This window comes from Heloderma suspectum, chromosome 6 (assembly GCF_057233095.1).
Source record: "Heloderma suspectum isolate Gila_16-S chromosome 6, 16-S_ref, whole genome shotgun sequence".
NCBI classification, from domain to species: Eukaryota; Metazoa; Chordata; class Lepidosauria; order Squamata; family Helodermatidae; genus Heloderma; species Heloderma suspectum.
Genome location: NC_139463.1, coordinates 56375413 through 56952128, shown reverse-complemented (window position 1 = coordinate 56952128; position 576716 = coordinate 56375413). Strand labels below are relative to the sequence as shown.

The window sequence follows — 576716 nt, the reverse complement described above, 5'->3', positions numbered from 1 at the left end:
TGCACTGCAGTGTTTCTGCTCATGTACAAATGTTCCTGCCCTGGTTTGTACACATCAGGCTTCCCCAGCCCGGTGCCCTGTCATATTCACTGGGGATGAAAGGAGTTCTGGTCTAAAAGCTCTGGAGGGTGCTTGGACGGAGGAGGCTGGTATACATCAAATCCCCGCACCTATACACGGATGGGACTTGAAGGGAAACAAGCAGACCTAAAGCACAAGATCCACCGTCAATCTCATAATCCACCAGATTCCGCTCTGTTTGTTCTGCCTTGTCCCGTAGAGATATAGAATAGAGAAGAAAGCCATCTTGGACACAACAGGATGTGCTTTTTCCTTCTGCAACTCCTGTCCAGCATTGGGAGGAGGCAGACGGGGGAGGGATCCTGCACGGTCTGCACTCCCGTTCGCTTTGGAACAGAGCGCCTCTGAGCAGGCATGGCATGCTTTGCCCTGATCATCAGTGATGTAGTGTTAAATTTTGAAGTTCTGGTGCTCATCGCAACTGTCCCCACAGCCACGCCTCTTAGGAGAGCAAAAGAAAATGCAGGCAGCTGTGTTGATCCAGATCAACAAAGGGTTCTAGCAGTTTTCATCTCCAGCAGGAGCTGGTCTTTTGTAAAGCTAATGGGTCTCCATTGCTTATTCAGGACAAAGCCCTCCCCCCAATACTTTGCATTACAATCCGGATAGTTTGCAACAATAGATTGTTGATGGGAGAATCCATCCCCATCCCAGCTACGTCCTTGCAGATGATGCTAATCCAAAAGCCCCAGCGCTTTGACCCTGTGAGCCCTGGCTCCACTGCAACACAGCTGATCGCTGCTAAACACAACCAGTCATGCACACACATGAGCAGAGAAGGGGGCTGCGGTGGCTTGACTTTTGGGTAGGGTGGCCAATTATGCCTCACCCAAAAAGAGGGCAAAAGAGGACACTGACTTGCATAAAATGTGCATATACTAATTTATATCTATAGGTGCCAAACTAGAGACAATAACCATAATTTTAACAGAAATACAATACATCTCACGATAGAGGAACCATCTGTGAGCAGGTGATCTCTCAATCTGTTGTCCAGGTGCTAACTGCTGATGAGCAACTTCAAGGCCCTTTCTTACAGACCTTGATCTTTAAACTGGACATATGGCCACTGTACGTCCAGGGCAGAAAAACCAGCCACATATGAACCCCGTCACCCCTAACTTTAGGAAACTTGGTGTGATCTGTCCTGTTCTGGCCAGGCTGTAATCCTAGGGGATGCTGAGCAAAGCCTGGAGGAGGATGACATTCTGTGGAGTCATCCTGCAGCAACAGCAGCAGGTTTCATAGGGTAACCTGGGAGAGCTCTTGTAGAAGACAGACGCTGATTCCAAAGGGTCTAGAATGCAGCTGAGCCCTTCCGTCCCCATGGAGGGCCTGATGACTGCCAGAGCCACACTCCTCGGGGGAATTTAAAGGGGCAGCCTGGGATTGGGCCCTTTTCAGTGGGGACTTCTAGGAGAGCGAACAGCTTTGTGTGGGGGATGAGCCAATCCAGACGTTGCTGGTAACTGAAAGATGGGTAGCCTTGCTTCGTCTCCAGCTCTCCGGCCACACTTTTTGGCGCTCGCACCAGACCTTGCCACACTCAACCTTTGGTTGTGATATGCAGCCGCAGCAACATGAACGGCCTCTTTTAGGCTTGTGATCTGGTAGCGCCCCCCCCCCGAGCCGTCTTTGGCTCATTCCGCCCTGAACTTTGGTTCAGCGGATCGATGCCGAGGCCACAGCACCTCCTCAGCCAGTGATCCTGGCTTGAGGCCATTATCCGAGGAATGGCTGCCATCCAGTTCATAACAGGGCCTGGTTTTCTGTGCTGCGATCGTCACGCAAAACGCCTCATCTGTACAAGATGAACGCCACTTCATGTTCCCAGTCTCACAGTTGTGGAGGAGGAAGAACAGTCTTAATAAAGGAGAGGGGGGCGGAATGGATTAAAAGCGGGCCGGCCAAGAGATGTAGGCAGCCAAAGGGCGGCTCTTGATCAGGAATGACAGTTAACTCCCTGTTATGACTTGAAGAATGTCTTCTTTGGGGGCGGAAAATGGAACAGTATCTGGGCCTCTATTGCCCCCTGCTGGTTCCACCCTATCTGGCCCGCTTTCACGAAACGCTTGTTTTATATAAAACCAGCATGATCCCAAACTTTAGGTTACAATGTGTACAGCAAACACCTGATGTAGCAGACCCAGACCTGCCCACTTCTCCCCCTGATCTTGAACTCAGAACGTCACTCCCGCTTTGGAGACTGAGCTCTCAGAGTGCAATTTTTTTGACGAGTTTCATGCTCCGTAAATACATAAAATAATGCTAGCCGTGTAAAGGAAAGGTTCCCCAAATTATTATTGGCAATGAACGGTGCAATCCTTTACAGGTCAACTCGTACGCAAGTCCCATGGAGTTCACTGCTCTTCCACATGAAGCTGAGTTGTGGGAGATTCGGGACAGGTCAAAGGGAGGACTTCTTCACATGGCGCATAGTTAAACTATGGAATTTGCTACCTCAACATGTAGTGATGGCCACCGATTTGGATGGCTTTAAAAGGGGGTTGGACAAATTCCTGGAGGAAAAGGCTATCAATGGTTACTAGTCCTGATGGGTCTGTGCTCCCTCTAGTGCCAGAGGGAGCAAGCCTATGTGCACCAGTTGCTGGGGAACATGGGCGGGAGGGCGCTGTTGTGCTCCTGTCCTGCTTGTGGCTTCCTGGTTGACAGCTGGTTGGCCACTGTGTGAACTAGATGGACCCTTGGTCTGATCCAGAAGGGGTCTTCCTGTGTTCGCATATAGGATTGCACCCTTAATATATGTAAAGGCTTCCAGAGCCTTGAAGCCAATCTGATAGAGCCACTGTTGCATGGGGCATACACTTTCCATATTTTCCTGGCCCACTGCAGTCTCTGGTCAAACAGGTACAGTAGGTTTTTGTATTGGGTTTGTAGCGCCCTAGGGGAGTTCTTCCCAATGTGTGTGTCAGGGCAGCAGGCTGAAAGCCAGGAGCCACAGGGTCAGCTATTACTCAGGACTGAAACGTAAGCCAGCACTGTAGGGCAACCCAGAAGTCGGGGGCAAAGAGCAAGTCCAGACTGAAGGAAAACCAAGAGGCATGATCAAGGAGCAAGCCAGGAGTTAGGGCCAAAGAACAAGCTGGGGAAGAAAAAACATGGGCATAAGCCACAGCCGAGGAAGCTCCAAAAAGGCTCGCAGGGCCTCCTCACACTCCTTCCGGCCCAAGAGGAGCCAATGGCCAGCGGGAGTGGGTGGAACCAGACCTGGGCCTGAAGGAACCTCACTAGGAAGCCTCACCTGCCATCCCAGGGCCCACTGGCAGATCGGCACCCTGTGTCGTATCATCGCGATCCCATCATGATAATGCTATATCCCTCTTGTGCATTTATGCCTTGTAGGATACACAGTGACACTTGTTGCGGTATTTTGGATAATGTGGAATAAAAGGCAGGAAATAACACACCGATAGCGGGAAATCGGATATGCAGTGTGTCCCAACAGTTATCCGTGCACTTCAGTAACGCTGTAAAGCAGCAGTGTAGATCTGTGGAGGAGCTGCGCCCAGATCTCCCCGTTCCTGGCACAGGGCAAGTCTCCCTTAAAGAGAGCGAGCCCCCCTCCCCCCCCCGGCCGCTGTGCAGCTCTGACTGGCAGTTGCCGTCCTCTCTGGATCCTGTTTGAAGGAAAAGCTATAGGGCTGCAATAGACCTGCAATGTTTAGCTTGCAAGGGCACAATCCTATGCATATGTCAGACAGAGAAAAGGCTTACAACTCCCAGCATGCTGGCTGGGGAATGCTTGGAGTTGTAAGCCTTTTCTCTGTCTAAACATGCATAGGATTGCACCCTAAAAAGGGTTAATTAGTCAATCAAAACCTGTTAATTGATTAGAAAGTGAAAAAGCTTAATTAATTGGGCAGCAGAGGGGTGTTTTAATGCAAGTATTATTTTTAATACAAATATGTATAGAAACTGTGGACGGCAGGCGCCAACTTGGAATTTTTTTTGTGGAAAGAGAAGGAGGGGGTGATGCTCTTCTAAGGTAGGGTGGGTAACTTTGGGAAGTCTGGGAGCCATTTTGCTCTCCTTCAACCCCCTGCAGGCCATCCCTCCCCCCTGCTGAGAACAGGGTGGGGGATTAAAAAATAAATCAAACCAACATGGCATCTGAAGCTGCTACGGATCACCAAAAGGATGCAAATTGGCTTGCAGACAAACTCATTTGATCCTTTTGGTGCTTCGTAGTACCTCCAGATGCCATTTTGTTTGTTAAAAATTTTTTTTAAAAAAAGTTTTTTTGGGGGGGGGTCCTCCTGAATGAGGCGGGGGTGCATGCAGCTCATGGACCGCATGTTGCCCACCCCTGTGCTGAGGCTTAGAAGAGGCATCTCCCGTCTCTTTCCACAGATAATGCGTATTCCAAGATGGTGCAGGCATCACCTAAAAACAAAGAACGTTTTCTTTCCCTCCACCTTCAGAAGTATTGTTTATGCATATGCACATGTAATGGTGCATTCAGTGCTGGGCCTTGGGGCAGAAATCCAGGGCCCCACTCTGCAGAATGAACAGGAAGCCCCCAAGCACTGCAGGGCTGATTTACCACTTCTGAAGTAAGTGCAGAGATCCGCATCACCACTGAAAGGGCAGACCCCAGCAAGGCGGTGAAGCCCAGAGTCTACAATGACCTGACTGTGCAAATGTATGCAGTTTTAGTAGATGCATCCATTTCTTACGGGCACAGTCCAACGGGGATAGGCGAACTCGGAGGCGACCGCCTATCCAATGCAGGGCACGAGAAGCGTGGAGGGGATTGTCCCCTCTGCGCTTCAGCCACCCTGCATTCGTGGCTAGACAGCCGATTTCAGCTGTCTGGCTGCAGGAAGTTGGAGCGGGGGGCGCCAGACAAGGCATAGGAAGTGTTGGAATGGCACTTCCGCCCTCCCTGCCCCCAGGAACGCCCCATTTTTGTTGCGGAACGGGGGTGGGGGTCAGTTCTCAGGGAACCGACCTGTCCTATGGCTGTCTAGCCACTGACTAGCGGCCATAGGATTGCACCCATAGTGAGTTTGTGGAAGAGCTAAAAGTTGAACCCGGGACTTTCCGATTCATAACAGCCTTAGTCACTATGTAGCACCTGAAATATGATGTCATATCATCCCAGAGTGCAGGGCATGGAATAATGGGCTCAAGTTACAGGAAGCCGGATTCCAGCTGAGCATCAGGAGAAACTTCCTGACTGTTAGAGCAATGCGACAATGGAACCCGTGACCTAGGGAGGTGGTGGGCTCTCCCACGCTGGGGGCATTCAAGACAAGGCTGGACAGCCACCTGTCAGGGATGCTCTGACCTGGATTCCTGCACTGAGCAGGGGGTTGAACTCGATGGCCTTGTAGGCCTGTTCCAACCCTACTATTCTATGATTCTATGATTCTACGATTTTGCTGCCTGAGGTGAACAACAAGATGGTGCCCTCCTCCTGTTCCATATATAAGAGCTGACCAGACTGGCAGTTGAATCTAACTTCAACACTGGTGATAGGACATAAGAATATAAGAAGAGCCATGCTGGATCAGACCAAAGGTCCATTTAGTCCAGCATTCCATTCACACAGTGGCCAACCAGCTGTGGACCAGGGACCCACAAGCAGGACACAAGCGCAACAGCACCCTCCCACCCATCTTCCCCAGGAACTGGTGTACATAGGCTCACTGCCTCTGGTACTGGAGGTAGCACATGGCCATCGGGACTAGTAGCTATTGATAGCCTTTTCCTCCAGGAATTTGTCTAACCCCCTTTTAAAGGCATCCAAATTGATGGTCATCACTACATCCTGTGGTAGTGAGTTTCATAGTTAAACTACGCACTGTGTGAAGAAGTTGTTCCTTTTATCCGCCCTGAATCTCCCACCAATCAGCTTCATAGGATGACCCTGGGTTCTAGTATTTTGAGAGAGGGAGAAAACCGACTCCCTATCCACATTCTCCACACCATGCATAATTTTGTACACCTCTATCATGTCTCCCCTTACCCTCCTTTTTTCCAAGCTAAACAAGCCCAGCTGTTGTAACCTTCCCTCATAGGGGAGTTGCTCCAGATCCTTGATCATTTTAGTTGCCCTTTTTTGCACTTTTCCAGCTCTACAATATCTTTTTTTAGGTGTGGTGACCAGAACTGGACACAGTATTCCAAGTGTGGTCATACCATAGATTTGTATAGGGGCAGTATGACATTGGCAGTTTTATTCTCAATTCCTTTTCTAATTATGCCTAACATGGAGTTTGCTTTTTTTGCAGCGGCTGCACACTGGGTTGGCATTTTCATTGAGCTGTCCACCACAACCCCAAGATCTCTTTCTTGGTCGGTCATTGCTAGCTCAGATCCCATCAGGTTATACTTGAAGCTGGGATTTTTTGCCCCAATGTGCATCACTTTAAACTTGCTTACATTGAACCACATTTGCCATTTAGATGCTGATTCTCCCAGTATGGAGAGATCCTTTTGGAGCTCTTCACAATCCTGTTTTGTTTTAACCACCCTAAATAATTTAGTGTCATCGGCAAACTTGGCCACTTTACTGCTCACTCCTAATTCCAGAACATTTATGAACAGGTTGAAAACCATTGGTCCTAATACAGATCCCCATGGGACCCCACTGTTTACTTCACTGGGAGAATCTACCATTTATTCCTACTCTCTGCCTTCTGTTCTTTAACCATTTACTGATCCATAAGAGGCCTGTCCTCTTATTCCATGACTGCTAAGTCTGCTCAGGAGTCTTTGGTGAGGGACTTTGTTAAAAGCCTTTTGGAAGTCCAAGTAAACAACGTCTACCGGATCACCCCTGTCTACATGTTTATTGACACTCTCAAAGAATTCTAAAAGGTTAGTGAGACATGACTTACCTTTGCGGAAGCTGTGTTGATTCTTTTTCAGCAGGGCTTGTCCTTCTATATGCTTCCTAATTTTATCTTTAATAATGCCTTCAACCAATTTACCCGGAACAGACGTTAAGCTAACCGGCCTGTAATTTCCCAGATCTCCCCTGGATCCCTTTTTGAAAACTGGTGTTACATTGGCCATCTTCCAGTCCTCTGGTATAGAGGTTGATCTTAGGAACATGTTGCATATTTTGGTTAGAAGATCAGCAATTTCATATTTGAGTTCTTTGAGAACTCTAGGATGGATACCATCTCAGCCCAGTGATTTATTTGCTTTCAAATTATCAATAAGGTTGAGAACTTCATCTTTAGTCACCACTATTTGCCTCAGTTTCTCAGATTCCTTTCCTGAAGACATCAGTTCAGGCACAGGTATCTGTCCTGTATCTTCTGCAGTGAAAACAGATGAAAATAATTCATTCAGTTTCTCTGCAATCTCCTTGTCCCCTTTCAGTACCCCTTTAACTCCATTGTCGCCCAATGGTCCAACTGCCTCCCTAGCTGGTTTTCTGCTTCTGATATATATTTAAGGCGTTCTTTATTGTTGGCCTTGATGTTGTTAGCGATATGCTCTTCAAAATGTGTTTCTGCATCTCTTATTGTCTCCTTGCATCACCTTTGTGCAAGCTTGTGCTCCCTTTTCTTTTCCTCACTTGGGCAAGATTTCAATTTTTTCCAGAGCTGAAGGAAGCCCTCTTTTCTCTAATAGCTTCCTTGGCGCTGCTCGTTAACCATGCCGGCGACCTCTTGGACTTGGTGCTACCTTTCCTAACCAGAAGTATACATTTTAGTTGGGCTTCTATTATTGTGGTTTTGAGTAATCTCCAGGCATTTTGAGGGGATTGAATCCTCTTGACTCGAGAAGTTTCCTCTTTTGAAATCAAATGTGACTGTGTTGGACTTCCTGGGCAATTTTCCACTTAAATATATATTAAATCTGATAGCGCTGTGGTCACTGTTTCCAACTGGTTCAACAACATTTATTAGGTACTACATCCTGGGTGACACCACTTAGGATTAAATCCAAGGTCGCCTCCCCTCTGGTTGGTTCCATGACCAACTGTTCTAGGGCATGATCGTTTAGTGTGTCGATAAATTTAACCTCTTTGTTGTGGCTGGAACATGCATTTATCCAGTCAATGTGGGGGTAATTGAAGTCGCCCATTATTACAACACTTCCTTGTTGGAGGCCTCCCTGATTTCATTCCCTATCTCAAGGTCATGCCGAGCATTCTGGTCTGGGGGACGATAGCACACTCCTAGCACTAAATTAGTTTTGGAGCCTGGTATTGTCACCCACAGCGCTTCTGAGGAAGAGCCTACCCCATCCAACCATCACTATGATGACCATCCATGATGACCATCATGGATGGTCATCACCATGGCTGGCTGCTGTTGGAAACAAATTGCTGACCTGAATGGACCCATGGTCAGTTCTCGCGTTCCTAGGGCATCACACAAACATTGGTACGTGCTCAATATGGTATGAACTTGCATGTGAATGAGGAGCTCTCTAGAAGCGGAGTGCTCTCAGGGACCGGAGACGGGAGGAGGTGCGGACTTTACCATGGCTTCGGATACAGTGTCACATGAAGAACGCTTGGTGATGAGGCTCGCGGCCAGGCCTGTTCGGGTTTCCTTGCCTGCGAAGATGCTGCAGACATGCAGCGCCTCAGACTGCCAGCAGGTGTCACTCCTTGGCCAGAGTTGCTGGCAGGACCGGGCCGCCGGTGTCTGGCTCTTGGCAGAGTCCCCGTGTCACAAGTTAAGAGCTGGGCATTAGATCAATGACCTTGGCAGGGGGAGATGCGGATGGGAGACGGGGTTGGATTAGACAGAATTTGGCAAATTGCAGCCTGCCAGACTCTGCCAAGCCTTGCTGGGTAATCAAGGTCCGTCTTCGGGTTCTGTAAGGCAGGCGAGTTTTCCACACTGAGGATTCAGAGCAGAACAGAATAACCCCTTTCTGCTCCCTTGCTCATCCGAACCAGGAGGCCCAGAAATCTGTATTGCCAGAGCAATACACCCAGCATAATGCTTCTGGGCATATGCAGAGTACATTTCCTTCACAAACATATGCATGTATTTATTAATTATATTTTTCGTCCACCAGTAACGAAAAGTTCTCTGGGATTATATAAAGAGAATAGCAACAATCAACACAGAAGATACAAAAGGACTTCCTAGGCATGGGCCATGGTTTCCAGTCAATCCTGAACCTCACCAGCATCCCCTTGGTTCAAGGATTAAGTGCTCCTGAACATGGTCTGACACCCTGAGCTGCTGCGCCCCCTCCCCCCCAGTTTACACAGTGGAATCCGGCTTCCTGCCACTCATAGCACATTTAGTTTTATACACATGATCACTTAATGTCGATTAACATTCTTTAACCACTTCAGGTCAACTAATCCAGAATAGAATGATGTGATAATTGTGTCTCTGGGGCAGGATTATGGGTACAGAGCCACAGAGGTGGAAGTTAGTTTCATCTCCCAGGTCCTCACCTGGAGATGGTTGCCAACAACTTTAAGTAGTCCCAAGGGGCAGCAAGAGCTGCACCTCCCAACCCCTCCCTCCCTCCCTCCCTCCCTCCCACCTCCTCTGCCTGCTTTAGGGAACAGTACTAACTGCTCCACAACAGATGTGGGGAGGAGGGTGGGTGAAAAAGATCAGTGGAGCAATGGGGTAAGAAGGGCAGCAGTGGCAACCTTACTCAGAAGGTCAAGGCACCAACTCTGGGTGAGGACCTGGAAACCATATCTTAATTGCAGTGGAGCAAAGGGCTGAAATCTCGTATATCCCTCACAAATAGAAGCCTGACTCCCAGGCTCTTTCCATGACAAGCCTTACACGGAGCAATGTGAAGCACTGACTTTGGCCAGCTGCTTCCTGAGGATGCACTGCTGCATTCCATTTCACTGCCACAGGATGCGCCCAGTTCCCACAAAATGAGAAGCCACCGTGAATGTATTTCCCCATGGGGCTTGTTGTCTTGGTGGTGGCTGCCATTTTGAATATCCGGGACACGGCAGGGGTGCGCTGTAGCTTCTGGTTATGTGTGAACCCAGGAAGGGTGGCTTGTTGGGGTGGTTGACAAGCCACGCAGAATCCATGGGCTGTTTTAGGGTTGTGGGTGGCTTGTCAACCATCCCAACAATCCACCCTCGCCGGGTTCACATGAAATGAGAAGCGACAGCATTCCCCCACCGCGACAAGAAGCCCCATGGGGAAATTCGCCCATGGTGGCTTCTTGTTAAGTGTGAACCAGGGGGACATAGTTGACTTTAAAAAAAGATTCGGCAAATTCATGAAGGGAAGATCTACCAGTGACTATGAGCCATGCTAGCTAAGCTAAACAACACCTCTCTGTTCCCCCTCTGAAAATACCACTTGTTGGGGGACTAACAAGGGACTCTTGACTTCATACCCTGCTTGTGGGATCCCCAGAAAAATCTAGTTATAAACAGGACACTTGGTCTTATCCAGCAGGGCTTCTTCTTGGTCTTCTAGCTCCCTCTCTGTGAACCATTAAAAAAAAAATATATCCAAGGTTATGCGAGTACTCGGATGGAGGTTTACAACTGGTCTTAGATGGGGTTGCACTCCCCCTGAAAGACCAAGTGTGCAGTTTGGGAGTTCTCCTGGACCCTGAGCTAACTGGGGAAGCCCAGATGGCTGCGGTGTCCAGGAGTGCTTTTTACCAGCTTGGGCTGGTATGCCAGCTGCAACCCTATCTGGAGAGGACGGGCCTTGCCTCAGTTACCCACACACTAGTCACATCCAGGCTGGCTACTGTAATGTGCTGTTCACGGGGCTGCCTTTGAAGATGGTTCAGAAACTCCAGCTCATGCAGAATGTGGCCATCCGAGTATTGGTGGGGGCGAGGCGATTTGATCGCATAACGCCTATAGTGCGCCAGCTGCACTAGTTACTGGTGTGTTTCCGAGCCCAATTCAGAGTGCTGGTTTTGACCTTTAAAGCCTTAAATGGTTTGGGACCAAGTTACTTGAAGGACCGCCTATACCCATATCAGCCTACCTGCACTTTAAGATCAGAAAAAGAGGCCTTTCTCATTTGCCCACCCATGAGAGCAGTCAGGTGAGTGACCACACGTGAGAGGGTCTTCTCTGCAGTGGCCCCACACCTTTGGAGCAAGCTGCCATCGGAGGTCCTCCATGCTCCATCATTGCAGGCTTTTAAGAAGGCCTTGAAACCCTATTACTTTACCATGGCCTGCTCTTGATATGACTGCTGTTGTTGCTGTTATTGCTGTTGCTGCTACTGGTTGTATTGTTGGCTTTTGTTGTTGTTTTTATGTTTTTATCGCCTTTATTATTTTAACTGTTTTTATGCATTTTATTGCTGTATGCCGCCTTGGGAGGGCTCCTGCCCTGAAAGGCAGCCAAGAAATGCTTTAAATAAATAAATAAATAAATAAATACTATTGGGACTTTCAGATCAAGGTGTAAGGACATCACTGCATCCTTCCTTTGCTTAAACCAGCCTCCTCCCAACTTGGCAGCCATGCTGGTTGAGGATGATGGGAGTTGTAGGCCAATACCTCCGGAGCGCACCAGGTTGGGGACGGCTGGCCTAGAGCGTGGCTCATTTCCAGTCCCCAAGAGCACTGAACAATGTTCCGGGGTTACACTCTAACACAGATGAAGTCACGCACAAGATCTTTCCACTTGTATACCCCACTGATGCCTCTAGAACCACCACCACCCACTCCTCCCTTTTAAAGAAATTGGCCATTCACTGTGATGGAGGACACTTTGGTTTTACCTGTGGTCCCGGCGATAAAACAGCACCTGCGACAGATGGGGCTGGCAAGTGAATCCATAGAGCGAGGGGCGCCCTCTACCAGCCTTGGAGAATTCTGCGGAGTGTCTTTCCAGGCATAATTCGAGATATACATCCTGTGGAATTCAGATCCCAGGCGCCCCTTGCTCTGCTCCGACTCCCTGCCAACAAAGTCCTCGTCAACCAATTTTGCAAACAAAGGCCACTTCAACCAATTTTGCAAACACGCAGCTTCCACTTGACAGTAAGTTTGGGGGGACAGAGTGGAGCCAAGATGCGCAGGTTCTCTCCTGCAGCAGGAGAAGGATTTTAGCGTCTTTGTCAGCATCTGCTTTTTCTGGTTGGCCCTGGCTTTCCAGTACCTTAACTCTTAAAGCGAGGGCCTTACTCTAATCCAGAATAGCTATAATGCTATAGATGCCACATTCTCCACTATTCTACTGCGGGACCCTCTAAGTTAGTGACTAGAGGGTAGCAGCTGTCTATTCCTGGGGTATAGTTGGGATTTACTTGGAGCTAGGGCTCAGTACCTGGAACCTATTTACTTGGAACCCATTTCCAATACTTGAGCTTAACCTCTGACCATACAATATATGTGTGTACACTAAAGGTGGAATCCTATGCATGTTTATACAGAAAAAAGTCCTACAACTCCCAGCATTCCCCAGCATGGCTGGCTAGGGGGATGCTGGGAGTTATAGGACTTTTTTTTCTATCTATACATGCATAGAATTGTGCCCTAAGCCCCTTCTTTCTATGGACAGAGTTTTATTCACCAGCAGCATCAGCTTGTGTACATTCTCTGCAGCAGATTTGCCTTTTTTCCTCATAGTGGTTGTGTTTGTATTTGCTGAGTCAGAAAGAATCTCTTTTATTGTACCCAAATCTGTCATGATAAAAAATATGCAGGCTTTCAAATTACACTGAATTCTTTACTGGGCAGAAAGAAAAAGTGGCTGATTCTAAAGTCACTTATGTAGAGTTACAAAATGGCACACCCACAAAAAGCTGCTCTAGGACAGTGGTTAAGAAGAACATGAAGTACAATTTCTAGATGCCCCTGGTTCATGGCTGAGCAGAAATTTGAATCAAGGACTTTCATCCCATTGTTTATATCTTTAAAATCTGACAGACGTCTACTCAGATGCAAGTCCCATTGAGCTGAATGGCACTTATGCCCAGATAACTGCGTGTTGAAATAGTGTGTATCGTCATCATCGTCATCTCACAGCCCTCAATTATAAATAATATCAGTGTATCTTGCATTGTTGTAAGAATTATTGTTGTAATTGTTGTAAGAATTATTGAGGTAATGTATGTGAAGCACTTGGAGCACTGAAGAAAAGTATTATATAAATATTAAATTATTTAAAACCGGTACTAGGTTACATTGGGGTAAATCCTACTGAATTTAATGTGTGTGTGTGTGTGTGTGTGTGTGTGGAGTTACTGCCAAATACAGTAAGTGTGTTTGCTTTACTGTTGGTTGTTGTTCAGTCGTTCAGTCGTGTCCGACTCTTCGTGACCCCATGGACCATAGCACGCCAGGCCTTCCTGTCCTGCGCTCTCTCCTGGAGTGTGCTCAAGTCCATATTCATTGCATCGGTGATGCTATCTAGCCACTCACGAGGGGTATCGCTCCCCATCCTCACACAGGAGAATGATGTGTCAACACAATAGTGTCTGTGGCACACAGAATGTGCCAGTAGGAAACTTTGGGATGTGGGGCTGACGCACACCCCCGCCCAGGCCAGCTCAAACGCTTTTGCTGCCCTGGGTGAAAATTAATTTTGCACATGCACAACCAACAGCTTGTGATCAGAAGTAGGAGCAATTGTCCACAAGCAGAGAACGGGAGCTGGGGCAGGAGAGGGACACTGTTCTCTTCCCTTTGTTTTTCCCCTCCGAACTGCAGGCTGTTTCCCCTGCTCAGTATTAGCAAATAGATATAATCAAACCATTAACTTGCTTGGAGTGACACTGGGCTGCAATCAAGGAAATACAGGAGACACAATTGTCCCCCCGCCCCCAGATCTGGTTCTCCCAAGGGTCTGGGTTCAGAGAGGGAAAATTGTACTTCTCTTTGAGGAATTTCTCCAGTTAGCCCTGGGGTAGGGTGGCCAGCCGTTCTATTTAACAAAGGACATTCCTCTGTTTGAGGGGCTATCAGAGGGCAGTCCTCTATTTAGAGGCATCTTCTATTTGTCTGATCTAAGTCTGGTTTGGAGATAAAGTACCAAAAGGAAGGGAGAGCAGGCACAGGTCTTGAAGTTGCTCTCAACAGCAGACTGAGCAGGCTCTCGGGTCACCTGGAGCATCTCTACACCAGCCTAAAATCCGGCATTTAAAACGGGGCTTTCTGCTCCCGTTTTCAATGCAGGATCACAATAACACTCTTTTCCACCCGCTTCCTTTCCCCTCTCCCCTTCCCCCCTCCTTCTCCCCATATCTGAGTCTGCCATTATCTTTCGTTGATCTTGCTCCGCTTCTTGCCACTTTCCCACTTTCCCACTTTTCACAGAGGGAACTCAAGCGGAACACAACGGGGTAATTTGACAGCTCATGATTTGCGATCGATTTCAAAATGGAACAAAGGGCATTTAGTGCAGGAGACGCCCTGGAGGGACACGGCGTCATGTAAAGAACCCGCAGATGTCCGTGAGGGAGCGGTCTCAATCGCACGATAAAAGCCCGGTGTGAAGGAGCCCCTGGTCACGGTCTTCCCCACTGTGGTGAGATGTATTGTATTTCTACTGTAATTTGATAATGACTGTTTTCTAAATGTCTCTCTCTCTCTAAATTAGCACATGCACATTTTATGCAAATGTGTATCCTCTTTCGTCTTTGTTTGTTGGCAATGCCTTTCCTCTTTTTTGGCCTGACGCAAGTGGTCGCCCTGCCCTGGAGCCCCTGGAATTCTGGGCTGCAGCCAGGCAGCCGCCGGCATTGCTTCTGAGGTTGGGCTGGTCCTGGGCCCACCACCCCACAGACTGGCCCTCCTGGAAAAGCAGCTGCTGACCAGAGATGTAGGCAGTGGCCCCATTTTAAAATATTTGTCTCTTCGAGCTTAAAAACAATTTATACCAGAAATATCAGTGCATCAGAAACAACAACAACATCACCCCAATCCTGTGATTTACATGAACATGCAAAGGGAACTTTCCCAGGCACAGAATTGATATACCAGGCACATTTGTGTGAGAGGAAAATCCCACATCCAGTAATGGATCAGCACATGCCTAAACCCAGGGGTTGTCTTATTCATCTGCATATATAACCTCATGTGTGACAGGCAATATTTATCTTCAGGAAGATCTCTGGATTAGGGCCATTTATGAATTTACCCAAATATCAAAACTCTCACTGAAAATGTGAAATCCCCCTTTCCAAAATAACATCTTTTTCTTTTCTTTTTAAGGAGCCCGGTTCTGGAGAACGTGATACAAAATATTGTCAATGCATGCATGTTTTTGAAACAGATGTATAAATCTGACCTCTGATGCCTAATTTCTTAATGCCTCCAATTTTTAAAATTGTGAGAGTGTTGACTGACTTCACTGATATACCATAACACTTTAAAAATAATTGCGGGGGGAGGAGGTATCAAAATATTGCCCATCCTCAAGTCATTTCAAACTGTCCAAAATAAGGAGTTTAAAGAAATTATTTTTGGATGCATCAAAATACTGCCAACTTTTGCTCTGCATACTTCCAGTGTTTGGTCAGCTGCCCACAAGAGAATGGATCTTTTTGCTCAGAGCAATGGCACCCTCCCTGTGGAACTTGCTGCCAAGGGAAACTCTTCAGGCCAGCTGACTTTTAGAAAACTGGCCACAATCTTTATTATTTAGATGGGCCTTTGGTCTGTGATTTTCTCGGCTGGACTGGCTTGACTGCTGTGTAGGGTCCCCACCCTTCAATGAATTTATGATGTGATCTTTTATACTGAAATATTTTGTTATATTTTAAAGCGGGTTTTTACTGTTGTTGTTAAAGCCTTCTTGAAAGCCCATTTTATGACTATCAATTTTTAAATAAAATCTAATTTCTCTTTGGAAATGTACAGCTAATTGGTGCTATTTTCAAGTTCACCCAAATCCCATTGGAAACAGAACTGCAATTTGAAGCCATCCTCTCATTTCAAAGCATCGTTTCAGGGCGTCATTTTCAAATACTCAAATGCTGTGGAAAATGTCATTGCTCTGGAAATGTGCAGCCAATTTCAAAGCATCCAAAACAAAAACAAAACAAAAAAAGTATTATCCAATAAACGCTATCTGTTAAAATTTGTCAAATTTGATGGCATTTAAAAATAAATAAATGAAGAAATCCTGTTGGAAATTATGCCCGCATTGCATGTTCCGTGAATGCTCTCTTAAATGCTGCTGCTGTTTGGAAAGCTGAAAAACAAATCTTGAAGCAACCGTGGTCAAACATATGAAACTCCAACAGAAATGCTGCACCACCAAAAAGCATTTGCTGAAACCGTCTGGCAGGGATGAATTGTACGTTCTGCAGTCATCGTCCCCCAACACACACACAGAATTTCGCCCCTGGTTGCTTGCAGCCAATTCTGGGCCCATCAGTGGCGGACAGGACCTGGGACTTGAGCCAAGGGAAAGACCTGGCACGTGTCATGGGCACGGGGCAACGGCGCCAGGCCCAGCGCCTCCTTACAGGAGCGACCTGCTTTGCCACCCCATATGCCAAGTCCCCTGTGCCCCTGCCAGACAAGTTTGAACGGCGGCCAAGAACCCAAGATGGAGTCAGCTGCGGCTCTGACCTCTTCCCTTCACCCCGCACAATCAGCTCTCTCTTTGCAGCACAGCTCAAAGAAAGCAACCTATGGCAGAGAGGGGCAAGGGAGGCCCAGAGCCACAGATAAAGCTCGTCCTGCGGAGTTACAGTGCAACAAGGATCCTGAGATGACCCAGCTCATATCCAGGGGTCCAACTAGACCTCAGATGCAGGTGCTGGTACTATTACCCAAACAGCCTTTTTTAAACAGGGGAAGCTGTTCCTGGAGGGGCAATCAGGATCACACAAGTGGGCAGGGGAGGGGTGTTTCACCCTTTCCCCACCCACTGTTTCTCTCTGCTCCACATTACCTGCCCCAAGCAGCTTTTCTTCCAAGGAGTTCCAAGGATGTGTTTGCAAGGGCAAATCCAGAGTATCAGGATTCACACTGAATAGCGGGATCATGCATGGGGTAGCAAAAAGGTGCCTGGAACAACAGAAGGGAGTGTTGGTGGGGGGATCCCTTTGTAATCTCCATCCCAAACTGGGTGTCTGGATTTTACTTCTCAGACAGGAAGAAAGGGAATCCATTTGCTTTAGAATAGGAGATGCTGTAAGCTCAGAATCCTGGCTTCCTTTCTTAGTTCTGGAAAGGAGGTAGGATCTGATGCAAAGTAACAAAGAGGGTTACAGAGACAAGTTCATTTAGGCCTAAAATTGATGGAGGTATGAGGTTGCAGTGTGTGTGTGTGTGCGTGTGTGTGTGTGTGTGTGAGAGAGAGAGAGAGAGAGTAATATCCAGGCATACCTATGTAAAAAAAAGAACAGATCCTCCCCCCCTTTCTGACTGCTGGAGATTTCTGCAGATTGTTTCTGCATTTCCAGTCATAATCTTGTTCTGTGACCCTTGGAGGCTCACCAAAATCTGAGCACAAGCCACTTCTGGAAGTGCTTTGTTGGTGATCTAGAGTGCTTCCAGACGGAGGGGTCCTAGCACAAGCAATCAGAAGTCATTGTGCAACTATTTCATCTTTTCTTTCCTAATGTATTTTCTGCAGTAAGAAAAAAAGATGGTTGAAGTGGTGAGAAAACATGAGAGGAGCATGAGTGAAAAACATCCTTATCTAGAACCCCATAAAATTCCATGAAGGGCGACGGCGCAATACGAATCTCACCTGGAAGCACCCATGGCTCTTGGTGTTTGGGCCCCAGCTAGTATCCAGGATAGGGTTATGTCACCTGACTAGAAATAATTCCTCTGCTATCCAGCCACAACTGGACTGTGAATGCACACAGATTGTGTGCATTGCTCCTCAAGGGGACAGCTTGGAGTCTGACACAGAAGCATCAGCCTCCCTAAGGTGGAATGAACCTAAGGTGGAATGAACCTGGGGCCATGAAGGCTAACCCAGGCCCCATCTACATGAGCCATTTACTCCAGGGCTGCTGCGGTTCAAGGACCTTTTGGACATATGACGCCATCGCCACTTTGCAGCCTAACCATGGTTTTCACAGGGAAAATGCGTACTTCCGCAGAGGTGTTTTGCTGCAATTTTTTAGCTTGCTGCGGGTTTACCATGGTTACTGAGCTGTCTGTCCCTTCCTCAAACTGACTTTGCAGTTTGCGGTGGGCGTGGGGTAGGCGTGCTTAGTGACTGCGTCACTCTGGGATGCCTTTTCACTCATCCTCGTTCCTCCCTGTTCCTTTGCAGCTGCGCAGTAACAGAGAGGCACACCCGAAGCTCGGAGGGATCCATTTTGGAATGATGGGTAGGCACGTGTCTCTCACGTGGGCACGCCCCTTCGCATGTGCGAACCATCGCGAGAGTGTGGGGCTGGAGGACTGCCGCTGTGATTGTGTACAAACCACTGGCATGGTAAGGAAGGAGCAAACTACTCACATCTTACCAAAGCAGAATGGACAGACACAAAAGAACCCCTAAAATACAAAACAGCCACTTAAACCCAAAGTGTCGCATCCCCATCCTCACGTGGCTGCGCAGCTGCGCATTTAAATATAGTGGTAAAAAACAACAACAAAAAAAAAGCAGTGCAACTGCCGCGGTTTACTTCACTTTAACGGCCACGTGTCAGGGCACAGCAGATTTTTCCGTTGGAGAAGTCCGCAGTAAATCACGCGTGTACCACAGCAGAAGCTAATTCACAGCTGCAATGCTGCGCAGTTATGACGGAGTGAATGTTGAAAGTGCTGCCGTGTAGATGGCCCCCCAGACCATCAGCCAGCCATGTGTGAAATGCAAACTGGGTGGGGAAAAGAAGACAGCCAGCTGAGCCCAAGGTGGGCATTTTGTTGGTCCAATCTGAATGCTATGTCATATTTTGTGGCCATTTTTGTACAAACACCCTGCGTCATTCATGGGATTTTACTGGTGGTCTAGATGATATCGTATTCAATTTGTAATCCTTCCATGTTTTCCCACCACTTCTGTCTATTTTCTTTCCGAGTAAGGATGGCGTGGGCACCTGATTCAGTCTGGGAATCCAGCAGAACCGCCCCCACCCACATTCCCGAGCCCTGCTTGCTGAGCCCCTGCCTCTGCTTGCCCCCTGCCTGCGCTCAGCGGACAGGGGGCAAGCAGAGGCAGGGGCTCAGCAAGCAGGGGGCAAGCAGAGGCAGGGGCTCAGCAAGCAGGGCTCGGGAATGTGGGTGGGGGCGGTTCTGCTGGATTCCCAGACTGAATCAGGCGCCCACGCCATCCTTACTTGTAAAGAAAATAGACAGAAGTGGTGGGAAAACATGGAAGGATTACAAACTGAATACGATATCATCTAGACCATGCTTGAGCCCCTCCCACACTCGGCGAGCAGCCCACACTCACCCCAGCGGCCTTGTCAAGCTTCGCGGTCACCATTTTTTTAGAAATAAAATGGCGATCGCAAAACTGCGCATATCTGTGCACATGTGAAAATATGCTTTTTTGCGAATGTGAGTATTCACGCATGTGCGAAAATGCGCATTTTGCAGACAATGCGCATTTTGCGCATGCACAAATATGCACATTCACAAAATGTGCACTTCTGCACACGTGAATATGCGCACTCGCAAAATGTGCATTTTGCGCATGTGAAAACATGCACATTTTTGCAATCACCATTTCATTTTTCATAAAAATGGCCACCACAGAGCTCGACGAGGGAGCTGGGGGGAGTGCAGGCTGCTCGCCAAGTGTGGGAGGGGCTCAAGCATGGTCGGGGGACCGGCGAGCAGGGTCAGGGCCTGAGCAGGCATCTGAAGAATGCAGAATTTGCACATGCCTATTTCTGAGGGTGTTTCTACATTAAGGGAAAATCCCACAGCCCTACTGGAGCATTTTGCTTCCATTTCTGTGGTGCGATTAGGATTGGCGCCTTAATAATAATAATAATAATAATAATAATAATAATAATGGATGACAAACCTGACGAATTGAAAACGCCCTTTCTGAGCAGCCTTGCTGAGGCATTCTATAGTATTCAATGGAACAAGGCCATCTACTGCAGAAATTGCAGGGTTTTAGAAAAATATATTCCAGCTTATCTGTAGTGTTTTTAAAGGTGGGATAACTGGGAAAAACCTCAGGAGACGTCCTGGAGGTCTATGACGTCATGTAAAGAACCACAAATTTCTGTGAGTGGCCAATCATGAGCACACAATAAATGCTTTGTGTAGCAAGGGTTCAATCAAGGAGGAAAAGACAGAATAGCTGCACATTGCCTTTTGATCAGTAGTGCCAGGAGCTGTACATCTCCAAGCACACATGGTTACCCCACCTCTTATCATTAGGACAGACTGGAATGTATCTGAAACAATCCTAATTCAATAGCTAGCCACAAGGGCTAGAAACTTGTTTTATTTTTAAAAATGAAAACTGAACTTCTTAGGAATTCAGATCTATACCAGTCATCACATTCCACATGTAATTGTAGACTCATGGAATTACAGAAGAGGAACAGAGCTGGCACTGGGATGGTTTTTTTTTTTTTAACCCAAACAAATCAGTTTCCTCTCTGCTTTCTCTGCACTGTAACACGAGGTTTGGGTTGACTGGTCCCAGAGGATCTCTTCTGGCTTCAGTTCCGATGAATCTAAATGTGGGAATTGGGGACACGGAAAGGAAAAGCTTCTGCCTTTGCCAAGGGGGATGGATTAAATGGCCCCCCAGTGGGCTTTTACCCCATCTGCCGGTTTCACAAATCCCTCAACAGCGTTGCATGTAAAGCGAGTACTCTTCTGTGTGTGCGGTGGTGGTGGTGGCTTAAAAAAAAACAGCTCCAAAAGCCAGACTGAAAAATCTCTTTCTGTCGCTGCCAACTGTACCAGCTTGAGAGGTTGACCACCTCATTTTAAGGCTGACTTACCTCCCAACCGCTCTGGAATCTGATTTAGCAGCTCCAGATTTGTGGTGGGTTTGTGCCGGGGGGGGGGGGGTAAGCTTGGTGGTCAGTCTTCTCTGAATGACACAAAAGCAGGTCTCTCATCCCTGAAGTTGCCTCAGTGAAGGTTACTGCCAGCTGAAGTGAGTTCAGCTCTGGAAAAGCTTTACTAGTTCATGGCAAAGCACCTTTGGGCCTTTCCTCTAAAGGCCAGGGAAGAGACACGCACACAGGACTGTCCAAAAAGTACAAAAAGGAGCAATTGGAATGATCGAGAAGTGGGAGCCCCTCTGCCCTAAAGGGAAACGTCAAGCTGTTTGGCTGCAATTCTTTGCACACTTTCCTAGGAGTAAGCCCGATTGAACTCGGTGGGGCTTCCTTCGGAGTTGACATGCATAGGATTGCACACAGAGGGCATGATAAAAGATTTGTAACAGTATGCGTGATGCGGACAAATTGGAGAGAGAGAAATTACACTGTGTCTCAAAACACTAGCGCTCAGGGTCATCTAATGAAACTGAGTAGACTCACAACAGACAAAATAATTACTGTTACTTATTTCATTGTATCCTGGCTCTCCTCTAAGTGGCGCAGGACGATGCAAATGCCTCCCCCACCCTCTACAGAACAGCTCTGTGAAATAGGTCAGGCTGAGAGATACTGTGGTTCAGCCAGTGTCATTTGGTCACCTTTGTGGCTGAACAGGGATTTGAACCCAGGCCACCCTGGTCAAAGCCACCATGCCATGCTGACCAGGGCAGGCTGAGGTGCCTTGCTTCAAGCAGTCCATTGGGGGTTGGACAGAAGAACTGGTGTCTGAGCGGTGCAGCAAGAGGGGGGGTGGAGGGAAGTGTCTTGTGTGCTCCACTTCGGGCAGCAAAACGCCTGGGGCTGGCACACCGAAGAAGGCGCTCCTTCGCAAACACGCACATACACTTGCAGAACTGTGACCAGCTCAGATGGCTCGAAAGGGGGTTGCACATATTCGGAGAGACCAGTCAAGTCACAGCGGCGAAACACAGGCTCCGCTCTCAATGGCAAAATACTTCTAAGCGCCAATTTCTGGGGGGAATCAATGGGGAAAGGCCAGTACGTTCCTATGCTTCTTGGAGACATGGAGCTGTCCACTGCTGGAAACAGGATGTTTCGCGTGAGCCGACACAGCTCTTCTTGCATTCTAAAATGATGCTGCGCGTCATAAAGGGAGAAAAGTCGTGACAAAGGAGGAGTGGGCCACTGGCTAAAGCAAGGCAAACTTTGATGAACGGGGAGGGACTCCGGAGGTGGCTGTTCTTCCAACAATGTTTTTTTCAACAACAGCCCCTATCCCATGGCACACTTCATGGATAGTCCCTAACTTCAGCTGCACAAATTCTGCAGCTGAGCTCCTCTGCATATCAGTTAACACAAGCTTTGCAAAACCTTTGCTGCTGGGTTAAAGTGAAGCATGCTATAATACTCCTCTGTGCAGTAAACTGTGCAAATCGTGCGTTAAATAAAAAACCCTGAAATATTAAGAGCTCAGTTTTTCACAAGCAGATGCTTCCCTTTGTCAAGAAACCCTGTGACTATTCACTCCCCTGTGTGTGTGTGTGTGTGTGCACGCGTGCAAGTGTGTGTGTGTATTTCACATCTACTGGGGTGTCAGGTCAGCCAGTTCACTGTTATACTAGGCGACATGCTTGCAATGCCCACTTGGCTAACCACTTTCTGGGCATATTTACATTATATGGTCATATGTGTTTTTTTAAATCCCAGCTTAACTGCAAGTGTTTCTCTGCCAGGCATTTAGTGTGGAATTGCTATGCTTCATTCACTCACTTTTTATGGAACATCTACATGTTGCCAGCATCCATTTGTTGTCCTCCTGAGTATTCCCCTTATTCTTTCTATCTGTTCTCAGACTGAAGAAACTCTAACTTTTGAGGAAAGAACAGAACAGCAGTGTGACCTCCACAGGTGCGGATGGTTCTTAGGCCTTCCGAGAAGTGTGGTTTCAGTGCATGCAATGATGTATCAAGCAGGTGAACCTATCACTATTTGGCACACCAGTTGGCATCACTTCATCATCTCATTAGTTCTTTAATCAATCATTTAATGAGCTCTGAAATGCTTTTCCAGATTTTAAAAGAATTTAAAAAATATTTGTGCAATAGCACTTAAATGAAAGAGCATTATAGCACTAATTAATGACATTATATATATATTTAAAAACATTGTCGTTCTGTTCCCCACCAATTTTGCAACATGTTTGGGGCTTTTTTCTAGTCTAAAAACTTCTGATCCAAAACTTCTGACCTAAAGAACCCTTACTTTTTTTACAAGTCATGGCAGCAATCAGACAATCACAATAAATGTTACAGTGCAAATCAAATAATTGATTTTTTTTTTTTAAGATCAGTCAGAAATAAATGTGTTTAAAAGATGGCTGCTCAGAAGGATTGCATATTCCTCTCTCTTGCCCACACAGCTATGTCACGTCAACTGGTGTGGATGGAACATCGCGGGATGTACACACAGAGAAACTCAACACTCCCAATACTGTGGCAAGCCAATCTCAATGTTGCCTGTAGCTTAGAGTGGAAGAGCAAAGAGTGGGAAGCTCGAGGCACTGCCTCTCCAGAAGCCCCCTGCTTTGGCTTGGCTTCCCACAAAGAATGCTGGGAACTGAGGTTTGCTGAGGGTCCTGAGTATTCTTCCTTTACAGCGCCAGGATTCCTTGAAAGCTTACCGGAGGTTCCTGAGAAAGCAGACTGGCAACGGCAGACCAGCTTCCCTGAAAGACAGCTTGCCGTCCGCGGCAGATCTCCCCTTGTGCGACACAGCTACAGGGTTCAAGGCCTCCGGTGTCTTACGCTTGCAGCGAGAAGAGCTCAGGCTGCTAACTCTCATCCCAAACAGAAGGCACGGGAGGTCTTGCCCTCGCCAAAGACTCTTCTACCTGCCTGGCGCCTCTGTGCTGTCAGAGCGGTGCAGCCAGTCACTTCCAGAGCTTTACCACCATGAAAAGAAAACAAAAATCCCTTGGTAGTCAGTGCATTACAATATAGATTATATTCAGTGAAAGTTGCTCAATTAGCAGTTACTTCATGGTATCACATAACAGGCTATGTTAATTAGGCTGGACCCACATCACAACACTCCTAATTATTTAACACATTCTTTGTGCTCCCATACATCGAGATGTTTTCTGTGCTCCCACGAGCCACTGTATCAGTATGAGCGGCTCTTTACGTACGCACCCCCACGGAGCTAGAATGAGGGTTCTTCCCACAGACTGGGGCAGGGTACCGATGGCTTGGGAGCTGGATGCAGCCCTCGGCTTCATGTCACCTGTGTTTGCAAAGCTCTCCAGAGGATAGCTAAGCCAATAGCATTAGCTCCTTTCATCCTATTAGCTCTCCAGAGACCTTTGAAGGTGTGGATTGGGCCAGCTGACAGCAGATCCGTTCTGCAATTTCGCCTTTGAAGGCTTGGATAAAACTGCCAATCACCCACCAATCCGAGCTTTCAAGGGTGTCTCTCCCTTTTTTACTTGAGTGTGGCCCTTGATTGATTGATGGGGGGGCGGGTGTTGATAAGCAGCCCATGACTGGAAAAGGTTATCCATCTCTGCCATAGACAGACATACCAAAAGACTGGACAGCTGTTGAAGTACACCCATCTTTGGGGGCTGGTTAAGGACAGTACATGGAGAAGAGATTAGAAGTGTGTGTGTGTGACTGGTAAGATTTCAGCGGCCAGGAGACAGGAGAGGAAGATTTGTATGTGGCTGAGCAAGATTTCCAGTAGTGATTGAGGTGGCAAGACTTTGGCCTACACCAGCCGAACATCCTGCATTTAGAACGGGGCTTTCTGCTTCTGTTTTCAATGCAGGATCACAATGACTCCCTTTTCCACCTGCTTCCTTTTCAACCACCCCCTTCCCCCTCCTTTTCCCCGTATCTGAGCCTGCCATGATCTTTCGCTGATCTCGCGCCTCTTCTTGCTGCTTTTCCTCTTTTCACGGAGGGGACTCAAGCGGAACACAACTGGGGTAATTTGACAGCTCATGATCTGTGATCTGTTTAAAAATGGAACAAGGGGCATTTAGTGCAGGAGACGCCCTGGAGGGTCATGGCGTCATGTAAAGAGTCTGCAAACTTCCGTGAAGGAGCCATCTCAATTGCAGGATAACAGCTCCGTGTGAAGAAAGCCTTTTTCTGGGCACACATACCTCCTTGGCCCTCCCAATGACCTGGAAGACCAGGGAGGAGGCAGGAGGAGCTGATGTAAAACCTGACTGTCGGGGGAAAGCTAGACAGAACCTAGGAGGTTATGCCAGGGGAGGGGGAGATAGATGCTGGGAATGAAGGGTGGAGCGAAGGTGGTCTCCACTGTGTTACACATGGAGCCGGGCATAATCAGACGTTCCTGCCCCAGCAGCGGTGACCTGATTCAATAGTTTTCCTGGTAGGACCAGTACAGTACTGCACTGGTTACTCATCAGCTCTGTCTGAATGATCACACGGCTGGTAGTAAAGCATTCTAACTCTGCAGGAATTTGAACATGGGCTTCCCACATCCAAACCAGGACTCTTTCTCTTATGCTGTGCTGTACCACCTGATGAAGTTGTGAGAAGCAAGGTGGAAGTTAATGAGGCATCATGTCCAGCCTGTCTACACAGAGTAGAGTCACCACAGTATCGCCCTGCGGCCTGCGGACGGCTCTCTCGGTGGGCCGGGGCTTGCGGAAAGGAGCCAGGGCAAAGGCCTCTCTTCCTGCCTCCGCCGCCTCCGTAGTCCCAACCTGATGCTTGACTTACAATCACCAACCAGTTTGCAGCTTCCAGTCCCCGAAGAAAGACTAAAGTTAAAACATCTGTTAATTTATAAACCAATTTAACCATGACTGGTTAATAAATAGCGAACAGCTGCCAATTCCACTACCCCTTAGCTCAGGAGAAGGGCACTCTGGGAGCCAGGATGGGAACAGATTGATTGAGCTGGCTTTTTAAAAACTCGACTTCTTTCTTGGGCACACATGTGGCTTCCTCTCACTCCCCCCCCCCAATCTCTAGTTATAATTGTGCAACTACCTCCCCTCAATTGAATAGCTTTCTTTAGAAAATGGAGGAGGGGTGTGTGTGTGTGTGAGTGAGTGTGTGTGTGTGTGTGTGTGTGTGTGAGAGAGAGAGAGAGAGAGAGAGAGAGAGACTGAAAGAAATGCAAGAAACAGGCCCAGACTGCCACCTCTTGCTTTTAAAAAATTTAATCTGTTCATGAGTCAGATGGCTGTGGCACTTTTCTGGAATAAGAAGGAATTAACCAGAAACAGGGCTCTAAACTGTCCCTGAGTCACCCTCCCTGCTCTGAAAATCCTCCCTCCCAATCCCATATGAGTGGGGGCTGGTTGTAGTTCCTCACATGCTCAGAGGCACACTATTATTATTTTGTCACAGGTCCCTCCAGGGCTGAGGATGGAACAGAAAACTCTGTTTGGCGAGAGCTGGCAATGAGCTGGTTCACAAGTCAAACTTCAGATCTGCACACTCCCCCATCCCTTTTCCTTCTCTGGCATGTTGTTGCGAAGAGGAGATCAGAAGCATTTGCTTCCATTTTGAACTAAACACAGGTTTTCAACTATGGCTTATTGTAACAAGCCAATTTCAGACTGTGTTTAAGGAACCTGGCTTGGCTGGATAAAACCACAGTTCGCACTAACCACAGTTCTTGGTTAAGAAATAGCAACATACGGTGAACAGTCGAAAATGGAAACAGGTGCCTGAGTTGGAGGCGCTCGCGCACATAAAGCGAAACTATGTTCTAGCGTTAAGTGCAGACCGGCTCTAAAGTCCAAGTGCTGCTTTCGCAAATGTTTCAGCTGTGAGAATACAGTTCAGATTTACACAGCTGTGCTGTGGGGCTCTTGCGCAGCTCCCGTTCATTTTAATGGGGCTTGTGAAAGAGAATTCCCAATGGATTTACAGCTCATTGGATCAAAGGCTTAATGGGCAAGCTGCATTTGTCCTGTATCACTTTAGACTGTATGTGTGCAATGGTGGTGGGATCAAATGCTGCTCAGTATCAAAAAATTAAAATTCCAAATGAAAAACAAACCCTAGCATGTCAGGAAAAAGGGTTCTAGCTTCACCTTCTCCCTGAATGTTAGTTTTCTGCGTGCATAAATGGGTTTTCCACGAGGGAGCATTTCATCATGTGAGCAGTTCCCTGCAGGCTGAAATGATGTAACTGAGACTTAGGTTTATCACCTCAGCCTGGGCCCCATTTTGCCACCTAGCGGCATCCATAGTTTGCCACCTGAGGCAGCTTGCTTGCTTTAGAACAAAGGTCAATTTTACACATGCCCAAAGACAGTGTAAATCAGGGCCAATCCAAGACATTTTGCTGCTTGAGGCGGAGGACAAGATGGTTCCCCCATCCCACTCCATGTACACAAAGTCAACTAGACCGGCAGCGGAATTTACGTCAACACTGGTCACAGGACAGTGTCCTCTACTGCAGCTGCTCTCTCGCTCTGTCCAATGGTTGGGCTGGCCTTACTGAACATCGTCTAGGGTACTGAAAACAGTTGCTGGGGTTGACCTAATGGGCTCTGCCACAGATTTATCCTAGACATTGTGGAGTGGATGCTCAGCTGCTTTGCCATGTCCTCAGAGTAGGCTAGCCTAGGGGCAGGCCTGGAGATGGCTGAAGTGGTAGGCCTGGATTTGAAAGGGAGGCTGCCCAGGAACATGATGCGTGCTGATCAAAAGGGCTCATGCACAAACTAGTGCTGTGCCGAAAATTTCTCCTGTGTTTTCTTCAACCATTCTCCTTCAATTTGATAGAAGAGAAATTGCTTTCAAAAAGAAATTCAATGGTGAAGAAATTTCAGAGAAATTCTCATGGGTTGGGTTGGGTTTGGGTTTCTGGGGTTTACCTTACTTAGGAGATGGCTGAGGAGTGAGTGCAAGTGTCCTGTTTTTCATTGTACCATCACCTCTCTGGCCTCCGGTAGCCTCCTCAGCTTCCTCCACTTCAATTAAAACCCAGTTTAAGGCACCATGAGGTAATTCCTCCCATAGGGGTTTTTCAGATCAGGATGTGCGGGCAGCTGGGGAGGCTAGCTGTGATTAGGTAAGCTCAAAAACTCCACAAAATAAATTATTAAACATCCAGAATGGGGCAGAACAAGGGAAGCCTCTTTCATGGCGGGAGAAAACTTTCAGGAAATTGGAGGACAGATTTTGGCAGAGCACTAACTCCACCGCATCCCTGGAGCCAGACACAACACTGCCTCCCCCACACCCCTGCATTGTGGGGGATGCAAAATGGGGGCCAACCTGCCAACACAGTTGATGCTGCAGGAGCAGCACAAAAGCCCCCAAAATACTTACCAGAAAAGAAAGAAGCTGTGCTATGAGCCCTACCAATGGGGAGCCCTACCTGGGAGAAATGGTTCAGAATTTCTCCTCCCCCTGGATAAATTCGGTGAAATTGTCTCCCAAATTTCTCTGCCAAAAGTAAGGCGGAGAATTTCAAGAGGCCATTTGCGCACAGCTCTAGCACAAACTCCTCTTTCTTTTTTAAAGCGTTCACCTACCTGACTGGATACTGACCAGCTGGCAAGATAACCTATACTGATTTATTCAGTCGTTTCCTGGGCTAACTCAGGCCTGGAGAACCCAGGGGTAGAATTCTGAACAGAATCATTTCAGACTTCAGACACATACCATTTTTGAATGCTCCCCTATTTAAAAAAAAGATGGGGGGTGCTCTGTGAAATTTGTGTTATTTATTTTTAGGTGCAACAGGTGTCATTACAGAAGGCGCAAAGTATTTTCCGAAAGGCCAACCCTTGATGAATCTGCATTTCATTGTGAAATGGTTGTTCCTGGTGGGGGCCCTGGTTTAGAATGACATTCCCCATAATCCTCCAGGTTCTTATTTGCTCGTTTGTGTTCTATATGAGAACATGCTTTATTTAAAGGTGTGCCTTTTCTTTCTTGCCCCTCCTCTGCTGTTGAGTGTCTTCTGTTTTTCAGGAAATCCTCAGGAATGTGGTCCTGGTTAGAGGCGAAGTCAAGGTTAGACATTTGATGGAATGCACCTACATCCTGGGTCGAGTGCGGCTTGTTCCAAAGGGAAAAAGGCACTCTGCACCTGCTCGGAAGGGCTTTGCTATCACCAAGGTACCTATTCCTACTTCCACAACTCCCTAAAGTTATCCCATAACTGACCACAATTACAGTGCCTATTCCATAAAAATGATTTAGATGGATTAAAATTAAACTATTTTTCCCGACGTTGAGTTTCAGTGCTCTCATTCTTGCAATTACTTTTGTAAACATGATGTGGCCAATGCCATGCTGTGACCTGTCACATGATGTTATTCCCGTGGCAGGCATGCGAAACATAGTCGCTTGTATTGGGATAGTGAATCATGGAGTAGAATCATAGAATCATAGAACAGTAGGATTGGAAGGGGCCTACAAGGCCATCGAGTCCAACCCCCTGCTCAAGGCAGGAATCCAAGTCAGAGCATCCCTGACAGATGGCTGTCCAGCCTCGTCTTGAAGGCCTCCAGTGTGGGAGAGACAACCACCTCCCTAGGTAATTGGTTCCATTGTCGTATTGCTCTTACAGTCAGGAAGTTTTTCCTGATGTTCAGCCGGAATCTGGCTTCCTTGAGCCCATTATTCCGTGTCCTGCACTCTGGGATGATCAAGAAGAGATCCTGGCCTTCTTCTCTGTGACAACCTTTCAAGTACTTGAAGAGTGCTATCATATCACCCCTCAGTCTTCTCTTCTCAAGGCTAAACATGCCCAGTTCTTTCAGTCTCTCTTCATAGGGCTTTGTTTCCAGTCCCCTGATCATCTTTGTTGCCCTCCTCTGAACCCTCTCCAGTTTGTCTGCATCCTTCTTAAAGTGTGGTGCCCAGAACTGGACACAGTACCCCAGATGAGGCCTAACCAGTGCTGAGTAGAGGGGAACTAGTACTTCCCGGGATTTGGAAGCGATGCTTCTATGAATGCAGCACAAAATAGCATTTGCCTTTTTTGCAGCCACATCACATTGTTGGCTCATATTCAGCTTGTGATCGACAACAATTCCAAGATCCTTCTCGCTTGTAGTGTGGTTGAGCCACGTATCCCCCATCTTGTAACTGTGAATTTGGTTTCTTTTTCCTAGGTGCAGAACTTGGCATTTATCCCTATTAAATTTCATTCTGTTGTTTTCTGCCCAGCGCTCCAGTCTATCCAGATCACTTTGAATTTTGTTTCTGTCTTCCAAAGTATTAGCTATCCCTCCCAATTTTGTGTCATCTGCAAATTTGATCAGCATTCCCTGCACCTCCTCCTCCAAGTCATTCATAAAAATGTGGAAGAGCACTGGGCCCAGGACTGAGCCCTGCGGTACCCCACTCGTTACCTCTCCCCAGTTTGAGAAGGCCCATTGATAAGCACTCTTTGAGTCCGATTCTGTAGCCAACTGTGGATCCACCGGATCGTTGTTTCATCTAGCCCACTTTGAGCTAGTTTGCTCATCAGGATATCATGGGGCACTTTGTCGAAAGCTTTGCTGAAGTCGAGGTATATGATGTCTACAGCATTCCCACGGTCTACAAGGGAGGTTACTTGATCAAAAAATGAGATCAGATTTGTCTGGCAGGACTTGGTTTTGACAGATTTGAGTGTACAGTTATACACAGTTATACGGCACCATGGCCGAAAAGGCCCTCTCTGTGGTCACTCCCAGCCCTACTTCAGACAGTCGGAGTTGTGAAGGTCAGAGGCCTACAAGCCAAAGTTAAAAATGGTCAGGCTTAGAGGCCTGGAATTTTTGTTGGGAGGGGGTATCTCTCAGAGGAATAGTTTCATTGCCCCGGTTAAGTTTTAGTTTCATTTCCCCAGCTAAGTTTCATTTCTTCAGGTTTGAAACAGTACTTTTGGTTTTGAGAGGAGGGTGTAAAAAGAAAGTGACACAGTCAGTAAGAGTCAGAGTTTGGGAGACCAGAGCCTGAAGAGAGTGCAGGAAGAAGCAGCCTGGAGAAGACTGGGTACAGCTAGGGTAAAGCAACTTTCATTTTGCAACTTTTATTTTCTCTTAATGCCTTGTGTTTCACTCAGCTCTATTGTGTAAATATCTTTCGTTGTGATTTGCTTGCTTTAATTTACCAGTAAACTGTTGTGGTTAAACCCTGTGTCTAGAATGTCAGTCACCCCATGCCTACAGCCTCAACCCCACATTATTGGAAAGTGGAAGGTAAAAGAAGGAAGGTGGGACTCTTAGAGAGGCAAGGGATCCTTAAGGAGTTGCTGGGGGTGGGGAGGTCATAAGGGGAACTCTGAGAGGGTACTCAGAGCAGGGCCTCAGAGGTTAATATTAATTACCATGCAGGCTCACGCAGAAGGAGGTAATGCTTTAGATATGCTGATCACAAGCCTTTTAGGACTTGAAAGGTTAACACCAGCACTTTGAATTTTGCTGGAAAACAGACTGGGACCCAATGTAGTTGTTTCAATACTAGCAAGATATTATCCTTGCACCCACTCCCAGTTAAGAAACTTGCCACTGCATGTTGCATTAACTGTAATTTCCAAACAGACTTCGGAGACAGCCTCATGCAATAGTCTCAATTATATATTACCTGTGCATGGGTAATTGTGGGCAGCCCACCTCTTTCCAAGAAGGCTTGCAGCTGATGAAAGGTGCTCCATGTCAAAGAGGTCCCCTGGGCCTCCCAAGGTAGCACCGCCTCAAGCTGCAAACCTGATATTTCAGGGAGAGGGCAACCCTGTCCAGAGAGCTGAGCATAAATGGCCTCTCAAAATCTCCACCCTATTTCTGAGCTGAGAAATTGGTGGAACCATTCAGTTGGAGGAACCGGGGGCTTCAGCGGTTTCTCAGGGACTAGGCTCACTATGAGCAGAGACAATAGCACAGCTTCTCTCTTTTTTCCTAAGGTTTTTTCCCCTCTGCAACTGCAAATGGCAGCACAAGGAACTGTGCTGGTGGCCCAACCACCATTTTGCATCCTCCACAATGCTCCGGACCTAACGTCATTTGTTGGGGCAAGGGGAGCTGCACCCCAAAATGGTGTAGGACATTCAGGAAAATTCTGCAAAGTGTCCTTCTTTTGCTAAGGTTGGTGAGGAGGTGACAAAAGGAAACATCTCAGAAATAGTCTCCAAAAATGTCTTCTGAGAAAGTTTAGCTCAGCTCTACTCAGGCTGAGCACCATCTTATAATGCAGGTCAATTGCTTTGAACATTTGAAAGGGCTACATAAAGACTAAATAGTATTAAATGACATATAGGGATGAAGCCTGGAAACTGGGAAATGGGACCCCCCTCTGGAATCTGTGGTTGTACGCTTTCGTATTCTGTATTGTTTTATGCTGCACTCTGTGGTTTTTATTTTTGTGAACCACTCAGAGAGCGCCGGCTATTGGGCAGCATAGAAAGTAAACGAAATAAATAAACCTGCAGCCAACGCCACTGTTTCCAGTCGTTTCGTTGTGATGGCCAGCCCTGGATTGACCAGTGCTCTTGGAAAGCAAGGGATTATAGTCCAGCTCCTGTTCAGGACTGTGAGTATTGGCCTGAGTCAAGCGCTAACTCCTAGAGGACACCCCCGATGCTCCGGTGTCATTGATTGTATGTATCTGGCTAGAAACGCAGATTTGGAATTTGGTTTGCCTCTAATTACAACGTTTGCATCAACCTGAACTCCCCCCTGCCCTCGCCCGCTCCTCTCCATCAATAATGCATGGCTTTGTATTTATTGCTACTTAATTAATCCACACTTAGGACAATTAAAAAGCTTGCAGAATTCCCCAAAGTGGAATGGAAGCAGGGGCAATATGCCACCACCATGACTTCAGGCCAGGGAAAGTTGATAAGTCAGAATGGGAGAAGCCAGAAAACCCATCTAGCCACAATTTCCTGTGGGTGCCCAGTAGTGAGATACCTGCCTCCTCCTAGTGTAGAGAGGTGGGATGTCACAAGCTCCAATGAAACAAATGCTAAAAACCAGTTGCAGTAATAAGTGCCAAATTGTAGCAGCATCAGTACGGGCGATCAAAGTTACAAACGCAAGATTGGAGGCTGGTGCAATCATTGGACACATAAGATCATTGTCCCGCTTGTTGGATGTACAGGGACCGTCATGCAGCAAGCGGCTATGGGTAGGTGCCCTTCACCACATGGAGCGGGAAGGAAGCTGCTCCAGCACAGTTATATTTGCAAAAGTCTCACAGAAGCAAACCTCTCAGGGCACCAAGGAACTTTTCAGTATTCACTGGGCAGCATGCCCATCCTATGAGGAACGTGGAGGATCAATCAGGAATGACCCCGATCACTCAGGTAGCAGGAAGAGTACTCTGGGCTGCTAGCCAGAAATGGAGCACAGATACAGAAGCAACTCCGAAGAGCAAAATGACCCTAATAGGCTAACCAGATGCCACATGAACTTGGGATGGGTGGACATCGGAACATCCGGATACTCTCTAGTCAAGTTGTTCAAGTTTACAGGAATAGAAAGGCAAGAAGTCAGTAGAAGGTCTGAATATTAAAGCTCACCTTCTAGGATCAGCAGCCCAAGGACTGCTGGCCTGGGAATATTCAGAGGGAAGAGACCTATGGATGGCTACCAGCCATAACAACTAAACTGTACCTCGTTCAGAATCAGAATACCTCTTAGTACCAGATGCTGGAGGCAACCAAGATGGGAATGCTGTTGCTTTTCTAAGGTGTTTGTGACACTTCTGTAGTTATCTGGCTGGCTGCTGTGAAAAGATAGAACAATGATCTAGCCAGACTGTTAGCTGTATTGGCTGGGGATGGTAGGAGTTGAAGTCCAACACATCTGGAGGGCACCAGGTTGGGGAAGGCTGAACTGGAGTGACTCAGTCTAGAAGGCAGTTTGTATTTTCTTATGAGACTCTTCCCCAGGGTAGATTAGGGTGCTAATTTGGCTCACATTTATTTATTTATTTATTTATAACATTTGTGTCCTGCCCTATATCATTAAGATCTCAGGGAGGCATACAGATAAAATCAATTTAAACAGTATAAAACAATAAATAATTTGAACAGCTAAAAACTTGTTAAACATTAAACCAATTAAAATCTAAAACAATAAAACAGTTAAAACAGTGTGCTACTTTAGGGAATGCATTTAGCCCTCAAAGGCGTTGGTAAAAAGCCATGTTTTTCCTTGGGGCTGAAATGAAACGAATGTACGCCTCAACTGGACCTCCAAGGGGAGGGAATTCCACAGCCAGGGTGCCACAGCAGAGAAGGCCCTCTCCCATGTCCCACTGTAGAATCTGTCTTGCACTGGGGGGATGCAGAGGAGGGCCCCTCCAACAGAACTTACTGAATGTTCAGGCACAGGCTCTTCAGGAAGCTCCCGCCATGCAGCCAAGCACTCGCCATCCCCGATCAGCCAAAGCCACGTTATTCCAAGGTTTATTACGTTTTTAAAGGAAATACTCGGTACATCTCTGCATTAAAGGAAAATCTGGGAGCATTTTCTTCTGTCTCTGTGGTGCAATGAGATGAGGAACGCGATCAAACGGCCTTTCCCACCAGCCCGTATATCTGTCAATGAAAAACAGTGCCTCTAGTGGCTGAAAAATGGCTGTGCACCCCGTTGTATTTAAATACCTCATTTTTTAAAATTACACTTTTTGCCGGGGATAGCGCAGGAGGGGCCCTGAATGACAATGACGTCATGTCATGGACCCGCAAACTTCCGTGGGTGGCCAGTCATGAGCGCACTATAAATGCCTGGTGTAAAGACGGCCCTGATCTTTGCGTGAGCTTTCATGGACTTTGTCCGATGCTGAAATGGACAGAAGCAATGGAAAGCGGGCACGGCCGGGTCAGCTGCTTGAGCTTTAAAAGGCAATGCTTTGGTGGAATCTTCATCTTAAAGCGAAGACCTTAATTTCTTCCATCAGGTTTTGTAATGAAAGCAAATCCATGGTCCCTGTTGACACCTTGATTCATGCAATTAAATCTTCGCATCTTCTGCCATTCTTGTGTGAGAAGGGCTGCAGCTGGGTTCCAGGGCTAGATTGAGTGGTGTGTGTGTGTGTGTGAGAGAGAGAGAGAGAGAGAGACAGACAGACAGACAGACAGAGCCAGTGAAGCCCTGCAGCATGAGACCAAAGGCCTTGCTAGTCCATTATTCTGTTCCCATAGTGCCTAAGCAGATGCCTCTGGGAAGCCCATAGTGGGACATGAGCATAACAGCCCCCTCGTGCTTGTCTTCCCAGAAATTAGTACTGAGGGGGTGGGAGGGAGAATGATGCTGTGGTTGTGAGGGGCAGGAAAGTTCTGAGAGAAGGCAAACCAACCAAACAGGGACATTGCCAGTAGCTCTCCCCGCCCCCCCCTGCGCCCCCCTTCCTACTGCTTCTGAGTCAGGGAGGAGTAAGTTCACAGGCTGCCAGGCAAGAAAAGAGATATGGGCCACATCCGTAACCACCAGGTTCTTCCTTCCTCTCCTTTGGTTAGAACTGGCAGAGCAGCTGTAGTGGGATGTGGAATTTGGTTGTCAGAAAGGGAAGAGTTGGAAAAACCACAGCTGTTCTCCAGCACCTGGGTTGAGGATGGACTGCAGTGGTTGCAGGGCAAGCGCCAGGTGCTTCCTGTCGATGTGCGCGTGCCCTTAGAATTTGGAGAAGAAGCTAGCAGAGGTTGAAAGCTAGTGGATGCGAGAGAAGCAGGGCATTGGTGCCAACAGGAGCTGCTCTTCGAAGGCAAATTGCAGCCGGGGGGCAGGGGGATTTTTCTCAGCAGGGCCGGAAAGGGTTAACCGCCCTCCCTGCATGCCACAGCGATCTGGGTTCCCACTAACAACACATGGTGGTAACTGCTTTAAGCAACCCTTTAAAATATGATAAGACATTGAACATAACATGTAGCTTGGGCCTATGGTGGCAGGCATGCCAGAACGTGACTTCTAAGGAAAATGTTTGCCAGCAGTTTCAGGTTATAGCATTGAACCCAGGCTTGGTCATGCTTGCAGCAGATCCACTGAAATCAGTGGCATAAGTCATGACTAAGTTAAGTCCCATTGATTTCAGTGGCTCTGCTCTAAGTCTGACTAAGTCTGGATTCAACCCATTTAAAAAATATGTACTTCATGCAATACATTCATGCAGTTAATGTCTTCTGGAATTCATTGTCACAAATGTGGCAACGGCTTAAAACCAAGTTAAGAGTGAGGCATAGCCAGTTCTTCCATCGCTAAACTGAAAGTCAGCATTGGCCGTCAATCTGTGCCAAGGAACAGGAGCCCTGGTCTACCCCGTGTAATACCACAAATGTCAAGTGGGACTGCATTGGGACTGGATTTACTCCTAATTTAGAGGGCTTTGTGGAATATAATAATGGAGTTCTGTATTGTGTGTTGGTCTGAGACTCCGTTTTGCGATGGGAAGCGACACATTAATTAATTAATTAATATTGGTGTATATGTGTGGCTATTAGCCATGATAGCTAAATGGAGCTGTATTTCACTCAGACTTTCTGGGCTAGCTGGACCTATCATCTGATCTAGCATGGCAGTTCATACATGATATTCGAGGTGTCAGATTCTTCAGATTAAACATGCCTACTTCCTTCAGCCTAACCTATTGTTATAAATCTACAATTTGTCTAATAGTCCATCTGTCAGCCTTTATTTTTCACCAGAATCCTTTGCTAGCTTGGCTCAAGAAAAAAACTAAATCAACAACAACAACAACAACAACACACACATACACTATATATATATATATATATATATATATAGCCCACCCCTGAAGAAGGCCTCTGTCCCTTTAAGATTCCGCCGTTGTCCTGGATCAGCCCAAGCGCCTATTAAAATTTTATGCGAAGTGTAAATGGGGCAAGTCTCCAGCTTCCTCGCTCCCATCGAATGATTTATTACTCGCAAATACCACAGAACTAATTAGTATAGTAATTAATTAATACGAATTTGCATATTTGCATGTGCAATTAGCGCAGTGGAGTGATTACTCTGAAAATGAGAAACTTGGGCTTGTCAGATGTTGGTGTGAACTGGACTGGAAAGGGGTGTGCAAATGAACTTTAAACAGCCTCGCACGCCAGGCAGGGGAGAAAGAGAGACACACACAGACTGAGACAGACAGAAAGAAGGCCTTGATTAGAAAAAAAGAAAGACAAGAGGCGGGAGGGGGCTGCACACAAGGAACGGTGAGGTGGATTTACACTTTGTAGGCACACATGCTTTGCACCACGCTCCCTTCTCTGCAAACTTGTATATGTGCTAGATCAAAGCTGTCTTATGTTGCAAAAACCTCTCCGCTCCCCCTCTCTTTCCACTAGGAAAAAAACCCTCCCTTTTATTCATGGATTTCTTCCGATGGCACAGCTCCAACTTTGCCGAGATCCAACCTTATTGTCATGCATTACGCTTCCCTTTCGTAGCTAAGCTATGTGTAATGGGATAACACAAGCTGTTTTCCAACTCAGGCCTGGAATCATAGCAGTGACACCTTAAAGGTGCCGGACGCTATTTTTATTTGCCTCTTCAGTACCCTTTTGTTCCACATCTACCCCACTTGCAGGCCGGCAATAACTGCCAACCTATAGAATTAACTTTGGGAGGTTTTGCTGTAAAACCAAAGATCACATAAACACATGGGCAGAATGCCAGAGTGCTTTGTATGCTAAACTAACAGTTTTGCTATTGGTGGTAAGAAACAGTCCTATATACCCAGACAATTACTACTATATCCCACCTCTGGTATTAACTCCCATAATGCTGAGTATTCAAGAAGGGTGCCCCGATGGCTATGGGGTATACCATCAGCAGTAATTGGGACAAGCTTGCCTTCACACATATGGCCACTCCATACTCTGCCTGCCTGCCTTATCTCCAGGGCTTTCTGTCTACAGCCATGCCATTCAAGAGTGCAATTCAGCAAACTCAGGATATTAGTTTTGTTGTTATTTTTAAATATACATGCTCCTAGCCCTTAAGACTGCAAAGACAGGCTTGAAGGTGCATGGACAACTCCTGTCAAACCAGAGACAGGATTTCCTGTGGCCAAGAGCAAGACCTAAGTGGCTGGCATAGGTCTTTGCCCCCTCCAATGACTAGCAGAAAGATAATAAATTATGCAATAAATATATGCTTAATTCACATCATTCATACCGGCCACAAACTATTTTTTCTCTTCATTTTTTGTTAGGAAAAAAGCATACACAGCCCTGGAGTTCAATTGTCTGTGCTCAGAGTCCTCAACAGGCACAGAAGGGAACGGGGATATGCAATATCAGCGTGGGCGGTTGGCAAGTAATATAGGAAGCCTCTGGACTGGCCAAGCTTGGTGTAAGTACTAAGAGGAGGATAATGTAAGCCGCCTTGAGTTCCTTGCGAGAGGGAGAAAGGCGGGGTATAAATGCAGTAAATAAATAAATAAATAAATAAATAAATAAGAGGCTAGCTGCCCATCTAGCCTCACTTGGTCAATAAAGCTGTAGCTTCCACTTCCTGTACTTCAGTCTCCACTCCTATCAAGCAAGCTTAGGGACACTGCTCCAAACCTGAATTTGGGTATGGCCAGCCAAGGCCCAGCTTAAATAGCCAAGGCCCATAGAATCATAGAACCATACCATAGTAGGGTTGGAAGGGGCTTATAAAACCATCAAGTCCAACCCCCTCCTCAATGAAGGAATCCAAGTCAAAGCATCCCTGACAAGTGGCTGTCAGGCCTCGTCTTGAATGCCTCTAGCGTGAGAGTGCCCACCGCCTCGCTAGGTAATTGGTCCCATTGCTGTACTGCTCTAACAGTCTGGAAGTTCAGCCGGAATCTGGCTTCCTGTAACTTGAGCCCATGATTCCTTGTCCTGCACTCTGGGATGATCGAGAAGAGATCCTGGCCTTCCTCTCAGTGACAGCCTTTCAAGTCCTTGAAGAGCACTATCCTATCTCCCCTCAGTCTTCTCTTCTCAAGGCTAAACATGCCCAGTTCTCTCAGTCTCTCTTCATAAGGCTTTGTTTCCAATCCCCTGATCATCTTTGTTGCTCTCCTCTGAACCCTCTCCAGCTTTGTCTGCATCCTTCTTAACGTGTGGTGCCCAGAATGGGACACTGTACTCAAGAAGAGGCCTAACCAGTGCTGAGTAGAGGGGGACTAGTACTTCACGTGATTTGGAAGCTATATTTCTATTAATGCAGCCCAAAATAGCATTTGCATTTTTTTGCAGCAACATCACATTGTTGGCTCATATTCAGCTTGTGATCTACAATTCCAAGATCCTTCTCGCTTGTAGTGTTGTTGAGCCAAGTATCTCCCATTTTGTAACTGTGCATTTGGTTTCTTTTTCCTAGGTGCAGAACTTGGCATTTATCCCTGTTAAATTTCATTCTGTTGTTTTCTGCCCAGCACTACAGGCTATCAAGTTCACTTTGAATTTTGTTTCTGTCTTCCAAGGTATTAGCTATCCTGCCCAATTCTGTGTCATCTGCAAATTTGATCAGCATTCCTTGCACCTCCTCATCCAAGTCATTAATAAAAATGTTGAAGCACTGGGCCCAGGACTAAGCCCTACGGTACCCCTCTCGTTACCTCTCCCCAGTTTGAGAAGATCCCACTGATAAGCACTCTTTGAGTCTGATTCTGTAGCCAACTGCAGATCCACCGGATCGTTGTTTCATCTAGCCCACTTTGAGCTAGTTTGCTCATCAGGATATTATGGGGCACTTTGTCGAAAGCTTTGCCGAAGTCGAGATATACTATGTCCACAGCATTCCCACAGTCCACAAGGGAGGTGACCTGATCCAAAAATGAGATCAGATTCGTCTGGCAGGATTTGTTCTTGACAAATCCATGTTGGCTTCGAGCAATCACTGCATTGTTTTCAGGGTGCTTACAGATGGATTGCTTTATCATCTGTTCCAGAATTTTCCCAGGGATGGATGTCAAACTGACTCATCTGTAGTTCCCAGGTTCCTCCTTTTTACCCTTTTTGAAGATAGGGACAACATTAGCCCTCCTCCAATCATCTGGCACTTCCCCCGTCCTCCATGATTTCTCAAAGATAATAGACAGTGGTTCTGAGAGTTCTTCTGCCAGTTCCTTTATTACTCTAGGATAAAGTGCATCTAGTCCTGGAAATTTGAACTCCTTCAAAAAGTAATTAGGTGTTCCCTGACCATATGCCTATCAATCTCAAGCTGCAATCCTGCCCCTTCAGCCTGTACTTCGCCTTTGCCAGGGGGGTCACAGACCTCTTTTGGAAGAAGTCTGAGCCAAAGTAGGAATTGAGCACCTCTGCCTTTTCTTTGTCATCTGTTACCATTTTGCCATCCTTATTTAATAGTTGAACCACCATTTCTTTCCTCTGTCTTTTACTATGCACGTAGCTGAAGAAAGCCTTTTTGTTGCTTTTAGCATCCCTCGCTAACTTCAGCTTGTTCTCAGCTTTAGCCTTCCTGACGCCATCCCTGCGCTACCTGTTCTGTGCTACCTGCCTGTACTCTTGCTTTGTTGCTTGGCCTTCCTTCCCCTTCTTATATGTGTGTTTTTTTGTTTTCAGGTCATCTCTAAGCTTTTTGTGAAGCCACATTGGCTTCTTCCATTGTCTTCCACCTTTTTTTCTTGTTGGAATTGTTTGTAATTGTGCCTTTAGATTTCCCTTTTTAAAAAACTCCCACCCATCTTGGACTCCTTTTCTCATTAGAGTCGTGTGCCATGGGACCTTACTTATCATTGTTCTGAGTTTATTAAAATTGGCTTTCCTAAAATCCAGGGTATGCATTTGGCTACACTCGGCTTTTCATAGAATCATAGAATAGTAGGGTTGGAAGGGGCCCACAAGACCACTGAGTCCAATCCCCTGCTCAATGCAGGAATCTAAGTCAAAGCATCCCTGACAGGATGCATTTGCTTCCTTTAGAACCAAAACTCAAGTATAACATGGTCACTTTCCCCCAGAGTTCCTGTAACTGCTACTTTATCCACTAAGTCTTCTCTTTTGGTTAGGATCAAGTCAAGGATAGCCAATCCTCTAGTTCCTTCCTCCACTTTCTGTAGGAGGAAGTTATCAGCAGCACAAGTCAGGAATTTCTTGGAGGGGCCATGTTCTGCAGAATTTGTCTCCAAACAGATATTGGGGAAATTGAAGTCCCCTGTTACTACTACATCATGCTTCCCTGAGATATTGACAATTTGATTTTCAAAAGTTTCATCCTCGTGTTCTCCTTCATTGAGTGGCCGGTAATAGACTCTGACCACCATGTATTTCTGTGCCCAGATATGTATTTTTCACATAGAGTGCAACTCCACCTCCCTTTCTGTTCCTCCTGTTCTTTTTGAACAAGTTACATCCTTCCATTGCTGTATTCCAGTCATGGGAGTCATCTCACCAAGTCCCAGTTACACCTATCAAGTCATAATTTCCCTCCCGCATTAAGAGTTCAAGTTCATTCTGTTCGTTTCCCATACTCTGGGCATTAGTATGTAGACATCAAAGACCACGTGCTTTATAGTCTGGCTTTCTTCCTACATTTTTTTAAAGCCTGCTACTCCTCCTTTTGTTGAATGGCTACTAATTTGCAGATTTCCCCAATGCTTGGGACCATGGCATCTGTTCCACCATGTTGTCAACAAGGATACTGTGTGGCTTTGGGCCCCAAGGGAAGGCCTTGCTCTGTGGAATGCTGAGTGTAATAAAAACCTACAAAGAGCACCACTGGATAAGACCAAAGATCCATCTAATCCAGTGGTTTCTAACATTGTGTCCAGCATAGCCTATGCTTAGGGATGATGGGAGTTGTAGTCCAACATCTGGGGACCCAAGCCAGGGAATCGTTGATTCCAATCAAATACCCTGTTTCTAACAGCAGCCACTCATACGCCTCAGAGAATCTCACTAGTAGGGCATGAGGGTGATAGCCATCCCCTGTGGTTTGCATCTGGTGTCCAGGGGTATACTGCCTCTGAACATGGAGGTTCCATTTAGCTACCATGGCTAATAATCGCTTCGTTGAGTTTTGCAGCTCCAACAGCTGCTTGACAGCTCTGGCACATGTTGGTGCTGGAAGGAACCCTTTGCCTGTTGCTTAGACATTCCCTGCTGCATTCAGCAGGAGCATAATGGTGCCCTGGCGCAGGGGGATGTGAAACGCGTTCTATATGCTGCTGCAGAAAAAGTGCTGGCCTGCAACCATCGGCTGCCTCAGAATGCCCGAGGGTCAGGCCCAGCCTTTGTGGAGGTAGCTTGCATCCAGACAGTTCTTGGAAGGCTTGAGTCTGCTTGGCTACTGGGCCCCGCTGACAGCTGCCAGGGCCATCCGTAGAGAATTTTGTTCTGAAAGCACAAAAGCACAGGCTTTGGAGTGGAACGTTTTTTTAAAAATCACACAGAAGGTCTGTTCAGAGTCCTCTGATGTGTAAGGCAAACAGAACGGAGGAAGGAGGGAGGTCATGTCGCTAGTTGTGCTCTTGGCATGTGCACCACACTGCCACACTGGCAGCGTTAGCATGGAAGAATGTGTGCGCATGCAGAGATGTGTGAGCAGGAGCAGGACTCCTCCATGCAAGTAGAAACCCCGACTGGCCAGGGTCCCCACTCTCGTGTCTTTTGTCCCTTTCACTCTCACAGGGCGATGGCTAGCAGCTATGTCAGTGCTGAGTTGTGTGGCCGGCCATTCCTCTCTCCTCCACGGCTTTGCTGTACATAGGGATGTCAGAGAAATCCGCAACGGAACCAAATGAGTTCAGATTTTTATGAATCTAACCCGCAGGTTCCGCAGCGGACCAGCCTTCCCCCGTTGGGTGCATTCGGTGGACTTCTGGACCGTTTTTCTACTCTTTGGGAATTTTGTGCAAATTTCACCGCAGAAAAATATACAAACTTTTTTTAAAAAACCTGGCCGAAAATGTGCATTTCCTCCAAAGGCTAAGGCATGAAAATGTGCATTTAAGGGGAATTTGTGCATTTTTGCATGTGTGAATTTACACAAAGGCGAATTTGCACAAATTCGGAAACTAAAAAAATCCCATTCTGTTGCTGGGTGGACGACGGAATGAAAGGTGCCTGAAACACCTGCGAAACATAGACAGAACAGATTTCACACAATCCCTACACCCCATTAACAGTCCCATTAAACTCTTAAACTCCTTAGGGAGCGCCTCCTCCCCTACATCCCAGTCTGCCACCTAAGGTCCTCCGAGGGCTCTCTGCTGCTGCTGCCTATGGAGGGACAGGCAGCCACGTGCAAGAGGGCCTTTTCCTTGGCCACCCCTCAGCTGTGGAAGGACCCTCCAGTTGAAACACTCCTGTTGACCTCCTTGAAGGTTTTTAAGCAGGCATTAAAGACCCTATTATTCCGGTAGGCCTTCTCCTTTTAGAACTCTTGTTCCTTTTGCTGACTCTTGCATACAGTTTGTAAACTGTGTTGTTTTAAGCTGTGTTGTTTTATTGCTGGATTTTTATTTTCATTTTTTGCAAAATTGTTTTTAGTTCGAAGTTGCTTTTACCTATATGTTGTTTGTATATATTGTCCGCATGTTTTTATGTAAATGGCTTTTAAACTTTGTATATTGCATTTTAATGTTTTAACTTTTGTAAACCACCCAGAGAGCTTCAGCTACGGGGCGGTATAGAAATGTAATAAATAAATGAATAATACATCCCTAACTGTATCTATAGAGGGGGCTGACAGCGATGGATGCTGGAGACGGAAAAAGAGCAGTCCCCTGTGGAGTGAAGCTGCTTCACCGTCAGCCAGGCCCTGCCTACTGCCCGTCATTCCTTGCCCCCCTTTCCGCAAGCCAGGCGCCCTTCCTTCGCCTCTTACGCTTCCTCGGCCCAGAAGCCGAGCTCAGGGAGGCTGCTCAGAGGAAAGCACCCTGTGTCTTCGGCGCACATGTGACGGGGAGGCAGGGCTGCACTTGCTGTCCCCAGCCCTCCACGCTGATGTGGCCGTGGGTGTGTTCAGTGCGGAGTTCCAACAGCCCCAAATGAGTTGCTGGGCTCTAAAGGACCCAGCAACTCATAAAGTAAGTGCTGCTGCTAAATCTGGGGGAGAAATGTGTTCGGCTCAGTTTTTAACGTGAACTGACCTAATTTTATAATTGTGAACCAATATGTAAACTGAAACGGTTATCCTTCAAAATCCAGACTTCTCCGAATTTTGCAATGGAGTTATCCAATCAAAAAATGCATACAAAACGTGTAGATCAGGGAAAATAACATTCAGTATGCATGCATGATATTAGGGAAATTACTCACAACATGTTTATACTAGGCAAGAGTGCAGACAAAAATGCATGCAAACATTCATGTGCATTTAAAAGGAAATTCTCAAAGTTCAGTATGAACTGAACCTAAGAGGAGAAAAATGAGAATCCGAGAGAAACTGAAACTGACATCCCTCCCTCCCTAGCTGTTGCAATGGTATCAGTAGCACCACCCTTAGACGGCCTACGGATAATACTTGCTGCTTCCAGATGGGAGTCATATGCCTTTGGGGTGCTGCTGCAGATCACAAGTCCCAAGTGTTGTTCCTGTCCCCATTTTGTGGAAGGGCTACCCTAGTGCCAGGGGCTGCAGGGCTTTTTCCATGAGCCTCATAGTCTGGATTTCTGGGACCCAGCCTGTCAAGCTCCCTGAGACTGTGCGCACTCAAGCCCCGGAGCCCTCGTCAGGCACAGAGGGGAAAGAGGAGCATGTAGCATGAGACGGGCCAATGCAAATATTGGGGGGGGGGGCTTTCTGCACTTCCCTGGTCAATAAAGCAATACTTGCTGCACTTCTGGCTCTGGCAACTGAGCTTGGCGACTCCAGGTTGGAAAATCAAGCACTCCAAGTTTGGGTTTGGATTTAGATACCCTCACCACAGCTCTGGCCTGACCCTGGCATCTGGCAACCAGAGACGTGCCCTGCCAGGGATGGGAAATGGCTTATTATACACGTATATAGGAAGTTGCCTTGGGATGCTGTAAAGCAGGGATGTGGAACCTCCAGTCCGTGAGCCTAATTTGGCCTGCAGAGATTCCATATCTGGTCTGTGACGTCTCCTTGGGTTCCTTCAGGGGGACAGGGCATGGCCTCCAAGGAATCCCACCCCCGGAATCCCCCCCGGTATCTTGAATCTAAGATCAGAGATAACAGTGGGGATGCAACTGATGGGGGCCCTCTTCCCAGCGCCAGCTGAGCCTGTTTGTGCTGTGTGCAAGGTATGTGCATGGTGCATGCCACATGGAGGCACAGACTCAGACAGTGCTGGAAGAGGTGGCTGCTCCCCCCAGCCCCGGCCGAGGCCCTTTCTGCATGCTGCGAGAAGCGTGGAACTCCCTGTCTTCCTCTGCACAGAGAAAGGCAAAATGGTGGTGGGATGATGACATCAGTGGCAGATGATGTCTGTGGCCACAGCTATGCCCACGGACATCATCTGGCCGGGGGGGCTGGCGGGGGGCAACTTGGCTTCCCACTCAAAAAGAGTTCTGCACCCCTGCTGTAGAGGGTGAGGCTGCAGGCTCTGGAAAGGCAAGGCAAACGTGGCGTTTAAAGAACCAAAACGAAGAGGTGCTGGTAGGTACTTGCTCAAAAGGGTGCCGATTTTATGACATTTTGCATCATCTGACGGGCGGCCCCCAGCTATTAACAGCCCTCCATACAAGGAAGGCCTCCAGCAGGCTGTGGTCACTGGGGCAATTTGGAATCTGGGCTAGAGTGCCGAAGTGCGATTCTCTCACAACAGAAATGCTTGATGGGGAGATGTGGCTGTGTTATCTACCATGGCCACAGGAAACCCCTCAAAACTCCGGATCACCTTGTCCCACCTACAGATTTGCCTCTATGTGTCAAGTCCTGTGTCAACTTGAGAAGTCCTGCTGCCCACCACAAGGCGTCCATCGAGTTCCTCACTAAAACTCACTTCAGGCTCAAATTCTGCAAATCCAACTCCTCTTCAGCAATGGGCCATGTCACATTCCACCCCCCTCTTTTTTCCCCTTTTTGCCACGTGCTGTCTCTGTGGCAACCGCCATCATTACGTACTGTTGCCATGGCAATGGCTGTTGATGTGTGCCATCATCTCCACATTGCCTGTCTCCATCAAGGCCCATCTCCATGGTGACTTCTTCTCGGGCTATATATCCACAGTGTTCTTCTCTATGTAAGGCTCCACCTCTTGGCCAAGGAACAGCAGGCAGTCTTGAACAAGAATCTCCAGCAAGCAGTGCTCAGTCCCATCACAGTGCCCCCTCAAGGCCAGCACGGGACAATCGCAGCATCTATCAGATGTAAGCCCCACCCCCATTCCCTCGCCATGGTGGGACCTCTCTACACATGACATTGTTTTAGATGCACAGCTAAGATGGTTTAAGTGTATCCCTAAACACATACAGTGTAAATGCAACAAATATGTGTTTGCAGACACACGTATCATATATATTCTAGACAGGTAGCCATGTTAGTCTGCTGTAGCACACAATGAGTCTTGTGCTTTAAAAACTAAACACTTTACTAACCATACATTTTCATGCACTTTGTCAGAAGCATGAAGTGTTATCTGCAGTTCAGATTACACACACACACACACGTACATGTGGGTACGGTGAGAAAAACTGCAACGGAACGAAAATGCCACAAAACGCAAGAGGTTTATGCACAACTCAAATGTTTAGAGGATAGAAAGAGTGACTGATCCTAGCTGTAGTAATTGGCAACATCTTCCTATCCTAAGCTAATTTGACCCAAGCAGGGGGAGAGAAACCCATGGTCAGCGATGCTGCTGAAGTTGATAGTTATTTGTTTCGGAATATGAATTTGTCCAGCTCATGATGTACCGCGTTCTGAATTGAGCACCATTTCCCCAGACATTCTTTTCTGGCTTGGAATGTGAAATGAGATTTTGCACATGTGCTGTCACTCCGACCACAAGCAGCCCAAAGCTGACCACTTTGTAGGTACGTGCGCAAAAGGTATTCAGTGTTGAACCAGTTACTCTTGTTGACACTCTCATTGATTGCTGTGAAGCTACCCGAAATACAGCTGTCGGCCTTATAAGCCCATGTGTCATTCATATTAATACCTTACTCTCAATTAAACTCTTGTTGATGGCTCTGAACCATGTGAGCAGAACACCCTACCAAGCACCCTTTTGTTTAGTGAGTAACTTCTCTGAGTCAGTTCTGTTTCTTGGAAATGGCATATGTGGTTAATGTCCTACATCCAAATCATTAACACTCTCTTGTCCCAGGTGGTTTTGTTTTGGGTCGGGGGCAGTTGAATTTGCAAATGCTTTTCTACCATGGCTGGTGCCAGAAACTACGACTGCCCTGGCCTGCACTGAAATCCCCCAGCAGCATTGCAAGACTACCCATGTGCAAAAAGTGGCAAGCCAATATTGAACTCTCTAAAAACACACAGACAGAAACACATTTTTTCTAATATTCTCTGATGATAGGCATATTTGTTCACCGCACTCCAAATCAAGCCAAGGTGAGTTTACCCATCAATAGTCCTCATTAAAACCTAAATTAAAGGAACAATCCTATGGCCGCTAGTCTGTGGCTAGACGGCCATAGGATATGTGAGTTTTCAGGAACCAACCTTGGAGCCCATGCTCTGAGGTCAGTTCCCGGAGAACCGACCTTCCCCCGCTTCCGTGCTGCCTCATAGGCAGCGTGAAATGGCCCCGCATGCCGTGCTCGGAAGAGGAGCGCGGAGCGGCCAAATCGGGGTGTTCCGGGGGCATTCCAGGGCAGGGAAGGTGGAAATGCCGGTCTCCTCCCCTGCTCCGCCTTACCGCGGCTAGACAGCCAAAATCAGCTGTCTAGCCGCAAATGCAGGCGGCTGAAGTGCGGAGGGGATGATCCTGCCCTGCATTGGATAGGCGGTCGCCTCTGAGTTCAGAGGCAGCTGCCTGTCCCCATAGGATTGCGCCCTTCTAGAATCAAACTTGCTGATAAATTCTACTTCATGCCTCAGTTTCTCTTTAAAGTGTTTTTTTCTGCTCCATCCACCCATGACAAGCTGCCCACACCCTAAGATCTTGTGGGGAGACCTTTCTCTACATCCCGACTGTGATGGAAGCTCAGTTGCTGGGAACAAGAGAAAAAAGACCTTCTCGGTGGTTTCACCCAAATTATGGAATTCTTTGCCCGTGAGGCTTGGTTGGCTCCTCTTCTTGTGTTCCGCTGGATGGTAAAGAAAGAAAAAAGTATTACCTACAGGCCTTTGCTTTACTGCGTAGATAATTTCCTGTCTACTGCCTTTGCTTACTTGCTGAACCTGTCTCTGTTTTATAATATTGCTATTTTTAATCAATCAATTAATTAATTAATTTCATTTCTATACCTCCCAATAGCCGAAGCTCTCTAGGCGGTTCAGAAAAAGTTAAACCAAACAGCACAGGATAAAACAATATAAAATATAAAAGCATTAAAACCACAATATGACAATACAACCACAATAAAACCTAGCAGCAATACAGAGATTTAAAATACAGATTTAAAACACCAAAGCTAAAAGACTAGGAAGCTAAAATGCCTGGGAGAATAAAAAGGTCTTCACCTGGCGCCAGAAGGAATACAATGTAGGTGCCAGGCAAACCTCTCTAGGGAGCTCATTCCACAGCCGGGATGCCACAGCAGAAAAGTCCCTCTTCCTGGTAGCCACTCGCCTCACTTCCTTTGACAGGGGCTCCCGGGGAAGGACCCCTGAGGATGATCTTAGGGTCCGGGCAGGCACATACAAGAGGAGGTGATCCTTCAGATAACCTGGCCCCAAGCTGTTAAGGGCTTTGAATGTTAATAACAGCACTTTGAATTGGGCCCGGAAATGAAATATTGTATTTTATAATTGGTTGCAATTGTTGTAAGTTGCCGGGAGTGGTGTGTAAGAACTAAAGGGGTGGGATGGATGGATAGAATGAAACACTCCAGTACAGTGTACAAACCACAAACTACCTACATTTGGTGACACTGACACCAGACAAAATCAGCATCCACTTTGTTGCCTGTCCAAATGTTGTTCTTCTGAGATGGAGCATTGTATGTCATATGGAGTCTTCCTCCCTTCTTCTCTTCATCGGAACTGCATCTTACATTTCAACGATGGATTTGCACAATAAGGGTATCTGCAGTACCCATGACATTACACCCCTGTTGTATCTGGGCTGTGCCGCTTCAGACAATAGGTGGGGTCTCACATGACTGAATACTTCTTCAAGCCAAATAAATAATAAATAAATACCAGCATATAGAAAATTAGATGTCAGAGAGCAAAAGGTTCTAGCCCAATCTCTTCCCTGAAATGCCAGATTTCTATGTGTGGGTGAATATTTCTATGGAGAAACATTCAAACACTTGTGTCTCCCACAACTTTGTGCAGACTGAAATGATATAGTCCAGATACAGACCTTGGATACAGTGATGCCAGATGCGGAGATCTCAGGTAGGGCACATAGTTATTTTAGGGTGCAATCCTATGCATGTTTAGACAGGAAAAAGTCCTACAACTCCCAGCATGCCCCAGCCAGCATAGCTGGGGCATGCTGGGAGTTGTAGGACTTTTTCTGTCTAAACATGCATAGGATTGCACCCTTAGTGCGTTTATTTAAATTTATAGAACCCAACCCAACAACAAGACCTCATGGCAGGTAACCCATCTTTAGACAAACAAAATGAAAATTTTATTTCATGAAAATGACATAGATTAAATATGCTTTTGTCAAGGTTGCACTTACTGGGCCCTAAGGATCTCTTGCTTCCTTAAGAGTCCCACCTTCCTTCTTTTAAACTTCCCCTTCCCTGTAACATTTAGGCTGTAGACTTGGGGTCATTGCCACTCTAGACACAGGGTTCAACCACAACAGTTTACTAGTAGATTTAAAGAAAACAAATTGCAACTAAAGGTATTTACACAATAGAGCTGAGTGATACAAAAGGCCTTAAAAGAAAAGTTGCAAAATGCAAGTTCCTTTACCCTAGCTATCCTTAGACTTTTCTAGGCTGCTTCTTCCTGCTCATTCTTCAGACTCTGCTCTCACTTCAGGCCCTGACTGCCTCTGGCTCTCTCACTCCCTTTATATACCCTCCTCCCTCAAAACCAAACTTACTGCTTCAAACCTGAAGAAATGAAACTTAAGCGGAGAAATGAAACTGACACTTCCGGAGAAGTGAAACTACTCCTCTCAGGGTTACACCCTCCCACCAGAAAACTCCAGGCCTCTAAGCCTGACCTTTCCCCTCTTTGCCTCTGTAGGCCTCAAACCTTGACAACTTTATTTAAAAATGTATTTAAAACTATTTAAAACATAGATTTCAATTTATGTTTTAGTCTGTGGCGATGTCTGCTTGTTTGGGCTTAGCTACCCACCGGAGTGTTTAGAACCTATTTGGTGTAGATACTGAAGTTAAACAGGACTGGATTAACACCTGCTTTTAAAAAAAACTACAACATACACCTTGCTTATCAGCTTCCTCAGCTCCTTCCCCAGTGGATCATATCCCAAGATCAGCCAAGATGAACTTCTGGGTGGTACCCTCTATGCATGCAGCCTTCCCCAACCTGGCGCATTCCAGATGTGTTGGACTACAACTCCCATCATCCCCAGCCAGCTGAGGGTACCAGGTTGGTGGAGGCTGCTTAGAGCATTAATGTTAATTGCATACCTAAATGTGTTCTTGGTAGCTGCTTTCCCTCTTCCGAACATCTTTCCTTGGGAGATCATCCAGCGCCAAAGGCTAGACTATTTCAGTGTGATGCGAAACCCTCCCTCGGTAAGATGGTGGCTCACTTTAAACCAGGGCCTTCTGGCTTCTAGCTTATGCTCGTAACTTGTACTAGTGGCAGAGCAGAGCCGCAGCTCTGTGGCAGAGCCCCTGCTTTGCATGCCAAAGGATCCCAGGTTCAATCCCTGGCATCTCCAGGTAGGGTGAGGAAAGACTCCTGCCTGAAACCCTGGAGAGCCGCTGCTGCCAGTCAGTGCCAACAATGCTGGGTTAGGTGGACCCAGGATCTGGTTCAGTATAAGGCAGCTTCCTCTGTTCCTGTATGCCTCTAGTTTGCCATGCCAGGGGTGGGCAAGCTTTAAGGGTGTGAGATTTGTGTTGTTTTACAAACCCTACGATCTTTGCCCCAGGTGCAGAAGACATACACCTAGAATCAAACAATTTCAAACACAGGAATTTGTTCTGAGTGTCAGAACTGAATGGAGCTCACAGTCCTTCCACGCAGAAATCCGTTCCTGATTCAGATCTCCTTCCTGCCCACCCCTGCACAACTTGACACTTGCCTCACCTGGAAAAAATAGGCAGGCGGATAAAGGATGGGCATTAGAAATAGCAAGAATGGTTTAAACTGAAGGCTGATGAATGGGTGGGAAGCACAGATGATAAGTAAGGTAGCTTAGAATGATGATCAATGGTCGATTGATAGACTGATAGACAGATGATTAGATAGATAGATAGATAGATAGATAGATAGATAATAGCATCATTTCCTCTCTGTGCCAAATGTTGTGGCAGGCAGCCAACGCTGTAATATTCCATACACCGCCACTGCTGCTGCTGCTGAGGTTTAGCAACAGAGAAAGAAAGGGGAGGATTTTGAGGGCCTGGAGCAAGCAGCACAAAGAAGAGAGGGTTATTGCCCATCCCATGGGGCCAGCTGAAGGAAAAGGGACCAGCCACAAACTGGCAGTGCTGCTGTGGAAAACGGGGTCATCTCTCTCTCTCTCTCTCTCGCTCTGTCTCTCTCTCTCTCTCTCTCTCTCTCTCTCACACACACACACACACACACACACCCTTCCCCAGCTCCAGCATTTTCTGAAACTGGCAGTGCCAGCCGAGCTCACTTGCGCGACGTCCTTCGAAATGGGACTGAGCCGACACCATCTGGGCAAGGGGAGGGGGGTAGGTGGGTTTTTTTAGCACTTGTTCTCTCTCCCTGCAGACTGGCTCTGGCGAGTGCCAAAGTGCTCTTGTTAATCCATGACATACTGTGGCGGCGAGGGTGCCAAGCATGCGTTTGGGCTGCGAAATCCACCCTTTCCGCATTTTGACTGTGACGCTGGAGGACCATCTCAGGCCCATCCTTTCCATCCTCCTCCGCCCGGGCGGGGGTGTGCGTGCCCGTCCTAGTGGGGCAAGGATGAATCCTGGACCAGCCACTGCCCCTTTGCCACTCATGCCCCCAAGCACACCTCAGCGGCATCCATTTTTTTGCCATCAGAATTAATTATGGAAAGCAGGGAGATTTGCATAACATGTTTAAAAGATGCAGCTTTCATTCTGGGTTGCAAATGTGTGACGTTCCCTTTCCCCCCATTTTTTCCTTTTTGTTGTCGGAGTTGCAGGAATGAGGCTGTTCTTGGCAGAAGGTGCTTGTAAGGAAAAGGTAGGCATGAGGTGACAGGCCAGGCCGGAACTGTGGGGGGCTGCACTTGCATCCGGCCCTGGAGTTGGAGTTACTGTTCTCTCCAAGCTAGGGGCCCCCTGAAGTGAGTTGCTGGGGCTGGGAGCTGAGGCCTGATGGCAGCAGGCAAAAGGTATTGCTGTGCTGACCGGGCAAGAGGGGAGACCAGCAAGCCCCCGAGTACCTATAACCAAGCCTGTCCAATCCTTCATGCTGCCTGCCAACAGTTAATCTCTCTGTGATCTCTCTCCCTTCTGAGCACAAAGATGTTTCTGACTGAGACGTAAACCCAGGCCTACCTCAGGTCCCAGCCTCAGCCCTGGAAGTTCCTGGTTCAAGTGCCAGAATCCAGGGTGCACAGGGATGGCGGGATGACGTGGGCTGATCACCTTCTAGACTGAGTACGACACTTCTTGTCTGCAGGTCCCTTGACAAGGGCATGCAAGAGAGTCTTTGGGAGCAGGGCCTCCACCCATCCTAGCTGAACCCCACACTGGGCGGGAGGGAAAGGTAGGGAAGCTATTGAGTGGTACACTGTAGTGAGTTGCCCAAGGTGGCCACCATGAGTTGCCTGAAAGGATAGGCTGAGGCCTCCTTCATTCCACACAGCTCCTTACCCCACCCGTATCCCTTAGAATCAGAGGGCTCCTTCATACGGAGCTTTTATCCTGCAATCGAGAGTGCTCCTTCATGGAAGTTTGCGGGCTCTTTACATGATGCCGTGACCCTCCAGGGTGCCTCCTGCACTAAATGCCCTTTGTTCCGTTTTTAAATAGATCGCAGATCATGAGCTGTCAAATTACCCCGTTGTGTTCCGCTTTGAGTTCCCTCCGTGAAAAGGGGGAAAGCAGGAAGAAGAGGAGCAAGGTCAACGAAAGATAATGGAAGACTCGGCTATGGGGAGAAGGAGGGGGAAAGGGGAGAGGGGAAAGGAAGCACGTGTAAAGGGGGTTGTTGTGATCCTGCATTGAAAACGGAAGCAGAAAGCCCCATTTTAAATGCAGGATTTTAAGCTGGTGTAGAGATGCCCAGATTCTTTCTAAGGAAGTGAGTGCTCTGTTCATCGCTGGCATGGCACAGCCCTCCCCCCTGCCCCATTCCTGGCAGCTGATTTTGGATGTCATAAAAGGGCAGCAAATCGCAATTTCCTTATTATTGTATTATAACCGCTAGGGACGGGGGAGGTGCTTGTGGGATTCTCCACCTCAGGTGCCCACATGCCCTGGCTGGCCTCGGGCGCAGTCATGCGCCTGGCTGGGGTGGGGCCTTTGCTGGCTGCTCCACCTCAGGCTGTGGCCTGTCCCGGGCCTGCCCTGCTTGCACTGAGTTGCAATCCGCGGCATTGGTCTGGAGCGCGAGCGCCAGCGTCCCAGTAAGAACTGGAGACACCTGTGTGGGTATTCCCTCAGGTGAGTGGGGCAGGGAGTTTGGGTCGCTTGCCCCACCTTCTGAAACTTGACTGAATTTCAAAAGGAGAAAGCAAGAAGGGAGAGGGTGCTGTTCAGGAAACATCAAAGCTCCCTTCAGCTCGTGGAAGTCGTCGTATGATAGTTTGGACCATGACCCTGGCCCTGTGCTCAGCCCTTCACAAGACCAATCCAATGGGGTGCCCCAGGCCTGAGACAGTGACGGCAAATCTAACGGTACCACAGCGCAAGGCTCCAAGCCTGGGCACCATCCTTTGCAGTCCCTGCAAACTTGCCTGTGGGGCAGGGTTCCAACAATCATGAAGGCTTATATTGGGGATTCAAGAGTTCACTTTGTTGGATCAATATCCGTTCCCCTCGAGAGCTCTCCCAAGGGCTGCAGAGCTTTAACTGCTCCCTGGAACAGCTTACCCAGAATCTGCTACCTGTCGGATGTCCTCTGTTAAAGATCCTTACTTCGTGCCTGCCCAGTAAAGCTGAGAGCCTGGCCGGAAGGGAGCAGCCACGTCTGTCTGAATCCCAAAGTCTGGGAGCCCTGATACACGGACGGGTGTGCGTGTGTGTGTGTGAAAAGAGTGTTGGAAACAGATCATCCCCAAATCCTCTGCCCAGATGACTCATGCGTGCTAGCTAAGCCATTAGAAAACACACACACACACACACACCCTAAAACCCAGCGGACTGTGGTGCAGCTAACAGGCCCTTCACCATTCTCCCTGTCCCTGCTGCCTGGGACACAGCTTCACCCCCAGCTTCCCAAATCACTCGGAATATCCACATGAGATCACAACTTTATATTCTGCCTTCATCCAGAACAATACCCTGGATCAAATTCAGAATCACAAATGGAGTTTAGAGCCCCCGATTCACAAATCAAGTATGCACTGAAAATTTTAAAAAAATAAGAAAACGCCTGCTCATCCCAACTGTGAGTAGAACAAGATGACTAAAAGGTGGTCCCTTTGTTTGGAGGTTTCACCAGCCTCCCTCACCTTCCTCAACGAGCCCCTTGTTGGGCCGTGGGTCCCACCTTGCCGCCCAGCCGTGGAAAGAGACAACTTGTGCAAGAGTTCTTGGAACATGGCACAGACTGCCTCTGAAAGTGGTAGGCTCTCCTCCGCTGCAGGTATTTCAGCAGAGGCGGGACAGCTCTGTTAGGGATGCTGGTGCTGCATCTTGCATTGTAAGATCCTGCATTGAGCAAAGGGTTGAATTCGATTAGGGGTGGGCAGAAGCTAGATTGGGATCTACTGCTAGATCTCTAGGTGATTTGCTGTAGATCAGCAAGACTTCTAATTAGCCTAACAATGGCAACAACTAGAAAGACCCCTCCCCCCGCCCTATTGCTGAAAAATATGCTCAGGAGGAAAATGGGAGTTGCACGAAAGGACTTGTGAGCTTCGTTCTGGTACTGATCACAAATTCCAGGGCTGAGCATGTGTGCTCAGAGCCACCCTGTTCCTTTATTCTCAGCATATGTCTTCCTGCCTGAGCCACTATTCTACTCCTGGCTCTGGCTGATGGCTCTCAGGGTTCTAGTAAAACACAACATAGATCAGCCTTCCCCAACCTGTTGCCTTCTAGATGTTTTGGACTTCAGCTCCCATCATCAGCATGGCTAATAATCAGGAATCCTGGGAGGTGTTGTTCAAAACATCTGGAGGGCAACAAGTTGGAGAAGGTTGATCAGTCTACTAGTCCTGATGGTTATGCTACCACCGGTCTCAGAGGCAGTATACTTATGAAAACCACTTGCTGGGGAGGGTGGTGGCAGGGTGCTGTTGCACTCATGCCCTGCTTGTGAGTTCCCGGTCGACAGCTGGTTGGCCAGTGTGTGAACAGCATGCTCGACTAGATGGACCCTCGGTCTGTTAAACAGGACTCTTATGATGTAGATTCTGCAAGCCTGAAGTCTTCCCACCCCCGAACTAGATGGCCTCAAAGGCCCCTTCCAGCTCCACAATTCGACGATTTTTTAATGTGAAAAAAGGGCTCCTTTGAGAACAGACCCTTTCTTAATGCACAGTCCAATTAAGTATGCTGTACCTTAGGAAATGCCTCCTTCCACCTGAACTCTGCCATCCATTAAGGTCTAGGGGAGAGCTGTGCTCCAAGTTCCATTTGCCCAGGAGATGCTGTCTGCCCAGGAAAGGCATAGAGCATGCATGGCCTCTTCAGTTGTGACAATTACTTTGAGCTTCCAGCCTTCCATGTGGATGGAAAGGCAATATGTACATCTCTCTCTCTCTCTCTCTCTCTCTCTCTCTCTCTCTCTCTCATCTCTGTGTGTGTGTGTGTTTTATGACCAATTTGCAAAACTGATTTTAATTACTGAATTGGAGTTTTGTGAGTGGAGAATGTGAGACACTTTTTATATCCCGCCTTCTAGCCTCCCGGACAGTAGATAGAGTTGCTTGTCCAAAAGAAGCAGAAATATTTTCTTCCTCACCTTCCCCAGGGGACCACTTGATTGGCTGAGAGACTGAAAGGCCACTTGATTGCAGAGATATCATTGGATGGGAAACTTGGCACTTCTTTGCCTCCTGTGTCCTTGCCAGGCTGCGGTCCAGCATGGTCTGTTTATCCGAGATCTAATACCAGGGCTTGTCGAAGAAAAAAGGGGGACTGCATAAAATACAATAAAAATCAGGAAATATCTGTGGCATGAGGCCAAGTGATCCAGGGTGGGAAAAGCACAGAAGGGGAAGGACAGGGACCCAACAGCTGTATTGGGTTGGCACAGCTGGGGAGCAAGGATGAAAACAGCCAAACGGCAACGCTGGCTGTGGAGAGTGCCGGGGAAATAGAGATCAAGCCGGAGAACGACAGCAGCGAAATTGAGACAGACAAACAAAATTAACGAGGAGCAAAACAAGGGGGAGAGGCGAAGGGAGCTGCATCCTGGCCGCCACCCGCGTCGCCTTCACTGGAAGACAGGAGAACACAACGCAGGCTCAGCTCCAGGCTTAAAACCCAGGGCTGATTTGCTACAACAGTCAATGGGTCAAACTGTGCTGGTGAGATGGGCCAGATCTTGCAAGCCCTGAAGAGTCTTTAACAGAACAAGCAACACGTGGGACAAAAACGCATTATTTCCGTTGACCTGGGGCCGATGCACACTTCGCACAGCGGATGCAATTGCAGGCATTACACAGTGGTTGCTTCCTGTAGTGAACGTCTAAAATGTGGACGACCTTTCCTGCATCTTTGAAACACCCATGCAGAGACGCTTGGCAACCCTGACTGGATGAGCACTCTCCAGGGCATGCACACGGGTGTTTGAAGATGCAGATATGTGGCCCACACTCGACACATTTGCTACTGGAAACACTGTGCGAAGTTTTAAGAGACCCAACATGGAACAAAAGATGGAAAACTCTTTCCTCTGAAGTCATTGTCAAGGCTGTCCACCAATTAAAGAATGTTTAGTGGCTTGTCAATCAGTTAGCAAATTATTCATTCATTAAATGAATAAATGCAACTGCATTTGTGCAATACTCAAAACTCAACAACTAGGTGCCTGTGGAAGATACAGAAGAATTCAGAGCCTCCTTTACCATGAACTAAGGTGGTGGTCAGTCCAGTGGAGGTGGGTGGCTCCGATGTCAGTGGGGTGGTGGATCTGCTCCGGGTTTCAGTGAGAACCAACTGCAAAGCACCTTGGAGAGCTCCTTTGGAGATCTGACTGGTTCTGACTGAAACCCAGAGGGGATTCACCACCCCACTGACATCGGAGCCACCCACCTCCACTGGGTCAGTCTCAGGCAAGCGATTTTGGGTGCTGTTAAGAGTGGCTAAGCAGGAGAACGGTGTGGTCCAGAAGGGACAATCCACTGCACAGGCCGCTTTGAGGTTAACAGAAAATGTGCGAGAACACGATAGTTTACCTTGGCATGCATGTAACCGCTTGGCAAGCCCATAATCTCTATGACCCTTCAAAGCAGCGAGCAAGGCTGCAACCAGTCATCAGCAAGGTGGGGGCACTTGCCCGTGGGCCAGAGGGCCAGGGCACAAGGACAGGGGTGGGGAACCTTTTTCCTGTCAAGGTACACATGGCCTCAGGCGAGACCTGTTGCAGGCCCTTGTTCCAGCAATGGGCAGAGAGCGCAGAGAGAGCAAGGCCTTCCAAGCGGGCTGAGGTCTGCATGCGGCCTTGGGGGCACAGGTTCTGCACCCCTGCACTTGGAGGTCAGAGGCAGTGCCATTCTCCTCTGTTTCCCCAAACCTCCTAGCTGTCCTGGGCAAATTGACCACAAGTCAGACAACTCTGGGGATTAAGCACCGGATGCAAGCCCTGGCATGTGCACATGGGGGCAGGAGGGGGGGGGGTTCCTGTGCAAAGCAGGAGCATGGCCCCAGAGACCTCTGTGGCTTGATCTCACTTCTGCCCCTCTCTGCTCATGCCATTTAAAGAAATCCTTAAAAGGCCCTGGAGCCATACCCGAGGCAGAAAAGGCTTTCACCACCAGTGAGAAAACTGGGCAGGGCAGAATTCTCCCTATCACGTGGCAGGATGGTACAGACAATTGGCTTGCCAAGTCATTCCATGCATGAGTGTGTGTATGTGTGTGAGAGAGGGCACTACTTGACCAACAGTCATCTATTCACCCAGAGCTCCCAAACATTCTGAGATGGAAAGAGGAGATGGTGGGAGATTGGTGCCCGGGAAACAAAGTGATATGCTCAAGGTCTTAATGGAAATCAGTGGCAGAGGAGCAGCATGGCTAGAATCTAGAATGCCTTGGATGGAAGAGAATGAAACTTGAACTACTGTTTACACAGCACGGAGAAAAGAAATGGCTTATCAGATACCAGCCATACAGCTGGGAAAAGAACCCAGCTGCTGTGATTCCCAGTCATATATCCCCCCCCACCCCCTTCAGTAGACCAACAGTGCTTTGACACCACCATAAATCCCTCCCTCCTCCCACCCCGCAACAGCAGCTCGCCAGTTTGGCTGGTAGCCAGATCCCCTTCCCGCAGCCCCGGCTGTCTATCGTTAAGATGCTCTGGGGTGATGGAGTGGGAACAGTGGCTTATTAATACGCCTGTTCCCCATTAGAAACATCTGCATAGATGGGGGAATGTGGTTGGGGGGGAAGGTGGGGGGAAGGGGGAGGTATTAATGAATTGCACCCCTGCAGGGATGCCTAAATCGGAAACGCCTTCATTCACCGGAGGAATCTGTGTGTGCGCCCGTGTGTGTACATGTTGGTTATGAGGGTGGTGTGGGAAACTGGGGGAGGCCCCCCGCCTTCCACACCACATCTCTTCCGGCTCCCTCCCCCCTCTTGCAATGAGTCCATTGCACACGTTGTCACTGTGATCTGTCTCTTCCGTTCACCTCCCAGAAATACTGCAGCACTGAGGTTGTTCCATCTGGCGCTACTGCCATGACTTTTCCCTCCTCCCGCCTCTCGCCCCCCCAGCCCCAGCCCAAGACCCCCACCCCCACCCCAAGCAGCCACTGCTCTGCCACACGGAAAGGATGGAGGAACATCACAGGGGAGGTGAGGTTAGGCACGGCTTGATCTGTAACAAACAACAAACCAAAAGAGAAAACAAAAGAAATAGAGAAAAGGGGGTAAAAGAGCCGAAGAGGTGCAGGGGCTTCCGCATGTCTGGGAACTGTGCCTGCCTTGAACAGGAATTCTTGTCCTGGTATTTCTCCCCCCCCCCCAATGACCTAATGGGGTCATCCCATGAAGTTGATTGGTGGGAGATTCAGAACAGATAAGAGGAAGTCTTTCTTCACACAGCACAGAGTTGAACTATGGAATTCACTACCACGGGATGTAGTGATGGCCGCCAACTGGGATGGCTTTAAAAGGGGAGTAGACAAATTCCTGGAGGCGTATCAATGCCTACTAGTCCTGATGGCTCTGTGCTCCCTCCAGTACCAGAGGCAGTGAGCCTATGTACACCAGTTGCTGGGGAACATGAGCAGGAGGGTGCTGTTGCGCTCATGCCCTGCTTGTGGGTTCCCGCTCGACAGCTGGTTGGCCACTGTGTGAATGGAATGCTGGACTAGATGGACTCTTGGTCTGATCCAGCAGGGCTCTTATGCTCTTCAATCTCTGATGTCTGTGGACTGGTTGTGGTTCCTCCATGGTAAATCACTTTGCACCTGCCTAGAGGCTCCGGCTTCTTATGAGTACTTCACATGTTCCAGAGCTGAAGTTCAGCATGCAAAATTTACATCCAGGGCCTCTTCCACAGTGGCCTTCTCAGGGACTACTGGGGGAAAGAGAGCCCATAGTGGGAAGACTTAATGCCGTCTCTGTGAAAATATAGAGACGGAGAAGGGATCATCTCTGCAGCAGCTAGGGAACACCGTGCTACCTGCAAGGCAGCATAATCAAGGTCAGGCGTACAGCTCAGAGGGTTCCATATACATTCGCTCAGTCATCCTTACAACAGCCCTGTAAGGGATCAGTATTATTATACACCGCGTTGCAGAGGAGAAGCAGACTGAGACTAAGCTGTGGACAAGAAACAAACTGCTTTGGGGGGAGCTTGTGTAACATAGTGGCTACCAAACTGAGCTGTGAGCTCACGTCACGGCTGGTTCGCATCACAGCTCATCTCTTAACTCCCCCGAAGCAGCTTGCCTCTTCAGCAGAAGGGCAGACAGAGGGCATCTCTACACCAGCCTAAAGTCCCGGACTTAAAATGGGGCTTCCTGCTTCCGTTTTCAATGCAGGATCACAATGACTCCCTTTTCCACCCGCTTCCTTCTCCCCCACCCCCTTCCCCCTCCTTCTCCCCGCATCTGACTCTGCAATTATCTTTCGTTGATCTCGCTCCTCTTCTTGCCGCTTTTCCTCTTTTCACGGAGGGAACTCAAGCGGAACACAACTGGGGTAATTTGATAGCTCATGATCTGCGATCTATTTAAAAATGGAACAAAGGGCATTTGGTGCAGGAGGCGCCCTGGAAGGTCACAGCGTCATGTAAAGAGCCCGCAATTTTCCATGAGGGAGCACTCTCAATCGCAGGATAAAAGCTCCGTGTGAAGAAAGCCAGAGCTGCAGTGTAGACTTTGGGGAAACCACACACTCACACACTCCCCAATCTGTGCATATTGCTTAACCAGGATTCTGGCCACAGGGACAAATATCGCAGCTGAGTTTAAATAAGGAAGCTTTTCAAGCATCCTCCAATATTATGGCCATAACTTGTAATAAGCAAAAGCAACAAACAAATTTCCGGCTGGAAATTGTAATAAGCAGCTATCCACCTAGAACCAGTAAACCAAAACAGATCTAGTCCTCAGTGGAGCAAAGCTGAAGAACCCCTGATCTAACTAGGGAAGGCCCCAGAAGGGGGGCAAGCCAGGCATTTGCCAGGGCCCCAAGACCATCAACGCATCAACAGTTCCATCCTTATTTTCATGGAGCACCCAGGAAGGTCAAAGGCAGCACAAGAGACTTCTTGCTTTGTGCACAGCTTCCTCAGAGCACACTGAAAGTACCATGCCTGGGCACCCCCAAAATCCCAGCGCTGATACTAGAGCTGTCCTCAAGTCCATCTGATGGAGGGAGGGAAAAGAGGGAGACTACGGCCTTTTCAAAGACTAATTACCTAAAGATGAGTGGCTGAGGGTTGTTCGTATGAGTTTCTCGCCACCCCCTCCTCTCCTCAGCCAGCACAGCTGCTGGGGGAGAGAAGAAAGTGAAGACATTAAAAAGATCCAGCAGATGAAAGAAGGAAATGGGAGATGAAAACCCAACTGCGTCCTAATTGCACGGTGAAGTTCCTCTAATGGGTGCACCTTCCTCCTTGCTTGCACACATCAGCGCATGCAAACACACCCTTTGATGGGGGAAATAGTGTGCAGGAGGCCATCCCCATAGCAAAACATCAAATGTTGTGCCAATCAAATTTCTAGAACAATGAAGCCCTGCCCTATGACCTGACGTGGGGATGTGATTAGTAATTGGAAAATGCACTCTGCAGGTGCCTAGAGTAACTGTCAGAACTCGAACCCACAGCAGGTGCTGGACCTGGGGGGTGAGAAGTGGAGATTTTTCAGCCTCTGCATCACTACCCAGCCTTGGTCAAAGGAGGAAATTGCAGGGATACGAGCAAAGAAGTTTCTTAACAGCAATAGTGCAGAGTGGTTCATAGGGTTGCCGGTTCTCAGTGTCTGGCCTAAAGTTCCAGGGCTTTGGCCATCCTCTCCAGGAGAAGGAGTAAAACCTCAGGATGAGGGGCCAGAACTAAGGGCCAAACTATTTTCTGCTTGCAGTGCTGGCCCGAGGCATTTTGCTGCCTGAAGCAGAGCCCAAATGGCAGACGTGCGCGCGCGCATGTGCGCGCACGCACGCACGCACACAAACACACACACACAGCTTGGGCTGGTGAAGTCTTGCTGCACTGTTCAGTCACCTCCGTCTTCCACCAGCTTGCACCAGCCTGCGTTGATTTCTGTGTAGAGATGCCAACGAGAAGGAACGACTGTAAATTAGAACTGAAATAGAAACACGATACGTGGCATTGCAGCGGGGAGGACGGTGTCCAGACGACCCGTGTGCCTGCTTGCTCACACCACCTGCTGTTCAGGTGCACGCTGCTGACGGGTGGCACCAGGACACCTGTTGCTCTCCCTTCTTCAGGCTCCGGCTCCGCATCTTTCAACCGGACTTGGACGGCCCCCATTCCCAGGTGGAGGGTGCCTTCAATCCAATGACATCCACACCTGGGAACGCTGAAAAACCCTTTCAGTATACGTTGCGTGGGGGTGGATTGCCAAAAGATTATTCAAATAGGGATGAACGGCTTGAGAGCGTCTCTCCGCACATTTGTTTTCCTTCTACTTCGCACTGCAGGCCTGTCCGTCCTTGAGAGACGGCCCCACTAAACAGCTCCTCCATCCTCCTCCCTGCCACCTTTGCCAGCCACCTTCTGCTCTCTGGGGATAGGTTAGGAGGTGAGCTGTGGACCCTAATATTCCAAGACAAGGACTATCACTGTCAGCCTCTTCAGCATGGAGCTGCTGGAGCAGAAGGGTGCCTGTGAGCGCTTGAGCGGCCCTCAGGCCCAGGCAGCCGAAAAAAGGACGAGGCAGGGCTGTAGCTGTGCTGCACATGTGATGTGTTCCGGGCAAACGAGGGGGCACTTCTAGAGAGCAGCTGAGGACTAGAGCTTAGAAGACGCTTCTTGGAGGGAAAAGAAATGGAGAAATGCTTTCAAACAGTAGGCCCAGATTGACTGGTATGCAAGACATGGGTGGATCAAGTTATCCGAGCGCTCTAGATAAATGCCTATTTCTGCGTTCTTCCTTTTCTCTTAGAATCATAGAATAGTGGGGTTGGAAGGGGCCTACAAGGCCATCGAGTCCAACCCCCTGCTCAATGCAGGAATCCAGGTCAGAGCATCCTTGACAGATGGCTGTCCAGCCTCACTTTGAAGCCCTCCAGTGTGGGAGAGCCTATGAGGAGCTATGCTTCTATTAATGCAGCCCAAAAGAGCATTTGCCTTTTTTGCAGCCACATCACATTGTTGGCTCATATTCAGCCTGTGATCTACAACAATTCCAAGATCCTTCTCGCTTGTAGAGTTGTTGAGCCACGTATCCCCCATTTTGTAACTGTGCATTTGGTTTCTTTTTCCTAGGTGCAGAACTTGGCATTTATCCTATTAAATTTAATTCTGTTGTTTTCTGCCCAGTGCTCCAGTCTATCCAGATCACTTTGAATTTTGTTTCTGTCTTCCAGGGTATTAGCTATCCCGCCCAATTTTGTGTCATCTGCAAATCTGATCAGCATTCCCTGCAACTCCTCCTCCAAGTCATTAGTACAAATGTTGAAGAGCCCTGGGCCCAGGACTGAGCCCTGCGGTACCCCACGCATTACTTCTCCCCCGTTTGAGAAGGTCCCATCGATAAGCACTCTTAATTGATAAGAGTCAGATTCTGTAACGAACTGTGGATCCACCGGATCGTTGTTTCATCTAGCCCACTTTGAGCTAGTTTGCTCATCAGGATATCATGGGGCACTTTGTCGAAAGCTGTGCTGAAGTTGAGGTGCATTATGTCCACAGCATTCCCACAGTCCACAAGGAAGGTGACCTGAACAAAAAATGAGATCAGATTCGTCTGGCAGGATTTGTTCTTGACAAATCCATGTTGGTTTCGAGTAATCACTGCATCGTTTTCAAGGTGCTTCCAGATGCGGTGCTTTATCATCTGCTCCAGAATTTTTTCTAGGGATGATGTCAGACTGACTGGTCTGTAGTTCCCAGGTTTCTCCTTTTTACCCTTTTTGAAGATAGGGACAACATTAGCCCTCCTCCAGTCATCTGGCACTTCTCCCATCCTCCATCTTCTCCATCGTCCTCCATCTTCTCCAAGGCCATTATTATTAGTAACATGTTGATATTTACCATGTGTTCCTGTTGCAAAGGATTTTTACTTTTCTTTTTCATTTTGTGGGGAGTTGCATATTTTTCAAGTCCAAATGACATTTTTATATCTTCACTGACCATTTTTTGTGATGGCTATGAGGTTGGCGTGTCTAGCTGGAAATTCAGCAACTCATGTTATATCATCTATATATCAGAGGTTTGTGATTCGAGTTCTTCCTCTGTTCTTCTGAAGTTAGTAGCCAGCATAGATCTGAGAGTGCCACTAGAACTGAACAGAGGGATGCTGGGCTCCAGGAACCCCCCATAAATAAATGCCTCCCTCATCTGAATATTATCTGTATCCATGTTGTCCAGTTTTATATTAGGGTACCATTTTGCCATTGTGGTTTCTAGTGACCCTATAGTAGCGGGGTTCTAAAAGTCTAAATACTTGAAATAGCGAGGAGAATGATTCAGAATCAAAGGCCTTCCAGTAGTCAATACATGCTACCGAGAGATTGCATTTTCTCACCTGTATGTTCTTTAACAATAGTAAGCTGTTCTTTACAACCATATGTTTCCCTTGTACATCTCTTCTGTTTCCCTGTAATTATATTTTTGGTGCTCAAGTGATGGTTTGTTCTATGGACAACTTAGCATTTTGTGTATAGTAGGAACAACAAAAAGTCCTGTAGCACCTTAAAGACTAACAAATGTATTATGGAATAAGCTTTGTGGACAGGAGTCCACTTCATCTGATGCACCTGATGAAGTGAAGCTTGTGCCATAATAAAAGTGTTAGTTTTTAAGGTGCTACCAGGAGTGGAGCGGGTGGTTAGATGAGGGCAGGAATTGGAGGTCTGAGTGGTGAAGCAAGGCTTTTTAAAGTGTTGGTCCTTGTGACCGGGGGGGAGGGGGGGTTGAGCTCCACTGCAAGCAGGGTGATGCCTTGGGCCAGCACTGGTATTTGGTAAGCAAGTAAAAAGGCACTAGTTATTCAGTTTATAAGGACCACCAGTCTACTAGAGCATGTATGTGTGGTTGAGACCTTCTTAGCAAACTCTTTGGACCTGGAAGGACGTGATTGAAAGATACCGCTTGATTTTTATGCGTCTTTCAAAATGTTACCATTCCATACGTTATCCTTTCCAGGGCCCCGTCTACATGGCACCACTTTCACCCTTCACTCCATCGCAACTGCGCAGCATCTCAGCTTTGAATTCGCTTCAGCCGGGATACACTCATGATTTACTGCAGGCTTCCCTAACAGATTCTGCCATGCCTTTTTTTGCCATTATACTTAAATGCTCAGCTATGCAGTCCCGTGAATGTGGGGGTGCAACTTCAGTGGCTGTTTTGTGTTTTAGGGGTTCTGTTGTGTCTGTCCGTCCCTCGTTAGGTAAAAAGTGGGTGTTCTCTGCTCCCTCATTTCCATGCTATCTGTTTGTCAGTTCCCCAGCCTGAGACTCTCATGAGGGTTCGCACTTATAAGCATGAGTGGTATGTGCCTACCCATCGCTCCAAAATGGTGGTCAGAGTGAAGTCAGTCCTCCCCCAAGACTTCCCCCCCCCCCGGCCCTTGGGCACTGAGTCCAAAAGCAACCATTGCGAAGATACGAAGCTGCAAAAATGTGCAAAACTGTGATTAAATAAATGAAAATGCCTCTCTGTGCCTGCGAAGGGACGGGGGGGGGGAGTAAAGGGGCATCACACAGTGACGCAAGCACTACACACACCTGCGAAGTCGGTTTGGGGAAGGGACAGACAGCTCGCAACCGCGGGAAACCCGCAGCAAACAAAAACAATGCAGCAAAATGCCTCCTTTTTTAGGGAGAAAACCACGGATGGCTGTGAAGTGGCGAGTGCGTTATCAGTCCTGAGGGACCTCGACTCGCAGCTGCCCCGAAGCAGAAGGCTCGTGTAGATGGGGCCCAGGAGTTTTCCCATTGTGTGTCTTTTAAATAGCTGCACCAACCTCTTCCGCTACACCTTCCTTTGCACAGGTGGGAGAGCCCTTCCACTGATACAGCAGAGACTGCAAGCAAACTTGTGCTGCTGTCAGAGCTGGTGACATTATGCCCACCCCGAGTGAAGCCATGGCTGTTGGCGCCTCCAGACACAGCCCCTGTGGGCCCACCCCAACAGGGAGAGGTCTTCCCTCTCTGTTGCCTCGAGGGGGGGCTGCCCCGCAGCAGGGCAGAGGGAGCACGCATATCACTCTGTCCCTCAGCCGAATAGATAGCCCTTCCTTTGATACAGCAAAGCCTTCAAGCAAACCTACGCAGCTACCAGAAAGGTGGACACATTGTTCCTACCCCGTCTCAGGGAAGCCAGGCCTGCTGGCACCCCTAGGCACAGCTTCTACCTGGTGCACCCCTGTAGCTGAAGATATACTGCAGGGTTCAACCACATCGATACATTGAACACATTTAACTTAATGAAAATTAATTAATGCATTCTTAGAACAAAATAAGCCCGAGTGCACACCCTTGTATGCATGCCAAGTTTCAGGTGTCTAGGTTTCAGAGTCTTGGAGCTATAGTGGCGACAGGTGGACAGATGGATGGACAGACACATGCACTCTTTTATTATTATAGATTTCGGTATCATTGATACTATTGCTTCTAACAGCTATAACAGGAAGCTGTGCATACAATTTCATTATGAGCAATGGTGTAGTGGAGAAAATGCAGAGGAGCACAGCTCTGGGACTTTTTTCAGAGCAGGTGCAATGACATCATCTGCTAGAGTGCCAGGGTGATTGACAGACCTTCCTCACTCTGACAAGTGAAGGAGGTGATAACGAAGCATTCATGCTGTATTACTGTTTGTGACAGATTAGCACACAGAAACTCAGAACATGTGGGAAATAATCAGGAGGATACTTCTTTCCTTTTCTTTGATGGGGTTCCTACATCATGCTAGCAGTTTAAATGGTAATGCTAAAAGCTAAAGGTTGCATTTAAACTTTCTGAAGATTTGCACCATCAAACAACAAACAACTAAACTAAGCCCTGTAGTTTAACCCTGGCATAACCCATGGGCCCTGGGTTCGCACAACATGAAAAGCCACCACCGGGTGTTGAATATTCAAAATGGCCATCCACCCACACTGCAGCTCACTGTGGCTGGACAGCCTCCTGTCAGGGATGCTCTGACTTGGATTCCTGCATTGAGCAGCAGGCTGGACTCGATGGTCTTATAAATTCCATCCAACCCTACAATTCTATGATTCTATGGCTTAAAGAAGCTATGATGGGCTGTTCGATCATGTGAATCAGCTATTTTACAAGTTGAACCATCAGAAGTAAGCACCACTGTGTTCAATTGAGCTCACTTCCAGATAAGTGTACATAGGACTGAACCTATGCTGATCTTAATAAACTGGGTATTATGCTATGTATTGCTTTTCTTTGATATGCATGTACGTGTTGTATGTGTGTATATTCACTGTCATTTGGCACTCCTGCACTTCCAAATTCACCACTGTACCACGGATTACAAGTCAACAGCTAGATTTGATCTCTTCTCTTGTGGCTTCTGTAGTGGTCTTTCTCCAGATTTTTGTAAATTGCTTGCAGTTACATTACATACATTGTTTTATTGCTTCCATTTCAGACTCTTAGGATCCTGCAAAATACATGCTTCATGGACTTTCCATTCCTTCTTCTATGTATCAAGATAAGTGATATCAGTCTGTTTCCCACCTCCCAGCTGAGCAGAGCAGAGCAGAGGAAGCTGCTCCAGCTGGTCCAGGGACTACAGAAGCAAGCAAGCAAGCAAGCGACCAGAGAGTGAGCGACCAGAGCAAGCGAACAGGGGGAGCAAACAGGAGTTGGCCAGGGGAGTTGCCATGGTAGAAGAGACAAAGGAGACAAAGGAGATGGAGGCAAAGAGGTAAGTGGGCTGCAGGAAGCCCAGGGGGCTGTCCTTTTTCCTTCTGAGTGGCTGTGAGCTCACCAGGTGGTAGAAGAGTCAGAGGAGACAGACAGAAGCAAAGAGGTAAGTGGGCTGCAGGAAGCCCAGGGGTCTGTCCTTTTTCCTTCTGAGTGGCTGTGAGCTCACCAGGTGGTAGAAGAGACAAAGGAGACAAAGGAGACAGAGGCAAAGAGGGAAGTGGGCTGCAGGAAGCCCAGGGGGCTGTCCTTTATCCTTCTAAGTGGCTGTGAGCTCAGTAGGTGCTCCTGAGAGCTCCAACTGAATTGGGTGTGTGTGGCCTGAGTACTCCCAGCAGCTGTGGGCAGGAAGCTTCAGACTGTTTCCCGCCTCCCAGCTGAGCAGAGCAGAGCAGAGCAGAGCAGAGCAGAGCAGAGGAAGCTGCTCCAGCTGGTCCAGGGACTATAGAAGCAAGCAAGCTCCCAGAGAGAGAGCGATCAGAGCGAGCGAACAATATTTGTCTTGTAACACACACTTCCACACCAGTGGGACTCTGCTTTTAACCTCTAGTGAGTAGAGGAGCAGGCACAGGCTAGTCTAGAACAATCAGAAAGCTGATCTAGACAAAAAGGGGAAAGAGGCTATGGAAGGACAAGACTCTCCAGTGGTGGTGACCTGCAAGGTGTGTGCAATGTTTGTTTTCTTGCCTGAGAACAACATGGCCTACACCTGCAACAAGTGCAAGTTGATCACGCTGCTGGAAGAAAAAGTAAGTGGACTGGAGTGGCGACTGTCGACCCTCCGGGGAATAAGAGAACACGAAGAGTTCTTGGACAGAATGGGGGAACTACAGCAGCAAAGGGAAGACCAGAAGCTTGAAGAGCAACAGCAAGATGAGGCAGAAGTGGGAAATGCTGAGGTGAGGGAAAATGCTGTAGAGGATACTCCTTGGAAAAGGGTGACAGTTAGGAGGAGAAGAACTAGACGCCACTCCACACCAGTGGAGGCAGTGGAGCTGTGGAATCGATTTCAGATACTTGAGGATGAGACTGGAGGACAGCCTGCTGAGGAAGAATTACAGGAGAACCTGCATGAGAGTGAGTAAGAGGCTGAAGGCCAGTCAAGCAGAGGCGATGAAACCCAGGCCTACAAGAAGAAGAAGAGAAGAGTGGTAGTAGTGGGAGACTCCTTGCTGCGTGGGATCGAGATCCAAGTATGTCACAAAGACATGTGGACTCGCCAGGTATGTTGTCTCCCGGGAGGACAAATTAGAGACGTGACTGACAGGTTGCTTGCACTCATAAAGCTCACTGACAGGTATCCCTTTCTTCTCATCCATGTGGGAACAAATCATACCGCCAAGCAGAGCTACAAAGAAATCACATCCGAATTTGAAGTAGGGATGTACGAAAGGTACCTACCTTTCTGCGGATTATGCTGATGCTGGGGGGGAGGCGTTCTGTCCCTCCCCCCGGAATCCTGGCCGGGGGGAGAGGCGCTCTGTTCCTCCCCCCCAGAATCCTGGCTGGCCAGCTCCACTCCGCAGGAATTCTGCGGAGCCGCCGGCCGGCTCCGCCAGCAGCCGGACATCCGGCCGCTGGCTAGCAGGGAGGCAAATGGCGGCGGCCGTAGCCACCGCCGTTTGCATCCCTGCAGTCAGCTGTGATAGGCTATGTAAATGTTTACGTAGCCTATCACGGCTGATTTAAAAAAACAAACAAAAACGCACGTACGCAAATGGCGGCGCCCATGGGCGCCGCCATTTGCATTCCTTATTTTGGTATGTCTTAGTCTATGTAAACATTTACGTAGACTAAGATGGCGAAAATAAGGGGAACGCAAATAGCGTAGACGCTACGCTATTTGCGTTCCCCTTATTTTCGCCGTCTTAGTCTACGTAAATGTTTACGTAGACTAAGATGGCGAAAATAAGGGGATCGCAAATAGCGTGGCGTCTACGCTATTTGCGTTCCCTTTATTTTCGCCGTCTTAGTCTATGTAAATGTTTACATAGACTAAGACATGCCAAAATAAGGAATGCAAATGGCGGCGCCCATGGGCGCCGCCATTTGCGTACGCGCGTGTTTGTTTGTTTTTTTAAATCAGCCGTGGTAGGCTACGTAAAGATTTATGTAGCCTATCACGGTGTTTTTTTTAAAATCTAGCCGTGATAGAGATCACTTTTTTTGTTTTTTTGTTTTTTTTACCTGGAAATGGCGGCAGTGGCAGCCGGTCGGAAGACCGGCCGCTGCAGCCACCACCACCGAACCGCTGCCGGAGCCGCCGCCACCAGGAAGGTCCGCCTAAGGTAAGTCCCGTCCCGGGGGGGCAGGGGGCCGTTCCACCACTGATTTTGGGGGGCTGAATGCACTGGCATTCAGCCTCCCCGAGATCCGTGGCAGAACTTTCATACATCCCTACTTTGAAGCTTTGGGAAGGAAACTCAAGAACTTTGGGGCCCAGATAGTTTTCTCATCCATCCTTCCAGTAGTTAGAAGAGGGATAGAAAGGGAAAGAAAAATACTCCAGGTGAATGACTGGCTATGAAGGTGGTGCCGGTGCGAGAGATTTGGATCCTGGGACCACAGGCTACACTTCCTGGAAGATGGACTGCTGGCAAGGGATGGGTTGCACCTCACAAAGTCTGGGAAGAATGTGTTTGGCCACAGCATGAAGAACTTCATCAGGATGGCTTTAAACTGAATCCTACGGGGAAGGGAGATGTAAAGTTGGGGGTAACAATGGACAAAGGCTCGTGCTCCGCAACAGAGAGAACAGCTCTAATAGTGCCCAATCATAGTCTTCAGACACATGTAGGAAGAAAGCCAGACTATGAAGCACATGGTCTTCGATGTCTATATCCTAATGCCCAGAGTATGGGAAACAAACAGAATGAACTTGAACTCTTAATACAGGAGGGAAATTATGACTTGATAGGTGTAACTGAGACTTGGTGGGATGACTCCCATGACTGGAATACAGCAGTGGAAGGATTTAACTTGTTCAAAAAGAACAGGAGGCATTCAAGATGAGGCTGGACAGCCACCTGTCAGGGATGCTCTGACTTCGATTCCTGCATTGAGCAGGGGGTTGGACTCGATGGCCTTGTAGGCCCCTTCCAACCCTACTATTCTATGATTCTATGATTCTATATCATAAAGTTGTTTTACTTGGGTCATACTAAGCCTTTTCATTATAGAATTAACAAAATAAAGAAACAAAACATTCTCTGTGGGAATTCACATAATTTTACTAATTTCATCACACAGGTCGGTTATTTTTTGGGCTTTCATTCAATTAAAAAATATCTTAGGCAGTTCAGTGTATGCGTTTTAGTCAACTGATTGACCAAAACATAGTTCTAAAGCGAAAAAAATCATTTAAACTTGTTTTAAGGAAACATTTGTCTCATCAGGCCTCATCTTAGAGGAGGCATTCTGGGTTTGATCCAGGATCTGCTTTCTGGTCGTGGAAGGTCCCTCCACCTCATTTTTGGGGACCCCCCTCCCCACAGCTCATCCTATTCAGCAGGGTTTCCTGTCTATCTGTGTAGCCTTTCAGCAGAATGGATTGGAGGGGCCACTGTTTGAAAGAGTAGTCCACTTCCCCCAGCGCAGCTTAAATCTGGATCCAGCCCCCTGTCTTCTCTCTTATGCACAGGAGGGAATGCCTCTTCTTAAGGGGGCACTGGCCATTGGCAGCTTTTAGAAGTGCTTGTATTAAATTAGAAATGCTAAAATCCACTGCCTGATTAATCAGTGCATGTTTTTGGTCAATCAAAATGTTTTGAATTAATGAATTTAACCGATTAATTGATAAATCCTGTGCACAACTTTATCTGAGATAAAACCCAGTTGAACTCAGATAAACTCGCTTCCAACTAAACATACATAAGATGAAGCTACAAACATTATACCTTTTTTTGCTTGTTTAGTCTGCAGTCCTATACCCACTTCCCTGGAGTTCTGAATAGATGTGCATAGGATTGTAGTGTAAATGTACCATGTCTACTCAGAAGTAAGTCCCATTGAGTTCAATGGGTTCTATTTCCAGGTAAGTGTGTATAGGAATGCATCCTAAATCTCTTAACAGTGCAATCCTATATGCATCTACTCAGAAGTAAGTCTCATTGAGTTCAATGGGGCTTACTCGCAGGTATGAGTTTAGGATTGCAGCCTAAGCTACCTTGGTTCTTGATTCCTGTTTTGAAAACTAATAGCATTGACCTTATCCACTTTCAAATTCACATCTTAAGCGTAATTAACAGTGGCAGCCCTGCCAGATACTGCTAGGTGAAATAACAGCGGCCACTGGAGGGGTGGCTTCATGAAAAAGGTGGATTTTGAGAAAGGATGGGAAGGGAGGGGGCACAACACAGAGACATTGCCAGCACGATGTTGTTGGGGGCTGGGTTTCCTCGGAGGACAAGCTGAGCTTTCCTTAAGTGATGCCTACTGCCACTCAGAGCGCAGTGGATAAGGGCAATGGACACAGCGGCAGATTCAAGGAGATGCTTTTCCTTAAGTGGCATTGGCCCCAGTGTGGTTGGGTGGGTCAGGCCTGAAATGTCAGCCCACTCGGTAAAGATGCATCCCAAGGCCCCTGGATGAGGATGACTTCATCACTCAGTCACACACACCCCGCCCCCTCGATAGCCGGTTTCCTGGATCCAGAAGGAGGAGAGCAGCAGCAGTGGCAACCAGCAGCTGGCTTCTGCACACACACACACACACACCCGCCCCCAGTGCCTAGGGCAAGTTTCTCTTTTGCCCTTCAGTAAGGCTGGCCCTGCTAAGAAAAAGTGATTCTCATGAAAAGGGAGAAAGGTCGACTTTTATCTTGGTATTAATGCAACATTTTAAACATATGTGTATTAGCCAATGCCCTAGAACAACAGCAGCAGCAGCAAGGATTGATAATAACACATAACTCAGGACAAAGAAGCTTTTATAAGTCTTTCTCCGGTAGGCAAAATCTGGACCAAATAAGTCAGTTGCAAACCATTTCTTGCTCACAATTAAAATGGACACTGCAAACTTCGGCTGAGTGCCTCATCGTGTCCTAAGCTGTTTATGCAGTGGAAGTTTTTGTTTGTTTGTTTGTTTGTTTGAATCATTTATATCCTGCGTTTAAAAATATTTTTCCCAAGGCAGCAGGTCACAATTCAAAGACAGCAATAAAAACAAATAATAGAGCAAGAATAGAAAAGTCAGGGAAATAACAGCATTTAAAACACATCAGCTTATTTTTAAAATAAATCTAATCAGCCAACATAAAACACGATTTGTATATTGATATTTATAGGCAGACGTTCTGCCTAAAGACTACTGAAGTGGCATCCAAGATGATGGAGGTGGTGCTGCTGGTGGTGAGGATCTGCAGCCCGATGGTCCCAGAGAGGGTATTCCAGGGGGCACAGGATATGGAGGCCCTCTCCCTTCAAGGACTGAGAGGAGGATCTGCCTGCAGGGACCCTCCCTGGACAGCTATGGAGCTTCCTGTCAGTGTGTGTGTGTGTGTGTGGGGGGGGATCTTTGGACCTTCCAGCTCCAAAGACCTTTCTCCACTTGACATGCCCCTGGAATTACACCAGCCCTGGACCTCTCACCTCCCCTGGCTAGATGCCATCGCTAAAAAATGCCACTTGTGTAAAGACATGGTGGAATTGTTATAATTTGTAATTGTGCTTTTCCAAAGTGCCCACACCATTTCACATTTTATTTTATTTATTATTTATACCTACAGTAAATGACAATGACCACTTCGGGCTGCAGATGGGTAGTTGCGTTTTTGTAATACTTCCCCCTCCCCGGCCCACTCCAAAACATTTTCCTTCACATAGAACAAACAGCATATCTGGGAGAACCTTTCCCCATATCTTGCTACTTTCTTTTCTTCCTTCCTTTTACATACAGGGAGATTTTTGTGCATGGGACGTCACAGCTTTTGACATCCAGAGGGCTATGTCAGGATTTGCTGGAGGTCTCCATCCTAAGTGATGACAGGATCAGCCAGGAAACTGCAGGCAGGAGAGCACACGCAGTGGACCAATCTGGGGACGGCAGGGTTTGAGAAGGGGGACAGGCAGCTTCCCGAGCAGGAGCTAGCGGGCAGGGGGGCCGGAGGCAAGCAGGAGCCACCAGGTGCCAGAGGAGGCAGCTCTGAAGAGGAGGGGCGGTGGAGAGCCGGGGCTGGCTCTGGCGGGCCCTTCTCACAAGAGGCCAACGTGGCTGGAGCGAAGGACAGGCCCCCAGCGTGGCTGGGGCTGGGCAGCCAGGTGACGCTGCCCGGGCTGCCCAGCTCGCCTGACCCGATGCTGCGGCAGCTGGCGGGGCTTGGCCGCTGCCTCGTGGTGACTCTGGGTTGCCCTCTTCAGCTTGCACCTCCTTCAGCAGGCACGCTGCCCCTCGGGGGTGCAGGAAGGCGAGGTGCTGGTGGGGCCTGGCTGCTGGGGGAATCCAGGGGCACCTCTACACCAGCCTAAAATCCCAGATTTAAAACTGGGCTTTCTGCTTCTGTTTTCAATGCAGGATCACAATGATTCCCTTTTTCATCTGCTTCCTTTCCCCCCACTCCTTCCCCCTTCCTTCTCCCCCCTATCTGAGTCTTCCATTATCTTTCATTGATCTCCCTCCTTTTCTTCCCACTTTAACTCTTTTGAGGAGGAAACTGAAGCGGAACACAAGTTTGATAGCTCATTATCTGTGATCTATTTAAAGATGGAACAAAGGCCATTTAGTGAAGGAGACGCCTTGGATGATCACTGCGTCATGTAAAGAGCCCGTAAACTTCCACGGAGGAGCAATCTCAATTGCAGGATAAAAGCTCTGTGTGAAGAAGCCCTGGATCGACACTTCTGAGTCCCTTATAGGCTCTAAAGTTCAGTGCCAGAAGACACAGCCATAGCCGGACCCAAGAGGTGTTCAGTAGAACTGAGTTCCCATTGAAATCTGTGGGACGTGAACAGTGACTAACTCACCCCATTGATTTTAGTGGCACCTAAGTTCAACCAACATACTCTGGATCCAACCCATACTTAGTTTTTGAGTTTGCACAGTGAACTTTGTGGCTCAGATGATAAATGATTAAATTGTTTTTAAAAGAGCTCTGAGACCCATGCAGCTGCACGTGATTAAAGGCCATCTACCCCCCCTTGCCCCACCTGGCACCCCAAAGCCCCTCACAAATCCACCCTGGAATGGGTCACTCCAGAGTTTTCAGAACGTCACAATTGGGCTGATCTCCATGAGCACGTTTGTTGCTCTGTGTCGTGGACTTTTAGTGCTTGTGTGCAGTGTGTAGACCAAAGGTGAATGGGTAGGTTGGATTCTGCCACTCATGTGGGTCACGGACCTCACAGCTCCTCGAGAACCTTCTGTTCTTCTGATCTGGAAAAGGTTGTGAAGCAGGCATGTAAAAACATATCAATGAGCCTGATATTGCAGGATTTAGGGAGATGACAGGAGATGAGTACAGAAGAAAGGGCGCAATCCTACGCATGTGTAGCCAGAAAAAAGTCCGACAACTCCCAGCGTTCCTCAGCCAGCATGCTGGGAGTTGTAGGACTTTTTTCTGGCTAAACATGCATAGGATTGTGCCTTTAGAGTGTGTTGGGAATGCAGACCTTGCTGCAAGGCTGCATGATGCGTATTCTGTCATTTGCGTGTGTGTTATCTGTGTTTTTAAATTATTATTATTATTATTATTATTATTATTATTATTATTATTATTATTATTATTATTTTAAACCAAGGATTTATCTATTTGTTTTTTGAAGTTTCTATGATTGTTAGCTGCCTTGAGTGCCTGTTTTTTTTTTGGTGGAAAGGCAGGTACAAATGGAATGAATGAATGAATGAATGAATGAATGAATAAATAAATAAATGGTGGGTGCACCAACAATAAATGGTGGGTGCACCAAGCACACCAACAATAAAACCTTTTCAGAGCAGGCTGAACATGTCACAGGCTTGCCAAAATTATGGCAGATTTGGCATGGCCAGCAGAATGTTCAGAGCAGGATTCGGAAGGATCTGAACAGCAATATTCCACCAGAATTTCCTCTTTGTGTACATTTTGGGTATGAGCCAGCCTAAGTTAAACATTGTATAGATCCATTCATTTCAATGGGAGAGTTGGACAGGTGCTTAAATACCTCCACTTGAAACCAAAGGGACTGTATATCCAGTGCTTAACTTTGTCTGGATGATGCCCTTTGTTGGCACGCCCAGTTGCACTAACACATTGCCAAAACCAACCCCCAAAACTCATTCTTATCCAAGGCACCAGTCCCTTTGACTTCATTGAGTTTGTGTATTTTTTTGGCAAGCTGGGAGCGAGGATCAGGGGCAAGGCCTGAGGATCCTCAACTGCTTGTTAATGGGTCACTTTTGTTAAAGGGTGCAAAGAGAAAATAGGCTACCCCTGGAATCGTTGATTAATGGGAGCTTTTCAGATGAAAAGAAATAAAGATGTACTGAGACGTGTGTCCGTACACCTCGGCATTTACTCACTCTGCTATTATCCATTGCAAGTTTCAACGCAGCTGAAATTGATCCCTGCAGAGTTCTTTTTTCGTTGCTGGCAAATCAAATCAGAGCCTCGACAAGGGTCAGCTACCTTGTAAGCAAAACGACAGCAATTGGGAGAGGCTGGGGTGAGGATGGTGGTGGGGAATGTCACCTTCCTTGGAAAAACAGCCAGAACATGCAAGGCTGTCGAGCTTTTTCCTCCCAGCCAACCAGCATGGCAATTTTGAGTGAAAGTGACAGCATTCTATTTTATGTGTGATTTTATTTATTACATTTTTATCCTGCCCTTCCTCCAAGGAACTCAGGCCGACACACATAGCTGCCTCTTTATTTATTATCCATTTTAATATAAATATATAATCCAGCAAAATACCCATGATTACGACAAACAGGGAATGTGGCCAGGAGGGCTTGTATGTTTCCAGGTCCCCTGGGGAGGCCCTGCACCCTAACAGTGTCCCCAAGTGCAATGCATTGTTTTCCCCATCACTATGAACGCCACTGATTTATATGGGAGAATGTAACGGGGTGCAACTCAGGGACTCAGAATGAAGGGTAACTTTTTTCTCTGCACCCGGGCATTCCAGGTTATCTACATTGCTCCATCATGGATTCTGTTTCTTGGTCACTCTGGAGTGTGGCAGAATTTGGGGAACTGACTTTTATATATGTGCTAACAAAATTGCTGCCATTATTATGGGTGGTGGGGGTGGGGGGTGTATGTATGTATGAATGGCATCCATTCACTTATATGGGCAAAAGTGAAGGGGTACACCTAAAGACCCAGGGGAGGTATGGGATGCAACTGACCTTTACCTTCCGAGGACCCCAGTCACTGAGAATCAAGCCTACTTCTCTCTGAACAGCTCCTTCTTTTCCATAGCCCCATCCTAGAGTGTGACAGAATACCAGGAGAGTGGAGGCTGGAATGTTGGGAACATGATAGATGATAGATAGATAGATAGATAGATAGATAGATAGATAGATAGATAGATAGATAGATGCAATGTGTAATATGGGGATTCACCATTTTTACTTTGAAATATGGCTGTCTAATCCACCAGAATGATCTGGAAAATAACACTTTCCTATTCGTCGTCTGATAAGGCACTAAAGGGGCACAGAGTTGTCCAATGGGGGTTGGACTCGATGGCCTTGTAGGCCCCTTCCAACCCTACTATTCTATGACTCTATGAGAGCTCAGTGGCACTACTGCTGGGGTGCTGAACCTCTTGCAGCCTGAGGTGGGCATGCTGGGCGGTCCCCCGGGTGCTGAGTGGGGGCGCCAAGCTGAGCATGTTTTTTACATTCAAAAAACACAAGCTGTGTTTAATGTACTGTCTGCAGGGATTTAGGGTAGCAAAAAGCAAGTGTCTATAACCTTTTTTTTCCCCAGGACTGAGCCCCAGGAAGCAGAAAGAAGCTGGTTTGGAATGTGGAGGAGATGCTCAGGAGAAGCACAACAAGGGCGGTGAGTCACTTGGCCTGAACTTGAAGGGTTCATATATACCTGAGCCAGGTGGGAGGGGACCTCTGGGAGGTCCTTCTTCCTTCTTCTGCCTGCAGGGGATGCTGACCATGGGGCTGACCTCAGCCAACTGACCTTGAGATGGAAGATTGTTATATCTCCAGTAAAAGTCTGTTCCTAACCCACCACTTGGCTGTGTTTTGCCTGCGTCCGTGGCTACTGACAGGTGGCTGATTCGGACTTCAGTCCCCATGTAAGAAAAAATGGGGCATGTCTATCATCCTGCTTGACCCCAGGGCAAGGAGGAGCTGCAGGCGAGAAGTCTCGGATGTCGCACGTGCCTGCAAGAACTCTCGCATGCAGCCCCCAGCTTTGCACACTCATGCATGGCTCCTTGCAGGGGGCAGCAGCAGGGCCCGCACGTCACACCTGCACCAGGCCCCACAAACCCTCTGGGTGGCCCTGCCAAGCTGGTCATGGGGTGGGGGGTGGGGGCTCCAAAGGCACTCCTCGCCCAGGGCACTACTTATCCCAGGGTCTGCATTCCAGTCATGGGTGGGCCAAAGGAATGGGGCCAACAGGACCCCAAATACCAGCTCTTTTGGTGTGAAGCTCTGATCGCCAGGAATTCAGCCTCGGGAGAGGCATTTCAACCTTTTGGAATGGGGCAAAAACTGCCCCAAAGATGGAAAATCACCACAGAAGTGGAATGGGGGCATGGCTGTCTGGAGGGCAGAGTGACCCACAGGGGCAGGGGCAGTGCAGAGATGAATCCATTCGAGCAGGATCCCAGATCCCGGAGTCGTGGTGCTCTTGCCCCGGCGAAGGCCAGATGCCTTCCAAGTCCTTGCATAGCTGAGAGCCAGGACACGCTTCCCTGGCCAAGTCTCCAGCAATCATTGTCAAGCAGCCTCTTCAGGGTGCAGCGGACCTGCATTCTAAGGCCGTTTGTATCCAGCACCACCTGTAGCTGCAGGATTCTTGAGATGGGAGCATGCTGGGCAGGGTTGTCTCTGCTGGGAGCTGGAGTCTCTTTGCTTTGTGGATCTCATTCCTGAATGAGGCAAATCCCTGATGTACCTTGAGATTTGCAGCCTGCCTTCAAGGTGATGGGCTCTGATTCATGAAGCACCTCAGCCCATCCACTTGAACTTTGTACCTATGGAATCTTTATACCTATCTTTATCTATCTCTGTACCTACAGTATGTACCTATCTTTGTACCTATCTACCTATACCTATATCTATCTATGTACCTGTACCTTGTACTATCTATCTTTGTACCTACTGTGTCTGTCTGTCTGTCTACCTGTATTTGTACCTCTCTACCTATCTTTGTACCTATGGATATGGGAAGCTGCCCCAGTCTTCAGGCCCGTTGCTCCATTGAGCCCAAGACCATCAACTCCAGGTGGTGGCAGAGGCTCTCCAAGGCCTCAGACAAAGGTCTTTCCTAGCCCAGCTCAGAAAGAGTGGATGGATGGGGGACCATCTGCGTTCCCAGCGTGTGCTCCAGGCCGGCGGCCACAGAGCCCTGGAGATCCAGAGGCTGGGTCTTCAGCATGGCAGCTAATTGCTCTTTTCAACAAGCCAAGAGAAGCACCTAAAGGGCAGCACTTGTGAAGAAGGCCCACTCTGCCCATACCGGAGGCTTGAAGGCAAAGTCAGCATCTCTGTCACTCCGTTTGGCAAGAGATGCTCAAACGGGCATTTGGCGTTGCATGGGGCAAATGTCCAAAAAGCACCTTTGAGACTCTCTTGTGTCATTTGTGCACGGGATGTGTGAACGTTGTGTAAGCAGGGCAGGAAGTGGAAGGCAGCCGTTCCTTGGCTGAGCACATGCACACACGCCAGCGGAGGCCTTGGGCTGGCTCCCGACTTAGTCAAGCGTAGATCAGTCTCATTGAAGTCAATGGGACATGGGCTATTGGTGACTTAACTCAGAGACATGCACTAGTGCCTTCTACCAGCTCCGGTTGGTGGCCCAGCTACGCCCTAGTCTGGACAGGGATAAGCTGGCTTCAGTTGCCTATGCTCTGGTAACCTCCAAGTTAGATTACTGCAATGTGCTCTTCATGGGGCTGCCTTTGAAGACGGTTCGGAAGAGGCAGCTCGTGCAAAATGCAGCAGCCAGGTTGATAAGTGGGACTAGAAGGTCTGCACATATAAGACCGACTCTGGCCTGCTTACACTGGCTGCCTATATGCTTCTGAACTCAATTCAAGGTGCTGGTTTTAACCTATAAAGCCCTACATGGCTCAGGACCACAATACCTAATAGAGCACCTCTCCCAACACGAACCTACCCCTACTCTACATTCAGCATTCAGCATCTAAGGTCCTCCTCCAGGTGCCTCCTCCAAGGGAAGCTCGGAAGTGGCAATGAGGAAGAGGGCCTTCTCAGTGGTGCCCCCCTATCTGTGGAACGAACTCCCTGATGAGGTCCACCTGTGCCAACATTGTTGTCCTTTTGGCATCAGGTTAAGACCTATCTCTTTTCCCAGGCATTCGGCAGCATATGATGAGTTTTAATTGGTCCTGGATGTGTCTGTAGTTATGACTGACTGTTCAGAATTGTTTTTAGTTTAGTTGTCTCTGTATATTGTCTGTGTGCTTTTAAACAGCTTTTTAACTTTGTATACTGTATTTAATGTTTTAACTTCTGTCAACCACTCAGAGAGCTTCGGCTATGGGGTGGTATTTTAGAAATGTAAGAAATAAATAAATAAATAAATGAATGAATGTGGTGACTTAATGCATGGTGTAGCATTGGGGCTCCCTTTAGCTATAGCAGCTAATAGGTGTGGGTAGTCCTATCCTCCACGCATGTGTCTAGTCCCTGTGTAGTGGGAAGAGCTACATCTTGTGGCAGAGAATTCATAGAAGCATAGAGTCATAGAATTATAGGGTTGGAAGGAGCCTACAAGACCATCAAGTCCATAAGTTACTAATGTGTAGAAGTACCTTATTGTGTCTTTCCAGAATCTACTGCCAATTTCACTGGCTGACCCCACCCAAGGTTTAGTTATGTGGGAGCTTTTCCTTGTAGAGAAGGTGCTCCAGCATCTTCATTGTTTTGGTTGCCCCTCCCTGCACCTTTTCCACCCCACATATCCTTTTTGTGATAGAATCATAGAATAGTAGGGTTGGAAGGGGCCTACAAGGCCATCGAGTCCAACCCCCTGCTCAGTGCAGGAATCCAAGTCAGAGCATCCCTGGCAGATGGCTGTCCAGCCTCGTCTTGAATGCCTCCAGTGTGGGAGAGCCCACCGCCTCCCCAGGTAATTGGTTCCATTGTCGTATTGCCCTAACAGTCAGGACGTTTTTCCTGAGGTTCAGCCGGAATCTGGCTTCCTGTAACTTGAATCTGGCTTCCTGTGACTTGAGCCCATTATTCCGTGTCCTGCACTCTGGGATGATCGAGAAGAGATCCTGGCCTTCTTCTCTGTGACAACCTTTCAAGTACTTGAAGAGTGCTGATAAGAGTGCTAAGAGTGATGGACATTGCGATATTCTGTAGCCAGAACTATACACAGTATTCCAAATGCAGCTACCAGGTGAGGCTTGTGTGTACGTAGATGAACGGGGGAGGGGAAACTACTCAACCTAACACTCAAATACTGCCTGAGTTTGCTTTTTTCCTCCTCCCCCTAATCCTTTTTCCTTTTGTGCCATGCCCTTTAGATTGTAAGTCTGAGGGGCAGGGCTGTGTTACTGATATCTGCAAGCCAGTCTGGAAGCCTTTGCCAGCTCAGGAGCAGTGCAAACAATGCTTCGGATAAGAAGGAAGGAAGGAAGGAAGGAAGGAAGGAAGATGTTTCCCCTCTCAGGACGACACCACTAAGGGCAGGCTGAGCCAAGGGCGTGTCCCTGTTACCCACCGATGATAGACGTTTTGAAAAATGGACGCTCTTCTTCTCCTTGATGGGTCAGGAGCCCGAACCCTCGGGTGGGAAGTGGACAGGGCGGATCCGGGGGCCACTCGCCATTCTCCACTGGAATGAGCAGGCGCCGGACCACAGCCCGCCAAGCTGGGCTGACTCTTCGTGATCCACGCGCCCGGAGGGAGGGCAGGCGGCGGCCTCAGGGGGCAGAGTTCGGATGTCGCCCAGGATGGCAGAATGGCTGCGCAAGAACAGGGCTCGGTTGAACGAGGCTTGCGCAAGAGAATTTCCCAGGGGATTCTGCTCCATGCTAATTAGGGGGAGGGGACAGCTGGATTTTCCACCTAGGCCACCAGATTGAAGCCAGGGAGGGCGCAACTCTGCAGCACCCAAAAATCCCCTCATCCCCCAAACCTCCTTCTGATTAAAAAGAGAGAGAGAAAGAGAGAGAGAGAGAGAGAGAAGAAGAACACCACTTGCTCAGCCAGTTTTAAGATAAATCGGGGGTGGGAGAACGGCCCTAGAGAAAGATGGGTTCCCTAGGTATGGCAGAGGGCAGCCCCTTTTCTGCGGGGGGGGGGAGGGTGCGCCCGGGAGAGAGGGGCGGGGGGGGAGAGATTCTTTTCCCCTAAGGCCTCTCACATCCCTTCCTCCTGGGTGATTTTACAACCAGCCACATAAAGGTGCATTCCAACTAGTCCCTGCCTCCCCCCCACCCCCGCGCGCCGCTTCTTCCTCTCTCTTCTATTGTTTCCAAGCTCCTCGCCGTTTTCCTATCTCCCTTCTTCTTGTCAGGCAGATCTCTAGATCGTGAGTCGGTGTGGCTGGGCTGGGTCTCTCTCTCTCTCTCTCTCTCTCTCTCTCTCTCTTTCTTTCTTAAGAGCGGGGAGTGACAGATGGCGGGCCCGCTTTCCCCAGAGAGCGAGATCTCCCTCCACGCGAGCGCCTGTCAATCAGCGCAGCTCATGTGATAACTCCGGCGGATGACGTGCCAGCCATATGGTCTGGCATCAGAGTTGGTACCCCTCTGCCTGCCTGCCTGCCTGCCTGCTCGAAGCGTGCCACTTCCCTCCTCCTCTTGGATAAGACACTGAAGGAGACGGGGTGGACCTCGAGGAGCCTTTCCCCCCTTTCCCCCCCTATTTTTTCCCCTCCTTACTCCCAAAAGATGCGGGGTACGAGGACCTGAGGATTCCTCCGCTCAGCTTCCGAGGTAAGTTATGTCAGGACGAGAGTGGGGCAGAAACTTAAACACTGGGGCGCAACTTACCTCCCCCCCACCCCCGTCCACCTTCCTGCATTCCCCCCCTACAGATCTTATCTCCCCCCCCCCCGCCCCTCTTTCGCACACACAATTCGTTTGTGTCTTTGAGGCGGAATGGATGGGGCGCGCAAGGGGAGCGGGGTACGGGGGGGCGGGGAGAAGCGATCTCTACGCAAGATTTTTATAGATCCAAAATCGCTTCTGTAGCACATTCCGCTTTCGTACCATCTTGTTGTCGTTTTTAAAAATAGATCTCAGCAGTCTATGTGGCACATTTAAAGAACCCATTTTTAAAAAAGCAAAAACGCTACAACAACGAGATTTTTTTTTTTAGAGATCTAAGCAGACGATTTGGTAAAATATTCTTCTCCAATTCTTCTCTTGAAAAACAACCACCGATGATGTGATTTAAAAACAAAAAGCGAACAGGGAGGGCACCTGGTCTCAGGGACTCGGATCTATTGCGCCTGCCGTTGCAAAAACGCGCCCGGTCGTTGTGGTCTCCTCCATCGAGCCGTTTGTTTTTGCCGAAGGGTTTTTCGGGTGTGTTTGACTGTGGGCTGCTGCGGCGGCAGCTTTACACTCCCGGCTCCCTCCCGGCTGCCGAGGCAACGTAAGATGCCTGCAGCCCCCCGCACGCCAGCCGGGCACGCGGCGGTGGCTCCGCGCACGATTCTCGCAGCGACGTGGGCTCAGGTCTGTCTGCGAGGGCCCGGAGCCCGGAGGAGGGCTGGTGTGAAGGGGCCACCTCGCGAGCCCGCAGAGCCGCCGAGGGTCGCCCAGAGGGAAGGGAGGCGCCCCCCCTTTCTTTCCTTTTCAAAACCAAGCGACATGCCCAGAGTAGGCGGGGGGCGGCGCGGGGCGGGGGGCGGCGAATCCTCCCCCCTTCCCTGGAAAGAGCGTGCAGAGGACCCACGAGCCGCCGAGCAGGGAAGAAAAAACGGGGAACGGAAGGAGAAGTTCCGGGGGTTGGAATGTGATGGAAACCAACGCGGTGAAGATCACGCTGGTCGGGTTGGGGCGGGGGGGGGGGTGCCAAGCCCCGAGTGCTGAGATGTAATACTAATTTTAATCGCACATCTCTAAAACAACAACAGCTGAAGGGAAAAGTCCGGTTTTAAGGAGGAAGGGGAGAGGTGGGAATCGGGGAGAAAAGTTAGAGATTTTGCTTGGCATTCTCGAGATCTCGGCCACAAAGCTCCCCCGAGACAGACTGAACCGGGCTGGTTGGAGGAGATCAAAATATATGTGTGAAATGCGGTGCTGACGAGATGAGGTGTAACGCTTTCAAATGCCAGTAAAGCTGGTAATATAAAGAAACAAAGCCAAAATACAGCAGCAGTAATACCGACACTACTACTACTACTAATAATAGAGAGAGTAACCCATTGCATTTCAACAGAGGCAACAAAAAGGGAGAGATGCCCCTCTGTCAGATATATCCAGCTCAGCCTTCCATCAATTCAGCAGGAAAGCAATAGAGACGCCAATTAATTTTAATCACACTTTTAAACGAGTCAATTGCTTTTATGGAGGGAGGGGAGAGCATATTTCAGGCCCGTTCTAAGCAAATCTCTCCTCCCCGCCCCCTCCTACAAAAGCTCTGTCATATAGATATAATCTCCCTTTAAAACTCTGGGTGGATGGATGTGGGGAAAGAGCGGGAGGTTTTGGCAGTCATCGGCAGAAAGGTAACGAGAATAATTTTGACCGGAGTTGTGGCATGTTCTTCGACGCAAATCGTTTGGGAGGAGAGGGAAATAAGCAATGAAGAGGTTAAACCAGGCTTTAGAAATGTCCTATCCTATGTTCTTGGACGGTCGGGAGGATGGGGAGAGACAGGGCGGGGGGAGGCCAGAAGCCACTATGGAATGTTATGGAAGCTGCGGAATGTTAAGGAAACGGAGCGCGTGTGTCAGACTGTGAAAGGGGATCCATTTGATCCGAATTTTAAGAGCGAGGCATCAAATACATTCCTGCGTGGGATATAGAATTTGGAAGAGATGGGTGTTCAAAGATTGGCCTCCTCCCCGACCCCTGCCCCGGCCCCGACCCCGGAAGAGGTGCTGCGCTCGTGCCGGCGATAGGGCAAAGGTGCGCATTCGGGGATGACACGGGCCACCAGTAGGGTAGATGCTTGCTGGGAAGACGAGAGTCCACGCAACGCTGCGGCGCGTGAGAAACGGACAGATACCGGAGTGGTTAGCAAAGTGCTTGGGCGAGTTCACCGGTCCAACCCTCTGCGGGTCGCAGGTGTCGTTCCAAAGGGTCTAGAGTAGCTGGGCGACGGCTGGCTGGGCAGGGTGCTGCTGACGCTCTCCGGAACAGGCCGGTGTGACGATTTCTTCTTTCCATTCTTCTGTCCCCCCCGCCCCGCTCCTGTGCGCGCGCGCGCCCCCCCCGCTCCCCCCTCCCCCCGCTCCCCTCCCCTCCCCCCCTCCCGCTCCCCCGCCCCCGTGTCCCCGCTCCAGCCACCATGTTGACGCGGCTCTTCAGCGAGCCCAGCTTGATCCCGGAGGTCCAGAAGTTCTCCAGCTGGGCGGACGACTGCGAAGAGGATGAGTCCAGCGACAAGGAGGAGGCCAAGGGCAAGGGCGGCCCCCTGCAGGGCGAGCCGAGCGACGGGGAGGTGAAGGAGGAGGCCGAGGCCGACCCGGGGGCGGAGGAGGAGGACGAGGAGGACGAGGAGGAGGGGGGGCCCGAGGAGGCGGGCGGGGAGCGGCCCAAGAAGCGCGGCCCCAAGAAGCGCAAGATGACCAAGGCGCGCCTGGAGCGCTCCAAGCTGCGGCGCCAGAAGGCCAACGCGCGGGAGCGCAACCGCATGCACGACCTCAACGCGGCGCTGGACAACCTGCGCAAGGTGGTGCCCTGCTACTCCAAGACGCAGAAGCTGTCCAAGATCGAGACGCTGCGCCTGGCCAAGAACTACATCTGGGCCCTGTCGGAGATCCTGCGCTCGGGCAAGCGGCCCGACCTGGTCTCCTACGTGCAGACGCTGTGCAAGGGCCTCTCGCAGCCCACCACCAACCTGGTGGCCGGCTGCCTGCAGCTCAACTCGCGGAACTTCCTCACGGAGCAGGGCGCCGAGGGCGGGCGCTACCCCGGGCCCGGCGCCGCCTTCGCCGTGCACCCGTACGCCTACCCGTGCGCGCGGCTCTCGGGCGCGCAGGGCGGCCCGGGCGCGCTGGGCGGCTCGCACGCGCTGCGGACGCACGCCTACTGCGCCTCCTACGAGCCGCTCTACGGGGGCGCGTCGCCGGACTACAACAGCTCGGAGTACGAGGGCCCGCTCAGCCCGCCGCTCTGCGCCAACGGGAACTTCTCGCTCAAGCAGGACTCGTCCCCGGACCACGAGAAGGGCTACCACTACGCCATGCACTACGCGGCCCTCCCGGGCGCCCGGCCGGCCGGCCACGGCCTGGTCTTCGGGGCCGCGGGCGCGCGCGGCGGCGGCGGCGGCGCCCACGCCGAGAACGTTTTGCCTTACGAGATGCACCTGCACCACGACCGGGGGCCCACGTACGAGGAGCTCAACGCCTTCTTCCACAACTGACGCCTCCCCGCGGCCCCGCGCCCGCCGGGCCCCCGCCCGTAGGTTCCCCGCGGGCCGGGCGGGGGGGGGGCGGCGGCGAGACGGGGCGAGACGGCCCCCGCCGCCTCCCCCCCCGGCCCCGCCCCGTCGCGCCTCCCCCCGGGAGCTGCGGGTTTGAATTCAACTGTGAGCCCCCCCCACCCCCACCCCCAGTTAGAGAGAGAGGAGAGCAGCGAGCCCAGTCCGCCAACCAGTCGAGCCGGACCCTCCTGGCCTGACGCTGGAGGGAGGAGCCCGACCTGCAAGCCCCTCCGGCCGAAACAACGGGCCTGGGCCCCTCGGACCCCCGTCACATTCCACCGGGCTGATTCGGTGTGAATCTGAAGCCCGCCCCTCCGGGCGAAATGGGAGGCCGATGGAGCTGATCGAAAACGCGTCCGGGTTTCCACGGGGCTCCAGGCTTGACTGGGGGTCAGGCTGTGAAGCGGACCTGTCACCTAGTCTCCTTCCCTGCCCCCGCTAAGTACTATGAAGAGAAATCTGGTGCAATATGTACTCTGATGCAATTTTATATTTTAAAAATGAACACACTCTATAGCTAGTAAGCTAGCTAGAGCTGTGGCTGAGGTCTGGACCATCTGGAAAGAAGGTTTTTAATCCAAATGGGGAGTGTTGTTAAGGGGGGGAAACACCACTGTTCCAATTTATGGGGAGGGGGAAGGTTTGCCCCGTCCGAATCAATTGCCTATATTCAACAATGCCTTATAGGTATTGAATCTATTACTTCCTTAAAGAACAGAATGGCTTTAGAACAAAATAATTAGTGAGGGATAGGTTGGGGGCTTTCCATCCTTCCAGCAACTGAATCAAGAATTCCCTGAAAATTTAATCCATTGAAGGATATTAAAAATGTTTGCAAACTTTAAGTCGGACTTTCAATGCAGTGAGAACTTTAAAAAGCAATAAAGGGGGCAAACAGATGATAAATATATTCTATCTTTATCTATGCAAGTAGGTACTGAAACTAGGAAAAAAGTTTTTAAAAGGAAGGAAAAGAGGGGGGAAAGGAAACAACAACAACAACAACAAAAATCCATATGAAATGTTAGAAATATGGACCAACAAACTCGCTGAGGTTTAAAATCGTGCACTTTTTTGATTTGGGGGAAATGGACTGTGGTATGTTTCCCTGGTATTTAACAATCACTGACTTTTTGAACCACCCTTGTAACCCCAAGTAACTTATTTTCCAAAATTTGTGTGTCATGCTGTTTTTTACCTGTTTTAAAAACGTTAATGAAAAAAGTGGAAAAAAAAGATTTTTATGAAATGGCAAAAATGTTTTGTTATGCATGGATAGGAGGGGGAAACGCAAATATGCAAATTTTAAAGGTGATGTGAAGAAAACACTGATTATTATGCTTAATACTTACGTTGGCTAGTTTTCTCCCCCCAGGTTGATAGTAACTCTAAGTTCTTTCTTTCTGTAATGGGTTTTGTGGGGGGAAGACATACATTTATGTAACAATACGCCAGTATATAAATCTCTATATAAAAACCAACAACATCTTCTTAAGACTCAAACTGGTATATTTTCCCCCAACAGAGTAATGTTTCATTTCTTGTTCTTTTGATGACTTTCTTTTCAGCAAGGGGAGGATGTGCAAATATTGTCTCAGATTTCCCCCTCCTTCTTTTAATATGGCCTGCATCACCTTTAGACATACCAGCATTTTTAAAATACAAAGGCAAGGAGCATAAATTTCTGATCAATGTTTTTAAAACAAAAACAAAAATTCAATAACGTTTTACAAAAAAAGAAAAGAAAAGTTGTAGCCAATATGAAATGTCTATTGGACACCAGAAGTGCTTTTTCGTGTGTTTCTGTTCAGTTTCCTTAAGATTAATAAATATTTATGTCAAACGATATGCTAAAGAAAAAATATTTCTCCAAGTCTTGTTTTAAATAAGGACAGCTATTTTCTGTCTTCAATGCATTTATTTGTTCGTTCATTGCAACCGAGCCTTGTTTGGTTTACATACCAGGGTACCCTGCATTTCAAAGAGCTTTGTAAGAGGGGCTGTTTTTCGCAAGGTCTTTTTCTTAAATTTCCCATTTATTTAAAACTCAAAAACAAAATAATACCGATCAAAAGATGTAGACGTTCTATGAATGAAAGGTGTGGGAGCACCCCCCCCCCCCGCTCCCCTGCATCCTAGTTTCTGCATTTGAAAATCAGGAACACGAGGGAAGGTTTGCTTGCAAAGTTCAGGGTGGTTTTTTTTTTTTTAAATGCATGCATTGGTTAGAAACAGACAGGGAAGGGAGTGTAAAACCCTGGTATTCAATGTTATGTTTCAAGCATTAATTTAGAGATCTTTTGTGAAATGCATTTGGACCGCTTTTTGACGGGCTGAGAGCTGCGAGTCAGCTCTGATCTTATTCAAACGTGTAATGAAGGCACATCCTAAGACGACAATTAATAAATATTAGATGTTGACTCCCTCAGGTTTACTAGTTTACTTCAAACAAGTCGTGCCAAATATATATACGCAAGACCCCATTCTTTCATTTTGGCCAGACGCGTTTCAAAGAGGGGAGGGGGGGGGAATGAAACCCCAAACAGATTAAGATGGCTTCAAAGCATCCTTAGTTTGACAGTAAGTTTTTGGAAGGCCTACTTAAAATATATTAGATTTCTTTCTCTCCCACACACTTTGGGGGGGGGGAGGGGGGAGATCTGCTTCTCATTTTATAAAGACAAATGCGGTTTTCTTGTCTTGGACAGATGGCATTTTCCCTGCAACACTTACTCTCACCACACCACACCATCTCTCTCCCTCTCCCTCCCTCTCCCTCTCTCACGCACGCAGACACGCATTTTCCTCGCGATCACGTAAACAAGATAAAATTAAAAACAAAAGTCTATCAAACTACGTGCTGAGCTGAATAGTCTTCGCCGGTATATCATATCTAGTGACTAAATAATTAATAAATAGCCATCCGCAGGGTGCGTTTTTCTAAAGTAGCTTTTCCTGACAGTTCCCCCTCGTTCACTGAGAGGCCGACAAAAGCAGATCTTCGGAGCTGTCCCGACTTCGTGGTGCTGAAACGGAAGCTCCCTACCCGCCTTTTTCCCACTCGAGGGTTCTCAGGGTTGGTTAGCATCCATATAGAGCACTACAAGGCGGTCTATGGAATATAGAAGAGGAAGCATGTTTATTTCCCCACAGCCAAAAGCCAAAAGTTAGATGGACAGGGTCTGGTAGAGTCAGAGTGAAAAACCGAAGAAGGTGTGTTTTGCTTCTGGCGGGGGCGAGTGTGCCCCGTCTGTGTCACTTTAGATTTGGCATTTTCGGCGGTGGGAGGGATTAGATGAACCACAGACTGCCAAACACTCACAGGAATTGTTTGCCCCATCCAAGGAACATCTTGCTTCATGGCAATACAATGTTTTTGCTACCGGGTTATTTTTTTAAAAGATTGTGGGGGGTTTGCTTTGTATTATTTAAATTTCTAACCGTTTAAAACATCGGTATGGGCAGGTAGGAGCAACACTGGAGTTCTGAATGTATGAATCGAGGCATTTTCCTGCCTGTCTGCCCCTGGATCTCCCAAGAAGTGCGTGATTTTCTCCATCTGCTACTATCAGCAAAGCTGTCCCCTAAAGGTACTGCAGATGGCTTAGGAAGGAGGCTTAGTATTGGGGCAGCTTTGTGCTTCCTCTCCTGACACCCTGGACCAAAAACGTGCACACAGAAATAAACCTCGTTGACTTCCATAGAACACTTTTTTTATTCTTACCATTTGGTGATGGTGTTGACACAGTCCGCCTGATCTTTTAAAGTCTCACTCTGGAAAAACTGTAACTTTCAAGTAGCATATTCCGTGGGTGATTACACTGTGCGTTCTCCTTTGTGAACACCCCCCAGCCCTCAATCTCTCTCTCTCTCTCTCTCTGTCTCTCTGTCTCTCTCTCTCTCACACACACACACACACACTTTAGTAGTGTGTAGCTTTTGAGTAACTTGTTTCCAGAAAGTTGCATTATCTTGCCCTCCTTCCCCATCCTTTTTCCGCCTTCATCATACCCATTTCCTCTCTCTTCTTTTTCTATTTGCCAATCCCCTTCCTTCCTTCCTTCCTTCCTTCCACAAAGTGGTGTAACTATATACTAGGTGTGGTCCCTGAAATCTCCCCTCGACCCTGATATACTCCAATGCTGCAGCCTGCAAATACAAACACACCCTCTCAGCCCTTCTCTTGTTCTTGCTCTTCCTCCAGATCCATTCACACGTTGCTCTTGCTGTCTTTCCTAAGCACGGACATAACCCTGAAAAAGCGAGGAAATTCCATAGGGTCATCTTATCCAGGTGCCTCAACTTACCTATGTGTGCAACACACAAACCGTAGCTGCCTCTTTTTGCCCCACAAGGTCAGTGTTTTCTTGCTCCTTTGTTGGCCATCTAGCAGTTACGTAGAACTACTGGACTCCCGTTGAAGCCAGTTGTGTCTGCCAACGAATCCACAACCCAGTTCAGTGAAAGCGCTTGCTTTCGAGCCGATTTAGGGACTAAATTGGCTCCAGTCCACAGTGGTCTTTTACAAATCATCTCAAGTTTCACTTCTGCTTAATCTTTTCATCCTATACCGCCTGTAGCTTCCTTGGAGAATGTAATAGTTATACAATTATTGAATCGTTAGAACTGGTTTCAACACGGTTCGACTCAGTACAACAGTGAGCGACTCAGCCAGCCATCACATTCTAGATTGCACATGGTTCCCGATCTTTTTCCAGTTTGTTATGCACGTCTAACATACGGCACGTCTGAAGCACCTTTGTGTCTTTTCTGTCGTTTTCTAGAGGTTTGGACATCTCTTCAAGAGGACCACCCACCCACACACACACACACACACACACACCATGTTTGCAGTTCTAGTCGCATCTGCACACAGGAAGAAACATCTGTGAACAACTTCATCTGGGTTTCTGAACTGCTCAGTTAATCGGTTCAAAGGATGCAAAAGAATTGGGCTCTTCCGGCCCGCTCCACCTGGCGCCCTTCTCCCAAATACTTCTCCTTAATCCATTGACAATGCAGAAAGGCTTGCACGCCCATACCTGTGACTGTTTTTATTGTTTTTGTTTGTTTGTTTCTTTACAGTTCCAAAGGCTTTTATGCAAGCGGGAAAATATTTGATAACACCTATGTCTGGAGGGGACAGATTCACTCCACAAATCTCCAAATCCCCTCATTTTTGTTCGTGAGGAAGAAGGGAGGAGAGTCCTGTGCTGTTATCAAAATTATGACTTTAAAAAGACCCCAGAGGCTCATCATGTCATCTCTGCTCATCTGCATGGGAAACATCGGGAAGTTGGCCACACATAGAAATAAAACCGAAGTCCTGTCAAAAGCAGAAATCAACAGCTGTCTTCTACATTCCAAAAGGCACGGTCCAGGCTGTGGCCTGTTTCACACGTGCCGTTTCCCCTTCATGGGTATACACTGGGGCTGCGGTGGCGGTGGCGGTGGCGGCGGGGTGGGGGGCGGGGATACATCTCCCATCATGTGTGGTCAGAGATTCACATCCCTGTGAAGAGAGGTCTTCCCAGCCAGCATTCAGCCATCCCCAGCCTGCCCCAAGGAGACATGCGCCTGATCTTCACATGCGAAGGCTACAGCCATGCTCGTGCACATTCTTATAAGCCAGCGGGTATAGGAAGAGTCCGAGCCTAACCATATTTACTCGGGAGTCCATTCCATTGAGGCTTTCAAATGCTGCAGCCACGGAGACTCATGGTCACATGCACAACATGCAGAGGTCTTCCTGTTTCTTTAGCGTGGACTTCCTGTAGGTAACAACCTCCTGCATTAGATCGGATGCATTTTGCAATGGTCAGTGTATATGCACGTAGGAACATATACACATGGGGACACATGGGACTGCCTCCGCTGAAAAGCATTGTGTCTGGAGTGATATCTAAGTTCTGCCTGTGGTGTTAGGTGTGTGATGGGCCGTGCACAGTCCCTGGTTTTGCTGCTGCAACAACTACGGGGATGATTAGGTATGAACTACCCCAAAGTACTTAACCACTGATGACTCTTGGTTGAAAGTCTGAACTGAGAAGCATTGTTTTTGAGCAGACACCGGTTGATAGGAACACTCTATCCCTGGGGAATCATCTCCGATGGCTTCTTCAGAAGTGCATGTCATCTTTCGATGCTACTGCAACCAGAAACGGACATGTGCGTGTGAACGTGGTCTTGCCTCAGGCCACAATCCACCACTCCCCCCACCCTTGGCACTACGGCTGTTTCCCCCAGGAAATCAGACGGAAGAGAAATACCCGCATCTATTACCGGTGGAAGTAAGACTGCTGAACATTTATGAAGAACCAATGGGTGTGCTCGGCGCTGTATAGATATCCAAACATTTGGTTGCTGCGTTGAGACGTTATGATCTACATTAGACGGGAAGGGGGTGGAAGAGACCAGGGACGGGCAAACCAGGAGTAAGGGATGCCATCTGTGTGTATGCATGAGCGCGCCGGTGTGTACGAGCTGAGGTGAAGCAGTCTAACCAGTGCCTTGGTGGGAGATCTTGACGTACCTCGGGGTCCACGACAGAAGAGAGGCGGGGTACAAATGTTCTCAGCAGCGGCAGCAGAATAACCACATCAACAGGCAAGCAAGCGAGGCGCCCTCTGCAGTTTTAGCTCCACGGAGTGGGGGCGGGGAGCACAATTGCTAAGGGCAGCAAGACATGGTTTGCGATAGTCCCACAAGCAGACGGGCACAGAAAAATGGACAGGAACAGGCTCTGCACCTGTGTGCATATATCTCAGTCCCATCTTCCTCCCCTTATTTATTTGGAAGGAAGGAAGGAAGGAAGGAAGGAAGGAAGACACTCAAAAGTTGCATTTAACTGAAGCTTATTACACACACCTAAAACATAGTAGGAATACAGCACCCTCCTATACTTATCTACTCAGAAGTAAATCCTACTGAGTTCGATGAGACTTACTCTGAGGTAAGTATGTGTAGGAACACAGCCGTAAAAAAACAAATTATAACGTGCCTAGAGACCCTTAGCTCTACATGCTGTAAACGTCTTCTTTTTAAAAGCCTGACTACTTTGGAAGAGTTTTGCTATGGGTAGGCAGGCATGCGCGTGTTTGTGTGTGCATTTGTGCAGATGAAATCTGGTCATTTTGCCAGCCAGTCAAGAGACTGACCCCCGGGTCACTTCCGGACAGTTGGAGACCTGGAATCACATCGCATTCCGGGGTCGGTGCATGGGTGAGTTCTCACGCCACCTTCTCAAACCTGATGATGACTTTTTATTTTACTTAAATGTAAATGTCTGAAATTATAGATAGTGCACTCCTTTCCCAAACATAGGCCCGCTGCACCACCACACCTTTTTCTGATTTAGGATTTAAAAGCAGTGTAGTCCATCCAGGTACTTTATTTTATTTCTTCCCACATTAGCAACGCCCACCCCCTTCACTGTCCTTTCACTCTTCTTTCACCCCTTCACGATCTTTCCTCCCCAAACAAGTGTGGCCAATAGAGCATCATTTGTGCCCCTGAAACAAGGCCGTGGTCTCCTTCAGAAACACAATGGTGGTGGGCGGGGGACCACCCTCCACATTAGAAATGAAATTACAAAGAAAATGGAACATGGTCGGCCAATTATCCCTCAGTGGTTTTCACACTTGCAAGAGTCTGTACCAAGGTTGTTTACAATTGCGGTTAGGACTAGACTAGAGTGTGTGCCTGTGTAGGTGTGTTTTTTTAAAAAAAACAACTCATTTTTTTTAATTCTGAAAAGAAATGTGAGTTCAGCCCTTCTTAAATGTGATATAAGAAGGTGAGCATTTGACACTTTGAGGGAAGGAAAAGGTGCTCAAACTGCAGGATTTACTAGATGAATGGATGTTAACTCAGCTGAGAACATTTTGCTGGGGGTAGGGGGAGAGACATGATAGATGATAGATAGATAGATAGATAGATAGATAGATAGATAGATAGATAGATATTCTGTGGTTTTACTTTTAAAGTACATTTCAGTGTAATTACATTTTAAAAAACACTATTTTTTTCCCCCTCTGCCACTTTTTCCGCCCCTCTAAATTAGGGTACAATTTACGGATTTCCTCTTGGCATTTGCGCGCACGCACACACACACACACACACACACACACGTTGAGAGAGAGAGGAGGGGAGAGGGAGGGAGAGGGAGAAGGGGAGAGCTGCTCAATCGATATATAAAGCTAGCTTAGCTGGCATATTTCTGGTTGGCAGTGCCAGCTTCCTGATTTCCGCAGTAGTAAAAGAGAGGCTCTCTATGGGGAGTTAGATGCCAGGCTGTTGCCTGTGCCAACTGCCAGCCAAGGGCCACTGAAGGGAAGTGGTTAGCTTGCTACAACTGAGTGTCGGACATCTGTTCACTCTAGAGCAGTTTTAAAGGGGAAGGCCCCCAGAATTAAAGGAAGGTAAATGTACACACACAGCAGTAAAATACACATGCACGTGCAAAGATATCACCTGGACCTGAGAAAAATATACTGCATCTACAAAATGCAGGGATCTCTTCTAGGGAAGCTGCAATTGCAAAGTGGAGATATCTTCTGGAGAAGTAAGGGTATGCTTCCTCACAAGATGTTTATAATGGTTTCTACAGTACGCTTTGGTTTTAAATCCTTTTAAACTGACTCCCACAATTTCAGGAGGAAGAAAACACCCCAGAATTTGGGGAGAATTGTTATAGCTAAACTAGGTAACGGGGAAACAAGAGAAAGAAGCAACTCCAAATATGATTGGAATGGTTCTCAACTCCTAGCGGAAGTCCGACAATAGCTCCCTGCTCCAGTGGACCTCTGGTACTTTGGTTCCCCTCTCCCCAATTTCCAAAAGTGCATATGGGGCGAATAAACTTCCAAAACAAGTGTAAATTCGTTCAAAGTGTCAGGAGAGAAAAAAAGGAAAGAAGGAAATGAGTACATGAAAGAGTTGTGTGCAGATCAATAATAGGTGGATTAGTGCTCTAATTGACATTATATGGAAAGCGTAAATGTATTTCGAAATAATGGGTGCATGGGTGCAGAGAGGGAGAGAGAGAGGGAGAGAGAGAGATTCCTGCGAGATGTAAAGAGTGGTATATTGATCAGTCAATATATAATAGACAAACCCAGATTTCTTAGACAGATAAACCAAGAGGTTAAAGGGGGAAAGCCACACTCTGAGCATAGAGGGGCAGGCGTTGCGCTCTTCTCTAGGTCTGCAAAGGCGAGCTGGAAGGTGAGAGACAGCGAGGCTATTATACCTTCTTCCCATCCACCTCTTCCCTTAATGTCTTGAAAGAAGGCCAAATTATGAACCGGGAAATCTAATTTTTTTTAATAGAGCCGGTCATTATGCCAAGCAAACGACGCCCGCCCGCATCCCGCCCTGCCCAGACTTCTCCATTTTGCGCACACATTTCTTTATTGCAAATAAAATCCGCACCTGAAAAGAGTTGCCTTGGAAAGTTTATTGGAAGGTGAGAGGATGCCTGTGTGGTACTCAGTTGCACCACCCCCACCCCAACTGAGGGATGCTTTCCTCTTTTTCTCCTTTTCATTGTATTTATTATTGTTTCCTTTCTAGAACCAGGGAAAAGGCGGGGAGGGGGAGAGAGAAAGACTAAAAACATAAACATTCCTGCCAAACGGCCCCATGCCTCTCTCTCCCTCTCTCTGCCCAGTGGCCAAGCGAATGCCAGGCTAAGCAGAAGGGTGGGGAGAGAGAGCAGGGAGAGGAGGAGGAGACCTTGCCTCAGTTTAAATTTCGTGGCATCTGTTCATTATTATACAGTGTAGATTTTTATATGGACAGCTAAATTAAAGACAGATTTCTGCCAGAACTGCAGATATCATTTTAAAAGGGGAGGGGGGAGTGAAGAGAGAGAGAGAGAGAGAGAGAGAAAGAGGAGGAGGAAGGAAGGAAGGAAATAAAAAGAAGACAGGATTCAAAACCTAGTCTCTCGCTTATATTGATTTATTTCAAAGGTAGGTGGAGTAAGGAATAAAATATACATTATAAAAATAATCCCATTACATCCCTCCTTACAATTTTTAGAGTTTGAGCAAGGTGTGTGCGCTCACTCCTGCGTGTGCATGTGTGCATTAACACGCTGACATGAACCATATCCGGTGTGTGTGTGTAGAATCTCTCTCTCTCTCTCTCACACGCACACACACACAAACGCACACCAGCTATATAACTCAGAGACAGGAGGCAGATAGCAAATTGATTCTACCGCTCAGTTCTTTCCAGTTTACCTATTCATTTTTGTGTTATTCTTCATAGCATATCCATTAATTCAATTTTTTATTTCCATTTTGCCATCAACTGTCTGCCCACCGATTTATTCACAGTCGCTCTAGTTGGTGCTTGTTATCCAGTCCACTTTCTTCTATTCTTTCATTCATCAGTTCATTCGCCTTCCATTCTGTCTGATCTATCTACACATCTTTTACATCGTTTCATGTACGACATATATCCCTTCATTTTTCTTCTTGGGCATCCACCCATCGTCCCTCTCCTCCACCCGTTTCCCAACTGACAAAGGAGAAAGGGACCTCTTGAAAGTGACAAGAAGGCCTTGTGAAATTGACAAGTTCCAGCCTATATGGTGTGGCAACGCACAACGCGCTAGAAAGCAAATTATCTGAGTTCCGGTCCCCTCCCCTCTATCCGCCAAGTTCACTGGTTGACCTCGGGCCAGTCTTTATCTCTCAGCCTCGCCTAACTCATAGGGTTGCTGTGAGGAAGAATGCACCCCACACCCCAGTTCCTTAGAAGAAGGATGGGATGCAAATGTGAACGCTTCAAATTTGCTGTTTTTGGTTTTTTTGCTGTGCTTCTTACACATAAAAAAGCCCAAGAGTTTTGTTGCCTGACGCAGAAAATACAAATGGCTGTATGCGCGCGCGCGCACACAGACATTGGTGGCCAATATATAACAACAAAATGTACTGCTCGATATTACAAATAGAAAAGAAAGAGAAGCAGTTTACTTAGAAATGCCTTGCCTAGTATTAACCTCATATTAACCTTTCCTCATATTGTGAAATTTAACTGACAAAAAGGTAGGCGGAGAGAGGGAGTGCCTTTAACTACATAAATAAACAGACTGTGGATAGCAGCAAGGGGGGACATTATATCAAGGGATGGGACTGTGCCCTTTGATTGACATTTACAAGCGTCATATTTGAGGAAGAATGATGTACATTTCACCCGGATATAGGGAGTGGATGGAGGTAATTCCCTCCAATCCTAAACAAGATTTACAGCGCAATCCCTACTCATGCCTACTCAGAAGTAAGTCCAATTGAATTTTACAGGATTTACTCCCAGCCAAGTGCCTATAGGTTTCCACTGTAAATGTGGGTTTCATTACACACGCACACACACGCACCCCTAATCTGACAGGATTCCCGTCGAAAGAGTTAAAGGAGAGACATCTGTGCCTGCGAATTGCGGGGAATATCAGACCCTGCCAAGGAGGGCTGGCATCAGGCGTGTAACAAATGCTTGATACCGAGTTGGAATGCCGAGCCGCTTGGCAGGTTGTGTGTTCACACACACACACCACCAGGAGACCTATTTGCGAAGAGTTGCCTCCCCCACCCCACCCCCCCACCCCGTTCCATTGCTTCGCTCCCCAACTTCTCTGTCGCTCGGGCCTCTCTTGGGACAAGGGGCGGCGGCGTTCGGCCTCACCCTGGCCGGCGGAGTCATCAGCCAAGCTCGCTTGCAAGAGAAGAGAGGCTGACATCTCCTTTAACAGGGGAAACCGGGAAACGCTCTTGAAGGGTTCTTCGGGAATAATAATAAAAAAATCCACAGTAAAATGCTGAAGAATTAAAAAACAAAACATAACGTAGGCTGTTGCAACCCTCTACCCACTCCCCCGGGACTGCGCTTCATTGATCTTACTTCTGAGTAGACATGTATAGGGTTGCACGGGTCCTAAGCATGCAGAATCAAAGCCAGGAGGCGGGGGGGAGGGGCGGAATCCAGATATATAGGCCGGGCGGAATGAGCCCGGAGGTTCTGCCGCGCAGGACCCACTGAAATGAACGGGATGAGGCTTGCGCAAGAGAACTTCCCTTCCCTAATAGATTGTGCCCCAGATAGAGGGGAAAATATATCATTCTGGTTCCGAGATATCTAGGGCTCAGACCCGAAACCTTATTTCAGCGTGAGGTCCCAGCCTTAGAATATCGGGAAAGCGTGCCTGAGGGCATGTACAGAGTGCATGCCTTCACCCGCGAGGGCCCATAACCCCACCCAGCCCCTCTGTCATCTAGGGCGGTTTCTCTGAGGAATGGTCCAGGGGCAGCTTCCATGCTGCTTTAAGCACGGCTCTTCTCATTTTGGAAATCGTGAACAGACAGATGTGAACAGGGCGGAGCGGGGGGGGGGCACTCACATTCCCTCACCCGGCTATTTGCATTCTTTATATTTTGTTCTTTAACCACATGCATCCATGTTTCAGAAAATGACAGAAAAGGGACGCGCAGTATTTGTGCACCAAGAACTGCTTTCATCCGACGCTCGGCCGCCGTCCCCCGCGCGTCGAGGTCCCGCCCTGACCTCCTGCGCTTTAAACAGTGGGATGGGATTCGGGAGAGGCGCGGGTCTCCCACTTGCCCCGCTTGCTTTTGGCCAGCCCGCATCGCAGCCCGCTTCCCCACCTCCTTTTTAAAGCCAAGAATACGAAGCTTCGCTCCAGGGGGGTCTTGGTGCCATTCGGTGCCCGGTGCCAGCTGGGGGGAGGAGGGGAGAAGCGTGGGGGGGAGGCTGCGAGGGAGGAGGGGCGCATCTGAAATTCCAGGACATCTGTTCGCTAGAGAAGAGAGCGCTCTTGTTCAAAGGCCTTGGAACTGTACACGCCGACAGCCATCCCTTGTCAATTTCCCTGGGAGAAAAAAAAATGTTTTTGGGGGGGAGTATTTCGGGGGGGGGTATTTCCTAACGTATGTGGACAGGGCCCGCTATTCAGTGACCCCTCCCTTATTTGCGTCGGCGATCCGCCGTCCAAAGGGACTGATCTCGGGACGCACCGTCCGCTCATCCCCTGGTCTTTTTGTGTTGGGGCGGGGACCCTGAATCACCCCCCCCCCCCGTACATGCGATCTAGTTATGGATGCAGATCCGTGTTTTCCCGCGAGCTGGCAGAGCAACGATCCTGGCAGGCTCTCGCGCAAAGGTTAGAGGACAAACCTGCTGGTGGAAGCCAGAATCAATTACTCCGCGCCCCTGTTATTACCAGTTTAATTTGGAGAAAGGCTGAGAGGCGCCCGCGCCCGCCCCGGCCCTGCCGACTGTTGCTTCGCAGCCTCGGGAAGGCGGCGGGCGCGGGGCGCGGGGCGCGGGGCGCGGTGGGGGGGAGCGCGCGCCTGGGAGCGGCGGCGGCGGCCGCCCAAGTTGGGCAGGAGGCGTCGAGAAGGTCTGAGGAGGGGGAGGAAAAGAGTGGGCCGGGCCGGCTGCTCCCCAAACCTGCGGACGGCGGAGGGCACTTGCGCCCCGCCAGCCGCGGCTGCGGGAGCTAGACGCGCAAGTCCGCCCGAGGCCGCCGAAGCGGAAAGAAACAAAAGCGATTAAGCCCCGCTCCTGGCCTCTGGCTGGAGCGCCCTTCCTTCCTCTTCCTCTTCCTTATTCCTGTTCTCTTCCCCCCTCTCCTTTACTTCTTCCGTCCCTTATCCATAGTCTCCTACTTTATTCTTTGCCCTTCTTTCACTTCCCCGCGCGTTCCCCCTTTCCTTAGCCGACTTTTCTCCTTCCCTTTCGTTAAGTCTTTTTCTTTTTCTCCCCCTTTTCCAGTTCTTCTTTCTCTTGGCATCCTCTCCTTCCTCCCTCCCTCCCTCCCTCCCTTCCCCTTCAAGCGCGAAGCTGTCTCCTGCTGGGCATCACAGCCAAGCCAAGGGCCAGAGAAAAGGCGCTTTTGAACTCGTGTCCTTCGCAAGCTGGACACTGAGCCAGGGAAAGGTCTTGGCGAGCTGGTTTCAAGTGGGAGGAAGACAGTGGGGAGGAAGAAGTCGCCATTCTCTCAGAGCGAGAGTTTCCCCCTTTTCAAAAAGAAATGGCTCCTGGGGGTGAGTCGAGCGGGCACATTTGGGGCACGGAGGAACCGGCCTGGAGCGCGGATGCCCGCAGGGGGAGCTCCGGATGGTGGAACTGGCGAAGGGCCGGCGGGAGTTGCGCCCAAACATTCAAAGGGGGGGTGCGTGGAAGGGGGTGGTACTCGAGAGACGAAAGGAAGGGAGGAAGGGGGGCTGGCTAAGGGGTCTCAGCCGCCCCCAACCTGGTGTATAGCAATTGGCCATGCTGGCTAGCGATGCTGAGTGTTGGTAGCCCGACACATCTGGAGGCCGCCAGAGATTAGGGAAGGCTTGAGCAGCCCACCCTGACTCTGGAGGCGTCCTCGGTTCGGGTCCTCTGTCTGGCCCCCTCCTCCTCCACGTTGTTCTATCACTCCTTTACTGGTTGACCCTCCTTTCAGACGGCCGAGGCGCGCCGAAAGCCCACCGCGAAGGACTTTTTCGCTTTCTGAGCAATTCACTTTTCTTTTCTTTTCTTTTCTTTTCTTTTCTCCTTCCTTCCTTCCTTCCTTCCTTTCTGTCCACCAGCGCCAGCAGTGTCGAGCACAATCTCGGACTGGCAGGGCGGGACTGGCGGAGGGAGAGAAACGAAAGAAACGAAAGAAACGGTACTTGCAAAATATTGTGAAGGGAACCGTAATATGCCGCGCCTTTCTTCCTTCACTCAAGTAATATAAAGGTAGAAACGGATGGGTGCTTTGCTTTCCCTCCTCCTCACCTTTCTTTCCCTTTCCCTTCCTCCCTTTCCCTCCCTCCAACTCTCTTCCCCTTCCTTCCTTCCAGAAGAAGTCAAGCATCTATCTTACTCTAGGGATGACAGTACATTCCCTCTATTACGGGAGAAATTCCTTGGGAACACTAGTCCTCCATTTATCTTTCCGTTCCCCTGCCCGGCCCCGCGAATACACACAGAGGTCTAGCCACTTTGGAAGCCTGCGGGACCGAACTACGGCACGACGGGTCCTCCCAGACACAGCGAGGCGTGTTCCAAGGAAGCAGGTGGCTCCCACCTGATCCGCCCTCGCAAAGCCGCCTTCGGAAGAGGGCCCCTCCCTGCGAAGTGGAGGAGGGAGCCACGGAGGCGGGGGTGGGAGAGAAGCTGGCCCCTTCTGCTCAGCGTGGGGCGGGGGCTCTTGCTGCGGCGGCGAAGATGATCTCGAGAGAGAGAGCTCCTGAACATACTAGGCTGGGAAGAGCAAACCGCTGTCTTCACAGGAAGGCACAGCTGGGTGTCGAGTCTGGGGCCCTTCCTGGCTGCGTCTTCAGGGGGCTCCCACAGGGTGGGCATTGGCTGAGCCCATTGCTGCTGGAGATGGAAGGGGAGGGAGGTGGGAGATGGGAGCCAGCTGGGCCGTTTGGTGATTTTATATCCTGGCCTTAATGGTCCTAGCCGGGCTCCCCTCCCGAGATGGCAATGGGTCGGATCCAGACGTAAAAGCGTGCAGCTGGGTTGGTGCACGTGGACTTCCCCACCCCCTCCTCCCCCGGCAGCCCTTCCCGCTCCCTGAAAAAAATACACGGAGGGTCAGGGGCCCCTGCTGAATGGGGTGAGCTGCGGCGCAGGAGAGAAGGAGGGGGTCCCCCCCAAACCAGGTGGGGGTACATTCTGTGAGCGGAACCCTTCCGCCCCCAGAAGGCAGATCCTGTGTCCAACCCTGCGTACACAGCATCAGTTACTTCAAGAAGCGGGAAGCCAGGATTGGGGGAAACCCCTTCGCCCCTTCTGCTGGGTCTTGCCCTGGTGAGATACACTGAAGGCACTTCTTAAAACAGAAGGCAGCCTGCAGCCTTGCTAGGCTGCTTCGTAGGGTGTGCAGTCAGTGAGGGACCTTCTAAACCCAGGAAGATCCACTCTGGTCAGTTTGGGGAAACACCCAAGACAAGGCTAAACTCAGAACTTATCAGGCCTGGTAGCAGGGCTGGGGGAGGAACCCACAAGAGGAGCTAAAATGACCAGGGAGCTTGAGAATATTCCCCACGGAGTAACGTTTCTGAGGTCAGCATTTATTTTTCCTGTTAAAAATGCACACAAGAACTTAAGCTGTGCAGGGCAACAGTAGAGCTTTATAAAACTGAGAAGGGCCCAGAGAGAATGAAAAGGGGGCGGCGGGGGGGCCCTGCTCAGAATACAAGAACTCTGGAGTCATCCGGTAAGACAAATAGCTCATGGAAATCCAACGGAGGTGTTTCTTCTCCCAACACAGATTTATTTGTTTAAGCCACTTTGACCCCTCTCATCACATCATCAGCCAAAACGTCTCCCAGAGCATCCTACATTTGATCAATACAGACAAGAACTCCTTGTACTTAGTTTTACAATCTAAAAGACACCACAGGAAAGGAAAAGGGGACAGGGCGGGTAGAGGGGGATGGGAGGCAAACTCAGGTACCAATTATTAGATTTAAGTGGCCATTCTGATAATGGCCAGCTGGGATGGAGACATTCCAGGCAAGGGGAGGAGATGCCAACAGGGCAGAGCCCATGAAGCGGCTCTGCTTCCCGCGCCTCCCTCTGCTGGTGGAATGGGTCTTGCCAGGTGACAATTCACATGGGGAATTCACTGCCGCCAGAGGGCTGCTAGCCAGCTGTTGATACAAATGGAACTCCCTATTCAGAGGAAGTGTATCCTTGAGTTGCAGCTGCTGGCCACCTGCCAAGATGTCCAGCTTGTTGCCTCCAATACAACACAAAAAGAAAACAATAAAAACTATTAATACTAAAACCCTAAAGAAACAGAATTTTAGAGATAAGCAAATGTTAGAGAGAAACAGCAGCACTATGACCACCCCACAATAATGGACCTCCCTCACTCAGAATACCTGCTGGAGCACAAAGGCTGATTCACACATGCATGCGCATCACTCCATGTCTCCTCCTTCAATGACTTACTTGCAGTCAATCATGTGAACGGCCTCCGCTAGTAAGCCTTGTGATTGAGACAGTGCTGAATAACCCGAAGGCTCTGACTGCAGTGCTGGATTCTTGGGGGCTGTTGCATGCATGCAAGGCATTGCATGGCGTCGCGGTCACAGAGTGGTGTGAGTGTGCCTGCATGTCTTTTGGAAGCACTGGAGGACGTGAAGGGGGCTCGGTTGTGCTGGCTGTGGGCTACAGTGGAGTTATTCAGCATTTTAGGCAACCTATTTCTAAAGGAACAATTCATTTTTGAGTGACCATGGCCATCTGTGGTCTTTCAAAGTGATGGTGGGCTAAAGATTCGGACACAACAGTTGACAAATCAGAAATATAAGAAGCCCATTCTTGGGATCCCTCTCTTTGTCACACGCTCTACTGTGACCAAGAAATGGAATCCCAAATGGGCCTATATGGATGAAGAGGCAGAGCTATGCACATATTCCAGGCATATAGTTCTCAACGGCTCCCACTGAGAAGTCAGGGTCAGCTGGGGTTGGGGTAGGACCTGCTGTGTTTTTCTAGACAGTGTGGCTGTAATGTATGGCCCCTTCACATGCCCATCATGATGACGGGACATAGAATCATAGAATAGTAGGGGCCTACAAGGCCATCGAGTTCAACCCCCTGCTCAATGCAGGAATCCAAGTTAGAGCATCCCTGACACATGGCTGTCCAGCCTCGTCTTGAATGCCTCCAGTGAGGGAGAGCCCACCACCTCCCTAGGGAATTGGTTCCGTTGTCGTATTGCTCTAACTGGTGTACACATAAATGTCTGTGCCTGTGATGGGGGGATGGAACCTGTATGGAGGTGTCCTTTCGGTACAGCTTTGAAAGACACAAGAAGACCTGACAATGTCCTTGACTCTGTCTGCACACAATACTGATTGCCACTCTTTCTTCCTTTCCCTCCTTCTATACATCCTCCCCATCTTTTCTAAAAAGAAAAAAACAAATGAAAATCTGGATTTTGCAAGCAGGAGCATTGCACAAAACAAAACAAGTGGAGTCATGTTTACATAATCTATTTTGGTTGCAACATTTTTAGTTCAGAACTTGGCTGCTACAGCTGCAATGCCTGGTCTCTAATCTGAGCAGCGGGGCAGCAGAAAGGGGTGAGATGGATATGTCTTGTGGGTCCATCAGTGTTGTAGTGGAGCCAGGGCTCACAGGTTCAAAGTACCAGGACTTTTTGATTAACAGACATGATGCTGTCGCCTGCCACCCCCCTCAGCTTTCCCTATTCCCTGTGAGCTGATCACAGTATCTGGATTTCCCCAGGAACAATGTATCCCTGCTGTAATGCAAAGTATGGGCAGTCAAGACCCATTAGCTTTAACAAAGACTTGCTCCTGGTGGAGATAAAAAAATGCTAGAGCTGGTTTGTTGATATAGATAAACACAGCAGTCTGCAATCTCTTTCTTTTTTTACTCTTCTTGGGCACTTAGCTTTAACGACTGTCATGATGACCACCTGCATGTCCAATTGTACCACTACACTACTGAGGAGATACATAACGGGGAGATGTTGCACTGGACTATTGTAATGTGCTTTACATGAGGCTGCCTTTGAAGGCAGTTCAGAAATGTTGGTGCAAAATGTAATTGCCCAGATGCTAGTGGGGGCCACAAACTCAGAACATGTAGCACCATTTTTGTACCAGTTGCATTTGCTAAGAGTACGTTTCTGGGCACAATTTGGAGTGTTGGTGTGTAACAAATCCAACTTTCTCTCCGCCCCCGCCTTTCTGGAAATATCTCTGAACAAAGAACATGGCCAATATAGGCAGCACCCACGTTTACATCTCTACACGTTCCAGGCTGACTCTCTCACTTCCCCTCCCCCATGGATCAGTTTATGTAAAAAAGGTATGGTAGAAATCACCTGGAGAATGCATGGGCAGGTCCTCCCAGGCAATGAAGAACATCAGAGCATGAGAAGAGCCCTGCTGGATCAGACCAAGGGTCCACCTAGTCCAGCATTCTGTTCCCACACTGGCCAACCAGCTGCCCATGGGAAACCCACAAGCAGGGCACGAGTGCAACAGCACCCTCCCGCCCATGTTCCCCAGCAACTGGTGTACACAGGCATTCTTCCTCTGATACTGAGGTAGCACATAGCCATCAGGACTAGTAGCTGTTGATAGCCTTTTCCTCCAGGAATTTGTCTAACCCCCTTTTAAAGCCATCCCAGTTGGTGGCCATCACTACATCCTGTGGCAGCGAATTCCATAGTTTAACTACGCACTGTGTATTGATGGGTCGCTTTGACTTTCCCTCTCTCGGAACTGCCCAGCCCCTATAGAAATACCCGCAGTGCGAAATCTTTTCTTTCTGTCCACCTGGCTAGTGAAGGGTGCTGACAAGGCCAAGCTGGCTTGGAGCCCAGGTGGGCCTCACCCTTCCCCCACCTGTTAAATAGCTTTGATGAGTTACTCTTAGGATCCTGATCAGGAAGGTTTAGTGAGCTAGTTTTACTGTTCCCTTTTATTTTAAAAGCAACTGACTGTTTCTGCATTTCCCTCTGCTTAGTTCTTTCATAAATATATTGAATTGAAAAGTGGAGTTGATTTGATTCTCTTGCTTAGTTTGAAGGGCAGCCTTATCCATGCACAGGACTGCTTGGCAAAGACACATTCACCTGGTTGCTAAGGACGTTGAAGGAAACCTTGAAAGGAGGCCTCCCCCTCCCCCCACATAAAAGCCATAAGCCTGTCTTCTGATGTCAGCAAGCTAAGAGGCAGTAATGAGTAATGATATGCATGAGTGGTGATGATGGCACAACCTCTGAGGAATATAGACAAAAGAATGTCTTGCAGCTTATCCCACCTCACAGGGTTGGAGGTGAAGAAGACACTTGGTGTTATCCTTTAAATCCCCAAATGGCTTCAGATGAGTTACCTTATGTACCACCTTCCTGCTGATACAGTCAGATCTTCTTTGGAGGCCTAGAAGAAGGTAGAAATGGTTAGGTCAGCAAACATGAGAGACAGGGCCTCCTTGGTGGTGGCCCCGTAGTTATGTAATCAACTGATTGATCTACATGTAGCTTTTTAGGTACACGCCTTTTTAAAAACCTTGAAAACGAATCTCTTCACTGTAGCCTTTCCTTAAGAATGTGAACGGCTTGTGTAATCACCACCAGTTTCCTTCTTAGTAAGCATAAACCTATCTGATGAGCCTAATTGTAACCTGTAACATTCCTCTTTGTATGTTGCTTTGTGAGGGCTTGGCCCTAAAAAGTAGCATATAAACACTCTGAACAAACAAACAAACAAACAAACAACTATCGATGTCATCTCCTCCAGCCCTTTCAGATTCGGTGGCTCGAAACAAGTCAACGTTCCTCTTTGGAAATCTGGGGTAAGGGAGGCACAGAGTAGGGCAAGGACCCCTCCCCCCAATAAGGGGATGCCCTCCTATCTCCACCCTTCCCAAGGAGCTCTGTATAAGAAAGATGTCCACACCTGACCTCTGTCCTTGGAAATATGCTTTGTCCGCTGGTCAGCCAGGTGGACTGGAGCCAAGGAGGCCTCAGGACCTGGGTTCAAGCCCCGGCTCAGCCATGGACCCAGAGTGCTTCATACATGGTTTATTGAGTTGTTACGAATATTGACATCCTGCCTTCCTTCCTGACAAGGGGCCTCCAAGGAAGCAGGCAAGAAGTGAGCATTGATACGGAGTAAAAGTAAGACTCTTTTGGAAAGGCAGTGGTGATTTCTGGAGGTGCTGGGAGTATGGCAATGGAAAGTGCTCCTCCAGTCAGTGGACGTTGCTGGTGCGGCTGCTGTTCCAGCTGCAGCTCTTCAAAGGTCCCATGGTGACTGCAGGGGGGAATAATGCCCCCCCCATATGTGCTACCCAGCAGTCAGGGCCAGACGTTTTTGTCTGTAACATTCCGTTTTTTGTAAGATTTTGCAAGTATACCTTAAAAATGGCAAATAGCAATCACAGTTCATGGTCTTTTTCTTTCTTGATCCTTGAAACCACTAGTTGCCCACACCCATTACACATTACCCCATACCTTATTGTAACTAAGCCAAAGTGCTTGTAATTGAAATAGTCACATCTTTTCCTGCTGCCTAGCCATGGCTCCATTTCTGCCCTTCCTCTGTCGTTTCCCGGTGTCTGTTTCAGACTGCAAGCCCATTGGGGTAGGAACCTGTCAGGCCTGTGATTTGTAAAGCATCACACACATAGATGGCACTATATAAATAAATACATAATAAAAATGTAAAATGTGAATGCAGCAAACCTGTACTTGAAGGAATGTGTATCCTTCAAGTATCCCTGGGGGTCTTGGGTTCGCACACTCGGTGGCAAACCTGGGTTTGTTGCAGTGTAATGTGTGAAATGGCCTTCAGTAGCGGAACTTGGGCGAGCCACTTCCTATTTGCCCCCCATAAGTGCAAAAAAGGAAGAGGGAAACAACCTGTCTTTCAGAGGGCTGTCGCAAGCGTGAGTGAGCGAGCTACAGACAGTAGCACAGCAGCCCTATGTACACTTACTTAGCAGTAGGTGCCATTGAAGTCATTGGGACGTATTTCCGAGCAGTCATGCCTCGGATCAGACTGAAAATGTTTCGATGACCTAAGCCGGGGGTGGGGGGGAGGAAGAGAGGGCCGGTCGCCCTGTCCTGTGAGAAACGGCCTCTTCGGGTTCCATTCCTGGCTGCAGCAGCACAAGGACAGGGGAGGGGTTCCCCTGGGCATGGCAAGGCCTAGATGTTTTCTCTGCTTCGGAAAGCCGTCTCATTTTTAAATGCTGAGTTACCACCACCCTGTGCGACCAGCCTGCCTTTATCCCCTGACACAGTCGGTCTCATACGCCAAGCGTAGTAGGTTTGCACAGGTTCAGTGCAGGCCGGGGGTTGCTGCCAGTTCCCCCCCTTTCAGTAGCATTGCATTCCTGCAGCCTCCCTCCACCGCCCCCAGTCCCTCACTCATATGTTCTCATTCTCTCCCTCCCTCTCCCTCCCAAGTGACTATAAGCAGGCTGGTCGTCATGCTGGTACTCACAGCTGCAACCCATCTGCTTTGATTGAACACTGACAGTGATGAGACAGGTTCCCTGTTGGAAGCACCCTCCTTTTGCTTGCTCTGGCTGCGGCAAGGCAAGGTGGCGGGGATTTTCACTATTACTGGAATCAGCAGAAACTTTGAGGTGCAAAGGGCAGTGGGGGGGGCAGGGGGAGTGGGTTTACGTAGAAACATAATTGCTATTTCCAGTCCTACTAGAATACAGCTACTCTTCCCTTTTCCCATTGCAACCCAGTCCACTCACGACAACAAAAGGGACGCTGGACTTTACAGATGGTTATCCAGTTATAATAGGTGGACCCATCCACATTTTTACCTGTTGCTGCTGGGGGGCGGGGCAGTGTCACCTATCCTGCATGTGTGCTGCTGACTGTGTCAACTGGTACACTGGCCCCAGCTGCCAGACCTCCTTACAACACTGTACATGCATGTGCATACACTAGACATCTGCATCCTCTAAAAAAATAGAAAGGTCCCTCTAAATATATCTGACCCACAAGACAGACAGAATACAAAAAAGACTGTAGTCAGGAATGGGGTGTGGTAAGCAGGAACTCTGTGGGCCTATTGACCAAAAGGGCCTTAGAGCCAAAAGGCACCTTTACACGGCGGCGGCAAGGATTTGTGTGTGTGTGTGAATGAGCACACTTGAGCTAGGTGATGTACTTGCAGCATCACTGGTATTTTGGATTCTGGAACTCCTACAGAAGGAAGCTGGCACTCAACTGGGAGCGTAGAGAGCAGCAACAGTTCAATGTCTATGTGCAGAGGACCAGGGCTCTCTTGCTTCTGCTGTCCCTCTGAGACTGCAGCAGCAGGGCCAGGGTCAAGCCCATGGCATGGTAAAGGGCTTGTGGGCTGCATTCAGCTTGGTGGGTCACAAATTGCACACGTTTGGCATAATGTGACAGGGCAACACAATGCAAAAGCAGAAGACGGAGGTGGCAGCAGCCACAACAGAATCAGGAGCTGCTGCTGAAATGTCCACAGGGACCCCAGACAATGACATCGACTCAGATTCAACATTCATTCTGAATTCCTGAAAAATTAGAGAAGCATCACTTCCTCTGATAGCAAACCCAGTTGGGGAGGGCTGGCAGAAATGGAGCCAGATGAGAAACATGCTTGGGGGAAATCTTGAAGTGCAAAAAAGTATTTAAAAAAATTCCCAAGGGGGCACCCCTCCCCCCAAAAAGACAAATGAAGACTAAGCATGCTCAGTAGCCACATGATTTCAAGCGCCACTTGGGGGAAAAACATGGAAAACCAGGTGATGGCAACGGAGCATGGAACGGAGGGCATGGCTGGCTGGCATTCTGAACAGGAGCACTCCTTTTAGGAAGGAGGACATCCTGCAACGTTTTGCTGCAAGTCCCATTTGTTATCCAAAGACTGTTTAACTAGAATGGACCATGAGTTCTCTCATCCAAACCCCTGCAGCAAGATGGCACCACTGACTGATCAGCCTTACCCAGTTCAAGCTGCAGTGTGCCACAAGGAGGGAGCGCGAGTGCACTGTCAAAAAGGTGACTGGAGAGCCAATAGCATCAGATGACTCAAACAAACCATCTAAACTGTAAGCTCTTTGGGGCAGGGACCTATTTTTTGTTTGCCTGTTACTTTGATAGGCTGAAGGCAGATCTAGCATTCTAGGGGCAGTCACAGTGGGTTGTTTCCCCATGTGTTAACACAGTTTTCTGATTTTTGTTACAGGAGACATATCAGCAACTTGAATGCTGGGTTGGCAAGTTGCTTACCATGCCAAGGGAGCATGTCAGCTCTCAGCCCTCCCTGCCCTCCCAAGATCAGGTAGGCTGTTTCTTTTCTTTTCATGGCACATACGTGTTTGTGTATATGTACTTTAATCCTTCACTGTATTGTCCATCTCTGTGTGTATGCATCTGTTTATATACAAACATTTAGAACAGTTTTCAGAACTTGGAGGGAATAGAGGGATGAAGATGTGTTAGTGATTACACGGATGCTAACCAATAGGCACCCAGCACAGCCAGCTTTGCCCTAGTTAAAACTGGGCAAAGCTGAAAACCTGCAGAGACATCGTTTTCCAGAGCTTGACCCAGGACAGAAAAAACGTACATTTGCTTGAAGGACAGCAACAGTATTATCAAACTGCCACCACTACTCTGAAAATGTATCTTATCTTCACCCTCAAGCACTATGTACATTGCTAGTGCTCTCTCTGTCATGCGCACATGCAGCCTTCCCCAACCTGGTACCTTCCAGATGCATTGGACTACAGCTCCCATCAGCCCCAGCCAACATGCCCAATAGGGAAGGCTGTGGTAGGTAGGAAGGTAAATAGACAGACAGTCCTTTTCTACAGTGTAATCACACCCTTACATGAAATCAAAGAAGTCATCTCCCAGATCTGTTGGAAAAGCAAATTCCATAGATGAGATGCCATCGCAGGCACCCTAGTAAATGTGCCCAAGAACAGCCTCATTAGATCCTAACAGGTCAGGCTTATATACACTCAGCCAGTTCCCAACAGCCCACTACCACCTAGCACGATCAAGGGCGCTTCAGACTGGGGCGGCTCCTAGCTGAGCCCAGCCCTTGTTCTTCCTCTGTAAAAGCTGCATGCAGAATTGCAACTAACTTTCCACACTTCAGCAGTTAAAGCACTTTTTGTGTGTGCACATCCCGCTATGTTTTGTCCACACTAGTGAGTGTGTCATAGCCATGTGGGTGATGCACCAAAGTACCCCATTTTAGCAATGTCTTCATTTTTAAAATCAGTGTTAAAATCTGCACTAGCATGCCTTTTCATTCAAGCACTATTGCATGTGTGTGTGTGTGTGTGTGTGTATGCCAAAAAATTAAAAGGCCTATTAAAAATAAGCACACCGCTGAAATGGCACGGACAGCATGCTGAAGCGTAGCAGCAGAGCGATGCGATTACCTGCCTGCTACATCTCTGCACACGTCAAAAAGATGGAAGAGGAAGGCAACCCACACCTATGGAGGTTGTGCCACTGCTGCATTATGCCCAAAAATGTCACAAAAGGTATCAAAAAAGACTCAAGAAGCCCAGGGGAAACACAGGAGAAGAACGATCTGAATCACATGTAGTTCCCCTGTCAAAAAATAACAAAGTGAACAAAGAATGGCAGTTCCAGAGAAAACACCAGGGCCAGATCTACACCTTGCTATTATGATCATATCAATAATCATATTATTACGATCCCTTCACAGTAACGCTATATCCCACTTGTGCATTTATACCTCGTAGGACGCACAATGACATCTGTTGCAGCATATTGGGTAACATGGAATAAAAAGCAGGAAATAACACTACAAAAGTGGTATATCAAATGTGTAATGTGCTCCAACAGTTATCAGTGCACTTCAATGTAGCGTAGTGTACACTTCAGTGTAAAGCAGCAGCGTAGATCTAGCCCAAGTCAAGATGCAGAAACCGAGAGACAGAATCCAGGATGTGGCTATGCATAAAGGAGCAGGTTTGACGACTTTCACTGGCTGCAGCATCAAGGACAGTAATCCAGTTGAACAGCTACTGCAACCAATCATGATCTTGATTGCCTCTTTTCAGGGCATCTCTACACCAGCCTAAAATCCTGCATTTAAAACGGGGCTTTCTGCTCCCATTTTAAATGCAGGATCACAATGGACTCCCTTTACACGTGCTTCCTTTCCCCTCTCCCCTTTCCCCCTCCTTCTCCCCGTAGCTGAGTCTTCCATTATCTTTCATTGGTCTCGCTCCTCTTCTTGCCACTTTTCCTCTTTTCACGGAGGGGACTCAAGGGGAACACAACGGGGTAATTTGATAGCGCATTATCTCCGATCTTTTTAAAAACGGAACAAAGGGCATTTAGTGCAGGAGACGCCCTGGAGAATCACAGACTCATGTAAAGAGCCCACAAACTTCGATGAAGGAGCAATCTCAATCGCAGGATAAAAGCTCCGTGTGAAGAAAGCCTCAGTCTGTCCCATGTAAGTGACTTGGTTCGCATGATCATTTTCAGCCACGATGGCTTAAATAAGCCACCCTGGTTTGTGGCACATGCCAGGCATCTATGGTTGCCCAGTCCATAAACCAGCCCCCATTTGTAAGTTGTCTGAACCCAGCAAGGCTGGGTTGTTGGTGTGATTAACAAACCACCACAACCCTAAAACAACCCATGGGTTCTGGGTGGTTTGTTAACCATGCCAACAACTCAGCCTTGCCAGGTTTGGATGACACAAGAACCTATGAGCGGGGCTTGGTTACAGAACAGGCGCCCGGCATGTGCCACAAACCACAGGGGCTTATTTAAGCCACCATGGCCGAAAATGATGGTGTGGACACGCCAGTTTCTCAATTTACTCCTACAGGGATAACATAAAGCACTGATAAACTGAGGACAAAACTGGCCTTCCATCCCTTCACTCTGGGTCCTGTTTTGATAGTAAATAGCAGTTTACTATTTGCTATTTAACGGAAACAACCGAGTTCCTACTGTATGCCTCGGGGCGGGAGCCTTCCTGATCCCAATGGGCTCCAACAGATGGGTCAGACTCAGAATAGAAATCACTTGGTATCTTTCATCAATGTATTTTTTAATCAATTTTTAATTGTGAGCTTCAGCAAAACAAAGCAAATAAAAACATAACAAAACCAAAAAATTGAAAATATAACAACATACTCTAAAGCCCTCAGTTTCAAATATTACAAAATTCTAGGGAGAAAAAAAGGGGGAAATTGAATTTATTTATTACATTTCTATACTGTCCAATAGCTGAAGGTCTCTGGGCAGTTCGCAAAAATTGAAACCACAAAGTAGAAAATAAAAATAGTATAAAATATAAAAGCTTAAAACTACAGTATAAAAATATAACCAGAATAAAACCTAGCAGCAATGCAGAAATTTAAAAATACAGTACCAGATTTAAACAGCAAAGTTAAAAGACGATAATGCTAAAATGCTGGGAAAATAAAACGGTCTTCACCTGGCATCAGAAGGAGTACAACGTAGGCGCCAGGCAAACCTTTGTAGGGAGCTCATTCCACAGCCAGGGTGCCACAGCAGAAAAGGCCCTCTTCCTGGTAGCTTAGAAACAGAGGGGGATAATTCTATAAAATATGTGACAAGTTTTTATATTGTGTGTACATTTAAAAAAAAAGAAAAAAGATTACACATAAACTTCAGTAAAAGCAGACCAGATATCCAAATATACATCAATTTGCAGTTGATTCATTCATCAAATTAGCCAATTCTGTCTTTTAACCCTTTGCAGTCCTTTGTTCCCCATTGCCTCTTCTTTGCTCTAGACTACGGGGAGACCTCTTCTGCTGACCATGTCTTGGATTCTGATTTCCAAAAAGTGGGGCAGCTATCTTATTTTAGACACTGGACTGAAGGGGGGGGGGCTTTAGACCAGCCTTCCCCAAACCAGTGCCCTCCAGATGTATTATACTGCCATTCCCATCACTGCTGGCCAGCATTTCCCTCCCCCCGCCCCACCATTCCATGCTTTACAACTACTTCTGCATCCCTGAAACATTTGAAACAGAAACAGACAGACAAAAGAGAGTTTCCCAATCCTGATAAAATAAAATAAAACAAATACTCTGAGCATGTGCAGGCTTCCATTTCACTTAAATCAAAGCACCGTCGTGACTACAGGAATAAAACAGGATTTACATCCGCTGCCCGGATGCCAAACACATTCGTTTGTGAATAAGCATAATTTTCTCGTAGAAACAGATAATACCTTTTAAAAATAAAAATAATACAGTGAGCACCTGTAACCAGGTAGAGGCCTAAAGAGAAAGCGCGGATGCTGGGGCCAGCAGCGTAAGCTCCAGTGGGCCCTGGCATGCCCATGCTGGTCCCGGTGCTGATGCTGGGCCACTTTGCCACTTGGGCCACCACCTGCCACTCTCTGGGTGGCCTTTTGAGGCCCCCTTGGGCTGCAGGCCCAGGCCCAGCTGCACCACCATGTCCAGAACCATGCATAGCAATATAAAACATCAGTGGAACATCTCTAGTCTTGTATACAGATCCAGAAAAAGGGCAGCTCTTTTGTTTTTTTAAAGAACAAACTTAAAAAATCTTTAAAGGGGTAAAAGAGCAGGTCTGGAACAGAAGGCCGCCAACGGAAACTGCAGGGAGCTGAATTGCAGGCCTCCCAGTCCACACTCCCTTGCTCTCTCTGTCTCCTTCCTTCCGCTCCCAATAGTTGGTTTGAGGAGCGAAATCCAGGGGCTTCCACGCCAACACTCTGAGCCTTGAGTGGGAAGGGGTTTGGCTGCATGCAAGTCCAATGGGGCCAATGACATTTGGAGAACCCCCACGGGCTGGGGGTGGCGGGTGAAGCGGTGGGAAGCATTCTGAACGGCTCAGTCATGAAAGGTCAAGCAGTGTTTGACTCATCCGTGCTTCCTTCCGCCGCCGCCGCCCCCCCACCGCCGCCCGCCAATCCAATATACACAAAGGAAAGAAAAACCTGGCATGGTCCTGGAAGGAAAGCGATGGGTCTGGTTCTTTGCGATGTTCTGGGTCAGAGCTGATGTGCGATAGGTCTCATGTTTCAGGGCCTCTAAGGAGCTCTTGGTGCGAACATCCTATGTACAAACATGCACGCACGCAGTCATCCCTGGATACATCAGCAAAAGCCAGTTCTCGATGGTCCGTCACACACCAGCGTGACCAGGACCTGGGATGCAGCTGTGTCTGTAGGGGCTGGCTTGGTTCCTGACGCCAAGCCCGGGCTGTGGCTACGTGGCAGAAGAAGGGATGGGGCTCTGCAGGCGGTGCTCTGAGTCAGCTCACGGCGGTGCCAGCTGAGTTCTGTGGGACGAAATAAAAGACCCAGGACACAGCCAAAAGGAAGCAAAGCCTGGCAGAGACCTGGGGTTGCCAGAGGCAGGTGGCGGGGTGGCCTCCTTGTCCAGTGGTGCCCTCCCATGTAAATCAGTGGCTGCCATTAATTCCTAGGAGAAACACAAAGCTCTCTGCTCCAGAGCAAAGCTGCGGTAGGAGCAAAGCCAGCCCACCAGCCCAGACGGTAGCAGGGACCCAGTGGAGGAAGGGAGCAGCGCGCCTCATCACTTCGAGCACGCAGAGGTTGATTGTGCAGCATGTGCACGCATGCGCGCACACACAGAGGGATCCTGCAGTGGGCAGCCCTGTTCTCCACACACGCAAACGGCCTACCAGCGCGAGAAGCATTTCATCCATACAGCACAGCTGTGTGCAGGCCCGACTGTGCGTCCACCTGACTGGCAGTGGCCTTCTAGGGTCTCAGCCAGAGAGGGCTCTCCCACATCGCCGGCGAGCTGAGCTCTTGGACCACAGAGGCCAGGGACTGAAAGCGTGCAAAGCGGGTGTGCCGCCACGGAGCTGTGGTCCCCCACTGGCCACATGTTCCCTCTGCCGCACTTTCCCTCATCCTCTGCCTGGACCCTCCCAACTGCTTACTTTGCTGCCCTTATTCCACAAGCACCCCCCCCCCCCGCGGCTCCCTGTCTGGCCAACTCACCTGCCCAGCCCAGCCCAGCCCAGCCCAGCCCAGCCCTCCTGCCTGCCTGCGCTGGGCCCCTGCCTCGAACTTCCTCCCCATTTCAGTGGGATAGCACTCGGCTCCCCTGGGTGCTCAGCCCGAGGCCACTTGGCCTGCCAAACAAACCTCCAACCCTCGATGTTCCTTACAGAGCTTGCAGCGTTTGTCCTCATCCTGCCACTGAGTCTCCCCCCCGCCCCCGTGCGCACAATGGGAATGTTTATGAACGTATTGGATCCCCTCAGCAGCTCAGCTGATGCCTACATATGTGTACAGACAGAGAAGAAGCAAGTGTCAGTTGTGATGAAATATTTTAAAGAAATGAGTGAGACGCAGCCTTTCTCACAGAGCTGGACCCCTCCAGTCCTCTTTGACTTTCCTGTCCCCTCGCAAGCTCTGCCCATCCTTCCCTGTTGGCGAAGGGACACAGATTGCTACCAAGTGGCTTATTTCCTGCGTCTGTGTGTGTATCTTGAAGCCCAGGAGGTGACTAAAACCCCTTCCTGTTCTAAGCTCCCTGAGTATCTCTGGAGCTTCCATCGCAAAGTTAACATCTGTTATTTCAGCTTTAATCCCATTAATATGGCAACAATCTCATCAAGCACTGAGAGCACAGAAAAATAAAACCGTGTGAGTGTGTTGGGTGCACACTTTATGCACCCTTGCTCAGCCAGTTTTACAAGGCCCAGCCCCACCCCCTTTCTGTTTATGGCTGTTCCCTCATTGGATTGGTTTTGCAGGTAATCTTCTGAATGAATTCATGGAGGCCTACAGTTCTACATGAGCTGTGCCAACGAACTGCAGAAGCTATCCTACAAGTCAGGCTCTTTTGGCTTTCATTTAAAGTTTCTAGACCTCATGGGATGGGTGGAGTAGGAGGAATTTCAAATGAAGTATAAATAAAGTATATTTATTTCAAATAAAGTATATGCCCAGTTCACTTTCAAATAAAGCATATGCCCTGTATATGCCCAGTATATGCCAAGTATATGCCACTGTCAAGTAAAGTATATGCCCCATTTTCAGTAATGCTTAGAAAGGTACAGGTGAAACAGATTAGCTCCCCCAAACTCTGCTCCTCTGTTAAATCTGACACGGAATATTCTGCGGATATTCCCTGAATATTCAAAAATCCACCAAAGGTTTGAACAAGTGACATTCGATAGCAATATTTGATTCTGATAAATATGAATTATTTCTATTGATATCTGATAGCAGTTAGAGTGTTGGATTTGTATGGGGAAAGCAAGGGTCTGGAATCCAACTCAGCTAGGAAGCTGACTGGGGTAACTAACTTTGGGCAAGCCATTCGGGCAATCACTGGCTGGGGATGATAGGGGTTGTAGTTGAACCTATCTGGAGGGCACGATGGCTGGTTTAGATGGCTGGTTTAGATGGCTGGGGATGAGCCATGGTGAGCCCTGGGCTTGTGATGTCCCCGCCCCATTTCTCCTTTACACAGAAGAGAAGGAGTGTGAGTTTCTGATTTCACTTTAGAAAACAGCTGAGCCGTTCTCAGAGGTTTCACTGCCATGAGCACAATACAAAATAGATGACGTGCATAAGCGAGCCGTACTACAAGAAGAGGCAAAGCAAAATTTCTTTTAAAATTGTGACTTGTCAATAGGAGTGGGGAAAATGCCTCCCCCACCCCCAAATATATTGATAGTGATTGAATTCGGGCTGGTTCAAACATGCATATATCTCAGCTGATGCCGGCAACATCAAGTGATGACATGTATGTGTGAATGAGAGGTCACAGATACAACAATATACAAGAGTTTTCATATCCATGCTCAATGGCCGCTCAAATGCAATAATTTCCAATAACGTCAGTTATGTGCATTCAGGAGCCAGTCACCAATGCTGGCGTAATCAAGGGATGAGAGATCAGATGGCAGCATGAAGGCGTGAACCAACCCTCTGAGTGTGCACAAAACACATCTATTGCGTAAGTTATCCTCGCCATTTTAACTTTACTCTGCCGATGGTCATGGCAAAGGACTCAGATAACAGCTTCACTATGACGAGCACAACTGGAACATAAACTGTGAAGGGGTGACAATCTAAGCAAATTCAACCCACTTCCTCCAGCCCAGACCAAAAAGGTCAGCTGAATCAACTCTGATCCATGGTCTACTTACACAAGTATCACCCATCATATAAAGCAATGGCCAGCTGTGTGCCAGATGTTCAAAAAAAGGCACCAGATTTGCCCTAGTACAGCAGATGCTGGTCCCCACTCTGACTTTATGAAGGTCTTATCTGTTCTAATCCCTAATAATGTAAGATTGGCTTAAACCTCAAATCAGGTTTTAATTAATCAATAAAAAGTCCTTCTATCAAAATAGAGCAGCATTCATTATTCTAGTTTGGGTGGAGCGGGTGATGGTGAAGGACAAGGTTTATAACATAACAGGGTTAAATCTGACTGCTCCCGAACCTCTTCTTTTTTCCTACAGTATATCTGATCATATAAACACTGTAGGAAAAAAGAAGTCAGGAAGCAGTTGGATTTAGCCCTTTTTCATCTTAAAGGAGAACGAGGAATCTGATCAAATATGCAGACTGTTCATTGGCTTAAACAGGCTTTCCTCCATCAGGTGTTCGTTGTTGCAATTTTTGTATTATTGTATTTCATTTTGCAGGGGAAATGCTTTTTTTTTTGTTGCATTCATTGTGCACAGTCCTCAAGTTCCCATTTATTTATTTAAAGTATTTTTATGCTCTTCCTCAGCCAAAAGGTCTCCCAGAGCGGCTTACATGGAATCAGTGAAACAGGAGAGTCCCTGCCCACTGGCTTACAACTTAAAAAGACACAACACACAAAGAAAAAATAGTTGGGAAGGGAAGAATGAACAATTAAGTAGCCTTTCAGCAGGGCTGGTTGAATGGCCCTGCATACAGCCTGCTGGAATGGCTGCTGGTAGCAACAGTGGAAGGAGAAGGAGCCTTCATTTGCAGGGCAAGACCTGGTAAAATGTGAGAATTCCTTCAAATAAAGAATTCCTTTACTGCGATTGGTGGCTGGGATATGGTGGCGTGGGAGTGTGGTGGATTCCTTCCTATTGGATACTGTTTGTGATGTAATCAGTAATGAGCGCTCAACTCCTCCAAGCCCAAACATTTAGTACGTTTAGTATTTAGGACCAGCTGCACCAGGCAGACCCTGAGCCTGTTTCTGCCCCTGCCAAACAAACAGAGGCAGCACATCGGCATGCGCCTCGGCATCGCACCAAGTGCAATGCTAAGTGCGCACTTGGCATTGCACTTGGAGATGCATGGAGGAGCATATGAAGACCCGCCCATCACCTCTCCAGAGACACCAGCAGACAGAGATACCATCAGCGAATAGCAGCAGCTTTAAAGACCAGGAAGAAAGGGGCAAACACATATTTTAACGGCTCCTTCTTTAACAGGCCAGATGAGGAGAAGAGGGGCTAGACACCTTATGGTTATCCCCTCTTCTGGTTCTTCCCCCAACCTGATGGTTCCTAGCAGCCTTACCAGTTTGCCCTTGGGCCTGGTGGTGCTGCTGCTGAATGCCAGGTTGGCCCAAAATAACATCTCCCTCATCCGTGATTTGATTGTGGATGAGGGGGCTGACCTGGTATGTATTACTGAGACCTGGGTGGGGGGACTAGGAGGGGTCACTCTCTCCCAGCTGTGCCCTCCTGGGTACTCGATGCAGCACCAACACCGACTCGAGGGTCCAGGATAGGGGGTTGCCATCGTCTATAGGAATTCAGTCTCCCTCTCTAGGCTTCCTGCTCATTCGAAGTGCAGATTTTGAGTGCTTGTACCTTGCGTTGGGTACCCAGGACAGATTAGGGATTCTGTTGGTGTACCGCCCACCCCGCTGCCCATCAGACTCCCTGCCTGAGCTGACAGAGGTGGTCTCGGACTTGGTGTTGAGGACCCCTAGGATGATGGTCCTGGGGGATCTCAACTTCCATGCCAAGGCCGCTGTATCCGGGGCGGCTCAGGACTTCATGGCCGCCATGACAACCATGGGGCTGTCCCAACATGTCATCGGCCCAACGCATATAAAAGGACACACGCTTGATCTGGTTTTCTCGACTGGGCAAGAGGATGGTGATCTGAAAGTGGGGGAATTAACATCTGTCCCTTTGTCATGGTCAGATCACTTCCTGCTGAGGTTTAGGCACTTGGCAGCCTTCCCCCTCTGCAAGGGTGGGGGACCTATTAAAATGGTCCACCCCTGGAGGCTAATGGATTCCGATGGATTCCAGAGGGCTCTGGGGGTTTTTCCTGCTGGTATGTCTGGTGCTCCTGTCGAAGCCCAGGTCGCTCTGTGGAATGCAGAGATGACTCCGGCAGTTGACACGATCGTGCCCAAGCGCCCCCTCCCTCTGAGCAGAGCCCGGCCAGCTCCTTGGTATACACCTGAGCTGAGGGCAGTGAAGCAAGAGGGGAGACGGTTAGAAAGCAGGTGGAGGAAAACTCATGCTGAGTCTGACCGAACACAAGTAAGAGCCCACTATCGAGCCTACTCTGTGGCGGTGAGGGTGGCTAAGAGATAGTTCTTTTCCACCAGCATTGTATCTTCTCAGTGTCGTCCAGCGGAGCTTTTCCGAGTGGTTCGCGGCCTGTTACATTCTGGGCCAGGGAGAGAGATGGTGGAACCCTCGGTGGCACGCTGTGACGAGTTTGCACGGCACTTTGAAGATAAAGTAGCTCAGATCCATCATGAATTGGACACCACAATTAATGCAGTTCCATTGGTAGAGGCGTTCAGAGCACCGTCTGGTCCGGTTTTATTGGATGAGTTTCAGTTATTGAGGCCGGAGGATGCAGACAAGGTGCTTGGCCAAGTCTGATCGACCACTTGTGTGCTTGACCCTTGCCCTTCATGGCTTATTAAATCAAACAAGGAGGGGATGTCCGGCTGGGTCCAGGAGGTTGTAAATTCCTCCTTGAGAGAGGGAGTGGTGCCGGCCGCTTTAAAAGAAGTGGTAATCAGACCACTCCTGAAAAAGCCTAACCTGGACCAGGCTGGAGGACAATTATAGGCCAGGGGCCAACATCCCCTTCCTGGGCAAGGTGCTTGAGCGGGTGGTTGCAGAACAGCTCCAGGCACTCTGGAATGAAACAGATTATCTACATCCATTTCAGTCGGGCTTCAGGCCTCGTTTTGGAACGGAAACTGCCTTGGTCGCCCTGTGGGATGACCTCTGCCGGGAGAGGGACAGGCCAAGTGCGACCCTGTTGATTCTCCTGGACCTCTCAGCGGCTTTCGATACCATCAACCATGGTGTCCTTCTGGATAGGTTTTCTGGGTTGGGAGTTGGAGGCACAGCACTGCAGTGGTTCCGCTCCTACTTGGGTGGCTGATTCCAGAAGGTGGTGCTGGGGGATTATTGCTCTGTGCCTTGGCAATTGTGCCATGGGGTTCCACAGGGCTCTATTTTATCCCCCATGCTGATTACCATCTACATGAAACCGCTGGGGGAGGTTATCCGGAGGTGTGGGCTGAGGTGCCATCAATATGCAGATGACACCCAGCTCTACCTCTCTTTCTCATCAAAACCAGGTGAGGCAGTGGCTGTTCTGAATCAGGGCCTGAGCCTGGTAATGCACTGGATGAGGGCCAATAAACTGAAACTCAATCCAGACAAGACGGAGGTACTGTTAGTGGGTGGTTCGTCTGCCCGGCTAGGTGATATTCAACCTGTTCTGGAGGGGGTTGCACTCCCCCTAAAGGATCACGTTCGTAGTTTGGGGGTGCCCTTGGATCCAGAACTGTCACTTGAGCCACAGGTGAACTCAGTGGCACGGAGCACTTTTTATCAGCTTAGGCTGGTATACCAGCTACACCCCTATCTGGACAGAGATAGCCTAGCTACAGTTATCCATGCTCTGATAACTTCTCGTCTGGATTACTGCAATCTGTTATATGTGGGTCTGCCTTTGAAAACGGTCTGGAAACTTCAGCTGGTCCAAAATAGGGCAGCAAGATTGTTAACAGGGACTGGCCAGCGACCTCATATTACGCCAGTACTTTTCCAGCTGCACTGGCTGCCAGTCCATTTCCGGGCCCGATTCAAAGTGCTGGTGTTAACATTCAAAGCCCTTAACGGCTTGGGGCCAGGTTATCTGCAGGATCGCCTCCTCCCATATGTGCCTGCCCGGACCTTAAGATCATCATCAGTGGCCCTTCTCCGTGAGCCCCTGCCAAAGGAAGTGAGGCGGGTGGCTACTAGGAGGAGGGCTTTTCCTGCTGTGGCACCCCGGCTCTGGAATGAACTCCCTAGTGAGGTTCACCTGGCACCTACATGGTATTCTTTCCAGCGCCAGGTGAAGACCTTTTTATTTTCCCAGGCATTTTAGCATTTTAGCTTTCTAGACTTTTAGCTTTGCTGTTTTAAATCTATAAATCCCTGCATTGCTGCTAGGTTTTATTCTGGTTGTATTATTATACTGTGGTTTTAATGTTTTATATATTTTATATTGTTTTATTGTGTGCTCTTAGGTTTTAATTTTTGTGAACTGCCCAGAGAGCTTTGGCTATTGGGCGGTATAGAAATGAAATAAATAAAAAAATAAAATAGTGAATACCAACAACTGCTGTTGGCGGTCGTTTTAATTCTTTGGCAGTTTGGTACAATTCTAATACAGAAGTGCTCCTCTAGAAATATTTATTTTTAATAACACCAAAATAACTATAGCAGTATAACTATATATTTCCAGTGCCCACTGCCCTGTAAACCTTGCATTTTATTATATACTTATTGGAGGCTGAAATCCACCCCTTCTGTTATATCACAATGCATATCTAGGCAGGGTTTCCACCCCCCACCCCCCGGCAGTAGGATGGCCACCACCCCACACCCTGTTTCAGGAAGACTGCTACATTTATCGCACATGCAACAATTACTTAATTCAATTTTAAATAAATAAATAAAATCTGAATGAAAATATTTATTCTGTTCCTTTATTTTAAACATTTCTATCCCAGTATTCCAGAAGCTGGAGGCAGGCTTATAACTTCATGAAACCAAACAATAACACCAATTCCAATGAAAAGCAGCACAAAGAACCAGTCAGTGTCTGATGTTGAGAAAAAAAAATGCTGCGCCACCCGTCTATCCGGAAACGTGACCCTATGATCCGGAAGCCGCGCCCCTTAGTCCATAGGTGTGTGGCGACTGTAAGTGGTGACAGAAATGCCTTCTGCATGGGCTCAGATGTGCCCTGCACTTGTTCTATGCCTTTAATCTATTGGTCATCTTTTCCAGAATTGAAAACAAGTGTGAGATGTTGCATCCTTTGCAGGACTGAGCTCTGCTGAGCCCTAGTACAAATTCAGCCCTACAAAGGATGTAATATTACACTATGGCAGAATCAAAAGTATCCCCTCTCATCAAGGACCAGTTAGCAGCTTCTCAGGGAACCCAGCCCATTGCAGCCCCAAGGCCTTGCCAAATTAAAGAGCCTTACGCTGCTTTTGAGAGACCATGAGTGAGGTACGTAACAGAACTTCCTATGGGACTCAGAGATGGTTCCTTTGAGGCCCTCCTCTCCAAGTGCCTCTCTCCCCCACTCCCACCCAAAGGAGGTGAGATGGGTGACTACAAGAAAGAGGACCTTTTCAGTGGTCCCCCACCCTGCCCTGCTCTAGTAGTCTCTGGAATGCCCTCCCCTGAGAGACTAAATTATAGTCTTTTTGGTGCCAAGTGAAGACCTTTTTATTCTCCCAGGCATTTTAAGAATTGTTTTTAGTGTTGTTTTTTAATATCGTTGCACTCTTAATTTGCTGCTGGTTTTACTTTGGTTTTATCTGCTGTAGTGTTTTTACTCTTTGCTGCTGTATTTATCTTGGTTTTATTATGTGCTGTTTTTACACGTGGTTTTATTGTTTGTGTTTTATGTTTTTAGAGAGCAATGCGAGGTCCTGGGAGCGTGTCCCAGGGACCCCAGGGTTCTTTGGAGTCCCCCCTCCGCAAAACAGCCTTGGAGGACCTCGAAGAGGTGGGCGGGGAGGGGAGGGACCAGGATACGATGCTTCCTATGGCCGCTCCAGCCCCGCCCCGCCCCTGCCAGCGGGACTCCTTTGGATGGGTTCAGAGGCCTGTCCAGGGCAAAGACACAACAGCAGACGCACAGAGAGGCAAAAATCACTGCCGTTGCTCCTCCTGCCCTGCTGACAGCAGCCCAGCAGGGCACTAGATGCATGGAAGCCTCAGAGTTCAGAGACAGCCATCTAACGCGGGCGCAACCCATAGGACTGTATTGTGCGCCCCACAGAGAACATGGTTTGTTGGACAATTTAAAAAGGCCACCAGTCCAAACAGCTCCACAACTTTCGGGGCAACCACTGAAAGGACTCTGCTCCCTGTAGCAGGGTTGTTGTTGTTTTTAAATGTCCCATATGGGGTGGAGATGGGACAGGGATCTCAAATAAATCATAATAGGCAGGGGGGCAACATTTGTATGGGGAAAGGCCCTTGCTAAGACATATAAGCTGATGGGTTTGGCTTGTTTGTTCTTAGCTTGGCACTTTGGTGAACAGACAGCTTTTGCGCTGGGCTCCACCCTGGCCCTTTGCAGGCTTCGTACCCAGACTTTCCGGAATGCTGGCCTCTGCCCCAGAACCTGCCCTAAACCATGGCATTCTGCCTCTATCGTGAGACCAGATCCAGGCCTTGCCGTCAAGCTCTGCCCAGGTATCACATCAGAATTTTTATCTCAAGAGTTCGCTACCCTAACTCCTTGCCACCCTTGTTTCTCTCCCCCTGATGTCTTTTGTACTGTTAATGTCAGATTGTTTGCTTGCTGGATGGCACGCACCTGTCTGGTTTTTTGCTTCTGAAACCCTATAAAGTACCATGTAGACTGCCTTTGTTATTGTAGTTGTAGTTGTTGTTGTCATGATTGGTGGTGTCCCCAAAGCCGAGGCAGGAAGAGGACAGTGGCCAGTTCCCTTCTCTTGCAGCAGGAGATGGCCCTCACGTGGGATCTGGAGAAGAAACAGGTAGCAGGTGTCAGCTGTGGTCAGCTGAAGAGGAAGAGGGACATGAATGTTGACTAGGAGGCACAGCCTGGCCCAGACTTGGTCCCCAGGTGGTATCGGTGCCAACATCTCTGACCACTGGCCATGCCAGGTGGGGGTGACGAGAGGCGCAGAGTCCAAGAACACCCAGAGACTCATGGTTGGAAAAGGCTGCAACTGGGCCAGGGAAGATTCCCTCAGAACATGGCTAGGTTTCTCCCTGTGCCAAATAGCATGGGGGGGGGGGTATTTTTGTCTGGACTGCAATGCAGGAAGAAAGGGTTAACGCCCCCCCCCCCCCTGCACTCAGTCATGGCTGCTATTTTAAAAGTGGGGAAACCAAGGGGAACCGATGCATTTAATGTCAGGTGTCGTTTGTCCCTGAGGCTAAGATGGGGAGAAGGAGGAGGAAAGCCAGGTGCTATGAAACCCCTTTCCCTCTGTCTTGAGTGGGAGACCTGGTCCAAGAAGATGGCACTCCCTGCTGAGTATTTATGCGATTCCACAACAATGCTAATAAGGAATGGACCCAAGATTTTTTAGGTCAGGGATGAGGGCCTGAACCTCATCAATACAAAGCGTCTGCCCTCCTCCTGGGTTCCCAAAGGGCATGTCATGAATATGACCACTCCACCATTATCTTCACGCTGTCTCAGTGTTCAATTTGGCAGTGGACAGGCACTGCAGAGGTCACTGGTCCCACTAAGGCCCAAACCATGTGTGAGGTGGAAGATCTATTTTTGTTTTTAATATAGTTTAAGGCAGGTGCACGGGGCTCAGAATTTGATCCGCAGAGCACTGCTGGGGGAAAGGGTGTTTAACCATTTCGCCAATCTCTTTCTCCCCCACCCCACCCCACACACAAGTCTTAAAGTAGAAGAAAGACTGGTTCCTATCTTGTTCTTGTCTAACCTGCCCTCCTTCTCACAGGACTACAAACAGTTTTTTGAGCGGGAGGCAAGGCGACTGAGATGCGGGAAATGGGGTGTGTGCGAGGGAGGGGGAGGTTAAACAGCCACTCCCCCTCTTATCAAATGCAGACCCTCCTGCAGCCGTTTTAAAGGTGTTTTCCCCCCTTCTCTTCAAAAAAGGATCTCTTGGATTGTAATCTAGGCTACTTCTCACTGAGGTGGCAAACCTGTACTGGGCTCTGCTCTTTCAGACTGCAGGTGGGGGGGGGGGTGCGTGATGTGATTGAATATTCCTCCATACAAATACATTCCTACACAGAGAAAACAAGCAAGTCAGTGAAGTTAAGCTAGAACCCTCCTCCTCCACATCTCATTTTATTTATGAAGGATAAATAGTTTTAGGGTGCCATCCTATGCATGTTTAGACAGAGGAAAGGCTGGCTGGGGCATGCTGAGAGTTGTAGGCCTTTTCTCTGTCTAAGCATGCATAGGATGGCACCCTAAAACTATTTAATTTTATTCATGGTTTTATTTTATTTTTCTTCTGGAACAGCACTGAGTCATGTGAACCTCAGCCTGCAATCTGAACAGCCCAAACACAGGTTGACCATGTCAGTGAGAACTCGGTCATAGTCCCTAAGCCAAGACAGAGGGAAGGAGAATCCACCCTGAGAGACAGTGAATGGGGAGTCAACCCTTTTGCGTGCTCCTAATTGAACTCCACTTGACTATAAATCTTTCGGCCAGCAATCTCCCCCCCCCCCAAATTGTAAAGTAATTGAGAGAGAGGAGAGACATATACAACTTTGGAATAATTATATTAACCTGGCTTCCCCCTTAATTATTACAACAATTAAGCCTATTTAAAATTAGAGCTGGTCAGATTAGGCCAGGACACAATATGATCCTGGCAAAAGGAAAAAAAGAAAAACAAAGAAAAGCACATGAATTTCTGCCAAACTAATCACATTTTTCGGCCCAAGCAGCTGTGCCAATAATCCTAATTCTCATCCTTTTTGGTGACAGAAATCTAGAGCTATAGTCCCAAACGCACCACCCCAGGGGACGGATGTCACAGAAGGCCTGGGGAAAGCAGGAATCAACTGCCTCTTTGGGTGGCTTACGGATTTATGAGGACTAATTCTATCCCTGTGAAAACATTGAGATACGATTTGGGGCCAGGGACCTCAGGAACAGGGTCACCCTTGACCACAAAAGAACTAGAGAATCGCTTTGCTGTAACCTCCAGGGCTTTGTCTAATCGTTGTTGTTTTTAAGCCACGTAAGCTAGTGGTCATAATGTGGCAGGCATTCCACAAATATGAAGTTCTTCCTTTTGCCAGGAGGGATGGCTTTTCCTCTCTCCACACAATGCATCATTTTATAAACCTCTGTGATTTATGATATCCTCCCTTTGTTCTTTTTTATTGAGTTAAAAAGTCTCAGGCACTTTAGCCCATCTTTGTCAGGGTGGTGCTCCAAATCTGTCTATCTGAGTGGTCCTTCCTCCATACCATTTCCACCTTTGTGATCTCCTTCCTAAAACGGGGTGATCTCAAGCACACTTTGGAACTAAAAGAAACATCACAGGTTGTAACGGATCCCTTGCTTGTGCCCACACACAAATTCTGCACTCAAAATCCAATGTATTCACTGCCTGCCACTTGCTTGGTTTTCCTAAAACGCGGTGTGCTTTACTTTGACCCAGATTATTAGAAGGGTCAAAGTAATTTGGGGTGTGTGTGTCAAAGTCTATATCCTTTTGGTCTGCTGTATCACCCATGCCAACTTCCGATTGTCCTTTGAGCATCCCAGACAATTGTCTGGCAGCCAGGGTCAAATGCTGGACAAGTTCAGCACCCACAGCTAGAGAGAGATGTGGAAAGGAGCATGCGTTGGGATGGGAGATGTGGCTGGCAAATCAGTCGATGATAAATTGCCCAAGCTGAGGGAGTACAGCAGATTGCGAAGCTCAGTGGAGGCTGGTCACGCCGATTTCGCCGCTCTGGGGCTGCAGTCAGAACCAGCCAGAACTCTAAAGGGGCTGTCCAAGGTGCTGACCCTCATCCCCAAAATAGGCTCTGCAACTTGGTTAGCTCCTTTATTGCTCTGACAGGTTCTGACTAAAATCCAGAGCAGATTTACAGCCCCAGTGATGGAGCTTTCCAGTAGGCAAGGGCATCGGATTGGCTGTCTGGGGTCACCGAATTCCAAGAACTGGGAGGACTGTAGTGGGATGCAATACCACCCTAGCTTAGAACAGCCTGCCGTTCCCTCTTCTGGCTTAGTGCCCCGGTGGCGCAGGGAGCAGGGAACCGGTGCCTCAGCTCCCAGGTTCCTGGTTTAAGGTCCTTGGCACCCGTCACAATGACCACAAGGGCAGAGTATCTTCAGGAGGCCACATTCACAACCGACTCTACCACGGCAGCCGCTACTTGTGAGCCGCCAGTGCAAGTCATGTGCTAGTTCAGAGTGTCCTCAGAACTCGACGCGTGCTGAATTTGAACATGCCCCTGAATAAGGCCGGGGAGCCCCACCTGCCACAGTGTGCTAGACACAATGTATGCAGAGTTCTCCGCACACACCATTAGCTGTCACACAGCTGCCTCTATGGTGTGGTGCTGGCAGCTTACCATAAGCACGCACATACGTGCACGCACACACACACTGGGGCGGGGAGAGAGAGAAAAACAGATTAGGAAAATAAGCTAGGAGAATTTGCTTGATTTCCCCCCCCCCACCAATTCAGCTCAGTTCAAGACCAAGCACAACTGAGTGAAAAAAATATTTCCATGTTCCTTCTTATAAGCTGCGTCACTCCTTGTATTTCTGAGCGCTATTCCACCACCACCACCACCACCACCCCGCCGGCAAATGGTTGGCTATTAAATTCTCTCAGCCAAGGAGGCCCTTTTGAGTTCCTGATGACATTCTGACCCTCCAGCGCATGGATCTCTCATTTTCTGAATGCTGCCAGAGGTCACCAGTTTGACCCCAGAAGCTCTTTTCAGTGCTGGGGCACAGGCCTGTCTGGAAGTCATTCTCTCTTGAGGGGAAGCCCTTCTTCATCATAGAGGGTTAGCGATGCAGGAAATGCACTCTGCACATGCTTAAGGGCCCTCTCTTCTTGATGATCACTTTATATTGCATGCTCCAGGTCTCAGCCCCACCTCAATGGCAAGCAAGGTCTGGCTACACTGAGTAGCAAGGTTGCCTGGGCTCCAAGGTGCGCAAAGGCATCCCCAACAGCAGCATCATGCTCATTTTGCATAGAGCACCCAAGGAGACTGGAAGCAGTCGAAGAGAGGCTGGTGTTCACACAACCCACCTCTTCTAGGCTGAGGGAGCCCACGGACAGTCCCTTGCCTGGGCCACCTCCACCCACCCCCAGTCCTGAAGGCAGCACCGGTGGCAGAGGGGTGCGTGGACGGCTCACGCACCATTGCTGCATCCTGGGCACCCGGAAGCTCTCCTTCAGACCTGCAGGGGAAAATGAATGAAACAAGTAACAAAGGAAACATCCACTTCCACAAAGCTGGCCGCCTTCCACTCAGACTACCGATTCCTCGAGGGCAAATGGCTGAGTAGACCGGGAGGTTGTGTGAATTTTCAGAAGGCCCAGAAGGTCTCAACCTGCTACTGCTGCCTTGCAGCCTGAGATTTCATCTTTAGGAAGCTTCCTCTTGGAGAATCCCTCTTTTGCTGATTCTTCCCCCCACTACCCCTCCCAACAGTACAAACCACTTCTTGCCACCTCTGCTCTCTTTTAGAAGTATCCTACAAGGAAGAAAACAATTGGTTTAAAGAGGTCAGTTGTCTCCCCTCCCCCAGTTATTCAGATAAACACAACTGGGATGGGGGCGGCAGGGGGGGGGAGAAAGAGGAACCTACCAGGCAGTTTCCTTGAGAAAGCAGCCACAAAAAGGATTAGGAAAGAGGGGGGAGGAGGGGAAAATAGCGTGTGGGGCAGGGAATAAAAGGTTATTCACATCTTTCAAAGGTACCTCAGGGAGCATTTGCTGCAAATGTCTATTGGTGCTTTTTTATTAAAGTTGCCAAAAAGATTGTGTTAGCTAATGGATTCTTAATTCTGTCGGAAAATGGACGCAGGAAAATTATGCTATTCATCTTGTATCGGTTCGAAATCACATCTGACATCTAATCGATCATGGTGCGCAACATTAACTCTTTGGATTGGGACCAACTTTCTCCCCCCACCTCGTGCAGGGTGTTTTCCATCTCTCTTTGTGTGTGTGTGTGCGCGCGCGTCTCAATTTAACTACTTTACTGCTGGTGTTTTGCACCCATCAAAAGGGCTTTAAAAAATGGTATGTGCCATGTGCTGTGTGTGTTCGTTCCGCAGCATTATTTTCATTCCTCATTTGCTGACAGATTGTGATGTTGCATTATCCTCCATCCCCCCCCACTCCACCCTTTTTAATGCACATTTTAACTTCTCTTTGCCTCCTCATCAATGCGCCCCCTCTGACCTTTACTTGACCTTGTGCCCTCCATTCTCCTATGCAAGGAGAGACAATGGAGAAATTGGTTATTTCACTGGCATCCTTGCATTGGGGTGTTTTTGTTTTTTTTCTGAGGTCCAGGACCATAAAATCCCCTGTTATGGAAAAGAACACTGCTCCTCCATTAGACGTTCTTTGCCTCTATTCCAAAATAATATGTGTTTCCTCTTAGATTTCCTTCTTATGCCTCCTGTAAGGTGCAAACTTAAGGTCACTTAGCAAAAGTTAGCTACCCTTTAATCAACCTTGTCCTTGCTATCAGGGAACTCCCCACCCCCACCTTTCAGTGCAGGCTTATGGGTCAAGAGGTGACTTGGGAATGCGCCTCATTCTATCATCCATGTTAATGATGGAATGCAGAAACAGGAAGAAATATCCAGTATTTCTAAAACAGCATTATATCATATCCAACTATATATCATAGAATCATAGAATAGTAGGGTTGGAAGGGGCCTACAAGGCCATCGAGTCCAACCCCCTGCTCAGTGCAGGAATCCAAGTCAGAGCATCCCCGACAGATGGCTGTCCAGCCTCGTCTTCAACGCCTCCAGTGTGGGAGAGCCTACCACCTCCCTAGGGAATTGGTTCCATTGTCGTACTGCTCTAACAGTCAGGAAGTTTTTCCTGATGTTCAGCTGGGATCTGGCTTCCTGTCACTTGAGCCCATTATTCCGTGTCCTGCACTCTGAGATGATCGAGAAGAGATGTAAAAAACCCCCTACCTTAATACACTGGTTTGCTAAAAATTTCTGGAGGGACAAAGACATTAGCTTAGGGGACCAGATCAGCCACCTATATTCTAATGATTGCAGGATTGGGTTAAGGCAAGCCCCTTAGGAAAGTTGTGGGGGGCAATAACCATGAAGACCCTGCTGGTTCATATTGATAGATTGGCGGGGCGGGGGGGCTTCACCTTACTCTGTGGGAGACAATCTTGCTTTGGTTTACCCCATCCTTTTAAAATAATCTGATTAAAGGCTATCAGAATAGGAGAGGAGAAGTGTACAACCTTCCAAAGACTATAAGAACTTGTTGTTGTTGTTGTTGTTCAGTCGTTCAGTCGTGTCCGACTCTTCGTGACCCCATGGACCACAGCACGCCAGGCTGTCCTGTCCTGCGCTCTCTCCCAGAGCGTGCTCAAGTCCATATTTATTGCATCGGTGATGCTATCTAGCCATCTCATCCTCTGCTGTCCCCTTCTCCTTTTGCCTTCACTCTTTCCCAGCATCAGGGTCTCTTCCAGAGAGTTTTCTCTTCGCATTAGGTGGCCAAAATATTTGAGCTTCAGCTTCAGTATCTGTCCTTCCAATGAGCACTCAGGATTGATTTCCTTTAGGAAATATAAGAATACAGTAATGTTAAAGCATGTAAAAGTTCACAAAATCGTGAAAGCAATTGCCAGGGCATGGGTGGGGGACAGGAGAGAGATGGCTCAAGATATTCTGGCATCTGAAGCAGAAAATTCAAATGGTATCTCGCAGTGCAGCAAAAGGTATGGCAAGAAACCAAATCATGGACAATTTGCAGCCCTTTACTAAAAGCTGGCCTGGCTGGCAGTCATCATTCAGGCCATCCCAAATTCCCAAGGCGTAATCTGCGGGCACCTGAGTCAGCACCTCCCTGAAGCTAAGCAGGTCTGGTCGGTGCCTGGATGGGAGACCTCTTTGCACTGCCTTCACTTCCAGGATGGAAGGAAAGTGGGCTAGAAGTGTGCTAAATAGATCACAGCAATCCTGTGCGGTAGGACAGGAAGAATCTGAGGCAGAAGAGCCTTTTCTTATGCCCTGCTGGGCTTATACAAGCAGGATAGAAGAGGACGGGCCATTTTTTCTTCCTCCTTTTTAGGGAGCATTAAAAAAAAATCCCTTCCATTGATTCTAGTTGGAGGGAAATAAACTACACCAGCTCCAGCCCTGCTGTGGTTTTCGGGACATGTCAGGAGAATAGGAGGGCCTCTCCTGGCACGGCTCACCTCCTTTTTCCCACCTCCGATATCAGAGGAGCGCAGGCTGCAGCCCTTTCTGTTTCCCCATGGAGGAGGCTTACAAGGTTAGATCTCCCTGTTTGGTTCTCTGGTGTTTTCTTACCTCCAAAGGAATCTGAAACTGAAAAGGCGGTCCTGAAATGCCCTTCGCTTCACAAGAGCTAAGCAAAACAAATGGTTGCAAGCGTCTGCCGTTCGGCTTGGATATGCAAAATGGATTTCTTTTTGAGGGGGTCAAGGTTTTTGCGTAGTTCATTTGCGGAATGTGCTAGGTGAGCATTGGTGGCTGATGGCTACTAGTTACTGCACATATTTCACCTGCTCAGGGTGGGTACTGGGAGGAATGCAGCCAGCAAAGAAAAGAGGAGCCATTACTCTGCGGGCATGGTGTTTGCTCTTGGGGAAAGTGATGGTACTTGAGGATTAGCACTGTCTGCCTGGGTGCTTGCCTGCTTCCTGATGTGTGTGCATATCTGTAAACAAGCAGATGTTGCGAAAATGCTATTAAATTTCTGCATTCTCTTCTCAAAAGGAAACTGACCATGTAAAACGTTACTTTCCTCTGCCCCCCGAAACTGTCTATTGCTTGGTGAAGTAGTGTGTGTGAAACAATATGAAAACAGCACTACTTAGGGAGAAGCGCAGAAGAGTTCCTAAAAGGCAGAGCCGCGGCTCAGCTTCCAAAGGGACCCAAGCTACTATGATCGGTATGTACAACCCAATCATCTGGCATCCGTGCCTTTTGAACTGCATGCAAGCATCTTCCACCATCAGGGGAGGGGGACATATGCCAGTCCTCAAACATGCATCCCACACCAACCTCAGCTGCTGCCCAGCATTATTTTCCTCGGCCATGTTTCCACAACAATGGAAGGAGAAGCTCATGGAGGAGTACTGGATTTTTTTAAAGGAATTGGCTTCGCTGGGAGCAGGGCTCCGCGAGCAGGTTCTCCAGACCAGTAAAAGTCACTTCACAGAATGTACTTCCGGGTGGGGGTGGGGGTGAGGGTAAACACCGTCTGACTGGCAGGGGCTGCTCAACCAATAAGAGAGGCTCCCCCCTTTCCCCCGAAAGTCCAGATGCACCTGCGTTTCAGGAGCAAGCCTCATTGACCACACTGGGAGTAACTTCTGAGTAGATACACATATGCTTGTGCTGGGAAAGAGGGGGGCAGAACACAAAGATGGAAACCAGCCCCCATTTTAACCCGCAGGACCTGATTGACCACAATGGGAGTTACTTCTGAGGAGGCACTAATGGGTTTGTTGGGGGAAAGAGAAAGAAACCAGACCCCATTTTAATGCACAAGATCTCTAGAAGGAAGCTGTGAAGTAATTACTTCCGAAGGCCACGAATCGGAGCCTCGAGATTGTGCTTTACTGCACTTAAGGAATTGGGCTTTAAAATGTGCCCTGTCAATTGAGGGGCTTCTCTGTTATTTCTGTGGGCCATTCAGAGGGCAAGCCTCATTCAGCACAATGGGAGGAAACACCCCTTGACCGGGATCCCGGTGCACACCCCTGGGCAGGGCCAGCATCCCCGAGGTCAATGCGGGGGTTGAGGCACATGGCAACTATACTGGGGAGAGCCCAACTTGTGGAAAAAAATCAGACTTTAAGCCGTCTCAGGACATCCGGTTTTTCCCTGATAAGCTCCGGGGCGGGTACTGGATGGCCATGACGTCATGTATCCCAAATGACCTCCGCACGTAGCCGGCTTGGAGTAAATCGCTGGTGGAGACACCCCCCTTGTGATACTAAGTGCCTTATTATCAACCATCTTCTTCCCACAAATGCACGCACGTGCACACAGACACACACGCACGTGTGGTTCCCCTCGCCATCCTTTCCCCCTCCCCCCTTTTTTGCAGAATGTCTCTTTCAGGAGGGTGAGGTGGCAAAATAAATAAATAAAGGGAGGCCTTGCGGTGCCCCCCCCCCCCGAACTCTGAGGTGCCTAAAGGCAAATGTTAATGCCACAGCAACTCTGAGAAGAAGAAATCCAAATGACTGAAAGGGGTCAGCTGGAACCATATGGCAGGAGGGCTCCCGATGCCTTTAGGGGGAGTCTGGCTTCCGCCAGCTAAGCTGGGCCTTTTAGTTCCTTCACCAGGAATCCTGCTCACGCTAGAAATGGACACGCCCCACATGCTGAGGGTCAGGGGCCCTTGGCCTGTCTGGCCCGCTGAAAACTACTGCCGCTCCCCGCCTGCGCTTGCTGGCCCTGAGGCAACGTGGATGGAGCTGGTGGCAGCTGTGGCTGGCAACTGGACTTGCTGGCAGGCAGGCCTTTTTGAGAGCCGGGAGGGGGGCTCTTGCCCCAGCTCACCCCCACTCCCTTCTCCTCAGATCAGTTGTTGACAAGGCTCATATACAGAAGTTAGATGGCAGATGCGGGGACGTGGGGGGGGGGGCGGGCCACATGTTGGCCCAGGCTCGGCAGAGTCAAAGGCAGCACTGGACAGAACTGGCGGGCCAGGGCGGAGTCAGGACAGACTCTGGGCAATCGCAGGTGGGTCACAGGCGAACCGCCCAAAAGCCACCAAAAGCCTTGTGGCACCAGGCAGCGGCTCTGTGGCGCCACGTCAGTGTATGCCACGGCCTCACGTGCTGCAGCATGTGGATGGCCACGCTGCACCTGTTGGTCTTTAAGGCGGGGAACGGAAGGCCCCCAGATGCCACGGGACTGCGACTCCCATCATCCCCCACCACTGGCTCTGCTGGCTAGGGCTGATGGGAGTTGCAATCCAACAACAGCTGGGGGGGCACCCATCCCCACCCCTGCTTTAAGGCTCCCCACTGTCCCACACACACACACAACAGAATCACACCAGCACCCCTCTGAAAGAAGGCAAGGTTTCCTGGCATTTCAGCGCTTGGTACCTCTTGCCTGACAGAACGGGATTTTCCTAAGGCTGCTGGCAGCCGCGCATCCCCCCAGCCCCCCCCCCCAATTAGCTGATAGGTTGTGGAACCCTGGGGGCCCCGCTGATGGCTGCACATGGTCGGCGAAGGGCTGTTAGGAGCCGCAGCAGCAGCAGCACTAGACAAAAACAACAGGCTGGGCAAAGAGGCGTGGGGGGAGCATTGTCCCATGTGCCGCAATCTTCCCAAACACAAACTAGTCTGTTTGTATGTTTTCCACGTTCTGAATTTCTAGTCCAGACAGAGGGTGGGTGGGCGGGCAGGGCTGCTTTTGACTACCTTTGCCCCGTGGCCCTGCCTGCGATTTGCCCCTCTTTCCTTCATCTCCCCTCATCCCAGCGGACAGGTGCAGGGCTTCCAGGCCCCCCAAACAGTTTCACTGGAAGCCCCCCTCCCTGCTTTTCATGGTGTCCTGTAAAGCTGCTTGTCTGCTTTCCATCCATCCATCCATCCATCCATCCATCCATCCATCCATCCATATGCCTATATTCACTGTCCTTTTATTAGCCTCTCCATTCTCCATCACCCCATTCTACATTGATAGTGGTAACTAAGGTGGCTCAGTGGTGCGGTTCAAGTAATTTTGGGCTCTGGATTTAGTGGCCTCCTGATCCTGCACACACACCCCTGAAACGCCAATGTGTATCGCTTCACTCCCTTCAAAATGTGGCACGCCATCCCTGCAGCATTTGGGCTCCCGCCTGCTCATTCCGCTGAGCAGGTCCTGGACCTCTGCCCCCAAATCCTGCCTTGAAACCACCCCCCAGGGTTGCTACCTTTCTTCCTGCTAGAGGCTCAGCGGTACAACATACCGGAGAAATTCAACAGAGGCAGCTTTGCCCATCACTTCATCTCCATGCTTGAAAACCCCTCACCACATATTTAGTGTCTTCGCCTCACACAGCTGTCAACGGCACAAGAGCCTCTAGGATAGCTGGGGTTCCCTGGTCACACTACTGATTTTCTGCATGGACTCAGAAGCCATCCCTTCCTTCCTCAGGTGTGAGCACCAGCAGCAGTTCACTGAATTCTGATGTCAGAGCATCCCTGACAGATGGCTGTCCAGCCTCGTCTTCAACGCCTCCAGTGTGGGAGAGCCCACCACCTCCCCAGGTAATTGGTTCCATTGTCGTATTGCTGTAACAGTCAGGAAGTTTTTCCTGATGTTCAGCCGGTATCTGGCTTCCTGTCACTTGAGCCCATTATTCCGTGTCCTGCACTCTGGGATGATTGAGAAGAGATCCTGGCCTTCCCCTCTGTGACAACCTTTCAAGTACTTGAAGAGTGCTATCCTATCTCCCCTCAGCCTTCTCTTCTCAAGGCTAAACAACATGCCCAATTCTTTCAGTCTCTCCTCATAGGGCTTTGTTTCCAGTCCCCTGATCATCTTTGTTGCCCTCCTCTGAACCCTCTCCAGCTTGTCTGCATCCTTCTTAAAATGTGGTGCCCAGAACTGGACACAGTACTCCAGATGAGGCCTAACCAGTGCTGAGTAGAGGGGAATTAGTGCTTCCCGGGATTTGAAAGCTATGCTTCTATTAATGCAGCCCAAAATGGCATTTGCCTTTTTTGCAGCCACATCACATTGTTGGCTCATATTCAGTTTGTGATCGACAACAATTCCAAGATCCTTCTCGCTTGTAGTGTGGTTGAGCCACGAATCCCCCATCTTGTAACTGTGTATTTGGTTTCTTTTTCCGAGGTGCAGAACTTGGCATTTATCCCTATTAAATGTCATTCTGCTGTTTTCTGCCCAGCGCTCCAGTCTATCAAGATCACTTTGAATTTTGTTTCTGTCTTCCAAAGTATTAGCTATCCTGCCCAATTTTGTGTCATGTATTAGCTATCCCGCCCAATTTAAATTAGTGCACACTCACAGCTGTCTTTGGTGCTTGAAGAAAACTTCCACTGACTTGCCAGGCCATCTTCCATGGTAGAAGAGGCCAGCGTCAGGGCTGAGTAGCCCTGAGTTCACAGCTGCACCATGCAAGCACAGAAAATGGCTCTGGGCACAGAAGTGGGCATCCTGACCATTTCACTCTTTTGGGGACCAAAGGCATGCGAGAAATGCGAAGTGGCATCTCAGAAGCAGCAAAGGAGGGTGGAGGCTGCACAGGAGTGCCGGGGGCCGGCAGGCAGGACTTGGGGAGCTCTTTGCCCCTCCCCAAAAGCCATGATCCTATCGGGGCAGGACTTTGGCGTAGAAGCCCAGGGCCCCCCTCAGCAGGAAGAGCAGGAGGGCTCCCAGATGCACAGGGCTTGCCACAGTAATACTAAAGAGAAACACACACACAGCAAAACCATTAGTCCAGCATCTAAAACAGCAGAGGTTGGTGGCTCCAATGTCAGTGGGACAGTGAATCCACTCCAGGTTTCAGTCAGAACTCTACAGGAGTGATTCAAGGTGCCTGCCTAACTGCACTGCTGCCCTAGGGGCAGAAGAGGGCAACTAAGGGTGCAAAGGGCAGAAAAAAGTCCTGCACCTCCCAGCATTCCTCAGCCAGCCATATCGGCTGGGGAATGCTAGGAGCTGGAGGACTTTTTTCTGTCTAAACATGCATAAGTTTGCACCCTGAAACTACCAGGGGGCTGTGGCATGTTTCCTATGAGAAAAGGATAAATTGCTTAAGGTATTTTGGTTTACAAAAAAAAAAAAAAAGACGGCCAGGGGGCATTATAGAGGTTTACAAAATTATGCATGGTGTGGAGAAGGTGGGAACGAGATTTCCTCCCTTCCCCATAATACTAGAACTTGGGGTCATCCAGTGAATCAAATCGGTAGTAATTTCAGGACAGTTCCTCATCACACAATGCTGAAAGATCAAAGCAGAGTTCACTGCAGGAACTTCGCTCCATTGCAGGTTAGTGAACATATTGTAATGAAGATGCACTAAAGTATCAGCACTATAGTATCACACTGGGAACAAGTGCTGCTGTTTCCTTGGGGACTTAATTTCAAATAAGCATCCTCCAGGTTACTGAACAACTAGCAGTTAAAATCAGGCTTACACACACACACACACACACACACACCTTTAAAAACCCACTAAACCGTTCTTTGGGGTATCCTAATCAAGTTTCCAATGCAGTAGTCATGTTAGTGTGTTACAGCAAACACACACACAAAACATCTAGCACATTGAGTGTGGCTTACACTTTTAATGAAGACTGACATTCTCTGCTCCCAGACCAAATATTTAATGATTGATTTGATTTGTGCCCTGCCTTTCTACCAAGAAAAATGGCACTCAGTGCACCTTACAATCACAAAAAATCTTGATTAAACCAATAATAAAAGCAAACACATTAAAAACAATGAAAAACACAACAACAGCAACAACAAGAATAGAGTAAAAACAGCCTCCAACCAATGGACCCGCTTGTCCGCAAAGGCCCACTTGAATAAAACGGTCTTTGCCTGCTGGCAGAAGGACAGCAGAGGGGGAGCGAGCCTGGCCTCCCTCGGAAGGAGTTCCACAGCCTGGGAGCAGCCACCAAATGCACCTCTGAAGGAGATGGTCTCGAGCGATGGGCTGAAGATCTTAAGACCCGGGCAGGCTCGTCTGGGAGAAGGCCGTCTTTCGGGTAGCCTGGTCTCAAGCTGTGTAGGGCTTTATAGGTCATAACCAGCTCTCTGAATTCTGCCCGGAAACGGACCGGTAGCCAGTGTAGCTGCTGCCACAGGAAGTCCCATGCTCCCTGAAACTGGCCCCCGTCAACAGTCTGGCTGCAGCATTCTGGACCAGTTGAAGTTCCTGAACAGTTTCCAAGGGCAGCCCCACGCTGAGTGCATTACAGTAGTCTGAAATGGGTGCAACTTAGGCATGCGTGACCATGGCCAGATCAGACCTCTCTAGGAACGGGGGTGCACCAGCCTCAGCTGTGCAAGCACACTCCTGGTCACCGCCAAGACCCGGGCATCAAGTTTCAGGGCTGGGTCCAGGAGTACACCCACAGCGCGAGCCCGGTCTTCAGCTCAAATAAAGATATTGTCATCCTGTGCATAACGGAAGAGTGGGATCTCTTATTTTAAAATACACACCTCAGAACTCCCTCCCCCACCCGCTCCTGTATACCCACCCCCACCCCAGTCTGGAATAGGGGTGCTGACTGACCTGGAAAAAATGCCCTGGCCTGCTGCCGCTCCTTTTAACAGCAGTCGAAGCTGCAGAAACCAACAGGTGGAGCTCTTCATGACCTGGGGACAAGCACTCTCCCTGGCTAACTGATCTTTGCAGATCAAGCTGCTCTTAAAGGTACGGCTCCAAGGGCGTTCTGGTGGTTGTTCGCTTACAAAGCATCTAAAATGTTCTAAGCCCTGCACAGATCTTAAAAGATAAGACAGTCCCTGGCCCACAGGCTGACAATCTAAGACCACATAATGTATCTTAAAAGTTGGCAACCCTAGTTTAGAATAACTGCCAACATCTTACTGGGCCGGCTCCTGGTTCTTTAACAGCACCCTGCCAAGCTGCACAGCCACTCCTTGTCGCCAGGAAAAGCCTCATTTTCCCAGGCATTTCAGGCCTCTCATCCTTGAGCTCTGCTGTGTTAAATCTGTATTTTAAATCTCCACACTGCTGCTAGGTTTCATTCTGGTTGTGCTTTTATATTGTCTTCTAAGCTTCCGTGCCTTATATTGCTTTATGTTGTACTTTGTAATTTTAATTCTTGCGAACCGCCCAGAGAGCTTCGGCTATTGGGCAGTATTGAAGTGTAATAAATAAATAAAACTAGGATGCTGTTGTGGGCACTGGAATCTGGGAAAGGGGGGTAGCTGGAATCCTCCTTTAAGAGTTCCGGGGGGCAAAACATGCCTGCACTTGGGTTCATTGGCCACTAGGGGGATTCTAATTTTTTTAAGGACCCTGGGGATTTAACATTATTCTGGAAGAGGCAAGGGAGCTATAACAGTTCATTGCAAATATCATCTGGTATAAGTTGAAAGGCATTCTCACGTCTTCTTTTTTTTACAGGTATGCTCTACTAAAGCAAAAATTGCAGATCCACACAATAAAGCCATTGCAAAAAGCAATTTCCTCTCCTTTTCACAGCATCACTGAAAAACACTAGAATTTTATAATACAGAGTTATCTGCAGTTTTATTTCTACTTTCACTAAGTGTGTTCTACAGGAATACAACAACAAGACATGGCACATCTAAATTTACAAATCATTCAAAAGCTTTCAACGGAACAAATTTCTCCAGCCCCAGAGAATGAATACTTCACGTATCATCCGTTAAACAGAGATCCAGTTTATACATTCAGCAGAATCAAGTGGCAAGCTCTTTCCTCTGTGGTACCTCTCCAGGCTGTAGGTGGGGGAATCCCATGTTTGCCTGCTTCCCCATGTATTATTATTTATTTATTTATTTATTTATTTAGATCCCGCCTTTTTCCCAATATTGGAACTCGAGGCAGCTTTGCAACATTAAAACTTATACAATTAAAACCTATAAATAGAAATATAAATACAACTATATAAAAGTTAAAAATATAATTAAATCATCGATATTAAAATTGTAAAAATATTACAACATTAAAAGACAACCACAACAACAAAAATAGTATCCATACGTCACATTTTCACAAGTCCAGACTAGTTAGAAATCCATACACATGCAAGACTAACACACTGTGACACAAAAAGCTCTACAACTGCTTTCCTTAACCTGGATGCCAGATGTTTTCACCTATACCATGAGCCCCAGATGGCATGGCCAATGGTCAAGGATGATGGGAATTGTAAGCCAGAACATCTGGAGGTCTCAAGTTGGAGAAGGCTGCCAGGAAAGCAGTACTGCTTTACTGTTGAAATTAATGTGGCAGCACACTACCATTGTTTGAAACAACAGGTGTGAATGTAGCCTTAAAAGTCCTCACCCTGTTTGCAGAAGGTTCTGGCTTCAGGACTCTCTTTCTCCAGATAAGTGTTTTATGGCACATGTGGGCAAAAGGTAGATCTACTGGTAGATCTCTGGGTGATTTGTGGTAGACCAGAAAGGATTTCTGACCCCCAGTTATTTAACAATAGAGGAAACACAATCTCTCTCCCCCCCCCCCCCGTTATAGTGCTGAAATTAAGAACGCTTGGGGTAAACAGAAATGGATTTTTGTGTGGAAGACCTGTGAGCTCTGTTCAGTTCTGGTATTCAAGACAAAATTCCTGGGCTCAGAATTCTTTAATGCTAAGTGCAGGTCTTTTGTACCAGGCTCCAGTTGGTGGATCCCAGAGTTCTAGTAAAAAAACAAAGCAGATTAGGGATTCTGTTGGTGTACTGCCCACCCCGCTGCCCATCAGACTCCCTGCCTGAGCTGACGGAGGTGGTCTCGGACTTGGTGTTGAGGACCCCTAGGATGATGGTCCTGGGGGATCTCAACTTCCATGCCAAGGCCGCTGTATCCGGGGCGGCTCAGGACTTCATGGCCGCCATGACAACCATGGGGCTGTCCCAACATGTCATCGGCCCAACGCATATAAAAGGACACACGCTTGATCTGGTTTTCTCGACTGGGCAGGAGGATGGTGATCTGAAAGTAGAGGAATTAACATCTGTCCCTTTGTCATGGTCAGATCACTTCCTGCTGAGGTTTAGACTTCTGGCGGCCTTTCCCCTATGCAAGGGTGGGGGACCTATTAAAATGGTCCACCCCCGGAGATTAATGGATTCCGATGGATTCCAGAGGGCTCTGGGGGATTTTCCTGCTGGTATGGCTGGTGCTCCTGTCGAAGCCCAGGTCGCTCTGTGGAATGCAGAGATGACTCGGGCGGTTGATACGATCGCGCCCAAGCGCCCTCTCCCTCTAAGCAGAGCCCGGCCAGCTCCTTGGTATACACCTGAGCTGAGGGCAATGAAGCAAGAGGGGAGACGGCTAGAAAGCAGGTGGAGGAAAACTCGTGCTGAGTCTGACCGAACACAGGTAAGAGCCCACTATCGAGCCTACTCTGTGGCGGTGAGGGTGGCAAAGAGACAGTTCTTTTCCACCAGCATTGTATCTTCTCAGTGTCGTCCAGCGGAGCTTTTCCGAGTGGTTCGCAGCCTGTTACATTCTGGGCCAGGGAGAGAGACGGTGGAACCCTGGTAGCACGCTGTGATGAGTTTGCACGGCACTTTGAGGATAAAGTCGCTCAGATTCGTCATGAATTGGACACCACCATTAATGCAGTTCCATTGGTAGAGGCGTTCAGAGCACCGTCTGGTCCAGTTTTATTGGATGAGTTTCAGTTACTGAGGCCTGAGGATGCAGACAAGGTACTTGGCCAAGTCCGATCGACCACTTGTGTGCTTGACCCTTGCCCTTCATGGCTTATTAAATCAAACAAGGAGGGGTTGTCCGGCTGGGTCCAGGAGGTTGTAAATTCCTCCTTGAGAGAGGGAATGGTGCCTGCCGCTTTAAAAGAGGCGGTAATTAGACCACTCCTGAAAAAGCCTAACCTGGACCCAGAGGATGTTAACAATTATAGGCCAGTGGCCAACATCCCCTTCCTGGGCAAGGTGCTTGAGCGGGTGGTTGTAGGACAGCTCCAGGCACTCTGGAATGAAACGGATTATCTAGATCCATTTCAATCAGGCTTCAGGTCTGGTTTTGGAACGGAAACTGCCTTGGTCGCCCTGTGCGATGACCTTTGCCAGGAGAGGGACAGGGGGAGTGCGACCCTGTTGATTCTCCTGGACCTCTCAGCAGCTTTCGATACCATCGACCATGGTATCCTTCTGGATAGGTTGTCTGGGTTAGGAGTTGGAGGCACTGCACTACACTGGTTCCGCTCCTACTTGGATGGCCGATTCCAGAAGGTGGTGCTGGGGGATTATTGCTCTGTGCCATGGCAATTGTGCCATGGGGTTCCACAGGGCTCTATTTTATCCCCCATGCTGTTTAACATCTACATGAAACCGCTGGGGGAGGTTATCCGGAGGTGTGGGCTGAGGTGCCATCAATATGCAGATGACACCCAGCTCTACCTCTCTTTCTCATCAAAACCAGGTGAGGCAGTGGCTGTTCTGAATCAGGGCCTGGGCACGGTAATGGACTGGATGAGGGCCAATAAACTGAAACTCAATCCAGACAAGACGGAGGTACTGTTAGTGGGTGGTTCGTCTGCCCGGCTAGGTGATATTCAACCTGTTCTGGAGGGGGTTGCACTCCCCCTAAAGGATCACGTTCGTAGTTTGGGGGTGCTCTTGGATCCGGAACTGTCACTTGAGGCACAGGTGAACTCAGTGGCACGGAGCACTTTTTATCAGCTTAGGCTGGTATACCAACTACGCCCTTATCTGGACAGAGATAGCCTAGCTACAGTTATCCATGCTCTGATAACTTCTCGTCTGGATTACTGCAATGCGTTATACATGGGGCTGCCTTTGAAAACGGTCTGGAAACTTCAGCTGGTCCAAAATAGGGCAGCAAGATTGTTAACAGGGACTGGCCTGCAAGCTCATATTACGCCAGTACTTTTCCAGCTGCACTGGCTGCCAGTCCATTTCCGGGCCCGATTCAAAGTGCTGGTGTTAACATTCAAAGCCCTTAACGGCTTGGGGCCAGGTTACCTGAAGGATCGCCTCCTCCCATATGTGCCTGCCCAGACCTTAAGATCATCATCAGCGGCCCTTCTCCGCGAGCCCCTGCCGAAGGAAGTGAGGTGGGTGGCTACTGGAAGGAGGGCTTTTTCTGCTGTGGCACCCCGGCTCTGGAATGAACTCCCTAGTGAGGTTTGCCTGGCGCCTACATTGTATTCCTTTCGGCGCCAGGTGAAGACCTTTTTATTTTCCCAGGCATTTTAGCTTTCTAAATTTTTATCTTTGCTGTTTTAAATCTGTATTTTAAACTCCTGCACTGCTGCTAGATTTTATTGTGATTGTATTGTTATATTGTGGTTTTAATGTTCTATATATTTTAAATTGTTTTATTGTGTGTTTGGTTTTAATTTTTGTGAACCGCCCAGAGAGCTTTGGCTATTGGGCGGTATAGAAATTAAATAAATAAATAAATAAATCTTACAAGTCTGAAGTCTGTAAGCCCCTGTTTTATCGGATGGTTTATTTTTATAGTATGTTCTTTAAATGTGTGGTTTTTAGATTTGAAACAGAGGCTATTCTGCCCTAACCTTGATAGTTTAACCCTAAATGAGGAACCAGTATCGGATCAACCTCAAGTTTTCCTCTTCCCACGCCTTGTTGCTAGAACACATCTTTATAGACCGTGATAGAGGCTTTAATTACTCAGCTTGGCAGGGCGAGAAACCCTCGCGCTGGCAAGCCACGACTCCCTGAGCCAAGCTGGGACTGGAGACAGCCAGCCTTGAGCCCCAGCTGCACGCTTCGTTGTTGACATAATGTCGAAGATTTTTCAAATGTCTGTGTCAGGAGGAGGGAACTGACCTGCAGTTGTTGCTCTTTAAAAATTTAATCTTGTCTAGAAGAAGGGGGAAATGGAGGGGGGAGGAAATAGGAGGGATGGTACCACCACCACCCCGCACCAACCACTGCAGGTTGCATGATGTTTGTGCAAACTGTGGTTGCTATACCACAATATTATAAGAAAGAAATGAGACTGTAAAAAACGACGGCAAAGGCAGGGTACCCAAAACCAGGCCTGGGATGGGAACTTCCCAATCCAAGGAACCTGCTCCTGGCCATTCCTGGAACTGGTGACCCAAGCTGGAAGTGCAGCAGGCGGAAGGTACCGGGCAAGGGGGGAAGCCTCCCCAGTATATCTCCAAAGGGTCCTAGTGTAGCCCTGGCCAATCTCGAGGAATCCTGCCACCAGCCCATCACAGTGGTCAATGTGGTGCCCCATTCCGCTCCCTTCTGGGTCTGAAAAGGGCCTGGGCCTGACTGCCAAAAGGGCCTGGGCCTGACTGAAAAGGGCCTGGGCCTGACTTTGGCCTGACTGCCCAAAGGCCTCCAGCGTTAGTTTGGTCCCAGGGGCAATCCATGGGGTAGCACCAGACCCTGTGATGCAGTAGCTTTAGAGAAGCAAGCTGAATTGCTTGAAGCTGACGTAACCGTCCGTCGAAGCGGCATGACAGATCCAAGGCCCTGCGTTTGGCTGGATAGGGGGCAGATGGGCAGAGGACAGACTGTGGTTTTCTAGGGGATTCTCCCCATAGGATTCTTCAAAGGAAGCACTACCGGACATGGACCTTGGAGATGGACATGGACATGGACACAGGAAGACACTTATCATCATCATCACTATTATTATTTTTCAAACAATTTTTTTTACAAAGGTTACAAGTATTGGATCATACAAATGATTAGCGAATGACAAATCATTCATGGTCTGTTTTACAAGTAAAGGAAAAAAAATTACCTCCTTGTCAGGTATAAGGTACAATCTATACAGCCTTATAATACCCCTAATAGAGAGTGGGGACTAACACTTACTTGCACTTTATTAGACATAATAAAGAAGGTCCATTTTTCAACAAAAGAATCGTATAACTGTCTGCCCTTCTATCTGATCAAATTTGTAATTTTTACCATAGACACACTATATCCCATGTTTTGATCAGCCATTCATCCAGGGTCAGGGCTCTTTTCCAACTATAGGATATAGTTAACTGATATGCAGACGATACCACCCTCATGGCAGAAAGCGAAGAGGATCTCAAGAGCCTCTTGTTGAGGGTGAAAGAGGAGAGTGCAAAAGCTGGCTTGAAACTCAACATTAAAAAAACTAAGATCATGGCATCTGGCCCCATCACTTCCTGGCATATAGAAGGGGAAGAAATGGAAGCAGTGACAGATTTTACTTTCTTGGGCTCCAAGATCACCGCAGACGGTGACTGTAGCCATGAAATTAAAAGACGCTTGCTCCTTGGGAGGAAAGCTATGGCAAACCTAGACAGCATAGTAAGAAGCAGAGACATCACCTTGCCGACAAAGGTCCGTCTAATCAAAGCTATGGTTTTCCCAGTAGCAACGTATGGCTGTGAGAGCTGGACTATAAGGAAGGCTGAGCGCCGAAGAATTGATGCTTCCGAACTGTGGTGCTGGAGAAGACTCTTACGAGTCCTCTGGACTGCAAGAAGGTCAAATCAGTCCATCCTAAAGGAAATCAACCCTGAGTGCTCATTGGAAGGACAGATACTGAAGCTGAAGCTCAAATATTTTGGCCACCTAATGCGAAGAGAAAACTCTCTGGAAAAGACCCTGATGCTGGGAAAGACTGAAGGCAAAAGGAGAAGGGGACGGCAGAGGATGAGATGGCTAGATAGCATCACCGATGCAATGAATATGAACCTGAGCACACTCCAGGAGAGTGCGCAGGACAGGAAGGCCTGGCGTGCTATGGTCCATGGGGTCACGAAGAGTCGGACACAACTGAACGACTGAACAACAACAACAACAACAACAACAACAAGTTGACTGAGCTGCTGATAGTAAATATTGAACCATTTCCATATCGTCAGCTAAGACCAGATCTTTACCATATCCAAACAGTAGTACTAACGGCTGTTGCCATCATCTATAACCTGTGATCAAATCAAGTTCTCCTATTATTCCTTGCCGGAACTTCTGGTTTTTAGGGCAGGACCCAAAAATATGAAATAGATCTGCATTCTGGCTGTTACATCTCCAGCAAAAATTATTTGCAGTTATGTAAATACGATTAAGACGTGCAGGGGATAAATACCATCTAAGTAATAACTTGTAGGAGCTTTCCTTAAGGTTAATACTAGTTATATAACATGTGACATTTCGCCACAGCCATTTCCAAATATCCAGTAAGTCACTTCTAAGGAAGAGCACAGACTCAGGATCAGGTATGTTCTGCTTTACCTGTTAAGAGATCCTGACTATGTTTAAAAGGCATTGGTGGATTCTAGTGATGTTTTGTTCATTTTTAAAGGTGGATCATACAAGCCTGAAATCAGCCCAGCTATAGATGCCAGCCCTCATGAGGGGAGGATGTGAGGCTGGCTTGGAATCCTCAGCCTCTCAAGGCAGCTGGAGTGAGCCACAGATGTCCTACAGTAAGTGCGGAGGCTGGGGAAGAACTGATTCACAGCATAATTAGTGGTAGGCTACACTGGTGGTTTTTTTAAAATTAGAACATTTATTAGCCACTCTCCAGCCTTGGCTCTCAGAGCAGCGAAAGACAGAATATATTGTTATCCTCACCCCACTTCTCTGAGCGATGAGGTATTCTGGGGTTACCTGAGCTTGGTTTCCTTTGGAAGGAGTTCACTGGAGGCTTATTAGAGTTTTGCAACATCTGAGTTTGTCTGCCAGTATTCAGGTTGAGCAGAGGGTGGAGCCACGCAGCTTAAAGCAGGGGTGGGAAGACTTCAGGCTTGTGGGATCTACTTTTTTTTTTTTTTTACTAGAACTCTGAAATCTACCCAATGGAGCCTGGTGCAGAAGGCATACACTTAGTAGGCTGACCATATGTACAGTTTTAAACGGGACAGTGCTGTTTTTTTTCATATTTCCCGACCGTCCTGTCGTTTTAATATAAATGTCAGTTTTGTCCCGTTTTTAATTTTTTGTAAAAAACTGAACGCGTTTATCATAAGGCTCTGTGCTAATCAATACGTGCAGTGAAACTGCTAGTGTGGCGAAAGAGGAAGGTCCGTTTCCTTTGTCCAGCCAGGGCCAGGCTTCTTGAGCGAGCGACGATTGGACGCCGCCCCCTCGCTTGTCTGCAGTGGCGGGGGATTCGAGAGGCGGTCGCTGAGCCCCATTCAGCATGTGGGAGCCAGGAGGGTGAGTCTTGCTGTTATTTCTACCATCATTCCGCCCATCGAGATTCTTTCTGCCCTACATTCAGTTTGATTCGGACTTTTCAGACTCATATTTCGGTTCAACAGGCTATTAGCTATTTTTTTATTACAGCGGAACTCTCCGCTGTAATAAAACCCCCGTCCTGTTTTTGTCATCCCAATATCCCGTTTTTGTCTCAAGGAAATATGGTCAGCCTAACGCTTAGCATTAAAGAATTCTGAGCCCAGGAATTTGTCTTGACTACTGGAACTGAACAGAGCTTACAGTGCTTCCACACAAAAATCCACTCCTGGTTACCTGAAGCTTTCTTCATTTCAGCACTGTAATTTGCGGGGGGCGGGGGCGCATCATTTTGTTGTTGCTGCTATTGTGAAACAGTGGGGAGTCAGAAGTCTTTGCTGATCTAGTGCAAATCATCCAGAGATCTACCAGTAGTTCTAGATCCACCTTCTGCCCACCTTAAAGCCTTTAAACATTCCAACAGCCAGCCAAAGTCCACTGTTGCCACATCAGATCTCATGGGAGAGGCAGCCAGTGACCAGGTTGGGTTACACAGCCAAACTCAGCTCTCTGACTTTTTCTCAATAAAACGGCAGTCTCTGACTGGGTGCGCATGTCACCATAAGCCATGGTGGTCCGAACCTGGTGCCGGCGATCCAGCATGGGTTGTTTTCTGCCAACAAGTCACCCTGAGAACACGTGGTGCGTAGTAGGGTTGTTGAGGATAGCTTGTTCTCGGCGTGGCTTCTCGTGCTCTGAACTGCTCTGAAAAGGAGCCGTGAAAAGCAGGGGGGAGATAATAACTCCCACTTCTGGTATAGCTGGCGAGTCGGGGAACTGTTGAAACGGTGGAGGACACTGGCAATTGTAGTTCAAGACTTCTTCACACGGAGCTTTTATCCTGCTGTTGAGATTGGTTACTCACAGAAATTTGTGGGGTTGATTTTAGATGACGTCATCAACCTCCAGGGCATCTCCCGCGCTAAATGAACTTTATCCCATTTTTAAGAAGAACGGAGATAATGAGCTATCAAATTACAGCATTTAAGTTCCACTTCTGTCCCCTAGTGAAAAGAGGAAACCCCAAAATAAGAGGCGCTAGACCACAGCGCCATCTAGTGGCTGTATAATGACATATATAGAAGACTCGGATAAGGGGGAAAACGAGGGGGAAAGGGCAGAGGGAAGGAAGCGCATGTAAAGGGAGTGCATCATGATCCTGCATATAAAACAGAAGCAGAAAGCCCCATTTTAAATGCGGGATTTCAGGCTAGTGTAGAGATGCTCTTAAAAGTGAGAGGATTACATCATCAAGTGGGAGATATTTCCCTTTTGGTGCACTTCCTCTGTTCGCCTTTTTTACCTATTTTCGATGCTTCTGAATTGTGCAAATGGATTCCTCTTTTCTCTTACTGTTATTTCTCCCCCCCCCCATCCTTCACAACTGTGTGCAAGTTAGCCTATATGTCGTCGCACCTTGTCAATTTCCTTGTATCTTAGCTACTCCACTTAGGTGCTCCCTTTGACAGCTGAAATGTATCAGGAAATTGCCAGGGAAGGCTACACATAGCAGACAGCTGGATCCGCAGTCTTGCACACTTGTAAAAGACCAGCAAAATAAATACATAAAATAATATGACTCCATTTGCACAATTTTGAGGCACTGACCTCCCCCCCCCCCCAGTAGTGAAGAAAGTAAGGGCTCTGAAAAGGGGTATCAATTAGAGCCGGGAGAGGGCCAGGATGGGTTGTGCTGCAAAGGACACAGGGATATGTTCAGGGAGTGGGCTGGAGGACTGAGGGGGAAACAAGCCGCACTGAGCCACCACACACCCAATTGTCTGTCAGGAGTAACGTGGGTTCGTGCAATCCCACCCGGTTGTTCTTTCCACACACAGAGGCCTAGATTATGATGACAGCCTTAGAAGGGAGGAAGGCATTGCCCTTTGCCAAAATGGCCTCCTAGAGAAGTCTCTGGCTATTTGCTATTCATTTATCTGTAATTTTCCTAACAAATTAGATTCTTGCCACATTCACCAGGGCCATTAAGGCTGTCCCTAATAGTACTTCTGTCTCCATTCACCCTCCCCTATCCAAACTAGTAATATTACTACTCTACAATAAAGACCATCAAATGACAAAAACAAATTGCAGAAGCAATTAGAAGCAAAAGTCTAATATTAAAAAAGAAAATGAAAAAAAACCAAACACCAACACTTAAAAGGCACGGGCAAATTAAAAAGGTTTTGCCTAGTGCTGAAAAGAGAATGAAGACAGCACCAGGTGAGCCTGTCTGGGAAGGGAGTTCCACAAATGAGGTGCCACAGCTGGCAAAGCCCTGTCTCCCATCACAATGCAACTAATTTAGGATGGCAGGGGCTTGGAGCAGGACCTCTGAGGCTGATCTTAATTTCTGAGCAAATTCATGTGGGAGCAGACAGTCCTTGAGGTACCTGTTCAGGGCTTTATAAGTTAAAAAAAACAACACTCTGAATTGTGTTTGGAAAACAATTTGCACAGAACCTGTTGCATTAAATCTGAACTACCACCAGCCATCCCAGCATTTGTTTTACACTTGTAAAAACTGCCTACCCATGTTTCTAGTCCTCATGGTAATAGGGAACAGGCTTGAATATCTGCTTTGCGCTTGCTTCACATGAACAGTGATTGCATCCTAGAACACTTGCCTGCAACAGCATGTTGACCCAGGAACACTGTTTGAAAACCACCAGACTAACCTATCATACATCTCTTGGTGCATTCCATCCCTCCAGCTGTTTATTGTTCCTTTTCTTTCAGGGCTGGCCCAAGACCTTTTGCTGCCTTAAAGCAAGGACAAGACCTCTTGACCCTCTTGTGCAGAAGCCAACCAGACCAGCAGCCAAATCTTACTTCAACACTGGCAACAGGACAGCATCCTCCACCACACCTCAGGGCAGAAGGACCGCTCAGGGAGTGCACAGCCTTGACCTTGAATGCTCCGCTGCTGCTCCATACACCCCAGCCTCTGCCACCTCGCTTTGCCTGCTGCAGCCTTCGCCAACCTGGTGCCCGCCAGACGTTTTGGGCTTCAACTCCCATCTGCCCCAGCCATTCGGGAATGCTGGGAGTGGTAGTCCAAAACATCTGGAGGGCACCAGGTTGGGGAAAGCTGGCCTAATGGCAGGGCCATCACCATTTTCTGTCTACCAAATCAATGACTCTTTCATCTGTTGTGTCAAAGGGCCTGTGCATCTGCCGGTCCTGTGCGGAGCTCAGGTGAGCGAATCCCAGGTATCCCTACAAGCCTCAGGACAAGTTTATCTATCACTGGGGAGGGGACCTTGGGGGAGGGTGAGAGCATAGACCACAGTAAGTAATGCCAAATCATCCTACATAATTTGGCATCTTTTTCTGTTTCCTGTGCTTTCCTTCTGTGCATAAGGTCTTGAGCTGGCAGCCCTAGGAGCTTAGTTAGTGACCTGTCTTATCCCATATTCTCATCCACCACTCCCATCTGTAACTCTATCCATTCATTACTCTTCCCATTTTATCCGCCCATGTAGTCCAAGAACATGAAATGGCTATCTAGCCATCCATTTCTCCACTCCATACACCCATCGCTACGTTCTGCCTGTCAACTTCCCTATGTTTCCTTTTCCCAGCTATCTACTGCAGTGTTTTCAAACTGCGTTCTGGAGAACACAGGAGGTTCCTCAAGCACTGATCGGGGTTCCTCAGCAAGAAGATTAGTAATGGTGGACCAGCTTCTGTAGAAGACAGCTTGCCCTCCACTGTCAACCCGGAGAGCCAGTGTGGTGCAGCGGTGACAGTGTTGGACCGGGAGCCGGGAGTTCTAGTCCCCACTCAGCCATGGAAGCTCAGTAGGTGACTTTGGGCCAGTCGCAGACTCTCAGGCCAACCTACCTCACAGGGTCATTGTTGTGAGGCTAAAATGGAGGATTATGTACACCGCCTTGGGTCCCTTGGAGGAAAAAAGGCAGGATATAGATGCAATAAATAAATAAACAATCTTCCCCTGCAATACCAAGTTGCGGGCGAGCATTGGCTGGGATCTCTACTTGAAGGGCAGTCCAGGCCAAGTCTGGTTAAAGATCAAGAACCCTCAGAAGGAACAGCAGGAACCTTGGCGTTTCTTATCAACAGCTCACACCTGGACAGCAGACCGTGCAGGTCACCTGGTCACAGCCTTCCCCGCTATAATGAGACGTATTGTATTCCTATTTCAGTTATAGCCATTGTTTCTAAACTGGCACCTTTTCGTATAAATTAGCATACGCAAATGTTATGCAAATCCAAATCTTCTATTGTCCTCTTTACTTGTGATGCATAAATGGCCACCCCACCCCTGAAACCAGGTACTTTGCCTGGCCGACGCTCCACACAAACGGTGTGTCCCAGAATCCTCTCCAGTGCATAGGGGTGCTGTGGCAGGTGGCTAGGAGCTCTTCGGAAGATGTATTGATACGGAAACCGTTCCCAGAAGGTGGAAAGGTCGAAAATGACTGATCTCCTTGACCTGTCTGTAGCTCCATTCCATTCCAACTGAGGCCAGCCTCTTTCCCCTCCTGACCTTGGTTGTCACAGACACTCCTAGACTCGCCCCGAGACTAAGAGAAAGGCCAAAACTCCAACTCCAGCTCTGGACCTTCTGCAGTGTTCTTTAGTTTCCATGTTTGCCGCCTCCTCTTTGGCCAAGCCGAATCAAGGCCCTCTTGTGGAGAGCATACCGAGACGGTCTGCCAAGAGGTACCAAGAAGGAGCCTTTTGTGGAAGGTACCAAGATGGAGCCTTTTGTGGAAGCTGCTGTTCTGTCACCTTCTTCCCTCTGCCCCCATTTTCCTTGGTAGCTGGGGCCCCACTGTGTGCGAGCTGCTGAAGGAATCAATCATCCTAATGAAGCTGCGGCTTGCCATGCGTGCCGGCTCGCTGCAGGAGCACCGAGGAGTGGAACTGGTGCCAGCGTTTCCAGACGGTTCGGAGAGGCTGGCCCTGAAGCTTGCAGGAGGGGGAGGAGGAGGAGGCTGGTGGCACAGGAATAACTTTATTTGCACCATGGCAACTGCACCTTGACGACACTGAAGTTCAGTTGGCGTTGCTGATACCGAAGCTTCAAGGATTCAGATACGGCTTTGAAACCAGAAGAGGAATGGCCCAATTAGGACTGCTAGGTGAGTGTTGAGGTGACAGGCCATTAGCAAGACAACCATGGGAGAGGACCTGGGTCTACCCAAAGGGCCCTCAACAGTGTTCCAGGAGACCCTCATGTGATGTACACCCAGTCTGTAGGAGGGGCTGGGTCGTACCCTTAAGCTAGCATGCCTCAGAGGGTACAGCCCTGCTCTGAAGCAAAAGCTCAGCGAGAGACTCACTAGGAAAGCAGGCATGTATCTCCTCTACAGTGGCCACTGCCGTCTTCATTTTGCACAAAAAGCCTCCTTGCTGGCACTGGCCTAGGTTCCAGTGCCCTCCATCGCAACCCAGTACTCATAAAGAACCCTTTATGTCCACCATGTTGTGAAGGCTGTGGCATGACCCGCCATCTCCTGGAAAACGTCTCAGTTATAGGTACCTTGAACCCAAACGCAGTGAGTTGTGAACCCAACACTTTTGGGGAGTGCTCAGTCACGTGTGTGGCAGTTCTCCTCCTCCCGTCCAAAAGAGGAATTCAAACTCAGGGAGACGTTATTGTGTCAAAAAGAATCCTGGATTTGATGGACCTTCGGCAAATCACTATTTTCTCAGCCCACCCCAATGTTCAACATAATAGATAATAAAACTGACCTATTCTACGGGATTCTTACAAGGATTACAGAGATAAAGTACAAGAAATGTGTACAGGATTCTAGAGTACCATAGAACTGCTATTACCTGGGTCCAAGCTCAGCCTTGGACTAGCAAGGTGACCCTGTCTGTCTCTCCCCATCTGTCAAAGGGGAATGTCACAGAGTATGAATGTAATGTGTATTGTTGATAAGAACTCATTGCATTTCATCGGAGCGCTATTCCTAACAATCTGTGCATGCTGACTGCAAGTGATCAGCAATAGATGCGATTAGTCCTCTGAGATCACTATGAGTACTGGAATGTATTCTTGGAAATAAGGAAAAACATTCTTGGAAATGGAGCAAGGTGGCCACAAGTGGGTCAGTTAAGTACTGGAACCAGAAAGCTGCTTAGCTTAGCAGAGATATCTTCATCTAGGTGTCTCTGGCGTGAAGGGCAAACCAGGCTACATTGGGCTGTCTTGTCCAGTTCCATTTTAAGATCATGAACCAGAAGATCTGCTGCCCATCAACAGTTCGTACATTGAACAAGCAGGCATACCGGTCACCTGGTCACAGTCTTTCCCACTATGGCAAGATGTACTATATTTCTATTTAAATTATTACGGAGCAGTGAACATAAATGGTAAAATAGTAAAAGGATAAAAAGGTTAAAACACCATATTGTAATTATGCTTTTAAAAAACAGAATGCCAATAAAACTGTGGCTGGTCAGTTAAGGAATGCCTCCTGGAACAGTGCTGTTTTCAGGAGGCGCCGGAAGCAATACAGTGTTGGTGCCTGCCTGACTTCCAGGGGCAGGGAGCTCCATAGAAAGGGGGCCACCACACTGAAGGCTCTTCTCCAGGTGGACTCCAATTGGGCCTAGGGCCATGTGGGACCACCAGGAACGAGCCCTCCGATGACCTCAGTGGTAAGGGAGAAGGTGCTCCCTCAGTATCCTGCTCCCAAGTTGTTTAGGGCTTTGTACACTAGTACTAATACCTTAAACCTGGCCTGATAGTGAAGGAAAAGAAAAGAAGTGCTCAATTCCTACTTTGGCTCAGTCTTCTCCCAAAAGAGGGTCTATGAGCCCCCTGGCAAAGGCGAAGTACAGGCTGAAGGGGCAGGATTGCAGCTTGAGATCGATAGGCATATGGTCAAGAAACACCTAATTACTTGGAATGAGTTTGAATCTCCAGGGCCAGATGAACTGCATCCTAGAGTTCTTCTGCCAAGGAATTGGCAGAAGAACTCTCGGAACCACTGTCTATTATCTTTGAGAAATCATGGAGGACGAGGGAAATACCAGATGATTAGAGGAGGGCTAATGTTGTCCCTATCTTCAAAAAGTGCAAAAAGGAGGAACTTGGGAACTACAGACCAGTCAGTCTGACATCAATCCCTGGGAAAATTCTGGAGCAGACGATAAAGCAATCCATCTGTAAGCACCTTGAAAACAATGCAGTGATTACTCGAAGCCAACATGGATTTGTCAAGAACAAATCCCGCCAGATGAATCTGATCTCATTTTTTGATCAGGTCACCTCCCTTGTGGACTGTGGGAATGCTGTGGACATAATACACCTTGACTTCAGCAAAGCTTTCGACAAAGTGCCCCATGATATCTGGATGAGCAAACTAGCTCAAAGTGGGCTAGATGAAACAACGATCCGGTGGATCCACAGCTGGCTACAGAATCGGACTCAAAGAGTGCTTATCACTGGGATCTTCTCAAACTGGGGAGAGGTAACGAGCGGGGTACCGCAGGGCTCAGTCCTGGGCCCAGTGCTCTTCAACATTTGTATTAATGACTTGGAGGAGGAGATGCTGGGAATGTTGATCAAATTTGCAGATGACACAAAATTAGGAGGGATAACTAATACCCTGGAAGACAGAAACAGAATTTAAAGTGATCTTGATAGGCTGGAGCACTGGGCAGAAATCAACAGAATGAAATTTAATAGAGATAAATGCCAAGTTCTGCATCTAGGAAAAAGAAACCAAATGCACAGTTACAAGATGGGCGATACTTGGCTCAACAATACTACAAGCAAGAAGGATCTTGGAATTGTGGAGATCACAAGCTGAACATGAGCCAACAACGTGATGTGGCTGCAAAAAAGGCAAATGCTATTTTGGGCTGCATGAATAGAAGCATAGCTTCCGAATCACGTGAAGTACTAGTTCCTCTCTACTCAGCACTGGTTAGACCTGAGTACTGTGTCCAGTTCTGGGTGCCACACTTTAAGAAGGATGCAGATAAACTGGAGAGGGTTCAGAGGAGGGCAACAAAGATGATCAGGGACTGGAAACAAAGCCCTGTGAAGAGAGACTGAAAGAAATGGGCATGTTTAGCCTTGAGAAGAGAAGACTGAGGGGAGATAGGATAGAGCTGTTCAAGTTCTTGGAAGGCTGTCACAGGGAGGAAGGCCAGCATCTCTTCTCGATCATCCCAGAGTGCAGGACACGGAATCATGGGCTCAAGTGACAGGAAGCCAGATTCTGGCTGAACATCAGGAGAAACTTCCTGACTGTTAGAGCAATACGACAATGGAACCCATGACCTAGGGAGGTGGTGGACTCTCCCACACTGGAGGCATTCAAGTCGGGGCTTGACAGCCATCTATCAGGGATGCTCTGACTTGGATTCCTGCATTGGGCAGGGGGTTGGACTCAATGGCCTTGTAGGCCCCTTCCAACCCTACTGTTCTATGATTCTATGAATAGGTAGCCACTGCAGTTCCCTCAGCAAAGGAGTTGCCTGCTGAAAAGGGGCAGCTCCCATGTAACATGCAGAAAGGTTCTTAAAGGTGTGAATTAGTGGGAGAGTGGAAGCGTGGTGTGCTGTTGCTAATAAAGCTCAGTGAGGGCAAGCAGAAGGATGGAAACGCGGGGGGGGGGGAGAGAGTGGGGGAAGAAAATGGGAGATGCAGCTGAGGGTGTCAAATCAAAAGTTTTTGTTTTAATTCTGGAATTACATGTTCTACGTTTCCTAAATTACACCATGGCCTATACCGGGGCTTTTCTATCACATGCCCCCAAACACCTCCCCCTTGGTTGTTGCTATTTCTGCTTAACATAACAACCAGGATCTGTCTCCAGAGTCAATGTCCCTGCCTGCTGTTGCTTTGTTCCTCCCTCCTGTCTGTGCCCAAGGAACCCTGTGCCTGGTAGTTCTTGAGAGACTACGTCACATAAGGAAGCACAAAACTCTGTGTCCCCGAAACCACGAGTCCTACTTCAACTGCACATTATGTCCTACTTCAACTTAGCATTATGTGTGAACAGTGGCCCTGTTCACACATAATGCTAAGCTATGATGATTAGGCTTTTCTTTTGTTTTGCTAACCATGGTGTCTTAGCATGTCCCTCGTGTGGAGGGAGAAAACGTGGCAAGTAAGCCACCCCCAGTAACCACCCCCCTGCAAAAGAAATCTGTTCTTTTAAAGTTTTAATTGTTTTTATTATGGGCTTTTATTCTTTTATTTTGTTGTTCACCCCTCTGAAATCTTTGATGTGGAGCAGTATATAAGTATTGTAAGTAAGTAAGTGAGTAAGTAAGTGAGTGAGTGAGTGAGTGAGTAAGTAAATAAATAAATAAAGTGTTAAGGGGCCTTGGGTGGCTTAGCTTGTCATCTGGCAGGGCCCCCAGGAGTTTACCTGGGCTGAGACCGTAGAGTCTGCCAGAGTCTGCCGGCAAGAGCATCTGCCTCTGCGGGCAATGCTCTAGCCGCCAGGGACTGACTATCTATCTATCTATCTATCTATCTATCTATCTATCATCTTCTAATTTATTAATCGCCCATCTGGCTGGTCACCCAGCCACTCTGGGCGATGTACAAAGTATGTAATAGAACAGTTTAAAACATTAAAATTGTACAATAAAAACATCATTTTCTAAGAATACCCTAACTCACCCCAAATGCCTGCCTGAACAACCACGTTTTTAATGCGCGGTGGAAGCTCATTAAAGAGGGGGCATGGCGGAGTTCCCTAGAGAGGGAGTCTCTATGGTTGCGCGGCCATTTGAGACACTGGAGCAGCCCGTGGGAGCCTGTTTGTGCCACAGAAGGTGATGGGATATGTGGTAAGCACTCTGGGAAGATAGCCGGTAACTAAGGAGGGGGAGGGTTAGCAGAACCACATGGTGCCACATGGTTCTGCAATCGCCTGGCGGCCCGTGTGTCATGGTTTTGCTTCCCCCCCCCCCATAGTTACCTTAACCACCCTCCCACTGTGCGCGTGTGAATAGGCCCAATCTCTGTTCTAGAGAATGTTCCCTGCTGCTTGTTGCTGGTTCTGCTCTAACACCACTTCTGATTGGCTCCAGCAGTTCTTACAAGATCTGGGCGATAGGTACATAGATGCAAGGAATAAGTCTCCATACATATCCTCAGGCACGATCTATACTTTAGCCCCGTTTCTTTTCCTCAGGCTGTAATGGCATTGCAGCCTGAGCCAAAAGCACCCTTCTTAGGGGCCTGAGGGACTGTGTAGATTCTTAGTAGATTCCTTCTTCAGGGACTGATCTACACTGCTGCTTTATAGCGGTATCGAAGTGCACGGATAACCGTTGGGGCACTTGACACATTTGCTATACCGCTTTGGTAGCGCTATTTCCTGCTATTTATTCCACATCATCCAATATGCCGCAACAAATGTCATTGTGTGTCCTACGAGGTATAAGTGCACAGAGGGATATAGCGTTACCACGATGGGATCGTAATGACACGACACAAGGTGTAGATCTGGCTGGACTGCACCAAATCAGCACAGCCAGGCCACACCGAAGAAGGATTCGGGATGGCTGCAGCCCCACAGTGACAGCTCTCAAATGGTAGGCTGGCCCTACCATTAGGCAAACTGAGGCAGCTGCCCTTGGCAGCTGATTTTGGGTTTCATGGAAGGGCAGCATTTTTTCCGTTGATTTATTATTGTATTTTTACTGACAGGGAGCGGGGAGAGGCATTTGTAGGATTTCCTGCCTCAGATGCCAAAATAATTTGACCAGCCTTTGGTATTATGCACCTTCATTTGGGAAGGGAGTGCCATTTGTGTGCCACCTCAGGCAGCAAATGCCTTGGGCAGGTGCTACAGAGCTGAGAGTTGGCAAAGCCTAACCTGGGCTGGGCTTTGAGTTGGGAGGAGAGGGTTAAGCTGGCAGAGGGCTGGTGGGTCAGTACATTCACATGCTTCAAGCTGATTTTAACTAGGGTTACGTGTATACTGGAAAAGTGCAGAAAATGTACAGACAGTTACATTGCATATAATTCAAGTCCCTGAAAAATGGCTTGAAGTGGACCTCAGAACCCACAGCAGTGGCTCAGTAAGATTTCCAGTGGTTTGGGGGTGGGGCCTCAGTGACCTGCACAACTTCTTGCCCTTCCTCAAGACTGTCAAAACATGATCTGAGGGTATGTGATGCTTACTGAAGCTAAGCAGGTATGTGTCTGGTCAGTGACCTGGATGGGAGACCTCTTGGGAAAGCTATGTATGCTGCCTTGACTTCCATGATGGAAGAAAGGCAGGATAAAAATGCACTAAATAAAGAACTGAATAAATAAAGCCTGAATAAATTATTCAAAACAGTAAAATCTGAATAACAATGTACACAAAATAATGGGCTGTGCTCAATTTGTATAATTTACACAGCTCACAGAATTCAAGTTCTCTTGGCACAGAATTTGGATTGTCTGTGTGGTCTTGTCCATAAATGGTAGAGTAGGGAAGTTCTGTAAAACCTCCTTCTGATGTCTCATCATCACAATCTATTTTATTTCTCCTCCCCCTTTGGAAGTGGGTGAGAGAGTTGAGCTGGTTTTCAAACTTGATACATACAGTAGCATAGTTTTGTGATGGGTCACACTGAACATCCTTCTGGGGTCTCAGCCATCAAAGGAGATTGCTTTGTGCTTTACATGCTCCTAGTTCTCCTTTAAAACAGGCACAGTCATTGAGCAGATATTCAAATGTGAACTGTAGATGTGTGCTCAGAATGTGGTACCAAGATTCATTCCAATGCCCCATTGTTCAGTGGAGTTACGAACTGAAAAGCAAACAGATTGCCAAATGGGCAACTTAAACTGGTGGTGTCATTTTGCTTGCCAACAGAGCTAGAACCAAAGGTGTACAGCAGTCTTTCCCAACCTTGGCTCCCGAGATCTTGTTGGAATACAACTTCCATAATCCCAGCCAGCATGGTCAATAATCAGGGATGATGGGGTCTGTAGTCCAACGTCATCTGGGAACTCAAGGCTGGGAAAGAATGGTGCAAGCACAGGCTTTGCCATTAATTGCATCACAAATACTAGGTAGCAGGTTATCATGGTGCTGAGGCAACCACATTCCATCCCACACCTACAATAGCACTGAATGGCTGTGTGCATGACATGATTCAATGGGACTTCCTTCCTTCCTAACTTCCTTCCAAAAAGCAATTTCCCTCATCTTTATGGTTGAAATTATGTAGGTGATGTTTAGTGAAATTCCAGAACCCAGAGGAGGAGTTGCTAAATAATCCTTTTCTATACCTGAAGGGTGAGGTTTCAGCACCCGTTCCCACGATTAATTCCCAGAATGAATGATGAAAGAAGTGTAGATACTGCAGAACACATCATGCAGTATTATGCATGTAATTTTTGTAACTCATCCACAGAACTTGGGTTACCTTGGCTCAGCATTTTCAGGGGGAAGTTGTAGAGAGTATCCACTTTCCTATTCCCTTCCCAAGGTACAAAACTTGGAAGTGCTCAGAAAATCCCATAGCATGCCTTTTGGAAAAGATGTGCGTATGAGGATGTGCACTGGTTGTGCACAAAGGTTGTGCAGAATGGTCGCATGTGTGTAAGAAAGAAACACCTTTCTCCAGCCCCCACTGGCTCTCATTTTTATCCTGCTGTCTGCCAGTCTCTTCCCACCCACCCACCAGCACCATCGTATTTTATGTGGCGCGACATCCTTTGGAGAATGCTCGCTTTCCGACCCCACCTGTTCCCGAGCTGCGCAAAAGCCCATTAATGAAGTTGGGCTGGCCCAGGAAGCCAGCCAAATCCTCGTGTCCTCATCAAAAGAGACATCTGTCCTTATGAAGAAGGAAGAGATCCCCCAAGGGGGAGAGGAAAGGAAGGAGGGAGGGAGGCTGGGGGGGGCGGGGGTGCAGAGGAGGAAAGCATTTTCTCTTTGATAACAACTACCCCCTTGCAAAAATTGATTTAAAAAAAAAAAATCCGACATTCCATAGCAGCACAAGAGATTACACACACACCCCCAACACACCCAAATGGAGACAATAGATTGAGTTCCAGCCAGGCCTCAGTACCCTCCATCCACAATTCTCAAACCCACACCACCTTGTTATTGCATATTGGGGAGGGGAAGAAATTGTTAAAAAGCTCCTGACTTTCTTTTATTCATGTGTTGTTTTATTGCTGGCAAAAGCTGTCAGAGGGCGACTTCTGCCAAAAAGCATCCCTGAGCATCTTGGCCTAACATACAAACGGCATGCTAATGCGGAAATTTTAAAGAGCCTCTTTTGGTTTTTAAATCGGAATTTTAAATGAACGGCGAAGCACAGAAGGGACCCAGTCAAAGCTAACAACAATATCGTATCTTTCTCCTGCTCCACGCTCCCCCTGCCCTCATCCAACACCTCCTCTTTCCTCCACCAGACAAGGAACGTGGCAAGAATTTACCACGCCTTGGCCTTCTTAGGGCTGATACGTCTGTTGTTCCGCTGTGTTGGCAGGGGCTGGGGATAAATGCAGAGGTGGCATATTCAGAGCTATTGATGGCTGGGGACGTTCCCCAGGGCTTGATTTAAGCTAGTCGACCTCAGCTGCCAGACTGGTTTCCAGTGCCAAAGCTCATATGTTCTACAGCTGAAGTAATAAGAGACTGCCTCTGAACATGGGCAGAATGCCTCTCTTTTCCTTGAGCGCCAAATTGTCATGGCGCCCCCCTTTACCTTTTTGCCCTTCACTGACACACACATGTTAGCCCTTAATATAATGAACGGCAGGTTCATGCCTGCATTACTTATTTATATAGTGCCATCACTTTACACTTGATCACTGACAGCTGAATCTGTGAACTGACTCTCAATGACGGAGGAGCATTCTGAGGGCCAGGCCAGACATGATGGGCCCACATCTGTGGGTGTCATGTTGAAAGAGGAGGGGGCAGCTTTTCAGGGCATAAAGGGCTCACAGGTGAGGGGGAGAGAGCCCCCCACCCCGGCTTGTGGCTTATGTTCCTGCAGCCCTTCGGCAGGATCCAGCTGTGTCATTCCACCAGTGCAAATGATGCTGCGCGAGCAGAAACTAGTTTCCGAACTATGTGCAACAGAGGAGAATCCAACTGGAGTTACATTTGTGCAAGCGCAATTGTGCAACCTGTTGTGCATTATGCTTGCGACACTGGTTTGTGTTTGCAGAATGACACTGCTGGATACTGTCTCCTCTTTGCAGGTGCTTTTCTCTCCCGCCCTCCGCCTCCCCGCCCCTGTCCCCGGAGCATACTTCAAGCATTGGAGTTTGACTGAGTAGGGAGGGGAGGGGAAGCCTATGGCGGGAAGGGTAGACCCAGGCCAGGGGGGGGGTCCTGCGTTCCTCTTCTACATATCCATTATTACTTTTTAAAAACGACACACCCACCCCTTTCTACATAATTTGAGCGGGTCTTTGTTTAAACACGTGGAACAGCTACCACCATGGTTCCATTTTGGTCCTGAGGTGACATGAGAGTTCCATCTATAAAGATGGAACTGTGACGGCCTGCTCTCCCACAGATGCAAATCACTTTATTGTTTATTTAAAATATTTACACACTGCCTCTTATGGCAAATGCCTTTCCAAGGCGGCTTCCATCAAAGAGTTAAAATACAATTGGACATCCAAATGAAATAACCATCAGTGTGATGGATGGGCAATGTGTGAACCAAGTCATTGTGGAAGACACTGCTAGCAAGATCAATGGTTAATTTCTAGTAACAGACTTCTACTATTGTATTTTCACTGACATGCCCATGCACCCCCCCCCCCCAGCTCCACCTTCTCTGGAGAGGTGGCTCAGCCCTGAGCCAATGTGAGGCAGTCAGGAATTTGTGGTAGTGTTCTTGCATAGGTCCCACTAACTTCAATGACGCTTCTGTAGGAAACCTTCCCACTGGATTGTGACCCATGTTAATTAATGGGAGGGAGGATTCGTTTTTGGATTTTCTGCCCTATGCCCCAAAATGCCTTAGGCTGGCCTAATCCTCTCCTTCCTTCCTTTCAATTTCACATGCACAAAAACCCTTTACACATTGCAAATGGCTGCTTCTTTCTCTCCATCCCACCCCCAAGTGCATGCAGTTTACCTCAGGATCGCCCAAGAACATTCTGCTGCCTGAGGCAGAGCAGCAATGGATCCCACCCCCAGTCAAGGTACATAGTACCCAGGGCCAGCCAAGATATTTTCGCACCAGATGCAGAAAATCCCACAAACACCTCTCCCCATCCCTGGCAATAATAATAATAATTAATAATAATAATAATTCCCTGCCCTCTCATGACACCCAAAATCTCCTGCCTGAAGTGGCTGCCTCACTCGGCCTAATGGTAGAATCATAGAATCATAGAATAGTAGGGTTGGAAGGGGCCTACAAGGCCATCGAGTCCAACCCCCTGCTCAATGCAGGAATCCAAGTCAGAGCATCCCCGACAAATGGCTGTCCAGCCTCGTCTTAAAGGCCTCCAGTGTGGGAGAGCCCACCACCTCCCCAGGTAATTGGTTCCATTGCCGTATTGCTCTGACACTCAGGAAGTTTTTCCTGATGTTCAGCCGGAATCTGGCTTCCTGTAACTTGAGCCCATTATTCCGTGTCCTGCACTCTGGGATGATCAAGAAGAGATCCTGGCCTTCTTCTCTGTGACAACCTTTCAAGTACTTGAAGAGTGCTATCATATCTCCCCTCAGTCTTCTCTTCTCAAGGCTAAACATGCCCAGTTCTTTCAGTCTCTCTTCATAGGGCTTTGTTTCCAGTCCCCTGATCATCTTTGTTGCCCTCCTTTGAACCCTCTCCAGCTTGTCTGCATCCTTCTTAAAGTGTGGTGCCCAGAACTGGACACAGTACTCCAGATGAGGCCTAACCAGTGCTGAGTAGAGGGGAACTAGTACTTCCCGGGATTTGGAAGCGATGCTTCTATTAATGCAGCCCAAAATAGCATTTGCCTTTTTTGCAGCCACATCACATTGTTGGCTCATATTCAGCTTGTGATCGACGACAATTCCAAGATCCTTCTCGCTCGTAGTGTGGTTGAGCCACGTATCCCCCATCTTGTAACTGTGCATTTGGTTTCTTTTTCCTAGGTGCAGAACTTGGCATTTGTCCCTATTAAATGCCATTCTGTTGTTTTCTGCCCAGCGCTCCAGTCTATCCAGATCACTTTGAATTTTGTTTCTGTCTTCCAAAGTATTAGCTATCCCTCCCAATTTTGTGTCATCTGCAAATTTGATCAGCATTCCCTGCACCTCCTCCTCCAAGTCATTAATAAAAATGTTGAAGAGCACTGGGCCCAGAACTGAGCCCTGCGGTACCCCACTCGTTACCTCTCTCCAGCTTGAGAAGGTCCCATTGATAAGCACTCTTTGAGTCCGATTCTGTAGCCAACTGTGGATCCACCGGATCGTTGTTTCATCTAGCCCACTTTGAGCTAGTTTGCTCATCAGGATATCATGGGGCACTTTGTCGAAAGCTTTGCTGAAGTCGAGGTATATGATGTCTACAGCATTCCCACGGTCTACAAGGGAGGTGACTTGATCAAAAAATGAGATCAGATTTGTCTGGCAGGACTTGTTTTTGACAAATCCATGTTGGCTTCGAGTAATCATGGCATTGTTGTCAAGGTGCTTCCAGATGGATTGCTTTATGATCTGCTCCAGAATTTTCCCAGGGATTGATGTCAGACTGACTGGTCTGTAGTTCCCAGGTTCCTCCTTTTTACCCTTTTTGAAGATAGGGACAACGTTAGCCCTCCTCCAGTCATCCGGCACTTCCCCGGTCCTCCATGATTTCTCAAAGAGAATAGACAGCGGTTCTGAGAGTTCTTCTGCCAGTTCCTTTATTACTCTCGGATGCAGTTCATCTGGCCCTGGAGATTTGAACTCATTCAAAGTAATGAGGTGTTCCTTGACCATATGCCTGTCGATCTCAAGCTGCAATCCTGCCCCTTCAGCCTGTACTTCGCCTTTGCCAGGGGGGTCATAGACCCTCTTTTGGGAGAAGACTGAGCCAAAGTAGGAATTGAGCACCTCTGCCTTTTCTTGGTCATCTGTTATCATTTTGCCATCCTTATTTAATAGCTGAACAACCATTTCTTTCCTCTGCCTTTTACTATGCACGTAGCTGAAGAAAGCCTTTTTGTTGTTTTTAGCATCCCTCGCTAACCTCACCTCGTTCTCCGCTTTAGCCTTCCTGACGCCTTCCCTGCAATTCTGTGCTACCTGCCTGTACTCTTCCTTTGTTACTTGGCCTTCTTTCCACTTCCTATATGTGTCCTTTTTTGTTTTCAGGTCATCCCTAAGCTTTTTGTGAAGCCACATTGGCTTCTTCTGTTGTCTTCCACCTTTTCTTCTTGTTGGAATTGTTTGTGATTGTGCCTTGAGAATTTCCTTTTTTAAAAGCTCCCACCCATCTTGGACTCCTTTTCTTGCTAGCATTGCTTGCCATGGGACCTTACTGATAATTGTTCTGAGTTTATGAAAATCAGCTTTCCTAAAATCCAGGGTACGCGTTTGACTACACTCGGCTTTTGCTTCCCTTAGAACCAAGAACTCAAGTACAACATGGTCGCTTTCCCCCAGAGTTCCTGTAACTGCTACTTTCTCCACTAAGTCATCTCTGTTGGTTAGGATCAAGTCAAGGATAGCCGATCCCCTAGTTCCTTCCTCTACTTTCTGTAGGAGGAAGTTATCCGCCACACAAGTCAGGAATTTCCTGGAGGGGCCATGTTTTGCAGAATTTGTCTCCCAACAAATATCGGGGAAATTGAAGTCCCCCATTACTACTACATCATGCTTCCTTAAAACATTGGCTATTTGCTTTTCAAAAGTTTCATCCTTGGCTTCTCCTTGATTGGGTGGCCGGTAGTAGACTCCGACCACCAGGTTCCTTTTATTCTTTGCTCCATTTATTTCAACCCAGATGCTCTCGATGGGGCTACCAAGCTCCTCCTCCTGTATTTCTGTGCAGAGATATGTATTTTTCACATACAGTGCAACCCCGCCTCCCTTTCTGTTCCTCCTGTTCTTTTTGAACAAGTTATATCCTTCAACTGCTGTATTCCAGTCATGAGAGTCATCCCACCAAGTCTCAGTTATACCTATCAAGTCATAATTTCCCTCCTGTATTAAGAGTTCAAGTTCGTTCTGTTTGTTTCCCATACTCTGGGCATTAGTATATAGACATCGAAGACCATGTGCTTCATAGTCTGGCTTTCTTCCTACATGTGTCTGAAGACTATTATTGGGCGCTATCAGCGCTGTTCTCTCCATTGCAGTGCATGCGCCTATGTCCATTGTTACCCCCAACATTACATCTCCCTTCCCCGTAGGATTCAGTTTAAAGCCCTCCTGATGAAGTTCTTCATGCTGTGGCCAAACACATTCTTCCCAGCCTTTGTGAGGTGCAACCCATCCCTAGCCAACAGCCCATCTTCCAGGAAGTATAGCCCGTGGTCCCAGAATCCAAATCTCTCTCGTCGGCACCACCTTCGTAGCCAGTCATTCACCCGGAGTATTTTTCGTTCCCTTTCTATCCCTCTTCTAACTACTGGAAGGATGGATGAGAAAACTATCTGGGCCCCAAAGTTCTTGAGTTTCCTTCCCAAAGCTTCAAAGTCTGACGTGATTTCTTCATAGCGGCGCTTGGCGGTATCATTTGTTCCCACATGGATGAGAAGAACGGGATACCTGTCAGTGGGCTTTATGAGTGCAGGCAACCTTTCAGTCACGTCTCTAATCTGTCCTCCTGGGAGACAACATACCTGGCGAGTCCACGGGTCTTCACGACATACTTGGGTCTCGATCCCACGCAGCAAGGAGTCTCCCACTACTACCACTCTTCTCTTCTTCTTCTTGTAGGCCTGGGTTTCATCGCCTCTGTTTGACTGACCTTTAGCCTCTTGCTCACTCTCATGCAGGTTCCCCTGTGATTCTTCCTCTGCAGGCTGTCCTCCAGTCTCATCTGCAAGTACCTGGAATCGGTTCCACAGCTCCACCGCTTCCACTGGTGCAGAGTGGTAGGACTGGCCTTGAGTTTACTCAACACATGTGAACTAGGAAATAATGGGATACCAACAGAATACATGTATAAAAGTGTTTTACTGTCTCTCTGTGTGTGGTTTTTTGTAAGCATAAGATATTACAACAAATCAGAAATATGAACAGAAACTCAATAACACTTCGTAATAATAATTTTAGAATACCAGGTCTAAAGTCATGAGATTCCCTAGACAACTAGCTACATTCTAGAGCGAAATTTTGCAGAAATCCTAAAGGAGTAACTGGATTAAATATTTTTAAAGCAGGGGTGGGTGGGGAGGGCTTTTGGAAGTGTTCAACACAAAGATATCTTTTCTTGCCGGGAAGGGGATGGGTGTGAGGGGAGATGGTTCTGCAAGTTTGCAGCAGAAACCAGCTGTTGATGGCATTGATTGGCTGGAGCTCCTTGTGAGGTTGTCATGAAACCTCCCCTTCCCCAATCCCTGGAATAGTTTTGCACTATTTTAAAAAGTTTCCTTGTTGATATAAGATGTTGAATGAATGACTAAATGTATATACGTTGTGTCATGCCATAGGATCAGACAGCTGCCTCAGCTGCAGAAGGAAAAGATAACACTGATGGCTTGAACCAGCATTCAGTTAACTGATTCTGTACTTTAGTGTGCAACCCTGGGCATGTTTAAACAGGAAAAGTCCTACAACTCCCAGATTCCCTAGCCAACCATGAAGCCTAGGGAATGCTGGGAGTTGTAGATTTTTTTCTCTGTCCAAAGGCATAGGATCACACCCAAAGTTAACTAAAGGCTGAAGCTGGGAGGAAGCCCATTTTATACAGTGACCTCATTTGGACAACCATCCATGCCTTAATCATAAGCCATGGTTTATGAAGCTGAAGATGAGCACCATGGCTGCGGAATTCCCCTTCAACCCTCCCCTCCGCTCCTCCCGTCACATGCCAGCCTCAGTCCGATTACATCTTCAGCCCTGTTGCATCGAACCAGGGAACTCTGGTTTAATGTTGATTAACAAACCTGCTGGCTATTTGATGCTAGCTTATTATCCTGTTTGTTAATCAGCATTAAACCAGAGTTCCCTGGTTCGAACGTAATGAGGAACTCTGACATAATGCAAGACAGGATCTTGGCAGCAGTGGGATGGGAAGAGGGTAGCAGTGAGGGAAGAGCGCTCATCCTCAGTTTCATGAACAAACTTGGGAATGCAGGCCGTTCTGAGGGAGCTATTGTGAATGTTGTCCTTACATTATGTCTATCTTTTCCCTAAGTGGTTAAGACGCTGAACTGCAGACTGGAAGGTCGGCAGGACAGCAGTTCGAGACCCGAGTGCTGCGTGGCAGAGTGAGCTCCCGTCTTCAGTCCCAGCTTCTGCCAACCTAGCAGTTCGAAAGCAAGAAATTGCAAGTAGACAAATAGGTGCCGCTTTGGCGGGAAAGGTAACCGCGTTCCGTGCACCTCGGTGTTCAGTCACGCCGGCCACATGACCACGGAAGCGTCTTCGGACAGCGCTGCCTCTTCAGCTTAGAAATGGAGATGAGCACCACACCCTGGAGTCGGACACGACTGGTTGGGGACACCTTTGCCTTTACTTTTTCAAAATACCACAGTTTGCTTTTGCAATTCATTTTTTAAAATTCAGTACTCCTCTACCTTAACTTTTTCTAAAATCCCTAAATCCCTTCATGTCTGTAAGTGTGTGTGCGGGGGGGCGGGGGGAGTAGCTCAAATTAGAAGAATATTAGAAGAATATCCATTTTGAATTCTTGAAAGCCATTTTGAACTAGTAGAATTGGCTTGAGCATTTCCCCTTCCTCCCTACAATTCCTTTCAACTCTATTACATTCTCTTTTTTACGACATCGAGTCCAATTTTGGAGGCTGTGCAAAAACGTTCTTACCTTCTGAGTAATAACGTTTTCCTTGCGATTTAACCAGTGCTGGCCCCAGGTTTGGAGGGCCCCGGGGCAAGACATGGAGACCCTCCCTCAGTGACGCGACGTTCTCACCCCCGTTGACACCAGCTGCTCTTCCTCCTTCTCCTCTTTCTCATCATGGCTCCCACTTGCTCGCTTGTCAGGCAGAGAAGCCGTGAGGCAGTAGGCCGTGGCATCTCCCTCTCCTCCCCCTCCCCACCACCGTTGTCTGGGCCAGAGCAAGAGGCAGGTGAACAAGCAGCCGCAAAGGTGAAGAGGGGCAAGCCCAGGGGGCTCTTGCCAGGGGGCCCCTGCCAGGGAGGGGGCCCTCGACAGGTGCCCAGCCATGCCTCCCCTTGTCACCCACCCTGTACTTAACAGGCAGATGGCTGAGCAAAGTAAAGACTTTAAATAACCCGTTCGGCATTTCATTTGCAAGTTTTTGTTTGCTTGTAACTATGATAACTCTGTTGATTATTTGTGTATTTAAGAACACTTGTATATATCCCACCTTTATAATTCAATTAAACCACTTAATGTGGCTAAAATAGCAAATTAAAAACAACAGTCATTATAATTATCAAACCATGTGGCAGATAAAAACTGCAACACGAGAACTAGACCAAAGGGAGAGCCAGATATAATCAGCAGTGGTCAGGAGAGGCAGCACTGAGTGTTATCTGCATATTAATGGCATCAAACTCAGATATCGAAACGAACATTGGTACACCCACATAGGACATGTTTTAAGTGCAAATACTAGCTTCCCCCCGCCCCCATGCCAGTTTTCAAAACAAGGAGGAACACGCAAAACATATGGTAACACTGCAACGAGATATCTCCCTTGAACACGCAGATCAAAATGCAAGTCCGTATACACAGAGGTGTAGTTAGGTAATTTTAGACTCTGGGCTTATTGGCGCTACAAGGGACCTCCATCTTTAGACGGAACGTGGATTCGCTCAGTTCAAACTGTGGTGAGCCAGCCCTGTGCAGTTTGGGGGCCCTCCTCATTCCGCTGAGCGGGCCCTGACGCCACCGCTGAGTGCACACATTTGAAACACCATTCCCCTTGAACGCTACTTCCTCCCCTGCATCCATTTTACAAAAGGGCGTGGGGGGCCTGAAAAGATGCAAAATCCAGTGCAATGTAAGGTCTCTTGACCATTGTGCATTACTGGCAGTCTGTTTTGTAACAAAGGGACCAATGAAAATGTCTGTCTAGAATGAAGAGTGCATGATAAAGGATACAAATGTTTTCTAATATTTGTACAGAGAAAATGGGACCAAACATAACTAGGGAGTTCTTCTACTGTATCAGTCCCAGAAATACAGAGGTCCAGTTCAGACGATCACCTGTCCTGGCCCCACCAATGCCAGCCCTGCCCCTGAAGGATTCCCCAGCCACCAATGTGCCCTCCATCAGATAAAGGTTGTCCACCCCAACTTAAACCGCGGTTGAGGGTGGTGATCAGGAACAAGCTGTGTTGGGCTTTGGGCTTGCACATCGTTACTTTGTGTGCAAGAGGAGATGAAAGCTTCTGGTTTCATTTTAGAACAGGGGCGTTGAATCTCAGGCCTGTGGGCCAAGTCTGGCCCTCTGGGATTCCCCAGGGGGCCATGCCCCCTTCCCCCACTGCCAATCATTTGGTGCTTTCCTGGCTTTTGCACCCCCCCCCCCCTGAGGTTGAAATGCTTCTCCTAAAGCTTAAGAACATAAGATACGAACATAAGAAGAGCCCTGCTGGATCAGAGTAAGGGTCCATCCAGTCCAGCATTCCGTTCGCACAGTGGCCAACCAGCTTTTGATGGGAAACCCACAAGCAGGACATGGGTGCAACTGCGTTGTCCCACTCATGTTCCCCAGCACTTCTCCTCCAGGAATTTGTCCAACCCTCTTTTAAAGCCATTCAAATTGGTGGCCATCTCTACATCCTGTGGAAGTGAGTTCCTTAGTTTGACTATGCTTTGTGAATGGTGGTAGGAGCTTTGAGATAAAATATGCGGTATGTTGGTAGTTTGACCTCACCCCTTTTGAATTCTGCACCCACCCAGCACCGCAACATGGCCCGGAGAGCTCCTCCAAGACTGAATTTGGCCCTCAGGTGGAAAGAGGTTCCACACGTCTGCTTCAGAACAAACCACAATTCTACATTATGCACAAAACCAAGGAAGAACTTGTGGAACTAACCAGTTAATAAAATAAAATAAAAGTAGGATCAAAGCTTAATCCGATGCCCTTTTTCGTTAGCTAACTTTTAGCGGAGCTGCATGAGGCCAGCAGCTCCCTTGTCTGGCAAGTGACCACAGTGGCAAAAAGAGTAAAGCAGCAGGGTGTGGCTGCCAGAGCCCCCAGCTACAGAGACTTGCATTGCTGCTGTGATATCCCATCACTTGCAGCTCAGGATATTGCACTGCTCTTGCGAGTGAGTCGATCACGTGAAATGGAAAAATTGAACATAAGTAGCTGATTGTGCATAATGTGATGTAATCATACACTCACTGGATTGAACCGTAAGAGCAGTGGTATCAGTGTTTGCCATTCACACACACACACAGGCACACATGCAGAGAAAACCAGGCAGAGATTTGGAACAAGCCTCCATGAATCATGTGACCAGTTGCTCCCGTGAAGCTAGTGAAGAGGTGATCTCGTCTAGTCGGTGGGCTGACTCAGCCTAGGCTGGTCTGCATCAACAGATTGCATTTCCCCCCCTTCTTTTTCTGCTTTCTGGTTTTTGCAAACCACATGGTGTTCCCTTAAAAAAAAAGAAAGTCACCGAAACCAAATCCTCCTCCCCTCCCTGCAGTCTTGGCCATTGCAGTGCCAGCAATTTAGTAAGGACAAATGTACTGATTGTTGCTAAGCAACAGGTCTCGGCACAGGACAATCGGAGGAAGCAGCGTGCTGGCGACCCGATGGGAAATGCGCTTGGAAAAGTTGCCCAGAACTGAGTTTCAGCCTCAGAGCTGGCCACGAGGCCTTTTAGGGCCTCTCCACGTAATTATGTAAGGCATGCCCCAGATACATTTGTTCGCCTTGGTGCACTAGCCCCATAAGACCCGTTTGGAAGATGGCAGTGTAACATCACACCTACACGGAGCAGGTTTGGGAGCGGGGAGAGGCAGCCCTTTCTGCTTGGTTTTGGGACAGGCCCAGGGCCTGCATGGCGGTTTGCCTGCCCACCGTCTGGGTTATAGGCATCTGTGAACCATCTTGACAGCGGTCGATCCTGTTAGCGAGCGCAGGGGAGGCGCCAATAGGCGCGATGTGCCTGAGAAGCAGTGTGGGAGCACGTGGTCCTGGAAGTCAGTTTTAGGGTGTTAGGGATTTTTACTATCCATATATTTATCAGATGTCTTTCCTTAACAAAACAAAGTGCAATCCTAGCCAGGTTTAGATGAGAAAAAGTCCTACAACTCCCAGCATTGCCCAACTAGCCATCTGGGTGGGGAAAGCTGGCCATTGTAGGATTTTCTCTGTCCAAACATGCCTAGGATTGCGCCCTTACAAAGTTATAACATACAGCAAAATGCATAAAAATCGCATTTTAAAGTTACATGATGAAATTTAAAAGCAGCTCCCCCCCCATCATTTTAACCCTCTGTCAACAGGTGGGGTCATTTGTACCCTGATAGCACTGAATTTTTAACATAAACCCATCGCGTCAGTCTTCCACGTATTCCTCCACTGCGACAAAGTGTGAATTGCTATGTGATATTTCAGGGGTCCCCTTCTCAATTTAGCCCCCAAACCAATGTTTTTACTCTTATAGTTTTGTGGTCAATTCTGCCCCTATGGGTCAAAGTGACCCTACCAAAAGCTGTTTAGGTTTATTGCTTACTCATCATGTCTACAAATGCTTAGGGCAGAACCTATTCAGACCACTTTATGTGAGAAAGGACATAGGGGGTGAAAAAACAACAACAACTATATTTTGCCTATTATGAAATTGCCCATTATGAAATTTACTCATTTTCCTTAATATCACTACAAACGGTATCGGGGTCCATAGTACCCCACAGGTTTACAAAACCCCTTTACAAACCTGAATTTTAGAAAAATAAATTCCAGAAGGATGCTTCCTTGTGACCCAGCAAAACTGGCCTTTTCGTTATGGCTATCATTTTGAACAAAGTTTACTCATCTGGCCTGTGTGGAAATTTTGTCCCCAACTCCAGGACTCTCTCACAGCATTGGAGACTGGTGCCTGTGGCTGGTGAGGTGGAGATGGGCTACTGGCAGAGACAGGGCCAAGGGTTCACCATGGTCAGCGCCAACTACACCTACACTACGCAAAGGCGGAGGAGCATTGAAAGGCATAAAAGCTGGCAAGGCCGTGCAGCATAGCAATTTTAAAACATGTTACATGGTGCACCCAAGAAACAAAGGCAGAGGAGCTTTGAAAGGCAAAACAGTTGGCTAGCCACTCAGCACAAAGGAGTTTCAGACTTGCAAACGCAGAGGAGCATAAAGCAAAGGCCATCTCTTTTTTCTCCTCGGTAACTTTTATTTATTATAATTTCAAAAACTAACTACGTAATTATCAACCTACTAAGTTTGAAATAATTATTCCAGAAAGCAATAAACAGTTACCATTCCCCCACCTGACAAGGGGAGCACAAAATACCATCATTTTTTTGCACACCTTATCTGTTAATTTATCCATTAGAGCAATTTACAGAGCTTTAAATAACCATTCTTTAGGTGTGGGAATCCTGATATTTTTCCAGTATCTAGCCAGTACAATTTTGGCAGCTATTAATAAATTAATAATCAAATCTTTAATAGTCTTTTCTGTAACTTCTGGCAAATAGTGTACACACTCACACACACGGGTGTGTGTGTGTGTGTGTGTGTGTATTGACATCTTCTTCTTCCTTCCAGAATTGGTGTGGTGCCCCCCTCCCCTGACCAGAGATTCCCACCACGACGTCTCGCAGTACTTCATACCACATAAGACTCTTACAACTGGTGGAGCGTCCAAACCTGCAAAGTAAGGCATCAAATTCTGGCTCTGTTGCAATTCAAAAACACCATATGCTTATGATACTAACGTACCTAAGGATGCCCCAGCAGCTCAGAATCTAGGCCAGGCAGTGGTTGATAAACAAACGTCACATTTACTGGGTTTCCAATGAGCTCACAACTAATAACATTTTTTACCAATGTGCTACTAGCCAGAGAAACAGCTAAGAAAAACCTGACTCTGGCTGTCACATTGAAAACAAAACCTAGAAACTCCCCCAGCAGTCTTTGCCCACAAATCCAGACGTCAGTAGCATTTTTGGTTTTCAAAAAGATTTGACAGTTGTTTGTTATGTACCAAAGAAATAACAATGACGCTCCTTCTCCAGTGTACAAAGCTGTAGCAATCCCAGACAATAAATCCGAGCCTGAGATCATTCCAATAACTGAATGATTCAGTTAATGGAATGATCTGGCTGAATGGCTGGCTGGGGCATGCTGGGAGTTGTAGGCCTTTTCTCTGTCTAAAGATGCATAGGATTGCGCCCTTAATAGTAGGCTAAAGGCGGCATAGACACCTGTTGCCGGATGGTCTCCACATGCACTCCCATGTGTGTTTATTTATTATTTATCCACAGCATTTGAACGCTGCCCATAACAGCGAGTTCTCTGAGCAGCTGACAGTAAATATAAAAATGGTAGCCAGTGGTGTTTCTTCAAATATAGTGGACAGTGCCTGTTTGAACGTCGCTATTGTTTGGAAGCAGAACATCCAGCAACAACGGCACGAACATCCCAGAGATGTCACGTCCTAGCAGATGCAGATCTAGTGTTGATCCCACCACTGTTCTTCACTGCAAGGTCCGGGCCCCTCCGGCAACTCCAGTCACCTCAAGGGGCTCTCCGCCTCTCTCGTTCTTCGCAGTAGCCGCTCACTCTCGGCAGAGGTGCTCTAGCTGTGCTGTGCTGTTGGCTTTCGCGGTGGGCTGGCTGCTGTGAGATGAGCTACCCGAGGAGGCCTCTGGGCTAGGAAGGAGGCAGGCCTGCTCCTCAGCTGTAAAGTGGCTGTGGCCGGCAGGGCGGATGGTGGGCGGAACACAGGAGCAATCAGCCAATTAGCCACGAAGGCGGCGGGGTCCAAGAGACAAAAAGCAACGTGATTGGCGAGCTGCAGTGGTGCGCAGGCACCGGAAAAGGAGCGGGAAGTGGATGCGCGGGAGAGAGCAACATGGATCTCCGCTGGGAGATCATGCGGCACTGAGCACAGCAGAGCAGAGCGCTCTCTCAGCGACAAGAAGAAGCTGCAGTGGTGCCAGGCACTGATTCAGCACATCCACAGCCGCAACTGATGAAGATGAGAAGGAGAAATGGAGCTGAGTGTCATTACCACATTGATGTCAGCACACTCCAAAACGCCTGATGACCCCACGCAACTGTTTCATGTAGATGTTAAATCGCATGGGGGGACAAAAATGATCTCTGTGGAACCCCATACTGGAGAATCCATGGAGCTGAGCAATATCCCCCAAGCACCAATTTCTGAAGCTGACCAACCAAATAGGTGTGAAACCGCTGCAATGCAGTACCCCCCACTCCCAACTCAGAAGAGTATCAATGTCAATGCTACTGAAAACGGCTGAGAGATCAAGGAGCATCAAAAGCATCACACTCCCCCTGTCTCTCTCCTGACATAGGTCATTATACAGGGTGACCAATTTATTTGTTTATTTATTTTATTTGTACCCTACCTTTCTACCAAAAAAACAGCACTCAAGGCTGCTTTCAGAATCAATTAAAATTGATTAAAACAATAAAATACAATAATAATTACCAGGAATTGCATGGTTCCTCATGGACCTCCACATGACTGGAGTCCACCCGGAGAAGAGCCTTCAGTGTGGTGGCCCCTTTCTATGGAACTCCCTGCCTCTGGAGGTCAGGCAGGCACCAACACTGTGTTATTTTCAGCGCCTCCTAAAAACAGCAGCCATGTTTTTTATTGGTACTCTGTTTTAAAACCATTTCTTTGTAATGGTGTTTTATTCTTTTTATTTTTTTATTATTCACTGCTCCTGAATCTGTCTAGATGTGGAGCAGTATATACATGTCATAAATAAATAAAGTAACAAATAAAAACGTATTATTAAAAACAGCACCCAACCCAACAGACCCAATTATACGCTGAAGCTGTTGCAACAAGGGGGTCCTGTGCTCCCTGCAACTGGCCCCAGCCAGCAGTCTGGCCGCAGCATTCTGGGCCAGCAGAAGCTTCTGAACAGTTTTCGAAGGCAGCTCTATGCAGAGCGCATCACAGTAGTCTGAACAGGGTGTGAGCGTGGCATGCCTGACCACGGCCAGGTCAGACGTCTCTCGGAATGGGTGCAGTTGGCGCACTAGCCTCAGCTGTGCAATGCACTCCTGGCCACTGCCAAGACCTGGACATCCAAGTTCTGGGCTGAGTCCAAAAGCACACCCAAACTGCGAGCCTGAGTCGTCACAGGAGCGTGACCCATCCAGCACAGCTTGACTCCCTAGTCCCTGATCCGCCTTTTGACTGCTGTCTTGTCTGGATTAAGCTTCAATTTGTTTGCCTTCATTCAGTCCGTTGCTGACATCAGGCGCCAGTTTAGAACCAGAACAGCTTCCTTGGATTTAGAGGGAAAGGAGAGGTGAGTGTCATCAGCATACTGGTGGCGCTGAACCCCGAAACGCCGGACCATCTTTCCCAGCAGTTTTGCATATATGTTAAATAGCATGGGGGATAAGAGGGAACCCCAGGGGACACCACGGCCCAGCGGCCACGGCACCGAACAGGAATCCCCCAGCACCACCTTCTGGATTGCCCCTCCACGAAGTGCCAGAGCCGCCATATAACAGCGCCTCCCAGTCCTGCCTCAGACGGATACCAAGGCCAATGGTACTGGAGCTGCAGAAAGGTCCAGTAGAACCAACGGGGACACCCTTCCCCATCCAGTTCCCAGTGCAGATAGTCTGCCAAGGCAACCAAAGGAGTCTCTGTCCCGTAACCAGGCCTGAACCCCGACTGAAATGGATCTAGATAATCCACCTCATCCAGAAATCCCTGGAGCTGAGAAGCCGCCACACGTTCCAGGACCTTGGCCAAGAACGGAATATTGGAGACCAGCTGGAAATTATCTAACACAGTGGGGTTCAGGGAGGCTTTAAAAACAGACAGACAGACAGACAGACAGAGTTCTTACCACCCTCCTCACGCCTTGCCATAAAGAGGTGTGCACCACTGCCCTTACCCACACAACCAGTTCCCCCTGACTGCTTGGATAAGCCAGGAAGGGCAAGGGTCCAGCACAGAAGTGGCAGGCCTCACCTCTACAGGGAGCCTAACCAGTGGAGGCTGCTGGCTCTGATTTCAGTGGGGCTGTGAATCCACTTTGGATTTCAGTCAGAACCAGCCAGAACTCTAAAAGAGCTATCCAAGGTACCAAACCCTATCCCCCAAATAGGTGCAGCACCGTGGATAGCTCCTTTAGAGTTCTGGCTGGCTCTGACTGAAACCCAGAATGGATTTACAGCCCCACCAAAATCACAGCCACCAGCCTCCACTGATCCTGTCCACATCCTTGGGCTGTACAAATGGGAACGTATCGATGGTAACGGGACAAGCAGGCACCAAAGTTACATTCCCCAGACTTGCATCAACTGTGGTCTCTAAGTCAGAACAGATATTTATTCATTGCATTTATTCATTGCATTTATACCCCGCCTTTCTCCCTCTCGCAAGGAACTCAAGGTGGCTTACATTATCCTCCTCCTCACCGTTGTATCCTCACAACAACAACCCTGTGAGGTAGGTTGGGCTGAGAGTCTGTGACTGGCCCAAAGTCACCCAGTGAGCTTCCATGGCCAAGTGGGGACTAGAACCCGGATCTCCCGGCTCCCAGTCCGTCACTCTCACCACTACACTACACTGGCTCTCAATATGATTGATTTTATCAATAAAATCAATCATTTTATTCAATAAAATCAATCATTTTATTTTTATAAAATCAATATGATTGATTTTATCAATAAAATCAATATGATTGATTTTATCTGCAAAGCGTAGCACAAATTGGTCACGGCAGGTTATCGAGTGGTCCACCCCTTCTTCTTGCGGGCCAGGGCACAACAGGCCTCTGACCACCCCAAAAAGCTCTGCTGGGCGGCTTTGAGCAGGCACAACGGTGGCAGAGAAGGACAATTCTTTTGCCACCCTCATTACCCTGGAGTGGGCTTTCAGCCCGCGTTCTATCGAGTTCTAGATCACGTTCCCTGTTTTCTGCCAAGATCACTCTCAACAATGCCCCACTTGTTTCACTGCCTCCAGCACCCTGGAAAACCAGGGGGCTCATTTGGCTCCACTCCTTTGGTGTTTTACACACCACCTGCAGAAGTGAATGCAATCTCTTGCAGCTGGCAGAAGGTCCCACAGTCAAGGGTCCAGTCCTGCAAGGAGGAAGCATTTTCTGGCCCAGAAAGTCTTTCTCTGGCTGAGTTTCCACCACAATGGAAGGAGAAGCTAATGGAGGAGTAGCAGATATTTTAAAAAGGATTGGCTTTGCTGTGAGCGGGGCTCCACAAGCAGATTCTCTGGACCAGCAAAAATCGCTTCACAGAACATACTTCCTGGTGGGGATGAATGTCATCTGACTGGCGGGGGCTGCTCAACCAATGAGGGAGGCTTCCCCCCTCTCCTCCCCCTTCTGCTTTCCCCTGAAAGCCAGATGCTCCTGCATTTCAGGAGCAAGACTCATTGAGCACAATGGGAGTTACTTCCGAGTAGACACACATATGCTTGTGCTGGGAAAGAGGGGGGAGAACACAAAGAGGAAACCAGCCCCCATTTTAACCCGCAGGACCTCATTCACCACAATGGGAGTTACTTCTGAGGAGATACTAATGGGTTTGCTGTGGGAAAGAGACTGAGCCCAGACCCCACTTTAATGCACAGGATCTCTATAAAGAAGCTGTGAAGTCGTTACTTCCTAAGGCCATGAATCGGAGCCTCGAGATCGCGCTTAATTGCGCTTAAGGAATTGGGCTTTAAAATGTGCCTTGTCAGTTGAGGGGCTGCTCTGTTCTTTATGTGGGGCATTCAGAGGGCAAGCCTCAGGGCGCCTTCACAACAGGCTTTTATCCTGCAATTGAGAGAGTTCCTTCACAGAAGTTTGCGGGCTCTTTACATGACGCTGTGATCATTCAAGGCGTCTCCTGCACTGAATGCAGGATTTTAGGCTGGTGTAGAGATGCCCTCATTCAGCACAATGGGAGGAAACACCCCTTGACCGGGGTCCCGGTGAAAGGCACACCCCTGGGCAGGGCCAGCATCCCCGAGGTCAATGCGGGGGTTGGGGCACCCAACAACCCCGAGAACCTGACTTGAGGAAAAGAATCGTACTTTAAGCCTTCTCAGGAAATCTAGTTTTTCCCTGATAAGCTCCGGGGTTGCTGCAGGATGTATCCTTAATGACCTCAACATACAGCTGGCTTGGGGTAATTCACTGGTGGAAACACCCCCTCGGACAGCCACAGGTAGGAGATAGGAAGCAATCTACCTGGTCAGTGTCTCTTCTGTGTCCTCTCGCAGCAGGAGGGTGCTGGTGGTATCAAGCCGGTGGCAACCAAACTTCTGTGTCCTCTCACAGCAGGAGGGTGCTGGTGGTATCAAGCTGGTGGCAACCAAGGCTGTTTCCATGCCAAAACCCGGCCTGAATCTTGACTGAAATGGATCCAGGGAATCGGTCTCATCCAAGTGCATCAAACTGGTTAGTAGCCATCTGCTCAAAGACTTTGCCCAGGAAAGCTCAGATGTGCATTTTCTTAGGAGTGGTCTTACCACCGACTTGTTCAGGTGGCCCCTCACCCATCTCCATCCACTCAGATAGGGAGACTTGCTGTACAGTGTGGTGGGTGGGACACCAGCAAGATGCCCATCTGTCCTGCTGACCCAGCACAAGGTGCAACCATTCCAGGCTACTAATCAGATGGACAGGGAGCCTGGAGAGAGGGGGAGAGAGACAGAGAGAGAGACAGAGAGAGACACAGAGAGAGAGAGAGAGAGAGAGAGATTTTTTATAGACCACAGCAACCCCCCTTTCCCCAGTCCGTCAAGTTTACTCTGATGCTGAACCAAGTACCCCGGTGGGGATAACTGGGAGAGACTAACTCTCCTTTGTTTGCCCACCAGGCCTCAGTTATACATGCCAGATCAGCCGCCTCACCCACTATTAAATCATGGATGAGGGAGAGCTCATTATGAATTGATCTGGCATTAAAAAGCAGCATTCAGAGACTCGAGGACAGGCTGATAGGGCAACCAACAAATCTCTGGGTAAGAGAAGGGGTGGAGCATGGCACAGCCATTAACCCCGTACCTCCCCCTACCCATAACCACCCTAATTCCCCCCACTCCAATTCACCCCACTTGCCCCATATAATCTCCCCCAGGCACACAATCAGGCCCTAGGAGGAATAAGCACACACACAAACGCACGCACACATGCAAACACACACACACACACACACACACACACACACCATTTCAAGAGAAGCCTCAAAGCTAAGATGGGAAAATTAGAATGCCTGGTATAAAAAGGAGAGTAGAAGGCAAAACAGTGGGCATTTTGGAACATGGTGGGTGAGCGAAAATCAGTAGCAGTCCTCTCAGGATGGAACATCTCAGGACATTGAAATGTGAGCGTTTCAGAATTTATTTACTCACAGTGCAATTTTATACCTGTCTACCCACAAGTATGCCCCACAGAGTTCAACAGAGCTTACTCCCAGGGGGGTGGCTACAGGATTAGGGATTGTTAACCTGCCCTTCAAGAAACAAAGAAGCCCATTTTCCTCTAGTGTGGCTTTATAAGGACATACAAACAAAATACAGTTAATTTTAACAGAAACAGCCTTTGTCGCCCTGTATGATAACTGATATCGGGAGAAAGACAGAGGGCGTGCAACCCTTTTGATTCTCCTTGATCTCTCAGCAGCTTTCGATGCCATCGACCATTGTATCCTTCTGGGACGATTGTCTGAGCTGGGAGTGGGAAGCACTGTATTGCAGTGGTTGCTCCCCTACTTGGAGGGTCGGCTCCAGAAGATGGTGCTTGGGGAACAGTGCTCAGCCCCGTGGATTCTCCATCATGAATTTTGTCCCCCATGCTGTTCAACATCTACCTGAAACCACTGAGTGCGGTCATCTGGAGTTCTGGAGTGTGCCGTCATCAGTATGTTGATGACATGCAGCTCTATTTCTCCTTTTCATCTTCAGGTGAGGATGTGCTGAATCAGTGCCTGGCTGTGATAATGGACTGGATGAGGGCTAATAAACTGAAGCTCAATCCAGGCAAGACTGAGATGCTGTTGGTGGATGGTTCTGCTGAGCGGATAGAGGGTGCTCAACCTGCTCTGGGTGGGGTTGCACTCCCCCAAGGAGCAGATTCCTAGCTTGGAGGTCCTCCTGGAACCATCTTTGTCACTTGAGGCTCAGGTGGCCTCAGTGGCAAGGAGTGCCATCTACCAGCTTTGGTTGGTGGCCCAGCTACGCCCCTATCTGGACAGGGATAACCTGGCTTCAGTTGCCTATGCTCTGGTAGCCTCCAAGTTAGATTACTGCAACATTCTCTACATGGGGCTGCCTTTGAAGATGGTTCGGAAGCTGCAGCTCATGCAAAATGCAGCGGCCAGGTTGATAAGTGGGACTACAAGGTCTGCACATATAAGACCGACTCTGGCCTGCTTGCATTGGCTGACTATATGTTTCCAAGCTCAATTCAAGGTGCTGGTTTTAACCTATAAAGCCCTACACGGCTCAGCACCACAATACCAGACAGCACGCCTCTGCCTTTAGTCTGTGTTCAGCATCTAAGGTCTTCCCCTGAGTGCCTCCTCGAAGGGAAGCTCAGAAGCAGCAATGGAGAGGGCCTTCTCAGTGGCGGCCCCTCATCTGTGGAACAAGCTTCCTGGTGAGGTCCGCCTGGCACCAACATTATCTTTTCGGCACCAGGTTGAGACCTATTTCTTTTCCCAGGCATTTGGCAGCACATGATGAGTTTTAATCAGTCCTGGATGTGTCTTCCATTATGACTGACTGTTCAGAATTGGTTTTAGTTCATAGAATCATAGAATAGTAGGGTTGGAAGGGGCCTACAAGGACACCGACTCCACACCCCTGCTAAATGCAGGAATCCAAGTCAGAGTGGCTGTCCAGCCTCATCTTGAACGCCACCAGTGTGGGAGAGCCCACCACCTCCCTAGGTCATTGGTTCCATTGTCGTATTGCTCTAACAGTCAGGACGTTTTTCCTGATGTTCAGCCAGAATCTGGCTTCCTGTCACTTGAGCCCATTATTCCGTGTCCTGCACTCTGGGATGATCGAGAAGAGATGCTGGCCTTCCTCCCTGTGACAGCCTTCCAAGTACTTGAAGAGTGCTATCATATCTCCCCTCAATCTTCTCTTCTCAAGGCTAAACATGCCCACTTCTTTCAGTCTCTCCTCATAGGGCTTTGTTTCCAGTCCCCTGATCATCTTTGTTGCCCTCCTCTGAACCCTCTCCAGCTTGTCTGCATCCTTCTTAAAGTGTGGTGCCCAGAACTGGACACAGTACTCCAGATGAGGCCTAACCAGTGCTGGGTAGAGGAGAACTAGTACTTCCCGGGATTTGGAAGCTATGCTTCTATTAATACAGCCCAAAATAGCATTTGCCTTTTTTGCAGCCACATCACATTGTTGGCTCATATTCAGCTTGTGTTATATGTTGTTTTGTGTATCTTGCCTGTGTGCTTTTATGTAAATGGCTTTTAAACATTTTATATTGTATTTAATGTTTTAACTTCTGTAACCCACCCAGAGAGCTTCAGCTATGGGGTGGTATAGAAATGTCTATTATTGTTGTTGTTGTTGTTGTTATTTTAAAAGTCAACAGTGAAACTTGCAGACTTGAGGGAAACCCATAGTGTTGAGGGTCTCCCTTCCTTCCTTCCTTCCTTCCTTCCTTTGCAGAGTGCAAGGCACTGTGCAAAAGACAGAACCAACATTGGCCAAAAGTCACGTTTCTGGTGTACAGCCAGGCTGTATGAAGCTAGAGCAATGCCTAGCATAGTCTGGTAGGTGCTGAGTGGATTAGGGTGGTGTCTGGATGGAGCCTGGAAGAATCTCATGTTCACTGCCTCAGACACTAATACTGATTCCCTCACTGAACATGGTTTCACTGGTCAAACCAGTAAAATACCGGTTGGTTGGCAACACTAGTCTAAAGCAGAGATAAAGTGACATATCACAGCTGAATTTGGAGTGGATAAGTGAGGGCCAGACCAGATGTGATGTGCCAGGTGTGCGCGTGCAAAAGTGGATCTACCCTAATCACATGGGGGGGGGCATTTTCTTTTACAGCAGAAGTGGTGCTCTTAAATCTGGTGCAGGGCAGGGGGAATACCAGAAGCATTGTGTTTGCTGTCTACTTCCCCAGAGTGCGTCTTTTTGAGCTGAGTACAGGTTTGGAATTCGAGTTTGGCAAAGGAGGACAACACATGGGGAGGGGGACAACAGACTGTAGCAAAGTAAAGGTGCCCTGCTCACCTGCATGCCCCCTTTTGCTCTTACACCCCCCCCCGACACACACACACACACACACACACACCCTACTCCTCACTTTCTGTGAGGTCAGTGTTTGAACCCTGGTCATCTCTCGCCTAGACCACTATAATTTTCTTCTCTCAGGTCTACCCTTGTCTCATCTTGGTCCCCTCACATCTCCCCAGCACTTTGCTGCCACAATCATTCACTGCTATCTCGCTCTGATCACGCAGCTCCCTCCTGAAATCCCAACACTGGCTTCCTGTCCACTTCCAGACCCAGGACAAGCTCCGTGTCCTCACCTTCAAAGCCCTCCATGGTCTTGCCCCCATGACACCTCCAGCTCCATCCCCTGCCCAGGGTCTTCACTTCTCCAGCTCCACTGCCATCTGAAGGCTTCTGCTCCCTCCAAAGACTGCCCTTTCCTCCCTTCTTGCCACATAGGCCTGGGACTGCCTCCCAGAACACCTGTGTGTGCCATTCCTTCAAATCCTTCCTCAAAGGCCACCTTTTCCATGAAGGCTTTGGCACAATTCCTCACCTCCCGCGCCCTACTGTAACTCAGCCTAAGCACGTGCAACACAGTTGTATATTTCATCCCCGTTTATCCCACCTCCTCTTTCTCCCTTGTTTCTCCTGTGCTGAATTTTAAATTGTACACTCCTTGGGGCAGGGACTTGCCCTCTTGCCCTCTGTAAAGTGCCATGTACACTGATGGTACTAAATCCCTCTTCTTCTTCCTCTTCCTCTTCCTCATAGATCTGCTGCCGTGATGTCTAGTTTAGCCCTAAGAGGCACAAGGAAATATACAGGAATACTTGTGGGCTTTAACCTTGAAGAATGTTTCTCCTACAAGCGCTGTACGCAGTTCAAACCAAAACCCACGCAAAATAACCTAGCAGTCTAATATGACCCAAGACCCGTGTGTGTGTGTGTGTGTGTGTGTGTGTATGTGTGTGTGTGTGTGTGAGAGAGAGACAGAGAGAGAGAATTTCTCCCTTCCCTCTCCTTTGTAACCCCAGAATGAGAAATGCAGCAGGGTAGAGGGTGGGGGCAGGGGCGGGGGCTGCAGAGACAGTGTGCACTGAAGGGGAAGCGGGAGTTGCTGTAAAGGAGGTAGAGGGAACATCTGGTTCAATTTGGAGTGACTCTTGGTTCAGAGCCAAGAGGAACCATCGTCAGATGCTTTAGGAAGCGAGGGGGAGAGGAGGGCTGAAGGCACGCCACAGGGGATGGATAAAGCAGGCGGGAAGAGACTGCAGCCGGGGAACCTGGAGGGTGGGAGATCAAGGCGGAGGTGATCGATTCAGAACTGGCTCATCCATGGAGATGCCACATGGGCAAGAAATGGCAAAGGAAGTGTTCCTTCCTGTTCAATAGCTTTGTTTCAGCTCTCTTTCAACCTCTGATTATGAACCACGTTTTTCTGTGTGTGTTTTTAAACACAGATGGAAGCAAGTGCAGGGGCTATGGCCCCAAGACAACAAATGGCACAAAGAGGATGCTAAGGAGCACTTAATCTGTGTTAAGTATGGGCACGCCTTCCGTAAAGTTGCCAGCCAGCCCGAATTTTACTGGCTTGGTTATCCACTGGGCTGGGCCAGTTGGCAGAACAGAAGAATGTGTGTATGTGATTGTATTTGGACTCTTCATTGTTATTTCTTCTACTTTGTATACAGTGTATTCTTTTCAAAACAAAAGGGTCTGCCTTTCACAATTAGGGGAGGGGGTGGAGCTCTGCACGGGGCAAAACTCTGTCCTTTTATTGATATCTTTAGCTATCTGTTTCCAGTCAGAAGGGAAGAGTCAACATAGGCATCGGGCACTTTGACTGGACTGGAGGTCCTTCCTTAGGAGAGAAAAAAAGTTTCATTTGCCTTGAGGGAACGGGATTTCGCAAAGGCTCAGAGGCCCTCCACTTGAGGTGGCAGAATCTTTGAACACAAGAAGCTGCCAACCCTGGCCCTCTGAGATGCACTGAATCTTTTTTACCTTTCCACCTCTGCATGTTTGCACTAATTTGGTTTTTGGTCTGCATCCATCCTGAGTCATGTACGCATGGCATATACAGTATATGCAGTATATGCCACCTCACTTCCGTCATGGCATACGTAGGATTTCTGGATGGTCCTCCATCTTGGCACTTAGCGTATCCAGGCCCAAGGTAGCTGCATCACGTGCCTTCAGAACATTCCCTGGGACCACAACTTGGGAAGGGGGTGCAGCGGGAAGCTCGCATCCCTGTAGGCATGGACACAAAACCAACATCTTAGGCTGCAAAAGGCAAATGATGTCATTTGATGTTAAGGTCATAGTGAGAGTCCTGATGAATCAGTCCAGCATCCTGTTCCCAAAGTGGCCAGACAGATGCTTTCAGGAAGCCCACCAGCAGGCCGTCAAGGCAATATCCCCGCCCTGCTGTTTTGCCCCCCAGCAACTGGTCTTCATTTGCCCACAGCATCTGAATGCGGAGACTCCACTTGGCTAACATGGCTAATGTATTTTCTCGCCCTTCTAAAAACCCACCTAAGCTAGGGGCCATCACCACATCTTGTGCAAGCGCGCTGTGCTCTGCGTGACAGAGCACCTCACTTTGTTCTGACCCTATTGCTGATCAGTGTAATTGAGTGACCCCGAGTTCTAGCACTGGAACAGAGGAAGAAAAATCCCTATTCTGTTTTGCTTCCCTGGCCTGTTCAACACACCTCATGGAAAACTGGCCCCAAAGTCCACTGGTCGGACTGAAGGCAGGCAGAATTAAGATATAGAATGTTAACGTATGTCAGGAATAAATGAGTGCCACAAAGGAGTATAATCTGTTTTCCTAATATGACCACAAGCAGAGTGTTAGTGGAATTAGGCCGACAGCTGCTACGTTATTTTTTCTTCTCTCTCTCTCAGCCCCCCCTCTGCCGCCCCTCCTCCCAAGCCCTCCACACGCCAGTAGGAAAAGAAACCCAGCACCCACCACCATCCCATTTCTCTGCCTCCATTCTGCGGTTTTTCCGCAGGCACTGCTGCCGAGTTGGCAGTCCTTTGGCGTCACACCTTACTGCTTTTCAAGATTGCTCCGTAGAGAGCTGGGGAAAATGGCAATTTTGTGTTGACGCCGCTTGGCAGCAGGGGGAAGAGTGAAGAAAAAGTTGGAACCCGTGCCAAGGCTTCCCTGGGGAGAGATAGGAAAGATAGAGAGAGACAGGCATGGGGAAAGTTCACACACACACACGCGCGACTCACATACATGAGACACAGTTGACTACTTATGCATGTTCCAGCCTCATAGACCATGTTGAAATGGACCAACTTGATTCTAAACATACAACATATGTTGCAATGGGAAGCTGGTGAGGGGGGAAGGCGGAGAAAGCGTGTTCCTTTCTATGTGTTTGTGTATGTTGCTTAATTTTTTTTTTTTTTGGATAGCAGTAGAATGCAGTATGCAAATGAGATTGTTATTACCGCAATGTTCATCAAGCTGAGCTGAGAAGACATTAATAGCCTGATGAATATGCATGTGAATTTGTTAATTAAGTTAATTATTCTGCTGAAAATGCATTCGTCTTCCAAGGACATTCTCCCAATGATTTCTACATGCTCCAGTCATTAGTCATGCTATATTTTATCAGTGAAATGAGTTTGCTTAAGTTGTAAAAAAAATCTTTTTAAAAAAGGAAACACAAAATAAACGAAGGAATTAAAAAGGGTGGGGGAATAAAAGATAAGGGATAAAGATAAAGAATTTAGCGTAACAAATACAAAACAAAAGTTTGAAGGACTCTGTAGTTTGCAAACAACAATGTGATATTCTTGCCGTTTTGTTGGAGGGGGGCAGTCTGGGCGATCCAAGCACACTCAATTTGCCTTTCCGCCTGTCCGTCTCTCTTCTTTAACTTCTGTCTTTTGTTTGATGGAAAAAAAACTTTTTTATTCTGGTGCCAAATTTCCAACACATTAATTAATTGTTGTAGCCAATTAACTGTAGTTGTGCAAATGAGTTTAGCACTAATTACCATGCAGTGCTTGTAATCACATAAAAACTTGCTGAGAGAGAGAGGGTGGGGGGAAGAAGAGAGGAAGAAGGAAAACAGGGGAGGGGGGAAGGAGGAAGGAATAGCTGACAGCACCGGCGCATCGCTAACTTAAAGCAATGGTGCATGTGGGTACTTTGCAACACCTGAGTCCTGGTAGACAGGATTCCAGAACCAATCGGGGCAGGAGCAATAAGGCAAGTGCTGCTAGTGGTGCAGCTCAGCCCGCACTCTGGAGGCGGAGCCCTGGAGAGACTGAGGGTGTGGCTTGAGAGATGACAGGTAGAGTCTGAATGTGGTTGTGTTATCCCAGCCTTTTATGATGGCAGGTGTGCATGCAATGCCTTGACAAAAATGTCCACTGGTACATCCTGCTGCATTTTAAAATAACCAGATTTTCAAAGGCTGATTCTGATTTTAAAGGCGAGGAAAATGTCCTGTATTTGAAGCCATCTTTGTTGCTGTAGAAGACTGATACTCCCTTTGTGGATATCTTTAGAAATAGAAAATCTGCATAAACAGATTAAAAAATAAGAATAATCACCCTGCTTCTGCCTAGCCATTACAAATCAGCCCAAACAAGAAAAAACACACACACATAACAATGCTCTCAGAAAGAACAAGTATGATTCTGTGATTGTATAGACAGGATAACACTTGCACAGACACCAGGAAGACAGGCACATGCCTGGGCATTTCTATAAGACCCTGGAAGTCTCAGGGTGAAGGCCGAGCATGGGGTCAGGATGAGACCATCAGAAAGACTGCAAAGACCAAATCCAGCCAAGAGTAAAGGAAATTCTTTTTAAAAGGCAGAGAGAAGAAAGAGACTCCACGCTTTAATGCTCACATGTCACTTTGAGTTCTGTATGCAATGCTCCAACCAACAGCTAAACTGACTTTTTATTTCAGAGTCTAACCCCCCATAAGGAGCTCAGACCATGTGGTAAAATACATTTCCGGACTCTGGGCCATCCTGTACAGGAGAGTGGGGCCTCCAATGCCATAATAGTAGACCATAATCTTCAATGGAGATTTGTGAACCAGTTAGAACCGACAATGTGCTACAAATTGTGCCAAATTTTAAGAAGTGATGTGAGCACCGGATGGGTATCAGCAACAGTACAACAGGGAGGGCATCAGTGGAAGGTGGTGTTACATCATGGTCAGTTGTTGGAATCATCCCATGTCTCCATGACAACAGAAGGAGAAGCGACTGGAGGAGTACCGGATCTTTAAAAAGGAGTCAGCTTTGCTGCGCTTTGGTCCATGCTGGGCTCCACAACCGAGTGTTCCGCACCAGTAAAAATCACTTCACACAACAAACATCCTGGTTGGGGCGGGGGGATGGAGTGAACGTCATCTGACTGACAGGGGCTGCTCAACCAATGAGAGAGGCTTCCCCCCTCTCCCCCCTTTCTCCTTTCCCCTGAAACTCCAGATGCACCTGCATTTCAGGAGCAAGCCTCATTGAGCACAGTGGGAGCTACTTCTGAGTAGACACACATATTCTTGTGCTAGGAAAGGGGGGGGAGAACACAAAGACGGAAACCAGCCCCCCCGCAGAATCTCTATAATGAAGGGTCAAAGTAGTTACTTCCTAAGGCAATAAACCCAACAAAGAGAACCAGAGCCTCGAGATCGCGCTTTACCACATTTAGGGAATTGGGCTTTAACGTGTGTGATTTCAATTGAGGGGGGATCTCTGTAAATTCTGATGTGGGCATTCAGAGGGCATGCCTCATTCAGCACAATGGGAGTTACTTCTGAGGAGACACTAATAGGTTTGTGCAGGGACGGGAAACACAGGGACAGGAAACACCCCTTGACCGGGGTCCCGGTGAAAGGCACACCCGTGGGCAGGGCCAGCATCTCCGAGGTCAATGCGGGGGTTGGGGCACACAGCGACTATACCGATGAGAACCCAACTTAAGGAAAAGAATCGGACTTTAAGCCATCTCAGGACATCCCGTTTTCCCCCGATAAACTCCGGGGTGGCTGCGGGATGGCCATAACGTCATGGATCCTGAATGACCTCCAAATGCAGCCGGCTCAGGGTAAATCGCTCATGGGGAAACCCCTGTGCATTGTGCACACAGACAAAATGCCATGTGCCTGTATGTGTGCCAGGGGTGCAAACCTGAGGGGCAGCAGCCAAGCGCAGCCCGTCAGTAGTCCCTGTTTGGGCCCTCCCGGGTTCCCCAGATGGCCACGCCTCCTCCCCTGGCCCCACCCTTTTCCTCCAGCCACTGATCATTTGGTGGTTTCCTGGCTTTGGCGCAGTTGTCCCCCCCACCCCCCCGCCCCGTTCTAAGCAGTTGAAGCGCCTCTTCAAAGGCCTGGATGCTGACGGTAAGAGCTTTAAGCTACATCGTGCTGGTATTTTTGGTGTTTTGGCCCTGCCCATCCCTGGAACGAAGGCTCCAAAAGCTTCCCTGAAATGGAACTCAGCCCTTTGGGCAAAAGAGGTTCTGCACCCCTGGTGTATATGAAGTGGGGACTAATTTCTCCCCCATGAGCAACATCTTAGCCGGTGCCCCCATCCAGCCAGGATCAGGGTACGTGGTCTCCAGGTGATAGGACAAGTGTCCTGGGCTTGCATCTCAGCTCCTTTTTAATGTATATAATAAGAAATGCCACACTGATTTTAGCATAGTATACTTGAGCCATTTCAGTTAGTTTTAAAAAATATTTTATGTAAATAATTTTTAAAAGCCATTTCAATTGGGTTTGGACAAAGTAGGGAACTTCCAGGATGGGATTCCTTGTCTGCTTGTGGCACACCACGAAGATTGTGTACATCAGTCTTCCCTACCTGGTGCCCTTCAGATGTGTTTGACTACATCTCCCATAATCCCCATACAGCATTGCCAACACATCTGGAGGGCACCAGGCTGGGGTGTAGTGGCGAGAGTGTTGGACTGGGAGCCGGGAGATCCGGGTTCTAGTCCCCACTCGGCCATGGAAACTCACTGAGAGTCACAGACTCTCAACCTACTTCACAGGGTTGTTGTTGTGAGGATAAAATGGAGAGAAGAAGGATAATGTAAGCCGCCTTGGGTTCCTTGCAAGAAGAAAAAAGTTGGGATCATAGAACAGTAGGGTTGGAAGGACTTGAAAGCGCTATCGCATCTCCCTGCAGTCTTCTGAAGGCTAAGCATGCCCACTTCTTTCAGTCTCTCCTCATAGGGCTTTATTTCCAGTCCCCTGATCATCTTTGTTGCTCTCCTCTGAACCCTGTCCAGTTTGTCTGCATCCTTCTTAAAGTGTGGTGCCCAGAACTGGACACAGTACTCAAGATGAAGTCTAACAGGCGCTGAGTAGTGGGGAACTTCATGTGATTTGGAAGCTATACTTCTATTTGTTGTTGTTGTTCATTCGTGTCCGACTCTTCGTGACCCTGTGGACCATAGCACGCCAGGCCTTCCTGTCCTGCACTCTCTCCCGCACCATGCTCAAATCCATATTCATTGCATCGGTGATGCTATCTAGCCATCTCATCCTCTGCCGTCCCCTTCTCCTTTTGCCTTCAATCTTTCCCAGCATCAGGGTCTTTTCCAGGGAGTTTTCTCTTCTCATTAGGTGGCCAAAATATTTGAGCTTCAGCTTCAGTATCTGTCCTTTCAGTGAGCAGTCAGGGTTGATTTCCTTTAGGATTGAGTATACTTCTATTAATGCAGCCCAAAATAGCATTTGCCTTTTTTGTAGCCATTGTTGGCTCATATTCAGCTTGTGATCTACAACAATTCCAAGATCCTTCTTGCTTGTAGTATTGTTGGGATATAAATGCAATCAGTCAATCAATCAATCAATCAATCAATCAATAGCGTGTGCATGCGTGCCTTTAGTGCAAATGGTGTAGATGGAAACTGTGATGTACTACATCTAAAACAGAGACTGAAAGAACTGGGCATGTTTAGCCTTGAGAAGAGAAGACTGAGGGGAGATAGGATAGAGCTGTTCAAGTACTTGAAAGGCTGTCATGAAGAGGAAGGCCAGGATCTCTTCCTGATCATCCCAGAGTGCAGGACACAGAATAATGGGCTCAAGTTACAGGAAGCCAGATTCCGGCTGAACTTCAGGAGAAAATTCCTGACTGTTAGAGCAAATACGGCAATGTAATCAATGACCTAGGGAGGTCGTGGGCTCTCCCACGCTGGAGGCATTCAAGATGAGGCTGGACAGCCATCTGTCAGGGATGCTTTGACTTGGATTCCTGCATTGAGCAGGGGACTCGATGGCCCCTTCCAATCCTATTATTCTATGACACTGTGACCTCCCCGGGGGGGGGGGGAAGCTAGGGAGGCATGAACTGCATAGATGGGGCTATCACATCAATGCTTCGAGGGATGCCCTTCTTAGATCAGTGTTGCCATCAGGGCAGGACTTTGGAGCATATGTCCAGGACCCACTCAGCAGAATGAGGAAGAGGGCTTCCAAACTAGCAGGGCTGACTTACCACCATTTGAGGTACGTGAAATAATATGTATTACCCTCTAAAGAGGGGACCCCATAACACCCTTAAGCCCAGCATCTAAACTGCACCACTGTGTTAGAAAATGGTTTCCTTGCAACATTTCCTTGCACAAGGACATTCTGTTTGTAACTCACTCTGTCAGTGCATTCAACCTTTCTGCTCGCAGAGCTTTCTATTATTTATTTATGTAAAGAAACAGACTGCATCTTTCTCTTACTAAGTTATCCAGTTTGCTGGCGTTCTGTAATCAGGATGTGGCCAAGGGGGCAACCTATTATCACCATCGTCGTTTAATTTATATGCTGCTTTTCCTCAAACAGGGCCCAAAGTGGCTAGCAACACAAAAGCAATACAAAAACAAGAGAGGATACCAATACAGTGATCAAAGCATTTATTTCAGTACCCTGGAAGCATCAAAAGCAATACTATATTTGTTGCTTGTAGGACCGCAGTGCGGATTTTTGCAGAGCAAGAGGTGGGGCATTTTGGGAGCGTACTTTGTAAGGTAACTTTCCCCTCCCCTTGACGGCAAGGTTCCTTCGCCTTGTGATGCAGCTTGACTTTGCACAAGTGCGTTTGTTCTGTTGACTGCCATGCTTGATTTCTGAACACAAGACGTGCTGGCTTAGGTTTACATGGCAGCCTTTCCCCCTGAATTCCAGAATCATGAGAGCTAGCTGTGAAGCTGCCTTCGTCTGCGCACTGCGAGGTGAACGGATGAAGCCGCCTTTTACTGAGTCAGAGCACTGCTTCATCTAGCCCAATACTATCTCTGCTAAAGGGCAAGGGCTCCTCAAGGTCTCGGGCAGAGATCTTTGGGCACTTCTACACCAGCCTAAAATCCTGCATTTAAAACGGGGCTTTCTGCTTCCGTTTTAAATGCGGGATCGCAACGACTCCCTTTACACGCGCTTCCTTCCCCCTCCTTCTCCCCTGCAGCTGAATCTTCCATTATCTTTCTTGATCTTGCGCCTCTTCTTCCCGCTTTAACTCTTTTCATGGAGGAAACTGAAGCGGAACACAATGGGGTAATTTGATAGCTCATTATCTGCAAACTATTTAGAAACGGAACAAAGGGCATTTAGTGCAGGAGACGCCTTGGAGGTTCACGGCATCATGTAAAGAGCCTGTAAACTTCCATGAAGGACCACTCTCAATTGCAGGATAAAAGCCCGGTGTGAAGGAGCCCTTTGTCTCTACCTTACTACTGTCGATCTGTTAACTAGAGATGCCAGGGACTGAACCTGGAACTTTCTGCATGCAAAGCACCTGTTATACCCCTGAATGGTAGCTCCCCCCCCCCCGCCATTATTATCCCCATATTGCAGATGGGAGGACTTGGGCTGAGAAAGAGTTGCTTGCCCAAGGCTAAAGCAGGAACTTCGGAACTCTCAGCTCATTTCATTGCAGTTATCGAGGAGATGAGGAGAAAGGCGCTTTGTGCATGGTCATAGGCATCTAGGCCTGTAGGATCATCTTGGAGCATTGGTATTAAAAACAGATTCTGAGGCTGAGTGCTAGGGTGCCCTGGCACAACACAAATTACACCCTGGTTGGTTGCCTATCTGCCATCTGAGCGGGAAGGAGTTAAAACACACGGTGTGGGCATACCATAAATTTCCTTTTGCAGAATGCAGAGGGAACTGAGTTAGGGGAATCAGGGGTGGGGGGAGGCTGGGAAAACGCCAGTAGCTTGTCTCTAGGTAACAATAAAGACTACGACCAAGGAGCATCTGCTTCCCGTACTCCTGCTGCATCACAATGTTGGAATAACGCTAATAAATTGGCAGGCACAAACACACACACGCACACAGACGTGGATTGCAAGGCCAGGCTGAGCTGACCCCACCTCCAGGCAGTTCCTACTTCTTCTCAGGGCAACCAAGAGGGAGCGGAGGGAGAGAGTCAATAACCAGGGAGTGATAACTATGGCTGGGCCCACACCGCTGACGCAGATTCCCACAGGCAGCTTCCTCAGGCAGCTGCCAGGGCCCACTGCTCTTGCCTGCCCTGCCCTGCCCTGCCCTGCCTTGCCTCACCCCCCAAAAGAAATCCTGGCCCAGCACTCAGAGCAGCGCCTGGTGCCTGGATCTAGCCGCCTTTTCATTTCCCACAACACCCCATACGTAGCACTGCTCTAAGGCATTGTGGGAAATTAAAAGCGTGGCTTGCTCCGGCCACCCACTGCTCTTGGAGAGCTGCTGCCACAGCCAGATAACCCCCCGCCCCCCAGGCCCACTGACAGAGGAGAGGACCCACTGGGGGAGGAGGCTTTGCCCAGGGAGCTGGTGCTGCCTGCATAACTCCGGGAGAAATGCCACAGGAGCCGCTTTGTGACCCGCAGCAGGGGCGGGCTCTGTGCATAGTTTGTTCCCATGAAGAAGGTTAGATCGGCGGGTCTGTGGAGCAGGGCCTTCTCACAGGTGGCTCCAACACTCTGGAGCCAGTTGCCTGTGGAGACCTATCTGAGCCTGACACTGCAACTATTTATTTAAGAAAAATATAGGGTTCTAAGGGAACACCTAAGCTCAGGCCACAGGTGGTAAAAGCGTACTAGCTAAATATGTGGTTCATTCAGGATTTCTGCCCTTGCCTATTTGTATTGTGCAAAGTCTAAGCAGCAACTTTGGTGCCTTTTGGACATCTTGAGCAGTGAAAACGCAGCATAGTCACTGAAGGGAAGAAAATACACAAAGCCCTGAGGAACTGAGGATCAAGAGAAGACTGGGAAGAATCTCTGGGCATTTATTTACAGCAGAAACATTTAGGGTGCAATCCTATGCATTACACAGAAAAAAAGGCCTCTAAGAATTGTAGGACATTTTTCTGTCTAAACATGCATAGGATTGCGCCCTTCGTTTGTATTATTATACACTGTTTATCACAGGGGTGCAGAACCGCTTTCAGCCTGGGGGCCGAATTCCATTTTGGAGAAGCTTTCGGGGGCTGCATTCCAGTGTGGGTGGAACTGAAGGCAGAAAGGGGAGGGGCCAGAAATACCAGGGTATGTTATCTCCAAGCTTTTACTGCCAGTAACTAAATGCCTTCAGAGAGGCATTTTAACTTGTTAGAATGTAGGGGAAAAACTGCACAAAAGCCAGGAAGTAACCAAATGATATGGGGTTGGGGGAAAGGGGGCCCCTCTGAGGAACCCCAGGTGGGCTGGCTTGGGTCCCCAGGCCTCGTGGGTGGTGGTGGTGGTCTGCATTCTTGGTTTATCCTAAGCCACTTTCAAACGCTATGAGAAAAGAGTTAAATTGTTCTAAATAAAATAAATACAATGTCAAACCTTTCTATTTAGGAGGTGTTTTAATTAGGGCACTTCTCCCCCCACCCATTAAATACATTTTAGACTGCAATCCTATACCAACTTAGCTATGAGTAAGCCCCGTTTAATTAAAAGTGATTTACTTCTGAGTAGACATGAAAAGCATTGCAATCTCAGTTGGATGACTGTGTCAATTAGATTTGCATAAAATAGCTTCTGGGGAAAAAGTAGTATTTGTTTTTAGACGATGCACATGTGTGTTCCTGAGAAAGAGGGGTGACTTTTCTAAAATAATGCATTTACTTGTATTAAAAATAAGTAACAATTCTTTTAAAATCTGCCTAATTAATTGGGGACACCTTTTCATCGGTCAAGGGGTTTTTAATTGATTACACTAACTGATTAATCAGCTAAAACACTGCAGTTACTTTATTCTCCATTGTTTAAGCTTTAAAAAGGGGATAGTATTGTATATGTGATGAGTGACATTCAGCCTGTTCTAGATGGGATTGCACTCCCTGTAAAGGCCCTAGTTTGAAGGTGCTCTAGATCCAGAGCTGTCATAGGAGACACAGGTGGCCTTGGTTGCACAGAGCGGCCTAGGCTGATATACCATCTACGATCCGATCTGGACAGATAGCCTAGCTACGGTTATCCATGCTCTGGTAACCTCTCGTCTGGATTACTGCAATGCATTATACATGGGGCTGTCTTTGAAAATGGTTCGGAAACTTCAGCTGGTCCAAAACAGGACAGTGAGATTGTTAACGGGGACTGGCCAACGTGATCATATCATGCCAGTACTTTTCCAGCTGCACTGGCTGCCAGTCCATTTCCGGGCCCGATTCAAAGTGCTGGTGTTAACATCCAAAGCCCTTAACGGCTTGGGGCCAGGTTGTCTGAGGGATCGCCTCCTCCCATATGGGCCTGCCTGGACCCTAAGATCATCTTCAGTGGCCCTTCGCTGGGTGCTCCCATGACATGAACTGAGGTGGGTGGCTATTAAGAAGAGGGTCTTTTCTGTTGTGGCACCCTGGTTGTGGAATAAGCCCCCCAGAGAGGCTTTCCTGGCACCTACTTTGTGGTCTTTTTGGCACCAGTTGAATACCTTCTTATTTTCCCAGGCATTTTAGTCTTACATTTTCTGTTTTTAAATATGTTACTTTATTCTAAATCTTTGCACTGCTGCTAGGTTTTATTTTGGCTTTTCTTTTTCATTTTGGATTTACACTGTAGTTTTAAATTTTAAACTTTTAGATTACATTTTATCATGTTGTGTCTTATGGTATTAATTGTGGTGAACCACCCAGAGAGTGTTGGCTATTGGGTGGTATAGAAATGTAATAAATAAATAAATCAATATGTGTGTTTTAAAATGGCTTTATTGTGGCAGTCTAGTAAACTGTAAGCCACCTAGCTATTGTATTTAAGTACAGGTGGAGTATATCTCAGAATAAGGGTGTGTGCCCAGATGGTGGTTATAAAAGAAGGGTGTATGTGCATCTGTCCCTTCACGCCAGTGCTACCTCCATACCGAGATGGCCCGAACCTGCCTCCCGCCACTCCCACTGAAGACACTGGCCACAGCGGGAGTACCAAGGCATACACAGCCGGTGCGGCAATGGCCTTTTACTGATTGATTTAATTTATATACTGCCTATCCACCAAAAATGGCCCTCAAGGCAGCCTTGCAAGGATGGAGGAGCCATGTGAATGTAGCTGCCTTGCCGGCCCCTCACATTTATAGCTCAGTGCACAAAGGTTGCCTGTGGACACATCTTACCCAGCTTCACTGGGACAGTCACAATGACGATAAGAGAAATGTAAAGCCCTTTGGTTCCTGCCACTCTAAAATCCTCAAATGTCCAAAGGTCTCGTGCTCTGTTAACTCCACCCATTCTCCATTTCTGTCGCCACTGCCCAGAACTCCCTCCCTGAACACGTATGCATGTGATGACATCTCTCCCTCTCTCTTTCTTCAGACCTCTCCTCCAAATGCACTTTTTCTATGAGACCTTTACCTTAGTCCCGTAATCCTCACCTCACCCCCAGCAGCAAAGCCTGAGTCTGTAACTGCGTTTGCCCAAGTTCATTCCTCCCCCTCTCCTTTTTTCTTCCCTTTGCTTTCCTCTGTTGCCTTCCCCACTGCCAATACGCAGACTGCGGGTTCTTTGAGAGCAGGGACCTGTCATTCTTGTTTGTGAAACTCTGCAAAGTGCCATGTACGCTGACGGTGGTGTGAGAATTAACAAAAGTGTTGTCAAAATATAACAATATCTTTTAACCACTACACACTACATACAATGGCCTTTTACCCGACAGAATGGAGAAAGGCAGCAGTGGGGAGCGGAGAGTGTAGCTGGAAGGAAGAGCTAAGTTTGGGAGAAATAGTTCAAACAATGATAGACGGACATGAGATGAACAAAGAAGTATTCAGTGGGAATCATCATTGGTGTGTCAATGTCTTCCTAACAGAAGACTTCTCTCTCTCTCTCTCTCTCTCTTTCTCTCTCTCTCTCGTACACAACACGCACGCACACGCACACACACTGCAGGTCATGGATGGATGGCAGCTGTCCTTCCCTGTGGCAGCCTCCCTGCCAGCTGTCATTGTTTGACCCAGAGAGTCTGGGTTTATCCCAGGCTTTCTGGAATCTATCTATCCATCTATGTATCTAGATGTCTCAATATGTCTGTCACTTTCTCTCTCTCTCTCTCTCTCTCTCGACATCTATATGGATAGATACATACCCATACACATGGACTCTGTCATCTCTCCAGATTCCATTTTTTACGTTCCTCTGTCCCACACAAGCCCATCCATGCCTTTTTGCCTTCCCTTTCCACTCTTGTCTTCTGCCTCTGGGGTTTGACTCCTTGTGCCTGAAACATCCCCCTGCTCCCCGTCTGCTTTGATTTCCTGCAAATCCCTCTGCAAGATCTACCTTTTCCAGTGAAGTCTCTACTGTCTCACCACCGGCGTGCCCCGCTTAGGGGCCGTAAGCACGCACTTGCCAGCCGTTGCACCTTCCTGTCCCCACCTCTTGCAGCTGGCACAGCACAAGTGTTTTTTCATGTGCCTTCAGAGCACAAATGTTTGTTTTTTTAAAATGCATTCAAGGCTTTCTTTAGTCTTGTGGCTTCATATGATCCAGAGGATCATCAAAGGACCACAACTAAGACCCTTCCCAGAGAAAAGAAACAGCTTTCTAGCTCAGGGGTACCAACTGATTCGCCTGTGGCAGGCTTGAGGCTCACTGCTCTCTTCCACTGCAGTTGATTGTGAGACTGGAGTCAGGAGAGAATGAAAAGTTGTCATGTCCAGCCCTCTGCTGAAAAGAGGCCAACAGCTCTTACCCCCCACCCCACCCCAGCTATACAATTCAGGGCGCAGTTTCCCAAGAGCCAGGAGCACAAACACTGCAGAAAGGTGCATAAAGCCAGAAAGATCGTCCGAGATGGCTCCCACAAATGGCTTACAGCAGTTGGTCTTTCCACACTTGTCTCACTTCATTTGCACTTGTCCTGTGGTCCAACACATCCCTCTGCCCCTCCTCTTCTTTGCTCACTTGTCCGTTCCTGAGCTTTTACCACCCCAACCCCCTCTACTCACACACATCTAATTTGTAATTCAGACCTTCTGATGAGGGACCAGTATTGCTTCTGTGTTTTGTACTGCATCTTCTAACGCTGGTGCTTTACTTCTAAAAAGAGAGGGGCTCAGGAGTAACCGGTAGCTGCACCTCCCAGTCATAAGGCTTTGATTCCGAATCCCACAACTATGGGGACAGACTGTAATTACGTCTGGCCGACACACTAATCTGAATATGATACCATCGCCCATGCTGTCTTCCTGGACTGGTGCTGCAGGTTGGAAGTGGCAGGCACTGCATTGCAGTGGCTCCATGCCTACTTGCAGGGCTGGCGTCAGAGAGTTGCACTGGGTGACTGTATGTCACCCCCACTCTGGCATTTGCACTGTGAGGTGCTGCAGGGTACTACTTTGTTCCCAATGCTGTTAAACATACACATGAAGCTGTTGGAAGCGGTCATTGGGGGATTTGGGGCATGGTGTCATCAGTATGCTCGTGACACCCTGCTCTGTTTCCCTGTGACATCTGAGCCAGGTGTGGCTGTGGAAGCCCTAGATCAATGCCTGGAAGCAGTGGTGGGCTGGATGAGGGACAATCAGCTGAGGCTGAATCCTGAGAAAATGGATACATCATGGGTGGGCAGCTCCCATGTCCGGAATGGGGGATACGTGGCTCAACAACACTACAAGCGAGAAGGATCTTGGAATGGTTGTCGATCACAAGCTGAATATGAGCCAACAATGTGATGTGGCTGCAAAAAAGGCCAATGCTATTTTAGGCTGCATTAATAGAAGCATTGCTTCCAAATCCCGGGAAGTCCTAGTTCCCCTCTACTCAGCACTGGTTAGGCCTCATCTGGAGTACTGTGTCCAGTTCTGGGCACCGCACTTTAAGAAGGATGCAGACAAGCTGGAGAGAGTTCAGAGGAGGGCAACAAAGATGATCAGGGGACTGGAAACAAAGCCCTATGAAGAGAGACTGAAAGAACTGGGCATGCATAGCCTTGAGAAGAGAAGACTGAGGGGGGATAGGATAGCGCTCTTCAAGGACTTGAAAGGTTGTCACAGAGAGGAAGGCCAGGATTTCTTCTCCATCATCCCAGAGTGCAGGGCACAGAATAATGGGCTCAAGATACAGGAAGCCAGATTGCGGCTGAACATCAGGAAAAGCTTCCTGGCTGTTAGAGCAATATGACAATGGAACCAATTCCCTGGGGAGGTGGTGGGCTCTCCCACACTGGAAGCATTCAAGACGAGGCTGGACAGCCACCTGTCAGGGATGCTCTGACTTGGGTTCCTGCACTGAGCAGGGGGTTGGACTCGGTGGACTTGTAGGCCCCTTCCAGCCATACTATTCGATGATTCTATGATACCTGTTCTGGATGGGGTTGCACTCGCCCTAGAGGATCAGGTTCATAGTCTGAGGGTGCTCCTCGAACCACCTTTGTCACTGCAGGCTCAAGTGGACTTGGTGACGGAGTGCCTTTTACCAGCTTCGCTTGCTACATCAGCTACAGCTGTCCTGGATAGGGATAGTCTGGCTGCAGTGATTCATGCCTCGGTAACCTCAAGCCTGGACTACTGCAATGCGCTCTACGCGGGGCTTCCCTTGAGACTGGTCTGGAAATTGCAGCTGGTGCAGAATTCAGCAGCAAGGTTGCTGAGTGGGCCAGCCTACCATGACCTTGTTATGCCTTTGCTGAGAGAACTATACTGGCTGCCAATTATTATCAGGCCAGGTTCAAGGTGATGTTTTGGCACATAAGGGTGCAATCCTATGCATGTTTAGACAGAAAAAGAAGTCCTACAACTCCCAGCATTCCCCAGCCTTTGGCTGGGGAGTTGTAGGACTTCTTTTTCTGTCTAAGCATGCATAGGATTGCACCCTAAGGCCCTAAACAACCAGGCTCCCTGAGGGAGTGCCTTCTCCCATAGCAACCTACCTATTCAAAGAGTTACAGGTCAGAGTCTCCTGGTTGTTCTGTCATCTGCACATGTACATCAAACCGCGACTGGGGAAGGGTCTTTTCTGTTGTGGTGCCTCCACTTTTGCCATTCTCTCCCCCTGCAGTACAACATCCTCCATGGAGTTTCGGTGCTTGTTAAAAACTCATCAATTTAACCCAGGCATTAGCTGATTAAGCTATGGCAAACCTAGACAGCATAGTAAGAAGCAGAGACATCACCTTGACGACAAAGGTCCGTCTAATCAAAGCTATGGTTTTCCCAGTAGTAATGTATGGCTGTGAGAGCTGGACTATAAGGGAGGCTGAGCGCCAAAGAATGGATGCTTTCGAACTGTGGAGCTGGAGAAGGCTCTTACGAGTCCCCTGGACTGCAAGGAGGTCAAATCAATCTTAAAGGAAATCAACCCTGAGTGCTCATTGGAAGGACAGATACTGAAGCTGAAGCGCAAATATTTTGGCCACCTAATGCGAAGAGAAAACTCTCTGGAAAAGACCCTGATGCTGGGAAAGACTGAAGGCAAAAGGAGAAGGGGACGGCAGAAGGTGAGATGGCTAGATAGCATCACCGATGCAATGAATATGGACTTGAGCACGCTCCGGGAGAGAGCGCAGGACAGGAAGGCCTGGCGTGCTATGGTCCGTGGGGTCACGAAGAGTCGGACATGACTGAACGACTGAACAACAACAACAAGAGTAATACTTGGTAGATGTTGTTTTTATCTTTGTATTTTATTTTAATTGTTTTTTAATTGGATTTTGTATACCGCCCTGTGATTTGGTAGTGAAGGGTGGTATAAAAATATTTTCAATAAATTAAAAAAAAAAACCATTAGGATTAGGAGTACTGTATGCATCGTAGAGTACACCCATGTGGACTGAACTGATCTGTATAGCCCTTCCATCTCAGGAAAGGGTTGGGGATTAGCCATAGCACATATATAAATTACATATGTATAAATTCATATATTCAGTTTTATATGCAGTGAGCCTCCCTCACCCCATATACCATATTCCTAGATTTTCTGAGTATGTGAAGCAAGTTTTAACAGTGAAGACGATACATTCTACTAATGTCCAGAAGGTGCCACTCCATTATGATTATTTCACACCTTCCAACCCTTGACATCGAAAAACGGTTCTGGACGTGAGTCCTGGCTGAAATGTCCTGGCTAACACTTAGGGGTTGTTTGCAGAGCGTGACACCCCACTGTGGGTGATTTAACCCATGGTCAGGCTGCATTGTGTGGGGGATGTGTGCGGCAGCCATTTTGAATATGCAATCTCCGTTTGGAGGTTGTCAGGTTGTGCGAACCCAGTGAGCGTGGGTTAAACCACCTTCACATAATGCATGGGCTGTTTGACTCATGCGTAACCCACACTCACTGGGTTCGCACGACATGACAACCCCCGAGCGGTGTCTGCATATGCAGCTGGCGCCCACGGGTGCCCTGGCTTGTTGGGGTTAAATAACCCACAACGAGCCCAGTCACTGGGTCAATACAGATGACCCTTTACCAAGTAGTAAGTTATCACAGTGTATATATGCACGTGGGAAGCTGGTTGTCTTTTGTAGCCTCTGCCAAGATAGTGAGGAGAATTTTATCATGCCCGTTATTGAACAGAAAATCAGGAACATAATAAAATTCTCCTTACATCCGGGGCAGAGTGACACTACAGATAAACAGGGGCACAGTTGCTTTTTTTTTTTTTTTTACTGCTGGGAGTTGGGAAGGTGCTTGTGGGATTTTCTACCTCAGGTGCCTAAATATCTTGGCTGGCCTTGGGCACTGCGCACCTTGATTAGAGTGTGTGTGTGGGGGGAGCACCATTTGCTGCTCTGCCTCAGGCAGCGACATGCCTTGCACTGGCCCTGTGTGTATGTAAAGTTGGCAACATTTTCCCCTAGTCCCAGCTGCTTTTAACAGCAGCTTGATCTGCAGACGTGATATGAGTAGGTGATAACATTTCTCTCCAGGGCTGGCGTCAAGGGTAGGCATGGCTGGGCGCCTGCCAAGGGCCCACACCCCAGCAGGGGCCCACTGACAAGAGCCCCCTGGTCCTGCTCCTCCTCTTCGCCATTGCCGCCTGCCTCTCCCTCTGGCCCAGACAACCGTGGTGGGGAGGGAGTGGAGCAGCAGAAGCCACGGTTGGCCTGCTCCCTGCCGGTCAAGCAAGCCAGTGGCGGCCATGAGGGGAGAGAGGCTGAGGTGCAACAGCAGCGGATGGCAACGGAGGTGGGAGCCTCCTGAGGGTGTCTTGCCCAAGCGCCCCCAGAAGCCTTGAGCCGGCACTGTTTCTCTCTATACTCTGCTAAACATCATGTCTGCATCTAAAACGGACGATAGAAACACAGGGACAATTCTGGCCTTTTCCCCCCGGTCAGTTGTCAGCAAGATGCCTGTGCACAGCAGCACGTTGCTCCTTGACAAAGGATCGTCTGGCACATAGCTGCCCAGTGCTGGGGCACAACGCTCCGCTCCGGAGTAGCTGTGGCAGCAACTGCCTCCCCTCAGCGCAGCAGTCTCCGGGCCAAAGAGTACTCCAGCGGCTTCTTCAGGCCTCGCAGCTGGCGCGACCAAATCCTGGCCTGGGCAAATGCATTCCGACGCAGAGAGGGCCGCCACACGCGAGGAGAGGCCGCCCTGCCGCACATTCATGCTCTCCCTGCAGTCCTCCGGTGACACTAAATATTAATGAGTGGCCTACATTAAAAACCACCAGCACCTGACTCCCCCGCTCCGGCCCCCCTCTCCTTCTGCAGGGCAGCTGCCCTCACGCATCACCGCAGAGACCATCTTCTTCACCAGCAGGAACCGGCCCTCCCTCGCTCGCTCCTTCCCTTCCCTTCTTCCCCCTCCCCGTCACTGCCAACTGGGGACTCGCCAGAAGGCAAAGGGGGGCTGGTACAGCTGAGCAGGAGGAGAACAGCACCAGCTGTGCATTCATTTCCAGAGGTTTTCCTTCGAGCCCGGCCTTGCTTTTCCTCCTTTCTTAGGAGGCAGTGGCAGGAAAGACTGGCGGAAGAATTTGCGAATTAGAAACGGGGGTGGCAGAGCGGGGCACAAAGGTGTGTGTGTGTGCAGACCCTCTTTGCAGAGCAGCCCTTGTCCCGCCAAGTAAGGTCAGGAGAAGCCAAGCAAGTGGGTCTTCTTTGGGCTGCTTGCTTTCGCTCCCCACCCCACCCCCAGCAGGAACAGAGTTGCCAACTGACCAGGAAAACAATGGTCTGGCCAGTTTGGGGTGGTTTTTTTTTTTGCTTTTGCTTGTAGGCCAGCTGCTAGAAAAGCAAGGGACAAGGCTCCGTACCGCCTGTCCAGCCCGCTTCAGCTGCTTTATTTCTAGCTATACACCAAGTTAGGCGAACAGACAGCTTTTGTGTTGGGCTCTGCTCCAAAACTGCCAGAAACCATGGGGTGGCACCTCCTAGGCCCTCCCTCTATCGCAGACCCCTTTTGGACTCCACCCTCAGAGCTACTTCAGGAACCAGAACTTGTATTTCAAGACAGCTGGCAACCTAGGGATGAATCGCTACAAGCAGAATAGGGCTGAGGAGGTTTAAGAACATAAGAAGAGCCCTGCTGGATCAGACAAGGGTCCACCTAGTCCAGCATTCTGTTCACACAGTGGCCAACCAGCTGTCAACCAGGAACCCACAAGCAGGGCGTGAGTGCAACAGCACCCTCCCGCCTGTGTTTCCCAGCAACTGGTGCATGTAGGCTCACTGCCTCTGGTACTGGAGGGAGCACAGAGCCATCAGCACTAGTAGCCACGGATAGCCTTTTCCTCCAGAAATTTGTCCAACCCCTTTTAAAGCCATCCAAAGATACAGGTTTCTATCTTCATGTTGCATTGAGTTCATTCACAAATGTTTAGCGTGGTGGGTGCATTATTCCCCATGCTCACCAAACTCCAGCAGGGCTCCTGGGCCTTCTACCAACTGCACGAGTAGAAATTCAGAAAGTGAAACTTTTCTCAGATCGGAAAAGCAGCTGCCTGCTGAATTTCCTCCTTTCAAACAGCAGTTGAAGTTTAAAGCCAAGCAAGTGCAGTTGCAGGGAACAAGAGGGGAAAGTTGGCAGCCCTGCATTTAGCATGCTCACAACTGTGAGTAGACTCTTTTAGATTCTGCATCGGGGCTACCCCAATTCTGCACCAACAAAACCTTTTGCCCTGAAGCTCCACCCCCGGCAAATTCTCTGTCTTCTAAGATTTCAGAGCATGTTGTCAAGCATACCTTCTTAACCATGAAGGCTAGAAACATCTTAATGGAAACTGAAATTGCCCGGAAGCTGCGCCGGAGACAACATTTTGTGCTGGTGCTCTTGCTCTTGCTGGTGTGCTCCCCCCGCCCCCGCTGAGGAAACAGCGCCCTGGGTATACCTTTGCCAAATTTTGGCTAGATTTTAGGGTATGTCTGCACAAGCAATTCAAACCACTTTCAAGCCTATTTAATCATGATTTCCAGCTGGGGAAATCCAAGGCTTGTGAAGAGGCCTAGGCATCACTAATTCAGTTCTCAGCGACTTCACAACAGGGTCAATCCTGAGGGATGGCTGAGAGGAATCAGGATAGCTAACCCGTTTTCAAACTGGTTTGCATTTTCATGTAAGTGCAGACTATTAATGTGGTCTCATCTTGGTAGCAGTGTGCAGCAAAAAGGTCAGCACACACAATTAAGCAGCGGGGAGCCAGGGTTCATCTGAAAGCAAATTCTGTTAAGTTACTGGGCACAGAAAATAACGGCAGCTACTACGCTGTATATAGCCTTTGGAATAAGTTGGTTGCTTTCCAAGCTTGTTTGTCCTCACAGATAATCACAAATACTTCCATCTTACTGGGGGTAGGATAGGCTGAGAGTCTTGTCCATGGCTGACCTTTGGAGTTTACAGCTAAGGAATGGTGGGAACTTGCGTTAAAACTCGATTTGATCACTTGTCGCAATACTTTGCTTGTGAAGGGTATGAAAAGAGCACCTCTAAATTTGTGCAGTGTGCATGTCCCTCACCGATGTATAATATTCACCATACAAGACTGGGGGAGAGGAGCAACAAAGAAATAGGACTGGTTTCAAGGTAGGCTTTAGTCTGACTCCTGACAATTCATATTTTAGAAATGAAGCTCTAATTTGAATTCTGACATTCCAGAACAGAACAGAATCACAGTGATCTCACTAGCCAAACTGTGAAGTACTTAGGAAGAAGGGAGCAAATGGGTGGTCCACTGTAAAACACACACACTGTTTTTCAGATAAATATCAGCTGTCAATGTTTAATTCAACCCTACAATCACAATGTCAGCAGAACCAAGGCCTAGAATGTATGGCTTCATCCCTGAACCCTGTTTTCAATGCCAGGGTTTAGAGTTTGAACATATGCCATTGAGAGAGGAGTGGGGCACTGTCTTCAGGCTATATGATTATTCCTCAGGAGCGACGATACGAGGGCTGGGTGACTTCTCCCCCTTCTAGGGCTTCATTCCCTTGGGGGTAATATGTGGGGAGCCAGGTAGTGCGTGGGACCAGGTCCAACCACTCTGCCACTTGCTTCTCCTCTTCCTTCCAGTGAGCAGAGGCAGATCGCTCTTGCAGGCCGTCTCAGCTGATCTCTCACAGAGGACTCAGCGCAGGGGTAGGCATCGTTTTCGGGCTCGAGGACACATGTGGCCACTTGCAAAACTGCCCTGGGCACCACCACTACGTAGGCACGCTGCAGAGGAAAGCTTCGGCCTGCAGCCCCTGGCCATCCCCATTTCCTAAAAACACCCATCTCAGAGCCCCATGTGTGGCCCAGGGGCCTTCATGGGAAAGGAAGAGGAGAGCAGCTGCAGGCCCTCTCTTTGCTTTGAAATGTTGGGATTTCAAAAAATAAAAAGTATGGGGGGTGGCGGCAGGGCACCTCAGTGGGCACCAAGGAAGGTGCCCGAGGGAGCAGTGGTGCCCACAGGCCCCATGTTTGCCTACACCTGACTTAGGGGACTCTTAAAATTAGGACCTAGCGCTGCCAGGTGCCCACTCCTAACCTATATCCAGACATCGGATGACTTACTGGTTCTACACATTGAGTGACAGTTGCTACAATAATCAAAAGGGGTTATATATTAGGTGCGCTTGCCAAAGACATATATCCTTTTGTTTCAAAAGGATGACTCTTTGGCCTCTGTCAATAGTTGCTCTCATTCTGATCTTGTTGATTTTCTCCCATTATGAAATTCAGTGCAGCGTATATGGGGTTCCCAGGAAATCTCCCATCAAGGCACTGACCAACCCCAAGCCTGCTAGCTATAGGGGGCTGCATGCTATGCCTTCAGACCATGCCCTTATGAGGGGTGTAACCACAACACTCTTCACATACTCAACAGCTAAGCTGCAGTTTAATCTTGAATATTTCCAACAGCAGGCCTTTACGCCTTGCTGAGAATCATGCCTTGTGCATCCTCACCCCCAACTGACCTTTGAAAGGGCTCCCCTGATATAAACAGAGCACCTCTGAGCATGTGCAGAGTGCCTCTCCCCCCACCACTGAGCAACCATAGCTTCCCCGCTGCCACGCACGCACACACTTCAGCTGGGAAGATGCAGCTACCCGGAAGTCTTGGCTCCTCAGAGAAAAGGTGCTGGAGTTTAAGTAATGATAAATGCGAGTCTCGACTGACTGGAGCCAAAAGTAGAGAGAAGCTGCTAACATACATCATGAGACCCATGCCTTGCCCCCAGAGGTCTCTCCCAGTTGGCCTGGGCTTGTCCTTAGAAGTGGGGGGGCGGCAGTTATTCTCTTTGATTCCTTGCCTGTCCTGCACACACGTCACACACACACTCTATCCACTTGCCTTCATGCTGTGCTCCATCCAAACAGCCCAAAGTGGCCCTTGATTGATGGCAGTGTTTGCCCACTAAGCGCACCCTGCGGTCCAATCCTTGCACGTTCCCCAATTCCTCCCCAGTCCCTATTCAAAGACCGACGGTATCTCATGTTGGTCCCCGAGGTGCTATTAATTAAAAATACATCCAATTAAATGGCAGGTGAGGACGTGCACAAGCTCCCTCCTCGTCCTGCTACGATTGGCTCATCTGCGCTTTGATTCGAACGAGACACAGGGAGAGGCTACAGGAGGGTTCTCTGAACCTGTGCCAACATAGGCCATGCCAGCCTGTTCGGGCAGTGCTGTGTGTGTGTATGCACAAGAGACGCGGCAGGCTGATTTCCATAGCCGGTGGTTGGCATTATTATATTTCATCAGCTGCGGCCTGCCCCATTTTTATATTCTCCTCCCAAGTACGAAGCCTGAAAGAAGAAGAAAGATCCTCTAGCAGAGAAGCAGTTTGCTAAGTCAACAACAGATCCATTTAAATAAGGCTACTGGAGAGGCTTGCAAGCAAAGATTTGGCTACTGATTTCAAACCAAGATGTGAACTTCCATTTCTCCCTGTCTCTGGAGCACCCTAGCCTCTCTGGGTCCTTTTGTAACTGCCTTTCTGTTCCTCAGCTGCTACTTGACGCTTTACCTCAATCCCCTGGACTCCCAAGTCTGAGTCAACACAGACCTTACACAAGAGATCCATGGTTGCTTCTCTTGGATGGGAGGCTGCCTGGGAATCAGGCTTCCTGCACTGAGCAGGGGGTTGGACTTGATGGTCTTGTAGGCCCCTTCCAACTCTATGATTCTCTGATCTTTTTCTTTGGTTAAAAGCAGGTGTGATGCTGAGGGAGGGGGCCTTAACCATTTCCCTGCATGCTGTTTCCCCAACTTAAATAACTCTCAAAACCTGCTAATAGATGGATGAGTGGGAAGGTACAGTGCAGGATCTCTGGATGCTGAATTATTCAACAAATACCATTTTTACTCTTGTGTTGTGACACACTTGCAGAATATATACAATCCCAGCAAGCAGTTCATATGCTTTACTTGTTACTTTACTAACGGCACAAATTTAAGACAGTCTTGTCCTTTAATGATGGAGCCCGAAAGGGGGAAGAGTTAAGGGGGATAACATTCCATTTCAACACTGTATTGCTATCTCAGCACCCAGTTATCAACAATGATCAATAACAACCATAGTGACTATCCAGGATGTAGCCAAATTCACAGAATTCATGGGCTCATATTGTGAAGAATCTGTGCTTCTAAATACTGCACTAGTGGGTGGAGCCAGGGCCGGTTCTTCCATTAGGCAGAGTGAAGCCGCTGCCTCAGATAGCAGATGCAGGGGTGGGGGGAGAGCAGTGGCAAGGTGTTGGAGGACAGAGCGGAGTGTGCTGTGAAGCCTCCTTTCCTCCCACCCCCCTAGCCTGCTGCCCTCAGGTGCAGTGAAGGACACTGTCCTGGCTCCAGTGTTAAAGTTAGATTCAGCTGCCAGACCAGCCAGCATCTGTATATGGAATGGGTGTTGGGAGACCTTGTTCTGTGCCTCAGGCAACAAAATGTCTTGGTCCAGCCCGTAGTGACTGGTGCCACAGCTGCCTTTGTGCTCCAAAGCTGACACATTTAAAATAGGATTGGCTTCCTCTTCAAAAGCCCCATTGAATACAGTGAGATTTACTTCTGAGAATACGAGCCCATGAATTCTGTAAGTGTCTGTCTATATTCCGGAGAGTTACTACATCTGTTATTGGTCACTGTAGATTATTATGTGTTGAACATGAGTCGAATCCAATGTTAGCCCTACTTTGAGTAGATCTATTGAAATGAATGCAACTTAGGTTAGTCATTCAAAGTCCCATTCATTTCAATGGGTCTTCTCAAAGTAGGACTAACATTGGATTCAGTCCATAGAAATTGCACTTTTGAATGGATTTTTTAAATGGAATCTGATGAGTACTAGAAAAATAACTAAGATGAGTACTAGAAAAATAACTAACAAAACCAACATTTGAAAATGCTGAAGTTTTAATCAACGTATAGTTTGTATGAATAACTTCCCATTCCAAATGTTGAGGTTCTGGCATTGAAAATAGGTTCCCAGGCTGAAAATTAAGCTATGCCTGTGAGACAAACATCATAACACAGTGTAGCGATATACACACACCAGTGTGATATTGAAAAGAGGAGTGGGAAGCGAAATGGAACACAAAAGGGGAAGTCTTGTGGTAGGCCGGAAGGTGGGCTTATTCCCAATGCTGTGTGGAAGAAGCTCCATAAAGGTGTTCCCAGCTTTGGAATCTGCTGCATTTCTTGCCGACTTCACATTCCCGCTAATTGGAGATTTTAATCTTCAGCGACTTTCTGCTCAGGGGTGCTGACAGGATCACCAGCTGTGCAGCTATTCCAGAAGCGGCGGCTTTTTAATCAAGCCATCTTGGCAGGGAAGGTGGGATGGTGGAATTGGGGAAGGGGAGGGGGTGGTTAAGGGGATGAGGATGGAGAGGGCTTGGAGCTCAGCCCCAAACAGACAGACCCGGGGGAGGGAAGAGGCGGCTGGCTTTCCCCAGCAAAAGCCAAGGGTGGCAAGATCCAGGAGAGAGACACTGCGTTCGGGCTTACATATACCGCCGCTCTCTACTGGCAGGTTTGTGCTGTAGTGTGATCAGATGACCTGTCGGTCTGTTGCCCCTTGTTGATAGGCAACTAGAGAGGCATGTCTTCTGACAGCCCTGCAAGCAGAGGGCTGTCCTCTGTAAAACAGGACACATGGCCAACCCACTATCATCATCACATCTTCTGGCAGCAAATTCCACATTGTTAGCATGCACTGTGTGAAGGAGTATTTTATTTTTTCCATCTTGAACCTACAGCCAATAATTTGGTGATCCCCAAGTTCTGGTATTATGAGAGAAGGTGAAAATCTTCACTTCCTACTCACTGCTCCTAATTGTATAAACATCTATCATGCCCTCCCATCATGTCATCTAAGGTTGCAATTGTATAGACACTTACCTAGGAGCAAGTCCCATGGAACTCAGTAGGGCTTACTTCTGAGTAGACATACATAGGATTGTACTGGCAGTTTTCTTAATCAAGGAGAGTGGAACTCTGACTCTTTTCGCGCACTGAAGGTGCTTCAACCCTTTGGTTACTTCCATTGTCATTTCCTGCACCTTTTTCAGCTCTGTGATATCCTCTCCGATCACAATATTCACAGTGTGGCCACACCAAGGATGAAGGACCCATAGCCTTTACTTTCACTACAGACTTTTATCATTTGTATACCTGTCTAACAGTCATAATTCTCCCAGCCCTCAGGAACTGGGCAGAACTGTAGTTTGATGAGCATGCAGAGAATTTTCTACCAGCGATCACAGGTTCTACCGATCCCAGGGATCCCTGATGAGAGGGAATGACCGTTTAACCAGTTGACAGCCCTTCTCTCCTTAACTTCACCATCATCCTGGGAAGTGGAGCACCCATGCTTCCAATATGCCTAAGACAGCTTTGTGGATCCGGGGCTCCGCTGGAATTTGAACTGAACGAAAACAAATGCTCAATAAAATAGGCCTCACAACATTCATGTACATATACACACATGCATACTCACCTCCCCCCCCTTTCCTATGATATCCCTGCCTGTGACCTTCACTCCTCCAACTCTTCATCATCCTCAGGTGCCTGAAAGCCTCATGCTTCTGGGCCTGATCCCACTCATCCTCCTTCGCTGCCCCTTAGGCCTGGCCCTCCCTGGACACGCATGTGGTGCCATCTCCTCCTCCTCCTCCAAATCCCTCCTCAGAGATCACCTTTTCCATGAAGTCTTTGTCTTATCCCTCAGTCCTTGACCTCAGCCGTAACCATCAAGCCCAGGTAGGTCTAAATGCATTTCCTCACATCCAGCCCTTGTCACCTCACCCTCCCCTCGTCATCTTCCCCACTGCCAGTTTTAGATTGCAAGCGCTTTGGTGGCAGGGACTTGCCAGTTTGTTTTGTTTTGCTGCTTAAGGAATTTTGTAAAAAGCCAAGTACATGGATGGTGCTCTGTAAACTATCAGCTGATCTGCATAAAGTGTATTGCTTTTCATATTTCTAAGAACAGAATGCCAGTTGTTTTAGTGGCCGGTTTTAGGTTTCTTTGATGTAAAATCAGGGAAATGGGGCGGGTCTTTTCTCCTGTGTGACACAAATTAGCATGAGACCCAGCTTTGGGTTTTATTACAAGATTATCTTCAGCTAGTCAGCAAGGAATGGAGCCTTTTGCTGCATTCTGAGGCCCCAAGAACCGTCTCTGTCTCAATATAGCTGACTTCTTTGGCTGCAAAGGTCTCTCTTCAGCAAGTGGTAAAAGAAAATGAAACCAAAACAGAGCTCAGATGGGGTTAACAGGCCATGATGACCCAAAAGGGAGATGCCAGAACAGCCCTCCACTGAAATGAAATGCTGGAAAGGTTTATTGGCGTGCGCTGCCCCCTTGTGTCTGAAAGAAATGTTGACGTTTCCATCAAGAGCAAACCAACAATTTGCCACATCCAAAGTCCTGTATTTCACTGCACGACAGGACTGATGCAGCACTCCCAAGTGCTTCTCATGTTATCTTGATGGTTTTTACAACAACCATGCAACGATATGCCAGCCATGCACATTTTTATTTTATTTCAAATATTTCTATCTTGCTTTTCCAATATTGCTCAAAGCACCTGTCACTATTCTTAAAAATATCATTAAAAAAACATTCCACAACAAATATTAAAAGCAGCAGGGTGGGGGAAGGAATAAGCAGACTCAAATAATGGCATGGCAAAAAACCCAACCTTCTTCACACAGCGCCTGTGAAAGCATTGTAGGCCCTCCACAAATATCTCTGGAAAGCGTATCCACAGACATGATACCCCTGTAGAAAAGTCTCTCTCCAGTTGCCATCCGTTAATTTCAGAAGGTGGCGGTAGACAGAAATCTAAGCCAGGAGTGGAGAACCTCTGGCCCTCTAAATGTTGCATAGGATTGCACCCTAAATGTTGTTGGACTACAATATCCATCATCCTTGACCATTGACTAAGGGGAGCCGGGAGTCCAACACCATCTGCAGGGCCACAGTTTTCCCATCCCTGATGTAAGAGATGGGGCAAGCTTATGAGGGAGAAGGCTGCCCTTCAATTTACCCTGGGCCCAGGACACTACAGATGGGGAACTGAGGCTGAGAGAAGTAATGGCTTGCTTACAGCCACTCACAGCAACTTAGGGAGGCATCTTCTACTGAGTCAAACCATTGGTCCAGCCAGCTCACTATTTTCTAGCGATTCCCAAAGTCTCCCCCACACACACACACACCCCACTTGAAAATGGCTGGGGGCTTCAGCAGAGCCCTTAATAAATCTTTTTTTGATTCTACAAATCAAAGTACATAACTCACATTTTAATAACATTTTTTCTTCATTGTCGGTATCATTGTCCAGTCGGAGTCTGAGACTCTAATCACAACACCATTCTGGCTCTCTAATTATACTCAGGACATGTCTGCAGTACACAAACAAACAAACCTACATTGATTTTAGGTGTTAAGACTTCCGCCCTGCAACACTTCAAGAAATGGAGCTCTATGTGGAGCCCAAGAATGACTGGGCAGTGGATTTTCAGGAGCTTCACAGAACTACAATTCCTAGCGGAAGTCATGATGACTATTAAAAAGAGGTTTTGGACAATTTTCTATTTGTAGTATAGACCTGACCTTACTTTACAGGGCTGTTTCAATAGGGGCATGAGAATGGCATTGTCCTCACTGGTTCATCCTCTCCCTCCCTCCCAGATGCTCCCAGGCTTGCACAGGCAGGATTTTTAAAGATGGGGGGGGGGGGATCTACTTTGGTTAGAGTGCCATCTGGTGGCCGTCTAACTGTTGTTCATTAATACTAAATTTGGAGAAGATCATAATTTTAAATAGAGTTGGAAAAAGTGGTTTGAGAGAGCCATCACTTCCCATGGTGTACAGATGCATTTTTTTTGCCACACTGTTGCCTTTGATCAAACAGGTGTTTCAGGCTTTAAAGCAATTAAAAAAAAAAATCTGCCCAAACAATTTATCAGAAGTGAGAGTGGAATGACTGATACTTATCATTACACAGCTAACTCTCTTTCCAACGGCCTTCAGCTCTCTGGGAAAAATTGAACTATTGACTATCTCCAAAGTGACAACGGCACTACTAAACATGTATATAATGTTTACACTCTGTAATCCTTAAAACAACCTGGGTCTCAGAAATGGTGTTGAGAAGCTCAGGCTTGCTGTCCTGCGAGACCTGAACCTCCAGCAAAGGCTGCCTTATCAGGAGTGACTCAGGACTTCCAGGCCATTCAGTGGTGTGCTTACGTACTTTTAGACTCTGGTCTTACATAGAGGTAGGGATGTACGAATTTTGTAAAATCTGTTCCATCTGTGTGTCACAGATTGTCAGGTACCTTTCATTTCATCCTCTGCTCATTGGCAGAATAAGATTTTTTCCAGTTTCCTGAATATGTGCAAATCTGCACTTGTGCAAATTTCAACTTGCAAAAATGTGCAAATTCCCCCAATGTGCAAATCTTTCCCCAAAATGCACATTTTCATGATTTAGCCTATGTGAGAAATGCATATTTTTGGCCAGTATTTTTTTTTATGTTACATATTTTTCTGCAAATAAATTTGCATAAAATTCAAGAAAGTCAAAATACCACTCTGCAAGTCTGCAGAATCTGTGAAACTCGAGAACAGCCAGTCCACTGCGGAATAGAAATTCAAACTCATTTGATTCTGTTGCAGATTTCTCTGACATCCCTACATAGAGGTGTACTCCAAAGAGAAGATTCAGTCCAGATCCCACTTCAGTAAGCAGATCTTGGTCCTCCTCAGGCACAACCTGTTTGCCTCAGGTCCAAAGTGGGGCCTCACTTTGGAAGTCTGAGGCTTCGCATGCTGGCTACAATATTTTTACATTTTGATGGAACTGGATGAAATTTGCAGACACAGCCACCCCTTCTGATGAATGAAACCTGGAAAATTTCAGACAAAGGTGCAGGGGTTTCTGTGCTACGCATTTGCAGTTCGAGGATTTTTTTTTTTAAAGGAGATTCCTATAACTTTTTAATTTCTTGGGATAAATTGGTGAAATCTGTGGGCATAGTTGCCCCTTCTGAGGGGACAAACCCAGTCCAATTTCAGACAAATGTTCAGGGTGGGGGTTGTGTGCAAGGGGAGTCTTTAAAGTTTTGGGAGAAAGGGGGTCACTTTTCTGTTTTGGGGGGCAAATTGTATGAAAATGGCATACACTGTAGAGGTGCCCCTAGGTAAGTAATCTGCACAATATCAGAAGGATATTTCATGTCATCAGCCAAATACATGTGGCAGGCTTGGTGTTCTTGACCAGCCAGGGAGACGTTGGTCTAGATGTGTGTGTGTGGGGTGGGGGTGGGGAGTTCTTTGACTCCCTTCTCACAGCACTTCCTATTGAGGTTTAGACTTGCGGCCCCTACTCCTCTCACATGGGATGATGACTGACTATTAGGATAGCCACTGCCAGAAACATGAAATCAGAGGGATCCTTGAATGCCCTTGGGGAGTTTCTCTTGCAATGCGTGGAGCTCCTGTCAATGCTCTAGTCACTCTGTGGGGTAGAGAAGTGATTCAGGGACTAGACACAATTGCTTCTAGTCACCCTCCTCCACCTGTTCAGCCCGCAGGGGAGCTGGGGGCAAAGAAGCAGAGTTGGCTACAATGCAGGTAGCAGAGAAGTCTGAGTGAATCTGACAGAAAACATCTAAGGACTAGTTCTCAGGTCTACACTGTGATGGTGATAGCAGCAAAGCAGCAGTACTTCTCTGCCACCCCTGTATCCATGCGAGTGCCATCCAGCAGAGCTTTTGTGGTAGTGCAGGATCTGTTACAACTTGGCCCACAGAATATGAAGGAACATCAAGACGTTCGTTGCAACATGTTTGCTAAACGCTTCAAGGACAAAGATCGCTTGTATCTGCCTCAACTTGGATGCTGTGGGTTGCACAGTTCAGTGATGCTACGGGCCCGGAGAACAATTTCATCTTTTTCTATGGGATGAATTTCACTTATTGCAGACTGAGGACATGGACAAGGAATGTGCAGGAGCATCACCTCCCACAGTTGCTTGACCCTTGTCTGTCTCTGCTTATAATGTCTAGTAGAAGGGGAGTGATCTGCTAAGGCCAGGAGGCTATAAATGCCTCTTTGCAGGAGGGGAGGGTTCAGGTGGCCCTTAGAGAGGTAGTTCTGAGACTAATGAAAAAAGCCTCCTTGGGCCCAGAGGATGATAACCATCAGCTGGTTGCAAATGTCCCTTCCTTGGGCAAGGTGCTTGACCAGGTGGTTGCCATGCAACTCCAGGCACTCTTGGATGAGACCAGTTAATCTGGATCCATTTCAATCTCATTTCAGGCACAGAAACTGTCTTGGTCACCCTTATAGATTACCCTGCCAGGAGGACAGGAGAAATGCAACCCTGTTAATGTAACCTCTCAGAAGCTTTTGATACAATTGGACCATAATATCCTTCTGGATTGGTGATCTGGGGTGGGAATTGGAGGCATGGCATTTCTGTCCCACCTGGAGGGCCAGTTCCAGAAGGTGGTGCTAGGGGATTATTGCTCTACCTGCATGACACTTGTTCCATGTTGCCCCCAATGCTTCTTAACATCTACATGAAACCAGTGAATGAAGTCATCTGGAGTTTTGGAGGTGGGTATCAATATGCTGAAGGCATCCCAGTTCTTTCTTTTACATCTGATTCAGGTGAGGCAATGGAAGTGCTAAATAATTGCTTGGGATTGGTAATGGACTGGACAAGGGCCAATAAATGGAAGCTTAATCCTGATGACAAGATGGAAGTCGTGTTGGATGGTGGCTCATTTGCCAAAGGAGGTGCTATTCAACTCGTTCTGTATGGTGTTGCACTCCCCCAAAGGGAGCAAATTTGCAGTCTGGGAATGCTCACAGATCCAGCTTTGTCAGTGGCACAGTGCACCTTCATTAGCTGCAGCTTGCTCACCAGTTGCAGCTTATCCTAGACAGAGGCAGCCTGTACTCTGGTAGCCACCAGGTTAGGCTATGCAATGCATTTTAGGTGGGGCTGCCTTCAAAGACTGCTTGGAAACTGCAGTTAGTAACCTGGCAGCTGCATTTTGTGATAACTGGGACTGGTTGTTGGGACACATTCCATCAGCAGTTAGAGTGCTTCAGTAGCTTCCAATCTGTTTTCAAGCACAATTCAAAGTGCCAGTGCTTACCTTTCAAGCCCTGCATGGCTCAGGAACCAGGACTCTGTCTCCACGACAACAGTAGGAGAAGCGAATGGAGGAGTACCGGATTTTTTAAAAAAGAAATCAGCTTTGCTGCACTGTGGTCCATGCAGGGCTCCACGAGCGAGTGCTCCGGACCAGTAAAAATCGCTTCACAGAACATACTTCCTGGTTGGGGTGAACGTCATCTGACTGGCAGGGGCTGCTCAACCAATGAGACAGGCTTCCCCCTCCCCTGCTTTCTCCTTTCCCCTGAAACTCCAGATGCACCTGCATTTCAGGAGAAAGCCTCATTGAGCACAATGGGAGATACTTTCGAATAGACACACATATGCTTGTGCTGGGAAAGGGGGGTTACACAGAGATGGGAAACCAGCCCCCTTTCTAACCGTAGGATCTCTATAACAAAGGTGTGAAATAGTTACTTCCTAAGGCAATAAACCATGCCATGGAGAATTGGAGAATTGCAGGTTCAGTGAAGCGCTTTACAGGCTTCAGAGAATCCATTTTTTAAACTCTGTATTCAATTCAGGGGGATCTCTGTAAATTCTGATGTGGGCATTCAGAAGGCAAACCTCATTCAGCACAATGGGAGTTACTTCTGAGTAGACACTAATGGGTTTGTTGTGGGAAAGAGAGCAGTAAACACAAAGACGGGAAACCAGCCCCCATTGTAACATGATACTGCGCAGGATATCCATAATGAAGGGTCAAAGTAGTTACTTCCTAAGGCATAAACCAAACAATGGAGAATTGGAGCCTCGAGATTGCGCTTTACAGCACTCAGGGAATTGGGCTTTAAACTGTGCCATTTCAATTGAGAGGGGTCTCTGTAAGTTCTGATGTGCGCATTCAGGGGACAAGCCTCATTGACCACAATGGGAGTTACTTCTGAGAAGACACTAATTGGTTTGTGTAGGGAGAGGAAACACACAGGAAACACCCCTTGACTGGGGTCCCAGTGAAGGGCACACCCCTGGGCAGGGCTAGCATCTCCGAGGTCAATGTGGGGGTTGGGGCACACAGCAACTATACTGGGAAGAACCTGACTTAAGGGAAAGAATTGGACTTTAAGAAGTCTTGGGAAGTCCAGGTTTTCCCTGATAAGTTCCAGGTGGCTGCTGGATGGCCATGACATCATGTATCCTTAACGACCTCCACACACGGCCAGTAAGGAGTAAATCGCTGGTGGAGACACGCCCCAGGTACCCAAAGGGATGCCTAGTCCCACAATAGACTTTGTGCTGAGATGATCTTCAGGGGCCTTCCTCCAGGTCTCTCCATCACCTGGGGCAAGGTGAATGGTAACTGGGGAGAGAGGAGCCTTCTCGGTTGTGGCACGCCACCTATGGAATTTGCTCCCCAAGGAGGCTTTCTGGCACCTACTCATCTCTTTTTGGCACCAGGCAAATATCCTTTTATTTTCCCAGGCTTTAAAACATCTGTTGAGCTTATAATGTGTATGAAGGTTTTTTAAAGTGCTATTTTTATGTGGTGTTTCATTGATTGATGTATTTTTGTTGCTTTCATTATATCATTCTTTGCCATCATCATTGTGAACTGCCCTGAAAGGGTAGTATAAAAATCCTAAAATACATAAAGTCTGCCAGCCCTCAAAGGTATCCGTTGCAGTGCAAATAGTGGGTGGTGGTGAGGCAGGGAAAACAACAGGTTGCCAAAGGCCACTCAGTTCATTTATGGCAGTAGCAAGATCTGAACTAAGGGCTTCTTGGTTCACAGTTGACATGGGAATGCTGGGAGATGCAGGACTTTTTTTTGTCTAAACATGCCTAAGGTTGCGCTCTTAGTCACTATGCTACCCTCTGTGGAATGGTGGCATCACCATTCAAAAACTATAGCAACATCAGAGAAAGGGTCTTGGGTAACACTCTCAATTTGCACAGCAAGCTGGAGATGCCAGAAGCATCGTAACGCCCAGACTCCTGCCTGGCCACCTAGCCATGTGCCTATTCTGCCCATAATCTCCCACTGATCATATAGAAATAAACAACACATGCCCTAGCTCTCTTAGGTCTTGTCTAACACTGCCCCTTGAACTGCATCTTGTTTTGAACTTATTTAACCTCATCAGAAATGCCCCCCTCCCAGCTTCCACTTGCATTGTGTGGCTTGTCTCCTCTGCTTGAGTGGTCTCAAGCTCTTTGCACGACAGTCACTTGGGCGGCGGGGGGGGGGGGCAATGTGTCTGCTTCCTGCAGGTGGCACACTGTGTAAACTGAGCTGGGATGGGCTGCTGGATGAATCTTCACTCTGGACAGGAACTCAGCCAGATGAGCTTTCAGGAGCAGCAATAATAACAATAAACCAGAAAGAGTGGGCAATGCACATACAAACAGAACCACATTCTCTTGAGCCAATGCGACAGTCACTGTATACAGCGTTAAACTGCGAGGTCTCTCCCCGCCCCCCTTTCTTTTTGGCCATGGTTGCAATGCAGCACACCACTTCAATTACTTACAAAGCTCGTTTTTCTCTCACTGAAGAGTAGGAAGTATCATCCTCACTGAGCTGCATGTTGAGATCATGCATCTTTTAGCCAATATCTGAGGGACTGATCTGCAATTAGAAAAAGCAAGTATTTATAAATGCCAAATGGAGAGGGCTTATGTAATGTAGCAGTTAAAAGCATGAGCTATGAGCCACAAGCTCCACAATTCAAGTATCAGCTCAGCCCAGTTCAGGTTTCAACTCAAATTTCACCAAAAACTAATTTGGAAAGCCTTTATCAAGCTGCACCCTATCAGCCTTAGACCCAAAATGTGTCATACAGGGCTGCAAGGTCACAGGGTGGGGGTTCAGGATTTGAGCATCCTTTTCTGGGTCTCCAAGGGAAACAGTAAAATCACAGAGTAAAGAGCCAAAACCAAGGACCGAAGTCTATTATCAGAGGGTGAAATAATTCTGAGCAAAATCCCTGCAAATTCAGTACCCAGGAGAAGAAGAAATAAGATGACATATGTTGGGTCATCCACACAGGGACATTCATCACTTGATGACTGCAGGATCACTGATTTTCATGCGCAAATAAGCTATCACAAGTCTAAACAGCACAGAAAGAACTTTTATATTGGCCGATGGAGTCAGTTCTCACATTCAGCCATCACCAAATGTACAGTTATCAAGCAGTGCACATGCATATGTGAATCAACTCAATGGCTGGAACAGATATGGCAAACTGGCTTAAAATGCATACTCCGCCATGGGTGCAAAATGATTGTGCCTGTGTGTACTGGGTGCAGTGGCAGGGTGTGGGGAAGCTATTCATTACTCAAGAACTGTCAATGGAACTGTGCCACAAGGACAGCAATGACAAACGGGACAAATAAGAATGAGCTTTTGGTCCAACCTGCAAAACTGTGCTCCCTTCTTGTTTGTTGTACACCTTTGGTCTTTTCTTTAGTTCTCTTTAAGCCCAGGAATAATTTCCATTGAACAGATCAGGCCTGAGAACAATCCCTCAAAACGTGGGGCAGCTTATTGCAGGGAAAATTTATTTCCTTTTCAGATGGGAAGTGTAGGAGATGAACCTGTATTCTTGGAGGAGTGGGGAATGTTGTGCTTTTTAGACTCTAGTTTAGACACAGTGTTAAGGGGATTCAAAATCATTAGAATTGTGGAAACTGTTAAACACAAAAATGTAGAGTGAGACATAAATGGGTTCCTTTCCATTCATAGGTGGCTAGTTACCTGGGTGTGGAAGCTGAATGTGTAGGTTCTGTTTTTAAATAGGCTTCCACTCTGGATGAAAACATATGGCTTTCCCCATTGCCCTTTGATTGGTGCTCTAATAATGTGTAATGCATGTATTGTGTCACCAGATGTTGCTATAGCACAGTGCAGAATACAAGAGATGTCCATTTAGCCCCGAAAGCAGCTCCTACTTCCATCAGTGTCTACAATCATGGAGGTGCAGACCATTCCGATTCTGTGGGAGGAGAACGAACATATTTTACACACACAAGCAACCATGCAAGAAAGGCCAGAGAAGCAGCAGCACGTAGGAGCAATCTTCTTGCAGAGACTGACTGCTCCAAATGGTAGAAGAAAATGCTCATCTATTTGAATGTTGTTATGAATAATCAGAAAAAGGACCTGCTTAAAATAGATGTAAACCTTTTGTTGTTCAATGCAACTTTTTACAAATGTGTTCTCTAGCTGAGGTTCACTATAGTAGCACTGGGACTCACAATTCAAATCTCTACATATCCAAGATACACAATGATGCCAACTTGGGCCCCTAGAAGGAGCAACAGACATACTCAGGACAAGTAATACACCCATACCCCCAATTCTGCACCAAGAAAGCAGGTTCTGCACCAAAATGTCAGTGAATAAATTACATTATGCTAATTGTTTACCAAATGTTATAAAATTATTTTGTCCTTAAAAAGCAGCCAAAAGTTGAGCATATGTTACATGTTATCAGATTTTGGTTGCTTTTACGGAACAAAATAATTTGGTACATCATAGCAAGCTTGCGTTAGAAAAAGAACAAAGAACCTTACATTGAGATATGGAGGTCATTCACATATAAACATCATATGAGCTCTGGTGCGTGTCTTTCTCTGTGCGAGTGTATGTGTATACACACACTCTTTTTACTTCTTTTGCATAAAATCAAGGAAGCATTTGAAAAGGAACCCAAATCTGCTAGGAAGAAATCTGAATTCAAATTTGGCTGCTAGGATTTTTGCAAATGGCACCAACGACCCCAATGCAGAAGTAATAGAAGGCTGCAGTACACTCTTGTGCCAGCAAATGAACAGCAACAGGGGGCATGACTGAGGAACGCCACGGGCAGAGCATTCCACGGAACCACAGAACGTGTTCATGGGCACAGAATTCAGCTACCTGAGACTCTCTGGTATCACTTAAGAAAAAGCATTTTCTTGGCCTTGCAGCTGGAAAGGGTAAGATCATATATGTAATTGGTTGGATTAGTTATATCCTATCTTTTAATCTGTTGAATAGTCTGCTTGGGTATTTAGATGGAGCAATCTGAAATGAACATTGTGAGCTAGTTTGCAATTTATTAACTGAGGCTAAAATATTAATCACAAGTAAACTCATACAAACCTCCTGCATTGAAGGAATGGTTCGCTAAGGCTGCAATCCTATACCCACTTACCTGGAAGTAAGCCTTATTTTACTCAGTGGGGCTTACTTCTGAGTAGACATGTATAGGATTACACTGTAAGACTGCCATCCTATTAAACTCATTTGGGGCTTCTGAGTAGCTAGACATAGGATTGCACCATAAGAGTTGGAGACTGGCAAAACTGATTGAACATACGTATTCAAGATATAGCAAACAATGAACAGACATTTGAAAGAAATGTAGCATCCTTTCTGAACATGGGATATAATTTAGATAGCAATACATATAGTTCTTGTCTTATATTGAAAATACTTTTATTTTTTCTTTCTCCTTCCTTTTGTAATTTTTTTAAATTATAATTTGAAATCAGTGAGAGATGGGCAATGCTTGGCAACATTTCAGAAGCCAGAATTCCTAGTGGTGGGTGATGGGGACCAAGTGCCATACATATTTCCTTGTCCTTCCACATGACTAGTGAAAATCAGAATTGTACAGTTGTGAACATTGCAGAATAAATTATGCCAGAATATGTTCAAGCTATATGATTTATATCCATCAGAATTCACCTTGTTTTGGTGCAGTATTTCTATTTTAGTGCACAGTACGCATGCGGCCCTGCCCAAGAGTAACCAGCAGTCTCGTACACTCCTGATACAGCACTTTCTGGCTACTCCCTGAATTAATTCAACTGGGTCAGCACCTCTGCATTTTGTCCCCCATCTCAATTTGTATGCTTTACTCTTGAGCTTACTAGCTGAACTTTTGTAGAATTGTGAATGTATTTTTAGTAATGTAATGGTAGAAAGAGATGTAGATAAGTAATGGGTCATAGAGGTGTATGATGGGGGGGGGGATAACAGGAGTTCACAAAGGAGAGGGACAGGACAGTGGTTTTCAGAGTTTATACCTTCAGAGAATCCTTCCCCCGTCGCCTACCTTGGAACCCCTTGAATGTCACTTTTGGTAGAAAGGTGGGGCACAAATCAATTCAAATCAATCAGCCTCTGCTTATTCCAGAGGAGTCTAAGGCATGTTATGGGGCACGCTTAAGTTCATGGGGGGGCACTGTCCAGGTCTGTTGTGTTTTGCCCTTGCCTTGCATGAACTGAGAGTGCAATCCAATATTCTCCTTAATCTGTATGTTGCACAGGAAAGCTTGGTAGAGATGAGCAAGCGGTCTTTAAGAGAAGGCTCATCTGCCATCACTGATCTCATCAAGGAAGCCCCGATAAGCTTCCAAGCACTCCCCAGAACACACCTTGAATGCTTCTGGGGTAGGGGAACAGAAGTCCCCTCTCGTTTCTGTACATTGATGTTTTCTGCAGACAGTGCCTGTAAAGCTTCCAAGTGTATCTCCTCCACCCACAGAGGCTAGAAACAGTCTTTAAAATAAGAGAAAAACTGAAAGCTGATATCTGCATGTCGTCAGTGTTTTTCAGCATTTTCTGGAGAATTTTGAAAGCAAAGAGCTGTAGTAACATTCCCCAAGGGCTGCCATTGCCAAACTGGCAAGTAACCAGTATTGGGAGCTGAAAAAACAGATTCTACAAGGATCCATCCCTGATGCACAAGATCTACCCATGTGCTATCAAGTTGTACACTGTCATATCAGCCTTCTTCTGTTTCTGTGTGTCAACTGAGTCCAAAGCACAACATCCAAAGAGCTACAAAGTTCTATGTGTGCTGCTTGATATGATCTTTCACACATGCAAGTCATCACTTGGTGTTGCAGTCATCAAGTGACAAAAGATGCATGTGTAGACACGATTTTCTGAAGATCTGAAACAAGAATTTGTGCTAAACTTATTTGCCATTTTTCTCATTGTGGCCCAAGGTATGTTCCTATTTCTGCATCTTATAGCTTACAACAGGGCTGTGGAACCTGTAGCCCTCCAGATGTTGGTGGACTTCAACTCCCAACACCCAGCCATTGGCCATGCTGGCTGGGGCTGATGCGAATCCAGTAACATCTAGAGGGCCACAGGTCCTCCCGCCCTGTAAGGCTTAGAACTCTCTCGGCTATTTTTGAGTGGATCAAAAGGAAGGGTCTCCAGGTTCATCCAAGTGGGTCTTTTTAGGATTCTGAACCTCACATAGTTGCCCTCTCTTCTACTCTCCTTCAAGGCCTTTAACCACTTTTCTTGCCTCCTCTTTGCTATCAAAAACTCTTAACCCTGGGCACAACTGTTCCTTAACAGAAGAATACTTTAAGAAGTTGCACAGTAATCAAGATGGGGACAATACCAACTAGGGAAGGACAGGTGGAGTGTAGAAGTTGTGGCTCTGGGGTAACACATGAAAGGTGAAGTTGTTAATTGAGCAGCACCAACACAGAAATGTTAACATGGTTCTTCAAACAAACAAACAAACAAATAAAATAACCATGTATAAAAACTGGTCAGGAAGCTATAGAGAATGCCAAGATAAGGGGATGGTTATCAACTCTCCCCCTGCACCCTTAAAATTCAAGATGGGATCTTCTTGAATTAAATGCTCTATTCTAGTGGGATTCTGTAAGCGCAATGTGTTTTCCAGGAGTCTGGTCTGCAAAAGACTGGGTATAGGTAGGGAAAAGTTGGAAAGATGCCACACCAGAAATGAGGGAAATAGACCTTCATGCTTGAATACATCCTCCTAAGCAATTTCCCCAAAGGAAATCCCTCCCTTGGAGGAATAATAATCCATAGGGACTGGTGGCAGTGAGAAAACTGTGGAAGAGAAGGAGGTTTTCGTCAGAATCTGCAAGACCCTGAATGAAGAGGGGTGCTCAAATTTCTTCAGGTGAGCAGCTTTATGACAGCAGCAGAGAGAAAATTAATGGCCATATGGCTGAATGAGAATAATTCTTTTTCTTTAGAGAAAGGAAAGGAGATGGAGGGTGGTGGAGGAGAGTAAATATGTCCAAGTAGAAACCATGATAGTTTAAAAATGCCAAGATACAAGACATCAGGAAAACTGCAAAATGAAGAGGGGCAGGGGGTAGAGAAGAAATGTTTAAATAAATGCCTAGGAAAAATCTCTCCTTTTTATTTACCATACTCTGCATGTACAGTACTCTCTCTCTCGCATATTATGCATGAACTGATGAATCTGTTTAGAAAACCACACACAGAATTTACACTTCGAATTTTGCATTTTGCAAACTACACTTTGCAGAATTAATAGAAGCAGGCTGTGTGTGTGTGTGTGTGTGTGTGTCTGTATATTTAATACAAGGTGGTACATGTTACACCTAATAGTGCTCCCACCTCCACACAACTCCCCCTAAATGCTTTTTCAACTGCCTCTTGCCTGTGTGTTTAAGCCTTAAACTTTAAGGCATAGCCTGTTTTCTGCCCTCAGCAACAATGTGCTACCCAGTAAGGCAGCTTTTCTTCTGTATAATATGAAAGCAGGAAGAGTAAAAAAATATTGTTGAATGACTTTAAGCTAGAGCTAGAACTCCGTCTGCCCCCTAATTTCTGACATGCTTCTCCCTTTGAACACTTTCAGTTTAAAAAAAGCGAGGGGGGATGATGTTTTACTGAGAAATTATAGTCATCCTTCCAAGTTTCTGTATTTTGTCAACTTTGTTCAAATTACAGCCTCCAACAGGCTTGCTCTCTCACAGTAAAGATCTACATTTTACAAAAAACCCCTGTAAAAATTAATCAGTGTGGGTGAGCTACTAAAACAATTAAAAAATAAACTAAAAGGTCCTCTTTGCAGTATCAGTAAAGGATGCTGCAAAGGCGTATTTAACACTGAAAGTAGTGAAATCACACAAGAGACAGTAACACCTGTTAACCTTTGAAAACATCAATCTAACTTATTCTGGTTTCCCCAGCATCAATCATAAACACCCTCTGCCCGCAAGAATTTAAGGATTACAAAGTTTTTGGTTTTTATTTTATTTTCGCCATTTACTTTGGCCTCAAGAACTTCAACAAAAAAAGAAGACACTCGCCATTCTTAAGAGAGAAAATAAAAAAACCTAAACCCATCCAAAAGCCAACGGACTTATGGACACTACAGAAACTGAGTTCAGCTAAGGTTTGGAAGGTGAGTATGACAGCACATGGCCTTTCACAGTAAAACGGGACAGTTGGCCCATGGAAGAATGTAGCATTCTGTCTTTTCGTGTGAAGAAAATGTGGCTATGGAGGTAGGGGATATTCCAAATCTTGCATAACACAAACCAGGTTCTCCTAATTCAGTATAAAAGGCATGTAGGCACTGTCAGACAAATCTTGAAATTCAAGGAAGCAAGGGAGAAACAAAACATGCATCACCTTTGCAATACTGAGATTGGATCTACACATGCAGCAGTGTGAGATGGCGGAGTGGCTCACCACCTCAGACAGCAGGTGGTGGAACTGCCCTTTTTGAATGCTGCCCCTCTCAGGAAGACACAGCCTTGCCTCCAAGGAGAAAACTAGCACAGTGGGGAGAGGGCTGGCCTAGATCTCTCCCTGATATGATACGTTTTCTCCTTGCAGGGGGCGTGCGTGTGCATTTGCGCGCATGTGTTCCAAAAGGGTGATTTCCTCACTTGCCATCTGAAGCAGTACAGCTTATTCTACCACTTCATTTTGCTGCGTTTACAGACCAGGGCACTGATTCACTTCTTCCAGATCTTCCGCGGGCTCACACTCTCAGAAATAATGGCTCAAGGCTTGCAAACACATTCCATTCATATTTCCAATTTATTATGTTTTTTAAAGGATTCTTTCCTTCTCCCCCTCCCCTCCATGTTTGAGTAGGAAAACTCGCCACATGAAACCCAAATCAGTAGATCTTTGGGTATGGACAGCTGTCAAGAGAAGGTGGAGGGTCTTCACTCTAGAGCCACTGGGGGGAGGGGGAGACAGCAGCAGTCTGGCGAACAGAAAGGGGGGAAATAGCAAATAAACCATTTTTGTTGTGGCTGGACAGGGGCAATGACTTCCCCTGACAAACTGGCTGCTCTAAAGTCAAGAAGGGAATAGGAAGGTAAAACACCACCAAAAAGTACCAATTCCCCTCTCTCCAGTCATTTTAGTAAGGTACCCCTCTTCCTCTTCCTCCTCTTGGAGGCACTCTACTCTGCCCACGAAAGGCTTTTCCATAAGCAGTGGACTGGACCGGGTTTCCCCACGTGTGGCTTGTTCCTGTGTCACTAGAACTAGCATTTGCCACTCCCACCTCACTGTAGTTGTGAATTTTGGCCTCTGAGTGTACCAGTGTGTTGTTGCTCCCCTCGGTTTTGATGAAGGACTGCTCAACAGCAGAATGTATCCCCAAGGGGCCTCGGGTGAAACGGAGGTCCTGGTCCCCCGGGAATTGAACTGATCCTGCGCCCTGGAAGCTGCTTGACTCCCCGAGGTGACCTGTGGAGCCCAGAAAGGTCCTACTTTTCCCCAAGGCCTGGGGCGATGTCTCCGTTAAAGTCTGGCTTGAATTCCGTTCATCAACATCAAAGCTGCAGCCTTCGGGTCCATCGGTGCCGTAAGTCCTGGATGAGGTTTGTGACCGCGTGTAATCCAAAGAGGGCCTCACAACTTGGGGTTCATGCTTTGGGTGGCTCAGTGACCCTGCCTCTTGCTGTGATAAAAGGTGGAGGAGGGCGGCTGTCACAGCCGGGTTCAACTCCTGAGCTGTGTTGGAGATGTTCTCCTCGGCCAGATTGGGTGGTGGTGGCGGCAGCGGCGGTGGCCCGGGAGGCTCAGGGGGTCTCTTCTCTGGTGGGAGAATGTGAGGACAGGCTGTGGAATGGTTACTCCTTTTAAACACCATCTTAAAAGCACACGTGAACAAACATCAACACAATTCAAACATGGGCATATGAGGAGGGGACATACAAGAGGCCCCAAATGATCTCTTGTTAAAAGGATCTCAGATGGAAGGGCTTGAAAGACCTCTTCCTGAGATCCGGAATAATTGTACTAGGTACAGAATTAGAAATAGGGCTGTGTGTACTCTTGAGCTTTTTAAAAAGACAAAACAAAACAAAACGAACTTCTGTACCATGGTAACCCAAATTCTGTGACTGGAATACCAAATGGATATTTTTATTCTATTTATTTTGTATAATTTTTTTCTATTTGCTCGTCACGGGGAGTTGCAAAGAAATTGGCAGGGTACTGAAGCCCCATCCAGTGGAAAAACTGCTGAGCCCCTCTGTCGGCACCTAAGGTTTCAGTAGTCATTGCCAATGCATGATCAAGACGATCTTTGCAAAGAAAAAGGCTAGAAATTTGCTCCTTTAAAAAAAGAGAGGAAAGCAAATATACTTATGTGAAATACTGTACCAGACAGAAAATTCCATCCAGAACATACACATCGCCCTTCCCATAATCAAAATCCCTGTGGAATACATATCCCTTCCTAAATTCTGTGCTTTTATGGCAGAATCACGAAAATGAAAAATGTGCAGCTCACTTCCATTCATGCAAGGTTTAGGGATTCTAACCCTTGTTCAGGTTAGAGAACTGCTGATATTCAAAGCTGCCAGAACAGATGAATAATAAGGGGCCAGAAATGCCCCCTCCCCAACAATTATTCTACTTCAGGGTGGGAACTTTGCAACTCTACTTCGTTCTGGCTTGTGGCAGTTTTGCCTCTTGTGCTAAGAGGAGGGCCTCAATGCTCTGGCTGGATGGTTGGGGTACATTCCCTCTGAACCCTGTCCCCAAGCCAGAAGCTCAGCTCATGTATTGTGTCCAGCTTAATCATAGGCTCAGAGGAGTTTTAAAATGTTTTACATCCTATTTGCAATGCAAATTTAAAAGCATTTAAACAATGAAGTTAGGTGCTACTTTAAAAATGCATGCAGTATGGCAAGCAAAGAGGTATGAGCAACAACTGATTCAAACACTCAGAAGGAACAGTCTTCTCATGACCACAACTTTTCAGAATGGGGGCATGGGGAAGAACACCTTTTTAACAATGCATCCCCCCTTACAGGTGCAATGCTTGCATAGCCAGGAGAATGGCTCTCGCCTGGCCTCACGTACATGGAAGTTTTGACAGGGGAGAGCATTTAAGCAGTCAATCCCCAGTTTGCATTCGAAGGCACCCCAATCCAAGGAGATGTGTATGGTACAATCCAAGGAGGGACAATCTAAGGAGAACTGTCCCCTAGGTTTATCTGTAGGTCTGAACCACCACTGTGTGGTGGTTTTTACTGCTGCTGCTAGCACGACTTACTGCCACTACTACTAATTTAGATAAACATTTTAATTTGCAAATGGCTTCCCAATCTTACATCCTGAAAAACACCCCATGAAGTAGATTATTACTATTACTGCTATTATCCTTTAACAGATGAGGGAGCCGATGGAAAGAGTGCGCAACTTGCTCAAGGACTTGCGACAAGGATTCTCAGGAACTCGGAGTTGTCGCTACATTTCACACACACTCAGAGACGACTACCAGGCTTGGTTAAAGAATATTCAAAGTGTTTTTTATTTACCACTTGGAAAGCCCCACGTGACTCCCCCCTTATGTCCTAGGAGGTGGGGGGCAGGGCGGGGCAGTGGGTTTGCAATTATTTACCTGCAGTTTCCTCCTGAGGCACAGTGGGGGTTTTCCGTGCCCCCTGCAGCTCACTGCTCTTTTCACTGTCGCTCTCCTCCACATTTGTTGCAGGCTCCTGGGTCTTAATGAGCTGGCTCAGCAAAACTGCCAGCATGCTCTGCATGTCTCCCTGAGTGCCCGCTGCTTCTGGGGTGGCTTGCTCCTCGGATGGCTGGGCTGGTGGCGGCAGCTCCTCAACAGCTGCCTCCTCTTCGGGCACTTTTTGAGAATCCTGCGGCTGTTGTGTGGTGGTGGCTTCGTTGAGCGCGTTTATGGACTGGTTGAGGGCCTCCAGTTGCTGCTGCATCTCAGGATTTGAATGAATGTTGAGCAGCTGGGCCATCTGTGGGACACTGAGGTCCGTCTGGCTCTGCAACAAGTTCAACAGGACAGCCAGTTCGCTTTGATTCAGCTGCTGTGTGATGTCACCGAGGCCTGCTGCAAACACAAAGAGGGCCACCAGGGGAACAGGGGGGGAAAAACAGAGCTTCAGGAATGAAATAGCAAAAGATGGTCCATATGCAACCACAGCCACCCATCCACGAGTACATGCAGACAGTGGTTTCCTTCCTCCTCCACAAAGAGATGACTTGTGGATACACCAAATGGAAGGCTACTTAGAGGCCTGATAGTCTAAGGATGAGGGTGCGTGCAAGGGGACCCACGATCAGGATGACCATTTCGGAATGCACATGGGAGAACTGCCACGTAAACCCGGCCACTCACTTAACACACATGCCCCTACTTGTGGACTTGAATCTATAGGATGAGATGGGGATGTGAGACAGGAAGGTGCAGAAGGTTTCAGTCTTGTTCCTGTACAGATACAGGCAGAGCGCTTCTCTGGAATCAACCCAGTTCTATGTGCCTCCAAGACCAGACTATCTCCAGCTACCACCTGCTGAGTTTGTAAGCTGAGTTTGTTCAGACCATTTGCTACCTCTGCTTTGGTCATCTTGATGGATGACATGCCAGGAGAGAGATGGGGGGGAGTGTGGCCCTGTTGATTCTCCTCGACCCCTTCAGTGGCTTTCAATGCTTTCTGGAAAGACTGCAAGTTAGGGATTTATGCCCCACCCTTTCACAAGTTCCCAGAGCAGCTTACAAAAGTTGCAGTTAAAACAAAAACAGTGTTTTGGTGGTTCCACTCCTACTTGGACAGCTGATTCCAAAAAGTGTCACTGGGGATACTGCTTGTAGACCCATGGCATTTATGTTTTACAGTCCCATAGGGTTCCATCTTGTTCCCCATGGTTTTCAATACATACATGAAGCTACTGGAGAGAGATCATGCAGGGATTTCATTTAATTTAGAATGAAATGTGACCAACATGTGTAGATGATACCCAGTTTTTTTCTCATTTTCATCTTAGCCAGGTGAGGCAGCAGAAGTGCTAAATAGGTATCTGGAGTTAGAGATGAGTCAGATGAAGGTTAATAAGCTTAATCCTGACAAGATGAAGAAGCTCTGGATATGTGGTTCATCCGTTCAGGGTGATAGTGTTAAGCCTGTTCTAGCCTTGGTTGACTCCCCTCAAGGATGATGTTTGAGGCCTGGGGGGTGCGCCTAGATTCAACTTTGTCACTAGAAGCCCAAGTACCATCTATGGCATGGAACAGCTTTTATCAGTTGAAGCTGGTGCAACAACTGTGGCCTCTCCTGGATAGAGATGGCCTGGTCATCATTATCTGAGCCCTGGTAACCTCCAGGACTGACTATTACGATGTGTTCTGTGTGTTAGGCTACCACCAAAGACTGCCCAGAAACTTCAGTTAGCTCAAAATGCAGCTGACAGTTAAGACCAGCTGTAGGAAGCGTATTACTCCAGTGTATAGAATCTTAAAGTTTGAAGGGGCCTCGGAGCTCAACTAGTCCAACCCCTTGCTCAATGCAGGCTGTGGTCCATTTGCTGGTCTGTTTCTGAGCACAACTGAAAGTGTTGGTGCTTACCTTTAAAGCCCTACATGGCTGCACCTAGTTACCTGAAGGAATGCCCACATCAACCTGTCTGTGTTGAGACCATTGATGGAGGCTCCTCTTTAAATGCCCCCACTATGTGAAGTGGGTGGTTACCGTGGAAATGGTGCCCCGTCTGTAGAATTCCCTCGCCAGAGTGACTCACCAGGTGCCTACTTTGATATACTTGTGGCAAACACAGTATAGCCCCTACCCCAATTTTTTAAAAGTTTGAGTTTTATTGCAATCTATTTATTGTTTTGTCAGTCTTTATATTGATTTTACTGTAAGTTTACTTTCCTAAATAACACCTTGGGACCAGCCTAGTTGACAAGTGGTATACAAATGTATAAACTTACTAACTGTACTAAAACCTGGAACACCCTCCCATGTGCTGTTCAAGAGGCAGAAACTGTGATGAGTTTTAAATGCCTCTTGAAGACGTATTTGTTTACACGGGCTTTCCCTGGCTTGTAATGGATTATGACACTGCTGTTTTACTGTCTTTGTTGTAAGGTTTTTAAATATTTATTATTTGTTATTGTCTTTACACTGTTTTTATATTTGTTTTATACTGTATTATATATGTATGTGAAGCACTCAAAGATTTTAGGATATTAAGTGGTATACAAGTGCATTATGTCTTTCTTTTCTTGCTATGATGCACAATCTCTGGGCCATGCTTACATTCCATTTAGTGAACAAATGAGCCCCCTTCACATGTTAAATCACAGGAAGGGGGCTCCATGGGGTTAAGGGGAAGTGAGGCTGTGCCGCTTTCCTGGTCCCCTCCTGATGCCCAAGCACTGAGTGTGGACATCTGAGCAGTGGAAGCAGTAGGCTTCTACATGGATTGGGGGTGGGGTGGGGGGGTCTATGTGTGTAAGCTTTTTCTATTCAGATATTTATGCCCAGCAAGGTGTGGCTCCACGTCCCCTTAGTTGCATGAAAGGGGGCTCCCATGAACTTTCCAACAAGATACATTAAAGCGAGGAGGGAAACAAGCATGGGTGTGTCCGTAAAGGATGTGTCTTACAAAATAGGATGCTTCTTTAAAGGATATGTCTCGGCCACGGGTAGGGCCAACTTCATCTCTTCTCAAGATGCCACCAGCTATTTCGTGTGTAGCGAGCCAAGGAGAGGAGAATTCTAGGATAAGCTCTCCATAAATGTGGGAACAGTACAGGAATCAGGCTCGCCTCATTGAATAAACCTTAAATGCATTTGCTGAGGGTCATGTGCACATTCCCTGTATGAGTGGGCTAGGCCCTCCCTCCAAAGAGAACAGCAGCTGCAACCTGACTGGCACTCTCTGGGACGCAAAGGCTTGACCACAGCTTAAGAGCTAAGAGTATCTGAATTCTCTAACAAAGAGAGCTTCAAGCTTTACTGAATAGATTCATCAACATAAAGTTAGTTGTCTGATGAGGACTAGTGCTAAAATGGCAAGGCACACCTGTTTATTTTTTAAAGCTATTTTGGTTCCAGTGTGTTACTGTGAAAAGGAATGGAAAGGGAAAACATTAAAGATGGACTTTCCTTCTAATGAGTGGTAATCTACCATTTAATAAACAGAAACTCCCTCAAATTTCCTTAACATAGTTGTCTTTTTGAAATAATTAAGGTTTTGGTGGTATGTAAATATATTTAAATGTTTAGATCAAATAACTGATTGATTAAAAAGGCCAGTGATTAACTGGTTGACAGCCCCACTACCAATGCAGGTGCCTGCATCCCTACTAGGTGCCTCAACCCCCTGCAGTCCCAATCTTGCACCAGTTTATAGCATTCCAAGCCCAAGACACAGCAGTTGTACTCCCTTTGCCACAGTTTCCTTCTTGAGAGACCTGATTTCAGAGTATCATCAATTCTTTACAGAGCTTTACCCAGTAGCCCCTACCCAAAGAAATATGAGCAGCCAGAAAAAGAATCCAAGGGAAGGAGAGACTGAACACTGACCGAACGCATCTGCAGCACCAGGTTGTGTTTTGATCTGAGCAGGCTGTGGATGTACTGGACTGCTGTGATTCTTGATGGCATCTGTGGTAATTATGGAGGCTGTCTCCTTCCGGGAAACCTTTGCCAAGGGGGGCTCCTCTACCACAATTCCACTCTGCCGCTGCCGCCGCCGCTTCTTGCTCCACAGTTCGTGGCAGTCTTGCCAGTGAGGAAGGCTGGAAAGACAGCAAAGGGATATTACTGAGAAGAGAGTAATGAAGTCAGCGGCAGTGAGGCAGAACCAAACTTTGACACTAAGCTGCTAATGGTGATTGCCCCTCCCGTCCGGCGATGCCCACCCCAGTTGCCAAGCACAAAGATTCCCTCTCCTTCCCAAGTTTTCAGCAAATTGGAGAGAACTCAAGACAGGGGGCGGGCTCTTACTGTGTCGGATAAAAGTCACTTGGCAGTAGCAGACAACATGAAGGAGAGGTGGTGTCAACCTCACACTTAACGATGGGCTTTAATGAAAGGCAGAAGCAAGTCAGATTTGCGCTGCTTCTACCTTCTCCAAGGCCCATTTCACAAGTCCTCTGGGCATACCAGAGGACTCAGGAGAGAAGAGCGATAAGGTCAGGTAAATAATGAACATAAATGCTTGCTGGCTAATAAGCTAAGGCAAAACTGGGGGACTCCTATAAGTAATATTTACACAAACACCGGTTATGAGGGTGGTTAATAAGCCCACCCTTGTGATCTACTGCCACGTGTGCTGGTAGCATGCCAGCATATTTCCCTAATTTTCCTTGCTGGGCATGGGTTGTTGTGATGTCCAAACCCAGTGAGGGTTGGTGGCTGGAGTGGTTAGCAAACCATCCAGAACCCATGGTCTGTTATAGGGTTGCTGGGTGGTTTGTTAACCACTCCAGCCATCCACCCTCGCCAGGTTTGGATGTCACAACAACCTGGGCCCTGTGACGATAATTAGGGAAATGAACCAGCATGTGCAGGGGTGATTAGCGAGCTACCATGCCTTATTGACCATCCCATGTCGTGTGAACTGGGCCAAAGACTTATATGTACCTTGGGTTACCCTGGAGAATGAAGTTTAGGATTGCAGATATGCTTAAGTGGTTGAAGTCTCCTTGCTTTCTCTGCACATAAATGGAACAGGCAGAGGCAGAAAGCAAGGATCCCTTAAGTACAGCTTTCCGTGTCCTGGTGCCCTCCAGATGTTTTGGACTACAATTCCTATTAGCACCAGTCAGCATGGACAATGGTCAGGGATGATGGAAGTTGTAGCCCAACATCTGGAAGGCACCAGGTTGGGGAAGGCTGCCTTAGTATATCCTGCTTGCATTACAGGTGTGCAATACACAGCCTGCATGCAGCTTCTGCCAATTCCTGAAATTGGGGGGAGAAATTAAGTGAGTGTGTGTGTGTGTGTGTGTGTGTGTAAAAATGGTGTCCAGAGCAGCTCCATAGTGCCCAAAGGGTCAAAATTAGCTTGTTTGCAAGCTAAGTTTGACTCTTTTAGTGCTATGGAGCCACTACAGATGCCATTTAGAAAAATAATAATCATTTTTTCCCAGGGCCCACAGGGGCAGGGGACAAAAATGGACCCTGGACCTCAAACAGTTGCCCACCCCTGCATCACAGATATGGCGTGGAATGTCAGGCTATATTCCTGAATGTACAAAGAAGGAGCACATAACAGAGGTATTTCCAAGTCCACCGCGGCTGAACCATATAACAGAGGTATTTCCAGGTCAAACTGGCTTGCATCCCAGGGGTGGGGTTGCCTTCCTCTGTAACATGTGGCTTAACTAACTTATTTGAGTCTTCTGCAGCTATTTGTTAATGTGAGCATGTTTCCTCCCTGCTTATGACATGCCATTGTCTGAACTGAATAGACTTAGGTGTGAGGTACTTAGAACTCCCTTGCTAAAAATCCAAACACCCCCCACCCCAAGAACTTTTAAAAGACTAGGCCACATTTCAGTCCCCAAGGCTCTCTTCCCTGAGGAACAAAGGGGTACTTACTCTGGAGGGTCCATCTTGCTGACATCAACATCTTTCAGGAAGTCACTCTGCAAGGCTTGCTCCGCTGTGCATCGTTTACTGGGGTCTAGTGTCAGCATGTGGTCCAGCAGGTCAAGAGCAGCAGAAGGAATGCTGGGAGGAGAGAGAGAAAATGAAACACACACATGTGCTCGCCATGATGATGATGATGATTAAGTTCTGTTACTTTACACAGTACTTTTCCTAAAGGTTTAAAGCATTTTGCATAAACTACATCATAATGCCCCCTGTACCCGGCCCTGCAAGGTAGGCCAGTATTATTACTCCTGTATTAGGGATGGAACTGAGACAATGGCTTGTCTAACTTCACCAGTGTGTTCCTATAGCTAAGACAAAATTTGAACAGGGAGACTTTGGCTGCAATCCTATGCATACTTTCTAGAAAGTAAGTCCCTTTGCTGTGGATTCAATCCCCACCTTTTATGGTTAAAAGGATCACTAGAGAGGGCCTCTGCCTGTAGAGCTGCTGCTACTCAACGATGTGATGTGGCTGCAAAAAAGGCCAATGCTATTTTGGGCTGCATTAATAGAAGCAAAGCTTCCAAATCACGTGAAGTACTAGTTCCCCTCTACTCAGCACTGGTTAGGCCTCATCTGGAGTCCTGTGTCCAGTTCTGGGCACCGAACTTCAAGAAGGATGCAGACAAGCTGGAGAGGGTTCAGAGGAGGGCAACAAAGATGATCAGGGAACTGGAAACAAAGCCCTATGAATAGACTGAAAGAACTGGGCATGTTTAGCCTTGAGAAGAGAAGACTGAGGGGAGATAGGATAGCGCTCTTCGAGTACTTGAAAGGTTGTCACAGGGAGGAAGGCCAGGATCTCTTCCCGATCATCCCAGAGTGCTGGACACGGAATAATGGGCTCAAGATACAGGAAGCCAGATTGCGGCTGAACATCAGGAAAAACTTCCTGACTGTTAGAGCAATGTGACAATGGAACCAATTCCCTAGGGAGGAAAGGGCTCTCCCACACTGGAGGCATTCAAGACGAGGCTGGACAGCCATCTGTCAGGGATGCTCTGACTTGGATTCCTACACTGAGCAGGGGGTTGGACTCAAGGGTCTTGTAGGCCCCTTCCAACCCTACTATTCTATGATTCTAGTCAGGGTACATATTTCTGGGCTGGATGGACCAATGGTCTTACTCATAAGTCACCTTCATACATCCATATGAAAACCACTTATCTGAGTCCTAAGAGCAGACAGGATAAGCCAGCCTTCAAACACGAACGAAAGCAGTTCTAGGATTAAGCCATCCATAAATCACCTGAGTAGCAGAGTGGCCCTGCCCATTCCTATGCTGCTGCAGCCCAGCCTGCCCTGCCAACTCAAGAGTGCTGACAAGGGAGAGGACTTGGATAAGCATGATGCTTGGAGGTGTTTTCACTAGCTATCTTTCTGGATGACCCAGCCTCCATTAACTTTCAGCAGTCGGCATGCTTATGCCATGCACGCTCTCACTTATGTCATATGGCAACAGAGATATGATTCTTAGCAGCTGATACAGGAATTAGATTTGGGACAATTTGCCAAACCTTGAATTTGTTCGAACCCATGTGACCAGTCCTTTCAATTCAAGAAAGAATAGAACTTAATGCAAACTATCCTAAGTATATTAACATTGGCACTGGCACAAAAAAAGTACCCATAGCAAAATGTTGCAGTGTAACCCCAGCCCCTAATAGAAGTGTTCCTCTTCAGGACTCCTGCCAGCCTGGAACAAGAGATTTGTACCACTGTTTGGGGCTCATCCTCCCTAGATCCTTTCCCACTATAGAATGCTACAGGGTTTACAGTTTGGGGCTGGCTGCTATCCCCAAACCAAGCACTCTGTTGTCATGTATTGGAGGCATCATAGAGTTGGAAGGGGCCATTTAGGCCACTGAGTCCAACCCCCTGCTCAGTGCAGGAATCCAGTTTAAAGCATCCCTGACAGATGGCTGTCCAGTCTCTGCTTGAATACTTCCAGCCACTGGGCAGTTGGTTCTATTGTCTGACTGCTCTAACTGTTAGGAAGGTTTTCCTGATGTTCCACTGAACATGTTCAAGCTTCTCTCCCTCAAAAGTTCTCCTAAATAAAATTGGCTTAGCCTTTCTTCTGAAATAGAAGAGAGAAGTGGCCAAGCAAGCCTCCCTGGGAAGGGAATTTCAAAGCCTCGGAACCACCAATAAAAAAGCCCTGTCCCCTGTGGCCCTACAGTCCCTAATCTCTCACGGGGGTGGCACATGGAGATTAGAAAATAGATCCTGCACTTTGTGATTTTATAAAAAAAACACATGAGGACTTGTAAGCACACCATGCTGAGCCCTCAGCCAGGAAATTTAAAAAAAACATACAAGGAAAACTCCTCCCGCAGGCGCCTTCGGTACTGCTTCTTCGGTTTCATGGTGTTGAAGTAGGGTAGCTTGATAACATCTGGCCACACAGCCGGACAGGGACTTCCACAAAGACGGCTGCAAGAGAAGCGAAAGAGGAGGAGGGGGAACACAACTATGTAAAGTATCTCTGTAACACTATATCTCCTAGGATTCCTTGGCGGTTTACGAAAGTTAAGAACTACAACATGAAATAAACTTCCTTTGAAATCAAATAGTTTGAACTAGGGCTGTGCACAAATGGCCTTTAGAAATTCTCCACCATACGTTTTGGCAGAGAAATTTGGGAGACGATTTCACCACATTTCTCCAGTAGGAGGAGAAATTCTCAACCGCTTCTCCCAGGCTGGCTCCCCAGTGGCAGGGCTTGTAGCACAGCCTCTTTCTTTTTTCCTAAGGGGTTTTCATGCTGCAACAGCATCAACCGTCTTGGCAGGCTGGCCCCCGGTTTGCATCCACCACAATGCAGGTGGGGGAAGTGTTGCGACCAGCTCCAGGGATGAGGTGGAGTTAGTGCTCTGCCAAAACCTGTCCTCCAATTTCCTGAAAGTCCCCACCCCCACTCCCCGCAATGAAAGAGGCTTCTGTTGTTCTGCCCCATTCAGCATGTTTTATAGTTTATTTTTGTGGTGTTTTTGAGCTTAGCTAATCACAGTGCGCCTCCCAGGCTGCCTGCACTTCCTGATCTGAAAAGGCCCCAAGGGACGAATTACCTCATGGTGCCTTAAACTAGGCTTTAATTGAAGTGAAGGAAGCTGAGGAGGCTACGGGCTGCTGGAGAGATGATTGTACAATGAAAAGCAGGACACTTGTGCTCACTCCTCAGCCACCTCCTAAACCCAAACCTGACCCACGAGAATTTCTCCGAAATTTCTTCACCAGTGAATGTCTTTTCGAAAGCGATTTCTCTTCTATCAAAGGAGAATGAGAATGGTCAAAAAAAAGTGGGAGAAATTTTCGGCACAGCACTAGTTTGAACATTTGAGTCTTCCAAACACATAGGGCTGAAAGACACTGATTGGTGTTTGATGAAGGGCAAGCCACTCCTCCCAACTAGCAAGGCCGAGTGGTATGGCAGCTATCAATTGTGTGCAGGTGCACTCTCACTCTCATTGCGTGAAATCCTGTCCCGTGGACTGATGAGACAGGGCTTCATAGCAAGGCTGGAAACAGGCCAAAACATGGGCATGGCACAAAGTCTCTCAAGAGGTAACAGGTCTCCTATAAAGCCTCCTGACTGCTAAGCTGGATTAGGTTAACCATACAGAATTGCCCATTTCTTTGACATTCTAAGGACTCCCATGATGAGTGCATTCCTGTTAACCAGGATGTTCTTCATACTAGAGCTAAGAAATAACTTCATCACCTGAAAGTTAAAAATACACACACACAGTGCACTTAAATGCTCTTGAGTGATGCCCAATTAACTCTTAAGTACTTTGAAAGAACCCAAATGTTATAAAATAACTGCTGGAATGGGCTTTTAAATGGCAGCAATGAGGGCATGGGGGAAAAGGAGAGATATTAGAATACATTTTGGTTAACAGGAGTGAACTTTCCATTATGTATCTTTGAGGTGCCATGGAAAGAAAGCTGCTGTGCCCTTCAGTGCTAGAGGGGAGGTCCTCTCACTTTCTGGAGTTCAGAGCAGGCAGGGAGGATTCTCACCCATTCGCACAAAATGGAAAGGATATACTCCTCCTTGCAGTGAACTGCAAAGCGGCAGGCGTTCACAGTGATGAGCTTCTGCTTTTGATCTTTCTGAAGAAGGTTAGGGTGGGCTAACAGGAGACACCAGGAGATGAAGGGTAGAAAAAGGCTAAAGCGGGGGGCTCTCAAGCTGTGGGACAGAACCTCCACCACCCCAGGAAGGGCTCAAAACACCTGGAGGAGAGCATGACATTCCAGGGAAGGAGAAGATCCTTCAGCCAGCACAGCCAGAAGCACTTTCCTCCCAGCAGCAGATATTTTGTGATGCAGCTACTCAAACTCCTATGCGAACTGTGGAAGCTGTACTGCAGCTCTTTCAGGCTCCTGCCTCTTTCCCACATTGTTTGGTTTTAACAGAGAGTCTGAGGTACCCTATCCTAGTCCTCTTATAGTATCAGTGGTGGATTAGTATAGTACCCCAGTCCATAGCTCCTTTTTGCACACAGGAATGGGCTGCATACTGGGGATTCTGTGCACTTAAGACAGGGCTGCTGGGGGCAGGGGGAGGAGGGGTGGCTTAGAAAATGCCTTATTCTCTAAGCCACCCCCAAGTGGTTTAGAAACTGGGGACCCATGTTCAAAAAATTGTTGAGAAACACTGAATTAGGGATGTCTAGGGCCTAAATGTCTGTGATGGTGCTGGCCAAGGCTTACCTACTTTAATCTGGTGGCAATTAGATGAGTATTCAAATGAGGTCCAGGGAGGATATTTTTCTTTTATTGACAAAAGATTTGCAAGAATCACTTCTGTTCGTGTTTTCATGGTTTTGATAAGAGTAACCAGCAGCTACTTTCTGTTCATACAAAGATCTGATCTGCAGGCAGAGAGCCTGAAGACCTAGTCACACACCAACCTACACTAAAATAATTGCAGGCCGTTCCTGAGAAAAACAACTATTGGCATTGCCAAGGGACAACACACAAACTGCTTTCTGTACATTCTCTCCACGACACTCAGAATGCTTTACCTGATTAATTCAAGCTGGGACAATTCAAGATTGGCTTGAAAAATAGGCTTCTTTGTAAATAGTTCCCCAAGGATGCAGCTGGGAGGGAAACAGGGAGAAAAAATGGTTGAAACAAACCACAGAAACTGAGATGAGTATTTGAATGGAGGGAACCTCTCTTAGGTTGCCTAGGAGGCTTGTTAAAAATCAAGGGAAAAATGCACAGGGAGATGACCGGCCAAAGTTGCATGCAAAAAAATCCACAATTCTATCCATCTCTAAGGAACATTTTCCAATTGCCTTGTGGATAGTTAAGCCTGTTACATATTCACCATTCCCAAGGAAAGAGACCATTATAAATACATTCAGGAAGTCTGCTTACTTGTAAAGAGAAGCAGCCAGTAAGCCCATTCCTACTAGGGGTTACTATGAATTTTCCACCTCTGACTAGGAGGAAGGAGGGAGGTCATAGAGCTGCATAGCTGAATCCTCCATTCCTTAGTGCCCTGTGCAGGGAATTGCTAAGCAGAATCTGTCTGCAACAAGGGATTGGGCTATCAAATGTTAAAAGGGACAACAGGCTGCATCAAATAATAAAAAATAAAATCCCACAGGCACTTTTATAGGAACAGGTACTTGCACACACTAGTGGCCATCGCTGTGGTGTAAGCTGAAGACTCTGGTCTACAGCATGGTTATCTAGCATGAACCACCTCAGCTACTCCAATATGGCAAAATAGTAAATAAGAGTATTTTTAGCTAATAGTGCACACAAAACTCCACAAAGGTATAGGCCACTTCAAAAGCATAACGCATGGAAAGTGTTTAGTCAGGATGCTGGCAGCCACATGCTTGTTATCAGAAGGCAAAAAGAATACAAGTCACTGGCTCACCCACAGCTCCAGACATCTATGGCTGGTGTGTAACGCTCCTCGCCTAGCAGCAACTCAGGTGGTCGATACCATAATGTAATGACTTTATTAGTATACGGACGGCTAAGTGAGAAAAAAAATAATGTAAGTAGCACCTGAATGTTGAAATTTCTGAAAAGAATCAGAACATACATACAGATGTTTCAGTGGTGCAACCAACGGAATTTTGGTGTAAGAATAAAACCCCAAACCATCTTGGACTTGAGCAGGCTCCCTACACACACACACATGCACAGTGAACTGTACTGGGACCACTTTCCTCTAGTGACAGAGCGTGCGTGTGTATGCATGCCTGAGAGAGGGGGGAAGTGGTTTTAGATGGGCCAGAATAACCCTCTCCCCCAGAGCAACACCTAACCAATTCATTAAATGGAAAGGTGTTTTTGGGTTTTTTTAACATTTTATCCAAATCTGTGACACAGGTGCTTTCACAAGTGATGCTAAGCATACCATTGGTCACTAATGTTGCTTTAAAAAACATGGTTTTTTAACCACTTTACATGGTTAATGGGGTAACATTTATAGAACGTTCTGAATTATATTTCTATAATAAAGTATGTAATGCAGAGAATACAACATGGGAAACTTATGCTCTTCCATGGGGACTCCAGTGGTCTCCCATCTAAAGGGCTAATCAGATCCCCATCTGCTCAACCTCATATGCTTCCAGACAGACATTTATTTCAAATGATATGGTGGGTGAATATATTCTTGATCCTGGTAAAAGACATGATCTTTAAAAAGTGCATATTACTGGGCAATATCACTATCTTTAATCCCAGAGTAGTCCAGTCTCCAGGCTTCCCTTCCAGGTGCAGGTGTAATGACCACACTCAGAAGAAGAGCCTGGAGGCTTAGCTACCCCAGGAGTAACATTCTGCTTGTAACGTTTTTAAGAATATGAAAAATATGACCATTTGCGTGTGTGTGATGCTGGAACAAACATTCAATAATATTGTGAAAGCAACTTGTGTTAGAAGCATTTTAATTTCATCTCAATATCACTTCCAAAGTCTTTTCAAGTTTCCCCCCAATCTCTTGACCCAGGACTAAATACAACACACATCTAACCATTCTGAAACACCACTGACACCGATGTCCACCCTACTGATAAAGCTATCAGGAGCAAGCTTAAGTTTGATCCATCACACAGAGCTCTTGTGAGGGGGGAATGATACATAGATCCCCAGAACACTACTGAAGGCTACTGGAAGTCAGCCTCAAATCAGCCTATATTTATATCAAAGCCTGACTATTGCTTATTATTATTGACTATTGACCATTCATACTGGAGAATGCCAAGCTACTTACATCCTTATCTCAGTTGTCCTCTAAACACATTTTTACCCTAGTGAAAGCTAACCTAAGGCTCAGAATAATTTGTCTGAGGGCTCCCAAAAGCTCAAGAGTGAGGCTGGATTTAAACCCAGGTTCAAGTTCAAGATGCTACCCAGATATTCACACAAGAAATTACAGCCACAAATCAGTGGAACCATCTCCTGCATAAGCACCCACTGAGACAAAAGGGAGACATGCAAGAGATTATTTGTACCTCTTTGCAACTGATTTTAATGGGACTTGTGCTGGAAACCATTCTGGTGGACTTCACCTGAAGCAGCCAAATCCACACTCACACAAAACTAGAAAACATCCAAAATCATACGGTGAAAAGGAAAGACAAAGTCCCAGGATGTAAAAAAAATAACTTTTTATTTCTCGGGGTAGTCCAGTACATTTTGGCCCTGTACCATATATTTCTGGGCCTTCAGGGGCTGTACAAAAAGTGGACAATACAACACATTAGTTTATAAACATTTAAAAATATCTTATTAAACTGCATATACATATTGCAACTGTGCCTATTTTTTAACGTAGTTAAAAAATTTAAATGTAGCCTAGAGAGATCTCTGAATTTTTTTTGCTTCCAAGATTAAATCTGGTGACTGGTGACATGATTAACAAACAGAGGTTTGTATACATTCTCTTAACTCTTCTCAGATGTACCCATAATTGCACTGATTAAATTCAATGTCTTTCATTTGTGGACATGCACTGCACTCTTAGGGAGTGCTGAGAAAGCTCTGTACTTTAAAAGAAGGGAAGAAAATCCAGCTCTTCATTAAGGCTCACAGGGGGTCAAAGTTTTCAGCCTTAAAATCCACTGTAGTTCCTTCTTTAGCAGAGTTTTTTTCATTGTCTGCAGGGTGTTTCTGTAATGCCCCAAACCTGATGTCTTATACGGTGATTTTCTTCTAAAAAATGACTTACTAAGGGGGTGCCCTATTTTTTACTCCTAATATTACAAAGGTGTTCCCTCACACATATTTTGAGAGCTTTGAAGAGTTAAAAGAAGGTATCACTGCCTTGTTGTGGCGAAGGGGCTTGCGTAACTCAGCGAAGCCATAAGCTATGCCGTGCAGGGCCACCCAAGACGGCAGGTCATGGTGGAGAGTTCTGACAAAATGTGGTCTACTGGAGAAGGAAATGGCAACCCGCTCCAGTATTCTTGCCAAGAAAACCCCACGGAACATATCACAAGGCTAAAAGGTATGATGCCGGAAGATGAGCCCCTCAGGTCGGAAGGTGTCCAATATACTACTGGGGAAGAGCAGAGGGAATTTCCAAGTAGCATCAGAAAGAGTGAAGTGGCTGGGCCAAAGCCAAAAGGGCACTCAGCTGTGGATATGTCTGGTGGTGAAAGGAAAATCCGATGCTGTAAAGAACAATATTGTTTAGGAACCTGGAATGTAAGATCAATGAATCAAGGTAAGCTGGAGGTGGTCAAACATGAGATGGCAAGATTGAACATTGACATCTTGGGAATCAGTGAACTAAAATGGACAGGCATGGGCGAATTTAATTCAGGTGACCATCATATCTACTACTGTGGGCAAGAATCCCTTAGAAGAAATGGAGTAGCACTCATAGTCAATAAAAGGGTGGGAAAAGCAGTACTGGGGTACAATCTCAAAAACGACAGAATGATCTCAGTACGAATCCAAGGCAAACCATTCAACATCACAGTAATTCAAGTCTATGCCCCAACCACGGAGGCTGAAAAAGCTAAGGTTGATCGGTTCTATGAAGACCTACAACATCTTCTAGAACTAACACCAAAAAAAGATGTCCTCTTCATCATAGGGGATTGGAATGCTAAAGTAGGAAGTCAAGAAATCACTGGGATAACAGGCAAGCATGGCCTTGGAGTACAAAATGAAGCAGGACAAAGGCTAATAGAGTTTTGCCAAAAGAACATGCTGATCATAGCAAACACTCTTTTCCAACAGCACAAGAGGCGACTCTACACATGGACATCTCCTGATGGTCAGTATCGAAATCAGATTGATTATGTACTTTGCAGCCGAAGGTGGAGAAGCTCTAATACAGTCAGTAAAAACAAGACCTGGAGCTGACTGTGGCTCAGATCATGAGCTTCTTATCGCAAAATTTCGGCTTATATTGAAGAACTTAGGGAAAACCACTAAACCATTCAGGTATGACCTAAATCATATCCCTTATGAATATACAGTGGAGGTGAGGAATAGATTTAAGGGATTAGACCTGATAGACAGAGTGCCTGAGGAACTATGGACGGAGGTCCGTAACATTGTTCAGGAGGCAGCAACTCAATCCATCCCAAAGAAAAAGAGATGCAAGAAAGCAAAGTGGTTGTCTGATGAGGCTTTACAAGTAGCTGAGGAAAGAAGGGAAGTGAAAAGCAAGGGAGAAAGGGGAAGATATATCCAACTGAATGCAGATCTCCAGAGAATAGCAAGGAGAGACAAGAAGGCGTTCTTAAATGAACAATGCAAAGAAATCGAGGAAAACAACAGAATGGGAAAGACTAGAGATCTCTTCAAGAAAATCGAGGATATCACGGGAACGTTTTGTGCAAAGACGGGCATGATAAAGGACAAAGAAGGCAGGGACCTAACAGAAGCAGATGAGATTAGGAAGAGGTGGAAAGAATACACAGAAGAACTATACAGGAAAGATCTTAATGTCCCTGATAGCCATGATAGTGTGGCCACTGAACTTGAGCCGGACATCCTAGAGAGTGAAGTCAAGTGGGCCTTAGGAAACATTACTAACATCAAAGCTAGCGGAGATGACAGTATTACAGCTGAGCTATTGAAAATCCTAAAAGATGATGCTGTTGAAGCGCTGCACTCAATATGCCAACAAATTTGGAACACTCAACAGTGGCCACAAGACTGGAAAAGGTCAGTTTACATTCCAATTCCAAAGAAGGGCAACGCCAAAGAGTGTTCAAACTACCGTACAATTGCGCTCATTTCACATGCCAGCATGGTTATGCTCAAAATCCTACAAGCTAGGCTTCAGCAGTATGTGAACCGAGAACTACCGGAAGTACAAGCTGGGTTCCGAAGAGGCAGAGGAACTAGAGATCAAATCGCTAACGTTCGCTGCATCATGGAGAAAGCAAGAGAATTCCAGAAAAACGTCTATTTCGGCTTCATTGACTACGCTAAAGCCTTTGATTGTGTGGATCACAACAAACTCTGGCAAATTCTTAAAGTGATGGGAGTACCAGACCACCTTACCTGTCTCCTGAGAAACCTGTATGAGGGTCAAGAAGCAACAGTAAGAACCAGACATGGAACAACCGAGTGGTTCAAAATTGGGAAAGGAGTACGACAAGGCTGTATACTGTCGCCCTGCTTATTTAACTTATATGAGAGTACATCATGAGAAATGCCACGTTGGATGAATCACAGGTCGGAATTAAGATTGCTGGGAGAATTATCAACAACCTCTGATATGCAGACAATACCACCCTAATGGCAGAAAGCGAAGAGGATCTAAAGAGCCTCTTGTTGAGGGTGAAAGAAGAGAGTGCAAAAGCTGGTTTGAAACTCAACATTAAAAAAAATGAAGATCATGGCATCTGGCCCCATCACTTCCTGGCATATAGAGGGGGAAGAAATGGAAGCAGTGACAGATTTTATTTTCTTGGGCTCCAAGATCACCGCAGATGGCGACTGTAGCCATGAAATTAAAAGACGCTTGCTTCTTGGGAGGAAAGCTATGGCAAACCTAGACAGCATAGTAAGAAGCAGAGACATCACCTTGCCAACAAAGGTCTGTACAATCAAAGCTATGGTTTTCCCAGTAGTCACGTCGTATGGCTGTGAGAGCTGGACTATAAGGAAGGCTGAGCGCCAAAGTATTGATGCGTTCGAACTGCGGTGCTGAAGAAGACTCTTACGAGTCTCCTGGACTGCAAGGAGGTCAAATCAGTCAATCCTAAAGGAAATCAACCCTGACTGCTCATTGGAAGGACAGATACTGAAGCTGAAGCTCAAATATTCTGGTCACCTAATGCAAAGAGAAAACTCACTGGAAAAGACCCTGATGCTGGGGAAGATTGAAGGCAAAAGGAGAAGGGGATGGCAGAGGATGAGATGGCTAGATAGCATCACTGATGCAATGAATGTGAACTTGAGCACACTCTGGGAGAGAGTGGAAGACAGGAAGGCCTGGCGTGCTATGGGGTCACGAAGAGCCGGACACGACTTAACGACTGAACAACAACAACAACAACAACTACTGTTTGCTAATCATGTCACCAAGTCACAGGATCTAATCTTAGAGACAAATTTTTTAGAGATCTCTGGAGGTTACATTTAATTTTTTAAAGTAAGCATACAAAGGCACAGTTGCAATATGTATGTGCAGTTAAATATTTTAAAATGTTTTGTTTATAAATGTAAACTAATGTGTTGTATTGTCCACTTTTTGTGCAGTCCCTGAAGAAGGCTCAGAAATATATGGTAGAGAGCTGAAATGCACTGGGCTACTCTGAGGAATAAAGCTTTATTTTTTACAACCTGGGATTTTGTTTCTCCTTTTCACTGTGTAGCTAAATCCACACCTATCCTTCTCTCACCAAACATCTTACCTTTCTTCCGAACTGTAGAGCCGGGCAAGCCCGAAGTCTGCCAGCTTGATCTGCCCACTGCAAAAAGGAGGTGGCAGTGGACTTTTACTAACAGAGGTTTTCACAAAAGCACAAATAGGCAGCAGTAAATGAACATGAATGACTAAAATTAACAGAAGCAATAGGCATTCATTCACACTTGTAACTCACACTTCCACAAGAGCAGTCTCCAATGCTTTTAAAAAACAACAACTTGCAAATATGGGGGAAGCCATTTTAGTTTAAATGGCAGATCTTAAAACATGGAATAGCCTCTCCCATACTAGAAATCAGTGAACTTCTTTCTAAGATCTCAAACCATAAACATCTGAAATCGTGCAATGTTAAGTTTCCATAAGGTCATCCTGTAGACTTGCATACACAACATTACCACCAGCCTCAAACTGGATAGCCTGCCTAGATCCGGTAAAGATCCTGGGGCAATGGGAGTGGATGCAGCTCTCTGCACCACCCATCCACTGGTCCTTCATCCTCCTCCTTGTGCTATCTGGGGGGAAATCACTACAGCATGTAGAGGAGTAGAATTGGTAAAGGGAGGGACCTGTGGAAGAATGAAGCAGAGAAACAGCTGCTGCATCCGCTCCCAGGCCTCAGAACTTTTAAAAGATACAGGAACAATCTCTGGGCTGTGAAACATATTCATTTATTTCATTCTATTTATATCCTGCCCTTCATTAAAAAAAACAACCTCCCAGAGCGTGTAACGATACTAAAACAGTAAAATACAATAAACATATAGTAAAACCAATAAAACAAACAGTGACAATTGATTGCACTGGCAATTAACCACTCATAAATGCCTGGGTAAAAAGATAGTGTGGTGCTGAAATGTCAATAAAGTTGGTGCTAGGCATACCTCTGTGTGGGAGGGCATTCCAAAGTCAGGGCAACATAATGAAGGACCTATCTTGCACCCCCTAATGGTGGGACAAGATTGGACTCCTCCCCAGATCTAGGAGCCTGGGCAGGCTGTTACAGAGAGATGCGTTCCTTCAGGCTGCAGCAGAGGGAGAGATGGGAAGCAGGGCCACTCCATTGGCTCTGCAGAGAAGCCCATTACAATTGCCCCCCCCCCGAATTATTTCCATTCCAGCTGATCATTTTAATAATTACTATTCAACTGTAAGAACTGGTGCCTGTTTTCCCCCCCTCTTCCTTCTCCATCCCCTTTTCCTTTAGTGTTGAGTTTTTTAGATTATAAAGCATGCGGGCAGGGCCTGTCTTGTTTTGACTGATTGTATGTAAACTGCTCTGGGAGTCTTTTTGGCTGAACAGTGGTGTTAAAATGGTTTAAACAAGCAAATCCAATTCTTCATGAATAATCACTTGATGACTTGCAGTGTAAACCTCCTTCCCTGGGAGTGTTTGAAACAACGTTAAAGGTCTGTCTGAAAAACGTGACTTGCAATGGTTTTTGCTCACATGCAAGCTACCACTTCATCAAGAGGTGAAAATGCATGTCAAGTCCCCTTAACAGAGACTGGAATTGCCATTTCACACAAGCCTTAATAAGGAAATTGTAAATGCCACTACAACACCATACATCGTTGGCTGTTAAGGTTACTACCTGGTTGCATTACTGTTTACTGCTGCTGCCAGTGATTTTACTGTATTTTTATCTTTCTAGCTTTATTTTTTAATGGATCTATACTGTGTGTTTAATATTGTGTTCTATTTCTGTTTGTACTAGACACCTTAAAAATGGGCACTGGGATCAAGCTGTGGTCTGTCCTTGTAGAAAACCCCAGCAGCCGACTAACTAACAAAACTTGTACTCAGCCATTTGAGTGCTATCTGTAATGAAAAAGGTGAGATAAGTTGAAAAAATAAAAATTAAAAAAAAATAAAAGGACATTTTACTTGCTAGTGGCACAACATCAGGGAAATACTCAGGTACATCTCCTTCGAAAGGACATCCACAGTATAGCTCCACTTTTTGCTCTCACAATTTTACTTGAGCAAATGATGGAATACACAGAGGAGCTTCTCCCCCAGCTCTCAGGAGAGAAGGACATTTCTTAAAGTTATGGGCTTAAATGCACAGAAATTTAACTCCCATCTCCCATGTAAAGGCATATGTCAAACTGATCCAGCACAAGGGAAACTCAAGCAGTTACCTGTTGTTTAATAAGATGTTGGAGCATTTGATATCTCTATGAAGAAAGTTTTTTTTGTGACAGTAGTCCAGCCCCTCCATCAACTGTTTCATGAAAGACTTGATGTGGTCCTCTGAGAAATGCACCAATCCAGATTCTAGCAGTCCCATTAGGTCATGGTCCATATATTCAAATACAAGGTAAAAGGCACCTGGCAGAAGGAAGAGAAAACACAATTTTAAAGTATGAGGGCATAAAAGTACAAGATTTGAGACAAATTCAGTAGCACTGTGAGGAAATGTTTCAGTCCAAACACTATGAAATTTCCAAGATGGATCATGCCATAAGTAGGAAAATTCAAGAGTTGGAGCTTTTGCGCTGAGAAAAAGGGGGGCTCAGCCCTTACTGCTGAGCTCCCCCTTTTCTCCATCTCTCTCAGTATTCACCACCACCAAGATGGTTGTGAATTTCGGTGGGTGGGAGGAAATTGTGATACTGTGCCAACCCATCGCTCACTCTGGAACCTTACAGGATCTCCCCACCAATCACACCAAATTCCTCAGCATTCTGCCCTCCCTAACAGATGGGAGTGCTGCCTGGATTCTGAAGTATGTCTACAAATCCAGTCTTCCTTTCCAAGCAGAGCAAAATTTCTCCCCTTATGACGTTGTTTATGATAACCTGGTAAATGATGGACTGGAACAGCATGAATTTTCTCAAAATATCACAAAAGACCCTCAAAATGGAGAGGAAATTTCTGACGTGTGGTTGTGATGAGACAAGTCGTTGCCATTTCGGTGCTCCTTGCAAAATTAAAATATTGCTACCCAAAATACATTATCTGGAGCTTTTGATATGCACCCTATGTTCGCTGCTGCTGTAGGCACCATGATCTAAAGCACAGGCCTGCAGTTTTACATTTTACTTCTGATCAATATCTCCTCTGACAGTGGGTACCTTTGTCCTTCTTGAAATCCAGTGCATCTTGTTTGTCTGTGACAATTTCCTTCATGTTGACAACACTACGGTGAATCAACTGCCGGAGGATCTTGATTTCACGGATAGCTGTGATGGGGAAACCCTCCTTTTCATTGTCCAGCCGCACTTTTTTCAAAGCCACCAACTCACCTGCCAAACACAGATCACAGCCAGTAAGAATCCAGACAACTATGTGCAATTAAAATGAGAGCCATGAAAAGGCTGGTCCCTTTAAACATGCTCCTTTCAAACTACCAGAGGAGATATCAAGTCAGTACAATAGCACCTTTGACTAGTTGTGTCTGGAGCATAAAAGCTTTCACATTTCATAGAACTCTTCATCAAATAGCTTTCATACTTGTACACCAACCTCAAATGGTCCAAGAGATTGCATCTGATGTACTTCAGATTGGTACTTCAGACCAAGATATCAACTGTTTACTGTTAATTAGTTTGCCCATTTCACTCTTACAAGCTATTGCAAGTCTGTCACTCTTGATGACTGTGGTACAGTGGCTACAGTGGAAGATCAGCTGTGGAAAATTCAACTTCTTAGTCTAACCTGCTTTTTATATGATGCCATCAGTACTTCACAAGTAGTACTTTATAATGTAACATAAGCAAAAGCAAGCTTTCAGTCTAAATTTAGACATGCGAGCAGGAAGAAAGGAGATAAAAGACAACAGAGGAAGGAAAGGAGTGGGAGAGGCAAGGGTAACAAATGAGTATGAATAAATACAATTAATCAGTGGGCTGTTGAGAGCCTAAAAAAACCTCAAGAACCCTCATCTTCGTGGAAGATCAGCCGTGCCACCAGGATTACATACAAGTTAGGCGTCAAACAGGAACTCAAGCATGTCCATGGGTTTGTCTGGATGTGGCCTGGGATCAGGTGTAAGATCGCTGCACCCCAGCCAGGGATGATCAACCAACCCTGTACAGGCTTTGAAAGCCAGGACAGGACCGCTGATAAAAGTAATATGTTGTTATCTGAGTCTCAAATTCATGCTTAGCATTAAGTTCACTGGATAACCTGTTACATGTCAGTGTTCCTTGGCCAAAATTTACCCTATCTGTAAAGTGGCAAAAGTGCGTGTCTTTTCAGAAAAGGCAAACCTTTCAGAACTCTAGAATTTGGGGTCATTAAACTAAACTGATTGGCAGCAGATGCAGGACAGACCAAAAATAGCAGTTTTTTGTACAATGCCTAGTTGATTTAATTTACTGCCAGAAATTAAATAAATGGCTTAGATTGCTTTAAAAAGAGATCAGATCTATCAATGGCTACCAGTCATGGCAACTAAATGGAACCTCCATATAGCACAGCTCTCGATATCAGATGCTGTGGACAAACAGGGGAGGGCTGTTTCTTTAAGGCTCTACTTTTGGGCTTCCCAGAAGCATCTGGAAGGCACTCTTGGGAACAGAACACTAGACTGGATGGATCCTTAGACTGATCCAGGAGGCATCTTTTATATTCTTATGCTATCAGTAGTGACATACCTCACAAAGGTTTTTTTTAAGAAAGCATGAGGTTACGGATCACACAGCACCTTGAACACTGTTAATCACTTATACAGAATACAAACAAAGCCTTGAGAGCAGCTGCCCATCATGAAACCAGACAAGTGAACATGTGTGAACATTCTGTTAGCCAATCTGCTGCGTTTTACAGTGTGGCTACTTAAAAATACAGGCAACAAAAGGAAAAACGATAGATAACAGTCCATACTTATCCCCCACCTGTGTCCTTGTCCTTGGCTTTGTACACTTGCCCATATGTCCCCTCACCGATAATACCAATGATGTCAAATTTGTCCACACAGCGCTTTCCCCAGTCGCTTTCTGTCTGTCTCCTCTCGCCATATCGAGGACAACAGATTCTGGGAGAGGTGGGGGAGAGAAACATGAGAGTTGTAAAAATTCCAATTGCTGACTTGGCGTGATCAATCTTTGCCACAGTGGGCCCTCAGGTGTGCAATTTGCTTTGTCTAGGCAGTTGTCTTGCTCCTATCTTTTCACTGTTAAAAAAAAAAAAAGGTCCCTGAAGATTTGTTCTCCTTGTGCCATGAGATGGATCTCATTTGTGAACCTCTCTTTCATATCCCACTCCCTCCTTTTAAAAACGGGTATAGATTTGTCATGTAATTATAGTGTTATTTACTGGTGCTAGTCACACGGACATAGGAACATAGGAAGCTGCCTTATGCTGAGTCAGATCACTGGTCCATCTAGCCCAGTACTGTCAACACTGACTGGCAGCAGCAGGTCTCCAGGGTTTCAGGCAGGAATTTTTCCAGCCCTACCTGGAGATGCCAAGGATTGAACCTGGGACCTTCTGTGTGCAAAGCACTGAGCTATGGCCCCTTCCCTCAACGACCTGTGACACCAGGGGTAGAGAGATCTTAACTGGCTGCCAATCTATTTGTAGGTGAAATTTAAGGTATCAATCTTAACTTTTAAAGCCTTACATGGGTCAGGTCCAGGATACGCAATCATTTATACAGAGCAGGCTTCCCTAACTTGGAGCTCGCCAGAGTTCAACTCTCATCATCCCCAGCCAGCATGGCTGATGGTCAGGAAAACTGTGAGTTGTGATCCAAAATATCTGGATGGCACCAGATTGGGGAAGACTGATAGAGAATGTCTCCTTCTGTATGGGTTTCCCTGTGCATTAAGATCTTCTGGTGGGGCCTTACCCCAGGTGCCCTCCTTACCCCAAGACGAGGCCGGCCCCCAATAAAGACAAGGCCTTCTCAGTAGCGACACTCTGCTTGTTAACTGCCACAAACTACATTGGACTAGCTCCCTTTTGGTTTAACTTGGTTAAAACTTTAATTCTGCAAGGCCTCCAATGAGTAAATTTCTATCTCTCCATTCTGTTTCTATGGTTATTTTAGGTACTGTGAAGTTTAGCGTATTATGCTAAGATTTGGTATATTCTATTCTATTCTATTCTTTTTTTTTTACATTGTCGGACCGTAAACCACCTTGTGGGCCTATTAGGAGAAAAGGCAGGGTGTTGAATGAATATATTTGTATTGTCCTGATCACAGCTTGTCTCAAGGAGGAGCTTCAATTATATTTAATGACAATTCAGATTGCTCAAGAAAGGCCATACCCACTATACAGTGCCTTGCAAATAGCAACCACAACAAAAATGTATCCACTTTAAAAGGAGTTTATCAGTCTCCCAAAACAGCTAGCATAGGACACCATCCAAGCTATGCTAATCTTGCCTCTGCCTTGAACTCATTAGATCGGGGGTTCGCAACGCGGCACCCATGTTTTCCATTTTTTAAATATGCATACATGGATTTGTATGAAATGCATACAACTTTCTAGCAATTATACATGAGCTGCAACAAAAATGGACCAACTATACAAATAAGTATCCATTTGAAGGTGACGTCTATATGCCACCCTTTCATATATTGAAAGCGTTCATTGCATTATAGCAAGTGAGTGGTTATCCTTCCAACGTTGCAATCTCAGGCTTTTAGCTGCCAAAAGGGTGCAGAGAATCCATTGACGCTGACCATTTGTAAATTTCCATTAAGCAGGTAAATAATTTAAAAGAGCATGTACATCAGTGAATAATAAAGACTGTTCCAGTACAAAAATGTTCTGTATTCTGTACCTCCCCAGAAAAAGAAGCAACTACTGGACACTGCCAAAACATATGTTTAAAAGAAGCATTAGCTGTATTGCACTGCCAGCAATTAGCTGAATTAGACAGCCCCTTACTAATTTTTGTGAACTGGCCAGAGAGCTTCAGCTATTGGGCGGTACAGAAATGAAATAAAAAAATTTAAAAATAAAGAGACGTTGTGGTGTCCAACAGACACAAAGAAAATGTTTTTGTTGAATAAGATGCAGCCTAAGAACCACAGACACGAAAGGTAGACGCCAAAGCAGCAACCCACTGATTAGGCATTTTCTGGTGGTGCCCACAGCAGTTTCACAAATCCCCAAATGTGCCCACAGGTCCAAAAAGGCTGGGGACTCCTGCACTAGATGTTATTTTGTCATTCTTGGCCTCAGATGGCTCCATCTTCAATATAGGAATAATGATATTGACATATTCTAACAACAGTCATGTAAGGTGAAGTGCTTTGAACATTCTACTAATTATTCTTACTACTAATACATGACATGGGAGTGATTGGGTGGTGAGCTGGCAAGCTACTTTCCTGCAAGGAATTGTTACTCAGCTTTGGTGAGTGGCTGTCAAACTGCACCACAGACTTCATTCAGCTTATTACGGCGCCACTGCCATAAACCACACCCAAATGGCCACTCTACCCCCCACCCCCACCCCCTGAAATTGTTGCTATGCAAACAGATGCAGTCAACACTTACTTTGGTCTCTTTCGCAATGGTTGTTGAGGTGGTGTGGCTGCCTTTGGTTCTGGAGACTCTGGAGGTGAAGGGTCTCCACCAGGAAGCTCTGGAGGGAGTGGGAGATCTGTGAGCAAATGCCGTGGTCTCTGTTCTTTCTCCTTCTTCACAGGTTTTGGAGGAACAATCTCTTTTGGACTAAAGCACCAGAGAAAACAGGAGCACACTTATGAATTATTTAGAGACTGACCACTCCCCACGTCTCAAAGCCTTCAAACAGGGTGATGACAGTTTATTAGCTTTGTCAGCCCTCATCAATTAGGGTGAGGGGGCAAACCTACCCCAAGTGCACTTTCTATTGCAAAATTTACACAGAAGCAGAACTACAACATAGTCCTCCCATTATATTATTGAATTCTGTCACCTGCATTATGTCCCTGTTTTCTTACCATTTTCTTTCTGGAAACAAAAACATGACTGGAACATAAAATATCCCAATAATCCAATTTTGCCATTGGGTTGTCCTTATGCCCAAGCACAAGCAACGTACTGGGTGTAAAAATCTCCCATGGGTTTTTCCAAAGAAAACTGGTCTAGGGAAGCAGGCTTAAGTACTCTGGGTGTCATGGGGGAACATTTACCTCATCAGTATCAGATGACTGGGTTTCATGGGGGAACATTTACCTCATCAGTGTCAGATTTGTTATGGGGGTAGAAAACCCCACAACACCCCAAAGTGTTACTTCTTAGTAATAAATATTTTACCTAAAATTTTACCTTGACAGATTATGATGTTTTTCTAATATTTTGAATGTATAGCATATATACGTGTCTTCTTCTGACCAGAGACACATGTTTGTTTATGAGGGCTTTTACCACCCCAGGATACAGTGAAAAATGGCTTGGGGTAGTAAAATGCCCCATGAACGTATTTGTGTATATTTTTTACAACAATGCATGAGGGTGAGAACAATGTGACAGTCACTACAATTCCACTTTTATTCACAGGGGGCATCCACTGGCATCCAGCCCATCTAAAGGATGCCCCAGACAAGCATCAAATTCAGTATCTGGCATAGATTTTGGTTTCCCAGGAACTGGAGCTTTTTAAAACAACAACACCCAAACATAGAAAGAAGCATCTGGCCTTCATGGTTTCAGTAAAAACAGCCCCAATAAGTAGACAATAGCTAGTGAAAGCTCCAGAGGACAGCTAGCCTACACAGCTCCTCCTTTTTCTGCTACAGTTACCTATTCCCTAGATCAACTGGCAACAAAGTCCTATCCATCCTCCCCATCTTCTCTTAATCCATCTAGCCATCTCATCCTCTAATATCAACGTAAATTATCTGACATTTTTAATTTAAAGTCCAGGTTGAAAATGTAGGCTAACGGGGAGAAGATTTCCTAGCACTTGCCCAAATATAAAGCACATTCTGCCTTAGCAACTCTAGTCCACTAAGTCCTTATAAAGGAATGTCATTTCTGCACTGGATGCTTCTGGGATCCATTCTTCCTCTCCTGCTGGATGTGAAGAACTGGAGCCCTGCTTGGTACAGCTGGCAAGAAGTATGCGCGCAGGGGGGTAGGTAAAGAGAAGAGAACCCTCAAACTGTTACAACCACAGGCTGATTTGCATGTATAGAGCTATCATGATGTCAAATGATAGCATGCAAGTATGCCAATATCACAGATATAAGGCTACAGACAGAACTCTGTCGCTTCACCTCATCTGAAACACAATGCTTTTCAAGGGAGTCGGTTCACACATTCAGCTGCCAGTCATCAAGCAACGTACACGCATCTGTGAATCAGCCCTGAGTGAATCACAAAGCTACTACTGCAGAGCTGTGCCTCATATCTGCTCATACTAAGGGTCCAACTAATGGCCATATTTGGAGTCAGGAAAGGATCCCTTCCTAGAAGTCACACTGGCTAAAGTCCCTGAGGGCAATTACTTCCCTTGTAGTATGTAACTTGACTTGCTTGCTTGAGCCATCTAGAGCTATTTGTTTTGCAGACTCTCTTTCAGTGGTACACTAGACCTCTGCTTGATCAATACTGTGGTCTGGATTCCATAGGTGGGTAGGAGGCCCTTCCTTTAGGGCAGATGTTTTAAGTAGCTGACTTCTTTGCCATGTTCCAGATCTATAATTCTAAAGGTGGAAGAGATGCTTAGACACAGCTACCAGATATCTCTAAAGACCCCATCCCCTACTATCCTCCCCCTTTTCTAAGAACTGATCTTTCTTCCCCAGATAATTTTTTAAAAATATTTTAAATTAAAGGAGCAACCCCCCACTTCAGACACTCAAATTGTCCCAAGTTGGATTAAATTGGCCTAATTTTCCCTGACCAGAATTACACTGGGCTCTGTATGGACAGAATCAAGTCACGATGCATCATCCCAAGCTCTCTTTCAGCTCCCTCCATGGCTATGGCTGGGTTGGGCAGAACAGGCAAAAGTAATGGATGCTCTGCAAGCTATATCTCACGTCTGCACGTGACCACATCACAGTGCATGCTCCTCAGAAAAGCAAATCCAGTTTCAAAGTCAAAGGAAAGCCAATTTCTATGTTCAGAGCCGTCAATATTTATGCTAGGTTCAATATTATATTTGTACCAAGACAGAGGTTTCCTATAGCATTGGGAATATTTTGACAAAGGGTATTTGGATGATAGCCTGCTCAAAGAGAAGAAAAACTTAAGAATCCAGATGGCTTAAGCAAAGGAGCCAAACTACAAACTACAAAAACAACAACCCCAACTCAAAATCTGACTTGAAATTCTTCCTGACCCAAATATGGCAAGTAAATGCTGATTATGAAGCAAGCACTACACACTGAATTGTCTACAGAGAACGTTCAGCCCAACAGCACAAAGCACACTTAAACGTCTTTCCTCGCATACTTAACAGCACATCTCTTAAACATCACACTTGAACCTCTTTCCAATTATGAAGTTTCTACTGAGCTAGCCCCACAAATGAGGCACCATAAACACGGGAGCAAAGTTAAAACAAATACTTGAGGTGTATTTGTTGGTGAGAAGTATAACGGGCTGTACAGGGCACAGGAAAACTTGTGCTGCCTTCCACCACTCCAATCAGTCACCCATGTCCTCTACATCCAGTAGTACCCTGACCAGCAACAGCTGTCCATACTTTCAGGCTAAGGCCATCTCCAGCTCGAGATCCTTTTTCATGGAAATATATCTCCTGCAAGGGACTCCCAGACTGTCCATCCCACTAATTAGAAACCTTTCTTACAAGCTCCATATTCTTGGAATCATCTCCCCACGCATTTCAAAGCCACTTCTACAACCTTGAGGCCTGCTTTATATCTGGGGTTTTTCTTAATCACTTCTACAGTTTTCAGAACTCTAAATTACATACCAGATTCCAGATTTTGCACTTGGACAGTGAAATGAGCAGATACTTAAGATTCTTAACAGTCCTGGTCCATAATATTTCCAGCCCTTTGCGGAAGCGGCCCTTACCTATCCAAGTCATCTTCTCCAGGCAGGATGGGTGGGAAAGGGAGAGGAGGCAACGTCGAAGTTTTCAGATGTGGAACAGCGGTTGTCACAGAAACATGTGCCTTTAAGGAGGACTGCACAGTGGGTTGAGAGTTAGCCTGAGTAGTCAGAGATGTCCTGGAGTGGGCAGAAGATGGCAGACAAGATGGAACTAAAGCAGGGGAGTGAACTGTGGATGACTGGGTAGGTGGCAGAGGGGGAACAACTGGCGATGGAGGCAAAGGAGGCAAAGGAGGCGGAGTCTGAGGAGGGGGTGATGATGTTGGCAGAGGAGGTAGAGACTTAACAGAAGGCAAAGGAGGTGGGACCTCTTGCTCAGCTGTGTCTGTTTCCTTTGGAGTCACAATTTCCTCCTTTGCTATAACAAGTTTCATATCTTTTGTTCCCATTGCTTTTGAGTCTTTAACTGAAGCAAACAGTTTCTTCTCAGAGTTCTCTGCTCCCTTTATTTTTACAGGCTCAGGAGTAGTTTTTGTCTCTGCATTGTGCTGTAGGACATTTGCCGTCTCAGCATCAGAAGGGCACTTCTCAGGCTTAGCCATTTTTGTCTTCTTGGCCTCTACTGCTGGCTCTTTAACTTCAACCAAGCTGTTTTCTTTCCTTGACAAAAAACTAGGTGAGTCCTTGGTCTCCTTCCCATCAACCTTTGCTGCCGCTGCTGCCGCCGCCGCTGCCCTCTCCTTTTTCTTCCTACTCAGTTCAGCTCCCAGGCTGGAGTTCAATGGCAGCCGGGCAGGTGAGATACTGGAATGGCGACTGCGGGACCCAGATCTCTGCTTTTTGTTATGAGATGAGTGCCTCGAATAAGCAGGACTCCTACTGCGGGACTTCACAGGCTTCCTGCGGAAACAAAATAGGAAAATCAGAATCCCAAAAATTTTTGATTGTCATGCTTTATGTAAAAGCACAATTCTCTAGCCCTCAGAGTTATGTTTGACAATGTGCACACGTTGGCCATGATCCAATGGCGGCAATGCACACTGCAAGTCCCCACAAGGTTCCCCATTTTCTTCAACGAGTGAGTAAATTCTGTGTACATAATCTAGAACACTTCCCACTCACCTTCCACTCATGCACAGTGGTTCTCAGCCATGATGTCTTTTTGCAACATATTATCAGCCATGATTAAACTATCTGTTAAATCAAGGTTGGCCAACTTCTTCAGGCTAGGGCGTGTTTGGCCTCAGGCCAACTTACTTGGGGGCTGGAAACATCAGGCCATAATGTCACTGTCCTCGTACACACACCCTGAAATCGGGAGGGGGGGGTAGTTTCCCTGGCTAAAAAATCCTCTCAGCACTGAAGAGGAGCATGTGCCAGAGGCCTCTGTGATATGGCAGAAGTCTTCTCTGCAGCCTTTCTGTTAATTCTGAAAGGAGTGCCAGATAGCCTGAGGGAAAGTGGAGAGCACAGCTGCCTTTAAATGGGTCAATACCACTCTCAAGCTTCCCCTCACCATCTTGCTGGTACCTCTCCTAAGATGCCCCTGCAGCTACCACATCATAACAGACAGAGGCCACTGAGGTATCCCTTCTTTCAGCACTAACAAGGTTGAAGATTGATTGGGTAGTTCAAAAATGGCAAGGGATTTTCAGTCATGCTGCATGAAGCATGGCCTGTGCTGCTTTTTGGTCCTCAAGAACTTGCAAAATCCAAGCTGAGGGCCTCATGCTGCTCTTCAGCCTCCCGTACACCATGGAGCCAGATGAAACATGCTTGGGGCCTGGATAATGCCCATGGGTTGCCAGTTGCCCATGCCAGTTCTAGCACCAGTGGCAAAACAGTTCTGTGGGTCAGATCTCAGAAAGTCAGTTGCCGACCCTCACTTAAACAGTTTCTAGCCAGCAACACTAAAACCTTGAAAATAATTGTCTAGCAATAATGTCAACTAAACAAAGTTAACCCAACAAAATTCAAAGACTTGAAACCAAATCTTGCAGTGCTTTCAGAGGCTTCAACATAGTTATAGAATTACCTGTAATTGATAATTCACCTAAGCCCTGACATCTAGTAGAAATGTTGCAAGCTTTTTCAGTTTGAGCTGCCAGGGCTAAGCTGATCCTAGAGGTGGTAGTAGTAGCTTAAAGTGTAAACTTCTGGAATATGGTGGAACTTATATTTGTCTCCCTCATTACTTACAGGTGATTTGATGGTTTAGGAATAGTTTTTTTACCACCATTGCATCTATCCCTGAAAGGCAGCATAGCTGCTGAGACTCACAGGCACTACTAGAAAAATCCCAGATGCTTGTTTTGTTAAATGTTTAAGACTGAATGCACTGTAGCTTATGACAGGCAGTGCTGATTTACATTAAGCTCAAAGTTATGGCTATACAAGGATCAGGATGTTGCAGAAGAGTGGAAACACAGCAGAAAGCAGACCACAAAGCCACTGGGAGCCACCAAATGAGTGCCACTGATTTAGGAACATCATACAGTTTAGTAAACAGGGCTGAACTCCAACTTCACTCTGTGTGCAGATTGGACTGTCAATAAGTAACTACAACAGACATAGCTGCCATTTCAGACAGTTCAAACTGTGTGCATGGCTGCCTACACCAGAAATGCTAGTTGGGTTTTTGGGGATACCTGGGTTACTAGTTACAGCTGTTATTCTGAAAGCATAAAGACAGATCTCCCTCAGGAGAAAAGGGCAGTTGCCAGGGCAAGTTCAGGCTCTTCTCTGAATGTGCCTTGACTGGGGAACTAATCAGAGTGCCATCCCTAGTGTTGATGACTGTCAGTGCTGGGGACACCAATTTATCCTATACACACAGTAACCAAGGCTTTTTTCTTCCTCAAGGATCCTCTAAGTCAGATGTGCAAATAGCCACTTGCCTAGCTGTCGATGGTGAGTAAGGATCACCTTCAGCCAACTAGGCAAGGAAGGTTTGGTACATTAGAAGATAGCTGGTGGTTCTTTATTTCTTTTAGACTGTTTGCAAGACTGTTCTAAGTCCAGTGTAACACTGCCCCTCCCCCTTTATTTTGATCAAAGACATGCATAAAGAACTCCAAGTTGAGTATCTGTGCATCTTTTTCTTGATTTGAAGAAACCCCCTATGGCAACATTAGAGAGCCTCTGAACTGTATTTTCTAAATGAATAAGACTCCACCTACAGCTATGATCTTTAACACTGTGTTCCACAGAAGCTTATCAGGAGTTCCACAATAACAAGACTGGGAATAATCAGGCAAGCAGCCTGAAAGATGGCTTGCCTGCCATTACCAATCTTCCCCTGGAACACACACACAGTGAGTTATTAGGTCTGTTCCAGGGCACACTTTCAGACAGGGTAATGGCTAGGCACAATTGGCCTTACTCGCACCTCATGAACTCCAAGAACATAGCCTAATATATCCCCCAGAATGTGCAGGGATTCCACAGTGGATGTATCAATCTGAAAAGAGTTCCCTTAAGGAAGGGCACTTGGATTCCACTAATCTACAATCCTATTCTCCTAAATTCCATAAAATGGGCAGTGTGCCAACCTCTACCCACTTAGGAATTTGACACCTAGGAATTGGATCCTGTACAAAGCAGGCACCTAATTTGATACTGGATCCCACCAATTTTGAAGTATTTCAAAAGTATTTTGAAGTATTTCAATAGAATGAAGTATTCTATTGCAGGGTATCTTTTTCTGTTAATACCAACAAACAGCCCAGGCAGAAAAGCACTTTCTTTTTAAAGAGGAGCACTAAACTCCTACTTCAGTAGGAGAAGACAGGGAAATGGACCAAGTTAAGAGTTTCTTAATAAGTTAGTGAGAGAACAAAGCACATACATCAAGTCAATGGGAAAAGGAGAATTCAAGAGACAGAAAGAGGAAAAGACCTCTGTAGAGCCAATGAGGTGAACAAAAGAGTATGAAATACAGGAATGAGATGCCCCCCATAGTTTCACATATGTGAACACAAAATTCCTTGTTACTTACCATCTGTTCCATTTAAGACCACTCTACCCAGTTCACCACACTGGCCACATTCAGATGATCATGGGGGTAAAAGAAGCCATCGTGGCTTCCCCCCCGCCTGCGACTTGCATCATTACTTGCGATGCAGATGCAGTGCAGGTCACCGTGTCATCCGAACTTGATGCAGTGCATATGGCTTCTTACCAACACCACAACCCCTACTACAAGTTATGGTTGTGGCGTGGGTAAGAAGCCACCCCCACTGCACACCACACCAGGTTCAAACAACACAGCAACCTGTACTGCATCATGGGTTGTGGTCACGGGGGTGGGGGGGAGCCTTGATAGCTTCTTTACCACTATGATCGTCCAAACCCAATCAATGGCTCCACCAAGCAGCGATCTTCATAGCACTTCCCTAAAAGTACTTAAGGTACCCTGAGATGCTTATATTACCATTTCTTTTTCATTAAGAAACAGAGATGTTCTATGCTGGGATTGGCAACCTGTGGCCCTCCTGATGTTCAGGCCTACAATTCCCCTCACCATTGGCCATACTACAGCTGATGGGAGTTGTAGGATAAAACATCTGGAAGGCTACAAATTGCCCAATGAAGGGTTCAAATTGCAGCAGAGCAAATGCAAGCTTAATACCAGACCATCACAGGATCCATGAAGCTATTTCATGAAACTGTTGCTACTCTTCCCTCTCAACCTTGATAGGCGTTTTCCCTAGTCATCAGTAATAATAACTGTTCGTAAAATAGTTCCTCTATACAAAATGTTTTATACCAATCATGTTATTCATCCTCACAGTCATCAATGTTCCCATTGTACGGATGGGAATGGTGGCTGAGAGAAGAGTAACTTGCTCTCTCTCAGAGACAGACTTCATGGGCAGATGTGAGTGCTGTAAATATTCAAAACAGAAATGGAACAAGATGATGACTATATGTTTGTTTAGCATTGACAAGGTGCTAGGCACTCGACAGAACACAGACAGCTAATAGTCAAATGGCAAGTTTGCACATTCAAAGTGCTAGCACCAACTGTGGGAAAATAACCATGGCTAACAGCCTTTTCATTTTGCCAGCATAGCCCCCAGAATGATCTGTGGTGACCAATGTTAGCACTATCACACACTGAAGTGAAAGCCACAGCTTCCAAGTTACTGATGAAATGTGAACTCATCCTAAATAAGGTGAACAGGACAAAGATAAATACGTCAACTAGTTTTGATAAAAGAGTAGCAAGGACTGAGCAACATTTCAGGTCCCTTTCAATTTTGTTTCAATGACTGAGTAGTAAAACCAGTTACTGCCCACAAGATGAATTTAAACAGATTTTAGGATACCTGGTTTCCATCACAGTAACACTAGGAGATGTAGTCAAAGGGGATTTTGAGGTAGTGATCCCCACTGCTCAGCTGAGAAAATATCACAAGGAAGTATTTCCCCACACAAATTGATATTCAGGTTACAACAGAGACACCACAGTTCCATAACACATATGGAAGAATTTTATCTTTCTCTAGTGAAACCAGTTCTATTTTGATAAAAATCACTATCTGGTGGGCCTTGCTAGCAACATAACAGGCACAAACCTGAGGGAATGAAGCCACTGAAATCTGAGACTTTAATACTGTGTAGTAAGTGTTACTGATTTCAATGTGGCTTACTTTCTTTGAATAGTGCTCAGTACTCTTAAGATCAGGACGAAGGAGTCTCTGCAACTAACGGTTTCATATTTAGTCAACATAAGATAGTTTTAGTAAAAGGTATCTGTCAACTTGCCCATTCTGCGCATCTCCCCCAGCTCGGTAGTTTTATAACAACTGACAAGTCACAACATGAACCATGGTCCAGGAGTTTGTCCTGAGTTGCAGTTTCATATATTGGGTCTAAATCATGATTTAGATTGACTCACTGGCCACGTTTGGAAGTCACACTAAACCTGATGCCCTCCAGATGTTTTGGACTTCAACTTCCATGAGCCCCAGCCAATAAGGAATGCTGGTAGTTGTAGTCCAAAACATCTGGAGGTTACCAGGTCTGGGAAGGCTGCACTAAATAATAGTTTAGAAAGATGAGAACAATCCACAGCAAGCCTTGGGCTTGCACGCTCCCCACTCCCTTTCTGGCATAGCCAAGAGGAGTTCAGAAGCATTTGCTTCCAATTTCCATTAACCACTGTTTAATGTGGTTACCCGAACCAAACAAACTGTGGTTAACTTTAGTTATGGTTCATTTAAACAAGCCAATGTGTCAGGTTCAGACAATATGACTAGCTGCAGTTAATCTAAACCAGAAACAAAAGCTTCTCAACTCTTCCTTGGAACTGTGGAGGGCGAGAGGGGAGCATGCAAGGCAGGACCTCTTTGTGGCTTGTTTTTGTCATGCTAAACTATAATTTAGCACAGGAGTAGTAACCTGGTGCCCTCTAGATGTTTTGGCCTATACCTACTGACTGGTGCTTATGGGAGTTGTACTCCAAAATATCTGTTTGGCATGTCTGAATCAGGCCAGCATCTCATTGGTTGACTGGACTTTCAATCTCACATCCCCAAATCAATAAAGCAGGAATAAAATTACCTAAACCACAGGAGCGCTGCAACAGAAGCAAAAAAGGGTTTGTACCCTAAATGAATACAGAAGAATAATAAAAGTTTTTCTGACCTGAATGGCAACTGATAACGATGAATTTAAGACATCAGCACCTTCAGTCACATCTGAACCACAGAGATCAAACATTTCTGATTAACTATGATGGCCACGCACCTGGATACAGGACTCCGGCTCAGTGACCGCTTAGAAACAAAAGGACTGCTGGAGCGCCTTCGGTTGAATGGGCTGGGGGACCTTCCACTGTATGATCCACTTCCTCTCTCATAGCTGGATGAACGCCTCCTACTGTATGGGCTGACTGACCGCTGTCTTCTGCCATAAGGGCTGGGAGAGCGCATGTTGGACTGGTACGCAGCAGGTTCCTTGTATGGTGGGCTGACAGATGGCCTTCGTGAGGACCCACCAGGACTTTTCTTGTAGGAATCATAATTACTGGATGTGTGTGAGCGTGGAGGGCTGATGTCATAGTCCTGCGTGTAGGATGCTCCTGAAGGGCTGTCATCTTGTTTGGGACTGTCTGACCACTTGCGATGGGGGCTCCTGGATTTCCGTTTCGGACTGTCTAGTGATTTGTAGCTTTTCGGGGCATCCCTTTTCCGATGACTCTTGCTGCGGTCTTTGTGGCCAGATTTTGTCTCCCGTTCTTTCCTGGACTTCTCCTTATGCAATTTTGCTGACCGGGACTCCTTACTACTGCTCTTGAATGATTTAGATGAATGGTCATCATTCTCCTCATGCACCCTTTTGGAGGCCCCCGACACCCTGTCCTTACTAGAACTCAACTTGCCTGAGGATTCTTGGCTCCTGTCCAGCCTTTTCTCCTTGTCCACCAGCTTGTTTTTCATCAACTCACGGATGCGCTTGTGCTGGTGATGACGATGCCTGTGTAGCCGGTCACTCCTCTCTGACATCCCTTTTCTCTCATCATTTTCCCTCCTTTCTGGCTTAAGGACTGCTTCATCCGAGAAGGTGTCCGAATCAGAGCTGATGTCATCATATTCCACCAATGGCTTGATCATGCTGCCAAGTGGTCCTCCTGCTTCTTGGGCTCCCAACGGTGAGTCTTTGGAATGCCTGGACTTATGCCTTTTATGCTTGGAGAGTCGGTGCCTCTCTTTGCTGTTTGAGCTCCCACTGCTGGACACTGCCTCTTGATGCAAGGACCCCCCTCCTCCCACATCCTTCTTGCCCCCATGTCTCTCTGGGTTTGGCATTCCTTCTCCACTGTGGTTGAGAAGAGGGGGGAATCCTCCAAAGCCCCCAACCTCTAATCCTCAAAACACCCCTTCCCAAAATGGAAGGGCTGCTCTCCCTTTTGTCCTTTCTCCTACATTCAACCCACCCTTCTCTCTCCTACACGTACATGAATGTGGTTGCTCTACAAGTGCCTGGGTCTATAGTGACGTTTAGAATACTACAAGAAAAGTTGCCTAAGAGGCAGATCTTAAACTCTGAACAGGGCCCACCTCAACCCTTTCCACAGGGGATAAGTAACTCTTGCCAAATGTCCCCTGGTCCCAGACCTCAAGGGTGGGCAGGCTGTTACAACTCTTGAGCTGTACCCACCCTTTCCTTAACTCTAGGTCTCAGTTCGCCTCTAGTTTCAGAATATGAACACTGCAAGAGTGTCAATTTAACGGACCACATCAATTTAAGGAACCAAGCTGCTCCTAGCCCCCGTTTCGTGAATGAGCTCTCCACGCCAAAAAACAAAACAAAAAAACGGTTCTGGAAAGAGGCACTGCTCACTTCCAGCCTCCTGAAGCAAGGGCCCCCCAAGCAGAGGTCCCTTCGTTAATAAACCACCCAAGTCCTCGAGGAAAGGGCTCCCCTGGGTGAGGGCTGCCCGCTCCCCTCACTCCAGGACCTGCGTCCCTACAGAGAGAAGGCGGGGGGAGGGTTTACTTGCCACCCCGACACGTCTTAAGTTCCTGAGGAAGGAGGGGGGAAGTTGCGCACACCTCCGCCCGCCCCAAAGGCCTGTCCCTGGGGAAGCCTCGGGCCCCTTGGCTGAGGCCGGCGAACTCCTCCCGAGCGGGGTCCCCGCCCCGGCCCACGTCCCTAGCAGGCCCCCCAAGCCGGGGTCCCCATCCCCCGCCGCCTACTTCCCAGAGCGAAACGGCGCCGCTTCCAGGTGGGGGAGGGGCGGGGAGAGGAAGGTGGGAAAGTGAGGAGGGGGAGAAGGTTAGTCACCAACTCTCGCGAGAATACGGAAAGAGCGTGATCGTTGCCGTCCTCCCGGCCGCCGACGCCGCGGCTGCCTTCGCTACCGCTCGAGGGTTCCCTGCCCCAACTCCTCTCTACCTGCTCCAGTTTCGCCAAATACCGCGAGAACACGCGCGCACGCGCGCGCGCGCTCCGTCCTTCGCGCGCAGGCGCAGGCGCCCCCTCGCGCACGGACAAAGTCTCGCGACGCCGCCGATGCCAGCAACTGGGGGAAGAGCAGGGGCGGTTTATTTCTTCTTTCTCTGAGTTGTACCGCACGAGCCTCGCCGCCGAAATCTCGCGAGAACTGGAGCTCTCCTTACAGGAAACTTTATCTGAGGGCCGCTCGCGCACGCGCAGACGCGTTCGCCAACCAGCGCCGCTCTTCTTGATGAAGGGAATTTTATGAGGAAAATTTCGGGACGGGGAAGCCGCCGTTATAAAGAGGGACAGGGGACTTCCGCCTACGCAGTTCTTCCCGCTTCCTCGAAGCTTTATGCACACCGAGGGCCAGTACCAGAGGCAGTGATTGATTATAAGGTTATATGGGTCATCCCATGAAGCTGATGGGTGGGCGATTCGGGACACAGAAAAGAGGTTAAGAGCCAGGGTTAGAGACAGGGTCTGGGGATAGAGCCTTAGGGTTTGAGGAAGCTACGTCTAGATAGTTGGTCTGTGAGAACAGAGTTCGAAGGGGCAGAGTAGGAGGGGTAAGACCGAGAACTGAGTGACTAGAAGAGTATCTAGGTCATCCCATGAAGCTGATTGGTGGGAGATTCAGGGCCACTGAAAGGAAGGACTTCTTCACCTAGCGCAGGGTTAAACTATGGAACTCGCTACCACAGGATGTAATGATGGCCACCAGTTTGGATGGCTTTAAAAGGGGGTCGGACAGAAAATTCTTGGAGAAGGCTATCGCTGGCTGCTAGTCCCGATGGCTCTGTGCTCCCTCCAGTACCAGAGGCAGTGAGCCTATGTACACCAGTTGCTAGGGAACATGGGTGAGAGGGTGTTGTTGTGCTCGTGCCCTGCTTGCGAGTTCCTGGTCGACAGCTGGCTGGCCACTGTATGAACAGAATGCCGGACTAGGCAGACCCTCGGTCTAATCCAGCAGGGCTCTTATGCTTCTTTGGTCTTCCCCACAAAACGTTGTTGGTGTCTCCTTTGGCAAGGCGAACTAGCGTTGCCAAGGGAAACATCGGCCGTCCACAGCCCCCCCCCTCCAATAAACACCGCGTTGGGATCAATACAAGCCACCCTACGTTAGCAACGGGCGTGGCGAAATGGCTGCCCTTCCTATCCAACAAAGCTTTATTTCAAAGTCTTCCGCGTTTAACACAAACCAAAACCCGGCCGTCCCTGCGAGAGCGAAACTGTGCGGCCTTTAAAAGAAACGGGAGAGAATCCAAGTCTCGCGAGAGTGTGCCGCCTTCCTGCCGCTGGATTGGCCGCTTCCCGGGATTCTCTCCCTCCCCGCCTCTTGGCGTGCTTTCGAATCCCGCGAGAAGAGTGGGGAAGTCTCGCACGGCAGTTGCGGCGGAGTAACCGCGCGGCGGGGGTCCCCCCCTCCCCTCTGAACGAGAGGGGGCCCTGGCCGAGGCGCTCGCTCGGCCTTCATGAGGGAGCGCGGAGGGGGCCGGCTGGGCCCTCTCCCCCGCCCCCGCCCTCTGGAGGGATGAAGGCCGCCCAGGGGGGCGCCGAGGGTGAGTGGAGGGCTGGCGGTGTTGCGACGGGCGCCTGCTCGCAGTCTCAAGTGCTGCGCCCGCGCTCGTGTCGCAGACAGGGGCCGGCCTCGCTTCTCGTGTGGGAGGCCTCTTTAAATGCTTCCTTTAGACGAAGACGGGCCAGGGCGTTGTCCAGGGTCTGGGGGGAGTCAGGGGGCTTGTGACTCTAGTTAGCCCCCCCCCCACTTTCTGCTCCCCCTGTAATTCGAGTTCGGGAAAAGCTCGGGCATCTCTGGGCGGAGCAGTTAGGCGTTGCCCCCCCCCCCTTTCAGACTGGGGCGCTGAATCGCCGTCCATTCGTCCCGAGGATGGGTAGAGGTTGTGGGGCTGAGAGAAATGGGCTTGAGGGTGGGAGACAAGAGGCACGAGGAGCGTGTTGAGTCGCGCTCGTGCTTTCTCCCTGTGGATTTTATATGGGGAATGAAGACAGGGAGTTGGAGGTCCTCCCTTCTGTGTAGGGACTCATAAAGAAAGCATGTTATGTGTTAAGGCTTATTAAAAGGGGTACCCACACACACACACACAAGCTTGTCCTTCACCCTAAGTGAAGGACTTTGCTTGCTTCCTCTCCCTCCTCATCCTTCAGGTGGAGCATATGGTGTGGACGGATATGGACTTGATGGAGTGCCCAAGCTTGGAAGGTTGGGGTGGGGTAGGGGGTATACATGTTTACTTGGTAGAAAAAAGACTGAAACAGAAGACCTTTATTAGGATCAACCGAAACGTCACAGTAAGCAAGCTTCTGAGTTCTCCAGAACTCTTAATCAGGCTGGATGTTAAACTAAGAGGGAGATGGCAGGAGGAAGAGAAAACCTGGCATGATAAAAAAGAAAAAGGAGGATCAGCCTTCGTGTGTTTCTGTGTCCCAGTAGTCCTAGGTGTAACCTGAAACATGCATGGCTCCTAGTAGAGCCTAATCCAATTGTCTGTTATCTCCTATACTCCATCTTAAGACTGTGACTAGATGCAGACTTTATGCCTTCAACATCAAGCCCCTACCTTCTGCTTTGCTTAGCATCCAGCCTTAAGAAAAGTTCTGGAGAATCATAGAATAGTAGGGTTGGAAGGGGCCTACAATGCCATCTAGTCCAACCCCCTGCTCAGTGCAGGAACTCGAAAGCTGGCTCATCATTTTGTGGCATTTTTGTTGGTCCTAATAAAAGTATTGCCAAACTTTGGATTCTGAATCCCCCCCCCCCCATGGACTAGTGCAGGTTCCTTTGCTTTTTGTATGTTTACTCAATGGAAAGTCTCATTGTACTTAACAGAGCCAGTACGTGTCTAGGATTGTAGGCCTAGAGTTCTCCATTCTCCAAGGGTTGATGAGAACAAGATTCTCATCAAGTGAGCTTGATGGAAAGGGAAGAGGGACTTTCAAAGGGATGAAGGCTTTTTTAAACCTTAGAGAGAGAAGCTACAGATTGCTTCCTAAGAATATAAGAGTAGCCCTGTTTAGTCAAACCAAAGGTCCTTCCAGTGCCTCATTCTGGCTCCCAGCAGAAGCTAGCCCTTGGGATGCTTGTGCAGGGTATAGCAGAGGGAGCTGTCACGTGTTGCTTTTCAGAGTATATAGTGAAGAGCAATTTTCTAGGGTATGTGGTGGGAAGGGGCCATAGAAGTATAACACATGCTTTGTATGCAGAAGACCCCAGGTTCAATGCCTGGCATCTCCAGTTAAAAAGATCCCTAGTAGGGCTGGGAAAGACTTTTCTCTGCCCAAGACCATGGAGAGCAGTTGTCAGTCAGAACAGTACTGGTCTTGATGGACCAATGGTCTGAGTATAAGGCAACTTCATATGACAATATGAAGTTGGGAATAGAGGTTTCATTAATAGAAATGCCAAGAGATGGAAAATTTGCTGGGTTTTGCCCACCTAGAAATTTGCTGCTGGGACCTTTTTTCCCCGTTCTTGTAAATAGCACACATCTAGTGAGTCATAATTAAATGGCGATAGTTTCAGCTAATGCTGTCCCACTACACCCATATGTAAAGATGTGGAGAAGATAGACCATGGTCTACCAATGAACCATTGGACAATGTCTGGTGTCCCACCTGATGCTGAGATTATTGCAAAGAATGCAGGACCAGTTGGACAGTTATGCAAGGTGTCAGTACATAGTTAACGGAAGTTAGTGTTCTCTTAGGGCCTTTGCAGGAAACCTGAAGTCAACTTGACATGAATCTGCTACTCTGAACTCAGATTCAAAGTACTATTTCACACTTGACTGATGTATAATTTCTTTCATAGAATCAGAGAAACTGAATAAGATGAGTTCCCTTCTGGAAAGGCTTCATGTCAAGTTCAATCCTAACAGCAGACCTTGGACAGAAACCATGAAGCTTGTTCGGCAAGTTATGGTGAGGATTTAGCAGATCTTGGATAAGAGTACTTGGTAAAATCCCCTTGAGAACATGCTTCTAAATTGGTGGTTGTCAAGACTTCCTACCTTTAGGAAACACTGTCCACATCAAATTTTGTTTACCATTCCAAGGACACCGGCACTTGCATAGGATTTGGGGGTCTATTCTAGAGTGCACTATCTATTCATGTTGTACTGCCCTGGCCTTCCCAGCTTTGCTCCAAGTGAATTGAGAATGCCTATTACTCTTCTGCAGTTGTACTGAAGATTGGCATTAATAGACAACCCTTGCAGGGAGGCTAGACCATAGTTATCCATTGTTTTCTCAAGAGACCTCACAGATCCTAGAAACATAGAAAGTACTAGTCAAAATAAGCTAGTCTTTGAAGAACAGTTCTCATTCCTTACTGTCCTTCTGTGGGGCACTTCTAGACTGTGCTGCACTGAATGGTGCGACCCATATCCATGGTCTAGCTTTATGATTCACAAGGATACCATGGGTGGCTCTGTTTACAGTCGCTGGCTTTTCAGAGTAAGGGAAAGTGGGAGCTTCCAGGGATGCAAATGATTTTTTAGAGATTGTGTCTCTTTCATGGTATCGCTGAATGTGGCATGAAACGCTTTACTTTTCTCCCCTATCTCTTTTGAACACAGGAAAAACGAGTTGTAATGAACTCTGGAGGTCATCAGAATCTTGTCAGCTGCTTGGAAACTTTGCAGAAGGCCTTAAAAGGTTGGTAGGTGGTTCAAAAACATATGAGCTAAATGTTGTACTTTAAAAAACACACACCTGACTAACAGAAATTGTCATTTGGATCATCATAGTATTGATATGAGTTGTACACGTTGAGCACATTGAATTTGGTACATTGACTTGGTGCGCCTGACATGCAAGGTCTTTATTTGGAAATAGGCTTGACAATCCTATGCATATTTAATCAGAATTAAGTCCAACTGTGTTCAGTGAGGGGTATTCCTTTGTAAGTGTCTTTAGGATTGTCTCTTTAGGTTTTGTCTATGTACTGGCACAAAATGGTGGATTGGCTGTATAACTGGCATGCATGCTGCTGTGCCCCAGTCCATGTCAGGAAGGTCCATTGGGTCAACCTGCTGAGCACTGGTGGCATAGTGAAATGTAATGTCTCACTCCTAAGCTCTCAGTGCCTGGCTGGAAAGATTGCATGTGCTCCTGCTTCAGCCGCTGCCAAAAACATGCAACCTCTAGATTAGCAATTCCCAAACTTTGCACTAAGCACTCTAGGTACCTGTGAGCCAAAGTTCTCACTTAAAGGGCTGCCTGCTGCATCTCTGCATAGTTCACTGTCTTGGCCTTTCCACCTTCCAATCAGCCTTTATTGGGAGATGGTAATTCTGCGACTTTTTGGCATTGGGTGTAATTGGATCACTGAGTCACTTTTAATACAGGCATAGCAGTTTCCTGTTATGCACTCATCTGAGGGAAGGGCAAGGTCAGATTTTCAGTCTTCTCTATTCTCACAAGGGTAGTAGGAAGGGGTTGACAAATTTTGGGTGGCCTTGGCCACCCAAGAACTTGTGATTTCCAGGACATTCCCTTTCTCCAAGAGGTGGGATCTTGTCCCGGATCTTGTACTGCATCTTTGAAATGCAGCATGAGGTCAGAGACAAACAGAAGTGCCTCTTCCATTCCCCTCCACAAGGAGTGACAGAGCTATGCTGGTTTTCTGTGCCTGCTGGGCAGTTAAGAATTTCAACAGCCCAGCACGTGCAGAGAGAAGCCTCCATGCCTACGCCGTTCCCCCTCTAGTTTGAAGCCAGAGAAGGGGGGCAGAGATTTGTTCGGACCCAGCATGTGCACAGCTGAAACAAATGGCAGGCGTTTGTCCACGTTTGAGACTGGCAAGGGGGCATGGATCATCCCTCCTTGAGAGCTTTAATGTTGGGAGGAATTTTGTATCTCTTGGCAGAGCCTGGCAGACTCCTTTCCATGGTGAGTGAGGCTATCAAACCATGTTGGTGGGCCTGTTAAGAGTCACCCGATTGAAAGCTAACGAATGTAGGTCTTTTCCAGGTTATCCAAAGACTATTTGGCTGGTCTTCCTACCTATGCTATCAATCCCCTTGTGGAATTCTGGTGTAAGGATTTCACACAGTTAACACAATATCTCCTAAGTGCCTTCTCCCATGTGCCAAGGAGTTGCAAGCAGTAAGGCAAGTGGTACCACAGCTAGAGTGTAAAGGAAATCTGATCAAATGCAGCTTACAGTAGTTTTGGAGGCCTAATCTGTGGCAGTGGAGATAGCAAAGAAGTCTTTCTTCATCGCTACTGTTGCAGCTGCTCAGTCCTATCTACTGGAGCTTTTCCAGGTGATGAAAGGACTCTTTCAACCATATTCACATCTCAATGGGTTGTTAGAACCCTTGGTAGCAGATAGTTTTGCCAATAAAAATAATTTGTATCCATTCTAATAAAGAATGATTTAGGAGTGGAGTCTGCAAGAAAGATGTCCAGAGCCACCTCTTTTTCATTGCATTGGATTACAGTTGTTGACACCTGAGGGTGTGAACAGAATACTTTGTTTTATAATATCCTCCATTTTCATCCTGGTTTGGCAAGCCTAGCCAAAGAGATAATTACACTTGGTTTTAGAAATTACTGGATATCTGTGGGGAGGAGTGGTTCTGAAGAGAGCAATAGTAAGACCACTGTTAAGAAGCCTTCCCTTAACCCCCTCATGTGGGAACTATAGAGACCCATTTCCAACCTTCAGTTCTTGGCCAAGAGGTTCAGTGCGCGGTGGTGTATTGGTTCCAGGTGCTTTTTGAGGAAACAGAGGCTTGGTTCAGATATAACAAACTGGCTTATGGGACTGGGGATGATCTGCATGTGCTCATTTTTCCTTCCCCCAACTAGGAAAACTGGTGTGGATGATCCCTGGATACAAGGAACAGTCTGTGCTAGGTAGCATAGTACTCTCGTGATAGATCCCCATATTTAAAACTGGAGGATGGGGTGTCTGTTACCAAGAGGCTTGAGTGAGGAGTGCAGAACTCTCCCTGAGCCCGCCTCCCCCCCCCCCCCCGGCGCTTATCTAGCCAAGCATACTTTGTGTATCAGACCTGGGCTTAAGAGAAGCACCTAAGAAAAACAGTGGGGAGATAAGCCATTAGCAAAGTTCTCCACTGTTCACCTGCATGGTCCTTTTGCAGTTAAAAACAGATACCTCTACTCTTTACCTCTTTCTGCATGATTGGGGCAGATCAGTGTTTAAACACAGAGACCTGCTGTTGGCCCCCAGCAGAATCATTCAGTTTAGAATAGTAAGATTTCATGGATTAGCTGATGCAGTTCTAAGTGTAGCCCACCTTATCCTAAGGCTTCTGGGTGAGTAGCCATAGAAAGAAATAATAAGCACCAGTGTTTCTGAATATAAACCATCTGTGTTAAGCAAATCCCTTAAGACCAAAAGCCAGCCTGCACACTTACTTGGGAGAAAGTTCCATTAAACTCAGTGAAATTTATTTGAGTAAATCTGCATATGTACTTGGATCTAAACAAACTGTCTCTTCCTAGTGACATCTCTGCCTGCCATGACAGATCGTTTGGAGTCCATTGCTAGACAAAATGGGTAAGTCCCTTTCCCGTTAGAGGTGTTTCCGTTTGTCTAGTTTGAAGGAATCATGCTAATATCACTGGCAGTGTGATTTGCTGCTAGAAGTGCTCATCTCTGCATGTAAACATTGAATTTCAGCTTTAAACCTGATGCAAAGAATATTGGTTGTTTAAGCTATACTTCTCGAAGTCTTGGGGCCAACCTTGCTTCCCCTCCAGTATGTTGGTTGGCTCTGTTACTTGGGGTTCCCGGAACTGTTGACAGGAGCCATGCTGCAGCGCACAGCTCTCTGCTTGTGTTCCACTGTGTTCTGTATTGATTGATCGTTGAGGGGGGCTTGCATCTCTCCTTCGTCGATTTGGGGTGGAGCAAATGGACTCTTGGTCTTTTGTCAGCCTGATACCTACCAGAGCTCCAATGTAACCCTTGAAGGACCAATTAAATGTTTCTGTTATACAGAAAACTAGCACATGGACTTGACTTCACACAGGCTGGAACAGCCTTTAGTTTGATACAGCGAAGTCTTCAAGCAAACTTACATTATGCAGGACCATGCAGTTGGAGCCCCTGCCAGGGTGACTCCCATAGCCCTCTGAAGGCAGGGCTTGTCCACTCCATTCCCCCAGGAGGTGGGGAGGGGGGCTGCCTAGTAGAAGAGGGGAGGGGGCAGACATATAACTCTTTCCCTCAGGCGACTTCCTCCTGGCTTCAAACTGCATGAACTATGTCCTGTGTAAGAAAGTGTGCCATGTATATGAATATGGTACTGCGGGCTTCAACCTCATAGACACATTTGAAGTAATTATAATTAATGCACTTCCTTCTTCGATTCTTGAAGACCGTTGTGAGCTTCCCTGTCTGTCAGCCATGACTCCCTTCTTCTCTACTGTTCCTTCTCTTGCCCTCCCATTACATAAACTGCCAACATTCTTCTTGCGTTACCTGGACAACTTGCTCCCTTCCCTTGCCCCCTTTCTGTATCTATCTAATAATTTCAGCTCCTTCTACATTACCCCCTTTCTTAATGAGATACCTGAATCCATCCCAGATAAAGGTACAACACATCCTGAAAGTTTCATAACAATCGGATGTACAGTTTTCAAGTCCATTGAGGACATACAAACAAACATTTCCTTTGAGAGAGAGAGAGAGAGAGAGAGAGAAGAAGATGGAAGCTTACTTTGGAAAGTGTTCTATTGAAATAATGGGGATGTATTTCCACTAGCTTGTTTAGGACCAAGGCAACCAACTCTTAATGGTTTTTAGTTAATAACTGCGCTTTGTTTGCAAGTGAGCTTGAAAATACTCTTCCACTTGATATCAGATCTCTCCTTAGTTAACATAGATATCTTGGGTCAACACCCTGCACCCATAACTTACATTTAAGAACTAATGAAGCCTACAACCACTCACACCTTTGGTACATTTTTGTTAATTTTTTGCACTTGTTTTGAGAAAGTTAAAACCAGAATGTTTCTGACAGCCAGTCCTAGCACATGAAATGTTTGGTCTGGATATGGGAAATTTAGATTCTACTTCAGTTCCATCTCATCTATGGACAGGAGGTTTGGGTGGGCAGGGAGCAGGTGGCATAGTGTGCTCTATATGGTAGTTATGGAGAAAGAGAAAAAAATGGCAAGGATTATGTAATAAACACATCAGGTTGGATCCAAATTAAGTTAGTTGCACGTAAGTTCCCATTGAAATCAGCGGGACAAACTATTCGTGAATTAAGTGTTACTGGTTTCAGTGGGAACTAAGTGCAACTAACTTATTCTGGATCCAACCCATTGTTGTTAATCTTGAGCCTCCATACAGATGAATTGATGTGCTACTTGGTGGTATTGTTTTTCCAAATCTGAACATCTTTTCCTCCTCTTTGTAAGCCTTGGATCTCACCTTAGTGCAAATGGCACTGAGTGTTACATAACGTCAGACATGTTCTATGTGGAAGTCCACTTGGATCCTACAGGACAGCTATGTGATGTCAAGGTAGCACATCATGGAGAAAACCCTGCGGTACGTAGATTATGCAAGTCATACTAACTTGACACCTTCTACCTTGTTTAGAAACATGCTGTTTTATAGCATCCTACTCCAAGGGCAGAGATGCTGTATGCATCATGGATCCCTGTCTCCAAGGGCTTACTCAAATCTAGCCCCTTCATCTAGACACCCATCTCTTTGCTCACTTCGGCATTTAGCTTTCCATTTCTCCAGAATGGAAGCTATCGCTTCAACCAACTCCTTTGACCTTCTCTTAGCCCAGTCCTTCTGCAACCTTTTACACTTTCCCCACTATTCCGAAATCCAGGCCAGCATTTCTCAGCCTTTAATAAAATCCATCAATAACAGGGAGAGAAGTCAAAGCTCCCATTGCCTTAGTATGAGTGTAGTACTAACAGCTTGTTAACCAGTTAGTACCTTTTTAAACTTGTTATCTTTTCCCTGTACTTCGGGGGGGGGGGGGTGGATTGATTGTACAAGCAACATAATGATTTGAGATAGTTTTGAATTCTAGTCTCATCCCTCAAAATGTTTGCAGTCATATTCCATACTCAACATCTAGTAGTCCAGACACTGGGTGATGTCTCCGATTCCAAGAATGCATGTGGTCAGTTGACTGCTGTATTGCCCAGACATCCTGTAGGGCTCTATTGAGAAAGTTTGGGGGAGGGGGTGTTTGCACCTGCATGAAGCTGGCATCCACTATAGCAGAAGTGGGCAAGTTGTGCTCCCCCAGATGTTTTGACCTGCAACTCCCATGAGCCTTCACCATTGGCTATGCTGGCTAGGGCTGATGGGAATTGTAGGCTAAAACATCTGGAGGGCTACAAGTTGCCCACCCCTGCACTACAGTTATGTATGAAGTGCCATTGTACCAGACAGTCACAACAGCTTCAAATGAACTTGGGACACACATCCTCTATTTTGTTCCTCTCTAGAGTTGCCCAGAGCTGGTGCAGCATCTAAGGTGAGTACTGTATGCCTTTCGTTTGATGACTATATCCCTCTTCCTCATAATAAGCAACATTTCTGTTATCTGGCCACAGTTTTCCAGCAATTGATAACCATTCTTATGTTTGCTGTAAGCTCTCATGTGCGTTTTAGATACAGGTTTTTTATTTGTTTGGGCTTTCTAGTCTATCATACAGGCTGGGGATAAGCAATGTGATGCCCATGGTCTCCACTGCACCAGTGGACAACGCCTGCACCCTTAGGTGTTCTGCAGATATCTGTTTGTTTGTTTTTTCAATGTTGGGTAACAGAACTCTTCAAAGTGAAGCGCTAACCTCCAGCTGCCTTCCATCTTGATTCCTCTGAATGCCCCTGAGCTCCATGTGGGCCCTGAAACATTCTTGGGAAGTAATGATGGTAGGCGGCTGGAGGCTGGTGCTTTGGTTTGAGGAGCTCCAGGCCACCCCCAAAAAGAAAGGGCCAGATCCTATTGCAACTGCCTGGTAAGGGAGGAGGTTTGTGGATGGCACCAGAGAATTTGGGGGAGAGCTGGGGGTCACCTGGAGGAGGAGGAAGAAGAGGGCAGTCCTGGGCTGGGGGGCACCCCAAATGGGTGGGAGAAGGTTGCAAGGAGGAGCTGGGAGGGCTGCAGAAAGAAACGGGGATTAGGGAGGCTTGCAAGGTGGCCCAATTGGGGGGAGAAAGCGGAAAAGGTGCACATGTGTGTGTCTGTGTGAGAAAGAGAGTGTTTTGGAGGGGGTGATCCTGAAAAAGAGAGACAAGCGAATGGTATGTGATCTTGTGTGCTGGCAGTCTGGGTGGGTGACTGTGTGTGGTTGTGTTTGGGGGGGGTATAATCCTAAAAGAGAGCAAACTGTCGATTCAAAAGAGAGAGCATTTTGTTAGTCCAATTGATTGAAAGTCCGGGCAGAAAGTGTAACAGGCAATAAAGATAGAGTGGCTGTTCTCTGGCAGAGAACCAGACAAACTCCCACATTCCTTGTGTAGCATTAGTTGGCGGTTTGGCGTTTTCTGTTTACTCTGGAAGCACAAACAGACAAGGCAAAAAGTGTTCAGCAAAGGAAGACCTTTGCAGATGAAGAAGGAGAGTTCTAGGAAATAAAAGATGTTGACGCGAGCAAAAAGCTTTTCCAGTGGTGTATCAGATCATAAACAGGGTAGTGGTTACTAAGTCCATTATTAATTATTTAGTTCTGACAAATGAATCTGACCTATAAGCAATCAACACGTCAAACCAGGGTGTGTTGGCTTTGCCCCCTTGGGCAGATGCTGAGAGCTGAAACATCCTCCGAAACATCCCTCCTCCCCCCAGCTTGTTTCCCATGGAAGATTTCTCCAGTATTAACTCAAATCAGCTCAAGGCCAAAATGCACCTGTTTGATAAGGCATACTTTTTCAGATTTTACCCTTGTTTTCACCTGTAATTAGCTGAGACAGTGATGCACTGCCACGGCAGCCACCTTCCCACAGCTGTACTGGACTCTACATTATGCTTGCTAAAAGCTGAAGCAGATCTGGTTTAGATCCAGCAAGGCCCACTGAGCCAGGGCAAAATCCCGGCATCCCCTCCCACCAGCTATAAGGGTCAGCTAGATTTTTTTCCCAGCTATCTAAAACAATTTCTAGGCCGCCTTTAAGGTTGAAACTTCCTCAAGGCGACAAACAAGGTAAAAATGACATAAAGTGGATACAATAAAAAATCCATAAAACATGTTTCAATAAAATCCATAAAAACAGAGTGCCAATTAATATAAATAAAAACAAACTTACCAATAAGAACCAGTTGCCCAGACTTAAGAGAAGGCCAGTGGAAATAAGTAGGCCTTGAGAGCCTTACTCCATTGTGAACTCATATGTCTATTTGTATGTAATCTATTTCTTCCACCATCTATAATACTTTTATTTATTTTTTTAACAGACCCATATAGGTTAATTGCAGTGGATTTGGTGCATTTGGATGTTTTAGGTCCAGGTACAAATCCCTATTCACCTGTGATGGTCACTGGAAGGCCCAGGGCAAGTCGCTATAACGCGTCTGGGAGTTTTCAAAACTCAGTTTTCAGTGGAGGCATCTTCACATCCTCTTTGGAATTATATGAATTGACTGCTCCTATCCATTGGGGGAAAAACAGTCAAGAAGGTTTAACTCTGTTCCTAAGTTAGAAGGCAGGGCTTAAAATCTTGTAATATTTTACAAGTTGGGAGTGTTGGGTGTGTCCAACCTCTGATATATCATTCCTGCCTTCTAACAAGGGAGTAGAGTTGTCACCACCTTTTAGACTGTGCAGTTAATATTTTTCTTAGAAATTTAGGTTTTAGGGGCCATAACAGTCATATAGGAAGGGATTCTCTCAGTCAATAAGCTCTGAGGAGGTCAAAGAAGGCATCTAGCCATCAAATGACCATAGAGGTAGCCAGTGTGGCAAGGCTTACATACCTCCCAGGAAGGCCCAACAACACAAGCAGGCAACTTGGCCATAAATGTTCAAATGTTCATAACAGTTCAACTATAACAGATACTGAAAGGGAAGGCTGAGAGTTTGCAACATCCAAACTCCCCCCCGAATCATCTGGTTATTAGGATTGTTAACGTCTCTGCCATGTACGATGTCTCCATATTCTCTGGAACTTACTTGTTTTTCTTTCCTCCTAGAGAGAGAAACTTCAATGAATTTTCTAAGCATCTTAAGGGTCTTGTCAATCTGTATAAACTGCCAGGTGACAAGTAAGCATTCCATTGTGTCATAATTTCTGTGCTGTAGAAGCATCCTGGAACCTGGCCAAATATTTGTTGTAGCCTTGCATATAGTGGTTGACAGCCTACTCATCTGCATGCCCACATGTTCCTTCTCTCTTTACTAACTGCATCACCTATTTCCTTTCCTGCATTGCCACAGACCTTTCCTGGCAGTCTCTGCCAGCTTTGCGAGAGGGAGCCAAGATAGACCTGTAGTGGTGATTCTAGCTTGAGCCCAGAACTATCTCCAAAATTAGAAAGAACACACAAGAGGGCTAAACTGAGTTTTATTTTACAAAATAAAATGGAGGCGTTCAGAGTTCTGCAAACATGGCTGGATCCAGTGTGCAACTTTGTGAGTGTCCTGTGCTGCCAAGTCTCAAGGAAGCTGGCTATAGCAGAGGTGGTTACTAGTAGGCAAGGGAGGGGCCTGATAAGACCCTAGACTGAGCAGTATGGAAGGTGCTGTTGCCTCAGCAGAGGGCTGAGGCCTTCTAACTAGTCTGGTATTTCTGTTGGCCCCACCACCCCCGAGAACCTCTCTGTTCTTAAAGGGCTATTGCCCAGCTCTGCTGCCATTGGCTCCTGTGCTGTGGGGGTGGTGAGGACTGCACTGGGAATCTGTCTTCCGAGTCAGGCAAGGCCACGTCTTCCAGTCTGAAAAGTCCTGGAGTGGGGAACGATGGCTTGCTCCTTGAGCAGCGGAGCTTCCCCTTCTGTGCCTTCCTCTGAGCTTGAGGGGGGATTGAGGCTGGTGAACATAACTGAGATGAAAGAAGCACAGAAGCCTTATGCGCATTTACTTCATCTTGTTGGAACGGGATCTTTTTGTCACAAAGCTGAGTAGACTGTATGAGGTCTCAGGTTAAATGTTTGGCATGTCAGCAATTGTGTGATAAGGATGGGAAAAATCTCTTCCTGAGACCTTGGAAGGCTATGCCAATCTGACAGTAACTCTGGTTGATTCACAGTGCAATCCTATACACTTATGCTCAGAAGTAACCCCCATTGAATAGAGACTTAGTCTCACAGAAATGTGTAGAACTGCAGCCTCAGTGTAAGGTACCTTGGTATCAATTTTTTCTGTATCAGTTTTTAAAGCAGATTATCTTTTTCCTTTCAGCAAACTGAAAACTAAAATGTACTTGGCTCTTCAGTCTTTGGAGCTTGATCTTTCAAAGATGGCAGGGATGTACTGGTAAGAACATTGAGCCCAATATTTACCTGTTAATGTAATAAGCAGAAATATTGTTCAGAACATGGAGCATTGGGATTGGAAGGAGCCGAGTTCAAATCCCATTTGAGCCATTGAGACTAGATATTGTTTGGCAAGCCACAACATTTTGGCTTCAGTATAACAATCTGTAAATGTACTGATTAATCAACCTTATAAGGCTCTTGTGAGGATGAAAGGAGAAACTATTGCACCGTTACATCTTAAAACATTATACAGAAATAGATAATACTATTAAGGAAGTATGACCATTAAATAACTATGTAAATGAATGATAAATGTAAGGATTATGAAGACGAGAGTCTTGTAATGGGGAAAAAACCCTTTGTATTTGAGGTTGAGAGAGACTGCTGAAGTTCCAGCAAGGAATGCATGGCGGAGGCAAAATCCAGGCTTCCCAGATCCAAGAACAGCTTTTGATCTAGTTATCCACACTCGCTATCAATGTAGATTTAATGACCCCCCAAAGCGGGGGGGGGAATTGTGATAGAAAGAAAAGTGGGTTCCCCTTTGTAGATATATAGCTGCAGTCCTATACATATGTACCTGACGTTAGTCCCATTAAACTTAATAGGACTGACTTCTGTGTAGACATGCATAGGTTTGTACTCCTAGTGTCATAAACCTAAGATTTCAATGTGAGCATGTGACACGTCCAGCCTAAGAAACCCTCCAAAAGATTTCTCACGAGATAGTCTTTGGTCTTAATTCTGTGCCAGCATATTATAAGTCTCCAATTCTGTCTGCTTGTAGGCAAGCCACCAATGCAAGCCCTTTGGACAAGATTCTGCATGGCAGCGTGGGCTATCTCACTCCAAGGAGTGGAGGTAGGAGATTGTCTTTTGCTAAAGAAGAGGACTAATGTACATAAAAAGGAGAAACCCTTTATGGGAAAAATAATGTGGTCAACAGCCCTTCGTCTGCCAAGTACATTGAATTACTCTACCAGGTCATAGTTCAAGGCAGAAAGCCAGCTGATTGAGCAAAATCTCTTACAGGGTGGAGTAATGGGTTTCTGTTCCACAGGTGGCAGAGGAAGGAGACTTGGGAATGCACAGAATGTCATGAGAAGGAGAATGTGTGGGAGGGAGGAGTGCAAAAAATCGTCTGACCTGGTTTGCACGGCACCACGGTGACTTAATGTTCTCGTAGGGGCTGTTGTATTGTGCCGGATGCCCACAGGCACCATTTTTGCATGGGGCCCAGCTTGTCATGTCACACAGACCCATGCAGCAGGGGTTGTCTGAGGGTTAGGCAACTCTCAAATAACCCTAAAACAAGCTGTGGGTTGTTTGAGAGTTGCCTAATCCTCAGACAAACCCTGCTGCCAGGTTCGCATGACATAGTAAGCCAGGCGCCATGCAAAAATGGTGCCTGCAGATGCCCAGTACAACAGCCACCACAGGTAAATTAAACCACGGTGGGCTGTTGTGTCGAGTGAACCAGGTCTCTTTCTCAAGAGCTCTGAACTCCCCGATTATATTGGAATGCCAGGTTAACTAATCTTATACATCCAGACCAACGCACAGGCTTCAGCTTGTGCCCTTCCCAACCCCACTGTGCTCCATTTTCCATTAACAAGCTTTCTTCTTCCAGGTCACCTGATGAATTTGAAGTATTATGTTTCACCCTATGATTTGATTGAAGAAGGTACTGGAGCTCCCATCATTCTGAATGAGAACAATGGTATGTTCTTCTTGCAGGTCATTTCTTTTAAAACTCCTCTTTAAACATGCCCTGAATTGTTTCAGAACTTCCGTTTTAGCTCCAAGCAAGAGTTTCTTGACAGAAACTTGTCCTGTATTTCAGTGAGGTAGATAAACACTAGGTTTGTAGAGTTCGGGGTTCTGTGACAAATCACAAACAATAAGACAAGGGCAATGAATAGGAAACCTGTAGCTATTTCCCCCGCCCAGTTTTCTGGTTAGTGATGAAGTTACTGCATTGTGGGTCTGAAGTGTCATGAAGATCACCTAGCCCAGGGGTGTCAAGCTTCCTGCCTGCAGGCTTGATCTGGCCCACTGGGCTTCCAAATCCAGGAGGTTTCCCTTTCACCTCCCAGCCCACCATAGGAGAGGAATCCCTGACGGAGATAGCATTGGGGATTCCCCAAACGATTCTTCATTTGGCACACAGATTCTTCCCTTTCACCATGGAGAAAGTGCCTTGGCCAGCACATGGAGGAGCCACTCCTTTGTGCACTGACCGAGGGATCCTTCATGCACTGGACGTGAGGATGATGTGCAGAGCAGGTGCCCTACTTGGACTGTGCCTGGAGGAGCCACTCTTCAACATGCTGGCCAAATCCTTTTCTCCATGGTGAGAGAGGCACAGAGCTCCGTGCCTCTCAGCACAGAGAAAGGGCAAGTGGGTGGGGTGGGGGTGGGTGATGTCAGGAGAGGGGGTTTGGGTGGAGCCCTGGCCCCTAATGTCATCTAGTCCCCTGGGTTGGTCCGGGGGAAGTGGGGGCAATTTGTCTTCCTGACCCAATCCACTCCAACACTCCTGATCTAGCCTAACTGTACTGAGGCATGACTTTCAGTAGACATCCCCACATCAATCTTGCATGCTAACCCACACCTTGAGACAAATACTAAATAGCATATAGCCAGGTGGCAAATTGAGCCAAATTACTCTCCGTTCTCGGGCCACCCACCCTTGCTGTCGCTGCACTCCTTCCCTTCCTGTTGATTCCACCGCAACTGCTGCTGGTTTAAACTAGAGAAATGGAATGGAAGAGCGTTGCACATCACTCGCTCCCAAGGCTTTAAAGAGAACCCAGTCACACATTACGCCAAGCCGCGGCAGGTTGTCATCATGGGCGGTCGCAGAGTGGCTTAGCGTGATGTCCAAACCAGGAGCAGTTTTCCCATCGTGGGTAGTTTTGCACAAACAAGCCACCCTGAGACCCCATGGCTTGCAGTAAGGTTGTTTAGGGTAGCTTATCATGATGTCCAAACCCAGCAGGGCAATTTTTTTGCAGGTTGGAATGGTTAGAGAGCCGGCTGGCAAGAAACCCGTGCTGCTCCTTACAGTCTCTCTAGTGCCACCTCCATTCTCCCTCATCCCTTCTCAGCTTTCGAATGGATATTTTTTGTAGGAATCATGAAGAAGGAACACCAGGGAGTGACTGGGTTTGCACGACACAATAAGCCACAGTGGATTGTGAACCTTGTTAATGTCAGCGTGGCTTACCGTGATGTGTGAACCCAGTATGGACTATTGAGTGTGTGGGTAGTTCTGCACAAACAAGCCACCCTGAGAACCCCTGGCTTGTAGTAAGGTTGCTGAGGATAGTTGTTCGTAGGGCAGCTTGTCGCAGTGTTCAAACCCAGCAGCATGGCTTGTCCCAAGCGGCTACAGAGCTATTTGGCAAGAGCAGCAAAAACCCCGTGCCGCTCTTCATGATCTTGCCAGTGCTGCTTCCAGCCGCCGCCTCCTCCCTCACCAGTGACTGCCCCTCCACTGATGCTGAAATGGCACTTTGGAAGGACTATCACTCATTCACCACTTTGGAGGGGTGCTTCGGGGGTATGTGAATGTGGTCACAATTTTTTATTATTATCCCCTCCTGTCTTTCACAACTGCAAGAGAGCAGAACTGCCTGTCCACTATGTGTAGTCTCGCCTTATCAATTTCCATGTTTGTTGCAGCTGTCAAAGGAAGCTCTGCAGTGGAGTAAGTACTGTACTAGGGGCTAATCTGTGTACACTTGTGAAGAACCGGGGAAAAGAGAAAGCACAAACACATTGCACAGTTCAAAAGCACCAAAAAAATGGGAGAAATGCAAGTGAAGTGCTCCGAAAAGGAACGCCAAAGCAGGAGGGGGCATAACTCCCATTCGGCAGTATTATCCTCTAGTCTTGAACCAACACTTGTCAATGTCCTCCCCCCTTTCAACACTTCCTGGAGTCCTGATGAAGTCCACAAATGGGAGTTACTGGCTCCCAGCCCTTTTTGCAGCTCCTTTTTCAAGCAGTTATTGTTGGGGTGACTGCACTTTCCCCCCATTTACTGCCTAGCTTTTCAGTATGCACAAATCTCCCCAGCAGATTTAAAAACAAAAAACCTTTGACGGCAGCTCTCTCCTGTGCACCTGCTTTCTAAGAGTTTTTTTAACTGCCGGGGAGGTTAGCGCAAATGTGCTGAGCACAGTCACCCCAGCAATAACTGCTCCTGGGTGTTCCTGCGTTCATAAGGGCTTAGAAAATTATTTCCTTTTTGTTATCTGATGCAGGGGGCTGGGAGTTTCCCTCATCAGCTGGCAACCACAGCGGATCAACTGCAGAAAGGGTGCTGACACAAAGGGTTTCTGTCAGAAAGGCCCCTGGAATCCATACCAGTAGTGGCATGGAGGATTGAGAGAGACTGAGGGGGAAGCCACGGAGTGGGTGATTGTCAGGAGGACCAGATGAGCCACCCACCGTCACTTCTTCTCAGGGTGGCTTAGCGTGATGTGCGAATGTGCCCAGTGTATGGGTAAGAGGAAAGTGGCTGCATTTTAAGGTCATACAACAAGACTTTTGTGAGGGAACACAGCACCTGGGTTTGCTAAACTCCCCACCTGTCTATCTAATCCAGGGGTGGACAACTCACAGGCTGCATGCACCCTCCAGCAAAGAGCTCATTAACCTCTGTTGGTCCCCACTGCACCACCGAAATTCATAGCAGCAGCAAAAATCCCATACGTTTGCCACTACAGAGCAGTAAACAACTGCTCCATGGTGTTTGGTGGCAAACTGCCACTTTTTTGCCACCACCACAGGCAGCAGGGGCAATTCCACAGGCTGCCAGTAGCAGTGTGGCTTGCCGTGTGTGTGTGTGTGTGTGTGTGTGTGTGTGTGTGTGTGAGAAAATGGCCCCCAACACACACCCCCATTTCCCACCCCTGATTCAAGTGTGGAAGGAAGGAAAAGACAGTCTCTCCAAAAATAGAAGGTAACTTTGACAGAGCTCTGCTGATGCATAGTGCCTCGGCACCAGACAGGACTGGAATGGGGGGGGGGGGGTGGATGTTCTCCACCACCATGAAGTGGATGAGGCTAATCTGCATAGTGCTGTCTACTGGATCGAGTGAGAGGCACGGCTCATTCAGGGACACTGTCCTCCATCGAAAAATTTCATGCATGCCTCTTCAGGATGGCAGAAAATGCTGCTGGGCTGTGCAGTGTACAATTTATAACTCATTGTTCTGCAGTGGATTTTTTAAACTTACAGCGTTTGAAAAGCTTACTCTTTCTCTTTCTCTCCCTCTCTCTCTCTCCCTCTCCCTCCCTCTCCTCCCCCCACCCCAGTTCCTCGGTCCCTGGGTATGAATGTATGTGTTACAATTGAAGGAACCTTGACTATGAACAAACTTCCGATTGCTCCCCTGATTATGGGGTCTCATCCTGTGGACAACAAAGGGTAAGAAAAAGGCACCATTTATACGGTAACACTATTTAGTTACCATAATGCAGCCTGTCCCTACCTGGAACTCTCCAGATGTTTGGACAACAACTTCCAGGATTCCTGACGATTGGCCATGCTGGCTGCAGTTAATTGGCTGGGGAAGGCTGCCATAAAGGATTAAAGTAATCCTTAATGTCATCAGGGATGGACTGAGCACATGTTAGCAATTCATGTGCTTTTTGTTAGAGCTTGCAACGACAGATTCCTGAATTTAATACAATTGTGTGGAGGTGGGCAGGGGTTTCAGGGATAAAATGTAGCTTCCATTCAACTCATGGTCTACTATGTTTTTAAAAACTGTAGCTCGTCTTTCTGGTCCAAAGAGTACTCATAGCAGTTCACAGTAACAACCTAAATAAGCCAGTCAGATATGGCCAAAGGCTTGTGGAAATGGAAACATATTTACAGTATTCCTAAAGTTAAAAGGACACAGAGCCTAGCAACCTCTCTCGGAGGAATTCCCATAGTTGTCCTTCTACAAAAGCCCTGCTTCACACAGCCATAAACCTAACCTGTGATGGTTGTGATACATAGAGTGAGGTCTCATTAGCCAATCTCTGTAGGTAAGGAGGTTCATATGGGAGATGGTACTCCTCAAGATCTCTGAATCCAGAGTTCAGGGATTACAGTTCAAAACCAGCATTTCAAATTATGACCCCAAACACAGTTTTAAAATGATACTCTAGAATACCAAATGCAAGCATTTGTGTGAGCATAGATGTAATATACTGTCAATCCCTTCTCTTTCAGGACACCCTCCTTCTCCTCAATTACTAGTGCCAATAGTGTTGATTTGCCAGCTTGCTTTTTCTTAAAGTTCCCAAGGCCTATTCCAGTATCTCGGGCTTTCATTCAGAAACTTCAGAACTGCACAGGTCAGTCATGGCTTCAGATAAGCAGTTGCTTGAGTTTTGCTAGCATTAGTGAGATTTTTAGTGCTAGAGCCTGACACATAAGGACAGCAATCAGTGTTTTCCATGTACCTGCAGTACCAGTTTCAGATTCTATGAATCTTCTTTCTTTTTTTAAAATCAAAGCAAGTGTCTAGTGCTCATCATTATGAACCAAACATGGAAATATATGGTCTGGAAAAGGGTAAGCCGTCAGAGTAAGGTTGAACAGAGTTTTGCAGTGGTGATGAGGGGACATGCATGCCCTCATTCTTTTTTCCCCCATGCCCCCACTGACCAACTAAAGTTAATCTCAGTCGATACTATTTCCTCAGCTGGCTTTTCTTACTCTTGTATTTTAAAAAAGCCAAACTTCTGAATCCTTTGAGACCTTAATTTTATAAGTCAAACAGAAAATGCAGAGTAAGCAGATAATAGGAAAACATATAATTTGCCAAATTGGGGAGGGGAGAGGTAGATGGATTTCCATGGGACACAACTTGGATTACTCTCAGCCTTTCTCAGTCACCTTTAATACTATGGTTCTTTTAATTCAGCTTCACAAAGCTTTGGGTAGGTTATCTCACCATATGCCTGTTTGATGGTCTGGAAGCCAGGGAGGGAAGAGTTTGAAGAGGAGGGAACTTGCCTGGAGCTCCTAATATAAATCTGTGTGTCATCTGGCTTTTGAACCCAAGTCTCCCAGGTGCAGCACATACTCTACGGGACCACACTGATTTTTATGTTCTTTTGTGTCAATATGTTTTTAGTTCTTGGCATCCAGTTGCCAGATGGGAATATTCATGTGTTAAACATCAATGGTTTCTGGATATTTGATTATAGTAATTCCACAGTGTAGTGAGCATATCCCACATAGAGAAATTGTGAGATTGCACTGAAAATTACTGTACTACTCTACTCCAAGCATAAGGTATGCTAACAGTTACTGTTTTTTAATTAGAGGACAAGGCTCTGGGGTAGGTGATAATATTTCTCTATCTTCAGGCATCCCACTGTTTGACACCCCTCCAACATATGTCCCCTTATATGAGCTCATCACACAGTTTGAACTATCCAAGGAGGAGGTCCCTGGACCATTGAACCACAATATGCGCTTCTACGCTGTAAGTTACCAACTGGGGAATTAAAACACACCATTGGAGAGGGCTGGAAAAATCTTGGACAGTGTCATCTAAACACCCCACACACGCTCATGATTAGACAGGATAGGATTGAGCTATAGAAAACCCATGGTTAGAAAATTTGTTAGGCTTACATTACCTGATTTTAGTATAGATGAAGATGAGAACCCATCACTGTAGCCTATCCTGAGGCTTCAGGAAAGAGTGGACCCAAAATATACACTAACAAGTGGGGACACTGCAATGCTTTTGTTCAAGGAATGCTTCGGTTCAAGGCTCCATCCTTCCTAGAATAGGAGCCTTGTTGTGTTGTTTGAGACTCTCAGAAAATACCTTTTTGGTTATTCTCCTGAAACCTGCTCCCACTGTGCTATATGGGCTCTGGCCCTGAACCTGAGAATTTATTGCTATAGTGTTGGGAAGAGTTTTTTAACCTCATGGTCCACATCCCCCTAGCCCTAATGCTTACTCTGAGGATACTATAAACTGTTAGGAGACTCAAACAAGCTAATTCCTTCTTTCTTCTTCCATTCCCCACTTTTTTCTTTCACTTTCAAATTCCATGGCTCATTTGCCCTCCACCGTAGTCTTAGGCTATAATTCTGTGCCCGCTTACTTGATAGTAAGCCACATTAAAGTCAGTGGGGCATCTCAGTAGACATGTAGCACTTGTTAATTGCTAGATTCACATAGTCTGCATGAATTCTGTTTCTGTTAGATCCTCCTTCCCTATTTTTCTCCACTGGAGCAGAAGTGAAATCTGCCCATTGAAATAGAGAAATCCAGGATTTAGGCATAGCTGTGAATGGGCAGCAGTATGTCCCCTCTCTTTGGAGTTCAGTGTGAACCCGGAAGATCCCTCTCCAGACAGTGAGAAGACCTACGATAGTATTTTCTCACCTCCATGCCCTCAATGTTCCATAAGTCCTGGAAGTTCATAGGGTCATTTCGGTTTTATTTTAATTTGTGTACCTAGGTTGTCCCTCAAATGTATAGAAACCATTGCCTTATTTTTGGGTGGCTGTGTTTTGCTTCTAAACTGATAGGGACCTGACCACCTGAGGTGGGTGGTTACATGGAACAAGTGGGACCTGCAACAAAATGTTGCGGTGTATCTCCACCCACTAAAATGAGTGCTTTTGATCAGTGTTTCAGCCACGCTGAAATTGGAGCCTTTTAGTACTGTTCAGACTGAAGGAGTCACAGGAGGGTCGAAGGTGGAAAGGATGTCTATTTCTCATCAACCCCACCCCTCTTTTATAGTGCTAGAGAGTTCAGGTCTGGGGTCGGCTTCCAGCCCTGAACCCAATCATTTTATAGTAGGGTATGGAGAGTAGGAAAGGTAAAAGGTGTGATTTTTCCTTTCCTTTGCCCTGCAAGAAGGGTTTAAAAAAAAAAAAAAAATCAAGGCATGCATCTTCCTCTCCTCCCTGGAAATTTACAATAAGTTGTTAGGGGTTTGAGCAAGCTACTTCCCTCTTCTCTTCCTGCCTCACAGCTCACACCTTCAGTTTCCTTTCTCCTCTCAACTGACATCTCAATATCTCCCAGAAACTCAGAAGTTCTTATGAGGCTATTTTTTGCAGTTTTTAAAAATGTCTCTTGCTTTCCATTTGTAAACTTATCTACTTCTGCTTACCTAGAGAGTCTGTAAGTATGTAGCGGCCACTACCTGATATTTGTATGGCCATTTTTTCCTTCCAAACTGATAGGCACTGTACACCCCAACTTCGCTGTTACAGAGGATAATGATCCTATTTCCCTTCATCGGAGATTGTGGGGGTGGACAGGCCCTTGGTCTGAAATGAATGGGGGCAATCCCTATTCAAAAGGCCCCATATGATTAGTAATAAGTCGGATCAGCAAAATATAATTTTTCTGAACGCTTTTTGATTTGAGGTTTTATGTACTAATACTTGTCAGAAGACAGCTTAAGAGGGCACAATTGCTATTTTTTAAAGAAGTGTCTATGAAAAGGTAATGAGATGGCAGAAAGGTTATCTCTTTTAATCTCAGTACTAGAAGATTAACTATTATTCTAAGCAAACAATATAATGGGGCCCCAAACAGAGTGAGCAAGTTTAGCTTAAGACAGTCTTCCCTAACCTAGTGCCCTGCAGATGTTTTGGAGTACAACTCCCATCATCTCTAATCATTGCCATGCTGGCTGGGACTGATGTAGTCCAAAGCATCTGGATGACACCAGGCTGGGGAAGGCTGGCTTAAGGCAGAGCACTGGGTCTCACATCCTTTAATGGACAGATACACACATATAAATAACGTAGTTTAGTTCTCTTTGGGGAAAAAAGTGGTTCATTTTGCATCTTCTGGCTACACATGCTTTTGTAGCATGCATCCATGCTATCATCATCATCATCATCTACATTTCTAGATGAAGAAATGTGGGGTACAACCCCACAGCTGAAACTCACTGGACTGTTTACAAAGGTTGTGTGTGTTACTGAGATTGTGTGTGTTTATTCCCATGTCAGGCTTTGCCTGGACAGCAACATTGCTACTTCCTCAACAAAGATGCCCCCTTGCCAGATGGGCGAAGCCTTCAAGGAACTCTGCTTAGTAAAATTGCTTTCCACCATCCTAGTCGAGTGCCCCTCATACTCAATATGATCCGGCATCAGGTGGCCTACAATACGCTGATAGGCAGCTGTGTCAAGCGCACAGTCTTAAAAGAAGGTGAGTGCTGTCCACTGTAAATGGGCTGAAGTGTCTTTGAAAGACCCTGGTCCTAATGATCTATGTTGCAGTTTGATAGCAACAGTTACTGGCATGTTCATCCCAAAGAATAGAAGGTGAAAAGTAGATACGGATGTGTTTAATTTGGCCAATATCCAAAAAAAAAGCTATCTTCTGAGTTCCACAGTTGTTCTTCAGGCAGAATTGTTCCTTACAGATATTTGTGATGGTTCCAGGAACACTGAAGTAAAGTCACTTAGTACATCTGCCTTTCTGCCAATCAGCAAATACTTGAAATCAATACTTTGTTAAGCTGCTGCTCTAGCTTTTAATGGCTAAGAGTTTATTCCTTTCCATATCTGCCTTTCCATATCTGCCCAGTTGCACAACAGGTTGCACGGGAGTTATGCACAATGGATTGCACAACCGCGCTTGTGCAAATGTAGCTCCAGTTGGATTCTTCTCTTGCGCGTAGTTCAGAACCCTGTTTCCGCTAGTGCAACATCATTTGCGCTGACAGAATGACATAGTTGGATACTGCCCCAAGCAAGGAAGTATAAAGAAAAAGATGGCAAACCCTAAGGCAAACTGGGCACATAGTTGTTAGCAGGGAACGGTCACAACCGAAGTAATATGTATTTTTTTAAAATGAATAGACCAAGTTTCCGTCTAGAGGAAACCCAAAGCAGCTTAGATAATGAACATATAATAAACTTGGAGCTTGCATCATACAGTTTTTAAGAGAATGAGCCATGAGTCAGAAAGTCTTTAGTTTAAATCTAACTTCAAGCGTGAATGCACTTCTTGGCCTTAAGCAAATCACTATTCTCTCAGCCCCATCCACATAGTATGAGGATGGTAATACTGCCCTACTCTGCAGGACAGTATATGAGACAGTATATGTGAAGTGCTTTAAGCACTTAAGAAAATGTATTATATCAAATAATAGCAGGTAGAATCAAACCACATTGCAGTCAAGCATGTATATTTGTCATATTTCTATCTCATTTTTCCTCCATGGAGTCCAAATGGCATACATGGGTATTTCTCATTTTATCCTCATAGCAACCCTGTGAGGAAGCTTGGCTGAAACAGAGTGATTTGCCGAAGTCCATTGAGTTGATTTTGAACTTGAGTTTTCCTCATCTAAAGTCAACACTAGTCACTGTACCACAGATTGATTTTATTTACTAAGACACACAGTCATTGTCCTAAATGACTGTAAAACCAAGTTCAGGCAGTGTTAGGTGCCTGGCCCCTGGCTTCCTTTGTAGTGAAGCTGTTAAGCCATGTTTCTAGTCAATTACTTCTATTATGCACACTACAAATAAGCAAGCCTTGCTTCAGGCTAAGGACACTGTCCTTATGCAGCAACTGACAACAAGCTTTTCTTTCAGGCTTTGTGTAATACAGTGGGCTTTAGGTAACTATCTGGGTTAATGTACCATAAAGGAGAGTTGCTACTAAACTGCCACTGGCTACTAGGCACCCCCCTTCTCAGACTGAGTGGCCTTCCAAGTCCCGCCCTCAAGATGGGGTTTTCTGCAGGGTCCCTTCCCCTGCTGCAAATCTCTTGGAGCACCTCATTGACTTTGTGTTGCTCTTCTCTTTTCATCTGACATCTAACCCTTGGGTCTTTTATTCTTACCCTCTCCTCCACTTGGTTAGGAGCTTGCATTTCCACATGTTTAAGGGAGGGCATGGCCTGGCTGTCATCCGGCTGATTAGACTGCAGCTGGGCTTCACCCTCTCAGTCACTGTAATTCTTACCGGACCCCCACTCCTGCAACCTTAATGCTTCAGCAATTGCTGCTACTTCCACCTTCTTGTCTGATTCAGAATCAGTTCCTGTGTCATCTTGAAGCATGTCTGCAGAAGTGTTAAGCCCAATCCTTAGAGGCAGGAGGGTAAACTACACTTGCAGTGCTCCTGAAGACGTATCCCCTCTCTGTGCATGAACAGATTTGACTTAAAAGTGATCTGTTTCTTCGACAGCAGAAATGGCTGTGATGCCAAGATCAAACAAAACCTTGGCTGCGTACCTTGTGCTCATGAGCATATTGTTTCTTTGGATTTTGTCCAGAGGCAGCTGGGTCAGGCAAGAGTAGGCAAGCAGAACAGAAGGTGATGCAATCCAGAATAAATGGCAGATCACCAAACTGGGGGTGGGGATTTTAAACTAGGGTTCTCTCATCTCAGAGGGGCCGCGGTGGCTTAGTGGTTAAGACACTGAGCTGCAGACTGGAAGGTCGGCAGGACAGCAGTTCGAGACCCGAGTGCCGCATGACGGAGTGAGCTCCCGTCTTCAGTCCCAGCTTCTGCCAACCTAGCAGTTCGAAAGCAAGAAATTGCAAATAGATAAATAGGTACCACCTCGGCGGGAAAGGTAACAGCGTTCCGTGCACCTCGGTGTTCAGTCATGCCGGCCACATGACCACGGAAGCGTCTTCGGACAGCGCTGGCTCTTCGGCTTAGAAATGGAGATGAGCACCACACCCTAGAGTCGGTCACGACTGGTTGGGGACACCTTTACCTTTTTTTTCCCTCTCATCTCATGGGGGTTCTCCTCAAGTATCAAAGAAAAAATGGCTTGCATGCATACATACAAATGTGATTAAGACAACCAAGGTAAATCAGTTGACTGAATTTAAGTTTGTCCCATGCCAGGGGACAGGAAGATCCATGGGATGGGGAGAAGGTGAAGTCATGTGCTCTTTGTGAACACCCCAAGGAAAGGAGGCAAAAACCTGCAACCTGATCCTAAACACATTTGCTCAGAAGTAAATCCCATTGAAATCAATGAAATTTCTTAATCATGGTGCTTAGAAATGTACCCCTGGTAATCACTCTTTGGTTCTTCAGCACCTCCATATTGTGTGGGGAAAAAACCCATATATTTCCCCTGTAGAGTTAATGCCTTTCTTTCTGCAGCCCAAAAGGAACACAACTCCTAGATCCATGGATATCCATACCAAACAGGTCTTTTCTATATTAGCAAGCTCTTCTGTCTTTTCAGATTCCCCTGGCATCCTGCAGTTTGAAGTCTGTCCCCTGTCTGACTCCTGTTTCAGTGTGTCCTTTCAGCATCCTGTAAACGACTCCTTGGTTTGTGGTGAGTTGCAAGAAGGGAGGGTTTTCAGAAAAAGATGTATGTTTAAACAAGTGTTAGAGGAAGATGGACCTATTTTCAATTTAACCCCCTCCCTGTGAACCTTCTGTGTCTTTCAGTGGTAATGGATGTACAAGATTCTACCCATGTGAACTGCAAATTGTATAAAGGTCTCTCTGATGCGCTCATCTGCACAGATGACTTCATCGCTAAAGTCGTTCAAAGGTATGTCATGCTTCTTAAGCCAGAACAAAAACTGATCTTTGGAGACTGTGGTTAAATATAAACCTGATCATTCAGAGCTGTACTTAAATGAAAGCTGCACTGAGAGAAAAGATCAGGGGAAAGTCTGGTGACTTTTTCCAACCATATATGTTCATATAAGGTTATCCTTACTTTTCTACTTCCATTCTATTTTTTGAGAACCTATGCCTGTGTAGAAATGAAGAGTTCTTTCCTGTCCTTCTGCAGCAATGGAATCCTGAGCTTATTTTGCCTAATTGCTTCAGAGGGTCAGGACTACAAGCCTTTATCATTCCATACTGCAGTGACATCTTTCCTTCCAGCCAGGGTCAACTCAGGGCACTTGTTTTCCATCTTTAAATTCCTGTTACCTTTCCAAACCAATCATCCTCATCAAGGTTTGTGGTGTTGCAGAAAGTCCATCCACCTGTGATTTTCTCCCCACTTCTCATGCGCTGTAACAGTCTTGAAAATTGATCAGGTTACCACACTTGAGAAGCTACATATGGATTGCCTATCAATTCTTGCTGTGTTGCCTCAGAAGGTATGCCTTGCTCTTAAAGGCTCCTTGGTTAAATGGTTAACTATTCTTAGGCTTCCTGTAACACAGCAAAGGAGGGAGAAGCTCAGCCTCTTTCTTTGTGGGCTGTTTAAACTGCTGGAAAAATAAATAATACAGTTTTCTTTCCTTCAATCAGCAGGAATTAGAGCCAGCGACATAAGGCTGGTTCACTCATGTTTTTTCCTCTACAGCAATCTTCCCCAACCTAGTGTCTTTCAGATGTTTTGGATGTCAACTCCCTTCGGCCCAAGTCAGCATTGCCAGTGGTCAGGAGTTGTAGTCCATAACATCTGGGGGGCACTAGGTTGGGGAGGGCTGCTCAATACCTGTGTGTGTAGTGCATGTACGTACTTATGTGAACAATGCATGCATTTTATATTTCACTGTTTGTATTTTGCTGTGGCTGCACAATACCTGTCCACACAGTAAAATATAAATGTGTTCTTCACTGATGATGGTGTATATACATTGTGCACACCTTTACCTAGACTGAAATGATAACTGTAGGAAGTATGCCATCTCTAATGTGGACCTGAAAATGTTTTCTATTTCTTGTGCCTGGAAAAAGGGGGCGAAAGGAATAAATTATGTAAATGTATCTTCGTGTGAATTGAAATTATTTATTCTGAGCTCAGAATTTGTTTTTCATTGGTGCAGAATATGCATTGAAAGGAAGGCAATGAGCTCCTAGGTCTCCATATCCCACACTTTACTTTCTCAGTCTGTAATTTGAGATCAGTCCTTCAGTTACTATTTTCAAAAAGATTGTAGTGTGTTTTATGAAGTTCCTTAGGTTGTATTCACTTGAACAGCTGTGTCAGTTTCACAACCCTTTAATATGCTTTGATTTTGTTATTTTCATTAAATGATGAGTGGAGGAAGCAGGAAGGAAAGAACAGGGGAATTTTGCTAGCATAGGCGGCCTCCTTCCTTGTTTCCCAGGAAGCCAGTGTCCTTCTCTCTAGAAGAAAACATAGGAGTATGTGCTCTTTTACATAGAATCTCTTGAATGGTACAGAAGTAGGCTAAATCTGTAGAAAAGATCTTAGCACTGTTTACATTTGTTCATGATAAGCTCAGCTTTGAACATATAGCAGAAAATTATTAGAGGTGAGGATGGCACTCAGTGAGCTTTCCTGCACATTTTCTTGTAGATGCATGTCAATTCCTGTGACCATGAGAGCCATCCGGAGAAAGGCCGAGACAATCCAGGCAGACACACCCGCCTTGTCCCTCATTGCTGAGACAGTTGAAGACATGGTGAAGAAGAACCTGCCGCCTGCTAGCAGCCCAGGTTATGGCATGACCACTGGCAACAACCCAATGAGCGGCACCACCACCCCAACAAGCACCTTTCCCGGGGGGCCCATTTCCACCCTGTTCACTATGAGCATGGGCATAAAAGAACGGCATGATTCCGTGGGCCATGGGGAGGACTTCAGCAAAGTGTCTCAGAACCCCATTCTCACAAGCCTGCTACAAATCACAGGCAATGTGGGGTCCACCATAGGCTCCAGCCCCACTCCTCCACACCATACACCTCCCCCTGTGTCATCTCCTGCAAGCAACACCAAGAACCACCCCATGCTCATGAACCTGTTAAAGGACAATCCAGCTCAAGATTTTTCAACTCTCTATGGGAGCAGCCCACTCGAAAGGCAGAACTCCTCTTCTGGTTCCCCAAGGATGGAGATAGGGCCAGGGGGCAACAAGCAAAAGAAGAAAAAATCACGTGTCCTAGCGGACAAACCGAAGCATCAAACTGAAGATGACTTCCAAAGAGAGCTGTTCTCCATGGATGTTGATTCCCAGAACCCCATTTTCGATGTCAATATGACTGCTGACACTTTGGATACTCCCCATATTACTCCAGCACCCAGTCAGTGCAGCACTCCGCCAGCAACCTATCCGCAGTCTATACCTCATGCCCAGCCCAGTATTCAGAGGATGGTCCGGCTCTCCAGTTCAGACAGCATTGGTGCTGATGTCACAGACATCCTTTCTGACATAGCAGAGGAAGCGTCTAAGCTGCCAAGTTCCAGTGAAGATTGCCCTCCTATGGGAACGCCAGTAAGGGACTCGTCCAGTTCAGGGCATTCTCAGAGTGCTCTGTTTGATCCTGATGTCTTTCAGTCAAACAACAGTGAAAACCCTTACACTGATCCAGCTGACCTGATCGCTGACGCCACTGTGAGCCCAAACAGCGATTCTTCAAATCAGTTTTTCCCTGATGGAGTTGATTTCAACCCTGACCTCCTGAACAGCCAGAGCCAAAGTGGTTTTGGAGAAGAGTATTTTGATGATAGCAGCCAGAGCGGGGACGCTGATGACTTCAAGGGCTTTGCACCGCAAACGATAAGTACTCTGGGTGTGCAAGTGCTGGGGGGAGATGGAGGGGAGAGTAAGTTCAAGGCAAGTAGTCAAGCGGACACAGTTGACTTTAGTATTATCACTGCTGCCAGCAAGGCTCTGGGAGCCTCTGATGTCATGGAGCATCATAGCGGAAGCCAGAGCCCCCTACTGAGCACAGGAGATTTGGGGAAGGAAAAGCCGCAGAAGCGGGTCAAAGAGGGTAATGGATCTGGGAGTTCTCTAACAGGTCCTGGGCTGGATGGCAAGGGTGGAAAACGCAGCCGCACCCCATCCAGTGATGGGAAGAGTAAAGAAAAGGTCCAGAAGCGGAGGAAGGTGGAGCCGGAAGGCAAATCTCCCTCTCATAGTTCATCCACAAGGCCTTTCACCCCACCAGCAAGCACAGGTGGCTCGAAATCTCCCGGAAGTTCAGGCAGGTCTCAAACGCCCCCTGGGGTAGCCACGCCTCCCATCCCCAAAATCACCATCCAGATCCCCAAGGGAACAGTGACTGTCGGCAAGCCCTCCCATGGGCAGTACGCAAGCGGTGGCTCAGTCTCCTCTTTGAGCAGCAAGGGTCATCACAGTCATTCCTCCTCCTCCTCTTCGTCGTCGTCATCATCATCCTCGTCCTCTTCGTCTTCCTCATCGACCTCGGGCAAAATAAAGAGCAGCAAGTCGGATGGGTCTTCTGGTTCCAAGATGAGCAGCAGCCTCTACTCGGGCCAAGGCGGCTCTGGATCAGGTCAGTCCAAAAGCTCCGCCCAGTCAGTGGGCAAGCCCGGGTCCTCCCCCATCACAAAACACGGCCTCAGCAGCGGCTCTGGAGGTACCAAGATCAAACCTCAAGGGAAGCCTTCATCGCTTATGAACCCTTCCATGAGTAAACCAAACATTTCTCCTTCTCATTCTAGACCCTCGGGCGGTTCTGACAAGCTGGCCTCTCCGATGAAACCCGTTCCAGGTACTCCCCCGTCGTCTAAAGCAAAGTCCCCTATTAGTTCCGGTTGCGGAGGCTCACACATGTCTGGGACAGGATCCAGCTCGAGCATGAAGTCCTCTTCAGGGATGGGATCCTCCAGTTCCATGTCTCAGAAGCCACCCCCTTCTTCAAATTCTTCAGCGGGATCTTCATCTTCCTTTTCATCTGGCAGCTCTTCCATGTCTTCATCTCAAAATCAGCACGGGAGTTCCAAAGGCAAGTCCCCAAGCCGGAACAAAAAGCCATCTTTGACCGCCGTCATTGACAAACTCAAGCACGGTGTTGTCACCAGTGGCCCTGGCGGGGAAGACTCAATGGACGGACAGATGGTGCAGAGTTCCAGTTCCTCAAGTCACTCCATGTCCTCTAAACATAACTTGTCTGCAGGTGAATTGCCAGGGAAACGGGAAAGGATTGATAAAGACAAATCCAAAGTTTCTGTTTCCGGAGGTTCCTCTGACTCTTCCAAGAAGACATCTGATTCAAAGAGTGTTGGAAGCACTGGAGTGGCCAAGATCATCATCAGCAAACATGATGGTGGCTCTCCTAGCATTAAAGCCAAAGTTACCTTGCAAAAACCTGGAGAAGGAGGTGGGGATGGCTTAAGGCCTCAGATGACATCTTCCAAAAGCTATGGATCGCCACTGATAAGTGGGTCCACTCCGAAGCATGAGCGCTGTTCTCCTAGCCACAGTAAGTCTCCTGCATATACCCCCCAAAACATTGACAGCGAGAGTGAATCAGGATCATCCATAGCAGAGAAATCCTATCAGAACAGCCCCAGCTCCGATGATGGAATTAGGCCTCTTCCAGAATATAGCTCAGAAAAACATAAGAAACACAAAAAGGAAAAGAAGAAAGTGAAAGATAAAGACCGGGACAGGGATCGTGACAAAGAGAGGGACAAAAAAAAAACACACAGCATTAAGCCAGAAAGCTGGTCCAAATCTCCCATCTCTTCAGAACAGTCTCTGTCTATGACAAGCAGTGCCATTCTTACATCAGATAGGCCATCCAGGTCCAGCCCTAATTTTTTGATTGGGGAGGATGATGATCTCATGGATGTTGCCCTGATCAGAAATTGAAAATGTTTGCAGGGGTGGGGGATGTTTCATTTTAATGTTTTTAAAGTTGTGAGTGTTCACGACACCCAAATGGGTTCGAGTAAAAACAATCCTTTTGATTTGGACAACACTCTTGATGGAGCTTAGTAAGCAATTTTTTAAGCTCTTGGAAGCTTACTTGAATACCCATACATGCTTCCATCTAATATGAGTCTCTGCCACAAAGAATTGATCCACCAAACTATTAGGTTGTAGGCCTGCCACTTTGTCCCCAGAGTCATATGCCTGTGGACTTGTAAGATAGAACTGAAACTTGGGCATATACTAAACATCTCACCTGTTTTAGTAGAATCAGATTTTTCTCGCACCATGGTTTATAGGAACATTTCTATTTTGGTGCTTATTTTTTAACATTTTTAGCATTTACGATTTAAGCTTGACTGGGTTTTATTCATAGTTAGGAAGAGTATTTCCATTCAAAATGTCATTGATGGAATTGATTCAGTGCCTGATAACTTCTCACTTCCGTAAGGTGCTGATTGGTGTCTCCTGTTAAAATCTGAGAAACTGTGTGTTCAACAGATAATACCATTTTTTGGCCCTCATCCAGATGGTGAAGTATTTTGACATAGACATGTTATACTTTACAGTCATTTGACTTAATATTTGTTATAAAACAGGTTTTTTAATATACACACAAAAGCTCTGTTGGATTTCATGCATGTCTTCTGTGTTATAAGCGGGCAGTGAAGGACTTCAACTTGGTGAGAAGAGGAAAGTAAGGTTTTGGTCAGAGTCCTTGGGTGTAAAATTTTAGATTTCTCAGCCCCTGTAATTTGGATTTAGGTATAAACCCACCTGGGAGGGAATACACGTCAAATAAGTTGGAATTATACCCTTTTGCTTCAGTGGATCCAGCTTGTTGGCATTATGGGTGTGGGATCAGTTTCCTCTTTGATATGAGAGCCATTGCTTAATGGCTTCTTTCCACATCACTCCAGAAATGTAAGAGCCATGAAGTCACATGGGAGGAGTCCACAGTGCAGCCGCTTCCTTGGGCAGTGTTGCTTTGGCTTCGAAGAGGGGCAACTTCATCACTACCTCCTCCCACATGACTTCAAGGTTCCCGCGTTACTGGAACAGCATGGTAAGCAGCTACACTGGAAATGAGCCTAGAGTTGTCAGAGTATGTGTTCATATAACGTGCACTCCAGCCCACCTTGTTACAAGCTAAGGGAAACATTCTAGAACTTAAGCACGTACCAGCTGTATCCAGTGCTATCATTGTGAATTAAGATTCCCCTTTGAATTTACCTGGCTGTGTTCTGTCATAGGCCACGAGCTAATGTGCACATGGACTTCTGTCTGACAGTTGGTGCCTCATTCTCTCAAGTATCTTCATATGAAACATTGCCCAGTATTCCAGAGAGCAGGGCAGCCCCATATCACACAGAGCTCCATGTGTATCACAGTGTCTGGATTGGGCATGGACAGTCACCCACGGGCACAGGAGTGGCTCTAGGACTGTGTGATAGCTAACCATGCATCCCAACCTGTTTGCACCTTATCAGTGTAACTATGTGTGGTGGGTTTGCCCAACCGTGGATACTCTGTAGTTGTCAAGCTAGAAGATATCTGGGACACAAAAGGCAGCATCCAACGCTGCCCTCGTGCGCATGGCCAGCCCCGCCACTTCCAGTCTGCAAGTAGCCCCTGTTGCTTGCAGAGTGAGAATTAAGCGCTTCTGGTGGCAAGCCCCAAAATGAGCGGAAATTATCATTTCTGGAAGGTTGGTGGAGCTCACATAAGGGAGCTCTGCTGACCTGCCCCTTCCAGAAATTAGTATTTTGCTTGTTTGGGGGCTTGTCTCCGGAAGCACTAAACTGTCGTTCTGCAAGTGGTAGGTGCTGCTTGCAGACCGGAAGTGACAGGGCTGGCAATACACGGACCAGAATTGCTGGCCAGCTCCACTAGCAGATGGGCAGCATTGGATTCTGCCCAAAGACAGAAAACACCACAGCCTTTCCCTGATTCATATTCCTGTTTTCAGTGTTTCCAAGGTACTGAAAATAATAAATTCAGAGCAAGTGACATTCACTGCAGGAGACTGCTTGTGGAATGTGCACAAGGCCTATGAAACACCAAGACATTTTTAATTGTGAACATCCCTTATGGTGGAACGACATCATAGAATATAATTCTGTATCTGCTCAGGCCTCAGCAAGTTATCTGTTTAATTACCATAGTATTCATTTGGGGAAGCTGGGTTCTGAACAGTGCACAATTCTCAAAATGGGAGGCTGTTCAAGGCCGTGGAAAACCTGGATGTGTCCCACCAGCAAAATCTCAATGGTGTTTTCATAATGGGGCAGCTCTTATAGTTTTTGCTATCCTCTGTAACTTGCATGGAATTGTTGAAAGTATTTGCAGGATTGTGAGTAGCAATGGAATACAGTTGGTCCTCTTAAGTACTGATACTGTCTATCTTACACTCTAAAATATTAAAAGAGGTATTGGCTCTTGATCTTTTAGAGTAGTTTGGGGCCCAAAATCAAACATCATCCAAAATTATTTCTGTTGTACTTTTCAATGGACAACTATCTTGATTCAGTAGCAGGCCTTTGAGTTATGCAAAAAGCTTCTTCAGGCTAAAGCAAGACTTCATCCAATGCACCATATGTACAGCACCCACTCATGAAGGGGTTCCCTGTAGGGCATAACAGCTCTGCCCCAGCACGCAGGCACTCTGTGGCAGACCATTATGGGGAATGAGATGGTGTGTGCAGATCTTCCAGTCACCATATGTAAGTGCCCAGGCATGCCTGGGATGGCGGGCAATGGGATTCATTGTGTCCTATGGGATAACTCTGCATAGTCTGGATTGAGCCAAATGAGTGTGATGCAAGTCTAAAGCCTTGCTGTCATAGCAATAAATGAAGAATAATTTTGAAACCTGTCTGTCATTCAGACATAATGTTGTGAAGTTTTAGAATCTGCTTTTAATATGTTACCCCTTCCCCCCTCAGCAGTGATGTCCCCTCCCCCTCAGGAATGAAGAAGGGTAGCCATTCAAATAAGTTTCACCAATTACAATTGGGGCACATACATCAGTATCGCACAATCACCTTCTGTGTTAAAAGATCTCATGTGTATTTCTAAAAGTGCATTTAATTGTTCACAATATTTTACATCTTTCAGTATTGTAAAGACAAAGTAAAGAACAGAAAATGGTAAACAGCCAAACCTTTTAATCTCGGTTGGAGCTGCTTACTGATTAAAGGGTTAGCTTTTTTCTTTGTAATGTAAATAGTATGTCCTTTACTCCTATTTTGTGAACAATTGTGTAAATGCTGTTTCTGGTGACTGGTGGGGTGAGCAGAGGAATGTAATGTGTTCTTAGCTTTTTTGAAAGTATTTCAAATCTCATGTTGGTTTTACATGCCAATAAATCTGTTTGGTAGAAATGTTTGCTTCATCTCAATTACTGCACTTAAATTGTTTTCTACCTGAAGGAAGTTCTGATTGTCAAGCAAGTCCTACTTTGGTAAGAGAGTCCTCCTTTGAAATGTTGACTTCAACACTGTTACAAGGCTGAAAGTTTGCACTCATCACCACAGCTGTTAAATATTCATTTAGTACTAACTTTTGTAGATTCTGAATAATGACAGAAATTACAGTCCCCTTTCCAAGGAAAGTAATCTTTTTATACAGGAGAGTTATCAATCTGTAGCTTTGAGCCATGTAGTATGCTCAATTTGATTACACACTCTTGTTTCCCCAGATTTTGGGGTGCATGTGATGATAATCCAGGGCTTAGTGCATGCATGGGACATAATGATGACCACATTTCCCTGTAGTTACAGCTGCTGCATGATTTATTTTTTCAGTGCTTTTTTATTTTTATTCAATGTTCATACTGTGGTTCCTGAAATACTTTATTTGTGTTACTAGGAGAAATAAATGGAATATAGACTCTAGTAGTATGGTGAAGTACAGTACAAATACTTACAATTTTTGGTCACTGATTTGAGATTTCTGGGGAACCATTGAGTTGTGGGGGATGGGGTTATTTGGAAAACAACTTGCCTAGCACTACTGTGTTGCCTTGCAATGTGCAGCCACCGAGAAGTATTAGGTAAGTTTTCTGGCAAATTCTCAGCTCATTTGGGGCAACAGTGAGGCCCAACAACCTTGACAAGTGCTGTACTTGAACTGAATATGTAACCTGGAACTTTCCTCGAAATGCTCTGCAATGCTTAGGTTGCTTGTAGTGCTTGAATTTGGAGGTGGAAGGGCAGGGGGGTCCTTAATGAAATCCACAAGCTCCATTTTGTTTCAGTGTTTTGCCAAATTATCCCCCTGTATCCTTCTAAAAGCAGGTAATGGAGGCTGTCTCAAAAGATAAGGGGATGGCCCCCTCTGTAATTCCACTGGTTTCTTAGCAGCCGTACTGATGTGGAAAATGTTCCTGAAAGTTAAAGAAAAGTTGATAACAGATTCTTCAGATTCTGAATTGGTAATATGTCCAATTTTACACAAACTGTAGGTGATGACATCAGTCTTCAAGACATTTTTATGAGCGTCTTGGTAAAGAAAAATAATACTTACTTGCCCTTCCTGCAGTCAAAGAAATTTTCTGCTTCATGGCTGGAATAGCAGGAGGGTTAAATGGATTATATAGTCTTCAAAATATGATGGCAACGGTTGAGAAATTACTGACACCGAATCTGTGATGGTGTGGGTGAAAGAAAGCTAATATAAAGATCTGAGTCCAAGAAGTCCTACGGTATACAAGTGGGTGGGGGCATATATCAAAATTATGTTTAAAAAGGGTGTCGTGCAGTGCTTGAATTATTGGGTGTTGGAGGTGGGGGAGTCCTTGCTGAAATCTCTATGCCCCGCTCTGGCTCCCGCAACTTTTTTTTAGCCAAATCATACTTCCCGTAATCTAAAAAAATAGTTTTGCCTCATTTGCCCCTCCGTGACTTTTTGCCATGCGCCTCCAAAAGGGAAGAACAAGAAGCACATATGGCCTTTGATGTGCTACAAAAATGGAATCCACAGGGAATCCACTGCATGCAGGGGGTACCGGCGCACTCTGGGCAAGGCTGGAGAAAGAAATGGGAGGCGGGAGGCGAACAGGGCATCTTCTTGAAGCTCACAATATCTTCAAAAACGAGAAATCGGAGGAGACAAGCTCTTCCTTGTGCCCTGGGGAGGACAGCAACGAGCCCTTGGCCGGGGCGGGCGAGCAGGGCAGAGCTTGCTCGGGGGCCGGGCGAGGAGCCCTGACCAGCCCGTGGACTCCTGCTTCCCTTCCGCTGTCCAAAGCCTTCCAGCTGCTGTGCCTCGGCAAAGTAGGCCTTTGCTCTGCCTGAATGCGCGGATGATCGCGCCCTAAGACTCAAGTGAGAGCCAGTGTGGTGTAGTGGTCAGAGTGCTGGACTGGGAGCCGGGAGATCCGGGATCTGATCCCCAGGCGGCCATGGAAGCTCACTAGGGGACTTTGGGCCAGTCACGGACTCTCAGCCCAGCCCACTGCACAGGGTTGTTGTGAGGATAAAATGGAGGAGGAGGAGGATTATGTGCACCGCCTTGGGTTCCTTAAGGAGGAACAAAGGCGGGATATAAATGAAATGGATGGATGGAAATTAAGTGTGGCCATTGCTTAGCTGAAAGACTCAGGTCACCACAGGAGTGCTGACACTGGAGGCTTGTTGCTGGAGTCTCTGCCCCTTTTCTCTCTCTTCCCTGCTTTTTGCGTTAGGTAAGATGGAACACAAAAGGAGAAGGGGACGGCAGAGGATGAGATGGCTAGATAGCATCACCGATGCAATGAATATGGACTTCAGCACGCTCCGGGAGAGAGCGCAGGACAGGAAGGCCTGGCGTGCTATGGTCCACGGGGTCACGGAGAGTTGGACACGACTGAACAACAATTTGATCTACGTTACAGAGATTGCACGCAGTCGTATGATTCTGGCGACCATATCTTTTGTGATGCTGAGGGCAGAAGCATCGCCTTCACTTGCTTGTAGGGAGAATTTAACTCAAGCCTGCTTTCCCACAACGTAAAAAGGCGTCACAACATTCCAAGTTGCACTATAGCTGTTTACGATGGTGGTGGCGGCGTGTCTTTTAGCAGGTGCCCTTATTGCTGCATCAGCGCAAGGTGTCTGTGAAAATTACAGTATAACCCTATAGATGCCTACTCAGAAGTAAGCTGCACTGAGATCAATGAGACTTACTCCCAGGGAAGTGGGTGTAGGATTGCAGCCTTAGGGCACAATCCTATTCATGTTTAGACAGAAAAAAAGTCCTGGCTGGGGAATGCTGGGAGTTGTAGGACTTTTTTCTGTCTAAACATGCATAGGATTATGCCCTCAGTTACAATCCTTTAACAACCCTAGCGGGGGGGGGGGGGGGATGTCTTTATCGGAATGAACTTTTTTTGCACTTTTAAAAATACATGCTTATGGATGTAGTGAGAATTCTAATCTGTATTAATGATTGTGAGTGCAGTCAACAGCAGGAGATATTTATTCAAATAGTTAACACGAAGGAAAAAGAATGTGATGAGGAGGGAAGATAGGGACTCTTCAGTTTAATGAATGCCATCATAACTAAATATAGGGTATAGGATTCTTCTGGGTTCGTTGCCATTATAATCTAAGAATAATGCCTTCTCTCTCTTTGCGAGAGGTCTTCAATGAGTTTGTTTAAACCCAGTTTTTGTTACAGCCAAAATGTATCTTCGGTCTTTTGTGAGACACACAGTACAAGTAATATAAAACTGAGGATCATGCCAACTGAGGTGGGGGATACCTACTACAGATGGTAGGTGTGTGGGTTCACACTGTACGAGGGTCCAATTTATTTATTTATTGCATTTATATCCCGCCTTTTTTCCTCTTGCAAGGAACCCAAGGCGGCTTACATTATCCTCCTCTCCGTTTTATCCTCACAACAACAACCCTGTGAGGTAGGTTGGGCTGAGAGTCTGTGACTGGCCCAAAGGCACCCAGTGAGCTTCCATGGCCAAGTGGGGACTAGAACCAGGATCTCCCAGCTCCCAGTCCGTCACTCTCACCACTACACTACACTGGCTCTCAAACGTTTCTTTGTCACATACTACAGAGGAGAGTTTTCAGTAGTCCTGGGATAGCTAATCCTATCTTACCTTTGGCATACAACAGTGAGGATAGAGAATATGGGATCATGTTGGAGTTTGCTATATGGGGTACAGGAAGGTATCCACTTCAGCGTCTCTCTTCCTCCATCTCCCAAGTCAGGTAGGTTAATTAAGCTAACGACTTGCATAGTATTCAGGGCTTGTTTTCTTGAACTAGATTTGTCAACTTGCTTTGAAGCCCTGCCTTAATTGCAGATGGGGTGGGGGTTGTAATATTCAATAGTGAAAATAGTGTCTTATACATGCTTGGAGGATTTTTTTAGTTCACATGTTCCCCCAGGTACTGCTGTTTCAAAAGCAGATTCCTTGAAGTCCAGTAGTTAGAGATATAACTTAGGTCAAAGTTAAATTTTGCTTATATTAGTCAAAGGGCATGACAAAATATAATGGGATCAAAATAAGGTTTGTGTAAGTAAGTAAAGTTCCTACACAAACATAAACTTAAAAACCTCAGTTATGAAGCAATCCTATGAGGATAGGCGGCCGCCTCCAAACTCAAAGGGAACCACCTACCCAATGCTGGGCAGGCAGAGCATGGAGGGGATCTTCTCTGTGCGCCGGATACCCTGCATTAGCTGATTTCGGCTGTCCCGCTTTGGAGAGGGGTGGGTGGGGAGGATAGACAACGCACAGCAAGTGTCATATCAGCACTACCCACCCCTGGGGAACTCAACTGAGCGCAGAGCCCAGGGACAATCTGCACCGCCTACAGTCTGACAGGGGAGGGGACGGGGAGGTGGTTTTCTGGGAACTGACCTCGGAGTGCGGGCTCCGAGGTTGGATCTCGGAAACCAAACCACCCTATAGCTGTCTAGTCACTGTCTAGCGGCCATAGGATTGTGCCCTTAGCTTTTTTTTGTTCCTGTAGTTGTAAACATTGGACACCAATAAAATTACTTGGTTTGGGTAGTTGTCAGTAGTAGCAGAGTAACACAATAGTTGTGTTTGATAACAGCAGCAAGAGTACTTGGCATTTATGTGGTGTATTTGAAGCATTTGATACATTTCATATACATTATTTCAGTAATCCCTACAACAGTCCCATAAAGGTGTGATCTCTATATTGCAGATGGGGCTGACAAAGTGGTGGTTTGTCTACAGCCGTCTTAGTGAGTGCAGCCCCCTTTGCCACTACATCAGCTAGCAACTGCCAATAACTTGGTAATAGACTATTTGGGTTCAAGGGTGTAAAGAAGCCTCTTATCCTGTCACATTGAAATAATTGGCATATATGGAACAGAGCAAAACAGCCAGATCTAGAGAAAAATCCCTGTGCAACTTGAAACCTTGCATCTTGCAGTTCAGAGAATAGTGTGAAGGCATGGTACCAGACAAGCCTGTTGAATGTAAACGGGCCAGGCCTTGTAAGTTTGCTGGTGCTCAGGAGGAGACCCCTGGGATCCGTACCTAGGCCAGGGGAAAGGCAGAGAACATTCAAAAATCTTTGTGTAATAGTTAACTTAGTACTAAACTGACTGAAGGGTTAAAACCCACCATAGCCACAGTAGCGTTGTGTAAGGAGCGATCCTATGCATGTTTAGGCAGAAAGAAGTCCTGCAACTCCCAGCGTTCCCCGGCCAACCCTGAGGGCCGGGGAGCGCTGGGAATTCCTAAACTTGTCTAAACATATACGGGATCACTCCTTACACAAAGCCACTCGTCTACCTGTGGGGGAGAAGGGGGAGCGCGGGAGCAGGCAAGGGGGGCGTCCCCTCCTTTGGGAGATGAGGGGGGGGGGAGCCGGGCCGTCTGCCTAACCCCCCCCCCCCGTCTCCTTGTGCGTCGCGCCTTTTCTAGGCGGTGCGCCGGCGGGCGGCCGGGCTGCCTCCTTCGTTCTCCGCTCTCCGCTCGTACGCCGCTCCGGGGGCCTTTTTTGGCCGAGGAGCGGGATGCAAATGCAATACGTGATTAGTGGTGATACCACGCGCAGGGTCGCGCCCGGCACAGCTCGCGGAGCAGGCGGATTCCGGCCGCGGCCCGGCGAAACCGGAGCGCAGCCCCCGCACGCGCGGAGGCCGGCGGGGCCGAGCCGGCCGCAGCCCTCCCCCGGCACGTGCGCGGGCTCGGGGGCGCGCGCGCTCTTTCTCCCCCCGCCTCCGGTGCGCGCCGCCCTCGTCCAATGAGCGGCGCTGTTGCTGGCAGGTGCGGAGTGTTTTTGTTTTGGGTTGAAGCAGAAGCAGAAGTTGCTGCAGCGGCGGAGGCGCCGGTCTGCCCCGCCTTCCTGCCCCCGGAGCCTGGCGTGTGGCGCAGGGGGCTCCGCCCGGCCCTCCCTCCCGCGGCGGGGAGGCAGGCCGCCGACCGACCCGCCGCCGCCGCCGAGGACGTGGGGGGCCAGGCCTGTCTCGGCCTGGCCCGGCTCGGCTCGGCCTGGCCCGGCTTCAGCCTAGCTGCCCCCCGCCGGGCCTCCACCATGAGGAGGGAGATGAACGGGGTCACCAAGAGCCGGTTTGAGGTGAGCAGGCCGCCGCTCCGCTGCTCGGCCTTCGTGAAGTTTCGCTCGGTGCGGGAGGGGCGTCGGGGGGGCGGGTGTCATGAATTCGAGAAGGGGGCTGCATTGCACTGGACGAGACCCCCCCTCCGTCACTGCAGGCGGGAGGAAGAGGAGGAAGGGCTGCTGTGTGTTGTTCCTGAGGGAGTTTGCGGGGGGGGGGATTAAATGGGGCGCGACTAGACCGGGTGGACGAGGGTTCTCTCCCCTCCCCCACCAAAGCAACGGCTTCACTGGGAGGGGGGAGCGTTGGCGGGGGGGAGGAAATAAGTGTTTCTAAATTGCAACATCGTTGGGGGTGGGTATCGTGGAGTGTTTAGAAGTGGGGCGCGCGGGCACCTGGAAGTGTGGGGGATGGGGCTTTCCTCGGCGAGACCCCTGAACATCCCATCGGAGGAGATCCCCTCTCTTGAGAACAACAACACCCAGATGTCAGTCCTCTTAGAATAGTAAGCCCTTCGGGGCAGAGGGTAGAGGAGGAAAGACTTAACTCGTGTCTTTGTGCCCGAGCGCAGGTGATTGTTACTTATCTTCAGTTGCGGGTCGAAGTAGCTAAATTACACAGAGGGAGGGATTTGTTGTCCTTTTCTATGGTTCTCACTTGAGGGGAGGAGGTGACTCGGAAGGGGAAAGGCATATGGGGGGGGGTTCACATGTGTAGACTGCATATGGACTGCAGTAGATACAAGGAAGTTTGGTTTGCACTGAATTTTGCATCCCTCCCCCTCTCCAACTGCAATGGGATGGGTGGCAGTGGAATGAGCTAGCAGAGGAAGGATCGACTGTAAATGGGGAGGACCGTGTGTGTGTGTGTGTGTGTGTGTGAGAGAGAGAGAGAGAGAGAGAGAGAGAGTGTGTGTGTGTCCCCCGTCCCAGGATGGGGGTAATCTTTAGATTGCACTGAGATATTCCCTCCAATAGAGAGGAGCCATGTGTGTATGTGGTGGCAGTCCCAGGGTGGGGGAAACCTTAGATTGCACTGAAGGATTCTCCTGAATGGAGAACTATTAAATCGATACGTTATGGGGGGGGGGGGGAGCTGTAGATTGTTTGAAGAGAAGAGGAAATGAGCTGAGAGGAGAGATGAGAGGGGGTGGAATTAAGCAGAACTGGAAGAGTAGATTGCAGATGGGGAAGGGGTGACTGTGATCTGAAAATATTGTTCCTGAAGTGTTTCAGGGATAGTAATAGGTGGACAGGTTCTAGTTAGAGGGCCTCAAGTTATGAGGAAACTGGAATTGGGGGGGGTAGCAATAATGAAAAAGGCATTACAGGAGGTGCTGTCAAAGTGTGTTGGGATTAGAAGTGGGGAAATACAAATTATAGGAATGTGGAGACGTCTGAATATGTAGCATAATTTCCCCACAGAATTCATGCCCCATAGGTGCATGATTTTTTTTTAATGGAGCATAATGCAGAAGGAGGGGGAAGGACTTGGCAGATTACAGTAGGAGACTGGAGGAGGGTGATACATTGGAGAAGTGGAAGATGCTTAGGTTATCTGTGGGAGTCTTGTATCATGCGGGGCTAATCTTAATGTTCTAATAGAAAACAGATGAGTTCCCACAAGCCTGAAATCTGCTTGCCCCTGATACACACCTACCAACCAAGAGTCTCCACTCCTTGGCAGTTCCTGTTGAAAGGGCCTAATATATGGGAGGAGCTGTTCCTCCCAGTTCAGGGAGGGGAGGTGGGCAGCTAAGGAAGGAGGGCAAGGGCATGCACACAGAACAACATTGTGTAGGGTATATGTTTTGATAGAAAGGAGGGGAATAGTGTTTCTCTGTGTATTAGGAAAAGCACAAAAGCTTCAGGATTGTAAGTAGATTGAATGTTGATGTGCGGTTGTGTAGGTTGGTACATCTGTGCATGTTGGGCTCAAAGTTCATGGAGTTATGTGTGTTACGTTGCCTGTCTCTTTATGTGCTTATTAATTACAACTGTGTATTAATCTCTGAAGGGTATTCAGGCCCTTGCTGGTGGGGAAGGGAGAGAAAACACACATGTGCTCAGTCATAAGGCATATAGATTCCATAGTAAGGGAGGTCTATCAGTTTGGATGGTTGGTTTATTTTAAAGTAGCAAATGTGAGTGTGGGTTAAAGGCATTATGGACTACTCTTTTCAGTGTGTGGTGCTGGCCATGTGTGCTGTAGATATTGTGCAAAGTTAATTTGCACAAAACTTAAAGAGGTTTTAGAAATAAGGGAAATATATGACTGATGTTTTGGTGTTTCTGTCTAACCTCAGAATGAGCAAAAGTGGTATAGTACAGTAGTGCTGTTGCTTCTTATTCTGAAGTTGAGAAGGGGGAGAAAATTTGAACACTGGGAAGCCTGAAGGATAGAGATGCTGGAAGGAGCGCAAGCAAGAAAAGGATAAACAATGAGCTATTCAAGAAAAATATGTCACGGAATCAGCATGATCTGGAACCACCCAAAAGCACCCTATCCAGCCATGGTTTATTCTGGTCCTTTGTTGAAACAGCTGTCTTCCCCTTTTCCTGAATTGAGAGTGGTGGGGCATGGAGGCAATATGGGTGACACAAGTAAGAGCAATAGTTCACATCTCTTCCTTTTGTGGGAATTTTATGAGAGGAAAATAAACTGCCCAAGTTAATTTGTCAGCCATGTGACCCAGGAGCAACTTGGAATACGGGGAGAAGAATAATAACCTTCCTCAGAAGGGACTACAGCTTCGGACATGGTTGCTTCTTCAGTGTGTGATTCAGAAAGGAAAAAATTCTGAGTGGAAATCTTGGTTGATTTGAGTAGTGTGTGATAATCCTGCAGAATGAAAAAGAGCAGAGTCTTCATCCAGAAACTGCCTGGGGGACTGAGACAGGTAGAAACTGCATTTTGGCTTCATTCTCCTATGTTTCAGAGATACTAATGGCATTTTGATGCAAGAACTAGGGAGGAGAGATTCACTGCATTAAGTGCCTTAGGTAAGATAGCATAGTAAAATATCGATTGATGCAAGTTAATTTCAAAAGGGTTGACTAGTTAGAGCTCTGTGGCTAGCAGAGGATGGCCGTAAGAAACAACCACATCAGATTATTTTATTCAGTTTTATACCACCTTTCCTGTAAAATGAAGTTGAGGCTGGGCTTAAGTTACTACGAGGGGGTTCCTGTGATTTGAGTGTTAATTTAAAAAAAAAAAAATGAAATGAGTTTTATAGTTGTATGAGAAGGTGTGTATATCGGCAGGCTTCTCCCTATGAAAAAATTCTGTTGCTATTGGTGAATTTTAGCATTGAGAGTATTTCTTCCAGAAGTCGTGTCTGACGGAAGTATGTTGGGAATCGAGTATGTTCAAACATGTATGTGTTTCATAGTATGCATTCCGGGAAGAAGAGAAGAAGATGCAGTTGGGCAAATGTGTGTTTGATATTATGGGGAGGAAAATTTTCTGAAAAACCTTCCACTGTTATATTTTTTCCTTAGGAAATTTTCCACTTTTTTGAAGTGTGTTGTATCAAATTAATTAGTAACATAACAGATAAGCACAGTACAGGTAAAATTGAGCAACTGGCGTGGATGTAATACTAGTCAAATGTAAAAGCAAAGTTGTAATTTAACATTTTTTTCAGGTAACTATCCCTAGAAAGTACATATTTATGCATACAATTATTTAGGCATGCTGAAAACAGTATATTAACAGTTTCCAGTGTGCTTAATTTTTTCTTAAAATCTACACAGTGTCAGGCAAGTGTATCTTACTGAGTTGTCACGTCTTGCAATATTTGCAATTCTTTTAGTACAGATATTTCCCGAGTAAAGCTTTGAATTTATTTATAATATTTTTGTGCCACCTTTTGATGCAAAGCCTCCTTGAGGCAGTTTACAAGATAAACCTTTAAAGCAACAAAATATAGAATACAAATAACTAAAAGAGCAGCATAAAACATTTAAAATAAAAGCAACAGTAAAACATTATAAAATACAAATGGGCATCCATTCGTTTTAAAACATACTCTAACAGCCAGGTCTTTAAGGCCTGTTCAGGCCTTAGAGGGAGCCAGCCACATGTACATCCCGTGGTGGGACATTCCATGAGATACTCAGTAAGAAGTGTCTCTACAGATCAGAGTCATAAGGCAGATACAGGCATAATGCTTCCCAGACATTAGCCATGATTAACTGGTGTTTAGGAGTCTCCTTAACCATTGTTAGTAACACTCAAATGTGACAACATGCGATGGTAAAGGGAGAAGTATGCATGTGAGGAATTTGAACACAGGAGGGGCAGAGGGAGGGAGCATGTGATTGTGTACTCCCATTGCTAAACCAGGTTTAATGTTTGGGGAACATTTAATGTCTGTTCCAGCCATCAGTGGCTGTTTCTACAGGTAAAAAGGAAAACTGCAGAACGAATGAAGTCATACCCTGTCCCCCTTTTTGGGCCAACTAACCTTCAGGCAGCTTTATAGTTCATAAATTGTCTTCAGGCATAGGCGGTCAAGCAACAATTTTGAGGGATTGTTACATGTCCAGAGTTCAGTAGAGGATGTCAGACAGTGTTACAGAATGTGCTCTTTTAGACACATATGCAAACTTCCACAAGTTCTCAAGATGCGCATCCATTAAGGATCTTTTGACTATACAAAAACACTATTTTACACGCAATAGTGTGTCTATGGCAAAGAGGGGAACCCAAAACAATACACATGACAAACCCCTACCTTTGATATAGATCCACAGTGCTCCCTGGAGCATGTGATCAGTTGGCACCCTCCTGGGCAACCTGAATAGTTGTATCTAGCCTTAACTCACTTCTTTGTCCTCCAAAATGCAAACAGACCTTAATCCCTTTTCTTGAATAGGCTGACTGGTTCCAACCACCTTGGGCTTTTGAGAGATAAGTTACCTTATTAACAAGGTGGGTCCTGCTACTGGGTAATTTTCTGATTTGCTGATTAGACCACTGACATCAGAAATGGAGGCTATCATGTTATTGGACACACCAGCCAGCAGTCTCTGTGAAGGGGCTGGCTTTTACTGAGCAGAGATCCCCATTGAAAAGATCCCCTCCGCTTTCCTATATTCCATCTAACTGGAAGCCAGGTGCTCTCTCTCAAAACATCCTCTCTGCAGTAAACGTCATATGCTCTAGGACCCAATACTGTACTGAAGAAGGTAATGTTCCTAGATAAATTAGACTGATTTTTTTTTTAAAAAAATTGTATACGTGTGTGATTGTTGCCTTCCCTGGTGTGCCCCCTGCCCCCATTTCTCTTCCCCCTCCCAAATAAGCTCCTTTTTTATTGGACATTTGGCTGTGTAGTTTTAAAAGGGATTTCTCACTGAGCTTTTCCCAAGTTAAAGACCGCATCATTAGCTACTGCTTGTGTTTTAAGCTTTTTAGAAGGGTTTTGGGAAGTTCTGGGTGACAAGGTGGAGGAGACAGAACTGCAGTGTCCCATGCCCTATTAGAGCCCTTTCTCTGGGTTCGTCAGAGAGTGGAATGCTGGGTTTGCCTGTCTCTGGGGAAGAGATCTACTGGACCTCTTGTAATGGAACCTCAGGGTGCCAAGAGTCCCAAGTATTCTATGACGAGGTATTAGGGTGTTATATATCCATCAAGCCATGGAAGGAACTGATCCAAAAACAGGCACATTTTCTGCCAAAAACTTTTTATAGAGTTTAGACAAAACAATTGACATCATGGCCTATATGACTGTAACCCAATAGCTGCATAAAAAGTATTGGGGAATGGCAGTTCCTGTTTGTGAACAAAAGGTTTGATTACTTTACTTGCCAGAGCCATCAAGAAGACAATACCTTCGCGAATGGGCTCTCTGTCCAGTAGAGAGATGCACCTGGTGAAACCCCTTTCAGCCTATTAATTCCCTGTGCTCTATACCCTGAAGGTGTTTCCTCTATTTTGGGAGGGAACATCTCACATCTCGTTACAACTGGTCACTTGCATGAGGTCAATGTAATATTCTGCCTTCCTTGAGGCTTCATATGCTATGCAATTCCTATTGGTATGATAATGTCGAGCTTCCCACCTAAGCCCAGGCCAAACCTTTCTTAAAGGTAGCATGTCTATATTGCCAGTATTTGGGGGCGGGGAGCAGGACCTTCTCTGAAACCAAGCAGTCTGCTCAGAACAGTAACTCTAACAAACTGGTATTTGCTGGAGGAAGTGGTTTACTTACACACTCAACTCAAACATCCTCCTTCAAGGTAGGAAGACATCTTTGCAAGATGTAGGACAGAAAATTAAAGAAACTATATAGAAAGATGACTTGCAATCTCCTATATTGCATGAAGCTTGAAAGGTAGGGAATAGAGATTCCCTGCACTTGAAAGAGATAAAAGGCTAGGCATTGCAATAGAACTGGAGACCTGTGGTGGCAATTTCTATAGATAGTTTCTGGAATGGTGCAAAATGAGCAGTGTAATGAGAGGGATTGTAATTTATCTGTGAATCAGTGTGCTTGATACATTTTATTAACATTTTCTCTTTAAAGTGGTGTCATTTGAATAGTTGGGGCTGTGAGATCCTGCTTTTCATGCAAAGTGTTTTGGGCAAAACTTAAGGACAGCATTGATGCATAAACTAAAGATCTTCATAGTATTTCACAGTGACTGCAAAATGTATGTTTAGTATGTGTTTACTGTAGAAAGTTTTCTGTCTTGAGTGTCTGAATAGATTTCTTGGCAGGAAGGATGGCTTTTCCAGACAATAGCATGTTACAAAACTCTGAATAAAGCAGATTAGTTATAATTTATCTCCTCTACTTCTTGAATAACAAGGGAATTGTAGTTTGTCTACCCAATTAACCATGAGACTTTCTGAAGTACCTAAGGCACTTGGCATTCTGTCAGCCATTTATAGCTAGAAATATCCCCCATTTCTCAACATTTGCACCTCCCACAGGCACTTTGATAATAAAATCAAGGCTGTGTCCCAACTTCATGCAACCCTACACAGAGTCTCAGTGGTCAGAGCCATAAGATGGCCAGGTACTTTAAAAATTCAGTTAAGAAATGGCTGAGATACAAGAGTTTAAATATTTTCCTTTGAATTGTAGTTTTCACTTGTTTGCATCTCATGTCTTGCACATCTATAAGATACATGCAGTTTTCCTTTTTGGTTCTATTAATACCTCAAGGAAATAAACAGCTGTTGGAATTCTATAAAACTGTAATGAGGTCCTGTTATTTTGCCTCTGGTATATTTTCAATAGAAATATTTAACATGCCAATATAAAAGCAGTTTTATATAAACATATAAAAACAATGGGAAGTCTCCTCATTACAGTAAAAATGAAATGACCCCCTTTTTTGTTAAAGAATGAGCTAGTTGGTCTCTGTACCACAATGAGAGCATATGTTAAGAATGTCTGTCCTGAAGGTGTGGCTCCTATGGAGAAAATAATCACTTAGGCTGCAGCAAAGCAAACAAGCCAGACAAGTCACTAGGCCACCTCCTTGCCCTTTTCACTGTGGCCAGTGACCTTTGTTTACTATAATTTAAAATGCAGTGCTCTGCAAATTGTTTCTGTACCACTGGAGTAGTGAAGACGGCCATGTTGTACTTGAACAAGTTCCCATGCAGTCCTTAACACTATAAGCCCTATATAGTCAGTACTGAGAGACGAGTTAGTGGTGCAGGATCAGAAATATGGACTCTAAAGCAAATGTGGGGGCATGTATCCCTGGTCAAGTATGCTCTTGGTTGGTCTAGACATGAGTGAAGTAGTACTGAACATAAATTGTAAAGGATATGAAATCAGTTTCTGGTGAACACAGATTATTAAATAATAATGTTTACAAAGCAAAATGTTGTAATATTGTCTTCACTATTGCTGTATTTGGTGATTATGTGGGGTTTTTCTGTGTTGGCTTATACAAATTTTACTCCTATACTCAAATATGTAGCTGAAGGAAGCTATACTGTGGGTGGTTTTAGATTTTGGCTGGTAACTTGCAGTGCAGTCCTGTGTATTTACTCAGAAGTAAGCCCCACTGAGTTCAGTGGGGACTTCAGGTAAGTGTGTATAAGATTGCAGCCTTTAAAACTTTACATGGGATGATTTGCCTGAAGTAAAACCTCTAAGACCCCATGGGGGTAATTAAATGGCAACAAGAGTAGTACCGAGCTAGGTTTTAAAGCTAGGCTTTAAAATCAACCAATTCTTAATGTCTCCCTTAATTACCACTACAATGAGGTTTTCTAGAATAACTCATAAGATTCCTTAAATAGTTAATTGTTTGCATATTTTGGCCACATGTTTTTCCAGTGGTGGATGCTGTACACTTATGAGTAGAATGGGACTCTGATCCGAGTTAATATTGGTAAGAAAAGAGCGTGGTTATTAAAAATGACTTAATCTGAAGCAAGTGCATAATCTTGTGTATGTAGTGTAAGTCTAGAGCCTGTCTCATCATTCACTCAAGCTAGAATCACTTCGTACACAGCATTATTTATTGGGCACTTCTATTTTTATTAGAAAGCTGATGACAACAAAATAACCAGTCATTAAATGTCAGTGTTCTACATTCACTACTCAAATGACAGGAAAGGGGGTATAATTTCCCTCTATCTATTCAAGGGCTCTCCATGACCCCCTCCCTGCTGCTAGCCTGAATTTCACCACTTTATCTCTGTGTGGCTATGTGCTGCATAGTAATGATTCAACACTCAATCAATGTGGTAGAAAAATGTTGTTGAGTATGTGAACCTTGGACAAACCTCAGTGCTGATCTTTGACCAACCAGTATATGTCATTGCTAAACAGATCCAGTGGAAGTGGCTTGAGAAGTATGGAGAAGATTACTTCATAGTGAGGTTTGGAGGGCTCCATGTAAAGATCCTGGAAAAGTGGCTGGAAGAGAGTGGCTGGACCCAAGCTTTGGCACAAGCAGGAATAGCAATAGCAGGAACTGCAGATTCATAACTGAAAGCAGCACTTACGAGATGAGGATACCCAGTCTTAGTGGCAATCTGATATATGCCACAATATTGTGTCTATGGCAATCACACTCTTGCAAAAGCAGAAAAGGGGCTTTGGGGTTTTTGTAGTTGATTTTTTTTATTGTGAAATTTCAACAAAAGAAACAAAAGAAAAATGTCGCTACATAGATTTGAATATATCAATGTCAATGCATACATATGAAATGTGTGTGTGATGTGGAAATACAGGTTTCTAAGAACTATACATAAACTTTAACAAAAGCAGACCAAATATCCAAATAAGTATCCATTTGGAGGTGGCCTCTGTACACCACCTCTTCAGTTTTTGAAAGTGTTGGAAGGTCTTCAATCCATTGCATTATAGGAGGTGAGCGTTTGCCCTTCCAATGTTGTAATATCTGTCTTTTAGCTGTCAGAAGCACTTGGAGAATCCATTTGCACTGACCATTCATTAATGTCCAGGAAGCAGGTAGATAATTTAAAAGAGCATATACATCAGTAAATATTAAGGAGTGTTCCAATACAAAATGTATCCGTTATAATGACCTCCTCCCCAAAAGGGGAAACTACTGAACATTGCCAACACGTATGCTTAAAAAAAACATTAGCTGCATTACACGTCCAACAACTGGCCAGCTTAGACAAACCCTTATTAAAGAGACATTGTGGTGTCCAATAGACATGAAAAAAGGGTTTTTTGCAGAATAAGACCCAACCGAGATCCATAGAAGCATCAGATACAGGTGCTAAGGTATCCAATGATTAGGTGAAGTGGGAAAATCCAGTTCCCTATTCCATCCTTGCTTAAGACCATGTATATCACACTTATTCTCCATTAATAAATATTTATAGACATGGATTGTAGGTTGATTTGCCTGATTGCCCTCAATTGTTGTTGTTCCAAAAGTGAAGGAGATGCTGAAGGTGTAAAAGTGGCAGGGCCAAACCTAGATACTTACAATTGTTGCAATTGCAAGTATTGCCATTTAGCGTAGCTGGCAAATCACATTTAGCACACAAAATAGAGAACAACAAAAACTCGTCAGCGCCCACCAGTTGATCCAAGGTAAAAATCACCTTATCCACCTGTGTCCACCACAAAAACATTTTCTAAACATTTTAGGGGTTTTATACAAGGCATGAAGATAGGTGTAGTTGCATGCTAGTCTTTGACTGCTTGTTGCAAGAGGCTTCCTTTTACACCATTTGCCAAAATTCTTTGTTCATTTGTGGAAGTGATTTGAAGAGCTTGGCACCCTTCTGAAGAGGAGAGTGGGAACTTGTACTCCATACAAAGGAAATAAACTCTTCAGATGTTGAAAACATGGAGAAAATTGACCAAACCAATTCATTGTGTTCATAAAAGAACTGCTCAGTGAAAGAACCAAGCAAATTGATGACATGGTAGGTTTCAAAAAGATAACAGTGGCTTGTTTCTAGATCTAGTAATCCTTAGAGTAGAGCCACTGAAATAAGCAGGACTTAAGTGAGTCATGACTAACTTAGGGTGCAATCCTATGGCTGGTAGTCAGCAGCTAGATAGCCATAGGATAGGTTGGTTCCTCGTGAACTGATCTTCACCCCCTCCTGCGCTGCGCTCGCAAGAGGAACACACAGCAGCAAAAACAAGGCATTCCTGGAGGCATGCCGGGGTAGGGAAATCAGAAATCTGATACGACACATCCAACATGTTGTCCGGCTGCCGCTTCCCGCGCTCCCAACTTCCCACGGCTAGATAGCTGAAATCGGCTGTCTAGACGCAAATGCAGGGCAGCCGAAGTGCGGAGGGAATGATCTGCTCCGTGCTTCTCCTGCCCTGCATTAGATAGGTGGTCACCTCTGAGTTCAGAGGCGGCCATCTATCCCGGTAGGATTGCTCCCTTCAGGGCCATTGGTTTTAAGAGGTCTACTCTTAAGTAGATCTGGAATCATCCCATAATTTGGTAGCTCAGTTACCAAAGCCTCAAAGGAAAAGAGCTCACCTTAATGGAAAAAAAAGTAGAGCTCATTTTTGTGACTGCAGATTGGCTTCCAGACACGAATTGGGAATCTCAATCATTTCTTCAAATAAAAAATCAGACATGTTTTTTACCATGGCGAGGGAAGGCTTGTACAATTTCTGGAAATTGTCACTAATGCACATATGGTGTAAACTTGGTGCTTTTATTACACAATGCATAATAGGTTTGCTGTGCCACTGTGCTAAGTTCTCCTTAAAGAAAAGAAACATCTCACTGATATATATACTGATGTAGACACTTAAATCTTAATGAAATCAAATAATTTTTTCCCTCCTAGTGAGTAAGATGCAATTATTTTCTCAAATTTCATATCAAAATACATTGATTTATTATATATTATCTCCATTATCAAAGGCTGTATTCTATCATGTTCATGTCCTGCTTGTGTGCCTCCCATAGGCAACTGGTTGGCCACTGTGAGAACAGAACTAGATAGGCATTTGGTGTGATCCAGCATGGCTGCTCTTGAGTACTGATGTTCTTACATCTGATATGTCAGACATAGGAAGATAAACTGGAAAACACATCCTGTCCTCTTTCAAGATATACTTCACTATTCTTTTATATTATGAACTATATAATTTCATACCATGTTACCCTGGCTACTGAAAGTTTTGCAGCTTCTCTAAGGATGGGGGAAAAGGTGGAACATCTATTGAGAATATCTGTCAGCAAGCCTATTGGTGCATGAAAAGCTGCTTGCCCTCTGTCCTAAATTTGAAGGGCCCAGTGGGAATTGAACATGAGTTCAAATCCCTGCTTTGTTGGAGACCCTTGATTTAAGCTCTTCTCTCAAACCTTACCAATAAAATGAGAATAATGGTAATTGACCATGAAGGATGAATCTAGCTAGAGAAGTGAAGTCCCAGAAAAATCATTTTTTCTGAAAAAATGGAAAGGCTTTGGATTATGAAATATGTTCTTTCAGAATGTTTATATACTGTTTCCCAGCCTTTGCTCCCCTCAGATGATTTCTAAAAACAATATAGTAAGACATTTATAGAAGGACTAAGGGTGCAATCCTATGCATATTTAGACAGAAAAGTCCTACAGCATTCCCCAGACAGAAAAAAGTCCTACAATTCCCAGCATTCCCCAGACAGAATTTTTCTGTCTAAACATGCATAGGATTGCACCATTAGAGACGTAACCTCTTCTCTGTTGAGAGTGCAAAAAAAAAAAAAAAATCTAGGAAACCATCAGGCTCTTTGAACTGAACATCAACAACATTTTGGCGTTGAATTTTCTTAGGCGTTAGTTCATGCCTATTGGCTAATTAGTATGTTCAGTCCTTATATTAACACAAATCTATATTCCTCACACTTATCCATTTAAAGACAGTAGTGAAAGAGCTTATTGTCTTAACTGTGGATATGATTCTTTTATGAAGTAGAACTGCTATATCCTTGTATGATTGTAAGCAGAATCTAGGGAGAGCCAGTTGTGGCCAAAGAATCAACCCACCTGGATTGACCACCCGTAATGTTTTTCTGGAAAATTTTGAATTGGAAAGTTTTCCAATATTAATTTGCATAGGAAATGTTTCAGTTTGCATTGGAAAATGTTCTGATGCCCTAGAGAAATCTAATTTAGCATGTTTATTTAACATGCATTTAGTAAACAAAACTAAAAATAAGTTCCCTATGTTAATTTTTTGTCCCAATACACCACAAGTATTCCGCCTGAAATATTTGAGGAAAATTGTTTAGTGTGCCTTAAATGTTATGTAGAAATTTTTATTGGAATACTTGTAAAAATGTAAAGACAATAGAATGTACTTCCCTTTGTGTAAATTTAAGAAAACCAAAACAAATGTACTGAAAGTGGTTGACGTGCTAATTAATTTTAGCAACCCGAAGTACTGTGAATGATACGCTGACAACCACTCATCTATTTCAAAAGAGTTCCACTAAGGTTATTGGGGCACATTCAGTTTTACTGCCACTATGTATTCATTCTACTTCACTCTGAGACATACATGTATTTCAATGGCATATGTATTCTTTCGCGTAGTTGCTCAAGATAAGATAATCACCTGAAAACATTAATTACAACTTTGGAACTGCCAAGCTTGCCTAATATTGTATTTGCAATTGGCATATATTCATTTTAAATGGAAAAATTTATGTGGAAAAATAAAGCACTGGAAAAAATTTGCTCCCCACATCACTGTTAACAGCCAAGAGATCTGTCTAGAGGGATTGGGAGCTGGATGGGGTACACAGATGGGGGGACACAGGTAAGCTGGAGCAGGAGTAATTGCAAGGTCACCCAGAGAATAGGTGATACTGGTGAAAGTAGTGGGGGGCAAGCAGCAGTGCTACCTTTTGTTCAGGTAAGGTCACAAGGCAGCCCTGGAGCCATTTACAGGGATTAGGGATCAGCAAGAACCAATAATTGCCATCGCGCTTATGTTGCTGTTCGGAGATGTTTGCAGTTAAAGCAAGCAAGCTGAATTTTTGAGATGTTGCCTGGTTTGCAACTGATTGCTGCAGGGTTAGGAGCCAAGCTGCCCTATCTCCTGCCTTTGCTAACAAATGACACCATAAAGAAATAAAGGTAAGTTGCCATCTACAGAGCGGTATTCTTGGAATATTTGACCACAATCAAATAGGCTGCTGATTAGCAATAATTGACCAATTGTCCAGAGTATCAACCGTATAGGTAGTCATTCTGGCTGCACACAGAACTAAAGTACTGTCAGCACGTAGGAAACATAATTTGGTGGAAGGAAGGCAGAACACATGTAGAAGTAGAAAGGGGGCAGGTGGAGTTCTTTCTCTTGTGTTGTTTTATCCAGCGTTAGCAACATAGTGAGCTTGTGACTGCTGCTCTTGTATAAACATGAACATTTTTCATGACATGTCAGCTTTTCCTTATTTTGATTACAGTTGTGTAAGTCAATAGAGTAAGAAGGAACCCATTGGGTCATCCAGTGAATCCTACTTCCCTGGAGAATGGCTTTCACTTAAAGTATCCCCAAACAGATATAATTAACATTTTTAGTGTCTGCCCCCAGGAAGTTGTGTGTGCTAAAATTGTTAGTCCTCTATAAATTAGTATATCAATAGTTTTCAGTACCTTCCTGTTTTCCTTAACAATTAAACAATGTAAGGAAGTATATGTTATTGAGTTATATTTACAAATGTTTTAATAAAGATAATTTACAAATAAAGCTTTGTTTGAATATAACATTTAAACTACATGGACAGCATCTGGGGGGCCAAAGAATTTTTTGGATTCCTGGATCCAAGGCTGGGGACAGCACTCTGACTTTGGACCCAGAAATCCGAGCTTCCTCCCCCTGCACTGGCTGCCTCTCCAAGGTCACAAAGGTGACCTTAAAGAGAACTGAAAGGGCATTCCTGTGGGTAGGGAGGGGACGGGACAGTTTACACCATATCCCCAGGCCTCCCCAGCCTCCTTCCCTCCCCCTCCCTGTCACTTCAGCTAGATGGGCAAAAACACAGAGCGGGAGGAGTGCAAAGGCAAAGATCACCTCTGCCACACCTCCTGCTCTGCTTTAGATGGCCGTAAGCCTCTGAGTTAGGAAGCTTATGGCCGTCCAAATAGGATTGCGCCCTTAGTAGTTTAAGAAACATGCTAAATCAGTTCCTACTCTGTTTAGAGCACCAGAATGGGGGGGGGGGAGTTTCTAGAAAAAATCCTATTTAAGGTTTTCTGGAAAACCCTCATCACTGGAAGTATGTTAGTAAAAGGTGTTTACAAGCAAGAATGGGGTGGCTCCTATTATGTAGCTTCATGATAATGCCCTGCAGAATATTAAAACAAATACACAAATTGCAGAACATAGATGAGACTACATAATAGGCAAAAAGTGTGGTGACCTTTTCTTTGTGTCTGCATGGATGTTTAGAACACCTTTTCCTGCCAGAGTACAGATTTATTTATTTATTCTTGTGGCTGAAATGCAGACACAAGTGCTTTCCCCCTTTTTGTGGTTGGGTGAGTGAGTGAGTGGCAGAGTATGGGAATCAGCCCAAACTTTATTGTAGCACAACATCTTATTGCTGTTTCTAAATAGAAAAACTTGTGATCAGTTTTTTTAAGAGAGCAAAAAGGCTTGCATGTTGGGTATTATTTGAGAAGCTTCTTAGCTCCTTGTCTCCATCATGGTGTTGAATACATTCAGTGAAGTAAGAATTGCAACACACTTTTTCTGCTTTTGTACATTACAAATACTCTTATTTGCATTTGTACTAACAACAAACTGCAAGGTTCTTTGCCTGCAAAATCCAGTAAAAGTGATCAATAAATGAAGCACTAAGAAGGTGTCTTATAAATGAAGCACTAAGAAGGTGTCTTAAGAAGGCCTGTATTCAACCTTCTCTACTCCATGTTGAGGCTATGCCCATCTCATACACAGACATATTTCTATCTTGTCTCTGGAGTGCAGATTGAATGCTTTACTTATATTTGGTATAGCACTTTCACCCTTCTTGGTGCTTTAAAAGCAGGAATGTGTGCACCACTGTAGTAGCAAAGCTCTGCCCCTAGTATAACATATAGTTTGCACATACATGGGGTAGTCTGGTGTTTTGAATTAGCAGTTGTTAGAAGGATCCTTCAGAACTTCTGAGCAACCCAGGGGAATCAGTGCTTGTGCAGACAGTTCTGGCATTCAGAAAGATTAATCCCACAATAGCAGTTGTGGGAGTACTGGACTAGTGCTACCCTTATAAACATTGACAGCATGCTATAACCGCGGTGGCTTAGTGGTTAAGATGCTGAACTGCAGACTGGAAGGTCGGCAGGTCAGCAGTTCGAGACCCGAGTGCTGCGTGACGGAGTGAGCGCCCGTCTTCAGTCCCAGCTCCTGCCAACCTAGCAGTTCGAAAGCAAGAAATTGCAAGTAGATAAATAGGTACCGCCTCGGCGGGAAAGGTAACAGCATTCCGTGCACCTCGGTGTTCAGTCATGCCGGCCACATGACCACGGAAGCGTCTTCGGACAGCGCTGGCTCTTCGGCTTAGAAACGGGGATGAGCACCACACCCTAGAGTCAGACACGACTGGTTGGGGACACCTTTACCTTTTTTATAATGGCTATATTGGGCCTTCCAGATGTTGGACTCCAGCTCCCATCAGCCTCAGCCAGCATGGCCAATGGTCATGCGTGATGGTAGCTGTAGTCCAGCAACATCTGGAGAGCCACAGGTTCCCCGCTCCTGGCCTAGCGAACCTGTTTTCAAATCCTGTTCAGCCATGAGGCTTAATGAGCAACCATCGGCAAGTCACTGTTACTCAGCCTGTTACTACACACTGTTACTACATTTCATGGTGGTTGGGAGGATAAGCAAGAGTGATACCCAAATGCGATAGATACTTTTCATGACCCCAGTAACATCACCCTTTATTTTCTGTTCATTAGAGTGAAAACATTATTTTTTACTGTTTAAATTAGAGCTGAGACAAACATTTTTAAAGGAGAACTATTGGCCAAAATTTGATTGAGGGTTTGAAACAAATGAGATGGGGCAAAAATTATGAGCCCCTTGTGTCCTGTTCCTCCCAGCAGTTGCTATTCTCCCCCCCCCCCAAGCCACCAGGCACTACACTATACCAGGATGTAGCGTTGCTCTCACAGGGACTTCCGGGATATATAATGATGGTCCCCTAGCCAGTGGTAAGGGATGCCATTTTTTACCCAGAAGCACTCATCACAGTAATGCTATGTCATCACATAGTGTTGTTTTCAGGGGCTTTGGGGATGGGGGGGGGAATTGCAGCTGGTGGCTGCAAGAAGGAGCACCGTGTTGTGGGATGGTGGGGCTCACCCTGTTCACAAAACACCCCCTTGTAGCCAGTGAATGTGGCTGCGAAACTGGGGAGTCTGCTTAGGGCCAGCCCTAGTTTTGGACAACTGTGTCTGTCTTCTCTCTTCAAATATTCACTTTAGGGCTCACTGATAAGGGCTACTCACCCCTCATCCCATGACAGGTGGATTCACTAGCTTCTTAGTTTACTAAACTGAATTCTGTAGAACTGAAAAAAGTGCAGGAAAGGTCAATCAAAATGATTAAGGGGCTGGATCAACTCCAGCTGTGAGGAAAAGTTACCACATTTGGGGCTATTTAGTATAGAAAAATGTGAGTCTGGAGGGACATGATAGAGGTGTATACAACAGTGCAGCCCTATGCACACTTACCTGGGAATAAGTCCCGTTGAACTCAGTGAGGCTTCTGAGTACACATGTACAGGATTGCCTGTAGGTGTGTGTTTGTTTGATGCCAAGTATGCATGTACATATTGTGAACTGCTCTTTTCATATTAGATATTGAGGGAGGTGAAGTTTATATTTAATTGAATGTTTAAGAATAGTGGAGTCAACCAAGCGATTATCTGGCCTTCTAGGTTTAAACTGCCTCCCGACCCTGTTCTTTTCTGTGTACCTGTGTACCTATATGGTTCCGTCCCAGCCTATCTCAAGGAGCGCCTCCAGCAACACTAGACAGGCTGCTTAACAAGATCAGCCTTGGACGGCCTTCTCTCTGTCCCATCAGCCTGGACAGCTAGACTGGTGGGGACAAGGGAGAGGGCCTTTTCTGTGGTGGCTCCCACTCTGTGGAACTCCCTCCCTAGGGAATTCCACCATGCCTCCTCTTTAATGAGTTTCCGCTGTGCATTAAAAACGTGGTTGTTCAGGCAGGCATTTGGGGTGGGTTAGGGTATTTTAGAAAATGTTTTTATTGTAGAATTTTATTGTTTTAAAGTGTTTTATTATATGCTTGGTACATCGCCCAGAGTGGCTGGGTGACCAGCCAGATGGGCAATTAATACATTTAATAAATAAATAAACAATAAATAAATAAATACATAAATAAAGATAGTTGGTCCCAAGGAATCAATAATGTGGAGCAAGCAGGACAATTGTTCAGGAATAGCAAGTTGCTTTTTTTACTCTTCCGTCAGCTTTTTCTGGGCTAATTGCGGTTCCTGCCCAGCATACACCTTAGTTCCAGGGAGCCTGTGGAAGTCAGGAAGAAGGCGTTTGGTATATGTAATTAGCCATCCATCAGTTCCTGTACCTCAGGCCTACTGATGCAAATGTTTGGAGTGGAAAATAAAGGAGCAAGACTGTTAATGATAGAGTTCATCAGAGCGGCTGCTGTGTTAGTCTACAGACAGACATTTCCAAGAGAGATTTAATACAAGTGAGCTGTAAAAAGGAAAGCAGGGGAAAAATAGAAGTCCCTGGACAGCGGGGAAGCTTCCAAGGAAAGCTTACCCTGTCTGAACTATGTGTATTATTTATAAACTGCAGTGAACAATATTATGCTACATACAGCTCATCCCAGAGGAATTGTGGATTTTTAAACGCCATTTGTGGAAGTACTCTTCTGCTAGAACATATTTTGTTCAGCATCGCAAATAGAAATATAGAATTAGGCTATTCCCTGGGTGCATGTTGGGTAGTTAGCACCAGGATCATTGTATGTGTAATTTTTCTCTTTACATTTCTAGCTCAGCCCATTCCTAGGATCGTGATGCGTTATAGCTGAGAATTAACTCTCACATGCCAATCCTTATGTTCTGGTGCAGACATAATATTGGCTCCCTGCAAACCATAGCCTGTAAATCAGGAGCCAGCTGTGGGAGAGCGCATTCCTTCCCTTCCCTTGTTGGCTTGCTGTGACTTGCATTCCACCAATGCTAATTTTGGTCTCATTTTAGCCTGTGTTTGAAAAACCTCTTCAGCCCCTAGTTTCAAACCCTAGTTAATGGGAGAACCCTGTTTAGATGGAAGCATGTATTCTGAAAGCTTTCTGGTTTTGCAAATAATTTTCGTCTTTCCACTTCATCTGAAGTGTGGGGTAGGGGAACCAGGCAATTACATTATTCATGTCAGAGGTGGCAATTGGACCTAAGGGGAAGAAGCAGTCTCTAAGGTATTTTGTACTCAAAGCAGAACATGTATGCATCTCTCATTCATAAATTATTATTTATAATAAATCATATATCACTTTCAGTAGCCTAGAGCCCTAGGATGAATCTTCAAGGCTAACAGGATTGTGGGATGAGTTTTTCATCTTGCAACTGATGAAGGAGGAAGTAGCTTACAAATACTCATGCTACAGTAAATGCATTAGTGTTCAAGATGCCATAGTATCCTGTACGTCAAGGTGAAATATAACAGTGCATTTTAGCTACAATGCATCCTCCTCCACCCTGTGTTTTGGAGCAGGGAAGGGGGTTGGCCTCTGATTCATTCAACTGAAGAGCAAACAGCATCACAATGTGGGGGAAAAACAGCAGAAACACAGGTTACGTCGTACCTAGGCTGGTGGATCTTCATGCTTTAGTCCAAGAGTGTTGTAAACTATCATGGCCTGTGCCACCACCTGTAGTAAGTTGGCCACTCACCAAGTAAGCTGCTGAAAGGTTATGGGAGCAGGTACAAGAGTAAACTCCTAATTCCTCTTTTGATGACACATGCTTATTGAGAACTCTTCATTGTTGCTTTCCTGACCCACTCTTAACCCCCTTTTCTCCTGTAGATACTGCACAAAGCTTAAGGTTTTTAGGTTTAATAGTTACTGCCCTTCATTTCAGTTCTGTTTCTAAGAGTTATTAACCGCTCTCTCGGGCTTGTTCGAGGAAGCTAGAACTTGGCAAAGTTCAGCCACAGTTTCCTTACAGGACTACTCTGACATCTGAATGTGCCATCACAGAGCTGCAGGAAGGACCTGTTTTCAACTTGCAGTCAAGGAAGCCTCTCTAACCAGATCTCCTTTGCAACCTTGTGTTTTAGAAGAATTGCTTTACAAGGTCAATGTCATCTTTCCAGGCTAGCAGTTTCTGCTAGTTTCTAATTTTGGCATTGATTCATCTAATCACAAAGGTGCATGTTAGCTTTTTAAAAAAAGAAAATAAAAGCCCTGATTCTTTCTCAGCTGAGTTTGCCAGCAAATCAGTGCCTGTTCTGACCTTGCTCAAGCCAGGGCTGTGAATATTCCGTCCTTCTCTACACCACATAGTGTAGAAAGGGACCATTGCACATCTTATTTGCATGGGGAAGGTCCCGCGTTAAATCCCTGGCATCTCTAGGTAGGACTGGGAAAGGCTCTTGTCTGCAACTCTGAAGAGCTGCTGTCATTCAGTATAAGGCAGCGTCTATGAGTACAAGGAAGAAAAAAATACCTAAATGCGATGTCATTATGCTGGTACGGAGGAATTTCAAAAAAATGTACGCACCTCTATGTAAAAATAAGGCATTGACTTTTTTTTAAAGCCAACACATATGAACTCTCCCTTTTTTTCAGCCCTGCAATAATCTTACCTTCTGTGTTTTGTTTTTTAAAGCTAGGTTTCTAGCCCATGTGATTCCTGAAGAGTTTGGAAATATCGACATAATTAGATGTGACTTGACTGGTAATTCTAGGGGTCAGGGAGAAAGGTTGCTCTGTGTAAGCATCCTTGACCTTCATTGGAGTACCTAATGTCTGAACCCTACTCATATGCTTCCTCTCATAATTCCATGATTAGGATTGTTTGTGCTGTGCCCTAAAAATAGGGGATGGGGAGAATCTCAGAATTCTGTGGCAAACCAGCTGAATTCTGCTACTTCTAGGAATGGTAATCATGCAAATTTGCATAACTTTTCTTGCGTAGTGTATTCTGCTTCTCTTGCTTACAGGGTGGATTGCTTTAAAACGAGTTTCCTACTTTGTTGTGGGGGTTGATCACATGTGACAACAACTCATCAGTTTAAAAACCAATGAGTTGTTCTGCTTTTAGTCCACAACCCATGATCTGCTCTCTTGTAGATTGTGGAGTGTGACGTCTGAACCCATACTGCTGGGTTGTTTAGGGGTTAAACAACCCAGTGGTTAACCCAACAACAAACCAGACAGAATAGTAGTATTTACAGTTTTGTGTATGCTGGTTTAGAATTTAAAATTGTTCTTTATGCTGATGACATTTTATTGTTTACTTCAAAACTCCAGTCATCTATCCCAAGTTTGATAAAATTGATTAACACTTTTGGTGATCTGTCTGGTTATTCAATTAATTTGTCAAAGTCTGAATTGATGCTGATGGGAGATAATACATCTCCTAGTGTGTTGGCTAATAGGCAATTTCGATGGTGCCTTGATTTTATTACCTACTTGGGAATACTTGTTCCCAGAGTTATATCCCAATCGATTAAACTAAATTTGAACAAGTTGATTAATGAGATTGCATGAGCTATAGATAGATGGGCTATCTATAGAATCATAGAATAGTAGGGTTGGAAGGGGCCTACAAGGCCATCGAGTCCAACCCCCTGCTCAATGCAGGAATCCAAGTCAGAGCATCCCTGACAGATGGCTGTCCAGCCTCATCTTGAACGCCTCCAGTGTGGGAGAGCCCACCACCTCCCTAGGTAATTGGTTCCATTGTCGCATTGCTCTAACAGTCAGGAAGTTTTTCCTGATGTTCAGCTGGAATCTGGCTTCCTGTCACTTGAGCCCATTCTTCTGTGTCCTGCACTCTGGGATGATCAAGAATGATCTTGATCATCAACATCATTAAAGTTGAGTTTGTGAAGTAAAGTTAACGCACTAAAGATGAATATCATACCTTGGATTGTTTATGTTATACATGGGATTCCTCTACTAATATCTGGCAAATATTTCCAGAAACCCAATGCTTTGCTTTGTAAACCACGAATATCTTTGAAATGGCTGCAACTTCCATTTAAAGAAGGTGGTTTTGGTTTTCCAGACCTTGCTTTATACCATCAGGCCTACTTGTTGACCTGTACTAAATTTTGGGTTTTTCCAGTTGGATTAGATTTTCCACCCTGGTCAGTTCTGGAATCCTTCTGTTTGGACCCTCTTTCCAAATGGATGGCACTAGGTTCTCAGCATATTAGAATAGACAAAACCCCTCCCACAATTGCGACTGTCAGAGAGGTGTGGCATATAATATCACATCAATTACAGTTTGATCCATTTTCTCATGCACAACTGACTTTGTGGGGAAATCCAGATTTACAAATGGGAAAGAAAATATTTTTGTGGCAGACATAGACAGAAAAGATTATTTTTACCCTGGATCAGTTATTGGGTCTGGCTGATGAGTTGCTGCCATTTTCTGATTTGCATGTAAATATGGTTTACCCTCTATGGCTTAATGGCAATACTTGCAGTTGCAACACTTGTTGGAATCTAGGTTTGGTCCAGCTGCTTTTACAGCTTCAGAGTCTCCATTGTTATTGGAAACACTTAAAGTGGGTGATCAAGCATATCGATCCACGATTCATGTATATAAATACTTGTTATCAGTAAATAAATATGATACTCAGGGTCTAAGACAAGGATGAAATAGAGAATTGGAGCATCCCATTTTGCCCAGTCAATGGATCATTGTTTTAGTATCTGCACCTGAAGCATCTATGGATCATAGACTATGCTTTATTCATCAAAAAAAACTTGTTTTGGGTTTATTGGACTCCACGACGTCTTTTTAATTAGGGTTTGTCCAATTCACATAATCGTTGGAGATGAAATGCACCTAATGCTTCTCTTATCCATATGTTTTGGCAGTGCCCAATAGTTGCCTCCTTTTGGGAAGAGATCATAATATGGATGAACTTTGTATTGGAACACTCTTTAATATTGAATGATGTACATGTCCTCCTAAACAATTTACTGGTTTCTTAGAATTTAACAAATGGTCAGTGCAAATGGATTATCTGAGCCCCCCTGACAGCCAAAAGACAGATATTACAACATTGGAAGGAAGGATAAATGTTCACCTCCTGTAACGCAATGGACTGAGGACCTAGCATGGCTGGTATATAGGTGCTACTTGCGAATTGATAAATATATGGATATTTGGTCTGCTTTTCTTGAAGCTTATGCATAATCTCCTGGTTGCTGTTGTTTTTAGAATACTGTATTTAATGGAATATTGATATTTCTTGCCTTTTCTTTTGTAAGATTTACAGCATAGGTATTTCTACTATTCCTTATTAAAATTATTGGTCTTTAGTATATTTTACTGATAGACATTTACAGATGTTCCAAGTCATGCTCTGTTTCCCAATATGTGACTGGAGACATCATATCATAATATGTGAAGAAAATCCATATTCTTGAGAGTTTGGGTTCTGTCCTAGAGTCCTGTATTTCTGGGCTTGTTGTGATTAGATGTTGTAGCAGTCAATGAATGTAGTTCTAAAGCCCGCATGTGAGGTGAACACTGTAGGTTTTCCTGCCACTGTCACCACTGCTAAGGAAATAATGTGTAGCTTATCATAACTGTGTTTCTTTCTTTTTCTTTTCTTTTTTTAAAGTTTCAGGTTTGGCTCCTACAGTTTTTAATAATGTTCCCGATTAGACTTCACCATTAGTTAATGTTGCCTCAGCTATAAAACCTTTAATGGGTGCCACAAAAATAAAAGAAAATCAGTAGCTTAGTTCCCATGGCATAGGCATGAGATTGACACCATTTCACAGCCCGTCAAAACTTGCAAAAATTAAGATGCTCATTAAGGGGAAATATTTACAAAACGGAATAAAACGTCACTCTTCAAATAATAGGTTGAGATTTCTTAAAGTAGGGCTGTTGAACGCCTTTCAGTCTGAGGGCCAAATTCAATTTTGGAGGGTTTCTCGGGGTGGCAGTGCAGTGGTGGGCGGGGCTGAATGCAAAAGGTGTGGCCAAAATGTAACAAATACTCCAAAAACCAGCATAATTTTGCTCACTTACTGCCAGTAACTACACCTTATGAGAAGCATTTCAACCTTTTAGAATGGGGGAGGGGGACATGCAAAAGCCAGGAAACCACCAAATGATTGGTGGTTGGGGGAAGGGGGCGTGGCCATCTGGGGAACCTTGAAGGGCCAGATTTGGCCCAAAGGCCTGAGGTTCAACACCCCTGGCTTAAAGGTTCTTAAATTAAATATGCTTGGTTGCCATTCTTAATAGGTAAGGGAGTCTTCCCCAGGTAAATAAGTTTTCAGTAGCTTTTCCTTTGGATCAGATTTCCCTAAACTCCATCCTAGGTGGAGTAGCCAGGTGCCTTTAGATCTGTAAAGTGCACTGAGCAAATAAGTATTGCATATTTTTCCATTTCTCTCCAAATTTCATTTTTTTCCTGACCCCTTCCCCCTTTGGGGGAAAAAAATGGTTTTTTTCCTCCATTGCTTTAAAGTTTTCAGACATTTCACGTATGTACTCAGAAGTAAGCAGGGCAAGCTTCTGCAGGACAAGGCTCAGAAGATAGCAAGAGTGAATTATTCTGTAGCTTCCTCCTCTGTCCCACAGGGAAAAGCTCTTATCTCTGGTCACCAGCTGATTACAGATGAATCAGCTAAGCACTGAGGAAGAGAGCAGATTTCAGCTGCTGATCAGAGAATAGTAGGGTTTCTATTGGTTTCAAGACCATCGAGTCCAACCCCCTGCTCAATGCAGGAATGCAAGTCAGAGAGAAGAGCTTTCCCTCTGGAGCAGCGAGGGTGGGTTTAGGGGAAGAAACTTATGAGCCCCATGGGCCTTATGAGGGGGCCTCCTGTGGGATGGAGGTTCCCCATCCCTGCTCTAGAGATAAGTGAGAATGTGTGAAATCAATTACTTCAGGTATAATTAGTAAAAAGCTGACTCAGAGCAATAGAACCGAGTTGCATGCTACAGAGACATGAGCATGGGGGAGGCTCTTCCTAAAACACAGTAAAATGTCTGCAGCTGATACATATGCAGATAGACATTTTTCAACCAGTGTGTGAATCTTCACTTGGAAATGTTAAAAGTAGATGGCAAGCTCAAACAATCAAACACCATGCATGCAAAATGTGGTTCATTTTGGTGATTCGTAGTCATGCGGGATAGCCTTAGACCAGACCAAATATATACACAGACATGCATGCAGCTAACTATGTGGCCTGTAAAATGGAAATGAAAGAAAATGACCATCTAATTATTGTTCAGAAGTTGTGCGCGTCTGCAAGTGCTAGTTGAGAACTTAGTTGAGCTCCTGCTGTACTAAAGCTGTACTGCCATACTATTACACATTTATATTGCTGGCCTATTAGTTCTCAGAGTGTGAGATGGAGGGCAGAGGAAGGGTGAACTGGTCCCGGACTAGAGTGGATCTAGATTGGCTGCCAAGCTGTTTCTGCCCCTTTCTGGTCAATGCAGCATAGAAGGCTGAATCACTGCACAACTCTTAAGGTGGCTGCCTTGGACCACCTGCATAGTTTCAAACCATTCTCTGCATCCATGAGTACTGGAATTGTATTTGTTGTTGTAATGAAAGCCAACATTATCAGAATTCTGAATCTTGCATCAGATATCAGATTCTGCATTAAACACATGCCTGGAAGTGCAGGAGCCAAGCAGTCATGATACGTCACAGAAGAAAGAAATGCAATCCATACCAGAAGTGTTTTTATCATTTAAGGAATGCTTGAGCTGGAAAACAAGGCTTTTTAATATAGTTTGTACAGATAGGGAACATTACACATTTTTTTCCCTTGCTATTTTTGTTGTCTTCAGGCAAGGGGCATCCTTCCTTGTTTTCCCTACAATATGACCTAGTTTCTCCAGTGATCTGTAATAAATGTTTGATAGGGCAAATGCCCAAGTAAAATTTTTAGCTCATACCGTTTCAAGACAATTGAAAAGGATGAAACTTTTGAAAAGCAATTTCCCCGATATTTGTTGGGAGACAAATTCTGCAAAACATGGCCCCTCCAGGAAATTCCTGACTTATGTGGCAGATAACTTCCTCCTACAGAAAGTAGAGGAAGGAACTAGAGGATCGGCTATCCTTGACTTGATCCTAACCAACAGAGATGACTTAGTGGATAAAGTAGCAGTTACAGGAACTCTGGGGGAAAGCGACCATGTTGCACTTGAGTTCTTGGTTCTAAGGGAAGCAAGAGCTGAGTGTAATCAAATGCGCACCCTGGATTTTAGGAAAGCCAATTTTAATAAACTCAGAACAATGATCAGTAAGGGCCCTTGGCAAGCGAGGCTGATGAGAAAAAGAGTCCAAGATAGGTGGGAGCTTTTAAAAAAGGGAATTCTCAAGGCACAATCACAAACAATTCCAACAAGAAGAAAAGGTGGAAGACAACAGAAGAAGCCAGTGTGGCTTCACAAAAAGCTTAGGGATGACCTGAAAACAAAAAAGGACACACATAGGAAGTGGAAAGAAGGCCAAGCAACAAAGGAAGACTACAGGCAGGTAGCGCAGAATTGCAGGGTGGTGTCAGGAAGGCTAAAGCTGAGAACGAGCTGAGGTTAGCGAGGGAGGCTAAAAACAACAAAAAGGTTTTCTTCAGCTACATGCATAGTAAAAGACAGAGGAAATAAATGGTTGTTCAGCTATTAAATAAGGATGGGAAAAGATAACAGATGACAAAGAAAAGGCAGAGGTACTCAATTTCTACTTTGGCTCAGTCTTCTCCTAAAAGAGGGTCTGTGAGCCCCCTGGCAAAGGCGAAGTACAGGCTGAAGGGGCAGGATTGCAGCTTGAGATTGATAGGCATATGGTCAGGGAACACCTAATTACTTGGAATGAGTTCACCTCTCCAGGGCCAGATGAACTGCATCCTCGAGTAATCAAGGAACTGGCAGAAGAACTCTCAGAACCGCTATCTATTCTCTTTGAGAAATAATGGAGGACGGGGGAAGTGCCAGATGACTGGAGGAGGGCTAATGTTGTCCCTACCTTCAAAAAGGGTAAAAAGGAGGAACCTGGGAACTACAGACCAGTCAGTCTGACATCAATCCCTGGGAAAATTCTGGAGCAGATGATAAAGCAATCCATCTGTAAGCACCTTGACAACAATGCCGTGATTACTCGAAGCCAACATGGATTTGTCAAAAACAAGTCCTGCCAGACAAATCTGATCTCATTTTTTGATCAAGTAACCTCCCTTGTAGACTGTGGGAATGCTGTAGACATCATATACCTCGACTTCAGCAAAGCTTTCGACAAAGTGCCCCATGATATCCTGATGATCAAACTAGCTCAAAGTGGGCTAGATGAAACAACGATCGGGTGGATCCACAGTTGGCTACAGAATCAGACTCAGAGTGCTTATCAGTGGGATCTTCTCAAACTGGGGAGAGGTAACAAGCTGGGTACCGCAGGGCTCAGTCCTGGGCCCAGTGCTCTTCAACATTTTTATGAATGACTTGGAGGAGAAGGTGCAGGGAACGCTGATCAAATATGACACAAAATTGGGTGGGATAGCTAATACTTTGGAAGACAGAAACAAAATTCAAAGTGATCTGGATAGACTGGAGCGCTGGGCAGAAAACAACAGAATGACATTTAATAGGGATAAATGCCAAGTTCTGCACCTAGGAAAAAGAAACCAAATGCACAGTTACAAGATGGGGGATACATGGCTCAACAACACTACAAGCAAGAAAGACCTTGGAATTGTTGTCGATCACAAGCTGAATATGAGCCAACAATGTGATGTAGCTGCAAAAAAGGCAAATGCTCTTTTGGGCTGCATTAATAGAAGCATAGCTTCCAAATCCCGGGAAGTGCTAGTTCCCCTCTACTCAGCACTGGTTAGGCCTCATCTGGAGTCCTGTGTCCAGTTCTGGGCACCACACTTTAAGAAGGATGCAGACAAACTGGAGAGGGTTCAGAGGAGGGCAACAAAGATGATCAGGGGACTGGAAACAAAGCCCTATGAAGAGAGACTGAAAGAACTGGGCATGTTTAGCCTTGAGAAGAGAAGACTGAGGGGAGATATGATAGCACTCTTCAAGTCCTTGAAAGGTTGTCACAGAGAAGAAGGCCAGGATCTCTTCTTGATCATCCCAGAGTGCAGGACACGGAATAATGGGCTCAAGTGACAGGAAGCCAGATTGCGGCTGAACCTCAGGAAAAACGTCCTGACTGTTAGGGCAATACGACAATAGAAGCAATTCCCTAGGGAGGTGGTGGGCTGTCCCACACTGGAGGCGTTGAAGACGAGGCTGGACAGCCATCTGTCAGGGATGCTCTGACTTGGATTCCTGCACTGAGCAGGGGGTTGGACTCGATGGCCTTGTAAGCCCCTTCCAACCCTACTGTTCTATGATTCTATGATTCTAATTAGCTGTAAGCAAACATGCTTACCTAGGCGCCATCGACCCTTTCTGAAGTGGATATAGCCCTGTTGCATTTGATGCATTCAGATGAAGTGTGGGGTGAGGCTTCTGTTTGTCAGTTTCTTCTGGGAAAACAACTTCTGTAGAAACTTAACAGGAGAGAATCTCCTTTCCTGGTATTTGGTAAGCAGGTGGACCTGGCAGACGTAGCAAAAGTCCTTGCTTACTTCTTACATTGCTCTCTTAATCTGATCTCGAAGAGGTATTAGAGGTAAAATAAGACAGACACAGTGAGACCCATCCTGAGCTCTTGCAGGAGGAGGAGAGCATGGAAAAAATCCCAAACAAAAAGTATGTTTGTAGTATGGTATCTACAATACTGAAGGGGCTGCAGTGGCTTAGTGGTTAAGACGCTGAACTGCAGACTGGAAGGTCGGCAGGACAGCAGTTCGAGACCCGAGTGCCGCATGACGGAGTGAGCTCCCGTCTTCAGTCCCAGCTTCTGCCAACCTAGCAGTTCGAAAGCAAGAAATTGCAAATAGATAAATAGGTACCACCTCGGCGGGAAAGGTAACAGCGTTCCGTGCACCTCGGTGTTCAGTCATGCCGGCCACATGACCACGGAAGCGTCTTCGGACAGCGCTGGCTCTTCGGCTTAGAAATGGAGATGAGCACCACACCCTAGAGTCGGTCACGACTGGTTGGGGACACCTTTACCTTTTTTTTCCCTCTCATCTCATGGGGGTTCTCCTCAAGTATCAAAGAAAAAATGGCTTGCATGCATACATACAAATGTGATTAAGACAACCAAGGTAAATCAGTTGACTGAATTCAAGTTTGTCCCATGCCAGGGGACAGGAAGATCCATGGGATGGGGAGAAGGTGAAGTCATGTGCTCTTTGTGAACACCCCAAGGAAAGGAGGCAAAACCTGCAACCGTCTTCGGACAGCGCTGGCTCTTCGGCTTCGAAACGGGGATGAGCACCGCACCCTAGAGTCGGACACGACTGGTTGGGGATACCTTTACCTTTATCTACAATACTGAACCATGCTCCTTGCTCATTCCTAATACATCTGGAGGGAGGTGATGACTACTTTGTTCTTCCTCGGTGCTTTCTGCAAAGTTTAAAATTTCTTGTCTGCTCCCATGCAAGGGATATCTACTGTTTGTGTTTCCACTTATCTAAAAAGTGCTATTTAGCCTCACAACTAGGCACATTCAGACCAGCACCAGTTTGCATGCTCTGATGGCTGATGTTCTCATGGGATGGTCTGCCATCTGCATTGCATCCCTATGTTCTTTCTCCAGATGCACTCGATTCCTTATGAGTATTGGGTACAAAATCTTTTAACCTCATTAAAATAACACAGAATTCTGATGCCTGCCCTCTTAGCTATTGCCCCAACAACTTCATTATTGGAACCTTTTCTTCAAGGGTGGATCTGTGCCACTGCATCCTCACACTCATTCACTTTAGACATGTGTATGAATTTTGTTCCATTTCTTAACAGAATCAAAACCTTCTTGCTTCTAGACCCTAAAGTAGGGGTGGGCAGCACATGGCTCATGAGCCACGTGTGCCCCCACACACACCTTCTGGTGTGGCCACCACCATGCTGCTGAAATTGCTACCATGCCAAAAGAACCAGAAAAAAATCAGCTGCTTGCCACCAAATTTCAGTGACAAATTCCTACACAAGCTTCCAGATTACAAATTTAGTTTGGAAACAAGCTAAATTTGTCACTTTTAACCCTCCATAGTGGTTTGCCACCAGAGTTCAGTGGCAAACTGCAATTTCCCCCTGGTTTTTTAGCCAGCGCAAGCAGCAGCTGGAGTTCAGGCCATGGGGGGGGTGGCCCCTGGGCCCCTCAAAGTTGCCCACTCCTACCCTAAAGCCTGTATACTTCATTATCCTGTTACAAGACACACTCTCTTTTGATAAATTGGATTATTGAGAAGTGTGTAGATGCAATTGTGGAATTTCAGTATTTATTAAGAAAATTAAAGCCATTGGCTTTAATGTGCGCCCATGGGAAATGCACAAAAGATTTGTTCTGAGGCAGTGAGAGTCAAACGTAACAATAGCTAGGATGGGCACAGCTCTAGTCAGTAGACACATTCACTCTGAATATATCTGCTTCACATTTTGTTGTTATCTTTCTATGTAATCCATGTGTAGTCATGTAAAGTGGCAAATGGAGGGGGCATGCAGGGAAAGAAGTTTGAGGGGAAATGAAAACAAATACTGCCCCCCCCCCCCAGCCCGACTTGGATGGCCTTTCTCAATAAAGGTCACCATGCAGGTCCTTGCTTTGTTCTAGTAGGAGGTTAGGAATTGTCTTGGCTAAGAGAAAGCAACAGAGCTTGCCTTCCCCAAACCAGCCAAAGGCGCCACCAAGGAACTATGGAGACACCATCGCTCCCTTCCAGCTGCAGTTGGGATTTGGTGCTGGCTCCTCTTGTGTGCCCTTCTCTACTGAATTCCATGGAGCTGCTGAGGAAGGAGGCCTGCCATTACGTCTCAGTGGCTTTCAAAATGTGCTGCAGGCCTCCCCAGGGTACGCTTGCCTGCTGGGTGATGAAGAGGGGGACCTATCACCCACCCAGCTTCCCCACATATATCCCACTCTTACATGAAGCTCCTAGTGGTCCCTATCCAAGAGAGTGACCAACTCCAGAACCACTTAGCTTCAGCAACGCTGCTGTACCAGATATTAACAGACTATTTGCTATACTTCATCACTAGTAGCTGTTAGTGCAGGGGTGAGCAACTTGTAGCCATCCAGATGTTTGATTACAACTCCCATCTTCCACCACTGGTTAAGCTGGCCAGGCCTGATGGGAGTTGCGGTCCAACGTTATCTGGAGGGCCACAAGTTGCCCACCCTTGCATTAGTGGATTACATCCATATTGACTCGATCTTGTATTCAGTTGTGCTTGCACGATAATGTGATGCACCCACAATTTCTTGCATTTCTTGGTCCACTAGCCTCACTTTTAAAATGTTTTTTTCTTTCTTCTCTCTACTCATCATCACCATTATTATTTACTACATTTCCATAGCCAAAGCTCTCTGGGCAGTTTACAGACGTTAAAACATTAAAATGCAATATAAGAAGTTTAAAAGCCATTTGCATAAAAGCACACAGACAATATACACAAATAACATATAACTAAAAACAACTTTGAACAGTCAGTCATAACCGAAGCAACATCCAGGACCGATTAAAACTCATAATGTGTGGCCAGATGCCTGGGAAAAGAAATAGGTCTTAACCTGGCGCCGAAAAGATAACAATGTTGGCAACAGGCAGACCTCATTGGGGAGCTCATTCCACAGATGGGGGGCCACCACTGAGAAGGCCCTCTCCCTCATTGCCACTTCCGAGCTTCCCTTGGAAGAGGCACTCAGAGGAAGACCTTAGATGCTGAACATAGAGTAAAGGTAAGTTCATTTCTGGAGAGGCATGCCGTCACGTATTGCGGTTCCGAGCTGATAGGGCTTTATAGGTTAAAATCAACACCTTGAATTGAGCTTGGAAGCATATAGTCAGCCAATGCAAGCGGGCCACAGTCGGTCTTATATGTACACAAATAACATATAACTAAAAACAACTTTGAACAGTCAGTCATAACCGAAGACACATCCAGGACCGATTAAAACCTTGTAGTCCCACTTACCAATCTGGCCGCTGCATTTTGCTTGAGCTGCAGCTTCCGAACTATCTTCAAAGGCAACTCCATGTAGAGCGTGTTGCAGTAATCTAACTTGGAGGTTACCAGAGCATAGGCAACTAAAGCCAGGTTATCTCTGTCCAGATAAGGGTGTAGCTGGGCCACCAACCAAAGTTGGTAGATGGCACTCCTTGCCACTGAGGCCACCTGAGTCTCAAGTGATAAAGATGGTTTCAGGAGGACCCCCAAACTAGGAATCTGCTCCTTCAGGGGGAGTGCAACCCCATCCAGAGCAGGTTGAGCACCCTCCATCCACCAACAGCATCTCAGTCTTGTCTGGATTGAACTTCAGTTTATTAGCCCTCATCCAGTCCATTGTCACAGCCAGGCACTGATTCAGCACATCCACAGCCTCACCTGAAGAAGATGAAAAGGAGAAATAGAGCTGCATGTCATCAGCATACTGATGACGGCACACTCCAGAACTCCAGATGACCGCACTCAGTGGTTTCATGTAGATGTTGAACAGCATGGGGGACAAAACTGATCCCCGTGGAACCCCATGATGGAGAATCCACGGGGCTGAGCACTGTTCCCCAAGCACCATCTTCTGGAACCGACCCTCCAAGTAGGAGAGCAACCACTGCAATACAGTGCTTCCCACTCCCAGCTCAGACAATCGTCCCAGAAGGATACAATGGTCGACGGCATCGAAAGCCGCTGAGAGATCAAGGAGAATCAAAAGGGTTGCACGCCCTCTGTCTTTCTCCAAACATCAGTTATCATACAGGGCGACAAAGGCTGTTTCTGTGCCAAAACCTGGCCTGAACCCTGACTCTTAGGGCTGGATCCAGATTTAGTCATACTTAGAGTAGACCTGTTGAAATCAGTGGGCTAGTTAGTTATTACTAGCTTTTTTCATTGATTTTTCTGCAACAGACACACTACTAGCCTTTTTCTGTTCACATGTTTTCCCCCATCTTATGAGCCATCATTGGGGGCTCATAAGTAATGGAACGAAAGGCTGACAAGCAGCTGCATGGCCAGGTGCGGCCTGTTTCCTGGGTGCCCCATGACCAATCAAGCAGATCAAAGGCCTGGAGGTGGTTCTGAGTGTTACATTTGCATTTGGTAGCTGTTCACTGGAACTCCCAACATGAGGTCCACAGAGGTGTCCATGCGAGTGAAGGAGGCCATCATTAGGCTGAGGAAACAACATAAACCCATCAGAGAGATAGCAAAAACAGTAGGAGTGGCCAACACAACGGTTTGGAATTGATAGAAAAATGAATTTTAAAAATCTGAAAGAGTACATCTCAACCTTCAAATCAGTTTATGCTGCTTGAATTTACATACCAAGCAAGATGAACTATGGTCAAAACGAAGTGAAATTTTGCTTTGAAAAACACTTGAGTGCTAATTTTTTTCATGTAGTGATTTGTGGTATTGCTTGCCTGAATCACATTTTTAGAGCACCTTTTCCCCACCCATTTGACATATGAAGTGTACTCGAAATTAAAATGTTTCCCAGAAAAAAAAAGTTTTACATCTATATGCATTTTTTTGGTGGAGGGTTATATAAACTCATAAGAAATGAAATCTCACTGTGATTTCATAATACCCCATTGAGTTTAGATCAATATTTTATAGAACTAATTGGAATAACTAAACCAGGATGGAGAATCTGTGGCCCTCCCAAAGTTATTGAACTACAACTCCTGCCAGAACTGCCAATGGTTAGTGTTGATGGGAGAAGTAGTCCAACATCATTTGGAGGCCGCAGTTTCCTCACTGTGGATAAACTCTTTGACACAATGGCTGCTTTTGGACATCAAAATAACCTATGACAGGTTAATAAGCTACACACAGTAGCTTATTTTTGAAACAGCCCACAATAGCCCTCCACACTACTGTGCTAATACATTACTGTGAGTAACTTATTAAGCTACTGTGTGTGACTTGACTCACCCCACCCCCTGTACTGCTGCAGTCCTCCCGCCCGAGCAGTGGCGCTGTTTCACCTCTAAAGTGCTGGAAGTTTGAAGTCAGGAGGCACCTGATCCAACATCAAAAACCCACGTGACTACTTGCCAAGGAACAAAAATCCCAAGTGCACCAAAAAGGGGGTAGGGGCTATAAAACCTTGGGGGTTTGCAGGATCAGGACAACACTTTATACACAACCTCTCCTAGTTGGGAGGCACCCAATCCAGCAACAAAACCCTGCGCAATTACCCCAGAGGAGCAAAAATCCTGAGTGCACCAGAAAGGGAGTGGTGTCTAGAAAACCTTGGAAGGTAGCAGAAATGGGACCAAACTTCACACGCAGCCTCTCCTAGTCAGGAGGCACCTGATGCACCATAAAAACTCTGTGCAATTACCCCAGAGGAGGGAAAATCCCAGGTACAACAAAAAGGGGGTAGCACAAATAAACCCTTGGGGGTTTGCAGGATTGGGACAAAACCCTCAATTGTGCATTTCCCTCCATAACCCTTGCTGGCACAGGTGCCTTTATTGTCTTCAAAATCAATGACAAGGGGAGTTGCGCATTTTACCCCACTCCCCAAATATTGCTGGCAGATCCACTTCTGTTTGCTATAGCACTACAGCAAAATTGTGCAAAAGCCCTGGCATAAAGCCTTTATTGTCCCAAAATTGCTATAGTGCTTTAGCAATACAGTGGAGTTGCATATTTCACACACACACACTACTGGCAGAGCCACTTCTAAAGCGCTAAAATTGCACAAAAGTGAAATTGTGCATTCCCCACCCCCATGGCCATTTTGCTTCTCAGAAAAGTGACCAGAGAAGGAAAAAGGGGGTAGGAGCTATAACTCCCTGACAGTTTGCTGGAATGGGGCGAAATTGCACAGGTGGGGTGCCCTCATGGGAAGCCTCCAAATACTGTAGTGGATAATTGTGCAATTTAGCTTCTTCCTGGAAAAGTGCGCAGTTCTTCCCCTTTTCCCCTATTTCCCAAGTTGCGCAGTTTCAAAGTAGTGATCAGGGAAGCCTGTCATTGTGTAACTTCATTGTAGTGGGGTAGCAGGGTAGCGTGAGGCTGTCATTGTACATGGGGAAAGCTGTCATTTGTAGCTAGCCGTGGTATCAGGGAAGGCTGTGCTTGTTTGGCTGCAGTTGTCCCTGGGCTGCTTGTCAGATCTCGGAAAAAGGGGCTCTGCAGGCTGGAGCAGAGTGGCCACGGCAGTTTTGGCTGCTCTTGCCAGCTGACTCTGTAGGCGGCTGGAATAAGCCACGGAGAGCGCCAGACAACGCAATAACCCGCAGTGGGCTAAATAACCCTTACTGCAGAACGTGGGTTATCAGAGTGGGTTATTTTAGGCAAATAAGTCATGGATTAAAAAATTCTCGACAGACAACACAACAACCCATGGTGGGTTAAATAAGCCACTGTGGCTTATTTAACTCATTGGGGGTTATCATGTCGTCCAAACCCAGTCAGTGTTAATGCTTCCAACCACATTCATCTGGTGGCAATGTGCAGACCTCCTTTCCACTTGATTGTTTGCAAATACACTCTCAAACTATAACATTGAAAAGCTGATGGCATTCTGGCTACACAAATTATATTGCAGTTGCTAACTTCTCCTGCAACAGTCTTTTTGATCATCCATCTTTTGTTGATGAACTGTAACAGACATAAAAAATGAGACTCATGTAATTCATATTTCCCCATCTTTGTTTTCAGCTCTTTGGTGTCATCATTTGAGAGTGCATTCGCAAATAATATATTAGAAAGGCTATATATTGCCACCAGGGCAATGAGGATGGAGGGGTAAAATGAAAACCTATGTGTCAGGAGGGTGCCCCTGCTGCCTTCTGAAATCCTCAGGTAGCCTGAATCAACACGCAGACAATAGGGCTCTTTTCCAAGGCTTTATTTCCATTCAACCTAATGAGGCTTACAGATGCTAATTGCAGATGCTAATTGCTTGCTCCTAGGAGTGAGACTTAAGAGAGCTGCCTACTCGGGGTTCTAGCCTTAGAAATCAGTTGATCTCCGTTTGGAGGGTCAGGTGGGAAACCTCTGAAGTTAAGGGGTAGGAGGAGAGAGTCCACCCCTTTCCCATGGGGCATTGGGGCGCTACTGTTGCCGTCGCGCCAAGTGGGCTGAGCGCCTCCTCTCAGCGCCTGCCATCTCCCGCTTGACGCTGTGCCGGTGCCTAGCGTCCAGAAACTGCTGTTGCGCCTCCCTCTCCCTGCCAGGGTCACTATCACTCTCAGGAATGTGTACCGGGAGGGGCTGTTCCCCCGGCTGCGCCTCTGAACAGCACGCAGGTTCCTCTCCCATGGTTTCTATCTCTTCCTCAGAATCAGAACTACTTTGGGGCTCTCTGGGCTCTGATCCAACCCTGACACTATGAAACAATAATGACCAGCACCAAGAATCCTCTGAAAGTGATTTACTGGATGTGCCAAATGCAACAACTTTCTTCAACTTTTTTTCAGTGTTCTCATATTATCCCTTAGGTATTTGAGTTCTAGATCCTGTGAGTATGTGTTGTTCATTGTACTGCTGAGGAAGACCTATCAAGTATATATACATTCAGTTTTTTAAATACAGATCCTTATAAACTTTGTTGTTGTTGTTCAGTCGTTCAGTCGTGTCCGACTCTTCGTGACCCCAAACTTACCATCATGTATATTATATTGTAAGATAACCTGGCTTATAATTGACATTTGTTGTACATAGATCATTGCAAGGTATTTTTGTTTAGCTCTCATATTTTGTTGATTTATATTAGAAGTTTATAGCTGAGTTTAGTTAAGAGGTCTCTAGTAGTTTGTCTTATTTATTTATTACATTTTATTTATATTTTATTACATACAGAAAAGGGCTTTAATTCAGTGGTAGAGCACATGCTTTGCACACAGAAGGTCCCAGGGTTCAGTCTCCAGCATCTACAGGTAGGGCAGGGAAGGACTCAGGAAACCCAAGAGAGTTGCTGCCATTCAGTGTAGACCAGCCTTCACCAACCTGGCATCCTCCAGATATGTTGGACTACAATGCCCAGCATGATGGGAGATGTAGTCCAACACATCTGGAAGGCACTAGTTGGGGAAGGCTGGTGTAGACAATACTGAGCTAGATGGATGAATGTTCTGTTTATATCCCACCTTTCTTTTATGTTGGAATTCAAGGTGGTATGTCTAAGGTCCCTATGCAGGCACTGACCAGACCCAGGCATGCTTAGATTTGGCATAATTCCTACGTCATATGCATTAAAGTCATACTCTTGGATAAAGTTGGGCCCTGAAAGATCTGTGTTAGAAATCCTGAATACATCAGTTCTAGAGATGACGTTAGGGTTAACATTAGATGCTAGATGAACCTGCAATGTGACAATATTTAAATGTCTCCTTCTGTCTAGAAGTACAACTCTCTTTCTCAAAGTATGAGGCACCTCCCTCATAAAGAGAGTGTGCCATGAGTAGAGATCAGGAACAAATGAGTACCAAGATGCTCACAGAGCAAAGTTTTCAAGATGCCTCAAGCAAGTGATTCAAGCTCCACACTGTCTGGGAAAGCAAAAATGCTTTAGGATCATGAGTCAATCTCATGTGAGGGATACTTATATCCTTAAGGAAAGCAGAAAACATTCAGCTGATCTAATAGAAAGGAAATATTACTTGGTCTCATGTTTCATCTCCTCAGCCTGTGTCTAGTTGTGGCAGATCCATATGTTCTGACAGAAGACAGTAAAAACATTGAGTTCGGGGGGGGGGGTGTTTTCTGATCCTGGTGCCTGTTACAAAGACCCCAAAATAAATATGATAAAATTCAGACTAGTTAACTTAGACATCTGCACAACTCCAAAAGTTCAATGTGGATTGCAACGTATTTCAAAATCAGACTTTTAAAATCAACATGTAAGGCACAATACCCATTCAGATAGCCTCACAAATAGCTTTTCCCCATGGAAATGCCATGCTCACCTGTGTCTGTAAGAGTGAATGATCCATAATGAAAATGCAAAAAGCTAAATGTGCGTGTCGTCTTTTTCCCTTGCAGATGTTCTCAAACAACGATGAAGCTGTGATCAACAAAAAGCTTCCCAAAGAGCTGCTGCTTCGGTAAGCTCCCTTCTAGTTTGCTCAAGGCTAGAACAGGAGTTTTGGTAATAACTGAGTGAGCAGGGACCATGGTTGACTGCTAGTATGGTGTAGTGGTTAGAGTGTTGGACTGGGACTTGAGAGAACTGGGTTCTAGTCTCCACTCGGCCATGAAGATCACTGGATGACTTTGGGCCAGTAACTGATGTCTCACAGGGTTTTTGTGAGGATAAAATAGAGAGGAGTTGGATCACATACGCCACCTTGGTTCGTATGACTTGGACTTGGTTAAGCCACTGTGGCTTAATTTACCCACAAGGGCTGTCGTGTTGTGCCGTGTGCCTGCGTGCGCCATTTTTGCATGGTGCCCATAGGCACCCAGCTTGCTGTGTCATTTGAACCCAGGTGGTGGGGATCATTTGAGGGTTAGACAACCCCTCAAACAACCCCCACTTCCAGGGTTTGCAAAACATGACAAGCCACAGTAAGCCCGGTGTCTGTGGGCACCATGCAGAAATGGCACCTGGCACAATCCCCCTGCAGGTAAATTAAGCCACGGTGGGCTATCATGTTGTGCAAACCCGGCCAATGGACGAAAGGCAGGATATTAATGCAACAAGTAGACACATTTTAAAAAACAACAATCCTGCAATGTGGAGAGGTAAATGCCACAAATTCTGAAAATAGTGTAGGACTATGCAAATACTTCCCAAATCTTTTGCTCTGTTGGGTTAGTTTTGTGGATTGTAATGCTTTGAGCATCAGCAGAAAAAAAGTTAGACATCAGGCTACCCATAATGCATTATGCACTTCTAGTCTAAGAAAGATATGGAAAAAAGCACTGAACATGCTCCAGTTACTGAATGACTTGTGAAAATGATTAGGTATAACTGCTTAACAGGGTGTTCGGTGTTGCGCTGGGGATGGCTTGCCTTGTTCAACTGACTTTAGTAACTGCCACATCAGTAGAAGTGACATGAATATGAAGACAGTGATTGTGATGAATAGGTTCATTGGAACTGCTTTGCCTGGAAGAAGTTTCATTATTTAACTTAGTTGTATTTGTTTATTATTTACTAGTGAAGATACCCAGCTTCGTACAGGTTGGAATAGCCCTTAGTTTGATACAGCAAAGGCCTCAAGCAAACTTACACAGCTGTCAGAGTTGGACACATTGTGCCCACCCCGTCTGAGTGAAGCCATGCCCACTGGCACCCCTAGGCATAGCTCCTGCCATGGTGTACTTCTGTAGTCCGCTGAGGGTGGGGCCTGTCCACTTCATTTGCCCGGGGGGGGGGGCAGTGCTCCACAATACCAGGGGAGGGAGAAGCCATATAACTCTTGTCTCTTGGCCTACTAATCTCTCTAGCTTCAAACCCTATCAGGAAGAAAACTATGAGCTGGTTAGGGAAATTTGCCACCTAGTGTTTAAAGGTGTAATTGCAGGCTTCAAACATTTGGACACATTAAAATTAATTAGAATTAATTAATGCATTTTAAAAACCAAAGAACCTTCAGGTGCACATCCCTATGATTCCCTTAGTATGCATGCCAAGTTTCAGATATCTACGTTTCACAGTCTTGTTGCTATCGTGCTGATAGACACACACATCCTCTATTATTATTATTATTATTATTATTATTATTATTATTATTATTGATAATATGATTATGTATAATAAATGCAATACCATGTCCCTGGACCTGCATATTTTTAGACCTTCCTTTACAATTAATTACTACCCACTGGGACATTACAAATCTGAAAAAGAAAAGTTTAAGGAGAAATTACACTTACCTGCAGATTAGACACAGCTGCCATTTTGAAATGTAAATTTGAGGGTATTCCTGTGCTTCCATTTTGGCTGATTATGTTAATCAGCAATAATTTCTGAGTGGAAAACACTTTCAAAGACTTCTGTTATCATTTTGCTCTCATCAAATTGTATTTTTCCTAGACTATTAGCAAAATATTTCTGTGCATCACCACCACTACTTGAAGCGACAGCTTCAAGGATAGGACTATGTGGCTTGGTTTCCTTTGGATGAAAGAGCACTGGAAATTTATGACGTCCTTGTAATCCGTTTGTTTATAAATGTACAAGGAGAGCTTGCTGGAAACAAGTAGACTCCTACAAACAACACAGCACAAGAGTTAATCCTGTTCCAAATTCCAAAAGGGAGCAACTGTAGCCACCGTGCTGCACCTTCAGCCAACTCATAGCTCAAAATTCTCATCTCTTTGTGTGGCCAAACTGAAATTTGTTCCAGACATTTTTATGCTCTTCCCCCTAGCTTCCAAAAGTAGAGGGAGATAGATTTCCAGCCACGTTAACATTATCTTGTAATGACCCTGACCATCCAGTAGTGGTCCAGTGATAGGCACATTCACAGTGATCTGGTTCACATGACACGATAGCCCACCATGGTTTAATTTACTTGTGGGGACTGTTGTGTTGTGCCCGGCGCCCACCATTTTTGTATGGCACCATGGGCACCCACCTTGCTGTGGCTTGTGTTGCATGAACCCAGGCATCGGGTTGTTTGAGGGTTAGACAACCCTCAAATAACCCTAAAACAAGCCATGGTTTCACACAATTTGAGAAACCATGGCAAGTACGGCACCCACAAGCATCATGGAAAAATCATGGGCACCCAGCACAACCCAGTAGCCCCCACGAATAAATTAAGCCACAGTGGGCTTAATGTCGTGCAAACCAGGTCAGTAGCTACAGGCAAATTCATAACTTTATAATAGGAGAGGAAGCAATTTATTCTTAAGCAAAAAGAAAAGAATCGAGACTGGGATTCCTACCACCACGAGTAGCCATTCCAAATCACTTCCTATCTCACAAACATCAGCATTATTCTTTGATCATTCAAAGATAATATTTATATCTATCCATGGACATTGAAAATGCCCCGTCTTTTGAAAGGAAAAAGAACTGAGAGGTTTTGAGGAACCTGGTGGCTTTTCTAGAAACCAAACTTGGTGATTACAACAGTGCAGTAAATTATCATCCCCCATTAAGACATACTGCCTGAGAACTAGGGAGTTAGTTTTATACAGTCAGAATTAGAAGCTAAGGCTGCATTCCTGTGCACACTTTCCTAAGAGTTAACCCCACAAAACCTCTTGAGTTTTTCTTTTATTTTCTTTTTAAGATAGGACATTTCCAATCCTCATGAGCACAGTGGGGCTTATTTCTGAGTGAACATGCTTAGGATAGCATTGTGAGGTTTGTAGCTGGTACTGGGTAGTTGAGTGAGAATCTGACTTGAACATGGTTCAGATTTAATCTTGGCCACAGCATCATTGGTTGGCCTTGGGCAAGTTGGTGCTCTCTCTTTCTCAGCCTCAGTTCCTCACCTGTAAAAATGGGAATAATGATGGCCTACTTTGTAGGGTTGATTTGAGGATGAATGAGAGATAGATGGTAAAGTGTTATATATTTGTTTTATTTAAATATTTATACCCCATATTTTGGTTCTACAGTCATATTAGATTTGATGGTTAATTTAATTAAGTTGCATTCAAGCTAGAATTTGATCACTGCTATACTGTTGGAAGTAGAGGTAGACAAATGAGTTTCTGGTCCATGTCACTTTTGGGTGCGTTCTGTTCAGTTTCTACATTAATCTGCAAATTTCTTTTTTTAATCTTCATAAAAAAATTTACATATAAATACATATTTTCTCTCAAAATATGCATTTTCCAACACATTTTGATACATTTTTTGAGTTGAGAACATAATTGAAACATTCAGGTAGTATGGAAGTTGGTGGATAACTTAAGTTCTGATCTGTACATTAGCATGAACAGCATATGGATCAGGTCAATTCCTATTGGAATTCACAAAAATTGAATTATCCCTACTTGGAATCACCATTAAATATGTCAGTTCTGCTGTGCAAATGAGGTAGCTTGAAGTTGTTGCACAAATGAGATCAGGAATTAAGAATAAGCATAGTGTAAACTAAAGAACAAAAAAAAAATTAGTAAAGGTGAATACTATTTTGTATTAGCTTGTGCTAGTGCAAATAGAGGTGTGATAGACTATATTTACTTTAAAGTTGATAACTGGAAAAAAGTAAGCTGTAGCATTGTGGTGAATGTGAATATTCTAGGACTATTACATTAACATAGATTCATTTCATTTTCATGGCTCCACTTGGTGAATGTTTTCCTTGATCCTACAATATTCTTATTCAGAAAATATAAACTAAATATGATGGAAGAAGTTGAGCCAGTCTCTCAAATCTTGATTTATGGAATTAGACTGTGAAAGCTATAGTGAACTTGTTTCTTTCCTTTATTAGTAATGAAAACTGAGATCAGGGCTTGAAACATTTGAGGCTCATTTCTGCTGCCTAAAACTCAAGGTTGTCATTTCTGCCTATCATTTTGTGACTCTAACCTGTCTAATCTTCCTTCAGGGCTGCAGGTTATACCAGTTTTACCTTCTCCTTTCTTGATTAAACACCAGCAATTTCTTTAGGGTGTATATTAGCGAGCAGCAGCAATCACCTCCTTCAGTGTAAGTGGCGGACACTTGTGTTACAAGTGAAATCTGAGAACAGATGAGGTGGTAAAATAAACTTGCTCATCTCGTTAGTTTGTGTTACAGACATAGTGGATCAGTAAAAGGTTGTTTCACATTATGGAGTTAAATAGCCAATTCTGAATGTTTTCAGCATAAGAAAAGCTGTGCTGGATTAGGCCCCAAAGCCTGTTTAGTCCAGCATTCTATTCACACAGTGGCTGACCAGCTGCCTCTGGGAAGCCCACAAGCAGGACGTGAGTGCAAAAGCACCCTCCTGCTCATGTTTCTCAGCAACTGGTATGTAAAGGCACACTGCCTCCAGTACTGGAGCTAATATGTAGCCATCATGATAGTAGCCATCTCATCCTCCATGATTTTGCCTAAACCCCTTTTAAAACCATCCAAGTTGGTGGCCTTCCATTATTTAACTAGGCACTATGTGAAGGAATATCTGTCCTTAATCTCCCACCATTCAGCTTCATTGGATGACCCCAGGTTCTAGTATTATGAGAGTATCCACTTTGTCCACAACATGCATGATTTTATACTCTTCTGTCCGGTCCCCCCTCCCCCTCACTAGCCTTTTTTCTAAGCTAAAAAGCCCAGATATTGTAACCTTTTCTCATAGGGGAGTTGATCCAGCCCATTGGTTATTTTGTTTGCCCTTTTCTCACATTTTCCAGCTCTGCAATACCCTTTTTGAGGTGACCAGAACTGTACATAGTATTCCAATTTTCAATTCCTTTCCTAATGATGCCCAACATAGAATTTTACCTTTTTCATAGCAGCCACAGTTATCTTTTTCTTGGCCAGGCATTGCCAGCTAAGACCCCATCAACTTATATATGAAGTTAGGATTTTTTGCTCTGACACACATAATCTTACACTTGCTTTGGAGCTCTTCACAATCCCTTTTTTGTTTTAATTGCACTAAATAATTTGGTGTCATCAGCAAACTTGTCCACTCCTAAGTCCAGATCATTTATGAACAAGTTAAAAAGCACTGGTCCCAATGCAAATCCTTGGGGGACACCACTGTTTACATCTCTCCATGTGCCATCACATACTGGCCGGTAGATAGCATCACCTGGGGTGGCCTTTCTCTCTACCTTATAGCAGAATAGTCAATAAGTAAAGCCTGCTTGCTTCTTATTGATTGACTATTACAAAAATTTGCCTCAAGTCTAGTGCTTAAATATTTGATTCTGCCTCCTAAAATGTTGATGCTGGTTCCTAGGATTTTTTCCAGCTTCCGTGCTACATTAACATACAAAAACAGATGTTAGGCCAGAGATGGGGAAATTCCAGCCTGTAGGACCTCAGGCAAGGCCCCTCCTGTCCCCCTAGCCCCACACCTGAAGGCTAGTAGGGAGAGGAATCCTCACTGTTATCTCCAGTCAGTGATAACAGTGGTGATTACCCTTCATGCACCACTCCCCTTCCCAGTTGGGAGTGGGGGCAGCATGCTAAATGCTTCACCTGATCTGGGAGAAATCACAGGGCAGGTGAAACTGCACAGGCTGGGGCACTGCCTGGAGGAGCGCTTGTCAGCTGGCATCTCAGTAAGGGTGCTTCAGCCGGGGGCTAGATGATGTGAGGAGCCTGCCCCTGGTATCCTTTAGCTCGCGGAGGCCTGGCTGAAGTCATCTGCCCAGGTGTGTGATCAGGCTGGTCCAGAAGCTGGAGCTAGTGCAGAATGTAGCAGCTCGGCTGTTGTCAGGAGCTGCCCCTTTTCAGCATGTAACTCCTTTGCTGAGGGAACTGCACTGGCTGTTTATTCACTACTGGGCCAGGTTTAAGGTATTAATATTAGTGTATAAAGCCCTAAACAACTTGGGACCAGGATACCTGAGAAAGTGCCTTCTTCTTTACCAATCTGCCCGGTCACTGAGATCATCAAAGGGCATGTCCCTGGTGGTTTCACATGGACCCATGGACCAGCTGGAGTCCACCAGGAAAAGAGCCTTCAGTGTGGTGGCCCCCTTCCTGTGGAACTCCCTCCCTTTGGCAGTCAGGCAGGCGCCAACGTTGTGTTGCTTTTGGCGCCTCCTGAAGACATTGTTATTTCAAGAAGCCTTCCTTGAGTGACCAGCCATGGTTGGAATCTGTTTCTTTTGAAATGATTTAATTGTTATAATATCGTGTTTTATTATTTTATCCGTTGTTCACCACTACAAAGTCTTTGATGTGGAGCAGTATATAAATATTGTAAATAAATAAAATAAATGAATAAAATAAAATTTTGTATTTATTTTCCTAATGTACCTTAGAAAACTCCCAAAAAGTGTTTACTAAGGTTCTTTAAAATTAGAATTACAGAGATACCGGTATGTCTGTATTTAAATGTATATGCTTCCTTTGTTCCCAAGGGGGTGTGCAAAATTAAAACCATAAAACACAATAAAATAAGAATAAAATATCAACATTTTACCAATTAAAAACAATTAGCACCATCTATACAATGGCATCCAATAAATTAGTTCCATTAGGCTAAGGTGAAAAGGTAAACCTTTAGGGCCTACTTAAAGGCCTGTGATGATGGAGCCTGGTGGACAGCAGTTGGAACAGAGTTTGACAAACTGTGGGCCATTACTGAGAAGGCTCTATCTCCAGTTGCTGGAGAACATGAGGAGGAGGGGGCTATTGCACTCATGTCCTACCTGTGGGTTTCCCCACAGGTAGCTGGTTGGCCACTGTGTGAACAGAAGGCTGGACTAGATGGACTTTTGGTCTGATCCAGTATGGCTCTTTTTACATTCAAGCTCTATTAATTGTTCTTTATAGACTCCTCTTAAAAATAATCAATACACATTTATCCTCACAAATCTGTAAGGATAAGACTGAGAGCAGGGATTTGAACCCAGATCTCCCTGGTCCAAGTCCAGTACTCTACAACACAATAGGTCTCATAGAATCATGTGGCATGCTACACCGTTAGTGCTACAGCAGAGACTTGCTGTAAAAAGGTACCTCTCGTGAAGGTAAAGTGCAGACTGGCCTAGAGACCTCTTTACATTTGAAGAAAACATCTTAAAGCAGGCGGTAACTTATGAAAGTGCATGCCACAATAAACTGGTTGGTTTTGGAGGTATCGCAGCAGTCTTTTATCTTTTGCAGCAGCAAATTAACATAACTACTCTTCTAGAAATCTTCCTGACAAACTGAATTGTGCATTCAAGGGTTCTAACAAACTCTGCTTTTGAGAAAAAATAAGGAGAACTGAGTTTATAAAAACTTAAAAGTTTGAAAGTAATAGTTTTGAGGACTGGACACTTTCTGTGGTATGTACTGTGAAAATTCATTAATGCAGATTAGCAGGGCAGCGTTTGAAAGGGAGCCTTATCAAGGGGTTTCTCTTGTAAATGGGCATCAGTTTCTGCAAGACAAAGACTGGTGTGTTTTCTTACAGCACTGATGTGTAAGTTCTTGTTCCCTCATTTCTTCATTCCAAAGTATATCTTGACATCTCATGTATGGGGGTGTCGAGTGAAAAGCATTATTTTTCTCCCATTCAGTTGCAGTAGCATCGACAATGGGTGGCTTCTAATCATGATTACTTTGCATTGGGATTCCTGCATTGTGCCTGACACCACTTTATCATGTGCTGGAAGCCCGAGAAGGGGACACAAGGAAGGAAAATAGGGGAAAGGAGTACCATGCCAGCACTGTTCTGAATGTTCCCTTCTTTCTGTCTTTCACACACTTAATACAGATGGCAGCTTCACAATTGTGGAAGGCACTGGTAGGGATCATAAAGTTTGAGTCATGGCACCAGCAACACATCTGGATCCTAGTTGCTTCCCAGCACACCTTTATTGAGTATCTGGGTTGCCAGTCCATTAAAGGTGGGCCAGAACCTGGATCTGGACAGTGATTCCTGGTGCCCATCCCATCATGTTATGTAGGTTCCAGCTCCCCTATACTGGACACTAGCTTCAAGCCATCCAGAACCCATGGGGTATCAGTGCACATCTCATATATATATATATGTGTGTATGTGCATACATGCATACATACATACGAAATGTGCACTGATCTCCCCCCACCCTGGCTGCTACTTCAACTCAGACGCTGATTCAGCATTTTGGAAAATATCCTGCTTCTCCTCTGGCCAATTTGGAGTTGGTCCACTTCAGCTCACTGACAAACCTGAGTCAAGGTTTGGAGAAGTGAGTCTATGCTTCCTGTTGACTATCATCGGAAATAAAAAAAGTAACTTTTTTTTTTTGGTCAGAATTGAATGATAATTGTAGGATTACATAGTAGCTCCTTAGGAGGGAATTACACCTGCCCAATGTCAGAAAAATGGGTGCAGGGTTTTTTATGCTACGTACCTTTATATTTTGATTTTCTTTTAAAGGGACCAGCCAGTAACATTTTTAATCCTTGGAAGAATTGGATGAAAATTTCAGGATTCGTTGCCCGATCAAAGATCATGTCTGACAAACTGCAGAATGATAGCCACAGGGGGTTTTATGCAAGGGTAGCATTGACATTTGAAGGGTCTCCAAAAGAGGACATACTTCTCTCCCTATGTTCCTTGTGGACCATCCTGAAAATTACAGACAGCATAGAGGTGTCCCTAAGTAAGAAACTAGCAAAGGTTCAGAAGGATAGGTGCAGCAGTTCATGTGGAAGGGAAGTTCTCCAATTTGGGGGAGGGAATTATTTGCTTTCCTTTTGCACGTGCGCGTGCACACACACACACACACACACACACACAATTGTTTGGGGGTAAATTTCTATGAAAATACTCAGGTCGTTAGAGGTGTCTCCCAGGCAAGAAACCTGCCAAGTTTCAGAAGGATAGGAGCAGGGGCTAGGAAATTATGATGCTTGAAATCCAATTTAAGGCTTTTTCATAGTCAAGTGTGTTGGCATTGGAGGAATGGCCATCTCATGATCCCATCCTTGCCCTTCCACAAAGCACAGTGATGGGAGACGGTGGTAAAAAACTAAAGCGGAATACGTTATTTTCAGACATACGACTGCCCAATTCTGATTGGGCTTCAGACTTGGTCTAAATGCAAAGCACGTTGCTAATTTTGAGAGAGAGAGCTGACAGATAGAAAAGAAATCTGTGAAAGATAGATTTGTGGTTACGGAATCTTGTTCTTAGGTCCATTGTAGTTTTCCCTACATATTGCACATGACATCCATTTTTTTACACCCAAAATTACCTTTCCTGAATGTCCTCTTAGGGCGCAATCCTATCTAGATAGGTGTCCGCCTCCGAACTCAGAGGCAACTGCCTATCCAAAGCAGGGCAGGAGAAGCATGGAGGGGATCGTTCCCTCCATGCTTCTCCTGCCTTGCTTTTTTGGCTAGACAGCTGATTGCGGCTGTCTAGCTGTGGGAGCACGGAGTAGGGAGGGAGGCTGCTGTACAACACATAGGATGTGTCGTACAGGCAGCTACACTCTCCATGCCCCGGAACGCCCCCAGCCACACCCCTTTCTGGACACTCCACGCTCCTCTTGTGAGCGTGGAGGATGGGGCTGTTCTACGCTGCCTCCAAGGCAGCGCTGAAGTGGGGGAAGGTCGGTTTTCTGGGAACAGACCTCAGAGTGCAGGCTCCGAGGTCGGTTCCTGGAAAACAGCATATCCTATGGCCATCTAGCTGCTGTCTAGCGGCCATAGGATTGCTTCCTTAACCACTGAAAACCATCAGATTGTCAGACTTGTATTGTAAACCTGCCCATCCCCACTTGTACCTTAATTTCCAGTCATGTCATCCGAACCATCTAAAGAAGGACATTATATATAGTTTAGCTCTTAGGATAAAATGCATTTGTAATAACAAAGAAAACTTCTCAAGAAGATGTAACATACTTAAAGAATGTTTCCAACCATGTGGATATCCTAGTCACATCACTGACTACAACATCAATCAAACATCAGTATTATCCGGGGATACCCTTCTTTGTGATGCAAAGGCTGTTCAAAAGAAAATTGCGTTCCATTTATTGTGGACAACCATCTTGCTGCCCTTAATTACCACAAGATTATTATAGTTAGCCTATTATATCCTATTTTGCTCGTTTAATGGAAGTCATTAATTCTCCATGATGCATCCCATTCAGAAAACTACCCAAACTGCATAAATTATTATTATTATTATATTTAATAATATATGTATTAATATATATATATTATATTATATTAATATATAATATGTATATATATATATATATATATATATATATATATAAAAATATGTATATTTATTATATATAATATTATTATTATTATTATTATTATTCCCTGCCTTTTTCCCAGTACTGGGACACAAGGTGGCTTACAAAAATTAAAACATATACAGTTAAAACATATGAAAATATACAAAAGTTAAAATATAAATTAAACAACAATACAATTAAAATTATATTAAAACATTAACACAGCATTTTAAAACCGCATTTTAGCAGCATACCCCCAGGTTCCAACTATGTCCCAATTGTTGTTTAACTAAATTGTTAGTTAAAGCTGCACTTAAACAAGATACTTGCAACCCAGGATCATACCATTATAAATCAAGGTGTTGCATTATGTGCAGTTATCTCCAAGAAACCACTTCTTTAAGGAGCAGTTACTAACAAAATTTATTGCATTAGGCAGTCACTAACATGCACTTCTATAATGTAGTTTATTTAATTGAATGTAAAAAAAAATGAATGTTATATGTAATATGTAGGGAAAACTACAACGGACCTAAGAACAAGATTCTATAACCACAAATCTGCGATTCTTACCAAAAAACTGAAGCAGCCTGCAAGACATTTTAACTCACCTTCACATAGTCTCTCAGATTTACAGTTGCTTCCAATAGAACAAACAAGAGACAATGGCATACCTGACAAAAAGGACAATTTCTGGATCTACAGACTGAGAACTCTTTGTCCCAATGGCCTTAATCCCGAGGACAATTCGTAGGCATTATCCCACTCATATCTCTGTTTTTTTCTCCTAAGGAACTTTCATCTCCAGGCATTCCAAACTGCCAGTCCTGATATCCATTTAACAGCACAGCTACTGATAAGGGTAGAAGGCGGAACATTTAGCTTAAAAAAAATTTTTTTTTTTTGAATACTCTGCAAGTAGGAGTGAGCAGTGAAGTGGCCAAGTTTGCCGGATGACACCAAATTATTCAAGGTGGTTAAAACAAAAAGGCATTGTGAGGAGCTCCAAAAGGATCTCTCCAAACTGGGAGAATGGGCATCCAAATGGCAAATGCAGTTCATTGTAAACAAATGTAAAGTGATGCACGTTGGGGCAAAAAATCCCAACTTTAAGTATATCCTGACAGGATCTGAGCTAGCGGTGACTGACCAAAAAAGAGATCTTGGGGTTGTGGTGGACAGCTCGGAAATATAAACCCCGTGTGTGGCCACTGTAAAAAAGGCAAACTCCATTGTTAGGCATAATTAGAAAAGGGATTGAGAATAAAACTGCTGATGTCATACTACCCTTCCATGAATCTATGGTGCGACCACACATGGAATACTGAGTACAGTTCTGGTTACCACACCTAAAATAACATTGTAGAGCTGGCAAAAGTGCAGAAAGGGGCAACTAAAATGATCAAGGGGCTGGAGCATCTCCCCTATGAGGGAAGGTTACAACAGCTGGGATTATTTAGCTTGGTAAAAAGGAGGGTAAGGGGAGACATGATAGAGGTGTACGGAATTATGCTTGGTGTGGAGAATGTGGCTCGAGAGACATTTTTTTCCCTTTCACATAATACTAGAACCCGAGGTCATCCCGTGAAGCTGGTTGGTGGGAGATTCAGGACAGGTAAAAGGAAGGACTTCCTCATACAGTGCATAGTTAAACTATGAAATTTTCTCCCATGAGATATAGCAATAGCCACCAATTTCGATGGCTTTAAAAGGAGGTTGGACAAATTCCTGGAGGAGAAGGCTATCAGTGGCTACCAGGCTTGATGGCTATGCGCTACTTCCAGTACTAGAGGCAGTAAGCCTATGTACACCAGTTGCTGGGAAATATGGGCGGGAGAATGCTGTTGCACTCGTGTTCTGCAAGTGGGTTCCTGGTCAACAGGTGGTTAGCCACTGTGTGAACAGAATGTTGGACTAGATGGACCCTTGGTCTGATCCAGCAGGGCTCTTCTTATGTTCTGTTGTTAGTCTTCTATCTTTCTTACATATTTTACATTAAGCGTGACTGTATCCACAGTGGATCCAGAACCTCCTTGTTGTTTCGCTGCTTTACACCAACCTCTCCCTCTCTCTATTGGAATACATACATTCAAATTTAGAAATACTTTCATTTCACCAATATTAGCAGCAGAGGAACATGGGTGGGAGGGTGTTTTTGTGATCATGTCCTGCTTGTGGATTTCCCATGGGCAGCTGGTTGGCCACTGTGTGAACAGAATGCTGGACTAGATCGACCTATGCCTGATGCAGCACAGCTCTTACGTTCTTAAATATAGAGTGCCTCTGAACATATACAGAATGCTTTTCTTTCACCACTGAGCACTTATATTCTCCCCCTACCAATTCCATTCCCCTCCATACAGCGATCCCTCCTCATCCTACCATCCTCCAGCAACTCTTCATTAAAACTGGTGTCTTGTTTTCTACAACTCTCCTCTACCACCTCCCTGTTATGCACAAGCTCTCATTGCATCTTCCTCCCCATAACTTCATTTGTGCCAAGACTTCACCAGGCTTCAGCCAATGAGTCTGTTTTCAAAACTAGGGCTAAGTTATGGAGAAACTCTGAGCATGTATTAAGTGCCTTTCCCTCACCACTGAAGCTAGAGTTCATGCAGATTGAGAAAATACAAATGAGAAAACATGCATGGGACTGGGCTGAAAGGGTAGTCAGTTCATTAGACAGGATTGGGTTGCCAGTGTATTAAGCCTGCAGTACCGTGCTCACAACTCAAGACTTATTTCTGAGTAAACATGCAGAAGATCAGGCTGCAAACCTCCCTGCAAATGTAACTTGTGCTGGGATCCTTTGCACACTTTCCTGGGGGTAAGCCTCATTAAACATAATGGGGCTTACTTCTGAGTAGGCATACATAGGATTGTATAAGTGAGCAGTCTTTATCTCCCCTCCACTTCAAAATATAACAACTCCTATTTTTATTAAAACTTTGTGTTCATAGGAATATAGGAAGATGCCTCATATTGAGTCAGAACCTTAGTTCATCTAGCCCAGTATTGTTGACACTGACTGGCAGCAACAGCTGTCCAGGGTTTCAGGCAGGATTCTTTGTAGCCCTCCCTGGAGATGCTGGGGATTGAACCTGGACCTTCTGCATGCCAAGCACGCGCTCTGCCACTGAGCTACAACCCTTCCTATTAATGGCAACTGACAAACTAAACAGCCCCAGATTCATTCCTCTGCAACAGTGTGAACCCACTTTTCTCAAAGACTTGAGCAAGGAGGAGAAGGAGAAAAACAAACTCTATTGTCTGTTTGTATAAAGTCAAATACTGTTCAGAAATTATTTTGCCTACTAAAGAGACTTCTCTTTAAAAATTCCCCAAGATATGCTCTGGGTGGAATAAAGAAGAGAAGGAGCAGGATAGGGGAGGGAAGGAGAAGAAGAAAAGAAGAATGGTGATTGGAAATGGGGGGGGGGGATTCCCCAATCCAAGTGGCTGCTTTCAGAGAGATAGCACTTGAGAGGAATTGAGGAGGCTGTGGAGGGTTTGTAAGGATTGCACATACTTAAATTAACTTTATGAGGTGATATGGCTGAGGGCTTTTTCTTGTTTTTCTAAAACTGCAAAACTTATTTAAAAGCCCCAACATTTCCTAGGTCATGACATCACGTAGTCTTAACCCTCCTTTTGGAATAATCTTGAGGCCTGCAGCTATTTAGGAGAAATTAAAATGGAGAGGGAGAAAGAACTATGTGGAGGCTGATTGAATCCTTTGCTATGCTGAAGCTACTGAACTTCTGCAAAATCCAAAGATTCCCGTTTAGGACAGTACAATCAGATGTTATGTGAAATACCAGTATTTCACATGGAGCTCTTCCTGCCTTCCCTCTCCCTCTCCAAAATGTCATTGCAAGCAAGCTCCCAGCAGTAGGCATGCAAGAACAGAAAAGTAGTGGGAGGGAGAGAGAGAAAAGAATGAGCAGGCTGTGGAAGGAAACATGGTAGTCTCCCCTCACACTACACTCCCTATTGGTCTACTACGGGAGTGAGTCCTAAGACCTGCTTAGTAACTGCAAGGCTACTGAACTCAGAGGGAAGAAGCAGGCTTGTATTAAGGCAGAGGATGGCAATTGGGGCAGCTCAGAACGTCAGGGGCCCATGACCAGCTGGGCCTCCCTTCTAACAACGTCCATGGCTGCTAGCCTTGTAAATATGTGTGTAGTTGCTACACTACAGGAGCATAATAAATAAAGTTAGTTGGATTTGTATTTTCATGACTTTTGTATTCATCGCAGGCCTCCATGGTTCAGCATGGAACCTTCCCCCATTTTAAAAAAAATCTAGCACTTGGATGTTACACTGATCAATTAAGTGAGCTTTTCCTTTCCAATTTATATCCAAAGCTATATGAGGTTTTTCCTTTCACTGATAGGTCCCTTCTAACAATGAGGCCTGGTTTACATATTACCTTCAGAGGCGTGGTTGTGGTTGCCTCCCTCTAGGCAATGTGTAAATCTTCTGTCCACATGATTAGGATGGATTACATGGTTCTGTACCTCACTGGTGACATGCCTAATTGTTTGAACATCATCAGTCTGGTACACACCCACACAGTCCACCTAAACCACATGGGTGGAAGATATACATGTTGCTTGGAGTGGTTGTAGGAGTAATTGTGGTAGCAGCACATTGCTGAAGGCAATATGCAAACCAGGCCAAACAAAATGCAACACTGACATATTCTTAGTTAAAATCTGGGTCATTTAAGGCTGACACTCAGTTACAGCCATTTTAATTTTTTAATTCTGCACTCCTGTACCTATTTACTTGGGAGTAAGACCCATTGAACTCATTGTGAACCGCCCAGAGAGCTTCGGCTATTGGGCGGTATAGAAATGAAATGGAATGAATGAATGAATGAATAGGCATGCACTGTAATTTAATCAGTTAATTTGTTAAATACGCAATTTTCATATCAATGAAACAATAGTTCTGAAGAAAAAGGACTTTTTCTTTGTTTTAGGTGATGCACACATATGTCACAGCAGGCACCATCTCTGAAGAGGGATCCCCTCCTGTGTGAGAGAGCGGGAGAAATGCCTTTTCTAAGAAAGTCTCTGCCCCTCGTGTATTTGTTCATACTTATTTGTTTAAAAAGTGTTGATTTTTCAAAATCTTCTTCCCAACTGAATCAGGAGCAACTTTTTAATTATCTAAAGGTTATCGGCTAAAAATTGCAACACTAGTCTAAATGTACATTTTATGTACATTTTATGATTTTATGTTTAATGGAGAATATCCCATATTCCCAAACTAGATGAAAAAGAAAATATGAAGTGGCCTCTCCTCCTAATAATGGTTTGTAGCTTTTATTAAATTGTGTTACAACATATCACACTTGTGAAAGACTGTCCTTTCCTTCCAAATACTCAAAGAATACATTCATTGATGATCTACGTATGTCCATTTATTAAAATCTAGTCAATCTATCAATTGATTATGAGCTAGACAGTGATTAAAAAAAAATCTGAGGTAGTCTATCCCATTCCTCTCTGATATTGATTCAGCTGCCCGATCCAGTATTTCATATTGGGGAAAACAGGCTTCTGCGGATAGACTTGGGCTATTGTTTTACCATGCCTCCACAAGGATCTCTGAATGTCCCAGGCTTGTACGCTAGCCATTCTTTATCTGCAGGCTCAGGAGTATTACAGCTATTTATTTGAAACATTATTTCTGGGTGGTGCACAGATAAAATCAATTTAAATGGTATAAAACAATAAATAATTTAAACAGCTAAAACATATTAAACCATTAAACAAACTAATAGCAGTTACAATCTAAAACATTAAAATAGTGTGCAACTTTAGGGAATGCATTTAAACTTCAAAGGCTTCACTAAAAAGCTATGTTTTAACCTGGTGCCAAAATGAAATGTATGCGCCAGTCGGGCCTCCAAGGGGAGGGCATTCCACATCCTGGGTGCCACAGCAGAGAAGGAGAAAGTGGAGCTTTCTACTACTCTGTCACTTCTCCGGGTTGGGGCCCTTCGGAATCAGGCTGAGCTGTTCAATCCCTCTCTCACCCTGAAAGTGAGCTATTTAAATAGAGTCATTATGCATCAGAGGTCAGAAGGTTAATTAAACATGCAAGGGATTGAAATCATATTAGTCTTAAAAACAGAGCTGGACAAATGGCTAACAGGAAGGCGGCCTTTGTGTCGCTGATGGAAATTTCTCTCATGCACACGCACACACCATAGAGGTGGGATTTCTTTTAGAATAGATTGTTTGTATGTCTCAGTGAAATATCTATGAATAATTTCTTACAAAAACAGCTCTCAGATTCTTTTTTTTTTTAGATGAACAAGGTTTGGGGGGAAGCCACTGCTGAAATGAGAATTTAGGGATTTTTGTCACTGATTCAATGGGGGTTAATTTTACCCTTCAACCTTTAACCCCATCTTCTTCCTGGAAGCTTTATTGAACAAATTATACTATAATGCAGGGTTTCTGCAGCCTCCTGTGGCCTGAGATTCACTTGCAGTAACAAAATGTTAACAATTAAATGGAGCCACCAAATTATGCAATCCTGCCCCCATGGCACCTAAGTTTGGCCCAGATAAAAAGGTCTAGTAACATGTATAAAGATGCTCATACTTGAACATTGATAGGTCTGCTATAGAAGCAAGTCTGCATTTGAGGAACAAACGTGGAGGCATATCCACACTACAGACTTAAACTATATTGAGAATTCCCTTGCCCTTCAGAATCCCTGGTAACTGTATTTTAGGGGAGAGAAGTAACACAATGTTTTGAACCTCATCAAACGTTTCCTAGGATTGGGGGGGGGGGACGACACCATGGCAGTTAAACTGACACAGACTTGTGGTGCTCTTGAGGGCTCTCAGAGAGGTAGAGGTTTCATGGAGGTGGAAGGGAAAGGGCCCTTTTTCTTTCCCACACTCCTGAAACCTTTGTTGTGTTGTTGTTGTTCAGTCGTTCAGTTGTGTCTGACTCTTCGTGACCCCATGGACCATAGCACGTCAGGCCTTCCTGTCCTGCGCTCTCTCCCGGAGCGTGCTCAAGTTCATATTCATTGCATCAGTGATGCTATCTAGCCATCTCATCCTCTGCCGTCCCCTTCTCCTTTTGCCTTCAGTCTTTCCCAGCATCAGGGTCTTTTCCAGGGAGTTTTCTCTTCGCATTAGGTGGCCAAAATATTGGAGGTTCAGCTTCAGTATCTGTCCTTCCAATGAGCAGTCAGGGTTGATTTCCTTTAGGATGGACTGATTTGACCTCCTTGCAGTCCAGGGAACTCGTAAGAGTCTTCTCCAGCACCACAGTTCGAAAGCATCAATTCTTCGGCGCTCAGCCTTCCTTATAGTCCAGCTCTCACAGCCATACATTACTACTGGGAAAACCATAGCTTTGATTAGACGGACCTTTGTCGGCAAGGTGATGTCTCTGCTTCTTACTATGCTGTCTAGGTTTGCCATAGCTTTCCTCCCAAGGAGCAAGCGTCTTTTAATTTCATGGCTACAGTCACCATCTGCGGTGATCTTGGAGCCCAAGAAAGTAAAATCTGTCACTGCTTCCATTTCTTCCCCTTCTATATGCCAGGAAGTGATGGGGCCAGATGCCATGATCTTAGTTTTTTTAATGTTGAGTTTCAAACCAGCTTTTGCACTCTCCTCTTTCCTCTTTTGCAACAAGAAGCTCATGATCTGAGCCACAGTCAGCTCCAGGTCTTGTTTTGACTGACTGTATAGAGCTTCTCCATCTTTGGCTGCAAAGGACATAATCAATCTGATTTCAATATTGACCATCTGGTGATGTCCATGTGTAGAGTCATTTCTTGTGCTGTTGGAAAAGAGCGTTTGCTATGATCAGCGTGTTCTCCTGGCAACACTCTATTAGCTTTTGTCCTGCTTCGTTTTGTACACCAAGGCCATGCCTGCCTGTTATCCCGGTGATTTCTTGACTTCCTACTTTAGCATTCCAATCCCCTATGATGAAGAGGACATCTTTTTTTGGTGTTAGTTCTAGAAGGTGTTGTAGGTCTTCATAGAACCAATCAACCTCAGCTTCTTCGGCATCAGTGGTTGGGGCATAGACTTGAATTACTGTGGTGTTGAATGGTTTGCCTTGGATTCGTACTGAGATCATTCTATCATTTTTAAGATTGTACCCCAGTACTGCTTTTCCCACCCTTTTGTTGACTATGAGTGCTATTCCATTTCTTCTAAGGGATTCTTGTCCACAGTAGTAGATATGATGGTCACCTGAATTAAATTCGCCCATGCCTGTCCATTTTAGTTCGCTGATTCCCAAGATGTCGATGTTCAATCTTGCCATCTCATGTTTGACCACCTCCAGCTTACCTTGATTCATTGATCTGACATTCCAGGTTCCTAAACGATATTGTTCTTTACAGCATCGGATTTTCTTTTCACCACCAGACACATCCACAGCTGAGTGTCCTTTCGGCTTTGGCCCAGCCGCTTCACTCTTTCTGGCGCTACTTGGAAATACCCTCTGCTCTTCCCCAGTAGCATATTGGACACCTTCCGACCTGAGGGGCTCATCTTCCGGCATCATATCTTTTAGCCTTGTGATACGTTCCATGGGGTTTTCTTGGCAAGAATACTGGAGTGGGTTGCCATTTCCTTCTCCAGTGGACCACATTTTGTCAGAACTCTCTGCCATGACCTGTCCGTCTTGGGTGGCCCTGCACGGCATAGCTTATGGCTTCACTGAGTTATGCAAGCCCCTTCGCCACATCAAGGCAGTGATCCATGAAGGGGTTTGTTGTGTTGTGTTACAAAGCGCTAAAGGGTTGAGGTTCAGGGCTAGCTTTCCAACCTGAACCTGAGTGCTTTATTGCTGTATAATGTGGGGAGAGGTTTCTAAAGAGTGAGAAAGGAAAAACATGCATAGAAAACAGACTTTTTAAACCTCATGGTGCACAACCCCCAACCACAATCCTATCTCAAGGATTGCTATATACAGCAGGGAGGGAGGTTTAGATAAGGCCTGAGAGTGTGCCTATGCTGTTCAGATTTGGGAGCACGCCTTTTATAAACTCTAGAGTGCTCTCAGTCTAGACCAGAGGTGGGCAACTTGTGGCCCTCCAGATCTTTTGGTTTACAGCTCCCAACTTCCCTCACATTGGCTGTGCTGACTAGGGCTGATAAGAGTTGTAGGCCAAAACATCTGCAGGGCCACAAGTTGCCCACCCCTGATCTAGACAATCATGATGGAGCAAAAGGGAGGGTATGTAGATTCCAAACTGTTTAATGTATTTAAAACATTTTAACTAATCTGATCATAGCTCAATAAAAGGGTCTGGCATTACTTCTTGATCAGCCTTCCCCAACCTGGTGCCCTCCAGATGTTTTGAACTAAAAGTCCAAGGATTCCTGACCATTAGTGATGCTGGCTGGGGGCTGATAGGAGTTGAAGTCCAAAAATCTGGAGGGCACCAGGTTGGGCAAGGCAATTATAGATACTGTGTTGATCCAGATTTAGTCATACTTCAAGTAGACCTATTGAAATCAACAGGACTTTAAAGTTATTCATGGTAACTTAAACCCATTGAAAGTAACGGGACCTACTCTGAGTATGACTAATTCTGAATCCAACCCAATGTTCATGCCTGGGCTTTAGCAAATATCTAAAGCCAGCCCCAGCCAATCTTAGCTTCTTCTCCATCATCCTGATAAGGAGTTCTGTGTAAATCAAAAGCTTGCATACAGTTCACATCAAGAAGCAGACCCAACAAGATATATCATTACCTTCCTTATTTTGTATCTTCACTCATTCTCAGCCCTGACCTCCTCTTGACTAACATTCTGGCAGTGTGAAAGGAACTTTGGGGAAAGGGTGAGTGGAGAAGATTTTGAAAAAAACAAAAAGAACTGATATAAATGTATAATGGTTTTGGTCCAGGGGATACGCGGGGTTGTGGAATCCTTTTCTAGTCTAAACACTGAAGAATACTGTCTAATTCTAACCTCACTCATTCTGGTTGAAGTTGGCAAAGAGAAGTTACATCATCAGCTCATTGCCCTTCTAGGACATGTAACTAAACAATGCCTAGGCTTTTAGTCAGCTTTCAGTGCTGTTTTTAGTCCTGGAAGTGCTCCTATTCTTGGAAAATTTGCAGAGATTTCTTAACCAACAGAGCTCTGTCTATCCCTGAAAGCTGTAGTGTTAGTTAACCCTGTCATGCCCACCTTGGGACATGGGATGCATTCAAATTCATGGCTAGAGAGCATACTTGTTGTCCTTTCTGTTTTCTTTCTTGTCAGTGCTTTTCTAAGGGTTGAATATAGGATAACTTTCCAGCATTCAAGTGCATTTAGGGAGAAAAGAAGTGGAAAACCCAGGCCTAACTATATTCAAATGGAATTTGTGTGTGTGAGCTAGTTATTTCAGGGTACAGAAGTGTTGTTCTTGAGGTCAGTAGCACCAAGAAAGCACAAGTCTCTTAATATGCTATGGAAACAAAGGGAAATGCTGTTTGTGTGCCAGTATACATGAAAAAGTGCAGAATGTGGTGCTTGCTTGGTACAGAATTCAGCTTCCTGAAATTCCCCACTTTCACTTAAAACAAAGTTTCTAACACTTGTCTTATGCTGTGTAGATGGGTTTGGTAATATATGGGTAATGCCTGGAAAACTCAAAACCCAAGGGAGAGCTGACTAAGATTTCCCATTGTTAGGGGTAGGGGTTCAGTGACCTGCTCAGCCCCTTGCTGATAGTCAAACATTCTGCAAAGCCAAGTTCTAGGTCAGGGGTGGGGAACCTTGTTTAGCCTGAGCACCAGATCCAATTTTGGAGAAGCTCTCAGGGCCACATTCCAGTGGTGGATGGGGCCAAAGGCAAGGGGGTGAGGCCACAGATACAAAAATTACTGGTATGTGTTAGCATGAAGATTTTAATGCCAGGAAAGCCATTTCAACCTTTTAGAATGGGCAAGAAACTGCCCCAAAGCTGGAAAATCTCAAAACTATCTGTTGTTGGGAGAAAGGGAGTAGAGCTGGGGGAAGGGGACATGGCCTTCTGGGGACCCCAGAGGGCCAGTTTGGGACCCCAGGAGGGCCGGATTTGGCCTCTGGGCCTGAGGCTCCTCACCCCTGATCTCAGTGATAGACTACCTTTAATTGCAGCATAGTGTTATCTGATAAAAGGCAGGAGTGAAGGCTCCTTGCTTCCCACACCTGCCATTTTCTTTCTCTTCCTGTTTAGGAGCACCGCATATAAGTTATAATAAAGGTTGTTTTATCTATGATCTCTCTCTCTGTATTTTTATTGCCTCTGTATTTTTATTATCTATCTCTCTGTGTGTATATACATTTACTGAATGTATTGTTTTATATTGTGATTTTACATTGTTAGCTGCTCTGAGTGGTGCACAAGCACTGGAAGGACAGGATATAAATTTCTAATGAATTAAATAAACAATAGTGCAATACAATTTAATCGCATTATTTTCCATAGGGAAGTGACTTGGTTATTTGTAAAAGAGGCTGCCAGACCAAACTCTAGTGAGCCCTTGCTTTTAGTTAATTGTTGCAATTGTTGCTTTTAGTCAATTGCTGCGTGTATAAAAGTTCCAACGTTTAGTTATTTGTATGTGTGTGTTTGTTAACAGAATATTCTCCTTTCTGGATGTGGTCACCCTATGCCGTTGTGCTCAGGTCTCCAGGGTAAGAATGTTTGCATACCAGTACTGGTAAGGTTTAACTGCTTGTCTCTTGGGCACTTCCAGTTTGCCATCTTGTCTAAAAGCCAGGAACGTGTTAGCTTCATGCAATATTTCAATATGAATGCTAGCTTCTCCACTCCCTCCACAGTTACCTTTTTGTAACAGTACCAGAAGCTGCTACTCCCCTATCCCTATTGATGAGGTCCCTTTTAGTTTTAGGTCAACCAAATTAATCTATCTGAATGTTTCGCTATTTGGAGATTGTAAAATAGTCTAGGATAGGGATAGTCAAAATGTGTGTGCGTGCGCACACACCAAATGCCCCATATATACACACGCACGCACTCATTCCCCACACATACACACTTACCCACACTCTCCCCACCCCACTCCCTGGACAGGACTTTCTCTTGCTAACAATGGCACTAACAAGGAAAACAGTTCCCTTATCTCTGATCTGTCAGGAGAGATTGAAAATAAAGAAAGGGCTTTCCTCACTAACACTGCAAAAGAAATCCCAGGAGAAAGCAGAGATAAGGGAAGGCTTTCCTTGGCTAGCACTAACACTAACAAGAGAAATTCTGGGCAGGTTCCCCACGGCTTCATGGGCCACATTGCAGCCATCCAAGGGCTGTAGGTTGTGCACCCCTGTGCTACGTTAAAAAAAAAAAGCCACATCTATTTAATCCTCATTAAAAAAATAGATATTGTGAACATTAAATGCTTGGCCTGAAAGAAAAATCTTACATCATTTCTGTAAAATGCTCAGGTTCAAGCTTTGGTGGACCTCATGAGCAAGGGAATTGTAAAGCTAAAGATCAACTACTGAGAACACCTTTCTGCCTGCCCTTGTGATTTAGACTTCTCACGCAACATGCAGATGATATAGTTAAGAGCATCCTTCCCCAGCCTAGTGCCCGCCAGATATTTTGGACTTCAACTCCCAGCAGCTCCAGCCAGCATGGCCGATGGTTAGGAATCCTTGGAGTTGTAGTCCAAAACATGTGGAGAACACCAGGTTGGGGAAGGCTCCTTAAAAGGGAGTTCTGGGGGGGGGGGGCGTTAAATGTGTCATGCATCAAGGGAGAGGGAGGTGGTGGCACAGTTACCACAATTTGTGATCTTCAAGGCAGTGATCTTCAAGGCAGAGAATGTGATTTTGCATTCATTGGTTTACTTCTCAAGCACATTGTCATTGGGTGTCCGTAGGCACACTCATGCACATTGGGGCAAAATACTCTAATCACATATACATTGATGGTGTTTGATCAGTCTATGACTGCCCAGGAAAGTGATCATCAGGTTGTGGTGGATAACTCCATCTTAACTGATGGGAAAACTGTATCTTAGGGATTATTAGGAAAGAGGTTGAAAATAAAACGGCCAATATCATGATCCCTTAAACATACACACAATCTATAGTACAGCTATATTTGGAATACTTTATACAGTTCAGTGCAGTGTTATAGTTGAGTCATTAAAATGTGTTTCTGGGACATATGATGTAACATACATTTTGGTTGGGAAGGGTTAGTGTTTTTGAAAGGGGGTTTTGTAAGTGTGAAATACTGTATCGAGAATTCCAGGGCACTCCATCACAGCATTGCAACCATCTGTTTGGAAGAGAGGGGAGGGGGGCAGATGCAAACTCTGTCTACGGATTGAATTATGGCTTTGGAGAGGAGCTTCTTCCTCCTTCCTTTGCAACTAGACCTGCTTGCTACTTTGGCAGTCTAGTCTTCAGAGGGTGCTACCATCTGAACTAAGGTAGCGTAATGTGGCTCCAGGTGACCATGGCATTTCCAGGTGTAGAGACTGAGCATTCAAGGGTTTTCATGTTTGCGAAGTGTGGGAAGATCCAGGGCTCTCTGTGTGGGATTCTCTGTAATTTCTTAGTACTTCTCTACTAGGAGTTTAAATATTCAGCTCAACAAATGGTAACTACAGCCTGATTTAAGCATTCTCTCAGCAGTGCAGTTGTCACCAAAAATAACTGATTATATGGTTGGGGCTTTTCCATATTGGTCAGCTGAATCTCGTGAAAAGTACCCCACTGGCTACACTACACCTCACCAGGGGATGGGGGGAGCAGCAGCTTTGGTGTGAGTTTAAATCAGACCAAATTCTTCACCTGCTTTCTATTTTCCTCATATTTAACAATGTATTCAACATCGTTTTCTCTGTCTTCTGCACTTTCAATACAGGCATGGAATGTCCTGGCCCTGGATGGCAGCAACTGGCAGCGCATTGACCTGTTTGATTTCCAGAGGGACATTGAGGTATAATTAAGCACCACATGACAGCATTTCTCTAGTTAAACTGTAATTACAGCACTGCATAAGATTAGTAACAAGCCATGTAATCTTTTGCAGCTTTCCCCGGAGACAAAAATTGTTAATTTTTAGCTCCTAGTTCCAGGAAGCCTTTAAAGCTGTAGCAGTGGCTCAGATATTAAAAGTAAACTGAGCTATTTTGTGTATATGAATCTTTGCGTGGATGTGTTTTCTCGTCTGTGTGCAAAGGCATGGATCCTTAACTTGAAAACATTTTTTGCTATGGAAAGATCCTTCGTATGTGAATGGATAGGGGAATGATTCCCTTTTAGCAGATCTGGACAATTAGTTTATTGGCCACTTCTTGCAAGAATATTACACCTTTAGGATATAGCCTATCCTTCCTATCTTTAGGCAGTGTGAGGCAGCCTGCGTCAAGCTGTGGAATTTGAAGTACTACTAAAGGGCAGCAAACTGTCAATTATTTGGTTTATATATTTTTACCACCATTTGGTAAGGGTGCAATTTGGGTTTTCTGCTTCAGGCACCAAAGTGCTTTGGGCCATTTCTGTTGACACAAAACCAGTTCTCTGTGTGATAACCATTGCTATGAGGACAAACCTCTGGCCGGGGGTGGGATGTACTGGCAGAACTGCACTAACTGACATTTTGCCCTCCATTGATGTGACAGAACTTATTTCGTTGGTGCTCCTGGCCAAATTAGTTGATTTCCCCCTCCTAACACTCAGATACACACCATCGGATATGACCTAGCAACATTTTGACATCAGCTTTTAAAGCTGGACGTCCCTATATCAGGGCTTCTCAACGTGTGTAACAGTCTGCTTCCTGTGAAGAAAACCAGATTTTGGAGCCTCCCCAAATATAATCCCATGACCCTAGAATGCATGACTGTCATGCTGATGGTTCTTGTTGACTGGGATTCTGCTAAGTAAGGTAATTGTCTGTGGGCTGTCTTTCCCAGACCCAAACTAGGAAAGAGTATACCACAGCAAACAACCCTGAAGGTGGGTGGAATGATGGCGTGCCAAATTGTGATTTGTTCCTGGACTGCGAGCATTCAGGTGACCAGTTTGCACAGACAAAGAGCAATCTGGGCACACACAAGGGATCGTGTGAACTGGCCTGAGATTCAACTGTTTATGTAGGTAGGTGCTCAGCATTCAACAGAAGATAAGGTTCAGGAATACGAAATTTAAATGCACAAATCAAAGGTAAGGGAGGACAGTAGGATGTGATAAACAGTCATATCAAGTAGGAGAGGAGGGGTTTAAGGAGAGAAACGTGATGCTTTTACAGCGAAATGAGAAGGTTGTTGGCTGCATGAAGAGTTAAGCAAAGCTAATTCTTTCAGAACATCACATTAGTCAAATTCTCTTCCTGGTCTTCTTCTTACAGGGGCGTGTAGTGGAGAATATATCTAAAAGATGTGGGGGTTTCTTGCGAAAGCTGAGCCTACGTGGATGCCTAGGTGTGGGAGACAACGCGTTAAGGTAGAGAGGCCAAGTGCTTTGACACTGAAAAACACAAATTATTTTTCTTTTGTATTCAGCAGAGGTCTGGTGCATGAGTAGGTAGGGGAATATATTAGTTTGTCAATTAAAAGAAAATATTTTTGAAATGGCCTGACAAGCACCTATTAGCAGTGACTTCCAGGTCCTACAGAATATTGAGTGTGTCAGTTGGAAGGAGGGAAATTTATGTGGGGGAGGCAATTAGCCTGTAATTGCCCCCCAGGGACAATTGGGCCAAACAGCTTAACCTGTCCTAGCAATTAGGATTAGGGTCAAGACAATGCACTCCATGAGCGTTTTTTCCTACGCTACACAGGAATATTTCAGGAGGGAGGACAGGAAAAAATGTCCTCCTTTCTGTTTCCCATGGTCCGGATTCTTCCCACCCAAGCTATATAACAATAAAGCATTTAGGTCAAGGGTTAGCAGCCAGTCCCAAACCTGACCCATTTCATATTATGTTTTAATACAATGGAGGAAAGTTTTAGGAATGAGAGAGAGAAAAATGTGTTATTTTTTCATTTCCCCTCTCCTAACAACTACTCCCCATTCTGAGCCAAAACCAAGTGTTACAAGGTTTCTGTTTCAGGCTTGCTGGGGACCTGACTTGCAGCACTCCTGTTAGGTGATGGGGGGTACATTGCAACATTTCATTAGAGGTTCTCGCCTTTACTGTGATCCCGTAAATATAGAATGCTAAGTCAAGACTGAGATCTAAGATAGGTTCAAGTCCCAATTTATGTCATACTCTATCCTGTACAGCATTGTTGCTGCTTTTCTGTGGCTTCTCCCACTGGACAGTCGTAATTGCATTACTGCAAGTAACGTATAAACAGGGCCTTATCTCTGAATGCTTTAAAACTCAGCCTGACCATGGCTTGCCTCATTGGAAGGACAGATACTGAAGCTGAAGCTCAAATATTTTGGCCACCTAATGCGAAGAGAAAACTCTCTGGAAAAGACCCTGATGCTGGGAAAGACTGAGGGCAAAAGGAGAAGGGGACGGCAGAGGATGAGATGGCTAGATAGCATCACCGATGCAATGAATATGAACTTGAGCACACTCCCGGAGAGAGCACAGGACAGGAAGGCCTGGCGTGCTATGGTCCATGGGGTCACGAAGAGTCGGACACGACTGAACGACTGAACAAATCTTTATCCCTCACCTCAGCCAAAAAAGCTCCTGGAGCAGCTTACAAAAAAATCAGTAAAAGAAGACAGCCCCTGACCACAGGCTTACAATCTGTAAAGAGACGATGCTCAAGGATAAAGGAAGAGGGGGGAAGCAGAGGAAACTCAAGTCTTTAAGCAGGTCTGGTGGAGTGCCTCTGCTCCCCACTCTCATCTCCCTTAGCTCGGCCTGCTGGAGAAGACTGTTGAGGCAGGAGGAACGTGGAGGTGGTCCTCAGGGCTGGTGGAACGGCCCCACTCCCTCTCCGCACAGCCTACCGGAATTTGCTGTGCGTAGGTGTTTTCTCCAGTGGATCTGGTACTGGTTTTTATTTGGAAGCAATAGGGAGAGAATGAAGAGAGAAACGCCCTAATGGCTGTGCAGCAGATGCTCAGTTTCTAGACATGGCTTCAGTATCTGTTGGAGGTAGACCTGCACCTTCAGTCTTCGGACTTGGAGAACATTTTACTAGTTAAGAGTGAGATGCAGGAGACCCCATCCATTGCCACACATGCACGCACGCACACACCCAGTTTAGGCATTACAGCGTGGCTATCAGGAATATGCAACAGGCTCCCGTGCTCCTGATACGGATGTCATGATTACATTTCATTCACCATTAACCAGAATTCAGAGGAGAGAAGGCACGAACATATTCCCAGTGGTGAAACCATAGTTTGGCTCTAATGTATGAACTGGGCCACTGCCTAAATTTAAAGTTCCCTCAAGGAAAGGGAGTACAAAATACTTAATCTTTCCTTTCTCCTAATGTTGGGAGAGTTGTTGTGTTATTAATAATTACATTTTTATCTCACCCTTCCTCTGAGGAAGGTTCATGGCTCTCCCCATTTTATCTTCTCAAGAACCCTGTGAGGTAGTCTGGATAGTGATTGACCAATGAGTGAGCTTCATTGCTGAGCAGGGACTTGAACCCTGGTTTCCCCAGTCCTAGATATTTAACATGTATGTACTTGGCTTTTCTTTTTGTGTTTGAACCTTCTTTGAGGAGATGTTAAAAAGCAGTTAGAAGATTCAACAAGGGAAACTGATATACTGACCTGGCACACAAACAGTTGTAAACATCAGCTAGTGTACACTGCAGAAAAGCACCTTAGCTTGTATGTGGAGCCCTGTCTGCTTTAGCTGACAGTGGGAGCTCCATGTATACAGTATTCTTGAGGTCACAGCCAGTATGTTAAAAGTATTTTCAAATTGTTTGGTGTTTTGTTTTGTTTTTTGTTAAAAAGCTGAATGTCCTCCCTAAATATTCTCAAGGTATCACTTTTTAAAAACTGCATTATTAGCTTTAATTACTCTTCCCCCCGCCCCCCAATGTGAAGGAGAGCTTTTAAAAGTCAGTTGCCATTGATATAAAATGTGTGTCATTAAAAGCCTGAAAAATGTTTTACTTTTTCTCTGCTATAAAGGACGTTTGCACAGAACTGCAGAAATATTGAAGTGTTGAATCTAAATGGCTGCACCAAGATTACAGATGCGTAAGTGGCATTTATTTTGGAGCTGTGGAATATTTTATTGGCTTTTTAAGGCTACAATCCAATACCCGTTTACCTGGAAATAAACCTCATTGAAATCGATGGGGCTGATTTCTTAGAAGACATGCATAGGGTTGCACTGTTAATCACAGTTTTTCCATTTCTCTTTTTCCTTGTTTTCTTTTCTAAAGTTATCCAAATATAAGAGTATATTTGTATAAGAGTAGATTCCTTGTCCCATCTGAGGGTGAATCGGAAAGTAAGTCAAGCAGCCTGAGGGAGAAAACAGTCAGTGGGCTTCACCTTAAACTCTCTGCCCGCTAGCCCCTTCTTTGTCTTCACATTGTGAATTGGGTGGCCTGCACCCAGGCTGCAGTGGTCTCCTATGTGCATTTTAGATAGGCAGGGGATCAGAGGCTGAGCACGGGTGCCATGTGGCTTGGATAGACCAACTGTGTCTAGATCTGAACGCCCCCATGTATGCACCCCAAAATGTAGTTATCAGATTTTTAATAAACAATTCATTTTTAATGTAACCATCATCTTAACAATAATATAATTTTAAAAATTAAGAATCAGATTGATCAGTATCCTGACAGTCTCAATGTATTTCTAAAGCGGATTTCTAGTCCACTGAAAGTGGCTTTGGATGATATGGAACACAGGAGGAACAGGATGCCCAAATCTCTCGTGCTTCCTGCTCTCTGCACGTCTCCATACTGTCCAAAATAGAACTTTACCACCTTCCCTGGGGAGATATACAAAGTTCCCCTGCATCAGAAGCATACACATCTCACCTTGGGGAAGGCTGTGTGGGAGATGTGAACACTGTGTTTAAACATTTAAAAACTTTTGCTTTTGTTTTGTTAAAAACTAAACATCAATGCAGAGATAGTAGTTCCTTTTCACCAACTAACTTTTGCTTTCCTCCATAGCTTCACCCTTGCAAATACAGCTTGTGTGGGCCATGCACTGCCAAAGTATTTTAAATGACTGGTACAGGTGATCCTTAAAGGGACTGCTGTGCAAATGGGGTACAAAATACCATAGAGTCACATGGGTTGCTTCTAGACAAAGCTTTTATTGTGCTATTAGTCTCTGTCAAACACAGAACTTTACAGAGGTCCAGACAATAACACCTCCCATTTGTAACCCTCCCGTGTTTTCCCATCACTGTGTCCATCTTTTTTCTTAACACAAAGAATCCATTGAGGAGGGAAAGATGGAATCGCCGAGCAGTGCCTTCTGATTGATAGCACTAAGGGTCCTCCATCTGGCAGCACCCATCATTCCAAAGCTATTTCTACTTCAAAAAAATGACGGCGCAATGAAGCTGTGTATGTTCTCTTCCAGTACATGTACTAGCCTTAGCAAGTTCTGCTCCAAACTGCGGCATCTTGATCTGGCTTCCTGCACTTCAATAACCAACCTGTCCCTTAAAGCGCTGAGGTGAGTGCAGCTCTACATAAAGCCACATGCTTTTATGATGGTTACTTCCCCTTCATGTTCTGGGCAGCTCATGATGGCCAATGGTAGAGGAGCTGCCCAGGGTTGGAACTTTGGGGAAGAGGCCTCTGGCTCTTTCCAATTAATCTAGCTCCAGGGACACTGGGTACAAGATGACCTCTCATTCACCTCCCAGGGACCACCCTTAGTAGGAGAGGAAGAGCGGGCTTTCCGATTAGTCACTAGGCATGATTAACAGCCCTGGCAGTGGGGATGCCACAGAGGCACACACCAGACTTTCCTTGGCATCATTCAGCTGGGAGACACTCCTTGTCACTCCATTCCTTTCCTTGTCTTCTTTCTCCTCCTCTGCCTCCAGCATTGTTCAGATTCTTCTGAAAAACTAGTCACCGTGCAGGATGCACAAGCATGCCAGTCGCTTACTCCCAACAGTGTTTCCACATGCTACAGCCACCCACCCACCTACCCCAGTTGTTCCAGCTAGAGTAATAAGTGGCAAAGAAGGAACAAAATTCCCCTGTTCTTGAAGCAAGATTTTTATTCTTAAAGTTAACATCTCTTTTTGCTTTCTTCCTCTCCTCCCCTCTTACCTCTCAAGTGAGGGGTGCCCTCTGCTGGAGCAGCTCAATATCTCATGGTGTGACCAGGTGACAAAAGATGGCATCCAGGCTTTGGTGAGAGGTTGTGGTGGACTCAAAGCTCTGTTTCTTAAAGGCTGCACACAGGTATGATCTCCATTGAAAACACAACAGTTGCAGGAAAGATTGGTTGAATGTGATCTGTTTTACTTAGAGGAAAGGCAAGATGAGCATGAGTCACATGTGTGACATTGGAAGCAAGATGAAGAACAGCGCTCAAGAGAGGAGAATGAAGTTCATTTATTCATTTAGATGGATTTGTCATCCCACTATCCCATACAAAAACTGTGAGTCGCAGTTCGTCCTCTTAATCAAAGCGCCACACTACACCATAGAGTAAGAGTAAATGGCCAGTTCTCGCAGTGGAGGGACATAAACAGTGGGGCCCCACAAGGATCTATTTTGGGACTGGTGCTTTTTAACTTGTTCATAAATGATCTGGAATTAGGAGTAAGCAGTGAGGTGGCCGAGTTTGCTGATGACACCAAATTATTTAGGGTAGTTAAAATAAAAAGGGATTGTGAAGAGCTACAAATTTGTCTCTCCAAACTGGAAGAACGGGCATTTAAATGGCAAATGCAACTCTATATAAGTATGTGTGAAGTGATACACGTTGGGGCAAAAAATCCCAACTTCACATATACACTGATGGGATCCGAGCTGGTGCTGAAGGACCAAGAAAGACATCTTGGGAATGTGATGAACAGCTTAATGAAAACGTCAAACCAACCTGCAGCTGCTATGAAAAAGGCAAATTCCATGTTGAGCATAATTAGAAAAGGAATTGAAAATAAAAATGCCAATATTATATTGCTCTTATACAAATCTATGGTGCGACCACACTTGGAGTACTTTGTACAGTTTTGGTCACCGTACTTAAGGATATTGTAGAGATGGAAAAACGGGGCAGAAAAGGGCAACTTAAATTATCTGGAGCAACTGCCCTACTAGGAAAGACTACAACAGCTGGGTCTCTTTAGCCTAGAAAAACTGAGACATGATAGAGAAGTACAAAATTATACAAGGTGTGAATAGAGGGATGTGTTACTTCTTCTCTCATAATACTAGAACTCAGGGTCATCCCATGAAGCTGAATGGTGGGAGATTCAGGACAGATAAAAAGGAGCATTTCTTCACATAGCACATAGTTACATTGTGACATTTGCTACCACAAGGTTTAGTGATAGCCACCAACTTGTATGGCTTTTAAAAAGGATTAGACAAATCCATTGAGGATAAGACGATCAATGGCTACTAGTCATGGCTGTATATTATCCCCAGTCTGGGTGGCAGGATGCTTCCTAATACTGGGGAACACAAGTGGGAGGGTGCTATTGCACTCATGTCTTACTTGTGAGCTTCCCATAGGCAGCTGGTTGGCTACTGTGTGGACAGACCACTGGCCTAGATAGGCCTTTGGTCTGATCCAACATGGCTCTTCTTATGTAAGGCTACGGAAAGAGGAAGGGAGAAGTCTGTCTGAGGGATTATTCTTAAGCAAAGGAAAGATGGAACAAAAGCACTGTGTGTCTTGTAACTCTTGGCCATATAAAGATTGTGATATGTGGCTTTTAAGTGTAGGAATGTTTGTTTACCTCTGGTATAGGATATCTGCCCTAGTTCAAGGGGTTGGACTGGAAGAGGACTACCAACTACAACGGGGTATCCATTCCAACTTTAAATTGTTATGCATCTGTACTGGAGAGAATTGGTGTATGGCTGGTGGCAAGCTGAACATTTCTCACTTCCATTATATATTGTATTTCTACAAATAAAACACTAGGCCACTTTACTGTAAAGGTTTTTGCCAGATTTTATCAAAGTTCTGTTATAACATTAGAATCTTAAAAGAATGAGAATAGCAAATTGGACACTAAGCTGGTGAACATTCTGTGTGTAGAATGCTCTACAGGGCAGGATAGCACCTCACTTCAGCTTTTGGATGGACCGTTTTCAGGGTTTTTATGCTACCCTCACCCCAAATAACTTCAGTTCATCCTAATGACTTTGCTGTATTATCCATGAAGACAAAAAAACCAACTTCTGTTGTTGCAGAACCCAGAGTCAGAGAGACCACGGAGTGAAGGAAAAAGAGATTCTTTATTTAACGCGCGGGCTTAAGGCTGGAATCATTTCCAAAGAGCCAGAAGCCCCGAAATACATCAGCACATTGGTTTTATAGACATTGTGACACATATGAAACGGCTCCTCCCCCCCTCCCGCGTGGGGTTGCAGTCCTCAACATTTCTTCTCCTAGCACTATTGTTTATAATACAAGAACTGGGTTATAGGGTAGCCATGATAAGGAGAGAACAGAAGAGAACAGCAGAGAACAAGGTATACAATTGTATGACCTTTGACAAGATAAGGAATTCCTGTGTCTCGTCAGCTTACAACAATATATTCAAGGGAGAAAGAGCTCAGCAAGAACATGAAGCATGAGACTGCATGAGGCTACTTAGTCTGATCCCCGATATGGCTGCTACATTCCCCCCTTAAATGCATAATTTCATTACAATTATAGCATTTCTGATAACCATACAAAGCTTTTTGTGACATACATATTACTTAGCCTCTTGTTGGGCTATTAGAGCGTAGAGGGCAGCAGTTTTACTAGCTGAGACATAAACCAGATGGGTTAAACAGCGCATAAGACAAGGAATGCAGAGACATAACAGAACTTTTATGAACAACACTGGTAGAATTAGGATGAACAATGCTTCAAGCCAGCTAAGATCTGGAAGCCAAAGGGTCAACTAATTGAGCTAATTGTTTTGTCTTATTGTTTTGTTAGCTCCTATATTGTGCAGCTTGTTGATTTGTTCATCTACAGCATTGCCATTATCAGTTAAGTTAAAACAACAGAGCTTTTGGTGTGCCTCACAACTTAAATGATGAAGAAGGAAGAGGTAATCTATACCAGCTCTATTTTCTAGAACTGCACCTCTTAGATCACGCAACTCTTTATTTAACAATGACAATGCTCGTGAGGTGGCATTTATGCTTTTGGCTAAGCTGCAAGCTAACTAGTTGTTCTTTAGACCATTAGCCAAGGCTAAACCTGGAACCCCAACCAGTGACATTGCTAAGGCCAATTTTTCTGAGTCAAAATATAACTGCACATGACTATTACAATTTTTAGTTAGTTGGAGTGCTCGAGGCTGCCGTCGACGGATTTTCTCGGGCCACAGGGGAAGAATTGGCACCAGTTCAATTGGCGGCTGAGGCAACATGGGTGGTTATTAGACAAGTTGGCAGGAATGAATGACCAAGTGCGGGAACTACATGTCTAAAACCATCCATGAGGCAAAAGTATGTGGGCATCATTAAAATATATGTTTTGAATTTTATTACAGTGGAAGGGGGCCAGGGATAGCTTTGTATTTTCTGGAAAATTTTGGACAATTAAGCATTCATGCACACATAGCATTTGTTTCAGCAACGATGGGGGTGCGTAGAGTGAACTCTGTAGGGGGTAGGATTTTTGCAACCACGCCCCAATTAGCATTTTGGGAATAAGTTAAACTTACACCATAAACTCTTAACATGGTATCTTTTTGAATTTTCCCAGGATGTCTACAGACAGGTATTAGGCAAGAGCCAATAAGCCTGTTTGCAGGTATACCTCTTGGCAAACAAAAATGTTTTACTTTCGTGATGTTAGCCAGGTGAAGCCAGTAATTATCAGCAAATCACTGGGACAAACTTCTCCTTCCAGGGGCAGACCCCCCTTTTTGCACCTTATTAAGGAAACACAATGCAACACTACTAACACTACAACACGCATGTTTGATCTTCTTTGGGATCTGACCGTACGCTGGGCAGCTATTCACCTGGCAAGCTGCAGTAGGGTCTAGTCCCCTTCTTCAATTCTCCAGTTGCAGGTCTGACCATACGCAGGGGGACAGTCTCCCCGTGTGTCCACAGTAAGGTCTAGCCTGAGTCTTCTTACTGCTTTTTCAGAATGATTTTTAAAGGATTTTTAGGATTTCTGTTTACAGTCTACTTTCCCCCTCTCGCTCTCTTGACTCGTGTCTAATGTATCCAGGGTTTAATTCTAGCTGCTTTCATAGCTGCAGGGGTGGAAAGTATGACAGTTTTCAGTCTTCTCCATCTGGGAGTCAAAGGGTTATTTTTCCCTCTTTAACTCATACTTTAACTCTTAGTTGGAAAGGATGAACTTCTGTGATGGGAATGGCTTATTTTCTAAGACAAAGCGACGCTGGGCTTGAAGAACTTTGTTCAGTGTTTGGACTTCTTGTTTAAGGTTAACGTTTGCTTGCTTTTGATGCTGCTCCAGGGTCAATTATGAAGTCAATGTCACGGCCCCTCACAGTCAATGTCACGGCCCCTCTCAAGCTGTCTCCCTCTTCGCCCATTCTGGCCCCTTTGGTTTTCTCTTTTGTGTATTTGATTTATTTTATTTGGGCATTCATGCCACTAATGTCCATCTTGTCCACACTGGGCACACTGGTTCTTTTTTAAGAATCTTCTGCCTCTGCCGGGTCTTCTTCTTTTTTCTTTCGTCCACGTCTTCTTGGGCCTCTGGGTTGAAGGAGGGGGGTATACTGGCGATAGGCATTTGAAAGACGCTCCAAGCACGCTCTGGGGCCTCGGTGGCACCTTGCAGCACTTTAGACACTTTGCTCATATTAATTGACTTCTTTATACCTGCCTTTACGGCTTTTAACAGCAGGGTTTGATACTGGGTGAGGCGCTCTAGCCCCACTTGTGTTTTGGGATTCCAGCGGGGGGGTTACTTACAAGGAGACTTTATTGGGTAACTTACAGCACACAGGCGTACTTAATTGTTGGATCAGACAGCTTCTCTGAACCACGAGCTATTGGGCTAAATGGGTTTTATACCATACATGTTACCCATGAGGCAGCACAACACTAGGAAGCATTTTCAGCATAGGCTAGAAGTGTTTGGTTCTCAGGCACAGCTTCCTGTAAACAACTTCGCTTCTCAGCAAAGTGCTTGATAACACTTTTATTCATTAGTATGGGAAGACAAATTTTTTCTCTTTCTTTTGCTTTCTTTTTCTTTGCTGATCTGTCTGTATTGCAGATCATGTTTCAAACTTTTTATATAAAACTTTCTGCTCCATGCACCAGCCTTGTCTCTTTATTTGTCTTTTTCAAGTTAAACTCACTTACTTAAACTTTTTTGCCTTACACTAGTCCCAGCGACACACATTTGGGATAGGCTCTTCTTCTCCTTCTAGTTACATTTTTTTTTATCTTAAAGAACTATTACATTATTGTGGCTACTTTACCCCAGGTAATAAGCTCCAGGCACAATCAGCTGCTTTTAATTTACCCTGGGGGCAACTATGGCCACGCTTCTTTTCTACAAATGTTTTTTTTCTTTGCCTCTTGCCTTTTCTTTTTTCTTTTTTTCCCCTTCTCTATCTGTCTGCTACTTTCTCTATTCCTTCTTTTTTACTTGCTTTTGTCTTTCTTTCCTTGTCATCCATTGGGAACCACACTTAGTATTATTTGGAGTTGCAACTAACACTAATCTGCAAATATCACATATATTTTATGATATCTAAGAAATCATAAAATATACACAACAAACTTTCTGCAATTTAACACAATGAATGGAAAGCACTTTTTGCATGGTAAGGCATGATGGAGCAGATCCAGCAATTATACTGCTCTTCTGGCATGCTCAGGGCCCATTAAAATCAAGGGACGGGCATACCCACACACGCAAGGAGTTCTAGGTCACCATTTTTGCCTCGGCAACTCTATGCTGCATGAGTTCTGGCAGAAGGAAATTAAAAGTTATAGATCAAACTCGGCCTGCTGTACACTGAGCTGACTACAAACATAGACACAAGGTCTACAGCGATGAGAGTTCAAGTTTATCCAAAGCTTCACAGCACTGTCCACGGCAAGTCTTTGACAATTTAAAATTTTAGTCCATGTGCAGAGTGTCTCTAAAAAGCCCAATGATGGAGGCAAACAGAGAAGGCTCTGGGCAATGAAGATGAGATGTTTTCAGCAAAGGCTCTCCACTTTTGCATCAGTTTAAAAAGGGAAAGTGTGGCCCTACACCTCTTCTGACAGACAAGGGCCTTTAACTTTTTAGCAAGGCCTCTGTCTAAACAGAGCGGCACAGCTCAGCTCTTTAGCCGTGACACTTTAACCTGGGCAACTCTTCTGTAAATTTTATTTTACTTCTGTCAGGTTCTCTCACAGACATTTTAAAAACTTACTCTTTTTTTTTTCTCTTCTAACCTGGTACACGAAAGCACTGAAACACTGAGTGCCGAAACTCAGGATGCTGGGGGGTGATGGGCATCGCCTTATACTTGCATTTTTCAGGCAGCCATTAAACTTCGGGGAGGCGGTGGGGTGATTTGCAGGACTTCAAAGGCAAGCTTCTCAGTTTGTTTGTATTTGTAAATCCCAAGCTTAAAACAGGACACCATGAGGTACAGGGCAGCCAAATTCTTGCTTTGGCACGGGCAACAAATAACTCGGGTCAGCTTTCTTCGCTGGGGTCTCAAACAGGAAAACAGTCTTAATTTAAAGTTGTAACATCACTGACAGCGTCAGCCAGCCAGCTACACAGATCTCGTTGTTTTTTAAGACAGTTGCTCCAATATCTTCTTTTCTTCTCAATCAGGTTGGGTCTCCCAGCTTACACAGTTTATTGCAGCTTTCAGGAGCATGGTAGTAGCGTGATTTTGGCTTGGCCAGGAACATGCTGTCTGGTTTCTCGGTCTCTTCAGCACACACACTTAGGCAGTGTAACACTGGACACTTAAATCAGTGAGATTTCTTCATTGCAGGGAATCCCACGGCAAAAGCTTAATGGTTACGCTCTTCAGAAATCATATAGCCGATGGTCAGTAGCTACAGGCTCTATGCAATTTTAACACAGTTCAAAGCTAAACACGGTTACCTTGACAGAGATCTTCAATGTGGTCTCTCCGCTTCATTCTGCTTTGGGACAGGCTTATGGCACACTTTTCACTCGAAGAGGGGTCTAGCCTGTGCTCTGGGGGCTGATTCTTCACCTTTATTTTCTATTTTGCCTTCATCTTCTGGGTCTTCATTTTCAGTTTCCATTTCTTAGGGATTTCATCTCAATTAGGCGAGGTGATGATGTTGCACAACTCAGAACGTTGTGGGCAATTTTCCTGCCCCCCCTCTCTCAGCGCGCTAGGCTAACAGCTACTTCTTCGGCCTTACACTCTCACGCTCCCACGCTTTGTTAAAAGCCAGACTGTCCTGCAACATTTTTCTAATTAACAGCCTCAGATCTTGTTCTTTTTTTTCCTCTCAGCTTGACCTTGAGCTTTTTGCTGTTTTCTCTCTCTATTCTGAATCTTTTTTAAAAAACCTTTTTCCTTCTTTGTTTGACATACATCTCAAGGGGGTGCAAGGTTTGCTTCCCCCACCACCCATAGCCTCCCTCCTAAATTGAAGACAGACACAATAAGGGAATGGGAATTGGTCAGTGAGTAAGGGGTCTCACTGGCCAACACAAGAGGATTTTACACACCACACACTTTGCTACTGGCCTGGGCACCTGGACGGTCAACGGTATGCGTCAGAAACCGCAGTAGCCGCTCACACAATCATCAATCTCTCCACTACATCCATATGTCCCTGCCACCCACCTTTCCCACTTTTTACCAGAGCGGAAAGCGGCTTCCCCAGCTTCCTCAGCTTCCTACTGAGTACTGGCGTGCTGGGTACTGGCACCCACTCAGGGGTGTGATCAGGCCCCCCTTCTACCCGCAAGGAGTAGGTTCTTTTGTATACGTATACCACCAACACTGACCTTCTTCATAAGGCGGGGCCCTCTTTTTTTCTGCCCAGTGGCCTTTCTCCCTAAAGGCGGGGCCCTCTTTTTCCCATATACTTGCCTTTCTCCTGAAGGCTTCCAATGTGGGTTTCAACTCAATTGCAGCTGCGATACAGGCAGGGCTCAAGTTCCTTCCTCCGCTTCCCAAGGTTCTCTTGCTGCTCGCTGCCGTTTGGGCGATCCCGGTGCAGGCTTTCTCCCATTCACTTGACAAAAAGGTCGGTGGCGCCAAGAAAGGGAGGCATGCGCCGAGCTCATCTTCCCGGTGCGGCGATCAAGAGCAGGCAACTGCCACCTCTCTGTCTCAGAGCCTGCCACACCCGAGTCACGGCACCATTTATGTTGCAGAACCCAGAGTCAGAGAGACCACGGAGTGAAGGAAAAAGAGATTCTTTATTTAACGTGCGGGCTTAAGGCTGGAATCATTTCCAAAGAGCCAGAAGCCCCGAAATACATCAGCACATTGGTTTTATAGACATTGTGACACATATGAAACGGCTCCTCCTCCCCCTCCCGCGTGGGGTTGCAGTCCTCAACATTTCTTCTCCTAGCACCATTGTTTATAATACAAGAACTGGGCTATAGGGTAGCCATGATAAGGAGAGAACAGAAGAGAACAGCGGAGAACAAGGTATACAATTGTATGACCTTTGACAAGATAAGGAATTCCTGTGTCTCGTCAGCTTACAACAATATATTCAAGGGAGAAAGAGCTCAGCAAGAACATGAAGCATGAGACTGCATGAGGCTACTTAGTCTGATCCCCGATATGGCTGCTACACTGTAACAAGCTAAAGCAAAATAACATAATTGATATGACAAAAGCCAGTTGCAAGACAGGAGGTTTCTATTGTCATAATTTCAAGCTTTTTCTTGTAGTGGATTTTTGCAAAAATGTTTTTGTACAGATCTTATAGGGCTTTGGATTTGTAATATTGCAAGTAGGTACGTGTAGCATTGGCACATGTCACATAAGTGTGTATGTAGGTTCCTAGGCCTCAATCCAGTTCTAATTATGGGCAGCTAGTCACATTTAGCAACTGGTGGCTCCTGAAAGAGGCTGTTCATCTGCATCAAAAGACACATCCAGCCAATTCAGTGGATCATGGAAGAGGTTCATGGTGCATCTGAGGATACACATCCACATTCATAGCTGCATCCACATGGAAGGCAGCTTTTATATATGGATCTCCCTTGCTGAATTGGTGTCAGGGTGCCCCTGTTGCCTACTGAATCCTCCAATAGCCAGAATCAACACTCAGACAAAAGGGCTGCTTTCCAAGGCTTTAATTCCATTCATCCTAATGAAGCGTACAGAAGCCTGAGACTCAGAGGAACTACAAAGGAACAGCCATCTAGGGGTTTCTAAGGATTAGGATGTCAGTTGATCTCCGTTTGGGAGAAACACAGCAATTCTCTGAACTTAAGAGGTGGAAGGGGAAGATCTCCCCCTCTCCTGTGATGCTTCTGGGCACAGCTGCTGACGTTGAGCCAATCAGGCTGAGCGCCTAAGCTCTGCTCCTGCAATCTCTCACTTGTGCCTGTGCGTGTCTAAAAGTTCAAGTTGTCCCTCCCTCTCCATGCCTGGGTCACTGTCGCTCCCAGGGATGTGAGCGGGGGGGCGGGGCCTCCCCCTCCAGCTGCGCCTCTGAAATCTGAGAGAGTTCCTCCCCCACGAATTGTATCTCCTGCTCAGAATCAGAGCTGCCTTGGGACTCTATGGGCTCAGATACAACCCTGACAATTGTTGTGTTAGTCTTCAGCAGGAGAGGTATGTGAAGGAAGGCAGCTTTAAACTTGCCCAGGAAGCATCAACATGACTTGCAATGGAAGAAGTCATAGTTAAGATGTTTAACAAACGCACGCTTAATTTTAGAATCCAGATCTCTTTTAAAAATAGCATGAGCTTTTCCCTTATTTATGGAGTTCTAAGGGTGGGGGGTGGGGGATTGATGGAAGTAAGGGCCTTGTTATCAATTATTTGCCATCTGTTCTTGATTCAGGGAAGCTCTAACATTTTTAGTAGCAAGAATAGCTCATGTGTAGCATTTTTACTTTATAAAAAAAAGTGAGGTTTTTTTTCCCCCTTTTAAACAAAGCATGCTTATCTGAAACCAGTAAGTAGTTATGCTGGAAGTCCATAAGGTTCAGAAACACTACTCCTGACTTCTGGATCCATATTATTCACTATGCAGTTTTCAAACATCTCCACAATGATGCCAAGTAGTTTGAGGACCCAGTCAAATAAATTCTGGGATTGCTACACTACAGAGGTAGCCTCCACCATTGTACTGATAGGGGCACGGTATGGTGGGTGGGGGGCACCTGTCAATCACATGTTCTTCCTCTTCCATGAAGGGCTTCATGCTACATTTCTTAGCATTTCTTTTATGTGGCCAACTTTGAAACCCATGGGTACCATGGGGAGGCACTGGGGACCCACATAGCTTCTTAGTTGGTTCTGGCCATGAGAATAAGGAACCTGCCCTTTCTTTTTAAATAAAAATTGAGACTCAGGAATACAAAATTTTAGCAATGCTGTTATTCAAGAAGAAAACTCAGTATTGTTTACTGTGGTTTTAATGTTTTATATATTTTGTATTATTGTGTGCTCTTTGGTTTTAATTTTTATGAACCTCCTAGAGAGCTTTGACTACTGGGAGGTGTAGAAATGAAATAAATAAATAAACTGAAAATATACTTAACATTGACTCTTTAACAAATTGCTTCTCTCTCTCTCTCTCTCTCTCTCTCTCTCTCTCCCCCCCCCCCCCCCACATACTTTTATTCTAGCTGGAGGATGAAGCTCTCAAATACATTGGGGCACACTGTCCTGAATTGGTGACTTTGAATTTGCAGACCTGCTTGGTAAGCAAGTGGCCCACATAAATCCAAATGTTTCTGTTTTTCTGAACATGCAGAGGCCATATAAACTGAATTATTGCAGCTTGACACCCACATCCCAAGGAATGTTCTCCCATCACCTTCAGAACTTTGGGATGGCTTGGCAGAGATGCACTTCCAGTAGTTTGCTGTTCACCTTATTTTTTATTAGCAAATACCCACAATATTGTGAATGGGGAAGTATGAAGATAGGCTGTAGCCAAGGGGATGGGCAAGTGTTGGTTCTTCTTTGTGGTCTCCATGCATCACACACATGGGCTCTGTGCCTGCACGGAGCCTCGATTTGGGAAATCCCTATAGCTGAGGAATATTTTTGGCAGGAACCCTCCCCCAAGAAACAGAGGTCTCATGTTTCAGAGGCCTCCGCAAAATCCTCAAGTATGGCCTCAAAGTGACCCGCATCACTGAAGCAGTCGGCTCCAGCAGCAGAGCATGCAGTTCCACTGACATCTGGTCGCTCGTTGTCGCTTTTGGTGGCTAAGAAGCTCGCGAAGAAAGCAAAGACTCTAAAGTTATCCATCGATGAGCAAAAAAGAAAGAAAGAGAAAGAGAAGAGAGCCAGTGTAGTGTAGTGGTGAGAGTGACGGACTGGGAGCCGGGAGATCTGGGTTCTAGTCCCCACTTGGCCATGGAAGCTCACTGGGTGACTTTGGGCCAGTCACAGACTCTCAGCCCAACCTACCTCACAGGGTTGTTGTTGTGAGGATACAACGGTGAGGAGGAGGATAATGTAAGCCGCCTTGGGTTCCTTGCGAGAGGGAGAAAGGCGGGGTATAAATGCAATAAATAAATAAAATAAATAAAGAGAAGCTGTCTATTTCTCCTCCTCCTCCACTTTTAGACTCTCCAGTACCGACTGTCTCAGCTCTGGTACTGATGGCTTCGATACAGATTGTAGATACAGGCCATCTGGTATCCTGAAATACGTGACCCCTCACCGGTTCGGTCACATTTGTCTACACCACCGCGGGTACAACACTATCCTCCACTGACTTGTCATGATGCCCCACGCTCAAGGGAAAGATCTCCAGATCGTTTACATTTGACCGTAGAATGCACCCTTATAGATATGGAGATTATCGTGCTAGATCTAGGTCACCGATGCGAGAGTGGGACCGATATTCTGATTACCACAATCCACCTAGGCGATCTAATCATTGGGAAGATTGGGAACAGTATGACCAAGACAGATAATCGCAATCGTACACGCTGTTTCCCGCCTCCCAGCTGAGCAGAGCAGAGCAAGCTGGTCCAGAGACTACAGAAGCAGGCAAGCTCCCAGAGAGCGAGTGAACAGAGCGAGCGAACAGGGGGAGCAAACAGGAGTTGGCCAGGGGAGGTCAAGGGGGAGGCTCCTAACATTTTTTTTTTTATTTTTTTAGCTAACTTTTTTCCATTTATTTCTCTTGTAACACACACTTTCACACCAGTGGGACTCTGCTTTTAACCTCTACTGAGTAGAGGAGCAGGCACAGGCTAGTCTAGAACAATCACAAAGCTAGACACAAAAAGGGAAAAGAAGCTATGGAAGGACAAGACTCACCAGTGGTGGTGACCTGCAAGGTGTGTGCAATGTTTGTTTTCTTGCCTGAGAACAACATGGCCTACACCTGCAACCAGTGCAAGTGGATCACGCTGCTGGAAGAAAAAGTAAGTGGACTGGAGCAGCGACTGTCGACCCTCCGGGGAATAAGAGAACATGAAGAGTTCTTGGGACAGAATGGGGGAACTACAGCAGCAAAGGGAAGACCAGAAGCTTGAAGAGCAACAGCAAGATGAGGCAGTGGGAAATGCTGAGGTGAAGAAAAATGGAGTAGAGGATACTCCTTGGAAAAGGGTGACAGGAGAAGAAGAACTAGACGCCACTGTGCACCAGTGGAAGCAGTGGAGCTGTGGAACCGATTCCAGGTACTTGCAGATGAGACTGGAGGACAGCCTGCAGAGGAAGTATCACAGGGGAACCTGCATGAGAGTGAGCAAGAGGCTGAAGGTCAGTCAAACAGAGGCGATGAAACCCAGGCCTACAAGAAGAAGAAGAGAAGAGTGGTAGTAGTGGGAGACTCCTTGCTGCGTGGGATCGAGACCCAAGTATGTCGCGAAGACCCGTGGACTCGCCAGGTATGTTGTCTCCCAGGAGGACAGATTAGAGACATGACTGAAAGGTTGCCTGCACTCATAAAGCCCACTGACAGGTATCCCTTTCTTCTCATGTGGGAACAAATGATACCGCCAAGCGGAGCTACGAAGCGATCACGTCAGACTTTGAAGCTCTGGGAAGGAAACTCAAGAACTTTGGGGCCCCGATAATTTTCTCATCCATCCTTCCGGTAGTTAGAAGAGGGACAGAAAGGGAATGAAAAATACTCCAGGTGAATGACTGGCTACGAAGGTGGTGCCGACGAGAGAGATTTGGATTCTGGGACCACGGGCTATACTTCCTGGAAGATGGGCTGTTGGCTAGGGACGGGTTGCACCTCACAAAGGATGGGAAGAATGTGTTTGGCCACAGCATGAAGAACTTCATCAGGAGGGCTTTAAACTGAATCCTACGGGGAAGGGAGATGTAATGTTGGGGGTAACAATGGACGTAGGCGCATGCACTGCAACGGAGAGAACAGCTCTGATAGCGCCCAATAATAGTCTTCAGATACATGTAGGAAGAAAGCCAGACCATGAAGCACATGGTCTTCGATGTCTATATACTAATGCCCAGAGTATGGGAAACAAACAGAACGAACTTGAACTCGTAATACAAGAGGGAAATTATGACCTGATAGGTATAACTGAGACTTGGTGGGATGACTCTCATGACTGGAATACAGCAATTGAAGGATATAACTTGTTCAAAAAGAACAGGAGGAACAGAAAGGGAGGTGGGGTTGCACTGTATGTGAAAAATACATATCTCTGCACAGAAATACAGGAGGATGAGCTTGGTAGCCCCATCGAGAGCATCTGGGTGGAAATAAATGGAGCAAAGAATAAGGAACCTGGTGGTCGGAGTCTACTACCGGCCACCCAATCAAGGAGAAGACAAGGATGAAACTTTTGAAAAGCAAATAGCCAATGTTTTAAGGAAGCATGATGTAGTAGTAATGGGGGACTTCAATTTCCCCGATATTTGTTGGGAGACAAATGCTGCAAAACATGGCCCCTCCAGGAAATTCCTGACTTGTGTGGCGGATAACTTCCTCCTACAGAAAGTAGAGGAAGGAACTAGAGGATCGGCTATCCTTGACTTGATCCTAACCAACAGAGATGACTTAGTGGATAAAGTAGCAGTTACAGGAACTCTGGGGGAAGCGACCATGTTGTACTTGAGTTCTTGGTTCTAAGGGAAGCAAAAGCTGAGTGTAGTCAAATGCGTACCCTAGGAAAGCTGATTTTAATAAACTCAGAACACTGATCAGTAAGGTCCCATGGCAAGTAACGCTAACGAGAAAAGGAGTCCAAGATGGGTGGGAGCTTTTAAAAAAGGAAATTCTCAAGGCACCATTACAAACAATTCCAACACGAAGAAAAGGTGGAAGACAACAGAAGAAGCCAGTGTGGCTTCACAAAAAGCTTAGGGATGACCTGAAAACAAAAAAGGACACACATAGGAAGTGGAAAGAAGGCCAAGTAACAAAGGAAGAGTACAGGCAGGTAGCACAGAATTGCAGGGATGGCGTCAGGAAGGCTAAAGCTGAGAATGAACTGAGGTTAGCAAGGGATGCTAAAAACAACAAAAAGGCTTTCTTCAGCTACATGCTTAGTAAAAGGCAGAGGAAAGAAATGGTGGTTCAGCTATTAAATAAGGATGGCAAAACGATAACAGATGACAAAGAAAAGGCAGAGGTGCTCAATTCCTACTTTGGCTCAGTCTTCTCCCAAAAGAGGGTCTATGACCCCCCTGGCAAAGGCGAAGTACAGGCTGAAGGGGCAGGATTGCAGCTTGAGATCGATAGGCATATGGTCAAGGAACACCTAATGACTTTGAATGAGTTCACCTCTCCAGGGCCAGATGAACTGCATCCTAGAGTAATAAAGTTACTGGCAGAAGAACTCTCAGAACTGCTGTCTATTCTCTTTGAGAAATCATGGAGGATGGGGGAAGTGCCAGATGACTGGAGGAGGGCTAACATTGTCCCTATCTTCAAAAAGGGTAAAAAGGAGGAACCTGGGAACTACAGACCAGTCAGTCTGACATCAATCCCTGGGAAAATTCTGGAGTAGATGATAAAACAATCCATCTGGAAGCCCCTTGACAACAATGCCGTGATTACTCGAAACCAACATGGATTTGTCAAAAACAAGTCCTGCCAGACAAATCTGATCTCATTTTTTGATCAAGTCACCTCCCTTGTAGACCGTGGGAATGCTGTAGACATCATATACCTCGACTTCAGCAAAGCTTTCGACAAAGTGCCCCATGATATCCTGATGAGCAAACTAGCTCAAAGTGGGCTAGATGAAACAACGATCCGGTGGATCCACAGTTGGCTACAGAATTGGACTCAAACAGTGCTTATCAATGGGACCTTCTCAAACTGGGGAGAGGTAATGAGTGGGGTACCGCAGGGCTCAGTCCTGGGCCCAGTGCTCTTCAACATTTTTATGAATGACTTGGAGGAGGAGGTGCAGGGAATGCTGATCAGATTTGCAGATGACACAAAATTGGGCGGGATAGCTAATACTTTGGAAGACAGAAACAAAATTCAAAGTGATCTGGATAGACTGGAGCGCTTGGCAGAAAACAACAGAATGACATTTAACAGGGATCAATGCCAAGTTCTGCGCCTAGGAAAAAGAAACCAAATGCACAGTTACAAGATGGGGGATACGTGGCTCAACCACACTACAAGCGAGAAGGATCTTGGAATTGTGGTCGATCACAAGCTAAATATGAGCCAACAATGTGATGTGGCTGCAAAAAAGGCAAATGCTCTTTTGGGCTGCATTAATAGAAGCATAGCTTCCTAATCCCAGGAAGTACTAGTTCCCTTCTACTCAGCACTGGTTAGGCCTCATCTGGAGTCCTGTGTCCAGTTCTGGGCACCACACTTTAAGAAGGATGCAGACAAACTGGAGAGGGTTCAGAGGAGGGCAACAAAGATGATCAGGGGACTGGAAACAAAGCCCTATGAAGAGAGACTGAAAGAACTGGGCATGTTTAGCCTTGAGAAGAGAAGACTGAGGGGAGATAGATAGCGCTCTTCAAGGACTTGAAAGGTTGTCACAGAGAAGAAGGCCAGGATCTCTTCTTGATCATCCCAGAGTGCAGGACACGGAATAATGGGCTCAAGTGACAGGAAGCCAGATTGCGGCTGAACATCAGGAAAAACGTCCTGACTGTAAGAGCAATACAACAATGGACCCAATTTCCTAGGGAGGTGGTGGGCTCTCCCACACTGGAGGCGTTCAAGACGAGGCTGGACAGCCATCTGTCAGGGATGCTCTGACTTGGATTCCTACATTGAGCAGGGGGTTGGACTCGATGGCCTTGTAAGCCCCTTCCAACCCTACTATTCTATGATTCTATCTGGGAGCTCCAATTCCTCGATACTGAACGGCCCTCTGTAGACATGCATGGCTCCGCTCAGCTGGTCTAACCCCGGAGGCCAGATTACAAATAGAAGACCTGCCTTTTGATGGGGCAGGCTTGTTTAACGCTGGCACTGATGAAGCCATGGATAATGTCCAAAAGGCCAAGACCACGGCAAGAAAAATGGGATTGGGTCTATTCTGCTTTTCTTAGTTCCCCGAAAGAACGGGAAGGTAAGAGCTATTCTGGATTTGAAGTGGCTCATACAGAAGCACTTCAAGATGGAGGCTCTCAAATCCATTGTGGTGGCCATTTCAGACCAGGATTTCCTAACTAGACCTCATGGTTTGGTTGCATCTACACAGCAGACAACTGCAGAGCTTGTTGCTTCCCTTCCAAAAGTCCCGCCTACAGTTATCCCTTCCTCAAGTCCTTCAGGCATCTTGGATATGGCTGACTCCCCATAGGCTCTCCACAAGAGTCCAGCCCAGATTGTCATCAGCATCAGTCTTCTGGAACTGAGAGCCATAGAATTGGCACTTAGCTGCTTCAAGGCCAGGATCAGCAGCCACCATGTGCTGACATGAAGCTTAGCTTGCTTAAAAAAACAAGGAGGCTCAAAATCAGGGAGGCTAAACAAGGAAACCTTGAGTTGGTGAAGGATCATGTTCTCTTTCACACAGCAGTCCATCTCGCCAGGACAGACAAGATCACGGACTGGCTGACAGGCAGAAGGTTCAGGATGCAGAATGGAGACTATACCATCAGTGAGGCACTTCAGGCAGCCCTCAATGGCTCTCTTCACCTTGCCAGAAAACACTCAGGTAACTTCCTTCATGTCAATAAATGGTTGCACAGAGGTGGCAGAAGTGGATGCTTTGTCCATCTCATGGCCCACGAGCTGTTGTATGCACTCCCACCACTTCCTTGATTCCACGAGTAATCCAGTGAGTTCAACCATTGTCAGCTGAAATGATCTTGGTGGCTCCCCATTGGCCATGGTTCCCGGATCTGGTGAACCTATCAGTTCAGGAGTGGTGGCACCATCCTGTTTGCAGGGACCGTCTCACCCAGGGCCCCTTAGTGCACCCTCAACCAGAAATGTTTCGACTGACTGTGTGGAGGCTGAACGGCAGCAGCTTGGCCACCTCAGCTATTTGGAAGAGGTCCTGAACATTCTCTTTGGTGCAGTTCCACTAGCAGAGTGTACCATAACACTTGGAAGGCCTTCATTTCCTGGTGGCGACGTTCAGGTATGGTATCAGGGGAGGCAGATTTGTCAGGTGTTCTAGAGTTCCTTCAAGCAGGGCTGCCGAAGGACCTCAGGACCAGCATGCTCAAGTGCCAGGTGGCAGCTTCAAATAGTGTCTTAGAGGTTTTATGCTAGCCGTCCCCACGTAAAGAGGTTTTAGAGGAGGGCAGCCCTCATTAATCCTCTGGTGGTACACAGATTTCCCATGTGAAGCCTGAATTGGGTGCTTCACTCTCTAATGGCTTCTCCCTTTGAACTCCTGGTCGCTTGTCCTTTTAGGTTTCTGACTATTAAGACTGTCTTCCTGGTGGTCATCACATTGGCCAGATGGTCTCTGAGTTGGGTACATTGTCATCAGATTCCTAGCCCTGTATATTCCATCACGACAAGATTCTACCTAGGACAGATCCTTCATTTATGCTTAAGGTTAGTTCATCAGCAGGAGATCCTTTTGCCTTCCTTTTGCCCAAGCCAGCCCATCCCCAGGAGAAGGACTGGATGTGCACAGAGCCCTCTATTTCTGCTTCGAGAGGACAGTTGCTATCAGGCAGACCTTGTTTGCTTCTCACCAAGACAGTTCTATGAGTAAGAAGGTCTCATCCTCTACCATTTCTAAGTGGTTAAGAAAATGTATTGCTTTGGTCTACAAATGTCTGGGGAAATCTCCGTCGGAGGTTAAGACGCACTCCCTTTGAGGAGAGGCTGCTACTGCTGTGTTCCATGGCAGTGCCTCAGTGGAGGAGATTTGCAAGGCGGCCACTTGGGCCTCTCTGCACACCCTTGTCAAGCGTTATACGACTGATTTTTATCTTCAGTAGATGCTGCCTGTGGCGGAAGGGTTCTGCAGAGGGTATATATTCACTAATCGATACACCATTTTCCCACTGAGAGAGGGACAGCTTTGGTACATCCCTAAGGTCATGGAATGCCCTCCAGAAGATATAGGAGAAAGGGACAGTTCTTATCATTAAATGTTGTTTTCTTTCTCTTCTAGAGGGCCTTCCACCCACCCTGTCTAGCTGGCGTACTTACACTCACTTACAGGCTTCTGCCTCTGCTGCATATATAGGGGTGACAGTTAGGCCTCCTGGGTTCTCCATTCCAGTTCAATGTGTCCCTTGTTTTTCCTGAGAAGGGACTGATGTTGGTGCTGTTGCACTTGTTTTGTTGTTTTGTTTCATATTACCGTTTGTTCTCTTGTTTGCTATTACTGTTTTCTTCTCTTCAACCAATTGGCTGGTTTTCCTTCAAAATAAAAGTGGCATTGTTATGCACCCTTTGGTTAGGCCCTGAGGGACTGTGTGTCTGTTGGGAAACCCTTTCCTGTTCTTTTTAAGCCCCTCACATACATACATACATACATACATATATATATATATTAAGCCCCTCTAACTCATGTTGCATTGTTTTCAGTTGGTCTGCTCTGACTAAATCTAGAACCAATCCATACTGTGTGACTTAACTAACTTTCTTAAGTTATCTCCTCTGCACTTAGGGCATTTTCCTACTTTCCAGTTGTGGCATAGTTGTAGTATGGGATGTGTTGATCTGTAGTTGCTAGATATCATGAGTGGATGTATTGCCTGGTGACAGGGGACTTGTAAGTACATGCAATAGTTGGTGAGGTAGGAAAGGAGGTGTGTGTGTGTGCGTGAGAGGGGGGGTGCTGGACGGAGTTTCTTTTATTTCTACTGCCTTGATCTGCACGTTTACATACACATTCGCACATGCACATTATATGCAAACATGTGCCTTACAAGCCTGAGGCCCATCTCTTTTTCGTGCCTAGTAACGCCCCTAGCAACAACCTCAGGTATTTTTAATATCTCACATTAGCAACTCTATCCATACTCTACCCACATACTGGATATAACTTTGATATATTGAAGAACTCTCCAAAATAGCCCTAATGTTAACATTTAGTATATCCATCTGGTTTGGGTTTGCCTGTGCCCATGAGGCCTTTCAAAGTTTGTTTGCAGGACAGGGTTGGGTTGGACTGTTTGGTTGGTGTTGTCTTCAAGTTTAATTTTTTTGTGTTAAAAATACTGTGTGTATGTGTGTGTGTTTAAAAAAAAAAGCTGGAAAAGGAAGCACATTTTTGTCTTGCAACAAAATATCCTGTACCAGTTTGTGGTGATGCCAAAAATGGAAGTTTCGCCCAAAAAAGGAACTGATTTTGGGAAGCTGTGTGCAGTTTGCATCCTGCTTCTTTACATGTTAGCCAGTTAGTCATCCATCCAATGTTTCACTGCCAAAATGGTTTCAGTATGGTTAACTAAATACTTTTAAAGATGCAATTTTAGGATTTGCAGAACTTATGTGTCCAAAGGCACCACCCAGAACCTTGTTTCTCACTACTAATGACTTTGACCACCCCCTCCTTTTGTAGCAAATAACAGATGACGGCCTGATTACAATATGTAGAGGGTGCCATAAGCTGCAGTCTCTATGTGCCTCTGGCTGCTCCAACATCACCGATGCCATCTTGAATGCCTTGGGGCAAAACTGCCCGAGGCTCAGGTAAGTAATTTTATCTGGGTGGTTATGTGGGAGCATATAGGGTTAAAATGTGAGCATGTGATGCATGTTGGGTAAAAAATGGATTACATGAGAGGAATCAAAAGCTCATGGAAGGTTGTCAGCATATGGAAGGGACTGGGGCAAAGAAGAATATAATAGTTAGTTAGCTATTTATACTTGTAATCTATCCCATATGTTTGTGGGAGCAACCATTTTTAAAAGCATAAAAATGCCATTGCACAGAATAGAACATCCCATTAAAATATTACTAATAGTCCCTTCTCCCCCCCCCAACCCCCCCCCCGGCAAGCTTCATAGTTCAGAAACACCAGTATGAATCATCCCCAAATGATAACATGAGCTTAAAATGAATTGGACTTAGAGCAATTGAAGCCCTATAAAATATGAGGCATTGTGGGGAATTAGAAAGTAAGATTGAAATATATAGGATGGGAGCATTACGAGATTGCTGCCTAGGGATGAGCTGGAGGGGTTTTCTCAAATATGCGAGGCAAGCAGGCAGGGTGGATATTTTCCTTGCCGCTTTAAGTATTTCTGGGGCTATACTAGAAGCATGGTAAGAATCTTAAAGATGGAAAGAGATGTGTAGCTTCTGGGCTTTGATGAGCTTTGTTTATTTCATCCACATTTGTTGGATAGGATTGCTGTTACTCAGAATAAGCCCATTTACATGGGAAGCCCATGTAAATCACCCTCAGCTACTTTGAAGTAGGAAGCCTAGGGATTCCACCTCCACATACACCATATGTGTGACGTTTCAGAAATGGGCTCTGAAAAGCAAAACATTGTTAATCCATTGTATTTTATTTTCTGTGCAGAATATTGGAAGTAGCTCGGTGTTCTCAGCTCACAGATGTGGGCTTTACCACTCTGGCTCGGGTAAGCACCTATATCTGTTGTTTGTTTCCTAGGTACATTTGCATGTGGGTTCAGGCTATTCAGGATGATACAGGCCCTTGCAATCTGTTTCTGATACACGTGATTTCAGGGCTAGCTTTACCACAACATGGCCTCTTGTTGGCTGCCTTGGCAAGGGGGCAGGTCCTGCTTCAAGGGTCCTGTACAGGTCCTGCTACAGCCTTGGAGACTACTATGCTACTGCTCAGGGCTGCAGGTAGGAGCAGAAATGAGAGACCAGGCAGCAGGCATGGTATCCCACATGTCCAGATGGGGCGGGCAAACTGCCCAGTGGGTCTTGAGCCAGATATGCATGAATGAGAGGAGCAGTAGCAGCCGGGGGAGTGGGTTGCAGGGGAGGGGGTAGGGAAGAAAGCTCACTAAAGGCCGAATTAGATGTGGCGGGGCTGTCGTTCACATGTCTGTCCTGTTCATATATATGAAGCAAGGTATATGGTATGTTACTTTAATGGTAAAAGGAGCATGCAGGAAGGAGATGTAGAATCCTTTCCCCTCTTGTACTTTACCTCTCCGCAGTTGGTTCTTTCTGGCTATTTCTCTCTCTTCCTTGCTCCAATACCAGAAGTGACCTGGGAATGAGGAAAAGTGGCTAGAGCAGGGGTGGGCAACTGCGGGAGATCCAGGGCATATTTGCGGCCTCCGAACCACTCACAGGCTGCGCCACTGCACTGGTGCCAACTTGTTTTTTAATGGCAGTACCAAAATGGAGTGTCAAAAGGGTCAAATTCATGCAAGCTAAATTTGACCCTTTGGGCGATCCGTAGCTGCCATGGATACCATGTTAAGCCAGATACTGGTTTGAGTGACCAAGGACATAGAGTAAAGGAGGACTGCATCAGATTCAACAAGAACCAGGGCCAAGCAGAATGGATGGTGTTCACAAGCAACTTTTTAGACCTTTATAATATGGTAACTTCTCAGAAGCTTGGCTGGGACTGAATGGAAGGCATATTAATTTGTACTGTTAATTTGAGCTTCAGTGCCCTTCATGTCCCTCTCTCCACCCATAACAGCCATCCCCTACCTCCACCCCCTGCAGCCCTCCTGTCCCCTAGTCTCTCTAGCTCTACACCAGACTTTCCCAACCTTGGGTCCCCAAGGACCCACGTGGTTAGACCACAGTGCCCATCACCCTTGACCATTGGCCATGCTGGCTGTGGATGATGCGAGGTGTAGTCCAACACCCAGTGGCAGCAGTTGGTGGGGCGGAGGGATTGCCAAAGGCAGAGCTGTCTTTTGAATTCCCAGTGGCCCATGCCACAAAAGGAAGACACTGAGGCACATGAATTATAAGAGCATAAGTGGAGGGAATCCTCACAGCCACACAAAAGCACTCCTTTGGACCCATGTTCTCCTGTTCAAGCAACAACTCCCATTGCATGGAGAATCGGGTGACTTTAAGATCTTGAGTGCAAAAAGGGAGAATCCATACAGCCACACAAGGTGGTGGTGGTGGCGGTGATGATGATCCATTGCAACCCACTGGGGACACTGAGAGAGCATGACTGCAAAGCTGACTGTATGGGGGTGGGGATGAATAATGACGATGACAATGATGGTGATATCCTCAGGGTCACACAGAAAAGCAGTCTTTGGAACCCAGCAGCAACTTCCGAGAACATCCAAAATCCATCCTTTTGCATAAGCATCCCCACTGCAGCCTGTCTCCATACCTCCTTAGAAATAACAGTGAGAAGCAGCATAGTACAAAAATCCAGTTGATGCTTAGCTACTCACAGATAAGGAGGAATGCAAGCCTGGGCAGCAATAGGCTCTGTCTTCATCCAACAGCCATTTCTGCTGCTGCTTTCCGATGTGGGGACACAGATGTGTCCCCACACTAGTCTTCTAAAACAAAACATAAAGAAGGGAAAGCCAGGCACAAAAGAGGCAGGCAGGCAGCCAGGGTTGGCTATTGAGCCCCTTCACTGCGCCCCATTTTCACCCATTCCAGTGGGTCCTGGGGTTGGGGGGAGAGCTGATTTATGCCCACGTATGGCACCAAGGCAGAGCGTTCCCTCCTGATTCTCTGCCTCACCGCCTCCTTCCAAGGCACCCAACACGTATGCGCAGTCCTGATGAGAGGCGGAAAGGCGATCGCTCCCATCCTGGAGCAGGAAGTAAGAAGAGCAGTACTGCACACAGGGCTTTTGAGGCAATTTTAATCAATAAAAAGGGTATCTTTAAAGAAAAATTGCTGATGGGGATTGAGTTTATGGGGGCATGTGTCCCCTGCATCCCAGCATTAGACCTGCCTCTGCCAGCAGCATCTGGGGACCCAAGATTGGGAAAGGCTGGTCTGAACCCTTAATGCATAGACTCCTGTGTATCTCATGTAGTAAGCCCACTGAAGTAAATGGAATTAGTGTGGATTCATCTTACCGTGTCCTGAGAAATCAGGTTCATAAAAGCAGAAAAAGCTATCTGGATAAGCAGATACATTTCCATAACTCTGCATAATCTATTCTAACAGCAAGGTTGGGGTTAACTTGCCCCAGAGTGGCCCAGTACAGAGAACTGCACTGTGTGCAATGGATCTTCTTACAATCATGGCTCTGATCCTGGAAACAGCGTTTATTTTTAATGTACATGTTGGCCTCATTTCTCAAGCCACATACATTGAAATGATCCCATGGAAGCAAATGGGACTAGAGCAGAGTCATCTTACCTTGTGTTGTGAAAGGAAGAACTTGCTAGTACATGCTTTCAAAAAAGACATTGATTCTTAGTTTTTGTGCTGTGTTTGTTTTTGTTCTTTTAATTCTCTCCAGAATTGCCATGAGCTAGAAAAAATGGACCTGGAGGAGTGTGTTCAGGTAATTGTAATAAGCCTGTTCTCTAGATTATTATTTTAATGCAGAATGTCACTGTGGATTAGAGACATAGACTATGGCTAAACATGTCTGTAGAGTTCTCTATCATGTCATAATTTCTTAAGAAGAGCATCTGCTTGAAAGTTCATTTGGACATTAGAATCATAGAATAGTAGGGGTGGAAGGGGCCTATAAAACCATCAAGTCCAACTCCCTGCTCAGTGCAGGAATCTAAGTCAAAGCATCCCTGACTGTCCAGCTTCATATTGAATGCCTCCACCATGGGAGAGCCCACTACATCCCCAGGGATTTGGTTCCATTGTCGTATTACTATGACAGTCAGGAAGTTTTTCCTGATGTTCAGCCGGAATCTGGCTTCCTGTCACTTGAGCCCATTATTCCGTGTCCTGCACTCTGGGATGATCAAGAAGAGATCCTGGCCTTCCTCTCTGTGACAACCTTTCAAGTACTTGAGGAGCGCTATCCTATCTCCCCCTTTATTCTTCTCAAGGCTAAACATGCCCAGTTCTTTCAGTCTCTCCTCATAAGGCTTTGTTTCCAGTCCTCTGAACCCTCTCCAGTTTGCCAGCATCCGTCTTAAAAGTGTGGCACCCAGAACTGGACACAGTACTCCAGATGAGGGCTAACCAGTGCTGAGTAGAGGGGAACTAGTACTTCCCTGGATTTGGAAGCTATGTTTCTGTTAATGCAGCCCAAAATAGGATTTGCCTTTTTTGCAGCCACATCACATTGTTGGATCATATTCAGTTTGTGAATTCCAAGATCCTTCTTGCTTGTTATATTGTTGAGCCAAGCATCGCCCCTCTTGTAACAGTTTCTTTTTCCTAGGTGCAGAACTTGGCATTTGTCCCTATTAAATGTCATTCTGTTGTTTTCTGCCCAGCGCTCCAGCCTATCAAGATCACTTTGAATTCTGTTTCTGTCTTCCAGGGTATTAGCTATCCTGCCCAATTTTGTGTCATCTGCAAATTTGATCAGCATTCCCTGCACCTCTTCCTCCAAGTCATTAATAAAAATGTGGAAGAGCACTGGGCCCAGGACTGAGCCCTGCAGTACCCCACTCATTACCTCTCCCCAGTTTGAGAAGATCCCACTGATCAGCGCTCTTTGAGTCCGATCCTGTAGCCAACTGTGAATCCACTTGATAGTTGTTTCATCTAGCCCACTTTGAGCTAGTTTGATCATCAGGATATCATGGGACACTTTGTCGAAAGCTTTGCTGAAGTCGAGGTATATGATGTCCACAGCATTCCCACAGTCCACAAGGGAGGTTACCTGAGATCAGATTCATCTGGCAGGATTTGTTCTTGACAACTCCATGTTGGCTTCGAGTAATCACTGCATTGTTGTCAAGGTGCTTCCAGATGAATTGCTTTATCATCTGCTCCAGAATTTTCCCAAGGATTGATGTCAGACTGACTGGTCTGTAGTTCTCAGGTTCCTCCTTTTTACCCTTTTTGAAGATAGGGACAACATTAGCCCTCCTCCAATCCTCTGGCACTTCACCTGTCCTCCATGATTTCTCAAAGATAATAGATAATGGTTCTGAGAGCTCTTCTGCCAGTTCCTTGGCAGAAGAACTCTAGGATGCAATTCATCTGGCCCTGGAGATTCAAACTCATTCCAAGTAATTAGGTGTTCCTTGACCATATGCCTATCGATCTCAAGCTGCAATGCTGCCCCTTCAACCTGTACTTCGCCTTTGCCAGGGGACTCAAAGACCCCCTTTTGGGAGAAGACTGGGCCAAAGTAGAAATTGAGCACTTGTGCCTTTTCCTTGTCATCTGTTAACATTTTGCCATCCTTATTTAATAGCTGAACCACCATTTCTTTCCTCTGCCTTTTACTATGCACGTAGCTGAAGAAAGCCTTTTTGTTGCCTTTAGCCTCCCTCGCTAACCTCAGCTCGTTCTCAGCTTTAGCCTTCCTGACGCCACCCTGCAATTCCGTGCCACCCGCCTGTACTCTTCCTTTGTTACTTGTCCTTCTTTCCACTTCCTATATGTGTCCTTTTTTGTTTTCAGGTCATCTCCAAGCTTTTTGTGAAGCCACAAAAGTGTATAGTGTATATTGTGAGTGTATAGACATCAAAGACCATGTGCTTTATGTGCCTTTCTTCCTACATGTTTATGAAGACTGTGATTGGGCGCTATTAGAGCTGTTGTCTCTGTTGTGGTGCATGAGCCTTCATCCATTGTTGCCCCCAGCTTTACGTCTCCTCCCGTGTAGGATTCAGTTTAAAGCCATCCTGATGAAGTTCTCCATGCTGTGGCCAAACACATTCTTCCCAGCCTTTGTGAGGTGCAACCCATGCCTTGCCAACAGTCCATCTTCCAGGAAGTATAGCCCATGGTCCCAGAATCCAAATCTCTCTCGTCGGCACCACCTTCGTAGCCAGTCATTCGCCCGGCGTATTTTTCTTTCCCTTTCTTTCCCTCTTCTAATTACTGGAAGGATGGATGAGGAAACTATCTGGGCCCCAAAGTTCTTGAGTTTCCTTCCCAGAGCTTCAAAGTCTGACGTGATTTCTTCGTAGCTCCGCTTGGCGGTATCATTTGTTCCCACATGGATGAGAAGAAAGGGATACCTGTCAGTGGGCTTTATGAGTGCAGGCAACCCTTCAGTCACATCTCTAATCCGTGTTCCCAGGAGACAGCATACCTGGCGAGTCCACGGGTCTTTGTGACATACTTGGGTTTTGATCTCACGCAGCAAGGAGTCTCCCACTACTACTACTATTTTCGTTGCTGTAGGCCTTGGTTTCATTGCCTCTGCTTGACTGACCTCCAGCCTCTTGCTTGCTCTCATGCAGGTTCTCCTGTAATTCTTCCTCAGCAGGCTGTCTTCCAGTCTCATCCTCAGGTTCCTGGAAACGGGTCCCTAGTTCCACTGCCTCCACTGGTGCAGAGTGTCTTCTAGTTCTTCTGCTCCTAACTGTCACCCTTTTCCAAGAAGTATCTGCTACTGCATTTTTCCTCACCTCAGCATTTTCCTCTTCTGCCTCAGCTTCTGTTCTTCACTTTGCTGCTGTAGTTCCACCATTCTGTCCAAGAACTCTTCGTGTTCTCTTATTCCCTGGAGGGTCGACACTCGCCACTCCAGTCCTCTTGCTTTTTCTTCCAACAGCGCGATCAACTTGCACTTGTTGCACATGTAGGCCATGTTGATCTCAGGCAAGAAAACAAACATGGCACAGACGTTGCAGGTCACCACCACTGGAGAGTCTTTTCCTTCCATAATCTCTATTCCCTTTATGTTTCTAGCGTTCTGATTGTACTGGAATAGCCTGTGCTTTGTCCTCTATTCGCTGGAGGTTAAAAACAGAGTCCCACTGGTATGGAAGTGTGTGTTGCAAGAAAAATAAATTTTAAAAAATGAAAAAAAAGAAAAAAATGTTAGGGGCCTCCCCCTTGACCTCCCCTGCCGAACTCCCCTGGCCAACTCCTGTTTGCTCCTCCTGTTCACTCGCTCTGATCGCTCGCTCTCTGGGAGCTTGCTTGCTTCCTTGTATACCCCTAGACCAGCTGGAGCAGCTTCCTGTGCTCTGCTCAGCTAGGAGACAGGAAAAATTACAACAAGCACTGAAGCAGGACGTATTCATGAGTTGTGCTTTCTGCTTTTGTGCTGTCTTGTAATGTTGGAGAAGGGAATTTGTGTCTCCCCTGCATGGTGGCATTTTCAGAGGAACGCTTTGGTGAGACCTTGGTCACTCATCACCCCAGGAAAATAGGTTCATAAACTTCCTATGTTGTGTGAGGTAGAAGTAGACAGTTTCTAAATCCCATCCAATTACTTTTTGTCAAGTCTAAAGGTGGAACTAGATAAGTAGAATGTAGCTGCGTTGTGCAGAATTTCTCCACTCCACTTCATTGGCTGCTTCATGCAAGGAGGGAGGAACTCTGAGTGCAATGATCTCATGCTATCAGGGAAGAGGAAGAGGCAATGCAGAGCTTTTGACTGTAGAGATACAGCTCCCATAACATCTACAGTCATCTGAAAAAGAAAGTACACCCTCTTTGAGTCCTATGGTTTTACATATCAGGACATAATAAAAATCATCTGGTCCTTAGCAGGTCGTAAAATTCGGTAAATACAACCTCAGATGAACAACAACACATGACATATTACACCGTGTCGTTATTTATTTTACAGAAATAAAGCCAAAATGGAGAAGCCATGTGTGAAAAACTAAGTACACCTTATGATTCAATAGCTTGTAGAGCCACCTTTAGCAGCAATAACTTAAAGTCATACAGAAAACGATTACTTCATCAGTCTCTCACATGGTTGTGGAGGAATTTTGGCCCGCTCTTCTTTACAACATTGCTTCCGTTCATTGAAGTTTGCGGGCATTTGTTTATGCACAGCTCTCTTAAGGTCCCGCCACAGCATTTCAATCGGGTTGAGGTCTGGACTTTGACTGGGCCATTGCAACATCTTATTTCTTTTCTTTTTCAGCCATTCTGTTGTAGATTTGCTGGTGTGCTTGGGATCATTGTCCTGTTGCATGACCCAATTTCGGCCAAGCTTTAGCTGTCGGACAGATGGCCTCCCATTTGATTCTAGAATACTTTGGTATACAGAGGAGGTCATGGTCCACTCAATGACTGCAAGGTGCCCAGGCCCTGTGGCTGCAAAACAAGCCCAAATCATCACCCCTCCACCACCATGTTTGATAGTTAGTATGAGATGTTTGTGCTGATATGCTGTGTTTGGTTTTCGCCAAACGTGGCGCTGTGCATTATGGCCAAACATGTCCACTTTGGTCTCGTCTGTCCAAAGGACATTGTTCCAGAAGTCTTGTGATTTGTTCAGATGCAACTTTGCAAACCTAAGCCATGCTGCCATGTTCTTTTTAGTGAGAAGAGGCTTTCTCCTGGCAACTCTTCCAAACAAACCATACTTGTTCAGTCTTTTTCTAATTGTACTGCCATGAACTTTAACATTTAACATGCTAACTGAGGCCTGTAGAGTCTGAGATGTAACTCTTGGATGTTTTGCAATTTCTCTGAGCATTGCACAGTCTGCCCTTGGGGTGAATTTGCTGGGATGTCCACTCCTGGGAAGATGGGCAATTGTCTTGAATGTTTTCCACTTGTGAATAATCTTCTTCACTGTCAAATTGTTTGGAAATAGCCTTATAACCATTCCCAGATTGATAGGCAGCACAAATTGCTTCTCTAAGATCATTGCTGATGTCTTTACTCTTTGGCATTATGTTAACACACACCTGGATGCTCGAGACCAGCAAACTCCTGAGATTTCGGCTTTTATAGAGGTGGTCACACTTGCTGATGATCAATTAATCAAGGGCATTTGATTAGCAGCACCTGGCTGCTACTTAGCCTCTTCATACCTATGGAAGCAGTAAGGGTGTACTTAGTTTTTCACACATGGCTTCTCCATTTTGGCTTTATTTCTGTAAAATAAATAATGACACGGTGTAATATGTCAGGTGTTGTTGTTCATCTGAGGTTGTATTTACCAAATGTTAAGACCTGCTAAGGACCGGATGATTTTTATTATGTCCTGATACATAAAACCATAGAACTCAAAGAGGGTGTACTTCCTTTTTCACATGACTGTAGCTCTAAGAAAATCTAAACACCTGAAAAGAGGAGAACAGTAGAGATTAGGGCTTCTGAAATTATCTGTTGAGCCTTGTCAAGGCAGGGATACAACTTGTAACTAAGATGAGACTAGTGGATCACCTGTCAGAGCCCTTTTTTGTTCTCAGCCTGGGAATAAACAGAACAAAGAAAAATGGAGGGAATTTGGCTTCACCCCTTAAAGTGGGTGGGGCGGGGAAGTGGGATTGCCTTCAGTCCTGCATAGTCTACTCTTTTTTCTTCTTTTTTTTTTTACTAGAATCCCCACAACCCTAATGTGTTTACAAAGCAGGAGTGCACACTAAATATCTCTTTAAAATTAAGGCACAAATGAACCTGAGTCTGTACCCTTACTTAAGAACATAAGAAGCGGCTTGCTGGATCAGACCAAGATTCTGCCTAATCCATCATTGTTTGGAAGAGCCCCTGTTTTAGATTCTCTATGGGACACTGCTTTAGGGTCTCCATATTTCTACCTAGTAGAGGAATACCCCAGCATTAATACAGGCCAAAAGGAATAGAACACACATTCTGTTGTATTGCACAGAGGTCTTGACATTCTGTCTCCTGACCCAACCAAATTCTCATTGTGGAAAGGATCAGAAATAAATTCATACCTCCCCTAGCAGCCGTCGTTCTCTCCCTAAGGAGGCTTGCCTCAGGCTTTGATAGAAACAACAGTTGTTGCTGTGTTAGTCTTGGAGGGGCACTACTACAAAACAGGCAAAGTTATATCTTTGAAACCCATTGTGGGCACAATTTTTTCAGCCTCAAAAGTGTCTCTTTGGTTTCTTCCAGATAACAGACAGCACATTAATCCAACTTTCCATACATTGTCCACGGCTCCAGGTTTTGGTGAGTCTTTGGGGCGGGGGGGTGGGGGGTGCAAGAAAACCTGGGAATGTGTTACCCAAAGCCATAGATTCAAAGCTAGTTCTCTCAGCTCCACTGTAGAATTTTGGGACATGATTTAGAGAAGCCAAGATGGTATGCATCTAAGTGACAGGGTAACATTTAAAAAAAAACAAACAAACCTTGAAGTCATGTATCTTATGAAAACAGCAACAACGACAACTGCTACAACTGTACAGCATACTTAAATAAGCAAATCCCAAAGTGTTCTATCTTCCATTTAGGTAGCAGGTGAGCATGACAGCAGCTTTGTTAACAAGGTGTCCAGCCAAGTGAGCTTTTAGAGCTGGCCCAGCATAGTGGCTAGCCGTGTGAATTCTGAGCCAGAAGATTCAAACATTACCTAAACTTGCTAGGTGACTCTGTGCAAGCCACCATCTCTCGGCTTCAGTCACTCCATCTGCAGCATAGATAAAATAACACTGACTAAACAGGGTTGTTGTAAGGGTTACTGAGAAAATAATATATGAGGTTCCTTGAACATGCATAAGCCACTATAAAGGCTAAGTGTTGTTATTGTTATTGTTGTTGTTGTTACAGTCCAGATAACACAAATTATGTAGACATGAAGGGAAAGGCCAGGGCTGTATGAAGGATTATCAAGAAGAAGGGCTGAGGAGGAGGAGGAAGAGACTCATAGGAAAAGGGGAGGATGTTACAAACAGTGGGTTCAACATGGTACACAGACTGTAGCTGGGAATGGGTCAGCATTCATGTATCCAGTGTATTTGCAGCCAGAGCCCTTAGAATACTGTGACCCAAGAGTCATGGATATTGTTGAGATGCAGTTGTGGATAACTTAGGCATGTATCAAGTTCTGGCCTGCAAGGCCGGGTTAGCTCCAACACCTTGAAATGACTGTATAATACAACCTTTGAAAATGCCACCTGCTACTTCTGTTTTGCTTTCTTTTCTTTTGTGGTGGTAGAGTTTATCACACTGTGAGCTGATCACTGATGATGGTATTCGCCACCTGGGCAATGGCGCCTGTGCCCATGATCGCCTGGAGGTGATCGAGCTGGACAACTGCCCTTTGATTACAGATGCTTCCTTGGAACACCTCAAAAGCTGCCACAGCCTGGAAAGGATAGAGTTGTACGACTGTCAACAGATTACACGGGCTGGAATCAAGAGACTCAGGGTAATTTAGATAGACACAAGCACACGCTATTGTAGCTCCTGCGCTTGTTAACTGTTTACCCAAGCGGACACTAGGCAAGCCTACTTGGGATATTACTTTCAACCCAACCTCCAAGCTGCATCTAAGGACATATTGCATAGTTGATCAGTCTAGGATTTGTTTGGAGCTGTGGGGGGAAGGCACTTCCCACAGTCCTCTGTAATATCAATGTGGGAATTTGCTTTCCAAAACACCAGCGTGCTCTCACGGCACAGTGACAACTGGGGACTTCCTACCAAGAAAAAGTTGTATTGTAGGAGATAGCCAGACTCCACCCCTTTCTCTTTGGCGCGCGCGTGCGCACACGCTCTCTCTCTCTCTCTCCCTCTCTCACACACACACACACACACACACACACACGGCCATTTTGATCACTGCCTATGCACTCACAACTATCTTGAGAACTTGGCATTCACTCTCTCCTTTGGTCTGCCCCTTGTAGCACTCGCACAGCAAAGCGGAGCTACCCCCTTCTCAAAATCTGTAGTTAACTGACCAAGTGGCATCTCCTGGTCTGACAACAAAATATTTCCCTGCCCGTGTCAATTTGTTGTCATCCCTACCCCTCTCCTTTAGCCATCTCTCAGATGCTTGCTCCTTCATGAAGCAGCATCTTCTCTTGCCACTAATCAACATGTGGGGTCCATGTTTAGCTCTGACCTGACATGTGCAGTGCATCTGCGAGGCTTCACACCATGTCCTCAAGAAGGATGAGGTGTATGCCATTTTCACCTCGGTTTCACTCTGGATATACTGGAGTCATGTGAACCTTCAGCCCACGGAGAAAGAGATTGCAAGGAAAGGAAGGGAGCCTGGGCTATCTGGGCCTAGAACGTGTTTTAGGTTCCCAAGGGGAAAAAGAAAAGCAAAATAATGGCTAAAAGTGAAAAGATTAAAAATGGGTGGAGGTGAGAATACACCTAGAGCTGCTTGGATTTATTTATTTGTTTGTTTGTTTTATTTTTATCCTGCTCCTCAGTCAAAAAAGGCTCCCGGAGCAGCTTACTATCAATGAACAAAGAAGACATCCCCGCCCGCAGACTTAAAATCATGCTTAATGCAGAAATGTAGAAGAGGTGTCAAGTCCCACCCCGTGTAGACTTCCCAAAATATTGGCTTCCATTTAAAAACTAGCATTTTTTAAATCACCTAATGGCTGCAAAGAGAAACTTGAACATGTGAGCAACACCTGGCAAAGTCCCCAAAATTCCAAAAGGTCTGGACAAGTTACGGGTTGTCGTTTCAGTACACTGCGTAACACTTTGCTTAAACCCACAAATATATTCAGATGGGGTTGTACCCTGTGGGGTCCTTCTGCCAGTGAAATGGACACGGCTAGTGGGTGGAGTTATCCCTCCCCCCCTGCAATGCCCCACACACCTTCCAAGTCTGCACCAGAGGGATCCTCCAGAGCAGATCTGGGGGGATGTGCAGGGGGTTGCAGGAGGGGAAGGGAACCTCGCATTGCATGAGTGGATGCTTGCTCACATAATGCTTGTTTTCGACTATGGTCTTATGAAGCATAAGGTATTAGGTTACAGAGTTTGGCTTTCCCTGTTTGGGCTTACTTTGGAGTAGAAACTGAATACTTCTGGCGTGGGGGAGCACGCAATATGTGCAGCCTCTTAAAATTGAATGGGAAGAGGCAGTTCATTATTCTGCCTCCAGATCCATTCAAAGATGCAAGGAGATGTAAAGTTTGGGGAGCAGCTAAGTACCTCTCCCAGCAATTGTCTAGTGAAGCCCACAAATCCACAAGAAGTTAGAATAAAGGGGTTCCCTTCACTGGCCAGAAGAGTGGTGGTGAGATAGGAACAAAACAGCTAATACTCACATGCCACTTGCATCAAAAATGGAGAGGGAGGGAACAGAGTGAACCCAGCACCTTTCCTAAAAAGACTGCCTGCACCTCACAGAGATCTTCTTCACAGATCATGGGTCTAGTGTCATGTTGTGTGCAACTTCTGCTCCACCATGTTTTTGGTGCTTGTCTTGACACCTTTTCTAATTTTTCTAAATGGAAAAAATCTGTGTTTGTTTTTTCAGACCCACTTACCCAATATTAAGGTGCATGCCTACTTCGCGCCCGTGACCCCTCCACCATCTGTGGGGGGCAGCAGACAGCGCTTCTGCAGATGTTGCATCATCCTATGACGTGGGAGCCAATCTACCTTGTGCAAAAAGAACTGAATATTTAAATTTCCCTTCTAGAAGTAACAGCGGACACCAGTATCTCCACAAAAAAGTGATGCCAGTGGTCTTTTGCGAGGGCCTTTTGAAAACAAAACAAATTGGGGAAGCTGGTTGCAAAACTCTGTTCTCCTTTTTGCCCCATAGCCACACATAAAAACAGACACATTGTGTGTACAAACACACAGGCGCGCGCGCACACCCCAGCAAACTGAAGGACCCTGGAGCTGAGGAGATGGATCACTGGGATCTTCCTCCTTTTTTCCGTAATAGGTGGGTTGGTATAATTATGAACCATTCCTACTGGGCACACTCAGAAGAAATCATGGGGAGGTGGGTGGGAGAGAGAGTGCGGACTGATCATCACGCACATCCGAAGAACTGTTGTTGGCGGGGGGAGGCAGGGTTCTTTTGACATTGAGAACAGCAAAATGGACAGACTCTTCAATGCAAATGTGGGGACAGGGTGATACCGGTGGAAGGGAACAAAAAAGAATCTTGCAGCCACTGTCCAGAGAGGAGAAAAATGTAAAAGAAAAAAGCCTGTGGTTATATTTTTATTTTTAAAAAATCATCATCCTTGTGTTAGGGAATGTTAAAACAGCAGCCGTTGTGAGATGTTGATTCCTGCGCTTCTGTACTTCCTTGTTTTCCGTGCCGGCACATACACTGAGCATGCTCACGTTGAAGGTTCAGCGGATTTTCTTCCGTGTTTCATAGCATTTGGCTCAGAGGCTTCCTAGATTGTTGTGACGATAAAGTTAGAAATCTGTAATGTCAGGTCTGATTTATTTTCTTTTGTTTCCTTTCCTCTCTCCTCAGTATCTCCAGTTTTTTTTTAAAAAAAATAGATGTCTAATTCCAAAATTGTATGAAATAATTGAACATAAAATATATGTCAAATTATTTTTTCTTTTAAAAAGGCATCTTTTACCCTAGGAGTCTAAGCTTTGAAAACACAACTGTGAAATGAAGTTATAAAAGCAAAAGCTCTTCTATAGAGATTTCCAGTTTTCTAAACCAATAATGCAGGTTGGGGAGGGGGTTATATCATTGACTGGGTTCACACAACACAAAGGTGGTTAATAAGCCATGGTGGCTTGTTAGCCACCCCACACATGCCAGCTGATTTCCCCAGTTCTTCTCGGTCTGTTGTGGGGTTGCTGGGTGTTTTGTTAACCACCCCAACCAACCACCTTCGTTGTGTTTGGACTTCAGGACAGCCCGCACCCAGTGAGGGTAATTAGGGAAATCAGCCGACAGATGACCGGCAGGTGTGGGGGCAGTTAACATGCCACCTGGCTCATTGTGTGTGTTCAGATGCATCCCCATCAAGGAAACATGTGGCCCATTAATCAGAAATAGCACACAGCTATATGTTACTCTGTCTTTACTAGTAATTTTGCTGCATCTTTAGTGCCATCTCTGAAAGTTCCGCTTTAATTAGTCTGGAGGTCATGGCAACATCACCAGATGTGTGCACTTTCCCTACAAATAAGTTACCACCTTGACATGGAAGCTGGCCAGATTGGTCCTGTTCTACACTAAAGGGTATAACAGTATGTTTTGTTTTTTGCTCAAAGCTGCTTCTTGAAAAACCACTGAAACTATTTCATGGTGCCTTGGAGGCCAGATCGGTAGCTGTTTCGGGTTCTGTTTGGGGTTTAAAGGGGTATGGGAAGAGGCACAGCACAATTCCAGTTTCCCCCAGTTTGAATAATTCCAGCAGTTCAACCATCTGTTGTCCTTCCGTCACAAGTGATGTTAACAATGCCCAAACCTGGGTTTTTATAGCACCTGCCAATTTGATTGCTGTGGTACAGAAAGCACAATGGAGCCCTTTATAAGGACAATTAAGATCCCCATGCACGTGGCTTCCTTGCTGACGCACAATCACCTGCTCTTATAAACACATCTGATCTTGTTAATGAATGTTTCACATTTGCCCGTTCCCATTCCAGTCACTTTCTAGTCTGCTGCTTTGTTTTCTGCTCTGCCGGCTCCTGATGCCCCAAGTCATGGCTTGAAAAGCAGCTTCTTCCCCTCCAAATCAGTTGGATTCAAAGGTTTGATCTAGGCTTCAGAATGGAAGATTGTTTCACTACTATGCTGTTTTTTTTAAATAAAGTATTTGTGAGGTTCCTTAATGCAGCTTGCCATGGTACCATCAGGCTATATAGGAAATGCATAAAAAGGGCTGAAATGTCTCCCATGGAAATGTCAATTAGTATTTCAGGATTTGCACTGGACTTTCAGGATGGAATGGGGGGGCGGGGGGTACAGGCAAGGCAAGAGAAATTGGGCATGCTCTACTTTACTGTAGGCCTACACATTTTTGAATAACGGGGTTCCCATCCAGAATGTGACGTGGGAGCCCAGCACAAATTGCACAAGGGGATCAGGCTGGTCCCAAGGGTTTGATGGGACACAGGTCTGACCCAGACAGCATCCCAGGTTGCTGGAAGATGAGATCAGGTATTCACTAATTTTTATCTTGCCAAGCTCACAGACCTTAAAGGAGCATTCTTAATTTATAGCTACAAGAATTGGGATGGGGCTTGGGGAATACCATGTTTTATAGAAATTGTCCTGTGAAATGTTATTTTTCTGAAAGCAGTTAAACAGTTTCTTTGGAGTTCAGAGCATATGTGTTTTGCCAGTGCCTCCTGAGAAATACTAAAATGTATGCAGTGGTCTGTAATTTCTCTCTCTCGCACACATGCTCTTGGTCTCTCATGCAAGCACACATCCCTGTGTTACGTTTCCCAAACCCACCAATGGGTGTTTTTTCACAGGGCCTTACAGTAGCACAAACTACCACCAAAGATCTGAAAAGGGAAAGCCTATTATTTTTACAGAAAGTGTCATCTTTGTTCCCTGCCTGCCTACAAAATCTCACCTGATTTTTCTTTTGAGTTTTCTGTTTAAAGGAATATTTCACTGACTCCAGTAGAAATATGGCTGATAGTCTTCCATTGCTATGTATGATTAATGCAATGCATTTCTAAAACTTCACAGTGTAGTTCCCTCCTTTGAATCCCAAACATCACTGAGGCAATTATTGTCATTGTGGAAAGCCGTAATTGTTGCAATACTATTAATCCTTCTGAGCAAGCCAGGAGCACACGTGTGTGCTGAGCACCAGAGTTCAGCAGAGTTCTGAGAGTAATCCTGGAGTGTTTGGGGACTTTCCTCCTTCCACTTCTTTTTCAAGGAAAGGAAAGGAAAGGGGGCATGAGTAACGTTCCATCAAGTATTATTCCTGGGCATACTACTTTGAAATGAATGGAGATTGTGTCGTAGCAGCACTGGCTGCATTGCCTGTCGTGTGTTTTCCCTTGTCCAGTTTTTGATAGCCATTCCTTTAAGGGCTCCCTTCACTCTCTCACGCACCATGATGTGGGAATATTGCAACTATTTGGGTGGGGCTGACTGTATTGTTCATTCCCACAAAATCGGCCCACATGGTCAAGATATCTGCCTCCCCAGCAAAGGCAAGACTGCATCACAGAAAGCAGCTTACATGCTACATGTGTGTGAAGTGGACCTGATTTGTCAGCTGTTGGGTTCTGAGCATAGAGAATTTGAGACCAAATTTTTAGAAGAATGGATTTGCATAGGCCTTTGCAGGAAAATAAATTTGCATGGGATTAAAGCTCCCTGCATAGTTTATTTCTGGTATTCAGTCCCAGTTACTTTGTCACTTAAAAAAAAAAAAAAACCATGGGAACAGCTGTAAATGTATCACATGAAAAAGGGTAAATACATATCACTACTTTCTAAGAAGGCTGAACCTCCCTATATTCCAACCTCCAGTGTACATTGATTCCTAGAAAGTTAGGACTTGGGAGACCTGAATTCAAGTGTCTGCTATGGACTTTGGGCTGCTTCCTGCTTTAATGTGTGTGCACCCACCAAGTGTGAGGCGCACGTGTGCTGAACTAGTTTCAGAAAGCTCAGACATGACCACCTTTGTAAGTTTGATCTTGATTGCTTTGGGCAGATTACAGTATAAAGCAATTCAGCACCACCATATATGCACTAAATCTGCAAGTAAATATGCAAATGGTATTTTCAAAGCCCTTTGAACTTGGAGCTTACAAAAGCACAAGAATTTATTTTTAAGCTAAGACACCGAAAAGCAGCCAAAAAATCCCATCTGTCACATTCATCTGATTGCATATATGACTTAAAACAAGAATTAGCCATCACTGTTGAGAGCACACCTCTCTTTTCAGAAGCCTGGATACCAGATGTTGGGCACAAGCAAGCAGGCCATCACCTTTCATGCTCTGTGAGATTCCCAAGGGTATCGTGCTGGTGTTTGGAGGGATGTATTAATTAGAATATATTTTTATGAAAATTTGGAAGTAGCAATGTGTGTGAACCCCTTCGTTGATGACTTGTAGCCTAGCTCTGGGAGTGCACCATGTCATGAAAACATCCCGTTCTGTGAGGGGCTTCCTACATTTGTAGGAAAGAGTTGCCATCCCTTAGTCCCCTGATTGCTGGTGATCAGTGTGTGTGTGAGGGAAGGAGAGACCGAGACCACATTTGAACCTGATGAAAATATAGTGATAGCCAAACTGCTGGGATCAATGTGAAGGCTGAGAGTGAGGGAGCTGAATGTAAATTTAATACCCTTGTGGTCAATATCTGTTCTAACAAGATGTGCCAAATCTGTTATCTTACAGAAAATACTGTTTTCTCCCCACTCCGTCATTCCAGCTACAGCTGGATTACTGAAGTTATTAGAAGTATTGTAGTCAGAAGGCCATTGTGATCATGGTAATTTTTATTCATCACCTCCTCTCGTTTCATACGTTATTCAGTTAGAGGTCACGAAAATCCCAGATGTCAAAAACGCTAGCTTTGTCACTGGCTGTTTCTGTACCTGAGCAGCAGTAAATTGTTCTTCAATTGCAGCTGCATGTGCGCGTGCCTTCGGCTATATCCTGTTGCATACCATGGAAAGCTTTGGTCATTCTCCATCAGCTGGAACTATGCATGACTCACTCGCCTTGTGAACAGAGTGATGGTAATGAGAATGAAGATGCGCCTGCAGCCAAGTGGTCTGAAGAACTTTAGGCTTTGGAGCAGTGAGGACTCAACAGAATCTGATATATTTTCAAGATGTAATAATGCAACCATAGGTCAAATTATGAAACAATTCCCAAAGAGAATGAGTAGGTTAACCTTGCACCATACTTAAAATAATAAGAAGAAAATACATGGCATTTGTTTTGTTTAATCTGAATGTGGCAGACATGGCTGGCCCATGGTATTGTGTGGTTGGGGTTGGGTAGTAGAAAGGGGGTTGTATGACATGGTTCTGTAACAAGAATGTCCTTTAAGAGGGAAGGAGCGTAGGGACAGTCTTGGGCTACCCTTGCTCTGTGGTCTACTCACTTGGTTTCGCTTTGGGACTGGAGTTCAGAAGTAATCTTACAGATGTATTCGGGGTGCTGCTGATTTTCCATAGACTGGATGTTTGGTAGCTAAATATCAAACTTCTTTGGAATTGAGAGCCCTATGATAGTACGGGGTAATTCAGTCAATTCTATCAAGAAACCTATGGCAAAGCACTAATGTGAACACTTTATTAAATAAATCCCATCATTCAAGGACTGAAGGACTGTTGTGCATTCTTAATTTCTAGGATTCCCCTCGTGTGTGATGCCTGGTTTCTTGCTCAATTGTTTTTTTTAAAAATGCAACTTCAAATTTGTGGAGTACAATTCTTCTGTTCCGTATGATATTGGGTAGTTTGGGTCAGCATATTTGTATAACATTTATTTTAATTGTAAGACTCTTATTTAATTTCTCCATAAACATATATATTGGACACCCAAGTTGGAACCTCGACATTCAGCCCCCTATTTATTATACAGAGAGATCTGTAAATTACTATTTTAATGATCCTGTAATCTGTGCTTTTCCCTCTCCTGGACACTTGAGTATGGATATAATAATGCCAATTCACTAAAAGTAAAATTATATATGTATGTATATATGTAGCTCAATTTTTTTTCTGTCCATGTTACAGTATTGTTGTAATCTTTGCTAAATTTGTATTGTGGGAAAATTTGTTGCAGAAAAGAAAAAACATGTTTCCAAATCCTTTGCATTTCGTGGCTGTGCAGGATAACGTGATGAGAACTTTATATGTGGAGACGGGGGTGTGTGTGTATGATTTAACTTTGTTCTTCAGGCAGGTTTTTTCTCATCCTTAAATAGATCCATATTTAATTCACTAGCATCTGGATTAGGCTTTGGAGATCCATTTTGTGGTTCAGAATCCAAAGAACAAGCTATTATTATGGTCTGGAAACATGAAAATTGAGAAGGGTCTTTATATATTTGGCAGGAACTGTAATACCAGTAGTACAGTACAAGTATTAACTCTTGCGGGCAATGTATTCACCACCATGTACCACAGCAGTTAGGGCTGTGGCACATGAAATGGTTTTCATAACCAGAAGTATCCATATGCCACCACTTAAAAGATCTCATACCCAAGGTCACTGGTGTACACCAAGACTGGAAACAGAATACTCTTATTCAAAAGGACGTGCCTTTACACATTCAGAATGGTTTCACTGGAGTAGTCCCAGAGCCATTTCACACTTTACCCAGGGCAAACCTGAGTTTCCCACAGCGTGTCTTCAGCTGAGACCTGCTGCCAGAACAACTCTGCATGTGACATGTATGTCCTACTCATGCTTTATATTTTGAGGTGTGCTTTTAAAATATTGGGAGTGTACACTTTAAAATATAATGTATGAAGAGGTCTGCAGACTGGAAAATTGTAATAGTGTGTTGAGGCTGTAATGATGCCATCTGAGATTTGCTTAAAAGACTCTGGCTGTAATCCAGCCAGATCAGTTCTGTGCACTCAACAACATTTTACCAGGTTTCCTATATACGGGAAGAGGAAGAGTTCTGCGAACTATCAGAAGGTTCTGGAATGCAAGGTAGATCTTCAAAGAGATGGGTGTGCTCTTAACAGCCTTTCTCAGTCAAATAATTAACACTTCATATGTGTGTTTGCACTAATACATTATGTGTATCTGGCATAAAAATAGCCAATCTTGATTATAATTATGCTACTGCTTCCCTACAGTGCAGAAGGATTTAAACCCATTAAAAAACCACCCAACTGATAACAGATGGCAGTAAGACAGCCATATTTTAATACAAAAAGGCTTAAAATACAGCAACAGCCAAATAAAAATAGATTTTTTAAAAAAGATTGCAGTTAATACTAATAGGTGGAAAACATGGTTTAACAGTATGAATGCATATACATTTTTTGGAAAAAGACTTGAAAGCAAATGTGTGCTCCTGGTCTACAAATCAAGTGCAACAGAAGAGTAACAATATGATCAGCATGTTTACATGGAAATAAGTCCCATTGAGTTCCAAAACCTCAAATGACTGGGTTTCTCCTTAAAACTGGCAATATTTGACATCCCAAATCTTACAATCAGCATGCTGGACAAATGAAAGGAATACTAGTGTCCTGAGCTTCTGTGCTTCACTACTGGGATGTGAACTTTCCTTCTCGTCAAAGTTAAGAGCATGTATTGAAAAGGTCAAGCATTCTTTATCTTAAGAAAGATGTTAAGGGGTTCTCCTGCCAGTTATGTGACCTTTCTCATTTCCACTATACATCACCACAATGAGACATCCCTCCAGCAGACCTCCAACAAGACTTGTCAATGGTTGATTGCAAACAACCCCCAAAATGACACCTGATATCAGAAATTGGCGGGGGTGGGAGGGATGGTGGCCACACTTTGGATTGGCCAGAGCCTGGTGGGAGGCGGGGGCGGGGGCAAGTATGCCCTTCAGTATGCTTAAGAGGTTCTGGACAGGCTAACTTTCAGGCCATCTCCACCATGGTCTAGTCTCTGTGTACCGCCCAAAATTGCTTGGGACTGAGGCAGCTCAGGTATCTCATTGGCTCGCCACAAGTAAGCATTTAGATTGTAAGCATGCTATGGTCCATGGGGGCACGAAGAGTCAGACACGACTGAACAATTCTCTCACAATTGCGAGTAAATGCCCAATATCCCATCTGTGCAATGGGCGTGGACATGTAGTTCTTGCTGCTGTGGCTTTTTGGCAGGTGCAGGTCTACCATTCTCATCTTTGTCCTCAGGGAACTATTAACAATAAGATCAGGACCACACACACACACCCATCACTGCCCCTTACCGTTTGCCTGTTTTTTCCTCCAACTAGGCTCTGACACTGGAAGTAAGCCGAGTTGCAGGGGGTATAGCAGGATATTTGCAGGAGAGAATTGGTACAAAGTGTTATGCCTCTCCCACCTGATGTTTCTCTTGTATAAATGTACTTTGCACGTTTGCATTGTGTCAGCAAATGCAGGTTTAGGAGCATGGAGTTGCCGAAGTACCGTGTAGTTCCACCCTACGAATAATGATGTAATAGCAGACTTTGGGAACTGCACAAGTAGCTTTTCTCTTTGCAGTAGGTCTCATAACCAGTTCTTGAGACTATGCTCCAAGATTCCACACTGTAGCAAAGCCAATGATGGTGGGTTTTTTAAAAAAGCAAACCCTGTATTGAATTTCACCCTATGCAATCTAGTCACACTACCTCGGATTTGGGTACTTCGTGTGTAACTACGACATCTCTGCTGCTCTCTCTATCCATCACCAACATCTTTGCAAATTCATGCTTTGCCTCCCACCCCCCTTTTTGCAAACTTCAGAGGTTGGATGGGAAACTGGACACGGTTGCTATATTGCAATGTAGATGCCTGTTGCTACAAACAAAAAAACAGCTTGGTCCTTCAGTTCCGGATCCTGAAGAGTTTAGCCATAGGAAACCTTGAGTTCATTAGGATACAGTGATCATGCGTTTTATTATAATTATTATTGCATCTGCTTCTGCATCAGTCTTGCTCCCCTCTTTTTGCAGGCCAGCAGTACATCTTCTAGAAGGTCCAAGCTTATTTTAGAACTAAGTGATAGCCTTCAGTGTTCTGCACTGTAATGACACACAACAGAAGACGAACGAGTCACTTCCCCGAGTGCTCTGCACACACGTGAATGGAGGGACTTGTGTATTCACTTGTATGGATCCAGGGAAAGGGCCAGGAGCCCCGGGAAGTCTGCCACCCCAGTAGCTGCCTGTACTGTCTTACTGGGTTATTACTATTAGGGCCAGCCCTGCGTCACTGTCAGCCCTGCTCAAGAGTTTTTCCCCGGGTGATGATTTTAAAGTGGGCTGTTGTGCCCAGCGATGGGATTTTGTGGGTCTTTGTGCAAGACCCAACAAGGCCAAGCAATGCAAGCTGAGGGAATGTTTTCTGCTCCTGACCCAGCATTCACCCGGTCCAGCTGTTTGTCACCATCTTTTCAGAGTTTCAATGTGCAGGATGCAGAACTGACTGAAGTGATGAAGTGACCCAAATGATCCCATGTTAAAAGCTGGGCTTTCAACCTAGCTATTACCCAGTGCTCCAGTATTAATTGGACTATAATGCCCTGTATTTTAAACCTGTAAAAGTAACTGGATATATGGCATATTTTTCTGGCCTTGTAAGGCCAGAAAGGCCTTCAAAGGGGCTGCTCCCTTTAGGGCGCTCCTACCCACTTCCATATGTACAAGATTGTACTGTTGACGTCAGAAACACATTTTACAGGATGACTAATTCAAGAGGGGAAGCCATCTTACTTCCATTGCAGCAAAAATAATGAGTTCTGTGACATCTTAAAGACATTTATGGTGGTAAAAGGGCTTGTGCACTAGATCCCAGTTTTTCACATGAGGGAAGAGTTATACTCAGTTGGTAGGCCTGCACACATGCGCGTGCGTGCACGCACACAGACCAAGATGCAATAGCTGGTTAGGAACCATGATGCACTTAGCTTCAGATGCTTCCTGAAGCTACATAGGCCTGAGACTGGTCAATGCTTGGATGAGAGATTCTCGGAGAATCCCATGATAAGCCCGCTCCCCTTGAGTTCCATGATGGAAAGTGATCCTTCACAACATTCCAGTTTACATTCCCCCTACTCCACCCTCCCTCTCTCTCTCTCTCTCGCTCTCTCTCTCTCTATATATATACATACATACATACATACATATATATATATATATGTATATACACACACGCACACGCACATATACATACATAGGGTTGGACCCGGAATTGCCCACAAGCAAAACTCTGCTATTGGGACATTTCCACTGGAGGAAGAAGGTGCACTTTTTGCTGATTCCTCCCTCTGTGCCCCCTGAAAAGGTGCTCTGAAAGCGTGGGGGACCCTCCAGAACAGTGTGGGAGGTGGCATAGGGGCTGAAGCGGAAGGGGGATTCAACAAAAATCATCTCCCACAATCTCCTGCAATTGGAGCCTCTGCTGGATAGCCCTTCTGCAAACAGAACCCCTTCCATTCGTGGAAGAGGTACTCTGGACTTAACCCAAAATATATACATACTTTGCCAACTGAGAAGAACCCTTCTGACAGTAGGCTCTAGTCCATGCAAGCTCATGCCACAATAAATCTGTTGGTATTTAAGGTGTGACAAGACTGCTAATCTTACAGGCAAGCTTACCTACCTTTTGTTACAGCTGCTAAGAAGCATGATTCATCTGGAAGATTTCTGACCATCTGTGACAACCCAGAAGAGAAAAACATAAGGTTAGATGCTGGCCAGCCTCAAAAGTAACTGTTTTTAAAGTCAACTGCAAGTTGCCAAGTTTGTAAAAAAAATAAGATTCCAGAGAGACCTCAGTGACTGGCAATTTGGTAATGATGAGTCAGAAGGGATTGTGGGCAGGCTTAAAACCTAATGGCACCGTGGGTATAAGAGGTGCACATACAGAGAGAGATGGCGAGGGTGGTGCTGGCGTTCCTTTGAAAGAACAGCTTCATGCATGTTTTAATTTGATTTTCCCCAGACCTTGTTTTCAGTATCAGGGTTCTCAGAAATAAAACTCTGCTCCTGAGATTATGCAAAGTGCATTTTCCAGAATAGCCACAGCCTGTGAACATACTTAGGGTCAGGAAGGGAGTGTCTTCAAAGTTCAGTCCATTAGTGTAGAGAGCTGGTGTACCACAGTGCCTAAATTGTGTGAGCTGTGGATGAGGAAGCCTTGATTCAAATCTCGCCTCTGCCATTAGCTGACAAGCGCGGCCTTTGGCAAGGCACTTGTTCTCAGCCACAGCAATTGCAGGAGGAGGAGGATCATACTAACTTTCCTTACAGGGCTGATAAAAGGATTTTTGAGAATCAATAAAAGTCATCAGTAGCTGTGTCGGTCCATTAGAAAAAATCCAAACGCAAAGGTAGGATTTCGTGACCCAACTAAAACGTCACAAAGTCATGAGCAAGCTTTTGAGCTCACCAGCACTCTTTGAGTTCTCCCGAGGCAGGACGGGGAGAAAAGGCTGGGCCTGGTGTACTTGAAGCCCCAAAGTCTGCCGCTTTTAAGCAGTCTTAAGATGGAGTGCAGAAGGCATTAATTAGCTTAGACCCGCCGTCCCCAATCTGGTGCCCTCAAGATGCTTCGAATGGCGACCCTTATAACCCCTGACCATTGGCTGTGCTGTAGCAGCCATATCGGGGGTCAGACTAAGTAGCCTCATGCAGTCTCATGCTTCATGTTCTTGCTGAACTCTTTCTCCCTTGAATATATTGTTGTAAGCTGACGAGACACAGGAATTCCTTATCTTGTCAAAGGTCATACAATTGTATATCTTGTTCTCTGCTGTTCTCTTCTGTTCTCTCCTTATCATGGCTACCCTATAACCCAGTTCTTGTATTATAAACAATGGTGTTAGGAGAAGAAATGTTGAGGACTGCAACCCCATGCGGGAGGGGGAGGAGGAGCCGTTTCATATGTGTCACAATGTCTATAAAAACAATGTGCTGATGTATTTTGGGGCTTCTGGCTCTTTGGAAATGATTCCAGCCTTAAGCCCGCACGTTAAATAAAGAATCTCTTTTTCCTTCACTCCGTGGTCTCTCTGACTCTGGGTTCTGCAACATAAATGGTGCCGTGACTCGGGTGTGGCAGGCTCTGAGACAGAGAGGTGGCAGTTGCCTGCTCTTGATCGCCGCACCGGGAAGACGAGCTCGGCGCATGCCTCCCTTTCTTGGCGCCACCAACCTTTTCGTCGAGTGAATGGGAAAAAGCCTGCACCGGGATCGCTCAAACGGCAGCGAGCAGCAAGAGAATCTTGGGAAGCGGAGGAAGGAACTTGAGCCCTGCCTGTATCGCAGCTGCAACTGAGTTGAAACCCACATTGGAAGCCTTCAGGAGAAAGGCAAGTATATGGGAAAAAGAGGGCCCCGCCTTTAGGGAGAAAGGCCACTGGGCAGAAAAAAAGAGGGCCCCGCCTTATGAAGAAGGTCAGTGTTGGTGGTATACGTATACAAAAGAACCTACTCCTTGCGGGTAGAAGGGGGGCCTGATCACACCCCCGAGTGGGCGCCAGTACCCAGCACGCCAGTACTCAGTAGGAAGCTGAGGAAGCTGGGGAAGCCGCTTTCCGCTCTGGTAAAAAGTGGGAAAGGTGGGTGGCAGGGACATATGGATGTAGTGGAGAGATTGATGATTGTGTGAGTGGCTACTGCGGTTTCTGACGCATACCGTTGACCGTCCAGGTGCCCAGGCCAGTAGCAAAGTGCGTGGTGTGTAAAATCCTCTTGTGTTGGCCAGTGAGACCCCTTACTCACTGACCAATTCCCATTCCCTAATTGTGTCTGTCTTCAATTTAGGAGGGAGGCTATGGGTGGTGGGGGAAGCAAACCTTGCACCCCCTTGGGATGTATGCTAGCAAATTTTAAGAAAGGTTTTAGTGGAGATTATGGGGACCCCCCCATAAATCCTCAACGGTTGCAGACTTTGTGTGAAATAGAGTGGCCGTCTTTTGGTGCAGGATGGCCTACTAAAGGCTCTTTAGAGCCCAGCAAAATCAGCCGTGTATATGCCATTGTGGTTGGGAGACCTGGGCACCCCGACCAATTTCCCTACATAAACTCGTGAGATTCCATAGTCCGCGCTTCTCCTCCATGGCTAAAGAAATGCCTAGAATCCCAGGCAAAAGTTTTGGTGCTCAGAAAAGAAAAATTGGCCAAGAAATTACAACCAGTGTTAGAAGCCTCGTGTAAAGATCTGGCAGAGCTAACGGCATTTCCACCTGCTTATGCCCTGCTTCCACCACGGGTCCATGTTACTGTAAGACCGCCCCGTCGAGATCCAGATCCTGTGGCTCCTGAGCCCCTGCCATCCCCCCTACAGAGGCATTGCCCCTCGCTTTGACTTAGAACTGTCGCCATCAGTTTCAAGCCCCACTGGCAGTAATTCGCCGATTTCAGCTACGGTCCTCAACTCCCAGATATTGTCTGCCGAGACTTTCATCTCTACGGGATCGGGAGGTTCCCCTCTTACACCTCAATCAGCATTAATAAAAGAAACTGAAGAATTGAAGTGTTGGGCAGAAGATTTAATAAAATCGGCAGTGACCCTTAAAAAGATGTGTTCTCACAAAAAAAAGGGAGGCGAGCTCGTCTACTGCTCAAGACTTGCACCCCCTTGAGATGTATGTCAAACAAAGAAGGAAAAAGTTTTTTTAAAAAAAAGATTCAGAATAGAGAGAGAAAACAGCAAAAAGCTCAAGGTCGAGCTGAGAGGAAAAAAAGAACAAGATCTGAGGCTGTTAATTAGAAAAATGTTGCAGGACAGTCTGGCTTTTAACAAAGCGTGGGAGCGGGAGAGTGTAAGGCCGAAGAAGTAGCTGTTAGCCTAGCGCGCTGAGAGGGGGGGGGCAGGAAAATTGCCCACAACGTTCTGAGTTGTGCAACATCATCACCTCGCCTAATTGAGATGAAATCCCTAAGAAATGGAAACTGAAAATGAAGACCCAGAAGATGAAGGCAAATTAGAAAATAAAGGTGAAGAATCAGCCCCCAGAGCACAGGCTAGACCCCTCTTCGAGTGAAAAGTGTGCCATAAGACTGTCCCAAAGCAGAATGAAACGGAGAGACCATGTTGAAGATCTCTGTCAAGGTAGCCGCGTTTAGCTTTGAACTGTGTTAAAATTGCATAGAGCCTGTAGGTACTGACCATCGGCTATATGATTTCTGAAGAGCGTAACCATTAAGCTTTTGCCGTGGGATTCCCTGCAATGAAGAAATCTCACTGATTTGAGTGTCCAGTGTTACACTGCCTAAGTGTGTGTGCTGAAGAGACCGAGAAACCAGACAGCATGTTCCTGGCCAAGCCAAAATCACGCTACTACCATGCTCCTGAAAGCTGCAATAAACTGTGTAAGCTGGAAGACCCAACCTGATTGAGAAGAAAAGAAGATATTGGAGCAACTGTCTTAAAAAACAACGAGATCTGTGTAGCTGGCTGGCTGACGCTGTCAGTGATGTTACAACTTTAAATTAAGACTGTTTTCCTGTTTGAGACCCCAGCGAAGAAAGCTGACCCGAGTTATTTGTTGCCCGTGCCAAAGCAAGAATTTGGCTGCCCTGTACCTCATGGTGTCCTGTTTTAAGCTTGGGATTTACAAATACAAACAAACTGAGAAGCTTGCCTTTGAAGTCCTGCAAATCACCCCACCGCCTCCCCGAAGATTAATGGCTGCCTGAAAAATGCAGGTATGAGGCGATGCCCATCACCCCCCAGCGTCCTGAGTTTCGGCACTCAGTGTTTCAGTGCTTTCGTGTACCAGGTTAAAAGGAAAAAAAGAGTAAGTTTTTAAAATGTCTGTGAGAACCTGACAGAAGACAGAGGAGTTGCCCAAGTTAAAGCATCATGGCTAGAGAGCTGAGCTGTGCCGCTCTGTTTAGACAGAGGCCTTGCTAAAAAGTTAAAGGCCCTTGTCTGTCAGAAGGGGTGTAGGGCCACACTTCCCCTTTTTAAACTGATGCAAAAGTGGAGAGCCTTTGCTGGAAACATCTCATCTTCATTGCCCAGAGCCTTCTCTGTTTGCCTCCATCATTGTCTGGGCTTTTTAGAGACACTCTGCACATGGACTAAAATTTTAAATTGTCAAAGACTTGCCGTGGACAGTGCTGTGAAGCTTTGGATAAACTTGAACTCTCATCGCTGTGGACCGTGTGTCTGTGTTTGTAGTCAGCTCAGTGTACAGCAGGCTGAGTTTGATCTATGACTTTTAGATTTCCTTCTGCCAGAACTCATGCAGCATAGAGTTGCCGATGCAAAAATGGTGACCTAGAACTCCTTGCGTGTGTGGGTATGCCCGTCCCTTGATTTTAATGGGCCCTGAGCATGACAGAAGAGCAGTATAATTGCTGGATCTGCTCCATCATGCCTTACCATGCAAAAAGTGCTTTCCATTCATTGTGTTAAATTGCAAAAAAAGTTTGTTGTGTATATTTTATGATTTCTTAAATATCATAAAATATATGTGATATTTGCAGATTAGTGTTAGTTGCAACTCCAAATAATACTAAGTGTGGTTCCCAATGGATGACAAGGAGAAAAGACAAAGTCAAGTAGAGAAAGACAGAAGCAAGTAGAAAAGAAGGAATAGAGAAAGTAGAAGACAGATAGAGAAGGGGAAAAAAAGAAGAAAGAAGAGGCAAGAGGGGAAAAAAAAGAGAAAAAACATTTGTAGAAAAGAAGCGTGGCCATAGTTGCCCCCAGGGTAAATTAAAAGCAGCTGATTGTGCCTGGAGCTTATTACCTGGGGTAAAGTAGCCACAATAATGTAATAGTTCTTTAAAATGAAGAAAATGTAACTAGAAAGAGAAGAGGAGCCTATCCCAAATGTGTGTCATTGGGACTAGTGTAAGGCAGAAAAGTTTAAGTAAGTTTAACTTGAAAAAGACAAATAAAGAGACAAGGCTGGTGCATGGAGCAGAGAGTTTTATGTAAAAAGTTTAAAACATGATCTGCAATACAGGCAGATCAGCAAAGAAAAAGAAAGCAAAAGAAAGAAAAAATTTGTCTTCCCATACTAATGAATAAAAGTGTTATCAAGCACTTTGAGAAGCGAAGTTGTTTACAGGAAGCTGTGCCTGAGAACCAAACACTTCTAGCCTATGCTGAAAATGCTTGCTAGTGTTGTGCTGCCTCATGGGTAACATGTATGGTATAAAACCCATTTAGCCCAATAGCTCGTGGTTCAGAGAAGCTGTCTGATCCAACCATTAAGTACGCCTGTGTGCTGTAAGTTACCCAATAAAGTCTCCTTGTAAGTAACCCCCCCCTCTAGAATCCCAAAACACAAGTGGGGCTAGAGCGCCTCACCCAGTATCAAACCCTGCTGTTAGAAGCCATAAAAGCAGGTATGAAGAAGTCAATTAATATGACCAAAGTGTCTAAAGTGCTGCAAGGTGCCACCGAGGCCCCAGAGCGTACTTGGAGCGTCTTTCAGATGCCTATCGCCAGTACACCCCCCTCGACCCAGAGGCCCAAGAAGACGTGGACGAAAGAAGAGAAGAAGAAGACCCGGCAGAGGCAAAAGATTCTTAAAAAAGAACCAGTGTGCCCAGTGTGGACAAGATGGACATTAGTGGCATGAATGCCCAAATAAAATAAATAAAATACACAAAGGAAAAAACCAAAGGGGCCAGAATGGGCGAAGAGGGAGACAGCTTGAGAGGGGCCGTGACATTGACTGTGAGGGGCCGTGACATTGACTTCATAATTGACACTGGAGCGGCATCAAGAGCAAGCAAACGTTAGCCCTAAACAAGAAGTCCAAACACTGAGCAAAGTTCTTCAAGCCCAGCGTCGCTTTGTCTTAGAAAATAAGCCATTCCCATCACAGAAGTTCATCCTTTCCAACCAAGAGTTAAAGTATGAGTTAAAGAGGGAAAAATAACCCTTTGACTCCCAGATGGAGAGGACTGAGAACTGTCATACTTTCCACCCCCGCAGCTATGAAAGCAGCTGGAGTTAAACCCTGGATACATTGGACACGAGTCAAGAGAGCGAGAGGGGGAGAGTAGACTGTAAACAGAAATCCTGAAAATCCTTTAAAAATCATTCTGAAAAAGCAGTAAGAAGACTCAGGCTAGACCTTACTGTGGACACCCCAGGAGACTGTCCCCCTGCGTATGTATGTATGTATGTATGTATGTATTTATTTATTTATTTATTTATTTATTTATTTATTTATTTCATTTCTATACCGCCCAATAGCCGAAGCTCTCTGCGTACGGTCAGACCTGCAACTGGAGAATTGAAGAAGGGGACTAGACCCTACTGCAGCTTGCCAGGTGAATAGCTGCCCAGCGTACGGTCACATCCCAAAGAAGATCAAACATGCGTGTTGTAGTGTTAGTAGTGTTGCATTGTGTTTCCTTAATAAGGTGCAAAAAGGGGGGTCTGCCCCTGGAAGGAGAAGTTTGTCCCAGTGATTTGCTGATAATTACTGGCTTCACCTGGCTAACATCACGAGAGTAAAACATTTTTGTTTGCCAAGAGATATACCTGTAAACAGGTTTATTAGCTCTTGCCTAATACCTGTCTGTAGACATCCTAGGAAAATTCAAAAAGATACCATGTTAAGAGTTTATGGTGTAAGTTTAACTTATTCCCAAAATGCTAATTGGGGCGTGGTTGTAAAGATCCTACCCCCTACAGAGTTCACTCTACGCACCCCCCAAGAGAGCTCTTTCTCCCTTGAATATATTGTTGTAAGCTGACGAGACACAGGAATTCCTTATCTTGTCAAAGGTCATACAGTTGTATATCGTGTTCTCTGCTGTTCTCTTCTGTTCTCTCCTTATCATGGCTACCCTATAACCCAGTTCTTGTATTATAAACAATAGTGCTAGGAGAAGAAATGTTGAGGACTGCAACCCCACGCAGGAGGGGGAGGAGGAGCCTTTTCATATGTGTCACAATGTCTATAAAACCAATGTGCTGATGTATTTCGGGGCTTCTGGCTCTTCGGAAATGATTCCAGCCTTAGGCCCGCGCGTTAAATAAAGAATCTCTTTTTCCTTCACTCTGTGGTCTCTCTGACTCTGGGGTCTGCAACAGTGCTAGCTGGGGCTGATGGGAGTTGTAGTACAAAACATCAGGAGGGCACCAGGTTGGGAAAGGTTGGATTAGACCATAACGCCTTCCCCAAGTAATTTGTTGGACGTGTGTAGGGACAGCAGGGCAAATGTGCTGGCCCCGCTCCACCATCCTGCGGGCTCTGCCCTTCACCCATCCGAGAGCAATCTATGCTCGTTCAGCTGAGGTTTCCACTTGCACAGAGGGTTTGTTTGTTTGTTTATTACATTTATATCCCGCCTCTTTTCCTCTTCGAGGAACCCCAGGTGGCATACATAATCCTCTCCATTTTAGCCTCACCACAACAACCCTGTGAGGTTGGTTGGGCTGAGAGTCTGTGACTGGCCCAACATCACCCAGTGAGCTTCCATGGCCGAGTGGGGACCAGAACCCGGATCGCCCAACCCTCAGCCCAGCGCTCTCGCCACTACACCACGCTGGTTCTAAGCGCATTTGGCCGGAAGCACAGAGGCCGCCTCTTTGGATCTCCTCCTCGACGTGTGGTCAAGGGTGGAGCTGGTGGGGACCAGTGATGCTGGAGGAGGGCCCCATTCCCCCTCCGCATGTTTTTCGAATGCACAGACAAATCATTTCTGAAAGGTGCTTCTGTTAGATGCAAAACAGCTCCCGGGTTGCACGAAGGACTGCTGGGACAAAGGAATGATGGGGCCATTCCCCCCATTCTGAAAAATGTAAGATCTAGGAGTTACTCAGACCTGTCTCCAGCACTAAGCAGAATATGTGTCCCTGGCAAGGCAGAAAGCCAGAATAAAGACAACCATAGTCTTCATATTAGCAAAGCTTTTTGTACCCTTGAGAATGCACTACGTCAATGTGACGCATACTGACTCTGTGCATGGCTCTTTCACGCACATCTCCTGCCCGGTGGGAACTGATGGCCTCACTTGCTCAAGCCACCTGGAGCTAATGACCTGGTCCGTATGATCACCGTGGGTTAAACAAGCCACAGTGGCTTCTTTAAGCCTCAGCACATTCTGGCTGCCATTTGCCTAATCGCCTGCCCAGGCACAGCTTGTCATGTCATCTGAACCCAGGCAGCGTGGCCTGTTGGAGGGGGAAACGACCCTCAAATAACCCATGCCCTGCTCTTGGGTTATTTGAGGGTTGTTCCGCCCTCCAACGAGCCACGCCGCCTGTGTTTGGATGACACAACAAGCTGCACTTGGGCAGGCGATTAGACAAATGGTGCCTAGCATGTGCCACAGCTTAAACAAGCCACTGTGGCTTGTTTAACCCACGGTGACCATGCGAACCTGCCCATTCTCTGATAAGCACCTCTTCGGGCACACCTGCTTGGGCACAGTGTAGTCTGGACTGTGTGGGTTGATGGGGAGACAGTCCTGCTGTCTTGCTCTACGATTCCACATCTCTGTGCCCTGAAAGGACAAACCCAGGTTGTCCATCTTCAAAATTAGGTTCTTCCATACCTGGTCACTGACAAGGATGTGGATTCCTGTAGGCCCCTGTCTGGAAACCTGCTGGATCTGATTGGCTGGGAGGCTGAGCAGTTCTGCTAGTTTATTGGTAAGCTCGGTGGCAGTCAGTTCTTCCAGGTACAACTCCTGGTATATTGCTTTTGGTAACAGAAAAGAAAAAATAAAATTGCATACAAAAATAGTATTGCATTAAAAAAAAAAAACAAAACACCCTTCAGGCCTAATGCATATACCCCAAAGTTCCCATTACTGTGGAGGAGTGTGGTGATTCTAGCCCATATTGTTTTTTTTCTTCCATCTCAACTTTCTTTATACCCCACCTTTCCAACTAATTTTCCAAAGTAGCTCATATTAAAAGAAACATAACATACAATATTAAACATTAAATAAACTACTCAAAATACAAAGCATTTAAAACAGACCAGAACACAGTAAAAAAAAAAAATTGGCAGTATCCATAATTAAAATGCCTTCTGGTATAAGAATGTTTTCAAACATCATCTAAAAAGAGAGACATGTTTCTACTGTCTGCATAGACAGGACCCGCTGGACCGCAATGAGAAATGTGACAAAATAACTTGGACTTACCAGGTGCTGGAGTGGGGGGGACAATGTTTGCTTCTAGCTCCTTGGACACGTAGAGGACGAGCCGAGGGCGCACACACCTGGGAGAAGGGAGGGAAGCCAGGTCAGGCTCTGTGGCCCTGGTACGGTGCAGTGGCGAAGAGGAGCCACTGGAAAAATCACCCATCCGAATCTCCTGCCAGCCATGACCTCACTGAGCTGTTCTCTCAGCCCTGCCACAAGTCAAATCAGGAGAATAAGGCCAACCTTGTGGAATTGTTGTCGAGGGTTACCGAGAGAGCACAGAGTGCTTTTGAAGACTTGAAACATTCAAGAGGGTGGGGTGAGGAATACCCAAGCGAAACTAGACAATTTGGTAGTATCAGGTAGCAACAGTAGGGACAGACCACGGAACAACGGACTGGTTCAAGATTGGGAAAGGAGTACGGCAGGGTTGTATACTCTCACCCTACCTATTCAACCTGCATGCAGAACACATCATGCGACATGCTGGGCTTGATGAAGCCCAGGCTGGAGTTAAAATCACCGGAAGAAACATTAACAATCTCTGATATGCAGATGATACATACCACTTTGATGGCTGAAAGCAAGGAGGAGCTGAGGAACCTCATGACGAAGGTGAAAGAAGAAAGTGCAAAAGCTGGGTTGCAGTTAAACCTCAAAAAAAAAACCCAAGTTTATGGCAACCAGCTTGATCAATAACTGGCAAATCGAGGGAGAAAACATGGAGGCAGTGACAGACTTTGTCTTTCTGGCGCAAAGATTACTGCAGACGCTGACTGCAGCCAGGAAATCAGAAGACGTTTACTTCTTGGGAGGACAGCAATGACAAATCTTGATAAAATAGTGAAGAGCAGAGACATCACACTGACAACAAAGGTCCGCATAGTTAAAGCAATGGTATTCCCCGTAGTAACCTATGGCTGCGAGAGCTGGACCATAAGGAAGGCTGAGCGAAGGAAGACAGATGCTTTTGAACTGTGGCGCTGGAGGAAGATTCTGAGAGTGCCTTGGACTGCAAGAAGATCAAACCAGTCCATACTCCAGGAAATAAAGCCAGACTGCTCACTTGAGGGGATATTAAAGGCAAAACTGAAGTACTTTGGCCACATCATGAGAAGACAGGACACCCTAGAGAAGATGCTGATGCTAGGGAAAGTGGAAGGCAAAAGGAAGAGGGGCCGACCAAGGGCAAGATGGATGGATGATATTCTGGTGGTGACGGACTCGACCTTGGGGGAGCTCGGGGTGTCGACGGCCGACAGGAAGCCCTGGCGTGGGCTGGTCCATGAAGTCACGAAGAGTCGGAAGCGACTGAGCGAATAAACAACAAATATCAGGATGTTCCAGGCCTGAGCCATTGCAAAGATCAAGCTCAGGTGTGTGGGTGAATGGCTGTGGTGGGTGTGGGTGTGGCTAGTGGGAGCTGCTGGGACCAGGGGATGTTTCACTCCAAGAGCACCAGGCAGCTGAGCGGGATAGACAGAGAGACTGAAGCTCAGTTGTTCTCCACCTGGCTGAAGGTGAAGGTGAAGAAGTGTGGGCAGGCATCAAAGCAGGTTTAACCAGACCGGAAGGCCAGACTCAGACTTGTGCAAAGCTTTAGCAAAGTCCTTCTCAAAGTATTGCCTGACCTTTTAGGCAGGATGGGGAGGAGTTGCATGCACCTGCATGAGAAAGTCACGGATAAGATAGGTAAAACTGCACCCATCTGGCCTTGCTTTGACAAAGCTAGTTAACGGAATTTACATTCAGGATGTGAATGGGGGGGGGGCAACGCCTCCCTTTCTGAATAAACCCTTCTGGCAGAGCACCCCGGGGCACAGGGGAAATTCCTGCTCAAATCTACCTGGATAGCAACTTGTTTCCACCCTCCAAATAACTCTCTAAAATGCCTGATATACGGATGGCGCTGTACAAATAACCTGATTTTCTCCCGTAGCAGTCTCAACCAGGTTTCACTCGTGGCCAATTGTATTTTTAACTGGCGATGCTGACTGAATGAGAGGAAGGGTGGTTTGGAGTGACAGGAGCTGCCTCCCCACCCCCAAACCACCTGCCTTCATCCCCACCCCCTCCTTCTGAATTGCGGTCAAGGCCTGGTTGAAGTCGCGGTGGCGGAGAAGCAGGGCCCGGAGGGTGCATCGGCCTCCACCCTAATTCCCAACCCTTGGTTTCTTGGTCACACTCTGTGTGGCACAGCTAGAGCTGTGGGGACGGGCCACTCCACGTCACTTCCCCCCGTGGTTGCCTGACCCTGTTACACCAGGGGCTTCCTTCTTTAACTAACAGTGAGATTCTAGGGGAGGGGGAGTGGAACGGACTGCCTCCGTGGGGGGGGGCTCTCCTCTCCTGGAGGTATGTGAAGAGAGTCTGGATGGCCCTCTGTCAGGGATGCTGTAGCTGCACCCCGCACTGAACAGGGGGTTGGACTAGATGAGCTCTGAGGCCCCTTCCAGCTCTGTGGCTAGGAGACGTAGCAGCGCTTCCAGCACCATGCCAGCTGACACAGACCAGGCCAGGCCAACTTATCTTGCCCTTTTTTCCCCAGCGCTCAGCAGCAGATTTGTTTTTGTTATTTTTTTTAAAGGGTGGCCTCGCTGGGGCACTTGATCTTGCAGGGCCTCCGGAAATCAGAGGGGCTTTAGATGCAGTGGGTCCAAAGCCGTCTCCACCCTGCCCCCAGAACGGCCCATTTCAGGGCCCATCCCTGGTGGGAGTACTGCCCGTGATAGACGTACACTTGCAGAGCTTTCCACTGGCGTAACTGGACCTCTGGGGTGGACGTGCCCCCTCCCTCACCGACAGCGCTCCTTCCTGGCGCTGGAGGGGCGCCTCCGCCCCATCCTTGCTCCCACCAGCCAGCAGACCCAGCGGGAACAACTCTGCTGCCTAGTAGTTCCAAAATAAGCACTCTGTGTTGGATCCACTGCCTCTGGATCAGCTGCGCTGGTGGAAGTGGGCTTCCCTGCCCCATCCTTCCCTCCAGCCCCCTGAAAATGCTGCATAGAGGGTCAGAAGACCCTGCTGAATGGGGGGAGCAGAGGTGTGTGTGTGCTGGGGGAGGATCCCAAAACTCAGGCAGAGGAACCTTCCTCTCGCAGAAGGCAGATTCTGCATCCAGTCCTTTGAATTGTTTTGTACTATGGGCATGATCCAACCAAAAGTTCAGTACTTTGGCGTTCCCTAGATGTCAATGAGAAAACTGAGTCTGCACAATGAAGATCCATGGGAGTTAAACGCGATGGACTCGTGTTTCCTCTTCTCTTTGTAGAAACTGTTTTGTGTGCAGTACAATCCCAAGTACGTTTACACTGAAGTAAATCCCATGGATTTGGCCACCTTGAGTCCCAGTATTGGGAAAAAGGCGGGATATAAATAAATATAATGACGACGATGACGATGGAGCTCATAGGGCTTACTCCCAGAAACATGCCCATAGGGCTGTAGTCTTTTATCGAGTACACTGACACCTGCTATCAACTGTAGGCCGTTAAGGTGGCCAGATGCGGGAGAGGGCAGGGGTAGCTGGGGTAGCTTGATAGCTGGGTAGAAGAGGGAATTCCAGCAGGCGTGCTTCCCACGCCCGCCACACGTGCTGTGGTTCCCTCTTCCCCACAACAGGGGAAGGTGCAGGAGCCCCCTGTCCTCTTTTGCATCTGGCCACCTCCGTAAGCCACTTTGAGAGTCTCTAAACAAGAAAGGGTTGGATTTTTAAAAATACTGTTCTTCCCCCAGTTTTGTTTCTCTCTCCCCCCGCCCCCGCTTTTAGTAGCGTTTTAGCTGAGAGTTTTAAAAGTAACCCCTAAGCCTGCTGCCTCTGCTTCGAATTCCATACCTGGCCTTTAGAGCATTGGAGAGTCGGATGCCATCCGCCGTTCCACAAATCTGAACAAGATCTGTGCGCGAAAGCTTGAGCAAGTCAACTCCTACAGGAAGATGAATAGAGTGAGGACTGGGATGGCAAAACTATCCCTGCCCAGAATTTGCCCTGAAGTGTCTTCCTGGGACTGTGGTGGTTGCAAAATTACTTTGCTGGGTTCAAGGCAGAGTTGGCCAGATTTCCATTCTGATTATTTGTTCTGACCCATTAGAATCAGAAAGTCTCTCTCCCCAATATGGTTTGGAATTTATTTCTTTTGTATTTCTGGAGTATTGGAGACAACCAGTTATTGTCGTATTACTTATATAGCAACATCAATGTACATAGTGCTTTGAGGAGTATCATAAGCAAAAAAGACAGGTCTCTGCCCCATGAAGCTTGCATTCTAAATGCATCCATGCAAATATATCTTGCCCTGCAATCTATTCATGATAGTTATTTTTTTCTCTCAAAACTTAAAAAATGCCAGAGAGAGAGAAATATTTTTCCATGCCTTAAAAAAATGTATTTTCCCATGTCTGATCTGGATGGCCAGAAAAAGCACTAGCCGGGGGTGACTGCAAAATTGCAAGGAGGCAGCAAACACTCAGGTGAGTTTATGGACAACCCTGCCATGGAAGAGAAGTCTCACCTGTATAGCTGGCAAAAACCCGGGAGTAATTGGAGAATCTGTTTTTGTGCAACCACTGTTGAGTTTCCAGGATGGAGGCACTTGGGCTCAGAGCCTGAAAGAACAGACACATGGACAAAGAGTCATCAGCTGCAACCCACAGGGCACCAGGAATCAAGCCACATCTGGAATCATCCAGCCAGGAAGCCTCCTTAGCCAAGCCCAGGTGTGTGATGAGTATGGGCTGTGTTTACTCAGTGGTGATGAGAATTAAATCTCTGCATGCTCAGAGGCTTAGATCAGGGGTAGGCAATTTCTGGGGGCCAATTCCCCCCCCAACCCACCAGGGGCCACACCTCTGACCTGACCCGCCGCTGCGGCACCACCAAATTTGCTGCTGAAATTCAGAGTCGCATCAGCAGAAAAGGGCTGATTTGTCCCCTTTTTTGCTACCACATTGCCAAATTTCAGAGCAAACCATAGTTTGCTTCCTTGAACGATTAAAGGAAACAGTGGAAGAATCAGCCTTTTTTGGCTGCCACACCACTGAATCTTGGTGGCAAATTCAGGGCGGCGCAAAAAATGCCAGGGAGCCATGCATTGCCCACCTCCAGCTTAGACGGTTGCCTGGAGCGACCACAGATGCCCCTTTCCACGTGCAAGCGAGTGCAGCCGGCTCCTGCCAAACCTGATGATAACCGACCAAGCATAGAGTTGTAAACCAAGAGGCTCAATCATTCTAATGCTTAGTATTCTATACAGCTTTTGGCGCAGGGCAACTTGTGCCCCTCCAGATGTTTTGGCCTACAGTGCCCCTGAGCCTCACTTGTGCCCCTCCAGATGTTTTGGCCTACAACGCCCCTGAGCCTCACCAGCAGCTATGCTGGCTGGGGCTGATAAGAGTTGTAGGCCAAAAGGTCTGGAGGTCCACAAGTTGTTTGCAGCATATATCATCTCACTACTTCTCAGAAGAGCATCAGATCTGCTCTACCTGTCAGGCAGACCCATTTTCTTTTCCCTCTATTGCGGGAGCCAAGGCTGCGCAACCGAACAATCCTCCTACCTGAGCTGATGGAATGGGTCTTGCGCATATTATCGGGGGGCCCAAGGCTGGTGGTCTTGGGTGACTTTGATATTCAAGCGAAGGCTACCTTGTCAGGAGAGGCTCAGGACGTCATAGCTGCCATATCAACAATGAGCCTGTCTCAGATCATATCTGGCATATGGCATGACGCACTTTGGATCTGGCTTTCTGTCCTGGATTAGGGAGAAATGAGCTGTGATGGGGAGCCAGCAGTGACTCTGTTGGCATGGACGGTTTGCATTACCTGATCAGGTTTGACCTTCAGGCTACCTGTAACCTCTGCAGGAGTAGGGAACTGAGTTTGATGGCCCATTCCCAGAGGCTAATGAATCCAGATGGATTTCTGAGGTCTCTTGGGGATTCACAATGCTGAAGGCTAGAAACAGCGCTAAAAAGGCAGGCTAGATACTCGCTGCGCACAAGAGCCCCCACCAGCGCAAAGAAGCCCCATTCCAGCAAACAGGGACTTCTAGCTCTAACCCCCCTTTCTCCTTCTCTGGCCACTTCTCCCTCTTCACAATGGCAGGCTTCTCTGCTCCTGTGGATCCCAAGGCTGCGGTAGATCGCTACTGCAATAAAGCCCTTATGCGGATTTGTTTAATGCCAAAGGAAAGAGGAGAATAGGGGGAAATGGGGGAGCTGGGGGGGGGAATCCTCACTTTTCCCTGAAGAAGCCAAAATCCCCCATTATCCAGTGTAGCATCTGAAGTATCCCCCTGAGAGCAGCCCACCACACCAATTTTGCCCCATTCCAGCAAACTGTTGCAGGGTTATAGCTTCCATCCCACTTTCTCCTCTGGGCATTTTCTCCCTGCTCGCAATGACAGGTTCCCATGATCCCAAGACCTCGCCAGATCGCTACTGTGATAGAGCTCTTATGCATCAGAGAAGCGACTTTATACAACCTCAGAGAAGCAAAGTTAATGCAAACATCAGAGAAATGCGTAATCACTGAGACTAATTACTCTCACTGGGGAAAAGGAAGTGCAGGGCGATTCTGAAGGCTCAAAAGAGCACTCTAGGGCTTTGATGTGTTGGCAAGGCAGGCAAGTTACTTTAGTTACCTAGGTTACTGAGGGCACAGCCAGGTGAAAGACACACCCCTAGGAACACCCTGATCATACCAAATGTAAAGCGGAGGGATGGGCACACAGCAGCTGAACCACACTGAAGAAAAACAACAGACTAAAAGTACTCTGAAAAAATGCAGCTTACCCACAGGTAAGCTCCAGAGTGGCTGCAGACTGGCCATGACATCATCTGCCACAAAGGATCTCTGAACACTCCCAATCCACAGCAAATCACCCGTGAAGGCAGGCCCCAGGTTGGAGAAATTAGTCCAACCACTTGCTCTTTAGACCTTTTCTCATCCTGGCTTGTGAAACTGGCCAGAGCTCAGGTGGGTATTTGGACCTCGGAAGTGGTAGTCAGTACTCCTTGAGGAATGGTGAGGTCCACAGCTTTGAAAGAAGCAACAGTGAGGGCTTTGTTGAAGAAACCAAATTTTGATCCTATGGTTCTGGATAACTACCGCCCAATGTCAAATTCGCCATTCCTGAGCAAGGTGTTGGAGTGTGCGTGTGTTTGATGTTTGTTCTCAGCCCCACAGCTGAGAAGAGTCCTAAAGATGCATTTGTTTTCTCTGGCTTTTTCTTAAGATGGGTTTTATGGGTGCCAAATTGAAATTATTTTTCCTGCAAATAGCTAACTATTTCTTGAAATAACTGAAATTATTTTAGCTGCAAATAGCTAACTATTTCTTGAAATAACTGAAATTATTTTAGCTGCAAATAGCTAAATATTTCTTGGATTTGTTAATAGTTTCTTGGGCTACTTTGAAAAGAAATGCTGGTTCTTATTATTGGTTAATTTTGCTTGGAAGTTTATTGTTCTTATCATTGTGGCTTGTGTTTATATTAACTATTGGAAGCCACCTTGAGAGGGTTTTACCCTTAAAGGCAGCCTGTAAAATTTTTAAATAAATAAATATTCCATGGCAAAAGTAAGACTTGGATCAGGGACTTCCTGGTGTACAGTTTCTGTTTAGCCTCTGTGCTACATGACTAGAGGTTGGTTCCCAAACCAGCTGTGGAGCCAAGCTCTCTGACCTGAATGGAACTTCCCCCTCATCCCAGACGGATATGGTCAGGTTGTGGATACACATTGGTGAGAGCAGCCTCTCTGCACATGCTCTAGGGTACTCTCCTAATTATTACAATGTTTTAATGAGGTGTCTTGGCATTATATGAGCCAGCTGCTTTTAATTTCTTATTCAATAATGCTTTGGACTACAACTTGCAAGCGATATGGCCCACAAATCTGGAGGGCAGCAGGTCCCCAAGCCTCTGAATGGTTTGCATGAATCTTTAGAATGTCACTTTATTTAAAACAAACAAACAAACAAAACTACAAAGTGAAACAAAGAACTGGAACTTTCCTACATGTTATTGGGCTCCTTCACACAGAGCTTTTACCCTGCGATTGAGATGGCTCCCTCACCGAAGTTTGTGGGCCCTTTAGATGATGCTGTCAACCTCCAGGGTGTCTCCTGCACTAAATGCCCTTTGTTCCGTTTTTAAATAGATTGCAGATAATGAGCTGTCAAATTACCCCGTTGTGTTCCGCTTCAGTTTGCTCCGTCAAAAGAGTTAAAGTGGCAAGAAGAGGAGTGAGAGCAATGACAGATAACGGATGACACAGATACGGGGGAAAGGAGGGGAGAACGGAAGTGCACGTAAAGGGAGTCCATCCTGACCCTGCATTTGAAATGGAAGCAGAAAGCCCTGTTTTAAATGCGGGATTTTAGGCTGGTGTAGAGATGCTCCTTCTTGCTGCTGGAAAAGGTGTTAGAAGGGGTTCCAAAGAGAGCGCCCTCAGGCTCTGCTGCTGAGGAGCTGTCCGTGTAAGCACTTCAGTGCCCGAGAGGCAGGAACACAGGGTGGTGGGAGTGACAGCCCTCAGGTTCCCTCCTCAGCTCCCTTAGGCAGATGCTGGGAAAAGGCTACACTCTTCAGCGTGCCAAAGTGCTGGCTGAAATGAGCCACTGCCCGTTATCCGGCGCCTTTGGGTGTTTGGGGTGAGCGTTCATACGCGCGTGTGAAAGTCCTTTTTACTTCCAGCGCCTGGCAGCAAAGCCACCTTCTGTCACCAGGGGGCACCCGTGCGCTGCGTTCGGGAAGGCGAGGGGAGATGCAGGCGGAACGCATCCCTCGGCAGTCCAGCAGGCAAACCTCCCGGCGGGCTGTTTAGAAACTCTAAAGGAGTTTCTGGTGCTGAACCAAGGTGCTGAACCTACTTGGGGGCTAGTGTTAAGCACCTTGGATAGCTCCAGCAGAGTTCTGGCTGGTTCTGACTGAAACCCAGAATGGATTCATAGCCCCACCGAAATCGGAGCCGCCAGCCAATGCGGCTTCCAGTCCCAGCCCTCTTCTGTTGCCAGCGGCGCCAGGGGGACCCAGGGGGGCAGTCTTCCCCGGACACTCACAGGCCTCATGGAGGAAATTCCGATCCGTTTCACGGTGCCACAGAACAGCACTTGAAAACCACTGTGTGAAACATCCGAAACATTTTGCTTTTAACACAAGTGTAGAAATAGAATACGAACAAACGCAAAATATTAGAAGATGAATCTGGGTTTTCTTATCCTTATTTTTGTGATGGACCTGCAAGAAAACAGGACTACTACTGTTGGCCTTCATGAGTTTTTAATTTTTTATTGCTTTTATTGTTACACTTATATCCTGCCTTTTCCCCTCCCGCAAGAACCCAAGGCGGCTATATGGACTTCCTCCTCTTCATTTTATTCTCACACCAACCCTGTGAGGTAGGTTAGGCTGAGTGACCGGCCCAAGTCACCCAGTGAGCTTTGTGGCCAACTGGGGATTAGAACCTGGATCTCCCAAGTCCCAGCCCAGCACTCTAACCACTACACCACACCGCCTCTCTGCCCTGCGAGTGCTTTTTCTTACCTCTGCCGTGCTCTCCGATGAACTGTCCAAGGCATAGCTGGGGGAGGCACAGACCCTGCCAAGGAGAGCAGCAAAGCAGGGTCAGCCACGGCTTCACAAGAATGACACTCTGCAGGCCGTTCCAGCCGCTTGCTTTGGCCAGCTTACCTTTCAGGGGTCTGAAGCTTGAAGGGGTGTGGAGAGACATGGCTGGGGGTGGCCGGAGGGCTGTGGAGGTTGCTGGAAACTTCTGGCCATGGGGCACACTGGGAAAGGGGGTAGGAAGAAACAGAACCAAGGGGAGAAACATTAGACCCCAGAAATTGCATCTCATATACTCACCAATCCTCAAGGTTATAGTTTGGTTATAACTACTTCTGGTTTGGACTGTGCAAGAGCAGAAGACTGATGGAAGGGCTATGCGTATTCCATCATTGCCCTGTACAATTATAGAATGCTTTCAGATTTATTTCTTTTTAAAAAGACAAGTTTCTAGCCCTTATGAATGTGAAGCTAAGCTTGACATTCTGTGGGCAATGGCTGCTAAAAGACATAGAGCAGGGCTCTGACGAGGATCTCCTGAGAACACAGGGCGGGGCTTCGGTGCCTTGCATAGCCCAGGACACGTGAGGGCAGAAGCGATCGTGTGAAACAAGAATTTGGCTGCTCATGCTGCAGAACTTTGATTTTTAGGAAGAATAGAGCAATGAGGTCTCAGGGCTCCAGGATTTAGGGGGCTATTGGAAAGGCACTCTCGGTGGGGCCCCTGGGCCTGGAAGAGGTGCGGGGGGGAGGCGTGAACAGCAACAGGCCAGAGATAGCTGAACAAATTGGGCAGAGAAAAATATATATAACCGGTTTAATGCCAATGGTGCCGATTTTGTTAGGGATGTATGTTGTATGTTTTGTTTTGTTTTGACCTAAAAATAATTTCGTTCCTTTAAAAAAAACGAGTGCTTGTGTGATTTCCTAACTTCTCATGCCTCATACGTGGTGTCTAACAAGCGGGGAGGAGTCTTTTTCACGGCACAGACTGAACCTCTCCCACTGCAGTGGTTTTTCTCTCTACAATAAATGTGCATCGTTACCTGAAAGCATCTTTGACCGTTGGGCCAGGACAGTTCCTTGGGGGCTCGCCCGGGGTCCCGTTGACACCCGAGGAGGAATCTCGCGTGTCCACTGAGTGAAGTGAGTTTCAAAGGCACCTCGGGGAGGGACCTTTGCTTTGCTAAAATCCCCACTCACTCCTTGGCTGATTTCAATCGAGACCTCTCGGACCACTCGGGATCCCAAAAGAACCCAGACACTTGCTTGACTGAGAGAAACAAAGGCAGGACTCCAGCCTCAGGAGTAAGGTATACAAGAGATCGATCTCAGGGCTGGTTGAAGCTTAGACAAAAGACTGGAGACTTCTGCAGTCTAGTCCAAAGGGGCATTTGTCAGCTATGGGAGCAGCTCATCACTGAGGACCAAGGTCCCGGTGGCTGAACTCTCAAGTGGCTGGGGCGGGTGCAAAGCTCCAACTAAGGGTAAAGACCTAGTCCAGACTCTGGTGAACGTCTAAAGGGGCGGGCAGATTGGCCAATCGAGGAAAACCTAGGTTTAAGGGACCATGGGCAAAGGTCAGAGCAAACAGGTTGCTCTGCCTCTGGCGGGGACACCCGCACGATATATGTATGATAATTATGGTCCCAGGAGTTGTACGTTTCTGGACAAATGGCATTTTGATACCAGAAGCGACCCATCCAAGCAATTTCCTTTGGAAGGAACCTTTGACTTGGATAAGTCTGTGCACCTGAGGGGGGCCATGGAAAAACAAGGTTCCAGGAGCACCCAAGGGCAGTGGGATACATATGATAATTGGTATTAAGAGAACACAAAAAGGCGTGCAAACTCAAAAATTTAGTCTTTGCAAAATGAAAACAGACATTTGAGAGAAAAATTAGATTGTAAAGTTGGATGTTATCCAGTGTTGCCAAAAACGGAGGGACATCGTTCACCAATTGACGTAGATTATAAAGATAATTCTGATCACTATGTGGACCCGCCTCCATATATAGGAGGAACAGCCTCCTTCTCTGCCACCACAGCCACCCCCGGGGAGTTGTGGGGGGAGAAGAAGGGGTGGGGGGCATCCCTGCATCCTCACCCCCCACCACTGGATCAGGAGACACAAGAATAGAAGGGCCAGGGACAAAAGGAGGAAAGAAAAAGGGAAAGACCAAGGAAGATGAAGAAGTGACCTCTGCACAGCTGCAACTGAGGGTCACGAAGCAGGGAGACCAGGAAATACAAGCTCATGTTCCCTGGTCCCCCACTGATCTGAGGAATTTTACAAAGTCCTTCCCTGAACCCTGCCAAGAACCTAGAAAGTTTAAAGAAGAATTAGACTCATGTATTGAAGTATATGATCCAGGTTGGGTAGATGTAAATCAGATTATGAGATTGGTGTTGAGTTCAGCAGATTGGAAATCACTGAAAGAGCAGGAAGGATGGCCAGGGGCCAATCCAAAACAATGTGATCAACTGAAAGAAGACAGAAAAAAGTTGGTAGCAGGGTTAAAGTTTTTCTGGCTAAGGCAGACTAGTCGAAAATATACTTAGTGAAATGGAAAAAGGGTGAGAATGCTATGGATTATTGGAATAGGCCGTTCGAAGTATCTGAGAGACGTTCAGGCATCGACAATCCTGAAGAGTCAGCTGCAGCGGCAATGGTTGATTAGTATGTTATGGGTCTTCCAGGGCCAGTGCAGCAGAAATATACCAACGCTGTGCTGGGCTGGGGAGAGAAACCCATCAAAGAAACATTGAGTTCAGTATAGCAATGCCTGCAGGCACAGGAAAGGAAAAAGGGAGACTTGAATGATTCCGTCATGGTCAAGCAAGCTGCCCTGTGGAAAGCTCAGGCTAGTCGGGGTAGCGGGAATCGTGGGAGAGGGGGTCGGGGAGGGTTTGGGGGCAGAGGGAGAGGCCAAGGTTGGCAAAACCAGAACAGTCAGCCACAGGAAGCACCTGCGAGAGGATTGAGAGCAGGAGCGCTGGCTGTTGGTTCAAGATCGAGAGAGAGGGCAGCCAGGACACTGTAAGAGGAGTGTCCTTACTTAGGGAAGAAAGAACAACAGGGCAGCGCAGCTGCAGGGACATGGGAGAATAGGGATGACAATTCTGACTCAGACCATGAAGAAGGAGAATGGAGAGATTTGTGTGGAGAGGGAATGACAGAGATTGGGCCTGGGTTGGAGCCCACTATGATCAGGATTTACATGAACTTGAACTTATTGGAGTTCAAACTGCCTCCAGCCCCAAAGCGGGCACCCATGTTTTCTTAAAGGTAGCTGGGCATGAACTAAAATTTCTAGTTGACATGGGGGCCACGTTGTTGTTCAGTCATTCAGTCATGTCCGACTCTTCGTGACCCCATGGACCATAGCACACCAGGCCTTCCTGTCCTGCGCTCCCTCCCAGAGTGTTACTCCACTCTTAACCTGCAAGAGTGCCCCTTGCCATCAGGGCAAAGAGTTGTAAATGTGATTGGCTTTAGTGGAACACCAGGAATGCAACCAATATCAAAAGAAGTCCCTGCTGAAGTCCCAGGAAGACAAGAAGTTTTAGAACATGCATTTTTGTTGAGCCCAAATACCCCAGTAAATTTGCTGGGAATAGATTTGTTGTGCAAAATCGAATGTGTGTTAGAATGTTCTAAACAAGGGATGCTAATTCAGATGCCACTTGTATCAAGTAAACCTGCTGGATGGGAAGATGTACCAGACGAGGTGTGGCCATGCCTGGGGAGCGGCGTTGGAAAAATGCCAAGTGCAGAGCCAGTGGTCATCTGACTGAAGCCTGGTGCTAAACCACCATGGGTGCCTCAATACCCACTCAGTCCAGAGGTACAAGAAGGGATTAAGCCACTAATTGAAGGACTGCTTAAACAAGGGGCCGTTCGGCTTTGTCCAGAAGGAAAGACCAACACACCTGTGCTCCCCATTAAGAAAGCAAAGAAAGAAGGGAAACCCCAACAGTGGAGATGTTGTCAAGACCTCAAAGAAGTGACAGAGATCTCCCCACCCATCGTTCCAAATCCAGCAACCATCCTTTCCTGTATACCATCAACAGCCCCCCCTTTTTTTTTTACTGTAGTAGATTTAAGTTCTGCCTTTTTCTCCATCCCACTGGCTAGCGACTCACAGCCCCTGTTCTGTTTTTCCTTTGGGGGGCTCAGATATACTTGGAATGTCACCCCTCAGGGACTTGTCTCCTCCCCATCGATATTTTCCGAAGCTTTGACAAAGGACTTGCAAGGGTTAAATCTCAGGAGAGTCGTGTCTCACACAGTACATTGATTATTGGCTCTTATCTAGTCCTAATCGCGAAAGTTGTGTAGAAGATTCAGTGTACTTGTTGCAGCAATTGGCCAAAAAAGCACAAAGTGTCGAAAGAAAAGGTACAGTGGGTACGGCAGACAGTGCTGTACCTGGGACACTGGATTTTGGCTAGAGATCGAGACCTCACAAGTCAGAGAATAGAAACAGCTAAAAATGCCCTAGACCCACCACCCAAAGGCAGTGAAGAGGGTTCCTGGACTTGACTGGGTATTGCAGACAATGGATTACGGATTTTGCAGAAATCAGCAGGCCACTCCAGGATCTCTTAAAAGGGGGGATTTCAGAGCCTCTACCATGCCTCCCAAGGCATGAAGAGGCACTCTGCCAGTTAAAATCAGCTTTGCTAAGCGCCCCGGCCCTGGCTCGCCTAGCCTAGGGCAAGCCCGTCACTTTATTTTGCCATGAAAGGGGGGAGCTGCATCAGGGGAGCTAACCCAAGATCATGGGGGCTGGCAGAGGCCAGTGGCATACTTGAGCTTTTCGCTGGGCCCCGCGGCGGCTGCCTACCCCTCTTGCTCGAGGGCAGTGGCTGCAGCCGCGGCCTTGGTTCGGATCAGTGAGCCCTTGGTGCTCCGGCACCACGTCGTGCCGGTTCCCCGTGCAGTGGCAGCCTTGCTGCTGAAAACCAAGACACAGCACGGTTAAGCCGTTACGAGATCCTGTTGCTGGCCCGAGATCATATCCAAGTAAGAAAATGCAGCGCGCTCAGCCCGGCCCCTCTCCTTCCGCTCAAGGGAGAAGAAGAACCACATGGCTGTGAAATAGCAGTATTGAAACAAAGCAAGCCGAGACAAGATTTGTCAGACCAAGCCCTAGGAGAAGGGAAAGTGGTCTTGGTAGACGGCTCTGCCAAAAGAGGGGCAGCCTTGGTAGGACATGCTGTAGCGGAAAATTCAGGAAAAATGTCAGCGGCTGCATCATTGCCAGGAAGTTTGTCATCTCAAGTAGCGGAATTATTGGCACTCACTTGAGCGTGTTTGATGCACAGAGAGGAGAAAGTCACTATTTACACAGATTCTAGGTACGCCTTTGGAATTGTTCATGATTTTGGAAGTTTATGTGAAAATAGAAGTTTATGGGGAAATCTGCACTCATAAAGAATGCAAATTTGTAGAAGGCTTGTTAAATGCTGTGCAAAAACCTCTGGCTGTGGCAGCTGCGAACTGCTCAGGGCACCAAGATGACAGTTCAGGCCCCGTGGCGCAACAGAACAACAGAGCCGACCAAGCAGCACAGAAACATGCTCAGCCCTTTAAAGCTGAATATGTAGGAGCAGTGCAAGACTCCATGTGTGTGTTGCCTACACTGACTGAGCAATTGGCAGAGACTCAGCATAGCGTTAGCCTCAGTGAACGACAAGGATGCTTGAAGTGGGGATGCCAGCAAGATCCTCATGACGCCGCTTGGAGACATCGCGACGAACCAGTGGCTCCAAAGGCACTTTATTTGCCACTCGCCAGGGCAACAAACCCCGCCCCCCGGGACGTGCAAGTAAAGAAGGAAGGATGAACCAGGTCCAAAGTGCCTGGTTTGCGCCAGTGATCCAACCTATTTGCAAATGGGTAGCTGAGCAATGCATGTCTTGTCAAAAACATAATGTAGGGAAACCAATAAGGGTCCCAAGGGCAGCCCACCCACCACCCGAAGGCCCCATCATAACATTGCAACTTGACTTCATACAAATGCCAAAGTGTCAAAATTCTCAATATGTATTGGTGATTGTAGACATGTTTTCAAAATGGGTAGAAGCTCTTTCAGTTGGGAACGCAGATGCCACCACGGTGGCCAAAAAGCTGCTCCGGGAAATTATTCCGAAATTTGGACAGCCAGCCACCCTTCAGAGTGACAGGGCATCTCACTTCACTAGCAGAGTGATCTCAGCCCTAGAGAAAGCACTGGGCATAGAACAGCGTCTTCACTGCCCTTATCATCTCCAGTCAGCAAGACTGGTAGACAGACATCACGGGATTTAGAAAAACAAAATGGCAAAGATTTGCAAAAGCACTGGCATGAAATGGCCATGAGAGCAACCCCAGGCCCATTAGGGCTGCCTCCACATGAAATACTTATGGGAAGACCCATGAGGACTGCTGCCTCACCACCCCCAGCCATGAAATTGCAACAGGTTGATGAACAAGTCAGAGACTATTGTATCCAGCTAACTAACTCTATACAATAAATCTTTCCACAGGTCAAAGCAGCTTTGCCCACCCCCCAACCAAGACAAACGAAGTCACAAGCTGAAAACAGGAGAGTGGATGTACATGAAGTAATTCAAGCAAAAGACGGCTCTCCGACCCCGGAGAAGAGGGCCATATCTTGTTCTCCTCACCACCAGCACAGCAGTAAAATGCGAAGGCCTAGGTGTGTGGATCCATGCCTCACACTGTAAAAGGTCACCGGTCCCAAACCCAGAAGATTCAGCTCAGTACAATGCAGAGAGTCCGCCTGAAAAACAGACGTGGACCAGCAAGCATGGAGAAGGACTGAAATTGACCCTCAGCAGGCTGTCAGACCAAAAGTGGCAGCCCAGAAGCAGATGACTCCAGAAGCAGACTGCTGGCCCAAGATGGGCCCAATCTTGTTTTCACAGGAGTTTAATTCCTGCAGAGAGAAGATTTAAGACAACGAAAACTCGAAGGGTGCTGTGGAGGGCAGCAACCAACAAAAAAATAAAACCCCCTCAAATATTTAAGGACAAAGGGGAAAGAGATGAGTAACTGTTTAAACATTGACATGATGAAGTACTTTCTGGCATGCTGTTGTCTAGGGGTTGCGACAGGCAGATACGAAGATAATCTAGCTGTCCAATTAGTACAGAGAGTATCATACACAACTAATAACGGTGCTTGCTGGGTGTGCACACAAATGCCCCGAAACGTAAAACGAGGCGTCCTGTGATCCCAGCACCACTGACATTGCAAAACATAGCACATGCAATAGATAAGACCAGAAATCTGACATGGGCTCAGACAAATCATACAGACATTACTGGATTCCTGTATGTAGTTAACAAACCTGATATCTGGTGTGTTAACGAAACAAAACCACAAAGTAGAGGAAAACATGTAGGAAAGAGTGTGTGTGATAATTATATATCCACAACAAGTCAAGGATACAAGTTAAAACAGGCCACGCCACTTGTCACACCTTTGCAAGTTTCTATACTGTATCTAACAGGACCAATGTGGCAAAAGGCCTGCAATGCAAAAGTCTCTTTCATAGAGAGGTCTGGGAATGTGTCTGGGTTTCAAATGGAGAATGCTATCTAAATGGTACCAAAGTAAATGCCACCACTAACAAAAATAGAGGCAGTATTATCCCATTTGGAGGTTACTATGTATAGTTTGCTTTAGGTTCTAACAGCAACATAGCCGCAGTAGAAGGTCACCATTTTGTATGTGGTACCAAGGTTTATAAGAACTTGCCTAGTAATTAGAATGGCATATGTTATGTCAGCTGGTTAGTACCTGGGATGTGAGTGCTAAACACCCTCCCAACTGATTGGGATTCTTTGACACCAAAATAAGTGTCAAAGAATCCAAAGAAATACTAGAAAATAAATATAAAAATCCCATTACTGTTGGGAAACTAAATGGATGATCCATTGCAGGAATTCTTCTCGGTGTAGGTACTGCACGCCTAGGACGGTATGTGATTAGGCTCCAAGCAGTTATTGAAGTAGTGGCTGATGAATTTAAGCAATCCATTGAAGAATTAGGAAATGCCACTTCAACCCTAGCACAGACCCAGGAACAAATAAGGCAGATGGTAATTCAAAATCGAATGGCTTTGGACTTTGTTTTAGCCACTGAGGCAGGAGCCTGTGCTATTATTAACCAAGAATGCCGTGTATACATCAACAGCTCCTTTCAGGTGGCTAAGGCTCATAGAAATGATGCTATTGTCCATGCTAACAGAGGCAGTGAAATAATGCATGTTCCCAAAGATACCTCTGTAAATTGGCTAAGTGGATGGTTTCCCAGTCTCAAAGAAGGGTAACAGCCCTGCTGAAATATATATTCATGGGACTATTTGTTTTTGTGTGCTTGTATGTGCTCGTGCAGTTAGTAATCTGAGCTTTAAAATGCTGCAGTAAGAAAACATCTGATTCAGTTCAGACCATCTCAACCACTCAAATTAAAATGATGGTCTTGCAAGAGTTAAAGAAAGGAGAATTAGAAAAACAAGAAATAATTGAGTTGACGCAGATACAAGTAGAGTGATTCCGGAAGAATCAAGAGGGGGGAGTGTTATGGCCAGCTGTAATAGACCTGAGTAACTTCACTGTGGAATTTTTGAATGTGTGCATGACCCCCCCCCCTTTCTTCTGAAAAATGCAAGATCTTTTAATTTTTTAAAATTTGTTTAAAATTAAAAGAATTTGGAGCAGTGGCAGGGTTCAAAGTTAATAAAAAGAAAACAACAATTTGAACAAAGAATATGAATGTTCAAGAAAAAAAAAGTTGATGGATAAGACTGGCTTCCAAATTGAAAAGAAAGTAAAATATTTGGGAGTCTTTTTGACAAATATGAATTGTATGCTTTTTCAAAATAACTATGTTAAAATGTGGAGTGAAATTAAACAAGACCTATCAAAATGGGAAAAATTATAGCTATCACTTCTGGGAAGAATTGCAATGATCAGAATGAATGTAGTACCTAGAATGTTATTTTTGTTTCAAATGATATCCATTATTACATTGGATTTACCTTTTAAGCAGTGGCAGAGAGATATAACGAAGTTTATATGGCAACCAAAAAACCAAGAGTTAAAATAAAACTTTTACGAGATGCAAAGGAAAGAGGTGGCTTGGGATTACCAGATTTTAAAACCTATTTTTCTGCCTGCTGCCTGATGTGGATGAAGGAATGGGTAACATTGAAAAATAGAAGACTTTTAGAACTAAAAGGATAGAAGACTTTTAGAACTCAATTCAGAACATTAATTGAGATATGGGTGGCATGGTTATTTGTGGTATGATAAAACAAAAGTGAATGCAGATTTTAATAATCATTATATAAGAAGGGCTGTTTTAAGAATTTGGAATAAATATAAATTAAGGTTCTAGCAAAAAACACTATATTGGATATCTTCACAAGAAACAGTGCATAGAAGAGAATTTGATAGCACACATAAATGGATAAGATATAATGATTTACTGGAATTGTCACAAGGGGAATATAAGTTAAAATCAAGGGAAAGCTTATTGGAAGAAGGTCATGTCTGCCAGCGGTTTTCATATTTGCAAATTAAGGAAAGGTTTAAAATAGATGAGAAAAATGGTGGATTTGAACGAACAGAATCTGAGTTTGAAACAGCACTGTGTACAAATAATGAACATGTTATTGCTGAACTGTATAAATTACTGTTAAGGTATGAGACAGAGGATGAACAAGTAAAAGACTGTATGATAAGATGGGCACAAAATGTTGGTTATAATATATCAATGGAAGAGTGGGAAAGTATGTGGGGAAAAGATTTAACATTTACTTTATGTACAAGTCTTAAAGAGAATTTTTATAAGATGATGTATAGATGGCATATGTCACGGTTTAAATTGTCTAAAATGTATAAGTGTGTTTCTGGAAAATGTTGGAAATGTGAAGATTAAGAGGGAACGTTTTATCATGTATGGTGGACTTGTCAAAAAGCTAAAATATTTTGGAAACGAATACAGTTTTTAGCTCAAAGAATATTGCAGACTACTATAGAATTAAAGCCAGAAACTTTTTCATTGGGACTAACAGATAAACACGTAAAAGAGAAGGGGGGAACCCTCTTTCTCTACATGACAACGGCTGCAAGGTTATTGTATGCACAGAAGTGGCAGAATGAAACAATACCAACTGTGAGTGAATGCATCATGAAAATGATGGAGCTGGCAGAGATGGCAAAACTTACTATTATAATTAAAGAAGGATCAACAATTAAATTTATGTTAGATTGGAAACCTTTTATAGAATTTGTACAAGAAATAGAGAAAAATGATATCTATGTATGCGGACTTTGAACTTTGAGATAGTTAATTTCCTTTTGTTGTTGTTGTTAAAATTAGGAGAGAAATGAGATAATGTCTGTGAACTCAATGTATGATACACAACTAAGATAAGAAGTAGAGAATAATAATAAGCATTTGTTGTGTAAGGGGAGCCAAAGGCAGATATCTTACAATCTTAAGAGATATTTTAGTGTATGTGTATTGTATGTTCATGTTGTTGTTGTTGTTGTTTTCTTTTTAAAAAATAAAAATTATTATATATTAAAAGAAGCAAGATCTACAGCAAAAGTCTGTGTATGTGAACAAGCCAAATAGGGAACTGTCTGTATGTCACCTTTCTCCAGACAGGCCAGACAGCGGTTTAAGAACTTGTGGTTACGCTGGACTTCCTTTTTCTTGTCAACAGGCATTCTGCGCACAATCAGGTGGCGGTATAATCCATTTCCTAATAAAAAGCTAGTGGTGTCTAACATGCGGGGGGGAGTTTTTTTCACGGCGCAGACTGAACTTCTCCCACTGCAGTGGTTTTTCTCTCTGTCCAGTAAAGGTGTGTCATTACCTGAAAGTGTCTCCGATCATTGGGCCAGGACAACACCTACCCAAAAACTGACAGGAAGCGACTTGCTCTTTGACACAGGTCTTTACTAGGAGAGTAGGTGAAGCTGAGACTCAGAACCAAACTAGACATGATATTGTGCACACAATAATTGTGAGTTTTCTTTTTAAAGTAAATAGCAGCACACGCACACACCCCAAATCTGGATCGGATGACGGGAAGAGGAGAAGTAGCCCTTTGTTCCTGCCACAGTTGTGACCTGGGTCACTCCTCGCCCCCTGTGACCGCTACATAAGCATGAAGCCCAAAGTCCTGTGGTCAATGAAGAACTCGGATGTGTAGGGGGGGCCATCATGTGCCTTCCAAGGGCAGTGTGAGGAGAAGAGTCCCTGGTTGTTACCGACTGCAGTGAGGGGCTGTAGGCCTCACGTGTGTTTGACATGAAACGAAACAGAGGACGTTAATTCCCAAGAAGCGGTGTCTATTCTTAGTGGAAGCCAGAGAACACCACTGAGTAAGGACAATCACAGAACGTCGGGTCTAGTTTGGCCTTGCAGTGGAAACGCTTGGCGTGGGGGCTCCAAGTCCTTGCTCTGTCATCTACCACCATGAACACACACTGACTTTAAAATGTATTTAAAGCATGCTAGGTGCTGTACAGAACCCAGAAGCGACACTTGGAGCACACAACTGAGGAGGGAGGGCAGAGGCGGACAAATGCGTAGGGACTAATTTGGGGCAGCGGGACTTAAAGAACCCAGTGGCACAAGCAGGGGTGTGGCTCAGCACTTAAAAGGTTTGGGGCCCAAGCCCAGAGGATGCAAATCTGCACAAAATTTGCAAATGCTACTTTATATATCTAAAAATTTAGAAATAATTACTAGGATTTATCTACATTTCACAGAAGGCATAGCCAGCCAATTACTTATCATTCAAATAAAATAAATTCTTCAATTTCTTTGCACCCTGAACCAGATCCTCCCAAATCAGTAATAGTTCCTCTTCAATTAAAATTAATTTGCAACAATGTGGAGAAAAAATGAAAAAAACAGAGTGGCTGGTAGGCATTTTCATGAGCCCTTTTTCCACAGATACACACCTAAACAACTTCTGCACCAAAATGGAGTTTAAAAAATGTGACAAGAGTGCTAATTCAAAACCAAGCAAAGGGAGACTGAGGGAGGCACCCCTAATTAATTTTGCAATTCCCACCCAGATCCTGCCCGCCAAATTTAATGAATTCCCCATCAATTAATTACCCCATTCATCAATCATCATTACCTCCATAAACAACTTTCAAAATAAAAGAAAGTGGTGCACAATTCCATTGGGGTGGGGTGGGGTGGGGTGTGTTGAAATGCTGGATGGGTGGAGTGAGGGCTGGAGAGTGGGGCAGAGGAGGTACAGGAAAGGGGACAAGGAAGAAGATTAGGAAGAGAAGGAGAAGGGGAGGTTGGAAGGAAAGAAGAGGCAGATTTGGGGTGGGAATCAGAAGAAGGGGACGGGTGGAGCTCGGGCTGGGCAGCATGGAGGAAACAGTGAGTAGTACTGACTTGGATTCCTGCATTGAGCAGGGGGTTGGACTCGATGGCCTTGTAGGCCCCTTCCAACCCTACTATTCTATGCTTCTATGAGTATCCAGTGCTCATCCTATGTAGAATAGACCTGCTGAAATGAATGGGACTTAAATTAGTTGTGACTAACTCACCTCTCATTCATTTCAATGGGTCTACTCTATGTGGGACTAACACTGGATACTACCCCAAAGAAGCCTAGAGAGGGGTAGAGGTGGCAGAGGAGGACAGATGGTGCTGTCCTGCCTTTCTCTGTTCTGTGGTTTCAGGGATTGCCTCTCTGTGTAGTAGGGACTTGTGGCTTTTCCTCCAGACACCAGCACATATAACACAGAGAGAGGATGACATGTGCAGAGCAGGCTAGGAAGCCCCATACCACGTGCACCTCTCTCTGCGCCACAATCCAGGGCAGAGAGACGCACAAAGATCAGGAGGGGCCTTACTGGCCACACGCCAGACCAGGATCTCACACACACTTAGGGCTCCTGCCCAAGTGGTTTAGCCTTTTAGGAGGGCAAAAACCACCTCCTCTTCTCTCTTCCTGGCCCACTCACCTCTGCTCTCCCCAACTTCTCTCTCTCTCTGTCTTTCCGCCCTGGAGGTGAATTGCTCCCACCCCATGCAATGGAAAGCTTGCACCAATGAAAGGGTTTTTTTCTTCTAAGCTTCATAAGTACGTGGAGGGCCACAGCACACAAGGAGGGGAACGTGACCCCTTTCCTCCCAACTGCAACCCCCCTCGAACAACCCCTCGACCCAGCATAGCAATGAAGCCTAGAAAAAACTTCCCGTTGGCATGTTTAATTGCCACGCAGGGAGGATTTGGGGAGGTGTGTCACAGCATGTGGGGAGGGGACCCCTCCCTCCCCCGCTCTAATCCCCTTGAAAACTGCCCCTGCATGTCAATTTAGCTGAGAAAAAAACATTCCATCAGCACTATTTGACGCTTAGGGCTCTAGGAAATCGAGTTGAGGCCCTGGGAAATAGACTCGGGGGCCCTGGGCCCAGGCCTAGAAAAGCCCCTGGCCACGAGTTGTGCCAGTGGCCACTAGCATTTCTCATACGAGTCTGCCCAGGTTCTACGATCCCTGGGAGAGCCACTTCTCTCTGCTCCACCACCATCTGAGGCAGGGGTGGCTGGAATGCAGGAGGGGGCCTTCCCGGGGCTGGCCCCAAGCTCTGGAACCCCCCGCAGAGGGAGCCCCAGAAAGTTTCATCTCTGTTCATCTCCTAGCACGAAAATAATTTTTTATTCAGACAGGGTTTGGATTTTTAATCCCACTCACTTGCTGTCGTAGGTTTGAACTGCTGGGTGCTCTTTTTTACTGTTACGGATGTGTTTTAACTATGCTTTTAATTGCTGTTTTATGTTTTAATTGGTAATAATAATAAATTTCATGGTGCTGTGTGTGTGTGTGTTTACACACAAACACACGCACACACAGCAAATTCAGGTGATGAGTTGACAGCTTTGTAGCCAAAACAGGCCTACTGAGAAACAAGAGGAAGGAAGGTATACACAGGCTTAGGGGTCAGGGGGTGTGGGGATCCCAAGGTTTGCAGAAGTAGCCAAAATCTTTTTAGGAGGGAAAAACATATGGGGGCAAAGAACCCAAACTAAAAGTAGTGCAATGACTTGTATGTGGTTAGTGGCCACAGAATGCTGAGTGACTGGGGGGAGAGGCAGATAAGGGGGGGCGGGGAGAATGGAATGGAGACTCTTGGAAGAGGGCACGGCTGGCTGGCACCCTAAACAGGAGTTCTCCACACTGCAACATCTTGCCACAGATCCTACTTGTCAGTGGTTACTAGCCAAGGCACTGAAATAGAACCTCCATCTGCAGAGGCAGCATGCCTATGAGTATATGAAGTTAGGACTAAGATAATATTGTACACTCTTTTAACCTTTTCATCCCATAAAGCAGCCTTCCCCAGCCTAGGAATACATAAACAACAGAGGTTGCTTTATGGCAGCCCTCCCCAACCAGGTGCCCTCCAGATGTTTTGGACTTCAACTCCCACCAGCCCCAGCCAGCATGGCCAGGGGTGATGGGAATTGTAGTCCAACACGTCTGGAGGGCACCCGGTTGAGGAGGGCTGCCATAAAGCAACCTCTGTTGTTTCTCTAGCTATCTTGTTCCGAGATTGGCTTCTGTGTAGCCAGAATGAAAACAAGGTGTCACGGTACACAGAGCTTCTGGGCAGGCGGGCGGGCTGCTGAGCCTGTGAAAAGAGCACCCGTACCTCCGTCAGCATTGTGCTCTCATACGAAGGCTGGTACTTCTCACGCTCCTGAAGGGACTGCTTTTCAATCTTTTCCCTGTCTGTTTTTTGTTTCCGGTCTGCTCCTTTGGGCTGAAAAATACACATTTGCAATATATCAGGTTTTCAAATACGTTTACTGTGCGGTGATCTCTCTATCTTGAGACAGACGTTGGAAGTCAGTCCCCCTGTGTTCAGTGTGGCTTACTTCCAGGTAAGTGTGCACAGGACAATCGCTTAAGCCTCTAAGAGATGACTGCAGGAAGTCACCAAAGACCGAGGAAGACAGGGACAGATTTAGGCTATCTCAGCAAGAACCTCGTATGTTGTTTAAGCCAGCTTATTCACACATGTATGAATATCACCTGATTTCTCTACACTTGATTACAGCACATCTGCTAACTGGCAGCTGGATGTGTGAACGGTGTCCACTGGAAAGCACCGTGTGATGCAAAACTTCTATCTGTGGTGTTAGATGTTTGGTGGCCCTTTCGCACATGCAGGAAGCCACCGGATGCAGCAGCCCTCTAGTGGTGGACTAACCGCACTTCCTTTCCATGAGTGCAATTTCTCTGCTGTTCACACATCCCATTTTGCAACAAATAAGAACACTTAGCAATTATGCTCCTTGTCAGCTCCCTTCCAATAGCCATTTTCCAATATGGATATAGATCACTGTCCAGAGGCTCACGGGTGTAATAGTAAAAAAGGAGTTGAATGTTGAAGGTCCATGAAAGTGAGCACATCACGCATTTCAGTGGTACCTCGTGGGAATTTACCATGACCAGTGGGCAATGGGGAGAGCTGGGTTTGCTGTTTGTTTTTAATTTTCCAATGGCCTATGGCTAAGGGCAATGTGTGTCTGTGTGTGTGTGTGTCTTTTATCTTTATATCCTGTTCTTACACATGGTCCCCTCCAAAAGACCAATCAGATTCACACACCCTTTGTTTCAGCAATGCTGCATTATTAGGTGCTCCACAGCAACTTCGAGGTTGTGCTTTTGTTGTGCCTTCTGCAGTAGCATGTGGCTTGGCTCACTTGCTCAAGTCATCTAGAGCATGTACGCTTTTGCTCAGTCCTGCTTTCCTCACACCGTAACCCGGGCTCATGGAAGAGGCATTGTGCCAAGATGCCTGCATGGAGGGCCCTGCTTTTGGAGAGGGAGCTGGTCTTGGCCACCTGGTCCGGCTGGGCAAGGCAGTGTTACCTTGAAGACTTTGATGAGGCAGCTGGCCGAGTGCAGGTGCTCCACATGTTCATCCTTCTCGTTGGACCTGAAGGTGTCAACCTGGATGCGAAAGGGGACACCTTTCTCCCCCCCGTTCTTGCGCAGGGTGAATTCCGTACTAATGCAGTGGACCTGTTGCAGGAAAAGAAGGTGGGGAAGAGGTAAGCCATATCAACTGGGAGTGGGGGGGGGGGCGAGAGCTCATAAGAAGAGCCCTGCTGGGGCAGACCAAAGTCCTATCTAGTCCATCATTCTGTTCCCACAACGGCCAGCCAGATGCCTCCAGGACGGACAGGAGTGCAATCGCCCTCTCCCACTGTCGCTCCCCAGAGGCACGTTGCCTCAGATCCTGGAGGCAGCATAGAAGCACAATGACTAGTAGCCACTGACAGCCTTACCCTCCATAAATGGTGAGATCCGCTTTTAAAGTTGGCCAGCTTGGTGGCCATCACTGCAACTTGTGGTTGTGAAATCCATAACTATGAGAATATAATTCTTTTCCAGTTTGAATGGTGAACAGAAACAATGACATGCTACCACATTCACAGCCGTCCCAAACCAACTTTGCTCATCCCACATACAGGGCCAAGTAGCGATCAAGCAGAAATCATTCTTTCTCCGGTGTGAGCACCAGCGGCGTCATTAAAGAGGGGCACGGGCCCCAGATCTTTTTTGAGCTGTGCCCTGGATCTTTTGAGCTGTCCTAATTGCCATTTTGTTTTACATTTTCCCATTGACTTGCATTGGAAAACATAAACGGCCATAACATTTTTAGTTTGTATGATAGATATATGACATTTGGAGGCTTGGTAGCCCCCATGGATCTGATTGAATATCTCAAATTTCAGGCAGTTAGGTCCAGTGGCTTTTGTGCTAGTCACAGGTAAAATTTGCAATTTTCAAGAAACTCTGTCAAAGCAAAGAGCTGTAATTTTTTTTGTGCTTCCACATACGTGCATGGAATTTGGAGATCTGGCAGCCCCCATAGAGCTGACTGAGCCTGCCAAATTTCAGACAGTTGGGCCTAGTGGCTTTTGTACTAGCCACAGGTAAAATTTGCTTTTTCCAAGAAAATCTGTGAAAGTAAAGAGCTATAATTTATTTGTGCTTCCACATAAATTCATGGAATTTGGGAAACTAGCAGGCCCTATGGAGCTGACTGAACCTACCAAATTTCAGACAGTTAGGTCCAGTGGCTTTTGCGCTAGCCATGCATAAATTTTCCTTCTCTCAAAGTCTAAAACAAAAAGTAAAAACTGTCAAGTCACCCAAGGGATTAGAGATTCTAATCAGAAGGTGTTTAAGGTGACCATTAGGAGGTCACTATCCCTAATCTCTAGCGTAGGTTTTATTTGTTTGTTTGAGGTGCAAAAAACCTCTCTCCCCCTACTTTTCTGCTCTTACATGCCCATTGTTGGAAGTTTGCCTGCAATGAAATTTTGAAGAGTGAGAAGGAAGGGAAGGATGAGTTCCATGTGAAATACTGGTATTTCACACAAGACCTGATTTTACTACCCCAAAGTGGAACCTTTGGCTTCTGCGGTAGTAGCTTCAGTACAGCAAAGGATCCAATCAGCCTCCACAAACTTGTTTCTCCCCTTCCACTTTAATTTCTCCTAAATAGCGGTAGAACTCAAATTATTCCAAAAGGAGGGTTAGGACTATGTGGTGTCATGATCGAGAAACTGCTGGGGCTTTTAAACAGGTTCTACAGTATTAAAAAAAGCTAGAAAAAGCCCTCCACCACCTCACCTCATAAAGTTCATTTAAGTACGTGTAATCCTTGCAAACCCTGCACAGCCTCCTAAATTCCTCTGAAGTAGGACTGCTCTGAAAGGAGCCACTTGGCTTAGGCAATTCTCTCTACCCCTCCCCACTCCACATTTCCAATCACCATTCTTCTTTTCTTCTTCCTTCCCCTATCCTGTTCTTTCTTTCTTTCTTTCTTTCTTTCTTTCTTTCTTTCTTTCTTTCTTTATTCCACCCAGAGCATATATTGGGGAATTCTTAAAGAGAATTCTCTTCAGCAGGCAAGAGAAGTTCTGAACAGTATTTGACTTTATACAAACAGACAAGAGGGCTGGTTTTTCTCCTTCTCCTCACTCAAGTCTTTGAGAAGAGTGGGCTCACATGGTTGCAGAGAAACAAATCTGGGGCTGTTTTGTTTGTCAGTTGCCATTGTCCAGCAATAGGAAGGGCTGTAGCTCAGTGGCAGAGCACATGCTTCGCATGCAGATGGTCACAGGTTCAATCCCCAGCATCTCCAGGGAGGGGTAAGAAAGGCTGCTGCCAGTCAGTGTCAACAATTCTAAATGAACTGACTCACTATAAGGCAGCTTCCTGTGTTCCTATGAACAGAAAGCTTTAATTTTTTTTTTAAAGAAGTCTTTGGTTTGTTTTTTAAGTGGAGGAGAGATAAATGTTGCTAATTTATGCAATCCTATGTATGCCCACTGAGAAGTCCCATTACGTTTAATGAGGCTTACCCTCAGGAAAGTGTGCATAGGATCAGAAGTTACTTTTGCAGGGAGGTTTGCACCTTGATGTTCTGCATGTTTACTCAGAAATAAGTCCTGAGTTGTGCGCATGGTACTGCAAGTGCCTGCCCATTTCCATCTAATGAATTGACCCCCCTTTTAGCTCAGTCCTATGCATGTTTTGTCATTTGTGGCTTTGGGGTTTTTTTGCATGGACTCTAGCTTCAGTGGTGAGGGAAAGGCACTTAGTACATGCTCAGAGTTTCTCCATAACTTAGCCCTAGTTTTGAAAACAGACTGATTGGCTGAATCCTGGTGAAGTCTTGGCACAAATGAAGTTATGGGGAGGAAGATACAATGAGAGCTTGTGCATAACAACGAGGTGGTAGAGATGAGTTGCACAAAACAAGGCACCTGTTTTATGAAGAGTTGCTGGAGGATGGTAGGATGAGGAGGGATGGTTCCATGGAGGGGAATAGAATTGGAAGGGGGATAATGTAGGTGCTCGGTGGTGAAAGAAAAGCATTCTGCACATGCTCAGAGGCACTCTCTATTAAGAACATAAGAAGAGCCGTGCTGCATCAGACCAAGGTCCATCTAGTCCAGCATTCTGTTCACACAGTGGCCAACCAGATGCCCATGGGAAACCCACAAGCAGGATACGAGTGCAATAGCACCTTCCCACCCATGTTCCCCTGCCGCTGATACTGGTGAAATGTAAATAAATTCTAGTAATTCTAAATTAGAATGCATGTTCTGTTTTATTGACTATTCTAAAGCCTTTGACTGCATGGATCATAACAAATTGTGGCAAGTTCTTGGTGGTGTGGGGATACCAAGTCATCTTGTCTGCCTCCTGAGGAATCTGTATAATGACCAACTAGCAACGGTAAGAACAGACCATGGAACAACGGACTGGTTCAAGATTGGGAAAGGAGTACGGCAGGGTTGTATTCAAGGTTCCTCAGCTCCTACCTATTCAACCTGTATGCAGAAGACATCATGCGACGTGCTGGGCTTGATGAAGCCCAGGCTGGAGTTAAAATCGCAGGAAGAAACATTAACAATCTCAGATATGCAGATGATACCACGTTGATGGCTGAAAGCGAGGAGGAGCTGAGGAACCTCATAACGAAGGTGAAAGAAGAAAGTGCAAAAGCTGGGTTGCAGTTAAACCTCAAAAAAACCAAGATTATGGCAACCAGCTTGATTGATTACCGGCAAATAGAGGGAGAAAACGTGGAGGCAGTGACAGACTTTGTCTTTCTAGGCGCAAAGGTTACTGCAGACGCTGACTGCAGCCAGGAAATCAGAAGACGTTTACTTCTTGGGAGGACAGCAATGACAAATCTTGATAAAATAGTGAAGAGCAGAGACATCACACTGACAACAAAGGTCCACATAGTTCAAGCAATGGTATTCCCCGTAGTAACCTATGGCTGCGAGAGCTGGACCATAAGGAAGGCTGAGCGAAGGAAGACAGATGCTTTTGAACTGTGGTGCTGGAGGAAGATTCTGAGAGTGCCTTGGACTGCAAGAAGATCAAACCAGTCCATACTCCAGGAAATAAAGCCAGACTGCTCACTTGAGGGGATGATATTAAAGGCAAAACTGAAGTACTTTGGCCACATAATGAGAAGACAGGACACCCTGGAGAAGATGCTGATGCTAGGGGAAGTGGAAGGCAAAAGGAAGAGGGGCCGACCAAGGGCAAGATGGGTGGATGATATTCTGGAGGTGACGGACTCGACCTTGGGGGAGCTGGGGGTGGCAACGGCCGACAGGAAGCTCTGGCGTGGGCTGGTCCATGAAGTCACAAAGAGTCGGAAGTGACTGAACAAATAAACAACAGAATGTATCCTTCAGAAACTTTGCAGATCTCTTGCCTGGGGGACACCTCTAATGACCTGTGCATTTTCATACAAATTTACCCAAAAACTATTGGGGAAGGGGTGAATGGAAGGGAAAGCAAATCACTCCCTCCTCCAAATTGGACAACTCCCCTTCCACATGAACTGCTGCACCTATCCTTCTGAAACTTTGCTGGTTTCTTACTTAGGGACAACTGTAGGCTGTCTGTAATTTTCAGAACAATGGTCCACAAGGAACCATAGAGAGGTAAGTATGTCCTGTTTTGGAGACCTCAAAATGTCAAGGCCACCCTTGCACAAAAACCCTTGTGGCTATCATTCTGAAATTTGGCAGACATGATCTCCTCTGATGGGGCAATGAACCCTGAAATTTTTATCCAATTCTTCCAAGGAATTAAAATGTTATTGACAGTTCCCTTTAAAAGACAATCAAAATATAAACCCTGCACCTATTCTTCTGACATTGGGCAGGTGTAATCCCCTTCTAGGGGGCTACTATGGCTGAAATTATCATCCAGTTCTGACCAAGAGAAAAAAGTTAAATGTTTTTTTCTAATTTCCCATGGTAGTCAACAGGAAGCATAAAGACTAATTTTTCCAAACTTTGACTCAGGTTTGGTGCTGAGCTGAAGTGGTCTGACTACAAATCGGCCAGAGCAGAAGCAGGATGTTTTCCAAAATGCTGAATTGGGGTCTGAGTTGAAGTGGGGTGGGGGGGTCAGTGCACAGTTCTTATGTATGTATGTATGTAATCTATGCACACATACACACACACACACATATTAGACATGCGCTTAAAATATATATATATATATATATATATATATATATATATGCAAATTTGTGTTATGGGCCTGTGCCCCGGAGCTTTTAAGAACCTAGCAACACCCCTGGTGAGCACTACTGCGTATGTAGCCAAAATGGCACCATCCATGCACGAGAGGGAGGTATCAGCAGGAATGGGGAACTCTGAGGTTTGCAGAAGTACAAAAAATATTTGGGGGGGCCCTAAGTGTGTGTGTTGGGGGATCCCAAAAGAGCCCAATGAGGGCTGAGCATGTTCAGTGGCCATGGAAGCCTGACTGTGTGTGGGGGGGTGCGGAATGGGCTGCCTGGGCTCCTGAACAAGGCACACTGCACACTGCAAAATTTTGTTGCAGGTCCCACTTGTACTTTTCCTTCTACTCTGCTTAGACCCATTCAACTAATTGCTATTAGCACTGTCCTCCTGTTATACAGTTGCTAGAGGCACAAAGCCTTGGTTCATTATAAAAGAGGAGGAGGAGGAGGAGGAGGAGGAGAAGGAAAAGGAAAAGGAGAAGGAGAGGGCAACCTTGCTTGGAAAATATGCTGGAAGCAAAATAGAGGGCAGGGGAGCAGGGTCCAAGCAAATGGAGGAGAAGGCAATGGCAGAAGTCAAGAGTCCTGCCAGCAGGGAGGCCCGTCTTGCTCACCTACCTGGACAAAAACAGACGTTCGCTTAGTTGGGTCCCACAGGAATTCCACAGTATTGAGCAAGGTCGGGTGGATCTGGGGTTCAAGGATGCCTACAGACATGGGGATATCTGTAGTCAGTCGGAAAAAAGAGGGCGTCAGGTTTTCAGTGCAACCTCGCAACAGAAACAATAACTGGGGACAAGGTCTCATTTTTGGGGAGGAGGATGCCTGGAATTCCCTCCCTGACCATGTACTGCCTGCCCACCTGCCCACGCTTTCTTTGTCACCCATCCTTCAAAACCCCCCTCCAAACCCAGCTTTTTCATGGGAATCCTTCAGTCCTGGAGTGGGGAACTGGCAGCCCTCCAGATGTCGTTGGACCCCTAATGCCAGCCAGCATGGCCAATGGCCAGGGATGACGGAATTTCCAAAGTATAACCAAATTGTGTGAGTAAAGGTAACTGCATTTTCCCCATGTTCACCCACACCTCTTGTTTCCCCCATTTTTCTCTTTTACTCTGGAAGCTCCTTATGGGCAGGGAGTCACCTGTTTTTGCCTATGAAGCTCCCTCTGTAAGATGCCACGTGTATGGATAGTGTTGCATGTGTGAATAAGTAACAGTGAGCAGCCCCTGCCAGCTGAGCACAGAACGGGAAAAACATGGAGGCAGAGAAAGCGGAAGATAGGAAATGGTGCTTGCAGGGGCTCAGAGGGGTGTGCTCCACAAAGGCTTGAAATGTCACGGAGGATGCTGAGGTGTTTCAGGGTATAAAAATACCTTGGGAAAACCTCAAACGTTTCCCTCGTGAATGAACATGTAGCTCTTCCCTACGTCCCGCTCTTCACAATTCCTTTCCACTGGACCCGAAACAGTGTGTGTGTGTGTGTGTGTGTAATTCTCAACCAAGTACACCTAATCAAGAATTGCTAGCAAAAACACATTCCCAGTTATAGATGTTGTTGAAGGTTAGAGGTTTTAGAAGAAACAAGGTTTAACCGTTTTAAAGTGAGCACACTGGAAGATACCCTAAATCTCCAGGGTTGGTGAATCCGCCCCCCACTCCTTTAAGAAATATGATAATTACTTACCAATATCCAGGATGCGGTCGCCGGGCCGGTTCCACCTCCATCCTTCCAGTTGCTGGTGTTCTGTATATTGCAGTCTTCGGTCATGAAATACCACCCTGACAACACTCTGAAAGGGGAAGAAGGGTCATCCAAAATTTCCTGGCCCCACAGCTACCACAGGCGTCGTGCAACTCAAGCTCACCTTTGCTAAATCAAATGCAACTTTTGTGTTGTCTTCCCCAAAACTGCCCAGTCCCCAAAGCTCTCATAATGAGGAATGTCGGAAACATTCAGGTTAGAAACACAGAAACTCAAACAGTTTTGTCCGAGCAAATGAGTGACACAAGAACTCACTTGAACTCCATCCCCTGCACCGCTTCAGTTCTGTTTCCCACTGAAATAAGGGGCAGTTTTAAAGAAACAAACCAGTTTGAATCAAGGACATCCTGGCCAATAACAGATGCTGGTGCAAACTGGTAGCAAAGGGAGCATCGTCCACCAGGTGGTGGAAGTGGACAGTGCTGAGGAAGCCAACCAGCCCAGCATGCCAAGCCGTGAAGGGGCTCATTTGCATGTTGGATAGAGTTGTGCATATGTTTTTCTGTAACTGCTAAAATTAGCTGAAAAACAAAAGGGCTGCTTGGGACACTTGGGTTGTTGTTTTTTCTTGTCAGCCAGCTGCAGAATGACTGCTGACTAGGTCCTCGCCCTGAGCTGAAGGGGCCTTTGGAGAACAGGGGTCGCACTTCTGGGCAAGAAGCAACTATAGGATCATGCAGTCATAGAATAGTAAGGGTAGAAGGGGTCAACAAGGCCATTGAGTCTAACCTCCTGCTTAAACCAGGAATCCAAGTCAGCATCTCTGGCAATTGGCTATCTAGCTTTGTCTGGAATGCTTCCAGTGTGGGAGAATCCACTACCCCTTTAGGGAATTGGTTCCATTGTCATATTGTTCTGACAGTAAAGAGGATTTTTGTGATGTTCAGCTAGAATCTGGCTTTTTTGTCCTTCTCTGAATCCTTTCCAACTTGTCTGCATCCTTTTTAAAATGTGGTACCCAGAACTGGACACAGTACTCCAGATGAGGCCTAACCAGTGCTGAGGAGAGGGGAACTAGTACTTCCCAGGATCTGGAAGCTATGTTTCTATGAATGCAGCCCAAAATAGCATTTGCCTTTTTTGCAGCCACATCACACTGTTGGCTCATATTCAGCTTGTGATCGACAACAATTCCAAGATCCTTCTCACTTGCAGTGATGCTGAGCCAAGTCTCCCCAGTCTTGTAACTGTGCATTTGGTTTCTTTTTCCTAGGTGCAGAGCTTGCCATTTATCCCTATTAAATTTCATTCTGTTGTTTTCTGCCCAGCAGATGGAGAACTATAATTTCCTGTAGTGAAAAAACAGTGCATGTACGGAGTTATTTCTTTCTTATGAAAAAAACAGCATCACTCACCTGTTCCCATGTAGAATACTAAAAGCAGTGGATTGTTAATCTTTACAATAACATTCCTAGCTTCAGCCATTATTTACTGAAAATGACTGGTAGTTTTGTTCTTATTTTATAACTGAACCTGCTGTTAACTGGAGAGACTTGGGCCTATCCTCGCGCTGTGGTGCTGGTGCTCTGACCCCCCGTGCCCGCTGAACTTCCATCCCTGCCTTCCTGGCCCCAGCTGCCAATTGGAGTCCTTTACTGCCAGCGCACGGTGCTGTAATCCGTTCAAATCCTGCTTGTTTGACTGCATCGCTGGACTAACTGAGTAAAGTTGAAGGGCCCAGAGTTCTACTGGCACATCTAGACCTTGGGAGAAAGCGAGACGTGTTGGACTAAAATATATTTTTGGGTTTTGTGGCTGATCTCTTGTTGATTTGACTGCTGACTTGAATAAATACCATTACATATCTCTGGAGCATGTGTTGAGGGAAGGTTGCTACTCAGACATCTAAACTGGAGTCCCAGGTTTCCTGGGTGGGGGCTTCAGCCAGAACTAACAGTAAGGAAAGAATAACCCCTGGACACTGAACCCAGCTCTGGGTGCCGACCTGAAGGTTTCACTTGCTAAGGGCTGCCGGGAGAAAATGACACCAAGGGAAAAGCAGGGAAAGGTGCTCCCTGGCAGGAGTGGCTGGGTAAGTGGTTTGCTAGTGAGGGAATGGCCAGCTGCTTCTATGAAGCAACGGAGGGGGAACTGGGAGATAATGGTGGAGGCCGGGGGCATCTCGAGGGCATGCCCAGCCAGCCAAGACATTAGATGTGAAATGCTGCAAAGATGTAAATTCCCTCCACCTCTGCCCCACAGTGGCAACCAGCAGTTCCCATTAACAAACTGCTTCACCAGCCACTGCTGCCCACTGGATAAAGAGAAATATACTGTAAGGACAATGAGTGGAATTCTGGGGTGCCTATTAGCTACCGAGCCACACGCAAGGTTCTGTTATTATCATACACAGCCCTGAACAACTTGGGGCCAGGATGCCCAGCAGACCACCTCCCCTTATCCGCACCCAGGCGACAGGCAAGACCTTCAGAGGAGGTCCTGCTGGTCGTTCCAACAGAACGGAATGTCGCCACGAAGAAGCTCCACGGCGGGCCTCCTCTGTAGCGGCACCCACCCTCTGGAAAGGCCTCCCCCATGCTGAGGCATCTTCAAGCGCCTCCTGAAAACGCACCTTTTCACCCAGGCTTTCCCTGGGCTGTAAGCGCTGCTGGGTTTTACTCTGGTTTGACATGCCTTATGTTAGGTTCTATCATGTTGTATTCTATGGTTTTAATTGTTGTGAGCTGCCCAGAGGGCCTCGGCTGTTGGGCGGTATAGAAATGTAAAATAAATACACAAATGTGCTGGGTTGCAGCTGCAGGATTTGAACCAGGAACCAGCTCAGGCACCGACTCCATGCACAGCCAGAGCTGCTGGTAGTGAGGAGGGAACGATAGACAATTCCAGCTGTGACGTGCTTCACAATAGCCGATAACACACCTGGTCTAGGAAGTCAGGTGACGCTAGAGGTCCACTCCAATGCCATTGTCTGACAAAAAGGCTCGGAGACCTGCTCCTTCCCACACTCTGGGCCAGTTGCTGCTGAGAGAGGCCACTCGCTTCTTCCTTTGCGGCCACTAAGCTGGCCTCTGGCCAGTCTGTCACCTCTGCCCTTGGGCCAGAGCACCTGACCAAGGATGGGAAGCACATTGCCCAAATACTGGGGCTGTCATGAAAGGGCATCACCTTGAAGATAATTAGGGGTTAAAAGAACAAGCTGTAATCACTATTATCATACACACATCTGTCTGCCGTATGATAATTTTGGTGGGCTGAATTACAGGGCTGTTGAAAGCATGACTGTGATAATGTACGAAAGGCTTTGAACACTGAAAGCACAATAGAAACACTATTATTCTTCATAGTATCGGACTCCCTAACTTGGGGTCTTCTTAGTTTTTGCTATGAAAGCAGAGAACTGGGCTAGCTGAGCCAAATCAATGTTTCACCCTGATTAGCTTTCAGTCCACTCCGGCTGTCAAAGAAGATTCTCTCAGGGAGACTCCTCAAGCAAAGCATGATGGGAAGGGCCTTGTTCTGCTAATACCCAACATCTGCGAGTTAAAAGTGTTACGTTCTCTGAACAAAAGAGATTGTGCATCTCGCTGTTATGACTAGCGACTGCACCTATTGTCCATCTGATCAGTGGATTCTTTTAAAAATACGTTTGCAATATCCTGTGTAAATGAGTTCCATAGGTTGATTATGCAGCGTGAGATAAAGCATCAGGGTATCCCAGATTTTTAAAAATGCCAGTGCATTCTCCCTTCCCTCACCTTCAGCAACTTGCGCCCCTCGGCAAATTCTCCCATCTTGGGGTTGCACAGCATCCGAACTTCATATGACTGCCCTGGAAAAGAGCAGACTGTCAGAAATGAGAGGCTGGTGAGTAAAAATATGCCCCAAATCCCAAATATGCCAAAATCTTCATAGATGTTGATGTGAGTGTGTGCACAACGTGAAGTTTGCTTTCCAGGGTTGTGTCACCTTTAGTATAGTAGCGTGAAGAGAATGAGCTGTGACTGGACCCACTCAGATCTGACTTCAGCTGTGAGCTTTCTGTGTGGCCGTAGACAAGACATGGCCTCAGTCCCCCAGTCTATAATGTGGGGATAATGACACTGGTCAACCTTATAGGGAATGTTTTCAGGATTGCTAAAATGATGCATGTGAAATGCATTAAAGACTTCAGAAAAGTGCTATATGAACACGCAGTATTATTATTTGGTGAAAGCCTGTTGAAGAATATCAATGTTCCAAAATATAAGTTGGTTCTCTCATTATTCAAAATCTGTTGCAGGGTGTTTCTCCCATTGCTGCAGGCAGAACTGCGGTATAAATATGCCAAATGTTCTCTTCCTAGCTGGAATGGAAAATAATTAGGGATGCAGAGATGCGATCATATGTTAACAAGAACACGCACACACGCATTGTCTCAAAGCCTCTTTTGAGCATTTGCAGTGGTTTGTCAAAAACCAGTCTGGAGCACATCCTACAAGCACTGATGGATGCATGTGACTCCCTTGGCACGGGCTTGCACAGCTGGAACTGAGAGTAGAGGCGGGGGGCAGAGTCCCCCTGCCTTTGAACAAAAGAATATACAAGCAACCATGAGAGCTAACCACGGTCCAAGAGTTAAATACTGGAATACCTTCAAAATAAGCTTAATACCTTTAAAATCAAAATAAGCCCGACTACTGTTTGTCTCATAGAGGTGGAAATATCTGCAGATGCTGAAATTCCCTCTTTAGTTCAGCCACTGCAGACGTGGGAGCTTTCTTCTTAAGGGGCTAGTCTTAGAGCAGGGATGGGCAACCTGCAGCCCTCTTGCCCCAGGCAGCCCTTGTCTGAGTTTCAGAAGCCCTCTGTGGGCAATCAGCCCAGACCTCTGGCAAGAGTGATCTGTGTCCCCCACCCACAGCAGCCAAGTCTGTGGGGGGAGGGGCAGAGAGAAAAGCGGGGGGTCCCTGGTTCTGCCCACCACTGACTTCAGGCCTGCCAACAGCCTGCATGCAGCCTTGGGCAAATTACCCCTGAGGAAAGGCAGCCCTCCTCCGCAGAAAAAAGGTTCCTCCCCACTGCCGAGAGACTTTCCAGTGTCATGTAGGAGACAGATTTCACAAGGCACTTGACCTGTCATCTCCAATGCTCAGGGTGGAGAAAAATATGTTAAAGATGCACATTTGCAAATAAATAACCGTACTAAAATCTGATCAAGGGTCATCAAAGTGCAATCCTTTCTTCTAGAGGGGTAGCCGTATGATGTCTGTCACAGCAAAAGCAACAGGAAATCCTGTGTCACTTTTAGGCCTGACAGATTTACTGAAGCGGGATGCTCTTGTGGGCCAGAGCTCACTTTTCCAGGCAGCGTGTGTGAAACAAAGCAAGGCTAAAAGGGCAAAGCAACGCAGGAGGAGATAACTGTGGGTGTGTCACAGCATCACGCGAGCACTGATGAATGCCGGATCCAGTCAGTGTGAGTCTGACCCATTCCTGACCAGCAGCAGTGATGCATATTTTCCAGAGGAGTAGCTATGCTTGTCTGTTGCAGCAAAAACAACAACAACAAGGAATGTTGTGGCACCTTAAAGCCTTGCCAGTTTATTCTGGCATGAACCTTTGTGGATACTGCCCACTTCATCAGGTACTGGTGATCTGATGATGCATAAACATAGCAAGATCAAATGGATGTAAATAAACACCTGAACAAGGGTGATTACTTTTTCTTAATTCCTCAAACAGCTTCATCTGGAATCCCTTCAGGCTACAATCCTATACCCACTTACCTGGGAGTAAGCCCCATTGACTTACTTCTGACATGTATAGGATTGCACTGTAAGTCATCTATAGGCTGTCTGAAAGGGCCGGGAAAAGGAAAGGACAGGCGTGAATGTCTATCAGTTGTTTTATTAGGGCGCAATCCTATGAACGTTTAGACAGAAAAAAAGTCCTCAATTCCCAGCATGCCCCAGCTGGCTGGCTGGGGCATGCTGGGAATTGTAGGACTTTTTTCTGTCTAAACTTGGATACGATTGCAGTCTGAAGGAGCATATGGCCTCTAGACAGCGGCTAGACAGCCATAGGATAGCTGGTTTTCCAGGAACTGACCTTGGAGCCCGTGCTCTGAGTTTGGTTCCCAGTGAATCAACCTCCCCCTCACTTCTGTGCTGCCTCGGAGGCAGCACAGCACAGCCCCAGCCTCGGTGCTCGCAAGAGGAGCGCGGAGTGGCCGAAAAGGGGCGTTCCAGGAGGGAGTTCCGGGGCGGGGAGGGTGGAAGTGCCTGCACAACACATCCAATGAGTCGTACAGCAGACTCCTCCCCTGCTCTGCCCTCACACAGCTAGACAGCCGCAATCAGCTGTCTAGCCGAAAATGCAGGCAGGAGAAGTGGAACGATCGCCGCCGTGCTTCCCCTGGCCTGCATTGGATAGGCGGTCGCCTCTGAGTTCGGAGGCAGCCGCCTATCTGAATAGGATTGCACCCTAAATAACATGAATAGCAATAGGTAGATGGACACATGATCTCATGCATGTTTACTCAGAAGTAATTTCCAGAGTTCAATGGGACATTCCCAATGTCCATAGAATTTCAGCCTTTTTTCCACCTTTTTCTTTGAGAAAAATTAAACAATGCTAAAATGAATTAGATTAATAGAGAGGATCAATTGTTTATTTTGATCTTCCTAAAATTAAAATGGCTATAATACTGTGATATTCAGTATCATCACAGCAATTTCATATTTATATGTTATCAAGTGGAAATGAATTTGTCCCCCAAAGTTCTCTTCTAAAAAAAAATTCAGCAAATTTTGATAGTACCTATTTGTCAACTACTTTCTGAATGAGTTGATATTTAGTGAATACTTCATAAAAAGCATCAGCATTTGACATGTGAGCAGTTTCCAGCATATTTATTTATTTATTACATTTCTATACCACCCAATAGCCAAAGCTCTCTGGGCGGTTCTCAGAAATGAAAACCACAAGCACAGCATAAAAACGATATAAAATATAAAAGCATTAAAACTACAGTATACATCTTTGACAGTGTCTGATAGTAATTCATTTTATGTTAAGTTCATTCATTCATTCAGCCTATCAGTTAATGTCCCCATCGAATAAGTGAAAACATCAGAATGGCCAACTCCCAAATTTTAACACTGAGATTCAAATGTCAGATTTCTGGATCAAGTTTGGACACTGAAATCCTAATTGCAAAACTGGAAAATGTGTTGAATTTCAAAGTTTCAGTTCAGTCCTGATATCGTGCCTTTGATACACTAGGAACTTTACATAGGGAAAATCCATTGGCCCTATATACATGCAGCCCTTCTAGAACTCCAGCACACTGCTAGCATCATCATCTGTAATGGCCTTTGCGAAATGTTCTTGCGGCTTTTGCCATCTTAGCCGCATGAAGGGGTCGAGCCTCTATTAGTGGTCAAGTGAACATGCCCCATGTTGGCCCCCGGGGGGGCAGCAACTAGGAAAGGCTGGATCCGCCTTCAGGTAATTCAACTCTCCCGCTCCCCACATCCGCCATAGGCCTTACCTTGGTTAAGATAGGTCAGGGTCTCCTCGTGCTGTTTGACAGCTGGAGAGGTGACAGCGCACAGAACATACTGGAAGGACGGGCAGTGCTGTTCGGCGGATGTGGAAATGCTGTTCGGCTCCTCCTGTTTCAGGAACGGCAATGCCAGGGGCTCCCTGCGGGCAGCAAGAGCAGGTGTGGACATGGGGGACGCAGGCTGTGCTCACAACACACGCTTCACGCATCCACAGGTCAGGAAATTCCTGCACGGACAGCGTTTGTGTGAAGGCGATAGCATGTAACTAGGAAGTCAAGACGTGGTGCTTGCCTGGCATACGTGGCCTGGCCGCATGTCCATGTGGTGACTGAATGCTGTTGCTACACCTTGATGAAGCGCCTAACGTCCTCTAAGCACTGTCCAGATACTGAAGGAGCGCAGTGCCTGCCCAGAGGCTCACTATCCGACCGACAAAGGGGAGAAGGGACGTGGAGGGAAGAGGGAAGAAAGCGCAGGGGCACCAGCTCTTTCTCCGGCCGATGGGTGGGGCCGGGCTGCTCTCCCCCCTGCCACGATGGCCCTCGGGGGGGGGCGGACGCGGCCTCCCTGGGGCGCTTGGCCTCCTGGCCAGCGGATGAGGCTGGAACGTGCTGCTCCCAGGGCAACAGACCATGGGATGTGGAAGCCGGCTGACCGGCCGCCTCTGTGCCAGTTAGCGGCTAATGTCTGCCTTCAGGATGGGCTTCCTGACGTGCACCGAGATGTCTGTCAGGCAGCCTGTGTTCGCCCTTCTCGTGTCCGGAATTCGAACGTCGAGTCTGCACTGGCTGGAGCGTGCATTTCATTGGAAAGTGCCTGTTTCTCACGTTCTGTCCCATACGGACGACATTATTCACCAGCACCTTACACGGAAATACGCTAAAGGCTACGAAACATGCGACTGGCCCACCTGCCAGTACGTCCCCGTGTTAGCCATCGGTGGCACATTAACTGCTCTGGGGGCGGGAGGAGACGCGGCTTTCGCCCAGTGCAGGAGAGCCTCCCTGCCTCTTCTCCCATGGCGTTTTAACTGCAGACCGCCTGGTGAGCGGCGACGTACAAGCCCGGGTCACCCACCGCACGTTAGAAGGAGGTCTGCGTGTATTCAGACAAGGCCCTCTCTGTTTCGCCATGTGTTTCACCGGGCCCGGGGGCCGCTCGCTGCCCGCCCGCCCCCTGGCCTGAGACTCTCACGATGGAACGGTTCCACCTCGCTGTTTCGGCGCGTGGCTGCAAACCTGCACTTCAGCGGACTCTGCCGCCTGGCTCAGGGCTTGCGGGAGGCGAGCCCAGGCGAGGGAAGAGTCGGGGGCTGCTGCTAAGCCGACTGCTGTGTGGTTCGAGGGAGGCTTCGCTGCAGAAACTGGGTCTAGAGTTGGCGGCGGCCTTAGGGGGACAAGATTTTCAGGCATAGCAAGCCACACGCTAGTGAGTCAAGGCAGGCGTGCGAGGCAGGACAAAGCCGCGGCGAGGCGGCCAGTGGCCAGATGCAGCAGAGGATGGGGGCTCCTACACCTTTAACAGCAGGTCCTGAAATCCCGTCTTCCACACAACTATTAAAACCGCAGCAGCCCTGTCCTCTTTTGCATCTGGCAACCCAAGAGGAGCGGAGCAGAGAAAGCACGAAAAGAAGCGGAGAGGAGAGAGAGAGAGTCTGGCGTGAAGACCTTTGAACAGCAGTTTTGAAGGAGGACAGTGATACATACTGTAGAAATCTTATAGGGGGAAATTAAACATCCCTGGAAGCCAATGGGCGGAACCAAGAAGGAAAGCAAGGGGAGACTCCCCCAAGCCGCCCACAGGGTCTGACTGTGGTTCACTGCCAAAAGTTAATTTCCTTAATTTCTCTGTGGGACATAATAATAATAATAAAATAAATGATGATGATGATTATTATTATTAACAGTTTACAAAAGTTAAAACATTAAAGTATAATATACATACGAACATCAAAATACAATACACAATATACGTACATATCTTGCAGGAACATACTTCTGCAAGACATAGTGATGCCACAAGCTTAGCTGGCTTTAAAGCAGATTACACACATTTATGGAAGATGAGTGTTTTGCTGGGCATTAGCCAAGATGGCAAAATGGAACCCCCATGTGCTGAAGCACTGTACCTCTAAATACCAGATGCTGAGGAGGGAGACTAACAACAACACAAGGCCAACACCTCCATGCTCCGCTCCTGAGCTTTTAGAGGCATCTGCTAGGCTGCTGTTGCAAGAACTACAATGCTAGACTAGATGAACTTCGGTCTGATCCACCCAGGCAGTTTTTATGTTCTAAGAAGCATCAGTAACCAGCTGAACAACTGCAGCTGTTCCGAGGCTCCTGCACGGCCTTTTCACCTCCCAGGTCTCTGGCCAGTGGCCCAGGTGGGAAGGGACAGGCAGATAAAAGAAGGCCTCTCACCTTATTAGGTTGCTGCCAGAACAAGGATACAGTTCTCCTGGGCTTGGCCAGTAATGGTCAGGTTGGCTGTGCCAGAAAAGCATGACTGGTGGGTCCCCAAAAGATGAATGCCAGAAGCACAGGGAAGGGGGGAAAGACTCAAGTCTGCAGCAGCCCGTTGCTATTCTGGAATGCAAGAACCACCTCTTTTCTTTTTATGCACCTGCCGACCAGGTGGGTGTGAACAAGGCCAGATGTCGTCTGATTGGCTGTGGGTGAGATGCCTTGGATTACAGCTTTTTACAACATTTTCTCTCCTCAAGTTGACCAGACGTATGGATTGCTCTTACGTTCACTTTTTTTTTCCAGTCCCAAGGAATCTGGGTATGTGATTTTACCCAAAACTTTGTTATAAAAAGACATGGGAGATGTATGTGGGGGGCAGGGGGAAGAGAAGCAGAAAAAAGCCCAGACAGGCAAAGGTAGCGCATGGATAAACCCCAACGCCACGTAAAACTGCATGATTGGATTTAGGATCCATAGGTGATGTTGGATAAATTACAACCTCCTATCTATAGATTCTGAACAATTTAGCATTGCTTTAAAAAAACAACAACCCCCCACCACATAGATACTATTATAATTAAAGGAAATATAGACAGAAGTGTGGTAAATAAAACAATCACTAGTAATCAGGAACAGCAAAACCAGTTATTTATTTTACAACCACTTGTAAAATAAATTGTAGCATTAATATTATGTTGGCTGCTAGAGCAAAAGACATGACACACAAGAAAAAGGGGTGGGGAGGGAGGAGGAACAGCGCACACTCAGGTACCAGTTCTTAAAGTCACAGTTCTTATTACAACCAGCTAGGATGGAAACAGTTCAGGTAGCCTGACGGAATGGCAGTTGAGGGAAGACCAAAGGAGCTGGTGTCTCAGCAGAGGCCATGGAATAGTCCTGCTTCTGTTCTTGCTCGCTGCTCTGCAGCCTGATATGACTGCCAGCTGTTTGAATAAAACGTGGAGAGGCTCCATTGATGTCTCCCATGCTCCCCCCCCCAATGCAGAGTTCCTTCTCAGAACATGCAAAGTGATAATAGGAGATAAATAATTCTGAGTATGTGCAGAGTGCCTTTCCTTTGCTACTGAATTACTACAACCAACCAGCTTTTGCATATCTGAGAGTCCTAGGAAGAGTTTCCAGGTCAAAGTATATGTATGCCTAGCAGATTTGGACTCTGGAACATCTCTCTCCTGAGAAGAACTGCTGCATCTCAGCCAATCTTGACAGAAATGTACAGTCAAATGATTGACAAACTAGCAAAATTAAATAGCTTCCAGCATTCTGTCACACCCCAGTGTGCCCAAGAAACAGAGGTCAGGCAGAAGAGGCTTTGCGAATTGGAGCAGGCTGATTTACAGTGGCTGGTGTCACTTCGCCCCCACTCCAATGGGATCCCAAAGTGCACCCTGTTACTTTCCTGCATATACATGACCGGATGCTCCTTACTCCTGTTTATAAGCTTATTTTGTAGATCACCCTCCTATATATAATTATCAGGGCAGTTTTCAAAATTAAAAACAGAATGAACACACAATAACAGAGCAGCAAAATTATAAAAACACAAGGGGAAAAAACTGTAGGAGAAAGGCCTGATAAAAACACTTCAGATGTTAAAAGTCTTGACAAATAGAAAGGCCTTTGCCGTAGCAGGGACATTGTACTAGGCATCAGGTGAACCTTCTTGGGAAGCAAGTTCCACGGGGGGGAGGGGGGTGCCATGACAGAAAAGGCCCTTCTCCCCAGTCACCACCTGCCTCACCTTGGATGGCAGAGGTATCTGGGGGAGGGCATGTGAAGACCATCTCAGCAGCATGCCCCCAATTCCCAAAGTAGAGTGCCTGTCCACTAGGATATCCTGGTTGATGGTATTGAAAGCCAGGAGAATTAACAGGCTCAGACTCCCCCTGTCCTTCTCCTTGCATAGGTCATCCACCAGGGTGACCAAGTCAGTTTCTGTGGCCAAAACAGGCCTGAAACCTGCCTGAAATGGATCCAGATAATCAGTTTCAGCCAAATGTGCCTGGGCTTGCATAGCAACTACCCACGCAATCTCCTTGCCCAAGAAGATATTTGCAGTGGGCCAATTGTTACTATAATGTCACCTATAATCCTTGATGTCCAGGGAAGCCATCTTCAGGAGTGGTCTCACAGTCGCCTCTTTCAGCACAAGTGGGACCACCAGCCCCTCGCAATGAGGCATTTATCACGTCCTGGACCCAGCCAGTGGACCTCTTCTGCTAGATCAGGGGTAGGTGACGCGATGCCCCGCAGATGATTTAGACTACAACTTGCATCACCCCTGAGCACCACTGGGGTTGATAAGAGTTGTAGTCCAAAACATATGGAGAGCACTGGGTGGCCGACCCCTGTGCTAGATGTTGTAAGCTAAGAATGGACCATAGTCGAGCGGACCCGTGGAGCTCAGACCCCTCCAAGCATTCCTTCCACCTCCTCAGCCTGCTGTAACGTAACTTCATCCCATAAGCACATGACTAGACGGTGCTTTGGATGCTTCCCTCAACCAATCTGCAGAAATCGCAGCATCCAAGTCAATGCTGGAGCAATTCCATCCTCCGGCTGCTTAGCAAACATGTCACGGTGTCCCTCTGGAGGAAGGCAGAAGGGGCTGTCCAGCCCTGGCCGTGGTAGCCCAGCCCTGGCCGCCAGGGCTCTGGCAGAGGGGCTGCGACACTCGCAAGGGTTCTTTCAGCGGGAAGCCCTCCCCAGAGGCACAGGCACACCGCCCAGTCTCACAACAGACAAGTCTGTTTCTGTTATCAGTAACACTTCACATTCACAGGGCACATTCAAAGAGTCCAAGGCACTTTGCATGGTCTTGCCTCAGGGGCCAGTGCTGTCATTCTCACATTGCAGGCAGCTGTCCGAGGCTAAGAGACCACCCAGTGAATCTGTGGCAGATACACTGGGCTGGGGTCAGCACCTGACATCCTTTGGCCACTGCCAGGGTCCTGATGCCCTGGCAAAGTCCACCGCTGAGGCCTTGCCCTGCGCCCTCCATAAAGAAGTTCTGGTCCGGCACTCCAAGCAGCGCCAGGCAGCTGGATCGAGCCACGCTTCCAATTCCCCACAATGCCCCTGACCTAGTGTCGCTCTGGGGCATTCTGGGAAATTAACAGGGTGGCTAGATGGCCACTCATGCTGCCACTGCAGCCCCGCAATGCTGCCAGGGCCTGTTCTCGAAGGAGGAGCCCACCAGAGGACACTTGGCCCTGATCCCCCTCAAACCTGGTCCTGCTCTGCAGACACCAAATTCGAACTTGGGTCTTGTATCTGTAACCCAATGTATTCCAGCAGTCCCTAACCCACTGCCTTCCAGATTTGTCGGGCAACAACTCCCATTGTCCCCAGCCAACCTGGAGGGCACCAAGTTGGGGAAGGCGCAAAGTCTTCCAATTCTGTCTTTCAAGACCTGCCTGCCTGTCTCCATGGGAGCCCAACAACGGGTTAACCTGAGAGGCAGCCTGGATATTAATGACTGTTGCATAGTGAAACAGAGAGTCGCTTGGAGTGTGTAGGAGGTCAAGGGGAGAAAAAGAGGTCTGACGCAAGAAGAGAGGATGAATTCTTTCGGCTCTTGCACAACACTGCTGGAAACATTTCCGTATTACGGAGAAGTGTTATAAATGTATCATTATATAAAGCCTCCCGGTTGGACAATCACCATCGGAACGAAAGCGGGGGGGGGGGGTGTTGCCTCCTCCCCTGTTTCCGGACGATTCCCAATTGTGCTCCAGCTGGGCAGCGTCACCTTCAGCATCATAAAAATGAACTCCCATCGCATGCTGGAGCCCAGGGGTCATTTTAAGAGACAGCCAAATTGCACCTGTACTTCCCGCAGCAGGTCTGCCAGAGCTGCAGGGGACCTTGGGAAGGAACGCAGCTGAAGCAGTGAAGTCCCAGGTTTGGTCCTCCTCCCCAGCATCTCCAGCACAAAGGATCTCCAGCAGCCGGGCTGGGAAAGGCCCTGGCCAGAAACGCTGGATTGCCACTGGCCGTCAGACTGGGCAGACTGCAGGCTTGCAGGATCGACCTCATTTTTATTCGAACCCCGAGATCCATCAACCACTGCTTGATGCAAAAGGCATACACTGAGCATTAAAGGATTCTGAGCCCAGGAAATTCTTCAGTACCGAATGGCGCTCACAGCCCTTGCATGTTAAAACCCCACTCCTGGTTACCCCAAACCGTCTTCATTTCAGCAGTGCAGTAGCTTCGGACCCTGGACTTAGGGGTCTTATGGGGTCCCCTGGTTTGGGCAGTCGTGTGTGCACTTCAGTTGTGGAGCACACAGGCATTCCTCCCCGCCCCCACGCACCCTGGCCCCGCCACCATGCCACGTTTTACAACTGCTTCTACATCCCTGACATGTTCGACCAAAAAAAGTAAAACAAAAATATTGTTTGCCAACTCTTAAGAAGAAAATAAATATTCTGAGCGTGTGCCATTTTGCATTTCAAGCTGACTTAAATCATAGCACTGTTATGACTACAAGAATAAAATGGAGTCTGTTTCTGCCGCCCTGATGCTAAACACATCTACTTGGGAGTAAGCACTGTTTTGTTGTTGTAGGAAAGGGTAATATATATTTAAAGTGAAATAATACAACGAGAACATCAGAAGAGCCCTGCTGGATCAGGCCAAGGGCCCACCTAGTCCAGCATTCTGTTCACACAGTGGCCAACCAGCTGTCGACCAGGGACCACAAGCAGGACAAGAGCGCAGCAGCACCCTCCCGCCCACGTCCCCCAGCAACTGGTGTACACAGGCATAGCAGCTCTGATATTGAGCAGCTGTAAAATATGCATATGCCCAAGGGCCACCCTCTTGCTTTGAAATAAGAAGGAAGGGTGCTGTGGCAAGCAGCAATCAACCCCAACGAGTCCTGGCATGCCGATCTCGGCCCAGGTGCTGATGCCACCTATTTGCAGGTGATGGGGACCTGCTGCTCTCTGGGCTATCCCCCCACCCCCGGGGCTGTGGGGTCCTGGACTCAGCCCTGAACTCCAGCCCTTATACTCTGCACCACTTTAATGTAGGGCAGGGGGCAGGGTGATGTTACAGCTGCTATTCTTAAACAATTGGGAGTCAGAAATCCTTGCCGATCAACTGCAAATCACCCAGAGATCTGCCAGTAGATCCAGATCTACCTTCTGCCCACTCCTGGTGTGGAGAGTACATCGCTACTTGGACAAATGGGCCTGACGCAGTATAAGTTTGCTTTGCAAGTTCTGTGAGGCCAAAAGTCACCAGGCAACCCACCAGCCAGGTATGCTGGCCTTGCTGGGACCTGGCAGCCCTCTCCGTTTTTGCATTCCCTTGAAGGGCTGGGGGGTGGGGTGGCATGGAAGGGAACGGAAGGTTTATCTGGCTTGAGGGGCCAACTTGATAGGGCTGCTGGGCTGCTTGGCGGAGCTCAGGTTGTGCACAGCTGGCTGCCCGGTATCCTGGGCCCATGCAGCAGGTTGCAGTGCAGCATCTCTGCTTGGTAGGAAGGGAGAGCTCTTGGGTCCCCTGCAAGCAGCCATCCGTGAAAGGTTTTGCATTGTGTTTATCAGGGGCGTGGGGGGGGGGCACAATTATCATTTGTGTGGGGAAAGGGATTGCTTTTAAGCTTTCTTCACTGGCAGCATTACAAACTGATCCCATAAAGCTGGTGAGAGAGTGACTTGTCCCAGGCCAGCTGCTCTGTTCATGTCCAAAGTAGGATTTGAATGCAAGCCCAGGTGTGAACGAGACCACACTGCCTAAATACAGCTGTAGACCCTAAGGCCCAAATTCTGTTTGCTCAGTAATCTATTTAACTTGAGGTGAAAATTGGGAGAAATACTAAATATAGGCTCTGAAATAGGTTTGAAAAGCTTTGCATTTTGCTTTACAATTTTGACTTTGTGGCATACTTAAAAACAACACCTGATTGATGAATTTTAGGGTGATACTGTTGCATATCAACTTACACATTTTAGGGTGCAATCCTATACATATTTTGACAGAAAAAATCCTACTACTCCCAGCATGCTGCAGGCAGTCATGCTGGCTGGGGTATGATGGGAATTGTAGGACTTTTTTCTACCTAAACATGCATAGGATTGCACCTTTAATCAATTTACACCAGCCTCCCTCTGTAATTGCTGAATCTGTAAGAAGCATTCATAATTGATATCTTGAGAAAAATTCTGATTATGAGAATCAAAATGTGATTCTTTTAACTTGAATTAGGAAAAAAATGTTCCGGTTCTCCCCTCCCCCCGTTAATTTCCCCTTATCCCATTCCAGAAGCAAGGGGATTTCGGGGTTTGGAGTTTCTTTTGCAGAGATGATCACAATGGAGTGTAACAATTGTTAGCTGGCATCTGGCACGTAAGGAATCTATTTCTGCCATTGATGGAATCCATCACTAGATTGTTCCTCTTCTGGAATAGATTCTCTGCAATCAGGAGAAGTGGAGCAAAGAAGGCCAGTGAATAAAAGAGCCACTTTGGTTTGGAGGATGAGAAACCAAGACCGTGTTTCGACAACAGATGGAGAAGCTAATGGAGGAGTACAAGATTTTTTTTAAAGGAATCAGCTTTGCTGCTCTTTGGTCCATGCAGGGCTCCACAAGGGAGTGGTCTGGACCAGTAAAAATCGCTTCACAGAACATACTTCCTGGTGGGGGGTGGGCAGGGGCTGCTCATCCAATGAGAGAGGCTTCCCCCCTCTCCCCGCCCCCTCTTTCTCCTCTCTCCTGAAAGTCCAGATGCACCTGCATTTCAGGAGCAAGCCTCATGGACCACAATGGGAGTTACTTCCGAGTAGATACACATATGCTTGTGCTGGGAAAGAGAGTAGTAAACACAAAGACAGAAACCAGCCCCCATTTTAACCCGTAGGATCTCTATATAACAAAGGGTCAAAGTAGTTCCTTCCTAAGGCAATAAAATAAACCAAAGGAGAATCAGAGCCTTGAGATCGTGCTTTACCGCACTTAGGGAATTGGGCTTTAAAACGTGCCATGTCAATTGAGGGGGATCTCTGTAAGTTCTGTGGGCATTCAGAGGGCAACCCTCATTCAGCACAATAGGAGTCACTTCTGAGGAGACACTAATTGGTTTGGTAGGGACGGGAAGCACACAGGAAACATCCTTTGACTGGGGTCCTGATGAAAAGCACGCCCCTGGGCAGGCCTGGGATCCCCAAGGTCAGTGTGGGGGTTGGGGCACACAGCAACTATGCTGGGGAGAACCCAACTTAAGGAAAAGAATCGGACTTTAAGCAGTCTCAGAAAATCCGGGTTTTCCCTGATAAGCTCTGGGGTGGCTGCTGGATAGCCATGATGTCATGTATCCCGAACGACCCCCATACATAGCCAATTTGGAGTAAATCACTTGTGGAAACAGGCCCCTTGAGAGAGACTCATTCCATGGACCCAGAACACAGAGCGGGTTACTAGTTTCCCAGTGCTGACAAGGTGCTAAGAATCAATTCTGCAGCTCGTCTTCCTACACAGTCACTCTGACTAAGAAGGTTCGGGAAAGGCCAAGGGGATGGCTCTGTGGGCTGTGACTCATATATGCTGCCATACAGAACTCTGGCAACATACAACATTCCTGTTATGTTTGGGCAAAATGGATGCTCCAATTGCCAATGGAACAGGAAGGATGATTTTGCCTCCCACTGTTCCATTCACATGACATTTGTTTTTCTAGCAAAGGTTTTGGATACAGCAGGGTTGAGGTTTTGTCTTTGTTTTTTTAATAATTCAAGCTTCTAGGCCTCATAATGTTGTTGTTCAGTCGTTAAGTCGTGTCCAACTCTTCGTGACCCCATGGACCATAGCACGCCAGGCCTTCCTGTCTTCCCCTGTCTCCCGGAGCGTGCTCAAGTTCATAGGCCTCATAATGGCGGAGCCATAATCCGAAACCACACAAGCAGCATCTGTAGAAGGTGCTCAGGAGACAGGACATCTACTCCCTGCTTGGACACTTCATGGCCTCTAGATATGTCTCCCTATTCCTCTCCTGCTGCTACTATACTGCTCCTTGAAAAAAACAACAGAAATATGATTTTTACAACAGCTCAGAGACTAGGTTTGCAATAAAGCAAGAGCAAGTCTCTGCAAGAAAAGAAGCTTTTCATAACTTACACTGATTTGCATCAGAAGCTTAGGAAGTGTGTTGGTACTGCAGAATAAGAGATATTAATTGCCCCTGGAGGGATTTACTGTGTCCCACTGGCAAGGTCTATTTGTCATCTGAAGCTGCATTTATGCCCCCTCCCCCGCCCGATGGCTGTGCATTTTAGCAGTGAATATGGGGAAGAGATACAAGATTGTGCAAAGAGCACCTTGCTTCAGGACTATGTGCATGATTCCCAAACTGGATAGGGGTGTGTATGCTGAACTTTGGCACTTATTTAAGGGGGTCACTCGATATGCCTGGGTGGCGTTCCATGTAGATGGAACCCTGGCAGATCCAATCAAGGGTTCATCCAGCTGAGCTCTGTAATGGTGGCCAGCCAGAGATGCCTCTGGGAAGCCCCCCAGCAAAGCCTGAAGGCAGCAGGCCTCCCGCATAGTTTGCTCCCCAGCGTGTAGTCATCAGAGGTATACTGGCTTCAAACAGGGAGGTATCATTTAGTTATCATGGCTAATAACTCCATCAGGGTGATGTTGGCTGATTTCAAAGTTGATGTGCTGGTGCTCAGATCTGCCTAAAAGCCCTGGCATCCAACATGGCAGTCTTGCCCCTAATCCCAGATGTGTGGAGCTGGTTATGGTTAGTCAGTGATGACTAGAGGATCCTGTGGACATGATGCTCATGGGCACTGTCATATTTAGTATTACTTTACAAGTCCCAGGCTCAGCTTTAGCATTCCCAAATGTTTCTGGAGCTGAGCCCTGGTCATTGCTGGTTCCAGTTAAACCCCTCTTAGGTACAGATGAGTGAATTAACTCTTTGCATGTTTCTCTTTGGGGCTGGGGACTGAAATAGGTAACCCACATAGAACTGGAAGCCTTACCAGGTTTATTATTCTATACCAACTCCTTTGCAGTCTTGCTCTACTATAACTTTTTGCTTACCTTTTTTCCAGTAATGAGTTCAAAATTAGGGTGAGGAAAGGAAATAAACCTGGTCAGGAATGTTCTGTGAATATAAAATATGGAACATTTTTTATTAGGGGGTTGTGAAAATAGTCAGGAAAGATCCTTTCGCAGGAGGAATTGTAGCTTGAGTGTCCAAAGTAGTTCAGGTGGCAAGGATCTCCCCAAGATCCTTGGGGAGATCCCCAAGATCTCCCCAAGGATCTCCCACTGGGATAAAGGGCTCCTTCACACGGAGCTTTTATCCTGTGATTGAGAGTGCTCATTCACGGAAGTTTGCAGGCTCTTTACACGATGCCGTGAACCTCCAAGGCATCTCCTGCACTAAGTGCCCTTTGTTCCATTTTTAAATAGATCGCAGATAATGAGCTATCAAATTGCCCTGTTGTGTTCCGCTTCAGTTTCCTCCATGAAAAGAGGAAAAGTGGCAAGAAGAAGAGCAAGATCAATTAAAGATACTGGAAGACTCAGATATGGGAAGGAATAGGGGGAAAGGGGAGGGGGAGAAGGAAGCAGGTGAAAAAGGGAGTCGTCGTGATCCTGCATTGAAAACGGAAGCAGAAAGCCCCATTTTAAATGCAGATTTTTAGGCTGGTGTAGAGATGCTCTAAGCAGTGACTATATATGACCAGGACTGATCATATAAGAGCAGTCACAAAACTGCCTCTGTAAATAATGCTGGCTCTGGTTTGACACTTCATCTCTCACATTGGCCAGCAGATGCCTCTGGCGAGTTCACAGCATGAGACAGAGTGCCTGTCAGTCTTCAGGATCAAAGGTTTACCCCCTTAACCATGGAGGCTCCATTTTAGCTGTTATGGCCAACAGACATTATTTACATTGGGTTGGATTCCAATTTAGTCAGTGTAGACCCATGGAAATCTAAGTTAGTTGTGATTTCAATGGGTTTGCTCTGACTATGACTAAATCTGGATCAAACACAATCTTATTAAAAAATATTTCTAGACCATTCTTGATCAAACACAATCTTATTAAAAAATATTTCTAGACCATTCTTGATCCTGATGGGTATTACAGCAATACAGTGGGGATGAATAAAATTAATCACACTAAAATACTGTCATAGAATAAAACAAGGGCATGACAAATAAACAATGAAGAGGCAGCTAAAACAATAAAGCAAATTAAATAATAAAGCAGATAGCTCATGTTCCTTGATTCTGTCTAACCTTTTTTAAAAAAAAAATTACATTTATCCCAACCTTTCCTCCATGGAGCCCAAGACAGCATACAAATTCATATCCTCCCAACAGCTCCATGAGGTAGGATAGTCTGAGAGAGCGTGACTGCCCAAACTCACCCAAGTGAGCTTCATGGCTGAGGGGATTTGAACTTGGGTCTCTCGGGAACTAGTCTGAAACTCTAGTCTGAAACTCCAGGGGTGTTTCCAGATGGAGGACTCCTAGGGCTACCAGTCAAAAGACACTACATAGCCATTCATTCTTTGGGCTCCATCGCATGGGTGGAGAATTCGGCATCAGTACCAGTGCTTTCCCCATCTGGTATCTTTGCGGGATTGGCTCGTTCTCTTTAGATGGCTGCCTTCGTTGCGTTATTTCCCATTTCCTTCCTTTTCATGGGGGCGGTGATGCCGCTCAGAGACATCGCTACCTTTCCGCGAAGAACCATTACACGTGCCGGGGGCGTCACGATAATTCCTCCCTGTTTCCTGCCCCTTTCCCTCCCCTCATATGTTACTGGTGGCTGGGCTACGACTGATACACAGACAGCCCCCCTGTTCCCCATCCCCCCATCCCATGTTTTGCCGATGCCTCTGCCTTTTACTCTGCCATTTACTTGACCTCCGGGAATGTGGGGAATGGGGGTGTCCTGGCAGGCCAGGATGCCACCATGCCAGGCCGATTTCCCCCTCTACAGAGGAATGTGCATCTGGGCGTCAGGGCATGCTAGTGAAATGCCACTCTGCTGCTCTGCCACATTGTTCTGAGGGCTGCAGGCCGAAAATGGCAAGGACCCGAAATGGTGCAGGCGTGGCAAGGCAACACGCCCCACAGCCCATCATCACTGCCTTCACCATCATGACTGCACCCCCAACACCCCAAAACAACCGCCCACAGCCGCCACCACAGTGCAGTTTATTTGTGCTACGGGAGAAATTCATGGGCAGGCCATGGCACTCCTGTTGCGTGGACTGGAAAAATACCACATTTTTTCCATTTGAGAATAACACAGGATAGGCAGAGGGAAAAGGCGGGATAAAGATTGGAAGATGAGGGCATCGTGTAATGGACCCACAAACTTCTGTGAATGGCCAATCATGAATATGTGATAAACGGCAGGTGTAGAGACGCCCTTTGTCTGCTTAACAGATTTTCTGCAATAAGAGAAAAGATGGAAGAAGCAGAGTTTGGGAGGGGGGGCATGGGAGGATTACAAATAGAAGTCAGTGTTATGTGGACCCTGTACGATTCCGTGAATGAGGGAGGGCGGTGGCATCTTGAAAGCCTCATCTGGAAGCATGCCCAGTCTGGAACTCTAGCCAACTAGCCAGAAACTCCTAGCCAACACCACCACACTGAATTCCACCAGCACAGCCTTCCCCAGCCTGGTGCCCTCCAGACTGCAACTCACATCATGGCTGGCTGGGAATTATGGGAACTGAGTCTTAACATGGTACATCTGAAGGACACCAGGTTGGAGAAGCTACACTAGTTGATATGTGTTGCAAGAACAATGACAACGCTATCATCCTGCCTACAGCATGTTTGTTGGTTTGTTTGCATGTTTGATATCCCACCTGCAGTTAGCACCTGCCTCAACTCCAATGGTAGTGGAACCCAGAGAGAGATCTTAATGCAGGGACTGGTACACATGAGAGGAAGTTGTCCTTGAAGTTACCAGGCCCAAAGCCATGGAAGGCTATCTAGGACAAATACCAGCACTCAGAATTAAGCCTGGACACTGACCTGTTTTAAAACTGATATATTCTATGCACCATCTGTCTGGTCCCAGTCACTATTTGGCTGCAGTATTTGAACCAACTGCAGTTTCCAAAGAGTCTTCAGAGGCACCCTCATGATAGTAATCCAACCAGGATGTTACTGGAGCATGGATAGCTTGTGGCCAGGATGCCCCCAGAAGGGTTGCTGCTGGTGCGCCAGTCTTGGCCGGTGAAAGGCACTTTGTGCAACAAAAACCGCTTGGAATGCCAAAAAAAAGGCCAGATGTAAGAGCACAAACGATGGTGAACCTGATCCTTTGAGCAAGAAGCGTGCAACCTTGGGTCTAGAAAAGGCTGAACCTCAAGAGAGCCGAACCACCCACCTATAGAATCACCACCTTATCTGGACTGAGCTTCAGTTTCTTGGCCCTCGTCTGGTCCATTCATGATTCTAGACATTGATTATGTGAGATCCTGACATCAGCACCCAGCCCATGAAGAGGGGACTCAAAAGTGTGAAGACGAAGTGTGGAGAAGGCCCTGAGGTTGACGTACCCAACAGGAGGGTATGCTGCCCGGTGCCTGATCTGCCCCAAGAGACAGGGGCATTGCGTAAGGCGAAGCCAGGTTGACAACCCCTGTGAAATAAAAACGTCCCAGTACCTGCACAGGGCCTAAGGGCAGCAGAGCTCGCTGGGTCAGTGGATGGAGCCCGGAGCACATCGGCTGGTGGATCGTTGTGGTTTTGACAGACCCCCGCAGGCTTTGGGCAACTCTGGGCACAGAGGCCAGTGTTTCTGGTGGGCCCAGCAATTTTGCCGGGTCTGGGGTCAGATCCAAGTGCAAAAGATCAGTGCAGAGCCCCCGGCACCTTCCCTCACTAAGGTGTACCGCTTTAAAAAAACAACAACAACAACTAGTGGCTAAAGGTGCAATGGGTGGGGCTCAATTTCTGGCAACTGACCTGAAAGGAAAAAGGGGGCAGACCAATCCCCCCTGCCCCGCCCTCGCTGGCAACCCTGAGGATGAGGTACTGTACATACCCAGAGTTTAAAGGGTCTGTGGCTAGGGGAAACAGAGTCAAGGCAGAGGGACCGTGGTACTCAAGACCCAACACAGGGGATCTGGCAGGCTGGCCAGAGAAGGGTGAGGATTCTATTAGGCCCTAATAGTTAGGGTGTCTTATTTCTGGTCTAGAAGGGGGCATTTTGCCTAAGGGCATGACTTTCTGTGTTTCAGGGAGCACTAAGGTTCCTGGGAAACGTATCAGGGTTTCCTCGAGGAGAAGAACAGTAACGGTGGACATTCTCCCTTGAAAGACAGCTTGTCCACAACCACTGATCTCCTCCCAGCCTTGCTCTGAGGAGCGCCTACTGTGTGTCTCCCAAGGCTCACTCTCAGTCCACACAGAGCAACAGCAAAGCCCAACAGGGCTGGCAAGCGCCCTGCCTGAACTGTGCAACTTCCTGAACATCCCTCAGAATCCTTGGTGATGCGTGTGGGCTCCCCCGCAGATGGTGTGGGAAAGTGTTTGTGGAAGTAAAATGTGCCAAAGCCTCTGGTCTAGTGGGTTTAAAAGAGGGGTGCACAAGGAGGCAAAGCAGATGGCATTCAGTTGGAAAAGCAACAGTTGGAACTGGAAACCAATGCACACACATGCTCAACACACTTCGACCCCATTTTAAATCTCCTGAAGCAGCAGCAGCAGCAGCAGCAGCAGAAGAAGAAGAATCTGGCCTGGGAGTTTTATGTTGAATCATGTCTTAAAAACTTGCCCAGACAAACGAATAACACAAAGGCTCAGTCCGACCATAAGCAAAATGATCAAAAAGAGTGCATCTGAGCATATACAAAATGTCTCCACTTCGCCAATGAATAACCACAACTTGCACCAGCCCTGATCTGAGTTCCAAGGAAGCAGAGAGTATAATTTCTATCCAGCACCTCATCTCCCCACCCTGCCCACAGATTCTCTTAGGGATTAACCTGTAACATGGTCATTTCTCTACAAGGAGACTATCCCATCCCCTTGCTGAGGTGCTCCTTCCCCCAGGGAGCTGCTGGCACTTTCCTGTCTGCCTCTGGTCAAGTTTATCTGTAAACAAATGCGCCCAGAGCCCCTGGCGCAGATTGCCTCTTCTCTCCCCCGCCACCCCCAACTCCTCTTTCTCCTGTTTATACTGTATACATCCCAGAGGCTCTCGCACTGTCCTGGAAACCTGGCACGTGTTTGGTGTCAAAATACACAGAGATCAAAGGCCTGGAGGAGAGCGGTGGGGAGGAGAATTCATCTCTCCAGCCCAAGGTGCTGCGGTTCCATGCGCAGCTCTGGGAAGCAGAGTGGCCACTTACTCATCACCAAAAAGGAAGAATGCATCGCTAAAGAAAGACGACAGAAGTGGCTACAGATCTGCATAAAATTTGCATGGGATAATTGATATGCAGAGATGCCAATTTAAAAATAATTACAAATGCAGCACATCTCACCATAGTGAGGAGGACCTCTGCGCCTGCTTGTTGGCCCGCCCCCTGTTCAGTGGGATACATGGCCACCCTCTCTGGGAGAGAGGCATAAACACAGTCTAAGCTGGACCTTAATTTGAGACCACAGTGTCTGGACTCAGCCACGCAACATGCCACATAATAACAGAGAATGCCTCTAGAGCACATCTCCTTGCCACTCAGTAATGGCAAATGGCCTCACCTTCTCCCACATGCACTTGTGTGGGTTTTTAAAGAAAGGATTATACAGCTTCATGGGGCATGTTATGGTGAGCAGTATTAGCCGTAATCACAGCTAATAGAACCCTCCAGATTCTCAGGCACTCTGTCTCCGAACACCAACTTCTGGGAACCATCAGCAGGACAAAGGCAACACCTTCATGCCCTGCTTGTGAGCTTCTGGGGGCATTGAGATGGCCACTGTGGGAGACAGACACTGGGCTAGTTGGGCCTCTGGCCTGATCCAGCATGGCTGTTCTGCCACTCTCAAGTATGAGAGGGGAGGGTTTCCAGGTATTCTCTGTGCCTTGCAGGAGCCATCAGTTCAGTTTTAGAAATTCAGCACTGGGTAAGGAGGCTTTCACAACGTGGGGGATAGATGGACAACTGCTTGCATTGTGTTATAGTTTGCATTGACAGAAATGTGGAAAATTTACTCTGAGGGTGCCACCCTTGTATGTGTATATTAGTTATGTTTCTTGATTGCTTTATACAAGATGTTCTCTAAGTGATGTACAAAACCAAATATGAAACAAAATTAAAACACAGCAATTAACAGTAAGATCCAAATGCACCATTACGAGGATAAAACAAAAGCCGCACCAGCAAAACTCAAGTAAGCACATGAATGAACTAAAACAAAAACTAGAAACGAAACAAAAAACCCAGCCAGTAACCATCATCCACAGGGCGCAATAATAAAATTATGTTAAGATGATGTTTAAAAGGCCTGGGAGAATAAAAAATGTCTTTGCCCAGCACTGGAAGGACATTAAAGTCAGCACCAGGTGAGAGAGCATTCCACAAATGGAGGGCCACCACTGAAAAGGCTCCTCCCTCATGGCTAATGCTTCCTTTTCAGAGAGGGAGTGAAATTTGGGGTTCCTCCTTTTCCCCTAGAAGGCTTTTAACAGCTGTGCTTTGGGCAGAAATGCAGCAGGTGTGGTTTTCCCAACATGAAGATGCAGAAATCAAGAAGACTGCAGCTGTTGAATATCTGACCCTCATATGGTGATAAAAGCTCTAGAACGCCACCAGGAGAACTCCACCACTAGCTGTAACTGCTCTAAACTGCCAGTCTTCCATCGTTCTCTCTTTCAGTTTCCCTGTGACCTTTCTGTGCCCTGTGCAGGCTTTTCTACAAAGAAGGGGTGGTGTGTGTTTTTTCACTCTGAGTTTCATGGCTGTCAGGCTCTTCTCCCCTGTGACCTTTCTGTGAACTGCACATAGTGTTCTAGGCTGTTTCTTCTATGCACAAGCAAGCGTCCAGTGCAAAGCAGTTAACAATGAACCGAGGAATGAATGAACAGATTCCTGTTTCATTTTCATGCACTCAGCTGCCCATTCTTCTTCTTTACTATCAAAATGAATGAAAGAATGGGACCCCGTTTGTTTGATTTTAAGTTCTGTACAATAAAAGATAAAACTAATGGACACCCCTACAAGTAACTATGCCATTAGCTATGTAAGGCATGCTTCCAGGATAGGTCTAATGTTGCCTAACCAGAGGCACAGGATATAGAATCATAGAATAGTAGAGTTGGAAGGGGCCTACAAGACCATCAAGTCCAACCCCTGCTCAGTGCAGGAACCAAGTCAGAGCATCCCTGACAGATGGCTGTCCAGCCTCATCTTGAATGCCTCCAGCATGGGAGAGCCCACTGCCTCCCTAGGGAATTGGTTCCATTGTCGTATTGCTCTGACACTCAGGACATTTTTCCTGATGTTCGGCCGGAATCTAGAGTCCTGTGACTTGAGCCCATTATTCCGTGTCCTGCACTCTGGGATGATGGAGAAGAGATCCTGGCCTTCCTCTCTGTGACAGCCTTTCAAGTACTTGAAGAGCGCGATCCTATCTCTCCTCAGTCTTCCAAGGCTAAACATGCCCAGTTCTTTCCGTCTCTCTTCATAGGGGTTTGTTTCCAGTCCCCTGATCATCTTTGTTGCCCTCCTCTGAACCCTCTCCAGCTTGTCTGCATCCTTCTTAAAGTTCGGTGCCCAGAACTGGACACAGTACTCCAGATGAGGCCTAACCAGTGTTGAGTAGAGGGGAACTAGGACTTCCCGGGATTTGGAAGCTTTGTTGTTGTTCAGTTGTTAAGTCATGTCCGACTCTTTGTGACCCCATGGACCATAGCACGCCAGGCCCTCCTGTCCTCCGCTCTATGCTTCTATTAATGCAGCCCAAAGTAGCATTCGCCTTTTTTTGCAGCCACATCACATTGTTGGCTCATATTCAGCTTGTGATCAACAACAATTCCAAGATCCTTCTCGCTTGTAGTGTTGTTGAGCCAAGTCTCCCCCATCTTGTACGTGTGCATTTGGTTTCTTTTTCCTAGGTGCAGAGCTTGCCATTTATCCCTATTAAATGTCATTCTGCTGTTTTCTGCCAAGCGCTCCAGTCTATCAAGATCACTTTGAAAACTGTTTCTATCTTCCAGGCTATTGGCTATCCCGCCCAATTTTGTGTCATCTGCAAATTTGATCAGCATTCCCTGCACCTCCTCCTCCAAGTCATTAGTACAAATGTTGAGCACTGGGCTCAGGACTGAGCCCTGCGGTACCCCGCTCGTTACCTCTCCCCAGTTTGAGAAGATCCCACTGATAAGCACTCTCTGAGTCCAATTCTGTAGCCAACTGTGGATCCACTGGATCGTTGTTTCATCTAGCCGACTTTGAGCTAGTTTGCTCATCCGGATATCATGGGGCTGAAGATTTGTCAGAAGCTTTGCTGAAGTCAAGGTATATGATGTCCACAGCATTCCCACAGTCCACAACGGAGGCTATCTGATCAAAAAAATGAGATCAGAGTCATCTGGCAGGACTTGTTTTTGACAAATCCACGTTGGCTTCGAGTAATCACTGCATTGTTGTCAAGGTGCTCCCAGATGGATTGCTTGATAATCTGCTCCAGAATTTTCCCAGGGATTGATGTCAGACTGACTGGTCTGTAGTTCCCCGGTTCCTCCTTTTTACCCTTTTTGAAGATAGGGACAACATTAGCCCTCCTCCAGTCATCTGGCACTTCCCCCATCCTCCATGATTTCTCAAAGAGAATAGACAGCGGTTCTGAGAGTTCTTCTGCCAGTTCCTTGATTACTCTAGGATGCAGTTCATCTGGCCCTGGAGATGTGAACTTATTCCAAGTAATTAGGTGTTCCTTGACCATATGCCTATTGATCTCAAGCTGCAATCCTGCCCTTTCAGCCTGTACTTCGCCTTTGCCAGGGGGCTCATAGACCCTCTTTTGGAAGAAGACTGAGCCAAAGTAGGAATTGAGCACCTCTGCCTTTTCCTTGTCATCTGTTACCATTTTGCCATCCTTATTTAATAGCTGAACCACCATTTCTTTCCTCTGTCTTTTACTATGCACGTAGCTGAAGAAAGCCTTTTTGTTGCTTTTAGCCTCCCTCGCTAACCTCAGCTCGTTCTCAGCTTTAGCCTTCCTGATCCCACCCTGCAATTCTGTCATGAGACAGAGTGAGGAGGCTGCTTCAAGCAGCAAATTCTGGGGGTGGGGGGGGGAGTCACCTTCCCCAGACATTCTCCCTGGCTCTTCCTGTCCTTCTGTGCCACGCTTGCTTGTTGCTTGCCTGTCTGTCTCATCTAGTTGCTTTCTCCCAGTACCTCGCAGACAGTACCAATGGGAAAGGTCCCTGGCAGAGTGAGCAAGCAAAGAGGGAACTGAGCAAGCCATGCACTCCATCAGGCATTGCACAGGCGTTGCTCTGCTCATGCGCTCACGCTGGCACTGCTGCTGCAACGTTGCAGCATTTGTCTGTCCAAGTGAACAGAGCCGTTAAGCCAGGCTGCTGTCCTTAGGTGCAGTGGAAGGTGCTGTCCCATTGCCAGGGCTGAAGTAAGTTTGGACTTGCACTCTAGTCAGCTTCTGTACAGGGACTGGGAAGGGCATCGTCTTGCCCCAAGCAACATGTCTTGGGCCAGCCCTGCTCTCAGCCCAGCTGCGGTGTCGGTTGTCCACTGCTTCCCAACCGCACTCCACCTCCTTGCTTAAAGTAATACTAGCAAAACGAGATTGCTCCCGTGGGCCTAGTGAGACACAGGCTTGCCTCTGGTGAGCGGTCTTCCCCCTTGAAGTTCAAGGCCAACTTCAAACATCTGTGGATCTCTCCCTCTCTCACACACCATTGTTCTGGAAGATAAGTAGGAGACTTATTTTAAGTCAGTGCTTATCTCCCTCACATTAGAATGAGGTGTAGAGAATCAAGACAGCACATTTTAAGAATGTGGTGTCTTAATTCTGGGCACCAGATTTTTAGAAGGATGCAGGCAAACCGGAGAGGGTTCAGAGGAGGGCAACGAAGATGATCAGGGGACTGGAAACAAAGCCCTAGGAGGAGAGACAGAAAGAGCTGGGCATGTTTAGCCTTGAGAAGAGAAGACTGAGGGGAGATAGGATAACACTCTTCAAGTACTTGAAAGGTTGTCATAGAGAGGAAGGCCAGGATCTCTTCTCCATCATCCCAGAGTGCAGGACATGGAATAATGGGCTCAAATTACAGGAAGCCAGATTCCAGCTGAACATCAGGAAAAACGTCCTGGCTGTCAGAGCAATACAACAATGGAACCAATGACCTAGGGAGGTGGTGGGCTCTCCCACGCTGGAGGCATTCAAGACAAGGCTGGACAGCCACTTGTCAGGGATGCTCTGACTTAGATTCCTGCAATGAGCAGGGGGTTGGACTCGATGGCCTTGTAGGCCCCTTCCAACCCTACTATTCTATGATTCTATGATTCTAAGACTAGATTTTGCAAATCCTGAGCCCTCTAGAGCAGAAGTGGGATCTTGGCATTGGAGGACTGGGGGCTGGGAGTCCCGAGTGGTTCATTTCTAGAATTAAAGATGCTGGGACTCAAATCCGTTTAGATATCACAACCTCTGACTTAAACATCCGAAAACCAAGACATGCAGTACTAGACTGTCATCACTCACTGGTGTCGGAAAGGAGTTCTACACACACTGCCCAGACGTTCTCTTCTCTTCATTGTTGTGGTGGTTTCGCATCGCTGCATTATGCATGCCCCACTTCCCCAACCAATTACATTCCAGAAGCATAGCACTGACCAGGGTGGCCACCTCTGCATTGCCCCCCCAAAAGGAAATGAAACACGGAAAAAGAGGATAAAAGAGGATATGGATTTCCATAAGATTTCCATATGCTTTGCATAAGATGTGCATATACATGGGAGTATGCGGTGCTGCCTGTGCGCCTCCACTGATTCCATTGCGCCGGTGGGACCCACCAGTGCACTTCCTAGGGCAATCCCGGAAAGAATCCCAAATGCTTGTTTCTGGAACAGGATGGGTCAGCGGTGCTCCGTTCTAGAAATGAGTGTTTGGGCTCATTTCTGGTTGCTTGAGGAAGCGTGCGCTCTCCAGTGTGCCGCTGCTGGGTCCCACTGGCACAGGGGCATCATTGGATACTGCCATAGAGGCCAGTTGAGAAATGATGACTGTAATTTAAATAGAAATACAAGGCACCTCACCCTAGTGGGCAAGACTCTGACCTGGGGAGGTGTGTGCCTGCTCAGTCCACTGGTCTGGACAGGTACTCGCTGCTGATGGGCAGCGTCAGGGTTCCTGGGCTCCCTTCTTGAACTGTACTTGGTCTGGGCAGCCCTTTAAAGAGAGAAGCCTTGAAACAGAGGAGTATCCTCTGTCAATTAAGGCACATGGCCACCCAAGGAGTCAGCTCCAGCAAATTCCACACCAGTCCTGGACAACCCAGTTATACTCCAGCCCTGGTACATCTCTTGGTCAGACATGGGGGGGGGGAGGCTAAAGAAAAGGTGGATGGTGCTTGGTTCCTGAACCAAAATGTGGAACACACACACACACACACACACACACTATGTGCACATGACCACCCTAGCACAGTACATCAGGAGCTTCCCAAAGCTAAAAATAAGCCCTCTGCCTCTTTTCTAGTCCCACTCTAGTCTTTTGCTCACAGACAGAGACCTTATTTACATCATCATTAGCAGGGAGGGAAAGATGTGTCAGGGTGGAAACTGAGCCCAGAGAGCCTCAGAGCAGTTCGGATTCTGAGGAGGAACAGCAATCTGTGGGAGAGGGGCCAGCTCATCCCTCACAGGCTCAGCACCTGGCAGAGATTCCTCCTGCCGGCATTCCTGAGATAGATAGTGACCCAGGCAGTGAGAGAGTGTGGGAGGGGGGCTTGCTAGATGCTCGACGCAGACGCAGGGAGCAACGAGCAATGGAGGGCGCGGAAAGGAGGCGTAGCACCCGTTTGGCGTGCAAGCAACGGCTGCCTCCCATGGACCCAAGGGAAAGAGGGAGGATCTCTTCCTAGCCCATAAGCTCTGGGTCTTCAACTGACTCTCTTTCAAACGGGGATCAACTGCCTATTTGAAGCTTAGGCCACTCTGCTGTTCCTTGCTTTAGTTGCTGGTGATTAGCATCTGAAAGAGTCATTAAGTTGTAAATGGATTAAAGCTTTGAAAAGAAATCCTTTCGTCTGTGTCTTGAGTTGGCTATTGGAATCTACTGAGAGAGGCCGCCAAGGCGCTCCTGACAAGATGTGCCTGGCAAAGTTTGCCTCTAGCTATGGAGGACGTTTCAAGCGACGCTTCTGGACTCTCTCCTGTCCAAACCACCATCTTAAACCAACTGGTGTAGAAATCCTTGATGTGATCAAGCAGTGCATTGAGTCCTGGGCACCCAGAAGTGTGTGTGTGCCAAGTTCCCGAGAGGGAAAGGATCCTGAGGCTGATGAGCCTCCTCTGAACTGGGAGGGCTGAATACCCCTTAGCAGAGGGGACTGTCAACTAACCTCGTTATTTTTGGGGAAACCGCCCCCCCTCCTCATTGTCATAACCCGATTTGGGAAGTAGGAAGCTCAGGAAGAGCTGCTGATTCAGCCTAAGGAACGCTCCCTGTGTGTGGTTTTAGGAGCAGGTCAGAGTTGTCCTCTTCTACTCCTCTAGAAGAGGACTCGTGTCGGGTTAGAAATGCACCAGATTCTGTTCACTTTCTTGATTATTGGTATTGGGTTAGGGCAGCCCACAAAGTGCATAATGTTGGTTGCGGGCGGGGGCTGAGTTCATAAAGTCTGGAAACTCTGGGATAAGGTGAGACCTCTGTTACGGTGATAGCTGCATTGTTAGTCAATGAGAACACCAAAAAGGCCTGAGTTTGTTCCAAAGGCTTTTTGCGTGAAAGCCAGACATTCGGCCTTATTTATTTATTATATTGTAATACAAATAAGGAGACAGCAGCATGTGCTGAAGCTGCACAGCCCACAGATGAACATTATCGCACGAGTTCTCGAGCTGAGCCTCGGGGTGCCATTTTGTGCGCTGCTGTGTGTAAGTCTTCCTTCGGGGTTCCCCCATAGCGCTCCCCATGGGTTGAGGCGGGCAGGGTGTGTGGTGGCCAGGCAACATGTTGATGCAGCAACAGCAGTTGTGGGACCTTTCTCACACCTGCTTTCTGGGCAGCTCCTCAGTCTCCGCCCTGAGGCGGTTCCTTTCTCCAGGTACCAGAACGTTTGGAATCAAACGTTGGCAACTGTAGGTAGAAGAAAGGTGAGGCAACAATCACGGGCCGTGGGTGTGTGGTAGGTAATTCTGTCCCACTTGCTGTTTTCTATATACACATGCCAAAGTCTTCCTGCCTGTTTCCAGTAAACACCGTTACACGCACAATGCTAGTAAAACTCCAAAGTCCTGTCTTGCATGTTTGGGAGGAGAAGGATTTTATAGATAGACACATTCAGTGGGGAAGGATTTTTTTTTCTTTAAAAGTTAACACTTTACTGACATTCTTTTCCAATGAAGCTGAACAAATCCAGTGCATTATGAGTAAGATGTAACTTTTTAAAAATCCAAGAGTAAAGATGGTCCTGTACCTATCTATCCTTCCTCCCAATCAACGTGAACCACAAAAGTGAGAGCAAAGGAAGGAGGAGAGGAGGCCCCAGGGCCCAAGGACCCAGCCTAGAGAATGTCAGTAGTGCTTGAATCACATTACAATCGATAGAAATTTTGTCAGCTCAGGACTAACTTCTCCCATTGATTTCAATGTGATTTGCTTTTCTAATGTCCTCTGGTTTGGGGTACTACAAGGGTTTTTGGCCAAAGTTTAATCCAAGCCCTTTTGCTGCAAATTAATTAATCCCTATTAGCTACCGTACCACCCAGTGGTTCTTTACTAAACCCTGTCCCCACCCACCTGCCCCAAACCCATTCACTTTGACTGGAATGTCCATTCCTATAATTATTAAAGTTCAAAGCCCTTGAGTCTCACACTCCAGCAAAGCAGGACTCGCTCCCAGCTTACACTGCAGCTCAAGCCAAGCCCCCACTCCACCCTACAACCAACCCCAAAATAAATTGCGGGAGGGGACACACACCTGAGAAATAAGGGATTGTCTCATCCCAGTGGGTCAAACCATGGGCCTGTCTAGCCAAGCATTTCCATCCTTCCCCAAATAGCCTTGGGCTACCATTCCTGCTGGCCCTAGCCAGCATGGTCAATGGTCAGGATGATGGGAGTCACAGTGCAGCAACATCTGGAGGGAGACTCAGGTTGGGGAAGGGTGGCCCTGCCCTGATGGGCAGGAACTTTCCAAAGCAGGGGGCTCTATCAGAACCCCATCACCCAAGGTCCGTTCACTAGAGATGGCAGGGATCAGACCTGGAACCTGCTGTATGCAAAGCACATGCTGTACCCTGGTCTCTTCTCCGTGGGGCTGGGGACCATGCTCTGGTGTCTTCTCCAGAGGACAGCCAGGGTCAACAGTTTGTCCAACCAGGGGAGGGATCCTTTCCTGGCCGCTTTAGTTTGCCTCCAAGATGCTGACGAGGCTCCAAGTGTGAATGGCGCAAAGCCCAATCCCTCCTGCAGTGCATCTGGCCCTCAAGTTATCAGCAGAAGTGGGCTCTAAGGGTGTCTCTACATTAAGCAAAAAACCCCGCATCCTTTCCAGGGCTTTCTGCTTTTGCCTTCTTTGTGGGGCAAGGATGGGCTTCTTTACACAGCAGACACATGGTTTGAATAGAGAAAGTGCCTCCCCCCTGGCATTCCTTTTGTCATGTAACTTGTGCTGTACTGTTTCCCCACAGCCCTAGGCACTCTTACTTGGGAGTAAGCCCCGCTGAAGTCAATGGGACTTACTTCTGAGTAGACATAAGATCACACTGTAAGTCTGCAAGCCTTGGCACACTTACTTGGGAGTAAGCCCCACTGAATTTAGGGTGCAATCCTATGCATGTTTAGACAGAAAAGGCCTACAACTCCCAGCATGCCCCAGCCATTAATGGGGTGCTCTGAATCAACAGAGGACGTTGATTCTGAGCTTTGTGGGGTGGGGGATCAGATCTGTCTCCCTTTCTTGCAGGGTTTGAATCGAGGAAAGTCCTTCCTCCACAAGTTCATGATACAAAGCTCGCATTACACACTGCCGATATGGTGCCATTAAGTGTTATTACTAATTTATCTTCAATCGTTTTGAAAGCGCGATAAAGGGGAAAATGTGCGCAAGGCATCTTGGAGGTCATGCAAAGGACCTGCAAAATTCCGTGAGTGTGCAATCAATTGCTCGTGTAGAGATGCCCTTTCTCTCAAAAGGTTTTACTACCATAAATGTATTAATCTCTGAGATTCTGGAAGCCTGTTTTCCTCCATCCCTCTCTCATTCCTCCCCCACCCCTCAAATGGGGAGAATATCCTCCCCCACCCAAGGAAATATTACCAGGTGCAAGTACACAAGTTCATGCATGAGGGGGGCCTGGAAGAGGTAGAGGAGGGGCTGTAGCTCAGGGGCAGAGCACCTTCTTTGCATGCAAAACATCCCAGCATCTGCAGGTAGGTCTGCAAAAAGACCCCTTTTTGAAACTCTTAGTGCCGATACCTGTCAGGGTAGACCACCCTGCCGCCACATGGTGCCCACCAGATATGTTCAATTTCAACTCCCATCATCCCCATCCATCGACCCTGCTGGGTGGGGTTGATGGGAATTGCACTCAAAAACATCTGGTGTTCACCATGTCGGGGAAGGCTGGTATATATTACTGGGCTCAATGGACCAACATACTGACGTACTTCTTTTTATAATTATACAACAGTTCTATGAACTGTTTGAATAGAACTTGAGTAAGATATTGGAGATCTGTGTTGTAAATCTATTCTTATCTGCCCAGAGCTTTCAGCATGGGGTGGTCACTCTCTTGTTTAAATAAATTAAACAATGTATCCAGCCTTCCCATCCCACCAAAATCAAAAATTTAACTGAATAAAGGAAAGCAGGAGGTTCCATAATTTTAGGCACCGAGGGTTTGTCTGCAGCAAATCCTAATTTCTTCTGGTTGCTAAAGGATTATCGTGCCCCCTGCTGCACACGGAAAGAATAGCTAAAACATAAGATCACTGTGTAACTCAGCCTTCCTCAACCTGGGTCCCTCCAGATGTTTTGGGCTACAAATCCCACCTCCCCTGGCCACTGGCCATTCTGGCTAGGCCTGATGGGAGTTGTATTTCAAAACATTGGAGGGACCCAGATTGAGGACAGCTGAGAAATCTTTCCAACAGCTCTGTAAGAGAAGGCCATATTCGGATCCCCCATATTGCAGATGGGGGCTCTGAGGGCAAGAGCATGGCTTGCTGAAGGCCACCTAGTCATGAGTGACTGAGGGTGGCCAGCTTTGAGCCAGGGGACTTCCTGGTTTTGAGCTCAGCCTCTTGGCTATATTGAAAGTATGAGAAATAAATGGGGTGGCTGTGCAGAAAATTTGGGGAATTTGGGAAAGCGTTCTTCCTGGGATGGATATGGGGTTGTTCTTGCTGGGTTGCCAGGAGTGGCATCCCTTTATATAGTGAAAATACTGTATGCCAGTCTTCTCCCAGCTGGTGCCCTCCAGATGTGCTGGGCTGCAATTCCTGGGAGTCCAACACATCTGTAGGGGAACCAGGGTGGGGAAGGCAGATGTAGACATAGCCAGTGGGGTGGGCTGGGGAGTGCAGTGTCCCGTAGTGGCTAAGAGGATGGGCTGGGGGGTTTGTGGCTCAGGTTTCGCCTCCGCTATGACATCTTCTTGAGGCATGAACCTGGGTCTACCCACCTCCCATCCACCTGCCCCCTGCCCCCACCACATGCACACCAGAAGATAAAATGTGGGCCTGGATTCCAAGCCTACCCAAGCCTGGACGTAAGTCTCTCCTCCACCCCTTCAATCAAAGTCCAGAGACAATCAGGCCAGAGAGACATGCAAGCAGGGTTGTTTCACACCATTAACTCCTTGCCACTTCAGCCTAAAAACACAAGCAGGGAGCTAATAAGGAGCGGCAGGCCCCAGCTGGGCTACCTCTGCCTTCCCTAATGAGGCTGCCTTTAACAAAGGGATGAGGTTCAGGGCAGGCGTGGCTTTGCTGCCCTATTCTTCCCGCCCTCCAGTGCATCAGAGCTCAAACTCCTCTCTCGTCCTCCTTTCTTTGGTAGCAAACCTCAGAACTCTTTCAGACGGAAGTCTTGAACAGACCCTATCCGAAAGACACAAGGAACCCAAATTCTGCGAAATATACATTGGAGCGTATGACAAATATGCTGAATATTGCTTCCATTCTGACTGTACAATAGCAATTTCAGGCTGAAGCTACACATTACATTATGTGTGTGGTCACCACCAAACAAAGCACTGTATGCATATTTTATTCCCCTCTCCCCATTTGTAACATCTTGCAACATGGGATATCACCCTGATATCATGGAGTTGGTAATCCCGCCCCCCGGTCCCACCTCTCACACCACAACTTGAAAGGTTGTCATGGAGAGGAAGGCCAGGACCTCTTCTCCATCATCTCAGGGTGCAGGACACGGAGTCATGGGCTCAAGTGACAGGAAGCCAGATTCCGGCTGAACATCAGGAGAAACTTCCTGACTGTCAGAGCAATGCAACAATGGAACCAACTCCCTAGGGAGGCGGTGGGCTCCCCCACACTGGAGGCCTTCAAGGTGAGGATGGACAGCCATCTGTCGGAGATGCTCTGACTTGGATTCCTGCATTGAGCAGGGGGTTGGACTCGGTGGCCTTGTAGGCCCCCTCCAACCCTACTATTCTATGATTCTGTGATCCTTGGCTGCCACTGGTGGATTGTGGGAGGATGCACCATGCCACGCCATCAGGATATGGGCGAGCTTCCCCGGCCACTATGGTTAACATTTGCGCACCAGTGGTGACACACTTGACACAACGGCCCAGTTCACGTGATCACTGTGCAGCAGGGGACCATGTGTCCTCCTTTACAGAGGAGAGTCCCATCTTTGATGGCTCCTCTATTTGAAGAGCTGCACAATCCAAGTCCTGTTTAAAGATCAAGAACCCTAAGTAGGGAGCACAACAGGGGCTTTGACATAGTTGCCCATTGGCAGTTAGCCCCCGGGCAGCAGACTGACCAGCACACAGGTTACCTTGTCAGCCTTCCTCACCAGGGTGAGATGTATTGTATTTCTATTTCATGAACAGTCATTTTTTCTAAATGTGCATCTATACATATAAATTAGCATATGCAAAATATGTAAGTCTGTGTCTGCTTTTTTGGGCAATGCATAAGTGGCCAATGTACTTGGAAGGTTTCACCAGCCACTGCACACATTTTCAATTTTTTATTTCATTCTTCCTCCAGGAGCTGGTAGTTGATGGGGTTCCCGTGCAGCCTCCCAGCCAGGAAGCTTCCTTACAAGGTCTTGCCTGCCGATTAGCTTTTTCAGCAGCAGGATTGCCTTGGTTGCCTTCAGACCACGCCTTGTAGCTGTTGTTGTTGTTCTTTTCTTTTTCCCCACAGCCATAAGAAAAAGAAGCTTGGTTTAAAGAAAATATATATTGCTGCACTTCAAATCACATGCCTGCGACCAGATTCTAGTCTCTTGTAGCAGCCTAGAATACACAGCTCTCTAATCTTGCGCTGTCCAGGGCTAAAAATCCAGAATAGTCTTGAATCAGACCTCAAGATAAATTAACATTTTGGATTATTTTTCCCCATGATCCCAAACTGACTGTGATTTTTCAAAGTGGCCTTGATTCTTTGCCCACCAACTGAAATGCAGCCGTGGAGCAGACCATTCAGCTGCCATGCGAATCTGCAGCCTAAAGATATCCTGCTGAGTTCACAAGACAGCAGCAAGGAAAAGTGAACAGCAGATTTGGGGAGCTTGGTTTATTTTTATTTTTATGTATGTAAGATTTCTAATGTCTGGAAGGCTTAGCAGGCTGCAGGTGGGGTTCCCTTATTCCATGGCAGCCCACCCCAACCTCCACCCCACCGTTCTCAGTCTGGACATGCACGCACGTTTCTCCAGGCCTGCATCCTATAACTAGCTGCATTACAGCTTCGTAGCAGTGGGTAATAAATCCATGCATGACAATCAGCAGCTAAATATAGCCAACGCTGGAAGCTTTTTATACCCAGCCACACCTGCCCTGGCTGGGAAGGGAAGAGGAGCTACGAGGGCTGCAGGGACCTTTTGGCTGCTTCTTCAGCAAAACCTTCAGGCTCCGTGACCCAGTTTATTCTCCTTCCCTTGTGCATTCCCTCAAACGATGAGGGAAAGACAAAAACACCAGCCAGATCAGCATTATATGGCTAGAGCCACAGAGAATTAATGGGTCTGGAATAGCCATGCCTTGTTTCACCCCGCACCACCGTATGCAGTGCCACAGAGCTACAGAGACTGACAACCTGAGCTTATGTATGTTTACTTAGAAATCAATGGACCTTACTCCCAGGTAAGGGTGGTCAGGCTTCCAGCCTAAAGCTGCAATCCCACGCATGAGTAAGCCCCATCAAATAAATGCAGTGCTGGGATTTCCAGGCAACTGTTCCACTTCCCATGTCATGTAAGATATGTTTGTTTGCATACTTGCATGGATTCTGTTCCACAGTTTTAGCAAATGCTTCGTTCTCTGTATCTTCGCCAGGCCAGATTTTTCTTCCCCTGCATTGCTGTGCTCCTTGAGCGTGACTGTGATCTCTACATCAAGAACTGTTGCACCTGCCAGCTGTGGCTGCACACTAGAGCAGAGGAGGCAGCACTACGAGAAAGCAAAGGGTTATACCTCATGCCATCCACTGGGAGGTTCTCCTGCACAAGCCACACTGAAATTAACAGGTTCATTTCACTGGGTCTTCTGCAGGAGAACCCACAGTGAATTGTGCCCCAGATGGAGCCTCTTCTGCGTATGTATCTGCTGCCTGCCAATTCCCATTCCCTGCCTCTCTCTGTAGACAACTCCATCTGTCAGTTGGCTTTGGGACCTGAACATTTCCCCCTAACCACAGGTGTGTAGCTGCTGGTTGTGGCTACTTACTGGGAAGGGAAATTGCATTCTGCATATGCTTCGTGGTACTGCCTTGTAGTGTTATTACTTCGCCTATTCCATGCCTTAGTCCTGACATCAAAAACGTCTTCTTGGGCTAAATCCAGGGAGGGCTGACACAAGTGAAACCCGTCACATCCCCCCGCCCCATTTTGTCCTGCCTGTGTCTTCCTCTCGGTTTCCATTCCCTTTGCTTGCCTGCCTGCCTGCCTCCCCCCATCGCCTTCCCTCTCACTGCCTGCCTGCCTGCCTGTGACCACTCCAGTTGTCTAGATGTCTGTATTTATCTATTCCCGGCACCCTTTTGACGCCTCTGTCTGCCAGTCTCCATCCCGCTTGTCTGTCTTTGCCTCCCCAGCCCTCTGTCCTTACTCTTGCCTGTCTGTCAGCTGAACAGCCACACGCAGCTGGAGAAGAGCAGAGTCTGCCGGCCTTATCCATATTAAGTGGGACAGCACACCTCAAAAGCAAAGCAAGCCGCCTGCAGCTGGGTTTGGTCTGCCGCTAAGAGGTCACTGGCCAGAGGCCTTTGAAGACCAGCCGGGGAACAAAGGCAGTGGAGCCCAGCCCCAGCTTCCTTGTGGCATCCTCCCCCCACCCCAGTCCACTCAAGTGCTCATCCGCTCTGACAGCCACGAAGAAAGCCCTGGCATTCTGACCGGCATTGCCAAACAACAGTCCGTACTTTACATATGTTATTCAGTGGTCTTTAGAACAGCCCTCTGAGGTAGGTAAGCCGGTATTATTCCCATTTCCCAGTGGGTGGGGTGAGGCTGAGAGAGGGTGGCTTACTGAAAACCACCTGGTTGGTTGGCTGTCAGGGCTCAAGTGTGTTTTGAACCAGTTACCCGAGTCTTCCCGAGGGCAGGTGATGCTAGGCCATATCAACTCTCAGGTGCATTTACAAGTCCCCTTGCCTTGCTCATGTCAGTGGTGGAATGGCGGAGGGTGAAAAACTGAAGGGCAAGGCAGACGTGGTAATGGCAGGCATGCCAGTCAGCCTGGGAACTGGTGGTTCTCCGCTCCTGGGTGGGGTTGCGCCGCCTGGGAGGGAGCAGGTCCACAATTTGGGAACACTCCTGGACTCAGCTGTGTTCCTGGAGGCCCAGCTAGCAGCCATGGCCAGGAGCGCCTTCTGTCAGCTTTGGCTGAGTTGATCCATCAGCTGCAGCCACTGCCAGAGAAGGGTGGCCTGGTTAGACTTCTGTAACACAATGTATGCGGGGCAGCCTTTGAAGACTCTCAGATATTGTCATTATTTGGTTACAAATGTGGCGACCTGCTTATTAGCAGGAATGAGCCGTAGGGGGCATATTAGACCCCACCACACCACAAGGTGAAGCAGGCTACTTCAGGCAGTGCAATTCAGGGAATGTGAAATATGGATTTCAATTTACCCAGGACCACTCAGTTGATCAGGCTGAGATGTTTGGGATCTTATGAGGTGAACAACATGCACCAATGTGGATGAAAGAAAAGGAGATTTATTGAAATAATAGAAATAAGCAAAAGTAGAACCTCCCCAGAGAGTTGCACACTCTCTGAGGCTGAAGAGGTTACACGCCTCTCAGGTACAAACTTAGTTACAAAGAAATCTCAAAGAGTTTCAGGCTCTCTGAAGCTCAAGAGGTTGCACACCTCTTAGATAAGAGCCCAAAACTAACAATCCTCAAGAGGTTGCACCCTTCTCTGAGGCTTAAGAGGTTGCACGCCTCTTAGGTAGAAGCTTAGTTACCCAAATGTGGTGCATTAAATGACTAAGTATACAGTTAGCCCCTGTTTGTTGCTTAGCTCCAGATCGGTCCACACCGCAAATGGCCCACTGAGGCAACGGTGATACAGTGTCAGCCAGGCCCAAGCTTAAGCCTGCTGTCTTATAGCCTAAACCCAAACGATTAAGTATGACAGAACAAAGATAACTGCACTTTATCTAAGCCCGGGACAGTAAAACCCTTTCCCTGAATTCTACCCAACACATACTCACCACAACTATATCAAGTACTTGGCCAGAGCACTTAATACGTGTCCTGTGGATCGAGGGCACTGTTGGTATGTGCACATACAAATGATCCAGATGCAACCACGCCCCTCCTGAACAATGGGAGGTTCAGGGGTATTATACCCTTTTCCACCGTTGGGGCTCATGAGATCAAAGAGGGGTTCATTATATTCTTTGTTGATAATACATCATGTTCCCAATTCCAGGATTGACATTGTTACTGTCAGATTGACATCTCCTTCCGACTCCCCAACATTTCTCAAGGCTGTTTCTGTGGTCATAATGTGCCGTCCTCCTCTTTTGGTGGCCATTTCCATCTTCTGTAACTGATACTTTGGCAGTCTTCAGCACATACCAGAGCACCCTCATCTGGCCCTCCTGCAAGAAAACCATTCATTCTCCATTCACACCTCCCCTTCCTAATCTGGGGCTCTGGGCTATTCACATGACATGGACTGGTTTAGAATGTTGACCTTTTTACATTTCATAGTGAATTAACACTCAGGTGTCTTGGGTCACAGAATACATTTCAGGATGTTTACAATTTGGCTCAGTCTATGACCCCCCTGGCAAAGGCGAAGTACAGGCTGAAGGGGCAGGATTGCAGCTTGAGATCGATAGGCGTATGGTCAAGGAGCACCTCATTACTTGGAATGAGTTCAGATCTCCAGGGCCAGATGAACTGCATCCTAGAGTAATAAAGGAACGGGCAGAAGAACTCTCAGAGCCGCTGTCTATTCTCTTTGAGAAATCATGGAGGACGGGGGAAGTGCCAGATGACTGGAGAACTTCCTGACTGTAAGAGCAATACGACAATGGAACCAATTACCTGGGGAGGTGGTGGGCTCTCCCACACTGGAGGCGTTCAAGACGAGGCTGGACAGCCATTTGTCAGGGATGCTCTGACTTGGATTCCTGCATTGAGCAGGGGGTTGGACTCGATGGCCTTGTAGGCCCCTTCCAACCCTACTATTCTATGATTCCGTGATTTTATGATTCTATGAATTCAGGCTTGTATTCAGGGTCAAACTTTGCATTCTATTTCTTTTTACACCACATTTGTTACATTGCAAAGAAAACAAGAGTACATTGTGGTGCCTGAAGTCTACAAGGTTATCTACCAGGAGCAGAAAAAAAGTTATATAGAGAAGCAATCTTTATTGATAAAAATCAAGTAAAGGTGGATAAAAGAAATAAGAGAAATTAATAAAAGCGATAATATAAGATATATACTTAAATATTGAAGGGAAATATATATATAGATATAAGGAGATATTAGAAAGACAACTTGAAGAAAAATAGGGAAAATAAAATCACACTGTGCCAGGAATAGCCATTGAAGGCAGCAATTCATGTCTGAACGGCGCAGCAAAACTTTTTCTAGTGTTTCCCTGGCACAGGGGAGGGCGCCATTTGATGCTCCGCTTCAGGTAACAAAATGTCTTGGACCAGCCTTGATGCCAGTGCTGAAAGGCTCCTCCGGCTTCCAATTATTTTCTAAGTACAACTGATAAGCCAACCTGAGACCTGTGTATACCATGGAAGGATGGACTATATATTTTCTGAAATTAATACATTTAAAGTACTGAGGTCTTACAACCTTTAGGCCGCCATTCCAAACACATTCAGCCTGTGTGCATGTCACAACAGCCTGCCAAAGCTTAATTTACCCATGGTGGCTGTCAGGTTGTGCCAGGTGCCTGCAGGTGCCATTTTTGCATGGCGCCCCTGGCTGGTCGTGTCAGGCGAACCCAGGCGGCAGGCGTTGTTTGAGGGTTAGACAACTCTAAATAACCCTAAAACAAGACATGGGTTATTTGAGGGTTGTCTAATCCTCAAACAATGCCTGCCGTCTGGGTTTGCCTGATATGACAAGCTACAGCAAGCTGGGTCCTCATGGGTGCCATGCAAAATTGCCACCCATTGGTGCATGACACAACAATCCCAATGGGTAAATTAAGGCATGGTAGGGTGTTGTGTTGTGTGAACCGTGTCATAGGGCTGGATCCAGACTTAGTCATACTTTGAGTAGACCCATTGACATCAATGGGGCTTAAGGCAAATAACTTAAGTCCCACTGACTTCAGTGGGTCTACTCAAAGTATAACTAAGTCTGTTTTCAATCCACTTATTAGGGAGTAAGCACCATTGAACACAGTAAGACTTACTTCTGAATAAAAACACATAGGCTTGTGCTGCTCAGTTCCTAAATCGCCTGGATCCAGAGCATCTCAGGGAATGCTTCCTCCTATTTGAGCCTCCCTGAACCTTTCAGTCATCAGACAGGCCTGGCTCCAAGTGCTTGCACTGGTCAGTGTTCTCTTGGCCAGCACGAGGAGCGGGGCCTTCTCCAGTCGCCCACTATTATTTTTAAAATATCTGACAGTGGATTTCACATGTGCTGTTAATTTACCAGTTTGAGCAGGTCCCATTTTTTTCCTGAGCCATTCTAGGCTCCTAAGATTTAACTGTGCCTTCCAATATTTTGCAAATATAATTCTTGCAACTGTTAACATATAGAGGAGAGATTCACGTATATTTCTGAAGTGTCTTTTTCTTTTCTTCTTCCATAATGAAGATGTAATAGAGAGGATCTGAGATCAACTGCAATTGGAAAATGTAATGAAGTACTGTTATCCTAGTTTTCCAGTATCTAAGTGTTCCACAAACATTGCCACTACATATGGTAATAATCAGCTCTTGCTTTTCAACAGTGCCAGCAATTATCATTTCCATTCCACCATTATACTTTTTAAATATCTTCCAGGTAGTTAAATGCCATTGTAAGGCTATGTTGTAACTTTAAAGTTTAGTGATATTGAGAACTGTGAACAAAAAAACTCGAACATCATTGGAGATAATTCCGTTATAAATCTTTTTCTATAAATTTAGATATATAGATTTATATGCCTTATTACATTGCATTTCTATTTCAAGTATAATAGTGTGCACTTTAGATAGTGTCTTTTTAATATCATGTATGCATCAGTTTCTCAGACTGTAGTAGCACTTAATATATCGTGTTTTCTGTTTTGTGATGTTAGAAAAGATTGTTGTTGCAGATAACAATAGAAAAAGGGGTTTCTACCAATAGTAGTTTAGTAATTATTTGGTCATAATATAATGTTGCATTGTTTATTGACAAATCAATATTGTAATATAGACCATTTTTTCAATCCAGATTTAGCCCTACTTAGAGTAGACCCATTGAAATCAATGGGACAAATTAGTCCTCTCTAAATTATTGCACTGATTTCAATGGGGCTACACTGGATCTAACCTCATGTATGTACGAGATTTTAAAAAAATTACAGAGCTAACTATGGAAATTACAAGCTTCATCATTAATCACAGATGCCATTGGAGAAATTGAGGGGGCTCATTTCTTCCTGCATTTGTTCCAAAATGGTATTATTTAGAGTTATCATTCTGATTTTTAAAAAATATTTTTACATTTATTTATCCAAATAAAGTCTTGCAGACGAATCTTGCTATATGCTTGCTTCTTGGATGAGTAGGTTCTAATATTATGATTTTAAATAGCCCCTATATAATTATACTAACCCATTGGCACAAAAATAGTACCTACTGAACGCCAGAGACACCACCACAGCAAGGGACTGAGCATTTGGAAAAAATAACGTAGTCCAAGGATGTGCAGAAGGTAGGTTGGGATCTCCTGATAGACCTCTAGGTGACTTGCAGGAGATGACCACGGCTTTCTGACTCCCAGCTGTTCATCAGTAGCAACCAAAGGCCTTCTCCCACCTTGTAAATTAGGCTGCTGAGATGGAAGAAAGCTGGGGGGCAGGGTGTGTGTGTGTGTGTGGAGTGGAACCAGGTGTGGATTGTTGTGTGTGAAAGGACTGCAAGTTCAGTTCTGGCCCTGAAAACACATTCCTGCACTGAGCATGTGCTCAGAGGCACCCTTGCCCTTTAACTCTAAGAGTATCTTCCCCATCCCCCACTCCTGAGCCACTATTCTGCACCTGTCTCCAGTTAGTGGTCCGTAGGGTTCTAGTAAGAAGCAGAGCAGAATTCATAAGCCTGAAGTCTGCCCACCTTTGCTGTAAACTATGCTGAGCCCATGGGTCAGAAGAGGGTAGAAATCTAATAAATAAATATACATATAGGGTTGGATCCAAGAGCACACCTAACCCCCAGATCTGCTGGCTGGAGGGAGTAAGGTGCCTCTCCACCAGTGGAGATGAGCCCCCCTTGCAGGAGTGGGTGGGACACATCCCCCCCAGAGGTTCCAGTTATGCCTGTGTCATTTTCCATGGACACTGATGTACGGCTGGTGATGTTTCTGCCATTGGTAGGCCCCAAAACAAGGCGTTTTCAGGCTGAGCACAGGTACCCTTGAATCAACTGGATCCCAAGTGCCTTTCTTCTCCTGAAAACCACCAGGATTGGGCCCTCCAACTAATTCTGCCCCCACCCCCTGCCCCAGATAAACCAACAGGGGAGGATAAAAAAAAAAAATCTGCCAGGAGACAGAGAAGAAAAATGCACCCCCACCCCATCTCTTGGCCTGGCCAGTGCAAGCAGGAAGGCTGTGGAAGTGGCAGAAGGTTCCCCCACTTCACCCCCACCCCCACGCCAGCTAGGACCGCTCTGAAAGTTAGTTGCATGAAGTTCTCATTGAAATCAATGGGGTAAGTTAGTAATGAGTCAAATACCATTGATTTCAGTGGAAACTACGTGAACTAAATTACTCAGGGTCCAACTCATGTTTGGGATACTACTTTCCTCCCATTGAGCATTAGTTGTTATCCTACTAACACTTATATTTTTATGGTTTCACATAAGCATGATATGGTTCTTTGGCCATACATTTATCAGGATATGTGTTGGAACTCAACATATGCTCAGATACACTTTCTCCCTTGGTATTAGAGACAGAAAGTATACTTGTTTATATGTTTCTTTTTAAACTTAGTTCTGATTTAAATGTACTTTTAGATTTTATTCTCATCTTGGTCTTACAGTTGTATGCCAGCCATCTTGAAGACCAAAGGGTGGAAAGGTGAGGCAGAGATTTTTTTAATAAATATTATCCCCCTTGGAAGCTCTGTTTTCAGTCTTGAACCTGACACCTTTGTCTGGGATGGGCAGTTTTTTCTTAGCTGTAACAAATTTGCTTCCAGAAGACCTCCTCAGGGTTCTCTCCTATTAACTGTTCATGCCCAAGACTTACTTGATATTATCTGACTACTTGCCAGGCATTTGGTACTGGCATTTGGCATCCATTAATAATTTGAGGGCTGGTGTAATATAGTGCCTAAACAAGAGGTCCCTTTTTGGACCCGTGCGCACATTTGGGAATTTGAGATACTGCTATGACCACCACCACAAAATGCCTAATCAGTGGGTCGCTGGTTTGATGTCTGCCTTACTCATCTATGGATCTTAGGCTGTGTCTTATTCAGCAAAAACGTTTGCTTTGTGTGTCTGTTGGACACCGCAATGTGTCTTTAACAAGGGATTATCTAATTCAGCTAATTGCTGGCAGTGCGGTACATAGAATCATAGAATAGTAGGGTTGGAAGGGGCCTACAAGGCCACTGAGTCCAACCCCCTGCTCAATGCAGGAGTCCAAGTCAGAGCATCCCCAATAGATGGCTGTCCAGCCTCGTCTTGAATGCCTCCAGTGTGGGAGAGCCCACCACCTTCCTAGGTCATTGGTTCATTGTCATATTGTTCTAACAGTCAGGAAGTTTTTCCTGATGTTCAGCCAGAATCTGGCTTCCTGTAACGTGAGCCCATTATTCCGTGTCCTGCAGTTTGGGATGATCGAGAAGAGATCCTGGCCTTCCTCTCTGTGACAACCTTTCAAGTACTTGAAGAGCGCTATCCTATCTCCCCTCAGTCTTCCAAGGCTAAACATGCCCAGTTCTTTCTGCCTCTCTTCATAGGGGTTTGTTTCCAGTCCCCTGATCATCTTTGTTGCCCTCCTCTGAACCCTCTCCAGCTTGTCTGCATCCTTCTTAAAGTGTGGTGCCCAGAACTGGACACAGTACTCCAGATGAGGCCTAACCAGTGCTGAGTAGAGGGGAATAGTACTTCCCGTGATTTGGAAGCTACGCTTCTATTCATGCAGCTCAAAATGGCATTTGCCTTTTTTTGCAGCCACATCACATTGTTGTGATAGACAACAATTCCAAGATCCTTCTCGCTTGTAGTGTTGTCGAGCCACGTATCCCCCATCTTGTAACTGTGCATTTGGTTTCTTTTTCCTTGGTGCAGAACTTGGCATTTATCCCTCATTCTGTTGTTTTCTGCCCAGCGCTCCAGTCTATCAAGATCACTTTGAATTTTGTTTCTGTCTTCCAAAGTATTAGCTATCCCGCCCAATTTTGTGTCATCTGCAAATGTGATCAGCATTCCCTGCACCTCCTCCTCCAAGTCATTCATAAAAATGTTGAAGAGCACTGGGCCCAGGACTGAGCCCTGCGATACCCCACTCGTTACCTCTCCCCAGTTTGAGAAGCTCCCATTGATAAGCACTGTTTGAGTCCAATTCTGTAGCCAACTGTGGATCCACCGGATCGTTGTTTCATCTAGCCCACTCTGAGCTAGTTTGGTCATCAGGATATCATGGGACGCTTTGTCGAAAGCTTTGCTGAAATCGAGGCATATGATGTCCACGGCATTCCCACAGTCCACAACGGAGGCTATCTGATCAAAAAATGAGATCAGGTTTGTCTGGCAGGATTTGTTCTTGACAACTCCATGTTGGCTTCGAGTAATCACTGCATTGTTTTCAAGGTGCTTCCAGATGGATTTCTTTAGAATCTGCTCCAGAATTTTCCCAGGGATGGATGTCAGACTGACTGGTCTGTAGTTCCCCGGTTCCTCCTTTTTATCATTTTGGAAGACAGGGACAACATTAGCCCTCCTCCAGTCTTCTGGCACTTCCCCCATCCTCCATGATTTCTCAAAGAGAATAGACAGCGGTTCTGAGAGTTCTTCTGCCAGTTCCTTGATTACTCTAGGATGCAGTTCATCTGGCCCTGGAGATGTGAACTTATTCCAAGTAATTAGGTGTTCCTTGACCATATGCCTGTCGATCTCAAGCTGCAATCCTGCTCCTTCAGCCTGTACTTCGCCTTTGCCAGGGGGGTCTTGGACCCTCTTTTGGAAGAAGACTGAGCCAAAGTAGGAATTGAGCACCTCTGCCTTTTCTTTGTCATCTGTTATCATTTTGCCATCCTTATTTAATAGCTGAACCACCATTTCTTTCCTCTGTCTTTTACTATGCATGTAGCTGAAGGAAGCCTTTTTGTTGCTATTAGCCTCCCTCGCTAACCTCAGCTCGTTCTCAGCTTTAGCCTTCCTGATGCCATCCCTGCAATTCTGTGCTACCTGCCTGTACTCTTCCTTTGTTGCTTGGCCTTCTTTCCACTTCCTATATGTGTCCTTTTTTGTTTTCAGGTCATCCCTAAGCTTTTTGTGAAGCCACACTGGCTTCTTCTGTTGTCTTCCACCTTTTCTTCTTGTTGGAATTGTTTGTAATGGTGCCTTGAGAATTTCCTTTTTTAAAAGCTCCCACCCATCTTGGACTCCTTTTCTCGTTAGCGTCACTTGCCATGGGGCCTTACTGATCAGTGTTCTGAGTTTATTAAAATCAGCTTTCCTAAAATCCAGGATACGTGTTTGGCTACACTCGGCTTTTGCTTCCCTTAGAACCAAGAACTGAAGTACAACATGGTCGCTTTCCCCCAGAGTTCCTGTAACTGCTACTTGATCCACTAAATCATCTCTGTTGGTTAGGATCAAGTCAAAGATAGCCGATCCTCTAGTTCCTTCCTCTACTTTCTGTAGGAGGAGGTTATCCGCCACACAAGGCTGGAATTTCCTGGAGGGGCCACATTTTGCAGAATTTGTCTCCCAACAAATATCGGGGAAATTGAAGTCCCCCATTACTACTACATCATGCTTCCTGAAAACATTGGCTATTTGCTTTTCAACAGTTTCATCCTTGTCTTCTCCTTGATTGGGTGGCTGGTAGTAGACTCCGACCACCAGGTTCCTTTTATTCTTTGCTCCATTTATTTTGATCCAGATGCTCTCGATGGGGCTACCAAGCTCATCCTCCTGTATTTCTGTGCAGATATGTGTGTGGTAGTAGGGTTGGAAGGGGCCTATAAGACCATTCAATCCAACCCCCTGCTCAACGCAGGAATCCAAGTCAAAGCATCCCTGACAGGTGGCTGTCCAGCCTCGTCTTGAATGCCTCCAGTGTGGGAGAGCCCACCACCTCCCTAGGCAATGGGTTCCCTCAGGAACTTTTTCCTGATGTTCAGCTGGAATCTGGCTTCCTGTAACTTGAGCCCATGATTCCGTGACCTGCACTCTGGGATGATCGAGAAGAGATCCTGGCCTTCCTCTCTGTGACAACCTTTCAAGTATTTGAAAAGCGCTATCCTATCTCCCCTCAGTCTTCTCTTATGGCTAAACATGCCTACTTCTCTCAGTCTCTCCTCATAGGGCTCTCTTTCCAGTCCCCTGATCATCTTCGTTGCCCTCCTCTGAACCTTTTCCAGTTTGTCTGCATCCTTCTTAAAGTGTGGCACCCAGAACTGGACACAGTACTCCAGATGAGGCCTAACCAGTGCTGAGTAGAGTGGAACTAGTACTTCCCGGAATTTGGAAGCTATGCTTCTATTAATGCAGCCCAAAATAGCATTTGCCTTTTTTGCAACCACATCACATTGTTGGCTCATATTCAGCTTGTGATCTACAACAATTCCACGATACAACTAATGCTTCTTTTAAATGTATGTTTTGGCAAAGTCCAGAGGTGGTGGGCTCTCCCACACTGGAGGCATTCAAGATGAAGCTGGACAGCTATCTGTCAGGGATGCTTTGACTTGATTCCTGCATTGAGCAGGGGGTTAGACTCAGTGGTCTTATAGCCCCCTCCCAACCCTACTATTTTATGATTCTATGATTCTATTATACACACACACACAAAATTGTACTAGAACAGTCTACAAATATATTCACTGATATACACGTGCTTTTGAATCATTTACCTGCTCCATGGAAATTAACAAATGGTCAGCATCAATGGATTCTCTGCACCTTTTTGACAGCCAAAAGACTGATATTGCAACATTGGAAGGATAAACACTCTCTTCCTATAATGCAATGGATTACCACGCTTTCAGTATTTGAAAGGGTGGCTGTGACATAATCGCAACGCTTGTCATGTGGAGTCTATATTAATGTTTGTAGGTGTTCGCTGTTTTAAATAGAACCCAGGTAAGTTAGGGTTAACTCTTTGGTAGCGAGTGAGTGAATGGTGGGAGGTAGGTGCATGTGTGTGCGTGTGTGTGTACACTGAGTTTATAAACTGCAGGAGCAGCCGGTTAAGGGGTCAGATAGAGACAGGGTTTGGAGATAGGGCCTTAGGGTTTGATGAAGATAGTACATCTGTGAGAACAGGAGTCAGAAGGGGCAGAGTAGGAGGGGTAAGACCGAGAACTGAGTGACTAATTAGAAGAGTATCTAGGTCATCCCATGAAGCTGATTGGTGGGAGATTCAGGGCCGCTGAAAGGAAGGACTTCTTCACACAGCGCAGGGTTAAACTATGGAACTCGCTACCACAGGATGTAGTGATGGCCACCAATTTGAAGGGCTTTAAAAGGGGGTTGGACAAATTCCTGGAGGAAAAGGCTATCGATGGCTGCTAGTCCTGATGGATCTGTGCTCTCTCTAGGACCAGAGGCAGTGAGCCTATGTACACCAGTTGCTGGGGAACATGGGTGGGAGGTGCTGCTGCGCTCAGGCCCTGCTTGTGGGTCCCTGGTCCACAGCTGTTTGGCCACTGTGTGAACAGAATGCTGGGCTAGATGGACTCTTGGTCTGATCCAGCACGGCTCTTCTTATGTTCTTAAGATATAACATCTATTGTATTAAATAAACATTTAACTTGTTTTTAAATTATAAAATCCCACTAGAATACATCTTTGCGTGCTACCAATAGTGTTCATATTTCCTGGGTACTTCTCCTGGTTGGGTGAAGGGGACTAGTTAGGCAAAGAGACCAGTTAGTGTCTCTTTCACCTGGTGAATTTAGGGGCTAAAGCTTGCGGGACAGTGAGGACAGCTGTCCCAAAACGTCACAGTGGCATATAGACGTCACCTTCAAATGGATACTTATTTGGATATTTGGTCCACTTTTGTTGCAGCCCATGTATGATTGCTTGAATGTTGTATGCATTTCATACAAATTCATGCACGTATATTTTAAAAAATATTTAAGGTGCCCGCAGGCACCACATTGGGGACCCCTGGCCTAAACAATCTGACCCCAAACCTCCCAGGTGAGATCCCATCTGAACCAGGAATTCACCAGGTGGCATTAGGGAAGCCACTATTCTCTCAGCCTCACTCTCCCCATGTTCAATAGGATTGTGGACCTACCTTACAGGGCTGTTAGGACTGCTGAGATAGCGTATGCGAAGCAGCTCAGGCACTCAAAAGGCATAATCTTTAGGAGCACTATCCTTGATTTCAGTGTTTGACATTTGTCAGTTGAGAGCCATAGCAGGGGAAGGGCTGTGGGAGTGGGAGAGCCCCCGCTTGGTTTGCAGAGGTCCCAGGTTCGATCCCTGGCATCTGTATGTACAGCTGGGAAGACTCCTGCCTGAAACCCTGGAGAGCCACTTCCAGTCAGTGCTGACAATACTGAGCTAGATGGACAAATAGGCTGATGTCATATAAGGCAGCTTCTTATGTTCCTAATATTGGATAGTTGGCAACTTAAGAGATTTCAGGTGCACTCTTATGCAAGTTTAGACAGGAAAAAAGGCCTGCATGCTGGAAGGTGTAGGCCTTTCTTCTGTCTAAACGTGCATAGGATTGCGCTCTTAATGTTTGACACGTGCCCAAATCAAAACAAAAAGGGTGCAAACAAGGGTGAAGCACTCATCTTAACAAATTTTCATTTGTGCAAAAGTTCACTTCAGCACTACATTCTAGACAAGCCGTCTTGGTCATCTGCTGCAACAAAAAGAACAAAAAGTCTGATTGTCTCTTAATGATTTACAGATTTATTTTGGTGCTGAGTTTTGAAGGGGCACTTAGGGGCAGCCACCTGTATCTTAGGCACTTGTCTTCCTTGTTCATGTATAAAGCTGGACAGTGGTGGCTCCAGGCCGTGGAGAGCCTGTGGGCAAGACACCCTCAGTGGGAAGCCCCCTCAAGGCATCTACTACCTTCTTGCTGCCATCGTCACCGGCTGCTATTGCTCCCCCGCCTCTCTCTCAGCACTGCTACCACTGACAGTAGGGAGCCAGCGAGAAAATAGGCCATGGAGTCTCCTGCTCCTGTTCACCACCACCACCATCGTTCTCTGGGCCAGAGCGAGGTTGCAATGGGGAAGAGGAGGAGCAAACCCAGGGGCCTCCTGCCAGTGGGCCCCTGCTGGGGTTTGGGCCCTCGGCAGGTTCCTGACCATGCCTACACGTGATGCCAGCCCTGAAGCTGGGAGTAGAGGGTCTACTCTTTACACAAAACTAAGTGTGCAGGGGAGGTGAGTGCCCCCCCCCCGCTCTGTTTCTTTTAAGCAATACTTTCCCTGCACAGCTTACTCCCAGTATCGGAGCAGGATTGGTGGTGAGGAGCCGCCGCAGATGACACTGCTGCTTGTGTGCCTCTCGCACATCCTGAACTGAACTGACCAAGGAAACTTCAAGGACCTGCCCCTTGCTGGATGAAACTGCAGCAGCATCCTCCCCCTTCTGGATAAACGGAGCCCTGGATTTCTCCACTACCCTCTAGTATTGTTGGAGGGTGTTTTTTTTAAAGAAAGGTTAAACCCCAATTAGAGATGAGCAACAATGTTGGACTTCCAAATGTCCCTTTGCATGTAACACCAAATTGGCACTGATTGATAGTAAAGGTCGTTACAGTTATGGAGTCTTGGGGACATTATCATGGCCAGCCAGACTACGGACACAATCCAGAAAAGGGATAATCTGACTGGAGTTTGGAGGGAAGGGATGAGCAGGAAATGAAGATGTATAATTTTGACAGGCACGCTGATGATGGTGACAGAGGAAAAAGAAGCATGGTGGAAAACAACCAGAGCGGAAAGCCATGAGCAGTTCTGCTGCCATCAGTCTCCATGCCTTCTACCAAGTTGTGTCCTTACCTAGAAGTTCTACTCCCTACCTGTCACCTTGCAAAGGCCTGCTGGATCACTGGATCTTTTCGCAACATCACTGAAAACGTTTTCTTTTGGAGGTTTCTGATAGTGTGCAGTATATCACACCCTCTGCACAGCGACAACTGTACTCATGTGAAGCTTGCCAGGTAGATATGGCCACCATGGGCAGGGCTAATGCTACCGTGAGGCAGAGTGAGGTGGCCCCCTTGGGTGGGGGTGCAGTGGCAGCCCCTGGCAGTTCCCCTCCACCTGAGCTGGCAACGATGCTGGCTTGCTGCTGGCTGAGTTTGGGCTCTCTGTCTCACAGAGCCATCTTCTCCTAACGCATTGCAGACAACGCTGTTGGGAAAAGTGGCCCATGACTGCATGAGCAAGTGGAGAGGCAGCCAAGCCGGGCCACTCACTCCAGCCAATTTTGGCAGGCATTGCCCATCAGCGATATCTGCAGACCAAATGGGCTAGAAATTTGCTTTACAAAAAGCCTGAGATTTTCAGGAAGGTGAAATCTGTGCCCACAACCACATTCCGCGCTTGTTCTGCTGTCCTGTACAATTGCAGCATCCATGTGGTGACACATAGGGGAAGAAAGTAGGATGATTTAAACCGAAGGACTAGAAACTTGATAGGTTTGTTCTGGTCTGGTGTCCTTTGGATATTCATGGATTTGTTTTTAGGTGTTTGCTTTTATTGTCTGCATATTCTCACTGTTGAGTTGGGCCCATGCTAGCCCTTTTCTCTGTAATTGCTCTCCTTCCATTCACTCACATTTTTAATGGAGAATCCAAATGAGATCCTTGCCACACCTTTGCATTCCAACATTTTCTCCTCTCCATTGCTGACTGTTTGTACTTTCTAAGGTGGCTCAGTAAAGAGCACTCTAATGGCACATTTGACCACCCATTGTATCAAGGACCAAGCCCAGGAAAAGAACCTGACTCACAGCCGTCTGGCATTTCTGCTTATCATTCAGCTCTTAAGGAAGAGAAGATGGTGACCTTGTGTTGGGTTTGTGTTCTAAGCATACCACAAGCTGAGGTTCGCTCCCCCCATCCCAAACCTCCATTCAACTTGAAAGGAAATGCAATGTTCCACCATGCCATGAGTCAAAGCAAAGATTTCCTGTTGCTTTTACTATCATTGCCTTCAAATCCTCTTTTCTGGATTGGTGTGTTTTAATCTTTTTGTTATCTTAACCAGGTTTTCTAAATAAACCCCTTCTATCTGTTTGCATATCAAGAATTTGGCTCCTCCCCCTTTTTAACAACAATTACATCAGCTCTAGGGACTTTTGCTCTGGTTTTTTCCCCCCTGGGTGGGGGGATAATCTTCTCTTTGAACAGCTGTTGTAATTTTCCAGGAGAAAGGGGGGTGGAAAGGAGGGGGGGGGGACAGGGCGCTTTGACTGGTGCTCACTGCAAGGTCATTGGTGCAGACAATGGCTCATTTCCTTCCCACATACTCATCCTCCTTTAAACTCTCTCTCTCTCACACACACACACACACACACACACACCTCAATGGAGTGAGGATAATTTATGGCTTTCTTCCCCCACAATTAAAAAAACATACTTCTGGCTGTTCATCCCATCCGCCTGATGACTTCACCCCACCTATTCATACACTACCCACCACTTTTTACTCATGCAGCTACCACCATCCCTGCGTATTAACTGTGCCAGACATATGTTATTCTAGGCATCACACGCACACCCTTATCCATCCTTTCTCTGACCTTCATCCCTGCTTCTTACAGATCTAGCCACAATCCCCAAGGGAACATTCTTGCTAGCCTTGCTGTGGCCCAGAGCCAACAGCAATGAAAGACACCCAAGGGCTGAGCGGAAGCAATGTCATCGCTTCCTTGTAATTCTCCTTTCAATGTCTCCCAAGACCAAGTATTTCTACTCACATCGGGGCAAACTCTTACGTAGACTACAGTAAGTTTCCTAGTCACACAAAAAGCAAAGGTAGCTATATTGGCCATAAGCAAAATCCCGAAATCGAAATTGGAGTAATATCTTTATTAGGGCAACTCAAAGGTCACAGAATAGTGTGCAACCTTTCGCGTTCGCCAGAACTCTTTATCTGGTGGATGATCTCCCCTGCCCCCCCTCCCCGCTGCCTTTTGCTTTGTTTACCATCTGCCTGATGAAGAATTCTGGACTAACTTTCCTGTTGCTGGCTTTCCATGCTTCTGTATCATCAGCTGCAAGATGCAAAGAGTGGTCTGAAAGCATACAATACTGTTGCATTGTTAGAGCTAAGTAATTCAGTGCCTGGATAGGAGATTGCCTGGAAGCCTTTTGAAACCTTCTCTGGGACCCCCAAAGGAAATTCAATTTACAAATATGACTGGTGCCAGGAGGTAGACTCAATAGGCCCCCTTTCTACACCGTAAAAGGAGAGGAATGCCTAAACAGAAAGAAAAAAATGCCAAAAAGCCAGAAACTTTGGCCTGGTGTAGGAGCAAGAGGTGTTAAAAGCAGCCATTTGTTTTTGTGATTGGCAGAATTGCTAAAAAGCAGTTGGACGCAGAAGAGATTTGGGGGTGACTGGACTGAGGTTGTAAATTTAGCATGGCCTCCTTGAATGCTTGCTTCTGTGTCCCCACAAAATGTGCTCAAACTATGTTTATAAATGAACAGATTAGAAGTGGGATCACAGTGTGAAATGCTCCTGCTCAGGGTTCCAGCCAGCCAGCCCCTCTCCCAGGATAGACCATGTCATTCTGTTCTGGCCCCTCCCTCAGCCACTATTCCGTGGCCACTGAGCACACAGCATCCTCAATGGACTGGGGTTTTCTGGCAGGGTATGTGTGTTGCTCCTTATGGTTTATTTTCTAAAGATTTTTCATACTTTTGCAAACCTTGAGGTTCCCCTCCTGTGCCTAGCTGGTGCTGTTTTGGCTACACACAGATCCAAACATGGAGAATGAATGACTTTGCTGTTAGTATATAGGCACTCAGCAGGCTGCAATCCCTTCTCCTCCAAGGGAGATGTCCCCATGAAAATATACGTTTTGTTTATTAATTAGATTTATAATCAAACTAATCAAATACGAATAGTAATACTAATTATTACTAGTGCTAATAGTATTAAACACGTCCATTGAACATGCTGCCTTAATTACATCGTGGTTGGACTACTGCAGCCTTCCTCAACCTGATCCTCTCCAGATGTTTTGGACTACAACTCCCAGCATTCCTGACTATTGGCCATGTTGGATGGGACTGCTGGTAGTTGAAGTCCAAAACATATGGAGGGCACCAGGTTGGGGCAGGTTGGACTACTGTATCTTGCTCTTTGTGGGGCTGCCTTTAAAGCAGGCTGAATTTAATTTCCAAGAAACTCTTGGGGGTCACTTTCCAGTGAATGTGACCTAAGGCAAAAGGGGCGGGGCAAAATACCCCCAACACAAGTATATTTTAGCTGCTAGTAATTCAGCCTTAGGAGAGACATTTAAACCTTTTAAAATGTGCAGGGGGAATGGTGGAAAAAACAGGAAGCCATCAAGTTATGGCAGGGGGGCATGGCCTTCTGGGGAACCCTGGAGGGCTGGAGTTGGCCTGAGGTTCAACATCCCTGCTTTAAAGTATGCCCAGACATTTCAGCGATGGTAAAATGTAGCTCATATCTATCTGTCTGGACCCAAGATCATCTTTTGTGGTCCTTCTCCAGGAGCCCCTGCTAAAGGAAGTGAGGTGGGTGGCTACCAAGAAAAGGGCCTTTTCTGCCTTGGCACCCTGGTTGTAGAATGAGCTTCCCAGAGAGGCTCACCTGGTGCCTGCATTGTGCTCTTTCTGGTGCCAGGTAAAGACCTTTTTGTTTTTCCCAGGCATTTTAGTCTTTTAGTTCTGTTGTTTCAAATCTGTCATTGTATTTTAAATCTCCGCATTGCTGCTAGGTATTGGTTTGTATTTTTATACTGTAGTTTTAAACTTTTACAGTTTATCTTGTATTTTATGATGTATTTTGTGGTTTGAAATGTTGTGAATCTCCCAGACAGCTTTGGCTATTGTGCGGTATAGAAATGTACTAAATAAATAAATGTTGCAGCTGTGGTTTTAACCAGGATCAGTTATTCAGATCATATCACTCTGTTGTATCCATTTCCCTGCCTGTTCCCAAGTGAAATTCAAAGTTCTGGCATTATCTTTAAAACTTCTACTGGTTTAGGACCAAAATGCCCGGAGGACTGTCGCCTCTTGCATTAGCCTTCTTGGCCACTCAGGTCATTGAGGAAGGGCCTTCTCAATGGCAGCAGGGTGCTGTGGGGGGAGGGGGACTGAAAGTGGCACCCAGAGCCCCAGAAGGTGCCCACCTGTGGTCTAGGTCATGGAGACGAGGGGGTTGTGCCAAAGGCTTAACAGAAAAGGTGGGTTTTAATTGAGGACCTGAAGGAACTAAAGGAGCTGCCATCATCACACAGGTGTTCTCCAAGCATATGGGAGGAAGAGACTTTCAAGCGTTGGCATGGGAGAAGCACAGATCATGGGCAGGGGATGGATCTGGATACAGAGGCATCACCGGGGCAAAGCCATGGAGGGCTTAGAAGGTGAGGATACGGAGCTTGTCCTGGGCCTGGAAGTGGACAGGAAGCCAGTGTGGGGATTTCAGGAGAGGGCGAGAGAGTGGCAAATTATTTTGGCAGCAGAGTGCTGTAATGCAGGAGTCCCCAGTGTGGCACCCTTGGGCGTCATGACACCTGTGGTGTCCAAAAGCACCCAAGAAGCTCTCCCCTCCCTGACTCCTCCAAAAATGTTGTTTGAAGAAGAACCTTGGAAAATATTAGGGTAGTCTTCTTTCTCTCCCTTTCTAGCCTTGCTCTTTCTCTCCCCTGTACCTCTTTGCCTTCCTGTTTCCCCCTCCACCTCTTTAGCTTACTGTTTCTCCCCCCAGCCTCTAGCCTTGCTCTTTCTCTACCCTTTTGCCTTGCTGTCCCCCCCCACCTCTTTAGCTCCGTTTCTCCCTCCCCAGCCTCCAGCCTCACTCTTTCTCTACCCCTTTGCCTTGCTGTTTCCTCCTCCACCTCTTTAGCTCACTGTTTCTCCCACCCAGCCTCTAGCCTCGCTCCTTCTCTACCCCTTTGCCTTGCTGTTTCCCCCTCCCTCCTAGCCTCTAGCTTCATTATTTCTCTCCCCACCTCTTTACCTTGCTGTTCTTCCCCCCTCCTGGCTTCTGGCCTCATTTAACTTGCTCTTTCTCTCCACTCCCCCTGTTTGCTTTGCTATTCCCCAGTCTATAGCCTCGCTATTTTTCTTCCCCACCCCTCTTCAGCTCTCTTTTGAGAACTGAACAGCCCCTTCAGAGCCTCTTCAGGCCCCTGCCGCAGCCATTATGCGAGCAGTGAATCGTTATGCTCTGTGTGAATCATTCTGTGGTGCTGCCCACAGCAGTTTCTCAAATGCCCAAATGTGCCCACAGGCCCAAAAAGGTTGGGGGCCCCTGCTGCGAGGAGGGGCCATGTTAGCAAAGTCGAGCTTCCGTGCTCGGAGGCAGTATATCAGGCTGCTGCTGGGAACTGCGCGCTTGCCTCGCTTCTAAGGTCCCCGTACACGATGTTGCGATATCTCACTTCGCGAAGTCCAGGAGAGAACAGCCGAGACAAATCTCTTCGCGCCCCGCGCCGGCGCTCCTTGCTGGGCGCGTGCGAACCCGAGAAGGCGGCTCGCTCTGCCCTCCCGCGAACGTCTCGGGCAGCTTCACCGCCCGCGCGTAACTTTCCGGCGCGGACCTGCCGGCTGGCGGAGGCGCCCACTCCCCCCCGCCTCCCGCGCGGAAAAGGCCAATGGGAGGCCGTGCCCCGCGTTCTTCCTTGGCGTGTCAAAAGGACAAGGCGGGATTAACGGGCCGCTCGTGAGAGGGGGGCGCGAGGGAGGGGCGGCGCCGAGCCGCTCCCGGAGTCAAACTTGGACGAGGCGGGGCCGCCCCGCGCGCTCCGGCGGCCGATGCCCGTCGCGCCGCTCGTGGGAAGCAGCGGCAGCATCAGCCGGCGCGGGGCTGCGGCCGCCCTGGGTCTGAGGCGCAGAACGGCGAGCCCGGCGGCGAAGCGGCCCGTCCCCGCCGCGCCCCGAGGAGTTCGCGGGACTCGGGCTTGGCTAGCCGGGCCCGCCCGCTCGTCCCCAGGGCGGGAGGAAGCCCCCGCATAATTCTGGCTGGAACCGTTAAGCGACGCGGGAAGGGGGCGGCTGGCAGCGGCGGGCAGGACGGCGGCTGCGTTGTTTGGAGGCAGGCGCGGAGGGCGAGAAGCGGGAGACCCCGAGCCGCCCCGGGGAGGCGCGCCGCCTCCGCTCCGTCTCCGGATCCCCGGCGCAGAGCCGCCCGGGCTCGCTCGCCATGACCGAAATCACCGAAAAGGAGAACGAGCCCCAGCACAGCTCGGGCGCGCCCCAGCAGACGCCGGCCCCCGTGTCCGGCCTCCAGGAGACGAAGGTGAGCGCCGCCGCGCGCCCCTCTCGCCGCCGCCTTCCTCGCCGAAGCGGCCCATGGGTGGGTGGGCGGGCGCGCGTTCTCCCGCCGCCGCCTCGTCCGGGGCGGCGTGCCCCTGCCTTCGCCCCCTTCCAGGATCGAGCGGGGAGCGAACACTATTATGTGTGTGTTGGGGGGGGGGGGGGGCTTCTCCGTTTTCGAAAGGCCCGCATCTCCACGCCGCCCGCCCCGCGAACAGGCGCGCACTAGCCTCGAGCGCGGGTGCCCGCCCGCCAGGCGCCCCCCATCTGGAGCTGTCGCCCCCCGCCCGCCCCGCCCCACGCCCTGCAGTAGCGAGCCCGTAGCCGCTAGTCGTAGTCTGTCACGTTGAGCGAGAGGGTCGCGTCCCGGTGCCGCCTCTCCCGGAAAAGCCACGGCTTGCTCTTCTGCGGCACCCGCTCTCTGCGGGTGGCGCTCCGGGGTTAGACCGGGCGGGATCGGCGGGGGTCGGGTGCTGCGCGCGGTGAGCGAGGCTTGGGACGGCTGCCCGTGGCCTGCATGCCCCGGCGGTGCGCGCCTGTGTTTGCGCTGGGCGTTTGAGTGCCGGCAGGCGATATAAAAGTCTAAGCGGTCTACACGTCGGTATGTCGAGTTACGTATCAAAGACCAAACTATAGGGTGGGAAGGGCGCGGTCCGTCGGTGCACGTCGCACCCCTTCACGCCATACGATTTGGCCTTTTAAATTCCGTTTGTCTCAATATCACCAGCGCTGTAAATGGATGGCATCTGGCATGCCCCACCGCAGTTCTCCCCCGCCCACCCCCATCACCTTTCATCTCGGGCGACCTCAGTCAGTGAAATGGCAAGCGGGGCTTTAAAAATCTGGCAATACATGCATGCCCGCGCAAATCTAGGATGTTACATGCCACGCGGCTGAGCCTTGTATGTTGAACAAAAATGCAGGGGGGGCGTGGAGATAAAGGACACGGCCACCACGTGTGTGTGTGTGTGTGTGTGAACTGGAGGGGGAGGGAATTCCAAAAGGTTACTAGAGTGGGAATCATAATAACATCTTAATTATTGGGGGGGGGGAGGAAGGATTTGGAAACCAGCAATTTAGCCTGGCGGGTCTGTATGTGTCTCACTGCAGCAGTGTGACTTATTAGCACATGCTTTAATTGCAGGCATTGCTGTTATAATAGTTGTGTTCTTTAGCAGCTGAAAGCCCAGAGGCGAGAAAGCCTTGAGATCAAATTTTGGAGGGGGAGAGGTGTGGAGAAGGATGGGGAAGAAAATTATTTTGCTAAATGTAGATTAAAAAAAAATTGCCTGCCTGGATCAGCATTCCCTTTGAACAGCTACCTGCTGGATGGTCCTAAGATGCCCACACGTAAGGGATTGTTGCTTGTCCCCCAGCATGTTCTTGTGTTCAGATAAATAAATACTGCCTCTGTGCATGGAGGCACCATTAGCTATTATGGCTAACGGCTTTATCTTCCATCCATAAAAAGTGTGTGTGTGGTTGCTCTAGTTTTTACTAAAGCTGAAAAGGCTTCTGATCAGATGTTCAGTGCTCACTTGGCAAAAGACGAATTGTCAGGTGTTGACTGGCCTAGAAGTTGTTTGCTCAGTTCTGGCAGCCCAGTTCTCTACTGCAGCTTCCCCCAACTTGGTGCCTTTCAAATGTGTTGGACTACAAATCCCAGCCAGCATGGCCATTTATGGCAGTTATTGTCCAGCACATCTGGAGAGCACCAGTTTGGGGAAAGTTTCTCTACACGCTGTCTGTTGTGTTTAGTGTGAAAAGGAACTCAGCACATGTTCAGAGAACTCTTCCTTTCTCTCTTATTGGATTCCTGAACCCTGACATTGAATATAGATTTTTGTTCTACAGCCTGGAGCATGGTGAGTCAAACAAAGCCCCACATCTACCCTATCAGACAGACTGGGGGAGAATCAGACCTCCAAGATGCTGATTTATTTCACCCCAGATGACAGCATTGCAAGCGTGGGCCTTGATGATGTAAAGCTGCAAATGCAGTACAGAATCCCCCACACTTTGTGTCAAAATTTGAGTTATGATGGAAGAAAAAAGAGGGAGGCTTTAAAACCTCTGATAATGGGAGTTTCACCCCCTCTCCAATTTGATACTAATTATGCATGAGCCAAGAAGAAGGGGAGTCCATGGTGTGTGGATTTACAGGGCTAGGTTTTCTGCCTGCTTTGATGTCAGTATATCTGCTGATGTCAACACTGTGACGTTGGCAGTCCACGGTCTAATATCTTGAGCGGGTTTAAAATCAAAGGCGACGAGCCGTTGCAGCTGCGATGCTGCAGTTTCCACCCTTGCCAAGTTCTTCTTACAACCAACACAGCATGTGTGTCTCACACAAACGCAACCAAACGTGTCACTACTTCATTCTGCAGTTCACTCACTAGGAAGTGGCGTCTGCGCGCGCGTGGGGGGGGGGGAGATGCAGCATTCTGCAGGTTCTTCATGTGGTGAGGTACTCCCAGATGGCTTTAAATCTGTGCACTGGCTGGCTGTTTACTCCTTTGTATTGTTCATCATTTGGCATTAATTTGTAAACCTTCATCTTGCTCACTGCTCCCTCTGTGACAGAGTCTGTCAGATGGGTCCCACCGTTGCTTCATTTTTGCACTGGAGTCTTCCCCCAAACTGGTGCCCTCCAAAAGCATTGGGGAACAGTTTCCACCATCCCCAGCTAATATGATTAATGGGGTAAGGCTGAAATGAAGGGGCAGGTTATACCTTATTTTATTTATTTATTTATTTATTTAAACTACTTGTATATCGCTTGATATCATAAGATCTCTAAGCGGTTTACATTTTAAAAATACAATATAAAAACCAGTATAAAAACATTATAAAATAATAGATACATTAAAGGTGCAATCCTATGCATGATTAGATAGAAAAAAGGCCTACAGCTCCCAGCATGTCCTCGCCAGCTGTGGCTGGCTGGGGAATGCTGGGAGTTGTAGAACTTTTTTTCTGTCTAATCATGCATAGGATTGCACCCTTAATGACTTATCGGCTTGACATATGAGATCTGTGATTAGGCTGTCCCATGACTTTGTTTTTAAAAAAATGGTGGCAGGGGAGTTAATAGCAGCAGTGGGTGAATCTGATCAGGACTGTGGCCCCTGGGAGCATTTTACAGCCCTTTCCCTCATGCCATTTCCCCAGCTAAATCCCACCCCTCTGGAAGCTACTATTTGCCTCACAGGGAAAAATTCACAGCTCCCCAGATATCTCATTCTACATTCGAACCAGGCAGCATTACAGTGGGAAAACAGCATAGGAGGGAATGTTGTCCCTCACACAGTGCCATGGTCCTGATCTGAGTTTTCCCATGCACATGTGTGCACAGCTGTGCTTTTTAAAAGACGCATGGTGCGCACAGCTGTGCTTTTTAAAAGACGCACAGAGAGCTACCAGGCCATGTTTAGTTGTGCCCTGAGTTGCCCAAGGCAAGAGTCATTCTGCCTCTTGAGTATCCTTGAACTGAGCCTGTGTTGGTTTGTTTAAAACATTTGTATCCTGCCCTATATCATTAAGATCTCGGAGTGCTGTACAGGTAAAATCAATTTAAACTGTATAAAACGGTAAATAATTTAAACAGCTAAAAGCATATTAAACCATTAAACAAGCTAATACCAATTAAAAAATCTAAAACAATAAGCCAGTTAAAACTGTGCAACTTTAGGGAATTCAGTTATTCCTCAAAGGCTTTGGTAAAATGCCGTGTTTTAACTTGGCACTGAAGTGAAACCAGTGTCTGTGCCAGTCGGGCCTCCAAGGGGCGGGCATTCCACAACCGGCGTGCCACTGAACAGGAGGCCCCCTCCCGTGTCCCACCACAGTGTATCTCTCGCACTGGTGGGATGCAGAGAAGGGCCCCTCCAACAGATCTCAGTCCTTGGGCAGGCATATATCGGGAGAGGCGCTTCCTCAGATATCGAGGTCCCAAGCCGCTTAGGGCTTTAAATGTCATGACCAGGACCTTGAATTCCATCTTGAAGCGTATTGGCAGCTAGTGCAATTCCTTTAAAACTGGTGTTATTTGATCTTTACGAGATGTTCCAGTCAGCAGTCTAGCTGCTGCATTTTGCACTAGCTGCAACTTCTGAGTCGTCTTCAAGGGCAGCCCCACGTAAAGTGCATTGCCGTAGTCTAATTGGGAAGTTTCCAGTGCATGTACTATCCTGGCTAGGTTATCCCTGTCCAGGAAAGGCTGTAGCTGGTGGATCAGCTGAAGCTGGCCCCAAGTACTCTGGGTCACGGAGTCCACCTGGGGCTCCAGTGACTGGAATGGATCTAGTAGTACTCCCAAGCAACACACCTGCCCCTTCGGGGGGAGTGCAACCCCATCCAGGACAGGTTGCTTACCCAATTCCTGGACTCGAGAACCACCAATCCACAGAGCATCTGTCTTGTCAAGATTTAGCTTTGGTTCATTGGCCCTCATCCAGCCCATTACAGCCTCCAGGCACTGGTCCAGCACCTTCGCCACCTCAGCTGACTCTGGCGACAAGGAGCTGTTTTTATGTTGACTCCCCACTGAATGTGTGAGCTGTCTTCATCGGGGAAGTGTTGTGTTTGAGGTGATGTCAGATGATATGAAAATTCTATCTGTGGTGACTGATGTGTGATGGTTTATTCACACACGCAAGTCGTCACTTGATCCTAGTGTCAAAGAGTGACAAAGAAGCATGTGTGAACAGGCCTGAGACATCTTAAGGGTATGCCCACGAAGTCTGAATCTATTTTGTAGGATGTGCATTACACAGGTACATGCTTCAAGGAGCCCAGATGGCTTCAGGTTTCTTGCCATCTCGTGTGTGAAATCAGAAACAGCCTGAGAGACTTTTGCAGCCTCACACAGCACAGTTTGCGAGGTGTACCCCAGGATCCTTGACATTTAATTGGCATCCAAAGAACTACTGCTGTCCTGAGAAGCTACTGAGAAGCATTTCCCTGCAGCTGGGTTTAAGAGCTTCTAGAGATTCCTCAGGTGCCTCCAAACTAACTCTGAAGCGCTCTTTGCTCACTTGCAGGAAGCAAAACTGGCAGAAATGGCATCTGTTGGATGGAGATAGTAGGGGAAAGAATCCTGTCTCAAACCCTCAATAGCTGCTGCTGGTCAGGCTGATTCTAGACTCTGGAAAGCCCCCCACCCCGCCCCTTTAGATGGCCACGTGGATTACTTAAGTTGTGAAGCACACAACTAACGTTTCTCTTCTAACCCCTGCCCGTTCCATGTGTTACAACTGCTTCTACATTCCTGATATATTAGAGCAAAAAAAAAAACAAAATGAGGGAGAGGGAGAGAGAGAGAGAGAGAAATACTCTGAACACATGCAGCTTCACCTTTTAAATTCATAATCTGTTTCATTTTGTGCTTGTAGGGTCAGAAGGGTGGTCACTTATGCCTCACAAAAAAAGAGGAAATGCTTCACCAAAAAAAGAGCAAAAAAAGAACAGCGATTTACCTAAAGCATGCATATGATAATTTCCAAGTATACAGGGTGTTTCAAAATGATGGACCCAATTTCAAAGCGGTATATTTCATGATGGCAACATGTTACAATTACACCAAACGTTACAAACGGTTTAATGAGTTATCAAGTTTTACTAACCACTTTATAAATGGTCTATGTGCCCTCCACCTGCTGTATTTTTCAATATTGAGATGATAGTTGAATTTGTCCCAAACGCCTTTCAAAGTGTCGTCTTCCACTGAAGTCACCGCTGCCGTGATTCTGTTTTTGAGGTCATCCAGATTAGTTGCTAATGGTGGCACAAAAACACGTTCTTTGATGTATCCCCACAAGAAAAAGTCACAGGGTGTAATGTCTGGAGATCTTGGGGGCCAAGAGTGTAGTGCCAAGTCTTGGGGTCTTGCTGAACTGCAGAATGCAAAATGCCTTGCGTTGCGGGGTCGCCATCTTGCAAATGTCTGAGGCTAGGGGCTGTTTGTGCGCTGAGAGAGGCATCTAGCGGTAATCATTTGAAACTCCATGCCCCACCCTTTCAAGTGGTAAGAGTTTAATTCGTGGGCGGTTTGTGGTTGCAGAGATATAGCGATTTCAAATCGGGTTCATCATTTTGAAACTCCCTGTATATGCACATTTAGAAATAATTCCTGTAATTTACATGGAAATAAAATCCACCTCACCATAGGGAGTGGGGAAGACTTGTGTGCTTGCTCAGTCTGCTGCCCAGGCACTAATTGCTGATGGGCAACCTCAGGTCCTGACGCTCCATTCTTATGGTTCTTTACCTTTAAACCAGACCTGGGCTGGGCAGCACCTGAGACTCGCAGTCCAGAACACCCAAAGGGTGCCAGTTTGGGATAGCTATATAAAGGTAAAAGGTAAAGGTGTCCCCAGCCAGTTGTGTCCGACTCCAGGGTGCGGTGCTCATCCCCGTTTCTAAGCCGAAGAGCCAGCGCTGTCCGAAGACGCTTCCGTGGTCATGTGGCCGGCATGACTCAACACCGAGGTGCACGGAACGCTGTTACCTTTCCCGCCGAGGCAGTACCTATTTATCTACTTGCAATTTCTTGCTTTTGAACTGCTAGGTTGGCAGAAGCTGGGACTGAAGACGGGAGCTCACTCCGTCACGCAGCACTCAGGTCTCGAACTGCTGTCCTGCCGACCTTCCAGTCTGCAGTTCATCTTAACCACTAAGCCACCTCGGCCCCTCATAGCTATATACTGATAGCTAATTCTCCAAGTGTGGATACTGATCTAACTAAAAGAGCACCATCCACACATAAGAGGGAAGTAACAGCAGCCTCAGGAAGAGCCCAAGAAGTACAAAAAATCTTGGCCGGGGGTGTTAAATGAAGTGGGGAATACACACACAGCCCAGTAAGGACTGAGCATACACAGTGGCCATGGAATTCTGACTGACTGTTGGGAGGGAGAACTGGGAGGGACAATGGGATGGAAATGCAATGCAATGGACTGTCCTGGAAAGGGCTGCCCAGACAGCTTTGGCTATTGGGTGATATAGAAACATAATAAATGAAGTGAAATGACATGAATGGCTGGCTGGCTGAGTCTTGAACAGGAGCACTCCACACTGCGTAATTTTGTTGCTGGCCCCACTTGCATTTTGTGCATATTTAAAAGCATGCCCTGCTTTTTGGCTTTCAAGGGGGTTAAATACATTTTAAAACAGCACTGAACAGAATATTTAATCTCCCAGTGCATCTGCGTGTATTACTTACAGCAGGGGGCCCCAAGGGGGCACCCGTGAGCTCCTCTAAAGGTGCTCATGAAGGGGTCCCAATGCGGTGCCTGCAGGCACCTGCAAAACGTTATTTTTTTCTATTCTTTAAAATATGCATACATGGATTTCTATATATCTACAGCAATGAATACATATGAATGCATACAACTTTCTAGAAATTATACATAGGCTTCAACAAAAGTGGACCAGATATCCAGATAAGAATCCATTTGAAGGTGGCGTCTAGATGCCACCTGTTCAAATACTGAAAATGTTGTAAGGTCCTCAATCCATTGCATTATAGGAAGTGAGTGTTTATCCTTCCCATGTTGCAGTATCAGTCTTTTAGCTGTCAAAAGGGTGCAGAGAATCCATTGACGCTGACCATTTGTTAATTTCCATAGAGCAGGTAAATAATTCAAAAGTGCGTGTATATCAGTGAATATTAAAGACTGCTCCAGTACAAAAATTTTCTGTGTGATAACCTCCCTGCAAAAAGAAGCAATTACTGGACACTGCCAGAATATACATTTAAAAGAAGCATTAGCTGTATTGCACTGCCAGCAATTAGCTGAATTAGACAAATCCCTTATTGAAGAGGCATTGCGGTGTGCAATAGACATGAAGCAAACATTTTTGCTGAATAGGACACAGCCTAAGATCCATAGATGTGTAAGGTAGACACCAAAACTGCAATCCACTGATTAGGCATTTTGTGGTGGTGCCCACAGCAGTTTCTCAAATCCCGGAAGGTGCCCATGCAGACCCCTGACTTACAGAATAGCCGCAAACCCAAACAGAATGATGTAATGATTAGTGGACTAGGGCTGAGGAGACCCAGTTTCAAATCCCCACTCAACCATGAAGCTCTCTGGGTAACCATGGACCAGTTATTTGCTCTCAACCTAACCTACCTCACAGGGTTGTTGTGAGAATACAATGCCGTGTGGGAGGGTGACACCATGTATGCTGCCCTGAATGCCTTGGAGGAAGGGTGGGCTATACGTACAATAAATAATAGTAAATGTTGCTGGATGTGTTTGTTTATTATCTGGTATAGCGAGAGGGGGATGGAAGGGAAGCAGCTTGCTGGTATTTTGTGTCCATGGGAGTGCATTGACATGCATGTGTAAAAATGCATCCCTGCCCCCTCCCATTTCAGAGATTTAGCTTCTATGGGGAATGGGGTGAAACTTGGAAGAACTGTAGTGGACAAGCGTATATACTAATACTATTTTCAAAAGGCATCTCTCGTATTTCCCCAAAGGCAAACCAGGGATAAAAGATGGGCCATGTTTTGTATGATTCATATATCCCAAGGAATAGGGCTTTCACTGTTCAACAGGGGCAGCTGGCACACCTGAAACCAGCCTCAACCCCAAACCACTATATGTTACATTTTTGCCTTGCTAGGCTAATAATCACCATGAATAATAACGAACCACAGCCGCCCTCCCCCCTTCCACCTCATCTCAATAAGATCTTTCCCTTTTTAAGACCTTTTGTAGCTTGCCCTGGATTCAGGTTGCAGCGCCTTTTAAGGGAGCTTTTTTTTTTTTTTTATGGCCAAGCAGGCAAAGGGGAGGCACAATTGGCCACCCCGATTGATCCCATCTCCAGGGGAAGCAGCTCAGCCTCTCCACTGCTAAAAATGTTTTCTAGCCAACATTGCTGATTTTGTTGTTGGTTATATATTTACAGGCTTCCTCTTCCTGCTTTAAAAAAGGTGTTTTGTTTTTTAAGTGGGGGAGGAACAAGCAAATCCTCTACTTCTCCCCTCTTCCTTGTGCTAAGTTAAGGCCAAAGTGTCTCTGCAGGAAAAGGCATCATACGTCAAGGTCCTGCATGTTTATGATGTGTAAGGGAAATCTTTCTGTGGTCTTTACTGCAGCTCTTGAGCCAGCAGAACAGGCACGAGAGGTTTCTGCTGATCTGTAGGTTGGAAAAAAGATTTATAAATGAAAGCCTTTAATTTAAAATTCACAAGCAATTGCTGTCGTTGGTCAATTTCTAAGTGGAGACGCTCTTGAGCTTAAGCCTATGCTAGAATCGGAGAATGTTTTGGTTGCTTAGTGGTGACAGAGCTATGCTTTGCTCATGCTCAGGGATACTCCCTTATTCTGAGGATATGAATTTGCCTTATATGGAGTTTTCAGGGTTCCCCTTATGACCTGGACCCCCTGAGCAACTCCTTAAGGATCTCTTGCCTCCTTAAGAGTCCCTCCTTCCTTCCGTTAAACTTCCCCTTCCCAGTAACGTGGGGTTTTGACTACAGACTTGGGGCGATGGGCACTTCAGACACCTGGGTGTTAACCACAACAGTTTACTGGTAAATTAAAGCAGGAAAATTACAACTAAAGGTATTTACAGAATAGAGCTGAGTGATACAAGAGGCATTAAGAGAAAATGAAAGTTGCAGAAACTCAAGTCCCTCTACCGTAGCTGCACTTAGACATCTCTAGGCTGCTTCTTCCTGCTCTCTCCTCAGGCTCTGGTCTTCCTCTCTCTCTGGTCTTCCTCTCCCTTTTTATCCCCTCTTTCCCCACAACTGAAAGCACTGTTTCAACCCTGGAGAAATGAAACCTAACTCGGGAAAATGAAACCAACCAGGGAAATGAAACTACTCCACTCAGGGTTGCCCCCTCCCAACAAAATACCCCAGGCCTCTAGGCCTGACTTCTTCTTTTCCTTGCCTCCGCGGGCCTCACACCTTCACTGGAGTCAAATACAGCCAGTCCATCTAGCCCAGGACTGGCATCAGTGGCTCTCCAAGGTGTGAGTCAAGAGCCCTGCCTTCTTTAATCTGGAGAAGCCAAGGACCCAACCTGGCACCTTTGGCATGCAGAGCATGTGCTTGAGCATTTTCCCATGGTAAAGCTATTCCTTTACGCATCCTAGGGTAGGACCTTTGCATTCAAAGCAGTTTCTGGTGATAAGCTCTAGTGAGCTCTGGCATAATCTAAGCTTCGACTGCAGAGTCTGAAAGGGGGTTGGACCCATTCCTGGAAAATGTAGAGCCCTTAAGAGTAAGCATAGAGAGTTCAGTTTGGAATGGAGAGACCTGTGTTCCAACCCAGCAGCTGTGTTGCGGACATTTTTATTTTTTATTATTGCATTTATACCCCGCCTTTTTTCCTCTTGCAAGGAACACAAGGCGGCTTACATTATCCTCCTCCTCTCCATTTTGTCCTCACAACAACAACCCTGTGAGGTAGGTTGGGCTGAGAGTGTGTGACTGGCCCAAAGTCACCCAGTGAGCTTCCATGGCCGAGTGGGGACTAGAACCCAGATCTCCCAGCTCCCAGTCCAAGGAAAAGTTGGGGGCTGGGTGTTGAACTGCTGAACAGGAGATGGTAGGGGAGAGGATCCTGGGGCCGTCAGGGGCACCACCAGGCCCTCTGCCCCTTCTGACTTTAGTTTTATTTCTTCAGTTTTTTAAAAAAAAAATTAACTGGGATATTGCCAAGCTCAAATCCCACCTCTGGAGCTCAGGTCCCATCTCTGCCTTGTTTGTTAGTAAGTTACTTTTCTTGTAGTCTCACCAGTTTGCCTTTGGTAAATGAGTGTTTTGTGACTTGCCATGCCCACCACGGCGGCCGCTTTATAAATGAGCAAGCCCGGCATGACAGCCATTTTGTGAGAGTGCCCATGACACTGTCTCAAAATTCTAAATCACAAATTGATGCAAATAAAAAGCCAGGGATCCAGCTAGTCACTACTTAGAAGCCAAATGCTGGGGGGGGGGGGGAAGGGTGGTGTGCACCATGGATGGATTTGAAGTTTTGGGGGCAGCTGGCTGAGAATTTCTGTATTCCAGGTGCTGTCTGGGCCCACTTGGAATCTTTGTTGTACAAAGAAGCTAAGTGTTAGTGAAGCCAAACAGTTGATGCACTGTGCTCAAGAAACCAAAACTATTCACCAGAGAAAACGGAATCAGTTCTGTGGGAATTACACCATTTACAAGTGGGAGTTGTAACAGAGTGTTACAGTGTGTCCTCCCCCACCCCACCCTGGGCAAGAGTGCTCCTCTCCTGCATTCCAGCCAGCCAGCAGATTAACCCTGCATTCCTCCAGGTTGCTTTAAGGTGTAAGGGCTCAAGCAGGTTGATTCCACCCCCCACCACCTGCTTAAATTGGGTTTGCACAGTTTGCAAACTAAGGAAACAAATGAGCAAGTAGATTGAAATTCTGCACAGTGTCCGTTATGTGAGAAATAACATGGATTGAAAACCTGCGCTTTTTTGCAAATGACGGGAACTGAGGCAGAAACAAGCAAATAATTATTAACACTTTAGTACTTTGCCTGATTCAGAATGGATAGCTCGGGGCTTTTCCAGAGCAATCAGTCAGAGTCCTCCAACCACATTTTATCCTTTTTGGGATAGGAAGCCCGGAGGTCAGTGCTTGATCCAGTTTGTCATGAACAGATGGTTTGCTGGGGGCTTCCCCAATCGAAGGGTGCTGTGTATGTATGCTTCTGAAGTGGGAGGGCTGCCACAAATTCTTCAAAGTAGAATCGAGGAAAGCGAAAGACTCACACAAGAGCAAAGGTAACCTTGCTTGTTGTGCTTGCCATCTTTGGGGTGGGTCATGTCTGGTGTTAGGCGCAAAAATGGTTGGTCTGTCTGCTGTTTGCAAGATCACTGCAGCCCACCATGGCTTTAAGGCATGGTGGGTTGAGACGCATGTCTGCGCATGCCAGGGGCTTTTGAATATTCAAGCCTCGACTGCCCTTGTTGTGTCAGCTGAACCTGGTGTGGGTGGGTTGTTGGTGTGGTTAAAAAAACCACCCAGAACCCATGGACCCTTTTATGGTTGTGGGTGGTTTGTTAACCTCACCAGCAACCCAGTCTCTCCAGGTTCGGACAACAAGCCACAGTTGCGGTCTGAATATTGAAATGGCCACCCACACACACTGCAGCCTACTTGTGGCTTAAATAAGCCACGGGTGGGCTGCTTGATCATGTGAACCTATCACATTCAAGCATGACCAAGAAACAAGAACCCAGCATGGGCTTATAGGGCTATTAACAGGCCGAATTCTGCACATGGCTGAGGTTGCTAGGGAAGGTTTAGCTTCCAGTACAATGCTTTCCCCAGAGTATCCTTTTATTTTTTCTCCTACATAAGTGAATGCCTGACTGTCATTCATTCCCAGAGTTGAAAGTTTTAAGTACTTGAAAGAAGAAAGAAAGCGCTAGATGTTGGGGGTGAAGAGAAAGAAATGCATCACCAAAAAAGACACAAAAGAAGATACAGATTTGCATTAAATGTGCATGTGCTAATTTATATGTATGATGCAAATTTAGAAATAATTACTATAATTTAAATAGAAATACAAGAATTCTCACTACAGTGAGGAAGACTGTGCCCAGGTGCTAACTGCTGATGGGCAACTTCCAGGCCCCTGCTGTTCTCCCTTACGGTTCTGTGTCTTTAAACTGGACGTGGGTCGGACAGCCCTTCAGACAGAGGACACCTTCTTGTTTGTGTTTTTTAAAATAGTCTTCATGTTTTACTTGGGAATCTCCTGCCTCCTACATATGTGTGCTATTTCTTCCGAGGGAAACCATGCAGGCCATTAAAACAACCTTTAAAACTAAGCACAAGCAGTACGAAACACTGATCACAACAAAAAACACTTGCCCAATAATGATGAGAAACTATTATTTCTTAGTACAAAATGTCTACCCCACCTTTCTATCACATACTTGAGGCAGCTTGCAATAAGATGTTTTTAATACACAATAATAAATAAGGCAACAATACAAGGGACAAACAAGCAGATTAAAAAGAGGGTCACTGCTCAAGTTCATCCTAAGAGCAGTATTCTAAAAAACCCACTGAAATTAAATCATCTTTGTCATTTCCCATCTAAAAGTGAGCAGAGATGGGGCCAGGCAGACCTCTCTTGGGAGGTGCTCCGGATCTTGGGCATAGTGGCACCAGAACTGAAAAGACCCTGCCACGGGTATGTGCCCACCAAATTTCCGATAGCAGGAAGAGCCAAAGCAGGGCCTTGGGGTGGAACAAAGTTCTCACACGGTCTCATTTGGAATGAGACTGTTCTTGAGGTATTCCAGTTGCAGATGATCGAGGACTTTTAAAGTCAAAACCATCACCTTGAACTGAGCCTGGAAGCAATGTGGCAAAAGAGCAGTGTGATGTGATCTGAATCTGACTGGCTCCATTCAGAACCTGGCAGCTGCATTTTGAATCAATTTAAATTTCCAGGCTGTCTTCAAGGGCAGCCCCAAACAGAGCACATTGCAGTCATCTAACCTGGAGGTTACTAAGGCATGAATGACACCAGGGCTTCCATTGCCTCTCCACAATTATAAGATGGACCTCAGAGATATAGCTGGTGTCACTGCATACTGCTAAGAGCATATATTAGCAGAAAATGGGTATGGATTCTAGTGTGATAAGCGTGTATCTTGAACAGACAGGGTGGGGTGGGGAAAACAGCAGGATTTGGCAATTGTGGATGTCGGAGGGGAAGGAAAAAGGGTAGCTAAAGACATCCCCAAAGTTGTCAACTTGTGAATCTATGCTTGCTTGAAATCTGTGTGGGAGACATAACTGGTATAAGGGGGTGGGGGGAGGTAAACACAGCAGGAAGTTCAACATTGTATATGGTTTCATAAATATGGGGGAGGAGGTTTTTTGGAAAGGCTGAGAGCTGAGTTGCCAATGGTGAGACTTCTATTTGCCAAGCTGTTTTCACAGCAGCTGGGTTAAAAATAGCTCTTAGGGGCTGGAGCCACATGTCAAGAAATATTCGGGTTTTTTGTAGTGCCTTGGCAAGTTCCTGAGATCGTCACAGAGGGTGAAAAATAGAAAAATGGAGCTCCTTCCGTTTAGAGAGCTCAAGAAGGAACCTGGAAACTGTTCTCTTGAGCATCCACTTAAAAGAACAAGGCCCTATGGGTGAAAGACAAGATCCCCTCCGTTCCATAGAAATACCTTAGGGTCGGTCCCTCTAGGGTGAGAAAGTTCAGTTTGCTTGTACTACTTCCCACCAATAGACTGTTCACATTCTGAAGTTCTGTGCAGCATGCAATATCTTCTGCTAGTTCCTAGGAACTATTGCTTTCTCCTTGGAAAACCCAAAACAGTGTTTTTAAGCCTTATAACAGAAAGCACCCAGGCAATGTTTGAAAGTAGAGCTTCCAGTCCTTTTCCCCTGCTCATGAACTGCCTTGTACTCATCAGTACAGAGAGCCAGCGTGGTGTAGTGGCGAGAGTGTTGGACTGGGAGCCGGGAGATCAGGGTTCTAGTCCCCACTCAGCCATGGAAGCTCACTGGGTGACTTTGGGCCAGTCACAGACTCTCAGCCCAGCCTACCTCACAGGGTTGTTGTTGTGAAGATAAAATGGAGAGGAGGAGGATAATGTAAGCCACCTTGGGTTCCTTGCAAGAGGAAAAAAGGCGGGATATAAATGCAATAAAATAAATAAATAAATCACTTACTCGTATCTCTAATCCCACAACCATAGCTCAGAGAAAAACCATTACATCTTTCTTTGTTGCCTTCTCCCCAGGTCTTTTAGACAGTTCCTCCTGTCTAAGCAGCTTATTATCTTGATCTGCCTTTCCTGAGCAGTGGGAACTCCTGAGGGTTCCTTTACACAATTCTCTTTTCTTTACAATAGAGTGCATGGGATTGAAACCAGGCTTCGACCTGGATTAGGTGCTCAGCCTGAGTATGCATTCAGTTTCTCACAGATGCTGGGTGTGCCTCTCCAGCTGATGTTCCATTTTAAAAATGGGAGGAACTGGGACCAGAAACCCTCATCTTAGATCTATGCAGGCTGCTGGCACCGTTGCATGGTGGTGACAAAGATACACTGTCCACGTGATCTGTGGCATTCCTTCCTCCGGTATTACCAATATGTGTTAGGGCCTAGGCTTGGAAAGAGAAGCCAGTGTGAACCCCTTCATCAACTTCAAGCATCTAGTGCTTTTCATTTCCCACCTTAACTATGAGCATCATCCAGGGGCATTGCTACATCCGGAGCACAGGCCCATAACACAAATTTGCATGTGGTGTGTGTGTATGTATATGAACCCCCACACACACTTCAACTCGGACATATATATAGTGCACACCTCGTGTTTGTGTGTGTGTGTGTGTGTGTGTGCGCGCGTGTGTATAGATATAGAGATAGATGTATACATTAGAGGTGAACACTGCCCCCCACTTCAACTTGGACCCCACTTCAGCGGTTTTCAAAACATCCTCCTTCTGCTTGGGCCCATTCAGAATCAGTCCACTTCAGCTGAGTCCCAAACTTGAGTCAAGGTTCGGAAAACCGAGACTTTGGGCTCCCTGTTGACTATCATGGGAAACTGTACGTTTTTTCTCTTGGTCAGAATTAGGTGATAATTGCAGGCATTGTAGCCCCTTAGGAGGGGATTACACCTGCCCAATGTCAGAAAAATGGGTGCAGGAGTTTTTGTGCTATGTGCCTTTATATTCTGATTTTCTTTTAACGGAAACTGCCAATAACTTTTTTATTCCTTGGAAGAATTGGATGAAAATTTCACAGTACATTGCCCCATCAGAGGGGATCATGTCTGCCAAACTGCAGATTGATAGCCTCAGGGGTTTTGTCATGAGTAGCCTTGACATTTTGAGGGTTTCCAAATGAGGACATATTTGTCTCCCTATGTTCCTTGTGGACCATTGTAATGAAAGTTACAGACCGCCTAGAGGTGTCCCTAAGTAAGAAACCAGCAAAGTTTCTGCTGTGGAAGGGGAGCTCTCCAGTTTGGGGGAGGGAGTGATTTGGGGAATTGAACCTGGGACCTTCTACATGCCAGGCATGTGCTCTACCACTGAGCTACAGCCCTTCATATTGCTGGCTAATGGCAACTGACAAACAAAACAGCCCCAGATCCATTCCTCTGCAACCCACTTTTCTCATCTGGGTGAGGAGGAGAAGGAGCAGGAGAAAAACAAACCCTTTTTTCTGTTTGTATGAAGTCAAATACAGTTCAGAACTTATCTTGCCTACCAAAGACAATTCTCTTTAAAACTCCCCATGGTATGCTCTGGGTGGAATAAAGAAGAGAAAGAAAGACCAGGATAGGGAAGAGAAGGGAAAAAGAAAAGAGGAATGGTGACTGGAAATGGAGAGGGGGGAGAGAGAATTGCCCAAGCCATATGGCTCCTTTCAGAGAGGTAGCACTTCAGAGGAATTTAGGAGGGTTATTAAGGATTTCACATACTTAAATTAACTATGAGGTGATGTGGTTGAGGGCTTTTTCTAGCTTTTTTAAAACTGTAAAACCCATTTAAAAGCCCCAGCACTTCCTGGATCATGATGTCACATAGTTCTAACCCTCCTTCTGGTATAATTTCGGAGAAATGAAAATGGAGGGGGAGAAAGAAGTTTGCGGAGACTGATTGAATCCTTTGCTCTGCTGAAGATACTGAACTTCTGCAGAAGCCAAAGTTCCAGTTTGGGCCAGTAAAATCAGATGTTATATGAAATACCAGTATTTCACATGGAATTCTTCCTGGCATCTCTCTCTCTCTCCAAAATTTCATTGCAAGAAAGCTCCCAGCAGTGGGCATGTAAGAGCAGAAAAGTAGGAGAAAAAAACAACAATGAGCAGACTGTGGAAGGAAAGGTGGCAGTCTCCCCTGTACTTAAAAAGGCTGATGCGTTCATGTTTCACTCTCTATTGGTCTGCTAAGGGAGCGAGTCCTAAGGCCTCCTTAGTAACGGCAAGATTACTGAGCTCAGAGGGAAGAAGCAGGCTTGTATTAAGGCAGAGGATGGCGATTGGGGCAGCTCTAAAGGTCCAGGGCACAGCTCAGAAGATCTGGGGTGCATGCCCAGGTGAGTCTATCTCTAACAACGCCCAGGACAACATCAGATGTCATATATTCAGATTGCTCCAAGTGCAGCAACATCCCCTCTGACACCCCTTTTGATTCTTGCAGGCTGCACAAGCCCAACTGTTACCAACCCCTCTTCTTCTCCTTCCCACTCTTATCTCCATAGGGTTACCTTTTCCTCTATTTTACTGTTCCTATTCTTTATGCTTTATATGTCTTTAAAGTGGCTAGATACACACTAATTTAGTAAATTAAACTTTCTGCACTCCATGTCATGAAAAGCTTCATTTGCTACATTTCTGTATATCAGACAGACTACTGTAGAAGATGCAGGAGCAAGGCCAGAAAAAACATACGGTAGCAATCCAACATCACCTTACCCTCTGGCCCACTCTGTTCCCAGTCCTTGGAAGGACCTCTTCCTTTCTGTTCAGCAAGCCACTTCATTTTCTCCTTAAGGCCTCTTGGAAACTCACTCCACAAAGGCTGCTCCCTGGACCACCTAGCCTGGCTGTACAGATTGCCTGGCTGGAGCAGACCAAAGAAAGTCCACATAGTCCAGCACCCTTTTTTGAATCATAGCCAGCCATATGCCTCTGGGAAGCCTACAAACAGCAGCCCTCTTTGTCCCTAGCATCTGGTACTCGGAGGTATACTGCCTCTGAACATGGAGGCTCCATTTAGCCATCCTGGCTCATAGCCACGGATAGGCCTGCCCTCTAAGAATGTGTGTAGTCCATAGGCATTATATACTTAGGCACAGATACACTATTTAAAGGAGTGACCATTAGCACTTCTGTGGCAGTGAGTTATGCATGTGCAGAAGTAGGCTTTGAAAGGTCCTCCTCAGCATGGCAGACCTCACACTGCCCTCACCCCTGCAGTGTGGCCCAATTCTCCCTAGCCTACACCATCCCCACCACTTCTTTTCAATTCATTATCCCTTGTCTTGTCCATCTAATCTAGATTTGTGAGCCCGTTAGCCAGGGATGGCATCTCTGTGTTCTGTACAGCATCTTGTGCACGCTCGAGGCTAAACAGTAGGAGTAGTTGTACTAGAGAACCTGATGCCTCAACAGACTGGGAACTTGGTAGTCCTTGCATGGGCAAGCTGCACTAGGGTCCAGCACGGGCCCAGAATGGGTTCCAGATGCCCCCCTGAGCCAGCAGGATCTCCCCAGGACCTTGTGAGGTGTTGCAGCTTCCATTAGTTTGCCAGGTCTGGAAACAGGGCAGTGTCCCTCTCGCTCCAATGGCCTCAGCATCAGCAGTAAGTGGAGCTGAAAGCTTTTAAGCTCAGACTGCAGAGCCAGCTGGGTCCCCCGCTGATGCAGCAAAAAGCCGGCCCCGCTGGCGTGCACGCTGTCTCGCCCTCGCTTTCACCTTGTACCTCTCCTGTGGGCTTCTCTGTACTTCAGAATATTTTTTTCCTGCTCCCCCGTTTTCCCCATACAAGGCTTAATGAGATGGAGCAGGGCCCAGCCACGTAGTCTGAAAAGTTTTGAGAGCCAGCCTGGACACATGCAAAGCAATAATAAATTGGATGCCTCTGAGGATGTGCAAAATACCCACTCCTCAGAGGCATCCCAGAATCAGGAGTTTAGGGTTTCCTGATCCCAGAGTTCAGGGTTTCATGCTGGCTTTAACCTGGGTCTTGTCTGTGTGTGTGTAATTGTTTTCTAGTGCTTCTTCTACCCAATTCATGTTGGAGACACAGCTATAGGTGTTTCAGAGAGCTGAACATAGCTGTCTTGAGTGCCATTTTTGGTAGAAAGGCAGGGCACAGTACAAATCAAATAAATAAATAAACATGGTTTAAATGCTACTGCTGCTGGATATCATCCCACCTCTGCCTCTGGCACAACTTTTTATAGTTGCAAAAACCTGCAGAATCTGTTTCACCTGTGGCAACAGTGACACAAAAGAAATATGTGTGTACACCATGGGAAGCAAAGCACCTCTCTTAAGCCCCTTCCAGCTCTCTTTAAAACAACTGTTCTCTGTCTTCAGCTTGATTAACTGGTTATTCAGGATTGCTACTCAGTAATGAGGGAAATATACTCTGCACGTGTCTAAGAGCATGGCTATAAGTGTTGTTGTTATTAGAAGCCTCATGTGGACCATGGCAAAATCCACATCTAAGCCAGGTCCCAAGGCACATCAGTACATCTCCTTGTATTCAGTTTCCACACCTATGGTGGGCTTTGGTTGGTTTGAAAAATTACTTGTGGCATGAAGGCCACTTGGTTCATCTTGTGTGACCGCAGTAAATTAGTTATCTACGCACAAAGCCCTGAGAATAGCGACACCCTATGTGACAAGGTGGCTGTTGGATTTATCCTCAGAAAGTGCTTTGCAAATCTCAATTGCTATTTAAACTGGTTTGAGGTTGTTGTTGTTGTTTTAAAAAAGAAATAATCCTAGCTGGAGAATAATTAATTAAATAACTAATTAACACTGTGGTATGCGTGCTGGGATGGTGACACGCTTGTGCAATACCTGTGCCCTCTGGAAAGGTGCCAGGGGTCTCTAAGAAATTGTCCTCCTGTAAGCAAGGTCAGTTTATTAGTATCTCTCTCTCCCACTTTCTAGGGCTGAGCCCTTGCTCTAGAGCCAGCCGAAGTGGAAGGCAGAAGAGACAAGCTGCCTAGAGCAGCTGAGTTCCAGGAGCTCTAGGCAAATCTCTCGAGGTAGGGGGATTCCTATTCTCACCTCTGCCCCCAAGGATGACATGGCCTGAAGTGTGGGGCCTGTTGTTTTCTCCCCCTCTTCCCCTGTGCATGCAGCTCCTTTTCCCTAATCCCATATATGTGAATGGAGTGGAAAAGTCCCTCTAAGATGGGGACGTGGGGATTCATTTTTGCAAAGGCCGGAAAAAAATGGTTTGACCCAGCCACAATTCCATGCTCAAATGAAGACCCGGGGTGTGGCAGCCGCCTGTAGCTAAAGTACCCTGGAAGAATCTAGTTTGTCCTTGTACTTATTCTTGAGCTGCAGACTGCTTACCTGCTTAATGGACCATCTGCAACCTTCCCATCTGTCAAACTTTGGAATGGCCTTGAACTGAAGAGAGGGCAGGTGTTTAGGTGCAACCAGAAATCATCACAACACCTAACAGAGCCTAATTTGATCGCCTCCAACCACTTCCCACATTCCTTCTTAAGACTGACTAAATGCAGACTCTATGGCTTCAACATCAGCTAGATTTTTCCTAGCCCCCCTCCTTTGTTTACCGCCTAGCCTGATGAAGAGTTCTGAGGACCTTAAAAGCTTGCATACTGTTTTGTGAACATTGGGATGGCCTAATCAAGATATTGCCCTTGGGGGATTTTATTTATATGGCCAACCTTTGCTTTTTGTGTTTCCCTTGCTAAGCTCTGTAAATCCAGACATTTTCTGTCACCTCAAATATCTCCAAAACACACCCATTTAATTGTAGGCTTTCCCTTTCCTGTGTTTCAACAGCTAATTGGCTCACCTTACCCTCCAGCCTTGTTGGCCCACTGGCCTATTCCTCTCTTTTCCCCCAATGCCTCCCATTGGATTGTTAATCCTCCTTGTCATCCTCCACTTCTGCCCACTGGTGAAAAAAGTGGACTTGGACCTGGATTCAAATCACATCTCTGCCATGAACACTGAGCACAATAATAAGCTGCCGCAGCGGTGGTAACGATGATGATCATAAACTGCTTTCAGAATTCAAAGTGCTCAGTAGTTGTAGTTTGTAGGTAATCGCTCTGCATCTAGGTGCACTGCTGTTAAACTCCCCACACTTCCCCAACCCAGTGAGAGGTTCTGGGGCAGCTCTGTGGGTTTGGTTTTCTTTGGAAGAGAGAGCACTGGAGTCTTAGGGTGTCTTTGTGATATTTGCTTTATTTACAAATACACAAGCTGAGCACCATACACCTCAGAGCAGCTGCTAATCCTGCATCAGACCTCAATAATACTTCCACCACCTCCCAGCTCCAAAATTGCTCTCTCCTTTTAACTTCAAAGCTCCCCCCCAAACCCTTCCCGCCCCCTCACCTTAGCTGGGGGGGTCATTTTCTCCATGCTCTGATGGGTATCACATTGAAAAACTGGCAAGAGATTTCCACATATCAGGAGATCGTCTCCAGACATTAGCTCCCATTGATGAATTATCAGCTGATCATCCTGGGCCAGCCATCAGCCTAACAAAGAGTACCTGAAATATAGTACGTACCTTGTGCTCCACAACCCTAAGACTGCTTCCTTCATTTTATTTGTTTGTTTCATTTATATCCCACCTTCCCTCCTAAGAGTGCAAGATAGAGTACATTGTTCTCTCCCGCCCCCCATTTTATCCTCGCAACAACCCTTTTAGGTAGGTTAGGCCGAGAGCTAGAGAACAGGCCAAGGTCACCTAGTGAGCTTCATAACTGAGCGTGGAATTGAGCCTTGTCTCACAAAGCCATTCTTGCCAGGGGTTTGGACAAGAAAAACAAGTGCAGAAAGTCTCCTTGAAATCCAAGCATCGTTTGGAAGCATAAAGGAAAGCATTTCTCTCTGCTCTGCATAGTTTTGTAGATTTCTATCATGTCTCCTCATCTCCAGATTTTTCTAATAATAAATATTAATCAGTAAATCAGAGGTGATTTGTTTTCTGCCGAGGGCCACATTCCCTTCCCTTGCAGTCTGTCAGGTGGTGTGTTCTGGTAGTGGGAGGGCCTGAAGCCAGCAGTGCGGAGCCAAAATGGGTTGCGACTCCCCTTTCCTCCCTCTCTTTCTGCTGTCCCTTTCTCTCGCTCTTTTTCTGCCACCCCCTTTTCTCTCCTTTCCCCCCTCATCCTCCCTGCCCAGCAGACTGCCAGAGGACGGACAAAGCACCCTTGCCAGAGACCTGAACTGTTTACTTGCAGAGGGCTTTTGAAATTAAGCCAGGGCTGTGCTAGGGCCTGCAGGTAGCCCACCCCTGCAGTAAAAATGAGAGGCCTGGCATGCTATGGTCCATGGGGTCACAAAGAGTCGGACACGACTTAACGACTGAACAACAACAAAACAACTAACACTATGCTAGCTTTATTTTTGCTGCCTTTCGGGAGCTGGTGTGAAGGTGCTAGAGCAGCTTTCCCCAACCTGGTGCTCTCTAGATATTTCGGATGACAACTCCCAGCATCCCTGACCATTGGCCATGGTGGCTGAGGCAGATGGGGGTTGACATCCAAAACATCTGGAAGGCAGTAGGTTGAGGAAGGCTGTGGTGGAGGGTTAATCTTGGCACGTCTAAAGTTCTTGGTTTTAAAGGCCATTGTTACCCAGCCGCACTCTTGCTATGGGGTGGATGCTGGAAAGCAGTTTGAGGGTTCCTATTCAGCCATGCCCCCTCTCCACAAAATGAGGTGTAAATATAGCCTAAATATTCTTGCTCCCTTTTGCCACCCGAGACGCTGTTGCTCTTTGCCATACGTTGTGTAGACTAAACTGAGTCAGTTTGCTGGCTAATCTGCCACTGCTTGCTAGAAATGGATTATATGATGAGAAAGAGCAAAGACTGGAGCCCGGGGCTAACCTTGAGCCTGCCAGAGCCCAGGCATGCCCGGACAGTGTAGCATCTGTGTCGGAACTCCGCCCTAGAGCAAAAAGCGATGGGTTGTTGCTGAACTGAGCTGCCCCTCATCCTCCAGGCCGATAAGCTGCCTGAGTGTGCTTCCTGGTTGTCTCTTGTCTGCGTCTCCCTTGTTTTATGCTCGCTACAGTGAAGCAGACAGGAAGAATGCACAAGTCTGCCTTGCAGTGTGTGAAATGCCTTCCCCAACATCGTTCCCCGTTAGTGTCTCCATATCTTTTCCCCTGCAGGAGGAAAAAGCAGCAGAAGGAAGATGATTTTTCTAGCAGACAAATAGCCTGCGGGGTTAAACACCCTTCCTTTCCTGGATTTGCCTCCACCACCCACAATCCACCGGGTCTAATTCGAAGGCCTCCACAGCTCGATTGGCATTGTTCACGTGTGTGTTTTTAAAGTCAAGAGACGCTTTCCAAGTCTTTTCCATCTCCTCTAGCTTCATCAAGGCTTTCCCTGGCAGTTTGAAAAAGAACTGTATGTGATGCATTTCAAGCACTTCTTGAACAGTTTCCCTAAGTTGTTGTTGTTCTCATGGTGAGGGGGAGCAGAGGAAGTTCGGCAGGGTTCGTGCTTCTGCAGTAAGTTGCCCCAGTGTAGGGATGTACGGCTTGTGAAAAATCTGTTCCGTCTGTGTGTCACGGGTTGTCAGGTGCCTTCTGTTCTGTTGTCTGCCCATCGACAAAATTGGATTCTTTTTAGTTTCCAAATTTGTGCTAATTCCCTCAAAATGTGCAAATCTCCCCCAAATCCCCTTTTTCATGCTTTAGTCTATGGGAGAAATGCACATTTTTGACTGAGTTTTTTTATTTTTGCGTATTTTTCTACAGCAACATTTGTGCAAAATCCCCGAAAGTTAGAAAACCGATCTGCAAGTCTGCAGAATCCGTCTGGCAAGGGAAAAGCCGGTCTGCTGTGGAACCTTTGGGTTGAATTCATAAAAATCTGAACTCATTTGGTTCCATTGTGGATTTCCCCAACATCCCTCCCCCAGTGTATGACTGACTCCTCTTTCTTTCCTCCTCTTTTCCTCTCCTGCTGCCTGCCAGCTACAACGTTTCAAGCGCTCCCTCTCACTCAAAACCATCCTGCGCAGCAAGAGTGTTGAGAACTTTTTCCTGCGCTCCAACAGTGAGCTCAAGCTCCCTTCGGATGTGCTGCTCAGCCCCCCCGATTCTGTGCCACCCCCGTCTCCACTGCCTGCTCCCACTGAAGCAGAACACTCTCCCAGAGTGACCCAGAAGCCTCTGGCCCCCCTCAAGCCCATGAAAACACACAGCTTCCAGGAGCACATCTTCAAGAAACACAATCCTTGCGAGATCTGCCATCAGCTTATTGTAGGTGAGTATTCTCGAAATCCCACTTGCTCTCACCTGCCGTGATTCTCGTTCCCTAGCTCTGGCTGTAGCCCTCACAAACACACACATTCATCAGTACTTTGAGCCCTAGTCATTCTCCTTTTCTGCCCTTTCCCATCAGCGAAGGGGATTTGGTTGAACTTCAGATGTGGTGTTACTGCCAAATCAGGAGATGAGCTCCCTGCTTCTCACCTGCCTTTGTGTAGTTACTAAGCATTGGGCATTGGAGCTAGAAGAGGCTTGCAGAAATGAGCACTTATGGCTGCTGGGCTGGCTACTAATGTACCTCATCTGCTTGAGTGGAGATTGGAGAGAAATAGTTTCTCTTTAACCACTGGAATGCAGACAGTGCTGGAGACATATACAGTCAGGGCCTGAACACCACCACATTGAAGTTGAAAGGAAACACACCCAGATGGGAGCGAAGTCAGGACTTTCAGCTGTAATTCAAGGGGTGTGACAAAAGTGGGGCACTAACCATTCAGGAAGGACAGCCAGTGGCACACACACACACCCATCGTTGGTGGCTCATAAGTAATGGAACGAATGGCTGACAAGCAGCTGCATGGCCAGGTGCGGCCTGTTTCCTGGGTGTCCCATGACCAATCAAGCAGATCAAAGGCCTGGAGCTGGTTCTGAGTGTTACATTTGCATTTGGTAGCTGTTCACTGGAACTCCCAACATGAGGTCCACAGAGGTGTCCATGCGAGTGAAGGAGGCCATCATTAGGCTGAGGAAACAACATAAACCCATCAGAGAGATAGCAAAAACAGTGGGAGTGGCCAACACGACAGTTTGGAACATCCTGGAAAAGAAGGAATTAACTGGCAAGCTCAGCAACAGCAAAAGGCCTGGAAGACCACGGAAGAACACTCTTGAGGAGGTAGGCATGTCATTGTCAACATCTACAGTCAAGAGATGGCTTTATGAATGTAAATACAGAGGCCTCACAACAAGGTGCAAACCACTGGTAACGCTCAAGAACCGAAAGGCCAGATTAGCCTTTGCCAGCAAACGTCTAAAAAAGCCTGCCCAGTTCTGGAATAAGATTCTTTGGACTGATGAAACCAAGATTAACTTGTACCAGAATGATGGGAAGAGAAAAGTATGGAGAAGGAAAGGAACAGCTCATGATCCAAAGCATACCACATCATCTGTCAAACATGGTGGAGGCAGTGTGATGGCATGGGCATGTATGTATGGTTGCCAATGGAACCGGGTCACTGGTGTTTATTGATGACCTGACTGCTGATAAACGCAGCAGGATGGATTCTGAAGTGTATAGGGCTATACTTTCTGCTCAGATTCAGCCGACTGCTGCCAAACTGATAGGACGCCGCTTCATGTTGCAGATGGATCATGACCCAAAACATACAGCAAAAGCTACCCAAAAGTTTCTAAAGGCAAAGAAGTGGGATGTTCTTCAATGGCCAAGTCAGTCACCTGATCTCAGCCCAATAGAGCATGCTTTTCACTTACTGAAGACAAGACTGAAGGCAGAAAGACCCACAAACAAGCAGCAGCTGAAGGCAGCTGCAGTAAAGGCCTGGCAAAGCATCTCGAGGGAAGAAACTCAGCATTTGGTCATGTCCATGGATTCCAGACTTCAGGCAGTCATTGACTGCAAAGGATTTTCATCCAGGTATTAAAGGCGATCCTTCAGTTTGAAATGATGTTGGATTGTTCCATTACTTATGAGCCCCCAACGATGGGTGTGTGTGTGTGCCACTGGCTGTCCTTCCTGAATGGTTAGTGCCCCACTTTTGTCACACCCCTTGCATTACAGCTGAAAGTCCTGACTTAGCTCCCATCTGGGTGTGTTTCCTTTCAACTTAAGTGTAGTGGTGTACAGAAGCCAACTGCCAAAACAGTTATCCTTGTTCCAATATTTCTGCCCCTGACTGTACAAGTCTAAAGTCTACAGTGCGCTGGCAAGAAGCTGTTGGAGGTGGGATGGGGATTCAGAGGCCGTGCAGGTTGCTTTCGGGGGGAACAGATGGTACTTTACAAGCCAGCACCGTTTGTATAGTTCAGGGGTGGGCAACTTTGGGAGGTCCGAGGGCCACTTTTGCCCCCTGGATCCTCCCCTCCTGTAGGTTCAAAAAACAGAGTGAGAGGGGGATTTAAAATTTAAATAAAGAAAGAAAATGGTATCTGGTGCCCCTGTTTGCAAGCCAATTTTGACCCTTTGGGGTCAAAATTGTTACTGCTGCGGTTACAATTAACTTGCAAACAAGCTAATTTTGAGCTTTGGGGCACTCTGTGGCTGCCCCAGACACCATTTTGTTGTGGGGGAGGGGATTTAAATCGGTCCCTCCGAATTGCAGGGTGTGGTGGGGACTGCATGTCGCCCACTCCTTGTATAGCCGCTTGCCCCACTGCCCTGTGCCCAGTGTGTATATTAGTAAATGAACAGATTTTTCAAAACAGCCCAGCCTCCAGTTCTCACAAGGGATTGACTCTGGCTAAACATCTGGTTGCATGGGGAAGTGGGAGTGTGAAACAACCGGATTTACATACATCACACGGCCTTCCCCTTTGGCCATGCTGATCGGGATGATGGAATAACCTGACTTCGGTCTGTTCTTTTGTACCAGGTTTCTCTTTCATATGCTTTGGTCTGTTCTTATGGAGGTCTCCCACATCGCCCACCCCGCAAATATTATGCAAGCACATACAAAGCTGCCCTGCCTCCGCAGATGACTCTCTAGCTCACTTGTGGGTTTGTTTTACTTTACAGGAAATTCCAAGCAAGGCCTGCGATGCAAGACATGCAAAGTTAGCGTGCATTTGTGGTGTTCAGAGGAAGTTTCTCATCAGCAGTGTCCAGGCAAGACAGTAAGTCGCTGATCAAACCTATGTATGGCTCCAACATCCAGTGGAAGGGGACAGAGATGTCCCAAAGCTTCTGTGTTGCCTAGTAAGGAAAAGAAGCAGTGCAGTTTCTTTGTGACTCAGCAACCTCTACGCAGGATGGATGTAAAGACGCAGACTAAGGCTGTGTTCATGCGCACAATATACCAGGGATCCTGACTTAATACACTGCAAGCTAGTTGCTTCAGTGGGCAGGGCCTGAGAAAGAAGCTGATGAGCCAAATGGGAAAGCCCTGTGGGCCGGAGCTTCCCCATGTCTGGTCTAACCACTATACCACACTACTTGCATGAACAGTGTAACATTGGAGAACTCTGCAGATCAACTTCTGGGAACAAAGTATGGAACTGGGAATCTCTATTTTTGGAGACTGATTATTCAGAGTTCTGCGTCCCCTTTCCTTAGCGTTCCAGACAATTTACAATTCATGTGAGCTGATAAATGCATAAGAAAGGCGGGAAAGGTAACACAATAAACTGGTTCTTGGTAACCATCACAGAACAGGACAAAGTGCTGCCCTTTCTGTATTGCCTAGCACCCTCTGCTCGAGGAGGACAATCTGGCAACAGTCTGGTACCCCACCACTGCAGGGAACCCAGTCACATTCTTCTCACTTTTGTTCCTCAGCAGGCCACCTCTTTCCGACGGAACCTCAGCTCTCCAATGCTGGTGCACGAGCCGCAGCCAGCAGCCACTAAGGAGTGTCCCCCTGCAGGTGAGCAGTCAACAGAGGATGGGTGGATAATGGGTGTGTAGAAATTCTGACAGCAGCTCAGCCATCAGAAAAGACAGTTGCTTTTTTGGATTCAAGGCTTCCCTGGTCCACCTTAGCAGGTAGAGGTTATACCAGTGCCAGAGGGCCGTCCGTATTTAGGGATTTTCAGGGGGAGGGCAGACGTTTGACTATCAGGCTGTCCCAATTAATTGTGAAAGGGGATTCTTTGGGATTCATGGAATCCAATGTGCTCCATCATAGACGTGGAAGTGGGGAGCGGGTAACAGCCTGAGTCTTGGTTTGCAAGAATAATCTTGCAAACCAACATTGTTGTTAAAATTATCAGAATTGGGTCAAGCTGCTTTATCTGACCCACGGAATTTTTCCAGGTTGATTCCTAGTCCTGGAACATTAATGTAAGATATATAAAACCATGTGTGGAGTACCTTCCTCCACAAGTTGAGGACCATCTAATCTGTGTCTATTTGGGATTAGGGAGGGCACGTCTGGGAGAATCTAGCTTGTGGACAGGTCCGCACCCTGCAGCTTTCCGTTCTAGAAATTGTGCTGTGTGAGAGAGAAGAGGGAGAGGTTTTAATCTATCCTGAACCCTTTGCTTAAGGTGGGTTTACTTACTCAGTGGGAGTGTGCATGCTTTGCATGCAGAACATCTCCCACATCTCCAGTGAAAGGGACCAGGTAGCAGCAGGTGATGGGAAAGATGCTTCTCTCACCTGGACAGCTGCTGCCAGGCAGGATAGACCACAGTGGACTAGACTGACCCGGTCGGTCTAAGGCAGCTTCTGATGTTGCAAGCTCACATTTGAGGAGCCGCTCTGACGTGGTCTTCCCTTCACCAGCAGGCCCCAGTGGAAAGGTGGATCCCATCTACGAGACTTTGCGCTATGGCACTTCGCTGGCCTACATGAATCGCTCCAGTTTCAGCAGCACTTCGGAGTCCCCCACCAAGAGTCTGGTATGGTCCCTCAATGTGCAGTTTGCATTTCGGTGGCCTCAACAGGACACTGAAGAAGAATCTGGCGGAAGTGGGGAGGAGGCTCCTGTGGAGTGCATTACATGGCTGGCCCCTCAGGTGGAAGCCAGGGAGAGGGCAAGAAAGCAATTCACAGAATTGTATCAAGCTGTATTTCATGATGAGCCGGAGCTCGCGTATTCGTGCCTGCTGGAAAATCTCCCAATTCTGCTTAAGAATTTGTAATTGGAAATTGCCAAAGCCCAGTAATTAACATGATTGGAGGGGGTAGAAAGGGGAAATGCAATCCATTTTAATTATTCTGCTCTCCCAATGAGTCTTTTAAACACAATTTTATGGAATGTATGTTATATCTTTTTCTGAACAATTCTTTTTTTATTTTGGTGGAAGGCAGCTTCTGATCTTACCCCTTTATGATGACCCCTGCTCCGCTCCTGGAAATGGGATGTGTGTGTTACCCAGATCAAAAGTCACCTTTGTTCTACCATTGCATTATTAATAATAATAAGTGCCTAAAATGTATGCACTGCATACACATAAAAACAAAACAAAAACAGTGCAGTCCCTACCCACAGGGTTACAGTCTAATGGACACAATATAAAAGGCAAAAGGGATGGACAGGTGAGGGGAGAGGAAAACAAGCGAATTCTGGTACTAATTCTTACATAAAGTTACAGATGAATCCAGGTGCAAAAGCTGTTAATAGAGACCGTTCCGGGAGGGGAAGAACCAAGTGGCAGTTGGTCCAGCCACACTGATGGAGTGGGCCCAATGCACACCATTTTACCCAGATTTCACTTGGGTGCCTTGTGGGCAGGGAGGTTGGACAAGAGCCCTTCTCGAAAAGCAGGTGTGTGAGCCACCGTCCCATTTTGGTATGGTTGTATGGAAATCCTTTTGCCGACACAGCTTGGCCATCTTGCATGATTCCAAGCACTGCCAGCTCCAGGTTTTGGAGGGCCCTTGGGTATGATGCTCTCAGACGGCACCTCCCTGAGCTGGCCCATCTCCTCTTCCCTTCAGAGAGGCAAGGGGAGGCGGTGGCTTCTTCTCCTTGCTTTTGTCACTTCTTACTGCCTTAGAGGGGACTGAGAAACAGGCAGTGACAGAGAGGAAGAGGAAAAGTAAGGCCAAGGGGCTCTAGGAATTGGTCATTGGTTTGTGGGCCTTGGCAAGTGCCCCAAACGGTGACCCCTGATGCCAACCTGGGTTTCCAGCCACAGTTTCTGGACTGGGCAGCTGTAGTTCCCAGCTAAGCAGGTCACCTGAACCACATGGGCAGAGCAAGGCCAACCATTGGAGTCATAGCGCAAACACCACTAAGGCACCATTTAAACTGGGACTCGGAGATGTAAACTGAACTCCTGCTTGACTCTTCTCCCTCTTGGGTGTGTCTCTGTGTCTCCTAGAATGAGAAAGATGATGTGGCTGAGGAAACAGACGGTGGTGGGCAGCCAGCAGAGGAAGCCCAGGTCGATAATGGTGAGCAGGGGCCTGATCACGCAGATAAAAGTAATTCAGCCAAGAGTCTTGTGGCACCTTAAAGATTTAACACATGCATATATTCCAGCATAAGCTTTCATGGACACTGTCGGCTTCATCAGATGCATGTAGCTGTGATTGGGCAGTAATGCGCCCACCAAGAATAAAAGGATACAGTCAGCACAACAGTTCTTGCCCTCTTTAACTTAGCGCTTATTGATGTGTGTATGTTTGCTTTAGTTAAACATTTACAGCACAATCCTGTATATCATATTCTCAGTTTAAAAAAATAAATGAGATGTCTCAGGGCAGAACTATATATCATAAGAAACATAGGATTTCTACTGCGAATAGCAGGCCCTTGTTGAGTTTGCTCCTTCATAAGACGTAGTACATCTTACTCTGTCTTACGACATAGTCGTGTTTATGAATTTCCCCATGCCTGCTCATAATGGCCAATGTTGTTTAGTGGAGACTTGAAAATGCACCGTGCAATGAGCACTGTAAAACTCAGCTCATGACACTCTTAAAGACTTACCTTTACAAGACTAAGATTTATTGTGGCATAAGCTTTTGGGCAGTGGATCTTACTTGACTGGATATGAAAATGTTCACGCCAGTGTGAGAGACAATATGACATTACTTAAACTGTATCAATTGGCTAAAATCGTGTTGCTCTTGCTATACAAGTTAAAATAGAAGGTGCGTTATGGGGACTGAAATTCAAAGTGGCTTCTGGATGTTCTACAAGTGGAAGAGCAAAACGCTTTCTGTTTTAAGTTGTCTATGTAATGGCTGAAGAGTTTTCCACATGTTCTCTATTGGGAGGAGGGACAAAAATGGGCTCGTTAACTTACCTGGTTCACTGGAAAATTTAAAACTAATTCATATAAATTACTTTTATTATGTTATCTTTGTTTTTTTCTATAAAAAAATCCAGAGTGGCTAACAACAATAGAAACAGGGGAAAAAATAAAATCAAATAAAATCAAAACAGCAAAGTATAAAAAGCAGCAAGCAGAATAAAACAGTGACATACAAAGAATAATAGCAGAAAACAAAACAAACAGCCTCATTAATCTTGTTGATTGGAACAACTTTTTAAAAGAAGAAAGCTGAACATGGACCTGAGAAGCCGTATCTGCTTTTTGGCACTACACGAGTAATACAAACTCTCTAGTTTCCCAGTTACACTTTTGGCTAAGTAAAACTTAATGTATACTCCACACAATAGTTGTGAGATTTGTGTTAGTTAAGCAGTCAGATTTTCAAATAAAAGTACTACTTTTTGGCGGTGGACTAAGATAATGGGTATTCTAGCAAGACAATACATGTCTGCTCAGAAGTAAGTCCCATTGAGTTCAAGGGGGCTTACTCCCAGGTCAGTGGGGATAGGATTGCAGGCTCAAAACATTGCCGTGTCAATGCCAATTCCAGAGGAAATCCTATTTGTTACCCTTATACTGCAATTTGGGGTGCTGTGGCTAAAAAAGAAAGGTGTCCGGCAGCCCTTCAATGTAGTCTGCTGCTAATGTTGCAGGTTAGAGGTGAGGCTGAGGCCAGTTTAGAATCTCACCCCAAAATCCCCATACAAAATACCTCTCAGGTTGAAGCGAAGATGAATGTACTTACACTTTTCCTTCTCCAAGCCCAATCTAGTGTTCAATTGCACCATTTACTTAAATGGAGACATATTAGGCTATTAAATGTTTAAAAACTCAAACAACATAAAGATTAACTGTTTCACATATAATTACATCTGAGTCAGAAAGAATATGACCTCTTGTTTTTGCTGCTAACTTTTGTTCTGTGTGTGTCTGTCTGCGTGTGTGTGTGTTTGTGTGTGTGTGTGAGAGAGAGAGAGAGGGAGGGAGAGAGGGAGGGAGGGGAGAGATTCACTGCTGCTGAACTACAGCTATGCATGCTGAAATCCTGGATTCCTACATTCATTTCTGTGGATTCCTGTGATTTCTTTCACATGTGCCATGGAGGAGAAAAAAAGGGAAGGGAGCTACAGGATCCAGATGTCAGGCCATGCAACATTGGGTTGGTAGTGAACCCATTGCAAATTCCGGTGTCTGTAGTGCAGCCTTCCCCAAGAGAGGAAGACTCCGTGTACTGGCACTGTTGTGTACACTCCTGGATGACCTGTGAAGCTTGATATGCTTTCTGTTGGTTGTTTCAGTGTTCCCAGTGCCACCAGAGGGTGGGGGCACCACCTTGGAGGAAAAGAGCCCAGGACAGCAGGTAGAAAACACACCCACTTCATACTAAGGCTGGGGAGAAATAGTAATTCAAGCAGAATTTAATGAAATGGATCCAGTAATTCGAGGAGAAACCGTTTTGTGAAATGGCTCCACCCCAACTTTTGTTTCTTCAAATCATTTAACTGGTTCTTCAGCACTTTTACTTGGGAGTTAGTCCCAGTGAACTCACTGGGGCTTCTGCCTAGACATGCATTGGATTGCACTGTTGTCCCCTCATTCCCTAAAATCCCCCTGCCCCTTTTAAAAAAAAGCATGGGAAATCATTTAAATCTTTGGATCTCCTTTTGAATAAAGTATCTTTGGGTTTTATGCAAGACATTCTTATTTTTAAAAAATCCAAATGCAAAAAACATTCTTCCTAGTAGCTCAGGTTTTAAAACAGGGTTGCATGGAACAGCACACTGTGACCTTTTATGTTTACCAAGCCTGTTTCTATCACTGCCCTTTCTTTGGAGAGGTATTTAATAGAGCAGCACCTTTTAAATAAAATGTGCTGCCACGGGAACCATCCACCCGCTCTGTGAATGTACGTGTAGATATTGAACAGCTGTCCAGTATAATGGCAGCCCCCTGTATAGGAGGCAGACATATTTTTTATGTCGGTAGCCATCTTGAATTTCCAAAATTCAAAAAGCACCTCAGAACATGGCTTTCTGGGGAAAATAAAATTGCAGCTGCTGCAATTTTTGCCTCATCCCCTCCCAGATATACCCAAAACAAAACAACTGATTTCAAGCTGGGAGAAATGGCTGAGAAATGTTCTTTGTCAGTTTGGTACAGCCCTGCTTCATACACATATCAACTTCAGTTCCCTGCTGCCTCCTACGCCATTCCACCCACCATATGTCATTTTCTTTTGATGGTTCCTTTCTAACCCAGCCCTTGTGTGAAAACTGGCCAATTCTGCAAAGTAGTGAGATCTTTTTTCTCATTTGGCTCAACCACGTTTTGCAAAACATATGAAATGCATTAGAAGTGTTACAGAGATTGTCCTTTTCTGGTACAGAGTTGGGCACAGTCCCACATGTTTGTCTATCTTGATTATAAATGCATTTTAGCACAATCCTATATGTGTCTACTCAACGGTAAGTCGCATTGAATTCAAGGAAACTTACCTTTGAGTAGACACATACAAGATTGTGCTGCCGGGTTTAAAAAAAAAAAGTTGGCAGCCTTATGTGCAAAAATGTCCAGGGCTTGGGACAAGATTTCTAAGCTCTGCTTTTCTTGCTGGCTCTTCCCTACTCCTGCAGTCAGCGCGGGGCTGTGCACGCAAGGAGATCTCGCCCATGTACTCATACGTAGCTCTCTACAAGTTTCTGCCTCAGGAGAACAATGACCTACCCCTGAAGTAAGTGTTTCCCTTGCCCCTTTTGCCACCCCATTGGTTCAGGATACGAACTGGTGAGTCCGCGGGCCATGTGTCAGCAAACTAGCCATGAGCGTATGCTGGCTGGCCTTAAGGAAACCCCTGTCCCTCAGCCCCCACCCCCCGCCCCCACAGTTTGGGAATAACAATGAATATTGGGCAAGTTCCCGTGGTGGTTGTAAGGATTATTAAGATAATGTAAATGAAGGGTGCTGAGTGCTTAGGAAAAGGTTCTGTATAAATGCTAAGGATACAGGTGATGGGAGTTGGAGTGGATGCCCACTGCTGGTGGGCCCTGGGGTGGCACGAGGATGTTTTCATTCATACATTGTGCCCCTTCTACCATTCTCTCCTCCACCCCCTGAGTCCCAAAGTGGCACTTGCGAACAGAGGTAACCCAGACTTCCTCTGTCCCTTCAGGCCTGGAGATCGAATCATGCTCTTGGATGATTCCAATGAGGACTGGTGGAAGGTGAGCAAAACTGAGATGTTTTACCTGTTGCCCAATTTTACTGTGTAAATTGCTTTGAGAGACTGCTGTTATTGAAAAGCAGTAGATACATATTTGAAGTAAGTACCATTTCTGAGAGGCAGAGGGTGAACTCCACAGCAGATCACAAGGATGTGAACCTGCATCTCCTGTGTCCAAATAAATCACCTCTATCTGCTTTGCCTCCCTGGTGAGTGTATGTCTTCTCACCATACCCCTTTTCACTTTCTGGACATGTTCAGTCCCAAACATGCATGTCTTGCATGGCAGGTTCTTTGTGTGTTCCTGTACACTCAGAGTTTGGCAGTTCCATTACACACACATGTGCGCAGACACACACAGACGCCATTACCTTGCCCAGTACTTGGGCATATATGCACTCTTGCTCTCTCTCTCGCATTCATGGATCCCCCCTCCCTCCTCCCCCCACTCACACATGGGCACACTCTTTATAGGCTCTCAGGGAAAGGCTTTGGCCTCTGAGCCAGCCAGACACACATCTGGTTCCTTGTTCCTGTTGCCATAGCAACATGACAGGTTCCAAGAGCATCTTTCGCACTTCCAGAGCTTTCTGGCTGCCCAAAGAGACTCATAAAAAGTCAGAGGATGGAGTCTTGCACTCTGTTACTGTATCAACCCCTGCCCTTCCATCACTGCTGCTTTCCCTGTGATTATTCAACCCCCCAGCGTAAGCTCGTAGTAGGTCGTCTCAAACTGTAAACATTTTCTGACACTGTTCTTGCCCGTTGATGCCAAGCGGTGTTAGAAAGGGAAGTGTTACTGCAGTGGTGAGAGTAAGGGGTAAAACAGGAGGAAGCATCCAAATCTGTTTGGGGCTACATGCTTCAGCCCTGAAATAATTATAAAGGAGAATGTGCCTCTGAGCATGTGGAAGTAACCCTGAATTAACTATGAGCAGTCTGCACATATCCAAGAGAAGTCTACTATGGCTTGCAGGCCAGATTGATTTTCTCCTTTTTGAGGGATTTAAAAAAAATATTTTTATTAAGTATCAAAATAAAAGGAAATTTTAAAAGAAGAAAAGTATCATTTTGAAAAGAAAGAACACATAATTCCACATTTTTCTCACTTTCAGAAATTGAGTATACGTGAGCAGAGAATTGCAACAAAAACAAAAAACATCATGGGACCACCAAGGAATCAGATTTCCCACCCCTCGAGAATGCCATTATCAATCTCTCTTTAATGAGCTTCCGCCATGCATTAAAAACGTGGCTGTTCAGGCAGGCAACTGGGGTGGGTTAGGGTATTTTTAGAAATATGATGTTTTTAATGTAGGATTTTATTGTTTTAAACTGTTTTATTGTTGTACATCGCCCGGAGTGGCTGGGTGACCAGCCAGATGGGCTCTTAATAAATTTAATAAATAAATCTGCACAAGGCCCATGTGCTTTCTTTTTAAGACTTCTCCACATGGGCTTATATCATGCAATCAAGATTGGTTACTCACGGAAGTTTGTGGAGCCTTTACACGACATTGTCAACCTCCAGGGCTCCTCCTACGGTTCATTACCTTTGTCTTGCCATGGGGAAAGTCCTATTTTTCTCTAGGAAGCGTGATGAAGCGTTTTACTTGCTGTGCACTGCCATAATGGCACTATAACAGCGGTGCCATCTAGTGGCTGTGAAATGAAACATATAGAACTTGCTGAGAAATAAAACACCACGTGTCAGCCTGTGTAAAGGAGCTGATCTTACTCCCGCAAAAAGAGTCTGGAAGTAGAAGCCCCAGTAAGGATGCAGGATTTCAGCCTTGTGCGGTGAAGCCCTTAATGCATCCAGATCTCTGGAATCTAGTTATGTAAAAACTTAAATATATCCTTGCTCTAGAGCAGGGTTGGGCAACTTATGGCTTTCCAGGGTTGAATTTGGCCTACAACTCCCATCAGCCCAAACCATCATAGCCAATGGTAAAGGATCATAGGAGCTGTAGGTCCCTCCCTCCTGAAGACCCCTTCCACACAAAGCCCACTCCCCGACATCATTGGGGTCCCTTTCTCCATGCAGAGAAAGACCCAGCATGATCATTCCTGATGTCATCCAGCCACCATGGGGGGAGTCAGAATACAATCTGGCCCTTGGGACCAGAACAGTTCCCCACCCCTGATCTATAAAGATGCTTATATACTACTTTTCAGATTCATTAAGCGTCCCCCAAACACAATCTGAATGCAATAAAAATGAAAGCAGTAAAACTACTATAAAAATAAAGTAAAAAAGCAACAGCCAACAAAGTTAACATGCAATTAAAACTCATTAAAAGCCTGGCAAAACTAAAATGGTCTTTACTGTCCACCTAAAGATTATCACTGAAGGTATAACTATGTTGTGCATAGGTATTTGTTGTAAAGCAGAGGTGGGTGAACGGCAATCCTTGAGGGATAATTTTGCTGTCTTTGGATCTTGGTTAGAATCCTGATTACTGCAGTTTTGCATTTATAATTTTAATTTAAAAGGGCAAGTTCCTATCCCTCTTGACAGGAGAGACAGGACTTAAAAATGTGGTAGTAGAAATACTTTCATATTCAGACTTCTACGTAGCCTTGCCAGTGGAAAGAGCTCACATTTTTATTTTGTATCCTAGGGGAAGATGAGTGACCGCGTGGGCTTCTTCCCAGCCAATTTTGTGCAGCGGGTTCGTCCAGGTGAAACAGTCTGGAGATGCTGCAAGACTTTCTTTGGCAACAAGGAACAGGGGCAGTTAAGCCTTAAGGAAAACCAGGTGGGAGCAAACATCAGAGAACAAAAGCCCTCTGCAAGCCGTCAGTTCAGACCTCTGGCAAAAGTGATCTATCCCTTCTCCAGCAGCTGCTTGGTGGAGGGGAGGGGGTGTCAGAAAGAGAGAAAAGGCCCCTCAACAGATTACTCCCAAGGGAGTGCAGCCCTCAGCATAAAAAGTTTTCCTTACCCCTGCCGTCCAGGACTTCTTTACCCATAAGGAATTCATGCATTAGTCATCTGAAAATCTTAAGTGTTGCTATTAAAAAGCAAGTTACTAGTCCTTGCTGTTTTGAAGAAAACTCCCACGGATCACATGTTTGCAATCTTAAGCATCCGTTGCTCTGCATGAGCCCTATACAGGCCTTTGCCTGCTTGCATGTAGGGCAAAGGGGTGTAGGGGTGTGTGGGTGCATACATACGCCCCACCCCCAACGTCCCCAGGCACCTGGCTGTCAGTCAGACCTTTCATGTTGAGCAAAGGTCTATATAGGACTCCGTAAGTGCATTGAGCCGCACACGCTTACAGAGGTTCCATGATCAGAAACACAGAGTCTGTAAGTGCGTTCAGCTGAACATGCTTACAGAGCACTATACAGACCTATTTTTTCCTCTTTTTCCTCTTATTTCTTTAAAAAATAATTTGTTAAAATGTCACAATAACAAATGAATTAAATACAAATACAGACCTTCCTGCCCGATGTGCAAAGGTCTGGCTGGAAGCTGAGCACGCAGGGCCGGTGGGGCTGGGGCTTGCCTGCACACCTGTGTCCCCCTGTATCCGAGCAGACAAGTGCCTGCATAGGGCTTGTGAAGTAAGGGTCACGCTGCATGTGATGTTCTCCCTGCAAAGGCCAGTTAGTCTGACCAAATTTGCTTGGGAACTGGCCTGTTTCCATGGTCAGCCCTGCTGGGATAACAACTCCATCCTTGATTTTAATTTTCTCGCTTGTATACACATATAGAGGTTGAAATGCTGAGAGAATATCCATGATTCCTCGCAAGATCAGAGGCTCATGACTCTTCTCTCTCACTGGATTGCAGAGAAATGCAGTGTCGCCAACATCTCACCTGTTTTCCGGGCTCGCGGTGGAGCCATCTCTCAGAATCCCACCTTCCATTTCCAAACGGCGCGTTTTGCGCCCTCCTGGCTGCAGAGGCAGGTGTGCTCTGCCTCCTCTGAGGCTGCGTTGTCGTTAACAGAGCAGCAGGGCCGGTTGCCTGGGCTGCCGTCGGCGGAGAACAGCGAGGCTGTCGCATCCCCTGTCTGTGTAGGGAATTGCGTCAGGCACTGGGGCAATTGAACGCCACAGCAAACAACGATACGACATCACTTAGCTGGCTTTGAAAGGGGAGGTGGTCATGATTCTGAACGGCAGGCCGTGCGAGAATGATGCGTGCGCCAGGAGGGAGGGATCCAGCGAAGCCGAGGGGCCGCCCACGGGGGAGGCTGCGGGTGGTTCTCGGCACAAGTCAGCCGCTCTGGCCTTGGCTCTTTCCAGCGAGGCTGTGATGCCCCGTCTTTCCAGTGCCTGTTCTCTGCAGAATAACCTGCCCTCAGAGGCGGGATACCCAAAGCAGTGACTTTCCCATAAGTGTGTGTGGGGGGGAGCTCTTCCTCTCTCAGGACACCTTTTTGCCATGGAGGGCTGTGTTCCCTTGGGAGAGGGCCGTGTTGGGGGCTGCATGTTCGCAGTGGCCAGGGCCACCCCCTTTTCTTTCTGCCACCCCCTTTTCTATCTCTCTCCCTGCTCTCTTCCTCCCCACCCAGCAGGCTGCCTGGGGAGAAACGGATCGCTCTTGCCAGAGGGCAGACGTGGTTGCTTGTAGAGGGCTGTTGAAATTAAGCCACGGGCCATGTAAAACTACACCCAGGACAACAGGGCTCACTGTGGTCTTACTCACCTCTAGAAGTGCATTTTTCCGAAGTAAGAATGAACTGTGCGTCCAGTTCCAAGTCAGCAAAAAATGTGCCTCGGCATCATAATTTTGGGAAGCGCTCATCTAGACCGAGGCAGGGCAGCCTCTTGGGCCAAGGGCTGGACTGCCCCCAGCACTGGACCAAGCCCAGCAGACTGGATGAAGTCAAGGGGGCTGGGGGCCGGCCCCAAAGCCCCTCCTCCCATGACACCATTGGGTGCCGCCCCACCCACTTTCCCCCCTCCGTGCAGGGAGAGCTGGGGAGTGCCATGCCTCTCTCTGAATGGAGAAAGCGGCCTGGGCAGGGCTTGCAGGACACCTTGGCCGAGTCAGGTGCCTCTTTCCCAGGCCGCTCACGTCCCCACCGGGATGTGAGTGGCATGGGAAGGGACTTGGCCAGAGTTTGCATTAGACCATTAGGATTATTATTATCAGGCGGAAGGACAGATCAGGGAACGCAATCCTGTCAGGCCTTGGCCAAGCTCCAAGACAGGCCACCGTGTGTGAGAAGCTTCCAGATCTGGCACAAGTAAATGAAGATCAAGAGGGCCAGAGGATGCAGTCAAAGCTAGGTTGGTGCGCAGGTTCCTGAGGAGGCAGGCAGGCAAAGATCAGGAGGCCAAAGGCAGAGGACAGCTAGGCTGGAGGCTGGTTCTGGAGGAGGCAGGCAGGGAAGGGGGAGTCTCTGTGGCGACGCCGTGAGGCAAGTTGTGCAGACTGAGGAGCATGTCCGTACGCGAGGGCTTTATGCAGTCTGGCATGTCCCCATTGGTCTGTGAGGGCAGCTGACATGTCCCGGCTGTGGGATCAGCTGACTGTATTCAAGCTGGAACTGGTGCCTGGCGGCTGCCCTTCATTCGCTGCGCACCGGGCTTGCTGATGGGCGGCGCGCTGGTGGCTCAGGAGGCGAGGGGCCGGAGGCCGGCTGCTGGCTCAAGGCCCCTCAGGGCTGTACAGATCCCTGCACCGCCCAGTGGCTTCACTGGTGATGGAATGACGCCAAGGGCACCTTGTTATGCTTCGTTGGCCACATGTGTGAACCGCCCAGAGAGCTTCGGCTAGTTGGCGGTATAGAAACCAGTCAGTCAGTAAATAAATGCACTTTCAGGGAGGACGCAATTCCAAATGGCGAGCCGATTGTGTACTATCAGTGTTCATACAGAGGCATTAGCTACCTCTATGCTCCCTTACAGGAGTTAATAATGCTCGAAGTGGAGTAATCAGAGGGGTACTTTGTGGCGCAACAGCGGAAGCGGGCAGGCTTCACCCTTTCAGGATCTACGTTTCCTTTTACTAGATCCCTGGAGCCTGGGGCAAAAGACGCGCACTTTGCATTGAAGCGTTCTGAGCCCAGGAATGTGTTCTGAGTCCCAGAACTGAATGGGGGTCACAATCCTTCCACGCAAAAAAATCCACACCTGGTTTTGCACGCATGCACGCAGCTCCCTTCATTTCAGCAGCGTATTCTAGGGCAGGGGTGCAGAACCTCTTTCAGCTCAAGAGCCGGATTCCATCTCAGAGAAGCTCTCAGGGGCCACATTCCAGGGGTGGGCGGGGCCAGAGGCAAGAAGGGCGTGGCCTAAACGTTGGCATATTTCCGCTTAAAGCTCTTGACTGCCAGTAACTATGCTAAGCATTTCAGCCTTGTAAGATGGAGGTGGGGGGAACTGCCACAGAGCCAGGAGCCCCTGCACACGTGGTGGCTGGGGGAAAGGTCATGGGGCCAGGAGGAGGGGCGGGGCTCCCTGGTGAACCCTGGGGGGCCATGGTTGGACCCTGGACCTGAGAGTCTAAAATATTGGGGGTATGATGGCTTGGCCCCCTTTGCCTTCGGCCTTGTCCCCCACTGGGGTGTGGTCTCTGGAATGGAACCCGGCCCTCCAGCTGAAGGGGGTTCAGTGTGCCTGACAGATACGTTCCCGACAGGAGTGAGCGCCCTCAGTGCTTGTCCCTTGAGCAAACACTCCTGTGCGTCCCATATTCCCTCCCCTCTTGAACGGACAAAGAGCTGCTCACGATCTCCTCGGAGCGGCTTGCTCTGCCTGCTTGACGTGCCAGCATCCACTCCCGGTGGGCCGGGAGCCAGCCGACAGAATTGGTTTGCTGCATCTTAATAAGACGTCTCAAGCAAACAAAGCTGCACTAATCTCAGGCGTGTGAGAAGAGGGTGGCTAGTCAGAAATTACAGAAGAAATGAGAGCCAGCACATTCTGAGACCAGCCTGGAGGAGGGCCCAAGGGGGTGGGGGTGGGGTGGAGCGGGCACGGAGAAGAAGCCTGGATGCATCCCTGGAGCGCAGGGCCAGCCCTACCCCCTGGACAGAGCGAGGCAGAGAGCCCAGTAAACCAGCTGAGCACTGACTGGCACCGCCCAAGAACTGTGGCTATGATGGGCCCCAAACTGGGAGATCATCTGAGACACACGAGGGAAACGCAGACGAGAAGCAGGCATTTTAAAATATTATTTCCACTGATCAAGCTGCCTAGAAAGACGAGTTCCCCCAACCTGTGTGAATGTCATGGAGCCCCAACCTGGGAAAGCTGCACAGAGCTCAAAGGAACCGGCCTAGAGAGCAATCCCACGGCCTCCCAGCAGTGTCCAGAGGGCCAGGGCTCCAAGCTCGGATCACAGAGACTGCTGTCCTCCGCCTCCTTGTATGGGGTGCGGTTCTCGCCTGCCTCCGTGCTTGGAAATGGAGTGTGGAGAGGGCAGAAAGGGGGCGGTCCCGAGGCAGGACTGGGAGGAGACCGCGGAAGCCTCTTTACAAGGCTTTCTGCGTGCTGTTTGGCCTCCCCCTCTCCAGCTCCGACATCCCTGGCCACACATGTGAAATGGCGTGTCTAGCAAAAATGTCCCCTTCATGGATCACTGCCTTGTTGTGGCGAAAGGGCTTGCGTAACTCAGTGAAGCCATAAGCTATGCCGTGCAGGGCCACCCAAGACAGACATGTCACGGCAGAGAGTTCTGACAAAATGTGGTCCACTGGAGAAGGAAATGGCAACCCACTCCAGTATTCTTGCCAAGAAAACCCCATGGAACGTATCACAAGGCTAAAAGATATGACGCCAGAAGATGAGCCCCTCAGGTCGGAAGGTATCCAATATACTACTGGGGAAGAGCAGAGGGTATTTCCAAGTAGCGCCAGAAAGAGTGAAGCGGCTGGGCCAAAGCCAAAAGGACACTCAGCTGCGGATGTGTCTGGTCTGGTGGTGAAAAGAAAGTCCGATGCTGTAAAGAACAATATTGTTTAGGAACCTGGAATGTCAGATCAATGAATCAAGGTAAGCTGGAGGTGGTCAAACATGAGATGGCAAGATTGAACATCGACATCTTGGGAATCAGCGAACTAAAATGGACAGGCATGGGTGAATTTAACTCAGGTGACCATCATATCTACTACTGTGGGCAAGAATCCCTTAGAAGAAGTGGAGTAGCACTCATAGTCAACAAAAGGGTGGGAAAAGCAGTACTGGGGTACAATCTTAAAAACGATAGAATGATCTCAGTACGAATCCAAGGCAAACCATTCAACATCACAGTAATTTAAGTCTATGCCCCAACCACTGATGCCGAAGAAGCTGAGGTTGATCGGTTCTATGAAGACCTACAACACCTTCTAGAACTAACACCAAAAAAAGATGTCCTCTTCATCATAGGGGATTGGAATGCTAAAGTAGGAAGTCAAGAAATCACCGGGATAACAGGCAGGCATGGCCTTGGTGTACAAAACGAAGCAGGACAAAAGCTAATAGAGTTTTGCCAAGAGAACACGCTGATCATAGCAAACGCTCTTTTCCAACAGCACAAGAGACGACTCTACACATGGACATCACCAGATGGTCAATATCGAAATCAGATTGATTATGTCCTTTGCAGCCAAAGATGGAGAAGCTCTATACAGTCAGTTAAAACAAGACCTGGAGCTGACTGTGGCTCAGATCATGAGCTTCTTGTTGCAAAATTTCGGCTGAAATTGAAGAATGTAGGGAAAACCACTAAACCATTCAGGTATGACCTAAATCATATCCTTTATGAATATACAGTGGAGGTGAGGAATAGATTTCAGGGATTAGACCTGATAGACAGAGTGCCTGAGGAACTATGGACGGAGGTCCGTAACATTGTTCAGGAGGCAGCGACGAAATCCATCCCAAAGAAAAAGAAATGCAAGAAAGCCAAGTGACTGTCTGATGAGGCTTTACAAGTAGCTGAGGAAAGAAGGGAAGCGAAAAGCAAGGGAGAAAGGGGAAGATATATCCAACTGAATGCAGAGTTCCAGAGAATAGCAAGGAGAGACAAGAAGGCCTTCTTAAATGAACAATGCAAAGAAATCGAGGAAAACAACAGAATGGGAAAGACTAGAGATCTCTTCAAGAAAATCGGAGATATCACGGGAATGTTTTGTGCAAAGATGGGCATGATAAAGGACAAAGAAGGCAGGGACCTAACAAGCAGATGAGATTAAGAAGAGGTGGCAAGAATACACAGAAGAACTATACAGGAAAGATCTGAATGTCCCTGATAGCCATGATAGTGTGGCCACTGAACTTGAGCCGGACATCCTCGAGAGTGAAGTCAAGTGGGCCTTAGGAAGCATTAGTAACAACAAAGCTAGCGGAGATGACAGTATTCCAACTGAGCTATTTAAAATCCTAAAAGATGATGCTGTTAAAGTGCTGCACTCAATATGCCAACAAATTTGGAACACTCAACAATGGCCACAAGACTGGAAAAGGTCAGTTTACATTCCATTTCCAAAGAAGGGCAACGCCAAAGAGTGTTCATACTACCGCACAATTGCACTCATTTCACATGCCAGCAAGGTGATGCTCAAAATCCTACAAGCTAGGCTTCAGCAGTATGCGAACCGAGAACTGCCGGAAGTACAAGCTGGGTTTCGAAGAGGCAGAGGAACTAGAGATCAAATCGCCAACATTCGCTGGATCATGGAGAAAGCAAGAGAATTCCAGAAAAACGTCTATTTCTGCTTCATTGACTACGCTAAAGCCTTTGATTGTGTGGATCACAACAAACTCTGGCAAATTCTTAAAAGTGATGGGAGTACCAGACCACCTTACCTGTCTCCTGAGAAACCTGTACGAGGGTCAAGAAGCAACAGTAAGAACCGGACATGGAACAACCGAGTGGTTCAAAATTGGGAAAGGAGTACGACAAGGCTGCATATTGTCGCCCTGCTTATTTAACTTATATGCAGAGTACATCATGAGAAACGCTGGGTTGGATGAATCACAGGTCGGAATGAAGATTGCTGGGAGAATTATCAACAACCTCCGATACACAGACGATACCACCCTAATGGCAGAAAGTGAAGAGGATCTCAAGAGCCTCTTGTTGAGGGTGAAAGAGGAGAGTGCAAAAGCTGGTTTGAAACTCAACATTAAAAAAACGAAGATCATGGCATCTGGCCCCATCACTTCCTGGCATATAGAAGGGGAAGAAATGGAAGCAGTGACAGACTTTACTTTCTTGGGCTCCAAGATCACCGCAGACGGTGACTGTAGCCATGAAATTAAAAGACGCTTGCTCCTTGGGAGGAAAGCTATGGCAAACCTAGACAGCATAGTAAGAAGCAGAGACATCACCTTGCTGACAAAGGTCCATCTAATCAAAGCTATGGTTTTCCCAGTAGTAACGTATGGCTGTGAGAGCTGGACTATAAGGAAGGCTGAGTGCTGAAGAATTGATGCTTTCAAACTGTGGTGCTGGAGAAGACTCTTACGAGTCCCCTGGACTGCAAAGGAGGCCAGATCAGTCCATCCTAAAGGAAATCAACCCTGAGTGCTCATTGGAAGGACAGATACTGAAGCTGAAGCTCAACTATTTTGGCCACCTAATGCGAAGAGAAAACTCTCTGGAAAAGACCCTGATGCTGGGAAAGACTGAAGGCAAAAGGAGAAGGGGACGGCAGAGGATGAGATGGCTAGTTAGCATCACCGATGCAATGAATATGAACTTGAGCACACTCTGGGAGAGAGCGCAGGACAGGAAGGCCTGGCGTGCTATGGTCCACGGGGTCACGAAGAGTCGGACACGACTGAACGACTGAACAACAAAAGCAAAAATGCAGGGAGGCTGGAGGACAAGTGAGGGGATTCCCTCTGTGCTCTGGCCGCCCTGCCTTGGACCGGTGTCAGCTCCCGAGTGTGGAGGTGGACGTCTATCCCCATAGGATTGCACCCCTAGGCAGAGTGTCATGGACTGGCACTGCCCCAGAATTGTGTGACGATAATGTACACTGAGCTGGAAGAGCTGCAGGGCAACCCTGAGCCTGACAGAAAATTCAAATGGGGAAAAATTAAAATATTGATTTACTTAATGAAGTACAATGTGAACTAAATAATGTGTAAAATAGAAACTCCACCTAGTCTTCCTAATTAGAATGACTGCTCTGTCCCAGACAGAGGAGTGCGGGGAGGTGTGCCTGCGGGGGAGGTGGCTGAGGTGATGGCAAGAATGGCTGATGATGGATGGATGGATTTGATTTGATTTGGACCCTGCCTTTCCACCAGGAAATGGCACTCGAGGCAGCTCACAGGCACCATGAAAATTGATTCAAACAATGCATTGCAATACAGTAAAAACACAACAACTGTGGAATTTAAAAAATAAAAACTTTGCCCAACCCAGCAGGCTCACTTGCAGGCAGAAGGCCTTCCCGAATAAAGCGGTATTTGCCTGCTGGCAGAAGGGCAGCAGAGAGGGAATGAGCCTGGCCTCCCTTGTGGGGAGTTCCACAGCCTGGGAGCAGCCGCTGGGAAGGCCCATGGTGATTTATTACATTTCCATACTGCCTGTTAGCCAAGGCTTTCTGGGCGGTTTACAAAATGTAATAAAATGGTCTGTGTTTGCCCCGAACGGAGGCCAAAAGCAGACTGGCTGGGCAGATGCCCAAGAAATAAAGTGGTCTGACTGTGCCCCAAACTGAAAGAGAGAGCCCCAAAGTAGCCTGCTTAGCAACACAACAGACAATCTTAATGAAAACTAAATGAGAGTGGTCTTAAGAAGATCTGCCATGCCTCCCTCCATCCCTGAATCCTGCCTGGCTGCAGGGCTGGTCTAAAGGCAGGCGTTCCAGGAATACGGGAGATGAGCCAAGAGATCGGGGCTCCAGCCCTCTCTCCCACGCTCCGAGAAGCTGAGACTTTGGGTGTTTTCATTTATTTAAGGTATTGATATACCTTAGATATTCGTAATACTCCTCCCAGAGCAGTACCTGCACTACATATTCATTAAGAAGGGACTGCTGTTTGGGCCGCGTTCTGCAGCTTACACCGTGACTACAGTTTTCATTTTTCTGTTTGAATCCTTTTGGTAACGTTTGGTTTTTCATCTTCGGTTTCTCCCAGATCTGTGTTGGAGTGGGGAAGACCAAGGAGACCGAGGGTTTCATCAAGGTGACGAGTGGCAAGAAGCGAGGGCTGGTGCCTGCTGACGCTCTAACAGAAATCTGAACTCAGAACGGGAGTGCAAAGCGAGATGGAAAAGAATAATGCGGCGTCAATGGCAAGGCTCGGGTAGCCCTGCCTTCCTCCAGCCCAGCCCATCCCTGAGCACCTGGCTAATCACTATACCATGCAGTCTTCTAGAGGGATCGAGGATGGCTGTGGATTCGGGACAGAAGAAGGTTGGGGAGGATTGGCTTGAGTACCACTTCCCCAGTGCTCCTGCTTGTATAGAGTTGGGACTGGAAATTCGCTCCAGTCTGATTTTGTTTTCCATTGCATCCTCTGCAGTTTTTTTTTAAAGGTCGTTGCTGACAGCTCTGTGACAAAAGAATGAGGGAGATTTCCACAGCTGTAGTTCACACCCTTTTTCTTATATTTGGGTCATGCTTCTATGGCTACAGATGCTGGTTGATATCAGCTAGCCTTACCCTACAGGGCTCTCTGTCCCTTGGCATAATGCTCCTTCTCCTCCCCACCTTCAGAGATTCCCTAATAATTCTGTGTCGCATGCATACCACACGTGGAAATACGGAGCCGTTCTCTGGCTGAGGCAGCCACATAGATGTGTTGTGTCCATCTGTCTGTGTGTTAGTTTCAAACCTTCAGGGCACTCTCTATGTATGTGTATGTGGCTGATGCTCAGGGTTCATACAGCCCCCTGTCAAAAAGGAAAAGGGGCAGGACAATTCTGTGTGGTCATGTACTAAGGAACCTCAACATGGAGCCTGTTCAACAGTTCGCTCCTGGGAGACCAATAGTTTCGTGAATGTTTTCCCTCCCCCCATCCTTTGATGTAAGATGCTGTCTCAGTTCCTGTCTCTTGGGATATTCGTTGATCTCTATTCCCCCCCCCCACACGTGTGGTAGCTCACCTGCCAGATGTCTGACAGCAGCATGGACTATTTCTCAGGGACCTTCCTCAGCCAGATGCATTTTTGAACTGAGCTGGGAATGATGCTGCATTGCTCGCAGGAGGAGTTCAGAGACCTGATCACCCCATCTTTCCTCACTGTCCCAGCATGCTTTCAGCTACTTGTCATCTGTAAGTGTACTTTTGTAAAATGACAGTAACAACAAGGCAAAGCTTCAGTCCCATCCCCTGAAGAGTTATTTTGCAGCATTATTGCCTGGGCAGCTGCAGCAGCATGGCTAAGCTGGTATTTTCCTCACTGGATTGGATGTTTAAGAAGGGAACATATATCTGAGGCCATAAGAAGAGTCATGCTAGATCAGACCAACTACCTGCCTATCCAGCATTTCCCACAGTGCCCAACCAGATGTCTATGAGAAGCCTACAAACAGGACATGGGCACATTAGCACCCTCCCAGCTTATACATGGCACAGGCCACGGATAAAGCATTTGCCTATGTAAACATGTCATGCATTAAATGCATTTGCCATGTGTGCTGGGCCATTTGCACAAAGTGCATCAGTAATCAGTGGCATAGGCCACTGATCATTGTTATCCTCATACTACATGCAAATAACCCAGTGCGCATGCCAGTGCTTTCAAACATGATGGACGAGTATGGATCATTTACATAGGTAAGCACTTTACTTGTAGTCCCCATCAGGCCTGAGAGGGAGCTTTCCCTTAGTTCTTACAAAATGGCCTGATCCTAAAAGTAGGGATGGTGGAGAAATCTGCAACAGAACAAATGAGTTTGGATTTTAATGAATCCAACCCATGAATTCCTCAGTGGATCGGCTTTTCCCATCAGGTGGATTCCATAGACTTGCAGACCAGTTCTCTAACTTTACCGAATGTAGCGGAGATTTCATCATAGAAAAGTATGCAAAATAAAAAACCCAGCCAAAAAATACACATTTCCCCCATAGGCTAAAGTGTGGAATGTGCTTTTGGGGGGATTTGTGCATTTTCATATGTGCACATTTGCGCAAATGCGCAAATTCAGAAAAAATTCTGATTTTGTGGATGGGCGAATGATGTAACAAAAGGTGCATGGCAATCCTTGAAACACAGTTAGAATGTATTTTACACAACCCTACCGAACAGTAGCTTAGCGATAGGTATTTCTTTTCTTCAGGAAACCAAAGCATGGATCAAAACCCCTTCCTTGGGTTTGATCCATTAAACTACCCCAAAGAGAGCTAGGAAAAGATGTTATTAAGCTCTTAAGCATAATTCACTGGTGAATTTGAAAAAAGTGCTTTCACATTTGAATCGGCATCTTCCCCGTTTCAAAATTCATGAAAATGTTCAGCTACAGTTTATGACAGTTGAAATCAGAATGCTGTTACTAGTCTTTCCATAGCCGTTTCAGAGTGCAAAACAGTTTAAAGTTGCCATCCTTTGACCTGCAAGACAACAAAAAGGAGTGTGAGCTTTTTACACCAAGAGCACATCCACAGCAAAGGGGGCCTGTGAGCCTGAGTCTCCTTGTCCAAGTCCAGCGCTCTAGAACGGGTGGGCTACATGTGCTTGGCCCTCTGGGTGTTGTTGGACTAAACTCCCGTCATCCCTAGCCAGCATAGCCAGTTGTGAGGGATGATGGGAGCTATAATCTGATAACATCCGAAGGGTCGCTCGTTCTCCTTCCCTGCTCTAGAGTCTAGCCAGTGAATCTCACGGGCATGGGGTGTGCGTGTTAAATTAACCTCTTTGTGGGTCCAACTTTAGTGTAGTCATATGCTTCAGTAGAAATAGTAATTTCTTACCCTGATGTCTAACAAAGTAATATTTTCACCATCATGTACATTGAAGCACTGCCATCTTCAGATGCTCAAGAAGATTTTTAGACAAGCGAGTTCCAAGTCAGAGCCCTGTGCGCCCCGTGTGTTGTGGCCGCCCTCCTTTCCTTAAAGGCAGGGTCAGAGGCTCTGACTCGGAGCCAGTTCCATGTATGCATTGCTCATGCACATGCAGAGTTCTTTATGGTGGTGCATTTGCGCAGAGACCCTCTCCACCCACAGTTCGCTTGCATTCCTGGAGCGTATCCTACAATGCTTTTTGCATTTTTCAAAGAACCACAGAGGAAAGGCCACTACTTTGGCCTGATTCACACATGCTGTAACACTAAGTGATGACTTGCAAGTGTGAATGGGTGGTTGGAGATCAACTTTCGTATCACCTCCAACAGAACTTTCATACCACCTTCACTGCAATGCTTTTCAATGGAGTCAGTTCACACATTCAGTAATTGAGTGCAGTGAAATCGCAAGTGATGTATATGCATGTCTGAACAGCCCCTAGCTTCACTGTGGAATGATTGCTTGTAGGGCTAGAAAAGCAGAACATGGAGTTGGAACTTCTTCAAAAGTCTGTGCCACTAGGTGGCATCTATGGGGGAGGAGGAAGCAAGGCAAATTTGAAAGCTAATTGTGGGGCACTAAACCACGATAGTGGAAATCTGATGCAACATTGTGGGTGCACAGGCTCACATATGGAAGTGATCCCTTGAGCACCTAAGCGTAGGAACGTTGCATTGGCATCATTCACCATGTAATTTTCAGAGCCGGGGCTATGAGTAGATTGCCATTGCACATGTGTTGAGAATAGCTCCTACAAGCAGGAGGACAAAAGTGACCATGTTTCCGCTTCTCTTGTTTTTTGAACCACGCCACCAATTTTCCAAAGTAACATAGAAAAATGGCTGGATCGACCAAAAATGGAGAGAAGTGGTTCGGAATGGTGTCGATATTCTTGCACTGGAAAGGGAGCGCTGTGTACATACACTGTTCTCCAGCTACCATGGAATGGAGAGTGTCCACGTTTCCCCTACTTGCTTGGAGCCATCTCAAGCCTGACTAAGCACACACTAGTGTCTGGGAGTTCAGCCATGGTCTTGTTGAATACATTCTAAGGATGCTTGGCATACTCCACGGAGACATTCAGTCCATCTGAGGGAATGTATCCATAGTTTTCGGGTGGCAGAGTTGAGACCATTAGCTAGCTTGCCTAGGCCAGAACACTTCATACTTATGACCTCATGAGCAGTGCATCTGAGCAGTGCATCTGAACTCATGAGCAGTGCATCTAGCATGGAAGCTAGACTTCAGCAGAAGTTGGGGCCCTGCCAGCATAGGAGCTCCATGGAATGTAATTTTTTCAACTTCTCCTTTATACATAATGATAAAATGAAAGATCGAGAGGCTTTATTCAGAGTGCATTGGAGCTAACCAGAATGTATTCCAGTGTGTGGAGGGCCATGGTGTTTGTTTCTCGTATTGTCTGCAAAGAACACTTGGTGATGGTGGTTGTTTTTAAACGGCAATCCTTGCTGGAGTTCATTAAATTTGGGGGGTGGGGATTGAGGTGGGCATAGACAGGGCAACCAGGTGACCAGATGCTGTTAACAAGTCATATTGGGCAACCCCTATAAATGTGAAGATACAGTGGTGGTCTGATCACACTTCTCCAATATTAGCAGGGAGACGCCAAGCTGGGAACAAAAGGTGTGGATGGAAGGATATAGGATCAGAACTGCATTGTGTGGAAAGGCAGGTCTCCTCTTGGACAGGGATGACCCTCCTAATGCATCCGACTGCTTTTCTCTTCTGGGTTGAGAGCAACAGGTTGGCTTTGTTGCCTGCTTAGCTGCTTCCTAAGCCGTTTTGCCTATTTCTGTTTTGAGTTGGGCAGTTTTCTGCAGCAACCCATTTGTCCACAGTGACTTCAAACTAATCCTAAAACAAACTCCTGTCCCACTACCATCTTTCCCAACTTAGGCAAACTGAGGAAGGGAGACTGGTTACAAGTACACACACACACACACTTGATATCCCCGTTGCACAGAGGGTGTAGCACAGTTGATTCCCTACATGGAATCTCAATTCACCTAAGCAATAATGTCTGGATCCTTGCCGGCTGCACTGTAGAAAAACAGGTTTGAAACGTGGCATGTAGTGTTAAGTTGAGGAACGCATAGTCTTGTACTGATTCTGATGGCCAAAGAATGGGGTTGGAAACGAACTTCTGGATTAAATATTACAATGCACCAAACGCCTTGTTGTTGTCTTTTTCTTCTGACCAGCTGAAAAGAGTTTCTCCTCTGTTGCCCTTTGGCTGGATAAATATAGGTTCAATGCAAAAAAAAAAATTAACTTGGAGTGTCATTCATGGAACACCTTTGCCCTGGCTCGTCTTATCAAATCATCCTCTGCCTGAAGCCAGCACGTCACCCATTCGTGTTCTGTGCTTCTGGGCGTGAGCGTTCATGCACGGTAACATCGCAGCCAAACGGATTGTGTCTCACTCCTCCTTTGTTGGCTTTTAGATGCAAGGCTAATGTAGTCCTCTTCTGGGT

General features: G+C 46.6%; 6 protein-coding genes across 15 annotated transcripts; 4 read left to right on the top strand and 2 right to left on the bottom strand.

Annotated features, from left to right (window-relative positions):
- Positions 1-85572: 85572 nt before the first annotated feature.
- NEUROD2 (neuronal differentiation 2) lies at positions 85573-86799 on the top strand. Its single transcript, XM_084808228.1, has one exon. The coding sequence runs from the start codon at positions 85573-85575 to the stop codon at positions 86647-86649; it is 1077 nt and encodes a 358-aa protein (XP_084664354.1). The 3' UTR covers positions 86650-86799.
- A 119649-nt stretch (positions 86800-206448) lies between these two features.
- CDK12 (cyclin dependent kinase 12) lies at positions 206449-267744 on the bottom strand. 7 transcript variants are annotated; one of them, XR_014783800.1, is made up of 19 exons: positions 265566-267723; positions 258834-259712; positions 255357-255533; positions 252738-252877; positions 250974-251144; positions 250038-250227; positions 247882-247938; positions 241920-242021; positions 241048-241125; positions 238331-238447; positions 235955-236086; positions 233933-234147; positions 229996-230454; positions 227680-228203; positions 219841-219938; positions 217350-217631; positions 213475-213578; positions 211074-211599; positions 206449-208483 (listed from the first exon to the last, which is right to left on the bottom strand). XR_014783800.1 is itself a non-coding variant. In XM_084804489.1 (15 exons), the coding sequence occupies exons 1-15, from the start codon at positions 266624-266626 to the stop codon at positions 219915-219917; spliced, it is 4326 nt and encodes a 1441-aa protein (XP_084660615.1). In that variant the 5' UTR covers positions 266627-267723; the 3' UTR covers positions 219814-219914. The 7 variants fall into 7 exon arrangements, 5 of the variants coding, with proteins under 5 accessions (XP_084660615.1, XP_084660611.1, XP_084660613.1 ...); XR_014783799.1 differs by lacking the exons at positions 206449-208483; positions 211074-211599 and adding an exon at positions 221070-221307 and having other exon boundaries at positions 212693-213578; XM_084804489.1 differs by lacking the exons at positions 206449-208483; positions 211074-211599; positions 213475-213578; positions 217350-217631 and having other exon boundaries at positions 219814-219938.
- Positions 267745-267969: 225 nt separating this feature from the next.
- Positions 267970-304198, top strand: MED1 (mediator complex subunit 1). 3 transcript variants are annotated; one of them, XM_084804484.1, is made up of 17 exons: positions 267970-268157; positions 271591-271700; positions 272357-272435; positions 275256-275310; positions 277182-277314; positions 278241-278269; positions 280928-280999; positions 282135-282209; positions 282999-283072; positions 283842-283931; positions 287540-287651; positions 288447-288571; positions 289592-289710; positions 292221-292422; positions 295439-295534; positions 295651-295756; positions 297491-304198. In XM_084804484.1, exons 2-17 carry the CDS (start codon positions 271611-271613, stop codon positions 300753-300755), a joined length of 4722 nt encoding a protein of 1573 aa, XP_084660610.1. In that variant the 5' UTR covers positions 267970-268157; positions 271591-271610; the 3' UTR covers positions 300756-304198. The 3 variants fall into 3 exon arrangements, with proteins under 3 accessions (XP_084660610.1, XP_084660608.1, XP_084660607.1); XM_084804482.1 differs by lacking the exon at positions 267970-268157 and adding an exon at positions 269118-269320 and having other exon boundaries at positions 287582-287651; XM_084804481.1 differs by lacking the exon at positions 267970-268157 and adding an exon at positions 269118-269320.
- Positions 304199-310066: 5868 nt separating this feature from the next.
- FBXL20 (F-box and leucine rich repeat protein 20) lies at positions 310067-416596 on the top strand. 2 transcript variants are annotated; one of them, XM_084804490.1, is made up of 15 exons: positions 310067-310378; positions 348145-348206; positions 370531-370585; positions 372789-372863; positions 374277-374371; positions 376991-377059; positions 378410-378505; positions 379122-379248; positions 389783-389857; positions 399062-399192; positions 400032-400092; positions 402903-402947; positions 409373-409429; positions 410415-410627; positions 412713-416596. In XM_084804490.1, the coding sequence occupies exons 1-15, from the start codon at positions 310337-310339 to the stop codon at positions 412818-412820; spliced, it is 1311 nt and encodes a 436-aa protein (XP_084660616.1). In that variant the 5' UTR covers positions 310067-310336; the 3' UTR covers positions 412821-416596. The 2 variants fall into 2 exon arrangements, with proteins under 2 accessions (XP_084660616.1, XP_084660617.1); XM_084804491.1 differs by lacking the exon at positions 374277-374371 and having other exon boundaries at positions 412713-415001.
- A 5002-nt stretch (positions 416597-421598) lies between these two features.
- Positions 421599-475508, bottom strand: LOC146340915 (transcription factor CP2-like protein 1). Its single transcript, XM_084804493.1, has 15 exons — positions 475343-475508; positions 472904-473058; positions 469128-469201; positions 465334-465439; positions 464265-464371; positions 458438-458590; positions 457212-457322; positions 442619-442716; positions 442472-442526; positions 437441-437534; positions 436765-436855; positions 432930-433006; positions 432333-432478; positions 423454-423505; positions 421599-421874 (listed from the first exon to the last, which is right to left on the bottom strand). The coding sequence occupies exons 1-15, from the start codon at positions 475423-475425 to the stop codon at positions 421837-421839; spliced, it is 1440 nt and encodes a 479-aa protein (XP_084660619.1). The 5' UTR covers positions 475426-475508; the 3' UTR covers positions 421599-421836.
- A 49014-nt stretch (positions 475509-524522) lies between these two features.
- Positions 524523-576410, top strand: STAC2 (SH3 and cysteine rich domain 2). The gene is made up of 11 exons (XM_084804494.1): positions 524523-525102; positions 548825-549116; positions 551874-551971; positions 552633-552720; positions 553581-553696; positions 555125-555197; positions 557383-557444; positions 558718-558815; positions 559254-559305; positions 561929-562066; positions 571350-576410. The coding sequence occupies exons 1-11, from the start codon at positions 525007-525009 to the stop codon at positions 571452-571454; spliced, it is 1218 nt and encodes a 405-aa protein (XP_084660620.1). The 5' UTR covers positions 524523-525006; the 3' UTR covers positions 571455-576410.
- The last annotated feature ends 306 nt before the right edge of the window (positions 576411-576716 follow it).

Coding starts and splice junctions, on each gene's coding strand:
- NEUROD2 (XM_084808228.1), top strand. CDS start 85,573: ATGTTGACGCGGCTCTTCAGCGAGCCCAGCTTGATCCCGGAGGTCCAG.
- CDK12 (XM_084804485.1), bottom strand. CDS start 266,626: ATGCCAAACCCAGAGAGACATGGGGGCAAGAAGGATGTGGGAGGAGGG. Junction 251,145..252,737: donor AGCCAAGGACAAGGACACAG/GTGGGGGATAAG, acceptor TGTGTTTGGCAG/GTGAGTTGGTGGCTTTGAAA. Junction 238,448..241,047: donor TCCCAGCTTGAATTAATCAG/GTAAAGCATTCT, acceptor CTTCTCTTGCAG/CCGTCTTTGTGGAAGTCCCT.
- MED1 (XM_084804481.1), top strand. CDS start 269,293: ATGAAGGCCGCCCAGGGGGGCGCCGAGG. Junction 272,436..275,255: donor TTTGCAGAAGGCCTTAAAAG/GTTGGTAGGTGG, acceptor GTCTCTTCCTAG/TGACATCTCTGCCTGCCATG. Junction 283,932..287,539: donor CATTCTGAATGAGAACAATG/GTATGTTCTTCT, acceptor CCCCCACCCCAG/TTCCTCGGTCCCTGGGTATG.
- FBXL20 (XM_084804490.1), top strand. CDS start 310,337: ATGAGGAGGGAGATGAACGGGGTCACCAAGAGCCGGTTTGAG. Junction 370,586..372,788: donor GTTGTGCTCAGGTCTCCAGG/GTAAGAATGTTT, acceptor CTTTCAATACAG/GCATGGAATGTCCTGGCCCT. Junction 389,858..399,061: donor TGAATTTGCAGACCTGCTTG/GTAAGCAAGTGG, acceptor CTCCTTTTGTAG/CAAATAACAGATGACGGCCT.
- LOC146340915 (XM_084804493.1), bottom strand. CDS start 475,425: ATGCTTTTCTGGCACAGCCAACCTGACCATTACTGGCCAAGCCCAGGA. Junction 442,717..457,211: donor AGAGCACAATGCTGACGGAG/GTACGGGTGCTC, acceptor CCCCTTTCCCAG/TGTGCCCCATGGCCAGAAGT. Junction 437,535..442,471: donor CATCGGAGAGCACGGCAGAG/GTAAGAAAAAGC, acceptor CTGTTCTTTCAG/GCTCTGAGCCCAAGTGCCTC.
- STAC2 (XM_084804494.1), top strand. CDS start 525,007: ATGACCGAAATCACCGAAAAGGAGAACGAGCCCCAGCACAGCTCGGGC. Junction 552,721..553,580: donor TAAGGAGTGTCCCCCTGCAG/GTGAGCAGTCAA, acceptor TCCCTTCACCAG/CAGGCCCCAGTGGAAAGGTG. Junction 558,816..559,253: donor AACAATGACCTACCCCTGAA/GTAAGTGTTTCC, acceptor CTGTCCCTTCAG/GCCTGGAGATCGAATCATGC.